Source organism: Dama dama, chromosome 30, assembly GCF_033118175.1.
Source record: "Dama dama isolate Ldn47 chromosome 30, ASM3311817v1, whole genome shotgun sequence".
In the NCBI taxonomy this organism is placed as follows: Eukaryota; Metazoa; Chordata; class Mammalia; order Artiodactyla; family Cervidae; genus Dama; species Dama dama.
This window is the reverse complement of record NC_083710.1, coordinates 71,224,324-71,739,149: the sequence shown is the minus strand read 5'-3', so window position 1 is coordinate 71,739,149 and position 514,826 is coordinate 71,224,324. Positions and strand designations below refer to the sequence as shown.

Sequence of the window (514,826 nt, the reverse complement as noted above, 5' to 3'; positions counted from 1 at the left end):
GTTTGACCTCAAACAATGGTAGGGTTTAACACAGTTTGTTTGTTGAGCTACAAACACCTAAGGAAAGGTAACAGAAGGTTAGAAAAGCTCAAATGATTTTGGAAGATGAATTCATGCAGTTATTGGGAAACACATTTGGCATCTCACATGTTGTATTGTGTGGGGGAGATCTCTGTGAGTTTTTGCTGCCCTCTTGGATTTGGAAAGGAGAACATGGGAAGAGAGAGGCTGCCTTATGATTTCTTTCATCATGAGCTCAGGGCCTGGCAGAATAAGAGTGGCATATGTTATAGAGCACAGGCCGTATGCTTTTCTGGGGGCCTTACCTCATTCTTAACTCTAACAATGCCCTATTCAAGAAAGTAGTATCATCACTACTTTACAGATGAGAAAAGTGAGGCTCAAGGACAAGGTCTTCAAATCAGTGAATGATGAATCCTGATTTAGACTCAAGTGAGATTGAGTCTGTCTCATGGTGGAGAGAGACAGCATGGTCTCTCTCACTGGTGGATGGACAGTGTGTGTGAAAAGTGGCTAGAATGTGCTGTTTGAATGAGTGACTGTGGCTGTCTTACTAGCTCAGCAGCTTCCCTTCCCTTTCACCCTAATTGAAGAAAGATCAAAGTGTGTGGTGCTTATAACCAGATCATGTTATTATTTGATAATTGCCCATCTACCTTGGCTAAAACATTGCTATTAATAATGGCTTTTACCTTCAGTCATTCAAAAATGAATAAGTTCTACAGAACTGATTGTACAGGAGTTAACAATACAGTACTTGCATACCTTTAATTTTCCAAGAGAGTATATCTTAAGTATTTTCAACATAAAAAAGAAAAAAAAGTGAAAACGGATAAAATGTAAAGTATGCTTACATTTCACAACATATACATATATCTAGTCAGCAGACTACAACTTAATTATATACAATTTTTGACTCTCAGTTGTACCTCAATAAAGCTTGGAGGAAAATGGCTTTTGAGGAAGGCCTTAATGTATTCAAATACTTTTTAAGTCAAATGTATAAGAATGGCAAAATGTTGATAATTTTAAATTAATGGGCATGATAGGGGCTTACTATACTATTTTCTTGATATTTCATGCATGTTTGAAATTTTCTATTATAAAAAGGAAGACAATGAGAGCTGAAATTTGTAATTTTTCAATTACTTGCTTTCTAATGCTAGTTCTTTCTCAAATAACACAATCTACAATATTCATAGTCAGTCCTCACCTCTGATTTACAGTTCTCTTTGATATTCTCTTTGACATTGCCTACATTTTCCAGCCCTGTAAATGTTACTAGTTCTACTTCAAAGATGAAGAAATTTCTTGCTGAAGTTGGAAGTTTAGTGACTTCCCTTGTCAGACTGCCCCAGACTGTTGTCTCCAGTCCCCACTACTATCTCAGGATCATAATTAGCCATCTCCACACTGCTAAATACACTCAGTCCATTCTCTCGTCTTTTTTTAAATTAAGATCTTTTGAAATGTCTTAGCATTTTTTCTGACCATTAACTAATATGCTTTTTAGTAGACATATTGAGAACCAGTGTTGAATTGTACAGAGAATACTGGGTATGAAGCCAGGGACCAGAGATCTTGATGTTTTGCTTGTTACCTAAATTTCTCAGGTCTAAAATGAGAAGCCCTTAGTTTTCCTACTTCCTACAAGGTTATTGTAAGCCTTAGAAATTGTGAATACACTTTGTAAAAAATGTTAGGTGTTAAGGCAATATACAAGAAAATGTTGTTTGTTTTCTTTTTCATTCATTGAACAAATGAAACCCTTCTAGGTACACGACCACTAGGCCAGGCACAAGCTTATAAAACATGGGGACGATGTCATCAGGCCTCTATCTGCACTTGTTTACTGACGTTAATGGACCAACTCAATGGATATAAGTTGGAGCAAGCTCGGGGAGATGGTGAAGGGCAGGGAAGCCTAGTGTGATGGAGTCGCAAAGAGTCAGACATGACTGAGCGAATGAACAATGACTGATCTTAAATGGCTCAGTACTATCACTAAAAAGACAATAGCAAGTGGACAGGATGTAGAGAAAATGGAACCCTCATACATCGCTGGTAGGAATGTAAAATAGTACAGCCACAAAGGTACCATGTAACCTAGGAATACTACTCCTAGTTTTCTACCCAAGATAAATGAAAACGTATGTCTATACAAAAACCCTGATACAAAGTCATAATAGCATTATTCAAAAAGAGTCAAAAAGTATATCAGGGGTGTGCAGAACCATGTGTACATCAACTGATGAGTGGATAAATAAGATGTGATAATACATGCAATGGAATATTATTTGACAATATAGACATCCTGATGTATACTACAACATAGATGAACACTGAAAACATTATGCTGAGTTAGTTAAGGCAAACACTGACTCTAGTGAGGATGATGAGACAGCTTCTAAGGAGAGATTCAATCTTGTTGGACTTGATAATTCATTCCCAAACAAACTTCAGGGACATGTGATACAAATTTGTATCTGTGCAACCTATCAATTATTAAATGGTCTGAAGGATCCTATCAAAAAGTCAAAAAAGCATGTTAAACCTAGAGTTGGTTTACAGTTGTGTCCAACTCTTTGCAACTACATGGACTGTAGCCTGTCAGGCTCCTCTGTTCATGGGATTTTCCAGGCAAGAATACTGGAGTGGGTTGCCATTTCCTTCTCCAGGGGATCTTCCCAACCCATGGACTGAACCCCTATCTCTTAAGTCTCCTAAGAGTGGCAAGCAGACTCTTTACCACCAAGCCACCTAGAAAGCCCAGGTATAAGAGTGGTACTATTAACAAAATGTTTCAGTTAAGACAGTGCTGATCCTCAAGCATTTTTCTTCCAAGGCACATAGGAGAGATGACATTCAGAATTTAAATATACTCCAGTGAATTTCCACAATTCTGAATATGGTAACAATTTCTTTGTTACTGCAACTTCTATCACTCTATCCACCTCTGTAAGCTCAGGAGTCAGCCCTCAAATCAAATATAGCCAATCATAATACACCATGTTCTTGTCCAGAGGGTTTGGCACAGAAATAACCTCATGGCCCACACCAGATTAACTTGCTTTCCTCCTTGAGAATCTTTGTTTCTTTTCCTGAAGTTAGAAAGGGAAAGGCCTCTCTTTCATTTCTAATGAGGGAGTTATCAGGATATGACCAAACAATGCTGGTAGCCATGTGCCCCATTTATGTGGAGATGCCTGAAAGAATAAAGCAGGTATTCAAGGGAAAATCATACATTCATGGCTATTTATTAAACACCTATTGTGTGCCAAAAACTGTACCAGGAGCTAGGGATATGTAAGTGAACAGCACCTGTGGTGTAGCAGAGAGTCTTGGTGGCATCAAGTCTCTGGGACTTCTGATGCTAAGGGGATCCCTTGTTGGCTGGTGTGACCTGGAGCAGAAGGAGAACTTGGAGTGGAAACTATCACTTTCCAGCTCGTGTCCTCTGAGATTCATTCAAAATTTAGGCAACTCACTGCTTATCTGCAGCTCTCTGCTGAAGAGCCTTTTTCTGACTGTGGGAGCACACTGGGGACATATGCAAGACAAGCCAAAACCCCTGGATTCAGCCCTGAAACAATGATGGATGGGGAGTGGGTAGATAAACACCCCAATGCCTTTGCCTGTTGGAACAATTCTGTCTCCCAGGGTGACCCTGAAGGAAGGAGTCCAGTAACCCAAACAGTTACTTCCTTGTTAACACACTTTTTATTGATTTAATATCATTCTCTGTCTCACTTCTCCACTTCCTACAAATGTTTCCTGGGATCACTTCTAAATTAACTACACTTACTCAAATACTTGTCTCAGAGTTTATGGAAGGCCTAATTAAGACACCTAACAGAAACGTCCCTCTAAGAGCTGAAGAATATGGTCCTTCGCTTGCACTTATAAAAATCCTAACTATAATATAATAATTTATATTTTAAAAACTTACAAAATCGATACAATATATGATAATATAATTTATATTTCATAAACTTATTGAATGAGTTTAGGATACAATAAACTCTGCTTTGTGGAACACAGGAGCACTACTCACAATAGGATGCTGACCACTTGAAGTATGTCTAGTCAAAACTGAGATATGCAATAATGGTAAAAACACAAAGAGCTTTTGAAGACAGTGTGCAACATTTCCTTATCTCAGTGACGTTTACATTGAATACATGGAAAATAATATAATTTTGCACATGTTGGTTTAAACACTATTAAGTTTAAATTTTGTTTTTTTTGTGTTTGAATATAGGTATTAAAAATTTTAACTTTCACATGTGGTTCAATTTATTTTTCACTACAAAATTCTAAAATATACAATTCTAAGTATATATTAAGGTTCTAACAACAAAACGAGGGTACCAACATTAGATAAGAAGCACCTGGGAAGGGTAACTGGCCTTGGGTCCCAGCATAGTAGTTCTAGTCAGAAAGCCTCAGGTCAAACTTCATCAAAGGAGCTGTTCTATAATGATACATTTAACCCCATATTATGTATCCATACATAGTTCAGAATCCAACAAGGTAGTATAGCTTGCTTATATCCCACAAGAGATGCCACTCTCTAGATTCATACCAAATTCTGGACCAAAAGTTTGCTCCCCTCTCACCAACAATGATGTGTGTATATGCACATCACTTAGCATTTTTCAGCAGTCATGAAACTTAGGTCTTCACTTGTTAATCAAAACAGCCAGGGAGGCTATTTCTGCCACACCTCTGTATGTCCTAAAGGACTATAACCGTTACTCTGCTATCTTGAAACCACTTTTCTTATTTCACATTTAGAATTTCATCCTTCAGCTATCAAGCATTGCCACCCATCTCTGCCCATCAGTCTACCTGGTCAGTTTCCAGAAAACAACCATCTCTGCTTACAATGGCACTTATTGGTAGATTCATGTGGGTGTTTTAATACACTTTCCTGGTTTTCTTAAAATAAATGAATAGAAGATGGATAAAATAAATGTGATGATATTACTGAAATGCAATTAATACAAGATGGACAGAGCATGAACTAGAAGAAAGGAGGTGCCTGTTCATTCTGATTTGGATGTCCATGGCAAGTAAGTCTGTTGACTATATGTTTAATTTTGAAGGGAAAGAAACAGTTTCTTTCTGTTGTTGTTGTTGTTGTTGTTGTTTTTAATCCATGGACTGCCGATAGCATGTTTAATCATATTTAACAAAATTTGGAAGTGACCAAGATGATAGCCAGTAAGTAAATGAAGAAATAAACTGATCTATCCAGATATGGACTATTATTCCACACTAAAAGGAAACAAGCTATGAAGTCAGAAAACCAACAGGAGGAAACTTAATGCAATTATCAAGTGAAGGAAGCCCATTTGATACAGCCACATGGTATATGTAATTCTATCTGTGTGACATCATCAATAAGCAAAACTGTGGAGACAATGAAAAGATCCATAGTTGCCAGCAGGTGGTGGTGGGGCTGAGAGATGAACACGTGGAAGACAGAGGATCCTTCTTCCTCTGGGACAAAGAAAATGTTCTGTATAATACCAAAATCATGGTAATGTCACTGTACATTTGTCCAGCCTCATAGAATGCACAACACCAACAGTGAACCCTAATGTAAACCATGGTGTTTGGGGGACATTGATGAGTCAGTGTTGATTCACTGGATGGAGCCGATCTCTCACTCTGGTGGGGGACGCTGGTAATTGGTGGCTGTGGCGTGTGGGGACATGGATTAGGGGAAAACTCTGCACAAGGCCCTCAAAGAGAAGAACACACAAAAGAAGGAAAAGCAAAAAAACAATCTATGAAATGCTGATAATATACTGGTAAAGTTTATATATCCAAAATGTGAAGTGTTACATTATAGGATATGGAGAGGAAATTTTTTTAAGTTATAGACTGAGGGTCTATATTAACAAAATATCCCCCCATCGACCCCTTGGAGAATTTCACGGGCTTGTACAAGATCTGATTAGAGCCACAGCTTTCTTCAACACAATCAAGAAAACTAGAGGGCCAAACTTAACCTTGCTCTTGTCAATTTTTAAAAAGAATTTATAAAACACGACCAAAATTATCCTCATAATCTCCTTTCCATCCCTTGCAAATCATCCTCTGTGGGCCGTTTCTCCTTCATCAAACTCTATTTCTGGGTTTATTAAATGTGACTTCCATGGAGCTAGGAGAAACTGAAGTTGAGCTAAGAAATACACAATAAGATTAATTTGCAGATTTCCCTGGTGGCACGGTGGATAGAAATCTGCTTACCAGTGCAGAGGACACAGGTTCAATACCTGGGACTGGGAAAATTGTACATGCCATCAAGAACTAAGTCCCTGCACTGCAACCACTAAGCCCTCACTATTGAGCCCGTGAGCCACAGCTGCTGAGCCTGGGTAGTGCCAGAACGGAAGTCTGCATGCCTCCAGCCTGTGCTGCCCAGCAAGAAAAGCAACAAGAAGAGCCCCTGCAATGAGAAGCCTACACAAGGCAGCAAAGAGTAGCCCCCCATCCCCACAAGCAGAAAAGAGCCAGCACAAAGAAACATAGGCCCACTGTGGCCAAAAGTTAATGAACAAAGTTTGGGTTCAATTCACTGGCAGTGCTTGATTATTAATATTTAGTCTCTGTTTTGGATATGTGTAGATGTCTTATAGAACATTAAGGTCTTTAAAAGCTGAAGCACTCTTTCTCAACATAAAGAAATTTAGGATTCTTTTTTGTTTTCTGAAAACAGACTACCCTTCATTCCTCTTAGACAGTCCACTTGGAACTGCACTCTCAGGGAAGCTGTAGGTACAAAAGTAGCAAATTGCATTTAAATGAAATGTATGTGTCCTACCTTCACAGAGCTTACAACGTGTACTGCGTCTGCAATTCCCATCCTTGGAGTCACACTTTGACCAAAGGGTTTCATTATAATGTAGACAACAGAAATGAAGTCCATTATGTCTTACTATTAACACAAAACTTGTTGACTGTTTGCTTGGCTTTTTTCTAAAATGTGTGACTGATGTACCTCCATTCTTAGAGTATGCAGAACATGACAATTGTTGTTGATTATTTGGTATCCTTACCATCATAATGTATTGTACCATTTGGAACAGTATTCTTGTTGGGGTCCTTTAATGGACTGGAACCTGGTGGTCCAGAGTTGACAATAAGAAAGTGAAAGAAGGAAAGAGGCTAATATTCCCTGGGTTACGCAACTGGCCTTTGCGCTCCAGGGAATTAGCCAGAAATAGAGAAAGAGAGAAAGAAAGAGAGAAAGAAGGACACGGGGACCCAAGTCTCTGATGGAGCAAGGGTGCTTTATTGAATTCTGTAAGAGTATATATACCGTATTACAAGGTAGCTTCTTCAGATAAAGATCAAAAGAACTGACTTTACATGTTACCAAGGAAACAAGGAGCAATTGAGGCCATAAGGCCAAAAGGCAATCCATATCAAAGAGGGTTGTAAATAATCCCTATCACCAAATGGAAAAGCTAATGAAGGAGATCCTACGCAAGCATCCCACCTCTATGATCTCAGTCCTGGGAGCAGCTTGCCAGCTCCTTTTGCCCTGATAGGGACTGATAAGGAACAGAGGGCTCAAGAGAGATAAGAAACAGCACACAGGAATCCTACTGTTAACATTCTCTGACATATTCTAACAGCCTAATGTAGCACAGGTATAAGATTTATGGATTTACTTATTTACATTTGGTGCTGTTGTTGTTCAGTGGCTAAGTTCTGTTTGACTGCTTGTGACCCCATGGACTGCAGGACCCCAGCCTTCCCTGTCCTTCGCTATCTGCTGCATTTTGCTCAAACTCATGTCCATTGAGCAATGACATCATCCAACCATCTCATCCTCTGTCGCCACCTTCTCCTCCTGCCCTCAATCTTTCCTAGCATCCTTCCCCATACAGACACTTAATAGCAACCATTTATCCTTTAACACTTTCATGTCTGTACATTTCTTCTCTGCTTTTCTGCCAGCATTTTACTTTTACTATTTTTAAGATGCTCTCTAAGTTAAGAATTAATAGGTTTTAAATAAGGATCTGAGGGCCTCTACTAGGAATAATAAGGATGAGTTTGGACATATGATTTAGGCAACTTAGATGCCTCTTCTCCTCAGCTGTCTTCTGTGAAACTCAACTTGCCCAAAGGATGACAGCCGAAGACATGAATGTTTCTGTCAGTAGGTGCTTTGGTTTGCTAATGTCTTTAGACCTGTTCCGAAATGATTAGTAAAATTTCCCTCTCCTTTTAACATGAAATATTTCAAGAATGCTAAAGAGAAATTTTTTAAGTCCTAACTAATACTGGATACTGTGGGTTGCTTTGGTTCAGTTGCTAAGCCACATCTGACTCTTTGTGACCCACAGACTGCACCACTCCAGGTCCTCTGTCCTCCATTAGCTCCAGGAGTTTGCTCAAGTTCATGGCCACTGATGAGATGGTGCCCGACCATCTCATCCTCAGCAGTGCCATTCTCCTTTGGCCCTCAGTCTTTCCCAGCATCAAGGTCTTTTCCAGTGAGTCAGCTTTTCCTATCAGGTGGCCAAAGTATTAGGGCTTCAGCTTCAGCATCAGTCCTTCCAGTGAATATAAAGGGTTGATAATCTTAGGATTGACTTGTCTGACCTCCTTGCAGTCCAACAGACCGTCAAGAGTCTTCTCCAGCATCACACTTGGAAAGCATCAGTTCTTTGGCACTCAGCCTTCTTTATGGTTCAGCTTTTACAGTAGCATGATCCATATGTGGGTTTTGAAACTTGAAATGCATTCGGGTCCAAATGAGATGTCTTGTATGTGTAAAAAACACAACGGATTTCAAAGACAGTACAAAATATTTGTTGGTCTCACTAATAATACTTTGTATTTGATTATGTGCTTAAGTAATATTATTTGGACATGAAGGTTTAAAAACATCTTCCAAATATCAATTCCACTAGTTCCTTTTTCCTTTTTAACATGGTAATTATAAAATTTAAAATGAGACATGGGGTTCACTTTATAGCTCTGTGGACAGAAGATCGGGTGGTAACTCTAGATAAGAAGCAAGTGGGAAAGGGTGGCTGGCCTTTGGCCCAAAGATGACGGTTTCAGTCAGAAAGCCTGAGGTGCCACCTCTTCAAAGAGCTGTTCTGTTACGATACATTTAACCCCATGTATGTATCCATACACAGTTCAGAATCCAACAAGGCAGTATAGCTTGCTTGTATCCCATAAGAGATGCCACTCTCTCTAGATTCATACCAAATTCTGGACCAAAAGTTTGCACCCCTCTCAACAACAATGATGGAGAAGGCAATGGCACCCCACTCCAGTATTCTTGCCTGGAAGATCCCATGGACAGAGGAGCCTGGTAGGCTGCAGTCCATGGGGTCAAGAAGAGCCAGACACAACTGAGCGACTTCCCTTTCACTTTCATGCATTGGAGAAGGAAATGGCAACCCACTCCAGTGTTCTTGCCTGGGAATCCCAGAGAGCGCGGAGCCTGGTGTGCTGCCGCCTATGGGGTCGCACAGAGTCGGCCACGACTGAAGTGACTTAGCAACAGCAGCAGCACCAACAATGATATGTGTATATGCACATCACTTAGCATTTTTCATCAGTCATGAAACTTAGGTCTTCAATTATTAATCAAAACAGCCAGGGAGGCTATTTCTACCACACCTCTGTATGTCCTACAGGACTGTAACCATTACTCTGCTATCCTGAAACCACTTTTCTTATTTCACATTTAGAATTTCATCCTTCAGCTATCAAGCATTGCCACCCATCTCTGCCCATCAGTCTACTTGGTCAGTTTCCAGAAAACAGCCGTCTCTGCTTACAGCGGCACTTCTTGGTAGAGTCATGTGGGTGTTTCAATACATTTTCCTGGTTTTCTTAAAATAAATGAATAGAAAATGGATAAAATTAGCATGATGATATTACTGACCATGCAATTAACACAAGATGGACAGAGCATGAAGTAGAAGAAAGGAGGTTCCTGTTCAGTCTGGTTTGGATGCTCATGGGAAGTAAGTCTGTTGATTATATGTTTAATTTTGAAGGGAAAGACATAGTTTCTTTTTAGTTAATGGAATACCTATAGTACGTTTAAATGTTATTATTGTTGTTCCTTAGTAAGTCATGTCCAGCTCTTTTGTGACTCCATGAACTTCAAACTGCCAGCCTCCTCTGTCCTTGGGATTTTTGAGGCAAAGATACTGGAGTGGGTTGCCATTTCATTCTCCAACATTTAATCATATTTTACAACATTTGGAGTTCACCAAGTGATCTTCAGTAAATGAATGGAGAAATAAATTGGTCCATCCAGATATGGAATATTATTCAGCACTAAAAAGTAATGAGCTACCAAGTTAGGACACCACATGCAAGAAACTTAAATGCTTATCACTAAGGGAAAGAAGCCAGTCTGAGAAGGCTACATATGTGTAAGTCTCACTACATTATATTGTCACACAGACAAAACCATGAAGACAATGAAAAGATCAGTAGTTGCTATCAGGTGGTGGAAAGGGTGAGGGATGAATAGGTGGAGCACAGAGAATTTTTAAGGAGAAAGAAAATACTATGTATGATACTAAAATGATGGAAATGTCATTGTACATTTGTCCAACCTCATAGAATGTACAACACCAAGAGTGAACCCTAAGGTAAACTATGGAGCTTGGTGGACATGATGTGTCAGTGTAGATTCATTAGATGTTGCCAACATATCACTTTGGTGGGGAATGCTGGTAATTGGCAGATGTAGAGCATGGGGATATGAGTTAGTGGAAATCTCTGTACATGCCCTTCAAAAAAACAAAGAAGAAGAAAGGAAGAAAAAGGGAGAAAAAAATCTATGAAATTCTGGTAACATATTAATGAATTTTATATACCCAAAATGTGGAATGTTATAAAACAGGAAATGGAGAGAGTTTTTTTTTTTTTTTTTTTTTTTTAAGTTATAGACTGCTGCTGCTGCTGCTAAGTCCCATCGGTTGTGTCCGACTCTTCGAGGCCCCATGGGCTGCAGCCCACCAGGCTCCTCCGTCCATGGGATTCTCCAGGCAAAAGTAATGGAGTGGGTTGCCATTGCCTTCTCTGGTTATAGACTGAGGGTCTATATTAACAAAATATCCCCCCATCGACCCCTTAGAGAATTTGACAGGTTTATACACCATCTAATAGAGACACAGCTTTCTTCAACATAATCAAGAAAAGCAGAGGGCCAAACTTAACCTTTCTCTTGTAAATTTTTAAGAAGTATTTTATAAAGCACTACCAAACTTATCATCATAATCTCCTTTCCATCCCTTTCAAATAACCATCAGTGGGCCATTTCCACATCATCAAAATATTTTTAATGTGACTTCTGTCAAACTAAGTGAAACAGAATTTGAGGTAAGAAATACATTTATAAAATTCATTTGCATTGCTTGCTATTAACATTTAATGTGTTTTGCATATGCATAGGTGCATTATTTAACATTCAGAGCTTTAAAAGCTGAAGTACTCTTTCTGAAAATAAAGGACATTAGAGCTCTTTTTTGTTTTCTAAGAAGAGATTTCCCTTCATTCCCTTTAGACAATCTACTTGCAACTGCACTCTCAGGGAAACTGTGGGTATAAAAGTGGCAAATTGCATCTAAATTAAATGTATATTTCCTATGCTAACAGAGCTTACAACCTGTACTGTGTCTGCAGTTCCCATCCTTAAAGACACTTTTGCATAAAGGCTTTCATTATAATGTGAGCAACAGAAATAGTGTCTGTTATGTTTCAATATTAAAACAAAAAATAATGTTGACTTGTCTTTAATGGGCTTTTTTCTAAAATGTGCTACTGATGCACCCCCATTCTTAGAGTATGCAGAACAATCATTATTGTTGACATGTATGATGACAATCGTTATTGATTATTTGGTATTATTACCATCATACAGTATTGTGCCATTTGGAACAATACTCTCAGGGCACCATGAAACAGAGGTATAAGAATTTGTGGATTTACTTATATACATTTAATAGAAACCATTTATCTTTTAAAACTTTCATGTCTTTTTTTTTTTTTTTTAAATTTTCTTCTCTTTGCCCTTCTGACAATATTTTACTTTGTACTAGTTTTAACATACCTTGTAAAGTTAAGATTTAACAGGCTTTAAGTAAAGATCTGAGGTCTCTGTTTGGAATAAAAATAATGAGTTTGGACCCATGATTTTGGCAACTTGGATGCCTCTTGTTCTCAGTTCTCCTCTTTGAGACTGATGTTGCCTAAAGAATGAGAGCTGGAGACGTGAATGTTTTCAGAAGGTACTTTGGTTTGCTAATGGCTTTATCAGTGTTCCTAACTGGTTAGTAAAATTTTTTCTCTTTTTTTTTTTTTTTTTTAAGATCCTTTTTTTTAATTTAAGAGCAATAGCACAACTTGAACAAACCCATCTTCCCCATGGATGAACATTTGTGAGCACTCCATTGGCTGAAGATGTCAATTCCAGGTGGGGCTGCAATGCACAGTCTTGTCTCTCTTTTTTTTTAACATGAAATATTTGAAGAATGCAAAAAGTGTTCACGAATTTTATTTTTTAAATGTATATCTATCCCAAATAGATTATAAAATGTTGACATTTTCCTATACTTAAGAATTTTAATGGTATGGTGCTGGTGCTGCTGCTGCTGCTAAGTCGCTTCAGTCGTGTCCGACTCTGTGCGACACCAGAGACGGCAGCCCACCTGGCTCCGCCGTCCCTGGGATTCTCCAGGCAAGAACACTGGAGTGGGTTGCCATTGCCTTCTCCAATGCATGAAAGTGAAAGGGAAGTCGCTCAGTCATGTCTGGCTCTTTGCGACCCCATGGACTGCAGCCTACCAGGCTCCACCATCCATGGGATTTTCCAGGCAAGAGTACTGGAGTGGGTTGCCATTACCCTCTCAAATTATGGGTATAAGACACATATAAACAAACCAAAAGAGTGAGAGAGGGAGGGAAACACTAAAGACTCAGTCCTGAGGCCCTCCACCATTGGCAGATATAGAACTCACCTCAGAGGACTGAGGTGGGAGAATTGTGCAGTCACAGAAGTGAAGAAGTTTCTAGAAGGAAGACCTGAAAACTATGCTTCTGAGAGGCTGGTTGATGACAAACGTAACAATGTTTATGGCAAAATGGAGGTTTGTGGCAAATTAATAAAAGTAATGTTTTAAAGAGTGAGAGATATAAGCCTTATAAAACATGTTGAGCAGAGAACAGTGTGTGAAGATGTGGAGACAGTGGTTGCACATAATTCCTGTGAGAAATTTTGCTATGAGGAGGAACAGAAAATAGGAAAAGAAGTTACTGCAGGAGCATAAATCTTGAGGAGGTACTCATCCACACTGGGGACTCTTCTACAGTCAGCTTTTAATAACACGGGTGAGTTGATGTTGTCAGTGTCTGCCCATAAACCCCGGTTCCTTTCATGTCACACTAGCCTGACTTCCTTCAACTCTGCCTGAGGGCTTTGTCTGCCACCAGAGTCAGCTCTGCTAAAGTACAAGGCAGCCAGGAGTGCTGGGGAATTTACTGTCTTCTCCTGCTCTCCTCCCCTGGCAGCCTTCAGTCAACAGACAGACAGGAGCTGGTGTATAAGTACCCCAACTCTCTCACTCAGGGAAGTTAACCTTGAAGCTTGTGCTTCACACTGTCTCCTAAAGTTTCCCAGCAGGACTGTATTCCAGTAGTGCATCCTGGGAACTTGCTTGATATTATAATCTTTGTTGCCTTTATTCACTTTCTTATCTTACTTTCCCATTAACTGTGTTTTCTGGGACCACCTCCCAAACAACCTACTGCATTTTTTAAAATTCATGTCTTAGAATTTAGTTTCAGGGAACCCAGACTAAGACAACAGAAAATATTTGTGTAGTGATGTGAAACCATTATATCAATTACATAGAGGAATTTATGAAACAAGAAACATCAGAAGAAAATATTCCAAAGTGATAGCTATGATTATTTACTTCTGTACTGTGAGATTGTGGGTGATTTAAAACCCAAACAAACTTTGTTTCCTCAATTAAAAAAAAAGTTCTTTTTAAGACATGCTTTAATTACACTATACAGATTAATAGGTTTTCTGAAATTCAGAAGATAGTTTTGAGGGAATAAAAACTGATACTAAATGAAACCATGGCTGATATTAGCTTTCTCAGCAGCAAATAGCAAGTGAAATGCCAATATTCACATGAAAAATGTACCAATAATACAACATTTCAAGGAATTTAGAGTCAATCTAAAATTATGCTTCAGACCAAATGCTATATCATTTAAGGCAATTGTTTCATAAAACACAACAGCTTTTATTCAGTAACAATAGCTGCCCTTTACTGAATGTGTAAATATACCCTTTTGTTATCTCACTAAATACTTGCAATACTACTATAAGGTGTGCATTATTACCTTTTTATAGACAATAAAGTTTAGAGAAAAATGAAGTCAATTCTCCAAAATAGGAAAAGCACAAGATTTGTACCCAGGTATTGGTCTCAAACCCCATGAACTTTCTGCCACTTTGGGCTATCTCTTTCTGAACCTTCAGATATTATTTTAGAGTCACCAATCAAAAGTCAAAGAGTAATCATTGTGTCAACATTTCTGATGTGCTTGATGAAATTTAGAACCAAAAGGAAAGATGTGTATAGGACAGTTTGGTTGCCTCAGAGCAAGTTAAAGTGGGGTTACCAGGGTCATGATTGGAACTCTGTGCTCTCCAGACCCTGGAACCAGGGCCAGTATGATCACAACAGCAGAAAAATCAACCTGTGCACCAGAGACGTGTATATTTTTTTAATTGCCCAGGCCAAGAAAACACAATTGTAAAGTATATCTTATATGTAAAGGCTACAAATGGCACCGATTATATAATTACCTATTGTAGAATAGATTTTTGGTCAGAATTAGACTATTTGGTCGCACTTTACATAAGAATAGCTCTTACCTACCTACCAGCAGTATTTCTGAGTATCTGCTAGATGCCAGTCACTCACTACTTAATTACAAATAAAATGTAGACTAATCTTTAAGAGACAAGAGAGAAAGAATCCTGTTAATTCTGTTTTCAGTTAAAAAAAAAAAAAGACAGAAAGTTAAGAGTTCTAATTGCCAAATCTGCACTGGTTCGCCACACCTGGACCATGGACTTCTTAAAGCAGATGGAGAAGGACTGCTCCCTGGGACTCAAGTGCCCACTCAACACCCCATCCTTAGGAGGTCTTAGGAAACACATGCCTGGTGAATGACAAGGATACCCACACCCTACCAGAAAGAAGAGGACACTACAACTTCTGAAAACATTTACTGTGACTCAAAAAGGTTTCTCTGTGTCTGTGGACCAACATGGGGAATATTCTTTCTCCACTGCCTGAGATGCACAGAGCTAGTGGCCAATACTGGCCAGTGGAGGTGACCATAAATGACTAGCCACTTAGATGACAACCCCAGACTCCCTAGTGTCTATTATACTGCCAGGAATCCTGTCTTGATAAGAGAGGAAAGATGAAAAACCAAAGCACATTCTTCTCCTGACATGAAGGACAGTTACTGAGCAGTCAACTTACTATTCACAGAGAGAATTGTTGGAGATAGAAATAAATGTTATTTTGTTTAACCCTCAAATAAATATTTTAAAATAAGCTAATAAATGGATATCAGTACAAGAAAGAAAGAGATAGTTTCAGACTTTTTCCTTATATATGAAACCAATCTGAATATATATGTCAAGATGTATCTGAAAAAAATAAGTGCATTCAAAAGTATTATTTCTCAAAGAAAGAAACATAAATAATTTTCAGAAATTATTTCTGAAAGTGTGGTATAAACATAAAAGTGAAATATCATTCAGCCTTAGAAAGGAAGGAAATTCTGACACATGCTATAGCATGGAAAAACCTTGAAGACTGTGTAGTTGTGAATTTATAATTAGAAACATATATTTGATTTTCATGTTATTCCTGACACATGCGTGGGTATGCTAAGTCGCTTCAGTCGTGTCTAACTCTTATGCTACCCTATGGACTGCAGCCCACCAGGCTCCTCTGTCCATGGGATTCTCCAGGCAAGAATACTGGAGTGGGTTGCTATGTTCTTCTCCAGGGTATCTTCCCAACCAAAGAATACAAACCCAGGTCTCCTGCACTGCAGGTAGATTCTTTTCCACTGAGCCACTAGGGAAACAGCTCCAAGAGTGGAGTAATAAGGTGCCTTTTGTTTTTATAACAAACCCCTTTCAACCACACCTGAGTTCTTGTGAATGAGTCGGCTTGTCAGAAAAACTAAACACCTGATTAAAGGGATGGAACTTTCAGCCCCACCTCCAGCTCCAGGGAGAAGAGAGGCATACCAAAGCCAATGCTTTGTTTAACTATGCCTAAGTAATGATCCAGGCTTTCCCTGTGGCTCAGCCATAAAGAATCCGTCAGCAATGCAGGAGACACAGGAGACGTGGGTTCTATCCCTGGGCCAGGAAGATCCCCTGGGGGAGGGCATGGCAACCCACTCCAGCAGTCTTGCCTAGAGAATCCCATGGACAGCGGAGCTTGTTGGGCTACAGCCCATAGCGTCACAAAGAGTTGGACACAACTGAAGCAACTAAGCAGGCATGCACTCACATATGCAATAATGACCCAGGCTGTTAAAGTATTGCACTCGATATGTCAGCAAATTTGGAAAACTCAGCAGTGGCCACAGGACTGGAAAAGGCCAGTGTTCACTCCAATCCCAAAGAAGGGCAAAGCCAAAGAATGTTCAAACTACCATACATTTGCACTCTTTTTATTTACTAGTAAGGTTGCTGCTGCTGCTGCTGCTAAGTCACTTCAATCATGTCCGACTCTGTGCGACCCCATAGACGGCAGCCCACCAGGCTCCCCCATCCCTGGGATTCTCCAGGCAAGAGAAGTAGAGTGGGGTGCCATTGCCTTCTAGTAAGGTTATTTATGCTCAAAATCCTTCAAGCTAGGCTTCAGCAGTATGTGAACCAAGAACTTCCAGATGTTCAAGCTGGGTTTATAAAAGGCAGAGGAAACAGAGATAAAATTGCTAACATTCATTGGATCATGGAGAAAGCAAGGAAATTCTAGAAAAACATCTACTTCTGCTTCATTGACTACACTAAAGCCTTTGACTGTGTGGATCACAACAAACTGTGGAAAATTCTTGAAGAGATGGGAGTATAAGACCACTTCACCTGTCTCCTGAAAAGCCTGTGAGTAGGTCAAGAAGCAACAGTTAGAACTGGACACTGAACAACTGATGGGGTCAAAATTGGAAAGGAGTCCAACAAGGCTGTATATTGTTACCCTGCTTATTTAACTTCTATGCAGGGTACATCATGTGAAATGCCAGACTGAATGAATCACAAGCTGGAATCAAGGTTGCCATGAGAAATATCAACAACTTCAGATATGCAGATGACACCACCTTTATGGCAGAAAGCCAAGAAGAAGTCAAGAGCCTCTTGATGAGAGTGAAGGAGAAGAGTGAAAAAGTCGGCTTAAAACTCAACATGCAAAAAACAAAGATCATGTCATCTGGTCTCATCACTTCATGTCACATAGAAGGGGGAAAAGTAGAAGCAGTGACAGATTTTATTTTCTCAGGCTACGTAATCTCTGCAGATGGTGACAGCAGCCATGAAATTAAAAAAGACACTTTCTCCTTAGAAAGAAAGCTATGCAGCCCAGGTGGGATGCATGAGACAAGTGCTCAGGCCTAGTGCACTGGGAAGACCCAGAGGAATTGGGTGGAGAGGGAGGTGGGAGGGGGGATCGGGATGGGGAATACATGTAACTCAATGGCTGATTCATGTCAATGTATGACAAAACCCACTGCAATGTTGTGAAGTAATTAGCCTCGAACTAATAAAAATAAATGAAAAAAAAAAAAAAAAAAGAAAGAAAGAAAGAAAGAAAGCTATGGCAAACCTAGACAGTGTATTAAAAAGCAAAGACATCACTTTGCCAACAGAGGTCTGTATAGTCAAAGCTACAGTTTTTCCAGTACTCATGTATGGATGTGAGAGTTGGACCATAAAGAAGACTAAGCACTGATGAATTGCTTTCGAATTGTGGAGCTGGAGGAGACTTGAGACTCTCTTGGACAGCAAGGAGATCAAACCAGTCAATCCTAAAGGAAATCAACACTGAATATTCATTGGAAGGACTGTTGCTGAAGCTAAAGCTCCAATACTTTGGCTACCTGATGTGAACAACTGACTCACTGGAAAACACCTGATGCCAGGTAAGACTGAAGGTAGGCAAAGAGGGTGGCAGAGGATGTGATGGTTGGAAGGCATCACTGACTCAATGGACATGAATCCGAGCAAACTCCAGAAGATGGTAGAGGACAGAGGAGCCTGGCATGCTGCAGTCCATGGGGTCACAAAGAGCCAGACACAACAACAAAGTAATGAAGCCTCCATAAAAAAACCAAAAGGGTGGGATTCAGAGTGCTTCCGGGTTGGTGAACATGTGGAGGGCCTGAGAGGGTGACTCACCAAGAGAGGGATTAGAAACACCATGCTTCTTCCCCCATATCTTGCTCTAGGCATGTCTTCCAGCTGGTTGTTCCTGAGTTGTCTCCTTCTATAATAAACTGTTTTCCTGAACTCTGTGAACCACTCTAGAAAACCAAACCTGAGGAGGGAATTGTGGGAATCTCCATTTATAAGTAGTCAATAAGAACCACAGATAAACCACCTAGACTCATGACTGGCTTCAGAAGTTGGGAAGGCAGGCAGTCTTGAAGGACTGAGTCCTTGACCTATGAAATCTGACACTAACTCCAGGTCGACAGTGTCAGAATTGTCTTAAATTGAGGACATAGTTGGTGTCTGGAGAGCTGGAGAATTGGTTAGTGTGGGAGAAAAGCCAGAAGTTTTGAGTTACCAAAAGTCAAAAACTGTGATTCCAGTTATATGCAGTACCTAGAGTAGTCAAATTCATAGAAAGTGAAAGTGGAATGGAGTTGTTTAATGGATGCAGAGTTTCAACTGGGGAAGATGAAAAATTTATGGAGATGGATGGTACTGACCACTGTACAATAATGTGAATGTACTTAAAGTGACAGAACAGTACACTGAAAAAATTATTTAAATGGTACATTTACATTATGTATATGTTACTATTTAGGAGAGGGGAAAATTCCTTTTTCTTCTACCTTTCCAGACTCTCTGGCTGGGGCTGTGAAAATTCAACTTACATAAGACAGATGAACAAGAGAAAGAGTATATCAAGCTCTGCAGTAGGGACATGTACTTAGAAGAATGTCTTTTGTTGTTTACAGACACTTAGTGTTGTACTCATACTGTTTATGGGGTTCACAAGGCAAGAATACTGAAGTGACTTGCCTTTCCCTTCTCCAGTGGACCACATTTTGTCAGAACTCCCCACCATAACCCGTCCATCTTGGGTAGCCCTATGGCATGGCTCATAGTAAAGGACAGGAAACCCTGGCATACAGCAGTCCATGAAGTTGCAAAGAGTCAGACATGACTTAGCAACTGAACAACAACTTGTTACACTGGGGCTTCCCTGGTGGCTCAGTGGTAAAAACTCGCCTGCTAATGCAGGAGACAGAAGTTCTATCTCTGGGTCAGGAAGATTCCCTGAAGGAGGAGATGGCAACCCTCTCCAGTATTCTTGATGGGGAAACCCCATGGACAGAGGAGCCTGGCAGGCTATTGTCCATGGGGTCACAAAGAGTCAGACATGACTTAGTGACTAAAGAACAAAACAACAACATTGTACTTGGTTGTTTTTGCAAAAGTGCTTCATCTTCAAGAAAATTCATAGGAAAGACTTTTGACAAGTACAGGTTTCTGGTAAGTTTCAGACCATACTACTGAACTAGGTAAGCAATTAAAATAATAATTTTTAAAAGTTCAGATCCCTTCCTTAGTTTGCTATAGTTGCCCCATCTCAAGAAGATGTTGGTCTTGGGGTAAATCTGGTGAGAACTAACTGTCGAGAGCAAGGTTTAGGGCCTGCCATCCACAGAGGACTTGATTTTCAGAACAGAAAGGACATATTGTGTTAATTTGAATATAGATGGCAAGGATGACAAATGACAGAATTACTATGACATCTGCTGGAAAGAGCCATATATGCTGCCCACACCACCCAGCTTGCGAGATATTCTGCAGCCTGGGATTGAACCCAGACCCCTGCAGTGAAAGTGCCAAGTCCTATCACTAGACCACCAGGGAATCCCCAATTTTTACATTTTTAAATAGGTGAAAGAATGCACAGAAGAAGAATACTTTTTTATAGGATAATTAAATGAAAGTCAAAATTCAGTGTCTAAACATAAGACTTCATTGGAGCACAGCCATGCCCATTCATTGACGTTTATCTGTGGCCACGTTTGTGCTTTGCCAGCAGAGCTGAGGGCTTGAGGCCAGCAGAGACCATGAGGCCAGCAGAGCCTGGAAATGGACTTCCTGGTCCTTTACAGGAAAACCCCGTCCACCTTCCCTAGGACTCTGTAGTTCTAAGTGTGACCTGTGGGCCAGCAGTATTGGCTTGCCTGGGAGGCTGTTAGGAACGTGGAATCTTGTCTCTACCCGAGACCTACTGACTCAGAATCTCCAGATCCCAGGAGAGTTCTGCTCATGCTGCAGTTAGAGAAGCGCTGGTTTAGAGGCCCTGCTCGGGTCATTCTGTGGTTGCACCCTCCCCCAGGTGCAGGCAGCCAGAGAGGACCAGGGGGTGTGGCCACGTGGAGCCCCTCCCCCTCCAGGCCGTGCTCTGTGCACCTGGGACCCTAGCATCCCTGCTCCCAGTGCCAATGCAGGTCTCCTCCTAGGGACCCTCTCCCAGCCGGACAGGTGGTCAAGACGCAGCTGTTTATGGGTGGGAAGAGGGTGGTCTGAGCTTGAACTTGAAGGCTGGGGGTGCTCTTGCTTGAGCAGCAGATTCCTCAGGGCACAAAGAGGGTCAGAGCCAGAGGTGGGGAGAGCAGGGGGGAGGGCTGGGGGCTTGGGCAGCCCCTCCCTCTGCTGTCCTGCCTTCTGGCTCCAAACTCCAGGGTCCAGGAATCCCAGCCTGCCAGGTGGTTACGAAGGTGTACTTGACAGTGTGTAAGTTTGATTTATAACTTTTAAATATTTAAACATGGGCTTTTTTTATACCCTTCACCTGGGGTCACAGATGTGAGTGGCAGTTCTGGTAAATGCTTTTCAAAATGTATTCAGAGTACTCCCAGAATTTGATGGGTTGTTTGGTAAAATTTCAAATTTCCAGGTCCCACTTGAGTGACCCCCTGGATCAGAATCTTCAGGACTGGAGCCTAGGAATCTGCACTCTAACCCCTCCCCTGGGGACTCTGATCCACAGCAGAGCTACAGAAGCACTCGTACTGGGGTGGGGGGCGGTGGTGCTTGGAGAGGAGCTGATTTGAGTGGCGGGAAGCATCAGGGAGAACAGAGGGAGGTCCCAGGTCAGAGGAAGGTGCTGACCACAAGCTCACATCTTCCTGCTTCTCTTCTGATTCTCCTCACAACCTGACCTGACCCCACCCCAGAAGTTGGCTGCAGGGAGAAGCTACCAGAACGGGGCAAGGGTGTCCTCCTGCTGACTGTGGGGTTCTCGGGGGCTGCCCTGCAGAAGGAAGGACCCAAGGCACAAGTAATAGAAGCAAAGGGGCTGCAGGCACCTTGAGGAACCACACAGACCAACCCGGGAGTCAGGCTAAAGCCGCTGAGCAGGTGTTTGGACAGGAAGACCGCCCGGTCCTGCCAGGACACAGGAGGAGCTGGGACAGACCATGTGGTCCCACCAGGGCTCAGAGGCTGCATCTGTCAGTTAGGAATTGTATAACCTTGAGCAAGGTCTTTAAGCTCTGTAGACTTGTTTCCTTGTCTGTGAAATGTGTGTCCTAACACATACCCTCTAGGCACATGTGTTACAATTAGACATGGTAATTAAGTAAAAATATGTCTTTATTATACAGAACAGACTAAAGGGCAGCTGCTGTTTTCTATGAAGTTTGTCACTTTCCACCTCTGCACTTTGTGATGCTTGATATCACAGGCACTTGTCACTGGCTGATAAGACCAATTTCCTCAAACCCCAGGCATGGGAAGTCACAGGCATGTGCCAGACCCATGCTTGGCCAGTGACCTAGAGCTCCCTGAGCTTCCCTGTGCAGGAGCGATTCCTGAAATTACTGCTAAGCTGCTCATCATGTATAGCTCCCAGGATTTCCCTCCCAGCAAGCCACACCTGGGAATCCTGTTCATAGGTTTGTGATTAACTGAGGATGCGACGGACCACACAGAAGAGCGCCGGCTGCGACAGACCGGGCAGAAGCGTGGCCGTAAGGAGCTACCCCTCGCCCGAGGTCAGGGGTAGCAACTGAGAGTGACAGGCTGCGACAGCACAGGAGCGGCGGCCGAGAGGAGCTACTCCACATTCAAGGTCAGGAGGGGCGGCTGTGAGAAGATCCCCCTTGTCCAAGGTAAGGAGCAGCAGCTTCGCTTTGCTGGAGCAGCCGTGAAGAGATACCCCACGTCCAAGGTAAAAGAAACCCTAGTAAGACTGTAGGTGTTGCGAGAGGGCATCAGAGGGCAGACACACTAAAACCATAATCATAGAAAACTACTCAATTTGATCACAGGACCACAGTCTTGTCTAACTCAATGAAACTAAGCCATGCCATGTGGGGCCACCCAAGATGGTTGGGCCATGGTGGAGAGTCTGACAGAATGTGGTCCACTGGAGAAGGGAATGGCAAACCACTTCAGTATTCTTGCCTTGAAAACCCCATGAACAGTATGAGAAGGCAAAATGATAGGATACTGAAAGAGGAACTCCCCAGGTCAGTAGGTGCCCAATATGCTATTGGAGATCAGTGGAGAAACAACTCCAGAAAGAATGAAGGGATGGAGCCAAAGCAAAAACAATACCCAGTTGTGGATGGGACTGGTCATAGAAGCAAGGTCTGATGCTGCAAAGAGCCATATTGCATAGGAACCTGGAATGTTAGGTCCATGAATCAAGGCAAATTGGAAGTGCTCAAACAGGAGATGGCAAGAATGAATGTCGACATTCTAGGAATCAGAGAACTAAAATGGACTGGAATGGGTGATTTAACTCAGATGACCATTATATATACTACTGTGGGCAGGAATCCCTTAAAAGAAATGGAGTAGCCATCATGGTCAACCAAAGGGTCCAAAATGCAGTATTTAAATGCAATCTCAAAAATGACAGAATGATCTCGGTTCATTTCCAAGGCAAATCATGCAGTATCACGGTAATCCAAGCCTATGCCCCAACCAGTAATGCTGAAGAAGCTGAAGTTGAACAGTTCTATGAAGACCTACAGGACCTTTTAGAACTAACACCCAAAAAAAGATGTCCTTTTCATTATAGGAGACTGGAATGCAAAAGTAGGAAGTCAAGAAACACCTGGAGTAACAGGCAAATTTGGCCTTGGAGTATGGAATGAAGCAGGGCAAAGGCTAACAGAGGTTTGGAAAGAGAATACACTGGTCATAGCAAACATCCTCTTCCAACAACACAAGAAAAGACTCTACACATGGACATCACCAGATGGTCAACACCAAAATCAGATTGATTATATTCTTTACAGCCAAAGATGGAGAAGCTCTATACAGTCAGCAAAAACAAGACTGGGAGCTGACTGTGGCTCAGATCACGAACTCCTTATTGCCAAATTCAGACTTAAACTGAAGAAAGTAGGGATAACCACTAGACCATTCACCTAAGGACATAGACCACTAGACCTAAATCAAATTCCTTATGACTATACAGTGGAAGTGAGAAATAGATTTAAGGGACTAGATCTGATAGAGAGCCTGATGAACTATGAATGGAGGTTTGTGACATTGTACAGGAGACAGGAATCAAGACCATCTCCATGGAAATGAAATGCAAAAAGGCAAAATGGTTGTCTGAGGAGGCCTTACAAATAGCTGTGAAATGAAGAGAAGCGAAAAGCAAAGGAGAAAGGAAAGATAGTCCCATTTGAATGTAGAGTTCCAAAGAATAGCCAGGAGAGATAAGAAAGCCTTCCTCAGCAATCAATGCAAAGAAATAGAGGAAAACAACAGAATGGGAAAGACTAGAGATCTCGTCAAGAATATTAGAGATACAAAGGGAATATATCATGCAAAAATGGGCTCAATAAAGGACAGAAATGGTATGGACCTAACAGAAGCAGAAGATATTAAGAAGAGGTGGCAAGAATACACAGAACTGTACAAAAAAGATCTTCATGACCCAGATAATCACAATGGTGTGATCACTCTCCTAGAGCCAGACATCCTGGAATGTGAAGTCAAGTGGGCCTTAGGAAGCATCACTATGAACAAAGCTAGTGGATGTGATGGAATTCCAGTTGAGCTATTTCAAATCCTGAAAGATGATGCTGTGAAAGTGCTGCACTCAATATGCCAACAAATTTGGAAAACTCAGCAGTGGCCACAGGACTGGAAAAGGTCACTTTTCATTCCAATCCCAAAGAATGCTCAAATTACCGCACAATTACACTCATCGCACACGCTAGTAAAGCAATGCTCAAAATTCTCCAAGCCAGGCTTCAGCAATACGTGAACCGAGAACTTCCAAATGCTCAAGCTGATTTTAGAAAAGGCAGAGGAACCAGAGATCAAATTGCCAATATCTGCTGGATCATTGAAGAAGCAAAAGAGTTCCAGAAAAACATCTCTTTCTGCTTTATTGACTATGCCAAAGCCTTCGACTGTGTGGATCACAATAAACTGTGGAAAATTCTGAAAGAGATGGGAATACCAGGTCACCTGACCTGCCTCTTGAGAAACCTGTATGCAGGTCAGGAAGCAACAGTTAGAACCGGACATGGAACAAAAGACTGGTTCCAAATAGGAAAAGGAGTACGTCAAGGCTGTATATTGTCACCCTGCTTATTTAACTTATATGCAGAGTACATCATTAGAATCACTGGGCTGGAAGAAGCACAAGCTGGAATCAAGATTGCTGGGAGAAATATCAAAACCTCAGATATGCAGATGACACCACCCTTATGGCAGAAAGTGAAGAGGAACTAAAAAGCCTCTTGATGAAAGTGAAAGAGGAGAGTGAAAAAGTTGCCTTAAATCTCAACATTCAGAAAACTAAAATCATGGCATCTGGTCCCATCACCTCATGGGAAATAGATGGGGAGACAGTGGAAACAGTGTCAGACTTTATTTTGGGGGTCTCCAAGATCACTGCAGATGGTGACTGCAGCCATGAAATTAAAAGCCGCTTACTCCTTGGAAGGAAAGTTAGACCAATCTAGATAGCATATTAAAAAGCAGAGACATTACTTTGCCAACAAAGGTCCGTCCGGTCAAGGCTATGGTTTTTCCAGTGGTCATGTATGGATGTGAGAGTTGGACTGTGAAGAAAGCTGAGCACCGAAAAATTGATGCTTTTGAAGTGTGGTGTTGGAGAAGACTCTTGAGAGTCCCTTGGACTGCAAGGAGATCCAACCAGTCTATCCTAAAGAAGATCAGTCCTGGGTGTTCATTGGAAGGACTGATGCTGAAGCTGAAACTCCAATACTTTGGCCACCTCATGCAAAGAGTTGACTCATTGGAAAAGACCCTGATTCTGGGAGGGATTGGGGGCAGGAGGAGAAGGGGATGACAGAGGATGAGATGGCTGGATGGCATCACCGACTTAATGAGCATAAGTTTGAGTAAACTCCGGGAGTTTGTGATGGACAGGGAGGCCTGGCGTGCTGCAATTCATGGGGTCGCAAAGAGTCGGATATGACTGAGTGACTGAACTGAACTGAACTGAAGGTGGAGCTTGAATGAAACCTCCAGGGACAGCTGTGCCATACTGAAAATCACCACCATGGGGCAGCAGAATCCAGACGTCCAGGTGAGGAGAGTGGCCAGGCCATTGAATGAGCGACCAAGAAGGTCACACAGCAGACAAGAGGGGTGGAGGGCCTCCGCCTCACCTTCCTCATTCACCCCACTCTCCACACACAGAAACACACGCTTTGGGTCCTGCTGAATCACCTGATCTGTTTACTCTGTTTCTTCATCCAGGAACAGTCCTTTATATCTTAAACATGGCAAAGGCAGTGGTTTGTAAAGTCACCAGGGGAGCTCTGTGAAATCCCAGTGCTGAAGCCTCATCGCAGTTAAATCCGTGTCTCGGGGAATGGGAGGCAGGAGTCAACAGTTTTTAAAACCCCACAGGTGATTCCACCCTGCAGTCAAGTGAGATATCACTGATGGAGGCAAAAGATCTCATTTCTTCCCAAATCGCAGCAGCTTTCATTGCTGGAGGCCTCCTCCAAGAAGCCGTCCTGACTAGTCACACTTCTCCCATGAGTTTTTCTGTAGTGGGGACCAGCACTTTCCATATTTGTACGTGCCTGTGGGTCCCCTGGGGACAGTGTTAGCATGAGGGTCTGCATCACTAGGAAGCTCCCAAGTGCTGCCCCCTGCTGGTGCGAGGCCCCACGTGCGGGGTCTGCAGGAGAGCCTCCTCTGTCTGCGCAGGCGCCTTTGCGAATGTTTGTGGGATGTTTAGGCTCCTCTTCTGCCTTCCCTGCACACGGGGAGAGCGGTTGGTCTCCAGCTCTTTCCTGTCCTGCCTCGCATCACACTCCAGTACCCACCACACTGCCCACGGTGTGAACACAGAGCTGCAGGCGCACACACGCACACATACACATACACACACACACACACACACACACACACACACACACACACACACACGGAAAGCTCTCCAGTGAGTATTGGATGAATAAGTGAACAAATGTGCTGAGAATCTCTAGGGTGCTGTTAACATACACAAAGGTCTCGGGAGTGCCTTGAGGAATCTCAACGCCCCAGGAACCCTGGGTGCTAACCACCATGATCGGTGCAGTCAGGCTCCACTCTGTGGTCATGGTGCCGACCTTCTCATTCACAGATTAAAATATTTTATCAGAAACAAACAAACAGTGCTTCCCTGGTGCCTCAGTGGTAAAGAGTCCACCTGCCAATACAGGAGACATGGGTTCCATCTCTGATCTGGGAAGATTCCACAGGCCGGGGAGTAACTAAGCCCTTGTGCCACAACTCCGGAAATCCAAGCGACTAGAGCCCGTTCTCTGCAACAAGAGAAACCACTGCAATGAGAAGCCCCAGCACTGTAACTAGAGAGCAGCCGCTGCTGGTGGCAACTGGAGAAGGCCCTCCAGTAGCAAAGAAGACCCAGTGCCACCATAAATAAAATCTGAAAATAATAATAAAAACTAAAAATAACATTAAATTAAAACCCACCAAAACCAAACTCATAGATACAGAAAACAGACTGGTGGTTCCCAGAGGCTGGGAACCTTCCAAGAAGGCTCCCCAGAGCCTTCCCAGAAGGCTGGGGATGGCTGAAATTGAGGAAGGTGATCAAAAGGTCCAAACTTGCTGTTAGTAAGATAAATGAGTCCTGGGCTTGTAATGTACAGCACAGGGAGTATAGTTAACCACACTATACTGTATACTTGAAAGTTGCCAAGAGAGTAGATCTTAAAAGTTCTTATCATACACAAAAATTTGTAACTGTATAGTCATGAATATCAACCCAATTAGGGAGTTTGGGATGGACATGCACACACTATATTTAAAATGGATAACTGAGGGACTTCCCTGGTGGTCCAATGGCTAAGACTCCACACTCCCAACGCAGGGCGCTTGGGTCCCATCCCTGGTCAGGGAACTGGATCCCACATGCCATAACTAAGAGTCTACATGCCACAAGTATTAATAAGATCCCACAAACCACAATGAAGATGCAGTGCAGCCAAATAAATAAATAAAAATAAATATTTTGAAAAATGGATAATCGACAAGGACCTACTGTATAGCACATGGAATTCTGCTCAGTGTTTTGTGGCAGCCTGGATCAGAGGGGAGTTTGGGGAAGAATGGATACGTGTATGACTGAGTCCCTTCACTGTTCACCTGAAGCTATCACATTTGTTAATTGGCTATACTCCAATACAAAATAAAGTGTTTAAAAAAAAAAAAAAAAAAGAGTGGTTTTTAGCATAAACTAAGGCCTTGAGAAGTGTCCTTCCCTCTGGAAACTGGAGTCATCTTCAGAGATGAGGAGGTGACTAGGAACCAGATCTGCCATCATATGCCAGGTTTAAGGTACAGTCCTCCTCAAGTAGTGGGCAAAAGCATAACTGACAATGATAGAGGTGGACAGGAGACGAGTACAGTAAAAGGCTACCTGAAGACAGAGGAGCAGCTGTGGGATGATGACCACATAAGGAAGGCTGGAAAAGGAAGTGGTTTGTGGGAGAACATGATGAGTTTAGTTTGGGATGTATTTACGACCTAGTAGGGTCTCTATGTGTCTTATATTTATGTGTATCATCTCCATCTTTCTCCTGTTCCCCCTTCTGCTTCAGTCTTCCCTTCAAGTTTAAATCTCTCTTGAATAGAAACAATAACTTGATTTCCTTTGATCTGTCCTCACAAAACAAGCAAAATGCCTTACACATAGAAGATGGTTAATAGAGAATTGTTGAGTGGATGGATGGATGGGTGGGTGGATGGATGAATGGACAGATGGATGGATGGATAGATGGATGGGAATGGGTGAGTGGACTGGTGGATGGATGGATGGCAGGGGATGAGTGGTTGGATGGATGGATAGATGGATGAATGGGAATGGGCAGGTGGATGGATGGGTGGATGGATGGATGGATGGATGGATAGATAAATGGATTGGAAGGGGTGAGTGGATGGGTGGATGGATGGATGGATAGGTGGATGGATGGATGATGAATAGTCAAATGTTCTTGAGCTGATGCTTTGCCTTTGCTTCTTGAAGTTCCTTAGAGCAAAGTGGGACAGGGTAGAAGAGCAGAGGTTGGAAAGAGTTGGGATCTGTGTGGAGACAACAGACAGATGTAAAAGATCAGAAAGAAGAGTTGGCAGAACCTAAAAAGAAGTTGCATTTCAAGAAATAAGGAAAGAGAGTAAAGATGGCTAGACCGCCTACTTGATGTGCAAATAGCAAATGTTGTTTTATATTTTAAAAATGTGAAATTAAAGTTCACCCCCAAACGACACAGAATGATATCAGTCCTGACATCACATTAAATAAGTCATCCCAGCCTGCTTGGCCCTGTCTCTGATAGGCCTGGTGCAGGCAATGTTATTGCTCTAGATGGCATCTGGTTTTCAAAGCGGAGACTTTCTGCTAAGTCATCTTGAAGTCCAACTTAACCTGCATAACACATTGTCTTATAATTAAATTCAAATCACGGGATGTTGGATTAGAGGAATCTTCCTTTAACCAGACCCGAGGTTAGTGAGGGAGTGTGACCTGTCCGGGATAGAATTCCCTCATCCAAAAACACACAGAACATTTCACTGGATTAATTGGCAACTCACTGGGAGATTTGGGGTCCAATTTGCTAAAAGATTTTCTGTTTCCATCTTTCTTTTCAAGTCAGGTCAATATGCATTTATTCAGCTCTCTTATTGAAAATAATATGAAAAGTATTACTGATTCCAAAGAATAAAGAAAACAGAGATAAAATGCAAGGAAAGGAAGAAAAGTAATGGGTGAATAAATAAGTTCATTCATGAGTAAACAATTTATTCATGAATGAATAAATTCATTCATCCAACAAATGAACTTACAGAGCTCTTATTTGTACCAGGCACTGAACGAGGTAAGTGCTGTGCAATAGAGAAATATGAGCTATTGGTTTTGTCCCCAGTTTAGGATTTGCTTTATTTTTTATAAATAAAATTCCCATTGGATAGTTTAAATTCAGTTTATACTGGTGTTTTAATTCAATTCAAAACTTCACAAAGAAATAACAACAATTTGCTTGAAGCTTTAAGGAGATGTTGAACATTCTGTGAGGGAAAAGGCTAACAAAACCACACTGAACCACTGAATGAAATGTCGGTGTTTTGGTTGGATTGAATCCTAGGGCCCCTGGCCAGTAGGCTTCAGGAAGAGCATTTTTTTAATCTATTTTTCCACTACAGGCTGTAGAAAATAATCCTTGGTACAGTGTTTCAGGCATATTATCTTCATTTAACAGTCCCATGAACCTCTGCAGGCTTTAAAAGGAATGACCTTTAGCAAAAACTAATTGGCAAGCAGGACCAAATATTCTTATAGTTTTGAAACATACTGAGAAAATGATCATGTAATCCATCAATGCCTCAACCTTGGTTCCTTGTTGGTTAAACTCTGTTCTTCAAAGTTCAATGAAAGGAGGTACTGAAAGCAAGAGAGGACTTCCCTGGTGGGCTAATGGTTAAGAATCTGCCTGCCAATGCAGGGGACACTGGTTCAATCCCTGGTCTGGGAAGATCCCACATGCCCCACAGCAACTCAGCCTGCCCTACAGCTACTGATCCCCTGTGCTGCAAATACTGAAGCCCTCGAGCCTACAGCCATGCTCCAAAACAAGAGAAGCCACAGCAATGAGCAGCCCATGCCCGACAACTAGAGAGTAGCCGCCGCTCGCAGCAACTAGAGAAAACTCGTAAGCAACAGTGAAGACCCAGTGCAGCTGAAAATAAATATTTTTTTAAGAAAAGAAAGAAGAAAAGCAGCAGAAATTCCATAATAGAATGTTACTTAAAAAGTTTAGAGAGATGAGGCTGATGAACATTCATCCAGAAAGGATAGTTATAACATACATGGGATCTGAGAGCTGTTCCCCAAGTCCCCATCAGTTTGGGATGCTATGATGAAGTACTGCAGACTGGGGGCTTTTTAAAAACAGGTATGTATTTCTCACAGTTCTAACAGCTGAAAGTCTGAGATCAGGGTGCCAGCATGGTCACGTTCTGGTGAGGACCCTTTTCTGGGTGGCAGAGGGCCAAACCCCCACTGTGTCCCCATGTGATAGAAAAAAGAGGGAGAGAGCTCTCTGGTATCCCTTTTATAAAGAAACTAAAAGTGAAAGAAAGTGAAATTGCTCAGTCGTGTCTGACTCTTTGCCACCCCATGGACTGTAGCCTACCAAGCTCCTTCATCCATGGGATTTTTCAGGCAAGAATACTGGATGGGTTGCCATTTCCTTCTCCAGGGGATCTTCCCAATCCAGGGATCAAATTCCTGCATTGCAGGCAGAGCCTTTACCATCTGAGCCACCAGGGAAGCCCTTATAAAGAAACTAATCACCTCCCAAAGGCCCCATCTCCTACCACCATCACATATGAGGTTAGAATTTTAACATATGAATATAGGGGAGATATTCAGTCAATTGAACTCCCTCATTTCCTCCTGTTCCCACTAAAACCTAAGCTGCATGAGGGCAAGGACTTTGTTTGCTGTGTGTTCTGTTGTGTCTCCAGTGCTAAACAATGAATAGTACTAAACAATGAATAGTACATGGAGGGTCTCCACTAGTGTCTGTAGACTGAATAAACGTCAGCCTCTGCAGACCCCCCACAATGACACATCCTGAGGACGCTCAGGAAGAGAAAACCCAGGACATTGGCCCCAGATAGCTGAGGTGCATGTCAAGGGAATGACTTCAGGGAGTCCAAACTCCTGTATCTTCCCCATACACAGAAAAGCACTAAATTCCTTAACTTGAGATGTCCAGTGTTCTTTAATTAGCAGTAATCTTTTGATGTTCCAACAACTGGTCTTTGTTGCAAAAACTCCTGTATCTGCTGGCTCCTCCCTTTCTCTTCGGAGCACTCTCTCAGAGTTATCTGAGAAGTTGTATACTGGGCTTAAGTCCTTAGGTTTTAGCCGCACTGCATGGCCTGCTGGATCTTAGTTCCCTGACCGGGGGCCAAACCCTGGCACCCTTGGAAATGAAAGCACCAAGTCCTAACTACTGGACCGTCAGGGAATTCCCAAGTCCTCAGTTTTGCCCGCCAAATAAAATATAATTCTCAGCTTTTAGGTTGTATACTGTTTTTTTTTTTTTAGTCGACAGGGTCAAGTTTTCTGAGAGGCACTAGGACCCTGACATATCTCCAGACCCTCTCCCATCCTTCCCTCCTCACACACACCACCCACCCTGCTATCATCCCCCCTGAACCACTAAGATGAGGCCAGAGTGTAGAAAGGACAGCACTTCCCTTCCTACGTGGTCATCAAACACATAACAGGGTGGGGAGAGTGGGCGAGGAGCCTGAACAGTGGTGTGGGCTCAGCACCAGCCTTCTTTTTAAATCACTGGAGAGGAGGGCTGGGTCTTGGTCCAATGTAGACCAACACTAAAACCTGTCCTGCCTTGGCCATCCCAGCTGTGGTGTCTCTGTGGGAAACACCTGCCCATAAAGTGTCACTGTCTTGGGGCCCTGGGACAGGTGTGTCTGCAGTTGACATAGGGAGGGAAGTCTCGAGAAGAGGCCAGGTGGACGCAGAAGCAGCAGTAGTGGAACATGACCTTGAGGAGCAATGCAGGCACTGGATTTCTAGGTGGGAGGAGCTTGTGCACAGTGATGTCATTGGGAGATGTATGCCTAGGGGTCTTTTCTAGAAGCCATGTTGCATGGAAAGCATAGTTTTTCCTCTACTTTGAATTTATTTAGAGGAAAGGCTGATGGAGTCTGAGGTGGAGCAGTGGTGGTTGGTGGTGGGACTTGCACCCTACTGAGTAGTATCTGAGTTCTCCCCTGAGACAAGAGCAAGTAGGAGTTGAGATCATTACAAGCAATGCCAACGAGCTTGGAGATATTTAGGGCAGAGGTCCCTGGAAAAGTCTAGAGTTTCTGTCTGGATTCCATTTGAATGGGGGCAGAAATGTAAAGATTTAGCATTTGTTCCCATAGACTGATTTAATGTAGAGCATAACTTTTACACACAGAAAACAAAAACAAAGTATGAGATATAAGACAGGTTGAAATGTTAAAGGACCACATGCCAATTAAGGGAAGAATCAAGATTTGTAAGTAGGAAGGGAAGACCTGCCAATTAAGTTAATAATCAAAGATAATTACAAATATTTTAAGAAGCTAAGGAAGCACAGTTGAGTTGTGGGGTGTGTATAGCCAGAGAACAAGGTAATGAAGAGAAAATCCTGACAGGAAAAAAATTCAGGAAGGAAATAACTTATTGTTGGAAAATGATTTCCTCTCCTTATCTCAACCATTTGAGTTAAAGTAAGACCCGTGAAAGAACCACTATTTCCAGAGAAGTTGTCTTTAGACAGGTTTTATAACACAGATAACCCGAGTGGTAGCAGGCTATCTTGAAGAGGTGACGGCTTGTAATTTGGTCTGCTTGCAGTGAACGGCATTTATGTTTACCCTGCACTTTTTACCCAGTTGCTTGTAACATGCAGAAAGTAACCCTCACAGAAAGGGCCCCACATTCCAGCACCCCTTAAGAATTCAGCAGATGGGGAGCTGGGAAGCTCTTTTTTCTGCTGACAGTGGTCACACATGGCTGGATGATTCGTAAGACCAAAAACCACATCCATATCTCAGAGTCGCTAATTACCAAGAGAAGGACGCAGCCCACGATCACTCAGAGGATAGAAAGTTCTCAGAGTGACTCTGTTCAAATCATCAGAGCCATTTTTTAAAAATCACATCCTGATTCATGTTGAGGTTTGACAGAAAATGCAAAATTCTGGAAAGTAATTATCCTTCAATTAAAAGTAAGTTAATTTAAAAAAATCACATTCTGATTTCTCAGCTGCCCCTTTCAAATATAAACTGTTCCCTATGGCCCAAAGGAAACACTGTGAATGGCGCCTGAGACTTTTCATAATGTTATCATGTGGATGAAAGGACCAGCTGTGATCTTAGAATGAAGGCAATGACCAGGGAGAAGGTCAGGGGTCAAGGAAATGCCCCAAATTTCAAAAGGGTATATTTCAGAAATGGCCATAGGTAAGCTTGCTAGTAAGCCCCAGATAAATTCTAGAATAGACAAAGAGATGGTTTTAGAGCTCTGAGTAAAGCAAGAAGCTCCCAATAGGAGCCAGTATGATTCTCTAAAAGCAAGAAAATAGACACTTTCTCTTCTGATGAGTTTACTAGGATGTTTGAAACTTCTATCATGCTGTGCTGTTGGACAAGGAGGAGAAACATGTGTCTGGTCACCATCCACACAGACTCTATGATAGCACCAAGAGTGGTAGATCAGGCCCTGTGGTCCCTTCCTTGCTCCCATTCATTCATCTCAACAAAAACGTCTCAAATTAAACATACACCTTATAGAGCATGGACTTAATGGATATTTATCTTCTAGGCAAGAGATAGAAATTGTTCAACCTATGTCCTCACAGGGCTTATAACCTAGTGGTGGACAATCAGTACACAAGTAACCATAATCCAAGCCAGAAAAACAAAGGCACAAAAAGAAAGGCACAGAGCTCTGTGGGCATCAAGGAGACAAAGGTGCCATCTGGTTAGAAGATTAAGAAGACTTTGCATGGGAGGTGGCCTTGGAGGAGTTTAAGGAGAGAGATGGGGATGAGGAAGGAAGATATTTGCCCCACATGATGTGAGCACAGACACAGACTAGGGAAGGAAAGATTAAGCGCAAAGTCAGTGGAAGCAGGGGGACAAGAAAGGCAAGTCAGGACAGTTGGAACGCATTCCTCTTGCTGAGAACCAGCCTTGGCGAGTCCTTGAATTGAGTGTTTGGGTTTGCAAGTCACATGGTCTGGAACGAATCTTGCCATGACTGCCACCTTCACATGAAACTGAGCAAGTTATGTAATTTCTCCAAGCTTTAGTTACCTCATCTGTAAGACAGGCATGGCTATAGCACCCAATGCAGATGAACTTATTCCAAGACCGCTCATCCTCCTAGTTATTCTCCTCTCAAATCAATGAATGTGGTTTATCTACATGTCTTTTAAAATACAGTGCCCAAGAATAGCCCTGTGCAATTTGACTATGGGTTATGCGGGGTAGGGGGGTATCACCCTCCCAGTTCAGAAGTCTTTATCCTATTAATGGTACTTCAAATTGCATTAACCTTTATGACTGCCAGCTTTTCCTGTTGGTTTTTACTAAATATCTAAGAAGAAGTTTTTTTTTTTTTTAATTCAGCCAAATTTTCTCTATCATCCTGGCCAATGGATTTTTTTCCCCAAAGATATAATTAACTTTATTTTTCTTTGTAATGTTTGACTCTCCTCATTAAAGTTTTGTTTTTTTTTCAAACTTTTTACTTGGTGTTGGTCTGTATATAGCTGCACTTCCCAGGTGGTACTAGTGGTAAAGAACCTCCCTGCCAGTGCAGGAGACATAAAGAGATGAGGGTTCCATCCCTGGGTCCGGAAGATCCCCTAGATGAGGGGATGGCAGCCCACTCCAGTATTCTTGCTTGGAAAATCCCATGGACTGAGGAGCCTGATGGGCTAGAGCCCATGGGGTCGCAAAGAGTCGGACACGACTGAAGTGACTTAGCATGCACACACGCACACACACATAGCTAATTAACAATGTTGTGACTGCTTCAGGTACACAGAGAAGGGATCCAACCACACATATACATGTATCCATTCTCCCCAAACACTCCTCCCACCCAGGCTAGTGTCCAGAGGATTTTTAAAGCCAGACATTAAATTGAGGATCTGATAGGTTGAGATCTTGGCATGTATTGGACATCACTGTCCTGGGAGAAGGAATGGAGCTTAGGTTGGGACCTGCTCTGAGGCCAGCTTCCTCTTCCACTGCCCACAAGCCTCTGGGCAGGAACCTCGGAGCATCTATGACCCCTTCATCCCTCATGAGTCACCAAGTTACTTGCTCTCATCCATCGCACATCTAAGCAATGTGCGATCTAACACCCTCCTTGGCGGTTCCCACTGCTGCCCTCATGGCTCAGGTTCTCACATGAAATACTGCAGGATCTTTCTGAAAGGCAAGTTCCCATCAGAAACTCTCTGCTCAGAATGTTTCAATGGCTTTCCAGCTCCTCTAAGACAAAGTCTAAATCCCTTAATGGAGCTTAAAGATCTCTTCGCAAGTTCCCCTCTCTCTGCACCTGTGCCCTGTCTGAACCTCCTCCCGCACATCCACGTGTCAGCCTTTCCAATATGCTCGCTGGTCCCTGATGCACTTGGCTCCTCCTGCCTTGAGGTCTTCCTGGTAGGTGCTTCAGGCCCTGCTCTGAATTCTCTGCACAAATCAACTCACTTCTTCCTCACCACCACCCTCTAAAGCAGATAATATTACTTCCATTTTACAGACAGGGGAACTCATATGTTAAGCATTTTGCCTGGAGTCACACAGCTAATAACTTGTAGAGCTGGATAAGTCCCCTGACCTGAAATGCCCTTCCTTCCTTTCCCTGGGCCAACTTCTACCCATCTTTCAAGTCAATTCAAGTGCCCACTTTGCTGGGAAGTCTGCCTATGACCTGAACTTAACCCCAGACAGCAAGCTAATCATTTGCTACATGATCATCTCCTCTAAGCAGTATATCCACAGAGGATAGGCCTGTGTCCTGTCCTCACTTCGTCCCCATATTCTACACCGGGAATCTAACGAATGGAAAGGAACTCATTAATGAATAAGTGAATTAACTATTTCCAGGGTTCCTTTTGTAGTTGTAATATGATACCATAGTCATTAGCCAAATTGTAAAATTTGGTCGTTGGTTTTTCCCATAATGTGTACAGAAATTTGGCCAAAGCTTACTTGCAGACCAGTTGTCTCCTGAAAATCAGCTCAACTATCTCAGGTTTATTCAAGAGCATTACTGCTTTGTGAAGTGTTCTGGAATCATCTCAAAATGCACAGCTACAGGAAATTAAAGCTACCAACCCCAGCATGTTCTTTGCCCAGATGCCCTTTGAGTTCACCCACTTGAGGATGTGAGTTAGCCTGCAGGTGAGTCAGGGAATCAGAGCAGAGGAGACTCAGGGGTGCCAGCTGGCCCCACAAGGGCTCAGATGGGCAATGAGCAAGAGGGGAGCAGTGGACCCGGTGAGAAACACACTTGAACCTTTTCTACACAAAACACTCACCATGAGAAAGCAAATACTGACAATCAGATAACCATGTTGAGGTTTTTCAGTCAAAAAGGCATGCCTGACTCTGCAACTTCATGGACTGCACATGCCTGGCTTCCCTGTCCTTCATTATTTCCTGGAGTTTACTCAAACTCATGTCCATTGAGTCGGTGATGCCATCCAACCATCTCATCCTCTGTTGCCCCCTTTTCCTCCTGCCCTCAGTCTTTCTCAGCATCAGGGTCTTTTCCAATGAGTCAGTTCTTCACATCAGGTGACCAAAGTATTAGCATGAGAAGCCATAAAGAGGAGTTGGAATAGTGAAGCACTTGCTTTCCTGACCTGCCTACACAAATATCACCAAAGGGTCTTGTATTCATACTGTATTCATTGTATTTTCTTATATTCTGCATTCTCTGTGTTCTGGCATCTAGTGCTTTGCTGTGGCAGGTGAGGGGATGGGGAGACTGCCCTCCCAGGGCCAGCAGATTCTTAGAGATAACTCACACGTGCAGCTTTCAGAAACAAATCAACTAGTCCAAAGTCCACATCCCAGTGGCCTCATTTCTCAAGCTTTTACACTTCAAGCTGATATACCTCCACCTGTATCAATCAGGGGCCAGGAATGATTCCCACCCTTTATGGTGAGCAGGGGCTTCCCTGGTGGCTCAGGTGGTAAAGAATCTGCCAATGCAGGAGACACAGGTTCAATCCCTGGGTCTAGAAGATCCCCTGGAGAGGAAAATGGCAATCCACTTCAGTATTCTTGCCTGGAAAATTCCATGGACAGAGGAGCCTGGCAGGCTGCAGACCACGGGGTCGCAAAGAGTCAGACACGACTGAACAACTAAACAGCAATGGTGAGTGGCTCTGTGTCTGGCATTGGAAAAGGCACTCATTTCATCACCATCTCACAGGTAAGAAAAACAAAACAAGACAGAACAAGAGACAGAGCCTAGAGTGGATATTGCATCTAAAGACAGGGAAGTGCTTTTGAAATTGAGTCAGGAAGCTTTTGGGCCACAACGAGGACTGAATCACACATGTCCCTATGGTGATCTCCTGAAACTGATTCCGCAGAACTGTAGTTGAAGGGGGCCTGTATTTTTCACAATAGCAATACATGCTTCTTGTCCAAAGAGGTGCTGTGCTGTACTCAGTCGCTCAGTCATGTCCAACTCTTTGTGACCCCAGGGACTATAGCCAGCCAGGCTCCTCTGTCCACAGGGATTCTCCAGGCATCAATACTGGAGTGGGTTGCTGTTCCCTTCTCCAGGGGATCTTCCCGACCCAGGAATAGAACCGGGGTCCCCTGAAATGCAGGTGAATGCTTTACCATTTGAGCCACCAGGGAAGGCCAAGAATACTGGAGTGGGTTGCCATGCCTTTCTCCAAGGGATCTTGCCAACCTAGGAATCAAACCAGGGTCTCCCACATCACAGGCAGGTTTGTTACCAGCTGAGGTACCAGGTGCTAGATTACATAAAGTCATTAGAGGACATAGTCACTATTAGTCTAAATGATTTCCTAAAAGCCCATGGCTATATTGGGGCATCTAAGAGGGTTAGCAACAAGAAAGTATAACTTTGACAATGAAGTTATGCAACCAGTAAGGGAAAAAAAATAATAATCTGGCAACTTAAAAAGGTTTTCTGTTTTTCTTTCTTACAGAAGGCTTAATCTGGCCCAAGCCTAAGAAGATATGTCTCCAATTGTCAATGTAGGCTTAAATCACTTATTATATTGAAATGTGATATAACCATCTTCGTTCCACTTTGGCTTGTGAGTTCTTTTCTCAATTAGGAATTACTGTGACGTTTGAGAGCCTATTGGCATACAAAGCTTTCCCAGCACCTCACTGTTGTGTTTTCAAATAAGAATAAAGGAAAAGCAACCAGCACCGTCAGCAATGACTCTGTGTGAATGAGGAAATCCAAATTGGGGAGTGTCCATTTCCTTTGGAAATATGAATCAGTGTTCCTGATCTGGAATATAGATTTCTGTAGTAACTTGTATCTTTGATAAAGATTTTTATTCAGGGTGAAGAAAATGGAGATATGTTAAATGGACTTTACAAATTCTAATCAAAGCATTGTCAGTGGACAGAGTTTTCCAAATTACCTCTTATATGCAGGGTAACACAGCAGATGTAGAATACATTATTTTTACTATTGAGAAGCAAAATCAAGAGGATAAAAGTTTGGGGAATTCCCTGGAGGTCCACAGGTTAGGGCTCTGTGCTTTCACTGACAAAGGCATGGGTTCAATTCCTGGTGGAGGAACTAAGATCCCACAAGCCTCACGGTATGGGGGGAAAAAAAAAAAAGAGGATAAAGTTTTAAGGGTGGAAGATTATTTGGACCATCATCAACCCTATTTAGAAACAAAATTCCTAGCTCCATGTTTTCTAAGATGCATTTGGGGAAATTGCTGTTGAAATCCTAACAGAAATCTACCTTGGCTCTTTATCCCACTTTGGAGCTAAGGTTGAATGCCCAACTTTCACCGTAACTGGGCCTCATTAAGGAATATAGGTTGAAGAATAATAACACAAAATGCACTTGTTTTTAAAGAATCAACCCTGTAAAGAACAAAGAACTACACTTACCGACATGAGATATCTTCTACTTGCTGCCCAGGTCTGTGGAATGACAACCATGTCCCCCACAACACTCTCCTTTTACAGTTTTCCCTGCACCTGGGGAAACCTTCCACAGTAGAAGGAACAGTTTTGAAATATCCCAAGATAAGTTTAGTAGTTGGGACTGAAGAGAGACGAGCACTGATTTCTCTAATGGGGGCTTAGGAAAGCCCATGTTATTTGAAGGCCTGTGTCCAAGCTTGAACAGTTCCCCTGATTGTCATTAGAATCTCCTGGATTTAACCAAATATCCTCTCTTTATCCCTTGGCATGCACTGTGGACTAATGATGTGAATACTTGACACCAAATCTCAGAAAATATTATAGTTTATAACTTCCTAGTTAAATCATTTCATTTTCATTATTGGAACCAAGGTCCAGTTTTGCAATTTGATTGTGAAATGTCTGTATGTTATAAAATACCAGGAGCAATTTTTAATATAGTAAACCCACACCTTGTGGCTGATTTGTGAACATGATTATCAAATAGGCAGAAAGCAAAGGCAGATAGTGATTATTATATTGACATACAAGCAAACAGCTAATAATTGTGCCCCTGGATGTATCCTGAGGTATGAAAATGCCTTCCCAGGAGGCGCTAGTGGCAAAGAACCCACCTCCAGTTCAGGAGATCTGAGAGACACGAGTTCGATCTCTGGGTCTGGAAGATCCCCTGGAGAAGGAAATGGCAACCCACTCCAATAGTCTTTCCTGGAGAATTACATGGACAGAGGAGCCTGCTGGGCTACAGTCCATGGGGTCACAAAAAGTAGGACATGACTGAAGCAACTTAGCACGCACACATAAGTAATTTACAATATTATATTAGTTTCACCTATACAACCAAATGATTGGTTTCTATGATTCTCATAGAATATGCTGAAAATGACCTTAAAATTTTTCCATCTTTAAGATACATATGTTTGTAATAGTTTCTAATATGTAAAGCATTGAAAGCTATCTACATATATATATATTTTTAATAAGACTGAGTAACAGGGGCTTTCCTGGTGGTCCAGCAGTTGAGAGTCCACCTTGCAATGCAAAGAACACTGGTTCGATGCCTGGGCTGGGAAGATCCTACATGCCACGGGGCAGCTAAGCCACAAATACTGGTTCTGCACTCTGGAGCCCACAAGCCGCAACCAGTGAACCCACATGCCACAGCCACTGAAGCCCGCACACCCTAGAGCCGGTACGCCACAACAAGAGAAGCCACTGCAGCAAGAGAGAAGCCCTCGCTCTCTGCAACTAGAAAAAGCCCGCAGCAACAGAGAGCCAGCTCAGCCAAAAATAAATGAATAAATAAATTGAGTAACAAGGGAAAACTCATGGATGTTTTCTCCCACTTAATTTTTTTTTTTTTTTTTTAATTTTCATGCTCTGCTATTTTACCACTAAATATGGTGATTTGTGACTGTGAGCTTATGTTCCTTGCAAGTGCATTCATGAAAACGAAAGGGAAGGAAGGGAGGGAGAGGAAAAACGATGAATACAGCTTACTTGGAAGAGCAGTGTATTAAGACTTCGAGGGAGGCTGAAGTGGTTCAGAGGATGGAGTTCGGAATACAGTAAGCAGGGTAGGAGTGTGCCCTCTGCTGGTAGCTGCTGAGTGGTGCAGGGAACAGCACGTCCGGATGGAGCCTCCGGCAGCCTCTTTCAGCGCTTTGTGCTGACTTGCCTCCTAGAAAAAGTTCCTTCTCTTTTGCAGGCAATGTGATGGCGAGATAGGGTAGAAACAGGAACTGCTGGGCATCTGACAGCAGATTACCGTTTTATTGTGGGGAATAGGAATTCACTGTCTTTCCTCCACCCTCCTCGACCCCAACAAAAAGCTGAAAACCTGGAGCTATTTGTGTCCTGGGGGTGAGCGGATTCATAGAACACAGGCAGGACGTGGGTATTAAAGGGCTTCAGGCGTGTCCAACTCTGTGTGACCCTGTGGACGGTAGCCCGCCAGGCTCCCCTGTCTATGGGATTCTTCAGGCAAAAATACTAGAGAGGATTGTCCAAAGGGGACCTTATGAGGGGACCTTCCCGACCCAGGGATGGACCCTGTGTCTCTTAAGTCTCCTGCGTTGGCAGGCGGGTTCTTTACCACTAGAGCCACCTGGGGACACAGGACATTCAGTGCTAAAACTTGGACCTTCTGAGCAAACCAGAAGTGTTCGTCACCCTGTTCTCAGGGTCCTTGTCTTTCTGGGAATAAAGATAACAATAGATGACATTTATTTAGCACTTTCTTTGTGCTCTATATATCTTATGTCATAATCCTCACACCAGCTTAGGAGGGAAGTATTTCTGAGATAATAAAATTTATGAGCCTGGAAGCTTCACAGATTTCCGTCCCCCACCCCATCCCGCCCCACTAAAGAAAAGTCTATAAAGACAGGTCTACTCAAAGCACCCCGCTGCCATCCCTGTAGGTGAGTGTTCCATCATTTACACTGGCTATTTCTAATGTTTCTGTCTTTGCGGACTTAATGCTCCCCCCCCCCCTTTTTTTCCTATGATTAATTACAATGGATTGCTCCCTCCACCCATACCTGTATTTGCCTTTTGAATTTCAGGAAGGCTTGCAAAAGTAACCTTTAAAATGTGATATCTCTTAGTAATTTTGACAATAAGATAGAGAACAAAGTTTGGAAGAATTCTTACAGAGAAATCAGCTATTCTCTGTCACTGCAGGGGTGAGAACAGGCTTCTGCTCCCAAACATTTGTAGACTCACCCAGATAGTGTTTCTCTGTTTTCTTTCTCATGTTCTAAGCTTTATGTCAGAAAGGAGACTTTAACATGTATTTACATCTGAAAAACAAATCAAAATGCCTAAGATTCTGGCAGGCAAAGTTAGATATAATAATTACTTATAGACAGAATTGTTTACTTAATTTTCATTGCTGGTTATTAAGTATTTGGAAGAATCTTTTTTTTTTTTTTTTAAGAATCTTTGATAACACTCTAATTAAGCCCTGGAATTGAGATATTTTCCAGAAGAGGTAGATATTGATGTCTTTAAGTTTAAAAAAATATCCAGTTTAAAATTTCTTTGACAGATATAAGAAGAAAACTTGTTCATTTTAAATTGCTGGGTTTTAGGGGGTGGTCGGAGGAAGGCTCAAAAGGGAGGGGATATATGTATAATAATGACAGATTCACATTGTTGTATGGCAGAAACCAACACAACACTGTAAAGCAATTATCCTACAATTAAAAATAAATAAATATAATTAAAAAACAATTAATTGCTGGATTTCCTTTTTTTTTTTTTTTTTTTTTTTGGCCTCACCCCAAAGCTTATGGGAATTTAGTTCCCTGACCAGGGATTGAACTTGGGCCCACGGCAGTGAGAGAACCAAGTGCCAGCGACTAGACCACCAGGGAATCCCCTGGGTTTCCATTTTAAATGTAGAACCAGGCACATCTTTTCTGAGAATCCAACTCATAGCTTGATGAAGAAAAATATAATGTACTAAGAAAGGAGGTTACAGACAACTTTTTTTTTTTCCCAAGGAGAGCTCTTTCCCCCAAACACATAAAACTAACTTCCAAGTGAAACTGGATTTGAATTGAGATCAGGGAACACAGAAGAATTTGCAGAAATCTGACACTCCAGGATTCCCCTCATTTGGGACAAATTCATTTACTGTTACTTCCCTCCCTCCCTCTCTCTTATTCTTTCCATCTTCTTATCTGTTTTTTATGCTTCTTTCTTGCTTTCATTTCTGAATTTAGGTGCAGAAGATTGGGTTCATCACACACCTTGGTTTATGACATAACATCCCATTTGCCCTGGTGAAGCTGCTCTCTTGTTTAATTGATTCCTTTTACCCCTCGTCTCCATTTCCATGTTCCTGTCTTCCATAAAGAAACCACTGTCCTCTAGTGTATACTGTGCCTTCTTTTGTTCTGTATTCTTTTAAAAAGGTACATTTGTTTGGTATGCAGGCTTTAATTGACTCACTAATATGATGTATAAAATATCTTGTTCTGTTTCTTTTTGTCTGTTGAAACTTTTAAGATTCTTCCGTGTTGCTCAAAGCACAGCTAATGACTCTAACCTAAGTCACAGTGTCAGAATATAGACAACTTACTTTCAAATGGCTCAGAAAAAAATAAGCAAAGGTGAATCTGCATGAAGGTGTCTGTGTTTTCTTTGTACTATACACTCAGATTCTCTGGTTTAAAATTTTCGAAATAAAATGTTGGGGCAGAAGAAAGGGGAAATCATTGAAACTGAACAACACACATGGGGATCTGAGTGTGAAAAGGCCTGCTTGTCCTTAGAAACAACTGTCAGTCTCCCAGGGCAGGAGTGGAGATGGCATCTGGTGACTTTTGAACTGTGGTGTTGAAGACTCTTGAGAGTCCCTTGGACTGCAAGGAGATCCAACCTGTCCATCCTAAAGGAAATCAGTCCTGAATATTCATTGGAAGGACTGATTCTGAAGCTGAAACCCCAATACTTGGGCCACCTGATGGGAACAACTGACTCATTGGAAAAGATCCTGATGCTGGGAAGGACTGAAGGTGGGAGGAGAAGGGGACGACGACAGAGGGTGAGATGGTTGGATGGCATCACCGACTCGATGGACATGAGTGTGAGTTAACTCTGGGAGTTGGGTGATGAACAGGGAGGCATGGCCTGCTGCAGTTTATCGGTCACAAAGAGTCGGACACAACTGAATTGAACTGAACTGACCACCAGGGGGCAGCCTCCTGCTTTCCTGAGGTGAGCAGAGCCCTGTGCTGGCTCACTCTCCTGGGAGGCTTGGCTCTTCCTCCAGTGTCTTCCAGGTCTGTTTCCCTCACACTTAGGGTTCTCTCCAGGGACTGGGCAGAACTTGACCTGCCAGGTTTGCAGCTCCCAGGTATGCACAGTGAAGAAACTCAAGTTCAGTTCCCCCACAGTTCCAAGCCAGGCTTCAACAGTACGTGAACCGTGAACTTCCAAAAGTTCAAGCTGGATTTAGAAAAGGCAGAGGAATCAGAGATCAAATTGCCAACATCTGCTGGATCATCGAAAAAGTAAGAGAGTTCCAGAAAAACATCTATTTCTGCTTTATCGACTATGCCAAAGCCTTTGACTGTGTGCATCACAACAAACTGTGGAAAACTCTTCAACGGATGGGGATACCAGACCACCTGACCTGCCTTCTGAGGAATCTGTACGCAGGTCAGGAAGCAAGTTAGAACTGGACATGGAACAACAGACTGGTTCCAGATCGGTAAAGGAGTATGTCAAGGCTGTATATTGTCACCCAGCTTATTTAATTTATATGCAGAGTACATCATGAGAAATAATGGGCTGGAGGAAGCATAAGCTGGAATCAAGATTGCCTAGACAAATATCAATAACCTCAGATATGCAGATGACACCACCCTTATGGCAGAAAGTCAAGAGGAACTAAAGAGCCTCTTGATGCAAGTGAAAGAGGAGAGTGAAAAAGTCGGCTTAAAGCTCAACATTCAGAAAACTAAGATCATGGCCTCTGGTCCCATCACTTCATGGCAAATAATTGGGGAAACAGTGGAAACAGTGACCAACTTTATTTTTCTGGGCTCCAAAATCACTGCAGATGGTGACTGAAGCCATGAAATTATAAGATTCTTACTCCTTGGAAGAAAAGTTATGACCAACCCAGACAGCATATTAAAAAACAGAGACATTACTTTGCCAACAAAGTTCCATCTAGTCAAAGCTATGATTTTTCCAGTAGTAATGTATGGATGTGAGAGTTGGACTATAAAGAAAGCTGAACACTGAAGAATTGATGCTTTTGAACTGTGATGTTGGAGAAGACTCTTGAGAGTCCCTTGGACTACAAGGAGATCCAACCAGACCATCCTAAAGGAAATCAGTCCCGAATATTCATTGGAAGGACTGATGCTCAAGCTGAAACTCCAATACTTTGGCCACCTGATGTGAAGAACTGACTTATTGGAAAAGACCCTGATGCTGGGAAAGATTGAAGATGGGAGGAGAAGGGGATGACAAAGGATGAGATAGTTGGATAGCATCACCGACTCAATGGACATGAGTTTGAGTAAATTCCGGGAGTTGATGATGGACAGGGAGGTCTGGAGTGCTGTAGTCCATGGGGTCGCAAAGAGTCAGACATGATTGAGTAACTGAACTGAACTGAACATTTTAGTGAGTTTATCAATTCTTCACAACATCACATTATAATAAAATTTTCGTGTTTCTAGGCATCAGTAAGATAAAAGGGACCAGATACATGGAAAGAATATAAATCTCTAGACATAAACTTTCACTTTTAGTCACCTGAAAAGAGTTTTTCTCATGATTATGTTTGGACTTAGGGAACAATTGATCTCTTAAACCCTTTGCCCAGGATTTCACAACCATCAGCTATCTTGAGTGAGGAGGTCTGGGTGGGAAATTGGTGTCCGGCCCCAGCAGGATCCAGGGGAACCCTCAGGATGAATGGCATTGGTGAATGAGAGAGAGAGAAAAAGAGAGAGAGAGAGACAGAGACAGAGACCAGACCAGGATGTGCAGCAGAGCCTGGCAGTTGCTTTATTTTTCACTGTAGCCTTTATACCCTAAGTTGGTACATTTCTAAGGGGGAGATAAGCATACAGACTTAGTTTAACATTACATCAGCTTGTCCTTCACGAAACCAGGTGTTCTCTGTATATTTTTTGTTTATGAGAGTGTTTTGCCATAGATTTTTTGTACATTATATTCTGGCCTTGAGCTTAGCAGAAAACAGAAAAGTGGCAGTCTCATAATACAGCAGGTTGCAACATAATAGAAATACAATCCTGTTAACATAAAAGTCAGTCTTCTTGCAGAAGTTCTCAGCTAAATTTATCTAAAAAGTTTAGCACACAAAGACTCTGCGGTTCTGGTGAGGGAGCCCCTGTTTAGCACTCCTGGTTAAAATTAACAATTTCTTATTGTTTTTACACTAGGGCTAAACTCTTATTTTTCTGGATCTTTAACTATATTAACAATAGTTTCTACTGCACAACCTCAGCACATTAACAGCAATCAAACGTTGATCCAATAACCACTTTTAAAATAATATTTTTTGTGTTCTCTAATAGGGCTTCCTCACCCTAATAGGCTCTGTGCCTATTAGGAACTTTTTTATGGATAGTCTCTATGTATAATATCTTTTGGCTTTCAGGCCTGTTGACAATTTATGGCTTGCACCTGGTGTAACTTTAAGCAACTTCAGTAGCCGACCCTGTCTTTTTTGTGGTTAATCTATTTTCTTTCTGTTAGGCATCATCTCTGTGGGAACTAGATAGGATTATATTTTTACAGAACAGAAATGCAAAGGATTGCAAAAACAGCAGATATGGCACAAAACAGGCTCTTAGTCTAAAAGTTAATTACCTGGAAGAAGTCACCAGCTAATCTCTATCTAAAGTATTTACTGTTAGGCACATTTGTGGCTATTTTATTTGTGGAGCCTTTTTCACCCTGCGGAGGGACCTATGCTTAATAGTTTCTTTTGTTAGCGCACTGTGCTTAGGATATTTAGAACAATCATGGGCATTTTTTGCAATGAGAGCACACATTTATCAAACAAGCCAGAATGCCAGCAAAAGGGTTTGAATTGAAGCATTTCCTTCATCCCTGGCCCCTTCATAGGGTACCATCATCCAGGAGATTTATTAGTTAGGGTTTTAAGTTGGTCTTCATTCAGTGAAAGAGGAGTAGGAGAGCTCTCGGCAGGCAACACAAGAATCTGCAGCAGGGCGAACAAGAACAAGAACAGAAAAGGGGGGAGGATACAGGGTGGGGTAGAGGCCCACCTGGGGCCAACCTGGAGGGTCCCTTGTATCCTGAACGGCCTTGCATGTCAGGTCTTTTTTTCATGACCTCGTCATGGGTGGGATCTCCCACAATGGCTCCCAGCAGGAAATAGTGAGATATGGACACTGGGCAGATAAGGGGAGGTAAAGAGGTGTTTACTGTGTTCCCACATCTCTCTTAGAGAAAGTCATCATCAACAATAACTACTTCTTGTTCAGCGTCATTAAAAATCAGGTAACTCAGGAGGGAGGAGCTAAAATGGTGGGGGAATAGGACGAGGAGACCACTTTCTCCCCTACAAATTCATCAAACGAACATTTGAACGCTGAGCAAACTGCACAAAACAACTTCTGATCACTAGCAGAGGACATCAGGCACCCAGAAAAGCAGCTCATTGTCTTTGAAAGGAGGTAGGACAAAATATAAAAGATAAAAAGAGAGACAAAAGAGCTAGGGACAGAGACCCATCCCAGGAAGGGAGTTGAAATAGAGGAAGTTTCCAAACACCAGGAAACCCTCTCACTGGCAGGTCTGGGGGAAATTTTTGAATCTCGGAGGGCAACCTAACAGGGAGGAAAAATAAATAAAACCCACAGATTACATGCCTAAAAGCAACTCCGAGCAGAAAAGTACCCCAGATGCCCGCATCTGCCACCTGCAAATGGGAGCTGAACAGAGAGGAGTGGGTGGCATTGCTTAGGGTAAGGACTGGACCTGAATGCCCTGAGGGCAATCGGAGGGAGCTAATGTGAGAAAGCAACTTAAACTGTGGGATAGCAAGAGAGAGAGAGGATTAACTTGGGAAAAGCCCTAAACTTAGGCACTACCAGCCCGTTCCCAGAATGAAGGACTGAGCAAACACCAGAGAAGAGCTAGCTGGCTGCAGACAGGCCCATCCCCCGCCAGAGGCAGGAGGCAGGGGGGAGGGGAAAGGGGCAAACTTGACCCCAGAGACAGCACCCCCTACCAAACTGCAAACAGGCTTCCAGTCTCTAACCAAAGACTTCCTGAGATTCTGGATGGTTGACATCCACCAGGAGGGTCACAGCTAGAGTCCAGCTCCCCAGAACAGGCACAAGGCGCACCCGACCAGCATGCCCGGAAAATGAGGCTTGGGCCGTGGAGGGGATAAGGCACGCTGCACCCGGGAAGAGTGTGCTCATCAAGCTCCTGGCTGCCTGAGCTGCTCGGACAGGGAAGGCACAAAATGCAGACTTTGTGGAGTACCCGAAAACCTGAATCTGAGCAGCTGAGGCCTGGGAAGTGTACGCAACTCAGGGCCAGCTCTCTGGAGAGCAACCTGGAGCCTGAGCAGTGTAGACAGGGAAAGCACACATGCTGCAAGTGGGGGCAAACCCAGTGCTGCCGGAACACTGTGAGTGCTCCCCACACATGCCAGCGATATTTGTCTGCAGTGCCCCTCCCTCCCCACAGCACAGGACTGAACAAGCGAACCTAAATAAGAGACCACCTCTGCCCGCTTGTGTCAGGGTGAAAATTAGACACTGAAGAGACCTGCAAACAGAGCCAAAGAAACAAAGGGAATCGCTTCAGAAGTGACAGGTACAACAGGTTAAAATCCCTGTAGTTAACACCGACTACACTGGAAGGGGCCTACAGATATCGAGATGTATAAGCTGGAACAAGGAGCTATCTGAAACTGAACCAAACCCACACTGCCCGCAACAGCTCCAGAGAAATTCCTAGATATATTTTTACTATTTTTTTAATTAAAAAACTTTTTCTTGTCTTTCTTTTTTTTTTTTAAAGTCCTCTATTACTCCTTAATTTTCACTTTTATAACCCACTATAACCTGGCCAAAAAAAAAAAAAAAAAAAAAGACCCTATTTTTAAAGCAAACTTCATATATATTTCTTAAATTTTTTGTGTTTTTGTGGTTTTTTTAATATTGTATTTTTAAGAGTCTAACCTCTACTCTAGACTTTTAATCTTTGTTTTTTGGTATTTGATATCAATTTTGGACATTTAAGAATCCAACCTTCAGTACCCATTTTTACTCAGGAGTGTGATTACTGGTTTCATCACTCTCTCCCCCTTTGACACTCCTTTTTCTCCCCCAGATCAGCTCGATTTCCTCCCTCCCCCTTCTCTTCTCAATCCAATTCTGTGAATCTCTGTGGGTGTTCTGGGCTGCAGAGAACACTTAGGGTACAGAGTACAACCTAGATCTGTCTCTCCTCTCTTGACACCCCCTTTTTCTCCTCCTGCTCACCTCTATCTCCTTCTTCCCTCTCCTCTTCTTCATGGAACTCTGTGAACCTCTCTGGGTGTCCCTCACTGTGGAGAATCCTTTCACCATTAACCTAGAAGCTTTATTATCAGTGCTGTATAGTTGGAGAAGTCTTGAGGCTACTGGAAAAATACAACTGAAATCCAGAGGCAGGAGACTTAAGCCCAAAACCTGAGAACACCAGAGAACTCCTGACTACAGGGAACATCAAATAATAAGAGATCATCCAAAAGCCTCCATACCTACACTGAAACCAACCACCACCCAAGAGCCAATAAGTTCCAGAGCAAGACATTCCACGCAAATTCTCCAGAAACGCAGGAACATAGCCCAGTGCATCAACATACAGGCTGCCCAAAGTCACATCAAACACATAGACCCATCTCAATACTCACTACTGAACACTCCATTGCACTCCAGAGAGAAGAAAACCAGTTCCACTCACCAGAACACCGACGCAAGCTTCCCTAACCAGGAAACCTTGACAAGACAATCGTCCAAACCCACCCACTGGGAGAAACCTCCACAATAAAAAGGAACCACAGGCCACCAGAATACAGAAAGGCCACTCCAAACACAGCAACCTAAACAAGATGAAAAGGCAGAGAAATACCCAGCAGGTAAAGGAACATGAAAAATGCCCACCAAGCCAAACAAAAGAGGAGATAGGGAATCTACCTGAAAAAGAATTTAGAATAATGATAATAAAAATGATCCAAAATCTTGAAAACAAAATGGAGTTACAGATAAATAGCCTGGAGACAAGGATTGAGAAGATGCAAGAAATGTTTAACAAGGACCTAGAAGAAATAAAAAAGAGTCAATTAAAAATGAATAATGCAATAAATGAGATCAAAAACATTCTGGAGGGAACCAACAGTAGAATAACAGAGGCAGAAGATAGGATAAGTGAGATAGAAGATAAAATGGTGGAAATAAATGAAGCAGAGAGGAAAAAAGAAAAAAGAATCAAAAGAAATGAGGACAACCTCAGGGAACTCTGGGACAATGTGAAATGCCACAAAATTCAAATCAGAAGAGTCCGAGAAGAAGAAGACAAAAAGAAAGGCCATGAGAAAATACTCGAGGAGATAATAGCTGAAAACTTCCCTAAAATGGGGAAGGAAATAGTCACACAGGTCCAAGAAACCCAGAGAATCCCAAAAGGGATAAATCCAAAGTGAAACACCCCAAGACACATATGAATCAAATTCACAAAGATCAAACACAAAGAACAAATATTAAAAGCAGCAAGGGAGAAACAACAAATAACACACAAAGGGATTCCCATAAGGATAACAGCTGATCTATCAATAGAAACTCTTCAGGCCAGAAGGGAATGGCAGGACATACTTAGAGTAATGAAAGAGAATAACCTACAACCCAGATCACTGTAGCCAGCAAGGATCTCATTCAGATATGAAGGAGAATTCAAAAGCTTTAGAGACAAGCAAAAGCTGAGAGAATTCAGCACCACCAAACCAGCTCTTCAACAAATGCTAAAGGATCTTCTCTATCAGGAAACACAGAAAGGTTGTATGAACGCGAACCCAAAACAACAAAGCAAATGGCAACGGGACCATACCTATCAATAATTACCTTAAATGCAAATGGGTTGAATACACCAACCAAAAGACAAAGACTGGCTGAATGGATACAAAAGCAAGACCCCTATATATGTTGTCTACAAGAGACCCACCTCAAAGAAAGGGACACAAACAGACTGAAATTGAAGGGCTGGGAAAAAATATTTCACGGAAACGGAGACCAAAAGAAAGCAGGAGTTTCAATACTCATATCAGATAAAATAACTTCAAAATAAAGGCTGTGAAAAGAGACAAAGAAGGACACTACAGAATGATCAAAGGATCAATCCAAGAAGAAGATATAACAATTATAAATATATATGCACCCAACATAGGAGCACTGCAATATGTAACGCAAAAGCTAACGAGTATGAAAGGGGAAATTAACAATAACACAATAATAGTCGGAGACCTTAATACCCACTCACACCTATGGATAGATCAACTAAACAGAAAATTAACAAGGAAACACAAACTTTAAATGACACAATGGTCCAGCCAGACCTAATTGATATCTATAGGACATTTCACCCCAAAACAATCAATTTCACCTTTTCTCAAGTACACATGGAACCTTCTCCAGAATAGATCACATCCTGGGCCATAAATCTAGCCCCTGGTAAATTCAAAAAAAGTTGAAATCATTCCAGTTATCTTTTCTGACCACAATGCAGTAAAATTAGATCTCAATTACAGGAAAAAAAAAAAAAACACTATTAGAAATTCAAACATATGGAGGCTAAATAACACGCTTCTGAATAACCAACAAATCTTAGAAGAAATCAAAAAAGAAATCAAAATACACATAGAAACGAGTGAAAATGAAGACACAACAATCCAAAACCTATGGGACACTGTAAAAGCAGTGTTAAGGGGAAGGTTCATAGCATTACAGGCTTACCTCAAGTAACAAGAAAAAAGTGAAATAAATAACCTAACTCTACACCTAAAGCAACTAGAGAAGGAAGAAATGAAGAAACCCAGGATTAGTAGAAGGAAAGAAATCTTAGAAATTAGGGCAGAAATAAATTCAAAAGAAACAAAAGAGACCATAGCAAAAATCAACAAAGCTAAAAGCTGCTTTTTTGAAAAGATGAACAAAATTGACAAACCGTTAGCCAGACTCATTAAAAAATAAAGGGAGAAGAACCAAGTCAACAAAATTAGAAATGAAAATCGAGAGATCACAACAGACAACCCTGAAACACAGAGGATCATAAGAGACTACTACCAGCAGCTCTATGCCAATAAAATGGATAACTTGGAAGAAATGGACAAATTCTTAGAAAAGTATAACTTCCCAAAACTGAACCAGGAAGAAATAGAAGATCTTAACAGACCCATCTCAAGCACGGAAATCGAAACTGTAATCAGAAATCTTCCAGCAAACAAAAGCCCAGGACCAGATGGCATCACAGCTGAATTCTACAAAAAATTTAGAGGAGAGCTAACACCTATCTTACTCAAACTCTTCCAGAAAATTGCAGATGAAGGTAAACTTCCAAACTCAGTCTATGAGGCCACCATCACCCTAATTCCAAAACCAGACAAAGATGCCACAAAAAAGAAAACTACAGGCCAATATCACTGATGAACATAGATGCAAAAATCCTTAACAAAATTCTAGCAAACAGAATCATACAAATTAAAAAGATCATACATCATGACCAAGTCAGATTTATCCCAGGAATGCAAGGATTCCTTAATATCTGCAAATTAACCACTGTAATAAACCACATTAACAAATTGAAAGATAAAAACCATAGGATTATCTCAATAGATGCAGAGAAAGCCTTTGACAAAATTCAACATCCATTTATGATAAAAACTCTCCAGAAAGCAGGCATAGAAGGAACATACCTCAACATAATAAAAGCTATATATGACAAACCCATAGCAAGCATTACCCTCAATGGTGAAAAATTGAAAGTAATTTGCCTAAAATCAGGAACAAGACAAGGGTGTCCACTCTCAACACTACTATTCAACATAGTTTTGGAAGTTTTGGCCACAGCAATCAGAGCAGAAAAAGAAATAAAAGGAATCCAGATAGGAAAAGAAGAAGTGAAAATCTCACTGTTGCAGATGACATGATCCTCTACATAGAAAACCCTAAAGACTCTACCAGAAAATCACTAGAGCTAATCAATGAATATAGTAAAGTTGCAGGATATAAAGTTAACACAGAGAAATCCCTTGCGTTCCTATACATTAACAAAGAGAAAACAGAAAGAGAAATTAAGGAAACAATACCATTCACCTCTCTAACAAAAAGAATAAAATACTTAGGAGTATATCAAAGAAACAAAAGACCTATACATAGAAAACTATAAAACACCTATGAAGGAAATCAAAGAGGACACAAATAGATGGAGAAATATACCATGTTCATGGATTGGAAGAATCAATATTGTGAAAATGAGTATACTGTCCAAAGTAATCTATAGATTCAGTGCAATCCCTATCAAGCTACCAATGGTATTCTTCATAGAACTAGAACAAATAATTTCACAATTTGTATGGAAATACAAAAAACCTCTAATAACCAAAACAATCTTGAGAAAGAAGAATGGACCTGGAGGAATCAACCTGCCTGACTTCAGGCTCTATCACAAAGCCACAGTCATCAAGAAAATATGGTACTGGCACAAAGACAGAAATATAGATAAATGGAACAAAATAGAAAGCCCAGAGATAAATCCACATACCTATGGACACCTTATCTTCGACAAAGAGGCAAGAACACACAACCGAAAAAAGACAACCTCTTTAACAAGTGGTGCTGGGAAAAATGGTAAACCACTTGGTAAAAGAATGAAACTAGAACACTCTCTAACACCATACATAAAAATAAACTCAAAATGGATTAAAGATCTAAATGTAAGACCAGAAATTATAAAACTCCTAGAGGAGAACATAGGCAAAACACTCTCTGACATAAATCACAGCAAGATCCTCTATGACCCACCTCCAAGAATATTGGAAATAAAAGCAAAAATAAACAAATGGGACCTAATGAAACTTAAAAGCTTTTGCACAACAAAGGAGACTATAAGCAAAGTGAAAAGACAGGCTTCAGAATGGGAGAAAATAACAGCAAATGAAGAAACAGACAAAGAATTTATCTCAAAAATATACAAGCAACTGCTTAACTTACAAGCCCCCTGCTTAACTTAGGTGGAAACCAAACAACAAAGTGATTAACAGAAACAAAATGGTAAAATGACTTTTGATGGTTTTTTTTTTGGATATTTAGAGTATGTTGGCTATCTCTCACATGATATAACATTGATTATTCTCAATCAATGTCTGGATTTGATCTCTATCAACTTCTTCTATCAACTGGTCTACTCAACTGTGGAACATCATCCACCAAGAAACATCCAGCACAAAACTTTTCTTTTTCTTTTTTTTGGCTGTGTTGAGTCTTCATTGCAGTGCGCAGGCTTCTCTAGTTGGGAACTGCCAGTTTAGTTGCCCTGAGGCATGTAATATCTTACTCTCATGACCAGAGATCAAACTCGTGACCCCTGCATTGAAAGGCAGATGCTTAGGACCACCAGGGAAGTTCCCAGATGGGTTTTCTTTTGAGAGCTCTGTACTGTCTCTAAAAAGTTGATGAACCCACACACAAGAGGAAAGGAGAATCCAAAGCTCAAAATGTGAAGCATAACTAAAAAGCATTTTCTGCTCAACCAACTAGTGCCTGCTCAAATTATTTACAGAAAGCTGACCCCATCTCTCAAATGGATGAGGCACTGAAGCCCTACACTCCTGTCTTGCTCTACACACACATGTTCACAGGCTGTAACACCTGCCTTACCTTCCACATGGTTACAGATTTGATCTACTCCAGAGAAAAGAAGACCAGGTAGTGGAAGAATTATGAGTAAGATGAACATATTAGAGTAAGATGATCAGTTTTCAAGAACACAAGGGCTCACTGCTACATTTCCAGAAAACCCCATCATTCACCCCTAGAGGTGCTAAAAGCTTAAGAAGAGTCCCTCACATCATAGATTATAAAACACACTGTTTATAGAGTTTACTGAGATAGAAGTCTGGAGGCTTACACAGAGAAGCAAGGATGTCAAACTACACAAGGCAGTCCCAGCCCAGATACGATCAAGGGAAGCCTAGAGCTGCAGGCTACAAACCTGGGGTTCTTCACCAGAAGCCCAGCGGTAACACCTGCCATCCCAAAGTGTCCTAAAACTGTGATTCTCTTTGGGAATCACTTCTGTCTGTTACTCAGCTCTCTATTTGGTCCTAATATCATTGTAGTTACAGGAAAAATAAGAGCAATGTCACCTACTTAAAGAATACTGTAAATGCAACAAATCCAGCAAAAAAAAAAAAAAAAAAAATACTGCAAAATAAAGGCAGGTTATTATTGCCTAAATGTCTCGATTTTTCTGCTGAGAGACAGACTTTAATATGCCAGTTGAGCAAACAGCCTCACTAAGGAGTAATGCCAGTCCAGGGCCTATAGCATCTACTCTTCTGTCTGTTCCTGATCCTAACCCTCAATTAGTGAGGTAAAAAACAACTGAGAAAGTATTCACTATCAAACTTGAAACTGGGGGCTCTCCTGATAGCTCAGTAGGTAAAGAATCCACCCACAATGAGGAGACCCCTGTTTGATTCCTGGGTCAGGAAGATCCGCTGGAGAAGGGATAGGCTACCCACTCCAGTGTTCCTGGGCTTCCCTTGTGGCTCAGCTGGTAAAGAACCCTGCAGTGTGGGAGACCTGGATTCGATCCCTGGGTTGGGAAGATCCCCTGGAGAAGGGAAAGGCTACCCACTCCAGTATTCTGGCCTGGAGAATTCCAGGGACTGTACAGTCTATGGGGGTCACAAAGAGTCAGGCACAATTGAGTGACTTTCACAAACTTGAAACTAACCCAATTAAAACTTTCTGGATAAGCAGGGAAAAGATCAAAAATTGTTCCCAAAACCCTTCATCTTTGATGTCAGTTTGATCTGTGAATATTCTTTCCACAAACCAATTGAGAATAGAGTTCTTACTCCGTCACAGGAATTCTTCACAACTGTGAAACCATAAAAGATTTTTAAGAGAGTTAAGAATATAACATCATTTACTCAAGTTTCCACAGGAATCTCAGAGTATGAGAGAGACAGACAGACATTTCTTGGTGCAGCCTCTGGTATTCAACCTTCTGAAAGTACTTGACTTTTGGGCCCCATTTCCTGCTTCTTAGGGGAACTTCTCAGAGGGTTAAGTGCTAAAATTTCCCTAGTCAGTATAGTTTCTCTGTTATATTTCTACATGTGCTTAAAAGGTTTTTTACCCAACTCCACCATCTCCACTTCATGAGAAAAATTAAGAAAACACAGAGAATAGAAACAAGCTATCAAAGAAAAAAAATGCTTGACTGAAATATATAAGCATAAAAGAATGAGCTTATGGAAAAAATGAATAGAGAGTTTATCTTCAGAAATGGGGGAACAGGTGACAAAGAGTAGAGCTAAGAAAGATCCAGAGCTAAGGAGGAAAAGCAGTGAATCTGGGAAAATAATAACCATTAGGATTCTCAATATAACTTCACTCCTCCTGATACAGTGGTCTTCATCCTGACTGCAGCTTAGCATCACCTGGAAGGGGTCAGGAGCACTCTAAGGACTGAAACCCAGCCTCCAGAAACTGATTTAGGTTCAAATGATTAGGGATGGAGCCTGAAGTTCTCTCTCCCTAGAAGATGCTGGTTGCAGAAACTAATCCCATGTAAGCCTCTGCTGTTCTCCTGCATCATCAGGGCGTCTGGAAGTGGAAGGGCCATGAACCTGCTCTAAAGGACTTACAAGTGTGACAGAGGGTTTTAACCAGAGTTTCATGTTATATATCATGCTTCTAGGAAAATTCCTTATGAAACCAAAATCTTGAGACACAAATGATGAAATTCAGACCTTTCATTTGACACTACAGGAAAAATTTAATGTTTATAAAATACTATATCTCCAAAATAAAAACATGAATCAAAATTTGTAATGTTACCTCTAAAAAGGGAGTGAGAATTAGAATGGAGCCAACAAGGATATCAGTCTTCCTTAAAAACAGCCTCTTCTGTTTACTGAGTTTGAAATTGTGAAAACAGTATCAGTTCAGTCGCTCAGTTGTTTCTGACTCTTTGTAACCCCATGGACCACAGCACACCAGGCCTCCCTGTCCATCACCAACTCCCAAAGTCTACTCAAACTCATCTCCTTTGAGTTGGTGATGCCATCCAACCATCTCATCCTCTGTTTTCCCCTTCCCCTCCTGCCTTCAATCTTTCCCAGCAAAACATTATACAGAATTATAATTACATGTAAATCCATGGCTGATTCATGTCAATGTATAGCAAAAACCACTACAATATTGTACAGTAACTAGATTCCAACCAATAAAAATAAAGAAAAAAATTTAAAAAGAAAAAAAAGCAATAAAATTTTCAAAAGCAATTCCTAAAATTTCAGAGTAAAATGAAACAAAACTTATATCCATCCAGTAGGTCGACAGAGTCATACAAAAAAGAATTATTAAAAGTGGTTGTAAAAAAATAATTTGAAAACATATTCCCTGTGTGATATGTCTAAGGACAATATGAACAACAACAACAACAAAAGCTTCCAAAAGTCACATTATGGTTAATAGTGTTATACTATAAGATTTTTAAATGAGTAATTATGTTGATATCACTGAGAACTGGGATTAGGCATGACAGAAAAGAGAACAGATGATGAAAGAAGACAGATACGAATCTAAGAGTTAAAAGATAAAGTAAAAGCAGTACTGTCCTGAATCTGATTTAGATTGAAAATACCCATATAAACTCAAGGTTTGTTTACTACCAAAAAATGTATACTAGCTTTGTCCAATGACAAAGCTGAGAAACAAGAGCCAACTCAACAGCAATGAGCACCCCTAGTGCCCAGACCACAGTCTCTAAACACCATTTCCCACTAGAAGGAGCCATGGCTGCTTGGAGAAATGAAGATTCCAGGGCTGAGGCAAATTTGTACTTAAGGGCTTTTTTTGTGTAAAGACAAAGTAGAAACATCTTGTCCCATCAGAAAGCAAAAAATTAACAAGGATTTCTACAGTATGCACAAAAGACAGGAGTCCTGGGAAGAGATGCATTCTATCCTTAATGGCAGAGGCTGGTTTCACAGAGGGCTTAGAAAACGCATCGCTGTTTACAGGTCATTATGGCAGAATGAAATCTCTTGAGAAAAATCACTTCTAAAAGCCAACTTTTCTGGAATGCAATTAAAAGTTTCACTTCTAAGTTGGATTTTGATTTTTTCATCATTATGAAAGTAATCTTTTAAAAAAGGAGTCATCTATTTCCTTGATTTTTTATTTTTTTCATTTATTTTTATTATTTGGAGGCTAATTACTTTACAATATTGTAGTGGTTTTTGCCATACATTGACATGAATCAGCCATAGATTTACCTGTGTTCCCCATCCTGAACTCCCCTCCCACCTCCTTCCCCATCCCATCCCTCTGGGTCATCCCAGTGCACCAGCACCAAGCACTTGTCTCATGTATCCAACCTGGACTGGTGATCTAAAATGGATTGAGGGGAGTTGAAGGATGAGTGAAATAGGTGAGGGAGATTAAGAGACATAAACCAGTTATAAAATAAATAAGTCGTGGGAATGTAATGTACAACATAGGGAATATAGTCAATAACATTGGAAAAATTTGTATGGTGACAGAGGATAACTGGACTGATCAGGGTGATCATTTAATAATGTACAAAAATACTGAGTCACTACACTATGCACTTGAAACTAATATTGTAAGTTAATCATACTCAAATTTTTAAAACATTTTTTCAGTGAGACAATAAAAATACAGATTTTTTTTTTAAAAAACAAATTGAAAAGCATCACCCTCATATATGTCTCAAGGTAATCACTGTGGATATTACTAACACCTGATGGCTAATGCTATGCTCTCAGCATCAGCAGAGCAGGTCTGCTCTGCAGGTCCCTGTCTGCTTGGCTCAATGCCCCCGCCTCCTCTCCTTTGCTCTGTGGTCCTCAGTAGTTGCTCTCAGCCCACAGTATCTCTGCCACCAGCAGCCACTCCTCAGCCTCCTGGGTGGAGCAGAAGTGAGGAACACATGGAAGAAATGGTTGGGAAATAAGTGCAAAGACCTCTCAGCTCTCTGGGAGTGAGTCCAGACACAGAGCCCTGAGTGCCGGCACAAAGCCCACTGTGGGACACAGAGGATTCTGCTTACTTCCTGCTCATCAGTTGAGCTCCAAAGGGAAGGTTTACACAAATATGTGCTTCCTACATTCTCCACCTAAAGCAGAGACAACCAGCAAAAGTGGCCGTGGACAAAGGTCAGTAATTAGACAAGGTCGGGCCATTTCTAAGGTTCCCGGGAAGAGGACATAAACACTGGTCACTTCGCCCCTCTCAGGGGAAGGGACAGGGTGAACCCGCTCTAGTTCTCTGGGGTCGCCCCACTTACACACCAGCAGGTGGAGACCTCACCTCTCAGAGAGAAGCCCTGATGACCTGGGGAGTGGTCTCTGTCTCTCTGGTCCAGGAAGAGTCTTCAGGCGCCTCCTCTCCACCCTGAGGGCCCTGGACAGGCAGAGACCTGTTATCCCCACCCAACATCCCCATGGGTGTGCACACAGGGGCCAGGGTGCTGGGAATTCACTGGCTGTACTGTTCTAATTAGGGGTGACCTGCACATGCTCCAAGTTGAACATTAGCCTGGTACTGGCTTCCCCAAGCATTATGATCACTCCTCAGTTCCCACAGGACAGAGGTTACACACTTTGAAATCCTAACCCTGGAATCCTCACCCTGGACTGGCATTGCCTGCCTCTTCCCACTGGTGCTGCCAGGAGTGCCTGTGCTGTGGTTGGTCACAGCACCATCTGGAAACCATGGGTAACCCATGAGTCACTCTGTGCACCAGAGGAATTAAAAGAGGGCAGGACGTCACAAAGTAAATGTGTTCATGTTTCAGAGAATTCAGAGCTGAGTTTAGATCTTCCACTATATAAAATTATCACCACTTAGGGATGGTAATGAGGGGAAGCTGGCTTTTTAAGAGGCTCCTGGTCCATCTGACCACAGCATGATGTTGTTGCTGGCATCAACATCCTAGTCAAATCTGGCCCCCAGGGGATGTGGTCACCTGAAATCTACCTACAATTACAATCCCAAATTTGACTTCCTGCTCCAGGAAGTTCTTAGCATCCTATTTATTATCCTTAAACAAAATCACTGCAGATGGTGACTGCAGCCATGAAATTAAAAGATGCTTACTCCTTGGAAGGAGAGTTATGACCAACCTAGACAGCATATTAAAAAACAGAGACATTACTTTGCCAACAAAGGTCCGTCTAGTCAAGGCTATGGTTTTTCCAGTGGTCATGTATGGATGTAAGAGTCGGACTCTGAAGAAAGCTGAGCGCTGAAGAATTGATGCTTTTGAACTGTGATATTGGAGAAGACCCTTGAGAGTCCCTTGGACTGCAAGGAGATCCAACCAGTCCATCGTAAAGGAGATCAGTCCTGGGTGTTCACTGGAAGGACTGATGCTAAAGCTGAAACTCCAATACTTTGGCCACCTCATGCAAAGAGTTGACTCATTGGAAAAGACCCTGATATTGGGAGGGATTGGGGGCAGGAGGAGAAGGGGCCGACAGAGGATGAGATGGCTGGATGGCATCACCGACTCGATGGACATGAGTTTGTGTGAACTCCGGGAGTTGGTGAGGGACAGGGAGGCCTGGTGTACTGCGATTCATGTGGTCACAAAGAGTCAGACACGACTGAGCAACTGAACTAAACTGAAACAAGGTTCAGGATGCATGTGTCTGAGACCCTGAAGACAAAGCTCTAAATACAAGCCTTCCTGACCCTGGACAAGCTCTTAGTCATTCAGATGATCAGGCTTGTAAGTCAGAGTGCCTGAAATGGGACACACTTTGTCCTTTAAGCTCCCTGTAACCACCGGCAACCTATGTAATCACTTGGGTTCAGAGTCGTTTCTTCAACAATGGGGGTAATAGGACACCTACAACTTTGTTGAGTTAGCCAAAAGAATAAAAATGTTATTACACATAAAGTGCTCATAGCAGTTCCTGATACATAACTTATTTCGAGTACTTACTATTGCTATTGCTGCACTACTAATAGTACTGCGACTGCCACCACCAGTACTACTCAGCACAACCCCTTGTTACTGCCACTAGTACTTGTAGCACTACTACTGAGAGGAGCCCCCACATTTACCAGGTCCTCGACTCCCCACTTCTCTGCCATGACCGCCCAACAACCAGCCTCCTGAAAGAGGGGCCAGGGCTCTACCACTTGCACCTTATCCAGCCCCCAGGCCTGGCCTTCCCGGATCCCCAGCAGGAAGTGTTACTGGGGCTGGACAACTGTGAGATCAACACTCCACCCCACCTTCACAAGGCAGTACAGTATCTCAGTGGTCAGTGCCCTCTCTAAGGCGGCACTCTGCCCCACACACCTGTCCACCCTCTGGCACAATGGCCAATCCTCTTCTGACATCAGTGAGAACTCCATCCCCCAGGACCACCCAGTCCCCTGGGAGCTGACAGACCTCTTTCTCTCCAGTTGAGTGGGATGGACTTCACCTGCCCAGCTGCCCACTGCCCACAGTGCCCTTCAGTACAGCACAGCCTTTAAACAAGAGCCACGCCGCCCACCTGTGAACCACCTGGCCCACCCACCTCACCCCAACACAATGGACTAATGACAATCACACCTTCTCTACCTAAAACACCCCTTTCACAGCAACTGCATCTTCCATCCCTCCTGCTCTCACACACTCACAGCCCGCCCGTGTCCTTAAGGCAGCGCTAAGGGACCACGGAGAGCACGAGCCACCCAGGGGGGTCTGCAGCAGACCTCCAGCAGGCTCAGACAGAACAGGGGGCTGTCGGCACTGTGTTCCCAGGTGGACTGTCCTCTGGGGGGTTCTTGACCCACGACCTTCAGGGTCATGGAGGTCACTGACCTCATAGCTTTCTGCCTCTGGTTTGCCCTGCATGTTCCCGCCTCCACCCTCTGCCAATGCCAGGCTACCAGGATCCCCCTTCAACCAGGAATCTGCTCCCACAACCAGGGAAAGAAACCAGCATAGAGGGTGCATGAATTCATGGTGAAGCTGGAGCTCCTCCCCACGGGGTTTCTGGCCTGGGTGACCTGGCCCACGGGGAGGGTGCAGCCCAGGGAAGGGTGTGCTCGTGGAGCTCTGGCAGCTCCTGCCCAGATGCAGGGCCCAGAGTTCTGTTCCACAAGAACAGAAGAAGCGAGGACCCCTTTTTAGGAAATCATTTATCAGATGTGACCTGGACAAGTTAACAATTACTTGCTGGAGCACCTATAAAATGCCTTATGTTACTGGATCGGGTCTTTGATCCAAATTTACTTCCTCCAAATCAGGAGGCTCATATTCCTTGAGGTTGTAGGATCTTTTTCTCAAGGATCACTTTCAGCATTTATATCAAGTACTGAGCACTAAAAATGTCCTGCTGCTGCTAAGTCGCTTCAGTCGTGTCCAACTCTGTGCGACCCCATAGACAGCAGCCCAACAGGCTCCACCGTCCCTGGGATTCTCCAGGCAAGAAGACTGGAGTAGGTTGTCATTTCCTTCTCCAAAAATGTCCCAATATGGTATAAAATGTCTTGTCTTGTCAGTGCCATCCTTTCCCATAAGCTGTTATGGGAAAAGCTGAAAGTACTAAGGGCAACTTAGTACTAATCCCCTGGAGGCTCAGTCCTTTAAGCATCTGTCCATTCTGAAAATAAACACAACCACTAAGCTACATCATGATAAGATTTATCCTGTGACAAACCGCTGTCCTCTCTCCCCACCATCGCGTCTATCTCAGTACTGATCTGCATACACTGAGATGCAACACACAGTATGTAAAAATTTTTACCTCAAGAAACGTTAATATTCCCAAAACTAGACAGGATTTCTAGTAACACTTTACAATTGCTGTCATTAAAGAAGGCTCCCGTTTGTATGTCTTGGCTCTCAAAACTTCCTGATCCCAGTACCTGTGATGAGAAACAGAGCACAGTGAAGAACAGCATGTCCAGCACAGGGAAATGGGGGAGGGGCGGAGTGGGAGAGGAGCCTTCACTACAGGGCGCTCTGTGGGGCCCCGTAGATGGTTGCTAACTGCTCATGGGGCTCCTGAGAGATGAGCGGTGCAGACCCTGAAGCACCAGAATAAAAGGCTTTGAGGTCCCAGTCTTTGAATCAGTTCTAATGAGATGGATGAAACTGGAGCCCATTATACAGAGTGAAGTAAGCCAGAAAGATAAAGAACATTACAGCATACTAACACATATATATGGAATTTAGAAAGATGGTAATGATAATCCTATATGCAAAACAGAAAAAGAGACACAGAAGTACAGAACAGACTTTTGAACTCTGTGGGAGAAGGTGAGGGTGGGATGTTTCAAAAGAACAGCATGTATATTATCTATGGTGAAACAGATCACCAGCCCAGGTGGGATGCATGAGACAAGTGCTTGGCCTGGTGCACTGGGAAGACCCAGAGGAATCAGGTGGAGAGGGAAGTGGGAGGCGGGATCGGGATGGGGAATACGTGTAACTCTATGGCTGATTCATATCAATGTATGACAAAACCCACTGAAATGTTGTGAAGTAATTAGCCTCCAACTAATAAAAAATAAAAAAAATAAATTAAAAAAAAAAGGCTTTGAGGGGAAAAAGTCCCAATTCTGGAAATAAGTTCCTTCCAAGCTTTGCTGGACTCACGGGTCATGAGCCGCTCAGGGGGGCAGACTCCCTCCTCCAGGGACCCCACCTCCAGGGACAAAGCTTGACCTCCAGGGCCGTGGCTGCGGGCTCCCTCCACGTCCACAGATGCATAGGGAACATGGGCTCCCCCAGCCTCCAAAGTGGGCTAAGCCCGGGGTCAGCCTGAGGGGCTGACAGTGCAGAGTCAGGGGAGGAGGCTCAGAAGAACCCAGAGGAAGCAAAGCCTCCCCCACACCTCTAGCCCCACGTGGAAATTCTCACTCTCCCTCCTCTCCTCCCTGCTGCCTGTGCTCACCCTTGTAGCTCTTCTCCAAGGCTCTGGGAGCGATCTTCCAGAAGCACCAGGTACATGTCATCTTGTGTTAGTTTCTGTTCGTGACCAATTTTAAACAAGGGGTTTAGCCACCTGCTAAAAATTAAAAGGACGGTGACATATATCCAAGTTCTCTCTGCTCTGCTCAGATGCTCAACTGTACATCCAAATTACATATCTCTAATTAGAATCCTACATTTATGGGTTTTGTTAAATAAAAACAAAAAACTACATTTCAAATATATAGCAGTATAGGGGAATAATTAGATAAGTGTTTACACACTCACTCACATACACACACACAGTCCCTAACTCTGTACTCTGAGAGGCCCTGGAAGCAATGACACACTGGTAGCATTCTAGCCCCCTGATATCGGGGTTTGGGGTAACATACACAATCACAATTTTTTTCTTGTTGTAAGAAATGTTAAGGTCTCTTATCAGCTTTCAATTCTGTTCTGTACTTTCAGAACAGTAGGATTAACTATAATCACCAGACTTCACATTACATCCCCATAACTGACTCATTTTATAATGGAAGTTTGTGCCCTTTGGCCCCCTTCACCCAGGTCTTGGTTTTTTAATACCTTCTTCCCTAAAAGGAACCAACTAAGAAATGGTTGGTTCTAAAACTGGGGCAGTGTGTGTCAGCACGTGATAATTTTTTTTTTTTTTTTTACTGTAATATAAGTGCCTGACATTGAAGCTTTGGAGACATCCATGTCAAAGACATCCATCTCCGGTGAACACGTGACAGCTACACAATGAGATAAAGAGCCAGGCCACCCAACCTGTGAAGTTCCTGCTTTTAGAAAGCTCTGGTTGATCTGATAACAGACCATCTCACTGACTGTTTGATTCTCCCTTCCTGCACTTTAATTCCCGCTCTTATTTTTTAAATTCGCCAATAAAGAGTGAAACTTTAAAATCCTAGACACCCCACCCTCAACCTCAAAAAGGCAGAACCCCAAGTCCAAGCTTGCTCATGAGCTCTCTCTCTACCTAGGATCTCCCTATGTCACCCCAGGGGTGCCTTGTACCCTCCAGGACATGTGAGTGATACACCTTGGCATTTCAAAGTTCCCTGGTAGTTGTTGCTGAGACGTGTCTCACAATCCTAAGAACCACAAGGGCTGGTCCACCCACAATACTGACTGCAAAAGGAGAATTTCTGTGGGAGTTGCTCATAACTAGTATGAGCCCTGGTGAGCAGAGCCCCAGGCAATCCCGGCAAAAGCCTCACTATCTACAGGCCAAGACCAGCAGGCAGAGAAAGTCCAAGATGGGTCTGAGACATCTTGTGTCATAAAATAAGGAATCATGAGGATGTGTAGGAAGAATAGACAAACTTGAATGCTGCTTGCTAGACAAATCTGGGATACTCTGAACAAAAACAAACAAATAAATGGCAATGAACCTTTACCCAGTAAATAATGAAAGAATCCATGAATCAGTACTGCTACACAAACAGGAGAGAAAGGAAAATTCTTGCAAACAAATGCAAACAAACATAAAAGGAGTAATCAATTACTTTTTAACTGTGTACATAACTGTGTACTATACTGAATAATTTTTAAGTGCAAGATATTTTTCATCATTATATGAGGAAAATCACTTGGGAAATTGTTTTGTGAGTCAATCTATAAACTATGTATTCCAAGACATGTCTGTTCTAGATACATGCTTAGTCCCTTGTGCAAATCAAGTGCTGGTCCAAAAGACTGCTGAAATTTTATATGCTTATTGATATTTTATACTTTTTTATCCTGCATGTCCTGTAAAGTTATAAGTCTGAACAATAAAACTGGTTAACAATTCAAAAAAAAATAAAAAAGGAACAATCAAGTCAGAAAATCATCAATGGAAATTAAAAACTGGCTGAAAGTTTGAAGCAGAAGATGATATTTATATAATCTCAACTTATCTCTCTGCAATTATTTATTATAAATGGAAAAAACAGTAACTGTACAGAAGATCCCAGCAAAAAACCTATTCAGATTGATCATGCATTATTTAAATGATAATAGTTAGCATGCAGAGACAGCCCATAGGTAAACACCATTTTACTGATTTTGCCAGGGTAAGGAAATTTCCAAGACCAGACCATAATAACCCATGGATAGAGATCAAACCAATCAGTTCTAAAGGAAATCAACCCTGAATATTCATTAGAAGGCCTGATGCTGAAGTTCCAACATTTTGGCCAAGCTGATGCAAAGAGCTGACTGATTAGAAAAAACCTGGATGCTGGGAAAGGTTGAAGGCAAAAGGAGAAGAGGAGAGCAGAAGATGAGATGGTTAGATGACATCACCAACTCAATGGACATGAGTTTGAGCAAACTCCGGGGGAGAGTAAAGGACAAGGAAGCCTGGTGTGCTGGTCCATGGGGTGGCAAAGCGTTGGACACGACTGAGCAACTGAGTAAAAGCAACGACAGAGATCACATTTCTTTTATCCTGTTATTCCTAGGACAACATGGGTACAGATGCTCAAGAAGTATTTGTTGAATGTATGACTATCCATGACTCATTAAAGGAGCAATAAGATTGAAATTCAGATTTTGGTAATCCGGGTACCTTGGCACCTCTAAAGAACCCCGGTCCAGCAGTCAGAAGACTGGACTCGAGTCCCAGCAGTGGTGCTGAGCACCCAGGGCCTCAGCTGTCCTCTGCTCCATGTCTCTACTCCAATTCAGCAGCTCCACGTCTTTTAACATCTCTAGGTCTCAATTTCCTTCCAAAACAACGGTGTACATCTAGGAGCTTTACCACTAAGCAGGTTTGAAACATGTTGGGTGATTTATTCCACACTTGTCCTCTACAGAAAATGCTCAGGGAATCAGCACTGGGACTTACCCAGATGATGACACCCTGTCGCCAAAGTGAAAGCGTTAGTCACTCAGTTGTGTCCGACTCTTCGCAACCCCATGGTCTGTCCAGAGAATTCTCCAGGCAAGAATATTGGAGTGGGTAGCCATTCCCTTCTCCAGGGGATCTTTCTGACCTAGGGACTGAACCAGGTTCTCCTGCATTATAGACAGATTTTTTACCATCTGAGTTACAAGGGAAACCCATAAAAGACCCTCTTTAGACTTTTGGACTATATGGGAGGAGGCAAGGGTGGGATGTTCTGAGAGAATAGCATTGAAACAAGTATACTATCAAGGGTGAAACAGATCACCAGCCCAGGTTGGATGCATGAGACAAGTGCTCAGGGCTGGTGCACTGGGAAGACCCAGAGGGATCGGATGGGGAGGGAGGCTGGAGGGGGGATCAGGATGGGGAACACAGGTAAATCCATGGCTGATTCACGTCAATGTATGGCAAAAACCACTACAATATTGTAAAGTAATTAGCCTCCAACTAATAAAAATAAATGGAAAAAAAAAACCCACAAAATTCTGCTTGAAGAGGAAAAGATGCTCAGCATCACTAATCATGAGGGAAATGTAAATGAAAACCACAATGAGACATCAGCTCACACATATTAGGAGGGCTATCATGGGGAAAAAAAGAAGAAAAAAAAAAGTGTTGGCAAGGATGTGGAGAAACTGGAAATCTGCACACTGACAGTGGGATTGTAAAATGGTGTATCACAAAGGACAAAGATTTTATGATTTGATTTACATGAAGTCCTCAGAGAAGTCAAATTCAAAGAGAAACAAAGTGGCCCTGTGGTTGCCAGGGCCTGGGGACAAGGGAAGTGGGCAGTTAGTGTTTTAATAGCACACTAGTACAGGATGCGGAGAAGGCAATGGCAACCCACTCCAGTACTCTTGCCTGGAAAATCCCATGGACGGAGGAGCCTGGTAGGCTGCAGTCCATGGGGTCTCGAAGAGTCAGACATGAGCGACTTCACTTTCATTTTTCACTTTAATGCTCTGGAGAAGGAAATGGCAACCCACTCCAGTGTTCTTGCCTGGACAATCCCAGGGACAGCGGAGCCTGGTGGGCTGCCAATTATGGGGTCACACAGAGTCAGACACGACTGAAGTGACTTAGCAGCAGCAGCAGTAGTAGTACAGGATGAAAAGAGTTCTGGAAATTGGCTGCACAATAATATGAATAGACTTAACAATACTGAACTGCATACTTAAAAATCATCAAGATTGTAAATTTTATGTGTGTGCATTTTACACAATTTAAAAAAAAAAATTAATCAGAAACAAAAATGGCACCTGATGTGCCTCATTTGGAAATCTTCCTGTGTTAGAGTCTAGACTTTGCCACTTCCTTGTTATATGACCGTGAACCAGCCACAGAACCTCTCAGTATTGACCTCGGGAAAGTGGGGAGAACACCTGGAGAGAACACCTCCCTGGGATGCTGAGAGGGTCAGTGATGCTCTGAACAGGACAAAGTCCCCCCAGAAAAACAGCAGTCATCACCACCACAGAGTGCTCGAGTAATCCCATGTGGTCCCCAGTAGAGAGCCTCTGAAAGGTTGATACATGAGGTTACAACAACAGCAGTGCCCAACAGGAAGAAGAAAGACTCCTCTCCTCTCCTGGCAAGGACACAGGCAATGAAAAGCCATGAACTCTGAAAGAGCCTTCCCAACTTCTTCCCCTCTATAAAAGTGATCTCCAGCCCTAGAACTTTGGGGACTTACACTTGGCTCTCCACAAATGCAGACCTCAAACTGCAATTCTCTGCTGATTCTGAATAAGTCCATTTTTGCTAAAGAAATATCTGACACTCTATTTGTTCAGGTCAACAGAGGAAAGAGGATCAACATGACTGGGGGACACATGGAAGACTCCAAAAGGCAAATTATCCACTTGACACATCTGAAAGGACATTTGTCTCAGGCTGATCAGATGCAGAACTATAAAGACCAAAAAAATCAAGAATAAACTACAGGCAATAAACTTAAATTTGTTAGGAAGTTTATTTTGCCATAAGGATACAAGTAAATTTGAATATACCTTTGGGATGTTCTACCTCTTGCTTGAGGCTGTGGATATTGTATAAAATTATCAAAACTCATCAAACTAAACAGTTATTGAGAACAGATCAAGGCCAGAGAAACAGCCCTGCAGAGCTCACCCAGCCTCCTTCTCCAACATGTGGATTTCTGACTGTTAATGAAGAATAACAAGTGGTATTCTGAAAGTGGAGCAAAGAATCCTAGTTTGAAATTTAACATTTCTATGTATTCACAATCGATAGTTACTAAGGGCCTTACAGGACCAACCTCCCTAAACCATCTCAGCACTCAGCCAGTTCACATCCACCTCATGTCATCAGCTTCTCTGACAAGAGTCTCTGGAGAGTCTGCCTTGACACCCGTGACAGTTTCCACATCCGCACTCACTCTGCAAGGGGACAGTTCACTGACTGAGAGGTGGCCAGTGTCAGCAGAGCGAGGATGTAACTGGTCCCTGAAGGGCCAAGTGCATCTGGTCCAAGACCCTGCTCCACCTCATCCCTGGGACAGGTCCTGCACTCACCCCCAGCCTGCTGGGCTCTGGGATGAGGGTGGAGAGAAACGCAGAGCTCACCCCAGAGGCTGCAGTGAGGACAGCAGGGACATCGCCAGGGAGAGTTTCAGCAGACTGGACAGTCCAGTCCCCAGAGGGACACAGTTCATAAACTAGGCCACTGATTTACGATAATGGGAAAGAAGAAGTATTCAATAAACCATAATGGGAAAATGGGCTGTTTTAGAAAAAAAATGGGGCCTGTCTTACATCAAAAACTAAAAAAAATTCTAGCTGACTTTACTATTAAAATAAGAAAGAAGCTAAAATTAAACACAGAGATTTAGATTATGTTAGGATTTTTAAAACACATCCTACAAAACAAGAGAAATCAAAAAGAAAACTCAATTTTAATTAATGATATATAATTTAAAACCTCTAAAGAACAACTTAAAATCTGAAAAAGTATCATATGCATGATTACAAGTTATTTCAAAACTATAAATGCTCTATAGGAAAAATAATCTATTAATAGACCTTTGAAGAAACACAAATAAATGGTCAGTAGACATAAAAAATCTTCCATCTCTACAAATCAAATGGCAACCCACTCCAGTATTCTTGCCTGGGGAATCCCGTGGACAGAGGAACCTGACAGGCTACAGTCCATGGGGTTGCAAACAGTCAAACTGGAGTAGGTGACTGAGAACACATAAATCAAATAAATTCAAATTAAAACTCTTTGAATTATTTTTAACTTTAGGCCCAGGAAAAAAACTTAATTCAGGTACTTAAAGTTGACAATGAAATGAGCTCACAAACAGCTGTTAAGAGGGCAAATTGATCTGAACCTAATGGAAAACAATTCAGCCTTTCACTAATTATTCTACCTCTGGGAATTTGGAAAAAGAAAAGATGCAACAAAATATATGATCATAGATATGCATCACATCCTAATTAGCAATAAACTGTATTAAACAAAAGTGAAAGACTGCATAAATTTCGATTAAATACCACATTTTGACAGAAACAGATTCACAGAGAATGAACTTGCAGTTGCCAGGGAGAGTGATGGGGAAAGGGATAGTTAGGGAGTTTAGTAGGAACATGGACACACTGCTGTATTCAGGATGGATAACCAACAAGGACCCACTGTATCACACAGGGAACTCTGCTCAATGTTATGTGCCAGCCTCGATGAGAGGGGTTTTGGGTGAGAATGGATACGTGTTTATGTACAGCTGAGTTCCTTTATTGTCCACCTGAAACTATCATGTTGTCAGTTGGATATACTCACATACAAAATAAAAAGTCTAAAAAATAAATGCCACATTTTGAACATTATTTAATGCTATAAATAAATGTTAACCATAGAAAATTAAGAAGGAATCAGGATCCAAAGATATTTAACTTTATAGAAAAGTGTGTATAACACAACATTGTTAAGCAACTATGCTACAATAAAAATTAATGCTAAAAAACCATGAGTTATAATTTCAATTAAAAAAAAAAAAAAACTGTGCATGTGCAGATATGCACAAAAATTTCTAGGGGAAATTTCTAAGAAATAACCAAAATATCAGCAAGTATACCTGACTAAAAAAAAAAAAATCCTTGTTCCTTTCTTCTTCTTCTATGTGCTCAGTCATGTCCGACTCTTTGCAGAGTAGCCCACCAGACTCCTCTGTCCATGGGATTCTCCAGGCAACAGTATTGGAGTGGGTTGCCATTTCTTACACCAGAGGATCTTTCTGACCCAGGGGTCAAACCCATGTCTCTGTGTCTCCACTTTGGCAGGTGGATTCTTTACATCTGGGCCACTTGGGAAGCCCTTCTTCTTCCATAAAGTTTTTTATAGAAATAGAAAAATACATATTCTTTTCTAAAATTTGCAATTACCAATAGCCATAATGTATGTCTTCTCTTAGACTCTAAGTCCTACCTGTGTTGTGAAAACACTAAAACCCCAGTGAGGTCATTTGTATAAAGACAATAAGCTAGTTATTGGCATCATTTACAAGTTTACAAGTTGAGAAAGCAGATGAAATATAAGAAAAGCAAACACCCGGTGAGAAGAAGATGAAAACTCAGTTTCTCTACAAGGTGGGCCTTGTCTCTGGGCAGCACTTCCTGTTTCCCAGGACAGCAAGTGGGGGACATGAGGAAATCACGAGGGTACCTCAGACTTTACATACAGGATGGCAATTATGGTCACCAACTAACTTCACTAAGTCTGGATCCCTTTTCAAAAATTAACACTGAAGGAACAATGCCAATAGAAGGAGCAGCTTAAAGCAGAAACCAGCCTCTACCTTCCATCAGAATCTCCTGGAGCTTGTTTAACCCCATCCCCTGGGTTTCTAACTTTACAGAACTGGTCTAGAAGGAGCATGGGGCAGGGGTGGGGTGGGGGTGGTGATTTGCATTTCTAACAAGCTCCCAGGTGAGGAGGATGCTGCAGGTCTGAAAGCCATATTTGAGAACAGCCACCCTAAAGCTTGATAATAGAGATGTTTCACGTGCATCATCTCCAACAACAAGATCTTTAAGAACTTCCCTTGAGAAACTCCACCTACAATACCAAAGGTGTGTTTGGAATCACCTTATGCAACAAGAATCTCAACAGAAGCAGCTCAGTACTGCAGTTACATCCACAACAACACAGGCTCGGAAGCCAGACTGCCTGGTTTGGGATCCAACTCTTACTAGTGTGATGGTAGGCAACCTGGTCAACCTCTTGGAATCTGGGGCAGAATGGATATATGTTTATATATGGCTGAATCCCTTTCCTGTCCACCTGAAACTATAATAACATTGTAAATCGCCTGTGAAAATGACAGTCATTCAGTCGTATCCAACTATTTGCGACTCCATGGATTATCCAGTCCATGGAATTCTCCAGGTCAGAATACTGGAGTGGGTAACCTGTCGCTTCTCCAAGGGAATCTTCCCAACCCAGGGATCGAACCCTGGTTTCCCACGTTGCAGGCAGATTCTTTACCAGCTGAGCAATAAGTTTATAAAATAAAAAGTGTTTTAAAAAGTTACTCAATCTCTCTGCTTCGGGGACTTCATATATTAAATAAGAGGTAATAGCTCCTTCCATTCCAGCAGAAAAATTGGAAATGGGTGCCTACCCAAAGCAATAAGAAGTCCTCACATTCCCATTTCCATGCACATACATTTTGAAAATCCACAAATATAGCATGCCTTGCCCTGAAGAGTCCCTTGCCCTGTCTGAAGTTAAAGGGAGGTGTCCCTACTTTGCTATTATTTATTGTGGTTGCTGTTTAGTCACTAAGTCATGTCCGACACTTTTGAAGCCCCATGGACTGTAGCCTGCCAGGTTCCCCTATTATGGGATTTCCCAGATAAGAATACCGGTGTGGTTGCCATTCCCTACTCCAGGGGATCTTCCCCACCAAGGGAACAAACCCACGTCTCCTGGTCTTCTGCTATGGCAGGTGGATTCTTTACCACTGAGTCAACAAGGAAGCATACACCCATATTTTCTCTTCTTGACCCTCTTTCCTTAAGGGCCACCAAATGGCCAAGAGATGTAGTTACACACACTGAATACACCACCATCAAAACAAGCATAGAAGCTTCTGTTTCCTGGGAATCCCCAAGGACCTCCCATATTGAAGAAAAGGAAATATCAGAATTTGTGGGAAAGATAGATGGTTTCGGGTCCAGAAATGAAAGATATAATAATCACTCAAGTGTGATTGAACCCAAAGGTTCCAGCCCACCTAATTAGTGGTGCCAACTACTAGACGGAAAACCAGTTAAGAGCTTCACCTCTCTGAGCTGCTTTTTCATCTGTGTGTTTCCTCCCAGCTCAGAGGCCCCTCAGTGGTTTCAGAACCAGAGGACTCCTGGACAGGACCACCTGCATCAAGACCCTGCACTGCTTCTGGAAAGGCTAGAGATGCAGATAAGACCCCACAAGCTTCAGCGACCCCATCGCCAGGGTGACTCTCAAAAGTGGAAGCAGAGATTCACAGTAAGAAAAGGGGCTGGTCAAATACATCTTCCAGTCCTCTCAATTTTTCCCAGATAAAAGCAAAATGGGTTCAAGAATCATGTCCCTGTTCTTTTTTTAAAAAGTGTTTTTTTACACACATGAAATTTGTCACAACTAGATACTGGAATATAGTGAGAGATGCACACAGAGGGAGCGAGGGAGACATGGTCATAGACACAGTGACAAGGGAGCCCGGTGCAGTTGGAACTCAGTTGTCACCTCAAGAATATGGAGAAAGCTGGGGACATTATTGACAGATGGCAACAGGAGCAGAGCACTAATTAGATAAAGAAAGTTGTTCAGGGCTGTTCGTTTAGCAGGGAAAGGATGCGAATTATTTCAGAACTACGAATCCAGAGCTGTCCTGGGGAAGCCGGCTAAGGATGACATGCGGGGTCCTGTCCTTCTCCCGCTGGCGGTGACCCCCCTGGGCAGCCTGGGTTCTCAGACTCGCTGGCTGCTGCTCCCGCTGCCCCTCCTGCTCCCCCGGGACTAAGGAGGCTGACGGGGCAGCGAGCTGCAAGGCAGGGAGACCCTGCGGCCCACCACCAGGTCCCTCTTCCCGGTCCTGCTACCCCTTTCCGCCGCCCCACCCAGAGGACGCAGACAGGGACCCCCGCGGCCGGCGTGGGGCGACCCCACCCGCCTCAAGCACCCATCGGAAAGTGCTCCCTCGCCCTGACCCTCGACCCTCAGCCCCTGAGAGGGGTCAGCAGCGTCAGGCACTGGCCCTGAGGCAGCGGGGTGTCTCAGCCCAGGCGGGGGCTCACCAGGAGAACAGCCGCTAGCAGACTTTTGCCTCCTGCGGCAGGTTGGGATTCTCCTCTGGGGACACCAGCTGCATCTTGCCGGCCTGGACCCGCAAGGGCCGGGGGCTTGGGGTGGGGGCAGCCGGGGCCACACGCAGGTGTGAGGCGAGGCCGCAGGCGCCGCTGATGGAGGCGGTGGGGGAACCGCACAGCGCGGGGCGCAGGACCCCAGGCGCCCTCCTTCCCTTCCTGGCTGCAAACTCTACCAGAGGGCACGCTCTGAGCCCGGGCTCCCATCCACAAGGTGGAAAAGGAGGGGCGGGCTGCTGCAGAAACGCCCCTCAGCTGTGTTGAAGACCCGGAAAAACCTGGCAGAAGGAGATAGCAGCCCGCCCTCCGGGCACGCTGCTCTCATCAGGACCAAACAACGGTGCTGTGGGAAGGTCTCCAACTGGAATGGAGCAGAACCCTGGGGGACCTTCCTGGGATAGACCCCACCCGACGGTGAGATACACTGAGTTAGTGGCCAGTACTGGTCAGTGGAGGTGAGAACTGATGACAGGCACAAAGCTGCCAGGTTACTTAGATGACAGTCCCAGGCTCCCTAGTGTCAGTTCTACTGCTAGGCTGGCCCTGAGGAATCCTGTTTTGATAAGAGGAGGGAAAAGGAAAGACCACAGCTCATTCTTATCCTGGCATGAAGGACAGTTACTTAGCAGTGAACTGAGCACAGAGAAAAGTACATAAGCAAGAAGTCAACGTTTACTTTGTTTATCCCTAAAATAAATAAATTTTAAATCAACCAATAAGCGGGTATCAGTACAAGAGGGAAATAAAGAACTTCAAACTTTTTCCCATATATGAAGCCCATATGAATCTATATGAAGAAAATAAGTGCATTCAAAAGTATTATTTCTGGAATGAATAAACAAAGTGTGCTATAAACATACAGTGGAGTATCATTCATCCTTAAAAAGGAAGGGAATTCTGACACGTATTGTAGCGTGGATGAACCTTGAAGACTGTTATGTTGTGACTTACAATTAGAATACTTATTTAGTCTTCATGCTGCTGCTGGCACAGAACTCCTAAAACCCTCAGGTGCTCTAAGATAAGAGTGAAAAAGTATCTTGATAATTGTAACAAGCCCCTTTCAACTACACCTGAGTTTGAGTGAATGTATCTGTCTGTCAGAAAAACCAAACACCTGATTAAAGGGTTGGCAGTTTCAACCCACTCCCCATGTCCAGGGATGAGAAGGACTGGAAACGGTTCAACCACCAATGGCCAATACTTTAATCAATCTTGTCTAAGTATGTTTCTATGAAGCCTCAATAAAAAACCAGTAGGATGGGGTTCACAGAGCTTCCTAGCTGGTGAACCTGTGCAGATGCTCGGAGGGTGACTCACCTGGAGAGGCCTGGAAGCCCCTGCCTCTCCCCCTACCTTGGTCTCCATCGCTTCCATCTGGCTGTTTCTGACTTGAATCCTTTTATAATAAACTAGTGATCTAGTTGAGTAAACTGTTTTCCTGAGCTGTAAGTCACTCTAGAAAATTACCAAACCCAAGGAGGGGGTTATGGGAACCCTGATTTATGATCAGTCCATAAGAAGAACAGGTAACCACCTGGACTCATGACTGGCTCTGAAGTTGAGAAGGGCCAGTCTTGTGGGACTGAGTCCTTAACCCATGATGAGGTCTAACACTAAGTCTAGGCAGACAGTGTTAGAACTGACTTAAATTGCAGGACACAGTTATGTCTGGTGAGTTGGAGAATTGGTTAGTATTGGTTAGTACACACATGGTGTCAAGAAGTACTGAGTCACCAAAAGACAAATACTGTGATTCCAGTTATATGAGGGGCCTCAGTTCAGTTCAGTTCAGTTGCTCAGTCGTGTCTGACTCTTTGCGACCCCATGAATCGCAGGACGCCAGGACTCCCTGTTCATCACCAACTCCTGGAGTTTACTCAACTCATGCCCATCGAGTCGGTGATGCCATCCAGCCATCTCATCCTCTGTCATCCCCTTCTCCTCCTGCCCCCGATCCCTCCCAGCATCAGGGTCTTTTCCAATGAGTCAACTCTATGCATGAGGTGGCCAAAGTACTGGAGTTTCAGCCTCAGCATGAATCCTTCCAATGAACACCGAGGACTGATCTCCTTTAGGATGGACTGGTTGGATCTCCCTTGCCTAGACTAGTTAAATTCATAAAAACGCAAAGTAGAATGGTGTTTGCTGGGAGGAGGGGCAGCGTGGGGTGTGTTTAATGGACACAGAGTTTCAGTTGGAAGATGAAAAAGCTCTGGAGATGGACTGTGGTGATGGTTCCACAGCAATGTGAATATAATCAGTGCCCACAATAGTACATTTAAAAACGGTTAAAATAGTTCACTTGTGTTATGTATATTTTACCATGTAAGGGAGGAGGAAATTCCTTTTCCTTTTACCCTTCTAGGACCTCTGGCTGGGGCCTGGGAAATTCAATTGATGTAAGACAGGTGAACAAGAGAAAAACAGTATATTAACCTGTACAGCATGCACGTGTATGCAAGAAGTCTTTCATCATACAGACAGTTGTTGCTGTACTCAGATGTGTTTGTAAAAGCACTTCATTTTTAAGAAGATTCATGGGAAGAACTTTTGACAAGTACAGATTTCTTATAAGTTTCAAAACACAAGCTAAACTTTGTAAGAAATTATGGAGTCCTAATGGAAAACCTAATGCCTTCATAAAACCATTAACAAAAAGGACTAATTGCTGAGTGAACTGGAGAATGTGCTTATAAATTTTACTGCTTTTGTCTAAAATATTAGTGATTTAAGTTAGTGTTTTCCGAACAGAAGAAAATCCTTTCCCTCAAGCTAATTATGACTTACAACAATTCGGTAAATTATACTTTATAAGTAGAATTAAAACATCTGTCTTAGATAAGGTGTCCATAGGTTTGTGGATTTATCTCTGGGCTTTCTATTCTGATCCACTGATCTATATTTCTGCCTTTGTGCCAGTACCATACTGTCTTGATGACTGTGGCTTTGTAGTAGAGCATGAAGTCAGGCAGGTTGATTCCTCCAGTTCCATTCTTCTTTCTCAAGATTACTTTGGCTATTGAAGGTTTTTTGTATTTCCATACAAATTGTGAAATTATTTGTTCTAGTTCTGTGAAAAATACCGTTGGTAGCTTGATAGGGATTCCATTGAATCTATAGATTGCTTTGGCTAGTATAGCCATTTTGACAATATTGATTCTTCCAATCCATGAACACGGTATATTTCTCCATCTGTTTGTGTCCTCTTTGATTTATTTCATCAGTGTTTTATAGTTTTCTATGTATAGGTCTTTTGTTTTTTTAGGTAGATATACTCCTAAGTATTTTATTCTTTCTGTTGCAATGGTGAATGGTATTGTTTCCTTAATTTCTCTTTCTGTTTTCTCATTGTTAGTGTATAGGAATGCAAGGGATTTCTGTGTGTTAATTTTATATCCTGCAACTTTACTACATTCATTGACTAGCTCTAGTAATTTTCTGGTGGAGCCTTTAGGGTTTTCTATGTAGAGGATCATGTCATCTGCAAACAGCGAGAGTTTCACTTCTTTTCCTATCTGGATTCCTTTTACTTCTTTTTCTGCTCTGGTTGCTATGGCCAAAACTTTCAAAACTATGTTGAATAGTAGTGGTGAGAGTGAGCACCCTTGTCTTGTTCCTGATTTCAGGGGAAATGCTTTCAATTTTTCACCATTGAGGGTAATGCTTGCTGTGGGTTTGTCATATATAGCTTTTATTATGTTGAGGTATGTTCCTTCTATGCCTGCTTTCTGGAGAGTTTTAATCATAAAAGGATGTTGAATTTTGTCAAAGCATTTTTCTGCATCTATTGATATAATCATATGGTTTTTATCTTTCAATTTGTTAATGTGGTGTATTACATTGATCCAAAGAAGACATACAGATGGCTAACAAACACATGAAAAGATGCTCAACATCACTCATTATCAGAGAAAGGCAAATCAAAACCACAATGAGGTACCATTACACGCCAGTCAGGATGGCTGCTATCCAAAAGTCTACAAGCAATAAATGCTGGAGAGGATGTGGAGAAAAGGGAACCCTCTTACACTGCTGGTGGGAATGCAAACTAGTACAGCCGCTATGGAGAACAGTGTGGAGATTTCTTAAAAAACTGGAAATAGAACTGCCATATGACCCAGCTATCCCACTTCTGGGCATACACACCAAGGAAACCAGATCTGAAAGAGACACGTGCACCTCAATGTTCATTGCAGCACTGTTTATAATAGCCAGGACATGGAAGCAACCTAGATGCCCATCAGCGGATGAGTAGATAAGGAAGCTGTGGTACATATACACCATGGAATATTACTCAGCCATTAAAAAGAATTCATTTGAATCAGTTCTAATGAGATGGATGAAACTGAAGCCCATTATACAGAGTGAAGTAAGCCAGAAAGATAAAGACCAATACAATATACTAACGCATATATATGGAATTTAGAAAGATGGTAATGATAACCCTATATACAAAACAGAAAAAGAGACACAGATGTACAGAACAGAATTTTGAACTCAGTGGGAGAAGGCGAAGGTGGGATGTTTCGAGAGAACAGCATCAAAACATGTATATTATCTAGGGTGAAACAGATCACCAGCCCAGGCTGGATGCATGAGACAAGTGCTCGGGCCTGGTGCACTGGGAAGACCCAGAGGAATGGGATGGGAAGGGAGGTGGGAGGGGCGATCGGGATGGGGAATACATGTAAATCCATGGCTGATTCATGTCAGTGTATGACAAAAAACCACTACAATATTGTAAAGTAATTAGCCTCCAACTAATAAAAATAAATGGAAAAAAAAAATTTGTCTTTTCTTTCTTCCTGATCCTTCCAAAGACTGGTAACTGTTAGGTTCCCAGAAGCTGTGTCAGATAAATAAGAAAGGCCACCTCCTAACAGGGCCGACTCTTTCACATCTAGTTGAATGACACGTGTTCTCTGAACTCAGTTTCTCATCTGTAAAATGGGTATTAAAAAGTAATATCTGGGACTACCCTGGTAGTCCAGTGGTTAAGAATCTGCCTTGCAATGCAGGGGGAGTTGGTTTCAACCCCTGGTCAGGGAACTCAGAGCCCACATTGCCAGCAGAGCAATTAAGCCTGAGCACCGTAGCTATTGAGCCTGCCCGCTCCATATAAGTCCATGCACCACAATGAAAGCTCTCACATGATACAACATAGGTCCTGAGTGCCACAACAAAGCCCCAACAAAGCCAAAATTAAAAAATAAAGGTAATAACTATCTCATGGAGTTACTGTTTGTGTGAAAGTGCTTGTTGTAATTTCTGATGCAGAAGGGATATTCAATAAGTGGAGGTTATTATAGCAAGATATTTTATCAGAATATTACATTAATTGTCCTTGCTATGGTATGAATGCTTGTGCTAAAGGAATGAAAATGGAATCCTTGAGGTTATAGCTTAAAGACTACTGGTGCTGGCATAAAGAGCACAGTTTGCAAGAAAACTTAACCAACCAAATTTTCCTCCAGAGAAGAAAGACTGAAACCCAAGTCAGAGGAGAGCAAAAGTCTGGGGACAAGAGGCAGAGAGTTGGCGACCCCTGTCCCCAGTGGTCACCATCCTCAACCTCCCAGGCAAGGGCAAAGTAGGGGGGATACAGGATATGACAGAACCCACCCCCCGCCAAGTACAGCTGGTCCCTTACCTGCTGCTAGAAGCCAGGTGTGTTGGCTGCTTTGCAAAGGAGACTCCCATACCATCATCTTGTCTTACAAGTAAAATATAAAAACCTGATTTCCCACTTGGGGTCTGGAAAATTCAGAAAGGAGGAGGCAGCAGGCTTACAGAGTCTGTGAGCCAGGATGACAGAATGCCATTGAGGGTGATGAAGCATGTGCCGTCCATCTGGGGAGCAGATGAGAACCCAATTACATCCTTCCTTTAAAATCCTACAGCAGAGTTGATTTTAAAAACAGAATACATTTAAAAAAAAATTTGCCCAGAAAAGTGGAAACCAGACTTTGGTAAAGTTTAAGAAACAACACCAGGAAGATAAATAACTCTTCCTAAAACTAGATTATCTGCTTTATAATCAGGTTAGATTTATGGTCCCTATTCTTCATCCTTCACATTACAAGTGGTGCAGGAGAAGGAAATATTTCATCCTGAGAGACATGAGAGTACCAGGGACCAGCTTCCAAGTGAGGGTCTATGGCTTCCTGTGGGATAGAGTTGAAGAGAGAGCTGAAATAGAGTGAAAATGGATTTATTCAGGGAGATACACACCCCATAGTCAAAATATGGACCCTCTCAAAAGGTGAGAGGACACAGGTTGTTAGTTGTCATGGGCTGGGTAATTTCATACAACAATAAGTGGGATGAATATTCTTGCTATTCCAGGGGAGGAACAGGGATTTTCAAGAACTGAACCACTGCACACTTTTGAAATGGAGCAAGACCCTATGGTCCTTGCCCCCCATGTCCTCTGCCTGCCTTTTGTCTGTTGAAAATCTTTAGCCAAAGAGTAAGTTTAATCCCAGCAGCAAGAACATGCAGATACAAAGATAAACAGTTAAAGGAGACCAAATGATAATAATGTAGTCATTAAACATAGTCAAGGACCTCTAATTCCTTCCCAAGGGCTATAGATAATATTCTGAGCTGTATCCTGTGAGCTGTCTTATAGGTACTGAAAACCCCTCCAGGTAAAAGAACTACATGATGATCAGACTGTAGCCATGACATAAGCTGCCACAGTTCTGAGAATGGACCTTGAGAAATGGGAATAAACCAACCCTGGAACTGAAGAGTAACTATACTTAAAACAAGATGAAGCTGGTCAGACCACCAGTGATCAATCTCAAGATGACTGTCAGTGCTGACTCTGCTGTTTCTACAGTAACCCTCTCCCTCTGTCTATAAAAGCTCTTGTCCATTCAATCTCAAGGGACTGGGCAGTCAGCCTATGGACAGGTGCCCACCCTACCCCTCCCCCACCACATACTGGCATCCAAAATAAAGTAAATGTTCCTTTCTACCAACCTGGCCTCCTTATTGGCTTTTGAGCGCAAGAAGCCAGACCGCCTCTTCAGTATTACTTCTGGCTTTCTATGGTCAGCCTTGGAACTATCACAGCACCTGTCATGGTGAGATGGGAGTGAATTTTAGTGTTATAATGAAGGTATAATAAATTAGAGGTCAGAGGCCACACCATACTCAACACCATCTTGATTTTAGCTGGTTCAAGCCAGTTTTTGTGGGATCCTGTTTTCCTCAATATCTGTGCCCCCTTCCTTCCTGTCTCACAAGCATAGAAACACTGTTTCCAGAGTGATGAGGCTGTGTCAGCCTCTCATCTGGGAGTCCAGACCTGGATCTCTGTATACCCTGATGCTTAGGCATCCCCTTTCCCATTTAACCAGTACCAGGTTTTCTTCCTCAAATGAGGGGCACCACAGACTCCCACTTATTTCAGGAGCAACATCAAGCCCCAGCCAAGAGGGGCTTACCTTATGTGTAAAAAAACAAAACTGATTATATCAATACCTTCCCTTTTGGATCTTCAGGCATAGAAGAGAAATTTGTCTCTTTCTCTTCATAAAGACTATCTCCAAAGGTAACAAAAGTAACAGTCATTAAAGGTAAGCTGGGGCCCTTAATAATCAGGGAGGCTGGGCTGTGATGGAACAGCCACTGATAAAGCCGATCAACCATTCCCTGGGAGTAAAGTCAGAATCTGGATAATGAAATGAAGTTTACCTTTTATCTCTCCCTTTGTGCTGAGTCTTGTTTCACTTGCTCACAGGGCACCTCGTGCAGAAGCCTCGCACCTGGTCCTTCGGACGAGACTCCCCGGTGTGAAATGGCTGTGCCGACACCTCAGCTCTGAGGGCCGTGTGCAGAGTCTCTGTGCCCGGCACTGTGATTCAAGATGGCGGCCAGGGGGCCGTGTGCAGAGATGCTGACCCAGCACTATGATCTGGAGCCACAGGCAGCACAGCTGAGCCTGTCCTGTGAGAACCCACCCATCCCCGAGCTGACAGGAATCACACACAGCAGTCCAAGGGGTGCTTTTAGGAGAAAGCCTGTCCTCTATAGCACATTCTATAGACACAAGCCATACCTGACAGAGGGGCTTCCCAGGTGGCTTAGTGGTAGAGAACCTGCCTGCCAGTGCAGGAGACTTGCATTGATCTTTGGGTCAGGCTGATCCCCTGGAGCTGAAATTGGCAACCCGCTCCACTCTTCTTGTCTGGGACATCCCATTGACAGAGGAGCCTGGAGGGCTGCAGTCCATGCAGTTGCAAAGAATCAGACGTGACTGAGTGAGCACATACACACCTGGCAGATGGAAGCCTTTGGCCTTTGGGGTCTGACTGGGGAGGGTCGGTAACAAAATAGGAAGAAATCAAACCATCTTTGGTTTTCCTGGTGGCTCAAGATGGTAAAGAATCTGCCTGCAATGGAGGAGACCCAGGTTCAATCCCTGAGTTGAGAAGATTCCCTGGAGAAGGGAATGGCCTCCCACTCCAGTATTCTTCCCTGGAGAAGTCCAGGGAATTCTGGTGGGTTATACAGTTTATGGAGTCACAAACAGTCGGACACAACTGAGCAACTTACACTTGTTCACACTTTCCAGCAATGAAAGCAGCTGCCATTTGGGAAGACATGAGATCTTTTGTCTTCAACAACGGTTCTCACTTGGCTGCAGGGTGGAATCACCTGTGGGGTTTTAAAAAGTGTTCACTCCTGCCTCCCCTCCCCTGAGATTCTGATTTAACTGAGATGAGGCTTCAGCACTGGGCTTTCAAAGAGCTCCCCTGTAGTCAAGTTTACAAATCCCTGGCCTTTGCCATACTGACGATATAAAGAACTGTACCTGGTTGAGAAAACAGAGTAAACTGATGGAGTGATTCTGCAGGAGCAGGAGTGTGCGTTTCGGTGTATAAGGTGTAAATGAAGTGGGTGAGTGGGGCCTGTGACCCCTTTTGCCCCGTGTGAGGCCTTCCTGGCCTCTTTCTGTGGCCTTGGCACTCTGCTCACCTGGACACTTGGATTCTGCTGCCCCCTGCTGGTGATTTTCACTGTGGCCCAGTTTTCCCTGGAGGTTTCACACAAGCCCCGCCTTAGGTCAGCCCAAACTTATGAGCACCTCATCTACACCCTGCACACAGAAACGCACACTCCTGCTCCTGAAGAATCACTCTGTTTACTCTGTTTCCTCATCCAGGTACAGTTCTTTATATCCTCAGTGTGTGCTAGTTCAGCACAACCCTATGAGCTTGCTGGGAGGGAAACCCTGGGAACTGTAACAGGATGAGCAGTTTGGCAGTAACTTCAGGAGCTGCTCCTGCGCAGGGAAGCTCACGGAGCTCCAGGCCACTGGCCAAGCACGGGTCTGGCACATGCCTGTGACTGGAGCCTTCCTGTGCCTGGGGTTTGAGGTGTGTGTGTGTGTGTGCTCAGTCGTGACGACACTCTGGGACCCCGTGGACAGAGGATGGGATTTCCCAGGCAGGAATACTTGGAGTGGGTTGCCATTTCCTCCTCTAGGGGCTGTTCCCCAACTACCTCTCTTAGATCTCCTGCATTGGCAGGCAGATGCTTTACCACTAGTGCCCCCTGGGGGGTTGAGGAAATTGGTCTTATCCTCCAGTGACAGGTGCTTCCCGGGCTCAGTTGTAAAGAATCCACCTGCAAATGCAGGAGACACAGGAGACGTGAGTTGGTTCCCTGGGTCCGGAAGACTCCCTGGAGGAGGAAATGGCAACCCACTCCAGTATTCTTGCCTGGAGAATCCCATGGACAGAGAAGCCTGGCGAGCTACAGTCACAAGGTAGCAGAGTCGCGCATGACTGAGCACAGCCAGTGACAACTGCCTATGATACCGAGCATCCGGAAGTGCAGAGATGTAAGGTAACGCGCGTCCCAATAAGCAGCAGCCGCTCCTTATTCTGCTCTGTGTGGCAGGATGTGTCATTACTTTATCACGTTTAATTTTAACGCATGCTCAAAAGGTATTAGGATCCCCATCTTACAGACAAGGAAACAAACCCACAGAGCTTAAGGACCTTGATCAACGTCATTAGACTCATAACTGACAGATGCAGCCTCTGTTCCAGCTCCAGCCGTCTGCCGGCAGGACCAGGAGGTCTCCCTGCCCAAAGACCTGCTCAGCGGCTTCAGCCTGACCCCCCAGGTGGGTCTGTGTGGTCCCTGCAGGCGCCCGCAGCCCCTTTGCTCCTATTGGCCCTGACTCGGGTCCTTCCTTCTGCAGGGCAGCCCCCAAGAGCCCCACGGTCGGCAGGAGGACACCCTTGCCCCGTTCTGGCAGCTTCTCCCTGCAGCCAGTTCTTGGGGGTGGGGTCAGGCCAGGTTGTGAGGAGAATCAGGAGAGAAGCAGAAGGTGTGAGCTCGTGGTCGGCAGCTTCCTCTGACCTGGGACCTCCCTCTCTTCTCCCTGATCCTTCCTGCTCCTCTCCACACTCCCCCCACCCCCATTACAAGTTTTCCTATAGCTCTGCTGTGGATCGAGTCACCAGGGGAGGGGTTAGAATGTAGGTTCCTAGGCTCCAGCCCCAAAGATCTGATCGAGGGGGTCACACAAGTGGGGCCTGGAAATTTGAAATTTTAACCAACATCCCATTGAATGTGACGCAGGGGGATCTCTGAACACTTTGAGAAGCATTTAACAGACCTGCCACTCACATCTGTGGGCCCTGGGTCAAGAGTATAAATGAAGCCCATCCTATATATTTAAATATTTAAAGGTCAAAAGTCAAGCTAACACATTGTCAAGTGAACATTCGTAACCACCTAGCAGGCTGGGATTCCTGGACCCTAGAGTTTGGAGCCAGAAGGCAAGACAGCAGAGGGAGGGGCCACCCCAGCCCCCAGGCCTCCCCCCGCTCTCCCCACCTCTGGCTCTGACCCTCTCTGTGCCCTGAGGAATCTGCTGCTCTAGCAACAGCAACCCCAGCCTTCAAGTCCAAGCTCAGGCCGCCCTCTTCCCGCCCTAAACAGCTGTATCTTGACCACTTATCGGGCTGGGGACATGGGCCCCAGGAGGAGGCCTGCACTGGCGCTGGGAGCAGGGGTTCTGGGGTCCAGGTGCTCAGAGCATGGCCTGGATGGGGTGGTGCTCCGGGTAGCCACCCCCCCTGGCCCTCCCGGCGGCCTGCATCTGGGGAGGGTGCAACCGCAGGAGGACCTGAGCAGGGCCTCTAAACCAGCGCTTCTCTGACTGTACTGTGAGCAGGACTCACCTGGGATCCAGAGATTCTGAGTCAGTGGGTCTGGGGTAGAGACAGGGTTCCACGTTCCTAACAGCCTCCCAGGCCAGCCGATGCTGCTGGTCCACAGGCCACACTTAGAAAAGCAGAACTCTGGGGCAGAATGGGCAGAGGTTTCCTATAAAGGGCCAGGAAATACATTTTCAGGATTTTCACATCGGGTGGTCTCTGCAACCCCTCAACTCTGCTGGTGGAGCACAAAGGCAGCCACAGACAAATATTAGTGAATGAGGATGGCTTTGCTCCAATAAAACCTTATTTTTGAACACTGAAATTTGAATTTCATGTAATTTTCCTATGAGACAAATATTCTTCTTTGGATTCTTTCAATCATTTAAAAATATTAATATAGAAACTGTTCTTAGCTTATAGGCCATAAGGAACAGATAGTGGGACAGACTTAGCCCCAAATCTCTAAAATACAAGGATGTTCTAAAATAACCACAACATCAATGTCCAGCATAAAAACAATTATCAATCATTTTTAACATCATCAAATACCCTTTTCATCTTAATATATAATCACTGTTTAATTTGTCCTTTTATCTTTTCCCTGTCCCACAGGAGCTCAGTATCCGGCACTCTGTAAATGTTGTCATACTACTTCACCAGTAGATGGCACTGATAATCGTGACATTAGCTAACAGTTTACATAAAGGAAGACATCGTTTGTATGCAATTTGCAATTATAAATAAATATATGAACACAGAAACTGAAAATAGCCTGTTGAGTCTGTGTATCATGCATAAAAACTCAGTACATTCCAATTTCAAGGAAAAATGTTTATGTCAAACAAATTTTAATTTTTTTTAAAAAAAGAGGTAACATGGGAAGCTCCTGTCATCTTTACTAGGTCAACAATTTTTAGTGTTAAATAATGGAGGCCCTTGTGTTTTTATAATTTTCTGTTTAAAAAAAAGCAAATTGAATCTATTTGCACAAATGATCTATGTTAAAACTCATTATAAATGTACTATCTAAATAAAAACTTATTTTCAAAACTTGCTCCAGTCTGTTGTGAAGAACAAGGACTTAGGATGTGAGATTTGGATGGAATCTTTAAGCCCATCTAGTTGACCCTTTCTCAGCTAACAGCAGACTTATATCACATTATGAAATCTCATAGCAGTGTAATGGTTTTCCATGCAATTTGCCATCTTTCTGCCAGTGATCTCCCCTTCTTCCCCCCAGCCCAGTCCGGCTATAAGCATAAACTATTAAAAATATATAATTACTCAATAAAATTAGTTTCTGACTTTGGCATATTTTGTACAATTCATCTAGAAAAAGAAGTTTAAAAAATCATCAACCTGAGAGTACAAGTGAGATCATAATTACAGTCATACTCCAAATCTCAATATTCTGTCCTCCCACCTGCTTAAATACAACCAGTCCACACAGCCACAGAGGACCCAGTCTATGGGGAGTAGGAGAGGGGTGTCTCAGAGCTGTTTCTTTCTATTGGTATATGAGGATGTCATGTGATTTGTCTAAGACCACACAGGCCATTTGTGTGAAATGAGGGTCTTTTGACTCCAGGCTGACATGATTCTAATCGGACCTGAAGGTTTGTACTTCATATGCAGTGCTAATATGTTCAACACACTGCTTTTTTAAACAAGTTAAAGTTCTTGTTGTCATAAAGCCTTTAAATTATACCTTTTTTTCCTGCTTGTTACTGGACTATAATATTTTTTTCTAATTCCCATCCCTGTATCAAAAGAAAGCCCTGTCATAAAATTTAGCAATCCCAGTTTAAGGCAGTTGAGGGCCTTGTACATTGTTTCTCAAAGCCTGACAAATTCTTGCCAACTTCTTGGAGAAGATGGGGAAGTCCTACCCAGACAAACTGAATCAGAACTCCTGGGGAAGTTGAAGCAGGAATCTGAATAGTAGCAAGTATGCCTTCCCCATGATTAGCAGTGCCATCTACTGGTGAAATGTAGTATGACAACATTTACAGAGTATATTTACATTTACAGACACTGAGCTACTGTGGGACAGGCCAAGGATAGAAGGACAGGTTAGACAGTGATTATATATTAAGACGATGGCAAATCTATCTTCTATGAAATAATTATAAATTCAAACACTAAAAAGGTATTTTATGATGTTAAAATTATTGCTAATTGTTTTTAGGTAGGACATTGATGTTGTGGTTATTTTAAAACATCCTTGTGTTTTAGAGATTTGCACAGAAAACCATTACATTGCTGTGAGATTTCATAATGTGATTTCAGTCGGCTGCTAGCTGAGGAGGCTCAACCAGATGAGCTTAAAAATTCCATCCAAATCTCACATCCTGATTCCTTGTTCTTCACAACAGGCTGGAGCAAGTTTGGGGAAAAAAGCTTTTATTCAGATAGCACATTTATAATGAGTTTTAACCTGCTAAAGTGTGAATTTTATTTCATCTAGAGTTGAAATAAAATTCAGTGAAATAATGGATGTGAATCTGCTTGGTACAGAGTTTCCTAGACTGATTCATGACCTTAACAGTCAGTGCTTTAACAACAGCAGCAAAAATCTATGCAAGGATATATGGTCTTCAGTGTAGTTTTAAATATATCTAAGAACAATATTAAATATGTTTATAAGAGGTTATTACCAAAACAAGACAATGTCCCTTTTACAATGGTACAGCACACCTGGGGAGATCAGGAAATAAGGGTATCTCACGTGTCCATACATGATGCCCATGGACAGGTAAGCAGCATGCTGTCTACTCAACTGTCACCAGCCTGTTATGAGTCATAATTTCAGCATATACTTGTGAGAGTTTCAATGTTCCTTGTATATTAAAACAGTTATTCTCCTTGTCTCATGAATGGCTCTGAAAGACCCACAGTTTTAAACAAAAAGTCAATCTTGTGGCTCTGAAAACACAAAAAGTTGAACAATTCAGAATGAAGGTGAATAATTTCAGCCTTCAGATCCTGAAAAACTGAAAGGTGAGCTATCCAAGATGAAATAAATGATGATTTTCAGAAAAGCCCATTGCAAAAATGTCCCAATACTGCAAAACATGCCATTTGTGTTCTCCCCATTATCATGACACCCTCTCTGCTCCAACAGAAACAGAATAAGTGAAGAGACTTGATGTTGCACCTGATATGAAGTCTGACTCAGCCCTATTGCTCCAAATGTTAGTGCCTAATAAAGGCAGGGATGTACAATAGAGTTCATTAAGAATGTATTCAGTATATTGTGTTTTATAATACAAAATGTAAACTGAAAGATGCTTTACTTTATTTTTATATAGTTTTTATAATTTGTTCTCAACAAAATAGTTAAATTTGTATAAATTAATTAATTGTCCATTATAGTGTATGCTAAATCATATAAACTATAATAAAAAACAATTCAATAAAAATTGAGCACAAAATTTGAAAAGGCCTCCCACTAAAGAAAATCTACATGGCAAACAAACAAATGCAAAGATGTCCAACATCACTAGCCATTAAGGAAATTCAAATTAAAACCAAATGAGATACCACTACACACCCTTTAGAATGGCTGAGATTAAAAAGACTGACAAAACCAAGTGTTGGTGAGGATGTCAGGAATATGGAATTCTCATTTATTTCTTAACACAAGAAACCTTTATTATCTTACAGTTCGGGAGGCCAGAAGTCTGAAATCAGGGGACAGGCAGGCCCACACTCCCTCTGGAGGTTCTACCAGAGATCCTCCTCTTCCGTCTTCCAGTGGCTGTTGGCTTTCCTTGACTCCCAGCTGCACTCTATCTGCTCCACCATAACGTCACCTTTCCTCCACCTGTCTATCTCTAAAGTCTCTGAGCCTCTCTTACAAGGATACATGTTATAGCACTTAGGATCCATCCAGATAATCTAGGATGAATTCTTCCTCTGGAGATCCTTACTTAATCACATAATTTACCACATTAGGTAATTTTCACAGGTTCCAGGGATTAGGATACATATGTATCTTTAGCCCACTGTTGTTGCACCTCATTTTATGCTGATTGATTTAAGTCTCAGGTCATTGCTATCTATAATCAACGGGCCCAGGAGATGGGAGTCCTCTGATGGGCCAGGGGTTTGCCACCCCTCTGCCCATCAGGATTACCTCTCCCTCTAGTGATCCTGATTCCATAGTTATAGGAGTGATTGGGCATCACAGAAGCTCCTGAGGTGATTCTACTGTGTAGCCAGGCTTGTGAACCAGTGATTTTGGCAGATCCAAAGTGGCTGCCATTCACTGGGGGTGGCGTGGATGAAAGTTGGGAGGAAATCACAGCCCCCTACAGTACAGTTACAGTTGTGCTGCTGTGCTCTGCTGATTGAGCAAAAAAGTCTTTTGAGGAGAGCTACCCTGGAATCAGAAATTTTTTAAACTTAAAGTTATATTTTCATGAATCCCATCTCCTACATGAGTTTGAAAAAGAACATCACATGTTTTCTCAACATTCCATTTATTTTTGTCTACAGGTAACAGTAGGCAAACATATACATTGAGGATTGCCTCCCAACAGTTCTCTGTGGTCCTTGTCCACTGTATGGGAACCCCACATTCATACCCAAGCTGCCAGCTTTCCTCTGCCTCCCTTAGAGATGGCAGGGGACTGGAGGGTCATAGTAGGTACAGGGAAATCAATAAAGGCAGAGAGCGCTAGGCATTCCTGCTCATTTGTGGTGCCCAGGCTCTCAAAAGATATTCTGTAATTGTGTGCATGTGCATGTGTACACACACACACAGCAGGTATGGCTAGCCTGAGTCCTGCAGGTAACATGAGGAAAGATAACTCAGGATCCTACCTACAGAGTGCAGGTGAGGAGTGGTGGCCAGGTGAACTCACTAGATATCACCATATTCATATTTGTAAGCAGGATCTCATCCCTTTATTGTTTAAAACTTTTTTGAAGGACTTTATATCATTTTTTAAAATTGAAATATTGTTGGTTTATAATATTATATTAGTTTCAAGTGGACAGCAAAGATGATTCAGTTATATATATATATAATATGTACATAATACAATCTATATTTTTCAGATCTTTTCCATGAAGGTTATTAAAAGATATTGATTATTGTTCCCTGTGCTCTACAGTAGGTTCTTGCTGGCAGAGCTGGTAGGGGAAGACCAGAGCCTGCAGTGTGGGAACAGAGTCCACGGATACATCAGGATGTGGGCAAAGAGGGGACCAGGCTGCCCTTAGAGCAGGGCAAGAGGCCTCTGCCCTGAGCCTCACACTTTATAGAGAACCCCAGTCTAGTCCTCTGCTGACACCCCCCTCCCAGTCCCCATGGGATGAAGCCTCTGAGAGCTAAGGGGACACACCTGTCCAGAACCCTCTCCTCCAGGTGCTCGCTTGGCAAAGTGTGGTCCACAGAGCACCAGCATCAGCATCCCAAATGCCCACAGCAATGAAGGTGCAGAGTCTTAACCATTCCACTGACAGGGGATTACCACTATGGTCTAATTTTAAATATAAATATGGTAACAATAAATAAGGTAGTTGAGCTAACTACATATCCAGTATTGTTCTAAAGTACTGCTTCTCACATCTCAGCCACATGCACATCCCCCTGCAAGTGCAACACTTACAATGGTCTCTGGGCTGTTCAAGATCCCACCCATCCCGAGTGTGGACGTCACTGCAATAGCACATGGCTGTGAGTTTCTAGCTTTCTTGAATTTTCTGTACTTATTTCAGACCTGGTTACAAATAGTTCATGAACTGGCACTAGCTCACAGACCATATTCTGTGACTGTCTCTGATGTATTGAATCTTTGCAACTGCTCTCTGAGAAACATACTACTCCCACCTCAACGTTACAAAGAAACTGAAGCACAGTGGGCTTCCCAATCTTAACAGCCCACAATTAACAGGTAGCAGAACTCGTATCCAAACCCAGTCAGCAATGCCCAGAGGAGCCAGTATTTGTCCCGGAAGGCTGACTCCAGAGCTTGTGCTTCTCCCCATGTGCTTACATCATTTTGACTATATGTTAGAAGAATAACAGTTATAACTTAAGCCATCAGATGAGAACCTACTCAAATACACCCTTTACAATCTCTTACCTACTTTCATCCATGCCCATCTTGCTCTCTTCTCTTGGTGGTTAAAAATCACTAAGGTCAGTGATTCCATCCTTTGCTTCTTTGGATGCCTTTGCTCCACCCATCATCCAACCAAAGCAATTGCTCAAGGGCAGATGTTATATTCATTTTCCAGATGAAGAAACTGAGATTCAGAAGTTGAGACTTACCTATGCAAGTAACTAAGGCCACATGGATATATGGTGTCCAGAGACCATTTTGTCAAGGATGGTGCCAGTTTATTATGTTGGTAACTTAGCTGGTTATTTCCTTTCACTCCCAAGTGTCCCAGTTGGACACTACACTCTTTGAACACCCACTTTGCTAGCAAGTAGCAGATAAAGAACTGGCATGCAGATCAATGTGACTGACTCCAAACCCAGGGCTTTCTGTTATCCCAGGCTACCTCTTACAATTTCAAAATCATAAAGTTCAGAAAGAATATTTGTTTTCAGTCAATATTCATTCAGCAGTGAGCGTCCCTTATGTGACAGAGCCTGTGCTGCCAGGCTAGCCAGGTGACTCTGTGGTAAAGAATCTGCCGGACAGTGCAGGAGACGTGGGTATGATCTCTGGGTCCAGAAAATCCCCTGGAGAAGGAAATGGCAACCCACTCCAGTATTCTTACCTGGGGAATCCCATGGACAGAGGAATCTAGTGGGCTACAGTCCATGGGGTTGCAGAAGAGTTGGACACAATTTAGTGACTAATGAACAACAAAAATGTGATAGGCATTGTGCTGCAAGATGTAATTAAAAGTAAACAGGGCACAGCTTCAAGTTTTAGAAGCTCGTGGTTTAGCAAGAAAACAAACCACCTATGAATACTCATGGTCAGGGTAGGCTACATAATTTACAGACCCCAGTGCAAAGTGGAAAAAGAAGGGATCCTTGTTCAAAAATTAAGTATTTCAAGATGGTGAGAACAGGCACTAACCAAGCACGGTTGGGTTTAACAAATGAGAGGTGACCAGGGTATCAGAGAAATAAGCGTTAACTAGGATGATGAATGATCTTGAGATTGCTTCCTAGAAGGAGTGACAACTGGGCTGACCCTACAGAATGAGGATTTCTCCCCTACATGGACTTCCTCCTTTATTTTTTAAACCATAGGGTATTGAGGAGAATCAGTTACTCAGTCATTTTAGTTAAGTATCAATCACCAAGAGTTTCCGTCACAGTACACCCTCATCACCTACCTCTGGAGCTATATATATATGCCATGAGGGGCATGCAGATGTGCTGTTCAAACCTCCCTTCATGGACTCATTGCCTAGCCACTAGAAGTGCTGCTGGTGGGCAGCCTTAAGCCACCAGCCTCTCTGGGCGCAGCCTCTGTACAATGACCCAACCAGGTGGATGTATGAAGGCCTGGCCAGTGGGTATGTCACAACAATCCCAAAGGTTCATCACATCAGAACTCCCATGGGGTCAGCTCAAGTCATCTGGCCAGTACTCCAGCTTGATTTTTTCCTCTGCCCTATCTCATTTCTTCCCTCTTAATTTCACAAGTGCTGATCCTAATGGCACCCTTAATACACGTGCCAATACTGAACTCCATCCAAGCCTGCATGTCAGAGAAGCAACCTGTAACACGTGTCAAAAAACATTCAGTTCTTGGACAGGATTTTTATTTGAAAATACTGTTTACACACATAACATTTATAAATCACTAAGTAAAACATAAAATGGAAACAAGGACTCTCTGTGTGAGTGTGGTTACCTTTGGTTTAAAATCCTCAATCTAACGTTTGACTAAAACAAAATTAAGTTTTATGTTAATAACAAAAGAAAATTAATATGTTGAACCATATGAAACTACAATTTTTATAGGTTAAAAAAAGGTTGGATGTAATTTTCACATGGTTTAATCTCATAGTAAAAAGCAATTAGCATTTGAAATTTAGAGAACATTACACTTATGAATAACTCATGGGTAAAAGATATAATGAATAAAATTAAAAATTAGAAAATATCTAATACTATGGTTATTGATCAGTGCCAAGTACCAAAACTTGTAGTTGCAGCTAAAGTGAGTCTTAGGGGGAAAAAGTGGGCTTTATGTACTTAACTTTCGACTTAATCACTCTTCTAATATAAGTTTCTAATTTAAGAATTTAGTGAAAGATATCTCAAAATAAATGAAGAAAAGTTAAAAGAAAGAAAGAATAATATAGTGAAGAAAAAACCCACCAAAGGATCAATCAAGCAAAAAAACTTATTTTTTGAAAATTAATAGGAAAAACTCATTCAAGATTTTTCAAGGAAAAAAAAAAAAAAAACAGAGCAAAGTCACAAAGTTAAAAAGCAAAGAAAAACATAATTATAGATGCTGCAGAGATTAAACATTTAAGATACTATGAATAATTTTATGCCAGTCAAGCTCAAAACTCACAGAAACAAATCCACTCCTAAAGGAATAAAACTTAACCAAAAATGACTCTGTAGAAATAACACATTGAAAAGTACTAAAATAATTACCAAAAATTAACTAGATGTTGATTGTTGTACAATATTGTGGATACAATTAATGCCACTGAGTTGTATGTTTAAAAATGGTAATATGGCAAATTTTATGTTATCTATGCTGTACCATAAAAAAATGTAAAAAAATCCCCAAACTAGAAGACAATCAATGATCATGTCTGCTCTTCATTATCAAATGCCCTCGAAGGGTTCCTATTTTGAGAAAGCAAGTTTTCTCTCCCTTCTAAGATATAATTGATCCTAGTTATATTAAAGGCAGTTGTGAAACAAAACAGCAACTTCATAGTCTTTAAGTAAACAGAATCCTTGATATAACTGGAAAGTAATATGTAATTCTGGGAATAGTAAAAAAAAAATCTGTGACAAATTTGTTTTATAACTTAGAAAATGAGCTAAAGCTCTGGACTCTCTCAAGGCACAAAACCTGGGAGACAGCTTTTGTTGGTGGCTTGCTTCTCTGATTTGGATAAGGAAAAAAATAGTATAACCTGTAAAACTAATAAGTCATTTTGTAAGAGTTTGAAACCACTGTGTGAAGTTGGAGAGAGATAAATCCAAATAAAAAAACATCTTGTCTGTGTATTTACACATATTTGTTGCTGGTATAAAGAAGTGCAATATAGTTTGTGCAGGGCAAATACTATTGGAGAAATGCCTTCAGAATAGACTTGACTTCACAGGAGGATCACAATGCTATCTCAAAAATTGTTGAGATTAAGTTCTGTCCATTGAAAGCATTCATAACCACATGGTCACTGAGCATCATCTGGATAATTCCTTTGGAAGTACACCTGAAAAAAAAGAAAGAAAAATAACATGCTTAAAAACTGTAAAGTCCCTCCTAAAGCAACACATTTCTAGGGTAACTTCTTCATGTGAAGCAAATCATAACACTAATGGAGGCACAATTTTTAAACCCAGCAATGTGTTTATTCTATGAAGGATGTAGCCCCATTAAAACCCTTAGTGGGACTGGGCTGAATGCCAAACATGATTCCCTTGAGTTCTGATCATTCTGATTCACAGATAAGCTTTAATCACTAATTGATAACCAAAATCATTTTACAGAATTAAAACATGGAGATAAATTGTAAACAAGATGACAAAGAGGCTGGAAAATCTAGTGTCTGCATGAGGGTTTCTCACTTTCACACAAAAATGAGCACCATCAATTTGGATGTTAATATCAGGTTTGCCAGGCCTTTGAATTCTTGACATTTACCAATTTCTAGCTGAACTGGAAGAGATAGAGGTTTTCTGATAAATGTATAATCAGAACATAAAGGAAGTGAAATGCTGTCAAGTTTGTTCCACAATCATCAGTTTTTGTAGCTGCACAAGATCTTGGTTTCTTGACGAATGCACATAACAAAATGAAATAATGTCAAGACTTGTGAGCTCTTACCTCTAAATGTGTTTGGGTGAAAAAGAACTTCAGTCATTTTTTTCCCCAAATAAGAATATGTAAAGTTTTGTTTGAGTGTTTAAAACAGAAAATGTGCCATCTATCTGAAGCTGACTCATGTCATGAGCTAGGTTGCTAAGTCATGTGACTCCAGATTCATTTTATAAAACTTGATTCTAAGTCCATTTGTAGATGCTATCAACAAAGTTATCATGAGAGATAGTGGGTTTCACATATGAAACAGAAAAGCTCTGAGACACCTACTTTATATTAGGTGTACTTTTTCTTTTGTTATTTGCACACTTGCTACTCCCTAGACAGCACTGCATATAAAATGCTTTATATCAAAAGGTCCCTTAAGTTAAGGAGAAAAACAAGAAATTCTTCAAGAATGATTAGGGCCCATGGATGAAATCTGAGGCTAGTTCCATTACAAATGCAAGGATTTAAAAGGCGGGGGGGGAGGGGTGGGGGCGTGCTTTGGACCCAGTGGTTCAGAATCCACCTGCCAATGCAGGGGACACAGTTTGATCCCTAGTCCAGGAAGATCCACATGTCATAGGGCAATTAAGCCCGTGTGCCATAACTACTGAGTCCACATGTCTACTACCAATCCCGTATGCCACAACTACTGAAGCCAGTGCACCCTAGAGCTCGTGCTCTGTAACAAGAGAAGTCAGAAAAGCCTGCACACTGCAACTTTAGACTAGCCCCCTGCTCACCACAACTAGAGAAAGCCTGTGTGCAGTAATGAAGACCCAGCATAGCCAAAAATAAATAGATAAATAAATAAATAAATTTAAAGTCACAAAAGTAAGCCCTTTTGAGATGGCATTGTTGGAGGCACTCAAGCTGAGGGGCAGGCCCCCATAGGAGCTTCTTTCTCTGTATACTCTGAGGTGGCAGGGTCCTGCCTGCATGAGCTCCAGGGGTGGGTATAAGCTGATGCTGCCACCTCAGACTCCAGAGGCAAGCGCAGACAGGTGCCACTACCACCTCCAAGGGTCCTGTGAGTTGGTGCAGGTCACTTCCCCCACCTTCCTTGAAGCGTGCATGGCTCACCACCACTACCAAGGCACCTGTGACTGGGAGCCAAGTGCCTTCCTGGGAGAGTGGACGTGCCATACACCCACACAACTGCACACCCCCTATCAAGGGGAAAATAGCCAGCATATGCTGAGGAAATAGATGGCAAGCATCAAAACCTAAAACAGTCCTCCCACCAAAAAAAAAAAAAAAATTAAATCCACAAAAGCTACACAGGGACACTCCGACATATAAATAACCCTGTAAGACAACAGTAGATAATTGTTTCACCTAAATTCAGAGTAAGAAAAACATAAGCAAAATGAAGAAGAGGAGCCACTCTCAGTTAAAAGACCAGGAGAATTCCCCTGAAGGAACAACGAAACAGATCTCTTTGATCTAATAGACAGCAAGCTCAAAAGGAGTCAATGAAAATACTGAAGGAATTAAGAAAGGCTATCAACAGAAATGCAGATTACTGGGAAAAGGAACTAGAAACTATAAGGATTCAGGAGAATGCATTTGCTGAGACTAAAACTGAGCTCAAGGCAATGAAGAGCAGAATGAATAATGCAGAATAAAGAATAAGTGACCTGGAAGATCAAATAATGGAAATTATTTAATCAAAACAGCAGACAAAAAGCCAAATGAAAAATTAAAGCAATATAAGGAAGCTATGGGATAATATAAAACAGGCCAATCTATATAAAATAGGGATTCCAGAAGGAGAAGAAAAAGAAAAGGGGGTTGAAAATGTATTTGAAAAAATTATGGCTGAAAACTTCCTAGATACAAGATGCACAGACAGCCCCAAACAAGATGAACCCAAACAGTCCTATACCAAAACATATTATGATAAAAATGGTAAAAGTTAGAGATAAAGAGCAGATTCTAAAGACAGCAAGAGAAAAACAAAGAGCTCATTTAAGAGAACTCCCATAGGCTATCAGCTGATTTCTCTACAGAAACACTACAGGCCAGAAGGGAGTGGCAAAATATATTGAAAGGATTAAAAGAGAAAAAAATCAACTCAATAGACATGAATTTAAGCAAACTCCAGGAGACGGTGAAGGACAGGGAAGCCTGGCTTGCTGCAGTCCATGGGTCACAAGGAGTTGGACATGACTGAGTGACTGAACAACAATACTCTACCCAGAAAGATTGTTTAGAATGGCAGGAGAAATAATTTCTCAGATAAGCAAAAACTAAAGGAATACAGCAATACTAGAACTATCCTAAAAGAAATATTGAAAAGTCATCTCTAAATAGAAAAGAAGCAGGAAGATATAGGAAGGAGGAAATCACAATTGAAAAGTAAATCACTTAAATTAGTGAGAATACAGGTCAAAAAGAAAAGAAAAACAAACTGTGAAAGCAATGATAAACACAAGGAACAGCAAAAAGATAAACATGAAGGTGTACAAAGGGACATTAAAATCATATTATGTGGGGAAAAGTGTGAAAGTGTTAGTTGCTCAGTCATGTCTGACTTTTTGCAACCCCATGAACTGTAGTCCACCAGGCTCCTCTGTCCGTGGAATTCTCCAGGCAAGAATACTGGAGTGGGTTGCCATTCTCTTCTCCAAGGGATCTTCCCAACCCAGAGATTGAACTTGTGTCTCCCAAATTGCAGGAAGATTCTTTACCATCTGAGCCACCAAGCAAGCACAAATATGTGGGGAAGGAGAATAAGAAAATGCAAATTCTTTCTCTTATTTTTAGAATGTGTTTGAGCCTATCTGACTAACAGTCTAAAGCAAGCAGGTATATAAAGGGGTTAACATACTTGAAAAACAGGGCAACCACAAGTCAAAAGTATACAATAGAATCACACACACACAAAAAAAGAAGAGAATAAAATAAAGCATAAAATAAAGTTAAATCATTAAGCTATGAAAAGAAAAATAAAAATAAAAAGAAAGGAACAAAGAAGAAGCAAAGAATCAACTGGAAAACAAGGTTTGAAATAGAAATAAATACATATGTCAATGGTTGCAGAATCAAAAGACACGCAATAGCCAACTGCATTAAAAACAAGAACCTAGACTCAGGGAACTCAAACAGGGGCTCTGTGACAATCTAGAAAGGTGGGATGGGGAGGAAAATGGGAGAGAGGCTCGGGAGGGAGGGGACACTGGTATACCTATGGCTGATTCTTGTTGATGTATGAGAGGAAACCACAAAATTCTGTAAATCAATTATCCCTCAATTAAAAAAAAATAAATTTAAAAAAATTTGGAAAAAAAAAAAAATACCAAGCACCTACAGAAGACCCATGCTGCCTATAATACTCAACTTAGGCAAAGGATACACAGATTGAAAGTGTGGAGATGAAAAAGGATATTTCACACAAACAGAAATGACAGGAGAGCAGGAATTGCAATACTGTACTCATTAAAAAAAAAAAAAAAGAATTTAAAGCAAAGGCTATAAAGAAAGATAAAGAAGGACATTATATAATGATAAAAAGGTCAATACAAAAAGAGGATTTTACATTCATCAACATATACACACCTAGAGAAGCACCAAAATACATAAAACAAATACTAACATACATAACAAGAGAAAGCAATAAGAATACAATAATAATAGAAGATATTAACACCGATTCACATCAATGCACAGATCTTCCATACAGAGAATCAATATGGCAACAGAGGTCCTAAACGATACAATAGAAGAGTTAGACTTAATTGACATTTTCAGAACACTACATCAAAAAAAAAAACCCAAAGTACACATTCTTATCAAGTAGACACAAAACATTCTCTAGGATTTACCATATATTAAGGCACAAAATTGGGCTTCCCTGGTGGCTCTGAGGATAAAGCATATACCTGCAATGTGGGAGACCTGGGTTCGATCCCTGGGTTGGGAAGATCCCTTGGAGAAGGAAATGGCAACCCACTTCAGTATTCCTGCCTGGAGAATCCCATGGACAGAGGAGCCTTGTGGGTTACAGTCCATGGGGTCTCAAAGAGTTGGACATGACTGAGCAACTTCACACACACACACACACACACACACACACACACAAGGCACAAAATTAACCTCAATAAATTTGAGTATAGAAATTATTTCAAGCATCTTCTCTGACCACATGGCATGAAACTAGAAATCAACTACAGGAAAAGAAACAAGAAAAAAAGATTACATGGAGACTAAATAACACACTACTTAAAAACCACTGGGTCAATGAGAAAATTAAAAAAGGAAATTAAAAAATATCTTGAGACAAACAACAATGAAAACGTAACTATACAAAATCTATTTGGGTTGGATTGCTCAGTTGCTCAGTTATGTCCAATTCTCTGTAGCTCTATGGACTGCAGCCCACCAGGCTTCTCTCTCCATGGGATTTTCCTGGCAAGAATACTGGAGTGGGTTGCCATGTCCTCCTCCAGGGGATCTTCCCAACCTAGGGATTGAACCTGCATCTCCTGTGTCTCCTGCATTGCATGCAGATACTTTACCACTGTATGGGGCTTCCCTTGTGGCTCAGATGGTAAAGAATCCACCTGCAATGTGAGAGACCTAGGTTTGATTCCTGGGTTGGGAAGTTCCCCTGAAGAAGGGATAGGCTACCCAATCCAGTATTCTTGGGTTTACCTTGTGGCTCAGCTGGTAAAGAAATCTCCTGCAATGCAGGAGACCTGGGTTTGATCCTTGGGTTGGGAAGATCCACTGGAGAAGGGAAAGGCTACCATCTCCAGTATTCTTGCCTGCAAAATTCCATGGACTTTATAGTCCATGGGGTGCCAAAGAGTTGGACATGACTGAGCAACTTTCACTTTCACTTTACCACTGAGCAACTGGGGAAGCCCCACAAAATCTATGCTTGGCAGCAAAAGCAGTTCTTAGAGGGAAGTTTATAGTTGTACAGGACTTCATCAACAAACAGAAAAATCTCAAGTAAACAACCTAACATACCACCTAAAAGAATTAGAAAAAGAAGGACAAACAAAACCTAAAATCAACAGAAAGAAGGAAATAATAAAGATTGAGGGAAAATAAATAAAATAGAGATTTAAAAAATAGAAAAAAATCAACAAAACCAAGAGCTAGTGCTTCGAAAGAGTAAACAAAATTGACAAACTTCTAGCCAGGCTCACCAGGAAGAAAGGAGAGAGAACCCAAACAAACAAAATAGAAAATCAAAGAGGAAAAATCTCAACTGATACCACGGAAATACAAAAAACCATAAGAGAATACCAATTATATGCCAACAAATTTTGCAATGTAGAAAAAATGGACAACTTTCTAGAAACACATAACCCAACTAAAACTGAAGCAAGAAGAAATAGATAATTTGAACAGATAGATCACTAGAACTGAAATAGAATCTATATTTTAGTAACTCCCTACAGACAAAAGTCCAGGACCAGATGGCTTCACAGCCAAATTCTAACAAACATACAAAAAAAAAAAAAAAAAAAAAACCTTATACCAATTCTTCTCAAATTCTTCCAAAAGATTAAAGAAGAGGGAATGCTACCAAAAATATTCTATGAAGCCACCATCACCCTGATAATAAATCAGACAAAGATAACACCAAAAAAGAAAATTACAGGCCAAAATCTCTGATGAGTCTATTAGTAGACATAAAAATTATCAACAAAATGTTAGCAAATTAAATAAATGTACACATAAGAAAGATCATACACCATGGCCAAGTGGGTATGGGTATGGGTATGGTGACCAAGTGGGTATTCATTCCAGATTCATAAGGATGGTTCAACACATGCAAATCAATGTAATATACCACATTAACAAAAGAAAAGTAAAAAAAAAGAAAAAAACACCTGATCATCTCAATAAATGCAGGAAAAGGATCTGATAAAATTCAACACCTATTCATAATAAAAACTCTTACTAACATGGGAATAGAGGGAACATATCTCAACATAATAAAAGCCATTTACAACAAACCCAGAGCCAATATAATACTCAATAGTGAAAAGCTAAAAGACTTCCTGCTAAAATCTGGAATGAGACAAGGAGGCCCATTCTCACCACTTCTTTTCAACATAGTATTGGAAGTTCTAGCCACAGTTAGAAGACAATTAAAAGAAATAAAATGCATTCAAATTGGAAGGGAAGAGGTAAAACTGTCACTATATGCAGATTCCATGACACTATATAAAGAAAACCCTAAAGACTCCACACTAAAACTGCTAGATCTAATAAATGAATTCAGCAAAGTAGCAAGATACAAGATTAACATTCAGAAATCGTTTGCAATACTTTACACTAACAATGAAATATCAGAAACGGAATACCTTTTAAAACTCACACCAAGAAAAAAGAAAAGAAAAAGAAAAAAAACCTTGGAATAAACTTAACCAAGGAGGTGAAAGACATACACTGAGAACTATAAAACACTGATAAAGGAAATTAAAGATGACTGAAATAAATTGAAAGATAGTCTATGTTCTTGAATTGGAAGAATCAATATTGTTAAAATGGCAAAACTATCCAAAGAAATCTAAAGGTTTAATGTGATCCTTATCAAACTATCCATGACATTTTTCTCAGAACTAAAACAAATAATACAGCATCAAAACATGTATATTATCTAGGGAGAAATAGATCACCAGCCCAGGTTGGATGCATGAGACAAGTGCTCGGGCCTGGTGCACTGGGAAGACCCAGAGGGATCAGGTAGAGAAGGAGGTGGGAGGGGGGATCGGGATGGGGAAATATATCTAAATCCATGGCTGATTCATGTCAATGTATGACAAAACCCACTACAATATTGTAAAGTAATTAACCTCCAACTAATAAAAATAAATGGAAAAAAAAAAAAGTCTGAAAGTGGAAAAAAAAATTTATATGGAACCACAAAAGACCCTGAATCGCCAAAGAAATGTTGAGGGGAAAAAAAACAAACCTAGAGGCATAACTCTCTCAGACTTCAGATAATACTCCAAAGCTACAATAAGCAAAGCAGTGTGGTATTGGTGTGAAAATAGCATAAAAATCAATGGAATAGAATAGACAGCCCAGAAATAAACCCACATACCTACTGTCAATTAATCTTCAACAAAGGAAGTAATAATTTAAAATGGGGAAAAGACAGTCTCTTCAACAAGTGGTGCTAAGGAAGTTGGACAGCTGCATGCAAAGCAATGAAGGTAGAACACAACCTCACATGCACAAAAATAAACTCAAAATGACTTCAAGACTTAAACATAAGACATGACACCATAAAATGCCTAGAAGAAAGCATAGGCAAACATTCTCTGACATAAATCATACAAATGTTTTCTTAAGTCAGTCTCCTAAGGCAATAGAATTAAAAATAAAAAGAAACAAATGGGACCTAATCAAGCTTACAAGACTTTGCACAGCAAGGGAAATGATAAAACAAAACAAAAAGACAACCTATAGAATGGGAGAAAAATATTTGTAAATGATGCCACAGACAAGGGCTTAATCTCCAAAATATAGAAACAGCTGATACAACTCAACAAAACAAAAACATGCAACCCAACCAAAAAATGGGCAGAAGATCTTAATAGATATTACTCCAAAGAAGTCATGCAGATGGCCAGTAGGCACCTGAAAAGATATTTGACATCACTAATTATTAGAGAAATGCAAATCAAATCTACCACTTAACACTGGTCAGGATGTCCATCATTAAAAAGTCTACAATTAATAAATTATGGAGAGGGTGTGGAGAAAATGGAACCCTCCCACACTAGTGGTGGGAATGGAAGTTGGAATTGATACAGCTACTATGGAAAACAATACAGAGATTCCTCAGAAAACTAAAAATAGAATTACTTTATGATCCAGCAAACACATTCCTGGGCATATGCCCAGAAAAAACTAGAATTCAAAAAGATACATGCATGCTCATGTTCATAGCAGCAGTAATTACAATAGCCAAAACATGAAAACAACCTAAACGTCCATCGACAAAGTAATGGATAAAGAAGATGTGGTATTGTTGGGCATACACACTGAAGAAACCAGAACTGAAAGAGACACACATATGCCAGTGTTCATTGCAGCACTGTTTACAATAGCTAGGACATGAAAACAACCTGTCCATTGGCAGACTAATGGATAAGGAAGTTGTGGTACACATACACAATGGAATGTTTCTCAGCTAAAAAAAAAAACAAAACACATTTGAGTCAGTTCTAGTGAGGTAGATGAAACTGGACCCTATTATACAGAATTAAGTAGGTCAAAAGGAGAAAAACCAATACAGTATATTAATACATAAATATGGAATTCAGAAAGATGGTAATGACGATCATATATCCAAGGCAGCAAAAGAGACACAGATGTAAAGAACAGACTTTTGGACTATGTGGGAGAAGGCGAGGGTGGGATGATTTGAGAGACTAGCACTGAAACATGTATATTACCATATGTAAAATAGATGGCCAGTGCAAGTTCGATTCATGAAGCAGGGCACTCAAAGCTGGTGTTCTGAGACAACCAGAGGGTTAGGGTGGGGAGGGAGATGGAAGAGGGGTTTCAGGATGGAGGGACGCATGTGCACCTGTGGCTGATCCATGTCTATGCATGACACAACTAACACAATATTGTAAAGCAAATAGCCTCCAATTAAAACAAATAAATTTTTAAAAAAGATGTGGAACTGATTACTGGCTGGATCTGTCTCTCTCCTTTTGATTCCCCCTTTTATCCCCCTGGCCACCTCTGCCTCCTTCCTCCCTCTTCTCCTCTCTGTGTAACTCCATGAACATCTCTGAGGGGTCCAGACTGTGGAGAGCACATGGGGAAGTGATTACTGGCTAGCTTGCTCTCTCCCCTTTTGATACCCCCTCTGCTCCTCCTGGTCAACTCTAACCCCCTCTTACCTCTTCTCTTCTCCATGTAACTCTGTGTACTTCTCCAGGTCTCCCTCACTGTGGAGAAACCTGTCATCATTAACCTAGATGTTTTATCATTGGTGCTGTATAGATGGAGAAGTCTTGAGGTTACCATAAGAATAAGACTGAAAACCAGAGGCAGGAGGCTTAAGTCCAAATCCTCAGAACACCAGAGAACTCCTGAATCCATGGAACATTAAATGATAGAAGCTCATCAAAAGCCTCCATACCTACACTGAAACCTTGCATCACCCAAGAGCCAACAAGCTCCAGAGCAAGACATACCACACAAATTCTCCAGCAACACAGGAACATAACCATAAGCCTCAATATACAGGCTGACCAAAGCCACACCAAACCCACTGACATCTCAAAACTTATTACTGGACACTTCGTTGCTTTCCAGAGAGCAAAATCCAGCTCCACCCACCAGAACACCGACACAAGCTTCCCTAACCAGGAAACCTTGACAACCCACCCACACCCCAACGAGGAAGCATGCAACCCCACCCACAGTGAGGAATCTCCACAATAAAGAGGAACCACCAACTGCCAGACTACAGAAAGGCCACCCCAAACACAGCAATATAAATAAGATGAAAAGGCAGAGAAATACCCAGCAGGTAAAGGAACAGGATAAATGCCCACCAAACCAAACAAAAGAGGAAGATATAGGGAATCTACCTGACAAAGAATTCCAAATAATGATAGTGAAAATGATCCAAAATCTTGAAAGCAAATTGGAGTTACAGATAAATAGCTTGGAGACAAGGATCGAAAAGATGCATGAAAGGTTTAACAAGGACCTAGAAGAAATAAAAAAGAGTTAATATACAATGAATAATGCAATAAATGAGATCAAAAACACTCTGGAGCGAACCAACAGTAGAATAACAGAGGCAGAAGATAGGATAAGTGAGGTAGAAGATAGAATGGTAGAAATAAATGAAACAGAGAGGAAAAAAGAAAAAAGAATCAAAAGAAATGAGGACAACCTCAGAGACCTCTGGGACAATGTTAAACGCCCCAACATTCGAATCACAGGAGTCCCAGAAGAAGAAGGCAAGAAGAAAGACCATGAGAAAATACTTGAGATAATAGTTTAAAACTTCCCTAAAATGAGGAAGGAAATAATCACCCAATTCCAAGAAACCCAGAGAGTCCTAAACAGGATAAACCCAAGGCAAAACACCCCAAGACACATATTAATCAAATTCACAAAGATCAAACACAAAGAACAAATATTAAAAGCAGCAAGGGGAAAACAACAAGTAACACACAAGGGGATTCCCATAAGGATAACAGCGGATCTTTCAATAGAAACTCTTCAGGCCAGAAGAGAACGGCAGGACATGCTTAAAGTGTTGAAAGAATAAAATGTACAGCCAAGATTATTGTACCCAGCAAGGATCTCATTCAAATATGAAGGAGAAATCAAAAGCTATACAGACAAGCAAAAGCTGAGAGAATTCAGCACCACCAAAGCAGCTCTCCAACAAATGCTGAAGGATCTTCTCTAGACAGGAAATACAGAAAGGGTGTATAAACTCAAACCCAAAACAATAAAGTAAATGGCAGTGGAATCATACTTAATAATTACCTTAAATGTAAATGGGTTGAATACCCCAACCAAAGACAAAGACTGGCTGAATGGATACAAAAAACAAGACCCCTATATATGCTGACTACAACAGACACACCTCGAATCAAGCGACACATACAGACTGAAAGTGAAGGACTGGAAAAAGATATTCCATGCAAATAGAGACTAAAAGAAAGCAGGAGTCACAAAACTCCTATCAGATAAAATAGACTTTTAAAAAAAGGCTATGAAAAGAGACAAAGAAGGACACTACATAATGATCAAAGGATCAATCCAAGAAGAACATATAACAATTATAAATATATATGCACCCAACATAGGAGCACCACCATATATAAGACATATGCTAACAAGTATGAAGGGGGAAATTAACAATAACACAATAATAGTGGGAGACTTTAATACCCCACTCACACCTATGGATAGATCAACGAAACAGAAAATTAACAAGGAAACACAAACTTTAAATGATACAATAGACCAGTTAGACCTAATTAATATCTATAGGGCATTTCACCCAAAAACAATGAATTTCACCTTTTTCTCAAGCGCACATGGAACCTTGTCCAGGATAGATCACATCCTTGGCCATAAATCTAGCCTTGGTAAATTCAAAAAAATTTAAATCATTCCAAGCATCTTTTCTGACCATGATGCAGTAAGATTAGATGTCAATTACAGGAGAAAAACTGTTAAAAATTCCAACATATGGAGGCTGAACAACACGCTGATGAATAAAGAACAAATCACAGAAGAAATCAAAAAAGAAATCAAAATATGCATAGAGAGGAATGAAAATGAAAACACAACAACCAAAACCTATGGGACACTGTAAAAGCAGTGCTAAGAGGAAGGTTCATAGCAATACAGGCTTACCTCAAGAAACAAGAAAAAAGTCAAATAAACAACCTAACCCTACACATAAAGCAACTTGACAAGGAAGAAATGAAGAACCCCAGGGTTAGTAGAAGGAAAGAAATCTTAAAAATTAGGGCAGAAATAAATGCAAAAGAAACACATGAGACCATAGCAAAAATCAACAAAGGCAAAACCTGGTTCTTTGAGAAGATAAATAAAATTGGCAAACCATTTGCCAGACTCATCAAGAAACAAAGGGAGAAGAATCAAATCAACAAAATTAGAAATGAAAATAAAGAGATCACAAGAGACAACACAGAAATACAAAGGATCATAAGAGACTGCTATCAGCAACTAAATGCCAAGAAATTTGACAACCTGGAAGAAATGGACAAATTCTTAGAAAAGTACAACTTTCCAAAATTGAACCAGGAAGAAATAGAAAATCTCAACAGACCCATCACAAGCATAGAAACTGAAACTGTATTCAGAAATCTTCCAGCAAACAAAAGCCCATGACCAGATGGCTTCACAGCTGAATTCTACCAGAAATTTAGAGAAGAAGTAACACCTATCTTACTCAAACTCTTTCAGAAAATTGCAGAGGAAGGTAAACTTCCAAACTCATTCTATGAGGCCACCATCACCCTAATACCAAAACCTGACAAAGATGCCACAAAAAAAAAAAAAAAAAAAAAAAAAACCTACAGGCCAATATCACTGATAAACATAGATGCAAAAATCCTTAACAAAATTCTAGCAAACAGAATCCAACAACATATTAAAAAAATCATACATCATGACCAAATGAGCTTTATCCCAGGGATGCAAGATTTCTTCAATATCTGAAAATCAATCAATGTAATACACCACATTAACAAATTGAAAAATAAAAACCATATGATTATCTTAATAGATGCAGAGAAAGACTTTGACAAAATTCAATATCCATTTATGATTAAAAAACTCCAGAAAGCAGGAATAGAAGGAACATACCTCAACATAATAAAAGCTGTATGTGACAAACCCACAGCAAAGATTATCCTCAATGGTGAAAAATTGAAAGCATTTCCCCTAAAGTCAGGAACAAGACAAGGGTGCCCACTCTCACCACTACTATTCAACATAGTTTTGGAAGTTTTGGCCACAGCAATCAGAGCAGAAAAAGAAATAAAAGGAATCCAGATTGGAAAAGAAGAAGTAAAACTCTCACTGTTTGCAGATGACATGATCCTCTGCATAGAAAACCCTAAAGACTCCACCAGAAAATTACTAGAGCTAATCAATGAATGTAGTAAAGTTGCAGGATATAAAATCAACAAACAGAAATCACTTGCATTCCTATACAGTAACAATGAGGAAATAGAAAGAGAAATAAAGGAAACAATTCCATTCACCATTGCAACGAAGAGAATAATATACTTAGGAGTAAATCTACCTAAAGAAACAAAATACATATATAGAGAAAACTATAAAACACTGATGAAAGAAATCAAAGAGGACACAAATAGATGGGGAAATACACAGTGCTCCCGGATCGGAAGAATCAATATAGTGAAAATGAGTATACTATACAAAGCAATCTATAGATTCAACACAATCCCTATAAAGCTATCAATGGTATTTTTCAGAGAAATAGAACAAATAATTTCACAATTTGTATGGAAATACAAAAACCTTCAATAGCCAAAGTAATCTTGAGAAAGAAGAATGGAACTGGAGGAATCAACCTGCCTGACTTCAGTCTCTACCACAACGCCACAGTCATCAAGGCAGTGTGGTACTGGCACAAAGACAGAAATATAGATCAATGGAACAAAATAGAAAGCCCAGAGATAAATCCATGCACCTATGGACACCTTATCTTTGACAAAGGAGGCAAGGATATACAATGGAGAAAAGACAATCTCTTCAACAAGTGGTGCTGTGAAAAGTGGTCACCCACTTGTGAAAGAGTGAAACTAGAACACTTTCTAACATCATACACAAAAATAAACTCAAAATGGATTAAAGATCTAAATTAAGATGAGAAATTTTAAAACTCCTAGAGGAAAACATAGGCAAAACACTGTCCGACATGAATCACAGCAGGATCCTCTATGACGCACCTCCCATAATATTGAAAATAAAAGCAAAAAAAAAAGGACCTAATTAAAATTAAAAGCTTCTGCACAACAAAGGAAACTATAAGCAAAGTGAAAAGACAACCTTCAGAATGGGAGAAAATAATAGCAAATGAAGCAACGGACAAAGAATTAATCTCAAAAATATACAAGTAACTTTTCAGCTCAATTCCAGGAAAATAAAATACCCAATCAAAAAGTGGGCCAAAGAACTAAACAGACATTTCTCCAAAGAAGACATACAGATGACTAACAAACACATGAAAAGATGCTTAACATCACTCATTATCAGACAAATGCAAATCAAAACCACAATGAGGTACCATGTCACACCAGTCAGAACAGCTGCTATCCAAAAGTCTACAAGTAATAAATGCTGGAGAGGGTGTGGAGAAAAGGGAACCTTCTTACACTGTTGGTGGGTATGCAAACTAGTACAACCATTATGGAGAACAGTGTGGAGATTCCTTAAAAAACTGGAAATAGAACTGCCATATGACCCAGCAACCCCACTGCTGGGCATACACACCGAGGAAGCCAGAATTGAAAGAGACACGTGCACCCCAATGTTCATTGCAGCACTGTTTATAATAGCCAGGACATGGAAGAAACCTAGACGCCCATCAGCAGACGAATGGATAAGAAAGCTGTGGTACATATACACAATGGAATTAGCCATTAAAAAGAATACATTTGAATCAGTTCTAACGAGGTGGATGAAACTAGAGCCTATTATACAAGGTGAATCAAGCTGGAAAGAGAAACACCAATACAGTATACTAATGCATATATATGGAAATTAGAAAGATGGTAATAACCCTGTATGTGAGACAAGAAGAGAGACACAGGTGTATTGAACAGTCTTTTGGACTCTGTGGGAGAGGGCGAGGGCAGGATGATATGGGAGAATGGCATTGAAACATGTAAATTTTCATATGTGAAACGAATTGCCAGCCCAGGTTTGATGCATGATACAGGATGCTCGGGGCTGGTGCACTGGGATGACCCAGAGGGATGGGATGGGGAGGGAGTTGGGAGTGGGCTTCAGGATGTGGAACACATGTACAACTATGGCGGATTCAAGTCAATGTATGGCAAAACAAATACAATGTTGTAAAGTAAAATAAATAAATATTTTTTTTTAAAGGCTCAATTCTTTGGTGCTCAGCTTTCATTGTAGTCCAACTCTCACATCCATACATGACTACTGGAAAAACCATGCTTTGACTAGATAGATCTTTGTCAGCAAAGTCATGTCTCTGCCTTTTAATTTGCTGTCTAGGTTTGTCATAGCTTTTCTTCCAAGGAGTAAGAGTCTTTTAATTTCATGGCTGCAGTCACCATCTGCAGTGATTTTGTAGCCCAAGAAAATAAAGTGTCTCACTGTTTCCATTGTTTTCTCATCTATTTGTCATGAAGTGATGGGACTGGATACCATGATCTTAGTTTTATGAATTTGAGTTTTAAGCCAGCTTTTTCACTCTACTCTTTCACTTTCATCAAGATGCTCTTTAGTTCTTCTTTGCTTTCTGCTATAAGGGTGGTGTCATCTGCATGTCTGAGGTTATTGATATTTCTCCTGGCAATCTTGATTCTAGCTTGTGCTTCTTCCAGCCCAGCATTTCACATGATGTTCTCTTCATATAAGTTAAATAAGCAGAGTGACAATATAGAACCTTGACATACTTCTTTCTCAGTTTGGAACCAGTCTGTTGTTTCTTGCTCAGTTCTAACTGTTGCTTCTGGACCTGCATACCGATTTCCCAGGAGGTAAGTAAGGTGGTCTGGTATTCCCATCTCTTGAAGAATTTTCCACAGTATATCTAACAGAAATACTGTGAGATACTTGCAATATGTTTTTAAGAGATATTTAAAATATTACACAAGTAAATTTATTCTTTACAAGTGAAAAATCTGGTGAATGTGAAGTATAAAGTATGAAGAAGTAAAAATGCACCTATAATTTAATGATCAGAGATCTAGTTTCAATGGGGAAGCCTCACCACACACAGTTAGAAGCCTCATCCCACCTCAAGCCATGCCTCTCAAGGGGCAAGAGTACCAGACAATCATTCCCTCCCTCCATCCTTCCATCAACCCCACTCTCACCTTGTTCCAGAAAGAAGTACAGGCAGCTACATGACAATGACTAAGTTCCTTAAACCAGACCTCAGTGCAGGCATTCTTGCCATTTCTTCTTGTTCCTCTTGTCTTAACCACAGAAACCCAAGGCCATGAAGTCAGCAAAGCAAAAAATATCAAAAAAGGAACATTTTGACTGGGACCAGGGGATCAAAATGACCAGGGATAACATCATGGAAATAGCTATCCTAAGAAAAGATTAACTATATGTGACAGCCATCATATAGGCACCCTAAAACTTTTCTTTAAATACATCTTGCTATCTCTTAGAAGGCAGGATGATAGTTCTTAAAAAATTAGTCTGCTATCCTACTCATTTGCTAGCAAATTAACAAATTTCTTTCCTTTATTCTTTGAAACTTGTCTTCATTATTCTCATTCAGCATTGGAAACAAGACCAAATTTTTCATTACAAAACCACATGACCTGAGTGTTCCTCACTGAGTGCCTTCCTCACACCACACACAGTGCTTAGTGCCTCCCACACCTCATCTCTGAAAGTGCTCTGTGACCTTCAGCACCACTCAGACTACAGTGTGAAGGTGTTGTGAGTTCTTGATTGGTCCTGATGACAACTTCATTTTCTGTAAGCTAGAGAAAGCATGGGGGCAAATGCACCTAATTCTAAGCAACAAAGAATTAGAGAGAAAGTGACAGGATCGGGTAGGAGTTTTATTTACAGATCAGAACACAGAAGAGACCTACACCCTTCCCTGGAAGATCTTCCTAGAATCAAAACACTCCAAATTTTTTCCCTTACTCTCAAATTTCCTGGATATTCTTTGACAGAACTTGTATCACAAATGTGCTGAGCACCGATCAGAATGAATGTGAAAGGTCTGTAAAATGGGCTTTCTGTGCTCTGTGAGAATCTGAACCCAGAGCCCAAATGTGTGCCAAGCCCAATCCAAAATTTCTCTCAGGTGCACGTGCATGCACACATCCTGACCCCATCCCCACTGCTTCTGCAGAGTCCCAGCAGACCTGTCTTCCACCTGCAACATGTTAAGATCCATTCATGAAGCTTTGTCTCTGGAGGCTTATGATTGAAAAGGACACAGAGAGCTTGTTACTGGACCCCTGCTACCAAATTGTGAGGAGTGAACTGTGGAGATAAATTTTAATTACAACTCCCACAGTGGGCTCACCTGCTTTGCTGTTTCAGTGAGGGCAGCAGCCTCAGCCTTGCCCAGTTGTTGCACCATCTTGTAAAACAGGCTGTCTCTATTTTGCAGCAAAACATATGGCTCATCATATTCTTCCAGTCTTCCTGAATCCAAAACCTGTTAAGCAGCAGAAAGAAACCTGTTAGCACACAATGTTTCACAGTAACTTCTTATAACTCCAACAATATTTCAGAAAGGGGCAGGACAGGGAGAATACAGAGAGTCTATTTGGGTGGTAAGACTGGCTGGTATTTAAATAGTTTGATTACCCTAGTTTACCAGTATATCAAGCCCTAACCCAATGTTTTACTATTATAATGTGATAGCAATAGAAGAAAATCAAAGATTTAGACTATGATTACAGGCATTTAGCAATCTATATCATTTATATTCTGACAAAGGCATTTGGGGTTGTTGCAATTAGTTAGTAATTTTAGCTTTCAGACTGTGAGATTTGAAGGTTGTTTATACAGACATTCAGAGTTGGGAAATTTCTTAATTCAAGACAATCAAACTCAATTTATCTAAAAAGTACACTGGTATCATACAAGTCAGACAACAGTAACCTGGCAGCAAATTAACTGTCAAGGTGGTTTAAAAACACTGAGCAAAACTTGGGGAAAAAGTAAATGCTTCCAGATTATGTCATCTCTTTGGGGATGAATCCCTTGTCAGTGAGGTTAAAGTGCTTCTTAAAGTTGGTTTTGGTTGTAGTTTATTATCCTGAGAGTGAACGCCTGACAAAAAAGAGTTGCTACATAAGCAGCTTTAGTATAATCGCTCTGCACTGAAGAATATCTAGAAATCCAATTTTCTCTTTGAGTAAGACTAAAGAAGCAATTTTTCCAGTACTCATGTATGCATGTGAAAGTTGGACTATAAAGAAAGCTGAGCACTGAAGAATTGATGCTTTTGAACTGTGGTGTTGGAGAAGACTCTTGAGAGTCCCTTGGACTGCAAGGAAATCCAACAAGTCCATCCTAAAGGAGATCAGCCCTGGGTGTTCATTGGAAGGACTGATGTTGAAGCTGAAACTCCAATACTTTGGCCATCTGATGTGAATAGCTGACTCATTTGAAAAGACCCTGATGCTGGGAAAGATTGAGGGCAGGAGGAGAAGGGGACAACAGAGGATGAGATGGTTGGATGGCATCACTGACTCAACGGACATGAGTTTGGGTAAATTCCAGGAGTTGGTGATGGACAGGGAGGCCTGGCGTGCTGTGGTTCATGGGGTTGCAAAAAGTTGGACACAACTGAGCGACTGAACTGAACTGAAGACTTTGTACTAGCTTTATATATAAATAAAACAAATATGCCCATAAGCATAAATATTTCCCCTACTTTCTACTGCAATTTTTATTACACTCAGGCTCAAATTTTTTACTGTGTATCTCTTATATATTCACACAAAAATAAAACAAATCTGATTTAGTTTTCAGGATTAATAAAGAGTTAAGTAACACATAGGCAAAACACATTTGAGGAACACAAGAAAATGTTTCATTAATTTCTGAATTATTCAGCAAATATTTATTACACATTTAATTACATTCCTGTCACTATGCTAGATGCTGTGGAAGAGCCAAACACAAGTAAGTCACAGGCCCTGCATTCAGGGAGCCTGTACTGAGAGGACAGAGAGAAGGAAATCCTCAAATGTCTACAACGCAAGAGAAACACACACACACTCACACACACACTCACACAAAGGAGTTTAGTAACAGAAAAGGTGACTTCTGTCAGAGGTTCTGAGTATGAGCTTCAAGGAGGAGATCAGGCAATGAACTGGGCCTTGAAGAATGGATAGACGTGAACATGCAGAAGTAGGTGCGGGTGGGTGGACCATGGTCTTTCCAGACACAGGGAACAACCTAGGTCAAGAGGGCTGGAGGTGAGACTGGCATCTCCTTAAGCGCAGGGTATGCAATCTCCCTTGTCTGGTGTTGCATCTCAGGCCCCTGGCATTGCACATGACAGGTAACAGGCACTTAATACTTGCTCATTGGAAGTGAAATGAAGAAGAAACTAAATTCAGGGCATGAATGAGTGACCACCCAATGGTGTAATCTATCAAGACTATAGGGTGAGATCAGGGGGTTTAGAGAATGAGTCCAGCTGGCATGGGGAATAGCTAAGGATTAGGGATGTAGACCTGGAGGACCCCATGGCCCAGATTGATGACTGTGGACAAAAGGGAGAGTGAGAGGGGAAATGAGGGAGAGACAAAGCAGGGTTGAGGATTGAAACTCATTTACTTCAAATATTGGAATAAAAGAAAGAAAAAGGACAGTCAGAGAGGAGGGAGAGTCGAAAGGAGCAAGAGTTTAGTGCAACTCAGACTCATGTCAGGCCATAAGAGCTGAGATGGGACACAGACTGAAAAATGCCAGGAACAGAATTTTACTAACTTAGCCTTTACATTTACTGCTTTGATCAAAGATTCTAGATTTTCATAACAAATTGACATAAACAACTATAAATTTCTTTCTTGTGTACAGAAAAAAATATATATAGTTTTAACTTTTTATTTTAAAACCCTTTAATCTTGAAATTAAAAGTCTCCTGTAATGTCCAGATATATCTCCACTCTTCCTGTAACTCAAGTTGAATTATAAACTAGACCACACATTCAATTTGGTGTGATAATAATCCCTCAATTCTACAACCCAATGAATACCAACCTCAAATTGCTTGTCACTCTCTAGTAGGTTTAGGAAAAATACATTATATTATCTGAGTCAGTTATATAAGTGCAATGAAGAAGTGTTTATCTGGCTTGTATATCTGCTGATATTCCAGCTAGTTGTCCTAGACATAAAACTTAAATGGACCCAATGCAAGATAATTTAATTCATTTTCATTGGCAGGATGCCTTCAATGACAATGGGGTGACTGCAGGGAGAGGTGGAGGGCAAGGAAAGGGTGAAAGAAAAACCTCAAAAAGGGCTTGAAACAGGTAAAGTTCACAGCATCATTCACTTACTGTGGAAGAAGGATGCTTTGGGGAACAGTATGGAAATACAATGCTGAGAGAGAAGAATTAACAAAGTGACAGGTTAAGAGTAGAAGGAAAAGGTTACTTTTCCAATTAGCATTCAAGAATACAAAATGAGTGACTAAAGATGCTCCATGCTAAACAACATCTCTGGATTCTAAGAGTCACTGTCCTACAACCTTGGATTGTCACCCGGTCCCTCACAAACTCTGCAGAAGAAGCCTGCTTCCTACTGAGATGTTCTTGTCCTTTGACCAGCTGCACTGCTTGGAGCCTAGAGCATCCCTTTGGTTGGCAATCCCCTACTCCTGTCATCTGCCTCCGCAGAGCTCACTTCTGTGCATGTTCAGCTCGAAGGAGTGAGGCTACAGGCACTGCCTCAGTGCTGACAGTCTGGTATCTACTCAGTGTCCCCACTGGTGATCCCACCTGAAAATGCGTGGGGAGTAGGGTGGGAGGTGACTTTCTAGAAACTGTCCAAGAAGTCAAAAGTTCCATTATACCATTGGACATAAGCAATTTGAGGTGTTACTGACCATTTATTCCTGATTATTACCTGTTTAGTATGGACCATCAAAATCACTGGTTAACTCCATCTGCTACCTCTTATGCATTGTGCAGGCCTTCTTTATCTATTTACTTCATCACTAATCAGCAGCAATTGTATACTCCGGAGTCTTGTGATGACTAGTATCTATACAGTGGGTGAAATAGGCTCCTTGAACCAGACTAGGTTAGCCTGAAAATACTTTGCTTTCTTTTGGGCTTATTTGCTACCAAAGGTTTTTCCTTTGAGGGATGATTTCCTTGTCATTTAATAAACCACAACCTAAAATCTATTGAAACTCAGCAAGCAACGAGGGGAAGAACAAAGAGAAAGAGAGAGAGTTAATAGAAAGAAAAAGAGAGAAAATGAAGGGAGGAAGAAATGGAGGAGATAAAGTTAAGGAAGGAAATATTAAATTACTAAGGAAGAAAGAGCCAGTCAAACCTGAAAGAAAGACACTAGACAGACATCCAGAGACCAAAGTTTGGAGCTTGCTGCCTCTGCAATGCCTGGATACATTGTATAAGAGACTTGCTAATAAAAAAGAGAGAGAGAGAGACTTGCTAGTTGTTCATCTACAGTCACTCAGTCTCCATCTGCCTTTCTTTCCACACTTTCATCTGTGATGCAGAAGTTGTCTCTGCAAATCACATTTCAGAGGCTCTTTGGCCTGCTGGCCCTTTGTGAGGTTCTGCCAGTAGGGAGCACTAGAGGGAAGAGGAAGGTGGGAAGCAGAGCAAATGGTCTCCCTACTTTCTGCTACTTCTGCACCATAAACCCAGCTTCTATTAGCACATGGAGAACTAGCCTCATCATGCTCACTCACAAATATGACCAACAGCTAGACAAGGACCTCCCCTTGGAGGTCTCAGCACTGACTCATAAGGCTTCTTCTCTGAGTCCTTAGGTCTGGAGATCTGTCCTAGGACATAGTCATTGCTTCCTAAAATTATTACCCCAGTGATTCATTTTTCCAGTCCTCCAATTCTTATGTAACAAATTTTCTTCATTAAATCCTTTCTGCTTAAATACTTTTTCTCATTAGGCCTTTTCTCCTCAATGACTCCACTTTGACAGCACATATTGTGAATGTCCCAACAACTGGGAAATTCTGCAACTTCACCTAACAACTGCCTGGCAGTCTAATGAAATGCTGTTTTTATTAGGGGAATACAAAAATGCTGAAAGAACTGTGACACAGTAAAAATGACTTTGTTGCACCACTCTGAAATCTGAAGTCTCATTGTGAGTTTGGAATATTTTCATGGTTGGATACCTTAAAAAAACAGCAATTCATGGCTGATTCATGTCAGTGTATGGCAAAAACCACTACAATATTATAAAGTAATTAGCCTTCAACTAATAAAAATAAATGAAAAAAATAAGGAAAAAAACAGCAATTCAAATAAACTTTTAAATGGAAGTAGTAAATTACTGAATGTATTATGTAATAGCACATTCTGAAACTATACTTAAGTACTTGAGTTATTGTCAAAGATGAGAGGAAAAAATAAGAATTGATTAATTAATTAATTAGAAGTTTTAATCAAGTTGTACAAGGAAGAATAAATTTAAAAATTGAAGGTAAATGGAAACAATGGAATCCCACAGCCTTACCATTATCCTGTCACTGTCAATAATGGTGCTCAACCTGTGTGCAATGGTTAGCACAGTACACTGTGCAAATTTCTCACGGATCTTTTTTTGTATTAACTCATCAGTGCTGGAATCAAAGAATTGCATTTAGTTAAGTAAAGACAGGAAAAGCAGACTTAAGACTTAAAAATATCACATGATATTTTTATGTTTTTAAAAATCAATACTTAAAACATAATCCTGCTCTTGAAAAACTAAGTATAAAAAGTCTTTGTTGTTGTTGCTTAGTTGCTAAGTTGTGTCTGACTCTTTTGCAACCTCATGGACTATAGCCTGCCAGGCTCTTCTGTCCATGAGATTTCCCAGGCAAGAATACTGGAGTGGGTTGCCATTTCCTGCTCCAGGAAATCTTCCCAATCCAAGGGAAAGTCTACTCAGAAACTTACTATTTTTCATAAAACAATGGAAAGTTGTCTTCCCATCAAATTGTTTGAAACTATCAGGAGCTGGATTTACAAATCTAGCTCTCTCAGGATGCCTCATAACAACATTAATACCACGTTTTGGTTTCTTCCTCTGTTTTCTGGAATTAATGTTATCAGGAGATGTCTTTGGTGGCAAATAGAGTGCATAAAAAGCATTTCTCAACATCACTGAATATTTCCTATTTACCATATTTAAAATTCAGATTCCAAGTTTCATGAATCTCAGCTCCATACCTTGGATCCACATGTGCTGTGGCTTCATCAATAATCAATATCTGGTTTTTCCTGAGAATAGCCCTGGCAAGGCACACCAGTTGTTTTTGCCCAACACTTAAGTTTGATCCAGATTCTACTAATTCAGTATCCATTTTATCAGGAAGCTCTTCGATGATTTCTTTAAGTTGTACCTGTGCATATAGAAAGAAGAATGACATTTTCTTAAACAAACAACTACTAAAGTAGACAAGCCTCTTAGACATTAGAACTTTGATGTCCTCAAGACTTCTTATATATCTTACAAGTACAGCCAGGTGATGGGAAGAGCTCTTTCCAAAGAGTGTTCACTGAGGAAGATGGTGGAGTCAACTCAGGATAAAAAGGTCTCAGTGTCCCGCACACCTACTTAAGGATTAGTTAAGAAAGTCTCTCAAAAAACTGAGCTATTTGTCTCAGTACAATTTGAATAGAAAAGTTAAAAGGACCCTATGGATGAGTCAAATTTCCCAAAAATAATTTTGCAAAGGAGTTACTACACTGAAGTAAATTTAAAACATTTTAATTTTGTAGGATTGTAGGAAGTATGTTTCTCTAAATATATAAACTTATCAGCACTTCACCATTTTGAAAGGTCCAAATGTCTAAAAAACAATAAAGTCAAACAATGGCAAATTGTACCTCATAGATCAGTAAAACTAGAACTATTTTGGTGATGATTCTTTCTCATGTTTAATTTCATAATTGTGAACAAGTCATGTGCATTTTCTTCAATGTTATAATTTTGAAAAGTTTTTTTCTTGAACTGTAATTTATTTACTATATTATTTTAGCTTTAGGTATACAGCAAATGAATCAGTTTATATATATATATATATATATATATATATATATATATATATATATATATATATATATACACACACATACACATATGTGTGTGTGTATTTTTTTTCCCTTCCGGTTATTTTCCACAGTAACTTACTATCAGTCAGTTCAGTTTAGTTGCTCAGTCCTGTCTGACTCTTTGCCACCCCATAGACCACAGTGCACCAGGCTTCCATCATCAGTGTCAATCACCAACTCCTGGAGCCTGCTCAACTCATGTCCATCAAGTCAGTGATGCCATCCAGCCATCTCATCCTCTGTCATCTCCTTCTCTTCCTGCCTTCAATCTTTCCCAGCATCAGGGTTTTTTCAAATGAGTCAGTTCTTCATATCATGTGGCCAAAGTACTGTAGTTTCAGATTCAGCATCAGTCCTTCCAATGAATATCCAGGACTGATTTCCTTTAGGATGGACTGGTTTGATCTCCTTGCAGTCCAAGGGACTCTCAAGAGTCTTCTCCAACACCACAGTACAAAAACATCGATTCTTCAGGGCTCAGCATTCTTTATGGTCCAACTCTCACATCCATACATGACTGCTGGAAAAACCATAGCTTTGACTAGACAGATCTTTGTGAGCAAAGTAATGTCTCTGCTTTTTAATATGCTGTATAGGTTGGTCATAGCTTTTCTTCCAAGGAGCAAGTGTCTTTTAATTTCATGGCTGCAGTCACCATCTGCAGTGATTTTGGAGCCCAAGAAATAGTCTCTCACTGTTTCCATTGTTTCCACATCTATTTTTCATGAAGTGATGGGACCAGATGCCATGATCTTTGTTTTTTGCATGTTGAGTTTTAAGCCAGCTTTTTCACTCTCCTTTTTCACTTTCATCAAGAGGTGCTTTAGTTCTTCTTCTCTTTCTGCCATAAGGGTGGTGTCATGTGCATATCTGAGGTTCCTGATATTTCTCCTGGGAATCTTGATTCCAACTTGTGCTTCATCCAGCCCAGCATCTCACATGATGTACTCTGCATATAAGTGAATTAGCAGGGTGACAATATAAAACCTTGACATACTCCTTTCCTGATTTGGAACCAGTCCATTGTTCCATGTCTGGATCTAACTGTTCCTTCTTGACCTGAATACAGATTTCTCAGGAGGCAGGTTGGGTGGTCTGGTATTCCCATCTCTTTAAGAATTTTCCACAGTTTGTTGTGATCCACACAATCAAAGGCTCTGACATAGTCAATAAGGCAAAGGTAGACATTTTTCTGCAACTCTCTTGCTTTTTCAATGATCCTACAGATGTTGGCAATTTGATCTCCAGTTTCTCTCCCTTTTTAAATCCAGCTTGAACATCTGGAAGTTCACAGTTCACTTACTGTTGAAGCCTGACTTGAAGAATTTTGAGCATTACTTTGCTAGTGTGTAAGATGAGTGCAACTGTGCAGTAGTTTGGACATTCTTTGGCATTGCCTTTCTTTGGGATTTGAATGAAAACTGACCTTTTCCAGTCCTGTGGCCACTACTGAGTTTTCCGAATTTGTTGGCATATTGAGTGCAGCACTTTAACAGCATCATCTTTTAGGATTTGAAATAGCTCAACTGGAATTCCATCACCTCCACTACCTTTGTTCATAGTGATGCTTCCTAAGGCCCACTTGACTTCGCACTCCAGGATGTCTGGCTCTAGGTGAGGGCTCACACCATCTTGGTTATCTGGGTCATTAAGATCTTCTTTGTATAGTTCTTCTGTGTATTCTTGCCACCTTTCCTTAATATCTTCTACTTCTGTTAGGTCCATACCATTTCTGTCCTTTATTGTGCCCATCTTTGATGAAATGGTCCCTTTGTATCTCTAATTTTCTTGAAGAGATCTCTAGTCTTTCCCATTCTATTGTTTTCCTTTATTTCTTTTCATTTTTCACTTAGGAAGGCTTCCTTATCTCTCCTTGTTATTCTTTGGAACTCTTCATTCAGATGAGTATATATTTCCTTTTCTCCTTTGCCTTTCACTTCTCTTCTTTTCTCAGCTATTTGTAAGGCCTCCTGAGGCAACAGTTTTGCCTTTTTGCATTTCTTTTTATTGGGGGTGGTTTTGATCACCGCCTCCTGTACAAATGTCATGAACCTCCATCCATAGTTCTTCAGGCACTTTATCAGATCTAATCCCTTACTGTAAGGTACTCTAGTTCCCTGTGCTATACAGTAAATCCTTGTTGCTTCTCTATTTTATGTATAGTAGTTTGTATCTGTGAATTTCATACTCCTGATTGATCCCTCTCTTTCCCCTTTGATAACCATAAGTTTCTTTTCTATGTCTGTGAGTCTTTTTCTTTTTATATATACATTAATTTGCTTTATTTTTTAGAATCCACATATAAATGATATCATATAATATTTATCTTTCTCTGACTTCACTTAGGATGATTTTCAAGTTCTATCCATGTTGCTGCAAATAGCAATATTTCATTCCTTTTTATGTCTGTATAGCACAATATACATACATATACACATATAAAATATATATATATATATGTGTGTGGGGGGGGGGGTGTGTATGTTCCCACATCTTCTTAAACCAATTGTCTGTTGACAGAAACTTGAGTTCCTTCTATATCTTGGCTATTGCAAATAGTGCAGCAATGAACCCTGGGGTGCATGTTCTTTTCAAGTTAGTATTTCCATTTTTCCCAGATATATACCCAGGAGTATAATTGCTGGATCATATGGTAGCTCTATTTTTAGCTTTTTTAGGAACCTCCATACTGTTTTCCACATACCAATTTACATTCCCACCAACAGTGTGTTGGGGATTTCCCAAGTGGCTCAATGGTAAAAAAAAAAATCCAGCTGCCAATGCAGGAGATGAAAAAAATGTGGGTTTGATCCCTGGGTCAGGAAGATCCTCTGGAGAAGGAAATGACAACCCACTCCAGTATTCCTGCCTGGAAAATCCCGTGGACAAAGGAGTTTGGCAGGCTACAGTTCATAGGGTTGCCAAGAGTCGAACATGACTGAACATACACACACACAGCAGTGTGTTGGAATTCCTTTTTTCCCACATCTTCTCTAGCATTTGTTATTTGTAGACTTTTTGATGATAGCCATTCTGACCAGTATGAGTTTGTACCTCATTGTGGTTTTGATTTCTTTAATAGTTAATAATGCTGAGCATCTTTTCATGTGTCTATTGGCCATCTGTATGTCTTCTTTGAAGAATTTCATAAATGTTTTTCAGTGAAAACTCAGGATAAACAGACCACGACACAAGAAGTTACTTCCCCCAGACTATGGGTATAGGTGGTATTTGTATTAATCTATCCTCATAGAATCAAAATTGTAAGATTAAAAAAATCAACTTTTTAACTGCCAAAGATAATCTGAAACTATATTGAGTTGTTTTGTTTTGGAGAAATATTATAGATTAACAACAAAATTCAGACTGTGCTTGAAATTAAAGAACAGAGAGTAAATACACTTCAAATTAAAGGATTAAAGATTGATGAGTGATGGCCAATTAGCAGGTACACAGAATTACAAAGGCAAATTACAAAACACCAGGGTGAGTGGGCAGTGTTTTCATGATATCCTAAATGCTGGAGTGCTTCCATGAATGTTATCCTGAATTGTGTTCCTTATGAAAGTCTAATCCATAGAAATGGGAATTCTGAGTAAGGATTAAATATGGTATTAGTATTTAGTGATAGCATGAAAGATATGCAAAATCTGAAGGATAAGATGTGGATTATGAGGCAAGTGGCTGCAATGAAAATTATAAAATGGAAGTCAGCTTAATCACCCCCATCCCTGCCACCTCGTTATAAGGAAGAGGCCTTACTGAATATTCTATGAAACATATTCCACAAATCTAAACTCAAGTGATGGGACTGATCAAGAGTATAACACTGGCAAGACTTTCTCACTTTTCCTTCTGAGGTGACTTTGGTAATCCTTGTAAATGCATCATGACTATGAGGAAATAACCTCAAACCTACTGGTGACTCAGGTGATATCTCATCACTAATCTGTTTTTTTACTTTCCTTCAAGTTGTCTACATATGCCTGACAAGGAATAAGCTGTTGTGAGGTCAAAATATTTTCCAGAACACATGGTTTTCTGAGACTCTAACTTCATTTATGGATCAGGGATGGTTATGACAATGCTACAAATATGAAGACCTTTTGTAGTGTAATCATATAATCAAGCTATAATTATTTGAATGGAAAAAAGACAAAAGAGACAGTAGACAATAACTAGGAGTTACAACTGGAGAGTCTGAAAACATATTAGATAATAGTGTAATGCAGTGAAGTGAAGTGAAAGTCGCTCAGTCATATTCAACTCTTTGAGACCCCATGGACTACAGTCCATGGAATTCTCCAGGCCAGAATACTGGAGTTACCCACTTCTCCAGGGGATCTTCCCAACTCAGGGATCAAACCCAGGTCTCCTGCATTGCAGGTGGGTTCTTTACCAGCTGAGCCACAAGGGAAGCCCAAGAATACTGGAGTGGGTAGCCTATCCCTTCTCCAGTGAATCTTCCAGACCCAGGAATCCAACTGGGGTCTCCTGCATTGCAGGAAGATTCTTTACCAACTGAGCTATCAGGGAAGCCCAATAGTGTAATATTACTATTAAATTTATTGAGTGAGATATTAGTATAATGTCATGTAGGAGAATGTTCTTATTTTTAAAAAGTGTATGTTTACGTATTTAGGATGAGTTGCAACTTAAAAAAAAATTTCTGCAACTTACTTTCAAACAGTTCAGCAAAATATAAATGATAGAAGAGAGAAAACAAATACAGAAAAAATATCAATAACGGGTGGATTTTGGTGAAGTTATATATGTGTTCATCATACCATTCCTTTCATGTTTCTGTGATTTGAAAGTTTTAAAACAGAAAATTGGGACCTTGAACCTAGACAGCCTAGGCATAAGTCCTGCCTGGTCTGCCAAGTGGGCAATTTCCTGAGCTTAATCTATCTTAGCTTCCTAAACTCTAAATAAGACTATAATATTGTAATGAAGTGTCTTCCTCCTAACATTGTTAGAGTATAGTGTGAGTCAGCATGTTTAGAATCTACAACAGAGGTTGATATGAAGAGATCAACAGATATTGCCTGTTGTTAATAATGCTATCAGCTATCCTCTCTTCATGTTCTCACTTTATTCTTCTCCCTGCATGTTTCAATACTGAGATCTTATTACACACACATTGGTGGTTTGCTTTTTACCTTCTTTATAAGAAGATAAACTCTAAAAGGATAGAGGCTTTGTCTCTTCTTGTAATTGTGATAGCCCCAGAACCTGCAATACTGCCTATCCAAAAAAGTCTCAATACACATTTGTTGGAAGTATGAATGAAGCGACAAGTGCATCTTATCTTGTGACATAATCTGTTTCTATAAGATAGGAAATAAATCCATAGATAATTTTATATAATACTATTTTCTCATTAAATATTATTGTAAAGGAAATATATTCCTTATAACAACAGTTAACTGGCCCCAAGATATCATAAAATCTAACTTTAAACTATGGAAACCTTTTTTCTTAAATTGGTAATTTAAGAAAAACAGAGAAAATAACACCATTTGAAATTACATATCTTGTATAGAATAGTTCAGATCATTTTTGAGCTTGGGAAAATAATAAGCTACAGTGAAACTGAAAATAAAAAGCTGAACTTACAAGACACCTCAGTTCTATCATCATGAAAGTGAAAGTGAAGTTGCTCAGTCCTGTCCAACTTTTTGCGACCCTATGGACTGTAGCCCACCAGGCTTCTCCGTCCATGAGACTCTCCAGGCAAGAATACTGGAAGGGGTTGCCAGTTCCTTCTCCAGGGGATCTTCCCCACCCAGGGATCGAACCCAGGTCTCCCGCATTGCAGGCAGACGCTTTAACCTCTGAGCCACCAGGGAAGCCCTCTATCATCATAAACACTTCCAAATAACCTACTAAATATACCATCTTTCTCAACCAGGTGCCAATGTCCCTCACAGAAGGTTAACACAGATGTAAGATGGTTTCCACATTTTGTGAAACCTCCTTACTTTTCAAAATGAAAGGCTGGTGTGGGCTGGAAAGAGACAGTGAAATGCAATCAACAAATGGGGAAGAGCTATTACCAGAGCAGAGCCAGCAGTAAATGAAATAAAGGGGGAGCTTGTTCACCTAAATACAAGGCCCTGGGAAATGGGCTTGTGACCTGTCACCATAGCAAGGACTGAACCACGTGCACAGGTTGCTGATGCCCAGATTTCTGTATCTTGGCTTCCTGTGCGATGAGACATATGTGTATTTTAACAGAGATACTATCAACGGTTCACATAACTGAATGTTTTCTGCACAGTTTTGACATGACATACTATATTCTCAATTGTAAACTCCTGGATCAAAGCTGTTTGTTTGTTTGTTTTCATTTATTCTTATTAGTTGGAGGTTAATTACTTTACAATATTGTAGTGGGTTTTGTCATACATTGACATGAATCAGCCATAGATTTACATGTATTCCCCATCCCGGTCCCCCCTCCCACCTCCCTCTCTACCCAATCCCTCTGGGTCTTCCACTGACCAGGCCCGAGCACTTGTCTCATGCATCCAACCTGGGCTGGTGATCTGTTTCACTATAGACAATATACATGTTTCGATGCTGTTCTCTCAAAACATCCCACCCTCGCCTTCTCCCACAGAGTCCAAAAGTCTGTTCTGTACATCTGTCTCTTTTTCTGTTTTGCATATGGAGCCCATTATACAGAGTGTTTGGTTTTTTAAGTGGGAGCAACACACTGCTGATTTATTTTCAGAGTATTATCTACTGTGCTCTTTCAACCTTTGAGTGATAAAGTGCTTCATCTTTAAGCACTACTCGATATATTTGTAGAGCTGCTGTTGTTTTTTTAGGTGCTCTATTTGGCACTAACTTCTAATGAATACTCTTCAGTTTACGGTAAGTTGGCTATTTTTCAGAAAATGAAAAGCATACTTTTAACATATTTTGAAAAATAACCAATATGAGAGGGACAGCATCCATAGGGCTATCTTCCTTATGGATGTCCATCTCTGACAAGAGAGAATGAGGAGGCAGAAATAGAGGACATTAAAAAAATTTAAAAAGCATCTTTTCCTTTTAGTTAAAGTTCTTAAAGAGTAAAATGAGTGCCCTCTTACTCCCAGGTCAACTCTATTAGTTTTGATTGACAATTTCACTTTGCTTTATTTATAAACCAGTGACTGGGGTTTCTAATCCACCTAAAAACTGACCTCATTGCTTTGACTGAGAAATCATCCCATCATGGTGTTCCTCTAGGAATTACTTCTTTATGAGATTTATATGTTTTTCAGTGAAGATTGGTAAACAATATATACAAAGGACATAAAGAAATAATTCCCAAAGGAACGCAATGATGGGATGATTTCTCACTTTAAGATTTATCACTAAAGTAATAGGGTTAATTTCAGAAGCAATACATGGAAACCACACTCTTCACTTTGTGACATAAACTCATATTTATTTATATTTATGGAAAGTTCCAAATGTAGTCTGAATAAATGTAGATCTTTAGAATTGAGAGGCTACTAAATTTTATTTTAACTGTAGCTCCTTCAGGCGAATTAACAAGTTAGGGCCAAGTTCTAAGGGAGTTTTTATCAGGATTTGTCTCCAACTAACATTTCTTTTCTGTCCATGGAATAATGTTTTCTAAAATTTTAAAGGAATTTTTCATTCTGAGAGTCTCTAAAGAGAGATCTCAAGCTCAGAAATAAATAGGAAAATACCAGGGCTTCCGGTTTAAAATGTGTCCCAATTTCGCCAGTAAATGCATCCTACGACCTCGAGAGCAGTGTATCATCCTACCTTTATTTACACTCAGTGGTTTACAGCTCTCGCCACCTCTTTTCCTCTAGAATTTCACTGTAGAAAGACTTACAAACTTAAATGAAATCAGAGGCCCACTGTTTTCCAAGCAGGAAAAAGTGAGGTAACCAGCCTGATTTAGGAAAATAAAATTCCCACAATTGCTGGAAAGCAGGGTGGGTGTGTAAAGACTCAGTGCTGACAACCTCCAGAAACCAGAATTACTGGCAGGAAATTGCCTGACCTCCAAATCTGCCGACTCATAGTCAAAGGCCCTCTATGAATTACACATCTCAGTGCTATCCCTGGAAGAGTGATACCAAAAGATAAAAACACTGATTCAAAACAACAATGTGAGCAATTGCTTTCTGGTATTTTTGACCAAAAAAAAAAAAAAAAAATTAAGAAATAAGATACAATTCTCTAAAATGAGAGCAAGTAAATACTCAGTGCCTATTTGTGCAACACATACATTTTCAAGGCAAAATACCTGGCTAGGTATTTTCTATGAGAGCCTAGAAGTCTGCCTATTATTTCGAAGTCTAGGTAGAGTTTCTGCCATCACTACCTTAGAATCAATTTGCAAAACTAGGGAAAATGCACAAAAAAATTAATATTAACATTAAAAAAAAAAAAAACAAGAGCATCTTAACAGTCAAAATCCTTGTCATGCAAGACTGAGGAGGTTCAAAGTAGTGGGCCAAAGAGAAACATGACACAAATAACAGAAAATCCTCTAGAAATGAACTTAGTACAAAGACTCAGATAAAGCTCCAGAGTTCTGTTACCAGCATATGCTCTGCAGCATTGAACGATGCAACTTCTAATAAATAATTATCACTTTTCAAATGTAAAATATACCTTTAATAAACTCTTTCTTATGAAATTTCACACCATGTTACTGGCATGATCTCATTTATCTTTCTGTTAATAATGAAAAACAACTGATATCTCCACATAGTAGATACTTCCTAAGATCAAAGGAATAAAATGAATGTTGCAAATTAAGGTACTTAATTCACTAGGTCACTAGTAGAATTTGGACACATAATTTTACCTTCTAGTTTAGTGTTCTACTAAGGGCAAAAAGGTAATATATCTAGTTGCTTTGGGTTCTAGGGGAAAAGATAAAATGGAAACACGATGTGTTATACTGTTGTTTTTCATATTCACTTATTTCATCATACATACATTTTAAGTACATCCATGCCATCAATGTTCTCCTAGGAGGTAAATGAAGTCAATTAAATTGCTAAGTTCACTTAATTACCTACAATGCTATTAAATTTACATGCACAGTAGATATTGATGCTGTTTATCATATTTAATAAATTACCTCTTCTAAGATATTCCACAGTTCCTCATCTGTATGCTTATTAAAGGGATCCAGATTTATCCTCATTGTTCCAGTGAATACAATAGGGTCCTAAATACAACGAAATAGGGAATGTTATTATTGCAGTCTCTTTTCATTTAATTCCAATTTTTAGAGAACAGATTTAAAATACAAAAAAAAAAAAAAAAAGTTTATCACAATCATTAATAATAAGGTTGCAAATCAGTTCAGTTCAGTTCAATCACTCAGTCATGTCCAATTCTTTTGACCCCATGGACTGCAGCACACCAGGCTTTCCTGTCCTTCACCAACTCCTGTAGCTTGCTCAAACTCATGTCCATCAAGTCAGTGATGCCATCCAACTATCTCATCCTCTGTTGTCCCCTTCTCTTCCCGCCTTCAATCTTTCCCAGCATCGGGGTCTTTTCAAATGAGTCAGTTCTTCACACCAGGTGGCCAAAGTATTGGAGTTTCAGCCTCAGCATCAGTCCTTCCAATGATTACTCAGGACTGATTTCCTTTAGGATGGACTGGGTGGATCTCCTTGCAGTCCAAGGGACTCTCAAGAGTCTTCTTCAACACCACTGTTCAAAAGCATAATTTCTTTTGTGTTCAGCTTTCTTTATATTCCAACTTTCGCATCCATACATAACTACTGGAAAAATCATAGCTTTGACGAAACGGACCTTTCTCAGCAAAGTCATGTCTCTGCTTTTAAATATGCTGTCTAGGTTGGTCATAGCTTTCTTCCAAGGAGTGAGTGTCTTTTAATTTCATGGCTGCAGTCACCATCTGCAGTGATTTTGGAGCCCCCAAAAATAAAGTCTCTCACTGTTTCCGTTGTTTCCCCATCTATTTTGCCATGAAGTGATAGGATCGGATGCCATGATCTTAGCTTTCTGAATGTTGAGTTTTAAGCCAGCTTTTTCACTCTTCTCTTTCACTTTCATCAAGAGGCGCATTAGTTCTTCTTTGCTTTCTGCCATAAGGGTGGTGTCATCTTAATATCTGAGGTTACTGATATTTTTCCCAGCAATCTTGATTCCAGCTTGTGCTTCTTCCAGCCCAGCATTTTGAATAATGTACTCTGCATATAAGTTAAATAAGCAGGGTGACAATATATAACCTTGACATACTCCTTTCCTGATTTGGAACCAATCTGTTGTTCTATGTCCAGTTCTAACTGTTGCTTCTTGACCTGCATACAGATTTCTCAGGAAGCAGGTAAGGTGGTCTGATATTCCCATTTCTTTAAGAATTATCCAGAGTTTATTGTGATCCACACAATGAAAGGCTTTGGCATAGTCAATAAAGCAGAAGTAGATGTTTTTCTGGAACTCTCTTGCTTTTTCAATGATCCAGCAGATGTTGGCAATTTGATCTCTGGCTCCTCTGCCTTTTCTAAATCCAGCTTGAACATCTAAAAGTTCACAGTTCACTTACTGTCGAAGCCTGGCTTGGAGAATTTTGAGCATTGCTTTGCTAGTGTGTGAGATCAGTGCAATTGTGTGGTAGTATGAACATTCTTTGGCATTGCCTTTCTTTGGGATTTGAATGAAAACTGACCTTTTCCAGTCCTGTGGCCACTACTGAGTTTTCCAAATTCGTTGGCATATTGAGTGCAGCACCTTAAGAGCATCATCTTTTAGGATTTGAAATAGCTCAACTGGAATTCCATCCATCACCCCCACTAGCTTCATTCATAGTGATGCTTCCTAAGGTCCACTGAACTTCACATTCCACTGTTTTCCTCTATTTCTTTGCACTGATCACTGGAGAAGGCTTTCTTATCTCTCCTTGCTGAGACTGAGCAACTAAAACTAAAAATTAAATTTAATCATTTCCCATTGCAATAAGGGTACCCACTTACATCTTTACTGCCAGTTTAAAAGGTTATATTGGGAGATTATGCATGTTCATTTAGCTGTAGTAGATGGAAGAACATAGTTTCATAAATAAGTGTATTTCCCTTTGTTTGACATGCTAAATATATATTTCAAAATCAGTAAAATTTTCATCAAATCTTGTTGAATAAAATTAATTATCTATTAAAACATGAATTGTAGAACTGACTGTAAAAGTGCTCACAGTAGACACATATGCAAGGGCAGATAAGGATCAAAGTAATAACAACAGATATTATTATTGAAATGGCAACCCACTCCAGTATTCTACCTGGAGAATCCCATGGATGGAGGAGCCTGGTAGGCTACAGTCCACGGGATCGCAAAGAGTCAGAAACAACTGAGCGACTTCACTTTTCACTTTCACCCACCTCTAAGCAATGAAGTAAATAAACTTATCTTATAAATAAGCATTATAAAGATGTGTACAGGCAGAACACTTCAGTGTAGAGATTTACAGTAGAACATAAAAACTTCTTATAAATATACACTAAATTTATTGGCCTAAGTATATTCTTTCTGAAGGTACACAATTAAATCTCATTTAATAAGAATTAGACAGAGTTAGAGGAGCCTGGTGTGCTACAGTCCATGAGGTCACAAAGTGTTGGACATAACAACTGAACAACAACAATAAGAGTTAGCTGGCACAGCAGAGTCAGGAAAACAAATGCTTTTAGTCAATATAGCATTTTAAATGGAGTACTAGTTTCAAACCTGTTTTTCATCATGGTATAAAGTTGAAACTTTTAAAATGTAACCCTTCATACCATATTTAGTAGTAATTTTTCCCTTGTTACTACTGTAAGTTCATATTAGACATGTGACACAAAAATAGCCACTCTGAATCAGAGCATTTAGTGTAGCAAATTGATAATCCCTCAACACAACTGCAAGCCTGAAACCTCAGTCTTACTGGCCCTTTTTATATGCTCCTGGAAGATAAGACTCTCATTATCTTACAAAGAAGCCCTGCCCACTCACCTGACGCTTAGAACAGCCTGGGACCCAGACAAAAATCATACAAGTGGTTACAAATGGGACAGATACAGAACGACAGTTTTAATGATTTCAGTCCCAAACCAGGAAACTTGCCCTCCACTAATGTTTATGAAGCGTAACTATAGCTGCTGCTTCCTTGAGTCCTAAAAACTCTGCCCTCATTTCTAATCTGAGAACCTTTAAGGTGCAGCTCATCTCTCTGTGTCAAGAATAAGGACCCAGAGTTGTTTTAAATCTTAGTTTGCTTTCTTTATTTTTTGTCATCCTGTAGCCTCTAAACGAGTTCAATCCCTGGCTCAGGAAGACCCCGTGGAGGAGGAAATGGCACTCCAGTATTCTTGCCTGGAGAATCCCACGGACAGAGGAGCCTAGCAGGCTACAGTCCATGGAGTCACAGAGTCAGACACAACTGAAGAGACTTAGCAGCAGCAGCCTCTAAATGAACTGATCATCATCCATATTCAGAAGAAAGAATATTGTTTGCCGGCAAAAGAAATGAATATAAGTCTTGTAAAGTTCTCTTTTGGTAGCTCCAGGGAGCAGTTCAAAGGGATTTAACAAAGACTTCTGACAGCATTGGTCTGGAGTCCAGTTGTATTTGTTTACTAGTAATAGAACATCCACCTCTTCTGAGTTTTGTTCTCAATGAAGATAAAAGGGGAAAGAAAGCCAGGTAATTTGGGATGTCTTAGAGAGAGACAGCTCTGGTTTACCTCTTTCAACCTACTGCAGAAAACTTGGGAAATAGAAATACCAAAAGAGCAGAGTGGGCTATTTAAAAAAATACCTAATTTTGCCTTGATTTTTCAAAAACCTATTACATATAAAAATGAATCTGTTTAATCATAATAAACAGATCTGTGCTGATCTGTGCCAACCTTCGGTCTGCAATCATAAACACTCAATTTGCAAGGAATCTCTCTTCAACTGAAAACATTTTCCTTGTGCTAACAGCATAACAGTCTCTAGGTGCAGAGAGTCATCCAAAGAAGTTTTGAAATCCACTTTTTCAGATTCTTTTAGATAAGCAGCTACTACTTGAATGTAATCACTCCATCTTGTTCTTTCTGGGGAACATATCTACTTCACATCATAAATATAAAGGATGCATACACTTCAGCTCCCTGTTGTTTAAGAAAAGTACCTCGGAAGTGCTTTCAGTTTTTACTTATTCCTGAAATTTTGAACATAAATCGAGGAGTACTTTCTTAAGAATATAGTATTTTTTTCTGAAAGCTTCCTGCCACCCCCCATGACTCTAGGATTGGTGCTCTATGACACCATTTCCCTACCTATGGTTCTTATGCAGGTCCTTGGTGCTATCACATCTCCCACAGTTCTGACTTGCTTGTGGTGGGGTCAACAGTTATGGGGATGAGCCTAGCGGGTAGAGAGAGAGAGATGATCCGAGAAGCTCGCTGCTGCTCCCAGGATCACAGGGAGCAGGGAGCCAGGGAAGATGGTGTGGGCCTGGCTCACCTAGGTGGGGCAACTCAAAGAAAGAGCCTTGGGCTCCCCCTCTGCAGAGTCTCCTCTCAGCTTCCTAGGTTCCCTAAATCAGGGTGTTGAGACACAAGCATCACTGCTTCCTACTCCTTTGAGGAAGGGGGATGTAAGCTTTCTGCACTCAGACAAGTAATTTTAAGTAATCAAGTCAACAGACTTTCCATCTCTGTAGTCAGCAAGACATTATAAAAAGAAAGGACTCTTGGCTGGGGAGGGCTAAGATTTTTAGTATCTTCTGACATTTACTAGCCATGACACATAAGTGAATAAACTTGTTTCTAAACTGATACTGTTCAAGTGAAGGACATAGCACTAGGAGAAATATCTTCCTGTTTTGATCTATACTTATTCACTTTTGTAACATTTTAGAGAATCGCCAAAATATTTCCTGAAAATTATACTTCTTTAAGAAGCAGAACAAAGGAAAACAGAATCAGAGACCAAGAAGAAGTGGTCAATTCAACTTTCCACCATCACAGCAGCCAGATACTGGTTTTATATGAAGCATTCCACACACAGACCTATTAAGTCCTCACAATAGCTCAAGGAGTTGGTACTTGTTAGCTGCCTTGTAAGGGAGAGAAAATTGAGGTGCACAGAGATGGAATTCCATATCCCATATTCTTCTTCACTATTCTCTACTGCTTGCCTGTTTGTTGCTGTTGTTGTTCAGTCACTAAGGTGTGTCTGACTCTTTGCGACCCCATAGACTGCAGCACACAAGGCTTCCAAGTCCTTCACTATTTCCCAGAGTTTACTCAAACTCATGTCCATTGGGTCAATGATGCCATCCAACCATCTCATCCTCTGTCACTCCCTTCTCCTCCTTCCTGTAATCTTTCCCAGCATCAGAGTCTTTTCTAAAGAGCCAGTTCTTCACATCAAGTGGCCAAAGTATTGGAGCTTCAATTTTGACATTGGTCCTTCCAAAGAATATTCAGAGTTGATTTCCTTTAGGATTGACTGGCTTGATCTCCTTGTTGTTGAAGAGACTCTCAAGCATCTTCTCCAACACCACAGTTTGAAAGCATCAAATCTTTGTCACTCATCCTTCTTTACGGTCCAACTCTCACATCCGTATATGACTACTAGAAAAACCATAGTTTTGTCTATACAGAACTTTGTCAGCAAAGTGATGTCTCTGCTTTTTAATATGCTGTCTGGGTTTGTCATAGCTTTTCTTCCAAGGGGCAAGTGTCTTTTAATTTCATGGCTGCAGCCACCATCTGCAATGATTTTGATGAAAAGGACATCTTTTTTTGGTGTTAGCTCTAGAAGGTCTTGTAGGTCTTCATAGAACCATTCAACTTCACCTTCTTCAGCATTAGTGGTTGGGGCATAGACTTGGATTACTGTGATATAGAATGGTTTGCCTTGGAAACAAAGGCAAGATCATTGGAAACAAGACCATTCTGTCATTTTTGAGATTACACCCAAGTACTGCATTTCAGACTCTTTTGTTGATTATGAGGGCTACTCCATTTCTTCTAAAAGATTCTTGCCCACAGTAGTAGATATAATGGTCATCTGAATTAAATTCACCTATTCCCATCCATTTTAGTTCACTGATTTCTAAAATGCCGATGTTCACTCTTGCCATCTCCTGTTTGACCACTCCAATTTACCTTGATTCATGAACCTAACATTCCAGCTTTCTATGCAATACTGTTCTTTACAGCATCAGACTTTACTTTTACCACCAGACACATCCACAACTGGGTGTTGCTTCCACTTTGGTTCAGCCTCTTTATTCCTTCTGGAGCTATTTCTCCACTCTTCTCCAGTAGCATATTGGAAACCTACTCACCTGAGGGGTTCATCTTTCAGTGTCATATCTTTTTACCTTTTCATACTGTTCATTGGGTTCTCAACACAAGAATGCTGAAGTGATTTGCTTGACTCATTAAAATCTTTTATTAATCACTCATTTATTAAAGTCTCCGGAAAGCATCCATACACTCTGTAGTTCTTAAAGCCCCACAGTTTCACAAAAAGCCCTGCAGGGAGATAATCACCTTTAAAAAGTTAACTTTATTTCCCATAGCAAAATTCCATCAGTAAGACACAACTTGTGTTTCCCTATAGAATTCTCTCCAGTGCTAAATCATTTATCATATTGTTCTCAGAATTGTGTATTATCAGTGGATAAGACTGTGGCATCCGGCGAAATTTTGAGTCTAGAAATCTATCTGGATAAGTTATTAAATCACATACACACAAACCAAAAGAACAAACAATAAAACCTGGTTTCTGATTAAAGTATCTGTTGAAAATACCTGCTGTTAAAAATATGCTCTACTGAAGGGGAAAATATTAACCCTTTCATTCATTTTTAAAATCAATCAAATTAAAAGCAATTAAACTTAGATACTGGATGAAAAGAACATGTGAGAATGTTCTGATGTACATACTTGAGGTATGATTGACATTTTCTCCCTTAAATCATGAAGTCCAATTTCGGTTGTCAAGATCTTATCAATCCAAACTCTACCTTCAGGCTCTGACAATCTAAAGAGGGCAGCAATGAAAGAACTTTTTCCAGCTCCTGTTCTTCCCACGATGCCAACCTGTGAAGAGATCCAGGAGAGATTAAGAACTAACAATATGCAACAAACCTGGGAGAAACCCAGGAGAAACCCTGGAAGAAACCCTGGTGGTTGAAGGTGAATTTTAAAAGTTCTATATTGAATATAGTCTATACATTTTTCAACCATGACACTATTGACATTTTTGTTTAAATACTTCATCATTGTGGGTGGGAGGCTGTCCTGTGTACTGTAGGATGTTTAGCAGTAGCCATGAACTCCACCCACTAGAGGCCAGAAGCACCCCTAAACTGACAACCAAAAATGTCAGATGTTGACATATGTCTTCGGGTTGAGATCCCCTGGTCCAAAGAAGAGTTAAAAATAACAGAATCAATCTACTAGCAACAAAAATTCAGAAGTTGCCTAAGTGTTCCATAAGAAATAAATCTTTAGTTTTTATTTCTACTGTCTGCATATTTTGAACCTTGATAATTTTGTGGATAATCTCATAGAGATATCAACACAGCAAATAAGAACTGTTACATATAAATAAGTATACATTTTCCCAGAGTTCTATTATTTAAAAGGGTTTATTCTCTGGGCTTCCCAGGTAGGGCTGGTGGTAAAGAACCTGCTTGCCAATGCAGGAGACGTCAACCACGCAGGTTCAATCCCTGGGTTGGAAAGATTCCCTGGAGTAGGAAATGGCAACCCATTCCAGTATTCTTGCCTGGAGAATCCCATAGACAGAGGAGAATGCCAGGCTAAAGTCCATACGGTAGCAAAGAGTCAGACACGACTGAGTGACTGAGCACACACACATTCTCTGGTAGAGAAACTAAGCCACTTCAAGGTATTAAATGCCTTGATTATATTCTGTCTTGAAAGGAATCATTTTAAAGTTACAAAATACTCATCTCAGTGTCTTAAGAGACAGTAGCCAGTAGGCAAAACAGATATAATAAAATCAACAACAACACAAACATTTGCTATTTATATGGAACCTTTCATCTGAACAGTTCAAAAGGCATTTTACAAACCAATTAATACTTATAGTTAAACCTTGGAAAGATATATGTCAAGTATCAGTCTAGTTATTTAAAACCAAGGCAGAAAGAAATTAGGTACATTAAAAAGAAGATCAAAGAATCACAATAATGCAGGTAAAATGCTGGTTAGGAATGAAACTGTATTATAAAAGTTGGTTTTTCACTGTGTGCTATGAACATGTATGCAGAGCACTATATAAAGTAGCCTAGACATGGAAGCAAACTAAATGTCCATTAACAGAGGGATGGATAAAGAAGATGTGATACATACATAAAAGGAATACTACTCAGCCATTAAAAGTCATGAAATGTTACCATTTGCAGCAACATGGATGGACCTAGAGATTATACTAAGTGAAGTAAATCAGACAAAGGCAAAGAAAATATCATGTTATCACTTACATGTGGAATCTTAGAAAAAAATTATACAAATGAACTTATTTACAAAACAGAAACAGACTCACAGACAGAAAACAAACTTATGATTACCAAAGGGGAACGTGGTGGGAGGATAAATTAGGAATTTTGGAGTAACATATACACACTACTTCTGGAGGAGGGCGTGGAAACCCACTCTAGTATTCCTGCTTGGAGAATCCCCATGGACAGAGGAGCCTGGCAGGCTACAGACCATGGGGTCGCAAAGAGTCAGACATGACTGAGCGACTAAGCATAGCATAGCACATAGACATTACCATATATAAAATAAAAAAGGTCCTACCCTATAGCTTCCCTGATGGTTCAGATGGTAAAGCATCTGCCTGCAATGTGGGAGACCCGGATTCAATCCCTGGGTCGGGAAGATCCCCTGGAAAAGGAAATGGCAACCCACTCCAGTACCCTTGCCTGCAAAAATCCCATGGATGGAGGAGCCTGGTGGGCTACAGTCCATGGGGTCACAAAGAATAGGACACAACTGAGTGACTTCACTTCACCATATAGCACAAGGAACTATACTCAGTATTTTGTAATAACCTATTTGGAAAAAGAATCTGTACATCTGATTCACTTTGCTGTACACCTGAAAGTAACACAGCATTGTAAATCAACTACACTTCAATAAAAATAAATAAAAGCATGTATGCAGAAACTGGCTTTTTTATAGCAATGAGCTCACATAATTGCAGATTCCCTAGTGAGAGCTTCTCAAAAGATGATTTCACCTCTATTTAGGAATTTGGAATTGATGGTGGGCATAAGACATGCTTTCAATCATTTGTAAGTTAATTCAGTCAGTAAATTTTTAAAATTCACAGCTTTAAATAGACAAGAATTAAATCTTTCTGAGCACTGATTATATTCTGGGAACCTTACATATTTTTTCATTTGAATACCTTCAAAGTTCCAAAGCTTATTCTGTAAGATCAATAATGGCACTTCAAAAAGGAATTTATCTTTACAGAGATTACATGTAAGAAAAGTAGCTTTAGTTGATTTATCTTTGTAGCCAATTTTCTATCTTAATTTATTTAACACTGACGGGTCATTTTCTGCATATAGGCAGGTTCTTCAGCATACATACATAGCTCATATATTTTGTGCACAGACTGATCTGGGCAACATGGCAGGTTCAGTTCCAGACCACTGCAATAAAGTAAGTATTACAATAAAACAAGTCACACTTTTTTAGTTTCCCCATCCATATAAAAGTTATGTGTATGCTATACTATATTCTGTTATGTGAGCAATAGTGTTACATCTTAAAAAAACAGTATTAGTACCTTAATTTAAAAAAAACTTTATTGTTTAAAAATGCTAACTATCAACTGAGCTCTGGCAAATTATACCAGTAACATCAAAGATCATTGATCACAGATCATAACAAATATAATAATAAGTTTGAAATATTGTGAGAATTACCAAAATGTGACCCAGAGACATGAAGTAAGCAAATTCTGTAGGGAAAATGATACTGATCCACATGTTTGAGGCAGGGCTGCCACAAATGTTCAATGTGCAAAAAATGCAGTATCAGTGAAGCACAATAAAACCAGGTATGCCTGTATTTCTGGGTGTTTTCATATGTGAATCAAAACGCATCAGGACATAGGTGAGAACTGTGTTGTAAGAAAGTCTGTGAGCAGGACTATGAGCTACAAACTCCAAAAAGGAAAGAAAAAGGCAACTCAAATGAAATCTGGCCCGGGCTATTTCTACCATTCAGTTTTCAAAGCTATGTCTGGAAGTCTTTCCCAGGTCACCAAAGGGTTGTGCTAAGTGCCTGTGGGGAATGTCACCAGTATCAGAAATTTCACATTCCTAAATCCAAAAGTACTTGGAAACAATCTTACCTCAGCTTTACAACTTCTCCCTTCTGTTTTTCCAACCAGGCCAGGGTTGGTCTCTGTCAACCACACCAACTTGTTGACATTTGCCCCCGGATCTATCTCCATACTGATACATTGAACTCCACATGATTAACATCAAATATCCCCACAAAACAGCCACTTCTTCTGACTTTCCTACTTTAATCTCATTACTTCTTTCCCAGGCTCAACTGTCCCCTTTATTTCGAGATTTCCCTGATTCCAGCATGGTACCAAGGCCTACAGATTCTATACCTGCAATGTTTCATGACTCAATCCCTTATTTTAATGACCATAATCATTATGTGAGTGACAGGCTGTGTTAAACCAAACAAATCTTTTTATTAATCATAATCAGTGCAAATAAATCTAGAAAGTAAATAAATACTAGTCATCACCCTGCACTCCAATAAATCCATTCCTAAGATATTGATGTATTTTCTTTCTGGATGTGTGTGTGTCTATGTGTGTGTATGTTGAATACAAAAACTCATTTGAACAAAATGAGATATGAACATATTGCAATTTGTTTTCATTTAATATTCACTAAAAATATTTATTTTAATGACTATATAATATTATAGTATGCATGATAATTTATTTAATAAACCCCTTACTGGCGGATATTTAGCCAGTCTCTAATATTTTGCTATTATAAATAACTGTGTGTTAAATATCCTTGAAGCCAAATCTTTGCAAACAACTGTCATTATTTTCTTAAGATAAGTTCTCATATGTGGAATTGCCAAGAAACAGGTATGGACATTTTTAAAGTAGACTCTTAAGTATTGCCAAACTACCTCCAGAAATATGATAGCAATTTCTACTCTCAGCTGTTTCCCTGCACATTCACAAACCCATGTGTTATAACTTTGTTTTAATTTACATCAGTTTGATTTCAAAAAGTGGAATCATGTTCCCAGGACATCTTCTTGGAGGCACAAAAGTTCCTGGCTCCCTGCATCTCACGTCTGCCCACTCTGGTGCACATTCTCTCACTTCTCAGATTAACCTCACGAAGGCTGGTTCTGTGTCCATCACTCCACCCCAGGATATCTGACCTTTCCATCCTTCATGTCCATGAGTCAGTTTCCTTGGGGTCACTAGGTAGTTGTGGAGTTGAACATGAAAGTGTGTTATACATCTTATAGTTCACTTAACTGAATATCAGGTGCCTAGGTCTTCATTCACAGAATCAGAGCATCATGCTTTGCTTATGCTAGCCCCACTTCCTGGAATGACTTTCACATACATTTCCACCTGCTAAAATTCTAACCACAAGTCACTAAAGCCTCTCTTTAGTCACTAAATCCTGTGTAATTTCTTGGAAATGCTGTACTTGTCCCCTCATGGGGGCTTGTTTCAACCCTAACAGATGTTATACCATCTTTTAATAAACTTCCATAAAAGTTCTTACAAAGTTAATACAGCATTTTTCTTGTTCTTCAATTGGACTATATGTGTTGACAGTAGGATCTGCATTGGATTTGCCTTTGTATTATTTGTGTTACCTATGGTATCCTGTGCAAAAGAGGCTTCTGTAGGAAGCTGAGGTTTTTAACTCAGGCTGGAGAAATGTATGAAAGACCTATTACTATATTGTTTAAGAATATGATAAACTGGACAGAGAGACAGACACAGCAGATGGATTCTATAGCCATAAATACATTGCAAATGGCTAAACTTCTCATTTTCATGAGATAGACAGTTTATAAGTAAACAAAGTATAAGTGATTATGGTCATTTTATACCTTATGAAAATGACAGCTATCTTTGTCCAAGCATGTACTGCATGCTGATCTCCATGCTGGGTGTTTTATGTACCTTATGTTGTTTAAGTTGTACAACTACTTTAGAGATTAGGTCCTGTCACCTCCATTTTTCAAAAGAGAAGATCAAAGCTTAGTTAGATTAACTAGTCTGCCTGAATTAATAAAATTTTTAAGTGCCAGGATGGTACTTATCCCACATCTGTCAGGTTCTTTTCCATTCTGCTGATGGTCTCTTTGTCACCTGGTTGGCCTGACTCCCTATTATGTCCCTCTGGCTAACTAGAACAGAGAAAGTGGGGAGAGGTGTAGCTACAGCTAAAGAAACAGACCTAACATGGAGATCCTATGGCCAGAGAGTTTAAGCAAGACATGGATACGGGTGAGTATAAAGTAGTGGGTGGGACAAGGACAAAATCTCTGAATGAAGAGCATGACTGAGATCAGGCGCTCAGGCTGTCAGCAGGAAAAACCAGCACTTACAGGTGGGCTGGGGAAGAACCCTGCAGCTAAATGGGACACCAGGTTCCCCAGGAAACAGGCCAAACAGACCTCAGGCACTGCTTGGGGCAGCAAGACTCATTTTTTACCCCATCAGGTGGTGAAAGAGCTGCACGTACACTGTTGTGCAGGGCTGTCTCTGACTCCAGGTCCAGGCAGGGCTGAGCCTCTGGGAAATCCCTCCAGTCCCTGCAGGAGGCTGGTGTGGGGAAGGTTGTAGCAGGATGAAAACTGCCTGTGATGAAGATAGACTCACTGAAAAGATGTAAAGAAATGCAGTGGAATCACACAGTCTTAGATTATATGTAAAGGCATGATTTGCAGAATATAAATATGAATCTGTTGGGTGGTAAGTGACACAGAACTTTCTAGAGTCTCATGCTCAGACATAAGAGGGGTTTGGGTGATTCATGAGCTTGATTTCAAACTGTCAAAGAACATTTCATGGAAATCATGGGTCATCAAACACTGTCTATGGGAGAGAAAGGACTTTACTAGGAGGTCTTGTTCAAATGTGATGCTGAGTCAAGAAGTCTGGATAAGAATGGGATTCTTCATCTCTAAGAAGCTCCAGTAGATGCAGGTGCTATTGACCCTGGCACCACAGTCTGAGTCATGAGGAATTAGGAAGCTGGTAGAGAAAGTGGCACAATTTGGGAGTGGGGGGAGGGGTTGCTGAGGAAATATATAAACAAGAAGAAAATGAAGGAAACTAACATATTTGCACATTATATCAAAGTCTAGTAAGCATCTATAAAAATATATTATCCAAGTAATAACTCCAAGCAAGAAAAAAAGTAAGTCAGAAAGGACAACACCAATACAGTATATTAACACATATATATGGAATTTAGAAAGATGGTAACGATGACCCTATATGCGAGACAGCCAAAGACACACAGATGTAAAAAACAGACTTTTGGACTCTGTGGGAGAAGGCAAGGGTGGGATGATTTGAGAAAATAGCATTGAAACATGTGTATTACCATATGTGAAACAGATCGCCAGTCCAGGTTTGGTGCATGAGACAGGGCGTTCAGGGCTGCTGCACTGGGATGACCCTGAGGGATGGGATGGGGAGGGAGGTGGGGGGGGTTCAGGATGGGGAACACATGTACACTCATGGCTGATTCATGTCAATGTATGGTAAAAACCACTACAATATTGTAAAGTAATTAGCCTCCAATTAAAATAAATAAATTTTTAAAAAAGAATAAATATATATACATATATATATTCATATACATATATATAAAACAAACCAAAATCAATCTACCTCTAGAGCTGAAAAATGGTCCAGGACTCTAAAATGATCAAATAAACCATCAAATCATCTAAATGAAAAGCTCAATCCACATTCAGAGTCTGCACAGGAAGCCTAGGGTGCTATTTACCTCATTTTGGGTTTTTATTTTTGCTTGCTATTTCTTCTATAAATTAGAAACCAGCATAGTATCTACTAATTTTTCCCATTTACTCTAACTTCCAGGAATTGAGACAGCAGAGGAAATGAGGGAAAGAGAATAAAGCCCCACTTCAGATGGTCTGGCTCACTCCCACGTGCCCAGCAACCTCTGTCAATCAAATCCAACACAAAAGGGTGTCCAGGAGGGATGGAAAGCTGGGACAGGTGAGCAGGAGAGGAAACCTGAGGATGTACACAGATGGAGTGAAATCACTTGATGAACTTGCTGACCGGTTATAATCTTTAAATATAGAAATGAAGCTAATAGTGATACTGTGAGTGGACCATGACACAAATCAAAAGTCATGTAATTGCAGTCATTAATTCAGTCTCCAGATTCAATCATCCCTCAAACATTTTAGAAACTCAGCTAGTCCTATGATTTGAGAGTTTTAAGATATAAAAATATAAATATGTTATGTCCCTAAGATATAGATAATTCATATTTGATGTCCTTGGGGGAAATTTAAGACAGGAGCAAATTGACAGAATTATGTTTACAGTGGGAAATCTGATGGACATACCTAACTGCTAGTAAGCAAACATCACCTATAGTAATTTTAAGAATAGGATTGCATCATGAGGTACAGTTACTATTTTCCCAACCTACACTGAAACTGGAAATACTTAGGAGCAGGCTTTTGCCATGTGACTAACTGAAGCTGCTCTCTGGACTGTAACCTGCCAGGTTCCTCTGTCCATGGGAATTCTCCAGGCAAGAATAGTGGAGTAGGTTGCCATGCCCTCCTCCAGGCCCTGGATATCACTTGGGCATAAATTTAACATTCTTTCATGTCACAAGAGCTTCCCAGGTGGTGCTAGTGGTAAAGAATCTGCCTGGTAATGCAAGTAGAGGTAAGAGACCTGTGTTCAATCCCTGGATCGGGAAAACCCCCAGAGAAGGAAATGGCAATCCATTCTAGTATTCTTGCCTGGAAAATCCCATAGCCAGGAGAGCCTGGAGGGCTGCAGTCCACAGCATCACAGAGAGTCACAAGGGTACCATTCATTAAATATGGCTACAGTCCACTAGGTGGGTCTGAGTTTTAAAGAGCAGTTCCTAAAGTATTTAACACATCTAGAAAACTGGTTACTTACAAGGAGTTGCCTTGTGTGTGTGTTTTGGTTACTGGTTGCACTTCTCCATGTATTACTCACTCAACCTCACAGCCAGCAGTCCCTCAGCACTCTCTCTGTGCCCTGCAGAACACTTTCTGGGGAACAGAGCTCAAAATAAGATGCTCCCTGATCTTTAGAAATCTTAGGGTACTCTGAGACACAGTCTCAGAATTACAAAACATGTCAAGATGCTCTCTTTTATTTTAATTGTGGTAAAATACATATAACATACACCTTGCCAATTTAACTATATCTAAATTGACAGTTTAGTCTTAAGTTTTCATATTGTTGTGCAACAAACCTCCAGAATATTTTTTGCCATTTATTCTTTGTCTTGTAGAACTTAAATTCTATACTCATTAAACAATAACTCCCTACTTTCCATCCCTCTGTCCTTTGTGACCATCATTCTACTTTCTGTCTTTAGTAATTTGACTACTCTAGGAACCCCATAAAAGTGGAATTATATAGTATTTGTTTATTGTGTGTCTGGCATATTTCATTTAGTATGATGTACTCGAGGTTTATCCATGGGTCAGAAATTCCTTCCTTTTTAAGGCTGAATAATATTACATTGTAAGGATCAGGGAACATCTTCTTTTTTAGCTCTGTTCTCCAGAAAATGGCATTCTGCAGGGTACATAGAGGGTGCTGAGGGACTGCTGGCTGGGACAGTGAGTGAATAACATTTTATTTACCCATTCACCTGTTGATGAATACTTGGGTTGCTTCCTGCTTTTGGGTACAATGAATAACACTGCTATAAGCACAGGTGTACGATAAATGCTATCTTAAGGGTATACAAAATTAGAAGTAATTGGGAAGCAGATGCATCAGAATTAACTCAGAAAATGAGGAGGCTTTAACCTCAAGATGACTGAGGGGAAGGGTCTCTGAAGTGGAGAGGGCAGTGTGTGCACACTTGAAGCAGGGAGGATGCAGTGCTTTAGGAGAATCTACACACAACCTGAGTCTTAGGGAGTGTGTGAACATGAGGACTTGAGGCTGGAGAGGTAGGTGGGGAAGAGATGCCTACTGCCCTGTCTGTTCTGATTTAGTCTGTTCTTCAAGACTCTGCCCTGGTCCAAGCTGAGGGCCTCAAGCTGCATGGGAAAGGAACATCACTTGCAGACATGGGTGCTGACAGGACCAGGTCACAAGCCTTTCTGCCATCTTCCCCCTGGAATCTTCCCTGCTCCTCTCAGTTTCCTTTCATCAACTCTGAGTGAGTCTCCAAACTCTGCCTCCATGGAGGGCTCTGGTTTTTCACCCCTGACTGAATCATGATTCTGCGCTCTTCTCTGGTGGCTCTGAGCTGGCCACACAATCCGTGCTAGAATGGATCTAGGACTGCCCTGTGGTTCCAGCATCAGCCTGCCCAGTCCAGTAAGGATCAGATCTGTGCTTCAGAAAGAAGCAGTCTGTGGGGACAGGTCAGGGGGATGACAGTCGAGTGTGGGTTAGTGGAGGACAAGTCTACGGGAAGGGTCAAAGGACAGAAAGGAGGAGGCTGTAGCTGAAGGGCATCATAGGAAGAAGAGAAGATTTCAGAAATACAAAGAAGAATGGATGGGGAAAATAAAAGGAGACATTGGAGAGTTAGAGACAGTGAATCAAAGCTGACTTCTCAGAATCCACATGAATAATCAGGTGTCAATATAGTGTCCAGGCTAAGTTACAGTTCAGGAGCCCAGGACCCACCAACCACCAGGAGGGATTTCACAACACAGGGAAAGAAATACTGGGATCCCCATCACCTGGTCAGTTATCAAGAGAGATTCACCTGTGATGTCACTGACCTAATCTGCATCCATGAAGAACAACACACACAAGAAAGTCAACAGCAGATGTGGCACTAAATCTTCAGCTGAATTTTAAAGAAGCAAATGGCTTAAACAAACCTTTTCTCCTGCTTTAATGTCTGTTGTCAGGTCCTTTAATACCAGAGGCCCATCTGAGCTGTGCTTGAAGTTCACATTGCTCAAGGCAATCATTCCTTCGTTGGGCCAGTCTGGTGGTGGACGAAACTTGAGTTCCCAGGGTGCTTCTTGCTCAAGCTCTGTATATTCTATCACCCTTTCTACTGAAATCATCTGAAACATATATGACATCATGTGGGTTAGGAGCAGGGGGCTTTATTTATGGATGTTCAGAGACTGTAAATAAGGCATTCTGTTTTTATATCTTTATATCTGCTCTTTATATGGTTAAGAATATTCCAGGTCTTAGCATCTACAAAGGACTTAAGTAGGAGTGTGATGACTCCTTTGATGATTTGCAAGCTTATTCATCATCCTGTAACAGTTTCACTTAGGGCTGCTTCCTTCAGCATTATATTAAAACTAAAAGAATTAGATAAACGAATGCAAAGATTTTATTTATTCACTTTCCACATCTGAATAAAAAGAATTTTGTCAAAGAAAAGAATACTTATGAACACTAATCAGTGGTTATAAAAGGGCCACATGTTATAGAGGAGTAGAACTGGATGGTTGTCAAACCTCATTTTAATAATTTCTCACTTTCTACTCTATTAGAAAAGAGAACTGCAAATATTGCATTTTTATTGTTTTTCTTTCTTTGGGACAATATGCAATACTCAAAGGAGAATATAATTTAAATACTGACCAAGGCCTCCTAAACAAAAATAACTTGACATCTTTGATAGAATATTCAGAGAGGTGGCTTATTTTACCAAAAAGGAGGGATACCAGCAAATTCAGGGGTTTAACACATACAAGAATAATGCTAAAATGAGGTAGGGACAGATATCTATCAATTAAACAAAGAACTACAAAATATTGAATTCTTCTTTTACCAAGAATGAGGAATGACCAGTCAAGAAACAATAATAAACAACCTCCCCCCAAACTGGTTTATATTCTCTCCAAGATTTCAGAACCTCCTTCCTACAGAGACATTTATTACATTTGAAGACAGCTTGTGATGACATGGCACACATAAGACTGAGTAAAAGATGTATTTTTTTAGATTAGCTTTAAACAGATAGAGGAGGATATTAAAAAACTCTGTGAGTTAGATGTAAATACAAGTTTTAATATTTTACATAAGAATTCCTTTTATACTTTTTAATGGCAAGAAGTAGTACAAGGTTAAGAATGTTAAGATAAACATCACCATATTCTCAACTTCAACACTTAGTCTGATGCACCATGGGAACACCACCAAGATGTTGAGGGCGTAGGACAGTATCAGGCCAACCTGTCCGACATTCAAAGCTAAATGAGGAAGAAGAGGGGGGAAAAGTCAATCCTGCTTTTGATCTTGAGGCCAGTTCCTTCTATCACTTTATTAAGATAACTTCTTTATAATATTTAAATCATTTACATATAATGACAATATTACTTATACTTTTACTATCATTTGATTGAGTCCACAATACAATTAAAACCTCCCTCCCAAAAAATTAAAACCACTATGAATTCAGAAAGACTATTAAATGAACTTAATCTCAACATTATTAATGTACTGTAGACAATGAGGAATAATTTTATTATTAAGACTTCTGTCATCTTAGTTTCAAGAACAATCAAGCAATTTCACTTTCTATGTCCAATGCAGCCACAGTTGGAAACCATGGAAAACAAGGCCATGGTTTCTGAAAGCCAGTGGTTTTAAAACTAAAATACCATTCTCATTGTTCCATATTAAAGACTGTGATTCAATATTGCTCTTATAGAATATTTAGGGCTGGTAAATTCATGTCATAAACACCAACACCTGCTCATCTGGTACCCACACAGCAGTGAGGATGGTGTCCTTTGCTACAGAGAACCTTTCTCATCCCAGTGCACCAAGCACCTACAACCAAGAGACCCCAGTAGCCCTAGAGCCAAAATCTAAAGTCCTAACTTGGACAAAAAACTTTATGGCAAATTTGGTTCTCTCCATCCAACTACTAAACACTACCAGGAAAATTTCTAAGGTCAGCTTGCTATCGCTGAGTAGACATCAACTCATTCAAAGAAAGAGAAAAGAATAAAAGGTCCCATCAAGACCCAAATGACCTCTCTACATGGGCCACACTGTGGAATCACATGCTGCAAATGCTTTAATACAATTCATTAGAACTAAACTGTATTGTTAGACAAGGCGGCAAGAGTTTAATATAATAACTGTAAATACAGCTATAAATTTTAAGCACACCATAAATAGTTATTTACACCCATACTTACTTTGTGCAAGAAGCAGGGACCCAAAGTCAACAAGATAGACGAAGATAAAATAGATGATATCCAGACGCAAAGAGAACCATCGGGTTATACTCAAAAGCAAGAACCAGGCCTCTAGATTTGTGAACCATAATGAGCATAATGAATAAGTTAGAAAAAACATGTTAACTGCTTTGAATAAGAAAGATCATTTTGCTCAGTTGAGCTACAGAAGATTTTTACACAAAGTAGGATGGCAAAGTTATACACCCAAGGAACAAGAAGGTCCCAAAAAGCTGTTTTGATACCAGATAACATGGGACACAGAAGAATCAAGCCAGGGGCTCTGTGAAACTATATTCAATAGCTTGTAATAATTCATGATGGAAACTTATCTGAAAAAAATACACATATAAAATTGAATCATTTTGCTGTACATCTGAAACTAATGTACTACTGTTTATCAACTATACTTCAATAAGAAAAAAAATTCAACTCACAGGTTATAAACAGTAATATGATCACAATGGAGAAAATGGAAAAATGGTCTCATTGGTGCATTACCTACAGTGCTAGGCCTCGACATGAGGCTCATTCTCTCTCAGAGTCAACTGTTCCTAGCTTTCTGACAGCAGAGAGCACAGTTCACACTCTGTTTACAGCACCTCCACACTTACTACAGGGCCCTGAACAGTGTTTATTCTTAAGAGCCAGTGTCTATAAAACCATGAGCTAACTGGATCTGCATGTGACTTTCAAAATGCCATTTTATCTTTAAGACAATAAAGACTGGAGAGATGGGCAAGAATTTTACAGATTTAGAGGGAATTCTGTAATTTCTACCTAGGGAAAAATATTACCAATACTCGGAATAATATTAACCAAGTGAGTTAAAAATCTGTTAATTAGATAATGATTTACCTCAATCAAATCTGCTGCCCTGCATGCTCTGAAAATAGAGTTGACAAACTATAGCCTGTGGGCCAAGAATGGCCATCATCTGCTTTTGTAAATAAAGTTTTATTGGAACACAGTCATGTGCTTTTGCTGATGTATTATCTTTGCCTGCTTTTGTGCTACAACAGCAAAGTTGATAAGTTACAACAGAGATAGAATATCACACAAAGTCTAAAATATTTACTATCTGTTGTTTGAAAAAAAAAAAGTATACTGACTTCTGTCCTAAAGGGACAGAAAGCCATAGGACACCGTGATGGAAGGACAATGGAAGTCGGTCTGGGGAGAAGAGGGAAGAGGGGAGCACAGACAGGGTGCTGAGAGGAAGGGGTGGGGGAGGCAGGTGTGCAGAGGGGGACCTGGGGCAGCACAGAGAGAGGTGAGGGCCAGCAAGACCACCTGAGAGAGGGGTCAGGCCTCAGACGACAGCACATCCCATCCTTTGAAATCATCTCCAGAAACTCACAGACCTGAATGCAAGTCCTGGTGTGAGTCGAACAGTTCCTGAAACCTCTGCTCAGCTTTGTACGCCCGGATGGTCCAGAGTCCTTGGAAAGAAGATGCTAAGTGGGAAAACACTGGGCTCTGTGCTAGGGAAGCAGAGACAGACACACGACAGAGAAAGTCAGGGAGGCTGGATGCAAAGAAACCCCTTGCCTCCCGTGTGCTGTGTTTGCATGTTCTGCCAAACAGCACACTGGAATTCCTGGTTGGGCTGCCTGGGGGAGAAGGGATGACGCCCTTTCTGGAGAGAACTCTCCATGTGCCGCTCAAGCTCCTGCTCACGTCAAGCTTCACCTTAACGACCTAGAAATGGAAGATTCTCTTTGAATCTATCTTTGTGCATGCATGTTAAGTCTTTTCAATTGTGTCTGACTCTTCACAACGCTATGGACTTGCCCACCAAGCTCCTCTGTACATGGTATTCTCCAGGCAAGAATACTGGAGTGGGTTGCCATACCCTCTTCCAGGGGGTTTTCCCAACCCAGGAATCGAATCCAAGTCTCTTGTGGCTCCTGCACTGCAGGCTGATTCTTTACGCTGAGCCACCAGGGAAGCCTGAATCTATCTTTAACCAAATTCAAATCTGACCTAGATTTAGATACTGAAACTCTTTACTAGCTCCTTCATCACAATCCTCAAACATGGCCTCTCTCCAAATTCTTCCTTGACATCTCTCTGGGTGGAAACTGTTCACAAACTTTTGATTCAATAGCATTTTCTTTGACTGCACTGGGTCTTCACTGTGGCACACAGGTTCTTCATTGTGGCATGCAAGCTTTCTTTAGTTGTAGTGCATGGGCTTCCATTATTTTAGATCACAGGCTCTAGAGCTCATGGGCTCAGTAGTTGCAGCACATGGGCTCTCTAGTTGTGGCACACAGGATTAGTTGCCCTGTGACATGTAGGATCCTAGTTCACCAATCAGGGATCAAGCCTAAGTTCCCTGCATTGGAAGGCAGATTCTTAACCACTGGATGAGCAGGGTAGTCCCAATTCAAAAGCATTTTTAAATTTAATTCTCTTTGAGAGTTCTTACCACACTGAATTTTGGTGAGTTATCTGTGTGCTGTCTCCAACTTAGATGAGTAACCTAAGAGCAAGGATAGAGTCAGTACATCCCCTACGCTGAACCACAGCCAGACATAGGACAGGGGCAAGATGAGTAAGAGGAGCAGACAGTCTGCCATCTCCTCCATCCTGGGATTCTTCCTGCGCCTGCGCCAGGAGTCTCTGCGTGGGTCACAGAGCACCTGGTACTGCACCACCCTTGTGCCCACAGGACTTTCTGGCCCAGGTGTCTCTGAATGGTCTTGACTTCTGCTCTGGGAATGTAATCCAGGTTTTTAAAACTACCTGCTCAAGGCTTTTTCTGGCATTTGGAGGTCACTGTGGCATGAGACACTCACATGACCTTGTAAAACCTAACTGTGCCCTTAGTGATCATTCTCTTTGAGTGACTTCATGTGGGTTTGGGGTCTGGTGTCCCTTCACTGACAATTCATTTCCTGCCATCTTCTCTAAGAGGACATTGACCACAAGCACCAGGCACCTGCCTGACCACAAGCATTAGGCACCTGCCCATCAGGGAATAGGTGGGTTGCAGGCTGCCAGGCAGGGAGGACCCTTATGGTTCTCATTTCCACCATGAATGAGGCTGTAACCTGCTGCTGTCAGAGGCAGATAGTGAGCCTGTGACCTCTATATGAGGTGAATGATAACTTGTGCTGTATCAGCAGGAAATACTGACACCACTCTGTTACTTGTACATCTCCTAGAAAAGACCTGTTAGTAAAATCTGGGCATTTAGGGGAAGTTAAGGTCACTTATCGGAGAAGACAATGGCACCCCACTCCAGTATTCTTGCCTGGAAAATCCCGTGGATGGAGGAACCCTGTAGGCTGCAGTCCATGGGGTCGCAAAGAGTCAGACATTACTGAGCGACTTCACTTTCACTTTTCACTTTCATGCATTGGAGAAGGAAATGGCAACCCACTCCAGTGTTCTTGCCTGGAGAATCCCAGGGACGGGGGAGCCTGGTGGGCTGCCATCTATGGGGTCGCACAGTCAGACACGACTGAAGTGACTTAGCAGTAACAAGGTCACTTATCTTGCAGGAAGTCTCAGAAATTATATAAAATGATGGGGAAAGAATCAAAGGGGAGAAACTCCAAATTATTTTCAGGTTTTCACTCCTTAGCCTGGCATTCAAATGCCTGTCTGGGTGATAGTTCAGTCATTATCAACATATAAACAGGTTCCACAGGGGTGGAGGGGCTGTAGGGGGGCAGGGTATAAATGGGCAAAGACACAGAACTCCTCTTGTGTTTCATATACCTGGATATATCATATAAGAAAGGAAGGAGCAGGCTCCTCCTCTGAGACACTGGAGCTCAGGGAAGGTGGGAAGCCCTGGGGTGGGGGAGGACAGCCTGGGCTGGGTCCTAGCTGACCATCCACTCAGCCCTGCAGTTCTTTCTACTTGGGACATCTGATCAGGAACCCTAACTGTTAGGGACCCTCAGCTGTAACATTGCTGTGAGGAAAAAACCTTCTTTGAAACAGGACATGATATAACTTTTCCCTTTGTATTTAATTCAGGCAAAGAGCCTAAAGTGGTTCAATGGTGTTTCTGACCTTCCAAGGACATGTCTGTGGTCTTACTTCAGCATCCACACTGTTCTCTCTCTTCATTCTACTGCATGCCAAGTTGCTTCAATCATGTCTGGCTCTGTAATCCTGTAGACCATAGTTCACCAGGCTTCTCTGTCTATGGGATTCTCCAGGCAAGAATACTGGAGTGGATTGCCATGCCCTCCTCCAGGGCATCTTCCTGATCGAAGGATCAAACCAGCATCTCCTTAGTCTCCTGCTTTGGTAGGTGAGTTCTTTACCATTAGCACCACCTGGGAAGCCCTTATTCTATTGAGTAACATTTAATAGTATTTATTTTAGCTTTAACTTTACACTTTTAAAATAGCAATATGAACTTTTAACAGCACTTTTAAGACTGAGCTCATGCTCCAAATAACAAAGGCTAGGAACTCTCTTCAGGCCTTTTCTGCATTCCCAGCAGGTGTCCCAATCAGACCCCAGAACTCAATTATTCTGGAAGCAGGGGGCTCACAGTGATGACACAGGTGAATTCTGAGCCCATCACACTGTCTGGAGGATGTCAAGAGTCCAGCTCCAGAGAACAAAGAAAACTCACTAGAACCAGGCTATGATTTCCAGAGCAAATGTGGTGTCAACACTATTCATCACAGACAAGGCTTCTGAGTAGGAAGTAGATGTGCCTGTTCCCCCAGGGAGACTCCTGGAATGAACTCTTCAGCATTGCCTCCCTCACCTGCTTCCCTCACCAGGAGATCAAAGTGCACCTGATTCTCTCCAGCAGGGATGGAGGATGGGGTCGACTTTAGAAACCAGGTGTCATCTCAGCCTTGAACACCAGGGAACCAAACACCCCGTCACCTACCTCACCTCATGCCCAAGAGTTACAGTGGGCCAGAGGGAATGCTGACCTGTGAAAATCTATCCTGTTTCTTTCAAACCGCACTAGGGGTGAGCAGGATGCCAGAATGAGGGAACTGGAGGGTCTGCAAAGAAAATTAACTAGTACATGAGCAGAGGGGATGTCAAGGCTCTGGTCTTACCTTGCCCAACATAACACCCTTTTCCCCACAAAGACCGAACTCACGATCCTGAAGCACATTATATAACAGCCATGACATCAGTCAGAAGTCATGGACACATGTAACCCTGCAGTTTACATGACATACGGCTGTGTTTCCACAACCCTGAGGACACTTGGGGACACATTCCACCTGGACTGCAGATCTTCCCTGGGGTGTGGGTAGGGGGCAGGGAACCACATGAAGAGACCCCAGGGTGGCAGCCTTGCTGCAGCTTATCATTCACCTATGTGAGAACTGCCAGTTGTTACTATGTTCTTAATTCCTTCACACTTGGACTTCCCTGGTGGCTCTGTGGATGAGAATCTGCTGCCAGTGCAGGAGACAAGGGCTCAATCCCTGATCTGGGAAGATTCCATATGCCAAAGAGAAACTAAACCCGTGCACAGTTATTATTGAGACTGTGCTCTAGAGCCTGAGAGCCACAGTTACTGAGCTCACAAGCTGGAAGCCCAAGCCCCATAGAGCCTGTGGCCCCTCAACAACAGAAGCCATCACAGTGAGAAGCCCACATACCACAACTAGAGAAAAGCCCGCATAGCAATGAAGACTTAGCACAGCCAAAAACAAATAAATAAAAAATTTTAAATACCCTCATGTTCAAAGTTCTGGTGCCTTTGGTAGTCACTAGCAACTACTTTGGGGCTTCCCTGGTAGCTCAGCTGATAAAGAATCTGCCTGCAGTGCCAGAAAGCGTGGTTTAATTCTTGGGTTGTGAAGATCCCCTCGAGAAGGGATAGGCTAACCATTCAAGTATTCTTGGGCTCCTCTGGTGGCTCAGATGATAAAGAATTCACCTGCAAGGCAGCAAACCTTGGTTCATTTCCTGGGTTGGGAAAATCCCCTGGAGGAGGGCATAGCAACACACTCCAGTATTCTTGACTGGAATCCCCATGGACAGAGGAGCCTGGTGGCTACAGTTCATGGGGTCACAAAGAGTTAACATGACTGAGCAACTAAGCACAGCACAGCAAGTATTTTACAAGCTTCAATTCAAGAAATCCGGAGAGCCCCAGAAGGCAGGTATTAGTATACCTGTGAAGGAGGGAAAACCAAACTGAGGAATAAAGAGTACTTCCTGCCCAAGATTAAGCAAGTTAACTCACCTAAGTGGTAGAGATGAGTGTCAGACCCAATTCTGTCTTATTTCCAAGGCTGTGCTTTTAATCATAACAGCAGTGTCTCAGAGGGAGAATAATCAGGTTTAAGGATGTCCATGCGTGACTAAATGCACTTTTCTCCAGACTTTGTTTACCTTCAGAAAACCCTCAAATCTTACTTAGCTAACATCCAACAGCCTTAGCCATTACCATACATCATACTAAGCACCTTGGGTTGAATAAAGTCCCAGGGAATCCAGCATGAGAATGCCTTAAAACAGCAGACTTGAGGATCCCTGATCTGAATATATGTGGCACATGTGCTAAACCTCCCTCAGCAATGTCCCTGGCAGACATTGCTAGTTGATCACAAAATCCTTACAGATAGGATTTGATACAGATTCATAATTCAGGCACTGCCAAATGAATAGGTTTGGCTAGAGAAATGCAACCAAACGACATCCTGGTTTTACATTTCGGTTATGCTCAGTTGTATAAAAATGAAAAACTATTATGATCAGCTGCACATTTGTCACTAAGAGGACAAAAGTCAACATAATGCTCCAGAAAGGTAGGCAGTTGGGTCTAAATATAAACCTCAGGATTTTAGCAGTTTTTCTGGGCACAGGAATGAAGTAAGTTTATGCCTTTTGGTTATAGCAATCAGATGTCTTTTTGCTGGTGGCTCCAGCAGTGGCCTTAAGATATACTATTAGTTACTCTACAGAGAAAAAAGTTGTATCATTATTTATGGCACAGACCCACAACCTGGAGAGAGAACATAAATGGTTCTAATCAACAGGCCATCTCACTTGGTTACCTGCGGTGTGGAAGAGGGGTATCTGTATGATTGAATTTACTGTCTAACATTGTTGCAGCCTACTAGGTTGCAAAAAATCCAAATACTCTACAGGGATGGGGCCAAAAAGTTCTCAGGCTCTCCAGGTAAAATCCTGTACTGCTTTTTGAAAAAGGCCTCAGGAGGTGCCCTTCTCTCTCCACTTCCATGTGAATGGGTAGTGGCCCATGCTCCAGGCATAAATCTCTGAAAAACATTCCTTCTGGAACAATCCCTCTTTGAATGGAACAATCTGCTTTGAACAAGACTGTTGAATGACTCCATTTCATAATTGACTTCAAATCATTATATGATTGAAGCCCTGTCTACACAAAAGACTGTATGGAGCTCATCACTCCTATTCTGTTGTCCCAGGTCCTACCAACCTATGTTAAAAAACACTTGCTCCTTGGAAGGAAAGTTATGACCAACCTAGATAGCATATTAAAAAGCAGAGACATTACTTTGCCAACAAAGGTCCATCTGGTCAAGGTTATGGTTTTTCCAGTGGTCATGTATGGATGTGACAGTTGGACTGTGAGGAAAGCTGAGTGCCGAAAAATTGATGCTTTTGAACTATGGTGTTGGAGAAGACTCTTGAGATTCCCTTGGACTGCAAGGAGATCCAACCAGACCATCCTAAAGGAGATCAGTCCTGGGTGTTCATTGGAAGGACTGATGCAGAAGCTGAAACTCCAATACTTTGGCCACCTCATGTGAAGAGTTGACTCATTGGAAAAGACCCTGATGCTGGGAGGGATTGGGGGCAGGAGGTGAAGGGGAAGACAGAGGATGAGATGGCTGGAAGACATCACTGACTCAATGGGCATGAGTTTGAGTAAACTTCAGGAGATGGTGATGGACAGGGAGGCCTGGTGTGCTACAATTCATGGGGTCGCAAAGAGTCAGACATGACTGAGTGACTGAACTGAACTGAACCAACCTACCAAATCACATGAGCAAAATATCACACATGTCTGGACTCTACTGCTCCATAATCCAATCAAACACCTCACAAAACCCAGACCTCATGGGAGTTTAGCTGGTTCTCTTGACCAAAATTTTTTTTCCATAGCATTTATGACACCAACTGTACTTTATGCAAATACATAGGATGAATGCCTCTCGAGAGTTTATCATTAAAAGTGAAACACACACATTTCACCAACAAAAACTCCTTTGTCTTGATTAACTTAGATTTTTCCACTTAGTAGATACTGAGAATAATGAGACTCAATATGTTTCTCTTCTTGGCTTGGTTTCTAGAAAGTTAAATTAGTATTAACTTGCAGTAACTATCCATAGTTAAGGTTTCTGACACAAACATCTTCCTTTATTTTCTGTACTTATACCTTCTTTAAAAATACTTAACAATTCCACTTTCATTATAATTTTTGTTTTAATATTGATGAAATATGTCTGTGCATTGATGATAAGTTCTGAATTATTTCATCCTCTGTGATTACCTGAAGAATAGAATGATTAATCATAAAATAATGTTCCCCATTGTCAGGGAATGTTTAACAGTAGGATTCCTGTGTGCTGTTTCCTATCTCTCTTGAGCTCTCTGTCCCTTATCAGTCCATGTCCGGTGAGAGGAGCAGGCAAACCTCTCCCAGGATGGAGATCAAAGAGATGGGATGTTTGCATAGGATTTCCTTAGCTTTTCCATTTGGTGAAAGAGATTATTTACAACCCTCTTTTGATATGGATCGCCTTTTGGCCTTATGGCCTCCATTGCTCCCTGCTTCCTTGGTAACTTGTAAAGTCTGGTCTCTTGATCTTTATCTGAAGAAGCTACCTTGTATTATGGTATATATACTCTTACAAAATTCAATAAAGCACCCTTGTTTCATCAGAGCTAGGGTCCCCATGTCTTTCTCTCTCGCTCGCTCTCTCTCTGTTTCTGGCTGATTCCCTGGAGTGTGAAGGCCGGCTGCATAACCCAGGGAATACTAGCCTCTTTCCTTCTTTCACTTTCTTATCCTCGACTCTGGACCACCAGGTTCTGGTCCATTAAAGGACCTCAACACCCCATTATTCTAAAACTAGGAAGCTGAATGGGGTGATAAACTAAAAGTCTACTAAACAGATCCTCCTCCTGGGTCCTTCTGAAGGGATTATTTCCAGCATCATTTATATGAACAGTCTTGGGGAGGGGTGACCACAGTGTGACATCATCTCAAATACTGGTAATGATAAAGAGCAAACCTGGAAATAACAGGGCTTATCTTTTCAATACATTTAACAACTACAACTTACTTACTATCTTAGGAGTATGTGAAAGAATGTATTTTCTAAAAATATCACCTCTGACATATGAGTACATTTCCTGATGCTTCCTTTCCTTTTCTTAATATTTTCCTTTCCTTGTCATTTCTAGTAACTTCAAGGGAAGAAAAATTCCTTATTTTCCTTCTACAATAGTACCAACATGATGAAACATATTATTTTTTGGAAAACTGCTTACTGGGTGGCTGTGCTGTGTTAGGAAGTATGTCATGAACAAGACAGAAATGGCCCCTGTCCACATTTGTCCTTGTGCTAAAATGCAAAGCTGCAGCTGACCTGCCACTAGCTGAACTTGGCTTACGAGTCACACTGACTCACAGGGCCCATAATATACAATTACCTAGTGCTGATTTAGGGAGAAATTCCAAAAGATATATTCTGCGGGATTTCAGAAGTGTGGTTAATTATGGTATAAATGCAGCCAACCTACATTGTCATCCCAACCTGAGAGTCCCAGTACTTACTTGAACATTCCAGGCGTTTCACATCTCGTGACGTCTCTAAGAAATACCGCCGAAGAAAAAAGAAAATGATGCCAAGGGGAATCACAGGTATAGCAATCCAAGGAATCACAACCACCACCACACCCACCACACCAATCACTTGTAGAAATGTCTGGAAGAGTGAAAAATAGATAAAGGGGCCTCTTTATCAAGGATTGTTTTCAAAAATAAACTTTAATAGACTATTTTGTTGGGATTAAAGTTCTTTTCCTGAAAGATGTATTGAAATAGTAGAGAAAGTTTTGCCACCCAAACAAATAAAATTATAGGTGGTTCTAATGATATTTATTGCAAGATTATGTGTGTGTGCTCAGTTGCTTAGTCATGTCCGACTCTTTGTGATTGCATGGACCGCAGACCTCCAGGCACCTCTGTCCATGGAATTTTCCAGGCAAGAATACTGGAGTGGGTTTCCATTTCCTCCTCCAGGGGATCTTCCCCCCAAGAATCAAATCCATGCCTCCTGCATCTCCTACATTGCCAGGTGAGTTCTTTACCACTAGCCACCTGGGAAGCTCTATTATGTGATTGCTGTGTGCCAAAAACCTGAAGAAGCTTCTAGGTATTAGCTCTTTTAATACACTTAGTAGCCTAATTCCAAGGTAGGAATTACTAATTTTAATAGATGAGAGAATATTTGAGGTTCAGAGAGACTAGGACTTGAACCCTAAACTATTATGAGTCAGTAGGTATTACTAGAGATGAATTAGCAGACATCACAGATGAGGAAACCAGAAGCCTCAGTTACACAGGTAAGGATAAAGAAGTGGTTAATTACGAAGTTAGTGTCCAGTAAAGGAGGAAAAGATGCAAATGTGGCTTTTGGAAATGGAAATTTTTCTTTCCTGGTTTTCTGTTCATAGTTAACATTTACTGAGTGCTGACTCTGTACTGGGCTACACACTTAATATTTGACATGTATTAGTTTATTACTCCTCACAATAGCCCTATCAAGTAATAGTGTTATCTCATTTTACAGATGGAAACACTGAGGCACAGGGAAAGGAAAAGGAGATTGATGGAAACTGCAAAGCCTGAGCCATGGAACCAGAGAGTCTACATCATGAGCCATTAGGACATACTTAAGCTTGTTCCCAACATACCGCCAATTATTTATTGTCCAGGAAAATTATTTTTACTTAGTTGAGCCTCCTAATTTATCTTAAATTATTCTTCCAAATACCTTATTTAAGGAATTTCAAAGTTCATCAGCATGCCCAATAAAGAACAGACAAAGGAAGAGAAATGTGATAAAACCAATTTTTGGTATTTCCTAGAAATCTAGGGAAGAATTTTGATAATGAATAAACAACTTATAAAGCATGAAGAGTTGGTTTTTTTTTTTTTTTTATCCTCTGGATATATTAAATTTTTTATCATTATGACAAAAATGACTATTTTAAGGAATAGCGATGATAACAACAGGGGGTGCCAGGTGTTTACTCTATGCACAGCACTGTGGTAAGAGTTCCATAATCATTCACTTGAGCATCACATCATTCCATGAGGTGATTTTATCTTGGGAAATGATCTTGGTCTAAAAACACAGCAGGTAGAATAGAAGCCCAAATCATTGATTGATGTTGATTTAGATATCCATATTTATCAGAAAAAGTATGATACCCTGGTGAAAAGTTTCAGGTGATAGGAATGCAACCAGCCCTTAGTATCTATGTGTAGTATCTATCTTAGTATCTAGCCTGCTATGAAAGGGGGTCGAAAGTTGAGGATATGCAGATTCAGAGTTTGGGCCAATGCCTCCAGAGTTTATGATCTCAGATGGATACAATTCCATGGTGATCTGCACAAGGCACTGGGGAAACACAGGGAAGAACATGTGAATCCTTTATTGAAACTTTGAAGAAGAGATTGACAACTGAATTTCACAGGCTAGAGAAACAGAGAATGACATGAATTATTTGGGGTAGCAATCAAAATTCCTGGAAATTTTGACCAAAAGGGAGCTGGGCTGGGAAGGTCAAATGGCTTGTCCAAGTTAGCACCAGGTGTTCTGTGTCCTCTTAGAACAAGCACCCCATGTTCACCAACCCAGGGCCTCCACACTTCGTTGCCCAAGACAGCTGTTCCCAGCATGTCTTTGGTGGATGCATTAGCAGAGTAATGCCTATATCAGAGACTTGGGTTATCATTTCACAGCTCTTCCATATAAGTTTTCTCAGATGATCTTCACAACCATTTGTGAATGAGAAAAGCAAGAACTTTCATTTCCATTTACAGGTAAGAAAACGGTAAGCTAGGAGGGTAAGCGGTTGTCCTAAGTTTTCCCAGGAAGATACTGCATGTCATGAAGAAAGACAGGAATAATCTGTACTCTGGGAATCTCAGAGATGCAGTTGTATGCAGGGGAGCCTGAAAGGAGAAGGAAATGTCCAGAACTGTGACTGTGTCCAGGAACTCTTGTGAATCAATCTGCATTATTTGGATGGAGACATGTGCTTTTCCTGTTTCTCCCCGTCTGCTGTGGTATCAATATAAAACTCAGAGTGAAAAGCAGGGAATCTGAAGGAACAAATTTCAATCATAAATGGAGAAATATAGGTCTGTCTAACCTCCTTTCTATTATATTTTCAGTTGAAAAATTTCTTACAGCCATAGGATTAACTAATGCATCCCACCTTGCTATACCCTTTTCTCATGGGGAGGGGTCCTTCCTTCTGTGTGTGATCTTAAGTCAAGTCAGGAGGTTTGCTATCAGTTGTTGTCGGGAAAAAACATCTGAAATGTCAATTATAAGAATTCCAAATTACAGTTTTTTAGTAGACTCACATTATTTTATTGGACAATATTCACCAGTTTCAATAGCCTGGCTCTCCCCAGGTGAGGGCCTTTTATAACCAACCCAGCATGGCAGATAACCTAGGAAGAAGAGGTAAGATCAAAATGAAGGGCTCCACTTGAGTTGTGCCAATACTTTTTCCTTGAATCCCCATTAAAGACCTGTAACTGTTGCTCTCAAAAGCTCCCAAATTAGGTCCTTCAGATTTCATGCTCCTTAATTCTGAAGCAATTCAAATAGACTTTTTATAAGAGTTTATTTCTATTTACAGGTCATACCCTAACCAGTCTTATAGTGGATATTGGTTTTTCCTTGTGGTTCATCTGGTAAAGAATCTGCCTGCAATGTGGGAGACCTGGGTTTGGTCCCCGGGTTGGGAAGATTCTCTGGAGAACGAAAGGCTACCTACTCCAGTATTCTAGCCTGGAGAATTCCATGAACCATGTAGGCCACGGGGTCACAGAGAATTGGACACAACTGAGAAATGTTCACTTTCATAGTGGATATCACATATTATATTATATTAACGTATATATGATGCATGAATTTATATTTAAATTTATTTATGCATATACATTTATGAATCTTCTATTGCCAGCTGTCTCAAACTGTTAACAGAAGCTGTAGGAGACAAAAATAGTATCCAAGCAAAAAGTTAATACTCTGAAGAAGGAAACAAATTTCTGTGTGCAACAGAGATCCCTTCCTTGAAGCTAGTCTGATTTCTTTCTTCCACATTCTCAGGAATTTCAAGGAGCCTAATCCTAGCTACACACTCAATTCTCCCCATCTGATTGGATTTCAGGCCCATCTGATAGCCCATGTTACCATGGCCAGTGCTTCTGTACTTCTGTCTCACCATGGCACAAAGACAATGATGTGTGTACAAGAAACATGTTGACTCAGAAGAAGTGACCCAAGTCCTGATGCTCCAGGAAATAAGGGGAATCATTATTTCAATATGTTTATTTCCCATCGGGAGCATACCAGTTGGGAATTCTATCAGAAATCATGAATCCACATGAATAAATAGAAATAATTTTTTGGATGAATCTTTCACGTAAGAGTACATAGTGATTTTTCACAATTCAGAATGATTATTTAGTTTGCAGAATATGATAACTCCACCTAGAGGAGAAATTCCATTAGCCTGATATTGTGCTGAGATGAGGTTTAGTGTTAACATTCTTGAATATTAATAGGGAGGGTAAGACTCTATACAAGCTGGAATCAAGATTGCAGGAGAAATATCAACAACCTCAGATATGCAGATGATATCACCCTAATGGCATAAAGAGAAAAGAAACTAAAGAGCCTCTTGATGAGTGTGAAAGAGGAGAGTGAAAAAGGTGTGTTAAAATTCAATATTCAAAAAACAACCATGGCATCCAGTCCTAGCACTTCATGGCAAATAGAAGGGGGAAAAGAGGAAGCAGTAACAAGATTTATATTTTCTTGGGCTCCAAAATCACTGCAGACAGTGACTGCAGCCATGAAATTAAAAGACGTTTGCTCCTTGGAAGAAAAGCTATGACCAACCTAGACAGCACATTAAAAAGCAAAGACATCACTTTGCCAACAAAGCTCTATATAGTAAAATCTATGGTTTTTCCAGTAGTCATGTATGGATGTGAGATTTGGACCATAAAGCAGCCTGAGCACTGAAGAATTGATGCCTTTGAATTGCAGCATTGGAGAAGGCTCTTGAGAGTCCCTTGGACTGCAAGGGGATCAAATTAGTCAGTCTTAAAGGAAATCAACCCTGAATATTCATTTGAACGACTGATGCTAAAGTTGAAGCTTAAAAAACTCTAGCCACCTAACGCAAAGAGCCAACTTAATGGAAAAGATCCTGATGTTGGGAAAGATTGAAGACAGAAGGAGAAGGGAGTGACAGAAGATGAGATGGTTGGAAGGCATCACCAACTCAATGGACGTGAGCTTGAGCAAACCATGGGAGATAGTGAAGGGCAAGGAAGCCTGGTGTGCTGCAGTCCATGGGGTTACAAAGAGTCAGACACAACTTAGTGAGTGAACAACAATGATTGTTTTTGTTCAAGTATTATTGGTCACCTTATTATTATCAATCTTTTCTTTGTAACACAGGCTTTATCAGAAAAAAAGGTGCAGTAAATATTTGTCCTTTATGGTAATACAATGCATAATTTAGCTCATCTTGGCTATCTATTCATGAGAGGTTCTTGTTTCTATTATGAAATATGCTTACAGTAAAGGGAATCCACACCAGACACCTGGAAGGCAGAGGGAGAACCACTTACCCAGCATGTTGCTGCTTCAGACCAACCCTGACATGACAGCATAGCCACTCCTGTCCCAGGAGTTACTCATGTTAACTCAGCCTCCCAATCACAGCTGTACCTTTCTCTCACAAACATGGCATTTATTTAATATTAAAGGACACATCACCAGGCTGAAAAGCCCACCCTCCACCCCTGTGAAAAGGCCTTGAGAAACAGGCTCTCTGTTCTTCCCTGTGAGAACTCTGACAGGACTGATACATTACCTGGAAGAACTTTTGAAATGATGAAGGCAGCGAGTCATCCATTTGCCCAACGTCTTTGGAGAAACGATTTAATATTCTTCCTGTAAGAACAGGATATGAGGAATTACTCTTTTACCCAGACAGGCCCTTTAAGACAAACAATTCATGAACAAATAAAATAATATTTTTTTTTAATTTTTATTATTATTACTTTTTTTCCAGTGGGTTTTGTCATACATTGATATGAATCAGCCATGGATTTACATGTATTCCCAATCCCGATCCCCCCTCCCACCTCCCTCTCCACCCGATTCCTCTGGGTCTTCCGCCGGAGCACTTGTCTCGTGCATCCCACCTGGGCTGGTGATCTGTTTCACCATAGATAGTATACATGCTGTTCTTTTGAAATATCCCACCCTCGCATTCTCCCACAAAGTTCAAAAGTCTGTTCTGTATTTCTGTGTCTCTTTTTCTGTTCTGCATATAGGGTTATCGTTATCACCTTTCTAAATTCCATATACATGTGTCAGTATGCTGTAATGTTCTTTATCTTTCTGGCTTACTTCACTCTGTATAATGGGCTCCAGCTTCATCCATCTCATTAGGACTGGTTCAAATGAATTCTTTTTAATGGCTGAGTAATATTCCATGGTGTATATGTACCACAGCTTCCTTATCCATTCATCTGCTGATGGGCATCTAGGTTGCTTCCATGTCCTGGCTATTATAAACAGTGCTGCGATGAACATTGGGGTGCACGTGTCTCTTTCAGATCTGGTTTCCTCAGTGTGTATGCCCAGGAGTGGGATTGCTGGGTCATATGGCAGTTCTATTTCCAGTTTTTTAAGAAATCTCCACACTGTTTTCCATAGCGGCTGTACTAGTTTGCATTCCCACCAACAGTGTAAGAGGGTTCCCTTTTCTCCACACCCTCTCCAGCATTTATTGCTTGTAGACTTTTGGATAGCAGCCATCCTGACTGGCGTGTAATGGTACCTCATTGTGGTTTTGATTTGCATTTCTCTAATAATGAGTGATGTTGAGCATCTTTTCATGTGTAATGAAACTTAAAAGCTTTTGCACTACAAAGGAAACTATAAGTAAGGTGAAAAGACAGCCCTCAGATTGGGAGAAAATAATAGCAAATGAAGAAACAGACAAAGGATTAATCTCAAAAATATACAAGCAACTCCTGCAGCTCAATTCCAGAAAAATAAATGACCCAATCAAAAAACGGGCCAAAGAACTAAACAGACATTTCTCCAAAGAAGACATACAGATGGCTAACAAACACATAAAATAATATTTTAAATGTGTATTTATTTAACATATTTCAGAATCATATCAAATAAGCTGATGTCAGTGGTAAAGTAGGAGAAAATAGGATAATACCTAAAAAGAAACCAAAATACCACCAAATAGAAGTGGGTGGAATTGAAATTAGCCCTTGGTTTTTAAAAGAATGGCAGGGGGGAGGGCAAGGAATATTGTGGAAGGGTTGATGGATTTTAGAATATTCCCTCCTTTTAGATCCATCCCATCTAAGGCTTCATTCCAAGTGCTTCTTATCATTGATTTTATTTGCCTTCTCAAAATCCACTAAAACAGTATATCCTAAATGCTGCAGAATTGGAAGATGATAATTTCTAATATCTACTGCTTTTAATGATTTAATTCAAACAACCATGAAGCTACACAAATACATATACACATACAGTCAATTTTGGTATATCCAGGGAAATGTATTTATCTACCCTGGGAAATGTATTTATCTACCCTCGGAAATGTGTTTATCTACCCCTCTGAGCTTCATTTGTAATTGAAGCTTCAGGAAACCAGCCTGCAGGTGAGATGTGGGATCTCCATCTGCTCTTCCTGACCTCAGTCACAGATGACTTCCTCCCAAGGCCCTTCACATCAACCCACAACTGGCCGGTGAATGAGCAGTGGTTGGGGGCTGAGTTTCCACTGCTGCTGGGATGTGAGGCTCTTCTGTTGTCCGCAGGGTGTCTGGCCCACCAGAAGCACAGGGTGTGCCCACACCAGGAACTGGAGTCATTGGAGGCTTTCACCCTTGGCCAGGCCAGCATTACAGACTGGGCCTCAATTTTCCCTTCTCGGACTTAGGAAATACAGCTGCAAAAACTGTCTTTTAGTGACACCTTTGGCAGATCTGGTGACAACTCTTCTGATATTGTAAGAATGCCTGCTTTAGAGGGTGATTCTCAGGATTAAATAGGCTCTTGCAGGTGAAAGAACCCAGTCACGATGTCAGTTAAGTTACCAGGTGCTTAACAACCAACGTGAAATGATGACTCTGACCTCTAGGTTCTGCAGCATCATGTCACCTGGGAAAGTCCACCAGGCGCTGTAGCAGGGTCCACTTGGTAAAATGCAGATTCTGATTCAGGAGTGCTGGGGGAGCTAGAGAGTCTGCATTTCCTCCAAGCTGCCACATGACACCCTTTCTGCTCTTTTCCACACCATGGTTCAAGGGGCAAGAGGTTGGGTTATTTAATCAGTTTTGCTTTAGGAACATTAAAATTAAATGGGTTATTTTTCAAATATTCTAGAGAATTTTGTGACCTAGGCTTTTTTTTTTTTTAGATTTATTTATTTATTTAATATTTGGCTGTGCTGGATCTCCATTGCTGCACATGGGCTTTCTCTAGTTGGAGCATGGTGGTTTCTCTTGTTGCTGAGCATGGGCTTTAGGCACACAGGCTTCAGGAGTTGTGGTGAATAGACTTAGCTGCCCTATGGCATGTAGAATCTTCCCAGACCAGGAATCAAACTAGTTATCCCTGCATTGTCAGGTGGAATCTTAACCACTAGACCAATAGGGAAGCCCTGAATGGTCATTTTTTAACTTCTCAATAATACCAAAATAAGGAAAATGTATGTCAGAAATGTTAAAGATACAGTTTACATGCATATGGTTTCATCAGTGGAAGAGTACAACTATTTAACATAGGCAGAATTTGGAAACACTGTAAATAAAATTCAGCTTAAAAAGTGTTTAAAGCAATGATGGAATTTTTTTAAAGATGAATAGGCTACCCATAGATGAACAGTACATAAAAACCACTCCTTTACCTTTCACCAGATGTGGGTGACTTAAGGTCGGAGAGACTGAGGATCACCAAAGTTTGTAGAATAGAAGAAAAACAAAACCAATGAGAAAAAACCATCTTGCCACAAAGCAACTACAAAAACTGAACTAAATATAAAATATCATAAAATAAACTAAACTCTGATCACCAATGAGCTGAGTGCAGAAAATTTGTGGTCAGCAAGTTTAACAGTTACTTCTTGTACTAAGAATCATTAGAGAACAGACAGTGATAAACCCACAGCAAACATTATCTTCAATGGTGGAAAAATTAAAAGCATTTTCCCTAAAGTCAGGAACAAGACAAGGGTGCCCACTCTCACCACTATGATTCAACATAGTTTTGGAAGTTTTAGCCACAGCAATCAGAGCAGAAAAAGAAATAAAAGGAATCCAGATTGGAAAAGAAGAAGTACAATTCTCACTGTTTGCAGATGACATGATCCTCTACATAAAAAACCCTGAAGACACCACCAGAAAATTACTAGAGCTAATCAATGAATATAGTAAAGTTGCAGGATATAAAATTAGCACACAGAAATCACTTGCATTCCTATACACTAACAATGAGAAAACAGAAAGAGAAATTAAGGAAACAATTCCATTCACCATGGAACGAAAGAATAAAATAGGAATAAATCTACCTAAAGAAACAAAAGACCTATACATGGAAAACTACAAAACACTGATGAAAGAAATCAAAGAGGACACAAATAGATGGAGAAATATACCATGTTCATGGATCAGAAGACTCAATATAGTGAAAATGAGTATACTACCCAAAGCAGTCTATAGATTCAATGCAATCCCTATCAAGCTACCAACAGTATTTTTCAGAGAACTAGAACAAATAATTTCACAATTTGTATGGAAATACAAAAAAAACCTCGAATAGCCAAAGCAATCTTGAGAAAGAAGAATGGAACTGGAGGAATCAACCTGCCTGACTTCAGGCTCTACTACAAAGCAACAGTCATCAAGACAGTGTGGTACTGGCACAAAGACAGAAACATAGATCAATGGAACAAAATAGAAAGCCCAGAGATAAATCCACATACCTATAGACACCTTATCTTTGACAACAGAGGCAAGAATATACAATGGAGAAAAGACAATCTCTTTAACAAGTGGTGCTGGGAAAACTGGTCAACCACTTGTAAAAAAATGAAACTTGAACACTTTCTAACACCATACACAAAAATAAACTCAAAATGGGTTAAAGATCTAAATGTAAGATGAGAAACCATAAAACTCCTTGAGGAAAACATAGGCAAAGCACTCTCTGATGTAAATCATAGCAGGATCCTCTATGACCCACTTCCTAGAGTAATGGAAATAAAAGCAAAAATAAACAACTGGGACCTAATTAAACTTAAAAGCTTTTGCACAACCAAGGAAACTATAAGCAAGGTGAAAAGACAGCCTTTAGAATGGGAGAAAATAATAGCAAACAAAGCAACTGACAAAGAATTAATCTCAAAAATATACAAGCAACTCCTGCAGCTCAATTCCAGAAAAATAAGCGACCTAATCAAAAAATGGGCCAAAGAACTAAACAGACATTTCTCCAAAGAAGACATACAGATGGCTAACAAACACATGAAAAGATGCTCAACATCACTCATTATCAGAGAAATGCAAATCAAAACCACCACAATAAGGTACCATCTCACGCTGATCAGAATGGCTGCTATCAAAATGTCTACAAACAATAAATGCTGGAGAGGGTGTGGAGAAAAAGGAACCCTCTTACACTGTTGGTAGGAATGCAAACTAGTACAGCCACTATGGATAACACTGTAGAGATTTCCTTAAAAAACTGGAAATTGAACTGCAATATGACCCAGCAACCCCACTGCTGGGCATACACACCGAGGAAACCAGAAGTGAAAGAGACATGTGTACCCCAATGTTCATTGCAGCACTGTTTCCAATAGCCAGAACAAGGAAGCAACCTAGATGTCCATCAGCAGACGAATGGATAAGAAAGCTGTGGTACATATACACAATGGAATATCACTCAGCTATTAAAAAGAATGCATTTGAATCAGTTCTAATGAGGTGGATGAAACTGGAGCCTATTATACAGAGCAAAGGAAGTCAGAAAGAAAAACACCGATACAGTATGTTAACGCATACATATGGAATTTAGAAAGATGGTAACGATGACCCTATAGGCGAGATAGCAGAGACACAGATGTAAAGAACAGACTTTGGGGCTCTGTGGGAGAAGGCGAGGGTGGGATGATTTGAGAGAATAGCATTGAAACATGTATATTATCATATGTGAAATAGATCACCAATCCAGGTTCCATGCATGAGGCAGGGTGCTCAGGGCTGGTGCACTGGGATGACCCTGAGGGATGGGATGGGGAGGGAGGTGGGAGGGTGGGTAAGGATGGGGAACACATGTACACCCATGGCTGATACATGTGAATGAATGACAAAAACCCCCACACTATTGTAAAGTAATTAGTCTCCAATTAAAAAAAATTAAAAAGAAGATAAAAAGAGAGAGAGAGAGAACAGATAGATTTTCAGAATATTTATTTCCTCTGGCTTTGAGATAGACTGTTGTAATCAGAGCTGTAATTTCAATTTCATGGCCTTGCAGTATTAAAGTTCTCTCAAAGGTCTCCACGTGAAAGCCTTATGATAAACTCCCTTCACACACAAGCTATGACTATTCATCTGAATGACATAGGATACATGGCCCCTACTGGAATATCTCCAGGAATACAGAGGGAAAAAGGATTCACAGTAAACAAGGGGAACCCAATCCATTTTCAGACTATTCTGTTAGGACTTTCTCACATTAAACTGAAATTTGTCTTCCTGGAAGATCCAAACTCCAATGCTTATTCTCTCCATATAAGCACACAAAGTGAATCTAATTTCTGTCAATATTACAGTCTTTCAAATACTTGAAGGAAGTGAATCATATCTTTTCCAGCCAATACTCCTTGGTGCCTCAATTATCTCTAATAAGGCATGGTCCTATCCTGGCCGCTGCCTCTTGACCAGACTCAGATGGTCAGTCCCAGTTAATGTCTTGTGCCCAGGAGTAAAATCACCACCTTCCTCATCCTGCATAATCAGTCACAAAGCTGAAAAAGATGGTAAATTCTGGAGGCCAGATCATATTTTGGATATGGGTATAATGAAAATCCACATCACTCCCATCTACAGCACAGGTAAATTTAAGGGAACAATTGAGTAATACATATAAACAACTCTAAAAGTACATCCCTTCTCACCTAGAAATTCCATTTCTAGGAATGTATCCCAGGAGTTAAAAAGTGCATCAGAATGTACAATGTGGCATATTTGGAGAGTCAGAAGCAGAAAACAACCTCAACAAGTCTGAAATGAGCCTGCAATATATATGTACAATTTAAATTTTCTGTGGTGTTTTTCTACAATGACTATCTTTACTTGTATAAAAAGGTATAGTCGTGGGGAGAGCAAGAGAAAGACTGGGGGAAAGAGGGAAAGGAAATCAAGTGTTAAGGAGGGGAGGGAGGTAGTAGAAAGAGTGGAGGAAGAGAGGGGAGGAAGGTAGTCTCCTTGAAGTCCATGGTATCTGAGAACCAATAAGGATCCTCTTAACTGCTATGGTCCACATTTTTCTACTTTGTTCATGAGACAGAATACCATGAAAGATGTTATTGAACTTCCCATCAAATCCAAATTCACAATGATCATATTTTATGTTGTCTCTGAGTCTGGCTTCTTTTATTCAGCCTAAGGTTTTTGAGGTTCACCTGTGAGGTAGCATGTGTCTTTTTAAGCCCCATTTTTTTTTTTTCTTACCACACAAGTGGTCTTAGGCACCAGCAATAACAGACCACATATCAGGCCATGTCACACCTGACATTGAGGGTAAGTAAGAGAAGATGAGTTCTGTGAAATCTTTGATGTGAGCTTCTTTAGATGTGTCTGTGGTTAGCTTCACTGATAGTTATAGAATCTAATTGTTTTGATAAGAACTAACCATTGGTTTAAAGCCCTGCAGAGAGTCAGAAGCTGGGAGTGGAGGGTCAAGGAAAGGTTCTGAGTCCAGTGGAGTGTGGAGGGGTGGGGAGAACAATAAAGGAACTGCTGTCCTTATGAAAAGTGGGATTTATACCCAAACAGCCTATTCAAAAAAAAAAAAAAATAGGAGAGTCTCTCTAAAAGGGCCAAGAAAATATACACTGGTTGTCATGTGCACAAAGATCCTCTTCAGCCCAGCGGTCATCTCTGGGCTCTGCTGAACACTTTCTCCATTGGAACAGTTTTGCCCCATCCCCTTACACAGTACCTGGAAGGTCCAGGTATATTTTCTTGTTTACACAAGGGAGTCATTAAAGAAAGTGGTCCAGCCTGGACTTCCTGCATCTACACAAACTAATTCGACTTACAAGAACCTAAGAAAAAAAGAGGGAGCTGTAGAAGTCTGGGAGCTCCACAGTTTCTTCATCTTTGCTGTTAGAATATGTCATCAACATGGTGCCTGCTCAAAGGATGTCAAGAAATATTAGGTTGGTGCAAAAGTAATTGTGATTTTGCATTGTTGAAATTTGGCATTTGATATTGGAATACACGAATGTGGCTATGTTATACATCATCATAATGTTCATCTATTGCTTTATGTTTTTTGCTAATGAATTATTACTTGTTGCTTATTTTATATGTATTTTGGACTATGGAAATAACGTTAGTAAAAAAGCAAATTCAAGCGATTTTCTTATTCAAGTTCAAAATGGGTCATAAGGCAGTGGAGACAACTCACAACATCAACAAGGCATCTGACTCAGGAATTGCTAATGAATGTACATGGCAGTGGTGGTTCAAGTAGTTTTGCAAAGGAGATGAGAGTCTTGGAGATGAGAGCCTTGAAGTTGAGCACAATGGCCAGCCATCGGAAGCTGACAATGACCAACAAAGAGCACCATGGAAGCTGATCCTCTTACAGTTACACGAGAAGTTGCCCCCAAAATCAACACCAACAATTCTACAGTCATTTAGCATTTGAAAGGTGAAAAGGCTCAATAAGTGGGTGTCTCATGAGCTGACTGCATATCAAAAAAAAAAAAAAAATGTTTTAAAGTGTCATCTTCTCTTATTCTATGCAACAACAATGAACCATTTCTTGATTAGACTGTGACATGAGACAAAACTGGATTTTATATGACAACCAGCAATGACCAGCTCAGTGGTTGGACTGAGAAGATGCTCCAAAGCACTCCCAAAAAAGGTCATGGTCACTGTTTCGTGGTATGCTGCCCATCTGATGCATTATAGATTTTTGAATCCCAGCAAAACCATTACATCTGAGAAGTATGTTCAGCAAATTGATGAGATGATCAAAAACTGCAATACCTGCATCCAGGATTAATCAACAGAAAGGGCCCAATTCTTCGGGACAATACCCGGCAGCACATCACACAACCAGCACTTTAAAAATTGAACAAACTGGGCTACAAAGTTTTTTATAATTTTTTTAAATTGTTTATTTTTTAATTGAAGGATAATTGCTTTACAAAGTTTTGTTGTTTTCTGTCACACCTCAATATGAATTAGCCATAGGTATACATATGTTTCTTCCCTCTTGAACCTCCCTCACATCTCCCTACCCATCCCACCCCTCTAGATTGATACAGAGCTCCTGTTTGAGTTCCCTGAGGCATAAAAGCAAACTCCTGTTGGCTATCTCTTTTACATATGGTAATGTAAGTTTCCATATTACTCTCTCCAAACATCTCACCCTCTCCTCCCCCTTCCCCATGTCCATAAGCTTGTTCTCTACGTCTGTTTCTCCAATGCTGCCCTGCAAATAAATTCATTGGTAACATTTTTCTAGATTCCATATAATGCATTAGTATATGATATTTATCTTTCTCTTTCTGACTTACTTCATTTGTATAATAGGCTCTAGGTCCATCCACCTCATTAGAACTGACCCAGATGTGCTCCTTTTAATGGTTGAGTAATATTCCATTGTTTATATGTATCACAACTTCTTTATCCATTCTTTTTTTGATGGATATCTACGTTGCTTCCATGTTCTAGCTATTGTAAATAGTGCTGCAACGAACATTGTGGTACATGTGTATTTTTCAGTTTTGGTTTCCTCAGGGTATATGCCTAGGAATGGGATTGCTGGGTCATCAGTTCAGTTCAGTTCAGTCGCTTACTTGTGTCCGACTCTTTGCAACTCTATGGACTGCAGCACACCAGGCTTCCCTGTCCATCACCAACTCGAGGAGTTTGCTCAAACTCTTGTCCATTGAGTCAACAATGCCATCCAACCATCTCATCCTCTGTTGTCCCCTTCTCCTCCCACCTTCAATCTTTCTCAGCATCAAGGTCTTTTCAAATGAGTCAGTTCTTCACAATAGGGGGCCAAAGTACTGAACTTTCAGCTTCAGCATCAGCCCTTCCAATGAATATTCAGAACTGATTTCCTTTAGGATGGACTGGTTGGATCTCTTTGAAGTCCAAGGGACTCCCAAGAGTCTTCTCCAACACCATAGTTTAAAAGCATCAATTCTTCGGTGCTCAAATTTCTTTATAGTCCAACTCTCACATCCATACATGTCTACAGGAAAAACGATAGCCTTGACTAGATGGACCTTTGTTTGTAAAGTAACGTCTCTGCTTTATAATATGCTGTCTAGGTTGGTCATAAATTTCCTCCCAAGAAGTATAGGTCTTTAAATTTCATAGATGCAGTCACCATATTCAGTGATTTTGGAGCCCCCCAAAATTAAGTCTCTCATTGTTTCCACTGCTGCTCCATCTATTTTCCATGAAATGATGGGACCAGATGCCATGATCTTTATTTTCTGAATGTTGCATTTTAAGTCAAATTTTTCACTCTCTTCTTTAACTTTCATGGTGTCATCTGCATATCTGAGGTCATTGATATTTCTCCTGGCAATCTTGATTCCAGCTTGTGCTTCTTCCAGCCCAGTGTTTCTCTTGATGTACTCTGCATATAAGTTAAATAAGCAAGGTGACAATATACAGCCTTGATGTACTCCTTTTCCTATTTGGAAGCAGGCTGTTGTTCCCTGTCCAGTTCTAACTGTTGCTTTCTGACCTGCATACAGATTTCTCAAGAGGCAGGTCAGGTGGTCTGGTAGTCCCATCTCTTTCAGAATTTTCCACAGTTCATTGTTATCCACAGTCAAAGGTTTTGGCATAGTCAATAAAGCAGAAATAGATGTTTTTCTGGAACTCCCTTGCTTTTTTGATGATCCAGCGGATGTTGGCAATTTGATCTGTGGTTCCTCTGCCTTTTCTAAATCCACCTTGACTATCTGGAAGTTCACAGAAGAACTGTACAAAAAAGATTTTCATGACCCAGATAATCACAATGGTGTCATCATTCAGCTAGAGCCAGACGCCCTGGAATGTGAAGTCAAGTGGGCCTTAGGAAGCATCACTACAAACAAAGCTAGTGGAGACGATGGAATTCCAGTTGAACTATTTCAAATCCTAAATGGTGATGCTGAGAAAGTGCTGCATTCAATATGCCAGCAAATTTGGAAACTCAGCAGTGGCCACAGTACTGGAAAAGGTCAGTTTTCATTCCAATCCCAAAGAAAGGCAATCCAAAGAATGCTCAAACTACCACACAATTGCACTCATCTCATACACTAGTAAAGTGATGCTTAAAATTCTCCAAGCCAGGCTTCAGCAATACTTGAACCGTGAACTTCCAGATGTTCAAGCTGGTTTTAGAAAAGGCAGAGGAACCACAGATCAAATTGCCAACATCTGCTGGATCATCAAAAAAGCAAGAGAGTTCCAGAAAAACATTTGCTTCTGTTTTATTGACTATCCCAAAGCCTTTGATTGTGTGGACCACAATAAACTGTGGAAAATTCTGAAAGAGCTGGGAATGCTAGACCACCTGACCTGCCTCTTGAGCAACTTATATGCAGGACAGGAAGCAACAGTTAAAACTGGACAGGGAACAACAGACTGCTTCAAAATAGGAAAAGGAATATGTCAAGGCTGTATATTGTCACCCTGCTTATTTAACTTATATGCAGAGAACATCATGAAATGCTGGGCTGGAGGAAGCACAAGCTGGAATCAAGATTCCCAAGAGAAATATCAATGACCTCAGATATGCAGATGACACCACCCTTAAGGCAGAAAGTAAGGAAGAACTAAAGAGCCTTTTGATGAAAGTAAAAGAGGAGTGTGAAAAAGTTGGCTTAAAGCTCAACATTCAGAAAACTAAGATCATGGCATCTGGTCCCATCACCTCATGGGAAACAGATGGGGAAACAGGGGAAACAGTGTCAGACTTTATTTTTCTGGGCTCCAAAATCACTGCAGATGGTGATTGCAGCTATGAAATTAAAAGACTCTTGCTCCTTGGAAGCAAAGTTGTGACCAACCTAGATAGCATATTAAAAAGCAGAGACTTGATTTTGTCCACAAAGGTCCGTCTAGTCAAGACTATGGTCTTTCCAGTGGTCATGTATGGGTGTGAGAGTTGGACTGTGAAGAAAGCTGAGCACCAAAGAATTGATGCTTTTGAACTGTGGTGTTGAAGAAGACTCTTAAGAGTCCCTTGGACTGCAAGGAGATCCAACCAGTCCATCCTAAAGGAGATCAGTCCTGGGTGTTCATTGGAAGGACTGATGTTGAGGCTGCAACTCCAACACTTTGGCCACCTGATGCAAAGAGCTGACTCATTTGAAAAGACCCTGATGCTGGGAAAGATTGAAGGCAGGAGAAGGGGACAACAGAAGAGATGGCTGGATGGCATCACTAACTCAATGGACATGAGTTTGGGTGGACTCCAGCAGTTGGTGATGGACAGGGAGGCCTGGTGTTATGCAGTTCATGGGGTCACAAAGAGTCAGATATGCCTGAGCGACTGAACTGACTGAGTTGATTCTGATTGGTGTGAAGTTATATCTCATTGTGGTTTTGATTTGCATCTCTCTAATAATGAGCAGTAATAATAATAATAATAGTAATAATAATAATGAGCACGACTGAGTGACTGAACTGAACTGAATTGAATAATGAGCAATATTGAGCATATTTTCAAGTGTTTGTTCGTCATCTGTAGTCTTCTTTAGAGAAATGTCTGTTTAGGTCTTTTTCCCACTTTTTGACTGGGTTGTGTTTTGTTTTGTTTTGTTTTGTTTTTTCTGGTATTGAGTTCCATGAGCTGCTTGTATATTTTGGAAATTAATCCTTTGTCAGTTGTTTCATTTACTATTATTTTTTCCCATTCTGAGGGTTGTCTTTTCACCGTGTTTACAGTTTCCTTTGCTGTGCAAAAGCTTTTAAGTTTAATTGGGTACCATTTGTTTGCTTTTTTTTTTATGTTTCCATTATTCTAGGAGGTGGATCATGGAGGATCTTGCTTTGATTTATGTCATCGAGTGCTCTGCACATGTTTTCCTCTAAGAGTTTTATAGTATCTGATCTTATATTTAGGTCTTTAATCCATTTTGAATTTATTTTTGTGTATGGTGTTAGGACATGTTCTAATTTCATTCTTTTACATGTAGCTGTCCAGTTTTCCCAGCACCACTTATTGAAGAGGCTGCCTTTGCCCCATTGTATAATCTTGCTCCTTTGTCAAAAAAAAGGTACCATAGGTGCATGGGTTTATTTCTGGGCTTTCTATCTTGTTCCATTTGCCTATATTTCTGTTTTTGTGCCAGTTCCATACTGTCTTAGTGACTGTAGCTTTGTAGTATAATCTGAAGTCAAGAAGGTGGATTGCTCCAGTTCCGTTCATCTTTCTCAAGACTGCTTTGGCTATTTGGGGTCTTCTGTGTTTCCAAATGAATTGTGAAATTTTCTGTTCTAGTTCTGTGAAAAATGCCATTGGTAATTTGATAGGAATCACATTGAATCTGTATATTGCATTTGGTAGTATAGTCATTTTCACAGTATTGGTTCTTCCTACCCAGGTACACGGAATATCTCTCCATCTGTTTATGTCATCTTTGATTTCTTTCATCAGTGTCTTATAATTTTTTGTGTACAGGTCTTTCATCTCCTTAGGTAGGTTTATTCCTAGATATTTACTTTGTTTTTGTTGCAATGGTGAATGGGGATTGATTCCGTAATGTCTTTTCCTGATTTTTCATTGTTGGTATATAGGAATGCAAGTGATTTCTGTGTATTGATTTTTGTATCCTGTGCCTGTGACTTTGCTAAATTCACTGATTAGCTCCACTAATTTTCTGATAGTATCTTTAGGGTTTTCTATGTGTAGTATCATGCCATCTGCAAACAGTGAGAGCTTTGCTTCAGCTTTGCTGAACTGTATTTTTTAATTTATTTTTCTTCTCTGATTGATGTAGCTAGGACTTCCAAAACTACGTTGAATAGTAGCGGTGAGAGTGGACACCCTTGTCTTGTTCCTGATCTTAGGGGAAATGCTTGCAGTTTTTCACCATTGAGAATAACATAGCTGTGGGTTTATCATATATAGCCTTCACTATGCTGAGGTAGGTTTCTTTATTTCCTATTTTCTGAAGAATTTCAACTATAAATGGGTGCCAAGTTTTGTCAAAGGCTTTTTCTGCATCTGTTGAGATTATCATATGGTTTTTATCTTTCAATTTGTTAATGTGGTGTATCACATTGATTGATTTGCATATATTGAAGAATCCTTGTACCCCCGGAATAAACCCAATTTGATCATGGTGTATGAGCTATATAATGTGTTGTTGAATTCTGTTTGCTAGAATTTTGTTGAGAATTTTTGCATCTATGTTCATCAGTGATATTGGCCTGTAGTTTTATTTTTGTGTGTTGTCTTTGGTTTTTGGTATCAGGGTGATGGTGGCCTCATTGAATGAGTTTGGAAGTTTTCCTTCCTCTGCAGTTTTTTGAAAGAGTTTTAGAAGGATAGGCATTAGCTCTTCTCTAAATGTTTGACAGAATTCACCTGTGAAGCTATCTGGTCCTAGGCTTTTTTGGGGGGGAGACTTTTTATCACAGCTTCGATTTCAGTACTTGTAATTGGGTTATTCATAATCTATTTCTTCCTGGCTCAGTCTTGGAAGATCAAACTTTTCTAAGAATCTGTTCATTTCTTCCAGGTTATCCATTTTATTGCCATGTATTTGTTCATAACAGCCTCCTGTGATCCTTTGTATTGCTGTATTGTCTGTTGTAAACACTCCTTTTTCATTTCTAATTTTGTTGATTTGATTCTCCTCTCTTTTGTTCTTGATGAGTCTGGATAAAGGTTTGTCAATTTTGTTTATCTTCTCAAAGAACCAGGTTTTAGTTTTATTAATCTTTGCTTGTTTCTTTCATTTCTTTTTCATTTATTTCTGCTCCAATCTTTTTTATTTCTTTCCTTCTGATAATTTTGGGATTTTTTTTTCCTTCTTCTTTTTCCGGTTGTTTTAGATGTAAATTTAGGTTGTCTATTTGATGTTTTTCTTGTTTCTTGAGGTAGGAATGTATTGCTATAAACTTCCCTCTTAGAATTGCTTTTGCTGCATCCCATACATTTTGACTTGTCATGTTTTCATTGTCATTTGTTTCTAGGAATTTTTTAAAGTTCCCTTTTGATTTCTTCAGTAACCTGTTCATTATTTAGAAACATATTTTTTAACCTCCATTCATTTGTGTTTTTTACAGATTTTTTCCCTTGTAATTGATATCTAGTGTCATAGCATTGTGGTCAGAAAAGATGCTTGAAACAATTTCATTTTTTTTTTTTTTTTTTTTTTTAATTTACTGAGGTTTGATTCGTGATCCAAGATGTGCTCTCTCCTGGAGTATGTTCCATGTGCACTTGAGAAGGTGTATTCTTCTGCATTTGGATGGAATGTTCTGAAGGTATCAATGAGATCCATCTCATCTAATGTATGATTTAAGACTTGCGTTTCCTTATTAATTTTCTGTTTTGATGGTCTGTCTGTTGGTGTAAGTGTGATGTTAAAGTCTCCTCCTATTATTGTGCTACTGTCATTTCTCCTTTTATGTCTGTTAGTATTTGTTTTATTTATTGAGGTGCTCCTGTGTTGAATGCATAGATATTTAAAATTGTTATGTCTTTCTCTTGGATTGATCCCTTGATCATTTATAGTGTTCTTCCTTATCTCTTGTAATCTTCTTTATTCTAGCGTCTATGTTATCTAATATGAGAATTACTACTTCAGTTTTCTTTTGCTTTCCATTTGCATGGAATATATTTTTCCATCTTCTCACTTTCAGTCTATATATGTCTTTAGGTCTGAAGTAGGTTTCTTGTAGACAGCATATATACATATATACAGCATATATACTGTATATATGTATCCATTCAGCAAGTCTGTATCTTTTGCTTGGAGCATTTAATCCATTTACATTAGAAGTAATTATTGATATATGTGTTCCTATTGCCATTTTCTTAATTGCTTTGGACTTACTTTTGTAGATCTTTTTCTTCTCTTGTATGTCCTGACTATATAATTCCCTTTAACATTTGTTGTAAAGATGGTTTGGTGGTACTGAATTCTCTTAACTTTTGTTTGTCTGAAAAGCTTTTGATTTCTCCATCAATTTTGAATGAGATCCTTGCCAGGTAGAGTAATCTTGGTTGTAGATTTTTCCCTTTCAGTACTTTAAATATAGCCTGCCATTCCCTTCTGGCCTGCAGAGTTTCTGCTGAAGGATCAACTGTTAAGTAAATGGGGTTTCCTTTGTATGTTACTTGTTGCTTTTCCCTTGCTGCTTTTAATACTATTTTTGTGTTTAATCTTTGTTAGTTTGATTAGTATGTGTCTTGGCATGTTTCTCCATGGGTTTATCTTGTATGGGACTCTTTGTGCCTCTTGGACTTGATTGACTATTTCCTTTTCCATGTTGGGGAAATTTTTAACTATAATCTCTTCAAAAATTTTCTCATAACTTTTAATTTTCCCTTCTTTTTCTGGGACACCTATAATTTGAATATTGGTGTATTTAATATTGTCCCAGAAGTCTCTGAGACTAACCTCAGTTCTTTTCATTCTTTTTACTTTATTCTACTCTTCAGCAGTTATTTCCACAATTTTATCTTCCAGCTCTTTGATCTGTTCCTCTGCTTCAAATATTCTGCTACTGATTCCTTCTAGAGTATTTTTAACTTTATTAATGTGTTGTTTGTCTTTATATGTTTATTCTTTAATTCTTCTAAGTCTTTGTTAATTGATTGTTGCATTTTCTCCATTTTATTTTCAAGGTTTTTGTTCATCTTTACTATCATTATTCTGAATTCTTTTTCAGGCAGTTTGCCTATTTCCTTTTTATTTATTTGGGCTTGTGTATTACTAGTCTGTTCCTTCATTTGTGCAGTATTTCTCTGCCTTTTCATTATTTTTTTTTAAACTTACTGTGTTTGAGGTCTCCTTTTCCCAGGCTTCAAGTCTGAATTATTTATTCCTTTTGGTTTCTCCCCTCCTAAGGTTGGTCCAGTGGTTTGTGTAAGCATCGTGTAGGGTGAGATTTGTGCTGAGTTGTTGTTGGCTTTTTCCTCTGATGGGCAGAGTGAGGTGTTAATGCTGTCTGCTGATGACTGGGTTTGTATTTTTGTTTTGTCTGGTGTTTGGATGAGGCATCCAGCACAGGGTGCTACTGGCATTTTGGTGATGCTCAGTTTTGTATATAAGTGGCTGCCTTTGTGGGAGTTCTCACTATTGAATACTCTCTAGGGTTAGTTCTCTGGTAGTCTAGGTTTTTGGAGTCAGCACTCCCACTCCAAAGGCTCAGGGCTTGATCTCTGGCCAGGATGGAGATTCCACAGGTGGTTTGTTATGGCATTAAATGGGATTAAAACAAATACCCCAAAACGGAAAACCAAAGATAAACCCTAGACAAATGGCAGTTACAAAATCAGGCAAATAATAATTAAAATAATGGAATATACACATATACATATACACCCATAAGCAAAATCAAAACAGACCAACAAACATAAAGTACAGTAGATCAACTCAGCGAACAAAGGAAACAAAAAATGTTATCCGCCATTTAAGAACAAAACTAACTAAAGCACAAATTGGATAACAAAACTAAAGCAAGGTGCCAAATGGGGAATAAAGCAATGAAGGCAAAACTAAGAAATATGGTGAGAAAAAGAAAGAAGAAATAATAGAAATGCAGAGTTAAATACAGGTATATAAAGAAAATTTATATATATTAAAGATCAACTGCATGGGGGAAATAAGAGTAGGAAAAACAAACAAAGGAATAAATGTAGAAAAATAATAATAGATTTTAAAAATTTAAAAATTGAAATTAAAAAGAGAGGGGATAAAAAGTAGAAGAAGACAAAAAATAAAAACGCCACAGAACTGAAAAAGGCCAACATACAGGCAGAGGTTTATAGCAGCAATAAAAAGTGTGATTGAAGAAAAAAAAAAAAAAAAACGCTCAAAAGCTTAATTAGATTTCACAGTGCTAATTACATCAACAACTACAAGACAGGGGGGAAAGGGAAAGAAAAAAATCCAAAATAAACTACAGAACAAGTCAAAAGATAAGAATAAGAAATGTTTTTCTTGAGTCTCTGCATCCTTTGCCTCTCTGGGAGTCATAGTCCACCTTACCTCCCTAGGATGCCCTCCAACACTGTGCTGGTCTCTGGACCTGCTGTGGGGGCAGCTCAGACTCTAAACTGGTCCTATTCCTGTGTGTTCTTGCCTCCAATGCACACAGCTATCAGAACTACTGTGTTTTCTTTTGTGGAGCTCTCAGTGTCCTTTTATATAGACACAGAGTCTGCCTAGTTCACCATATGGATTTAATCTGCAACTTGTATACCTGGTGGGAAGGTTTTGTGTCTTCTTCCTTAGCCACACTGTCCCTGGGTTTCAATTGTTGTTTTATTTCCACCTCTGCATGTGGGTTGTCCCCTGGGGTTTGTTCCTGAGGCTGCCCTGGAGGACTTCGGTCTACCCCAGTGAGGGTCACTTGTGGAGATTTTGCAGCTGCTTGGGTTTCAGGGGTTCTGGCAGCACCAGGTACTCAGGAGAGTTGGTGGCTAGCGCAGCAGGAAATATACTACTCTAGAAGGGTATGGCAACCAGTATTGGCCAATACACTCCACTATTCTTGCCTGGATAACCCCTCTGATGGAGAAGCCTCACAGGCCACAGGCCACAGGGTTACAGAGTCCAACACTACTTAAGTGACCCTATGTGCATATCAAGACTTTGTTTGTCTGTGGCAGCTCTGCCACAGTGAGAGTTGAGCATTAAGGTGGCACAGCTGCTTGGGTCGTGGGCACCTGATGGCGCTAATTGTGTGGGGACATGGACTGTCTGTGCCGCAGGAGTTACGGCCCTATCAGTGTCTTTTTTCAAGCCTCTGGTAGCTGGTAATCAGAAGACCTCTTTGGCCAATCTTTCTCCATAGCTCTGCCCATTCAGGCACTTAGAGGGCTCCCTTGCCTGGGGTCCTTCTCTGTTGTTCAGCACATCAGGCACATAGAGCGGCCCCCCAGACTGGGGCCCTACTCTGTAAATACATGCATCAGGCAGTTAAAGTGGCACCTTGGGTGGGGTCCTACTCTGTAGTCTGGTGAATCAGTCACTTAAAGGAGCACCCTAGGTGGGGTCCTACTCTGTAGTTCAGTGCATCAGCCATTTAATAGGCCAGCCTCTCTATTGTTCTGTTGTTGATGCTGCCCTTGTGGCAGGAGAAGCTACGGTGATGACTCCACACTCTACACTTGACTCAACAGTATCACCTTGCTTCCATGCCTGCCTGGCTTTCCTCCACAGACATTTCCCACGACAGTCTCCTCCCTCATGTCCCCTCGGCCCGTCTCTCCACAGTCAATAGCAGCCCTCACTTTGGGATTGCTCGATAATCCCTACGTTCCAGCTACCAGTCAGTGCATCTTCTAGGGGACCGGCATCCTTGTCTGGGGTACATATAGCTGCGACAAGGACTGTCTAATTCTCATTCCATTTAGGCTACCACAAATCAGCTGCTTCACTCTCAGCCTTAAATGTTTCTCTGCTGACCCAGACAATTGCCCCAATGTGGGGATTGGACCCCTGCTTCAGTTCCCTTGCCCACCAAGGGTAGGTCTGGTCCTAACACTCCTGTTCCCCCCCCCCTCCCCAATTCCTTCATCCTATCTAGTTTTATGCGGTTCTATGTATTCTTTTCCAGGGGTCAGGTACTCCTGTCTGCTCTCAGCTGGTGTTCTCCAAGCAGTGGTGTCTGAAGGTGTTTTCCTGACATTTCCATAGAGAGACATGTACTCCATGTCCAGCTACTCCTCGTCATCTTTTTCCCTATCTACAAAGTTTTGCCTCATCCACCTTATTCACTTGACCTCTCACAAACAAACTACCACTTCAAGAATCTCAACAACTCTTTGCAGGGGAAATGCTTCCACAACCAGCAGGATGCAGAAAGTACTTTCCAAGAATTCGTCAAATTCCAAAGCATAGTTTTTTTGTTTGTTTGTTTGTTTGTTTGTTTGTTTTGCTACAGGAATTAAAAAACATTTCTTGTTGGCAAAAAATGTGTTGCTTGAAATGGTTCCTACTTTAATTAATTAAAGATGTGTTTGAATGGATTAAAGATCTAAATGTAACACCAGAAACTATAAAACTCCTAGAGGAGAACATAGGCAAAACATTCTCCGACATAAATCACAGCAGGATCCTCTATGACCCACATCCCAGAATATTAGAAACAAAAGCAAAAATAAACAAATGGGACCTAATGAAACTTAAAAGCTTTTGCACAACAAAGGAAACTATAAGTAAGGTGAAAAGACAGCCCTCAGATTGGGAGAAAATAATAGCAAATGAAGAAACAGACAAAGGATTAATCTCAAAAATATACAAGCAACTCCTGCAGCTCAACTCCAGAAAAATAAATGACCCAATCAAAAAATGGGCCAAAGAACTAAACAGACATTTCTCCAAAGAAGATATACACATGGCTAACAAACACATGAAAAGATGCTCAATGTCACTCATTATCAGAGAAATGAAAATCAAAACCACAATGAGGTACCATTACATGCCAGTCAGGATGGCTGCTATCCAAAAGTCTACAAGCAATAAATGCTGGAGAGGGTGTGGAGAAAAGGGAACCCTCTTACACTGTTGGTGGGAATGCAAACTAATAGAGCTGCTATGGAAAACAGTGTGGAGATTTCTTAAAAAACTGGAAATAGAATTGCCATATGACCCAGCAATCCCACTTCTGGGCATACACACTGAGGAAACCAGATCTGAAAGAGACATGTGCACCCCAATGTTCATCACAGCACTGTTTATAATAGCCAGGACATGGAAGCAACCTAGATGCCCATCAGCAGACGAATGGATAAGGAAGCTGTGGTACATATACACCATGGAATATTACTCAGCCATTAAAAAGAATTCATTTGAATCAGTCCTAATGAGATGGATGAAACTGGAGCCCATTATGCAGAGTGAAGTAAGCCAGAAAGATAAAGGCCATTACAGTATAGTAATGCATATATATGGAAGTTAGAAAGATGGTAATGATAACCCTATATGCAAAACAGAAAAAGAGACACAGAAATACAGAACAGACTTTTGGACTCTGTGGGAGAAGGCAAGGGTGGGATGTTTCAAGAGAACAGCATCGAAACATGTATATTATCTAGGGTGAAACAGATCACCAGCCCAGGTTGGATGCATGAGACAAGTGCTCGGACCTGGTGCACTGGGAAGACCCAGAGGGATTGGGTAGAGAGGGAGGTGGGAGGGGGGATCGGGATGGGGAATACATGTGAATCCATGGCTAATTCACGTCAATGTATGACAAAAACCACTACAATATTGTAAAGTAATTAGACTCCAGCTGGTAAAAATAAATTTAAAAAAAAAAGATGTGTTTGAGCCTAGTTATAATGATTTAAAATTCACTGTTTAAATTTAAAATTCACTATTAAAATGCACCAACCTAGTAGAACAGGAATTAGGAAACCATTGGTGGGAAAACACAAGGTTCTGGGCCTCTTTTAATGCACAGTAGCAACAGGCATTTAGGCAACTCATCCAAACTCCGTTGAGAGGTAAATACCATATCTTTAAAAGTGAGATAACATTCACAGGATAAAACATCATGCTTAGTCAGTTTCCTCCTAAACTATAAAGAAACACATACATGCAAGGTATTATTCATATTATCCTTTGAGATTTTAGGGCTTTAAGCGGCATAAAAGGTCATCGGGGATAATAATTTCCAAACTTTGTCCTGTGAAACATATGAGATGCAACAAAGGTGCCTCAGAGAATGATGCAAAAGAGGGCCAAAACTGGGCCAAGTTTGCCCAGTTCCAGACACACCATCTGGATGTCTCCCTTACTGCCCATCCTCCTCAAACAGAGTCCCTTACATATATCTGGATGTTCACATAGTGATGGCCTTTGAAGAAAGGTTTCTGCAGCTAGGAGCAATGTTCAAATCCCTTTGTAAACCAAGCTTCCAGTGATTTAAGAGATCAGGTCCAACCTTGCTCAGAGTGATGCAATAACATTTCATTATGGGATGGGTGTTAATGTCAAGGGCTTCCCTACAATCATCCTGGAATTTCCACTCTGCACAGAAAGGAGGCAATGAAACCCTACTATGTAGCACAATTTCCTGCAATATCCTTTACTGCCTCATTTCTTTCTAAGGATAGTTCCATTGACCATTTATCCTTTCTCTGGTGCTCTTTCTAAACTTCGCCCACTTTTATTATCATGATTTCCTATTTTCTTATGCATCCCAAATCATATCTCTACTCCTAATCTCTTGCTTGAGCATGTGGCTGCCCTACAGAACACCTTAAGATTCAAACATCCAAACTGAGAAGAGAGATCAGCCAAAATGGTGTAGTAGAAAGTCTTTCATCCCACCTCACTTCAAGAGCACACCAAAATTACAACTATCTGAAGAACAACCATCAGTTAAAAAGACCAGAACTTACCAGAAAATATCTTCTATAAACTAAAGACAAAGAAGGAACCACATCAAGATGGGAGGAGGGACAGACTCACAATATAATCAAATCCCATATGCCCCTAGGTGGGCAACCTACAAACTGGAAAATAATCATACTGCAGAGGTTCTCCCATGGGAGTAAAACCTGAGCCCAACATCAGGCTCCATAGCACAGGGTTCTGGCACTGGAAAGGCAAGCCCCCAGAACATTTGGTTTCAAATGCCAGTGGGATTTAACTGCAGGAGTTCCAAAAGGACTGGAAGAAATAGACACTTCACTCTTAAAGGACACACACAAAAATCTCACATGCACCAGGGCTCAGGGCAAAAGCAACAATTTAATAGAAGCCTGGGGCAGATGTACCTGCTGGTTTTCAAGAGTCTCCTGGAGAGATGGAGGGTGGCTGCAGCTCACCCTAGGCATACAGATACTGGTGGCAGAAGTAGGGAACATTCAGCCACATGAACACTCCTGGGGGCTAAAATCTTGGAACATTAGAGCCAAGACTTGGTCCCACTGAACAGCCTATAGACACCAGTGTAGGAGCACTATAAGCCAAACAGCTAACTGGACAGGACATGGCCCCACCCATCAGAAGACAGGCTGCCTAAAGACTACAGAGCTCACAGCCACCTCTGGACATGTGTCTAAACATGGCCCAGCCATCAGAGGCCAAGACCCAATTCCAACCACCAGTAGACAGGCATGGCCCTCCTTACCTGGAAACCTGCACAAGCCTCTAGAGCAGCCTCACCCACCAGGGAGCAGATACTAGAAGCAAGAAAACTACAATCCCAACAATGTAGAACAGACCCTACCTTGGGGCCAGCTAGGCCCTGGCTCTGGCCACTGACAGGCCAATACAACATTAGTATTTGCATCATAAGAGTGTCAGAGAAGAGAAAGAGAAAGAGCCCAAGAAAATATTTGAAGAGATAATAGGTGAAAATCTCCCTAACCTGAGAAAGGAAATATTTACCCAAATCCAGGAAGCTCAGAGAGTTCCATACAGGATTAACCCAAAGAGGAACATGCCAAGGCACATTGTAATCAAAATGACAAAAAGGTAAAGATAGATTATTAAAAGCAGCAAATAACATATAAGGGAATTCCCATAGGCTATCAGCTGATTTTTCATCAGAAATCCTGTAGCAAGAAGGGTAGCACAGTATCTTTAGAGTGATGAAAGGGAAAACCTACAATCAAGAATACTTCACCCAACAAAGCTCTCATTCAAATTTGATGGAGAAATCAAAAGCTTTATAGACAAGCAAAAGATAAAAGAATTCAGTACCAACAAACCAGCTTTACAATAAACATCAAAGGAACTTCTCTAGGCAAAAAAGAAAAGATCACAACTAGAAACAAGAAAATTACAGAATGAAAAATCTCACCAGTAAAGGCAAACATATAGTACTATATATAGTAACCACAAACTAAAAATCTGTAATAGGTATTCCCACAAAAAAGAAAAAGGAATCCAAACATAATGGTAAAGATAGTCATAAACTCACAAGAGAAGAGTACAAAAGAAGAAAGTTGGGGGCGGGGGGGGGGGGGGCGCAGGAAGACCTACAAAAGCAAACTCCAAATAAACAAAATAGCAATAAGAATATATATATTGATAATTACTTTAAATGTAAACAGACTAAATGCTTCAACCAAAAGACAAAGACTGGCTTGCTGGATACAAAAACAAGACTTATATATATGCTGCCTACAAAAAAACTCACTTCATATCTAGATGAAAGTGAGGGGATGGTTAAAGATACCTCCCATAAATGGAAGTCAGAAGAAAGCAGGAGTAGCAATACTTATATCAGAACAAAATAGGTTTTAAAATAAAGACATTTACAAGAGACAAAGAAGGAGATTACATAATAATCAAGAGATCAATCTAAGATCTAACAATTATAAATATATATGCACCCAACATAAAAACACCTCATAATATTAGGAAAATATTAACAGGCATGAAGGAAGAAATTGACAGTAAGACAATAACAGTAGGGGGCTTTAACACCCCACTTACATAAATGGACAAATAGATCATCCAGATAGAAAATCAATAAAGAAACACAGGCCTTAAATAACACATTAAACCAATGTAAATTGTCTTTACAGAGCATTCCATCCAAAAGCAACAGAATGCACATTCTTCTCAAGTGCACATGAAACATTCTCTAGGATTGATCACATGTTGAGCCACAAAGCAAGCCTTAGTAAATTTAAGAAAACTGAAATCATATCAAACATCTTTTCTGACCATAACACTATGAGATTAGAACCCAACTACAAGAAAAATAAAATTATTTAAAAAACTGGGATGACCCAGAGGGATGGGATGGGGAGGGAGGTGGGAGGGGGGTTCAGGATGGGGAACACATGTAAATCCATGGCTGATTCATATCAATGTATGGCAAAAACCACTACAATATTGTAAAGTAATTAGCCTCCAACTAATATAAATAAATGAAAAAAAAAAAAAAAAAACACACACACACACACACATACAAGTGGAGGGTAAACAATATGCTACCAAAATAACAATGGATCATTGAAGAAATCAAGGAGGAAATTAAAAAAAAAAAAATACCTGGAGACAAATGTTAATAAAACAAAAACAAACCGTAACAAGAAAATGACAATACAAGCTTCTGGGTCATAGTGAGAGGGTAACAGGCAGGAAGGCCAGGGGTCTCCAAATGGAGGAAAGAGGCTGCAAGTGCCAGACATTTTTTTCTCTCTTAAGTGGCAGGAAAAAACAAACCAGCGATATGTTTTTCCTTCTCTATACAAATTTAAAAGAAGGTTTCTCTTAACATGCTGTGTTGCCATGACACCTGGTCTCACCTAAAGCTAACTACTCTCAATCCTTGAGTTAACCAATACATTTCTTTTTCTTATGGAAATGTTGTCTTAAGCTATGTTAATGTACCCCAGACTCTATCTTCAAGTTGGTTCTGCCAAACAGCCTAATTTACTTACTCAGGTATTGTTCCCCTAATCTATGTAAACAGAACTATTTGTTGGTATTCTGCCCCGGATTGAATTCGTCTCCTCCAGAGGCCAAGAATCCCATGTTCAACAACAACCTTTCAATAGCAAAAGCAGTTCTAAGAGGGAAGTTTATAGTGATACAACCTTACCTCAGGAAACAAGAAACATCTCAAACAAATAAACTAAGCTTACACCTAAAGCAACTAGACAAAGAAGAACAAACAAAACCCAAAGGATAAATCTTTGTTATTAGAAGCAAAGAAATCACAAATATCAGAGCAGAAATAAATGAAATCAAAATTAAAGAGAAATAGAAAAGATCAATGAAACCAAAAGCTGGTGTTAATTTTTAAAGATAAACAAAATTGATAAGCCTTTGACCAAATTCAACAAGAAAAAAAGCTTAAATTAATCAGAAATGAAAAAGGAGAAATTGTAACTGATGCCACAGAAATACAAAGGATCATTAAACTACTACAAGCAACTATACACCAATAAAGTAGACAAATTCTTATAAAGGTACAATTTCCCAAAACTGAACCAGGAAGAAATAGAAAATATGAACAGACTAATTACCAGTACTGAAGGTGAATCAGTAATTTTAAAACTCCTACAAACAAAAGTCCAGGATCAGTTGCTTCACAGGCAAATTCTAACAAATATTTAGAGATGAATAAACACTAATCTTTCTGAAACTAGTCCAGAAAATATTGCAAAGAAAAGAACAATTCTGAACTTGTTCTATGAGGCCACCATCACCCTGATACTAAAATTAAACATAGATATCACAAAAAAAGAAAATTACATGCTAATATCACTCATAAACATAGATGCAAAAATTCTCGACAAAATTCTAGCAGATAATGTTCAGCTGAAACTATCACATTGTTAATCAGCTATACCTCAATACAGAATAGTTTTTTTAAAAAAGAAAACAAAAACACTAATTCAAAAAGAAAAAATTGCTAGCAAATTGGCTCCAATAATCCATGAGAAAGATTATACAACATAATCAAGTGGGATTTATCTCAGGCATGCAAGAATTTTTCAATAGCCACAAATCAATCAGTGTGATACATCATGTTAACAAATTAAAGAATAAAAACCATATGATCATCTCAATATGTGTAAGGAAAGCTTTTGATAAAACTCAACACCCATTCATAATTAAAAAAAAAAAAAAAAAACTCCCCAGAAAGTGGGCATAGAGGGAACATGCCTCAACATAATAAAGGCTATATATAACAAACCCACATCTAATGTCATATTCAATGGTGAAAAGTTGAAAGCATTTCCTTTAAGATCAGGAACAAGACAAGGATGTTCACTGTCACTACTGTTATTCAACACAGTTTTAGAAGGCTTAGCCAAGCAATCAGGAAAGAAAAAGAAAAAAAGGAATGCAAATTGGAAAGGAAGGAGTAAAACTGCTAATCATTTGCAGATAATAACAAAAATCATAATGATACCACTAGGAAACTACTAGAGCTAATCAATGAATTTGGTAAAGTTCCAGGATACAAAATTAAGATACAGAAATCTGCTGCATTTCTATACACTAATAACAAAGTATCAGAAAGAAAAATTAAGGAAACAATTCCATACACCATAGGATCAAAACAATAACCAAAAACCTGGGAATAAATCTACCTAAGGAGGCAAAACCTATAAAATACTCTTAAAAGAAATAAGACCACACAGACAGAAAGATATACTGTATTCTTGAATTGAAGAATCAATATTGCTGACATAAAACTCTTAGAGGATATCTCAGGCAGAACACTTTGATATAAATTTATCAATATATTTTAGATTCATCTCCTAGAGTAAAGGAAACAAAAGCAAAAATAAATAAATGGAATCTAATGAAAGGCTTTTTCACAGAAAAGGAAATGATCAACAAAATGAAAAAGCAACCTACTGAATAGGACAAAATATTTGCATATGATGAGACTGATGAAAAATTAATTTCCAGAATATAAATTAATTATACATAATTGTACTGTGTAGCTTATACATCTCAGTATAAAGGAAAAAAAACAGCCCAATCAAAAAATGGGCAGATGATCTAAATAGACATTTCTCCAAAGAAGACATATATTGGTCAACAGGCACATGAAAAGATGCTCAACATCACTAATTATTACACAAATGCAGATCAAAACTACAGCAATGTATTATGTCACACCTGGCAAAATGGTCATCATCAAAAAGTCTATAAATAATAAATGCTGGAGAGGGTATGATGAAAAGGGAACCCTCTTACACTGTTGGTTGGAATGTAAATTGATACAGCCACTTTGGAAAACAGTATGGATATTTCTTTAAAAAACTAGGAATAAAACTCCCATATGATCTAGCAATCCCATTCCTGGGCATATATCCGGAAAATTCAATAACTCTAAAAGATATGTGACACTATTTACAAAAGCCAAGACATAGAAACAACCTAATTGTTCATTGATAAATGAATGGATAAAGAAAATGCAGTGCATACACACAATGGACTATTACCCAACCATAAAGAACAATGAAATAATGCCATTTGCAGCAACATAGATGAACTAAGTAAACTTAGTGAAGTAAGTCATACAGAGAAAAATGAATACTGTATGGTACCATTTATATGTGGAATCTAACATATGGCACAAATGAACTTATTTAAAAAACAGGAACAGACTAACAAACATAGGAAACAAATTTATGGCTCCCAAAGGGAAAAGGGAAGGAAGGAATAAAGTGGGAATCTGCATTAACAGATACAGAGTACTGTATACAAAATAGATAAACAGAAAGGACAGGGATCTATATATATATATATAGCACAGGGATCTTTATTCATTAACTTCTAATAACCTATAATGGAAAAGAATCTTTAAAAGATACATACATGTACATATTTTATATATGTAAACATAACTGAATCACTCCACTATACATCTGATACATTGTAAATCAACTATGAAAGTGTTGTGTGTTAGTCACTCAGTCCTGTCCTACTCTTTGTGACCCCATGGACTGTAATCTGCAGGCAGATTCTTTAACATCTGAGCTACCAGGGAAGGCCAATCGAAAAACAAAGAGAGAGAGAGAGAGAAAAGAAATGACAGAATCCTTTGCAGTTTACCCACCACAATCCAGGTCCAACTTGTCAAACAGGCTTTCTAAAATTACTTGGGGAAAGGATAGATTTTTGTAAAGTTAAAATTTCAAATTACTAAATACCCTTTTACCCAGAAACACTGAAGAAGCTGAAGTTGAACAGTTCTATGACGACCTACAAGACATTCTAGAACTAACATCCCCAAAAGATGTCCTTTTCATTATAGGGGACTGGAATGTATAAAAGTAGGAAGTCAAGAAACACCTGGAGTAACAGGCAAATTTGGCCTTGGAGTACAGAATGAAGCAGGGCAAAGGCTAATAGAGTTCTGCCAAGAGAACGCACTGGTCATAGCAAACACCCTCTTCCAACAACACAAGAGAAGACTACACATGGATATCACCAGATGGACGACACCAACATCAGATTGATCATATTCTTTGCAGCCAAAGATGGAGAAGCTCTATACAGTCAGTAAAAAGAAGACCTGGAGCTGACTGTGGCTCAGATCATGAACAGCTTATTGCCAAATATAGATTGAAATTGAAGAAAGTGGAGAAAATTGCTAGATCATTCAGGTATGACTTAAATCAAATCCCATATGACTATACAGTGGAAGTGAGAAATAGATTTAAGGGACTAGATCTGATAAGGTGCCTGATGAACTATGGAAAGATATACCCAGTTGAATGCAGAGTTCCAAAGAATAGCAAGGAGAGATAAGAAAGCCTTCCTCAGCGATCAGTGCAAAGTAGAGGAAAACAACAGAATGGGAAAGACTAGAGATCTCTTCAAGAAAATTAGAGATACCAAGGGAACATTTCATGCAAAGATGGGCTCAATAAAGGACAGAAATGGTAGGGACCTAACAGAAGCGGAAGATATTAAGAAGAGGTGGCAAAAATACACAGAAGAACTGTACAAAAAGGATCTTCATGACCCTGATAATCACAATGGTGTGATGACTCACCTAAAGCCAGACTCCTAGAATGTGAAGTCAGTTGGGCCTTAGGAAGCATCACTATGAACAAAGCTAGTGGATGTGATGGAATTCCAGTTGAGCTATTTCAGTCCTGAAAGATGACGCTGTGAAAGGGCTACACTCAATATGCCAACAAATTTGAAAAAACTCAGCAGTGGCCACAGGACTGGAAAAGGTCAGTTTTCATCCCAATCCCAAAGAAACGCAATGCCAAAAATGCTCAAACTACCGCACAATTGCACTCATCTCACACACGAGTAAAGTAATGCTTAAAATTCTCCAAACCAGGCTTCACAATACATAAACCATAAACTTCCAGATGTTCAAGCTGGATTTAGAGAAGGCAGAGGAACGACAAACACATCAAATTGCCAACATCCGCTGGATCATCAAAAAAGCAAGAGTTCCAGAAAAACATCTATTTCTGCTTTATTGACTATGCCAAAGCTTTTGACTGTGTGGATCACAATAAACTGTGGAAAATTCTGAAAGAGATGGTAATACCAGACCACCTCACCCACCTCTTGAGAAACCTATATGCAGGTCAGGAAGCAACAGTTAGAACTGGACATGGAACAACAGACTGGTTCCAAATAGGAAAAGGAGTACGTCACCTGTATATTGTCACCCTGCTATTTAACTTATATGCAGAGTACATCATGAGAAACGCTGGGCTGGAGGAAGCACAAGCTGGAATCAAGATTGCTGGGGAAAATATCAATCACCTCAGATATGCAGATGACACCACCCTTATGGCAGAAAGTGAAGAAGAACTAAAGAGCTGTTTGATGAAAGTGAAAGAGGAGAGTGAAAAAGTTGGCTTAAAGCTCAACATTCAGAAAACTAAGATCATGGCATCTGGTTCCATCACTTCATGGGAAATAGATAGGGAAACAGGGGAAACAGTGTCAGACTTTATTTTTCTGGGCTCCAAAATCACTGCAGATGGTGAATGCAGCCATGAAATTAAAAGACGCTTACTCCTTGGAAGGAACGTTTTGACCAACCTAGATAGCATATTAAAAAGCAGAGACATTACTTTGCCAACAAAGTTTCGTCTAGTCAAGGCTATAGTCTTTCCAGTGGTCATGTATAGATGTGAGAGTTGGACTGTGAAGAAAACTGAGCGCTGAAAAATTGATGCTTTTTGAAGTGTGGTGTTGGAGAAGACTCTTCAGAGTCCCTTGGACTGCAAGGAGATCCAACCAGTCCATCCTAAACGAGATCAGTCCTGGGTGTTCATTGGAAGGACTGATGCTGAAGCTGAAACTCCAATACTTTGGCCACCTTATGCGAAGAGTTGACTCATTGGAAAAACCCTGATTCTGCGAGGGATTGGGGTCAGGAGGAGAAGTGGAGGAGGATGAGATGGCTGGATGGCATCACTGACTCAATGGACATGAGTTTGGGTAAACTCTGGGAGTTGGTGATGGACAGGGAGGCCTGGTGTGCTGCGATTCATAGGGTCACAAAGAATCCGATATGACTGAGCGACTGAACTAACTAAATTTTTAAAGGTAATAATAAAAACAGTTAATCCATGATTCTGACTATAACTCAAAGCACTGCTGCTGATTTAGATATATAGAATTATTTATGTGAGAAAAAATATTTAAGTAGTAGTCCACATACACTGCAATACCTGTTCAAATGTTTTTGTAGGATGGAAAGGAATGACTGCATTATTTTTCTTACGATACCTTCAAGATTCTCTTCTTTTTGGTTACATCTTCAATCAAACAGAGTGAAGGATAAGATTACTCACTGAATCAAAAGAACACTTCCAGAATATCCAGTTAAAGTTCAGAAAAAATCATTAACTAATTGTTCACTTAAGCAGGGACTTAGATTGAACTTAGGGAACTTCATTGTTCCCAAATCAGGGACTTAAACTGAAAATCACCCAGGGCAGATGTTCTGTTTTCTACTGAACTGTTAACAACACACTGCTATATAACAATGCCTTCTCTCAATGGCAGGTTTGGAGGCAGGATTTTCCCATCATGAGGAACATGACTGTGTTTGGAATAACATATTGACAAAGATTTTTAAACACATAACAAGTCTAAAATAGACTTTCCAGGTGTTCAAAAGTTGAAACATTTCCCCATTTCCCCATGGGACTGTTAGTCCACAAGTTGTGTCCATGTCTTTGAGACCCCATAGACTGTGACTCTATACATGGACATCACCAGATGGTCAATACTGAAGTCAGATTGATTATATCCTTTGCAGCCAGCTCTTTTGTGCAGGAGAAGCTCTATATAGTCAGCAAAAGCAAGACCAGGAACTGATTGTGGCTCATATCATGAGCTCCTTATTGCAAAATTCAGACTTAAATTGAAGAAAGTAGGGAAAACCACTAGACCATTCAGGTATGACCTGAATCAAATCTTTTATGATTACACAGTGGAAGTGACAAATAGATTCAAGGATTAGAACTGATAGAAGGAGTTCATGAAAATCTATTGGCAAAAAAAAAAAAAAAAAAAGAAAGAAAATCTATGGACAGAGGTTCATAACATTGTACAGGCACTGGTGACTAAAACCATCCCCAAGAAAAAGAAACACAACAAGGCAAAATGGTTGTCTAAGGAGGCCTGACAAACAGCTGGGTAAAGAAGAGAAGTCAAAAGCAAAAGGAGACAAGAAAAGATAAATGCATCTGAATGAAGAGATCCAACGAATAGCAAGAAGAGATAAAAAGTCTTATGAAGTGAACAGTGCAAAGAAACAGAGGAAAACAATAGAATGGGAAAGATTAGGGATCACTTCAAGAAAATTAGAGATACTAAGGGAAATTTTCATGCAAAGATGGGCACAATAAATGACAGAAATGGTAGGAACCTAACAGAAGCAGAAGATATTAAGAAGAGGTGGCAAGAATACACAGAACTGTGGGGGGAAAGTCTTAATGACCCAGATAAGCACGATGGTGTGATCACTCACCTGGAGCCAGATATCCTGGAATGTGAAGTCACATGGGCCTTAGTAAGCATTACTATGAACAAAACTGGTGGATGTGATGGAATTCCAGCTGAGCTTTTTCAAATCCTAAAAGATGATGCTGTGAAAGGCTGTACTCAATATGTCAGCAAATTTGGAAAACTCAGCAGTGACCACAGGACTAGAAAAGGTCAGGTTTCATTCCAGTCTCAAAGAAGGGCAATGCCAAAGATAGCTCAAATTACTGCACAACTGCATTCATTTCATATGATGGCAAGGTAATGCTCAAAATCCTTCAAGCTACACTTCAATAGTACATGAACCTGGAACCTTCAGATGTACAAGGTACATTTAGAAAAGGCAGAGGAACCGGAGATCAAGTGGACAACATCCAGTGGATCATAGAAAAAGCAAAAGAATTCCAGAAAAACATCTACTTCTGCTTCATTGACCTGCCAAAGCCTTTGATCGTGTGGATCACAAGGAACTGTGGAAAATTCTTCAAGAGATGGGAATACCAGACCATCTTACCTGCCTCCTGAGAAACCTGTACAGAGATCAAGAAGCAGCAGTTAGAACTTGACACAGAACAAGGGACTTGTTCCAAATTGGGAAAGGAGTGCCTCAAGACTATATCATCACCCTGATTATTTAACTATATTTGGAGTACATCATGTGAAATGCCAGGCTAGATGAAGCACAAGATGGAATCAAGATTGCTGGGATAAGTATCAATAACCTCAGATATAACACCACCCTTATGGCAGAAAATGAAAAGGAACTAAAGAGCCTCTTGATAAAGGTGAAAGAGGAGAGTGGAAAAAAATAAAAGTTTTTCACTTAAACTCAAGGCTTAAAACTCAACATTCAAAAAACAAAGATCATGGCATCTGGTCCCATCACTTTATGGCAAATAGATGGGAGACAATGGAAACAGTGACACTCTTTATTTTCTTGGGCTCCAAAATCACCATGGACAGTGACTGCAGCCATGAAATTAAAAGACGCTTGGTCCTTGGAAGAAAAGCTATGACGTACCTAGACAGTGTATTAAAAAGAAGAGACATAACTTTGACAACAAAGGTCTGCCTAGCCAAAGCTATGGTTTTTTCAGTAGCCATGTACGGATGTGAGTGTTGAGGGCATAAAGAAGGCTGAGCACTGAAGAACTGATGCTTTTCAACTGTGGTGTTGGAGAAGACTCTCAAGAGTCCCTTGGACTACAAGAAGATCAAACCAGTCAATCCTAAAGGAAATCAGTCCTGAATATTCATTGGAACAACTGATGCTGAAGCTGAAACTCCAAAACTTTGGCCACCTGATGTGAAGAACTGACCCATTGGAAAAGAACCTGATGCTGGGAATGACTGAAGGCAAGAGGAGAAGGAGATGACGGAGGATGAGATGGTTGGATGGCATCACCAACTTGTTGAACATGTGTTTGAGTAAGCTCTGGGAGTTGATGATGGACAGGAAGCCTGGCATGCTGCGGTCCATGGGGTCACAAAGAGTCAAGCACGAGTGAATGACTGAACAGCAACAACGATACCGTCTTCCACAATGGCTGTATCAGTTTACATTTGCACCAACAGTGCAACGGTGTTCCCTTTTCTCCACACCCTCTCCAGCATTTATCGTTTGTGGACTTCTGGATGATGGCCATTCTGACCTACTTGAGATGACACCTCATTTTGGTTTTGATTTGCATTTCTCTAATAATAACCGAGGGTGAGCATCTTTCCAAGTGTTTATTAGCCACTTATGTATCTTCTTTGGAGAAATATCTGTTTAGGCCTTCAGTTCACTTTTTGATTAGGTTGTTTGCTTTTTTGGTATTGAGCTACATGAGCTGCTTGTATATTTTTGAGATTAATTCTTGGTCAGTTGTTCTAGCTGAAGGATTTGAGCATATCCTTGCTAGCATATGAAATAAGTGCAATAGTACCATATTTGAACATTCTTTAGCATTGCCCTTCTTTGGGATTGGAATGAAAACTAATCCCATGGGATACAATCTATTAAAATGCAGTTGCAAAAAAAGAAAGGAAAGGAAAATTCTTCCAGAACACATAACTCGATTTTATAATAGCTTTGTACTCAACAACGTCTTAATAAATTTCCACTCAAAGTGTACTTGGAAGTTTGTCATCTTTTTTCCTATATATTAGAGTTTCACCTGAGGGAGAAATTTCTGAAAATTAGTTAGTTTCATGACAACATTATTTATGAAGGAAACATCATTGCTAATATTCAGCCTACTGTCAAAGTATTTGTAACATGCTTCTAAAAGGCCCAGAGAAAAGCGTGTGCAGAGATTACCAAGGGCAACAACGAAAGTGCTGGCTTCCCTCTTCTTTACCTAACACACTTTCTGAGATGAACTTTAGCACCCAGACTGTCCCTGGTGGCTCAAGAAAGCATTTCAGTATCATCAAGAGTCTGGATACTGAGCTGAATTTGCTGTAAGCTTAGAGATGATTTTTTTTAAAAAATCAGTTTTATTTCCTAAATTCCTCTCACATTCCCACTGGTGTGATTTCATTTTGAAAATATGTCATCTTTAAGTTACAGAACAGTTTTCAGAAAATTTTTGAAAATAAGGGCAACAACTTACGTAATTGACTATGAAAAAGAAATACACCACAGGGCTATGCTTATAAGTGTCTGTGTTGTGTGTACATGTGAATTGAGATCTCCAATCTACAGCTGTATTAAATTTGGGATCTCTATCTTTTCTATACAGAATCATAGGATATTGACATGACATTTAAAAAAAAAAAAGAAAAAGGAATCAATCCATTGTCTGCAATTATTTACGTTTTCAAACACCTTGAAGACAGGGACTTTTGCTCTAGTGTTTGGGTCCACAAAAAACAACTAGTAGATGACCAATAGAGTGAAAAGGTCCCCCACTTCTTACATGTTAAAACCTGAGGCCAAGAGAAGAAAAGTGACTGGCACAGCTCTTCCAAACCTATGTTTCAGTAGACCTGGGACGTCACAACATCTTCACCTACATCCCAACTCTCTGTCCAATAATAGTTTTTAAATGTCTACTGATGTTTTAAAATGGATGAATTCCTCCTCTTTACTTCATAAAGGCCTAAGTTTGTGAAGTAAAGCTACTATCCAATATCAAATATTTAACCCACATAACTTCTTTAAAGCATGAATAACCCCCAGAGAAATGTATTAGTTGTTTAACAGTTTCAGTTCCTTGATTGACAGACAACAGAACTTGGAAGCTTGAATAGTCTGGATCTATGAACTGCAACTTCCAAAGAACCACTATATGTGGTTTGCTCTTCATGCCATCACATACAAGAAAGAAAGTCCACCACAAATAATTTATTACAAATTCTACTTTTGAAAATAAACTATAAAAAGGAGTTTAACTTAATCCATCACTAAAGGAGCAAATAAATAATTTTTGGCCCCTAAACCTTTTGGGCAAACTAGGCCTGTCTTTGCAGTACTTATCTGGGTTTCTATTTTCTTGAAGGAACGAAGTCCTGCTGAGAGATACAAGGAGAGGGAGGCAAGATAAACACGAGTGTGCCGGTTGCTCTAAGATGAGCAACCTCAAAGATTTAAACTTGGTCCCAAATCCTTGAAAACTAAATGAATCAGCACGTGGAGAAGCCTAGAGGTCTTGAACATGAAGAGCCTGGTTAACTGTGGTCATGAGCACTCAGAAGCTGTGATGAAAGAAATCCAGTCCCACTTAATGCTCCAAACTTTATGACTGTAGTTTTTGCATTAACTGACAAAGTGGAACAACTTCACATCTGTAATAGCATAGACTCCTCCAAATACTTTCTCTCTACAGTTTCATAGTAAGATGAGATCTGTGTGAGCCTTTGCAGGTTATTATCCTGTGTTTTATCCAGTGCCTGAACTAAACAAGTGCTGAATAAATCTGCACAGGATACTACCCTAAACAGTCTTATTTAATTCTCACAAAAGTCTCATGAAACAAGGAGGGCAGCTATTATTCCCATCTCACAGAAGACAAAGTTCCCAGACACCATGTCATCATCATCACTAAGGTTCATTAGGCACTGACCATGTGCTAAGCCCTCTGAATGTACTAACCTGTTTAATTTCCATGGTATGGTATGTGATATGGTTTGTGATATGGTAGATATGAACAGCACCTCTATTTTACAGGTAAGAAAACTAAGACACAGAGAAATTAACACATAAGTATTAACATAACTACAATCAGCTATCACAATTAGGAACTAGCACCAGGACTGAACCTAGGAAGGTGGCTCCAGAATCCATACTTGTATCATGACAATATCATGCTTTGATATTTGACTGCCCAAGTAGTATCCACTTGCTTTGGGCTTGGTCACATGACTAGTTGATGGCCAGTCCAATGCTACTTCCATTTTCCCTCTAGCCCACCTCCCTACCTCAGTAGGTCCTGTCAATCATCACCTGCAAAAACAAAGCTGCCCTGGGCCTCAGCACAAGTCTAATTAACTGGACAGAGTGAGCATGTCCAATTAACTGATGAACTAACTCTTCAAAGAAACCCAAGTCAGGAGCACACCTTCCAAAGACAGGTGAAAGGCCTCAAAGTGGAGGCATCAACCACTGGTAAACCTCCAGGGACACTCATATTCGAAACTTACTATTGAAGATTCACCTGTTAGGTAACACAAAGCCTCATATGTGATTGGAAGTCATTACCGTGTTAGGAAAACCTCATAGTTGGAGAACATGCCAGAGCTGTGTGATTCCAGGAATGAAAGGGCAATGAAAGAAAGAAACATACAGCCTGTGTCCTATAGGGAGATTACTTGTAAGAAGGTTCTTCATACGGGACAACCTAACAATGCTATTTAAGAGTCCGTGTTTTAGCAACTAGTCAAGGACGTTTACATAAGTTTACATCAAATATAGGGTGTTTCCCTCTTACACTGTTGGTGGGAATGCTAACTAGTACAGTCACTATGGAGAATGGTGTGGAGATTCCTTAAAAAACTGGAAATAGAATTGCCATATGACCCAGCAATCTCACTGCTGCGCAAACACACCAAGGAAACCAGAATTGAAAGAGACACATGCACCCCAATGTTCTTTACAGTACTGTTTACAATACCTAGGACATGAAAGCTACCTAGATGTTCATCGACAGACAAATGGATAAAGAAGTTATGATACATATACACAATGGAATATTACTCACCTCTTAAAAAAATGCATTTTAGTCAGTGCAAATGAGGTGGATAAACCTGGAGTCTATTATACAGAGTGAAGTAAGTCAGAAAGAGAAACACCAACACAGAATATTAACACATATATATGGAATTTAGAAATATGGTAATGATGATTCTATATGCAAGGCAGCAAAAGAGACACAGATATAAAGAACAGGCTCTTGGATTATGTGGGAGAAGGCAAGGGTGGGATGATCTGAGAAAATAGAATTGAAACATGTATATTACCATATGTAAAATAAATGATCAGTGCAAGTTCGATAAATGAAGCAGTGCATTCAAAGCCGGAACTCTGGGACAATCCTGAGGGATGGGGTGGAGAGGGAGGTGGGAGGGGATTGAGGATAAAGGGACAATTGTGTACCCGTGGCTGATTCATGTTGATGTATGGCAAGACCACCACAATATTGTAAATTAATTATCCTCCGATTAAAATAAATACATTTTTTAAACAATTATATGGTATTTCATAAGCCACACAACAAATGGATTCCTAAATCATTCTGCTAAGTGAACATTCATTTATCTTCCCCCACACACATAAATGAAAAGCTTATATGCACCTATATTCAAATTTTATCTAGTAAGAGAAAACTATCAGTGAAGATTTTTGTACAAAATGAATCAACATGCACAGTGATTTCTTTCAAGCATCTCTTCCATTTTCAAATACCAGAACATGGCAAAGCACTAAATATGTTAAGATATATTTACTGAGAAACTTGGTGTCTAACTTACCCGCTGGATTTCTATCAAAGAACAATACCGGAGCTCTCAAAATGGACTTCAACATTTTTTTGTGCAAAGTTTGTGAAGAAGTAACAAGGATGTACAATGCCAACAGAGATCTTGTGACACCAAAAAGGAGACTAGTTACAGTTAAACCTGAAATAAAGAAATGTCACTCATAACATAAAATCTCTGCCTTTTCTTCAATGATACTGAAGTACAGCAGGTAGTTTATAAAGATATTATGTATTTTCCACTATAAAAATACTTTACATATAAATTTTATATATAGAATGTGAAATAAATAAGTTTAGATACATATATAGAATGGATTCTGTAAGAGTTTAATGCATTCACAAGATACATTTCTTAAAAAGAATATGAAAATCAGTATTTTCCTTTCACTAAACAGAAATCACATGTGAAGAAAAAATGAGGTGTAAACTACAATTTCACCTAGGATTTCCAAACTCAATTTGCAAGTTCTAATAAAAACTCAGAAGAAAATTAAAAAAAAAAAAAACTCAGAAGAAAAATTAATTATAAAAAGTAGTTAATTGTTCTTTCTCCACGTTTCAAATTTCACTATTTACAAAATTTTCCATAATGTGAAATTGTGGTATGCTTTGGTACCAGCATGTGAATTAATAGGAAACAGGAGAAATTATTTCATTTCATTGCACAAAATACACAGTAGCTTTAAAAAATAAGAACATACCATACTAAGTTACAAGTAGAAAATAAATAGTTGAATTGCAAGAAAATACAAATTATATCTTAACACAAGATAATTAACCTAAAAGAGCATCTAATCTCACTATTTTATAGAAACAAAAAGCATTTGTAAATGCACATAATTATTTAACTTTTTCATTAATGACATAAAGGAGTACTTACTATGCATATAAAAATTAAAATAGCCCTCCAAACATCTCTTGAACCCATGATACTAAGGAAACTGGAAATCACTTCTGTTATAAATATTCCATCAAGTATTTTTTCTCCTTCAGCTTTTCACATCACTGTTATTCCAACTCTGGAAGCTGTTCGAATTCCTGAATTCTATCAACAGGCATTTGCCTTAGCCCACTATCCTAAATGATTATACAACAGAATCTTTTCCTTCTTCCTTTAAGCCCCCACAGTCCACCAATTCAGAAGGTAAACAGCTAACGGATTTAGGTTTCTTAGCAAGTAATCAACAAAAGAAATACCAAATTTCAATGAGTAGGTTCTTACAAAGATATAATTCACTCTCTCTTTGCAGAAAGTTAGTATGTGTGTTTCTTGTGCAAATATTTTAAAATTTTAGATGAAGATTTCCTTTTGAAAGTATGAAATGCTACACATATTCTAGGCACTCTTGTGAGAACAGAGCCATGTTAATTAATATTAGTCTGTCAAGCCAGATGTTAAACTAATCACACAATTGGAGGTGCAAGAACATTATGATCTCAAGGTTAGAAAGAGAAGGAATCCTAATTAATTCCCAGACACTGGATTTCTCCCTACTTAGCTTCTCTCTTAAGTAATTGGTGAAGCCCAAGAGATGAGCAGTGTGGCAAAGGGGAGTCTGCATACCTGCAAGGAAATAGTGCTTTTGCTTGGGGGCCCTTGCTGCCAGAGGAATTCATCTAAGTTCAATAAAAGACAGGGTTTATTCAGACAGAACTGGAAAAATTCAAACCACAGGATGGGGATCCACTTCTAATCCCCTTGCCTATCTATATAAGATTTAGATAAAGCAACCCATTAGAATAGACAGTAGCACATGTTTCCAGTGGTTAATTTTCTGAATGTTCAGTTCTAGTTTAACTTCCAAAATCCAGTACAGAGCAAATTAAGAGTCTTCATTCACCTTCTTCTAGTAGATTTTTAAAATAATTATTCCAATTAATTCATAGAGTAAATCCGACTCAGACTCTTATTTGTTGAGGTATTTCTGAATTACTCCTAGAAGCCCTAGTTGTTCACACAGGCTCCTTGTAAGCACCTCAGACTCTAGTATAATAGACCAGATGATTCGGCTTTACCTGAAAAAATTCCTAAGTACCAGTTCAGGTCAAGCATCTCCGTTATATTTCCTTTTTCATATGCCATGATATTCAGAGTATCCTGTTCATTTGCCCTATGGAATAGGGAAGAAAAAAAATATTACACTATAGATAGAATATATATATATATATATATACAAGAAAAAAATTAATCTTGATTTAGGAGATGAATTTAATGCTAGAAAATGGCTCCCAGCTCTAAGAGCCCTGTGTCTCTCTACTTTATAGAGATACCAATTGAATCATGACTTTCAGTTGTCAGAACTGTCTGTGAGGAAGCTTCTGAGAGTGAGACATGGGGAGAGACCATGGGAGAGTCACAGTCCAGCAGGAACTGTGATTTTTCTTCAGGGAAACTACATGAGGGTCAGAAGAGGAGGCTGTACAATCCCCACCCCTCCCCCTGACTCTGTGGGAAAGTGAGGCTTCGTGTAGACTTTACAGCACTTTGGGTCAGAGCAGGAATCACTCACCAGTTTAAAATCCACCAGTCCTGCAGGATATAGGCGACCTAGAGCAGGAAACACAGTCACTCACACACTGACATTACTGAGCCCTCACACCCCGCTCACCAGGATGGGGGATGGGAAGGCTCCAGAACAGGTCCTTCCGACTCAGGTCTGTGCCAAGCCCCACATCCCAGATGACGAGAGGTCAGGGGAGGGCATGTTACAATTTAATATCTCTAAAAGGCATTCTTTTTTTTCCCCTAGAATCTGTCACAAACACACAACACTCATAAGCCTCACTTATTTTGCTACCCAAAGATAGCACATTTGAATGCAAATCCAAGTACATGAAAAAAAAAAAAAAAAAAAAAAGCAGTAGTGTAAATGTTCGGGGTTTTGAAGGAAGACTCTTGACAGGTACTGTGATAGCTTTCTGTGTCACCTTGGCCATTCCAGTCTCTGGTCATTTAGTCAAACACTCCTCTAGATATTAATGTGAAGGTATTTTTTGTGGATTGTGGTTCATGTCTATAATTAGTCAACTTAAGTAAAAATAACCATCAACAATGTGGTGGGCCCCACCCAGTCAGTCAAGGCTATAAGAGCACAACCTGAAGCTTCCTGGAGGAGGAAGAAATTCTGCCTTAAGACTGCAGCTCCTGCCTGAGTTCCAGCCTGCAGACCTGCTCTGCTTCTGCTTTCAGATTCACCCAGGTAGATCCCACAGCTTCATGAGCCAGTTTTTTAAAATAAGTCTCTTCATAAACATAATAATAATTAAATAAATAGATACTATAAATAGTACATGAATATAAAGCTAAGGACACACACCAAAACAAATTTCCTTACTTACCTGAGCTGCTATGCTTATTAGAATAAGGAAAATGATGACAGACCAGTGAGCACCAGCTCTGAAGTAATTCTTGTAGGTCTTAAAACCAACTTTTCCTTCTAAACGTCTCTCCTCAGATAGTGTATCCTGTATATTCTCAGTATTGCAGGCAAAAATGGCAGTGAAAGACAAAATTTTAAATAATGAACTACAAAACTACAAAAGTTCAACAATGCCCTAAATTGCAATTCTGTGGCAAAAACAGACACACCTCACATGCTGGTAGGAGTGCAAGATGGTCCATCTCCTATGGAGAGGGTATGGAAATATTTAGCCAAACCATATGTGCATTTACTCTTGGACCCAGCCATACTACTTCTAGTAATATATTAGAAATAAGGAAATATCATTTGCACAAGGTTATTCATTGTTGCATGGCTTTGCTTAAAGTAGCAGTGCTCTGTGATGATCTAGATGTTTGGGACAGGGGTGTAGGTGGGAAAGGGAGTCCAAGAAGGAGGGGATATATGTATACATATAGTGGATTCAGTTCATTGCCCAGCAGAAAACAACACAACATTGTAAAGCAGTTATACTCCAATTACAAAATAAATTATATGACTAAAGAATAAAAATAGGATATTATGACTTTCAGCACATGCAAAACATATCCAATTCAAATATGAATGCAGAAGTTTGTTCCAAAATAACACACAAAATGATATGTAGTTAATGTATCCCTCTAGATGACTTGTGTCACTCAATGATGAAAACATAAAATATAGCTGGTCCTCAAAATACTAGTCAAATACAGTAAGCTGAGTTCACGCAATGAGTTGGAGTAAGGAGAGTTTGGAGAGCAGGAGGAGAGCACATGATCTGAATCTATGTGTTTCCTGAATTTTGGTGATTCCTGCATGTGGAATGTGAGGGACTAATCAGTGTCTGCTGTGTGTCGGGTCCTTCACACACATTATCTCTGGTCTATCACAAACCTTTTGACACCAAGGCAAAATATGACAATCAGTCATCTAGTGCCAGAACATTCTAATATGTAGGGAAAATAGCTGATTTAATGTGGTCATAGCAGGATTTGATAGAAGAGGGTCTTCATAGGAAGCCTCTGGATGTAAAAGGGAAGCTGGGAGCCATTATAAACATACACCCAGGAATTCATAGCAGTGTACCCACTACTGATCTTGGTAAGATTCATCATCCTATACCCAAAGGAGAACCCTGATCAGAGAGCAATTTAATTCTACCAATTCCATGGATTAAGGCCCTGGAAACTTATTTACTTTGAGACAAAGATGTCATGAGAGGAGAAGACTGAACGGCCATCAAAAGCAGACAGACCAGGATGTTGCAGAATGAGAAACTCACATCTTGGTCTTCTGCAGCTGCATCTTTCAACAAGGGTGTGGAAGACTGTGGAGACTGAACTGAAGACTCGGAGGAGGTCTGAGTTCTCATAGTGGGAGATTCAGGAACTGGAGATGGTTCAACCTCCCCATTCTCCTTCTTTAAAAGGGAAGCAAAATCTACCCCGGATTTCAGTAACTCAGCATAAGTCCCTTTTTGCACCATTTCACCCTAAAATAAAAATTTTAAACTTGAGAGGAATGCACTTGCATTAGATAATACTAATCTAATTTAAATACTAATCAAGAAAAGTTAACTGGTATTAAACTATAACTTTTATAAGAAAATATTTCTTAGGTCTGGAACTATGGTTCAGAAATCTAGTTCAGCTAGACACAGTACAAGCCTTCTGTTGTCTGCCAAACCAAATATTGTGTAAGGTGCTGGCAGATATGAAAGAAATGTGTGCTCATGTGTTAAAAATGGAGGTCGTTGAGATAACTACTGTGTGCACTTCAGTTCAGTTCAGTTCAGTCGCTCAGTCCTGTCCGTCTTTGCGACCCCATGAACCGCAGCATGCCTGGATTCTCTGTCCGTCACAAACTCCCGGAGTTTACTCAAACTCATATCCATCGAGTTGGTGATGCCATCCAGCCATCTCATCCTCTGTTGGCCCCTTCTCCTCCTGTCCCCAATCCCTTCCAGCATCAGGGTCTTTTCCAATGAGTCAACTCTTTGCATGAGGTGGCCAAAGTATTGGAGTTTCAGCTTCAGCATCAGTCCTTCCAATGAACACTGATCTCCTTTAGTATGGACTGGTTGGATCTCCTTACAGTTCAAGGGACTCTCAACAGTCTTCTCCAACACCACAGTTCAAAAGCATCAATTTTTCAGCGCTCAGCTTTCTTCACAGTCCAACTCTCACATCTATACATGACCACTGGAAAAACCATAGTCTTGACTAGATGGACCTTTGTTGGCAAAGTAAAGTCTCTGCTTTTTAATATGCTATCTAGGTTGGTAATAACTTTCCTTCCGGAAGTAACCATCTTTTAATTTCATGGCCGCAGTCACAATCTGCAGTGATTTTGGAGCTCAAAAAAAAAATAAAGTCTGACACTGCTTCCACTGTTTCCCCATCTATTTCCCATGAAGTGATGGGACTAGAGCTATGATCTTAGTTTTCTGAATGTTGAGTTTTAAGCCAACTTTTTCACTATCCTCTTTCACTTTCAAAAGGCTTTTTAGTTCCTCTTCACTTTCTTCCATAAGGGTGGTATCATCTGCATATCTGAGGTGATTGATATTTCTCCCAGCAATCTTGATTCCAGCTTGTGCTTCTTCCAGCCCAGAGTTTCTCATGATGTACTCTGCATGTAAGTTAAATAAGCAGGGTGACAATATACAGCCTTGTCGTACTCCTTTTCCTATTTGGAACCAGTCTGTTCCATGTCCAGTTCTGACTGTTGCTTCCTGACCTGCATATAGGTTTCTCAAGAGGTGGGTCAGGTGGTCTGGTATGCCCATCTCTTTCAGAATTTTCCGCAGTTTATTGTGATCCACACAGTCAAAGGCTTTGGCATAGTCAATAAAGCAGAAATAGATGTTTTTCTGGAACTCTTGCTTTTTCGATGATTCAGTGGATATTGGCAATTTGATCTCTGGTTCCTCTGCCTTTTCTAAAACCAGCTTGAACATTTGGAAGTTCAAGGTTCACATATTGCTGAAACCTGGCTTGCAGAATTTTGAGCATTACTTTACCAGCATGTGAGATGAGTGCAATTGTGTGGTACTTTGAGCATTCTTTGGGATTGCCTTTCGTTGGGATTAGGATGAAAACTGACCTTTTCGAGTCCTGTGGACACTGCTGAGTTTTCCAAATTTGCTGGCATATTGAGTGCAGCACTTTCACAGCATTATCTTTCAGGATTTGAAATAACTCAACTGGAATTCCATCACCTCCACTAGCTTTGTTCATAGTGACGCTTTCTAAGGCCCACCTGACTTCACATTCCAGGATGTCTGTGTCTAGGTGAGTGATCACAACACCGTGATTATCTGGGTTTTGAAGATCTTTTTTGTACAGTTTTTCTGTGTATTCTTGCCACCTCTTCTTAATATTTTCTGCTTCTGCTAGGTCCATACCATTTCTGTCTTTTATCAAGCCCATCTTTGCATGAAATGTTCCCTTGGTATTTCTAATTTTCTTGAAGAGATCTCTAGTCTTTCCCATTCTGTTGTTTTCCTCTATTTCTTTGCATTGATCACTGAGGAAGGCTTTCTAATCTCTCCTTGCTATTCTTTGGAACTCTGCATTCAAATGGGAATATCTTTCCTTTTCTCCTTTGCTTTTTGCTTTTCTTCTTTTCATGACTATTTGTAAGGCCTGCTCAGACAGCCATTTTGCTTTTTTGCATTTCTTTTCCATGGGGATGGTCTTGATCCCTGTCTCCTGCACAATGTCATAAACCTCCATCCGTAGTTCATCAGGCACTCTGTCTATCAGATCTAGTCCCTTAAATCTATTTCTCACTTCCACTGTATAGTCATAAGGAATTTGACTTAGGTCATACCTGAATGATCTCGTGGTTTTCCCTACTTTTTCAATTTATGTCTGAATTTGGCACTAAGGAGTTCATGATCTGAGCCACAGTCAGCTCCCAGTTTTGTTTTTGCTGACTCTATAGAGCTTCTCTATCTTTGGCTGCAAAGAATATAATCAATCTGATTTCGGTGTCGACCATCTGGTGATGTTCATGTGTAGCGTCTTCTCTTGTGTTGTTGGAAGAGGGTGTTTGCTATGACCACTGTGTTCTCTTGGCAAAACTCTATTAACCTTTGCCCTGCTTCATTCTGTACTCCAAGGCCAAATTTGCCTGTTACTCCAGGTGTTTCTTGATTTCCTACTTTTGCATTCCAGTCCCCTATAATGAAAAGGACGTCTTTTTTGGGTGTTAGTCCAAAACGTCTTGTAGGTCTTCATAGAACTGTTCCACTTCAGCTTCTTCAGCATTACTGGTTAGGGCATAGGCTTGGATTACCATGATATTAAATGGTTTGCCTTGGAAACAGACAGAGATAATTCTGTCTTTTTTGAGATTGCATCCAAGTACTGTGTTTTGGATTCTTTTGTTGACCATGATGGCTACTCCATTTCTTCTAAGGGATTCCTGCCCACAGTAGTAGATACAATGGTCATCTGAGTTAAATTCACCCATTCCAGTCCATTTTAGTTCGCTGATCCCTAGAATGTTGATGTTCACTCTTGCCATCTCCTGTTTGACCACTTCCAATTTGCCTTGATTCATGGATCTAACATTCCAGGTTCCTATGCAATATTGTTCTTTACAGCATCAGACCTTGCTTCTATCACCAATCACATCTACAACTGGGTATTGTTTTTGCTTTGGTGCCATCCCTTCATTCTTTCTGGAGTTATTTCTCCACTGATCTCCAGTAGCATATTGGGAGCCTACCGACCTGGAGAGTTCCTCTTTCAGTATACTATCATTTTGCCTTTTCATACTGTTCATGGGGCTCTCAAGGCAAGAATACTGAAATGGTTTGCCATTCCCTTCTCCAGTGGACCACATTCTGTCAGACCTCTCCACTATGACCCATCTGTCTTGGGTGGCTGCACACAGCATGGCTCAGTTTCATTGAGTTAGACAGGACTGTGGTCCATGTGATCAGATTGGCTAGTTTTCTGTGATGCATTTAGAGAAGCAAAAACTATAGATGTCAGTGGATGTATCAGTAGAGTATTTTTAGACAATTCAGATAAACTACATGTGAGAAACCGAATTTTTAAAAACAGTCATTGGAGAAGATATTCCAGGAAACAAACTTAAGGTTGTCAGAGAGGTGGTCACAAGCACATCTGCATAGGTAAGAGTCACTCATCAAATCTTTGCTGACCATGTCACTGTCACAGTAGCATGTGTTCAGCTGGGACAAGACCTGTAAGAAGTAGCTCTAGACAGAGAAACCACGAGTTGTGTCTTCATTGTCTTTATAACTTCCCCACAAACTCAGAAAGTTCCCAACTGCAAATTCAATATTCTTTCCATTCAAGTCATTAAACAAGAAGGCCATGACACTGGAGTGGTTCTAAAGCCTTGGCAGCAAACTAAAACCTAACCCAGACTCAGTGAGCTCAAATTTGAGAGGAGACCTTAAAAACAACCAATCACAAGCAGATAACCAGGCCTCCTCAGATCAGGCAACTGCTTAAGCTTAAACTGCCAATCTAATCAAGTTCTTTAAAAATACAAGACATTTTACTCCAGTTTCCCTCCCTCCAGTTCAATTCAGTTCAATCGCTCAGTAGTGTCTGACTGTCTGCAACCCTATGGACTGCAGCACTCCAGGTCTCCCTGTCCATCACCAACTCCCAGAATTTACCCAAACATATATCCATTGAGTCAGTGATGCCACCCAACCATCACATCCTCTGTCGTCACTTTCTCTTCCTGCCTTCAATCTTTATCAGAATCAGGGCCTTTTCCAATGATTCAGTTCTTCATATCAGGAGGCTGAAGTATCGGAGTTTCAGCTTCAGCATCATTCCTTCCAATGAACATTGAGGACTGATTTCCTCGAGGATTGACTGGTTGGGTCTCCTTGTAGTTCAAGGGATTCTCAAGAGTCTTCTCTAACACCACAATTCAAAAGCATCAATTCTTCGGTGCTCGGCTTTCTTTATGGTTCAACTCTCACATCCATACATGAATACTGGAAAAACCATAGCCTTGACTAGATGGACGTTTGTTGGCAAAGTAATGCCTCTGCTTTTTCAAACGCTATCTAGGTTGGTCATAGCTTTTCTTCCAAAGAGCAAGCGTCTTTTAATTTCATGGCTGCAATCACCACCTGCAGTGATTTTGGAGCCAAAATAAATAAATAAGTAAATAAAGTCTGTCACTGTTTCCTTTGTTTCCCCATCTATTTGCCATAAAGTGATGGGACTGGATGCCATGATCTTCATTTTTTGAATGTTGAGTTTTAAGCCAACTTTTTCACTCTCTTCTTTCACTTTCATCAAGAGGCTCTTTAGTTCTTCATTGCTTTCTGCCATAAGAGTGGTGTCATCTGCATATCTGAGGTTATTGATATTTCTCCCGGCTATCTGGATTCCAGCTTGTGCTTCATCCAGCCCAGTATTTCTCATGATGTACTCTGCATAGAAGTTAAATATATAAGGTGACAATATAAAGTCTTGACGTACTCCATTCCTCATTTGGAACCAGTCTGCTGTTCCGTGTCTGGTTCTAAGGGTTTCTTCTTGACCTGCATACAGATTTCTCAGGAGGCAGGTTAGGTGGTCTGGTATTTCCATTTCCTGAAGAATTTTCTACAGTTTGTTGTGATCTACACAGACAAAGGCTTTAGCATAGTCAATAGGCAGAAGTAAATGTTTTTCTGGAACTCTCTTGGTTTTTGTATAATCCAACAGATATTGGCAATTTGATCTCTGGTTCCTCTGCCTTTTCTAAATACAGCATGAACATCTGAAAGTTCTCAGTTCATGTACTGCTGTAGCCTAGCTTGGAGAATTTTGAGCATTACTTGGCTAGAGTGTGAGATAAGTGCAATTGTGTGGTAGTTTGAATATTCTTTGGATTGCCTTTCTTTGGATTGGAATGATAACTGACCCTTTCTAGTCCTGTGGGCACTGCTGAGTTTTATAAATTTGCTGGCATATTGAGTGCAGCACTTTCACAGCATCATCTTTTAGGATTTAAAAGTGCTCACCTGGAATTACATCACCACCACTAGCTTTGTTCATAGTGAGGCTTTCTAAGGCCCACTTGACTTCGCACTCCAAGCTGTCTGGCTCTAGATGAGTGATCACACCATCGTGATTATCTGGGTCATGAAGATCTTTTTTGCACAGTTCTTTTGTGTACTCTTGCCACCTCTTCTTAATATCTTCTGCTTCTGTTAGGTCCATACCATTTCTGTCTTTTATTGTGCCCATCTCTGCATGAAATGTTCCCTTGGTATCTCTAATTTTCTTGAAGAGATCCCTAGTCTTTCCTGTTGTTTTCCTCTTTCTTTGCACTGATCACTGAGGAAGGCTTTCTTATCTCTCCTTGCTATTCTTTGGAACTCTCACATGCAGATGCTTTTGCTATTTTCTAACCCCATGAAACAAGACACAGCTAATTCACTCAATGGCAAACAAAATATGAGGCCTAAATTTCAGGATGCAAAACCAATCAAAGGAGGGCTTCTGGTTAAGGCAGATCAAGTAGAAGAAAGTGCCCCAAGGCCCTATCTTTGACCCCTCTCATCCTATCCCCTGAGGTGGTCCCCTGGAAGAAACGCTATGAAATCTTTGGGAACCATCTGATACTGAAGAATTAGAATTTTATTCAAGATATATTGTGTCTTGTGCCACTTGAGACAAAATGCATACACCTTATTTAATGAAATTACTACTTTCTACTTAGTATCTGTAAGCTGCACAAGGAAATTACTAGTGGTACAAAGACAGTAATTTCACTCAGCAGCCAAGCCCTGACAATTCCAAGGGGACAAGGGGGCAGCCATCCCTCCTCTGATGTGAGAGAGGGATCAAACAAACAGGATGGACCCCCAATTCATCCAGGGGTGTTCTCTAGTGGACAAATTGTTGTTCTAAAATTGAGGATGGTATTCTCAAAAGAAGCAATAAGGGGGGCCCAAAACATCTAGGGACTGGCTAAATATATTATTGTGCCTCTCACTATTCTATACTCAATATTGCCAATGCAGGGTTTTACATACTAGTATCACCTGCTCTGTGGGCTTCCCTGGTAGCTCAGTAGGTAAAGAATCCACCTGCAATGCATGAGACCCTGGTTCAACCCCTGGGTTGGGAGTATCCCCTGGAGAAGGGATAGGCTACCCACTCCAGTATTCCTGGACTTCTCTGGTGGCACAGATGGTAAAGAATTTGCCTGCAATGCGAAAGACCTGGGTTTGATCCTTAGGATCTGAAGACCCCCTGGAGGAGGGAATGGCAACCCACTCCAGTATTCTTGCCTGGAGAATCCCCATGGACAGAGGAGTCTGGGGTCACAAAGAGTTGGACATGACTGAGTGACTAAGCACAGCACATCATCTGCTCTGCACATGAAGGTAACTGGTCTCAAGCTTAAGAAATCTGAAAAAAAAGAAAAAAAAAAAAAAGAAAGAAAAAAAAGAAAGAAATCTGAGCTCCACATTCCTGGAGGGGTGGAGAACAGTCTACACATGGAATTGCTTCAAAAGATAGAGATTCTGTATTTTAATAATCTTTCTTAGAGAAGAAATTCATTTGATAAGTGAGAGATTTGGCCACGGGTCTGTTGAAAGAGACAAGGGTTAACAACAGAGAGAGATGCTGAGGCACAGACACAGACAAACCAAGGGGTGAAATATCAAACAATTACCAAGTCTGAAAAATTCTCCCTAATCTCCAACCCACTCCCAATCATGTGAGGTATTGTGCACTGAAGGGTGGCCCCTTAAAAAGGTGTGTTCAAGCCCTAAACATGATACCTGTGAACTGACCTTATTTGGAAGCAGGGTCTTTGCAGATGCAATCAAGCTAAGATGAGGCCACATTGGAGCAGGGTGACCCTAAATCCAATATGACAGATGTCCTTATGAGAACAGAAGAGACTCAGACAAACAAGGGACAATGGCCACGTGGTATCAGAAGCAGAGACCACAATACTGAGCTGGAAGCCAAGGAACACAAGGAAGGCCGGTGCACACCAGTGGCAGGAAGGACGGATTCTCCCCTGCAGCCTTCAGGGAGAGCATAACCCTTCCAGCACCTGGACTGGGGACTTGTAGCCTCCAGAGCAGGGAGACAATAAATTTCTGTTGTTTTGAGGACATAGAGAACAGACCTGTAGTTCCCAACAGGGAGGGAGCTGGGGAGACTTCAAGTGAGAGGTTTCAGATTAGCAGATGTAAGCATTATATATGGAATGGATAAACAAGGCCCTACTGTGTAGCACACAAAGAATTATATTCAGTATCCTATAATAAACCGTAATGGAGAAGAATATTTAAAAATAAATATATGTATATGTATAACTGAATCACTTCACTGTACAGCAGAAATTAATACAATATTATAAATAAACCATATTTCAATAAAATAAAATAAATTTCTGTTGCTTTAAGTCACCCAGTTTGCAGTACTTTGTTATAGCAGCTCTAGAAACTGATACTCTAGCCTGAGTCCACACTTTTGTCTTCTCAGCTTTACTAAGACTTTTAACTGCTTCTGCTGTCACCTCTCCAGTGACCATCAGAGGACTCTTTTAAATCCCACATCAGACCACATCCTCCTCTGCTCTGGACCATCCAAGACTTCCATCTCATTTCTGGGCTCACTGCCCACTGCTCAGAGACCAGCTCCCTCCACGTCCCCCTGCTCACTCTCGTCAGACACGCTGGTCTTCCTGCTTTTCCTCCAACATTCCAGGTCAGCTCCTTCATTAAGACCCCCTGCCTCAGATTCCCTCTCCCAGGTGACAGCACAGTCCCCACCTTCATGTCGCTCAGACCCCGTGAGGCACCAGCTCCTCAGGGAGGGAGCCAAGATGTCACCTTCTTTGTCATATCTGTCCCCATAAGAACAGGAGCCCCGGGTGGGCAGGGCCTTGTCCTGCTGCACAGGCTCCCACATGTATTGGGAACATAGAGACCTGGGCAGGGAGACCAGCAACTGGGGACACCAGCAGAGTGGGCGTCTCTGACCCAGGTGCTTGGATACCCAACCTTGCTTCCTGTACTAATGGAAAATGCTCTTCAGGCAAACTGTGCATGACAATCATGTGGATACAAACAGGTCTTAGTATCTCTAATTTCCAAATAATACAATTTGACTTAAATCCTAGAAAAGGAAAACAAAAAGTTCTAAATAACATTGCATCATTATCCTTGACAATTTCACTAGAACAGTGATGATTCAGTAGCCTTGCGGTTGCACTTCTATACACTTTAGGCTTTATGTGGCTTAGAGTGTAATAGTGACATTTCTACAGGCCTTTGGATTCATCCTCAAATGTAAGAATACCACCAGCTCTGAGAAGAAGGGAGTGTACAACTGAGGGAAAAGAGGGCATTTACCATTAATCTAAGGAGCGTGACCTGTTGGGAGTCCTGGCTTTCAACACACCTGAGTGTCAGCAAGTTCCACAGACTTCTAGAAATTACTTACCTTTTCCAATAGCAGAATCTGACTTGCATCTTTTAGGTACTGCCACTGATGAGTCACTAAGATTGTGATCTTCTCATGCAAGACTTGGCAGATACACCTACAAATGTAAAACGTACAGTATGTAAAAACATGAATGGGGGTGCTTCCAATTGAAAACACATATTTTGAAAACATGAGACAAAGACAACACAGGAGTTGAAGATCCATGGTTTAAATACCAAATAAATAATACAAACTAAGTACCAATATAAATCAATAAATCTGACGAGGTCCTCAAATTCATCAGCAGCAAACCTGAATCCAGCTCTGCTAAAAAATTCTAAAAACCAGTCCAGTGAAGGAGGTACCAACAGCTAGGTTTTTTTTTTTTCCTCAAAAAACTCATCAATTATTTACATGTTTCATGATGATAAACAACTGACTAATACTGAGATTCCAAAACCTGACTGAACTAAAACACTATTTCATCACTATACACGAATGGGAGAAGAGAAATCTATGTCATTTAAAACTCTGTACATTTTTCTCAGGCAGTTTTCTAAGTGATTGTTTATGATTTATAAGGTACATAGTAACAACAAAAAATTAATAGACTCTTGGTAACCTTTGCCAGGGTGCATTTTCTAGACACTTCTTCCCAAATAGCATTAGATAGAAAATGGATGCTAGTGTGACCTCCATACGTCTCTACAACATTCCATCCCAACCAGGAATTAAACTTTTCATTTGAACCAAAAACTTCCTGAATATGAAAATGAAAAATGAGAGTCTAAATGACCCAAATCAGAGGAAATCATCCAACACTTCAAGACACACAGTTCTCTTAGCCAAGACCCCCCCAAACTATCCAAACTATCCAAAAAAGTGTTTTTTTTTTTCACAGCAACCCCCTCAAACTGCCCCTACATTTTAAATGCAGATCCCAAGGAACTCAGTCCCAGTCTCTTCCTACAGGGTCCACAACCCCTTCAGCCAGGTCTGAGGCCCCAGTGAGCCTGGGCAGGGCTCCAGGCACGTACTCTGAGTGCCTTGCACCCTCAGAAAGCAAGTCTCAGGAACACGGGCCAGAGCTCAGCCTGCTGAGTGAGTCAGGTGGAGAACCTGGAGGCAGTAGACTGCAGCTCAGTTCCATCAGATGAGCCACTAAACCTCAGTTTCTTCATCTCAGAACAACATCAATGGCAATCATGTGTTCCGAGAAGTCTAGCCACCAGTCTGCTCAGTAAATGTCAGCTTTCTTCCCCACTCCTCCCTAACCACAAGTGGTCATATGATTTGGACTCAGAATAGAAAAAACCTGAGGGAACCCTCTGGACACAGGGTCTGTGATCAGAAAGAAGACCTTGGGATGCAGACACATGCACCATCGTTTCATTAATTCCAAACAGATTTGTTTTTACCTTTTGACATGTCTTACTTCAGCTTTTGTACCTAAGTTTCTTGACTGAGTAACCCCCTCCTCCAGTTAGTACTAAAGTTTTTCATGGAATTGTTGTCAATCAGTCCATAAGTCATGTCCAACTTTCTGTGACCCCATGGACTGCAGCACACCAGGCTTCCCCGTCCTTCACTGTCTCCACAGTTTGCTCAAATTCATGTCCATTGAGTCAATGATGCTATCTAACCATATCATCCTCTGCTGCCCCCTTCTCCTTTTGCCGTCAATCTTTCCCAGTGTCAGGGTCTTTTCCAATGAGTTGGCTCTTCACATCAGGTAGCCAAAGGATTGGAGCTTCAGCTTCAGCATCTGATCTTCCAATGAATATTCAGGACTGATTTCCTTTAGAACTGACTTGTTTGATCTTTTTGAAGTCCAAGGGACTCTCAAGAATCTTCTCCATGACCACAATTTGAAAGCATCAATTCTTTGGCACTCAGCCTTCTTTGTGGACCAACTCATATCCATATATGACTACTGGAAAAACCATAGCTATGACAATACAGACTTTTGTCCATAAAGTGATGTCTTTGCTTTTTAATACACTGTCAAGGTTTGTCATAGTTTTCCTTCCAAAGAGCAAGTGTCTTTTAATTTCATGGCTGCAGTCACTGTCCACAGTGATTTTGGAGCCCAGAAAAATAAAATGTCACTGTTTCTACATTTGTCCCTTCTATTTGGCATGAAGTCGTGGGACTGGATGTCATAATCTTAGGTTTTCTTTTTTTTTTTTTTTTAGTGTTGAGCTTCAAGCCAGCTTTTTCACTCTCTTCTTTCATCCTCAGATGGCATAGTGATAAAGAATTTGCCTGCCAATGCAGGAGACATGGATTCAATCCCTGGGTTGGGGAGATCCCCTGTAGAAAGAAATGGGAACCCACTCCAGTATTCTTCCCTGGAAAACTCCATGGACAAAGGAGATTGGCGGGCTGCAGTACATGGGGTTGCAGAGTCAGACATGACCAAGAATACATGTGTACACACTTTCACCCTCATCAAGAGGTTCTTTAGTTCCACTTCACTTTCTGCCATTAAGAGTGGCATCATCTGCAAATCTAGGCTTGTTCATATTTCTCCCAGCAATCTTGATTCCAGCTTGTGATTCACCCAGCCCAGCATTTTGCATGATGTACTCTGCATAGAAGTAAAATAAGCATGGGTGACAATATACAGCCTTGACATACTCCTTTCCTAATTTGAACCAGTCAGTTGCTCCATGTCCAGTTCTAACTGTTGCTTCTTGATCCACATACAGGTTTCTCAGGAGACAGGTAAAGTAGTCTGGTATTCCCATTTCTTGAAGAAATTCTTCAATTCTTCCACAGTTTGTTGTGGTCCACACAGTTAAAGGCTTTAGCATAGTCAATGAAGCAGAAGTGGATTTTTTTAGATTTCCTTGCTTTCTCTATGATTCAGTGAATGATGGCAATTTGATCTCTGGTTCCTCTGCCTTTTCTAAACCCAGCTGGTACATCTGGAAGTCCTCAGTTCACATACTGCTGAAGCCTAGCTTGGAGGATTTTGAGCATTATCTTGCTAGCTTATGGAATGAGTGCAGTAATTTGAACATTCTTGGGAATGTTCTTTGGAATTCATGGAATTGTTTTTCTTTAGTTGAAAATACTTGTCAATAGTCCCTGAAGGCAGATGTTAACCAAATATGATGGGCTGCTTTATCCAAGATGGACCAATTGATAAGTTTTAAAATGTTTTCTTCCTAACATTCCATCACAGATGAGGTAATGTAATTACAATGAAGTGATCAGTTGATGATTTTGAATTTCTTCCCAAATAATTTTTATCCAAATCTCTAGGAAAATACTTTATTTTCCAAGTTTTTAAGAATAAAGTTTTCCAAGTCATGCCATAAAAAATAACTGCTTCAGCAATTAGCTGTTTACACATTATTTCTAGATAAGAGCTGTTAACCATATAATTCCCTATATCAAAATAATCCTATATAAATGTTGTGTTAAGAGGGGACATGGTAGGTTATTGTGGAAGGGATATAAGTAATACAGAGCCCCACATTCATTCATTCGACTGGCAGACTTTGGTTAGGCAGAGGCGTTATCCCAAGTGCTGAGGATACACCCACAGGTCAAGACAGTAGACAAGACTCTGCACAACGGAGTGGGGAATACACTGAACTAGTATAGAAAAATGAGCTATTTGTCTGTGATGTGTGCTCTGAGGGAAAAGCAAGGGGGCGCTGCTGTCTTAGATAGGGTGACATGGGAGCCCTGAGACTATCTGGGGGAAAGTCCTGGAAGAAGACACAGCAGGTGTAGGGGTCCTGGGACAGAATATGCTGGACTGAGGAACCTTCCTGCATTCACTGCTTAGGGTCGTGGGGGGGCGGGGCGGGGTGGGGGGTGTACTCATAAATAGTCAAGCGCACCCACTGAAGGCTGTGGGAAGACAGAGGGCATGGGGGGCCCCCTGGAGGAGCAGGAGGGAATGGCAGGACCCATCTTCCACCTTCCTTCTGTGTGCTGGTACACTGCTCTCTGGCTCTGGGACAGAGGGACCAGTATGTACAGACAGACAGGGGTGAGAAAGGATCCCCCATAAATCCAGCACCGCCGGATACTGATTGGGTGTGGGGATGAGCTGGAAAGGTTGATGGGACAGACGGCAAAGAAGCCTGTTCTCTGTTTGAGGACCTGGAACTGCATCCTGAATGGGGTGGGGGGACAGGGGGGATCTATGAAGGGCTGGAACAGGAGGGTGAGCTGTGTAGACAGCAGTGTCAGAATCTGATCAGGACAGACCAGAAGAGCAGATGATGCAGGAGGATGGCGGGGGGGGGGTCTGATGATGTAGGGCTGGACCAGGACACGATCCATGGCTGGACACAGGTGTCACTGCATCAGTTCACCTAAGGCCCCTCACCTTATGTAGGTGATAGAACTCACTTAGTGTAGTAAGTGTAACAACATATAGGTGTAAAACTTACGGACCTTAATAACCTTGGGTATAGATTCATGACTAAAGAAAACTGTTAATGGCTAGTAGAAATATGATTTACTCACTTTTAATACAAAATACTCTCCATTATTAAGCTTCAACACAACCACCATCTGTCATAGCATAATGTTCCATCCAATTTTCTAACTCACTGAGAACATTCTCAGTTGCTGCTAAGTGATATCCTAAATATTGCATTCATGCTCCCTGCCCTAAGTTTCCCCAGAGAATGTGGTTCTGATTAGCAAAGGACGGTCTTAATTAACAAGCTTGTTCCTATCAAGTGTACATCCAGAGTCATTATACCCAAAATGTTGAGAGGGCTTTATAAATACATCCTGGGTTCAGAAAAGAACTTGGGAAAGCTTTTGTGATGAGCACAGTGACACTTGACAATCAGAACTCTGTCTTCTCCCCTCCTGGTGATGCAAATATAAAAGTCAGCAGAATCTCTTCTTACACTGATGGAGAACTTGTGCAGATGCACACAAGACAGAGTGACAGACATTTATGAGTTCAGGGTGGGGTATTGAGAACAGGGAGGCTGAACTACTCATGATGCCAGAAGGGCAGGGTGGGGAATCTCTGCCACAGCACTAGAGCCATCACTGAACTCATGACAAGACACAAGGCACTTCTCTAAGGGAAAATTCATCAAGCCATGATCAGGAGAGGCTGGGAAAGGGGGTCAGACCAGAGAGCTGGAGGCCATGCCAACTGTCAGCTGTGCTGCTCTGTTACTTCGAAAGAGTCAGTACTACTGTGCATTCTTTGTGTGGCAAAATAGACAGAACATGAAATCTATCATTTTAACCACTTTTAAGTATACAGCTCTGCAACATTAAGTACATTTACATTGTTGTGTAACCATCATCACCACTCATCTCCAGAGCTCTGTCATCACCCCAGCACTAAGCACAAGTTACACATAAACTTTGGTAGAACTCGTACAATACCCTGCTAGTGAATGTGGAACACCAGCTCCTTGTATCCAGAGCTCAAAGCTGCCCCCACATGTCTCTCTCTCTCACACACACACAAACACACTGCTAACTGCTGAAATCTTTTTACTTTGCTTGGTAGCATGAATTGTGAGTTGAGAATGAATTCTTTCCCCTATAAGTGTACACACTGATGTCTTAACCCCGAGTACTTTAGAATTTGGTGACAGGACCTTCAAAGAGGTATTTAAATTAGATGAGGCCATTAGGGTGGGCCAGATATAATCTGACTGGTGTCCTTAGAAGAGGAGACTAAGACATAAGGACAGAGACACAGGGGTGCATGTGGACAGAGGGAGGACCATGTGAGGACCATGCAAGAAGAATGCCATCAGAAGCCAAGTAGAGAGGTCTAAGGACAAACCAAACTGCCCACACCTTGATCTTAGACTTTCCCAGCTTCCAAAACTATGAGAGATAAACTTCTGTTATTTCTAAGCTTCCCTGGCTCTGGTCTCCTGTGAGAGCAGCCTGGATGGACACATCCCCAGCAAACTAACACAGGAACTGAAAGCAAGAATTTCTAAATAGCTTCTCTTTGCCAAACACCCTGCCTCCTACAGGCAAGGACATGTCTGCTGTTCTCCTCATAGCCCTGCTTCCTCCTCCCTCCACACTTGAGCTTCTACTTGTCCTTCAGCAAAAGAACTGGGTCCTCGGAGGTGGTCCTAAGATGGCAGAGGAATAGGATGGGGAGACCATTTTCTCCCTCACAAATTCATCAAAAGAACATTTGAACGTCGAGCAAATTCCACAGAACAACTTCTGAATGCTGGCAGAGGACATCAGGCACCCAGAAAGGCAGCCCATTGTCTTTGAAAGGAGGTAGGACAAAATATAAAAGATAAAAAGAGAGCCAGGACATGGAAGCAACCTAGATGCCCATCAGCAGATGAATGGATAAGGAAGCTGTGGTACATATACACCATGGAATATTACTCAGCCGTTAAAAAGAATTCATTTGAATCAGTCCTAATGAGATGGATAAAACTGGAGCCCATTATACAGAGTGAAGTAAGCCAGAAAGATAAAGAACATTACAGCATACTAACACATATATATGGAATTTAGAAAGATGGTAACAATAACCCTATATACAAAACAGAAAAAGAGACACAGAAATACAGAACAGACTTTTGAACTCTGTGGGAGAAGGTGAGGGTGGGATGTTTCAAAAGAACAGCGTGTATACTATCTATGGTGAAACAGATCACCAGCCCAGGTGGGATGCATGAGACAAGTGCTCAGGCCTGGTGCACTGGGAAGACCCAGAGGAATCGGGTGGAGAGGGAGGTGGGAGGGGGGATCGGGATGGGGAATACGTGTAAATCTATGGCTGATTCATATCAGCCACTGAAATGTTGTGAAGTAATTAGCCTCCAACTAATAAAAAAAAAAAAATAATAATAATAATAATAAAAAGAATTGACAGCTCGTTACAGGTAAGTTTTCTGAACCAGAGATACGGTATATTCCAGTTCTCTCCTGTGGTAGTAAAGCTTTGTGATCAACACAGAGTGGGATCTTTTTTCTCTGGCTTGTATTTTAATCAGCTGTACCTAATATATAGGAAAGATAAAAGATTTTTCTAAGATTGAAAAAAAAAAAAAGAGAGAAACAAAAGAGGTAGGGACGGAGATCCGTCCCGGGAAGGGAGTCTTAAAAAAAAGAGAAGTTTTCAAACACCAGGAAACACTCTCTCCAGCGGGTCTGTGGCAAGCCTTGGAATCACAGAGGGCAAAATAACTAGGAGGAAAAATAAATAAATAATTAAAACCAATAGATTACCGGCCTAACAGCAACTCCCAGCAGAGCAACAGCCCAGACTCTCACATCCACTAGCAAGTGTGGGAGGGACTGGGAGGAGTAGGCTGCATTGCTTAGGGTAAGGAACAGGCCTGAATGCCCTGAGGGCAATCTGAGGGAACTAGCTTGAGATAGCAACCCAGACTATGGGATAGCTATCCTACGAAAAGCCCTAACCTAAGACACTGGTATCTCGTCCCATCACCTCATGGGAAATAGATGGGGAGACAGTGGAAAGAGTGTCAGACTTTATTTTGGGGGGCTCCAAAATCACTGCAGATGGTGATTGCAGCCATGAAATTAAAAGACACTTACTCCTTGGAAGGAAAGTTATGACTGACCTAGATAACATATTAAAAAGCAGAGACATTACTTTGCCAACAAACATCCATCTAGTCAAAGCTATGGTTTTTCCAGTAGTCATGTATGGATGTGAGAGTTGGACTACAAAGAAAGCTGAGTGCCGAAGAATTGATGCTTTTGAACTATGGTGTTGGAGAAGACTCTTGAGAGTCCCTTGGACTGCAAGGAGATCCAACCAGTCTATCGTAAAGGAAATCAGTCCTGAATATTCATTGGAAGGACTGATGCTTTAGCTGAAACTCCAACACTTTGGTCACCTGACATGAAGAACTGACACATTTGAAAAGACCTTTATGCTGGGAGGGATTGGGGGCAGGAGGAGAAGGGGACGACAGAGGATGAGATGGTTGGATGGCATCACCAACTCAATGAACATGAGTTTGAGTCAACTCTGGGATTTGATGATAGACAGGTAGGTCTGGCATGGTGTCACAAATAGTTGAACACGACTCAGTGACTGAACTGAACTGAACTGCTGACCTTTTCCCAGCCTTCTGTCTTAACAAGCTCCAAGTAGAGACAGGTTCCTTACAGGCAGGAATGAGAGCTGAGTGTCCTAGTCTCCCTTAATTCTACCCAGTGTTGGTTCTTCCCCTCTCCTGGCTGACTGTCTTGCTTTGTAAACTAAGAGGTTTTGTGCAGTGACATCTCTAAGGGCATCGATCTCAGGGCACACAGCAGCGCTTTAATAAGTGCAGCTGGAAGGACTCGTTGGCTTCACCAAGGTGAACAACAGCAAGATGGAGCAGATGTGGATGCTGCTTCAGAAAAAGCAAGTTTGTGAGACTTTCAAAAAGAATGTCTAGACTCCACCAGAGGTCTCAGTCAGCATGTATTAGGACGCATTATACACAGAAAAGCATCAGAGTCTTTCTACCTCAGGGATTCAGTGGTTAAACAAGAACTACCAACAACAAATTCCAGAAACACAAAGTGAGAGTCAGGACTTAAGCCAGATTCTAGATACCTAGTTTCAAATTCAAGTTAACCCTACATGTGGGTCTAAGTATTCATTCTACTAAGCATCGATGAAGCAATGTTAATGTTTGAGGCCATATGCTGGTGAGGAATAAATCACTTTGAAATTCTAGACTTTAGTAAGAATTTCAAACCAACGAAACGACAAGCAAAATAAACCAACAAGGCCTTTCCACAGAAGTCGTATGCCAGTACTAAAATCTTGGCTTCTAACGTGCCTTAAACAAATGATGGAGGAAAAAACTGGCAGCCAAGTAGCAGGTCACCTAGTCCCATTCTCCAATTTAAAAAGCATGCATCCCTCTGGGTCATCCCAGTGAGGAATGGGATGGGGAGGGAGGTAGGTGGGAGGGGGGTTCAGGATGGGGAACACATGTACACCCGTGGCAGATTCATGTCAATGTATGGCAAAACCAATACAATATTGTAAAGTAATTAGCTTCCAATTAAAACTTTTAAAAAAGTAAAAAAAAAAAAAAAAAAACAAAACTTCTAAACTGTTACACAGAGGGGGGAAAAAAAAAGAACTTGAAGGTGAGGAGAGGGGAAAAGATACATCAGGCAGAGGGGACAGCATGAGCCAAGCACTGGAGGTGAGTTTGGGACCAACATGGATGACTTGGGGAAGTCTGAGGTCTTGTGCCCTGGACAACTTTAAGAAAAGGCTATGTCTAAACCACCGGGCTGTGCGCATAGAACATGTGACGCCAGAGGCAGAGTGAGCCTCCTGTAATTTCACAAGGTCACTCTAGACTCAAGATTATGCCGAACATTTCCCCCGACACATAAACAAAAATAAAAAAAAAGGAAGAAGAAGAAAAATTAAAAGCATGCATCATCTTTCTTCTTGTTAAATATTTATTTATTTATTTAGCTGTGTCAGGTCTTAGTCGTTTCATACTCCATTTTTTGTTGTGATGCACAGACTCTCACGCTGTGGTATGCAGGCTCTGGATCATGCAGGCTCAACAGTTGTGACCCATGGGCTTAGTTACTCCATGGCATAAGAGATCTTAGTTCTCCAACAGGGGTAAAACCCATGTCCACTGCATTGCAAGGCAGATTCTTAACCACTAGACCACCAGACCACCCTATTCATCATCCTTCTTATCCCTGGGGTCTGGATTCAGCAACTACAAGTAGCAGGGGGAAATCTGCCATCTATCCCTCACTCCCTAAAGCACAGACCCCACTGTCCTCCACAAACTGGAAGCATCTGCTGTATTTCCCTGTCCTGACCTCAACATGATGCAAAATTTCTCTATGATGGATCTTCTGTGAGGGGAAGGGTGGGGAGAGAGAGAGACCAGGCAGAGCGAACTGAGTCTCCCAAAGTACAAAGGCTTTCCTAAGCTCTCTTCCCTGATCCCTACAGAGTTCCTGGAAAGCAGAGATGATAGAAAGCAGGGGCAAACTCACTGTTGGAACAAGTGTCTGCTGACTTCTGCATCCACTGCGCTAAGCGGATCATCCAGGAGGTAGATGTCTGCATCCTGATACAGGGCTCTAGAAAACGTAAAGAGACATCAGAAGAGGACACTTCACACTCCCTGAGTCTCATCTCTGAATCATGACTGTGTTCGAAAACTCTATGTTCATTCCAAGAGCCTAGGGAAAGAGCCAAGACCCTGCTTCACACAGGCCCACCTGGTGAGCAGGGTCTGTGTGCTTACATCCACTAGGAGCCATGGAGGAGGAGGGGCAGGATGACAACTGACATGCCATTTACCTGGCAAGGCTGACCCGGGCTTTCTGCCCTCCACTCAGTGTGGTTCCTCGGTCTCCTACAACAGTTAGATCTCCATTCTCCAGAAACTGTAAATCCTACATGGAGAGAAAAAAGGGAAAAAAACAAAAATTTAAAATGTGTTGTCCTCCTGCCATCTTAACTCTTTAGCGTTAGTACTTCATACAAGTGTTTGATCAGCAGCAGTGTGCTTACTTTCATAGCAACTAAATTGTAACTTTGAACATTAAAAAAAAAAAAAAAAACTTCTCAGGACTTTTAATGTGCTTTCATTCTATATTTTTTTTCAGAGCATTTATGCATTTAACCATTATAACAGGTATTTATGGAGCATCAACTATACAGCAGGCATCGTTCTGGGCACAAGAATTCAGCCATGAGGAAACAAGGTCTCAGAATTTCTTTCCATGGTGGGAGACGGACAATACGGAAAATTAACCTGAGCCCAGGAACTAAGGACGAGAAGGAAAAGGAAGTCAAATGGAGAGTAAAGAAGGGAAGTGAGTCCACACTGGGGTCAGAGGGCTCTGCTCAGAGCGGGTGTGAGCAGATCTGGGGGAGGGGGAGGGGCTCCGGCAGACCTGGAGAGGCTGCTCCTCACAGAGGGAGGGGCGGGTGCAGGGGCCACGGGGAGATGCCCAAGGGGGTCAGGACGAGGAGGCAGGAGAGCAGAGTGAGTGAGGGGAGTGAGGGCGGAGACAGAGCAGGAGGAGCCTGGGGTCTCTCCAATAAAGGAGTAAGGGGAGTACTGACATGGTCTGAGGTTTTTAAGAAATCAGTCCTGCACTTTGTGGAAAACAGACAATAATGGGAGAAAGGTGAGGGCAGATACAAGCGAGGAGGCTACTGGAATAACCTAGGTGAGAGATGACAGTGGCCAGGACCAGAGAGGAAGCAGCAAGAATGGAGAGATGAGCTCACACTCCAGACACATTAGGAAGGCGGAGTCTGTAAGCCCTGCTGACGGGACAGGTGTGGGCTGTAAGAGAAGAGGACTATGGCGTCTGAGGTGAGGAAGGGGAAGGACAGGGTCTCCATTTACTGAGTTGGGGAAGATAGTGGAGGCAGGTTTAGGAGACTTCTCTTGTGGACAAGCCGAGATGACCTCCCAGTGGTGTCACAGTGCAGCTGGGCATGCAGGTGTGAAGGGCTGTGCTAGAGACACAGGTGTGAGAGCTGGTGGCCCAGGAGGTGAAGGCACAGGTCTTACTTTATCAAGGAGTAAAGGTGTCTTAAATGAAACATTTTACTGACCTCAGCCTCAGCTTCCCACTCTCTCTGAAGAGATAATACCCGACCTGTGTCTTCCACAGTGATACTTAAGGCAAGTGGTAGACTGACAAGATCAGTACAAGAAATGGAAGCAGAAAAAATAAGCATGTGAAAAGATATTCGACAGAAATGTCATTAGGAAATTACAAATCAAAACAACAAGATACTACTATATACCTATTAGACTGGCTAAAATTCAAAACGCTGAAAACACCAAATGTTGAAGAGAATGTGGAGCAACAGGAACTATAATTCATTACTAATGGGATGTGAAATGGCGCAACCATTGTGGAAGATATTTTGGCACTTTTTTTACAACGTGTAACATGAGGCTTACTACATGATCTAGTAATCATTCTCCTAGATATTTGCCCATATGAATTGAAAATTTATGTCCACATAGGAACCTGTACCACAATAGTCATATCAGTTTCTTTTATAATTTCCAAGAACTAGAAACAAGAAAGATGGCTTTCACTATCTCCATTTAGAAACAAACTGAGGTGCAACCATACCATGGGATATTATTTAGCAATAAAAATAAATGAGTTATCAGGCCATGAAAAGATGTGGAGAAATCTTAAATGCATTTGACTAAATTAAGGAAACCAGTCTGAAAATGCTTCATTTTGTATGATTCTAACTCTAAAACACTATGAAAAAGGCAAACTATAAATACATGAAAAAGATCAGTGACCACTAATGGTTGAGTGAGGGGGAAAGATGAAGATGCAGAGCACAGATTTTTAAGGCAGTAAAACCTCTGTATGATAATGTACTAGTGAATGTATGACATTACGTATTTGTCAAAACCCATAGAAATGTACAATAAAAAATGAACTTTAATGTAAAGTGTGGATTTTAGTTAATGTATTGTTTTGGGTTCATCTATTGTAACAAATGTACCACACTAATGCAGATGATAATAGTGAAAACTGAGGGGAGTGGTAATCAGAAGATGGAGTGTGTGGGAACTTTGCAGAGCCTGCTCAATTTTTCTATAAACCTAAAACTGATATAAAATGAAGCATTAAAAAAAAGATGGAACAGTCTGGGCATGAAAAATCAAAGGGAAAGAAACAGTGTGCTCAAGGGACACAAAGAAAAACTGCTGGACTAAGTAGATTTTTGTCCATGGAGGCAGGGAAAACTCAAAGCCAAGAAGGATATGAAGTTTCAACTTGAGAATCTGGGAATCTATCAAAAGTTATAATTTAACATTATTTAAGAACTAAATAGACAAATCAGAGTACCTGATGGAGGGGGGAGATAATAAGAACATTTCCGAATGACAAGATAACAACCAAGGTTTATGTTACACAGCATTATATTACAAATCTTAGATTGCCTGTAATTACCACTGAACAGATCCTGGCACAGACAAACAGAGTTTGGGGGAGTTTGTTATCTACTAAACCCGTCAGGCCTCAATCTATGATGCCCAGCAGTACCTTTCTGCAGATAAAGCCCTCTTTTGTCTCTACTTTAGCAAATTTGAGGAGAAAGCAAGTGGCCCAGTAGGGTCTCCAGGATAAGAAGTTTGCTGATCTCCTTAAGTCTCACTTTCCTCTTCTAAAGAATGTGCTGCAGAAACAAGAGTCACTAAACTCAGTGATGCTGTGAGAATTGAAACACACATATGAACACACTCCATAAATAAAAAAAGGACATGAATTGATTGTAACTTGCTATTGGTGACTGAGGCCTATTTTCACATCAAGCCAACAATGGGACCCTACTCCTAGTCTGGATCACAATATGCAAAGCATGTGACAACAAGAAAAAGAAAGAGATTGTCTCCATCATAACCCTCCCTGACAGCCACAAAGACATACAGGCACACTGGTTCCCTGCTCATTCAAAGCTTACACTGGAGTGCATCCAATGAAAGGCAGCAATACCTCTATTGTGGAAATTCATTATTTCACCTTCATTCTTTCTGGAGCTCAGAAATTATCATCTCATGCTTTTGGCTTTAATTATAAACAACAGGCCATTTTAAGATAGGTTCCCAGCCTCTCTCTCTCTCTCACAAACACTGTTTACTTGGTCTCTGTTTCACTGTTGACAGTTTTCACAAACTGTTTCACTTGGCTTTTATGTTTTGATTTTATGTTTTTTTCATTTCTTTCTCAAAACAGCACCACATTGTACCACAGCAATCTCAACCATGCTCTATAAGAGACCTGAATCCACTCCTTCATTTAGCACAGTCAGAGCATAAGATGCAAGCACTCTCTCTCCAGATCTGGTGGGAGGACTTTGAGTGCCTCCTTGACTCTGACAATTCAGTTCAGTTTGGTTCAGTCACTCAGTCGTGTCCGACTCTATGCGACCCCATGGACTGCAGCACACCAGGGCTCCCTGTCTATTACCAACTCCCGGAGCTTGCTCAAACTCATATCCATTGAGTTGGTGATGCCATCCAACTATCTCATCCTCTGTCGTCCCCTTCTCCTCCTGCCTTCAATTTTCCCCAGCATCAGGATCTTTTCAAATGAGTCAACTCTTCGCATCAAGTGGCCAAAGGATTGGAGTTTCAGCTTCAGCATCAGCCCTTCCAATGAACACCCAGGACTGATCTCCTTTAGGATGGACTGGTTGGATCTCCTTGCAGCCCAAGGGACTCTCAAGAGTCTTCTCCAACACCACAATTCAAAAGCATCAATTCTTTGGCACTCATCTTTCTTTATGGTCCAACTCTCACATCCATACATGACTACTGGAAAAACCATAGGTTTGACTAGATGGACCTTTGTCGGCAAAGTAATGTCTCTGCTTTTTAGTATGCTATCCAGGTTGGTCACAGCTTTTCTTCCAAGGAGCAAGCATCTTTTAATTTCATGGCTGCAGTCACTATCTGCAGTGATTTTGGAGCCCCCAAAAAATGTCATTCACTGTTTTCCCATCTATTTGCCATGAAGTGATGGGGCCAGATGCCATGATCTTCTTTTTTTGAATGTTGGGTTTTAAGCCAACTTATTCATTCTCCTCTTTCACTTTTGTCAAGAGGCTCTTTGGTTCCTCTGGGCTTTCTGCCATAAGGGTGATGTCATCTGCATATCTGAGGTTATTGATATTTCTCCCTGCAATCTTGATTCCAGCTTGTGCTTCATCCAGTCCAGCGTTTCTCATGATATACTCTGCACATAAGTTAAATAAGCAGGGTGACAATATGCAGCCTTGATGTACTCTTTTCCCAATTTGGAACCAGTCTATTGTTCCATGTCCAGTTCTAACTGTTGCTTCTTGACCTGCATACAGATTTCTCAGGAGGCAGGTAAAGTGGTCTGGTATTCCCATCTCTTGAAGAATTTTCCAGTTTGTTTTGTTCCACACAATCAAAGGCTTTGGCGTAGTCAATAAAGCAGAAGTAGGTGTTTTTCTGGAACTCTCTTGCTTTTTTGATGATCCAGTGGATGTTGGCCATTTGATCTTTGGTTCCTCCTCCATTTCTAAGTCAAGTTTGAACATCTGGAAGTTCACAGCTCACACTGTTGAAGCCTGGCTTGGAGAATTTTGAGCATTACTTTGCTAGCATGACAATTACTCTGACAATTATTCATGGACAAACCACAGACGGGAAAACCATTTCAAAGGATTTGAAGTAAAATCCAAGTCAGGTTAATGCCCAGCCACCATTTTCTGACTAGGTTAAACGGAAAAGCCTGAATTGAGCATATATTACAGTTCCTTCCCCTGACAGGAAGGTATTCTTATTCACGTTATTTTCCTCTAAGTTAAACTTAACCAATTCTCACTTAACAGCAGACACACAACCTAGAGGCAAACTAGGAAATGGTGCTGCTGATTCTTGATGGCATCCATCCAGAAGAATATGAAGAGCCCTTCACTGATGGCAGAGACTTAGTGTAGAAACACCACCCAGAAGACTGTTGAAACAGTTAATGAGGCCCTGACAGAGGAAGGCTGGGTTTCAGAGTCAAACAGCAGATGTCTTGCCTTTGTTACAGCTTTTCTTCCATGTGGAATCGCCCTTCCTCTCATGTCCTGTCAATATCCTGCCCATCTTTCCAGGTTCAGTCAAAACACACTCTCCCATAAACTCATCCTGGACTCATCTCTTCCTGCTGGTTTCCTAGTGTTCTGTTTACATCTCTCATCTCTCATGAAGGACTGTCTTATTCTGGTCCATCATTTGTACACAAGCACACGCCGTCTCTCAGCTCCTGGAGGGTAAGATCTGTGGTGGACCCTGATGCTGTTTATCTCTAATCCTCACAACAAGCTTCACAGGAGGTACTGGCCCCATTTCACAGATGAGGAAATTGAGACTAAGTGAGGTCACATCATTGCTCTGAGGAATGCCTTCACATAATGTACTATGTATAGAGTACCTACATAAATATAAACTTAAACAATGAAAGTTGAATATTCAAATACCTTCTTTCTTACATGTCATATTTTATGGATGTGTTTTACCAAAAACTGACTGAGCTTAAAATCAAGAGCTAATTTTTTTTCAAAATTATTCAAACATTTATAAAGTGGCTGTTATGTCCCTAGCAATCAGGTGCTTTAAAATCACTCCTACATTTCATCCTCAAAACAACATTATGAGGTTGATAGTATTATTATCTCTCTTTTACAGATGAAGAATCATGCACCTAGCAAACAGAGAAACAGACTCAACTCCTAAGCCTCTGACTCCTGAGCCTTGAAGTTGATGTCATCAGTCTGAATTGATACTGTCACTGTGATTGCTTCATTTCTCCCTATTTTATCATACTAATGGAAATATTTCAGATCAATGAACTTAAATGTTTACTTAAATTAAATTTAGTATAATATATCATGTTGTAATTAACATATGTAATACAAGAAAATTTGCTCTTTTTACTGTTTTTTTAATCCAGGATTTGGGGGTGTGGGGTTAGGGAAAACAGTGAGGAGAAATCTTCATTTATATGCAAGTATATTTGTAGAGAAAAGGGCTATAATAGTAAAAATAGCTATCATTTACTGAAACACTGGCTTGTTTGCATTCCACATGCAAGGCCTGTAGCCTTTACAATAATCCCATCTCTCCTTGCATTCAATAAGAAAAGAAATTGAGAAAAACACCCAGAGTTAATAACTAAGACTGTTTCTCTCCAAAAGCCAAGCCTTTTCTACTACACATACAGTTTCTGTAACTACAGGTCAAAATAGTTCTCAGTTCAGTTCAGTCGCTCAGTGTGTCCAGCTCTTTGCAACCGCATGAATCACACAACCAGGCCTCCCTGTCCATCACCAACTCCTGGAGTTTACTCAAACTCATGTCCATCGAATCGGTGATGCCATCCAGCCATCTTATCCTCTGTCAGCCCCTTCTCCTGCCGCCCGAATCCCTCCCAGCATCAGGGTCTTTTCTAAGGAGTCAACCCTTCACATGAGGTGGCCAAAGTATTGGAGTTTCAGCTTCAGCATCAGCCCTTCCAATGAACACCCAGGACTGATCTCCTTTAGAATGGACTGGTTGGATCTCCTTGCAGTCCAAGGGACTCTCAAGAGTCTTCTCCAACACCACAACCCAAAAGCATCAATTCTTTGGCGCTCAGCTTTCTTCACAGTCCAACTCTCACATCAATATATGACCACTGGAAAAACCATAGCCTTGACTAGACAGACCTTTGTTGGCAAAGTAATGTCTCTGTTTTTTAATATGCTACCTAGGTTGGTCATAACTTTCCTTTTAAAGAGTAAGCGTCTTTTAATTACATGGGTGCAGTCAACATCTGCAGTGATTTTGAGCCCAAAAAAATGAAGTCTGACACTGTTTCCACTGTTTCCCCATCTATTTCCCAAGAAGTGATGGGACCAGATGTCATGATCTTAGTTTTCTGAATGTTGATCTTTAAGCAAACCTATCCTCTTTCACTTTAATCAAGAGGTTTTTCAGTTCCTCTTCACTTTCTGCCATAAGGGTGGTATCATCTGCATATCTGAGGTGACTGATATTTCTCCCAGAAATCTTGATTCCAGCTTGTGCTTCTTCCAGCCCAGTGTTTCTCATGATGTACTCTGCATATAAGTTAAATAAGCAGGGTGACAGTATACAGCCTTGACGTACTCCTTTTCCTATTTGGAAGCAGTCTGTTGTTCCATGTCCAGTTCTAACTGTTGCTTCCTGACCTGCATACAGGTTTCTCAAGAGGCAGGTCAGGTGGTCTGGGATTCCCATCTCTTTCAGAATTTTCCACAGTTTATTTTGAATCCACACAGTCAGAGGCTTTGGCATAGTCAATAAAGCAGAAATACATGCTTTTCTGGAACTATCTTGCTTTTTCTATGATCCAGCAGATGTTGGCAATTTGATCTCTGGTTCTTCTGCCTTCTCTAAAACCAGCTTGAATATCTGGAAGTTCATGGTTCACATGTTGTTGAAGCCTGGCTTGGAGAATTTTGAACATTACTTTACTAGCATGTGAGATGAGTGCAATTGTGCAGTAGTTTCAACATTCTTTGGCATTGCCTTTCCTTGGAATTGGGATGAAAACTGACCTTTTCCAGTCCTGTGGCCACTGTTGAGGTTTCCAAATTTGCTGACATATTGAGTGCAGCACTTTCACAGCATTATCTCTCAGGATTTGAAATAGCTCAACTGAAATTCCATCACCTCCACTAGCTTTGTTCATAGTGATGCTTCCTAAGGACAACTTGACTTCACATTCCAGGATGTCTGGCTCTAGGTGAGTGATCACACCATAGTGGTTATCTGGATCATGAAGATCTTTTTTGTACAGTTCTTCTGTGTATTTTTGCCACCTCCTCTTAATATCTTCTGCTTCTGTTAGGTCCATACCATTTCTGTCCTTTATCAAGCCCATCTTTGCATGAAATATTCCCTTGGTATTTCTAATTTTCTTGAAGAGATATCTAGTCTTTCCCATTCTGTTGTTTTCCTCTATTTCTTTGCATTGATCACTGAGGAAGGCTTTCTAATCTCTCCTTGCTATTCTTTGGAACTCTGCATTCAAATGGAAATATCTTTCCTTTCTCCTTTGCTTTTTGCTTTTCTTCTTTTCATGACTATTTGTAAGGCCTCCTCAGACAGCCATTTTGCTTTTTTGCATTTCTTTTCCATGGGGATGGTCTTGATCCCTGTCTCCTATACAGTGTCATGAACCTCCGTCCATAGTTCATTAGGCACTCTGTTTATCAGATCTAGTCCCTTAAATCTATTTCTCACTTCCACTGTATAATTAGAAGGGATTTGATTTAGGTCATACCTGAATGGTCTAGTGGTTTTCGCTACTTTCTTTGATTTAAGTCTGAATTTGGCAGTTAGGAATTCATGATCTGAGCCACAGCCAGCTCCCAGTCTTGTTTTTACTGACTTTATAGAGCTTCTCTATCTTTGGATGCAAAGAATATAATCAATCTGATTTTGGTGTTGACCATCTCGTGATGTCCATGTGTAGAGTCTTCTCTTGTGTGGTTGGAAGAGGGTGTTTGCTATGACCAGTGTGTTCTCTTTCCAAAACTCTGTTAGCCTTTGCCCTGCTTCATTCTGTACTCCAAGGCCAAATTTGCCTGTTACTCCAGGTGTTTCTTGACTTCCTACTTTTGCATTCCAGTCCCCTATAATGAAAAGGACATCTTTTTTGGGTGTTAGTTCTAAAACGTCTTGTAGGTCTTCATAGAACCATTCAACTTCAGTTTCTTCAGTGTTACTGGTTGAGGCATAGGCTTAGATTATCATGATATTAAATGGTTTGCCTTGGAAACGAACAGAGATCATTCTGTAGTTTTTGAGATTGCATCCAAGTACTGCATTTTGGACTCTTTTGTTGACTATGATGGCTACTCTATTTCTTCTAAGGGATTCCTGCCCACAGTAGTAGATATAATGGTCATCTGAGTTAAATTCACCCATTCCATTCCATTTTAGTTCTCTGATCCCTAGAATGTTGATGCTCACTCTTGCCATCTCCTGTTTGACCACTTCCAATTTGCCTTGATTCATGGACCTAACATCCCAGGTTCCTATGTAATATTGCTCTTTACAGCATCGAACCTTGCTTCTATCACCAGTCATGTCCACAACTGGGTATTGTTTTTGTTTTGGCTTCATCCCTTCATCCCTTCATTCTTTCTGGAGTTATTTCTCCACTGATCTCCACTAGCATTTTGGGCACCTGCCAACCTGAAGACTTCCTCTTTCAGTATCCTATCATTTTGCCTTTTCATACTGTTCATGGGTTCTCAAAGCAAGAATACTGAAGTGGTCTGCCATTCCCTTCTCCAGTGGACCACATTCTGTCAGACCTCTCCACCATGACCCATCTGTCTTGGGTGGCCCCACACGGCATGGCTTAGTTTCATTGAGTTAGTCAACGCTGTGGCCCATGTGATCAGATTGGCTAGTTTTCTGTGATTATGGTTTCAGTGTGTCTGTCCTCTGATGCCCTCTTGCAACACCTGCCCTCTTACTTGGGTTTCTCTTACCTTGGACATGGGGTATCTCTTTATGGCTCCTCCAGCAAAGCTCAGCCGCTGCTCTTTACCATGGACGAGGTGTATCTCCTCACGGCTGCACCTCCTGATGTTGAACATGGAGTAGCTCCTCTCAGCCCTCCTGTTCCCCGGCAGCCGCTGCTCCTTGGACTTGTGGTAGCTCCTCTCCTTTGCCACCCCTGACCTGGGGCATGGGGTGGCTCCTCTCAGCCGCCGCCCCTGACCTCGGATGTGGGGTAGCTCCGAGACTATGCCAAAGCCTTTGACTGTGTGGATCACAATAAACTGTGGGAAATTCTGAAAGAGATGGGAATACCAGACCACCTGAACTGCCTCTTGAGAAACTTATATGCAAGTCAGGAAGCAACAGTTAGAACTGGACATGGAGCAACAGACTGCTTCCAAATAGGAAAAGGAGTATGTCAAGGCTGTATATTGTCACCCTGCTTCTTTAACTTATATGCAGAGTACATCATGAGAAACACTGGGCTGGAAGAAGCACAAGCTGGAATCAAGATTGCCGGGAGAAATATCAATCACCTCGGATATACAGATGACACCACCCTTAGGGCAGAAAGTGAAGAGGAACTAAAAAGCCTCTTGATGAAAGTGAAAGAGGAGAGTGAAAAATTGGCTTAAAGCTCAACATTCAGAAAACTAAGATCATGGCATCTGGTCCCATCACTTCATGGGAAATAGATGGGGAAACGGTGGAAACAGTGTCAGACTTTATTTTGGGGGGCTCCAAGATCATTGCAGATGGTTCCAGGACACTCATATTATCTATGAAAGTATTACACCCATCCACTGATACAGGGATTCCAAAAAGGATAAGCAAAGAATCTCATTAGGTCTTAACCAGGTGTAAAAACCTTGCTGACCTCTTGCTAATCATAGTCACAGATGACATTTCAGAGCAGCAATAAAACCTCCTGGATACCCTCTGATCCAGAGTCCTCATTTTGCTGCAGATACATCAGAGGTCCAGTCAGGTAACAGGACATGTCCAGAGTGACAGTGAGCAAGTGACAAAGCTGGGGTCAGGACTCTGCTCTCCGATCCCTCCCTTCCTGCCAAGGAGGAAATGGGCGCAAGGGGCCCCAACTCCATGTCCCAACCATGCAGAAAACAGCAGACTGGTCCATATTTATAAACGTCACACCACATCCAGAAGAATCACTGTGCAGGCCAGTCCTGCAGGGCCCCTTCCCACCAGGGTCTGTGCTGCACACATGCCCTAGGCTGGGTGAAGCCCCAGGACACCGTCCGCATTACCGGTCCAGTCACCCCACGTGGCTGCAGCAAAGCATCGGCTCCCATGGAAAATACTGAATCAGAGCCACTGTCCCAGCACCTGCTCTTCTCCAGAGACGCTCAAGTGTGGGGAAAAAGATAATGCTGAGCTTTACAGAAAGGCAAGGTCATAAAAGAAACAGCCACACAGTGGCCTGGGTCTTTGGAGCTTGATCTGGACATCAAAAATTCAACTTGATTAAGGTAATTATTAACCTACTTCTTATGAAATGCCTGAAATCTATTTATTTCCCATGACACTTTCATAAATCACCCAATTTTTTAATAAGTTGTTCCTTATAAACTTCCTCAATTGAAAGACAGCATGGCACTGTGGAGTCTAGAGTTCTGCTGAAACAGCTCTAAACCTGAGCTTCCAGTATTGATCTGAGTCATTTCTTCTCACCAAGGCTCAGTTTTACCAACTATAAAATAAGGTGGTAACATCAAAAACACTGGTAAAAGATTCATAACTCATATTTCTTTTTATGTGTGTACATGTGTGCACGTGTGAGTGATACACAGAAAACACATTGGCACAAGGACTCAATAAATGACAGCTATTGTCTCACTGTCTTACATTTGATTTCCCTCTTTTTTTCTTACACAGTATGTATGTCATTGAATAAAAATCTAGTTCATTACTGCTAACGACATCATTTCTGCAAAAGCACAATCATCTATTAATAATTACCCAGGAGAAAGAAACAAGACGGTTAAATAAGCAATTATGTTTGTCCACATCATCATGAAATGGTACTCACCTGATACAATCTATGAAATTCAAGCCATTGTTCAAGCAAAATTACTATTTCCTCAGAAAGAGGGTCTGGAGCCTTCAACCCCACACCTTTGAAAGTCTGTCCCAGCCTTTTCTTGACAGGATAAAAGAAGTCAGATGTCCAGACTGCACTGAATAGACCCCAGGGGAAGCCCTTTAACATTGTTATTCACCGATTTTTCTAACCCAAGAGAGTAACATAGTATTTATCAGTATTTAAATTTTTCTTTCTTTTTGCCAAATTATATTCTCCTATCAGGTAAGTTTAGTTTTCATTATTCGCTAATTTATATCCCAATGTACAGTTAAACATTTCATCTTTCCATTTCCTGTGAAACTCAGTGCCATTCCTGAAAACAACCTCTCCATAGTAAAAGATGCAGTATTAAAAAGAAATGTTAAAGCATTCCATTTTCTTTAAAAAATAAACTACAAATGAAGTAAAATGAAGTGGAGAGGGAAACCTAGACACTAAAATGGAGCAAGAAGGCATCAACCAAGTGCAATGGACAGACCTCATACAGAGTCTGATTTCAACAATGGTGAAGGAGATTTCTCGGTGATATGATTAACAACATGTAAACAGAGATTAGGAGAAAATAATAGCAAATGAAGCAACTGACAAAGAATTAATCTCAAAAATATACAAGCAGCTGATGCAGCTCAATACCAAAAAAATTAACGACTCAATCAAAAAATGGGCCAAAGAAGTAAACAGACATCTCTCCATAGAAGACATACAGATGGCTAACAAACACATGAAACTATGCTCAACATCACTTATTATCAGAGAAATGCAAATCAAAACCATCTCACGCCAGTCAGAATGACTGCTATCAAGAAGTCTACAAACAATAAATGCTGGAGAGGATGAGGAAAAACGGGAGCCCTCCTACACTGTTGATGGGAATGCAAACTAGTACAGCCACTATGGAGAACAGTGTGGAGAGTCCTTAAAAAACTGGAAATAGAACAGCCATATGACCTAGCAATCCCACTGCTGAACATACACACCAAGGAAACCAGAATTGAAAGAGACACATGTATCCCAATGTTCATCACAGCACTATTTACAAAAGCCAGGACATGGAAGCATCCTAGATGTCCACCAGCAGAGGAATGGATAAGAAAGCTGTGGTACATATACACAATGGAATATTACTCTGCCATTAAAAAGAATACATTTGAATCAGTTCTAATGAGGTGGATGAAACTGGAGCCTATTATACAGAGTGAAGTAAGTCAGAAAGAAAAACACCAACACAGTATACTAATGCATATATATGGAATTTAGAAAGATGGTAACGATAACCCTATATGCAAGACAGCAAAAGAGACACAGATGTAAAGAAGAGTCTTTTGGACTCTGTGGGAGAAGACAAGGGTGGGATGATTTGAGAGAATAGCAATGAAACATGTATATTATCATATGTGAAATAGATCACCAGTCCAGGTTTGATGCATGAGACAGGGTGCTCAGGGCTGGTGCACTGGGATGACCCTGAGGGATGGGATGGGGAGGGAGGTGGGAGGGAGGGTTAGGATGGGAAACACATATATACCCATAGCTGATTCATGTCAATGTATGGCAGAAAACACTACAATATTGTAAAAATAATTAGCCTCCAATTAAAATAAATTAATTAATTAAAAAAAAAACAGACTAGCTTGATGATATTCAAGAATTTGAGCTATTTTTCAAGGGAAATAATGTGGTGATTTTTTCCCAAAGGCTATCCTATCTTGTAGAGAAAACTAATGATATGTTTACAGATGAACTAATCTGAGGTCTAGGATCTGCTTCAGAATACTCTGGGGTGGAGGTGGGGCTGGCAGGGAGCAGGGGTAGAGATGCAGCAAGACTGACCACCAGCTGATCTTGGCTAAAGCTGGGGGTGGTACATGAGAGTTCATTACACTATACTATTTCTGTAAATTTTGGTAATCATTCATTAAAGAAAGAAATTAAAAAGTGAATAAAACATTATAAAATCAAACAACCATCCACTACTTTCTAAAGGCATTTCTGTAAGTGATGCTATCACATTGGCATTGAAACAGCTGGGTTACATATGTATATTTACGCAGAAATCTTTCAAAATTTTAAACAAAACTTTAATAAACCCTGTAGTTTAAACCAACATTATCATTATTTGAAATTTAAGTATATGCAACTCAAAGTCATTACTCACCTCATCCAAAGCACAAGCCTTTATTACTTTTATATATCGTTCCTTTTCATATTTCTTCCCAAATAAAATGTTACTCCTCACAGTTCCTGACAACACCCAGGGCTGCTGAGACACGTACGCGATCCTCCCGTGCACGCTGACCTGTCCCTGGCTCGGGGGCAGCTCCCCCAGCACAGCGCCTATCAGTGACGACTGAAACAGATGGCAACACACACACGTGAATAGGCAGCACTCAGGATAGAACAAGACCCGTAGCACAGCAGACCCCACCGTTGCACCTGATACACTATAGAACCCTTTCATTTAGAACACGATTGAAGTAGAACCCTGGCAATTGCTTAAAAGAAAGAAAGAAAAGAACCCTATTGGTCCATGTACTACTAATGGTTGATAAGAAACATTAATATAATACTATAACAATCTAAACTGCTCAGAATTCCCCCCAAATGAAAAATTATACTCAGAAAAGACTAGCTAAGAAAGCTAAACATTCTTAACTAGCACAGTAGTGCAGCGGGATGTTTATTTCATGTATCCAATGTTTCGTGTAGTTGTTTCTGTATCCAGGTATCCTTTAGTTGACAAACACTTATTATTAAAAAGCTACATGTGAGGAATATATCCAAAGATTATTATTAAGAGAACTCTGAAGTGAGTTGTGTCCAAAGAGCAAAAGTCCATCCTAGATGAAATCATGACTCTCTTGTGTACACATCTCACATCTAGATTTTCATATTTTGTTGTTTCAGACCAAGTACAGCTCTGGTTCCAAATAGGGAAAGGAGTATGTCAAGGCTGTATATTGTCACCCTGCTTATTTAATTTATATGCATAGTGCATCATGAGAAATGCTGGACTGGATGGAGCACAAGCTGGAACCAAGATTGCCAGGAGAAATATCAGTATCCTCAGATATGCAGATGACACCACCATTATGACAGAAAGTGAAGAAGAACTAAAGAGGCTCTTAGTGAAAATGAAAAAGGAGAGTGAAAACGTTGACTTAAAACTCAACATTCAGAAACCAAAGATCATGGCATCTGGTTCCATAATTTCATGGCACATAGATGGGGAAACAGTGGGAACAGTGACAGACTATTTTGGGGGGCTCCCAAATCACTGCACATGGTGACTACAGCCATGAAATTAAAAGACACTTGCTCCTTGGAATAAAAGTTATGACCAACCTAAAAAGCTTATTAAAAGCAGAGACAGCTCTGCCATGTTGGACCTAATTGGCTCTAACCAGTTTTCTTTTTTTTTTTTTTTTCATTTATTTTTATTAGTTGGAGGCTAATTACTTTACAATATTATAGTGGTTTTTGCCATACATTGAGAAAAAAAAAAAAAAAAAAAGCAGAGACATTACTTTGCCAACAAAGGTCCATCTAGTCAAAGTTATGGTTTTTCCAGTAGTCATGTATGGATGTGAGAGTTGAACTATAAAGAAAGCTGAGCACCAAAGAATTGATGCTTTTGAACTGTGGTGCTAGAGAAGACTCTTGAGAATCTCTAGGACTGCAAGGAGATCCAACCAGACTAAGGAAATCAGTCCTGAATATTCATTGCAAGGACCAATGCTGAAGCTGAAGCTCCAATACTTTGACCTCCTGATGCAAACAGCTGACTCATTGGAAAAGACCGTGATGCTGGGAAAGAAGGAAGGCAGGAGGAGAAGGGGACGACAGAGGATGAGATGGTTGGATGGCATCACTGACTCAGTGGACGTGAGTTTGAGTGGACTCCGGGAGTTCGTGATGGACAGGGAGGCCTGGCATGCTGCAGTCCATGGGGTTGCAAAGAGTCAGACACAACTGAGCAACTGAATTGAACTGAACTGACAGCTGCATATTTACTTCAAATCTTTAACAACACATAGATGTGGTATGTGTGTGTCCACATCACACTAAGCTGAAATAATCTGCCTGTATCAGTCTCACTCAGTAACCTGGTTGCCTCTGGAGGGCAGAGGCATCAGGGTCTTGCTAACATCCGAATCTTTTGCTCCAGCACATGGCTGCACCTTTACTACACGTGCACTGATGGGAACAAGTCAAGTCACATGAGGAAATGCTCAGAACTTCCCAGAAGAGCCTTTGCAACCTCCAGACTTCATGGAGGGGCCACTGCAATGAAAAGGAAGTCCCCATGTCTCTGACCATCCTGAACAGCTGTCACATAAATAATTTCCTTTAATGAGATGTCCAAATTCCCAACAATCTGTTTCCAACTGTACAACATGAAGCACCAAGAAGGAAAACGATGCACATTTACCCAGATTTATGTGGCCATGAAACCTTCTTGTAAAATAGAAGTTCCATGGAACACATCTAGAGAAATGCTGTTCTAGATACATCTAATTAAAACTGTTTTCCTTATAGCAGCATGAAAAGACAAAGAAAAGTCCTTCCCCAATAAGAAAACACTGGCAGGACTTCCCTGGTGGTACAGTGGTTAACACTCTGTGTTTCCACTGCAGGGTGCATGGTTTTGATTCCTGCTTGGGGAACTAAGATCCCACATACCTCACAGGTGCAGCAAAACAAAAACAAAAGGTAAACCAGAGGCAGACATTTTTGCAATGGATGCTGAAGGAAAGTTTTGTCTTCTTGCCAATAAAACTGATAAAGATCTTTCTCAAAGGGGAAAAAAAAAATGTGTTACTAGCAACAAAAAGTCAGAAGGAGAAATTAAGGAAATAATCCCATTCATCATTGTATCAAAAAGAATAAAATGCTTAGGGAAAAAATTACCTAAGAAGACAAAAGACCAAAATGAAGAAAACTGTAAGACACTGATGAAATATACCAAAGATGACATGAACAGATACACTGTGTTCTTGGATTGTAGGAATCAATATTGTGAAAATGACTATACTAATCAAGGTCTCTGACTTAAGACTATACTACAAAGCTATAGTAATCAAGACAGTACAGGGCTGGCACACACACACACAAACACACACACACAAACACAGAAATACAGATCAATGGAACAGTATGGCAAGCCCAGAGATAAACCCATGCACTATAGACACCTTATCTTTGACAAACGAGGCAAGAATATACATTAGAGAACATGTAGCCTCTTCAATAAGTGGTGCTGAGAAAACTGGACAGCTACATGTAAAATAATGAAATTAGAGCACTTCCTAACATCATATTGTTCTTGTTTTAGGAGGGAGACCTGGGTTCAATCCCCTGGAGGAGAGCACGGCAACCCACTCCAGTATTCCTGCTGGAGAATCCCCATGGACAGAGGAGCCTGGCAGGCTACAGTCCATGGGGTAGCAAAGAGTTGGACAAGACTGAGTGACTAAGCACAGCTCAGCACAGGAAGCTGCTTATACAGCACAGGGAGCTCAACTCAGTGCTCTGTGATGACCTGGAAGGGTGGGATGGGGGAGAGTGGGAGGGAGGCTCAAGAGGGAGGGGATATATATATACACATACTTACAGCTGAGTCATGCTGTTGTACAGCAGAAACTAACAACATTGTGAAACAATTATGGTTCCAGTTGAAAAATAAACTTTAAAAAAGAATGGCCATGGATGACTTATTTAAACAATGTAAACATAGGACAATAGAATAGCATTTTTAATGAGCTGAAAGATATGGACTATAATCACCATGGAGATTTCAAAAGTGTGACGATCAACAAAAACTTCTTAAGAGGGTAAATCTTTATAGATCCCTCTGTAGAATGAACTTACACTTTGGCTCAGAAGGTCCCTGGGTCCTCCAATGACTGTCCAGGACTCCTGTGCCCATGAGAAAACTATGCCAGGCCTCTCCATACTCTTCTCAGCAAGTTTCATGGCAATCACAGCAATCCTTACCAAATATCTCTTATATGACATTATAAATTATAAGGAATCAATACACTGTGTACATGTAAAACTTTCTGAGAATCAGGATGGATGTGTGGGACCAAAACTGAGGCAATGCAGACGTGGGTTTCACTGTAATTATTTTACTATTATTCAATTTCAATAAACTATCCTGTTTAAACAAACAAACAAACAAACATTGTACACACAGCTTTGGGCTCAACTCTGAGAATTTAATAGGGACTGTGGTGTTGCATCAAGCTGCCGAAAGACACCACAACTTACCTTTCCTGCGCCCACAGGTCCAACCACAGCTAACAGTTCACCAGGTCTGACAGTAAAGGAAAGGCCTTGTAGGGTTGCGGTTCTTAATTCCTGCAAATTAAAGTTTATAAAAACATACCCATTTCAATAAAGTAAAGCCAAATGCTACAGAAAATGGAGAAAATAATATAATATTCATTGATATGCAAATTAACCCACATTTGTCTCCTGCCTATTTTAAGACATCCTGTCCTGGAGGCCTTTTCATGCAATCATATCTCTTTGGGAGTTTCAAGCAGCTTTAGTTACATTTAGACACCCACGGATTTTAAGTAGGTGAAATGACAAGGCACCTGCTTGAAATAAAAACTTCATGATGCATATTAACTTATTAAAATAATATACTTTATAGAGTATCCAGTATGTGAAGCTTTTTAATCATTTATAAGTTTTCACTATGACCCTTGGCTTTAATTGACTATGTCTCATTAATCTCCACAAGGGAGCTACATGGGTATATGGCAGACCTGGCCCTTTAAATAATTTGAATCTCCACTAATCTCTCCATTTTCACTTGATAAAGAAAGAATCTTAGTAATGCTCAGCAAGCAAAGGAGCACTTTATACAAAGAATTGTATTCTCAATTGTATTCTCAATACGGGTTGGCCAAAAAGTCTGTTCATTTTTTTCTGTAAGATGGCTCTAGTAGCACTAAGTTGTCTTTAACTTTACTCAAAATAATGTCGTTAAGATTGTATTATGACAGCTGTCATATCAGCATGCATTTTAAAAAACTTTTTGAAATTGGTGAATTTTCATGTAGCCATTTTAATATTAAAATAAAAAAGCAACATTTTGACACATTATGTTTTGCTACTTCTGTGTTTTTTTTTTTTTTTTTTTTGCTTTACTATTTCAAGAGAGGTAAAAATGCCACTTAAATGCAGAAAAAGATTTGTGCAGTGTATGGAGAATGTGCTGTGACTGATCAAATGTGTCAAAAGTGGCTTGCAAAGTTTTGTGCTGGATATTTCTTGTTGAACTATGCTCTACTGTTAGGTATGCCAGTTGAAGTTGATAGAGATCACATCAAGACATTGAGAACAAACAATGTTATACCATGCAGGAGACAGCTGACATACTCAAAATATTCAAATATTTCATTCAAAGTATTGAATGGAAACCGTTTGCACCAGCTTGGTTATGTTAATCACCTCAATAATTGAGTTTCACAGAAGTTAAGCCAAAAAAAAACCCTTCTTGATCATACTTCTGCAAGCAGTTCTCCACTTAATCGTAACAGAAACGTTCCATTTTTAAAACAAATTGTGACAGGTGATGAAAAATGAATGTTGTACAATATTGTAGAACCGAATAGATTGTGGACAAGTGAGGTGCACCACCACCAACCACACCAAAAGCCAGTCCTCATCCAAAGAAGGTGATGTTGTGTATATGGTGGAATTGCAATGGAATCCTCTATTATGAGCTCCTTCAGGAAAACCAAATGATTAATTTCAACAAATACTGCTCCCATTAGATCAACCGAAAGCAGCTCTCTATGAAAAGCATCCAAAATTAGTCAAGAGAAAATGCATAATCTTCCATCAGGATAACGCAAGACCGCATGTTTCTTTGATGACCAGGCAAAAAACTGTTACAGATTGGCTGGGAAACTCTGACTGATCCCCCATATTCACCAGACGTTGTACTTTTGGACTTCCATTTATTTCATTCTTTACAAAATTCTCTTAATGGAAAAAATTCAATTCCCTGGAAAACTGTAAAAGGTATCTGGAACAGTTCTTTGCTCAAAAAGATAAAAAAATTTAACCCAAAACTGTGAAAAATTGAAAAGTTCTTGGTAAAAATTAAAACTGTAACTTTTATTTTTGCTTAAAAACCAAAGAAACTTTTTAGCCAACCATAAAAAAACTCCTGTAAAAGGCAGTCAAGGCTCTAATCTCACTAGAGCACTAACTTAACACCAAAACCAACAAAAACAAAAAAGGGAATAGGTGTAAAGTATGACATCATGGGTTACAGCGATAGCCCTAAATTTTACACTGATTACATGCATTACCTGCCCTCGCTAAACAGGAATAACAAAGTACTTCTGTTTAAAAAAAAAAAAAAAAAAAAACAGATGTGCTGTTCCATGTACAATCCAACAGAAGAGCAAATGACAGAGTACTCATCATGCCATTCACAAGTTGTATCGCTGAGTAATCTGTAAGTTCTAAGGTAAAGAGATTTAAGGGTATGTATATTGGAAAAGGCAATGGCACCCTACTCCAGTACTCTTGCCTGGAAAATTCCATGGAAGGAGGAGCCTGGTAGGTTGCAGTCCATGGGGTCTCGAAGAGTCGGACATGACTGAGAGACTTCACTTTCACTTTTCACTTTTATGCATTGGAGAATGAAATGGCAACCCACTCCAGTGTTCTTGCCTGGAAGAATCCCAGGGATGGGGTTGCACAGAGCCGGACACGACTGGAGTGACTTAGCAGCAGTAGTAGCAGTATATATATATATATATATATATATATTTATTTATTTATTTATTTATATTTACATATACTAAGTATTGAGAAAACTTCTGAATAACTGCTAGTTTTTTCTTTTTCTTAAGAGAGTGATCACATGTGATTAGCAAAATGCCTGAAAGGCTAAAGGAATAGGATCTAGATTAAAAGTTTGGAAAATCTTCTAAGTGAAAAATTCCTCTGGAAATAACTGAACTGATTATGGAATAGTCACTTGCTAAAACAACAATTACTTATAATCATCAAATTATACCAGATTTTATAGATGTACAAACAGTATCAAGAATAGAGTTTACTCCTTGGAAGAAAAGCTATGAAAAACCTAGACAGCATACTAAAAAGCAGAGATGTTACTTTGTCAACAAAGATGCATATAGTCAAAACTATGGTTTCTCCAGTAGTCATGTATGGATGTGAGAGTTGAACTATAAAGAAAGCTGAGCACCAAAGAATTGATGCTTTTGACCTGTGGTGTTGGAGAAGACTCTTGAGAGTCCCTTGGACTGCAAGGAGATCCAACCAGACTAAGCAAATCAGTCCTGAATATTCATTGGAAGGACTGATGCTGAAGCTGAAGCTCCAATACTTTGACCTCCTGATGCAAAGAGCTGACTCATTGGAAAAGACCCTTGTGCTGGGAAAGAAGGCAGGCAGGAGGAGAAGGGGATGACAGAGAATGAGATGGTTGGATGGCATTACTGGCTCGATGGACATGAGTTTGAGCAAGCTCTGGGAGTTCGTGATGGACAGGGAGGCCTGGCATGCTGCAGTCCATGGGGTTGCAAAGAGTCAGACACGACTGAGTCACTGAAGGGAACTGAAATGAACTGATCAAGAAGAAACTAAATTTTAATACATAAGAAACATTTTTAAAGCTTATCCACTCCTTTCTTCTTGCCTGACACTTAGGGTTCCTAGTTTACTACTTTTCACTTGGTTAAGACTACAAAATACAAACATCGGATTACTGTCTGAAGATCTCAAAGTCGATCAGGGCCACACACTGAGTTCCCTCCCTGTTCAGGCTTCGGGATCAGGCACTGCTCTGCCACAACCAGAAGGGGACAGCACTAGACAGCCCATGGGTACTGGGTATGTTCCCTCATGGTTATTCAGGCTCTGGGGACCACTGACTCAACAAAGATCATCAGCTGAGTCCCCCACTCTGCGTGAGAACAGTGTGAAACCCCTGCCCCATGGGGATATGGAGATACCCTTAAATATACTTTAAAGATTAGAGATTTAGATCAATTCCCATCATTTCATAAATGAGACTTGCATCCATGAGACCATCCCCAACCTGTCCACCTGGCTGTCCAGTGGAGCCAGTTAGAGCTCATGTCTATCTCCTGCCTCCCAACCCAGCAGAGGCTTCATTAAGACTTAGTTTCTCTTCAAAACTTCCAATGTCTTTGCCTTTCTCCCTCCCAAGGGCCCTCTCACCCATGACCTAACTTGACAGCCCCTAACTACTGATGACTCTGCCAAGGTGCACAGTCTTTCCATAGGCAAGTCCAGGATAACACAATAGGGTGTTCTGTACAACTATGCAAGTTGTACAGAAATCTAAGAACATGTTCTTGGAAGTTCTTAGAAGAAGAAGAAAACTTCTTAGTTTATAATGTTGCATAGTTTGATACAAGAGAAATTTGGTAATTGGTCATATAGTGGCTCGGAAGGTAAAGACTCCACCCGCAATGCAGGAGACCTGGGTTTGATCCCTGGGTTGGGGAAATCCCCTGAAGGAGGGCATGGAAACCCACTCCAGTATTCTTGCCTGGAGAATCCCCACAGATAGAGGAGCCTGGTGGGCTACAGTCCACGGGGTCACAGATAAAACTTAGTGACTGAAAAACAACATATAAAGTATGTGTCAACATTCACATAAAGTTAACATCATAATGGAATTTTAGTGGTGCTTTCCATAAACGCTTCAAGTGGATTATGACAAGAAATACCAAGCAGGAGGAAAATCTACTCTATTAAGGTAGGGTAGGTCAGGCACCTTGTATGAGTTCCCATGTGCAAAAGGTGTAGGGAGGTGGTTGTATATATTTGTTCTATATATTTATATAGAACATACTACTGTCTTGTTGGTGGAGATGAAAGGTGCTGAGTCAGAAGTAGGTGAACACAATGCAGGTGGCACAACAGAGTCACTGGCATGAAAGACAGGAGGAGTCTACAGAGCCTGGACATTTGCTCTGCGGTCCCCACTCTGACAGCAGCCAGGCTCCCGGACTCTGCTCTGGAGGGTGGACCCTCTGGTAGAGGTGTCTCCTCCCTGAGTCCTTCCAGTCCTGGGGCGGGAGCAGCTTCCTGCCTTTGCTAATGGCTGAGCTGCCTCATCCACCACTGCTTTGCCCTTTTCTGTTCTTTCATCTCCTATGTAGCTAATTTCCTGCATGGAATCCCCCCTCCCCTGCTGCAGGTTTGGTTCTCCTGATTAATCCACACTGACACAGGAGGATGTACACAAAGAACTATAAAGCCGGAGGCTGGAGGAGGCTTTCAGTTGTCTGTAACGGGGCTGCACTGGGAGTGCAAACTTGAGAACTTTTGGAGAGTAGTCCCTATTATTTTTCCTATTTGCTAAATTTCAGAAATAAACCATGTGCTGGGGAAATCTTTGTGATATCACCAGTTATCCCTGTTATAGCTTGCCACACAGTACAGCCCTTCAACTTGGAATCACTGATACTCACTATGCCCACCTGCTCTCTCCTCCTGCCCCTGGCTGCCACCAAAGTAGACAGAATCATCCAGAAGCTTAGGATAGAGGAGCCTCACCCTACCCCACAGCAAAGATCCAAATCACTCACACTATGTAATAAGATATTTAATAATATTAAGGCAAAAAACATATACTGATTGTATCCAAAGTCTCTGGTCTCTAACAACTGATTGTGTATTTGTTAGTTAACCATTTCTATACTGCAGCATTTTGTCTCTCCAATCCTACAAATTCTAATCTTATAAATGCATTTACTTCAAGTTCAAAATATGATAACCCTTTGAAACTTCTCTTGAAAATGAGACAAATAACAATATGTCAAATTCCTCGGGCCAACTTTATTTTTAGTGTTAGTAAGTGTTAGTATCTCAGTTGTGTCTGACTCTTTGTGATCCCATGGATTGTAGCCCACCAGGTTCCTTTGTCCATGAAATTCTCCAAGCAAGAATACCACAGTAGTTTGCAATTTCTTTCTCTGGAGTTCCTGTAGGGGAAATTAGAATTGGACACCTCAAGTCCAAGGGAGCCCCCTGGGCATGTTCATTACCAGAGCATTCCTCTCCTTTGTAAAGCACTTCTGACTGCCAGATTGTTTAATTGTGAGCCATACAGAGGCCATCACTCTTTTGATCTTAACATAACTAATATGCACCCCAAAGATCTTTCCTTCAGGACAGATGAAATATTTCCCATTTTTGCAAAACACAAAATACCAAAACACAAAAGATGCAGACAATTTCCAACAAAAATGGTACAAGACGGATTCCAGCATCAATGCATACAGATGAACTGGCCACCAATAGGGTAAATAAATTTACCCTATAAAAAAATGAACTAATTTTATCTAGGTTACCCACTCCCACAAAAACTAGCTTCCAAATGAACCAGTTCCAACTGGACCAGTTCCCAAATCAGGTAAATAAATTTATCCTACATATGAGATATGGTGGGCTTGCCCCATGAGAACTAGTTCCCAATGAACTGGTTCAGGGTAGTGTCCAACAACATCTCCCCTCTGTAAATGGGTACCCAACCAAATTAGCTTGTCCTATAAAGGAAAAGCCCAGATTGAGGGGAAAAAATGTTCCCGGTGTGCACACTGGAGCAGCTTACCCTTCAAAATCAAGCCCATTGGCTTGTAACACAAAACAACACACAAAACAAGTGAACCAGTTGAATCAGCTATCAAATTGGGTAGACTTACCCTACAACTGAAATCGAGTCTGTTGACTCTAGAAGTCTGCAGTTCCTTGTCTCAATTGTCAAGCTCTGAGGGAAGCTGGTACCCGTTCGGGGAATCTTGAAGGAAAGAACCTCAGGACAAAGGATCCCAGTAGCTGCACCAATCAATATTCCCTGATTGGTGCCAGCTAGCCACGATCAGCAAGGTTCCTGACTGGCTAAGCCAAATTGTTACCGAGTCCAACCTCACTCTGCTCACCGCATGACAGGCAATGAATCTGAGAGACAAGGTTTTGAGGCAAGGATAAGACCTTAATTGGGGAGCTGGCAGATCAAGAAGACGGCAGGCCAGTGCCTCAAAACAACCATCTTTATTTTTAATCTCTATTAATTGCAAACCTCATTCCTGATTCAGAATTTTTATAACATACTTCCATGGTAAATGGGCAAGTCACATTTTGTATCATGTGTAAAATCTCAAAATCCTCCAATAAATCTATGTCACAGTTGTCCTTTATCAGTCACAATCATGAAATTAAGGATTTGTTACCTTATCCCAAAAAGCAGTGAAATCTTCCATGTTCACAACTGTTTTACCATTTGATGGCAGCTGATGATTGCACTGTGGTAACTCATCAAGTAACAGAAAGTCCTACAGAAAAAGGAAAAACACAGACTGTTTAAATTATAGGAACAAAGCACAAGCAAAATAATTGCTTCCATGGAATTTGCAATATATTTTACACTGTATTTCATTATGTTCTCTTCAGTTCAGTAGCTCAGTCATGTCCAACTCTTTGTGACCCCATGAACCACAGCATGCCAGGCCTCCCTGTCCATCACCAACACCCGGAGTGTTGCACAAACCCATGTGCACAGAGTCAGTGATGCCATCGAACCAACTCATCCTCTGTCGTCCCCTTCTCCTCCTGCCCCCAATCCCTCCCAGCATAAGGGTCTTTTCAAGTGAGTCAGCTCTTCGCATGAGGTGGCCAAAGGATTGGAGTTTCAGCTTCAGCATCAGTCCTTCCAATGAATATTCAGGACTCATCTACTTTAGGATGGACTGGTTGGATCTCCTTGCAGTCCAAGGGACTCTCAAGAGTCTTCTCCAACACCATAGCTCAAAAGCATCAATTTTTCCGCACTCAGCTTTCTTCACAGTCCAACTCTCACATCCATACATGACCACTGGAAAAACCATAGCCTTGACTAGATGGACCTTTGTTGGCAAAGTAATGTCTCTGCTTTTTAATATGCTATCTAGATTGGTCATAACTTTCCTTCCAAAGAGTAAGCATCTTTTAATTTCATGGCTGCAGTCACCATCTGCAGTGATTTTGGAGCCCAGAAAAATAAAGTCTGACACTGTTTTCACTGTCTCCCCATCTATTTCCCATGAGGTGATGGGACCAGATACCGTGATCTTAGTTCTTAATGTTAAGCTTTAAGCCAACTTTTTCACTCTCCTCTTTCACTTTCATCAAGAGGCTTTTTAGTTCCTCTTCACTTTCTGCCATAAGGGTGGTGTCATTTGCATATCTGAGGTTATTGATATTTCTCCCGGCAATCTTGATTCCAGCTTGCACTTCTTCCAGCCCAGTGTTTCTCATGATGTACTCTGCATATAAGTTAAATAAGCAGGGTGACAATATACAGCCTTGATGTACTCCTTTTCCTATTTGGAACCAGTCTGTTGTTCCACGTCCAGTTCTAACTTTTGCTTCCAGACCTGCATACAGGTTTCTCAAGAGGCAGGTCAGGTGGTCTGGTATTTCCATCTCTTTCAGAATTTTCCACAGTTTATTGTGATCCACACAGTCAAAGGCTTTGGTGTAGTCAATAAAGCAGAAATGCAGGTATGACCTAAATCAAATCCCTTATGACTATACAGTGGAAGTCAGTAATAGATTTAAGGGACTAGATCTGAGAGACAGAGAGCCTGATGAACTATGGATGGAGGTTCATGACGTTGTACAGGAGACAGGGATCAAGACCATCCCCATGGAAACGAAATGCAAAAAGGCAAAATGGTTATCTGAGGAGGCCTTACAAATAGCTGTGAAATGAAGAGAAGCAAAAAGCAAAGGAGAAAAGGAAAGATATTCCCATTTGAATGCAGAGTTCCAAAGAATAGCAAGGAGAGATAAGAAGCCTTCCTCAGCGATCAATGCAAAGAAGTATAGGAAAACAACTGAATGGGAAAAACTATAGATCTCTCCAAGAAAATTAGAGATACTAAGGGAACATTCCATGCAAAAAATGGGCTCAATAAAGGACAGAAATGGTATGGACCTAACAGAAGCAGAAGATATTAAGAAGATGTGGCAAGAATACACAGAAGAACTGTACAAAAAAAGATCTTCATGACCCAGATAATCACAGTCGTGTGATCACTCACCTAGAGCCAGACATCCTGGAATGTGAAGTCAAGTGGGCCTTAGAAAGCATCACTACGAACAAAGCTAGTGGAGGTGATGGAATTCCAGTTGAGCTATTTCAAATCCTGAAAGTTGATCCTGTGAAAGTGCTGCACTCAGTATGTCAGCAAATTTGGAAAACTAGTAGTGGCCACAGGACTGGAAAAGGTCAGTTTTCATTCCAATCCCAAAGAAAGGCAATCCCAAAGAATGCTTGTCATTAATTATCATTAAAATCATCATTCTTAAAAGATAATGCTATTAAGTCTCTCTTTCTTACTTTTCACAAGCATCTTTTCACAAACACATGTCTCTGCTCCTTAGTCAAAGTCCTCTCCTCCTTAACGGAATGATCACATCTTCCACTTCTAGCTATTTTCCACACCAATTATTAATAGGAACTATTCAATGCAATTTAGCTGAATAAAATAAAGTCTTGAAAATCATTAGAAAATTACTATAATCATATACAGGAAATTCCCTCTTACCCTTTAAATGCTAGAAATAATTCGATGAGAAAAGACACAGTCGGAGAGAAATTGAACAACAGAGACCACTCCCACCTCCACCCCCAAGTACTATGAACATGTGGCAGAGACTACTGGCTGTCCTCAAAACCTACTCTCTTTCTTCCACGCTAACAAAACCTTGGGTTTTAGCTGCACATGGCAACCTGGAAAGCAACCCTCTCACTCCAGCCTCCTGAGCAGATAGGAGCAGCTACGTGACTAAATTCAGGTCAGTGGAGCGTGACAACAACCAGGACCTTTCTCCACCCCATGGCCTGGGCCTTGGAGGCTGCCAGCCTGGTCAAGGTCACAATGCATTTGACATCATGGAGGATCATCCTAGCCATGGAGCTTGTTACAGGTTAAATTATATCCCTCTCCCAAAAGATATGCTGAAGTCCTATCTAGGAACTCCAGTTACATCAAAATGTGACTTTATTTGGAATTAGAGTCCGATTAAGATGCAATCATACTGGAGTTGGGTTGGCCCTGAATCCAATGTGACTGATGTCCTTATAGAGGACCCTGAGACAAACACAGGCAGAAAACAGCCACCTGAAGCAAATGGAAACTGGAGTGGTGGCAGTTAAAAACTAAGGAACCCAAGGTTTGCCTGCAACCACCAAAATCTAGAAGAGGCAAAGAAAGATTCTCCCTGTGACCAGAACTCAGAGGGATCAGTGACACTGCTGACACCTTTATTTCAGGCTTCCAACCTCCACAACTGGGAAACAATAAATTTCTGTTGTTTTAACCACCTGGTTTGTAGTACTTGGTTATGGCAGCCCCAGAAAACAGATACAAAGCCTTATAAGGTTTCTTGCATGAGTGAAAAACAAACTATATTTCTGTGAAAAGTAGCTTTATCATGCATAATTCTAGGACCTACAGGCACAGAATCTTAACCAACACAGAGGGCAACTGAAACAAGCATGTGATGATGTTCAAAAAAGGAAATGGACATGAATAGTAAGCTACTACTCTAAACCCCATAAATAGCCTTCAAGTCCTTGACATCCGTATCTATTGTGCCATAAAGCTACAAATTTGATAACCACCTTCTACTTCAAAAGAACAACTGTTCCTCTTCCTCCTTTGTCACCAGGTCCTGGTGGTGGCAGGCAAGGCACAAGGACCACGTTGGGTTGCACCCTGCAAGAAGTTTCTGTGGCACTAGAACAAGGCCAGGTTACTCCACTGAGTTCTGTCAAAGATAGCTCTCCTTTATCAAGAAGACCAAGTTACTGTATCAGGAGAGGTGGTCTTAAAGCAAGTTGAAGAATCAGAGAAAAGATATAAAAAAGGTCACTCACTGGGGGATTTAGATGAAATTCCTATTGCAGTAAAAGACAACTTTAGCACATCTAGCATTGAGACAACGTGTGCATCAAATATGCTGAAAAGTTACATATCACCTTAAAATGCCAGAGAGGTTGTTGGATCAGGGAGCTCTGTTAATGGTAAAAACAAACTTAGTGTACTATAATTAACAAGGTTTCTTTGAAGAATAAGAATGACTTTCTCATGACCCCCAGGTGAAGGGCCAAGAGCAGTAAAAAGTACATCGTGGAAAAACATCTTGAAAACAAGATGCTGAAGTAGTGATGTGACTGATGGAAAAACATTAGTGACTGTTCTCGTGACCAGAGCCTTGAGGGAGTTGCTGAGAAAGGTCATCACTAGCTGAAGGGCTAGACATAGTCATGAAAGGCCTGAAGGTTTGGCATTAAGGACAGTGCATTGGATGTCGTCACCCCCGATCTGAAATTGTAAAAAAAAAAAAAAAAAAAAACAGATGTCTTTAGAGCACACATAAGAAAGTAGATGCTAGCAATAAAAAACCTGCAAGGATCAGGATCTTGGCTTTTGCTTGTGAATGGCATCAGCCCCCTTATCCTCACCTTATTTCTGAGTCTTACTTTGCTTTATTCTTCTGTGGTACTGCTCGTCCATGTTGGTTTTTTGTTGGGCTGATCCCAACACCTAACCAGGAAACCTTGACAAACCACTTGTCCAATGCCACACACAGGGAGCTAGCTTCACAATAAAGAGGAACCACAAACTTCCAGCCTACAGAAAGGCCATCCCAAACACAGCAATCTAAACAAAATGAAAAGGCAAAGAAATATACAGCAGGTAAAGGATCATGATAAATGCCCATCAAGCCAAACAAAACAGGTGGAGATAGGGAGAATACCTGGAGAAGAATTCAGAATAATGATAGTAAAGATGGTCCAAAATCTTGAAAACAAAATGGAGCTACAGATAAATAGAATAGAGACAAGGATTGAGAAGATGCAAGAAATGTTTAACAAAGACCTAGAAGAAATAAAGAAGGGTCAATCAATAATTAATAATGCAATAACTGAGATCAAAAGCACTCTGGAGGAAACCAACAGTAGAATAACTGAGGCAGAAGATAGGATAGGTGAGGTGGGAGATAGAATGGTGGAAATCAATGAAGCAGAGAGGAAAAAAGAAAAAAGAATTACAAGAAATGAGGACAACCCCAGAAACCTTTGGGACAATGTTAACATTGAACAACATTCAAACCATAGAAGTCCCAGAAGAAGAAAACAAACAAACAAAAAAGGCCATGAGAAAATATTCGAGGAGATAATAGTTGAAAACTTCCCTAAAACGGGGAAGGAAATAGCCACCCAAGTCTAAGAAACCCAGAGAGTCCCAAAGAGGATAAACCCAAGGATAAAGACCCCAAGATACATATTAATCAAACTAATGAAGATCAAACCCAAAGCGCAAATATTAAAAGCAGCAAAAGAAAAGTAGCAAATAACATCCCCATTAGGATAACAGCTGATCTTTCAATAGAAACTCTTCAGGCCAGTAGGGAATGGCAGGACATACTTAAAGTGATCAAAGAGAAAAACCTACAACCCAGACTACTATACCCAGCAAGGATCTCATTCAAATATGAAGGAGAAATCAAAAGCTTTACAGACAAGCAAAAGCTGAGAGAACTCAGCACCACCAAACCAGCTCTTCAACAACTGCTAAAGGATATTCTCTAGACAGGAAACACAGAAAGGGTGTATAAACTCGAACCCAAAACAATAAAGTAAATGGCAGTGGAATCATACTTATCAATAATTACCTTAAATGTAAATGGGTTGAATGCCCCAATCAAAAGACAAAGATTGGCTGAATGGATACCAAAACAAGACCCCATATATGCTGTCTACAAGAGACCAACCTCAAAACAAGGGACACATACAGACTGAAAGTGAAGGGCTGGAAAAAGATATTTCACACAAATGGAGACCAAAAGAAAGCAGGAGTAGTAATACTCATATCAGATAAAATAGACTTTGAAATAAAGGCCGTGAAAAGAGACAAAGAAGGACACTACATAATGATCAAAGGATCAATCCAAGAAGAAGATATAACAATTATAAATATATATGCACCCAACATAGGAGCACCGCAATATGTAAGGCAAATGCTAATGAGTATGAAAGAGGAAATTAATAGTAACACAATAAAAGTGGGAGACTTTAATACCCCACTCACACCTATGGATAGATCAACTAAACAGAAAATTAACAAGGAAACACAAACTTTAAATGACATAATGATAGACCTAATTGATATCTATAGAACATTTCACCCCAAAACAATCAACTTCACCTTTTTCTCAAGTGGCACATGGAACCTTCTCCAGAATAGATCACATCCTGGGCCATAAATCTAGTCTTGGTAAATTCAAAAAAATTGAAATCATTCCAGCCATCTTTTCTGACCACAGTGCAGTATGATTAGATCTCAATTACAGGGAAAAAAAAATGCTAAAAATTCAAACATATGGAGGCTAAATAACACACTTCTGAATAACCAACAAAGCATAGAAGAAATAAAAAAAGAAAACAAAATATGCATAGAAATGAATGAAAGTGAAAACACCACAACCGAAAACCTACAGGATTCAGTAAAAGCAGTGCTGAGGGGAAGGTTCACAGCAATATAAGCCTACCTCAAGAAACAAGAGAAAAATCAAGTAAATAACCTAACTTTACACCTAAAGCAACTAGAAAAAGAAGAAATGAAGAATCCCAGGGTTAGTAGAAGGAAAGAAATCATAAAAATTAGGGCAGAGATAAATGAAAAAGAAACAAAGGAGACTATGGCAAAAATCAACAAAACTGAAAGCTGGTTCTTTGAGAAGATAAATAAAATGGACAAACCATTAGCCAGACTCATCAAGAAAAAAAGGGAGAAGAATCAAATCAACAAAATTTAAAACAAAAATGGAGAAATCACAACAGACAACACAGAAATACAAAGGATCGTGAGACTACTATCAGCAACTATATGATGATAAACTGGACAACTTGGAAGAAATGGATGAATTCTTAGAAACGTATAACCTCCCAAAACTTAACCAGGAAGAAACAGAAAATCTAAACAGACCCATCACAAGCACAGAAATTGAAACTGTAATAAAAAATCTTCCAACAAACAAAAGCCCAAGACCAGATGGCTTCACAGCTGAATTCTACCAAAAATTTAGAGAAGAGCTAACACACCAACTCGATGGGCACGAGTTTGAGTAAACTCCGGGAGTTTGTGATGGACAAGGAGGCCTGGCGTGCTGCGATTCATGGGGTCGCAAAGAGTCAGACACGACTGAGCGACTGAACTGAACACCTATGCTACTCAAACTCTTCCAGAAAATTGAAGAGGAAGGTAACATCCAAACTCATTCCATGAGGCCACCATCACCCTAATACCAAAACTAGACAAAGATATCACAAAAAGGAAAACTACAGGCCAATATCACTGACAAACATAGATGCAAAAATCCTCAACAAAATTCTAGCAAACAGAATCCAACAACATATTTAAAAGACCATACATCATGACCAAATGGGCTTTATCCCAGGGATGCAAGGATTCTTCAATATTCACAAATCAATCAATGTGATACACCACATTAACAAACTGAAAGATTAATATATATATATATATATATATATTATATATATGTATTATATATATATATATATATATTTATATATATATATATAATTACCTCAATAGATGCAGAGGAAGCCTTTGACAAAATTCAACATCTATTTATGATTAATAAAAAAAAAAAAACCTCCAGAAAGCAGGCATAGAAGGAATAGACAACAAAATAATAAAAGCTATATCTGATAAACCCACAGCAAACATTATCCTCAATGGAGAAAAATTGAAAGCATTTGCCCTAAAGTCAGGAACAAGACAAGGGTGCCCACTCTCACCACTACTATTCAACATTGTTTTGGAGTTTTAGCCACAGCAATCAGAGAAGAAAAATAAATAAAAGGAATCCAGATTGGAAAAGAAGAAAAACTATCACTGCTTGCAGATTACATAATCCTCCACATAGAAAACCCTGAAGACTCCACCAGAAAATTACTAGAGCTAATCAATGAATATAGTAAAGTTTCAGGATATAAAATTAACACACAGAAATCCTTGCATTCCTATACACTAACAATGAGAAAACAGAAAGAGAAATTAGGGCAAAAATTCCATTCACCATTGTGATGAAAAGAATAAAATACTTAGGAATAAATCTACCTAAAGGAACTAAGGCCTATATATAAAAAACTGTAAAACACTGATGAAAGAAATCAAAGATGACACAAATAGATGGAGAAATATACAATGTTCGTGAATCGGATGAATCAAATATAATGAAAACAAGTATACTACTCAAAGCGATCTATAGATTCAATGCAATCCCTATCAAGCTACCAATGGTATTTTTTCACAGAACTAGAACAAACCAGAATTGAAAGAGACATATGTACCCCAATGTTCATCACAGCACTGTTTACAATAGCTAGGACATGGAAACAACCTATATGTCCATCAGCAGACAAATGGATAAGGAAGCTGTGGTACATATATACAATGGAATATTATTCAGCCATTAAAAAGAATGCATTTGAATCTGTTCTAATGAGGTGGATGAAACTGGAGCCTATAATACAGAGTGAAGTAAGCCAGAAAGAAAAGCACCAATACAGTATATTAATATATATATATGGAATTTGGAAAGATGGTAATGATGACCCTATATTTGAGACAGCAAAAAAGACACAGATGTAAAGAACAGACTTTTGGACTCTGTGGGAGAAGGCGAGGGTGGGATGATTTGAGAGAATAGCTATAAAACATGTATACTACCATATGTGAAACAGATCACCATTCCAGGTTCTATTCATGAGGCAGTGTGCTCAGGGCTGGTGCACTGGGATGACCCTGAGGGATGGGATGGGGAAGGAGGTGGGAGGGAGGGTCAGGTTGGGAAACATATGTACACCCATGGCTGATTCATGTCAATGTATGGCAAAAACCACTACAATATTATAAAGTAATTAGCCTCCAATTAAAATAAATAGCTAAAAAGAAAAATAAGTGGTGGTACATATATACAATGGAATATTACTCCGCCACTAAAACGAATGCATCTGAGTCAGCCTTAATGAGGTGGATGGGCTTCCCTGGTGGCTTAGACGGTAAAGCGTCTGCCTGCAATGCGGGAGACCCAGATTCAATCCCTGGGTTGGGAAGATCCCCTGGAGAAGGAAATGGCAACCCACTCCAGTAATCTTGCCTGGAAAATTCCATGGATGGAGAAGCCTGGTAGGCTACAGCCCATAGGGTCGTAAAGAGTTAGACACGACTGAGCGACTTCCCTTTCCCTTTAATGAGGTGGATGAACTAGAGCCTATTATATGGAGTCAATTATGTCACAAAGAGAAAAACAAGTATCAAATACTAATGCACATATGGGGAATCTAGAAAGATAATACAGATTAACCTATTTGCAGAGCAGCAATAAAGACCCATAGAGAACAAACTTACAGACAAGGCTAGTGGGGGAGGAAGGAGAGGGATGTATGGAGAAACTAAAATGGAAACATACATTACCATATGTAAAAGAGATAGCCAATGGGAATTTGCTTTAGACTCAGGGAACTCTAATCAGGGGCTGGGTAACAACCTAGAGGGGTGAGATGGGGAGGGATGTGGGAGGGATGTTCAAGTGGGAGGAGCATGGGTAAACCTATGGCTGATTCGTGTTGATGTTTGGTAGAAACCAATGCAATACTGTAAAGCAATTATCCTTCAGTTAAAAACAAATAAGCTTAAAAAAAAAAAAAAAAAAAAAAAAAAAAAGCTTGTACCTACAGAGATAACCTGGATAGCCCAGTGAACAGGCAACTCAATGTTCAGTGGAGACCACCTCAGCAGATGTTAAAAATGCACACACACACACACACAAAAAAAACAAAAACAAACAAAAAAAAAACAGTAAAAAGGGAATATCCACCTCCAAATCTGAGCACAGCAGGTGGAAGTGGAACTCTGAGTACAGAAAGAAGTACAACCTGCTGGGGCCCAGAGTCATACCAGATGGGCATGTGCTTCTCTCTAGGGAGGGCCCAAGATGTCAGCACTTCTCTAAGAATAGAGCTTCAATGAATGAGAAATTTTCCCATTTCCTTCTAAAAGTTAAAATGTCACTTCTGCTATTTCAGAGCCCCAGGCCAAAGAACCAGAATAACTCCATGTTACACTGAGTTCATTCTCCTAGTTACCAATCACAAACAAGCTCAGTGATGTCACAGAGATGTTTGTTATGACCTAACAGACCACAATGGACTCAAAACTTGTTAGCTAGTAGAGCACAGCTTTAGTGAGAAAGTTTCTTTACAAGTGGTCTCTCCTTAGGTTCCTTGAGTGCAAAGAAACATTATGTATGTATGTATTCAGAACTTGAAAAAGAAACTAATGACAATCATACATCTACACACTTAAAGTTTCATCACTTAACCTGTCTTTGTCAGAACATCAATGTCACCTCATGTTTATCATTTGACACATTTACTGTTGATAAGTATAAGTATTTTACTTTAACACATTTATTGTTGATAAGTATAAGTAGGGAGGCAAATTATTTAATAGTTTATTAACTAATTTAACAAACTTTAAATTATTTAAATTATTTCAAACAAATTATAATTTACTAAACACTTTGTATAGTAAGGAAAAAAAGCTTTTCTAAATATGAAAACATGAAGGAAAACATAAGAGACAGAACCTTCTTGAAACCACTAGAAAATTGTATGGTGGGAGTTTAACCCACCTGGTATTTTACATTAGTAGTTTTCTCTCTCCCTGGGATTCTCCCACTACCAAATACTCAATCTGATAAGCTTTACATAAAAGTTTTCTGTGAAAGGTACACTAGTATTCTTAGATATCTTTACTGTGAATCCCTGAAAGAGAAGAAATTCACAACAGAATTCAGTTCAGTTCAGTGGCTCAGTCGTGTCCGACTCTTTGAGACCCCATGGACTGAAGCACACCAGGCTTCTCTTGCCATCACCAACTGCCAGAGCTTGCTCAAACTCATGTCTATAAAGCTGGTGATGCCATCCAACCATCTCATCCTCTGTCATCTTCTCCTGCCTTCAATCTTTCCCAGTAATAGGGTCTTTTCCAATGAGTCAGTTCTTCACATCAGGTGGCCAAAGTATTGGAGTTTCAGCTTCAGCATCAGTCCTTCCAATGAATACTCAGGACTGATTACCCTGAGGATTGACTGGTTGACTCTCCTAGCAGTTCAAGGGACTCTCAAGCGTCTTCTCCAACACCACAGTTCAAAAGCATCAATTCTTCGGTGCTCAGCTTTCTTTATAGTCCAACTCTCACATCCATACATGACTACTGGAAAAACCATAGCTTTGACTAGACATACCTTTGTTGGCAAAGTAATGTCCCTGCCTTTTAATATCCTGTTTAGGTTGGTGATAGCTTTTCTAAGGGGCAAGTGTCTTTTAATTTCATGGCTGCAGTCACAACCTGCAGTGATTTTGGGTCCCCAAAAAATAAAGAATTGCTTTACTTTATAACAAAACTTTTTGTTGGGGGAGAATGTATGATGTAAATGGCAAGCAAATAAATCTTTGCCCCAGTCTTTTTTATGTATGTATAATTTGAAATCAAATTTTTTCAAAGGAAAAGAAAAGAACAACTGGTAAAAATAGAACATTTTCTATTTTGTTTCTTCCTTTTCTGTGCAGGAAAAGGAAGACAGGATCCTCGCATTTCTCCCAAAGACCAGCTGGTAGGAGATGTGATCAACTGTTTCTCTCTTCCTCTCATCCAGGTTCACTGAGAACCTAACACAGCATAGCTACTCCTACCTGCCCTGAGCTTGTGTTCAACAGGAGGCAGGATGGACGGATGGTGGTCTAAGGACCCCTCGGCAGACTCAACCACCACAGCCTGAGTTCTCTCTCCACACCACCTCTCCCATCGTCATCCAGGTATGGTCTCTCACCTGTTCTGACACAGCTCATCCTTCTTCCAATTCTGCTTTTTTCTTAAAACAACACAATTTCAGACTCTCACTATTAATCTTTTCAAATACTGATACAACTTTTCTTTTGCTGGTTCTGAGACAGGCTGGGACCTGGGACCTTTTGCTGTAGTGCTGCAATGCTTACACCTGGACACATCTCTCCTCCAGCAACCAATTACAAAGAAATCTTATGGGACTAAAAATAACTGCATGCATGTGCAGTTGGGGCAAATTCTGGACCCAAAAAGATACAAAGAAATAAAAAACCCCAACTGCCACTTTTTGAAAAGCCTAGAGAAAAAAAAGCATGTCAGAAAAAAAGCAGGGTACTACACATGCCCCTGCACACAATACCACCTTAGGAGTGGACAAAACACCTAAACCACACCTGTGTCCTGGCCCCTGGACACACCCCTACCCTCTCCCCATATAAGGAACAGGCTTGCCCCTCATCAGGGAGCGAGCAAGCAAGGGAAACTATTATTTGTTCTCCCTCCCGGCTGCTGGAGCAGGGGCCCCAATAAAGCCTGGCCTGAATTTCTTGTCTGGCCTCTAGTCAATTTCTATTGATTAAGGAGGCTAAGAACCCTGGTAACAGTTCCTTCCCCAGCCCTTCCCAACACCACTTCCTCCTGATCTCTTTACAACACCTCTAAGAGTGTTCACCCTCCAGTGACCAACAACACCTAAGTCCACACTCCCCAAGTGGCCTCTGCCTGGAAACCCTGAGTACTAACTCCACCCATTCTTCTGCATCACCTCAAATACTAATCCTCCTGGGAGCCAGTCAGGATGTCTCCAGCTGATACTTACCTCCTTACTCTGAATTCCCATAGGGGATTCCCATTACATCACATAGAGGGTGGATAACTATGTCATTCAAGCACTTACAGACACAGTCCCAACTCTAATGAGACTGAACCCTGCAGAGTCGGCCCATCATGGGTATCAGTTAAAGGAAGGAACAGACTGTAGGGCTGTTCAAATAAGTCCAACCACAGACAAGCTACAGCCTTGTATAGTCAGAGCTAACACAGCAACAAGAAAAAAGTTATATATATATATATATAAAATAAATCTTGTCAAGGCAGAAATTCCAATTGCAGCTTAAACATATTCCCAAACACAAAACTTAATATTCAGTGTGTGCATATCAGAATATAGAATTCTCCACCTTCAAAAAAAAAAAAAAAAAGAAAAATTATGTCTTAAGTGAGGAAGTAAATCTGTTGAGCACTTGTCTATAAATAACACATCTGAGGGGGAAGTTACAATCTTCCAGAGGTTAGATAAGACTTCAGTCACCATCTGACCAGTTTGTAAATGTTCCAGAAGTGCTGGCTGAATTCTCTAGCAATCAGGGTGATAAAAAAACCAAAATTAAGTTGCCGTTAGAGCCACTCTCACAGACCTGGGTTCTTGGACCCTTGAATCACTAGAAATTGATAAGAAGCTAGATGAGAAATTCAGGCAAAGCTTTAGTGGGACTCATGCTGCAATATGAGGGAGTGTAACAGATAAGAACAAAGTCTGATTCCATGTTGGATCTGTTTCCTTTACTTTAAACTTTGCTTGTCGTAACTTTTGTTATTATAATCATTGTCTATAGCTATAAGCATATATAATGGCCTGCCCTCAAGGAACCCTGCCTCTCTGTCTGAATGTTAAACCAAAATGCTTTTGTTCACAGAGACATCCTGAAGCTGTCCACCTGAGAATGGCTGCAAAAAAGAAGAAATTAATATGTACCCTACCCGAGGCTGGCCATTCCGGAGATATTTGCAAGATTAATGACCTTTTTACTTTACTTCCTCACCTCTTCCTGCTCTGTAGTCTACAAAAGAAACTCGCATCCAGAACCAAATAAGATGGTTATTTTGAGATACTAGTCTGCCATCTTCTTGATCAGATAACTTTGCAAATAAAGTTGTATTTCTTGCCTCAACACATTGTCTCTGATGTATTGGACTGCCATGTAATAAGAAGAGTGCACTTTGACTTAGGACTGAAAACAACTAACAAGTGTCCTTGCTCACTCACAGGGGGCTGGGGGCGGGGGGTAAGCTAGTTCCTTAAATGGAATGAAAGTTGAGGTGGATCAGTGAGTGGAGCTGAAGAGGTGGCTTAGGTGCTCTACCCACCCCTTTGATGGTGCTATGTGCAGGGATTGTGTGCAGTACATTGCTTTTGCTCTGGGTACCTCAGAAATGACAGTTTGGTTTTGGCCTTTTGTATCTTATTGCTCATAATTTATCCCAACTGCCAGTGCATGCAGTTATTTTTAGTCTCTTATAGTTTCTTTATATTTTGTTGCTCAAAGAGATGTTTTTCCACCTATAAGCAGTTCAGTAAAGCATCCCACAGCCCAGCCTATCTCACCATGAAGTGCAGGACAAGCACAGGTCATGCAGGAAAGTATCAAGGTCAGAACTACAGCCAAAAAAGACTGACATTCCAATGGATAATAGGGGAAAATCTAAGCAGCTTTGTGAACAATATAACCTCAGAGACACATTTTACTGGATGTAAAAGTTATTTAAGATTTTTAGTGCTTTGAAGTTAAAACAAGCTCTTTTGAAATCCTATTGAAGTAATGCAATGCCAAAACCACGGGCTCCTTTCTTCACTTAGAGAAAAATAGATGGACTCCTTTGTTATGAGGTTATAATATCAATAAATCTTCATTTTCTGTACATGAAAAAAAGGAAATTGAAAAGCATGTGTAAACAAGAAGATACAATGTTATGAAACCCATATGCAGGTCCACAGGTAAAACCCCTAAACCCCTTCCAAGGTGGGCAGGGGTGGTAGATTTTCTTCCTAGGACTCCCAGACAGGATAAGCAGAAATTATGAGAGATGACCATACAGTCTACCAAGTACCAGGCTGCAGGAAGCAGCAGGACTCAACACCATACTATGTTCTAAACTCTATACCTCATAATGATTCCAAATGATCTACGGTCAAACCTTGCCCAGTTCTGACCACCTAGTCAGTAACTCAGCTGATCTTTTCTTCCTTTCCTGCTTCCAAATTCACCTTTTAATTGGGATTAACACATATAAGTGAGAGGCATGGGAAGGAAGAAAAATGAACATCAGATCAGATAATTATATTCATTTCCTATTTCCTTTTAGAAACTAGAAAGGAGGTTGAATCAGACGTGGTTGCTCATTGGGATCGGTCGTATAGCAAACACTGGGGGATGTCAAAAGCCTCTCAGAATACAAAACCAAGTTTATGATCTTCTCTTCCCCTTGTTGTTCAGTCATTCAGTCGTGTCCAATTCTTTGTGACCCTAATGACTGCAGCATGCCAGGCTTCCCTGTACTTCACCATCTCCAGCAGCTTGCTCAAACTCACATCCCCTGAGTCAGTGATGCCATCCAACCATCTCATGCTCTGTTATCCCCTTCTCCTCCCACCTTCAATCTTTCCCAGCATCAGGGTCTTTTCTAATGAGTCAGCTCTTAGCATCAGGTGGTCAAAGTATTGGAGTATTCAGCATCAGTCCTTTCAATGAATATTCAGGACTGATTTCCTTGAGGATTGACTAGTTGAGTCTCCTTGCAGTTCAGGGGACTCTCAAGAGTCTTCTCCAACACCACAGTTCAAAAGCATCAATTCTTCAGTGCTCAGCTTTCTTTATAGTCCAACTCTCACATCCATACATGACTACTGGAAAAACCATAGCTTTGACAATATGGATCTTTGTCGGCAAAGTATTGTCTCTGCTTTTTAATATGCTGTCTGTGGAAAATTCTGAAAGAGATGGAAATACCAGATCACCTGACCTGCCTCTTGAGAAATCTGTATGCAGGTCAGGAAGCAACAGTTAGAACTGGACATGGACCAACAGACTGCTTCCAAATAGGAGAAGGAGTACGTCAAGGCTGTATATTGTCACCCTGCTTATTTAACTTGTATGCAGAGTACATCATGAGAAACATTGGGCTGGAAGAAGCACAAGCTAGAATCAAGATCGCCAAGAGAAACATCAATAACCTCAGATATGTAGATGACACCACCCTTATGGCATAAAGTGAAGAAGAACTAAAGAGCCTCTTGATGAAAGTGAAAGAGGAGAGTGAAAAAGTTGGCTTAAAGCTCAACATTCAAAAAACTAAGATCATGGCATCCGGTTCCATCACTTCATGGCAAATCGATGGGGAAGCAGTGGAAACAGTGGCTGACTTCATATTTTTGAGCTCCCAAATCACTGCACATGGTGACTGCAGCCATGAAATTAAAAGACACTTACTCCTTGGAAGGAAAGTTATGACCAACTTAGACAGCATTTTAAAAAGCAGAGACATTACGTTGCCTACAAAGGTCCGTCTAGTCAAGGCTATGGTCTTTCCAGTAGTCATGTATGGATGTGAGAGTTGGACCATAAAGAAAGCTGAGTGCTGAAGAATTGATGCTTTTGAACTGTGGTGTTAGAGAAGACTCTTGAGAGTCCCTTGGACTGCAAGGAGATCCAACCAGTCCATCCTAAAGGAGATCAGTCCTGGGTGTTCCTTAGAAGGAGTGATGCTGAAGCTGAAACTCCAATCCTTTGGCCACCTGATGCAAAGAGCCGACTCATTAGAAAAGAACCTTACGCTGGGAAAGATTAAAGGCAGGAGGAGAGAGGACGACAGAGGATGAGATGGTTGTATGGCATCACCGACTCAATGGATATGAGTTTGGGAAAACTCTGGGAGTTGGTGATAGACAGGAAGTTCTGGTGTGCTGCATCCATGGGGTCGCAAACAGTCAGAAAGGACTTAATGACTGAACTGAAATGAACTGAGGTTTGTCACAGCTTTTCTTCCAAGGAGCAAGCGTCTTTTAATTTCATGGCTGCAGTCACCATCTGCAGTGATTTTGTAGCCAAAAATAAAAATAAAATTTTGCACTGTTTCCATTGTTTCCCTATCTACCTGCCATGGAGTGATGGGACTGGATGCTATGATCTTCATTTTATGAATGTTGAGTTTTAAACCAGCTTTTTGGCTCTCCTCTTTCACTTTCATCAAGAGGCTCTTTTGTTCTTCTTCACTTTCTGCCATAAGGGTGGTGTCATCTACATAGCTGAAGTTATTGATATTTCTCTCGGCAATCTTTATTCCACCTTGTGCTTCATCCAGCCTAATGTTTTTCATGATGCACTATGCATATAAGTTAAATAAGCAGGGTGACAATATACAGCCTTGATGTACTCTTTTCTGTATTTGGAACCAGTCCATTGTTCCATGTCTGGATCTAACTGTTGCTTCTTGACCTGCATACAGTTCTCTCAGGAGGCAGGTAAGATGGTCTGGTATCTCCATCTCTTGAAGAATTTTCCACAGTACTTTTGTGATCCACACTATCAAAGCCTTTAGCGTAGTCAAAAAGCAGAGATAGATGTTTTTCTGGAACTCTCTTTCTCTTTCTATAATCCAACAGATGTTGGCAATTTGATCTCTCATTCCTCTGCCTTTTCTAAATCCAGCTTGAACATCTGGAAGTTCTCAGTTTGCATATTGTTGAAGCCTAGCTTGGAAAATTTTGAGCATTACTTTGCTAGCGTGTGAGAGGAGTGAAATTGTTCAGTAGTTTGAACATTCTTTGGCATTGTCTTCTTTGGGATTGGAATGAAAACTGACCTTTTCCAGTCCTGTGGCTACTGCTGAGTTTCCAAATTTGCCAGCATATTAGAACTCCATATTTCAACAAATCCAGGTATTTTACAGCCCATAACCCAAAACAGCCCAGCATTCACCTCTCCTTCCTGCCATACCCAATTCAAGACATGCCCTGAGTTGTGCTTGAATGCTCTGAAATCTGGCCAAGTCTATTTCACTCTAAACCAAACTACATCATCTCGTCCCTGGACCATGCACTGCATCAGCCTCCTGACACACTCATCTCCCTGCCTCTGTTCTAGGTCCCCACCCCACCTCCCTGTCCAGTTCCAAGGCTGCAGCCAGGTGGAGTTCTGAGACACTAAAAACCTTAACTTGTGGTTTCCTGTACAGTTCCCTGCTCAGGCCTCCAGTACTCTCTACTCTGCAGCCTCAGACATTTTGGTTCCTTCTTATGCACTAAAAGCCTTTGTCACAGTCACCATCCCCATGAAAATGCAAAGTATCAGCTTCCCACCTCCCCCACCCTCACACACGAAATTCTCCAGTCTTCCCAGGAAGTACCATCTCCAAAATTAAACCAACCTCTCCAAAAAGTACCTCATTTCACCTCAGACTTCTCCTTCCAAGAACTAATGACACAAAAACACACATCCACAGTGAGTTTCACTATTTGGTTTGTTATTAACCCCCAACTTGATGAAAGAAATTCCAAGGAGGACAGACTTCTCTGTATTTCCTTACCAGCCATTATACATACACACCAAGCCTGTGCCAGGCTTCAATTATTTATTCAATTATCTTGGTGATGGAATAGCTGAATAAATTCCAAATTTGCCCCTAAAACACCTAGTGTAAACCAAGACAGGTTTTTCCTCTAAACTAATTTTACTTTCCAAATGATCTTGACATCCTCTCTATTGGATTTGCACAGTTTGGATTTGTTTGCTCTTTTCCACAACTAGGGCACTGTTTCCCAAATGTGGCCTATTTTCAGGTACCCAGAGACATTGACTAAATGCATATTAATAGACACCTTGGACTCCAGCCAACACCTAGTGAATCAGAATCTCCAAGGTGTGATCACTTAGTTTTAATACGCACTCCAGGTGATTCTGATAAACTAGAGAACTAACCTTTTTAAGGGTTAGAGAAATCAAATGAACTTAAAAAGAGGCTAAAATCTAAAAAATTTAATTATATATGTTTCAATAATGATTTCAACCCACCAGGAAGCAGTTTGCCATTCTGAAACTAACCCTTCTCATCACTCTATTCTTGGCCATGTGTCCCACATTTACTGAAAATGACTGTCAAAAAGATCTCAATTCCTAGGCCATTTTCCTGCCAGAAATTTTATGTACATGAGAGAAAATTGATGTTTCTTGCCCAAATCAAAGGTGCTTCCTTTACCAGGACACAAAGAAACCTGACAAAGTCAGCACCAGGAAAATTCAAAGTTCTCAGCAGGTCATAATGTTAATGTTATTGCACACACCTACATAGGAAGGGATTTCAAGCCTCAGACACAGTTCAGGTGAATTTTGGTGGAAAAAAAAATCCTACCCAAATATTTTAGCACAATTCCCTAAAAACCTTCTTTAGGACCGCTTTTGTGCTACACTCTTTGGTGCACCACATAATCCATCAAAGAATAAGAGTTAACACTTTTCCCACTAAAGCTACGCTTAATGGTTAGGCATTTGCAGAATCCCTCCCAGACATGATGGAGCTGGATGGTTCCTTCAGTTGCATACTTTCTGGGCACCTGCTATTTGTGAGGACTACAAAGATGAATGAGGCACTGTATCTGCCCTTTAGATAAGTTTGGAGTTCAGGGAAGGAAAGAAGTCCACAAACATGTGGTTTAGTGAGGGCAAAGTCACATCCATGGGCTCAAAGGAAGAGATGGGAATTAAAGAGGGTGTGATGGTTAATTTCATACCAACTTGACTAAACCACAGTCTTCAGACACCTGCTCAAACACATTGGTTATTACAGTGAAAGTATTTTTAGATGAGATTAGTATTAAAATCAGTAGACTCAGTAAAGCAGATTATCATTCTGTAGAAGAATACTAAGTAGCCTAGACGGCAATGGTCTGCCTCTTTTGCCCCACTTCCTATAAACAATGATGTTACATGATTATGTAATGGCTGAGATCATCTATAGCACTGCACAAGCACAATACAAAGTAACAGCTTGGCCACTTGCCACTTTTGTTCATGTGTACCTTATAAGTCCACCTGAAAATCCCTGCTGCTGCTGCATCAGCCACTAGCAAATAAAGCACGTCCGTAGTTCCTATGGCTCCTCATAATTTCATCCAGCTTCCCAGCTCACACTTTGTCTACCCTAGGTTCAGAGACCAGTGAGACACCTGTATAATGTGGGTGGGCCTCATGCAATTAGTCAAAGGCCTTAAGAGAAAAAAGACTAACATACAATGGAGAAAAGACAGCCTCTTCAATCAGTGATAATGAAAAAACTGGACAGCTACATATAAAAGAAAAGTATTAGAACACTTCCTAACACCACACACAAAAATAAACTTGAAATGGATTAAAGACTTAAAATGTAAGGTCAGAAACTATAAAACTTTTAGAGGAAAAGTAGGCAGAACACTCTTTGACATAAATCACAGCAAGATTCTCTTTGACCCAATTCCTAGAGTAATGGAAATAAAAACAAAAATAAACAAATGGGATATAATTAAACTTAAAAGCTGTTGCACAGCAAAGGAAACAGTAAACATGATGAAAAGACAATCATCCGAATGGGAGAAAATAATTGCAGATGAAACAAGGATTAATCTACAAAATATATAAGCAGCTCATGAAACTTATCAGAAAAACAAACAATCCAATCAAAAAATGGGCAGAAGATCTAAATAGACACTTTTCCAAAGACATACAGATAGCCAATAAACACATGAAAAGATGCTCAACATCACTCATTATTAGAGAAACACAAATAAAACTAAATGAAGTACCACCTCATACCACTCAGATTGGCCATCATCAAAAATCCTTCAAACAATAAATGGTGGAGAGGATATGGAGAAAGGAGAACACTCTTACACTGTTAGTGGGAATGTAAATCGATACAGCCACTATGGAGAACAGTATGGAAGTCCTTAAAAATCTAGGAATAAAACTACCATATGATCCAGCAATTCACAACTGAGCATTCACCCTGAGAAAACCATAATTCAAAAAGACATGTGTACCTCAATGTTCACTGCAGCACTATTTACAAGAGCCAGGACATGGAAGCAATCTAGAAATCTAGATATTCATCAACAGATGAATGGATAAAGAAATTGTGTTACATATATACAATGGAATATTTGTTGTTGTTTTTCTGTCACTAAGTCATGTCTGACGCTTTGCAACCCCATGGACTGCAGCACACCAGGCCTCCCTGTCCTTCACCATCTCCTGGAGTTTGCCCAAGTTCAAGTCCATTGAATCAATGATATCATCCAACCATCTCATCCTCTGTTGCCTGCTTCATCTCCTGCCCTCAATCTTTCCTAGCATCAGAGTCTTTTCCATTGAGTTAGCTCTTTGTATCAGGTGGCCAAAGTATTGGAGTTGCAGCTTCAACATCAGTCTTTCCTATGAATATCCAGGGTTGATTTCCTTTAGGATTGACTGGTTTGATCTCTTTGCAGTCCAAGGGACTTTCACAAGTCTTCTCTAGCACCACAGTTTGAAAGCATCAATTCTTTGGTGCTCAGCCTTCTTTATGGTCCAGCTCTCACATCCATACATGACTACTAGAAAGACTATAACTTTGACTATACAGACCTTACATCTTGTTAGCAAGACGATGTCTTTCCTTTTTAATATGCTGTCTAGGTTTTTCATAGCTTTCCTTCCAAGAAACAAGTGTCTTCTAATTTCAGGGCTGCAGTCACCATCTGCAGTGATGTTAGAGCTCAAGAAGAGAAAATCTGTCACTGCTTAGAACTTTTCCCCTTCTATTTACCATGAAGTGATGGGATCAGATGCCACAATTTTAGTTTTTTAATACTGAGTTTTAAACCAGCTTTTTCACTCTCCTTTTTCACCCTCATTAAGGTGCTCTTTAGTTCTTCTTTGTTTTGTACCATTAGAGTAGTATCATCTGCATATCTGAGGTGGCTGATATTTCTTCCACCACTATTGATTCCAGTTTATAACTAACAGATGCCAGTCTGTCATTTCTCATGATATACTCTGCATATAAGTTAAATAAACATGGTGACAATATACAGCCTTGTTGTATTCCTTTCCCAATTTTGAACCAGTCCATTGTTCCATGCCCAGTTCTAACTGTTGCTTCTTGACGTGCATACAGGTTTATCAGAAGACAGGTAAGATGGTATGGTATTCCCAATTCTTTAAGAATTTTCCAGTTTGTTTTGATCCATACCATCATAGACTTTAGCATAGTCAATGAAGCAGAAATAAATGTTTTTTTGGAATTCCCTTGCTTTCTCTAAAATCCAATGAATGTTGGCAATTCCATAAAAAGGAATGAATTTGAGTCAGTTGTAGTGAGGTGAATGAAACTACAGTCTGTTATATACAGAGAAGTAAGTCAGAAAAATAGAAACAAATATCATGAATTAATATATAAATATGGAATCTAGAAAAATGATACTGATGAATCTATTTGCAGGGAAGGAATTGATAAGCAGATGTAGAGAACAGACTTGTGGACACAGCAGGGGAAGGAGAGAATGGGACATACATTGAGAGAGAAAAATAGCACTGAAATTTGTACACCATCATGTGTAAAACAGAGGTGGCTCGGTGGTAAAGAATCAACTTGTCAATGCAGGAGACATGGGTTCAATCCCTGGGTTGGGAAGATCCCCTGGAGTAGGAAATGGCAACCCACTCCAGTATTCTTGCCTGGAGAATCCCATGGACAGAGGAGACTAGCGGGCACAGTCCAGGGGGTTGCAAAGAGTTGGACATGACTGAGCAACTTAGCCAGAGGGAAGTTGAGTGTAACACAAGGAGCTCAACCTGGTACTGTGACAACCTGGAGGGGTGGGATGTGGAGGGGAGGGAGGTTAAAGAGGGAGGTCATATATACGTATAATTATTACTGATTCATGACGTTGCATGGCAGAAACCAACATAACATTGCAAAGTAATTATCCTCCGATTAAAAATAAATAAATAAATAAAATGAAAATAGGGCTTCCCTGGTAGCTCAGATGATAAAGAACCTGCCTACAATGCAGGAGAATTGGGTTTGATCCCTGGGTTGGGAAGAACTGCTGGAAAAGGAAATGGCAACCAATTCCAGTATATCTTGCTTGGAGAATTTCATGGACAGAGGAGCCTGGTGGGCTACAGGCCACAGGAATGAAAAGAGTCGGAGGTTTAAGAGGGGATATATGTATGATTATGACTGATTCACGATCTTGTACAGCAGAAATCAACACAACATTGTAAAGCAATTAACCTCCATTAAAAATAAATAAATAAAACAAGAAAAAAAAGAGAAATAAGACTGACCAGCTCCAAACAGGAGGAAATTTTGTGTCAAGACTATTGTTGGACTCCAGTTACATTTTAGCATAAAGTCTCATGGTTTTAATCTTCTTTTATTTCATGATGGCTGGCAAGACTTTCAGACTAACTTTGTTAATCAAGACTGAGTGTTCCCTTCTGGGCATACACACTGAGGAAACCAGATCTGAAAGAGACACGTGCACCCCAATGTTCATCGCAGCACTGTTTATAATAGCCAGGACATGGAAGCAACCTAGATGCCCATCAGCAGATGAATGGATAAGGAAGCTGTGGTACATATACACCATGGAATATTACTCAGCCATTAAAAAGAATTCATTTGAACCAGTCCTAATGAGATGGATGAAGCTGGAGCCCATTATACAGAGTGAAGTAAGCCAGAAAGATAAAGAACATTACAGCATACTAACACATATATATGGAATTTAGAAAGATGGTAACGATAACCCTATATGCAAAACAGAAAAAGAGACACAGAAATACAGAACAGACTTTTGAACTTTGTGGGAGAATGTGAGGGTGGGATATTTCAAAAGAACAGCATGTATACTATCTATGGTGAAACAGATCACCAGCCCAGGTGGGATGCATGAGACAAGTGCTCGGGCCTGGTGCACTGGGAAGACCCAGAGGAATCGGGTGGAGAGGGAGGTGGGAGGGGGGATCGGGATTGGGAATACATGTAAATCCATGGCTGATTCATATCAATGTATGACAAAACCCACTGGAAAAAAAAATAAAAAAAAAAAAAAAAAAAAAAAAAGACTGAGTGTTCCTAATCATCTACAAGACTCAAGAGCCCAGACCAGGAGCCAGGCCAGCAGAGTCTACATGAACACCAGGCTGTGCTAGCCACAACTCCTCTCTTTAGAGAGCAGGCCCACTGAGTCCAGATGGGCTGGTTTGATACACAGACAGACATAGAAAACAAAGGGAAGATTCAGATCTATTTCCACTCTTGATAATATCCAGCTTCCCTAAGTTAAAACACACTACCACATACACACACCAAAGATCAATGTTCCAGGAATGCTAACCCCAGTCTGCTCCCTCCCTCTGCATTTCTCTGGCTTCTAGTGCAGGTTGAGCCACCCTGGGCCTCTGTAGGCTCCCAGCCATTTCCTGTAACTGTTGTTTCAGTCAATCCAGTATGTATATGATGCCCATGATATGTCCAGTATGGTACGGGCACTACACTAAAGAATCAGATACAGTCTACCAGACACAGTCAGTTGTCACAGGGCTTGGAACACTACCAGGGAGTCAACATCAGCCCACCCAACATGATGCTGGGTGGCATGGTACTGGCTGTGTACATAAATGGAAGCCCTGGATCAGCATGAACTAAAGTGCTGGGAGAAGCTCATGGGGCTGCTGGAGGCTCAGCAGTATTTGCTTAAATCAATGAGAGAAGAGAAGGCGACCCAGTGGGCCTAACAGAGTGAGCCAAAACCCCAAAGTGGGGGTGATTGTGGCAGTCACAGAGAGAACCTCACTACCTCCCTCCATCCTCACTTGTCAGAGTGCTGGGAAACAAAAAGAATGGTCAGTGGAGCTAACAGTTAAAATTTTTAATTTTTCAGAAGCAGGGAACTTTTGCACATCTTCAGAGTAAGACTAGTTGATGTAAATCACACTTGAGGAGTTACTCCACTTGGCAGAAGGTACTAGGAAGACAATAATGTAACAATGACTAAGAAACCAGGCTTTGGGTAGAATCCTAGAATGTCATTTACAGACTATTTGAGGATGGGTGAGTTGTTTCACCTGATGCAGAAACCTGTTTCCTTAATTGTAAAGCAGGGACACATGCTTATCTCATTCAATTGCTGTCGGGTTTAAATGAGAAAACCTGTAAGACTTTGCGTCTACCCAGACCACACAGTGAGCCCTGGCAATCAGCGATCAAAGATAGCAGCTGTGTCAGAGTCCAGTGCTGTAACAAAATCACAGCAGTACAGCACATGTATGAAGCCTCCATCTGGACACATTGCCCTGTCATTAACAATGTGACTGTGGTCCAGGGATGCTCCTAAGTGTCTTCTTCCAAGATGCGAAAGCTAAGGGGGGAAAAAATTGTTGAACTGAATGGACCATCCCTTAACAGTGTTGCTAGAAGCCCCTAGCAGAAAGAATGATAACACTCAGGGGACCAGAACTAACCCTGTAGGACTGATCTGCTTTGCGAGTAATCATTTTTTTTTTATAGTACATATAAACTTCATCATTAAAAAATTCAACTTTTATGATAAGACCCAAAAATAAAATAAAATCACACCCAAACCTATCTAACTTCACTATAGATACGTTACTGGCTGTCCACCACTGAGAAGGATAAAAGAAATTAAATATTTTATAAAGCCCAGACACTCAAAGTCATGCCCAGGCTGGCTCACAGAGCCAGTTTACCTTCATTTTAGACCTACTCATAAACATGCAAGTACTTCAGAGCCTACTGTATGCCAGGCTCTTATTTTGGTGATGTAAATTATTTGCCTTTGGCAATACAGAGACAGTTAGAAAAAATGGAGACAGTGGGTATGGTGGAAATCACAAATCTGAAAGGAAGAAGCCAACTAGCAACAGGATTAAAGAGTAAGGGTAAAAAGGACAAGTCAGATCCAAAAGGCATGTTCAGAAATCAACAAGCAAAGCATCTGTGCAGGAAAGAAACCATTTTTAAAGAGTGAATTAAGTGAGCTGAGGTCACTCTTCCTATCCAAGGAGCAGGACCTCTCAGCAAGTTCTTTCCCTCCAGACACAGAGAGGAATCCAATTGACCCCAGGACTGAACACAGTTGCTAGTCATTAAAGTTAACACAAGAGATGTAATCTGTTTACTTTGTTTGCTTTTAGACATTTTAGTTGCCCTGTAGCCATCACTTGTACACCAAGAACACTGTGCCACTGCTCTGCTATTATAAATGAGCAGGTATCTTACATTATTTGTAATGTATTCTACCAAAGAAGAGAGGGGAGTATGTATGACATTTTGGAACAGCTACCAGCTATGCCCGAAAGCATTAAATCTCACCTAACTGGCACACAGTGACACCAATAAAAGGAACCATTTTACCTAAAATCTACCTAAAACTTTAAAAAGTTATTGGTCACCAAACCTTGATTCTTCGGACACTGGCGACTGTTTCTGCTACGCTCTCGATGGCCATGGGGAAGAGGAGGATGCCTGTAAACCTCACAACTTGGTACAGTGTTATAGCCAAAAACACTTGTTTGACTGTGATCATGTTGCCAAGAAGCACATAGGTGGTAAAGGTGACAAAAAGGATGACTTTGCTTGCAATGTCAAAGAATATCAAATTCATTCCATCAAGGTAGGAACTTCTCAGAACCTTGGAAATTTCCTTCCTGTAAAAGAGTGAAGGAAATAGATTTTAAAAGAAGCATCAACATCCAAGCTATGAATTCAAGTGCCCTGTGTGAGTGCCCTTTCTAGGGGTGGACACAGATTAATATAAACCATCCCTCACATCATGGAGACACAATACAGTGCACACTTGGGGCTCTGCCCTGACCCAAGGACCACACACTTCATCATCACTTCACTCTCCCAACTAAATGGAGGCTTAATGTCACACTTTTAAACATTTTGGGTCAATAACACTTGAGTTTGAACATTCACTCAACAAGCATTCATAAACACAAGCCCTGTGCAGGATACCTTCAGGATGACAGAAAGAGAGAACGTGTCCCTTCCAGGAGTTCAAGAACTTAGAAAAGAAGATGGGTGACCCAGTGGTTAAGACTCTGTGCTTTTGGAGGGGAGGAGCCAAGATGGCGGAGGAGTAGGACGGGGAGACAACTTTCTCTCCTACAAATTCATCAAAAGAATAACTGAATGCAGAGCAAACTTCGCAAGACAACTTCTGATCGCTAGCTGAGGTCATCAGGCGCCCAGAAAAGCAGCCCATTGTCTTCGAAAGGAGGTAGGACAAAATATAAAAGATAAAAAGTGAGACAAAAGAGCTAAGGACGGAGATCCGTCCCGGGAACTCTTAGGCGGCATTGCTTGGGGTAGGGTCCGGGCCTGAGTGCCCTGAGGCCAATCGGAGGGAGCTTCTGTGAGTTGCCAACTTGAACTGTGGGAGACCAAAAGAGAGAGAGTAAATTAACCGGCCCGAACACACTGCCGGCTGTTCGCAGAACAGAGACCGAGAGGGTCCAGAGAGGAGCTCGCAGGCTGCGGACCGGCCCAGCCCCGCCGGAGGCAGGAGGCAGGGGGTAGGGGAAGGTCGCGGCAAGACACAGGGCGCAGGCACCCAACCGGCGCGGGCGGGGACTGGGGCTGGGGACGCGGAGGGCAGAAGGCGCAGGCACCCGACTGGCGCCAGCGGAAACTGAAACTGGGTCCGTGGAAGGGAGTGGGCGCGCCACACCTGGGGAGAGTGCGCCCACTAAGCCCCTGGCTGCCTGGACCGCTCTGACGGGGAAGGCACTGAGAGCAGGCGCAGCTTTTCGTTCCGCGCTTTTGTGGAACACCCGAGGGCTGGAACCTCACGCAGCGCGGGCTGCGCTCCATATAGAGCAGCCGGGAGCCTGAGCAGCGCAGACAGAGAAAGCAGCGTCAGCCCCTCCCGGCAGCCCCAGCCCCTCCCCGCAGCGCAAGCCCCTCCCCGCAGAGCGACGGAACTAGCTACCTGAATAAGAGTCCACCTCTGCCCGCCTATATCAGGGAGGAAATGAGGCTCTGAAGAGACCGGCAAACAGAAGCCAAATAAACAAAGGGAACCGCTTCAGAAGGGACTGGTGCAACAGATTAAAATCACTCTAGGAAACATTGACTACACCGGAAGGGGCCTGTAGATATCGAGAAGTGTAAGCTGGAACGAGGAGCTATCTGAAACTGAGCCGAACCCACACTGACCGCAACAGCTCCAGAGAAACTCCTAGATATAATTTTACTTTTCTCTCTTTTTATTTTTTTTTTTATTTTTTCTTTTTTATTTTTTCTCTTTTATTTTCCTTTAAAATCCCCTATTACTCCCCCATTACTCCTTAACTTTCATTTCCATAGACTTTGACGATTTTTTAATTAGGGGAAAAAAAATTTTTTTTTCTTTTTTTTTCTTTTTTCTTCTTTTTTTTCTTTCCTTTTTCTCTTCTACTTTCTATTTTTCTTTTTCTCTTATTTCTTTTAAAGTCCTCTAGTACTCCTCTACTGCTCCTTAATTTTCATTTTCAATACACTATAACCTTACAAAAAAAAAGAAGAGAAGCCCTATTTTTAAACCGAAGATTATTCTCTCCCAATCTTGACTCTCTGTTTTCTACCTCAGAACACCTCTATTTCCTCCTTTCCGCTTCTCTTCCCAATCCAATTCTGTGAATCTTTGTAGGTGACTGGGCTACGGAGAACACTCTGGGAACAGACAGCTGCGTAGATCTGTCTCTCTCCTCTTGAGTCCCCCTTTTTCTCCTCCTGCTCATCTCTATCTCCCTCCTCCCTCTCCTCTTCTTCATGTGACTCTGTGAACCTCTCTGGGTGTCCCTAATGGGGGAGAATCTTTTAGCCATTAACCTAGAAGTTTTCTTATCAGGGCTGTATAGTTGGAGAAGTCCTGAGACTACAGGAGGAATAAAACTGAAATCCAGAGGCAGGAGACTTAAGCCCAAAACCTGAGAACACCAGAAAACTCCTGACTACATGGAACTTTAAGTAATAAGTGACTGTCCAAAAGCCTTCATACCTACACTGAAACCAACCACCACCCAAGAGCCAATAAGTTTTAGAGCAAGACATACCACGCAAATTCTCCAGCAACGCAGGAACATAGCCCTGAACATCAACATACAGGCTGCCCAAGGTCACACCTAACACATAGACCCATCTCAAAACTCATTACTGGGCACTCCATTGCTCTCCAAAGAGAAGAAATCAAGTTCCATGCACCAGAACACTGACGCAAGCTTCCCTAACCAGGAAATCTTGACAATCCAATCGTCTAACCCCACCCACTGGGTTAATCCTCCACAATAAAAAGGAACCACAAACCTCCAGAATACAGAAAGCCCACTCCAGATACAGCAATCTAAACAAGATGAAAAGGCAAAGAAATACCCAACAGGTAAAGGAACATGAAAAATGCCCACCAAGTCAAACAAAAGAGGAGGAGATAGGGAATCTACCTGAAAAAGAATTTAGAATAATGATAATAAAAATGATCCAAAATCTTGAAAACAAAATGGAGTTACAGATAAATAGCCTGGAAACAAAGATTGAAAAGATTCAAGAACTGTTTAATAAAGACCTAGAAGAAATAAAAAAGAGTCAATTAAAAATGAATAATGCAATGAATGAGATCAAAAACACTTTGGAGGGAACCAAGAGTAGAATAACGGAGGCAGAAGATAGGATAAGTGAGGTAGAAGATAAAATGGTGGAAATAAATGAAGCAGAGAGGAAAAAAGAAAAAAGGATCAAAAGAAATGAGGACAACCTCAGGGACCTCTGGGACACTGTAAAATGCCCCAACATTCGAATCATAGGAGTTCCAGAAGAAGAAGACAAAAAGAAAGGCCATGAGAAAATACTCGAGGAGATAATAGCTGAAAACTTCCCTAAAATGGGGAAGGAAATAGCCACCCAAGTCCAAGAAACCCAGAGAGTCCTAAACAGGATAAACCCAAGGCAAAACACCCCAAGACACATATTAATCAAATTAACAAAGATCAAACACAAAGAACAAATATTAAAAGCAGCAAGGGAAAAACAACAAATAACACACAAAGGGATTCCCATAAGGATAACAGCTGATCTATCAATAGAAACCCTCCAGGCCAGAAGGGAATGGCAGGACGTACTGAAGGTAATGAAAGAGAATAACCTACAACCTAGATTACTGTATCCAGCAAGGATCTCATTCAGATATGAAGGAGAATTCAAAAGCTTTACAGATAAGCAAAAGCTGAGAGAATTCAACACCACCAAACCAGCTCTTCAACAAATGCTAAAGGATCTTCTCTAGACAGGAAATGCAGAAAGGTTGTATAAACGTGAACCCAAAACAACAAAGTAAATGGCAACGGGACCACACCTATCAATAATTACCTTAAATGTAAATGGGTTGAATGCCCCAACCAAAAGACAAAGATTGGCTGAATGGATACATAAACAAGACCCCTATATATGCTGTCTACAAGAGACCCACCTCAAAACAAGAGACACATACAGACTAAAAGTGAAGGGCTGGAAAAAAATATTTCACGCAAACGGAGACCAAAAGAAAGCAGGAGTCGCAATACTCATATCAGATAAAATAGACTTTCAAATAAAGGATGTGAAAAGAGACAAAGAAGGACACTACATAATGATCAAAGGATCAATCAAAGAAGAAGATATAACAATTATAAATATATATGCACCCAACATAGGAGCACCGCAATATGTGCGGCAAACACTAACGAGTATGAAAGAGGAAATTAATAGTAACACAATAATAGTGGGAGACTTTAATACCCCACTCACAACTATGGATAGATCAACTAAACAGAAAATTAACAAGGAAACACAAACCTTAAATGGCACAATGGACCAGCTAGACCTAATTGATATCTATAGGACATTTCACCCCAAAACAATCAACTTCACCTTTTTCTCAAGTGCACACGGAACATTCTCCAGAATAGATCACATCCTGGGCCATAAATCTGGTCTTGGAAAATTCAAAAAAATTGAAATCATTCCAGTCATCTTTTCTGACCACAGTGCAGTAAGATTAGATCTCAATTACAGGAAAAAATTGTTAAAACTTCAAACATATGGAGGCTAAATAACACGCTTCTGAATAACCAACAAATCATAGAAGAAATCAAAAAAGAAATAAAAAAAAAAGACTCTGTGCTTTTAACACAGCATCCATAGTTTGATCCCTAGTCAGGGAACTAAGATTTCACATGTCCACCAAGACATTAGACAGAGGCAGCCAGCATGGCTCCCAAGGGAGCACAGAGCAGAGATGTGTAACCCAGAGCAGTAAAGTCAGGGCAATTCACACATACATGGACCCTGAGAAGATGAGTGGGAGTCAGTTAGGGTTGGTGGAAGCCAGAGAAGAAGGAAGATGAGAGAGTGTATTCCCAGCAGAGGGAGGGGCCCTCACAAAGGTGCAAAGGTGAGAGGTAACAGGGTGCAGCCAGAGAATTATGAATACCTTGTGCTGGAGTATAAACACTCGTCAGATATTTAAGTGAAAGATGGAAAAAATTTCTATAAACCTAAAGCAAATTCAAAAGTAATGGTATTTTCATGGCTCTGTTTGGAATAAAAAACACTGATTCATAAAGTTTGGCCCAATACAAATATACCCAAACTCTACAATCTTCCCATTTGTTCTATATTAACATAAACTGTAGTTTTTGTTTAAACGTAATCAACTCAAATACTAACATCTTAGGATCATTGCTTCCTTGGGATTTGGGGTATTAATATGTGAAATTTCATTTCTATATAAGAAAGAAGCACATATATTTTTCCTTTAGGAGGATGGTAAATAAAAGAACAGTAATACTTTTAAACCATTCAGTAAAAACAGGAAATAAAAAAGTATGAACTGCGGTTTGATATATACAGAAAGTTACCTTCTCAGTCCGGTAATTAGCTCTGCAAATGACTTTTCCCAAGCATACATTTTTATTGTTCTGATGCCAGTTATAACTTCATTCATGGTCCTGAGCCTGGAGTCTGTGAAAGCTGCAGTCTTAATCCTAAGGGGACACATGTGAGAGATGAACCTTAGTGATCACAGCAAAAATGTCCTTACCAACAGCAGCAGTGGCACAGTCAGAGACCAGGGATCAAATGATTCCCTACAGCTCTCCTAAGCTGACAACAGACGCAGGTCCTACTCAAAGTACAAACGGAGGAAGACTTCAATTAGGAAGTCAACCACTCAGCCCAATTTAACAAATAACTTGGAGAACTTGCAGTATTGGCTAAGGAAGACCTGAAGTAAGGCAGGTACAAACCACCTGCCCAAGGAGATTGTGGTCAGGTAGGAGAAGGCAGAAGACACCCGAATCTAATGGAAAGACAATGTGCTATAATAAAATAGGATTAGAGAAAAGGGAACCCTCTTACACTGTTGGTGGGAATGCAAACTAGTACAGCCACTATGGAGAACAGTGTGGAGATTTCTTAAAAAACTGGAAATAGAACTGCCATATGACCCAGCAATACCACTTCTGGGCATACACACTGAGGAAACCAGATCTGAAAGAGACGCGTGCACCCCAATGTTCATCGCAGCACTGTTTATAATAGCCAGGACATGGAAGCAACCTAGATGCCCATCAGCAGATGAATGGATAAGGAAGCTGTGGTACATATACACCATGGAATATTACTCAGCCATTAAAAAGAATTCATTTGAACCAGTCCTAATGAGATGGATGAAGCTGGAGCCCCTTATACAGAGTGAAGTAAGCCAGAAAGATAAAGAACATTACAGCATACTAACACATATATATGGAATTTAGAAAGATGGTAATGATAACCCTATATGCAAAACAGAAAAAGAGACACAGAAATACAGAACAGACTTTTGAACTCTGTGGGAGAATGAGAGGGTGGGATATTTCAAAAGAACAGCATGTATACTATCTATGGTGAAACAGATCACCAGCCCAGGTGGGATGCATGAGACAAGTGCTCGGGCCTGGTGCACTGGGAAGACCCAGAGGAATCGGGTGGAGAGGGAGGTGGGAGAGGGGATCGGGATGGGGAATACGTGCAAATCCATGGCTGATTCATATCAATGTATGGCAAAACCCACTGAAATGTTGTGAAGTGATTGGCCTCCAACTAATAAAAAAAAAAAAAAAATTAGTGATAAAATGTTGTCAGAAAAACAAAATTTGAAGTCTAAGGAATTGTGAAAAAATATTGTTGAAAGTTTAAAAATCACTTTACCTCTCTCCCCAAATGATATAAAAGATATACGTGGTAATGATCCTGTATATACCATAACACCTTAAAAAAAATAAATAAATAAATAAAATAAAATAAAATAGGATTAAAGTGCTGGAGAGCAGAAAATATGGGGCTGTGAATTCCACTGGGAAAGGAGAGCAAGAAAAGCTTCAGAGATCTGGTAGCACTCAAACAGGGCCTCAAAGGATAAGGAACATCTTTCTGTGGTAAAGATAAGAAATGAAATTTCAAGTAGAGAAAAATAACATGCATAAAGTCACCAAAGAAAAGAAAGGAAAAGACCTCAATGTGCTTCAAACAATTCAACATCTCCATCACCTGACAATCTGAACAACACACCTCCAATCCCCTGATATATGCTTCAAGTCTAACTCATCACCATTAGACCCTTCATCACTAGACACTCTTTTATCACATAAGCTGCCGGTACTGTGAGGCTTTATAAATTTATGTCTTTATGCCCTTGGAGTTCTGATAACTTAATGCAAACAGTGAATTAAAAACAAGACATGAACTTAAATAACTGAAAAAGATCCTAATACAAGCATAGTGAAAATATATGCAGCTTGAATTGGACCTAAAGGATGATTACTATTTAATAATGTTTAAATAACTTGGACTTAGGTAAATTCTGCTTACAGACACTATACTTATTCAAGTACCATTCCAGGAAGAGCCAGGAAATGGCTTCATCTTTCCCCCTTCAAGATCAGTCTTTGATTTAAGGATGGAGCCTCCACTAGCTAAGCCTGAATGGTCTACAACATCAGAGAAGGTTGATGTTGTTGTTTTTTTAACAAAAGCATAGAGTAGACTGTGGGTTCACCAAGTACATATCATCTATTTTTTTAAGCCAGTGTTTCTCTTACCGGAGTGATAAAAACAACTTCCCAGAGAAGATTTGCAAAAGCATAAAAATAATGAGGAGTGCCATCCCAGCAAGAGATGATATTCCTATTTCCATCCAGAGCAGGATGATCACTGCGATAGCCATAAGTGGCCCAATCCACAGGATGTGCAAGCGCATCGTTACCTTAAAAGAAAAAGACAAAGTCTTCTTAGAACTGTATAAAAGCAAAACCATAAGCACACAATTTAGAAACAATCTGCTCTGAAGGAAGAGACAGGAGCCTAAATAGAAATGATCTCAGTGGGTTTTAAACCTGCTGAAGCAGAAATAGAAGCATCTTCCCCAGATGATGCTGTTCTGGGGCAGCACAAGCCTGGGTTCAGGGACATCCAGGTAAAAGCAGACAGGCACACTGGAAGGAAAATGTTTATTTTGTCAACAATGCAGATGATCTCAGGGCATCCCTAAACTCTCTCTCTGTCCCAAAATTCAGACGCCTTTTTCCCTGGGGCTCCCTGAAACCCCAGGAAAGTCTACATTATGGTACTTACCACTCCCTCTAGTAATGACTTGTGTATTTACCTCCCTGATGGGCTTTGACTTCTCCAGGGCAGAAACTAAGCCTTATTCATCCCTGAAACTGAAGAGGTACCTGACTTCATGTCTGATGAATGAATAACTGAAAGAGAAGTTGTTGTTGTTCATCACTTAGTCATTTCTGACTCTTTGTGACCCCATGGACTGCAGCACATCAGGCTCCCCTGTCCTTCACCATCTCCAGGAGCTTGCTCAAACTCATGTCCATTGAGACAGTGATGCCATCCAACCATCTCATCCTCTCTTGTCCCCTTCTCCTCTTGCCCTCAATTTTCCCCAGCATCAGGGTTTTTCCAGTGAGTTAACCCTTGACATCATGTGGCCAAAGGATTAAAGCTTCGGCTTCACCATCATTCAATCCAGTGAATGTTCAGGGTTGATTTCCTTTAGGATTGACTGGTTTGATCTCATTCCTATCCAAGGGACTCAGGAGTTTTCTCCAGAACCACAGTTTGAAAGTATTAATTCTTTGGCACTCAGACTTCTTGATATGGTCCAACTCTCATATCCATATAAGACTAGTGAAAAAGCCATGGCTTTCACTACATGGACCTTTGTCAGAAAAGTATGTCTCTCCTTGTTAATAGGCTATCTAGGTTTGTTATAACATTTTTTTCCCCAAGGAACAAGCGTCTTTTAATTTCAAGGCTACATTTACCATCTACAGTGATTTGGGAGCCCAAGAAAACAAAGTGAGTCACTGTTTCCATTGTTTCCCCATCTATTTGCCATGAACTGATGGGACTGGATGCCATGATCTTAGTTTGTTGGATGTTAAGTTTTAAGTCAGGTTTTTAACTCTTCTCTTTCACCTTCATCAAGAGGCTCTTTAGTTCCTCTTTGCTTTCGGCCATTAGGGTGGTGTCATTTGCACATCTGAGGTTATTGATAGTTCTCCCAGCAATCTTGATTCCAGCTTGAGCTTCACCCGGCCCAGGATTCTACATGATGTACTCTGTATGAAAGCTGAATGTATGAAAGCAGGGTGACAATATACAGCCTTGACATATTCCTTTCCTCATTTGGAACCAGTCCGTTATTCTATGCACAGTTCTAACTCTTCCTTCTTGACCTGCATACAGGTTTCTTGGGATGCAATTAGGTAGTCTAGTACTCCCATCTCTTAAAGAATTTTCCACATTTTATTGTGATCCACACAGTGAAAGGCTTTGGCATAGTTAATGAAGCAGAAGTAGATGTTCTTCTGGAATCCCCTTCCTTTTTCTATGACCCAAGGAATGTTGGCAATTTGATCTATAATTCCTCTGCCTTTTCTAAATCCAGCTTATACATCTGAAATTTCTCTGTTCCTGTACTGTTGGAGCCTAGATTGAAGGCTTTAGAGCATTACCTTCCTAGCATGTGAAATGAGTGCAATTGTCTGGTACGTGGAACAGTCTTTGACATTGCCTTTCTTTGGGGTTGAAATGAAAACTGACCTTTTCCAGTCCTGTGGCCGCTGCTTAGTTTTCCAAATTTGCTGGCATTTTGTGTGCACTTTAACAGCATCATTTTTTAGGATTTAAAATAGCTCAACTGGAATTCCATCATGCCCACTAGCTATGTTGGTAGTAATGCTTCCTAAGGCCCACTTGACTTCATACTCCAGGATGTTTGGCTCGAGGTAAGTGATCATGCTATCATGTTTATCTGTGTCATTAAAATCTTTTTTTGTACAGTTCTTCTGTATATTTTTGCCACCACTTCTTAATATGTTCTGCTTCTGTTAACTCCATACCATTTCTGTCGATTATTGTGCCCATTTTTCCTTGAAATGTCCCCTTGGTATTTCTAATTTTCTTGAAGAGATCTCTGTCCAGTTCAGTCCTTCAGTGGTGTCCCACTCTTTGTGACCCCCTGGCTGTGACTGCAGCATGCCAGGCCTCCCTGTCCATCACCAACTCCCAGAGTTTACTCAAACTCATGTCTATTGAGTCGGTGATGCCATCCAACCATCTCATCCTCTGTTGTCCCCTTCTCCTCCCACTTTCAATCTTTCCCAGCATCAGTGTCTTTTCCAATGAGTCAGTTCTTCCCATCAGGTGGCCAAAGTATTGGAGTTTCAGCATCAGCATCAGTCCTTCCAATGAACATTCAGGACTGATTTCCTTTAGGATTGACTGGCTTGATCTCCTTGCTATTCAAGGGATTCTAAGGAGTTTTCTCCAGCACTACAGTTTGAAAGTGTTAATTCTTTGCACTCAGCTTTCTTGATAGTCCAACTCTCACATCCATACATGACTACTGGAAAAACCATAGCTTTGACTACAAGGACCTTTGTCAGAAAAGGTCCTTTGATGTCTCTGCTTTTTAATATCCTGTCTGGGTTGGTCATAGCTTTTCTTCCAAGGAGCAAGTGTCTTTTAATTTCATGGCTGCAGTCACCCTCTGCAGTGATTTGGGAGCCCAAGAAAATAAAGCCTGCCACTGTTTCCACTGTTACCCCGTCTATTTGGCATGAAGTGATGGGACCAGGTGTCATGATTTTCATTTTATGAATATTGAGTTTTAAGGCAACTTTTCCACTCTCCCCTTTCACTTTCTTCAAGAGGCTCTTTAGTTCTTCTTCACTTTCTGCCATAAGGGTGCTGTCATCTGCATTCTGAGGTTATTGATGTTTCTCCTGGCAATGGGAGATTGATTCCAGCTTGTGCTTCATCCAGCCCAGCATTTCACTTGATGTACTCTGCATATAAGTTAAATAAGCAGAATGGCAACATACAGCCTTGACGCACTCCCTTCCCGATTTGGAATCAGTCTGTTGTTCCACGTGCAGTTCTAACTTGCTTTTTGACTTGTATATAAATTTCCCAGGAGGCAGGTCAGGCGGTCTGGTATTCCCATCTCTTGAAGAATTTGCCACAGTTTGTTGTGATTCACACAGTCAAAGGCTTTGGAATAGTCAATAAGGAAGTAGATGTTTTTCTAGAACTCTCTTGCTTTTTCTATGATTCAATGAATGTTGGCAATTTGGTTCCTCTGCCTTTTCTAAATCCAGCTTGAACTTCTGAAAGTTCACTATTCACATACTGTTGATGCATGGCTTGGGGACTTTTGAGCATTACTTTACTAGTGTGTGAGATGAGTATAACTGTGTGGTAGTTTGAACATTCTTTGGCATTGAGTTTCCTTGGGATTGAAATGAAAACTGACCTTTTCCAGTCCTGTGGCCATCAAAATCTTGTGCATGCCAAAAGGCCCCACAGAGACTGAGGCAATACCTGCCTTTGAGTGCTTGAGTGTCTTCTGAAGAGATACAGGTCAGCAGTGGCCTGCCACAGGGGCAGGGGCTCTGGGTGCACCAGACATGGGTATGGCATAAGCCCTCTTGGAGGAGGTCGCCATTAACCCCACCATAGGGCCGCTAAAACTTACATAGGACTGGGGAAACAGACTCTTGGAGGGCAGGGAAAAAAAAAAAAAAAAACCTTGTGCATACAAGGACCAAGGATAAAAAAGCAGTGGCCCCACAAGAGACTGACCCAGACTTCCCAGTGAGTGTCCAGGAGCCTCTGGCAGAGGCATGGGTTGGCTGTGGCCTACTACAGGGTTGGGGACACTGACTGTGACAGTGCATACACAAGACCTTTTGAAGGAGGTCTCCATTATCTTAAGTTCAGTCACTCAGTCATGTCTGACTCTTTGAAACCCCAAGGACTGAAGCACACCAGGCTTCCATGTTCATCAGCAAAGCCGAGAGCTTCCTTAAATTCATGTTCATTGAGTCCGTGATACCACCCAGCCATCTCATCCTCTGATGTCCCCTTCTCCTCCTGCCTTCAATCTTTCCCCAGCATCACAGTCTTTTCAAATGAGTCAGTTCTTCCCATCAGATGGCCAAAGATTTGGAGTTTCGGCTTCAGCATCAGTCCTTCCAATGAATATTCAGGACTAATTTCCTTTAGGATTGACTGGTTGGATTTCCTTGTAGTCCAAGGTACTCTCAAGAGTCTTTTCCAACACCACAGTTCAAAAGCATCAATTCTTCGGGGCTCAGCTTTCTTGATAGTCCAACTCTCACATCCATACATGACTGATGGAAAAACAATAGCTTTGACTAGACAGACCTTTGTTGGTAAAGTAATGTCTCTACTTTTTAATAATCTGTCTAGGTTGGTCATAGCTTTTCTTCCAAGGAGCAAGTGTCTTTTAGTTTTATGGCTGCAGTCACCATCTGCAGTGATTTTGGAGACCAAGAAAATAAAATTAGTCACTGTTTCCATTGTTACCCCGTCTGTTTGCCATGAAGTGATGGGACCAGATGCCATGATCTTTGTTTTTTGAATGTTGAGTTTTAAAGCAACATTTTCACTCAACTCTTTCATTTTCATCAAGAGGCTCTTTAGTTCTTCTTCACTTTCTGCCATAAGGGTGCTACCATCTGCATATTTGAGGTTATTGATATTTCTCCCAGCAATCTTGATTTCAACTTGTGCTTCATCCAACCTGTCATTTGGCATGATGTACTCTGTATATAAGTAAAAGAAGCACGGTGACAATATACAGCCTTGACATACTCCTTTCCCAATTGGAATCAATCTGTTGTTCCATGCCCAATTCGAAGCGTTGCTTTTTGACCTGCATACAGATTTCTCAGGAGGCAGGTAAGGTCGTCTGGTATTCCTATCTCTTTAAGAATTTTCCACAGTTTGTTGTTATCCACACAGTCAAAGGCTTTGGCATATTTAATAAAGCAAAAGTAGATGTTTTCCTGGAACTCTCTTGTTTTTTCTATGATCCAACGGATGTTGGCAGTTTGATCTCTGGTTCCTCTGCTTTTTCTAAATTCAGCTTACACATCTGGAAATTCATGGTTCATATACTGTTGAAGCTTTGTTTGGAGAATTTTGAGCATTACTTTGCTAGGGTGTGAGATGAGTGCAATTGTGCGGTGGCTGGAACATTTTTTGGCATTGACTTTCTTTGGGGTTGGAATGAAAACTGACTTTTTCCAGTCCTATGGCCACTGCTCAGTTTTCCAGATTTGCTGGCATATTGACTGCAGCATTTCATAGAATCATCTTTCAGGATTTGAAATAGCTCAACTGGAATTCCATCACATCCACTAGCTTTGTTTGTAGTGATTCTTCATAAGGTCCACTTGGCTTCACATTCCAGGATATCTGGCTCTAGGTGAGTGATCACACCATCGTGCTTATCTGGATCATGAAGATCTTTCTTGTATAGTTTTTCTGTGTATTCCAGTCATCTCTTCTTAATATCTTCTGCTTCTGTTAGGTCCATACTATTTCTGTCCTTTATTGTGCCCATCTTTGCATGAAATGTTCCCTTGGTATCTCTAATTTTCTTGGAGAGATCTATAGTCTTTCCCAGTCTATACTGTTTTCCTCTATTTCTTTGCATTGTTCGATGAGGAAGGCTTTCATATCTCTCCTTGCTATTCTTTGGAACTCTGCATTCAAATGGGTATATCTTTCCTTTTCTCCTTTGCCTTTAGCTTCTCTTCTTTTCTCAGCTATTTGTAAGGCCTCGTCAGACAACCATTCTGCCTTTTTGCATTTTTTTTCTTGCAGATGGTCTTCACTGCCTTCTGTACAATGTCATGAACCTCCATCCATAGTTCATCAGGCACTCTATCAGATCTAATCCTTTGAATCTATTTGCCACTTCCACTATATAATCATAAGGGATTTGGTTTAGGTCATACCTGAATGGTCTAGTGGTTTTTTCTACTTTCTTCAATTTAAGTCTGAATTTGGCAATAAGGAGCTCATGATCTGAGCCACAGTCACCTCCCAGTCTTGTTTTTGCTGGCGGTATAAAGCTTCTCCATCTTTGGCTGCATAGAATATAATCAATCTGATTTTGGTATTGACCATCTCGTGATGCCCCTGTGTAGAGTTTTCTCTTGTGTTGTTGAAAGAGGGTGTTTGCTATGACCAATGTGTTCTCTTGGCAAAACTTTGTTAGCCTTCACCCTACTTCATTTTGTACTCCAAGGCCAAATTTGCCTGTTACTCCAGGTAGCTCTTGACTTCTTACTCTTGCATTCCAGTCCCCTATAATGAAGAGGACATCTTTTTTGGGTGTTAGTTCTAGAAGGTTTTGAGGTCTTCATAGAACTGTTCAGCTTCAGCTTCTTCAGCATTACTGATCAGGGCATAGATTTGGATTACTGTGATATTGAATGGTTTGCCTTGGAAATGAACGGAAATCATTCTGTCGTTTTTGAGATTGCATCGTAGTACTGCATTCAGTTCAGTTCAGTCTCTCAGTCATGTCCAACTCTTTGCAACCCCATGCACTTCAGCACACCAGGCCTCCCTGTCCATCATCAATTCCTGGAGTTTCTCACACTCCATTGAGTCGGTGATGCCATCCAACCATCTCATCCTCTGTTGTCCCCTTCTCCTCCCACCTTCAATCTTTCCCAGCATCACGGTCTTTTCAAATGAGTCAGTTCTTCCCATCAGGTGGCCAAAGTATTAGAATTTCAGCATCAGTCCTTCCAATAAACACCCAGGACTGATCTGCTTTAGGATGGACTGGTTGGATCTCCTTGTGGTCCAAGGGACTCTCAAGAGTCTTCTCAATCACCACAGCTCAATAGCATCATTTCTTTGGCACTCAGCTTTCTTTATAGTCCAACTCTCTCATCCATACATGACTACTGGAAAAACCATAGCCTTGACTAGATGGACCTTTGTTGGCAAAGTCATGTCTCTCCTTTTTAATATGCTGTCTAGGTTGGTCATAACTTTTCTTTCAAGGAACAAGCATCTTTTAGTTTCATGGCTGCAGTCACCATCTGCAGTGATTTTGGAGCCCAAAAATATATGCAGAGTACATCATGAGAAATGCTGGACTGGATGAAGCACAAGCTTGAATCAAGATTGCCAGGAGAAATATCAATAACCTCAGATATGCAGATGATACCACAATTAAGGAGAAAGTGAAGAACTAAAGTGTGAAAAAAAAAAAAAAAAAGAGGGTGGGGTTGACAACTGACAGGAAGTTGAGTCTGGCTGGAGACCACCTACTTGGCATATTCCTCACAGGCTCCCTGTGCAGCAGCACTGAACAGGGCACAGGGGAGATAACAATCCCTGCCCACCAAGCCTTCATCATCCAGAGGAGAAGGAAGTCAGTTCAGCAACACTGACAGCATGTGCCAAGAAGGGCTACACCAGGAGGACCTTTAGGGACACTAACCGAGCTGGGAAGGAACACTACTGCCTATCTTGAATTAGAAAAACAAAATTCTAATCCACAGGACAATACATATTTTTACATGTAAGTTGCACACAGAAGAGATGAGAGCTGGATGACAACTCATATCTTAGGTTCTCAACAGAACCCTGGCTGACACCAAACCCTGGCACTTGGCTCCCAAAAAGCTGAACCCTGTGAGAAATGAAAGAGGATCCCTTGGGCACTTACACTGTCAAACCTCTTCACATCGTTGGACAGCAGGTTGACTATCTGGCCTGTGGTGGTCTTCCCTATGGCCGAGTTACTCAGGCGAAGGGTCTGAAATACGAGAGGGAGACAGAGAATTGGGTGTCCGTGTTGATACAAATTCCTACTTAAAACATAGAAAAATGGATAACACTTTCTTGGGGTCATGCATGGTATCAGGATGAGCAGGATAACCCTTGACAGCAGGACTCTAGGGACCCAAGTTCATCCTTTATCTCCTCAATGTGGCAGAAGACCCGCCCAGAAGGACAGCAAAGGGAGGAGTAGGAGGTAGAAACAAAATCCCTCACCTGCTTCTCAATGAACTTGGGTCTGCCCAGATGGTTTACACTTAGGAGCAAAATAAAGTAAATTTGAGCCTAACTAGAAGAGAGTGGAGAAACTGCCTTAAAGCAAGAAATTAGAGGACTTGGACTATAAATTAGGGAAGTTGAAATCAATCATTAACACCGTATGTGAAATCACTTAAGAACTTTGATCTTAGTTTCCTCATTCCAATATGAGCAGAGGACTTCCCTGGTGGTTCAGTGGTTAAGCATCTGCCTGCCAATGCAGAGGACACAGGTTTGATCCTTCATCTGGGAAGATCCCACATGCTACAGGGCAACTAAGCCTGTGCACCACAATTCCTGGGCCCGAGTACCCTACAGCCTGTGTTCTGCAATAAGAGAAACCATCTCCACAATAAGAGAAACCATCTGCACATTGCAATTAGAGAGCAACCCTCAACAAAAGAAACAACAAGAGAAAGCCCATACAAAGCAACAAAGGCTCAGCATAGATGAAAATAAATACTTATTAAATTCTTTTTTTTTTAAGTTTTTAAATAATATACAATAAAATGAGCAGAGAATAATGTTCAAAATAATATTCTGGTGAGGAAACTATGCCCTTTAATGCCTGACTTTACAAAAAACAGCCTTTTTTACATGATCCCTTTATTTGTTAAAAAGTTCCAATATATGCCCTAGAGATCAGGAACCTGAAGTGACCACTATGAGATGTTTCAGTGGACCACTAACTGGAGCCATGGATGCAAACAAAATGTCAGAATTCACGAAAACTTTTCACTTAGTTCTCAAGTTAAAGAGAAAAATCAGTGATCAAGTAGAAAATATAAAATTATGTAGCCATGATGGAAGAGGGTATGGCGGTTTCTCAAAAAATTAAACATAAGATTAGTATATAGCACAACAGTTCCACTACTGGGAATGTACTCAAAAGAACTGAAAGCACAACCTTGAACAGATATTCGTTTACCTATGTTCATAGCAGCACTATTCACAATAGATATAAAATGTAAACAACCCAAATGTTTATTAACAGATGAATGAATACACAAAATATTGTACATACCTATCATGAAATATCATTCAGTCTTAAAAAGGAATTAAATTCTGACACCTGATACAACATGGATAAACCTTGAAAACATTATGCTAGGTGACATAATCCGGACATTATATGCTTTCACTTATATGAGGCACCTGGAGTAGTGAAATGCATATAGAGAAGTAGAATGGTGATGATGGTGAAGGGACGGGAGTATAAACTTAGTGCTTAATGGGTACAGATTTGGGGAGATGAAAAAGTTCTGGAGATGCATAATGGTGATAACTCCACAACAATGTGAATGTACCTGATGTCACTAAATGGTGCACTTAAAAAGAGTTAAAACTGTAAATTTTGTTGTGTATATTTTGTTGCATTTTTTTAAATCAATTATCAAAAGCCAAAAGTTATTTTACCACAGTTGTGGAAAGGTAATTAAAAGACAAGTCATTTTCTATATATCATACATCCCACAAGATCATTCAACAATACAAACTATGACTATAAGCTTAGCAGCCATTCCATTTCTAACTCAATCTGATTTCTTTCCAGGACTAGGGATGAGCAAGTAGGGCTTCAGCATAAACCAGGAACATTCAGATGGGCTTTTTAGAGCTGCTCTGCAACACCAACTTTTGCCCTAAAGAGTCAGCCCCCCTGTAACCTACAAAAAAGAAACATCTTATTTCTTCACCTCAGCAGGATTCTAGATGCATGAAAGTGCATGAGGAAATTGTCTCTCCCATGTTTCTGGAGGGGCTTCCCTGGTAGCTAAGCTGGTAAAGAATTCACCTGCAATGCAAGAGACCCCACTTCAATTCCTGGGTCAGGAAGATGTCCTGGAGAAGGGATAGGCTATCCACTGCAGTATTCTTGGGCTTCCCTGGTGGTTCAGCTGGTAAAGAATCTGCCTGCAATGTGGGGAGACCTGGGTTCAACCCCTGGGTTAGGAAGATCCCCTGGAGGAGGGAACAGCTACCCACTCCAGTATTCTGGCCTGGAGGATTCCATGGACTGTATAGTCCATGGGGTTGCAAAGAGTTAGACACAACTGAATGATGTTTCTGGAAATCCATGTTACCTCTATGGTTTTACCTCAGCAATTTCTGACTTTGTAAAAAGACAATTCTTTAAAATACAAAGAATCTAAATTGGAAAGGAAGAAGTCAAACTGTCACTATTTGTAGATGACATGATACTATACATAGGAAATCCTAAAGACACTAAAGAAAACTATTAGAGTTCATCAATGAATTCAGTAAAGTTTCAGGATATAAAATTAATATACAAAAATGTGCTGCATTTCTATACATTATTAACAAAATATCAGAAAGGGAAATTAAGGAAACAATCCCGTTTACCACTGCATCAAAAAGACTAAAATGCCTAGGAATAAACCTACCTAAGGAGGTAAAAGATCTGTACCCCCGAAACTATAAGACACTGATGAAAGAAATCGAAGATGACAAAACAGATGGAAAGATACACTATGTTCTTGGATTGGAAAGATAGGTATTGTCAAAATGACCGTACTACCCAAGGCAATCTACAGATCCAATGCAATGCCTATCAAATTTCCAATGGCATTTTTCACAGAACTGGAACAAAAAAATATAAAATTTGTATGGAGAAACAAATGACACAAATAGTAAAAAAAAAAAAAAAAAAAAAAATTGAAATAGAACAAGAAAGCTGGAGGAATCACACTCCTTGACTTCGACTATAGTACAAAGCTACAGTAATCAAAATGATAGTATGAAAGTGAGGTGAACTGATGTAAATCCATGGCTGATTCATGTCAATGTATGGCAAAAACCACTACAATATTGTAAAGTAATTAGCCTCCAACTAATAAAAATAAATGGAAAAAAAAAAAGAAAGAAAGAAAGTGAAGTGAAAGTCACTCAGCCATGTCCAACTCTTTGTGACCCCATTAACTATACAGTCCATGGAATTCTTTAGGCCAGAATACTACAGTGGGTGGACTTTCTCTTCTCCAGGGTATCTTCCCAAACCAGGGATCAAACCCAGGTCTCCCATATTGCAGGCAGATTCTTAACCAGCTGAGCCACAAGGGAAACCCAAGGCACCCATGACTGCTGGATAAACCATAGTTGACTAGATGGACCTTTGTTGGTAAAGTACTGTCTCTGCTTTTTAATCTGCTGTCTAGATTGGTCATAGCTTTTCCTCCAGGAAGCAGGCATCTTTTAATTTAATGGCTGAAGTCACCATCTGCAGTGATTTTGGAGCCCAAGAAAATGAAGTCTGTCACTGTTTCCATTGTTTTCCCATCTATTTGCCATGAAATAATGGGATTGAATGCCATGAACTTCATTTTTTTTTTAAGTTTTATGCCAGCTTTTACACTGTCTTCTTTCACTTTCATCAAGAGGCTCTTTAGTTTCTCTTTGCTTTCTGCCATAAGGGTTGTGCCATCTGCATATCTGAGGTTATTGATACTTCTCCCTTCACAAGCTTGGTTACAGCTTGTGCTGCATTCAGCCCAACATTTCGCATGATGTACTCTGCATGTGAGTTAAATTAGCAGGGTGACAATACGCAGCCTTGATGTACTCCTTCCCCAATTTGGAACCAGTCCATTGTTCCATGTCTGGTTCTAACTATTGCCTCATGACCTGCATACAGGAGGCAGGTTAAGGTGGGCTTGTATTCCCATCTCTTGAAGAATTTTCCAGAGTTTGTTGTGACCCACAAAGCAAAACGCTTGAGTGTAGTCAATGAAGCAGAAGTAAATGTTTTTCTGGATTCTCTTGCTTTTTCTATGATCCAACAGATGTTGGCAATTTGATCTCTGGTTCCTCTGCCTTTTCTAAATCTAGCTTGAAAATCTGGAAGCTTTTGGTTCATGTACTGTTGAAGCCTAGGTTGGAGAGTTTTAAGCATTACTCTGCTAGCATGTGAAATGAGTGCAATTGTGCAGTAGTTTGAACATTATTTGGCATTGCCTTTCTTTGGGATTGGTACAAAAACTGACCTTTTCCAGTGCTGTGGCCACTGCTGAGTTTTCCAAATTTGCTGGCATAAAGAGGGTAGCATTTTAACAGCATCATCTTTTAGGATTTGAAACAGCTCAGCTGAAAAAAAAGTGGTCCACTGAAGAAGGGAATGCAAACCACTCCAGCATTTTTGCCTTGAGAATCCCATGAACAATATGAAAAGGCAAAAAGATTTGACACTAAAAGATGAACTCCCCAGGTCAGTAGATGCCCAACATACTACTGGAGAAGAGTGAAGAAATAGCTCCAGAAGGAATGAAGAGGCTGAGCCAAAGTGAAAACAATGCCCAATTGTGGATGTGTCTGGCGGTGAAAGAAAAGTCCAATGCTGTAAAAAACAATGTTGCATAGGAACCTGGACTGTTAGGTTCATGAATCAGGTTCACATAATCCAAACATTAACAAGACTCTGCTCAGAAAAGGATGAGGAAAGATATCTTTAACTTGCTGAGAAAAATATTCCTAAAAAATAGAAGTTCTAGATAAGTAGCAACCAAGTAAAAGAAGTGCTTGTTTTCATTCAAATTGCTTGGCTTTATCTTTCAATAAGGATTTTGTTTATTTTTAATTGTATATATATATATATATATATATATATATATATATATATATATATATTAATGTGCACAACAAGATGTTTGACATAAATGTACACTGGGAAATGATCACTGTAGTTAAAACAGTTAACATGTCCATTGCCTCATGTAGTTATCTTTTTGTGTGTGCAGTGAAAACACTTATAATCTACTCTCTCAGAAAATTTCAAGTATACAACATGGTTAAATAAAGATGTTTTAAAAATGAAACATCCCAGGACAGAGAGATATCTACGAACTTGTTTATCAAGAGCTCTCCAGCACATGACACTGGTGTATCTGTGGCAGTTCATTTGTAAAGACATCTGAAATACTTAACTCCTTTTATACTAGATAAGACTAGAATAAAATATAGAATAATTTTATAGCATTTCTCAATACAAAAACACTAGAAACATCAAACCAGATTTTATTAAAGCAGCTATAATGCATACTAAAAAAGCAAATATTGTATTAAGAAAATAACTTCAATGAATAGCAACATAAATAACCTCTAAAATTGCTAAAAACAAATTAAAATTTCAAGTTTTCTCCCATTCAACTATTTTCTTTAATATTATCAAAAACAATCATACCTACAGAATATCATGAGTGAGTCTAATCTGGCACAGATTTCACTTATACTTTTATTTACTAAGCACAATTATATTAAACATGACTAGATGCATCATTTAAAATATAATCATATATTTTATTAAACACATATTTTTCTCCTAAATTTAATGTTATAGATCCAATCACTAAAGTCACTTTTAAACACAACTTTGATGTAAATGAAGGTTTAAATAAAAACAACAAAATTTCCATGAATACCACAAAAAGATTTAGGCAAGAAAACATTGAAAATCAGTTTGATAATTTTGATACCTATTTTTTAATTAGATTTCAATATAAGTTTAGTGGGTATTATGCACCAGCCTATGCATAAAGTTATCAAAGGTAGCCCTGGTCTGATCTCCAAACAAAACTTTTCATTATATATTTGTAAAGTTTACTCAAACAACAACAACAAATTGGCTTGAAACAAATATCGAGTATCTCAGGTAAGGAGTAAATGACACCAGTTACAAAATTTTTAATCTACAAAGAACTTTCCCAAAATGCTCCTGATTCTTCAGAGGAGGTACAAACTTTTGTACCAAATGACACTTACCTTGCGGTAAATCATATGGCACATGGCTACTCTTAATCTCATCCCTATTCGCTGAGTGTAATATAAGAAAAAGTGCTGCAGAATTGCCCAAACGACAAGGCAGACATTCAGTACAGCCGTGTAGCCATAGGCTTTGAACAAAGCCCCAGAATCAGAGGGGTCATAGTTTTGAATGTAAGTAATCAAACCCTCAAAATATGTCGGTAATAGTACTCTGAAGATTTCCTAAAAGGAAAGGAAAAGAAACCTTAATTAGAAATACAAGCCATACCAGTTTTTCTTATCACAAGTTTCATTTTTTTTTAAATTTAATTTTTGCTGTGGTTCAGTTGCTAAGTCATGTCCATTTCTTTGTGACCCTATGGACTGCAGCATGCCAGGCTTCCCTGTCCTTCACTATCTCTCAGAGTTTGCTCAAACTCATGTCCATTGAGTCAGTAATGCCATTTAACTATCTCATCCTCTGTCACCCCCTTCTCCTTGTGCCCTCAATCTTTCCTAGCATTCAGGTCTTTTCCAGTGAGTTGACTCTTTGCATCAGGTAGCCAAAGGATTGCAGCTTCAGTTTCAGCATCAGTCCTTCCAATAAATATTCAGGATTGATTTCCTTTAGGATTGACTGCTTTGATCTCCTTGAAGTCAAAGGGACTCTTTAGAGTCTTCTCCAGCACCACAGTTTGAAAGCATTAATTCTTCAGTGCTCAACCTTCTTTACAGTCCAACTCTCCCATCTGTACATGACTACAGGAAAAACCAAAGCTTTGACTATGTGGACCTTTACTGGCACAGTAAAGTATAGTTGATTTTCAATGCTATGCTAGTTTCAGGTGTACAGCAAAGTAATTCATGTATACATATACATATATCTATTCTTTTTCAGATTCTTCTCCCATATAGGTTATCACAGATTATTGAGTAGAGTTCCCTGTGCTACACAGTGCTGTCTGCTCACTGTCTGATGCTTTGCAACCTTATGGACTGTGGCCTGCCAGGCTCCTCTGTCCATGGGGTTCTCCAGGCAAGAATACTAGAAGGGGTTGACATTTCCCCCTCTAGGGGATCTTCCTGACCCAGGGATCAAAACCACATCTCCTGCGTCTCCTGCATTAGCAGGTGGATACTTCACCACTATACCACGTGGGAAGCCCCATGCTATACAGTAGGTCTTTGTTAATTATCAATATCAATTTCATATATAGTAGTGTGTATATGTTCACCTCAAAGTCCTAATTTATTCCTCCCCCTGCCTTTCCCCTTTGAAATCCATAACTTTGTTTTTGAAGTCTATTTGGAACAACGTTCATTTGTATCATTTTTTTTTAGATTCCACATATAACTGATACCATATGATATTTGTCCTTCTCTATCTGACTTACTTCACTCAGTATTATAATCTCTAAGCCCATCCATGTGATTGCAAATGGTATTATTTCATTCTTTTTTGTGACTGGGTAATAATTCATTGTATATACGTACCATATCTTCTTTATCCATTTCTCTGTCAATAGACTTTTATATTGCTTCTAGACTATTGTAAATAGTGATGCAATGAACACTGAGGTGCATGTGTCTTTTCAAATTATGGTTTCCTCCAGATATATGCCCAGTAGAGGGATTGCTGGATCATGTGGTAGTTCTATTTTTTAGTTTTGTTTTTGTTTTTTTGGTTTTTTCTTTTTCTTTTTTTTGAGGAACCTCCATTCTCACCAACAGTGTAGGAGGTTTACTTTCTCACCACATCTTCTCCAGCATTTATTATTTTCAGACTTTTTGATGATAGTTATTCTGACTGGTGTCAGGTGACTACTCATAGTAGTTTGATTGGCATTTCTCTAATAATTAACAATGTTAAGCATCTTTTCATGTGCTTTTTGGCCATCTGTATGTTTTCTTTTGAGAAATGTCTATTTAGACCTTCTGCCAATTTTTTTGATTTTTTTTTTATATATATTGAGCTGCATGACTGTTAAATATTTTGGAGATTAATCCCTTGTCAATCACTTCATTTGCAAATATTTTCTTCCATTCTGTGGGTTGTCTTTTCATAAAAGGAGAAATCAATATTGGCACAAAAATAGTGGGGAACTTTAGCACTCCACTTACATCAATGGACAGATCATACAGACAGAACAATCAATAAGGGAACAGAGGCCTTGAATGACATATTAGACCATATGGACATAATTGACATTTATATGACATTCTATATGAATGCAGCAGAACACACATTCTCCTCAAGTGCACATGGAACATTCTCCAGGATAACTAACATGCTGGGCCACATAGCAACCCTCAGTAAATTTAAGAACACTGAAATTATATCAAGCATCTTATCCATCCACAACATTATGGATTACAAATCAACTACAAGGGAAAAACTGTAAACAAAACAAAACAAAAAACACAGATATGAAAGCTAAATAATATCTTATTAAGCAACCAATGCATCACTGAAGAAATCAAAGAGGAAACCAAAACATTCCTAGAAACAAATGAAAACACAATGATCCTAAACCTCTAGGATGCAGCAAAAGCAGTTCTAAGAGGGAAGTTTATACTAATACAATCTTATCTCAGGAAACAAGAAAAATCTCAAATAAACAACCTAACCTTACACCTCAAGCAATTAGAGAAAGAAGTACAAACAAAATTCAAAGATAGAAGGGAAAAAATGATAAGTATCAGAGCAGGAATGAATTAAATAGACATAAAGAAAACAATAGAAAAGACCAATGAAACTAAAAGCTGGTTCATCAAAAATATAAGCAAAATTGATAAGCCTTTAGCCGGACTCTTCAAGAAAAAAAGGAGGAGGGCTCAAATCAACAAAGTTAGAAATGAAAAAGGAGAAGTTACAATGGACACTAAAGAAATACAAAGAATACGAGAGATTACTACAAGCAAATATATGTCAATAAAGTTGACAACCTGGAAGAAATGGACAAGTGTTTAGAAAAGTAAAACCTTCCAAGATTGAAGTTTGAACCAGGAAGAAATAGAAAATATGAACAGACTAATCATAAATACTGAAATTGAAACTGTGAGTAAAAACCTCCCAAAAAACAAAAGTCCAGGACCTAATGGCTTCACAGACAAAGATACCATTAAAAAAAGAAAATTAAAAGCCAATCTCACTGATGAACATAGAAACAAAACTCCTCAACAAAATACTAGCAAATCAAATGCAACAACACATTTAAAAGATTACACACCATGATCAAGTGGGATTTATCTCAGGGAGGCAAGGACTCTTCAGTATATGCAAATCAATCAATGTGATATATTATATTAATAAATTGAAGAATAAAAGCCATATGACCATCTCAATAGATGCAGAAAAAGCTTTCAACAAAATCCAACACCCATTTATGATAAAAAAAAAAAAAAATCTGCAGAAAGTGGCCATAGAGGGAACTTACCTAAACAAAATAAAGGCCATATGACACAAACATACATCACAGCTAACATACTCAATGGTGAAAAGTTGAAAGTATTTCCTCTAAGATCAGGAACAAAAAAAGGATGCCCATTCTTGCCACTCTTATTCAACATAGTTTTTAAAGTTCTAGCCACAGAAATCAGAGAAGAAAAAGAAATAAAGGAATCCAAATTGGAAAAGAAGTAAATTTTCACTGTTTGCAAATGACATGATACTACACAGAGAAATTTCTAAAGCTGCTACCAGAAAACTACTAAAGTTCACCAATGAATTCAGTAAGCTTTCAAGAAACAAAATCAATATGCATAAATCTCTTCCATTTCTATACACAAACTAGCTTCACCTTTATTATTAGCATATTAAAATGGCATTTTCACAAAATGCTACACTCATGACTAATCTAAAAGAAAAATTTACAGATCCACTCTCTTCTATAAGACAAGAGACAAACTTAAGCCAAAATATTTCAAGGTAATAAATCCTTGGTACATTGTGTTTGGTACACTGTGGATGCTCAATAAATATTACATTCAGCTCGCTTTGGCAGCACATATACTAAAATTGGAATGATACAGAGAAGATTAGCATGGCCCCTGTGCAAGGATGACATGCAAATTCATGAAGCATTCCATATTTTTGTGCTTGGAAACCTGGTCAACCACTTGTAAAAGAATGAAACTAGAACACTTTCTAACACCATACACAAAAATAAACTAAAAATGGATTAAAGATCTAAATGTAAGACCAGAAACTATAAAACTCCTAGAGGAGAACATAGGCAAAACACTCTCTGACATAAATCACAGCAAGATCCCCTATGACCCACCTCCCAGAATATTGGAAATAAAAGCAAAAATAAACAAATGGGACCTAATGAAACTTAAAAGCTTTTGCACAACAAAGGAAACTATAAGCAAGCTGAAAAGACAACGTTCAGAATGGGAGAAAATAATGGAAAATAAAGAAACAGACAAAGGATTAATCTCAAAAATATACAACCAATTCCTACAGCTCAATTCCAGAAAAATAAATGACCTAATCAAAAAATGGGCCAAAGAACTAAACAGACATTTATCCTCCAAAGAAGACATACACATGGCTAACAAACACATGAAAATATGCTCAACATCACTCATTATCAGAGAAATGCAAATCAAAACCTCAATGAGGTACCATTACATGCCAGTCAGAATGGCTGCTATCCAAAAGCCTACAAGCAATAAATGCTGGAGAGGTGTGGAGAAAAGGGAACCCTCTTACACTGTTGGTGGGAATGCAAACTAGTACAGCCACTATGGAGAACAGTGTGGAGATTTCTTAAAAAACTGGAAATAGAACTGCCATATGACCCAGCAATTCCACTCCTGGGCATGCACACCGAGAAACCAGATCTGAAAGAGACACGTGCACCCCGATGTTCATTGCAGCACTGTTTATAATAGCCAGGTCATGGAAGCAACCTAGATGCCCACCAGCAGATGAATGGATAAGGAAGCTGTGGTACATATACCAATGGAATATTATTCAATCATTAAAAAGAATACATTTGAATCAGTTCTAATGAGATGGATAAAACTGGAGCACATTATTCAGAGTGAAGTAAGCCAGAAAGATAAAGACCAATACAGTATACTAATGCATATATATGGAATTTAGAAAGATGGTAATGATAACCCTATATGCAAAACAGAAAAAGAGACACAGATGTAAAGAAGAGTCTTTTGGACTCTGTGGGAGAAGACGAGGGTGGGATGATTTGAGAGAACAGCATTGAAACATGTATATTATCAAGTGTGAAACAGATCACCAGTCCAGGTTGGATGCATGAGACAAGTGCTTGGGGCTGGTGCACTGGGATAACCCAGAGGGATGGGATGGGGAGGGAGGTGGGAGGGGGTTCAGGATGGAGAACACATGTAAATCTATGGCTGATTCATGTCAATGTATGGGAAAAACCACTACAATATTGTAAAGTAATTAGCCTCCAACTAATAAAAATAAATGGAAAAAAAATAAAGTAGAAACACAAAACTTGGGGGAAAAAATTACATCCAGTGTTTTAGAACACATTTACTAAAACACCAAGTGAGTCTTTGCCTAAGATGAATGAGGAAAAGGTGACAGAAGAAGGATAAGAAATTTGCTTACATATGAACAAACCCTGTTGGTAACCTGCCCCTGTCCCCTGTAGTCTCAACATCCCAGCCCAACAGAAAGTCAAGATGGCTCATGTAGGCAAGACACACTCCTGCTCTCATCTTCTGCTTTAAGAGCCTTTATGAACTCACACATTGGCACAAAAACAGATCCAAGCTTTCCCAACCAGAATTCCACATGTCAGCAGATCAAGATATCAGACTTTAGCTTTTGTTGGAGTATCACAAATAAACCAGGCTTGGGAGGTTCCCAGATGCTCAGCTCCAGATGTCACTGCATCAATATATCTCTAGACCCTTAGAAGCTGGGATGTTGCTTGGAGTTAAAAATTAAACACAGCAGAAGACAAGCTAAAAATAAAATATCCATGGTTCTCCATCAGCCACACACTGCAGGTGTTGGTTTGGAAGAAATGATTTCTTCCCCAGAGCAAAAATTTAAAATACTAAACCAATCAGTTGGGAGGCATTAGAGCTTAACACCTGAGTAAGTAAGACTTACAGAAAGCAATTGTCTTTCCCCAAAGAAATAGCAACACTTGCTCACCCTGCCAAATAGCCACTCCACCAAACATCCTACTACTTCCTCCCTGTAGTCACCCCTTGAGAAGGTACCCTTTTTCCCCAGCAAGGAAAACCAAACTCTCAACACTAATTCAAGTAACAAAATGTAAACACTTCGGCCCTCAACATAATTTCCTCCACAGACTTGTCAAAGGACAAACTGCCAAAAGTTTGGAAATCTTTCTGGAATTCCATTTTGAGATAAATTTTTCCTTTTAAGCAATCACCTTATTAACACAGACAAGATAAACAACTGACAGGCCTGCATTGATAGCTCTCTTCTGTCTATCTGAAGTTGAGGAACCCATGCACAAGAGGAAGGGAAAGTAGAATCCAAAACACCAAACATAAGACAAAACTAACAAGCATTTTCTGCTCAGCCAACTAGTACCCAATCAGGATATTACAGAAAGCTATCCTCATCCCTTAGATGGATGTGACATTGAACTCCAACAATCCTGTTTTGTTACACACACATGTTTGTACCCTATCAACTGCTTTGTCTTCCAAGAGGCCACAGAAGTTTTCATCTACTATAGAGAAGTAGGGCTTCCCCAAAGGCTCAGTGTTAAAGAATCTGCCTGCAATGCAGGAGATGCAGTAGGAGCTGCAGATTCGATCCCTGGGTCAGGAAGATCCCCTAGAGAAGGAAATGGCAACCCACTCCAGTATTCTTGCCTAGAGAATTCCATGGACAATGGAGCCTGGCAGGCTACAATCCATGTGGTTGCAAGAGTCAGACACGACTTAGCAACTAAACAGCAACAATAGAGAAGTAAGTGAATAATGCTTAGTTAAATATGAGTAAGATGATCAAATCAGAGCAAGATGCTCAGTTCTCAAAAGCACAAAGGCTCACTATTACCTTTCCAGAATGCTTCATCATTCATTCCAAGGGGCATGAAGAGCTTAAAAGAGCCCCTCATACAATAGATGGTAAAACAGACTCTTTCTAGAGTTTACTGAGGTGGAACGGGAGGCTTGCACAGAGAAGCAAGAATGTCAAACTGGACACATGCACAGTTCCAGCACAAGTATGGCCAAGGACAGCCCAGTGCTGCAGCCTGAAACCTGGGGCTCTCCACCAGAAGCCCAGCACTAACACCTGCCTTCCCAAACTGCCCTGAAACTTATGATAGTCTCTGGGAATCACTGTTGCCTGTTACTCAGCTCTTTGATTGAGCCCAACTTTGGTGTAATTATAAAAGAAAGTAAGAGAAATATCACCCACCAAAGAGCATACCAACAGATGCAACCAATTCAGGAAAAAAAAAAAAAGTGCAAATAAAGGTATGTCATTAGTGCTTAAGTGTCAGGATTCTTACACTAAAAGATATCATTTAATAACCCAGTTGAAAAAACAGTCTCATTAAGGAGTAATGCCAGTTCATGGACCATAGCTTCAGCTCCTCTGTCTATTCTTGATCCTGGACCTCAGCTAGTAAGAAATACAACAGCTGAGAAAATATTCACTATCAAACCTGAAACTACCAAATTAAAATTTTCTGGATAAGTAAGCAAAAGGACAAAAATTACCCCATAAATCTTTCACTTTTGACACCAATATATGACCCAATGAAAAAGTTTTCCACAAACCAACTGAAAATAGTTTTATTCCTTCACAAATATTCTTCACAGCTGTAAAACCATACGAGATTTTTTTAAAGAGCCCAACTAAACTCCAGAGTGCTCATCATTCAAAGTTCTCTGAGAGTCTCAGAGTCTCTGAAGCAGACATTTCTTGATGGAGTCCTTTGTATTCAGCCTCTTAAAAGCATCATCTGTTTGACCCAACGTCTTGGCTCAGGGGAACTTCTTACACATTTGATGCTAGAACTTCCTCAGTGGGTGCAATGCCTCCTCCATGTTTCCCCATGAAACATTTCTTGCCCAATTCCATGATCTTTGATTTATGAGGGGAAAAAAGGGAAACAGGAGGGAGCTAAGATGGTGGAGGAATAGGATGGGGAGACCACTTTATCCCCCACAAACTCATTGAAAGATCATTTGAACGCTGAGGAAACTCCACAAAACCACTTCTGATCGCTAGCAGAGGATATCAGACACCCAGAAAAGCAGCCCATTGTCTTCAAAAGGAGGTAGGATAAAATATAAAAGACAAAAAGAGAGACAATAGAGTTAGGGACGGAGATCCGTTCTGGGAAGGGAGTCTTAATAGAGGAAGTTTCCAAACACCAGGAAACCCTCTCACTGGCGGGTCTGGGGGAAGTTTTTGAATCTTGGAGGGCAACCTAACTGGAAGGAAAAATAAATAAAACCCACAGATTACATGCCTAAAAACAACTCCCAGCAGAAAAGTACCCCAGACGCTCACATCCGCCACCAGCAGTGGGGGCTGAACAGAGAGGAGCAGGCAGCATTGATTAGGGTATGGACTGGGCCTGAAAGCCCTGAGGGCAATCTGAAGGAGCTAACAAGAGATAGCAACTTAAACTGTGGGATAGCAAAAGAGAGAGAATTAACCTGGGGAAAACCCTAAATTTAGGCACTACCTGCCTGTTCCCGGAACAAAGGACTGAGCAGTTTCAGAGAAGAGCTAGCCGGCTGCAGACCAGCCCATCCCCCACCGGAGGCAGGAGGCAGCGGGGAGGGGAAAGAGGCAAACTTGGCCCAAGAGACAGCACCCCCTACCAAACTGCAAACAGGCTTCCAGTCTCTAACCAAAGACTTCCTGAGATTCTGGATGGTTGACATCTGCTGGGAGAGTCTTAGCTAGAGACCAGCTGCCCAAAAGAGATACAAGGCGCACGGGACCGCACACATGGAAGCTGAGGCTGGGACCTCGGAGGGGATAAGGCACACCGCACCCAGGGAGACTACGCTCAACAAGCTCCTGGCTGCCTGAGCTGCTCTGACCAGGGAAGGCACAAAACGCAGGCCCGAGTCTGTGTCTTTATGGAGTACCTGAAAACTGGAACCTGAGCGGCTTAGACCTGGGAAGTGCACGCAACTCAGGGCCCGCTCCCTGGAGAGAAACCTGGAGCCTGAGCAGTGTAGACGGGGAAAGCACACACGCTGCGAGCTGGGGCAAACCCAGTGTGGCCAGGACACTGCGAGTGCTCCCCACACACACCAGTGATATTTGTCTGCAGTGCCCCTCCATCCCCGCAGCACGACTGAGCAAGCGAACCTAAACAAGAGACCACTTCCACCCACTTGTGTCTGGGCGGAAATTAGGCATTGAAGAGACCTGCAAACAGTAGCCAAATAAACAAAGGGAACCACTTTAGAAGAGACAGGTGCAACAGATTAAAATCCCTGTAGTTAACACCGACTACACTGGAAGGGGCCTATAGATATCGAGAGGTGTAAGCTAGAACAAGGAGCTATCTGAAACTGAACTGAATCCATACTGCCTGAAACAGCCACAGAGAAATTCCTAGATATGTTATTACTATTATTTTTTTTAATTAAAAATTTTTTTCTCTTTTTTCTTAAAAGTCCTCTATTACTCCTCTATTACCCCCTTAAATTTTCATTTTTATAACCCACTATAACCTGGCAAAAAGAAAAAAAAAAAGGACCCTATTTTTAAAGTGAACTTCATATATATTTCTTAAATTTTTTTGTGTTTTTGTTGTTTTTTAATATTGTATTTTTAAGAGTGTAACCTCTAATCTTGATTTTTAATCTTTGTTTTTCAGTGTTTGATATCAATTTTGGACATTTAAGAATCCAACCTTCAGTACCCATTTTTACTCAGGAGTGTGATTACTGGTTTGATCACTCTCTCCCCCTTTTGACTCTCCTTTTTCTCCCCCAGATCACCTCTATTTCCTCCCTCCCCCTTCTCTTCCCAATCCAATTCTGTAAGAATTGGATTGAAATCCAGAGGCAGAAGACTTAAGCCCAAAACCTGAGAACACCAAAGAACTCCTGACTACAGGGAACATCAAGTAATAAGAGATCATCCAAAAGCCTCCATACCTACACTGAAACCAACCACCACCCAAGAGCCAACAAGTTCAAGAGCAAGACACACCATGCAAATTCTCCAGCAACGCAGGAACATAGCCCTGAGTGTCAATATACAGGCTGCCCAAAGTCACACCAAATCCATAGACTCATCTCAAAACTCACTACTGGACACTCCATTGCACTCCAGAGAGAAGAAATCCAGCTCCACCCACCAGAACATCGACGCAAGCTTCCCTAACCAGCAAACCTCAACAAGCCAAACATCCAGCCCCACCCACTGGGAGAAACCTCCACAATAAAAAGGAACCACAGACCTCCAGAATACAGAAAGGCCACCCCAAACACAGCAATCTAAATAAGATGAAAAGGCAGAGAAATACCCAGAAGGTAAAGGAACATGAAAAATGCCCACCAAGCCAAACAAAAGAGGAGGAGATGGGGAATCTACCTGAAAAAGAATTTAGAATAATGATAATAAAAATGATCCAAAATCTTGAAAACAAAATAGAGTTACAGATAAATAACCTGGAGACAAGGATTGAGAAGATGCAAGAAATGTTTAACAAGGACCTAGAAGAAATAAAACAGAGTCAATTAAAAATGAATAATGAAATAAATGAGATCAAAAACACTCTGGAGGGAACCAACAGTAGAATAACGGAGGCAGAAGATAGGATAAGTGAGATAGAAGATAAAATGTTGGAAATAAATGAAGCAGAGAGGAAAAAAGAATTAAAAGAAATGAGGAAAACCTCAGGGACCTCTGGGACAATATGAAATGCCCCAACATTCGAATCATAGGAGTTCCAGAAGAAGAAGACAAAAAGAAAGGCCATGAGAAAATACTCGAGGAGATAATAGCTGAAAACTTCGTTAAAATGTGGAAGGAAATAGTCACACAGGTCCAAGAAACCCAGAGAGTCCCACACAGGATAAACCCAAGGCAAAACACCCCAAGACACATATTAATCAAATTAACAAAGATCAGACACAAAGAACAAATATTAAAAGCAGCAAGGGAGAAACAACAAATAACACACAAAGGGATTTCCATAAGGATAACAGCTGATCTATCAATAGAAACTCTTCAGGCTGGAAGGGAATGGCAGGACATACTTAACGTAATGAAAGAGAATAACCTACAACCCAGATTACTGTACCCAGCAGGGGTCTCATTCAGATATGAAGGAGAATTCAAAAGCTTTACAGACAAGCAAAAGTTGAGAGAATTCAGCACCACCAAATCAGCTCTTCAACAAATGCTAAAGGATCTACTCTAGACAGGAAACTCAGAAAGGTTGTATGAACACGAACACAAAACAGCAAAGCAAATGGCAATGGGACCATTCTTATCAATAATTACCTTAAGTGTAAATGGGTTGAATCCCCCAACCAAAAGACAAAGACTGGCTGAATGGATACAAAAGCAAGACCCCTATATATGTTGTCTACAAGAGACCCACCTCAAAGCAAGGGACACATACAGACTTAAAGTGAAGGGCTGGAAAAAAATATTTCACACAAACGGAGACCAAAAGAAAGCAGGAGTCGCAATACTCAGATAAAATAGACTTTAAAATAAAGGCTGTGAAAAGAGAAAAGAAGGACACTATATAATGATCAAAGGATCAATCCAAAAAGAAGATATAACAATTATAAATATATATGCACCCAACATAGGAGTACCACAGTATGTAAGGCAAATGCTAACAAGAATGAAAGGGGAAATTAACAATACACAATAATGGTGGGAGACTTTAATACCCCACTCACACCTATGGATAGATCAACTAAACAGAAAGTTAAAAAGGAAACACAAACTTTAAATGACACAATGGTCCAGCTAGACCTAATTGATATCTATAGGACATTTCACCCCAAAACAATGAATTTCACATTTTTCTCAAGTGCACACGTAAACTTTTCTACAATAGATCACATCCTGGACCATAAATCTAGCCTTGGTAAATTAAAAAAAATTGAAATCATTCCAGCCATCTTTTCTGACCACAATGCAGTAAGATTAGATCTCAATTACAAGAAAAAAAATTATTAAAAATTCAAATATACGGAGGCTAAATAACACGCTTCTATATAACCAACAAATCATAGAAGAAATCAAAAAAGAAATCAAAATATACATAGAAATGAATGAAAATGAAAATACAACAACCCAAAACCTATGGGACACTGTAAAAGCAGTGCTAAGGGGAAGGTTCATAGCAATACAGGCTTACTTACCTCAGGAAACAAGAAAAATCTCAAATAAATAACCTAACTCTACATCTAAAGCAACTAGAGAACGACGACATGAATAACGCCAGGGTGGGTAGAAGGAAAGAAATCTTAAAAATTAGGGCAGCAGAGATAAATCCACAAACGTATGGACACCTTATCTTCGACAAAGGAGGCAAGGATATACAATGGAAAAAAGACAACCTCTTTAACAAGTGGTGCTGGGAAAACGGGTCAACCACTTGTAAAAGAATGAAACTAGAACACTTTCTAATACCATACACAAAAATAAACTCAAAATGGATTAAAGATCTAAATGTAAGATCAGAAACTATAAAACTCCTAGAGGAGAACATAGGCAAAACACTATCCGACATAAATCACAGCAGGATCCTCTATGACCCACCTCCCAGAATATTGGAAATAAAAGAAAAAATAAACAAATGGGACCTAACCAAACTTAAAAGCTTTTGCACTACAAAGGAAACTATAAGTAAGCTGAAAAGACAGTCCTCAGATTGGGAGAAAATAATAGCAAATGAAGCAACAGACAAAGGTTTAATCTCAAAAATATACAAGCAACTCCTGCAGCTCAACTCCAGAAAAATAAATGACCCAATCAAAAAATGGGCCAAAGATCTAAACAGACATTTCTCCAAAGAAGACATACGGATGGCTAACAAACACATGAAAAGATGCTCAACATCACTCATTATCAGAGAAATGCAAATCAAAACCACAATGAGGTACCATTACACGCCAGTCAGGATGGCTGCTATCCAAAAGTCTACAAGCAATAAATGCTGGAGAGGGTGTGGAGAAAAGGGAACCCTCTTACACTGTTGGTGGGAATGCATACTAGTACAGCCACTATGGAGAATAGTGTGGAGATTTCTTAAAAAACTGGAAATAGAACTGCCATATGACCCAGTAATCCCACTTCTGGGCATACACACTGAGGAAACCAGATCTGAAAGAGACATGTGCACCCCAATGTTCATTGCAGCACTGTTTATAATAGCCAGGACATGGAAGCAACCTAGATGCCCATCAGCAGATGAATGGATAAGGAAGCTATGGTACATATACACCATGGAATATTACTCAGCCATTAAAAAGAATTCATTTGAATCAGTTCTAATGAGATGGATAAAACTGCAGCCCATTATACAGAGTGAAGTAAGCCAGAAAGATAAAGAACATTACAGCATACTAACACATATATACGGAATTTAGAAAGATGGTAATGATAACCCTATATGCAAAACAGAAAAAGAGACACAGATGTACAGAACAGAATTTTAAACTCTGTGGAAGAAGGTGAGGGTGGGATGTTCTGAGAGAGCAGCATCAAAGCATGTATATTATCTATGGTGAAACAGATCACCAGCCCAGGCTGGATGCATGAGACAAGTGCTCAGGCCTGGTGCACTGGGAAGACCCAGAGGAATCAGGTGGAGAGGGAGGTGGGAGGAGGGATCGGGATGGGGAACACATGTAAATCCATGGCTGATTCATGTCAATGTATGACAAAAACCACTACAATATTGTAAAGTAATTAGCCTCCAACTAATAAAAATAAATGGGAAAAAAAGGAAACAAAGGATAGAAAAATAAGAAATCAGGCAAAGAGAGACTGCTTGAGTCAAACAGAGGCAGATAAGAGTGAGTTTGTGGGGAAATGAATACGCAGTTGATCTTTAGAAATGGGGAACAGGTGACAAGATTAGAGTTTAGAAAGATCCAAAGCTAAGGAGGAAAAGCAGTGAATCTGAGGAAATCATAACCATCAGGATCCTAGATATACCTTCACTCCTCTTTTACCCAGTGGTCTTCATCCTGACTGCACTTTAGCATCACCTAGGGGAGCAATCCAGTTAAGAGCACTCAAAGGACTGAGGCCCACCTCCAGAATCTGGTTTAGGTTCAACTGCTTAGGGATGGATCCTGAAATTCCCTCTCCATGGACAAGTCTGGGTACATGAACTAATCCCATGTAAATATCTGCTCTCCTCCTCTCCCAAAATGTCACGTAATTGGAGCCTGGGAAAGCTACAGACCTACTTACAAGTCCCACAAAGGCTGACTGGGTTGGTAGGTGTGTTGATTGGTTGGTTGATTGATTGGCTGTGCTTGGTCTTCATTACTGCAAATGAGCTTTCTCTAGTTGCAGCAAGCAGGGGCTACTCTGTAGTTACAGTGCCCAGATTTCTCATTGTGGTGGCTTCTCTTGTTGTATAGCATGGGCTCTATGAACGTGGGTTTCCTAGTTGTGGCTCCCAAGCTCTAGAGCACAGGCTCAGTAGTTGTGGTGCAGTGGGGCTTAGTTGCCTTGTAGCATGTGGAATCTTTCCAGACCAGGGATAGAACCAGTGTTCCCTGCATTGGCAGGCAGATTCCTAACTGCTGGAGCACCAGGGATGTCTACCACAAAGGGTTTTAATCAGAATTCAATGTGACTACCATACTTTCAAGAAAAATCCTTATGACCCCAAGTCCTGAGGTTCCAATGATGAAATTAAGACCTTTATGCTCAGTAGGAAAAATTGAGTGTTCAGAAAACACTACAGTCACAAAATGAAAAGATAAATCCAAATGGGTTTGTTAAGTTGCCTCTAAAAGGAGAAGGAATTAGAATGGAACAAGGATATCAACCTTTTTTAAAAAGTATCTTCTTCTGTTGATTTAACTTTGGAAGAATAAAAACATTATACAGAATTATAATTATGAAACAACTAATTTTTTAAAAAGCAATTCCTAAAATCTCAGAGTAAAATGAAACATAAGTAACTAAATATATACTCATCCAATTGGTTGACAGAGCCATGTTAAAAAGAACTATTTTTAAATGGTTTTAAAACAAAATAATTTGAAAATGTACCCTCTCTGTGATATATCTACTTAAAGAGAATATGAACTGTGAAACATTCTAAAATTGTTTTGAGAAGTCACATTATGGGTGATAGTGTTCATATCATAAGGTAAAACACTTGAATATAATTATATTGTTATCATTGAAAACTGGAATTTGATATGGGACAACAGAGAATAGATGACAGGAAAAAAAGAGATATAGATTAAAGAAAAATGAGATGAAGAAAAAACACTAATGTTCTGAATCTGATTTGAATTGGAAATACTCATATAGACTCATAATTTGTTTACCTTAAAAAAAAATGTATTCTACAACTTCCCTGGTGGTCTAGTGGTTAGGAATTCACCTGCCAAATGCAGGGGACTCTGGTTCTATTTCCGACCCAGGAAGATTCCATATGCCAGAGAGTAACTAAACCCACGTGCCACAACTACTGAAGCCCTCATGCCCTAGAGCCTGTACTCTGCAACAAGAGAAGCCACAACAGTGAGAAGCCCACACACCACAACTAGAGAGTAGCCCCCATTCGCAGTAACCAGAGAAAAGCCCACACAGCAACAAAGACCCAGCACAACCAAAAATAAAAATAAACCAAATAAAAAAACTGTTAAATGTACCCTCTCTTTGTCCAATCAAAAAGCTGAGAAGCAATAACCAACTAAGCAGCAAGGAGCAACTCCAGTGTTCAGACAATAAACTTTAAATACCATTTCCCACCAAAAGGAGCCAGAGTTGCTTGAAGAAATGCTGATACCAGGGCTGGGGGGAAAGCTGTACAAGATGAACTAGAAATATCTTGTCACACCAGAAAGCAGAAAAGGCTAGCTAAGCCTACTAGAATATGTACAAAAGACTTAGGACCCAACCTGGATAGACTCCCACTGGCCAAAGATGGCCAAAGTTTGGCATAAGCATAACAACTGTAAACATCATAACAACTGAAGCACATCAGAGATGCTTAAATACTCCGGGGCTTCACAAAACAAACAAAATGAATAACAACAACAACAAAACTCATTATCTCCAGAGGAGAAGCAACTCACTATTTTGAAAACTAGTTTTTAAAATGTAAAAACAGGCAGTTCAAGATGGCAGAGTAGAAGAACATGCACTCATCTCCCCCTGCAAGAGCACCAAAATTGCAACTAACTGCTGAACAACTATTGACAGGAGGATGCTGGAACATACCAAAAAAAAAAAAAAAAAAAAGATACCCCACATCCAAAGACAAAGAAGACACAGCAAGACAGTGAGAGGGGCACAATCACGATGAAATCAAATCCCATACCCATTGGGTGGGTGACCCACAAGCTGCGGAACAATAAAACCAAAGAAGTTCTCCCACTGTTGTGAAGGTTCTGAATCCCTTATTGGGCTTCCAAGCCTAGAGATCTGACAAAGGAACTGGGACCCTCCAGGGAATCTGACCTTGAAGACCAGTGGAATTTCAGACTTCCATAAGGCTGGGGGAAACAGAGACTTCAGTCATAGAGGGCACAAATAAAATCTCATGCATACTAAGACCCAAAGGAAAGGAACAGGGACCCCACAAGATCCTGAACCAGGACTACCTGCTAGTATTGGAAGGTCTCGTGTGAAGGTGTGGGTTGGCAGGGGCTCACCTCAGGGTCAGGGGTACTGGAAGCAGCAGTCCAGGAAGGTCCCCCTTGATGTAAGCCCTCTAGAAGGTCACCATTAATCCTACCATAGACCCCATAGACCTCAGGGCTGGGTCCCCTCAGGTCAAACAACTACCAGGGAGGGAGTGCAACCCCACCCTTCAGCAGATAATTGGATTGAAACTTTACTGAGTAAGGCCCTGCCCACCAGAGTAGGACCCAGTTTTTCCCATCACCAGTCCTTCCCATCAGGAGGCTTACACAAGCCTCTTTGCCTCCTCCATCAAACAGAAGACAGAAGAGGCAAGAAGAACAACAGTCCTACAGCAGCTAAAACAAGAGCCATATTACAAAATATCAATCAAGATGAAAAAGGAGAAAATTATGTCCCAGATGAAGAGACAAGATAAAACCCCAGAAAAACAACTAAATGAAGTGGAGCTAGGCAAACTTCCAGAAAAAGAATTCAGAATAATGATAGTGAAGATGATCCAGGATCTTGGGAAAATAATGGAGAAGATGCAATAAATGTTTATCAAAGACTTAGAAGAACTAAACAGAGATGAATAATACATTAGAAGGAATTAATAGCAGAATAACTGAGACAGAAGAACAAATAAATGACCTGGAGGACAGAAAGAATGAAAAGAAATGAAGACAAAGAGACCTCTGGGGCAACATTAAGCACGTGAACATTGTATTATAGGGATCCCAGAAGGAGAAAAGAGAAAGAAAGGACCTGAGAAAATATTTGAAAAGATAATAGCTGAAAACTTCCTTAACATGGGAAAGGAAAAAATAGTCAACCAAGTTGAAAAAGCATAGAGAATCCAATTAGTATAAACCTAAGGAGTAGCACACCAAGAAACATAGTAATCAAACTAACAAAAATTAAAAACAAAGAAAAAATATTAAATATTAAAAGCACCAAGAAAAAAACAACAAATACAAGGGAACTCCCATCAGGCAATCGCTGATTTCTCAACAGAAACTCTACAAGCCAGAAGGAAATGGCACGATATATTTAAAGTGCTCAAAGGGAAGAACCTACAACCAAGAATACTCTACCCAACAAGACTCTCCTTCAGATTTGGTGGAGAAATCAAAAGCTTTTCAGATAAGCAAAAGTTAAGAGAATTCAGGACCACCAAACCACCTTTACAACAAATGCTAAAGGAACTTCTCTAGCGAGGAAACACAAGAGAAGGAAAAGACCTACAGAAAATAAACTCAAAAAATTAAGAAAACAGTAATAGGGTCAAATGCACCAACCAAAAGACACAGACTTGCTAAGTGGATGAAAATATTTGCATATGTGCACTTCCACTTACCACATCACTCTGCCTAACCCCTCAAATTTATGTAATTATTTTATATTACTAATAGACTTCCCTGATGGTTCAGACAGTAAAGAATCTGCCTGTAGGAGACCCAAGTTTAATTTCTGGGTCGGGAAGATCCCCTGGAGAAGGGAATGACAACCCACTCCAGTATTCTTGCTTGGAGAATCCCACAGACAGAGGAGTCTGGTGGGCTACAGTCCACAGGGTCACAAAGAGTCAGACATGACTGAGCAACTAACACTTTCACTTCTTTCTTTCATTTTATATTTTTAGGTTAATTATGGTTTGCAGTTGTAATTATCTTTTCTTTTTTTAATCTGGCTACTGATTGTGAAAACTGATAAACATGTTTTACAATTGTGATTATGTAACTCAGTTCAGTTCAGTTCGCTTCAGTCGCTCAGTCATGTCCGACACTTTGCGACGCCATGAATCACAGCATGCCAGGCCTCCCTGTCCATCACCAACTCCCGGAGTTTACTCAAACCCATGTCCATCGAGTTGGTGATGCCATCCAACCGTCTCATCCTCTATCGTCCCCTTCTCCTCCTAACCCCAATCCCTCCTTATGTAACTAGTACTCACTTAAAATCATTTTGTCAAGATTGGTCAATAGAAAAATAATATTTTATATCATGAAAACTGCAATTTAATAGAAAACCTTGTTATCACTTTTTAAAATCCAGATGCATATCAGAATTATCTTGGAATTTTTCGAAAAATACAATTGTATAGGTATTGCTTTTTTTCTCCAGAGCTTTAGATATATCTCTAATGAGCAGCCACGTTTAAAAATAACTGTACTATCTGATGATGTTTTACTTTTATCTAATTTGTTTCACTTTTCCTATTTCATATTCAGTGCTCCAATTTTATTTAGTTTATATTTTCCGATTTCCCCATCTCTTTTCTTTTGTTTTTGATGTTCTTTCTCAAGCCTTTATCAAATGCAGTAGGAAAGCTTTTGTATACATAAATAATATGTATAATATATACATTTTAGAAAACATGAACTTTTGCCTAGCTAAAAATTTTATGACATTTTGGTTCCACTTGTTTGACTTAGTATGTATAGAATGCTAGATTTCTAATTAAAAAAAAAAAAACCTGAAAAGCAACAAAGGTTTACAGTATAGAGTAGGGAACTATAGTCAATATCTTATAATAACCTATAATAGAAAATAATTTCAAAAATAATATAGGCATGTATGTATAATTGAAGTCTTCCCTTGTGGCCCAGATGGTAAAGAATCTGCCTGCAATTTGGAAGACCTGAGTTCGATCCCTGGGTTGGGATGATCCTCTGGAGAAGGGAATGGTAACCCACTCCAGTATTCTTGCCTAGAGAATTCCATGGACAGAGGAGCCTGGCAGGTTACAGTCCATGGGATCACAAAGAGTTGGACAGGACTGAGTAACTAACACTACTATATATAATTGAATCACCTTTCTGTACATCTGAAACATTGTAAGTCAACTATACTACAACAAAGCACATATATTAAGGGAAAAAAAGTAAAAAAGAGACTTCACTGGTGATCCAGGGGTTAAGACTCCACACTTTCAATGCAGGGAACATGGGTTTGATCCCTGGTCAGGGAACAAAGATTCCACATGTCACTTGACTTGGCAAAAATTATAAAGGGAGGAGGGGTGTTAAGTTAAAAAAATAAGAATTTTCCCTTCCATTCCCATACATACTATAGCTTGGGGTAACCAAACAGTTAACAATGACAAAGTGGCTCTTTATTTTAGCTAATAAATGAAAAGGGTAAAAATTAGAATTAGAACGTCAACATTTTGTAATTCCTAATGAGTTAATGAAACTTGAGTAATGATCATGAATAGTTCCTAACATCTCACACACACAAAAAGAGAAGACTTTATCTACTTTATAAGGGAGCTACACAACCCTACAAGCCTACCTCCTATATAGAGGAGGCATAGGGAAATCCTGAATGAGTCAGATCAGCTTCTAACTAATAACTTAAGGTGCCAGAAAGTGAAAGTGTTAGTCGCTCAATCATGTCCAACTTTGTGACCCCACAGACTGTAGGCTGTCAGAGGAACATGTTATATGACACAGGGAGGGAAGCAATCACTCAAATCCAGACTGTGGGAATCTCTCCAGGACAAATAACCTGGTTTCTTCCATTTAAAAAATAATAATAATAAGTAAAATAAATAGCTGAGAGGAAAGAGACAGGAGGTGGAGGGGAACAGAAAGTAACCCCTGCAACCTCTGTCAACCAAATGCACCTTTTTTGATTCTGCTTCAGACTACAAGGCATGGGGAAATAGGACAACTCTGTGCAATGGCTTGATATTGATGATATTAAAGTAAATGTTTGGGCATAATAATGGGAATAGAATTATATAAAGGGAAAATTCTACATCTTTTAAAGATACAGACTGAAATATTTACAGAATAAAAATTATGTGATATCTAGGTACTGCTTCAAAATGATTTGGGGAAGTGAGAGTGTGTAGAGGTTCAGATGATTCAAGACTGCTCATGAGTTGGGAACTACTGAAGCTGACTTAGGATGACATAGAGGCTTATTTTCCCTCTACCCTCTGAGTTCTTAGCTAACACTCCCTGTAATAAAAGACAGAGTAACAAGAGAAAAATAAACAGAAGTTTATTAATATGTAGACCTCCTGTATACCTGGGAGATACTGAGGAAAACTGAGTAACTCCTGGCTCAATTCACTACCTTAAATACCATCTTGAGCTCAAGACAAACAGAAAAGTGAGGTAGCACTTATGAGAGATTAATAGGAAAAGCAAGAGGGTGGGACTGGGTGTGTCATGCAGATTTAAGGTTTCCCTGAAGACTTCTCCATTGACAGGATTCTTATGTGATTCAGAGCCATCTTTCTGGTACAAAGAGGGAGAAAGTGTGAAAGTGAAAGTGAAGCCGCTCGGTCGTGTCCGACTCTTTGCGACCCCATGGCCTGTAGCCTACCGGGCTTCTCCGTCCATGGGGTTTTCCAGGCAAGAATACTGGAGTGGGTTACCATTTCCTTCTCCAGAAGATCTTCCTCCTGATCTTCCTGACCCAGGGATTGAACCCGGGTCTCCCGTGTTGTAGGTTTTACCATCTGAGCCACCAGGGAGACATCCTAATAAATGGAAATTTCCTTTATCAATGTAAATGTCCCTCACAGAAGGTTAGCTTATACTCTGTCTTCAGAGCTTCTCCTGTGTCTATTCTCAAAAAAAAAAAAAAAAATTAGCTCAAAACAATCCAAAGATATATGTTCTGGAGTGACATGTTCTGCTGCCCTGTAATCCTATACTGTTTCTGTATTTTTGAAATATTCTTGAAAACCTATGTGGCACACCTGAAACTAATACAATGTTGTAAGTCAATTATACTTTAATTTTTAAAAATGTTAATGTTATAATAAAAACTTATACATGCTTTTAAAAAGAAGACGAAAGTGGATTGAAAAGATAGCCTTCATTTATTGAAGGAGGAAACAGAACAGGCTCCATCTTGAAAATATGACTCCATCTTGGGCCGGACTGTGGACTTTGACCTATATGCCCAATATCTATGGAACCAACATACCAATGGAAAACCAGACCCCTGGATGAAGGAGCTTCAGGACTTGTACCTAGACTCTCCAGTCTCCTAAAAGAATGTGCTAATTATCTCTGAACAGAAAAAAGTAAATCCCATTATGCTTATCAGGGTATGACCACAGGCCTATTGATAAATGTCCACTGTTTAAATATCTAAGCTTATGACACATGAGTCATGGGATAACTTTGATCGTATCTCTCTTTCACCTTGTCCAGACAAGTTTCAAGAAATTTGGGAGGTGGGTTTGAGCACGTACACTTAGGGTATATAAGGTTTTCACAAAAACTGGTAGGGGTCCTTGACTAAGAGCAGACTCTGCCTTGGGGCCACCAGTGTAATAAACTGCACTCCACTATCTGCATTGTCCTTCTAAGTGAGTTTGTTTCCCGGAACATGTGGCTACATTATGACTCAAGGTCATCACTGTGGATATTAGTAATACCAAATGGATAATATATACACACAAGAACCAGCAGGGTACACACAGCAGGTTCCTGTCCATTTGGCTCAATGCTCCTTCCTCCTCTCCCTTACTGTGTTGTCCTCAATGGTTGTTCTCACCCCACTGTACCTTTTCCACCACCAGCCCCACACCCTAGTCTTCTCCGTTGAGTGGAGGTGAGGAACATTTAGAACAAAAGGTTGGGAAATAAATGTAAAGATCCAGTATGGCTCTTGGGGAACCAGCTCTCATTCAAGGCAGAAACCTTACTTTGGGACTCAGAGGTTTCTGTTTACTTCTTACCCATCAGCTGAGCTCCAAAGTGAAGGTTTACACAAATATGTGCTTCCTACAGCCTCCACCTGGACCAGAGACCATCAGCAAAAGTGACCTCAGACAAAGACCAAGTGACAGGGCAACCAGGCAATGCTAGGCCATTTCTAAGGGTTATGAGAATAGGATATAACCCCCAGCCACTCATCCCTTCTTACAGAAAGGGACTGAGTGAACCCACTCTGGCTCTCTGAGATCATCCCACTTACACACCAACAGGTGGAGACGTCATCTCTCAGAAAGAAGTGCTGATGACCTGGGAGGTGGTCTCTGTGTCTCTGGCCCAAGCAGAGGCTTCAGCTCCTCCTCTCCACCCTAAGGGCCCTGGGCAGGCAGAAACTTGTCTTCCCCACCCACATTCCCTGTGGAGGTGCAAACAGGGGCCAGGCACGCTAGGAGCTCACTGGCCATTCTGTCCTAATTAGGAGTGACCTACAAGTGCACCAAATTCAACATTAGTCTGGTACTTGTTTCTCTAAGCATTAAAGTGATTCCTAATATTCACAGGACAGAGGTTTTCATAGTTTGAATCCTAACCCTAAAAGCTTCACCCTGAACTGACATCACCTGCCTCTTCTTGCTGGCGCTGCTAGTAGTTATGGTTGATAATAGCACACTGCTTGGGAATCATGGATAATCTACAAGGCATTCCATGTACCAGAGGAATTAAGAGAGCTGGAGGTCACAAAGAAAATCTGTTTACATTTTAAAGAATCCTGGGTTCAGTTTAGATCTTCCACTATCTAAAGTACAAAGACCAGGGACTTCCCTGGTAGTCCAGTGGTTAAGATCACAATTTCAATGCTGGAGGCAAGGGTTTGACCCCTGATCAGAGAACTATGATCCCATATGCCATGTAGCATGGCCAAAAAATAAAAATAAATAAATAAAACAAAGGATGTACTATGCTTTTCTTAAAAAAATACAATACAAAGACAGGAAAGCAGCACAGACAGAAGATCACAAAATGGGAAGTTATTTCATGAAATCAATTATTTAACTTTCATTCTGTCTAACTCAGCAGATTTAATCACTGAAAACCCAAACACCACATGCAAATCATTTCTGAAATGTGGCAGATTCTTTCTAGCTTTTTTATAAGAAATAACTTCTTTCTAGCTTTTCCAAACAGCAGAGTGTCAACAGATAAGTCTAGGGAAACAGAAGTACTTGTGTTGGATTTCAGGCTTCTTTTATCTGCCAGGGGAAATAGTCAAGGTTTACTTCTTGTTGAGCTTTACTGTCCCAAAATTTCTTGAACTTCACTGCATCAGAATGAAGAGTTCTTCCATTATTATCCCAATCAGTCCAGTTGGTCCTACCCAGCCATCACCCTAAGACCTCAGGCCTGGGGCACGCACTGTGTGCAGGAAAGTGTATTCAGACAACAGAGAAGGTGACCTGCTCCACAACCCAGTAACTGACCTGGGGTTCTCATTCTCACTGAGCAAATGTGCCTCCAGATTCACAGAGATACCAGCTCTTTGCAAGCTTCCAGGTACTCTAAGTAACAATACTGATGATCTGGGCAGAGATCAATTCCTCGAAGTCCCAATGTTGTCATGTCCAAGAACCACTACCTTCCTACTCAAGGAGCCAATCTGTAATGGTGTCTTAAGAGTGTGGATGGTTATTTAGAACTTAGCTCACCAGGTCAGTTACAACCTCTGCCACTTGGGGATGGTAATGAGGGAAAGTGGCTTCTTAAAGGGCTCCTGGCCCACCTGAACAAAGCATGACACTGCTGCTAATAGTGTCAACACCTAGTCACTTCAGGAACCTGGGGTTCAATCACCTTGGTTCCACCTCATTTATGATCCCCAACCTGACTTTCTGTTCCAGGGAGTTTCTAGTATCCTATTTCTTATACTTAGGCCAAGGTCAGGATGCATGAGTCTGAGACCATGAAAATAAAGCTCTTAAGATGAGCCTTCCTGACCCCGGATGAGCTCTCAGTCATTGAGATGGTCAGGCTCAGAAGTCACAGTACCTGAGAGGGAACCTCAGTCTGTCCTTTATGCTTCGTGTGACCACAAGCACATGATATAACTGCTGCTGCTGCTGCTGCTGCTGCTAAGTCGCTTCAGTCATGTCCGACTCTGTGCGACCCCACAGACAGCAGCCCATTAGGCTCCTCTGTCCCTGGGGTTCTCCAGGCAAGAACACTGGAGTGGGTTGCCATTTCCTTCTCCAATGCGTGAAAGTGAAAAGTGAAAGTGAAGTCACTCCGTCGTGCCCGACTCGTAGCGACCCCATGGACTGCAGCCTACCAGGCTCCTCCGTCCCTGGGATTTTCCAGGCAAGAGTACTGGAGTGGGGTGCCATTGCCTTCTCCAACATGATATAACTACTTGGCACTAAATTTCCTCTCTTCTAAAATTGGGGTAATATAATACCTATGACTTAGTTGAGTTAACCAAAGGAATAAAACTTTTACCACATATAAAGTACTCATAGCAGTTCCAGATTATAGTATTTTTCAAGTATATTTAATACTATTATTACTGTACTACTAATAGTACTGCTGTGGCCACCATCACAACTACTAAGTATGAGCCCCTTTACTGCTACTAGTACTTCTAGTACTGAGAGGGTAACAGGCAGGAAGGCCAGGGGTCTCCAAACGGAGGAAAGAGGCTGCAAGTTCCAGACATTTTTCTCTCTCTTAAGCGGCAGGAGGAAACAAACCAGCGACATTTTTTCTTCTCTATAAAAATTTAAAAGGAGGTCTCTCTTAAAATGCTGTGTTGCCATGACACCTGGTTTCACCTGAAGCTAACTACTCTCAAACCTTGCGTTAACCAATACATTTCTTTTTCTTATGGAAATGTTGTCTTAAGCTATGTCTCTATCTTCAAGTTGGTTCTGCCAAATGGCCCAACCTAGGTACTCAGGTATTGTTCCCCTAATCTATGTAAATGAAACTATTTGTTGGTAATCTGCCCTTCTACAAGATTCAAGTCAATCGTTTTATGGCCAGGGATGAATTATCTGGTGCCATTCTAAGTTTTATGACATTACTTTCCTTTCATTAACAGATTGTGAGTGACTATATAACAACAATGTATCCTGCCTGAGGACAGTCTTTGGATTAAACCATCTGGCTAATTCTGTTATCTTAAAACATAAATTATGGGAGTAGGTCTGGTCTTTACAAGGATGTATCCTGCCTGAGGACAATCTTTGGATTAAACCTTCTGGCCAACTCTGTTATCTTAAAATGTAAATTATGGGAGTAGGTCTGGTGAGGTCTTTACAACCTCCAGACATTCTTTGGATTCATTGGAGAGTATGTAACTCCATTGCTAATACTAGCAAAGGGGTACTCTTTTGCCCTCTTCTGATGCCTATGTCAGAAGCTTCCTCTATCTCCTTTATACTTTAATAAAACTTTATTACACAAAAGCTCTGAGCGATCCAGCCTCGTCTCTGGCCCCGGATTGAATTTCTCTCCTCTGGAGGCCAAGAATCCTGCATCTTATCGTTCAGCAACAACCTTCCAGTACTACTACAAAGGATGAGCCCCCACATCTGCAAGCTCCTTGACTTCCCACTTCTCTGCCATGACCACCCAACAACTGACCTCCTGAAAGAGGAGCCAGGGCTCCACCAGTTGCACCTTATACAGCCTCAGGCCTGGCCTTCCTGGAAGTATTTCTGGAAACAAACAACTTTAGAATCAACACTCCCCACTGCCCTTCACAAGGCACTGCAGTTATCTAGGTGGTGTGTTCCCTATCAAAGGTAGCATTCTGCCCCTCATACCTGTCCCATACTCTGCCACAATGACCAACCCACCTGTGTCATCAAGGAGAGCTCTATCTCCCAGAACTATCCAGTCACCTGTGAGCTGACAGATTCTCTGATTTCTCCAGTTGTGTGGGACAGACTTCACCTACCTAGCTGCCTACTACTCGCAGTGCCCTTCAGTAAAACAGTCTTTTTCTTTTCTTTTTCAATTACGCCATGCAGCATGTGGGATCTTAGTTCCCCAACCAGGGATGGAACCTGCATTGGAAGCATGGCATCTGAACCACTGGACCACCAGGGAAGTCCAACAGAGCCTCTTAAACAAGGAACCACACTGCCCACCTGTAAACCACCTGACCCATCCCCTTCACCCAAACACAGTGGACTGATGCCAACCCACCTTCTCCATGTAAAAGACCTCTTTCTCAGCAACTGCATCTTCCATCCCTCCTGCTGTCACACACTCACAGGCCACCCATGTCCCTAAGGCAGCAATAAGGGACCACGGAGAGCACGAGCCACCCAGGGGGGTCTGCAGCAGACCTCCAGGAAACAGCCAGAACAGGGGGGCTGCCGGCACTGTGTCCCCAGGTGGACTGTCCTCTGAGGGGTCTTGACCCAGGCCCTTCAGGGTCATGGAGGTCACTGAGCTCACAGCTTTCTGCCTCAAGTTTGCCCTGCACATTCTTCCTTCACCCTCTGCCAATGCCAGGCTCCCAGACTCCACCTTCAACCAGCAATCCACCCCCACAGCCAGGGACAGGAACCAGCAGAAGTGGCTCACAAATTCTCCCCAATTCACAGTGAAACTGGAGCTCCTCCCCATCAGGGCTTTTGGCTTGGGATACCCAGCTCACTGGGAAGGGGGCAGCCAGGGGAATGGATGTGCTCTTGGGAGCTCTGGCCAACTTCAGCTGAGATGCAGGGATTCAGATTCTGTTCTCCTTGAAGAAGAGGGGGTGACAATTACCACTTTAGGAAAGCATTTATCAGATGTGATCTGATCCACATGACCCAACTATCCCACTACTGGGCATATACCCAAAGAAAACTATAATTCAATGTATGGTAAAAAAAAAAAAAAAAAAAAAAAACACAATAGTATAAAGTAATTACCCTCCAATTAAAATAAATGACTTGATTTTTAAAAAGACACATGCATCTCAATATTCACTGCAGCACTATTTAAAATGGCCAGGACATGGAAATAACCTAAATGTCAATCAACAGAGAAATGGATAAAGAAGATGTAGTACATCTATACAGTGGAACATTACTCAGCCATAAAAAGGAACAAAACTGGATCATTTGTAGAGATGTGGATGGACCTAGAGAGTGGCATACAGGGTGAAGTAAGTCAGAAAGAGAAAACAAATAATGCATATATGTAGAACATGAAAAGAAATAGTATAAATTATCTTAATTACAAAGCAGAAATAGAGAAGAAATTTATTGATACCAAGGTGGAAGGGGAGATGGAATGAACTGGGAAAGTGTGATTGATATATCTTCACTACTATATAAAATAGATAACTAATGAGAACCTACTGTATAGCACAGGGAACTCTACTCAATGCTCTGTGGTGACTCAAATGGGAAGGAAATCCAAAAAAGAGGCAAGTATGTGTTCATATAGCTGATTCACTCTGATGTACAACAGAAACTAATTCAACATTGTAAAGCAATTATAGTCCAATAAAAATTAAAAACAATTATTTGTTGAGCATCTGTGCTATTGTAACTGGGAAGAGTCAATTTTGATTCTTCCATGATAGATCTGTGTCTTAGGCCACTTTTGTTGTTACAGTCACACATAATTGCCTGCCTCAGAGAATCCTGCCCCTCTGTCTGGCTGTTAAATGAAAATGCCTTTGACAGAACACTGTCCACCTGTAGATGGCAGGAAGAAATTAACACATCCCCCTGCCTGAGGCTTGCCATTCTAGGAGATACTTGCAAGATTAAATGGCCTTTTTATTTTGTTTCCTCACCTCACCTCATCTCTGATCCATAAAAGAACCTGGCATCCAGAACCCCCATAAAATGGTTACTTTGAGACACTATTCCGCCATCTTCTTGGTCAGCCAGCTCTGCATCCCTCAGATTCATTGGCAGCGAGCAGTGTGAGCTTGGACTTGGTAACGTTGTTGGGGCTCTGGTCCAAATTTACTTTCTCAATACCAAAAGGCACATATTCCTTGAGTTTGTAGGATCTTTTATTTGGTCAAAGATCATTATATCATTTACTAGTCACCAACAATATCACCATCCCCAAGAAAAAGAAATTCAAAAAAGCAAAATGGCTGTCTGAGGAGACCTTACAAACACATGTGAAAAGAAGGGAAGCAAAAAACAAAGGAGAAATGGAAAGACATACCCATTTGAATGCAGAGTTCCAAAGAATAGCAAGGAGAGATAAGAAAGCCTTCCTCAGCAATCAATGCAAAGAAATAGAGGAAAACAACAGAATGGGAAAGACTAGAGATCTCTTCAAGAAAATTAGTGATACCAAGGGAACATTTCATGCAAAGATGGGCTCGATAAAGGACAGAAATGGTATGCACCTAACAGAAGGAAAAGATATTAAGAAGACGTGGCAAGAATGCACAGAAGAACTGTAAAAAAAAAAATCTTCATGACCCAGATGATCACGATGCTGTGATCACTCAACCAGAGCCAGACATCCTGGAATGTGAAGTCAAGTGGGCCTTAGGAAACATCATTACAAACAAAGCCAGTGGAGGTAAAGGAATTCCAGTTGAGCTATTTCCAATCCTGAAAGATGATGGTGCATTCAAGATGATCCTGAAAGGGCTGCATTCAATATGCCAGCAAATTTGGAAAACTCAGCAGTGGCCACAGGCCTGGAAAAGGTCAGTTTTCATCCCAATCCCAAAGAAAGGCAATGCCAAAGAATGCTCAAACTACCACACAATTGCACTCATCTCACACACTAGTAAAGTAATGCTCAAAATTCTCCAAGCAAGGCTTCAGCAATACATGAACCATGAACTTCCAAATGTTCAAGCTGGTTTTAGAAAAGGCAGAGGAACCAGAGATCAAATTGCCAGCATCTGCTAGATCATTGAAAAAGCAAGAGAGTTCCAAAAACATCTATTTCTGCTTTATTGACTATGCTAAAGACTTTGATTGTGTGGACCACAATAGACTGTGGAAAATTCTGAAAGAGATGGGAATACCAGGCCACCTGACCTGCCTCTTGAGAAACATATGCAGGTCAGGAAGCAACAGTTAGAACTGGACACAGAACAGACTGGTTCCAAATAAGAAAAGGTATACGTCAAGGCTGTATGTTGTCAACCTGCTTGTTTAACTTATATGCGGAGTACATCATGAGAAACGCTGGGATGGAAAAAGTACAAGCTGTGGTCAAGACTGCCAGGAGAAATATCAATAACCTCAGATATGCAGATGACACCACCCTTATGGCAGAAAGTGAAGAAGAACTAAAGAGCCTCTTGATGAAAGTGAAAGAGGAGAGTGAAAAGGTTGACTTAAAGCTCAATGTTCAGAAAACTAAGATCATGGCATCTGGTCCCATCACTTCAAGGTAAATAGATGGGGGAACAGTGGAAACAGTGGCTGACTTTATTTTTGGGGGCTCCAAAATCACTGCAGATGGTGACTGCAGCCATGAAATTAAAAGAAAGCTTACTCCTTGGAAGGAAAGTTATGACCAACCTATACAGCATATTAAAAAGCAGAGACATTACTTTGCCAACAAAGGTTCATCTAGTCAAGGCTATGGTTTTTCCAGTAGTCATGTATGGATGAGAGATTTGGACTATAAAGAAAGCTGAGCACTGAAGAATTGATGCTTTTGAACTGTGGTGTTGGAGAAGACGCTTGAGAGTCCCTTGGACTGCAAGGAAATCCAACCAGTCCACCCTAAAGGAGATCAGTCCTGGGTGTTCATTGGAAGGACTGATGTTGAAGCTGAAACTCCAATACTTTGGCCACCTGATGCGAAGAGCTGACTCATTTGAAAAGACCCTGATGCTGGGAAAGATTGAAGGCAGGAGGAGAAGGGGCCGACAGAGGATGAGATGGCTGGATGGCATCACTGACTCAATGGACATGAGTTTGGTTAAACTCCAGGAGTTTGTGATGGACAGGGAGGCCTGGCGTTCTGCAGTTCATGGGGTCGCAAAAAGTCGGACATGACTGAGTGACTGAAATGAACTGAACTGAACAATATCCTAACTTGGAATAAAATGTCTTTTCTTTTCAGTCCTTCTTTCCAGGATACTACATTTTAATCAGTTAAAAGGAAAAGAGTAATCCCCCAGAGGTCCAGTCCTTTAAGTATCTTTGTATCCTAAAGATAAATACAACCATTGAGCTGCATCATGTTTCCTAGACATTTTATCCTCTGATCTTAAACCACTGGCCTCTTTCCCTACCAGCTGCATCCATCTCAGTACTGATCTGCATGTATACAGCAATGCACTCTATATAAAAGCTTTTACCTCAAAAAGCTTAAAAATTGCAAAAGGCAAATAGGATTTCCAGTAACAGTTTATGATTGCTTTCATTAAAGAAGGCTCCCGTGCATCTTTCTCAGCTCTCTTCACTTCTTGATCCCAGTACCTGTGATGAGAAACAAAGCACAGTGAAGAACAGCGTGTCCACCACAAGGAAAACAGGGGAGGGGTGGAGTGGAAGATAAGCGTTTACTACAGGGCGCTCTGTGGCTGCCCCAAAAATGCTGGCTAACTGCCCACGGGGCTCCTGTGAGCAAAGATGAACGGTGCAGACCCTGAAGCACCAGGCCTGTTTCCCTTCAACAAGCCTTGAAGGGAAAAGTCCTAGTCTTGGGAAATGACTTCCTGACAAACGTTGCTGGATTCACAGCACCATGAACAACTCAAGAGGGCAGACACCTTCCTCCTGTTGGAGAAAAGAAGCTAATTCTGACTACGTGTTGGAAACTGTTTCTCTGACTTGCTTTTTGTTGCTTTTGTTATTGCAGTCATACATAATGGCCTGCCTCAGATGACCCTGCCACTCTGCCTGACTGTAAACTAAAGTGCCTTTGTTCAGCTCTTAGATAATCTGACCTCCCTACCTGTGAATAGAAGACATTAACACTCCCCTTCCAAAGGCTGGCCATTCCCTTGGAGAATGTTATAGGACTGAAAATCCTTTCACTTTACTTCCCCACTGCCTCTCCCTCTCTATTCTGCATTTTGACTTTAGTTCCTCATTGCTTCCTTCTCTCTGACTCTACAAAAGAACCTGGCATCCAGATCTCGACAAGATGGTTACTCTGAGTCACCAGTCTGCCATCTTCTGAGTCAGCCAGCTTTCTGAATAAAGTCATATTCCTTGCCTCAACACCTTTTCTCTCAGATTCATTGGTCTGTCACGTGGTGAGCAGAGTGAGCTTGGACTAAGTAACAATCCAGGGACCCCACCTCCCGGGACAGAGCTCAACCTCCAAGTTCTCGACTGCGGGCTCCCTCCACTTGCACAGATGCACAGGGAACATAGACTCCCCGAACCTCCACAATGGGCTAAGACCAGGGTTAGCCTGAGACGGGTGAGCATGCCAGTTCAGGGGAAGAGGCTCAGAAGAACCCAGGGGAAGGCAAAGCCCCACACACACACACCTTTAGCCCCACGTGGAAATTCTCACTCTCCCTCCCTTCTCCCTGCTGCCTGTGCTCACCCTTGAAGCTCTTCTCCAAGGTGCTGGGAGCGATCTTCTGGAAGCACTGAGTACATGTCATCTTCTTCTAACCTCCGTTTGTGACCAATTTTAAACAAGGGGTTTAGCCACCTGTTAAAAATTAAGAGAAAAGAAGAGAATACGTAAATCCAAACTACACATCTTGTTGCAGAGTTGAAAACTGTTTCTTTGACTTGCTTTTATTATTAAAATCATACACAATGGCCTCCTCAAAGAACCCCTGCCCTTCTGCTTGACTGTAAACTACAGTGCCTTTGTTCAGTTCAGGGAGAGATACTTTGTCCCTGCCCACCTGTGAGTAGAAGAGATTAACACACCCCTTCCGAAGGCTGGCCATTCCCTTGGAGATGTGTTGCAAGACTGAAGACCCTTTTATTTTACTGCCTCTCCCTCTGTATTTTGCCTTTCGACTTTAGTTCCTTATTATTTTTCTCTCTGTGATCTATAAAAATACTTGGCATCCAGACCCCAATAAGATGGCTATTTTGAGGCATTAGCCTGACATTGCACAGAAGACAGAGATCAAGACCATCCCCAAGAAAAAGGAATCTAAAAAAGCAAAATAGCTGTCTGAGGAGGCCTTACAAATATCTATGAAAAGAAGAGAAGTGAAAAGCAAAAGAGAAAAGGAAAGATATGTCCATTTGAATACAGAGTTCCAAAGAATAGCAAGGAGAGACAAGAGAGCTTTCCTCAGTGATCAATGCAAAGAAATAGAGGAAAACAACAGGATGGGAAAGACTAGAGATCTCTTCAAGAAAATTAGCGATACCAAGGGAATATTTCATGCAAAGATGGGCTCGATAAAGGACACAAATGGTATGCACCTAACAGAAGCAGAAGTTATTAGGAAGAGGTGGCAAGAATGCACAGAAGAACTGTACAAAAAACATCTTCATGACCCAGGTAATCATGATGCTGTGATCACTCAACTAGAGCCAGACATCCTGGAATGTGAAGTCAAGTGGGCCTTAGGAAACATCACTACAAACAAAGCTAGTGGAGTTAATGGAATTCCAGTTGAGCTATTTCAAATCCTGAAAGATGATGCTGTGAAAGGGCTGCATTCAATATGCCAGCAAATTTGGAAAACTCAGCAGTGGCCACAGGACTGGAAAAGGTCCGTTTTCATCCCAATCCCAAAGAAAGGCAATGCCAAAGAATGCTCAAACTACCACACAATTGCACTCATCTCAAACACTAGTAAAGTAATGCTCAAAATTCTCCAAGCCAGGCTTCAGCAATACGTGAACCATGAACTTCCAAATGTTCAAGCTGGTTTTAGAAAAGGCAGAGGAACCAGAGATCAAATTGCCAGCATCCACTAGATCCTCAAAAAAGCAAGAGAGATGGCTAACAAACACATGAAAAGATGCTCAACATCACTCATTATCAGAGAAATGCAAATCAAAACCTCAATGAGGTACCATTACACGACAGTCAGGATGGCTGCTATCCAAAAGTCTACAAGCAATAAATGCTGGAGAGGGTGTTGAGAAAACGGAACCCTCTTACACTGTTGGTGGGAATGCAAACTAGTACAGCCACTATGGAAAACAGTGTGGAGATTTCTTAAAACACTGGAAATAGAACTGCCATATGACCCAGCAATCCCACTTCTGGGCATACACACTGAGGAAACCAGATCTGAAAGAGACACGTGCACCCCAATGTTCATCGCAGCACTGTTTATAATAGCCAGGACATGGAAGCAACCTAGATGCCCATCAGCAGATGAATGGATAAGGAAGCTGTGGTACATATACACCATGGAATATTACTCAGCCATTAAAAAGAATTCATTTGAACAACTTCTAATGAGATGGATGAAACTGGAGCCCATTATACAGAGGGAAGTAAGCCAGAAAGATGAAGAACATTACAGCATACTAACACATATATATGGAATTTAGAAAGATGGTAACAACAACCCTATATGCAAAACAGAAAAAGAGACACAGAAGTACAGAACAGACTTTTGAACTCTGTGGGAGAAGGTGAGGGTGGGAGGTTTCAAAAGAACAGCATGTATATTATCTAGGGTGAAACAGATCACCAGCCCAGGTGGGATGCATGAGACAAGTGCTCGGGCCTGGTGCACTGGGAAGACCCAGAGGAATCGGGTGGAGAGGGAGGTGGGAGGGGGGATCAGGATGGGGAATACGTGTAAATCTATGGCTGATTCATATCAATGTATGACAAAACCCACTGAAAAAATAAATAAATAAAGGGGAAAAAAATGCTCATTAAAAAAAAAAAAAGGTAAAAGCAAGAGAGTTCCAAAAACATCTATTTCTGCTTTATTGACTATGCTAAAGCCTTTGACTGTGTGGATCACAATAGACTGTGGAAAATTCTGAAAGAGATGGGAATACCAGATCACCTGACCTGCCTCTTGAGAAACATATGCAGGTCAGGAAGCAATAGTTAGAACCGGACACAGAACAGACTGGTTCCAATAGGAAAAGGTATACATCAAGGTTGTATATTGTCACCCTGCTTATTTAACTTATATGCAGATTATATCATGAGAAACACTGGGCTGGAGGAAGTACAAGCTGGAATCAAGATTGCTGGGAGAAATATCAATATCCTCAGATATGCAGATGACACCACCCTTATGGCAGAAAGTGAAGAGGAACTAAAAACCCTCTTGATGAAAGTGAAAGAGGAGAGTGAAAAAGTTGGCTTAAAGCTTAACATTCAGAAAACTAAGATCATGGCATCTGGTCCCATCATTTCATGGCAAATAGATGGGGAGACAGTGGAAACAGTGTAAGACTTTATTTTTTGGGACTCCAAAATCACTGTAAATGGGGATTGCAGCCCTGAAATTAAAAGACACTCCTTGGAAGGAACGTTATGACCAACCTATACAGCATATTAAAAAGCAGAGACATTACTTTGTCAACAAAGGTCTGTCTAGTCAAGGCTATGGTTTTTCCAGTAGTCATGTATGGATGTGAGATTTGGACTATAAAGAAAGCTGAGCACTGAAGAATTGGTGTTTTTGAACTGTGGTGTTGGAGAAGACTCTTGAGAGTCCCTTGGACTGCAAACAGATCCAACCAGTCCATCCTAAAGGAGATCAGTCCTGGTGTTCATTGGGAGGACTGATGTTGAAGCTGAAACTCAATACTTTGGCCACCTGATTCGAAGAGCTGACTCATTTGAAAAGACCCTGATGCTGGGAGGCATTGGGGGCAGGAGGAAGAGGGGACGACAGAGGATGAAATGGTTGGATGGCATCACCGACTCAATGGACATGAGTTTGGTTAAACTCCAGGAGTTGGTGATGGACAGGGAGGCCTGGCGTGCTGTAGTTCATGGGGTTGCAAAGAGTCGGACAAGACTGAGCGACTGAACTGAACTGAGCCTGCCATCTTCTCGGTCTGTCAGTTCCCCAGTTAAAGTCTCTACCTTGCCTCAGCAGCTCGTCTGTCAAGTTCATCAGCCTATTGTGAGGCAAGCATAGTGAGCTTGGACTCGGTAACAATCTCTAAATAGAACCCTATATTAATGAGCTTTATTAAAAAGAAAAGTCTACATTTTAAATATATAGAGATATGAGTGGGGGAATATATGGACATCCCTGGTGGCTCAGTGTAAAGAATCCACCTGCCAATACAGAAGACATGGATTCAATCCCTGGGTCAGAAAGATCCCCTGGAGAAGGAAATGGTAACCCACTCCAGTATCTTGCCTCGGAAATCCCAGGCACAGAGGAGCCTGGCGGGCTATCGTGCATGGGGTCACAAAAGAGTCAGACACAACTTAAAGGCTAAAACAACAATACATTCATGTGTATGCCCTAGCTCTATACACTGGAGGGGTCCTAAAAGCAAAGACGCCCAGCTGCAAAGAACATTCCAGCGCCCAAATGTTAGGGGTTTTGTTTCTTTAACCTACACAATTACAAAATATTTTTCTCATGATGAGAACTTTCATAGTTGAGAAATAAAATACTGCTTCCCATATCAGTAAACAAAGGCTGTAGAGTAATCCCCTGGTCCCGGAGGATCCCACATGTCACAGGATAACCACTGAGTCAGCACTCTAGAGCCCCTAAGCTGAAACTGCTGTGCCCAAGAACTGCAACTACTGAAGCCCACTCACTCTAGGGCCCATGCTCTGAAACAAGAGAGACCACTGCTCACAAACCACAACTAGACAGTAGCCCCTGTTCTTCACAAGGAAAGCCCACACACAGTAATAAAGACCCAGCACAGCCAGAAATAATAAATAAATAAAAGAAACAATTGCCTTAAGAAAAAGAAATAAAAATATATGGCAATGAATCATAAGCCATTAAATAATGAATGAATCCACAAATCCTTACTGCGACATAAACAAGAGAGAAGGGAAAGCTTTTCCATTCTAGAATGCAAACAAACATAGATAGAAGGAACAATGGAGTTAGAAAATTATCCATGGAACTGAAAACTCATGGGTAAAAGTTTTATGTGGAGTATGATATTTACATAATCTAAAATTATCTCTCTGCAAATTATTTATTAATTTTAACAGGAGAAAACAGTAACTATATAGAAGATCACCCCACAAAACTCCATTCAAACCCAGTATGCACTGTGTAACTGATAATAATTAATATGCAGAGATAGCCCAAAGATTAAGACCAATTTACTGATTTTGCCAGGGTTAGGAAATTTTCAAGGCGAGACAATAATAGCCTGTAAAAGTGGAGATCGGATTTCTTATACCTATTGCTTTATTCCTAGCACAATATAGTTATAGTGCAGAGAAGATGTTCAAGAATTATATGTTAAATAAATGAATGTCTATGAATTATTAAATAAGCAATAAGAGACTGAGCTTCAGATTGTGCAAACCCTGCCTGGCATGCCTAAAGGACCATGGTGGCCCAGGAGTCAGAAGACTGGATTCTACTCCCAGCAGTGGTAATGAGGACCCAGGGCCTCGAAGGTCCACCTCCCCACTGCTCCCCTACTCCATTCCAGTTCAGTAAGTTCATAACCCTTAATATTTCTAGGTCTCAATTTCCTTCCAAAACAAAAGTATAAATCTATGAGTTTTATTACCAAACTGGCTAAAAAGATGTTGGGTCATTTATCCTACAGTTATTCCCTACAGAAATCACTCAGGAAATTAGCACTGGGACTTACCCAGATAATGACATCCTACCTGAGAGGTCTTCTGTAAAATTCTGCTTGAGCAGAAAAGATGCTCAACATTACTAACCATTAGGGAAATGAGACACCACCTCACATTTTAGAAGAGCTAATGTAGGGAGTGGGGAGAATAAAAAAGATTTGTCAAGGATGTGAAGAAATTGTGCCCTTACACACTGATGGTGGAGGAGGGGGTGTAAAATGGACACAGGACAAATACCGTATGATTCTACTTACATGAAGGTACTCAGAGCAGTCAAATTTAGAGAGAAACAAAGTGGCCCTGTGGTTCCCAGGGGCTGGAAATGGACTGGGGAGTTAGTGTTTAATGACACACTAATGCAGGATGAAAAGGGTTCTGAAAATAGGTTGTATTATAATGTGAATGTACAAAACAACCCTGAATCAAATGCTTAACAGTGGTTAAGATGGTAAATTTATGGTTTCTGCATTTTACCACTATTTTTTAAAATTTAAACAGAAAAAAACTGTGCTTGGTGTACCTTAGGCGGAAATCTTCCTGTGTTAGAGTTTAGGTTTTACCACTCTCTGGTTGTATGACCTTGAACTAGTTAGGTAACCTGTCAGTATTGGTCTCTGGAAAGTGGAGAGAATACCTGGAGATAATAACACCTGCCTGGGCTGCTGAGGAATTAACTTAAAGGATCAATGTTGCTCTGAACAGGACAAAGTCAGACAAAGAGCAGCTGTCACTATGATACCACTCTTGAGTAATCCCATGCAGAAAAGAGATGAATTTGCTCAATTAGGCAAATTTCTTTCCCCATGGCTCTTGATTTAAGGACTTTCACAAATTCCTTTGCTGCCAAATCTCAAAATGCAAGACAGAGCCCTCTGGATATCATCGAGGGGTCAAGATTTTCACCTCCATTAGATGACTGACAGGAACCTAAATCACATGTCACCACCTAAATAAGGATTTGGACCTGGAGACCTGGATCAATTGACTCCTTAATTCCAATTTATCCCTGAGGGCATATACTCAACAATTCAACCACTGCCAAATGAGCTATCCCTCAACCCAGTTCCACCCCAAGAATTGTCCTCTCCACCATGATCCTTTCTCCTTCCATCTCCTCTTACAGACCTTCATCCAGCAACCGTATTTCCCACTAACTGTCCCACCAGAGACCACACTCCTTCAGGGCAATGACTACTTACATACTACATGGAATCTCATGACCAAGCACAGTGCCTGGCACAGATGTCACTGGAACCCATCCGGGGTGACATCAGAACAACCACATTGCTGGTGAGCTAACTTGATGTTGATTACCACCTGGCTTTCTCAGAGTGGCCAAAGCCAAATCCAATTAGTCATGAGTGTCAACGCTCAAGCTAGAGTCTTCTCTCCTTTCCTCTGAGACTTTCCTTGGTTCCTAAAACTTGCTAAAAATCCATTTTCTCATCCCTTCCCCATTCTGCTCTCTGTTCTTTCCACTTCAAAATAACTGAAGCAGCAGTGCAGGCTGCGTGCCCCACCCTCCCCAGGGCTCTCAGTTCTCTCCACACCCTCTGCCCTGGGGTCCACCAGGCTGTGGGCACTGCAGAGCCTTCCTGCCTCAGAACTTCTAGGCCTTTTCTGCTTCATGCCTGGCCTTTTGTCTCCCTTCTCTCCTATCAGCTAATCAAAGACTTTTGCTTCTTCACAGTGTCCCTTGTCTTATCAACACACATTCCCAACACTTTTTCCCACACTATAGCTAACACCAAGAATACACTATTACACACAGATAACTGTTTTAAATCCTCTTCTTTAAGAGAAACACACACACACACACACACACACACACACACACACTTGATACATTTGCAAAAATTCAGTAACAGTGAGAGTAAAAAATAGGCTCTACTACAAAGCCACAATCATCAAGAGAGTATGGTACTGGCACGAAGACAGAAATATAGATCAATGGAACAGAATAGAAAGCCCAGAGGTAAATCCACGAACCTATGGACACCTTATCTTTGACAAAGGAGGCAAGAATATACAATGGAAAAAAGACAACCTCTTTAACAAATGGCGCTGGGAAAACTGGTCAACCACTTGTAAAAAAATGAAACTAGAACACTTTCTAACACCATACAAAAAATAAACTCAAAATGGATTAAAGATCTAAATGTAAGACCAGAAACTATAAAACTCCTAGAGGAGAACATAGGCAAAACACTCTCCGACATAAATCACAACAAGATCCTCTATGACCCACCTCCCAGAACATTGGAAATGAAAGCAAAAATAAACAAATGGGACCTAATGAAACTTAAAAGCTTTTGCACTACAAAGGAAACTATAAGCAAGGTGAAAAGACAGCCCTCAGATTGGGAGAAAATAATAGCAAATGAAGAAACAGACAAAGGATTAATCTCAAAAATATACAAGCAACTCCTGAAGCTCAATTCCAGAAAAATAAATGACCCAATCAAAAAATGGGCCAAAGAACTAAACAGACATTTCTCCAAAGAAGACATACAGATGGCTAACAAACACATGAAAAGATGCTCAACATCACTCATTATTAGAGAAATGCAAATAAAAACCACAATGAGGTACCATTACACGCCAGTCAGGATGGCTGCTATCAAAAAGTCTACAAGCAATAAATGCTGGAGAGGGTGTGGAGAAAAGGGAACCCTCTTACACTGTTGGTGGGAATGCAAACTGGTGCAGCCGCTATGGAAAACAGTGTGGAGATTTCTTAAAAAACTGGAAATAGAACTGCCATATGACCCAGCAATCCCACTTCTGGGCATACACACTGAGGAAACCAGATCTGAAAGAGACACGTGCACCCCAATGTTCATCGCAGCACTGTTTATAATAGCCAGGACATGGAAGCAACCTAGATGCCCATCAGCAGATGAATGGATAAGGAAGCTGTGGTACATATACACCATAGAATATTACTCAGCCATTAAAAAGAATTCATTTGAACCAGTCCTAATGAGATGGATGAAGCTGGAGCCCCTTATACAGAGTGAAGTAAGCCAGAAAGATAAAGAACATTACAGCATACTAACACATATATATGGAATTTAGAAAGATGGTAACGATAACCCTATATGCAAAACAGAAAAAGAGACACAGAAATACAGAACAGACTTTTGAACTCTCTGGGAGAAGGCGAGGGTGGGATGTTTCGAGAGGAATCGGGTGGAGAGGGAGGTGGGAGTGGGGATTGGGATGGGGAAGACGTGTAAATCCATGGCTGATTCATATCAATGTATGACAAGACCCACTGAAATGTTCTGAAGTAATTAGCCTCCAACTAATAAAAAAATTAAAAAAAAAGAAAAAAAAAAAAAAACAAATGGGACCTAATGAAACTTAAAAGCTTTTGCACTACAAAGGAAACTATAAGCAAGGTGAAAAGACAGCCTTCAGAATGGGAGAAAATAATAGCAAATGAAGCAACAGACAAAGGATTAATCTCAAAAATAGACAAGCAACTCCTGTAGCTCAATTCCAGAAAAATAAATGACCCAATCAAAAACTGGGCCAAAGAACTAAACAGACATTTCTCCAAAGAAGACATACACATGGCTAACAAACACATGAAAAGATGCTCAACATCACTCATTATCAGAGAAATGCAAATCAAAACCTCAATGAGGTACCATTACACGCCAGTCAGGATGGCTGCTATCCAAAAGTCTACAAGCAATAAATGCTGGAGAGGGTGTTGAGAAAAGGGAACCCTCTTACACTGTTGGTGGGAATGCAAATTAGTACAGCCACTATGGAGAACAGTGTGGAGATTCCTTAAAAAACTGGAAATAGAACTGCCGTATGACCCAGCAATCCCACTCCTGGGCATACACACTGAGGAAACCAGATCTGAAAGAGACACGTGCACCCCAATGTTCATTGCAGCACTGTTTATAATAGCCAGGACATGGAAGCAACCTAGATGCCCATCAGCAGATGAATGGATAAGAAAGCTGTGGTACATATACACAATGGAATATTACTCAGCCACTAAAAAGAATACATTTGAATCAATTCTAATGAGATGGGTGAAACTGAGCCCATTATACAGAGTGAAGTAAGCCAGAAAGATAAACACCAATACAGTATACTAACGCATATATATGGAATTTTAAAAGATGGTAATGATAACCCTACATGCAAGACAGCAAAAGAGACACAGATGTATAGAACAGACTTTTGGACTCTGTGGGAGAAGGCAAGGGTGGGATGTTCTGAGAGAATAGCATCGAAACATGTATATTATCAAGGGTGAAACAGATCACCAGCCCAGGTTGGATGCATGAGACAAGTGCTCAGGGCTGCTGCACTGGGAAAACCCAGAGGGATGGGATGGGGAGCAAGGCGGGAGGGGGGATCAGGATGCAAAACACATGTAAATCCATGGCTGATTCATGTCAATGTATGGCAAAAAACACCACAATATTGTAAAGTAATTAGCCTACAACAAATAAAAATAAATGGAAAAAAAAATGAGGAGTCACAAGTAAAACACTGTTCTTGCTGACCAACTCCCAATGTTGTGATGGGATTAAAGTACTGCTGATTGGAACTAGTAAGCAATCAGCAGGTGATGCCCTACCTGCGTGTAGCAGGTGCATGGCCACCACTAGGTACAGGACTCAATCATCACCAAAGTCCCTCTGAGTGCCTAGTACTGATTCGACTCAGAATATCTGGTCTTTAGTATCTGTTCTAATCAACCACTTTCTTCTAAACTATTAAACTTCTTCCCCATGAGGAATGACAGAGCTCGTGCTTCCAAGTTCCAGGTATCCTTCCTGAATGTAGGGAGTATATCTGCCTACCCAAGCAAGCCTTTGATGTCACTCACTGGGATTTGAGAAACCAAAGCATAGGAAAGAAACTATTTTACTTGGATCAAATAATCATTCCAGAACCTGAATTAAATGCACATGAACATGTAATTCATATTTTCTTAATTAAAGGACACAACTCAAGACCAAAGAACTGATAGAATCTTGTGAGTTATCTTGGTGCTTTAACAGATTGCTCAAAGTTTATCAGTCCCTGAAAAATAAACATCAGTGCATTTAGGTGAATTTAGGAGATATGTCATCTTATGCAGCTTGCAAAGCCAAGCCTCCTGCCTCAGTACAATCAGGACCAATGTGAGTGCCTGCATATTTGCGGTAGCCCCAACCTGATTTTCCCATCACATATCCCTCTGTCCCAACAGGAACCTTTTCTCACAGCCAGGTTGGTTTCCGTCTTGTTCCTGAACACTCGCTGACACGCTTACCTTTATCCTCCCACCCGGCATCCACCCCAGTCCTTCCTAGGTCTTTATCCGTAACTGAGTAGGACCCTATGGGGTCTTCCCAAGACAGGTCCCTTCCCCATATCCTCTGCTTTAACTCCTCTCTGAAGCACCTAGATGACAGTATTTGAATCATGTTTCCTGAGTTGTTTTACAGATGTGAAAACCCCCACCTAAAGGAAGATGTTAACTAGTTGATGACAATGAGCATATAGCTCCCAGGTCCCCTGAAGCTTAAGGATTGATAATGTTAACCCCTTGGACACTGTCCTTTTACCTCACCATCAACCAATCAAGAGAACTGTACATAAACTGATCACATACCCTGTGACCCCTCTCTCTTACCTAGCCTTTAAAAATACTTTCCTGAAATCCTTTGGGGATTTTGGAGTTTCAGAGGCATGAGCCACCCATCTCCTTGCATGGCCCTACAATAAAACTTTCTCTGCTCCAAACTCTGACATTTCCTTATTGTTTGGCCTCACTGTACATCAGGCACATGAACTTGCTTTCAGTTACAATTTTGGCAAGGCAGCCAAGAGTCTGTGCCCATAGTAGGTCAGCTCCAGCCACAGAAAGCGCCTTCTCTACATCCCCAGAGGCTGCTGGAGCTCATTTGCTCCAGGGAACTGGGAGGCACTGTCCTTGAGAGGTACCAACTGCCTCACGACACAAGACTGTTTGGAGCAAGGAAATGTCCAGAGCTGCAGTCCACATTCAGTGTTGCTTGGAAGGTAAATCATTCCAGCTTGTGCAGGCTGGGAACTCTCTCTACTCCATTTGGGCTGCTTCCCTTACAGGAAGTGAGCCACTCTGGGTCTGTTCTCTTTAGAGAGCTGGGCCAATCTGTTTAGAGGCCTCTACCTGGGTGTGGATGTAAAATGTTTACACCTCCTCTGAATTTCTGTCTGTGCAACTATATTTTATATGCTTTTGTGTGTATCATTTTGGGGTGAGTCACTCTGTGTCCATTCTCTTTTGGGAGCCAGGTCACTCTGTAGCCTCCATCTGGAAATGGAGGTGGAATTTGGGGGCTATACCTGGGCTGATTCTTTGTATGTGGGACCATACTTTTGTGGTTTGTATGTGCATCAGTACTTGCACTGGCCAACTGAGATGTCTTTGGTGAGTAATGCAGCTCATGTGTGATGATGCATTGAGCTGGGCTTTGCCTATGGTGCAGCACTGGTTAGCATTTTCCCTTTTAGACTAGCCTTGGTCATTCATTCAGCTTTATTTCTGATGGGACGTTGGTTGAGGTTCTCCCCCATTTTGACTAAAGGGACATCATTTTGAAATCTCCCTTTTTGGGGCTAGGGAACTGTGATCCTGAGAGAACATTTTGAATTGTTGTTTGCTTGATATTTGATGACACCAGATGTGAATAATTATGGATGATCAGAGCTGTGTTCCATCTTACAGCCCCACTAGGGTATATGTTGCAAAACTGGGAGATCTTCAGCTATGTTCATGTAAATGAAAGAAAACTGTATTTTTATTGCAGCACTGCATATTCTCAATACTCTCTAAGATCTGGAGAACAATGACCCCTAATGGCTCTGCTATTGTATCAAAATGGGCCTTTTGCAATTTGGCTTATATTGGAGGATGTGTGTGTGGGTGTCTGTGTTGTCTTCCTGCCTGAGTCCAAATCCTGTTCCCTCTTTCTGGTTTTGCTTAAAGTGAACCATGTGAATATGAGCAGATGATATACATTACTGTCTATTACTATTATCTGTTTTCTAAAACTTAAGTGGATACTTGAGAACTGGAGAAAAAAATTTCCTGAAAATAGCCAAGATGATTGAGTTTTGTATAATGAGTTAGAAGATAAATTTGCATTTCTCTTTTTGTGCCTTTTAGATATAAACGATCTCTACAGATACTTGGTAACATAAAATTTTAGAGTTGTTCTAAATCAAGTTAAATGATGGAAGTTTATGCAGTTGTTTCAACATGGGATAACTTAAGAAGAAAATAACATAGATACAGAAAATGATGAAAGGTTTGTAGAAAGGCAACACAGAAAAAAGAACTTTGTGCATGGTACAGATGGGCTAAGTTTATACTGAATTGAATTAAGTAAATGACTTTTATTATCAAAAGCAAACTGGTACAAGACTAGATTTGGCTTTCTCTTTCTGTTAGAAGGACAAAGTGCTCCTGGAATGCTGACTTTGATAACAGATTGTGTGAGCTACTATGCCTTTAAGTGATCTGTATTTGCATTTGAGATGTGTTCTCACTTTGGTTAAGGAATAAGTAATGTTTCACAGTGATCTATGACCTTATTTGACCAAGTGTTTTGAAAATTTTTCACAAACTTTCCAAATATACAATTTTCATTAAAGTTCTTTTGACGTCCAGACAGCTTTAAAATGCTTTAGAGAAGCCTTGGGGAGGGGAGCGCCTGGAGATGCCCGGTGGAGGCCGGTCTCGAGGCCCCAAGTGTATGGAGGCTTGTTCTGTCTAAGAGAAGTTTTCCTCTGTGTATGAGAAGAATGTATTCTGCTGCTGTTTGAAGGGTCTTCATGATTTCTTGTGGGTAGTCAGCTATTAATCTTACTAAGGATCCTTTTACATGAGAAAAAGAAATTGGGATGTAGAGTACCCATCCTTTCCAGGAGAGAGTCCCCTACCGTGCAGATGAGCAGGGCTCCAGACCACGGGGGCCTTGGCTTCCCTATCTGAATCATGGTTCAGGTGTGGAGAAGGATTTCTGAAGAGTCCTGGCACTCCGTCATTAACAGCTGAAAAGAAGACTACTACAGAAAAACACCTTGAATTATCCTGTCGACCCAAGAAAGAACCTACCACCTCCAAGAGTACCAGTGGGCTTGCAGCTATAACGTGGAGTTCTAGTGGAAGTGATCTGTCAGATGAAGACAAAACCATTTTTAAATCACAAAGAGATAATGGACATCATTCTAAAACAGGTAGGTGTTGTAACAGCAACATTTTATGTCCAGAAGATGGGGCCAGTGAAGACGACCTGCAGGTTATTGACTGGGAGATTGACAGTGAGAGGGAAGATGCTTGTGAATGTGATGAATTTGAAGACCGTGAAAGTGTGGTGGAAATATCTGACTGTGCTTCTGGTGCAAGCAGTCGTTCTTTGACACCAGCAAGGACGCCACCTGAGCTTCCTAAGGCAAATCCTACCTGAGATTTTAGAGTATTCCTCAGATAGTGAAGAAGATGATGGCTCTGAGAAAGTCTTGCTCATTGATTCAGAATCCTCTCACAAACATCATGTGGATTTTGGATCAGATGGAAGACAGGTTACAGAGAGACGAAAAAACCTGAGGGTAGAATCTACAGAAACCATTTTGCAGACACCCAAGAAACAGACAAAACTTCCCAAGACTCCAGAAAGTTCAGCAAAGAGGAAGAAGCTTTTAAGAGGCAGGCTAGCAGAAAGACTAAATGGACTGCAGAATCGAGAGAGATCTGCCATTTCTTTGTGGAGACATCAGGGTGTTTCTTACCAAAAGACACTTTCAGGTACAAAATCTGGTGTATTAACTGTGAAGATTCTAGAGGTGCATGAGGAGTGCACTGTCCACGTTGCCACGTGTAGGCAGTTGTCAGAGCTCCTGGCTGATGGCCCGTGTCAGGGTGGGGCTGCGGGGGCCAGCCTGAAGGTTCTCTTCACCAAGGAGACTGCCCACTGCCTCAGGGGGCGCCCACAGGATGTTGTCCACATCTATCCTCCCTGGTGAGTGCAGTCACCAACTGTGAATATGTCTCAAAAGACTTTGTTATCAGGAACATTTTTAATACTTTATTATATGGTGATGCCAGGGGAAGGGAGCCAGGAGTCGACATAGGTTTTATGTAACAGAAGCCCTGAACTGCCTCTCATGGCTTGTTTGTACTTCTGGCAACAAATTTTTGATAATTTAGTGGTGGTGGAGGTCCCCATCAAGATTTCTGCTTAAGGACTATGTTTTTATAAAATCTGGCTGTTTCTGTTTTTATTTTTCTTAGAAATGTAATTTTAGTAACAGTGATTATGTGACAATAAGATAATACACACTAATTTAATTTAAAAAAATGCTTTAGAGAGCCTCTGATGCATCTAAGAGAAATACTTAACTAGTATCATTTGGTACATAAAATTACTGGAGAGCATCATCACACAAGTGATAAAGCTACTTAGAGTATACTTTATGAATGAATGTTTTTAACCTAGATATGGTAAAAATTAGATAAAGTTTCTGAAATTTGGATATGTACTGGTATAATTGTATCAGTCATAATTCTAGTTGTTATTTTAAAATACTGTATGTCCCAACAACTTGGTTAAATTTTCTTGTCAAAAAACACTGTAATCAGATCTCTAACTTTGCTTTTTTAAGTTCTTAATCATCTGCAGACAATTTAAGTTGAGGCTTTCCAAATTGCTTCATCTTTAAGAAGAGTCACAGGAAGGACTTCTGACAAGAACAGGTTTCTGATAACTTTTATATCAAGCTGCTGAACCAGGTAAGATATTTAAAATTTAATGGAATTTCTGATTTCATGAAAATGCTAGTAAAAATGATTAATTCTATAAGATTGAGTAAACTAATGAATGGGCTTCCCAAGTGGGACAGTGGTAAAGAACTCTCCTGTCAAGGCAGGAGAAGTGGGTTCAATCCCTGGATAGGGAAGATCTCATGGAATAGAAAAGGGGACCCACTCCAGTATTCTTTCCTGGGAAATTTGATGGACAGAGGAATCTGACGGGCTACAGTCCATGGGGTTGCAAAAGTGTCGGACTTCATTGAACACACACATTCACACAAACTGATAAATATGGGTTATAATTTTGAGGTTTTGTCTGAAATATTACCAGTCGTAATCTGTGTTTCTACAGATATAAGGAAATATTGGGTAGTTTGAGAAAGGAGTCCAAAATGGAGATTAAAAAGTGGTAACTAAAAGGCAAACAAAGGAACAAAAAAGGCGGAGTAAAACAGAACAAAGGAAGACTCTGCAGCCCGGAGTAAAAATCTTTGGTGGGAAAAACACATCCAACATGCCCCCTTCCCTGGTTGATCTCAAGTACAAGCCCTGATTGACGCTGCTGTTGTTCATCAGTCACTCAGTCCTTTCCAACTCATTGCGACCCCATGGACTGCAGCACACCAGGCTTCCCTGTCCTTCATCATCTCTCAGAGCTTGCTCAAACTCATGTCCATTTAAAAGGATGATGCCATCCAACATCTCATCCTCTGTCATCCCCTTCTCCTCCTGCCCTCTATCTTTCCCAGCATCAGGGTCATTTCCAATGAGTCAGCTTCTTCACATCAAGTGACCAAAGTATTGGAGCTTCAGCTTCAATATCAGTCCTTCCAATGAATATTCAGGATTGAGTCCCTTTAGGATTGACTGGTTTGATCTCCTTGCAGTCCAAGGGACTCTCAAGAGTCTTATCCAGCACCGCAGTTCGAAAGCATCAATTCTTTGGTGCTCAGCTTTCTTTACAGTCCAAATCTCACATCCATACATGATTACTGGGAAAACCATAGCTTTGACTATATGGACCTTTGTTGGCAAATTGATGTCTCTGCTTTTTCATATGCTGTCTATGTTTGTCATAGCTTTTCTTCCAAGGAGCAAGCACCTTTCAATTAAATGGCTGCAGTCACCATCGGCAGTGAATTTGGAGCCCAAGAAAATAAAGCCTGTCACTGTTTCCATTGTTTCCCCATTTATTTGCCATGAAGTGATGGGACCAGATGCCATGATTTTCGTGTTTTAAATGTCGAGTTTTAAGCCAGCTTTTTCACTCCCTCTTTCACCTTCATCAAGAGGCTCTTTAGTTCTTCTTTGCTTCCTGCCATTAGAGTAGTGGCCTCTGTATATCTGAGGTTATTGACACTTCCCCTGGCAACCTTGTGATATTGTTAGTGATATCTTTAAGACAGCAGAATAGAAGGACACGCCCTCATTTTCTACGAGAACACCAAAATCACAACTAGCTGTTTGACATGGGGCAGAAGAAATCAGGCTCCAGGGACCGCTTAGGAGAGGGAACAAAGGACATTAAAAGACAGGATGGGACCACTCTTACAGAGATCGGTCTGCTCTCACGCCTCAGGACTGTATTTCATGTCAATTGTTTAATAAATCCTGCCTGCATGAGCTTTCCTGATCTGTCATTTTAATTTTCTACTATAACAAGACAGGAATGGAGGGAAAAGAACCACACCTGACATTTGGTGCCGTGCCTCAGATGTAAGGTAAACTGCAGGTCTCACCCAAACTTCTGGCTGGAGACTTCTGACTTTTCTCCCTTTCTCTCATTCTGCCTAAACTACAACCCCCAGTAAGCCTTATGCACTAGGATTGTGTTTTTCTCAACATGGCAAGCAATGTGCTGGGAGTTGGAACTTGGCGCCTGCTGCTACCTGCAACAAATTTGCACCACTGAATGACAAACTTGTTTTCCTGGGATTTTAAAAAAAAAAAATTTTTACTTCCCCCAGGCCCTGCTGCCTCCCAGAATCTTTCTCCCTGAGCAGCTTGCTAGTGCTCGTACCACCTCACCAGCCAGCGTGCTCTGCGCTTTACTTTTTCCTGGGATTTTCTTACCCACTCTACTTGGGAAGAACAATCTCCCACCTTACTCTGTGTTCAAAAATCCTCTGTTAAAATACTAGAACTTTCTCCTATAATCCAAAGCCTGAAAAATCAGAAAACTCCCCTAACATCATAAAGAATTCCTATCTAACTTCTTCTATCTCTCAGGGGGAGGGAGAACCTAGATTCCCTCACTCCTTCCCCTACCCAGTTTCTTTACCCTGTCAGGTTCTTCTGATCAAAAAAAATAATTATGAAGTCCCTATCTGGATATATATGTATGTCTCAGTGTGTATTTTTGTCTTTGGATTATATTACTGAGGCTAATTTATAAAGGAGCTCTAATTTAGTTGGCTTAAAGAAAAGTTAGTGCTTACAAACCAAAGAATTCTAAATTCAAAAAAATTACACTCAATGAATTTCAGGTTCATGTGAACTGGGAAATATTCAATATTAATGTCTGCTTACTGATCTAATTAACAGAGACGTGTCTTGAGTCATCAACATTGTGTAATACTTTTATTGTGCATAGGTTTATATCTGTTGCAAATTGTCAGCAAGGAAAGTGACAATGTAAAATGTAAAGAAACTTTTAAGAAAAGAAAATACAAGTGAAGTAAGAGCTTTAACTGATTTATGTTTACCAATCTACAGAGTACTGTACTGATATAAAGGATACTTCATAGTGGCTTAAGAAAAGTAGGGTGCATGGTACAAGTTTTCTTAAAATGTTAAATCACCTTTGATAATGGATATTAAGTTTCTTTCCCTTTTAAATGATCTGTTCTATGTTTACCTTTGAAATCTTTTGCTACTATTGCTAAGTGAATAACTCTTGTTTCACAGTGACCTGCATGATCCTATCTCACTGAATATTATAAACCCTTTAGATATTTTTGGGAAAACTTTCTTAAATTAAATTCTAATGAAGTTGTTTTGATTTCTAGCTAACTTTGAGGTGTTTCTGAGGGCCCCTGAGGCATCCCAAAGAAGGATATTAAACTAATTAGGTTCATTGGCTATGTTAAAGGTACATGCGAAGTACTGTGAAATAAGTAGCAAATCTTTTTAGGCTATATTATATGGTAGATGTCACTAACACAGATAGTCTAAAAATTATATGAAATTCATAAATATCTGGCAAAAATATTGTCAGTTATAATTCTAATTATCATATTAAAGTGTTACATGCCACACCAATGACCAGGTTGCTTTGTCAACTGCAATGTAATCAGATTCTAAATGTGTCTTCTATGGTTTCCCTCTGATGCCTTTACAAAAATACTGCTTCTTCTTCAAGGTTTATGGCAAAAATTTACTAAGATTAACCAGATAAACAAATTTTGTAATTAATAGTAACCTGGTGTCAGACTGAATTTTTTTTTTCTCTCTCTGTTAAGAAAACAAAGTTACCTAGGAATGCAGTATTTAATAACAGACAATGTGAATTTCTTTGGCTTTAACTGATTTATATTTGTTTTTAAAAGCTTTTCTTACTCTGGTAAATAAGCCTGAGCTTTATCTACATGTACCATAATCTTTATTCTGCTTTTACAAAAATTAACCCCTCATTGTCAGACACTTGCTATCCTGATGTCCTTAAAACATGGCAACAATCTACTCCTAAATTGGGGAAATCAAAATGGGTAAACGAACTATAAATCAAATAGGGTTGTGGGAAACATAAGATGGTCACTTGGCTTTCCCCAGCCCCATGACAAAACTCATTTTTATTTGATGAGATAAAGCCTTCCCTGGCTGCTGAGTTAATATGTCCTCATGAAGGAAAATTTTCTTTATGTTTCACTAAATATTAAATTCTAGTTTTGTTAATTAAGGTCTATGTTTGCCAAGGCTCACTTCCCAGGTCTTCCTTTGCTGTTTTGTTATATTTCTAAAAACTTTAATTGAGTTATTAAGAGATATTCTAAAGTTTGTTTCTAAAGCTTATCTCAGTAATCTGTCTTTGGAGGGAGATCAGATGCCCTGTGGCCTACAACCAGAGGATTATACTTTCTGGAAAAGACATAATGCAAAGGACTATCACCAACCTGGACAGAAGGACCCTTATCAGGTATTAATTAGCTCGTGTACAGTGAAACTAAACGAAAATTAACTCTAGGGTTAACAAAGGGTCCCTGCACTGGAATGGCCTATAGAGAGAACTGCTGACCTCAAAATCACCTTAAAACAATGCTCAAACAGAGGGAAAAACTACACTCAAACAAGAATAAAAGGATGACATCAGAAGTAGGACAACTCACTCAAGATCCTTAACCTGATTCGTTTGATTCTTTGTTTTCATAAGAATTTTATGATTCTTATGTTTTCTTTGATTTCTTTATGTTTCATTATTTTATAATGATTCTTGATTTCTTAGATCTTTGCATTTAAATCAAATATTTTTCTATCATAGACACGATCCTATGCTAATTTTAAAAATCAACCCAATTGCTGGGTTTGTGGCCAATTATTTATGTATAGCCCTTCTGGGTTAGATTTCCCTGGTGGCTCAGATGGTAAAGCATCTGTCTACAATGCGGGAGACCTGGGTTCAATCCCTGGGTCGGGAAGATCCCCTGGAGAAGGATATGGCAACCCACTCCAGTACTCTTTCCTGGAAAATCCCATAGATGGAGCAGTATTGTAGGCTATAGTCCATGGGGTCTCAGAGTCGGACACAACTGAGTGACTTCACTTTCTTTCACTTTCTGGGTTATCTTGATGGATTTCTCCATTCCAAGGCTCTAATTGGTTGACTCTTAGAAAATTTTTCTAAAAAAAATTAAAAATCAGTGGGTTACATCCTTCAGGACAATACACAATTAGATTTGCGGCTATTCCAGCAGGTTTCCAGTCTCGGGGCATAGGCTTAGATTGCTCTACATCATGGTATTTATTTCCAACCGAGGTGGACAAACTGGCAACAAGTCTAACCAGTTCGTCCATTCCATGTGACACTCTTCTACTGGAAACCCTGGGGACACCCAATTCCAGTAAAGGGGATCCCAAGAAGTCTCTCGAGCTTCCTTAGCATCCATGTCCTGACCAAGGGATGCTTGGCTCTCAGATCACAACCCCTCAATCCTACTTAGCACTAGCCACGCTGGAGACCTTGGGAATGCCTAACTCCACTCCTGGGATCCCAGGAGGTTGACCTGCCTCAACCTGCCCAGGGATCTGCATCTTGACACAAGGAGGGTCAGCTCTCAGCTTGCCCCAGTGCTGGGAAGGATAAGCATCAGCCCAGGGAAGTCCATTCATGGGATCTTATTAGCTTTTCCTGTCATTACTTTCAGATGAGGAAAAAAAAATTCCACTTCCCCACAGATGCCCTTGAGATACATCCTTGATAACTAGAAGCTGTTTGACCCTCAGACTCTAAACCTAAGACGTTTGAGATTCTTTTGTAAAACTGCATAGCCTCAAAGGGCAGTCCCAAGATGGCAGAGTAGGACCAGGAGACCACTTTCTCCCCAACAAATTCATTAAAAGATCATTTGAATGCTGAGCAACTTCCACAGAACAACTTCTGAACACTGGCAGAGGACACCAGGCATCCAGAAAAGCAGCCTATTCTCTTTGAAATGAGTCTTGAGGCTACTGTAAAAATAAGACTGAAAACCAGAGTCAGGAGGCTTAAATCCAAAACCTGAGAACATCAGAGAACTCATGATTCCAGGGAACATTAATAGACAAGAGCTTATCCAAAGACTCCGTACCTACACTGAAACCAAGCTCCACCCAAGAGTCAACAAGTTTCAGAGCAAGACATACCACTGTAATTATCCAGCAAGGCAGGAACACAACCCTGAGCATTAAAAGACAGGATGCTCAAAGCTATACCAAACCCATCAGTTCAGTTCAGTCGCTCAGTTGTGGCCGACTCTTTGCGACCCCATGAATCGCAGGAAGCCAGGCCTCCCTGTCCATCACAAACTCCCAGAGTTCACCCAAACTCATATGCATCAAGATGGTGATGCCATCTAGCCATCTCATCCTCTGTCATCCCCTTCTCCTCTTGCCCCCAATCACTCCCAACATCAGGGTCTTTTCCAATGAGTCAAATCTTCACATGAGGTGGCCAAAGTACTGAAGTTTCAGCCTCAGCATCAGTCCTTCCAATGAACACCCATGACTGGTCTCCTTTAGGATGCACTGGTTGCATCTCCTTGCAGTCCAAGGGACTCTCAAGAGTCTTCTCCAACACCACACTTCAAAAGCATAAATTCTTCAGCGCTCAGTTGTCTTCACAGTCCAACCCTCACATCCATATATGACCACTGGAAAAACCGTAGCCTTGACCAGATGGATTTTGCTGGCAAAGTAATAGCTCTGCTTTTTAATATGCTATCTAGGTTGGTCATAACTTTTCTTCCAAGGAGTAAGTGTCTTTTAATTTCATGTCTGCAATCATCATCTACAGTGATCTTGGAACCCCCCCCCCAAAAAAGTCTGTCACTGTTTCCACTGTTTCCCCATCTATTTCCCATGAAGTGATGGGACCAGAGGCCATGATTGCCAGGAACCATTATGGGAGGTCCCGCCCGTGACGAGGTCATGAAGAAAATACCGGGCAGGCAAGGCCATCTGGGACCCCATCCATGACGAGGTCACGAGGAAAAAACCTGACAGGCAAGGCCGTCTAGGATAAGGGACCCTCCAGGTTGGCCTCGGCCTCTACCCCACCCTATATCCTCCCCCCTTTTTCTGCTGTTGTTCTTGTTTGCCCTGCTGCAGATTCTTGTGTTGCCTGCCGAGAGCTCTCCTGATCCTCTTTCACTGAATAAAGACCAACTTAAAACCCTAACTAATAAATCTCCTGGACACTGGTACCCTATGAAAGGGCCAGGGATGAAGGAAATGCTTCAATTCAAACCCTTTTGCTGGCATTCTGGCTTGTTTGATAAATGTGTGCTCTCATTGCAAAAAATGCTCATGATGGTTCTAAACATCCTAAGCACAGTACGCTAACAAAAGAAACTATTAAGCATAGGTCCCTCCACAGGGTGAAAAAAGCTCCACAAATAAAATAGCCACAAATGTGCCTAATAGAAAATACTTTAGATAGAGATTAGCTGGTGACTTCTTGCAGGTAGTTAACATTGAGACTAAGAACCTGTTTTGTGCCATATCTGCTGTTTTTGCAGTCCTTTGCATGTTTGTTCTGTAAAAATGTAATCCTATCTAGTTCCCATGGAGATGACACCTAATAGAAAGAAAATAGATTTACCACAAAAAAGACAGGGTTGGCTACTGAAGTTGCTTAAAGTTATACCAGGTGCAAGCCATAAATTGTCAACAGGCCTGAAAGCCAAAAGATATTATACATAGAGATTAACCATTAAAAAAGGCCCTAATAGGCACAGAGCCCTTTGGGGGGTGAGGAAGCCCTATTAGAGAATACAAAAAATATTCTTTTAAAAGTGGTTATTGGATCAACGTTTGATTGCTGTTAATGTGCTGAGGTTGTGCAGTGGAAACTATTGTTAATATAGGTGGAGATCTAGAAAAATAAGAGTTTAGCCCTAGTGTAAAAACAATAAGATAATTGTTAATTTTAACCAGGAGTGCTAAACAGGGGCTGCCTCACCAGAGCCACAGAGTCTTTGTGTGTTAAACTTTTTAGATAAATTTAGCTGAGAATTTCTGCAAAAAGACTGACTTTTATGTTAATAGGATTGTATTTCTATTATGTTGCAACCTGCTGTATCATGAGACTGCCACTTTTCTGTTTTCTGCTAACCTCAAGGCCAGAAGATAATGTACAAAAAAAATCTATGGGAAAAGACTCTCATAACCAAAAAATATACAGAGCACACCTGCTTTCGTCAAGGACAAGCTGATATAATGTTAAATTAAGTCTATACGCTTATCTCCCCCTTAGAAATGTACCAACTTAGGGTATAAAGGCTATGGTGAAAAATAAAGCAACTGCCAGACTCTGCTGCACACTCCTGGTCTGGTCTTTCTCTCTCTCTCTCTCTCTCTCTCTCTCTCTCTCTCTCTCTCTCTCTCTCTCTCTCTCTCACTCTCTCTCGCTCTCATTCACTGACGCCATTCATCCTGAGGGTTCCCCTGGATCCTGCTGGGGCTGGACGCCGGCACATGATCTTAGTTTTCTGAATGTTGAACTTTAAGCCAACTTTTTCACTCTCCTCTTTCACTTTCATCAACAGGTTTTTTAGTTCCTCTTCACTTTCTGCCATAATGGTGGTGTCATCTGCTTATCTGAGGTGATTGATATTTCCCCCGGCAACCTAGAATCCAGCTTGTGCTTCTTCCAGCCCAGCGTTTCTCATGATGTACTCCGCATATAAGTTAAATAAGCAGGGTGACGATATACAGCCTTCACGTACTCCTTTTCCTATTTCGAACCAGTCTGCTGTTTCATGTCCAGTTCTAACTGTTGCTACCTGACCTGCATATAAGTTTCTCAAGAGGCAGGTCAGGTGGTCTGGTATTCCCATCTCTTTCAGAATTTCCCACAGTTTATTGTGATCCACACAGCCAAAGGCTTTGGCATGGTCAATAAAGCAGAAATAGATGCTTTTCTGGAACTTGCTTGCTTTTCTGATGATCCACCAGATGTTGGCAATTTGATCTCTGGTTTCTCTGCCTTTTCTAAAACCAGCTTGAACATCTGGAGGTTCACGGTTCACGTACTGCTGAAGCCTGGCTTGGAGAATTTTGAGCATTACTTTGCTAGCATGTGAGATGATTGCAATTGTGCAGTAGTTTCAACATTCTTTGGCATTGCCTTTCTTTGGGATTGGAATGAAAACTGACCTTTTCCAGTCCTGTAGCCACTGCTGAGTTTTCCAAATGTGCTGGCATATTGAGTGCAGCCCTTTCACAGCATCATCTTTCAGGATTTGAAATAGCTCAACTGGAATTACATTACCTCCACTAGCTTTGTTTGTAGTGATGCTTCCTAAGGCTCACTTGACTTCACATTCCAGGATGTCTGGCTATAGGTGAGTGATCACACCATCGTGATTATCTGGGTCATGAAGATCTTTTTTGTACAGTTCTTCTGTGTATTGTTGCCACCTCTTCTTAATATCTTCTGCTTCTGTTAGGTCCATACCATTTCTCTCCTTTATCATCAAGCCCATCTTTGCATGAAATGTTCCCTTGGTATCGTTAATTTTCTTGAAGACATCTCTATTCTTTCCCATTCTGTTGTTTTCCTCTACTTCTTTGCATTGATCGCTGAGGAAGGCTTTCTAATCTCTTCTTGCCATTCTTTGGAACTCTACTTTCAAGTGGGAATATCTTTCCTTTTCTCCTTTGCTTTTCACTTCTCTTCATTTCACAGCTATTTGTAAGACCTCCTCAGACAGCCATTTTGCTTTTTTGCATTTCTTTTCCATGAGAATGGTCTTGATCCCTGTCTCCAGTACAATGTCATGAACCTCCATCCATAGTTCATCAGGCACTCTGTCTATCAGATCTAGTCCCTTAAATCTATTTCTCACTTCCACTGTATAGTTATAAGAGACTTGATTTAGATCATACCTGAATGTTCTGGTGATTTTCCCTACTCTCTTCAATGTCACTCTGAATTTGGCAATAGGGAGTTCATGATCTGAGCCACAGTCAGCTCGTGGTCTTGTTTTTGCTGACTGTATAGAGCTTCTCCATCTTTGGCTGCAAAGAATATAATCAATCTGATTTCGGTGTTGACCATCTGGTGATGTCCATGTGTAGAGTCTTCTCTTCTGTTGTTGGAGGAGGGTGTTTGCTATGACCAGTGTGTTCTCTTGGCAAAACTCTATTAGCCTTTGTCCTTCTTTATTCCATACTCCAAGGCCAAATTTGCCTGTTACTCCAGATGTTTCCTGACTTCCTACTTTTGCATTCCAGCCCCCTATAATGAAACAGACATCTGTTTTGGGTGTTAGTTCTAAAAGGCCTTGTAGGTCTTCATAGAACCGTTCAACTTCGGCTTCTTCAGCGTTACTGGTTGGGACATAGGCTTGGATCACCATGATACTGAATGGTTTGCCTTGGAAATGAAGAGATCATTCTGTAGTTTTTGAGATTGCATCCAAGTACTGCATTTCAGACTCTTTTGTTGACCATGATGGCTACTCCATTTCTTCTAAGGGATTCCTGCCCACAGTAGTAGACATAATGGTCATCTGAGTTAAATTCACCCATTCCAGTCCATTTTAGTTCGCTGATTCCTAGAATGTCGATATTCATTCTTGCCATCTCGTTTGACCACTTCCAATTTGCCTTGATTCATGGACCTAACGTTCCAGGTTCCTATGAAATATTTCTCTTTGCAGCATTGGACCTTGCTTCTGTCACCAGTCCCATCCACAACTGGGTGTTGTTTTTGCTTTGGCTCCATCCCTTCATTCTTTCTGGAGTTATTTCTTGATTGATCTCCTGTAGCATATTGGGCACCTACCAACCTGGGGAGTTCCTCTTTCAGTATCCTATATTTTGCCTTTTCATCCTGTTCATGGGGTTCTCAAGGCAAGAAGACGGAAGCAGAAGTGCGGCGGCTGCAACGGACCTTGCAGTAGTAGCATGGCCAAGAGGAGCTACCCTACGCCCAAGGTCAGGGGAGGCGACCAAAAGCGCCAGGCTGCAACGTTGCAGGAGTGGCCAAGAGGCGCTTTCCCACGTCCGAGGTCAGAGGCGGCGACCAAGAGGAGCTACCCCACATCCGAGGTCAGGGGTGGCAACTGAGAAGAGCAACCCCACATCCAAGGAGCATCCACTGCGTGGGCACAGGAGGGCCGTGAGGAGCTACTCCACATTCAAGGTCAGGAGGGGTGACCTCATCCAAGGTCAAGGTAAGGAGCAGCAGCTGGGCTTTACTGCAGCAGCTGTGAAGAGATACCCCATGTCCAAGGTAAGAGAAACCCAAGTAAGACAGCAGGTGTTGCAAGAGGGCATCAGAGGGCAGACACACTGAAACCATAATCACAGAAAACTAGCAAATCTGATTACACAGATCAGAGCCTTGTCTAACTCAATGAAACTAAGCCATGCCATGTGGGGCCACCCAAGACGGACAGGTCATGGTGGAGACCTGACAGAATGTGGTCCACTGGAGAAGGGAATGGCAAACGAAACCCATAGACACTCCAAAACTCACTACTGGACACTTCTTTGCACTCCAGAGGGAAAAGAAACAACTCCACCCACCAAAACACAGAAGCAAGCTCCCCTAACCAGGGAATCTTGACAAGCCACTAGTACTCCCCACCCACAGGGATCAAGCTCCACAATAAAGAGGAACCACAAACTTTGAGCCTACAGAAAGGCAACACCAAACACAGCAATCTAAACAAAAGGCAGAGAAATATACAGCAGGTAAAGGAACATAATAAATGCCCACCAAGCCAAACAAAGGGAGAGGAGAAAAGGAGTCTACCTGAAACAGAATTCAGAATAATGACAGTAAAGATGATCCAAAATCTTGAAAACAAAATGGAGTTACACATAAACAGACTAGAGACACAGATTGAGAAGATCCAAGAAATGTTTAACAAAGACCTAGAAGAAATAAAAAAGAGTCAGTTAATAATGAATAATGCAATAACTGAGATCAAAGGCACTCTGGAGGGAACCAACAGTAGAAAAACTGAGGCAGAGGATAGGATAAGTGAGGTGGAAGATAGAAGGGTGGAAATAAATGAAGCAGAGAGGAAAAAAGAAAAAAGAATTACAGGAAATGAGGACAACCTCAGAGACCTCTGGGACAATGTTAAACGCCCCAACATTCAAAACAGGAGTCCCAGAAGAAGAAGACAAAAAGAAAGACCATGGTAAAGCAACTGCCTGCAATACAGGAGACCCGGGTTTGATCCCTGGGTTGGGAAAATCCCCTGGAGAAGGAAATGGCAACCCACTCCAGTACTCTTGCCTGGAAAATTCCATGGACGGAGGAGCCTGGTAGGCTACAGTCCATTGGGTCGGGAAGAGTCAGACACGACTGAGCAACTTCACTTTCACTTTTCATGGGAAAATACTTGAGGAGATAGTAGTTGAAAACTTCCCTAAAATGGGGAAGGAAATAGCCACCCAAGTCCAAGAAACCCAAAGAGTCCCAAACAGGATAAACCCAAGGATAAAGACCCCAAGACACATATTAATCAAACTAATGAAGATCAAACACAAAGAGCAAATATTAAAAGCAGCAAGGGAAAAGCAACAAATAACATCCCCATTAGGATAACCGCTGATCTTACAATAGAAACCCTTTAGACCAGAAGGGATTGGCAGGACATACTTAATGTGATGAAAGAGAAAAACCTACAACCCAGATTACTATACCCAGCAAGGATCTCATTCAAATATGAAGGAGAAATCAAAAGCTTTACAAACAAGCAAAAGCTGAGAGAATTCAGAACCACCAAACCAGCTCTACAATAAACGCTAAAGGATATTCTCTAGATAGGAATCACAGAAAAGGTTCATAAACTCAAACCCAAAACAACAAAGTAAATGGCAACAGGATCATCAGTTCAGTTCAGTTCAGTTCAGTTCAGTTCAGTTCAGTTCAGCTCAGTCGCTCAGTAGTGTCTGACTCTTTGCAACCCCATGAATCGCAGCACGCCAGGCCTCCCTGTCCATCACAAACTCCCGGAGTTTACTCAAACTCATGCCTGTAGAGTCAGTGATGCCATCCAGCCATCTCTTCCTCTGTCGTCCCCTTCTCCTCCTGCCCCTAATCCCTCCCAGCATCAGGGTCTTTTCCAATGAGTCAATTCTTCACATGAGGAGTTCATTCATACATACCAATAATTACCTTAATGTAAATGCGTTGAATGCCCCAACCAAAAGACAAAGATTGGCCGAATGGATACCAAAAAAGACCCCTATATATGCTGTCTAAAAGAGACCAACCTCAAACCAAGGGACACATACAGACTGAAAGTAAAGGACTGGGAAAAGATATTTCACACAAATCGAGACCAAAAGAAAGCAGGAGTAGCAATACTCATATCAGATAAAATAGACTTTGAAATAAAGGCTGTGAAAAGAGACAAAGAAGGATACTATATAATGATAAAAGGATCAATCCAAGAACATATGACAATTATATATTCATCCAGCATAGGAGCACCTCAATACATAAGGCAAATGTTAACAAGTATGAAAGGGGAAATTAACAGTAACACAATAATAGTGTGAGTCTTTAATACCCCACCCACACCTATGGATAGATCAACCAAATTAGCAAGGAAACACGAACTTTAAATTATACACTGGGCCAGTTAGACCTAATTGATATCTATAGGACATTTCACCCCAAAACAATGAATTTCACCTTTTTCTCAGTGCACACGGAACATTCCCCAGGAGAGATCATATCCTGGGCCATAAATCTAGCCTTGGTAAATTCAAAAAAAATGAAATCATTTCAAGCATCTTTTTTTTTTTTTTTTCCAAGCATCTTTTCTGATCACAATGAGGTAAGATTAGATGTCAACTACAGGAAGAAAAAAAAAACTATTAAAAATGCAAACATATGGTGGCTAAACAACATGCTTCTGAATAACCAACCAATCATGGAAGAAATCAAAAAAGAAATCAAAATATGCATAGAAACAAATGAAAATGAAAACATCACAACCCCAAACCTATGGGATTCAGTATAAGCAGTGCTAAGGGGAAGGTTCATACCAATACAAGTTTACCTCAAGAAACAAGGGAAAAATCAAATAAATAACCTAACTGTATATCTAAAGCAACTAGAAAAAGAAGAAATGAAGAACCCCAGCATTAGCAGAAGGAAAGAAATCATAAAAATTAGGGCAGAAATAAATGAAAAAGAAACAAAGGAGACTATTGCAAAAATCAACAAAACTAAAAGCTGGTTCTTTGAGAAGATAAATAAAAAGACAAACCATTAGCCAGACTCATCAAGAAAAAAAGGGAGAAGAATCAAATCAACAAAATTAAAAATGAAAATGGAGAAATCACAACAGACAACACAGAAATACAAAGGATCATAAGAGACTACTATCAGCAACCATATGATGATAAACTGGACAACTTGGAAGAAATGGATGAATTCTTAGAAAAGTATAACCTCCCAAAACTGAACCAGGAAGAAACAGAAAATCTTAACAGACCCGTCACAAGCACAGAAATTGAAACTGTAATCAAAAATCTTCCAACAAACAAAAGCCCAAGACCAGATGGCTTCACAGGTGAATTCAACCAAAAATTTAGAGAAGAGCTAACACCTATCCTATTTAAAGTCTTCCAGAAAATTGCAGAGGAAGGTAAGCTCCCAAACTCATTCTATAAGGCTACCATCACCCTAATACCAAAACCAGACAAAGATGCCACCAAAAAAAAAAAAGAAAAGAAAGAAAAGAAAACTACAGGAGAGTATCACTGATGAACAAAGATGCAAAACTCCTCAACAAATTGTAGCAAACAGAATCCAACAACATACTTAAAAGATCATACATCACAACCAAGTGGACTTTATCCCAGGGATGCAAGGATTCTTCAATATTCGGAAATCAATCATGTGAGTTCTGAGTTCTGAGTCCTCTGGTGCTCCTTTTCGCTTATATCCAAAATTGCTCCCATACCTCAGAGCACTCCCTCCACAAGAGCCAGCTCAAGTATGTCCCTTGATTGAAACTGGAGGGGAATTTGGACCACAAGAGCCAGACTTTTGCACACCACTGGCTGAGAAATACTCTATAGCTCTAAGTTATAAAGTGTATTTGTTTTATTTATATTTGGTCCTATTTGGTTCTATTTGGTTTTATTTCTATTAGGTTCAGATCTAGGAGATCTCAGCTAAGAGCTTGTCCAATCAGATGGGGACTATCAGTTGGATCCCTGAGGTAATACTGTCCAGGTCATTTGTTGGTGTTTTTGTCCTGGAGCCTCCCACTAGAAGGCAAAAAAGTATTTCTCAGCCAGTGGTGTGCAAAAGAATGTGTCCTTCAGATCCAGGAGAGTAAACCACTTGCAATTCAGTGGGATTTCTCCCAGGATTTCATAGGAATTGGGCACTGAGTGGTAGAGGGGGACTAAGCCTCATTTATGATCTGGAGATCTTGAACCACACACCAGATTCCATTCCATCCTTTTTCTTTACAGGGAGGATCGAGGTGTTACATGGTGAATTGGTGGGGACCAATAACCCACTGGCAAGGAATTTATTTATTAGAGGCTGTAGTCCTTCCTGAGCTTCTCTTCTGAGGGAGTATTGTTTCTGATTTGGAAACTGACTGGGGTCTCAGGACAATGACAACCAGTCCAGTTCAGTGAGCTCGTCCATGAGTCCCTTGGCCCTGCACCTGGGGGTTAATTTTGTCCTCTCAAAGTTTTTTTTTGCCCAACTGGAGAGGCTATAATGGGTTCCTCAGCAGTAACCAGGAGCTGCAGAGCCCTAGGGGCTGAAAACTTTGAATCATAAAGGTAGTTCCCAGTTTGGTGAGTATATCTCTTCCCAATAAGAGTCTAGGGCACTCAGGGACCACCAGAAACTGATGGGAAAATATCCATCCCAGCAACAAAGAAGTGCTCAGGTGAATCTTTTTCTAATTGTTTTTCCCATAGCACCCAAAATGGTATAGATTTAGGAGGAGAAGGCTCCAGGGTAGGAGGTCAGGACAGAGTAGGTAGCCCCTGGGTCAACCAAGGAATTCTTGGACCTACCTGCCACATCCACTTGCACTCTTGGCTCCAGCCCCATAATTGTTATCTGTGACAGGTGGGCTTGCTGGAGCAGGCTGCTTCAGTCCTGTTGAACCATTGTGAAGGAAGGTTTGGTACTTGACCCTGAGGCTCTTGGGTCCCCAGGGCAGAGTGCCACCCAGTGTCCTGATGGATGGCATTTGTGGCAAGCTGTTTTAGGAGTTTTGCCATGATTTGGACAGTTTGGCAAATGTCCTGCCTGTCTACAGATTAGGCATTTGATTCATGCCCTGTCATGTCAACAAACAACCTGGACAGTATTACATCAGGGATTCAACTGACAGTCCCCATCTGATTGGACAAGCTCTTAGCTGAGATCTAGATCTCAACCTGGGACCAAATAGAAATAAAACAATTACACTCTATAGCTTAGAGCATATTGTCAATAATACAGCTTCCCAAATAACAACAACCTAACCTGGTTTACAGGTAGATATATAAACCTCTATCCCACAAGTAACCTGACCTTCTGAGGAAGATCAGATGGAACTTTAGATTATAATCCCAGGAGTCATTATTACCTACAAGTCCCCAGCCTCCTCAACTAAGACCACCTGGACAACCTACTGAGTCAATTATACACTTATAAAAGACAACAGTTTATCTCTGGCCTTTCAAAACATCCTCTTTTGGTAGTCATCACTCATCCTGCCTGCCAGACTCCTACCACATTATCCTAAATAGGGATTGAATACTATTTCCTATGTGGAAGAAAACTTGTATATCACACTTCTAACTAAATGGCAAAGACCGTTCAATTGTTGAAGTTGCTCCACGAGTAAGATTCCTTACCACCCAAGAAGTTAAGACCACCTCGGGAGAAATTCCAAACCTAGGCTCTGTCCTAGTGCAGGCCTTATGAGATGATGCTTTGAGCTGTTCTAAGAAGAATGCAAAGTCCTAGAGTGTGAAGTCACATGGGGTTTACGAAGCATCACTATGAACAAAGCTAGTGGAGGTGATGGAATTCTAGCTGAGCTATTTCAAATCCTAAAAGATGATGCTGTTAAAGTGCTGTATTCCAGCAAATATGGAAAATTCAGGAGTGGCCACAGGACTGGAAAAGATCAGTTTTCATTCCAATCACAAAGAAAGACAATGCCAAAGAATGGTCAAACTACCACACAATTGCACTTATTTCACATGCTAGTAAAGTAATGATCAAAATTTTCCAAGCCAGGCTTCAACAGTACATGAATTGTGAACTTCTAGATGTTCAACCTGGATTTTGAAAAGGCAGAGGAACCAGAGATCAAATTGCCAACATCTGGTGGATCACAGTAAAAGCAAGAGAATTCCAGAAAAACATCTAACTCTGCTTCCTTGAATATGATAAAGCCTTTGACTGTGTGGATCACAACAAACTGTGGAAAATTCTTAAAGAAATGGGAATACCAGACCACCTTACCTGCCTCCTGAGAAACCTGTATGCAGGTCAAGAAGCAACAGTTAGAACCAGACATGCAACAATGGACTGGTTTCAAATTAGGAAAGGAATACGTCAAGGCTGTATAATGTCACCCTGCTTATTTATCTTATATGCAGAGTACATCATGTGAAATGCTGGGCTGGATGAAGCACAAGCTGGAATCAAGATTGCGAGGAGAAATATCAATAACCTCAGATATGCAGATGACACCACACTTATGGCAGAAAGCCAAGAGGAACTAAAGAGCCTCTTGACAAAAGTGAAAGAGGAGAGTGAAAAAGCTGGCTTAAAACTCAACATTCAAAAAACAAAGATCATGGCATCTGCTCCCATCACTTCATGGCAAACAGATGGGAAACAAAGGAAACCGTGACAGAATTTATTTTCTTGTGCTCCAAAATCACTGCAGATGGTGACTGCAGCCATGAAATTAAAAGGCACTTGCTCCTTGGAAGAAAAGCTATGACAAACCTAGACAGCATATTGAAAAGCAGAGACAGTATTACCTACAAAAGGTCCATCTAGTCAAAGCTATGGTTTTTCCTGTAGTCATGTATGGATGTGAGAATTGGACCATAAAGAAGGTTGAACGCTGAAGAATTAGTGCTTTTGAACTATGGTGTTGGAGAAGACGCTTGAGAGTCCCTTGAACTGCAAGGAGATCAAACCAGTCAATCCTAAAGGAAATCAATCCTGAATATTCATTAGAAGGACGCATGTTGAAGCTGAAGCTTCAGTGCTTTGGTCACCTAATGGGAAGAGCCAACTCAATGGAAAAGACCCTGATGCTGGAAAAGATTGAAAGCAGGAGAAGGGGATGACAGAGGATGAGATGGTTGGATGGTATCACTGACTCAATGGACATGAGTTTGAGCAAGCTTCAGGAGCTGGTGAAGGACAGGGAAGCCTGATGTGCTGCAGTCCATGGGGTCACAAAGAGTCGGACACAACTGAATAACTGAATAGCAAGGCAGAATTTCCCTTCATATAACCTCTCTCCTGAGAGATTTGGACACCTCAGCTACCAATATAGCCCTATCTTGGAGGACCCCAGAATTGGACACAATATTATTGGGGGCCTTATCTGGTCTAGGGAAATTCCTCACTTGGAAAGAGAAATCATAAATTTTTCAGTGATGATGCAACAGGGATAAAAAGCCACAGTATTGGCCTTAGAAGCCCAAGAAAATCCATTAACAGCTTGACAGGGGTTGAACTACAAAATAGGAGGGCAGTATAGCTCCTGAAGGCTGAACAAGGAGGGGCTTGTGCCATCTTAAATGAGACGTGTTTCTTCTGGATAAACATCTCCAGCCAAGTTGAAAAAAGTCTCACAGCCCTCAAGGAAACAATTTAGATCCTACTGGATCTTAAAGAATGAACTAGAGAATCTTCAGGATGGCTACGATCTCTCTTTGGGGAATTCCTCTCCTGATAAAGAAGGATTTGGAATTGGCTGGTGCCCCTATTAAAACCTGTTATCACCATATTAATACTACTTATGATTGCTTCATGTGTAATCAATTGTCTAACCTGTTTTGTCTCTGCCCAGGTCAGCAAGCTACAAAATGCAGAGTTAATTCAACGAGGATATGTAGAACTACACCTGACCACAGAAAATATCTATCACTCGCCCTTAGCTGGATGCCACCATAAGGTCCCTTAAGCTTGAGGCTAATAAAAGGGAAAGGCCCAACACCCCTTGCCATCGCAACTCAAGAAGAAGTAGCCAGAGAGACATCAGTGCCCCTATTCCCAAAGAAGTGGGCCTCCCATCTCTTGAGGGAGGAATGTTAGGTAATTAGAATAAAGAGTCCAGAATGGCAGTTAAACAGTGGCAGCTAAAAGGCAGAAAAAGATATGAAATACTCTTCAAAAAACAGAACAAAGGGAAAATCCGCAACACAGAGTAAAAACCTTTGGCGGGAAAAACACACCCAACACTCCCCCTTCCCTAGCTGGCTTAAGGTACAAGGCCTGTTTGACATGCATGAGTGCATGCTATGTCATTTCAGTGGTGCCCGACTCTTTCGACCCTATGCACTGTAGCCCACCAGGCTCCTCTGTCCATGGAATTCTCCAGGCAAGAAAACTGGAGTGGGTTGCTGTGCCTTCCTCCAGGGGATCTTCCCAACCCAGGGATTGAATCCACATCTCCTAAATCTCCTGCATTCGCAGGTAGGTTCTTTAAAACTAGTGCCACCTGGGAAGCTCCCTGCTTGACATGGGGCAGAAAAAATCAGGTTCTGGGATCTGTTTAGGGGACAAAGGCCATAGAAAGGAAAGCCTGAAACAGGGTGGGACCACTTCTATGAGAGTCAGTCCACCCTCACATATCAGGAGTATATTTCATGTCACTTGTTTAATAAATCCTGCCTGTATGAGCTTTCCTGGTTTGTCATTTTAATTTTTTTACTATGATAAGACAAACACCAAGGAAAAAGAACCACCCCTGAAAGGAAACTTTCCTCTTAAGTCCAGTTATGACTTCTATCAATTTGGTAAAGTATACCTTTGTAAGCACAGTTGAAACATTTACCTTTTCTCTTTACCTGATCTCTCCAGAGATTGGAAACTCTCAGGCTCCCAATAGCTTTATCAGGTAAATAGGAAGACCACTTCCTAACAGGTGAAGAAAACCTCAAAGTATTTTGGGAACATCAAGAAGGGAGAAATTCACCTAAATTTGTAAGGTAAAATCTATGACAAGTCCTTGGTATGGCTTTCCTAACCCTGAAAGGCCCTTTAAATTTCAGTCTGAGACTCCTTATGAAAAGTTGCAGCACAGCCAATTTAAAGGAACCAACATGCTCAATTAAACAGACTCATTTTGCAAAAAAGCTAGTCTTAATTTAGCTGTTTTTGATAAAAATTAGGGTTTTAGAGAAAGATTATGTTTCAGTGGATGTCAAATTCTGATTCCATTAACTGAGGTCTGCATGTACTAAGACTCACTTCCCAGAGAGTTCCTTGCTATCATCCTACATAATTATAAAGTTTAATTGAATTATTAAGGACATTCTAAGTCTATATTTCTGAGGCTTAATCTAGCTTTGGATGAGTATCAGATGCCTTATGACCTGCAGCCAGGGATTATACATACTGGAAGGAGCATCATTTAAGGGGCTATTTCCAACCCAGATTTAAAAAAAAAAAGACCCTTATCAGCCACACTTAACTAGCTCATACGCAATGGAACTGAAAAGAATTGACTCTTGGATTAACATTTCCACTTATACAGGGGCTCTATACTGGACTGGCCTATAGAGAGGACTGCTGATCTCAAAATTACCTTTTAACACTCAGAGGGAAAACTGGCTTCCCTGATGGTTAAGATGGTAAAGAGTCTGCCTGGAGTGCAGGAGACCTGGGTTTGATCCCTGGGTTGGGAAGACCCCCTGGAGAAGGAAATGGCAGCCCACTACAGTATTCTTGCCTGGAGAATTCCACAGATAGAGGAGCCTGGTGGGCTACAGTCCACGGGGTCACAAAGAGTCAGACACGACGGAGTAACTAACTTTCTTTTCTTTCTTTCTTTTTCAGAGGGGAAACTACCATACCAGGATAAGAAGAAGACAACATCTTAAGTGGACAACAGATGTAAGATGCTGGAACAGGTATGTGTACCAATTACTTTGATAATTGTTTGCAGCTTTCTTATGAACCACCTGTATTTCACAATCTTGAAAGAGTTGAAGTAATCCAATTACTTCAGAGTTATGGTCACTACCTATATTCAGTACTTCTGGGTTACCCTGGTGGATTTTTTCACTCCAAATCTCTTGTTGGTTGGCCTTTAGGAAATTTATTCTAGAAGGAAGAAATTATAGTTCTGTTCAGGCCACTATTGATATTACCAGGTGGGATTCCCTCACCTGGTCAATTAATAATACCTGCTCCAATCAGTATTGTAAGGAGCACAGCAGGCCACTGCCCATCGCCAGCTTGTAATGTGGAAGAACTGAACTAAAGCAATTTTATAATAACTGAAAATAATAATAACTATCTGAACCCAGCCATAAATATGAGTTTTCTCCTAAAGTTACTGGCACTCTATCAGAGCAACAAGCAATAGTTCAGCCATAGAAAATAACCTCCCACAACTATGAGATGGATTTATGTAATTAACACATGGCTGTGGTCATTTAAATTTAAAGGATCCTTTTAAACCATGCTAGGATAACCAGCCTAGTAACAGTAAGAAATTGGGCTGGGTGTCTTATGGACAATGCCAATATACAATTTCCCTTAAAGAAAAGGACAAGTATGAAACAAACTCAGATAACCTGTGGATATACACTGCTGCACCTAATGGAACTTCTTAACTTAAGTTCTTACTTATCAGCTCAGTTCAGTTCAGTCACTCAGTCGTTTCCCACTCTTTGCAACCCCATGGACTGCAGCACACCAGACTTCCATGTGCATCACCAAATCCCGGAGCTTACTCAAACTCATGTCCATCAAGTCAGTGATGCCATCCGACCATCTCATCCTCTGTCTTCTCCTTCTCCTCCTGCCCTTAATCTTTCCCAGGATCAGGGTCTTTTCCAAAGAGTCAGTTCTTCACATCAGGCAGCCAAAATATTGGAGTTTCAGCTTCAGCATGAGTCCTTCCTATGAACACTTAGGACTGATTTCCTTGAGCATTTACTGGTTTGATGTCCTTGCAGTCCAAAGGACCCTCAAGAGTCTTCTCCAACATTACACTTCAAAAGCATCAATTCTTTGGTGCTCAGCTTTCTTTATAGCCCAACTCTCATATCCATACATGACTACTGGAAAAATCATAGCTTTGACTAGACGGACCTTTGTCGGCAAAGTTATGTCTCTGCTTTTTAATATGCTGTCTAGGTTGGTCATACTTTTTCTTCCAAGGAGCAAGCATCTTCTAATTTCATGGCTGCAGTTGTCTTAAATCAGATATTAGCAGAAAAAGGATACATATGTACTAGCCAATATCTCCTGTTATGTATATGTTAATACCACATCAGAAGTTAAAACCTATAGAAGATGAAAATAGACAACCAGCTACCTGGCTACAACTCTCTCCAAAAGAGCCATGTCCAGACTGGTCTTTAGACTTTTCCCCAGAATTCCTCAACAATGAGATCTATTTTATTCTGGCTGTCACTCCTCCATCTATTTCTAATTGAGCCTGTTGGCACGAAAAGGGCAGACTAAGTGACTGAGATCTGAATCACACAACAGATCCAGTCTTAAAACTTGAAACTAGGGAATATTTCCAATTTGGTGTCCAGTCCCCAAACTGAGGCAGGCCTACACCCCATTTCAGCAGTAAGTAGCCAGACCAGTTATTGCCTCATTCCCTGAAAGATTTGGGAAGGAAGAGATAGGATTGAGCATTCTTTGGGATTGCCTTTCTTAGGGATTGGAATGAAAACTGACCTTTTCCAGTCCTGTGGCCACTGCTGAGTTTTCCAAATATGCTGACATATTGAGTGCAGCACTTTCACAGCATCATCTTTCAGGATTTGAAATAGCTCAACTGGAATTCCATCACATCCACCAGCTTTGTTCATAGTGTTGCTTTCTAAGGCCCACTTGACTTCACATTCCAGAATGTCTGGCTCTAGGTGAGTGATCACACCATTGTGATTATCTGGATCATGAAGATCTTTTTTGTACAGTTCTTCTGTGTATTCCTGCCACATCTTCTTAATATCTTCTGCTTCTGTTAGTTCCATACCATTTCTGTCCTATATTGAGCCCATTTTTGCATGAAATATTCCCTTGGTATCTCTAATTTTCTTGAAGAGATCTCTAGTCTTTCCCATTCTTTTGCTTTCCTCTATTTCTTTGCATTGATCACTGAGGAAGGCTTTCTTATCTCTCCTGGCTATTCTTTGGATCTCTGCATAATGGGAATATCTTTCCTTTTCTCCTCTGCTTTTCACTTCTCTTCGTTTCACAGCTATTTGTAAGGATTCCTCAGACAACCATTTTGCTTTTTTGCATTCCTTTTCCATGGGAATGGTCTTGATCCCTGTCTCCTGTACAGTGTCACAAACCTCCATCCATAGTTCATCAGGCTCTCTGTCTATCAGATCTAGTCCCTTAAATCTATTTCTCACTTCCACTGTATAGTCATAAGGGAGTTGTTTTAGGTCATACCTGAATGGCCTAGAGATTATCCCTACCTTCTTCAGCTTAAGTCTGAATTTGGCAATAAGGAGTTCATGATCTGAGCCACAGTCAGTTCCCAGTCTTGTTATGCTGACTGTATAGAGCTTCTCCATCTTTGGCTGCAAAGAATATAATCAATCTGATTTTGGTGTTGACCATCTGGTGATGTCCATGTGTAGAGTCTTCTCTTCTGTTGTTGGAGGAGGGTGTTTGCTATGACCAGTGTGTTCTCTTGGCAAAATTCTATTAGCCTTTGCCCTGTTTCATTCCGTACCCCAAGGCCAAATTTGCCTGTTATTCCAGGTGTTTCTTGATTTCCTACTTTTGCACTCCAGTCCCCTATAATGAAAAGGATATCTTTTTGGGGTGGTAGTTCTAAAAGGTCATGTAGGTCTTCATAGAACCGTTCAACTTCGACTTCTTCAGCGTTACTGGTTGGGGCATAGGCTTGGATCACCATTATACTGAATGGTTTGCCTTGGAAATGAAGAGATCATTCTGTAGTTTTTGAGATTGCCTCCAAGTACTGCATTTCAGACTCTTTTGTTGACTATGATGGCTACTCCATTTCTTCTAAGGGATTCCTGCCCACAGTAGTAGATATAATGGTCATCTGAGTTAAATTCACCCATTCTGGAAGTGAACTGAGAACTTCCAGATGTTCAAGCTGGTTTTAGAAAAGTCAGAGGAACCAGAGATCAAATTGGCAATATCAGCTGGATATTCGAAAAAGCAAGAGAGTTCCAGAAAAACATCTATTTCTGCTTTATTGACTACGCCAAAGCCTTCGACTGTGTGGGTCACAATAAACTGTGGAAAATTCTGAAGGAGATGGGAATACCAGACGACCTGACCTGCCTCTTGAGAAACCTGTATGCAGGTCAGGAAGCAACGTTAGAACTGGACATGGGACAACAGACTTGTTCCAAATAGGAAAAGGAGTATGTCAAGGCTGTATATTGTCACCCTGCTTATTTAATTTATATGCAGAGAAACGCTGGGCTGGAAGAAGCACAAGCAGGAATCAAGACTGCCAGGAGAAATATCAATAACCTCAGACATGCAGATGACACCACCCTTATGGCAAAAATGAAGAGGAACTAAAAAGCCTCTTGATGAAAGTGAAAGAGGAGAGTGAAAAAGTTGGCTTAAAGCTTAACATTAAGAAAACTAAGATCATGGCATCTGGTCCCATCACCTCATGGGAAATAGATGGGGAGACAGTGGAAACAGTGGATGACTTTATTTTGGGGGGCTGCAAAATCACTACAGATGGTGACTGCAGCCATGAAATTAAAAGACCCTTACTCCTTGGAAGGAAAGTTATGACCAACCTAGATAGCATATTAAAAAGCAGAGACATTACTTTGTCAACAAAGGCCCGTCTGGTCAAGGCTATGGTTTTTCCAGTGGTCATATATGGATGTGAGAGGTGGAATGTGAAGAAATCTGAGCACAGAAAAATTGATGCTTTTGAAGTGTGGTGTTGGAGAAGACTCTTGAGAGTCCCTTGAACTGCAAGGAGATCCAACCAGTCCATCCTGAAGGGGATCAGTCCTGGGTGTTCATTGGAAGGACTGATGCTGAAGCTGAAACTCCAATACTTTGGCCACCTCATGCGAAGAGTTGACTCGTTGGAAAAGACCCTGATGCTGGGAGGGATTGGGGGCAGGAGGAGAAGGGGACGACAGAGGATGAGATGGCTGGATGGCATCACCGACTCGATGGGCATGAGTCTGAGTAAACTCTAGGAGTTTCTGATGGACAGGGAGGCCTGGTGTGCTGCGATTCATGGGGTCGCAAAGAGTCGCACACGACTGAGCGACTGAACTGAACTGAACTGACTGAAACATTCATGATTACCAGTTACTGAAAGCCTAAACCATCTCAGCCCTCAGGCAGTTCACATCCCCCCTCATGTCATCAGCTTCTCTGACAAGAGCCTCCAGAGAGTCTGTCTTGACACCAGTGGCAGTTTCCACATCTGTACTCCCTTTGTAAGTGGACAGTTTGAAGTAGGAGATAGATTGACCCCAGGCTAGACAACTGGTGTTTCTCAAGAGAAGTAAAATTCAAGCTTTATTCTCACCCAAACACTCCAACGCCAAAGCTAGTGGTAAAAGCTGAGCTCTGCTAAAGCAAAGAGATAAGGTGCCCACTCCTGAGGTCAAGGAAAACTTTCCCTTCCACACATGCACAGAAGGCTCCTTGGAGTTCAAAAAGGGAGGGAACTTCATCCCATAATAAGTATAGACATGCACCTATAGGCCTCTGCAGTGGAATCCATCTTGGCAAAATCTTAGGGAGGGTCCAAGGACCAGTCAAGTGTGAAGAAAGAAACAAGATAACTGGCCAAGTAAACAAAGACCCACACAATTGCACTCATCTCACACACAAGCAAAATAATGCTCAAAGTTCTCCAAGTCAGGCTTTGCCAACACCTGAACCAAGAACTTCCACATGTTCAAGCTGTATTTTAAAAAGGCAGAGGAACCAGAGATCAAATTGCCAGTATCTATCATCATAGAAAAAGCAAGAGAATTCTGGAAAAACATCCACTTCTCCTTCATTGACTATGCTAAAGCCTTTAACTGTGGGGATCACAACAAACTCTAGAAAATTCTTTAAAAATGGGAATACCAGACCACCTTACCTGCCTCCTGAGAAACCTGTATGCAGGTCAAGAGGCAACAGTTAGAATTGGTCATGGCACAACGGACTGGTTCCAAATGAGGAAAGGAGTACATCAAAGCTGTATATCATCACCCTGCTAATTTAACAAATATGCAGAGTAAGTAAGGCTGCTTAGAACCCAAAAGTCTCCAGTTTCTGGATGAACCAGCCCCCCACCTCAAAAAAGGAAAACTATTTCATTTTATTCACAGAGGGATAATTTACCAAATTGCTATAAGTCATGAGTAACTTGAGGGGAAGGATTTCCCTATATCTGGAAAACAGATCAAAACCAATAAAATTCCATAAAAAAATAAATAAATAAACATTATAACCACATTCACCAGTTTACTTGGTAATCAATACTTTTGTTAATTTCTTTAGAAGCCATCAAATTTTCCATTAGGATTTTTAATGTGGTACCAGTTCAGCAGTATCATTTGAAATTTATCAGAGATCTGCACTTGTCAAAAGCCCTATGAAGCTTCTTGAAGATGAAGCACTTTTGCAAAAGCATCAGAACTATCTATAAATAGCAGAGTTAAAAGGCACAGTTAAACACCTAATTACAGTGTAATAACTAGAATTATGACTAGTAACATTTTATCAGAAGATACTCAAATTTTAGAACCTATATATAATCTGTTATATTTATATTTATATATTTATTAATTATATTTATCAACATTTATGTTTATATTAATATTTATATTATTTTATGTTTATATTAATATATTTATATTAATAATATTTATCCATACTATATAATCTGAGGGGGTTAACATTCATTTGACAATGCTTCCTGTGTAATTTAACATACAAAGCGATCCTAGTTAAAATTTTTTTCTCTGAGATGGTTCAGAGGCTCTCTGAAGCAACCAAAAGTTAGCTGAAGTCAAAAGAACTTTGTAATTTGGTAGTAAGTTTGTGAAAAATATAAAAACGTTTTCAAAACATTTGGTCAGATAGAATCATAGTCCACTGTGCCCATCAATCCCACTACTGGACATGTACCCTGAGAAAACAATAACTGAGAAAGACACATGTATGCCAATGTTCACTGCAGCACTATTAACAATAGATAGGACATGGAAGCAACCTAAATGTCCATCGGCAGATGAATGGATAAAGAAGTTGTGGTACATATATTCAATGGAATATCACTCAGCCATAAAAAGGAACACATTTGAGGCTATTCTAATGAGGTGGATGAACCCAGAGCCTGTTATGCAAAGTGAAGTCAGAAAGAGAAAAACAAATATCATATTTTAATGCATATGTATATGGAATCTACAAAGATGGTACTAATGAACCTATTTGCAAGGCAGAAATGGATACACAAACATAGAGAACAAACTTGTGAACAAAGTGGGGGAAGGAGAGGATGGGACTGATTGACAGAATAACATGGAAACAAATATATTACCATATGTAAAATAGATAACCAGTGGGAATTTACTATATGACAACTCAGGGAGCTCAAACTGGTGCTCTGTGTCAACCTAGAGGGGTAGGATGCAGTGGGAGGTAGGAGAGAGGTTCAAGAGGAAGGAGACATATATTCCTATGGCTGATTCATGTTGATGTATGGCACAAACCAACATGATATTGTAAAGCAATTTATCCTCCAATCAAAAATAAATAATTTTTTTTTAAAAAAAGAATGCTAGCTCACTGTGAATATTTACAAACAAATACAGATAGCTTAAAGCCAAGGAAGTTCACAAAATCTGTTATCAAAAGCAGTATTCTATGTAAAACTTATTTTCTTAGCAGAGTGGAAACAAGTTTAGTCCTGTAGCAGCCTACTTTTAATAGCAAAATCCACTTACTTAATTAATTTTAACCTAACCTCAGCTCAACCATGTACAAAACTCCTTTTTCTACTCAAAATATATTACCTAATATATACTGAAATGTTTCTTTTATTATTTTTAGCAGCTTTAGTCACATATTTAAAATAGAATCCTCAACTCTTAAAAATCTTATTAATTCCTAGTGAAAACCAAGTGGCAAGTAATTGTGAACTGTTTGTCGTACCAGCACTTCCTGATTGGAAACCTATGCTTTAGTTTTCCTTTCCTAACAAAGCAAAGAAAAAAGGTAGGTAAACTTGTTGCGCAGCAACAAATGTTCCAATATTTTATCCTATTTGAAATTGCACAGATAGGCAATGAATTCTTATCATTCAACTTTAGTTTCAGGTTATCAAAATCTGGAGAGATTTGAGATGACAGTTTCAAAACATAAGTATTGCTATAGAGTTTGCCTTTTATCATATCAAGTTATTTTTCTTGTTGAAAAGTGCCTATGTTAATCAAACTAACAAGCTTAAGCTAGCTTCAATAGTACATGATTCAGAACTAAATTTTCCCTAGATCATGTGAACCTGCAATATATTTGGCCAATGTTTTAAAGATTTGCAAGTAGTAATCAACTTGTAAGGGTTTACTTTTAAGTCAATTAAGTAGAGCTCATTTATGAATTAATTTTTACATAAGGATGGAACCAAAGATCTCAGTTTTTCTGCTTGAGTTTAAAAAGGCCTTTCTCTCAAAACTTCCCTGGTGGCCCAGGGTTAAGAATCTGCCTGTGAGTGCAGGAAGCAGGGGTTTGAGCTAAAAGCTGGTTTTTTGAAAAGGTAAATAAAACTGACAAACCGTTAGCCAGACTCATCAGGAAACAAAGGAAGAAGAACCAAATTAACAAAATTAGAAATGAAAATGGAGAGATCACAACAGACAACCCTAAAATACAGAGGATCATAAGAGACTACTACCAGCATCTATATGCCAATAAAATGGTCAACTTGGAAGGAATGGACAAATTTTTAGAAAAGTATAACTTTCCAAAACTGAACCAGAAAGAAATAGGAGATCTTAACAGACTCATCACAAGCAAGGAAATTGAAACTATAATCAGAAATCTTCCAACAAACAAAAGCCCAGGACCAGATGGCTTCACAGCTGAATTCTACCAAAAATTTAGAGAAGAGCTAACACCTATCTTACTCAAACTCTTCCAGAAAATTGCAGAAGAAGGAAAACTTTCAAACTCATTCTATGAGGCTACCATCACCCTAATACCAAAACCAGACAAAGATGCCACAAAAAAAGAAAACTACAGGCCAATATCACTGATGAACATAGACGCAAAAATCCTTAACAAAATTCTAGCAAACAGAATCCAACAACGTATTAAAAAGATCATACATCATAACCAAGAGGGCTTTATCCCAGGAATGCAAGGATTCTTTAATATCCACAAATCAATCAATGTAATACACCACATTAACAAATTGAAAGATAAAAACCATATGATTATCTCAATAGATGCAGAAAAAGCCTTTGACAAAATTCAACATCCATTGATGATAAAAACTCTCCAGAAAGCAGGTATCGAAGGAACAGACCTCAACATAATAAAAGCTATATATGACAAACCCACAGCAAACATTATCCTCAATGGTGAAAAATTGAAAGCATTTCCCTTAAAGTCAGGAATAAGACAAGGGTGCCCACTCTCACCACTACTATTCAACATAGTTGTGGAGGTGTTGGCCACAGCAATCCACAGAAAAAGAAATAAAAGTAATCCAGATGGGAAAAGAAGAAGTAAAACTCTCACTGTTTGCAGATGACATGATCCTCTACATAGAAAACCCTAAATACTCTGCCAGAAAATTACTAGAGCTAATCAGTGAATACAGCAATGTTGCAGGATATAAAATTAACACACAGAAATCCCTTGCATTCCTATACACTAACAATGAGAAAACAGAAAGAGAAATTAAGGAAACAATACCATTCATCATTGCAACAAAAAGAATAAAATACTTAGGAATATATCTACCTAAAGAAACGAAAGACCTATACACAGGAAACTATAAAACACTGATGAAAGAAATCAAAGAGGACACAAATAGATGGAGAAATATACCGTCTTCATGGATTGGAAGAATCAATATTGTGAAAATGACTATACTACCCAAAGCAATCTATAGATTCAACACAATCCCTATCAAGCTACCAACGGTATTTTTCAGAGAACTAGAACAAATAATTTCACAATTTGTATGGAAATACAAAAAACCTCAAATAGCCAAAGCAATCTTGAGAAAGAAGAATGGAACTGGAGGAATCAACCTGCCTGACTTCAGGCTCTACTACAAAGCCACAGTCATCAAGACAGTATGGTACTGGCCCAAAGACAGAAACATAGATCAATGGAACAGAATAGAAAGCCCAGAGATAAATCCATGTACCTGTGGACAACTTATCTTAGACAAAGGAGGCAAGGATATACAATGGAAAAAAGACAACCTCTTTAACAAGTGGTGCTGGGAAAACTGGTCAACCACTTGTAAAAGAATGAAACTAGAACACTTTCTAACACCATACACAAAAATAAACTCAAAATGATTCAAATGAATTATTTTTAATGGCTGAGTAATATTCCATAGTGTATATGTACCACAGCTTCCTTATCCATTTGTCTGCTGATGGGCATCTAGGTTGGGAGGGGGGATCAGGATGGGGAATACATGTAAATCCATGGCTGATTCATGTCAATGTATGGCAAAAACCACTACAATATTGTAAAGTAATTAGCCTCCAATGAATAAAAATAAATGGGGAAAAAAAACCTTTAAAAAAATAAAAATAAATTAGAAAATAAACTCAAAATGGATTAAAGATCTAAATGTAAGACCAGAAACTATAAAACTCCTAGAGGAGAACATAGGCAAAACACTCTCTGACATAAATCACAGCAGGATCCTCTATGACCCACCTCCCAGAATATTGGAAATAAAAGCAAAACTAAACAAATGGGACCTAATCAAACTTAAAAGCTTTTGCACAACAAAGGAAAGTATAAGCAAGGTGAAAAGACAGCTTTCAGAATGGGAGAAAATAATAGCAAACGAAGAAACAGACAAAGGATTAATCTCAAAAATATACAAGCAACTCCTGTAGCTCAATTCCAGAAAAATAAATGACCCAATCATAAAATGGGCCAAAGAAATAAACAGACATTTCTCCAAAGAAGACATACACACGGCTAACAAACACATGAAAAGATGCTCAACATCAGTCATTATCAGAGAAATGCAAGTCAAAACCACAATGAGGTACCATTACACGCCAGTCAGGATGGCTACTATCCAAAAGTCTATAAGCAATAAATGCTGGAGAGGGTGTGGAGAAAAGGGAACCCTCTTACACTGTTGGTGGGAATGCAAACTAGTACAGCCACTATGGAGAACAGTGTGGAGATTCCTTAAAATACTGGAAATAGAACTGCCGTATGACCCAGCAATCCCACTCCTGGGCATACACACCAAGGAAACCAGATCTGAAAGAGACACGTGCACCCCAATGTTCATCGCAGCACTGTCTATAATTGCCAGGACATGGAAGGAACCTAGATGCCCATCAGCAGACGAATGGATAAGGAAGCTATGGTACATATACACAGTGGAATATTACTCAGCCATTAAAAATAATTCATTTGAATCAGTTCTAATGAGATGGATGAAACTGGAGCCCATTATACAGAGTGAAGTAAGCCAGAAAGATAAACATCAATACAGTATACTAATGCATATATATGGAATTTAAAAAGATGGTAATGATAACCCTATATGCAAAACAGCAAAAGAGACACAGGTGTACAGAACACACTTTGGACTCTGTGGGAGAAGGTGAGGGTGGGATGTCCTAAGAGAATAGCATTGAAACAAGTATACTATCAAGGGTGAAACAGATCACCAGCCCAGGGTGGATGCATGAGACAAGTGCTCAGAGCTGGTACAATGGGAAGACCCAGAGGGATGGGATGGGAAGGGAGGTGGGAGGAGGGATCGGGATGGGGAACACATGTAAATCTATGGCTGATTCATGTCAATGTATGGCAAAAACCACTACAATATTGTAAAGTAATTAGCCTCCAACTAATAAAAATAATTGGGGAAAGAAAAGCAGAGATATCTAAATATAAAAGGTCAGGGTAGCTTTATCTTAGTTCTGTTATCAACTGAATATATTAATTATACTAATTTTCCTTAAAATATCTTTCAGTAGGTTTGACGTGTATCATGTATTATAAAATTATATAATTCATTAAAATATGTGGTCTACACACTAAAAAATAAATAAATAAATAAATGGGAAAAAAAAGAAAAGAAACAGGGGTTTGATCCCTAGTCCAGGAACTAAGAACCCACATGCTGTGGCGCAACTAAGCCTGAGCATCACAACTACTGAGCCTGACTGCTACAACAACTCGCATGCCCAAGAACCTGCGTTCCACAAGAGGAGAAGGCACCTCCATGAGAAGCCCATGCACCACAGCTCAAAAGCAGCCCCTGCTCACTGCAATTAAAGAAAGCTCACATGCAGCAACAAGGACCCAGCACAGCCAAATAAATAAATAAATATAAATATCTTGCTTAAAATTATATTTTAAAGGACTTTCTCTATTCTTTTCCCCTTGAGAGCCCAAGTAGATTATTTACCTCTCAAGGTGAGGTAGAAATAGCTAGGCAGTCAGTGTAGGTCTGAGACCTCGGTTCCACTTTTTAATTGCAACTCTCTCAAATAAACATCTCACTCCATTAACCTAAAGCTATACTTGTTGTTCCAATTTCCAGGCATCCAAAAGAATGCCACCTCTGTCTGGTTGGTCATAAAATATCCAGACCCAAGACAGGACAATCATTAACTGCTGTCCAATTTATCAAGAAGAAAAATATCAGATGGACCATTAACTCTTAACCCATACATCTTGTCCTTAAAGTACAAGTGGCCTGGGGTCATGAGAAAGAATCACAGGAATGGCAACTCAATGTCTAAAAAAAAAGCTGAAAAACCCGGGATCAAAAAAAACCATAAAGATGACAAACTGTACATAGTGGCCTTCAAACTGATTGGTCAGAGATTACATATGTCAGGGACACGAGCCAACCAAAAAGGAACAGATCAATACTAATAAAGACATAAACTGCTATAATTCTCACCTTTTTGGACACTTCATCCACTCTCAGTGTCTATGCTGGGGCTTTGTACTTCTCTTTACCTTAAAGTAAATCCTGCTTGTTTGCTACCATGAGTGTTTGCATGTTCATGAAGTTCATTCTTGGGCTCCATGAACAAGAACTTAGATTCCCATTTCAAAGGTACAGGGAGAAATACAAACTCCTTTTATTAATGGAAACTGAAGAGTTCCCAGCTTTGCAAAAATACCCACTAGGGGGATTATAAGATAGAACAGAGCTTTGATCATCCATACTTAATTATCCACAGCTAGTGTTATTACTGGAGAAGGCAATGGCAACCCACTCCAGTACTCTTGCCTGGAAAATCCCACGGACAGAGGAGCCTGGTAGGCTGCAGTAAATGGGGTCATGAAGAGTCAGATATGACTGGGCAACTTCACTCTCACTTTTCACTTTCATGCATTGGAGAAGGAAATGGCAACCCACTCCAGAGTTCTTGCCTGGAGAATCCCAGGGATGGGGGAGCCTGGTGGGCTGCCGTCTATGGGGTCACACAGAGTCGGACATGACTGAAGCGACTTAGCAGCAGCAGCAGCAGTGTTATTACTATCAAATATCAAACAAACAATTCAAAGAGGTCTCTCAGGGTCACAGTTTCCTAGTCCAAAATTAGAAGTCCTCACCTTCCCATTTCCAAGCACATACACTTTGAAACTCACAAACAGAACATGCTTGGTGAGTTCCTTGCCCTGCTATTGCAGCAAAAATAGAAATGAAGTTTTTCCTCTCCTGAAAACAAGGGAAGTAAGAACAGTGAAGAGTCTAGGGAAGAAACGTGGACAGGCCTGGAAGAGTTAATCACTTCTAGTTTTACTTTAACTGTTACTAACCTGTAGTGTAACCAGAAGCTAACCTATCACCCCCTAATCCTAGGTAAATTACACCCTGCACTTGGTATTTGCTCTCCCTGACCTCTCTTACAGAAAACTACCCTTTACAGTTGTTTGCATTTCAGAAAGAAGACTGCAGGCCAAAAATCAGAGACAAGTGGACCCCAATTACCAGGCTGCCTGATGCCAGCTGCGACTGTTTTGAAATAATGCAAGAAGAAAAACATGCAAAAACTTCATTGTGCTGTGTATGTTCAGTCATGTCCGACTCTTTGCAAACCCATGAACTATGGCCCACCAGGCTCCTCTGTCCATGGAGTTTTCCAGGCAGGAATGTGGAGTGGGTTTCCATTTCCTACTCTAGGGGATCTTCCTGACCCAGGGATCAAACCCACCTGTCTTGCATTTCCTGCATTGGCAGGTGAATTCTTTACTGCTGCGCCACCTTGGAAGCCCAAAAATGTCATTGCTTTGAACTTTATCATTTACCCTAAGACCACAAGAGCCAGGCTATATAAAGTCTCTTGGTTCCCCGGGGTGGGGGTACATAGTTCTCGAGGCATTAGCCTGCTGTGTTCTCCCCTCTGCTGGATGATTTTTAAAGCCATTTTTCTATACTCTCCAAACTCTGTCTTCATATTTTTTTTATTTGGCATCAGTAGGCAGAGAAAGCCAAGATTTTGGCTGTAGCACTGCCTGAAGTTAAGGAGACAGTCGCCTACTTTGTTACCATTTAAGGTAACTGCATCCATATTCCTTCCTCTAGGCCCCTCTTTCCTTAAGGGCCACCAAATGACTCAGAGAGGCAGCTACACAAACTGAACACCACAATGGAAAAAAGCATAAGAACTCCCATCCCCTTATCATTAAGACTTGAGGGGCCATTATGTATACTTTGAGCTATAGACATCCCTTTCCTGATCAACTTGTAGCAAAATCAATAGAATACAAAAGCTAAAATAAAAGAAACAGGTCTAACATGGATCCCCCTGGGGTCCCCTAGGTGGTCCCATAAAAAGGAAATATCAGAATATGTAGGAAAGATGAGAAGATTGGGTTCTCAGCACAAAAAAAAATCTAATAAACACCCAAGTGTGATCAAAGCCCAAAGGCTGAGACCCACGTAGTTAATAGTCTCAGCTACTAGATGGAAAACCTGAAGTTTCAGGGACTTCCCTGGTGGTTCAATGGTTAAGAGTCTGAACTTCCACTGCAGGGAGTGTGGCTTCAATCCCTGGTTGGGGAACTAAAATCCCAGCAGGCCCTACAGCATGGCCTAAGACAGTGGGAGAAGAGTTTCACCTCTGAGTCCTTTTTCATCTATGTTTCCTCCCAGCTCAAGGACCTTCAGTGCTTTCAAGAACAAAGGACTTCTGGGCAGGACCATAATAGTGAAGAAAAAATTGGACTCCATGTTAGACCTGTTTCTTTTATTTTAGCTTTTGATTTCTATTGATTTTGCTACAAGTTGATCAGGAAAGGGATGTCTATAGCTCAAAGTATATATAATGGCCCCTCAAGCCTTAATGTTAAACTAAAATACCTTTGTTTAGCTCACAGGAAACATCCTGACCCAGACCAACTATGAATGGCTGCAGGACAAAAGATATTAACACATCCCCTCTCGGAGGAAACCAGGAGATATTTGCAGTAACTTAGGACCTTTGGGGGTTTCCCAGGTGGCTCAGTGATAAAGAAACCACCTGCCAGTGCAGGAGATGTGGGTTTGATCCCTGGGTGGGGAAGATCCTGTGGAGAAGGAAATGGCAACCCTCACCAGTATTCCTGACTGGGAAATCACATGGACAGAGGATCCTGGCGGGCTTCAGTCCACGGGGTTACAAAAGAGTCAGACATGACTTAGCAACTCAACCACAACAAATGGCCTTTCTACTTCACCTTCTCACTTCCCTCCTTTTTGTTCTATAAAAGAAACTAGTGTCCAGACCTTGGTAAGACGGTTTTCTAGGACATTAATCTGCAGTCTACTCAGACTTCTGACTTTCCAAATAAAGTGACTAACCCTTGCCCAAACAACCCCTCTCCCAATTTACTGGCCTGTCCTGGGGCAAGGAGAAGGAGGTCTAACTAAGTAGCAGGACCACCTGCTTCAAGACCATGTACCACTTCCCTAAAGGCTAGAGATAAGACCCCACAGGCTTCAGGGACCCCATCCCCAGAGCTGTCCTCAAAGGAGAAAGCAGAACTACTAGTAATTAAGGAAATGCTCAGTCGCACAGTAGTGTCCGACTCTTTGCGACCCTGTGGACTGGAGCCTGACAGCCATGGACAGGCTTCCCTTTCCATGGGATTCTCCAGGCAAGAACACTGGAGTGGGTTGCCATTTCCTACTCCAAATTAAGAAAATGGGCTGGTCAAATACATTCTTCAGTCGGGGCTGTGTGTCCCAGGCAAAATGTGTTCAAGAATACTGTTTGCATTCGTTAAATACAAAATAACTGTTTTGCACCCACATGAAATTTGCCACAACCAAATACCGGGATGTACAGTAACAGGTGTACCGGGAGAGAGGGAGACATGGTCATAGACACAGGGACGAAGGGGCCGGGTGAAGTTGGAACTCAGCTGTCACCTAAGGAATATGGGAAACGGTGGGGACATTATTGGAAGGTGACAACAGTCCTGGGCACTAATTAGATAAAGGAAGCTGTTCATAAGCTGCTTGCTTGGAGGGTAAACGAGTGCAACTTTAGTTCAGAACTGCGAACTCCGGAGCTCTAGCTGGGGAAGCCGGCTAAGGATGGAGTGTGGGGATCCAGTCCTCCAACTGGGCGGTGACTCTCCCAGGGCAGCGTCCCAGACTCCCGCTCCCGGGCACTGGGGACTAGCGGGCCTTCGAGTGGAAAGAGATGTGCCCCAGCCACCAGGGCCCTGGCACCCTCCCCACCTCCGTCAGGTTCCCGCCCGCCACGCGCGCCCAGGCGCAGGCAGAAATCACGCCGCCGGCGTGGGAGGGCTCCACCAAAAGCAAGAAGGCGGGCAGTAGGAGCGCCAGCGGAAAGCGCCCCCTCTCCGGACCCTCGGTCCCGGAAAAGCGCCTGCAGCGTTAGGCTCGGCCATGCATTTCAGCTCAGGCAGTGCGCTCACCAGAATACCAGGCGTGAGCAGAGGTTCGCGTGCTGCAGCGGGTTGGGCTTCCCCTCCGGGAACACCTGCAACATCTTGCTGGCCGAGGGTGCGGTGCGGGTCGTGGCCGTCCTTGCAGTCGCTGCCGCTGTTCCTGTAGGGCCCGACAGAGACGTTGGAGACCTGGCCGCCTCGCCGGTCTGCTTGGCGCGAACTGAGAACCACCTGCGTCTCTGGGAGTGGAGTGCCAGCTGCCTGTCCTTCCCCGCCCTCGCTCCAGGTCGCCCGCTACGCGCCTCTGCCACAGCTGAGGAGTGCCCGGGGCGGGAGCCATGGGGGCACCCCCCAACCCCCACGCCCAGGCTAGGGAGGACACTGCAAGGAGCCACGCAGGTGGAAGGCAAGGCCATGAGGGCAGCTGATAGAGGTGGGTAAGTGAATTACTCGCCACACTGGGTCCTCCCAGACGCCCCAACCTACTCACCTGACTTCAGACTCTAGCAAAGTGCTTGCTGTGAGCCCACACAACCACCGAGGAGGTGCAGAGGGAGCACAGACTTTGCCACCCAACCCCCCACCCCCCACCCCACGCCCCGCTGCTTAGAAACGCCCCCTTCAGCTGTGGATAAGACCTAGAGAAAGCTGGTAAAAGGAGATAGCAGCCCGACCTCTGGGCAAGCTGCCCTCATCAGTACCAAAAAAGGGCACTGTGGGAGAACTATAGTGGAGCAGCCCCTTTCCCAGGGTATGTGCGCCTCCCCAAGCCCTTTTCCTCTGCTGTCTCTTGTAGAAAAGCTTTACTCTCCCAGGCCTCCCCTGAGCCACAAAAGGCCAACTCAGGATTAATGATGAAAAGAATGTGAACATATTATCAAAAAATATTTAAACAGTAGATCAGCCATGTAACAGTCTATAGTTCCTCCCTGAAGAACCTAGTAACAGTGTCTAATGCATATCTTGAGTTGTTTTGCTAAAAACCCCACCAGATGCAGTTAACAGCAAAAACCCTGACCGGCGGGAGCCTAAGGATTGGTGATGCTAAGCCCTGTGACACTGGCTTTGTTACCAACCAACCAAAGAACAGAGCAGTAGCTGATCACACAGCCTGGACTCTCCCCCTCACTGTGCTTTTAAAGAGCCTCCCCTGAAATCCATCAGAGAGTTCAGATCTTTTGAGCATGAGCTGCCTGTATCCTTGCTTTGGCCCTTAGAGTAAATCTTTCTCTGCTCTGAACTCCTATGTTTTGGTTTGTTTGGCCTCACTTTGCCTCCAGCTTAGTAACTTGGGTTATACACAATTTATGGCCAAGCGTTTGACCTCAAACAACAACAGGGTTTAACACAATTTGTTTGTTGAGCTACAAACACCTAAGGAAAGGTAACAGAAGGTTGGGAAAGCTCAAATGATTTTGGAAGATGAATTCATGCAGTTATTGGGAAAGACTTTTGGCATCTCACATGTTGTATTGTGTGGGGGGATCTCTGTGAGTTTTTGCTGCCCTCTTGGATTGGGAAAGGAGAACGTGGGAAGAGAGAGGCTGCCTTATGATTTCTTTCATCATGAGCTCAGGGTCTGGCAGAATAAGAGTGGCATATGTTATAGAGCACAGGTCGTATGCTTTTCTGGGGGCCTTACCTCATTCTTAACTCTAACAATGCCCTATTCAAGAAAGTAGTATCATCACTACTTTACAGATGAGAAAAATGAGGCTCAAGGACAAGGTCTTCAAATCAGTGAACGATGAATCCTGATTTAGACTCAAGTGAGATTCAGCATGGTCTGTCTCACTGGTGGATAGACAGTGTGTGTGAAAAGTGTCTAGAATATGCTGTTTGAATGAGTGGCTGTGGCTGTCTTACTAGCTCAGCAGCTTCCCTTCCCTTTCACCCTAAATGAAGAAAGATCAAAGTGTGTGGTGCTTATAACCAGATCACGTTATTATTCTTTGATAATTGCCCATCTACCTTGGCTAAAACATTGCTATTAATAATGGCTTTTAGCTTCAGTCATTCAAAAATGAATAAGTTCTACAGAACTGATTGTACAGGAGTTAACAATACAGTACTTGCATACTTTTAATTTTCCAAGAGAGTATATCTTAAGTATTTTCAACATAAAAAAGAAAAAAAGGGAAAATGGATAAAATGTAAAGTATGCTTACATTTCACAATGTATACATATATCTAGTCATCAAACTACAACTTAACTATATACAATTTTTGACTCTCAGTTGTACCTCAATAAAGATTGGAAGAAAATGGCTGTTGAGGAAGGCCTTAATGTATTCAAATACTTTTTAAGTCAAATGTATAAGAATGGCAAAATGTTGATAATTTTAAATTAATGAGCATGATAGGGGTTTACTATACTATTTTCTTGATATCTCATGCATGTTTGAAATTTTCTATTACAAAAAGGAAGACAATGAGAGCTGAAATTTGTAATTTCTCAATTACTTGCTTTCTGATGCTAGTTCTTTCTCAGATAACACAATCTACAACCTTTATAGTCAGTCCTCACCTCTGATTTACAGTTCTCTTTGATGTTCTCTTTGACATTGCCTACATTTTCCAGCCCTGTAAATGCTACTAGTTCTACTTCAAAGATGAAGAAATTTCTTGCTGAAGTTGGAAGTTTAGTGACTTCCCTTGTCAGACTGCCCCAGACTGTTGTCTCCAGTCCCCACTACTATCTCAGGATCATAATTAGCCCTCTCCAAACTGCTAAATACACTCAGTCCATTCTCTTGTCTTTTTTTAAATTAAGATCTTTTGAAATGTCTTAGCATTTTTTCTGAACATTAACTAGTATGCTTTTTAGTAGAGATATTGAGAAACAGTGTTGAATTGTACAGAGAAGACTGGATATGAAGCCAGGGACCAGAGATCTTGATGTTTTGCTTGTTACCTAAATTTCTCAGGTCTAAAATGAGAAGCCCTTAGTTTTCCTACTTCCTACAGGGTTATTGTAAGCCTTAGAAATTGTGAATACACTTTGTAAAAAATGTTAGGTGTTAAGGCAATATACAAGAAAACGTTTTTTGGGTTTTTTTTGTTTTGTTTTGTTTTGTTTTTTTGTCATTCATTGAACAAATGAAGCCCTTCTAGGTACATGACCACTAGGCCAGGCACAAGCTTATACACATGGGGACGATGTCATAAGGCCTCTATCTGCACTTGTTTACTGACATTAATGGACTAACTCAATGGAGATGAGTTGGAGCAAGTTCCGGGAGAAGGTGAAGGGCAGGGAAGCCTGGTGTGATGGAGTCGCAAAGAGTCAGACATGACTGAGCGAATGAACAACGACTGATCTTAAATGGTTCAGTACTATAACTAAAAAGACAATAGCAAGTGGACAGGATGTAGAGAAACTGGAACCCTCATACATCGCTGGTAGGAATGTAAAATAGCACAGCCACAAAGGTACCATGTAACCTAGGAATACTATTCCTAGTTTTCTACCCGAGTTAAATGAAGACATATGTCTATACAAAATCTTGATACAAAGTCATAATAGCGTCAAAAAGTATATCAGGGGTGTGCAGAACCATGTGTACATCAACTGATGAGTGGATAAATAAAATGTGATATTACATGCAATGGAATATTATTTGACACAATAGACATCCTGTTGTATACTACAACATAGATGAACACTGAAAACATTATGCTGAGTTAGTTAAGGCAAACACTGACTCTAGTGAGGATGATGAACCAGCTTCTAAGGAGAGATTCAATCTTGTTGGACTTGATAATTCATTCCCAAACAAACTTCAGGGACACGTGATACAAATTTGTATCTGTGCAATCTATCAATTATTAAATGGTCTAAAGGATCCTATCAAAAAGTCAAAAAAGCATGTTAAATCTAGAGTAGTTTACAGTTGTGTCCAACTCTTTGCAACTACATGGACTGTAGCCTGTCAGGCTCCTCTGTCCATAGTATTTTCCAGGCAAGAATACTGGAGTGGGTTGCCATTTCCTTCTCCAGGGGATCTTCCCAACCCATGGACTGAACCCCTATCTCCTAAGTCTCCTAAGAGTGGCAAGAAGACTCTTTACCACCAAGCCACCTAGAAAGCCCAGGTATAAGAGTGGTACTATTAACAAAATGTTTCAGTTAAGACAGTGCTGGTCCTCAAGCATTTTTCTTCCAAGGCACATAGGAGAGATGACATTCAGAATTTAAATATACTCCAGTGAATTTCCACAATTCTGAATATGGTAACAATTTCTTTGTTACTGCAACTTCTATCAATCTATTCACCTCTGTAAGCTCCGGAGTCAGCCCTCAAATCAAATATAGCCAATCATAATACACCATGTTCTTGTCCAGAGGGTTTGGCACAGAAATAACCTCATGGCCCACACCAGATTAACTTGCTTTCCTCCTTGAGAATCTTTGTTTCTTTTCCTGAAGTTAGAAAGGGAAAGGCCTCTCTTTCATTTCTAATGAGGGAGTTATCAGGATATGACCAAATGATGTTGGTAGCCATGTGCCCCATTTATGTGGAGATGCCTGAAAGAATAAAGCAGGTATTCAAGGGAAAGTCATACATTCATGGCTATTTATTAAACACCTATTGTGTGCCAAAAACTGTACCAGGAGCTAGGGATATATAAGTGAACAGTACCTGTGGTGTAGCAGAGAGTCTTGGTGGCATCAAGTCTCTGGGACTCCTGATGCTAAGGGATCCCCTTGTTGGCTGGTGTGACCTGGAGCAGAAGAAGAACTTGGAGTGGAAACTATCACTTTCCAGCTCGTGTCCTCTGAGATTCATTCAGAATTTAGGCAACTCACTGCTTATCTGCAGCTCTCTGCTGAAGAGCCTTTTTCTGACTGTGGGAGCCCACTGGGGACATATGCAAGACAAGCCAAAACCCCTGGATTCAGCCCTGAAACAATGATGGATGGGGAGTGGGTAGAAAAACACCCCAGTGCCTTTGCCTGTCAGTTGGAACAATTCTGTCTCCCAGGGTGACCCCGCAGGAAGGCTCCAGTAACCCAAACAGTAACTTCCTTGTTAACACACTTTCTATTGATTTAATATCATTCTCTGTCTCACTTCTCCACTTCCTACAAATGTTTTCTGGGATCACTTCTAAATTAACTACGTTCACTCAAATCCTTGTCTCGGAGTTTATGGAAGGTCTAATTAAGACACCTAACAGAAATGTCCTTCTAAGAGCTGAATAATATGGTCCTTCACTTGCACTTATAAAAATCCTAACTATAATATAATAATTTATATTTTTAACACTTACAAAATCGATACAATATATGATAATATAATTTATATTTCATAAATTTATTGAATGAGTTTAGGATGCAATAAACTCTGCTTTATGGAACACAGGAGCACTACTCACAATAGGATGCTGGCCACTTGAAATATATCTACTCAAAACTGAGATATGCAGTAATGGTAAAACACAAAGAGCTTTTGAAGACAGTGTACAACATTTCCTTATCTCACTGACGTTTACATTGAATACATGGAAAATAATGTAATTTTGCACATGTTGGTTTAAACACTATTAAGTTTAAATTTTGTTTTTTTGTGTTTGAATATAGGTATTAAAAATTTTAACTTTCACATGTGGTTCAATTTATTTTTCACTACAAAATTCTAAAATATATAATTCTAAGTATATATTAAGGTTCTAACAACAAAACGAGGGTACCAACATTAGATAAGAAGCACCTGGGAAGGGTAACTGGCCTTGGGTCCCAGCATGGCAGTTCTAGTCAGAAAGTCTCAGGTCAAACTTCATCAAAGGAGCTGTTCTATAATGATACATTTGACCCCATGTTATGTATCCATACACAGTTCAGAATCCAACAAGGTAGTATAGCTTGCTTGTATCCCACAAGAGATGCCACTCTCTAGATTCATACCAAATTCTGGACCAAAAGTTTGCCCCCCGTCTCACCAACAATGATGTGTGTATATGCACATCACTTAGCATTTTTCAGCAGTCATGAAACTTAGGTCTTCATTTGTTAATCAAAACAGCCAGGGAGGCTATTTCTACCACACTTCTGTATGTCCTACAGGACTGTAACCGTTACTCTGCTATCTTGAAACCACTTTTCTTATTTCACATTTAGAATTTCATCCTTCAGCTATCAAGCATTGCCACCCATCTCTGCCCATCAGTCTACTTGGTCAGTTTCCAGAAAACAGCCATCTCTGCTTACAACAGCACTTCTTGGTAGATTCATGTGGGTGTTCTAATACACTTTCCTGGCTTCCTTAAAATAAATGAATAGAAGATGGATAAAATTAATGTGATGATATTACCAAAATGCAATTAATACAAGATGGACAGAGCATAAAGTAGAAGAAAGGAGATTCCTGTTCATTCTGGTTTAGATGTCCATGGGAAGTAAGCCTGTTGACTATATGTTTAATTTTGAAGGAAAAGAAACAGTTTCTTTCTGTTTTTTTTTTAATCCATGGACTGCCGATAGCACATTTAATCATATTTAACAAAATTTGGAAGTGACCAAGATGATAGCCAGTAAGTAAATGGAGAAATAAACTGATCTATCCAGATATGGACTATTATTCCACACTAAAAAGAAACAAGCTGTGAAGTCAGAAAACCAACAGGAGGAAACTTAAATGCTATTATCAAGTGAAGGAAGCCCATTTGATACAGCCACATGGTATATGTAATTCTATCTGTGTGACATCATCAATAGGCAAAACTGTGGAGACAATGAAAAGATCCATAGTTGCCAGCAGATGGTGGTGGGGCTGAGAGATGAATATGTGGAAGACAGAGGATCCTTCTTCCTCTGGGACAAAGAAAATGTTCTGTATAATACCAAAATTATGGTAATGTCACTGTACATTTGTCCAGCCTCATAGAATGCACAACACCAACAGTGAACCCTAATGTAAACCATGGTGTTTGGGGGACATCGACGAGTCAGTGTAGATTCACTGGATGGAGCCAATCTCTCACTCTGGTGGGGGACGCTGGTAATTGGTGGCTGTGGCGTGTGGGGACATGGATTAGGGGAAAACTCTGCACAAGGCCCTCAAAGAGAAGAGCACACAAAAGAAGGAAAAGCAAAAAAACAATCTATGCAATGCTGGTAATATACTGGTGAAGTTTATATATCCAAAATGTGAAGTGTTACATTATAGGATATGGAGAGGAAATTTTTTTAAGTTATAGACTGAGGGTCTATATTAACAAAATATCCCCCCATTGACCCCTTAGAGAATTTCACAGGCTTGTACAAGATCTGATTAGAGCCACAGCTTTCTTCAACATAATCAAGAAAACTAGAGGGCCAAACTTAACCTTGCTCTTGTCAATTTTTAAAAAGAATTTATAAAACACGACCAAAATTATCCTCATAATCTCCTTTCCATCCCTTGTAAATCATCCTCTGTGGGCCATTTCTCCTTCATCAAACTCTATTTCTGGGTTTATTAAATGTGACTTCCATGGAGCTAGGAGAAACTGAAGTTGAGCTAAGAAATACACTTAAAAGATTAATTTGCAGATTGCCCTGGTGGCACGATGGATAGAAATCTGCTTACCAGTGCAGAGGACACAGGTTCAATACCCGGGACTGGGAAAATTGTACATGCCAACAAGAACTAAGTCCCTGCACCACAACCACTAAGCCCTCACTCTTGAGCCCATGAGCCACAACTGCTGAGCCTGGGTAGTGCAAGAACTGAAGTCTGCATGCCTCCAGCCTGTGCTGCCCAGCAAGAAAAGCAACAAGAAGAGCCCCTGCAATGAGAAGCCTACACAAGGCAGCAAAGAGTAGCCCCCCCATCCCCACAAGCAGAAAAGAGCCAACACAAAGAAACATAGGCCCACCGTGGCCAAAAGTTAATGAACAAACCAAGTTTGGTTTTCAGTTCACTGGCAGTGCTTGATTATTAATATTTAGACTCTGTTTTGGATAAGCATAGATGTCTTATTGAACATTAAGGCCTTTAAAAGCTGAAGCACTCTTTCTCAACATAAAGAAAATTAGGATTCTTTTTTGTTTTCTGAAAACAGACTACCCTTCATTCCGCTTAGACAGTTCACTTGCAACTGCACTCTCAGGGAAGCTGTAGGTACAAAAGTAGCAAACTGCATCTAAATCAAATGTATGTGTCCTACCTTCACAGAGCTTACAACATGTACTGGGTCTGCAATTCCCATCCTTGGGGTCACACTTTGACCAAAGGGTTTCATTATAATGTGGACAACAGAAATGAAGTCCACTGTCTTAATATTAACACAAAACTTGTTGACTTTTTGCTTGGCTTTTTTCTAAAATGTGTTACTGACGTACCTCCATTCTTAGAGTATGCAGAACATGACAATTGTTGATTATTTGGTATCCTTACCATCATAATGTATTGTACCATTTGGAAAATATTCTTGTTGGGGTCCTGTAATGGACTGGAACCTGGTGATCCAGAGTCGACGATAACTAAGTGAAAGAAGGAAAGAGGCTAAAATTCCCTGGGTTACGCAACTGGCCTTTGCACTCCAGGGAATCGGCCAGAAATAGAGAGATAGAGAAAGAGAGAAAGAAGTACACAGGGACCCAAGTCTCTGGTGCAGCAAGGGTGCTTTATTGAATTCTGTAAGAGTATATATACCGTATTACAAAGTAGCTTCTTCAGATAAAGATCAAAAGACCTGACTTAACAAGTTACCAAGGAAACAAGGAGCAATTGAGGCCATAAGGCCAAAAGGCAATCCATATCAAAGAGGGTTGTAAATAATCCCTATCACCAAAAGGAAAAGCTAATGAAGGAGATCCGACCATCCCTATGATCTCAGTCCTAGGAGCAACTTGCCAGCTCCTCTTGCCCCAATAGGGACTGATAAGGAACAGAGGGCTCAAGAGAGATAGGAAACAGCACACAGGATTCCTACTGTTAGACATTCCCTGACATATTCTAACAGCCTAATGTAGCACAGGTATAAGATTTATGGATTTACTTGTTTACATTTGGTGCTGTTGTTGTTCAGTGACTAAGTTCTGTTTGACTGCTTGTGACCCCATGGACTGCAGCACCCCAGCCTTCCCTGTCCTTCGCTATCTGCTGCATTTTGCTCAAACTCATGACCATTGAGCAATGACATCATCCAACCATCTCACCCTCTGTCTCCACCTTCTCCTCCTGCCCTCAATCTTTCCTAGTATCTTTTCCCATACATACAGTTATAGCAACCATTTATCCTTTAACACTTTCATGTCTGTACATTTCTTCTCTGCTTTTCTGCCAGCATTTTACTTTTTACTATTTTTAAGATGCTCTGTAAGTTAAGAATTAATAGGTTTTAAATAAGGATCTGAAGGCCTCTACTAGGAATAATAAGGATGAGTTTGGACATCTGATTTAGGCAACTTAGATGCCTCTTCTCCTCAGCTGTCTTCTGTGAGATTGAACTTGCCCAAAGGATGACAGCCGAAGACGTGAATGTTTCTGTCAGTAGGTGCTTTGGTTTGCTAATGTCTTTAGACCTGTTCCAAAATGATTAGTAAAATTTCCCTCTCCTTTTAACATGAGATATTTCAAGAAGGCTAAAGAGAAATTTTTTAAGTCCTAACTAATACTGGATACTGTGGGTAGACCAATTTGTGGTTGCTTTGGTTCAGTTGCTAAGCCACGTCTGACTCTTTGTGACCCACAGACTGCACCACTCCAGGTCCTCTGTCCTCCATTAGCTCCAGGAGTTTGCTCAAGTTCATGGCCACTGGGCTGGTGATGGTGCCCAACCATCTCATCCTCAGCTGCTCCATTCTCCTCCTGCCCTCAGTCTTTTCCAGTGAGTCAGCTTTTCCTATCAGGTGGCCAAAGTATTAGAGCTTCAGGTTCAGCATCAGTCCTTCCAGTGAATATAAAGGGTTGATAATCTTAGGATTGACTGGTCTGACCTCCTTGCAGTCCAACAGACCGTCAAGAGTCTTCTCCAGCACCACACTTGGAAAGCATCAGTTCTTTGGCACTCAGCCTTCTTTATGGTTCAGCTTTTACAGTAGCATGATCCACATGTGGGTTTTGAAACTTGAAATGTATTCAGGTCCAAATGAGATGTCTTGTATGTGTAAAAGACACAATGGATTTCAAAGACAGTACAAAATATTTGTTGGTCTCACTAATAATACTTTATATTTGATTATGTGCTTAAGTAATATTATTTGGACATGAAGGTTTAAAAACATCTTCCTAATATCAATTCCACTAGTTCCTTTTTCCTTTTTAACATGGTAATTATAAAATTTAAAATGAGACATGGGGTTCACTTTATAGCTCTGTGGACAGAAGATCAGGTGGTAACTCTAGATAAGAAGCAAGTGGAAAAAGGCGGCTGGCCTTTGGCCCAAAGATGACGGTTTTGGTCAGAAAGCCTGAGGTGCCACCTCTTCAAAGAGCTGTTCTGTACCGATACATTTAACCCCATGTATGTATCCATACACAGTTCAGAATCCAACAAGGTAGTATAGCTTGCTTGTATCCCACAAGAGATGCCACTCTCTCTAGATTCATACCAAATTCTGGACCAAAAGTTTGCACCCCTCTCAACAACAATGATGCAGAAGGCAATGGCACCCCACTCCAGTATTCTTGCCTGGAAAATCCCATGGATGGAGGAGCCTGGTAGGCTGCAGTCCATGGGGTCACGAAGAGTCGGACACGACTGAGTGACTTCCCTTTCACTTTCATGCATTGGAGAAGGAAATGGCAATCCACTCCAGTGTTCTTGCCTGGATAATCCCAGGGACAGTGGAGCCTGGTGGGCTGCTATCTATGGGGTCGCACAGAGTCAGACACAACTGAAGCGACTTAGCAACAGCAGCAGCAGCACCAAAAATGATGTGTGTATGTGCACATCACTTAGCATTTTTCAGCAGTCATGAAACTTAGGTCTTCATTTGTTAATCAAAACAGCCAGGGAGGCTATTTCTACCACACCTCTGTATGTCCTATAGGACTGTAACCATTACTCTGCTATCCTGAAACCACTTTTCTTATTTCACATTTAGAATTTCATCCTTCGGCTATCAAGCATTGCCACCCATCTCTGCCCATCAGTCTACTTGGTCAGTTTCCAGAAAACAGCCGTCTCTGCTTACAGCGGCACTTCTTGGTAGAGTCATGTGGGTGTTTCAATACATTTTCCTGGTTTTCTTAAAATAAATGAATAGAAGATGGATAAAATTAGCATGATGATATTACTGACCATGCAATTAACACAAGATGGACAGAGCATGAAGTAGAAGAAAGGAGGTTCCTGTTCAGTCTGGTTTGGATGCTCATGGGAAGTAAGTCTGTTGATTATATGTTTAATTTTGAAGGGAAAGATGTGGTTTCTTTTTAGTTGATGGAATACCTATAGTACATTTAAATAAATTATTATTGTTGCTCCTTAGTAAGTCATGTCCAGCTCTTTTGTGACTCCGTGAACTTCAAACTGCCAGCCTCCTCTGTCCTTGGGATTTTTGAGGCAAGGATACTGGAGTGGGTTGCCATTTCATTCTCCAACATTTAATCATATTTCACAACATCTGGAGTTCACCAAGTGATCCTCAGTAAATGAATGGATAAATAAATTAGTCCATCCAGATGTGGAATATTATTCAGCACTAAAAAGTAATGAGCTACCAAGTTAGGATACCACATGCAAGAAACTTAAATGCTTATCACTGAGGGAAAGAAGCCAGCCTGAGAAGGCTACATAGTTTATAAGTCTCACTACATTATATCATCACACAGGCAAAATCATGAAGACAATGAAAAGATCAGCAGTTACTAGCAGGTGGTAGAAAGGTTGAGGGATGAATAGCTGGAGCACAGAGGATTTTTAAGGAGAAAGAAAATACTATGTATGATACCAAAATGATGGAAATGTCATTGTACATTTGTCCAACCTCACAGAATGTACAACACCAAGAGTGAACCCTATGATAAACTATGGAGCTTGGTAGACATGATGTGTCAGTGTAGATTCATTAGATGTTGCCAACACATCCCTCTGGTGGGGAATGCTGGTAATTGGCAGATGTGGAGCATGGGGATATGAGTTAGGGGAAATCTCTGTACATGCCCTTCAAAAAACAAAGAGGAAGAAAGGAAGAAAAAGGGAGGAAAAATCTATGAAATTCTGGTAACATATTAGTGAATTTTATATATCCAAACTATGGAATGTTATAATACAGGAAATGGAGAGAGTTTTTTTTTTTAAGTTATAGACTGCTGCTGCTGCTAAGTCGCGTCAGTCGTGTCCGACTCTTTGAGGCCCCATGGACTGCAGCCCACCAGGCTCCTCCATCCATGGGATTCTCCAGGCAAAAGTACTGGAGTGGGTTGCCATTGCCTTCTCCGGTTATAGACTGAGGGTCTATATTAACAAAATATCCCCCCATCGACCCCTTAGAGAATTGCACAGGTTTATACACCATCTAATAGAGACACAGCTTTCTTCAACACAATCAAGAAAAGCAGAGGGCCAAACTTAACCTTTCTCTTGTAAATTTTTAGGAAGTAATTTATAAAGCATTACCAAACTTATCATAATCTCCTTTCCATCCCTTTCAAATAACCATCAGTGGGCCATTTCCCCTTCATCAAAATATTTTTAATGTGACTTCTGTCAAACTAAGTGAAACAGAATTTGAGGTAAGAAATACATTTATAAAATTCATTTGCATTGCTTGCTATTAACATTTAATGTGTTTTGCGTATGCATAGGTGCATTATTTAACATTCAGAGCTTTAAAAGCTGAAGTACTCTTTCTGAAAATAAAGAACATTAGAACTCTTTTTTGTTTTCTAATAAGAGATTTCCCTTCATTCCCTTTAGACAATCTACTTGCAACTGCACTCTCAGGGAAACTGTGGGTATAAAAGTGGCAAATTGCATCTAAATGAAATGTATATTTCATATGCTAACAGAGCTTACAACCTGTACTATGTCTGCGATTCCCATCCTTAAAGACACTTTTGCATAAAAGATTTCATTATAATGTGGACAACAGAAATAGTGTCTGTTATGTTTTGATATTAAAACAAAAAATAATGTTGACTTGTCTTTAATGGGCTTTTTTCTAAAGTGTGTTACTGATGCACCCCCATTCTTAGAGTATCTGGAACAATCATTATTGTTGACATGTATGATAACAATCGTTATTGATTATTTGGTATTATTACCATCATAGAGTATTGTGCCATTTGGAACAATACTCTCAGAGCCCCATGAAACAGAGGTATAAGAATTTGTGGATTTACTTATATACATTTAATAGAAACCATTTATCTTTTAAAACTTTCATGTCTTTTTTTTTTTTTTTTACAATTTTCTTCTCTTTGTTCTTCTGACAATATTTTACTTTGTACTAGTTTTAACATACCTTGTAAAGTTAAGATTTAACAGTCTTTAAGTAAAGATCTGAGGGTCTCTGTTAGGAATAAAATAATGAATTTGGACCCATGATTTTGGCAACTTGGATGCCTCTTGTTCTCAGTTCTCCTCTTTGAGACTGAAGTTGCCTAAAGAATGAGAGCTGGAGACGTGAACGTTTTCAGAAGGTACTTTGCTTTGCTAATGGCTTTATCAGTGTTCCTAACTGGTTAGCAAAATTTTCTCTCTTTTTTAACATGAAATATTTGAAGAATGCAAAAGGTATTCACAAATTTTATTTTTTAAATGTATATCTATCCCAAACAGATTATAAAATGTTGACATTTTCCTATACTTAAGAATTTTAATTATGGGTATAAGACACATATAAACAAACCAAAAGGGTGAGAGAGGGAGGGAAACACTAAAGACTCAGTCCTGAAGCCCTCCACCATTGGCAGGTAGAGAACCCACCCCAGGAGACTGAGGTGGGAGAATTGTGCAGTCACAGAAGTGAAGACAGTGTTTCTAGAAGGAAGACCTGGAATCAGTGCTTCTGAGAGGCTGGTTGATGACAAGCGTAACAAGTGTTTTTGGCAAAATGGAGGGTTGTGGCAAATTAATAAAAGTAGTGTTTTAAAGAGAGAGTGATATAAGCCTTATAAAACATGTTGAGTGGAGAACAGTGTGTGAAGATGTGGAAACAGTGGTTGTACATAACTCCTGTGAGAAATTTTGCTATAAGGAGGAACAGAAAATAAGAAAAGAAGTTACTGCAGGAGCGTAAATCTTGAGGAGGTACTCATCCACACTGAGGACTCTTCTACAGTCAGCTTTTAATAACACAGGTGAGTTAATGTTGTCAGCGTCTGCCCATAAACCCCGGTTCCTTCCATGTCACACTAGCCTGACTTCCTTCAACTCTGCCTGAGGGCTATGTCTGCCACCAGAGTCAGCTCTGCTAAAGTACAAGGCAGCCAGGAGTGCTGGGGAATTTAATGTCTTCTCCTGCTCTCCTCCCCTGGCAGCCTTCAGTCAACAGACAGACAGGAGCTGGTGTATAAATACCCCAACTCACTCACTCAGGGAAGTAAACCCTGAAGCTTGTGCTTCACACTGTCTCCTAAATTTTCCCAGCAGGACTGTATTCCATAGTGCATCCTGGGAACTTGCTTGATAATATAATCTTTGCTGCCTTCAGTCACTTTCTTATCTTACTTCCCCATTAACTGTATTTTCTGGGACCACCTCCCAAATAACCTACTGCATTTTTTTTAATTCATGTCTTAGAATTTAGTTTCAGGGAACCCAAACTAAGACAACAGAAAATATGTGTGTAGTGACATTAAACCATTATATCAATTACATACAAGAATTTATGAAACAAGAAACATCAGAAGAAAATATTCCAAAGTGATAGCAATGATTATTTACTTCTGTATTGTGAGATTGTGGGTGATTTAAAACCCAAACAAACTTTGTTTCCTCAAAAAAAAAATTTCTTTTTAAGACATGCTTTAATTACAGTATACAGATATACAGTATACAGTATACAGATTATAGTATACAGTATACAGATTAATAGAGGTTTTATGAAATTCAGAAGATAGTTTTGAGAGAATAAAAACTGTTACTAAATGAAACCATGGCTGATATTAGCTTTCTCAGCAGCAAATAGCAAGTGAAATGCCAATATTCACATGAAAAATGTACCAATAATACAACATTTCAAGGAATTTAGAGTCAGTCTAAAATTATGCTTCAGACCAAATGTTATATCATTTAAGTCAATTGTTTCATAAAACACAACAGCTTTTATTCAGTAACAATAGCTGCCCTTTACTGAATGTGTAAATATACCCTTTTGTTATCTCACTAAATACTTGCAATACTACTATAAGGTATGTATTATTACCTTTTTATAGACAATAAAGTTTAGAGAAAAGTGAAGTGAATTCTCCAAAATGGGAAAAGCACAAGATTTGTACCCAGGTATTGGCCTCAAACCCCATGAACTTTCTGCCACTTTGGGCTACCTCTTTCTGAACCTTCGGATATTATTTTAAAGTCACCAATCAAAAGTCAAAGAGTAATCATTGTGTCAACATTTCTGATGTGCTTGATGAAAGTTAGAACCAGAAGGAAAGATGTGTATAGGACAGTTTGGTTGCCTCAGAGTAAGTTAAAGTGGGGTTACCAAGGTCATGATTGGAACTCTGTGTTCTCCAGACCCTGGAACCAGGGCCAGTATGATCACAACAGCAGAAAAATCAACCTGTGCACCAGAGATGTGTATTTTTTTTAATTGCCCAGGCCAAGAAAACACAATTGTAAAGTATATCTTATATGTAAAGGCTAAAAATGGCACTGATTATATGATTACCTATTGTAGAATAGATTTTTGGTCATAATTAGATTATTTGGTCACACTTTACATGAGAACAGCTCTTACCTACCTACCAGCAGTATTTCTGAGTATCTGCTAGATGCCAGTCACTCACTACTTAATTACAAATAAAATGTAGACTAATCTTTAGGAGACAAGAGAGAAAGAATCCTGTTATTTCTGTTTTCGGTTAAAAAAAAGAAAGTTAAGAGTTATTGCCGAATCTGCACTGGTTCACCACACCTGGACCATGGACTTCTTAAAGCAGATGGAGAAGGACTGCTCCCTGGGACTCAAGTGCCCACTCAACACCCTGTCCATAGGAGGTCTTAGGAAACACATGCCATGACAAGGATACCCACACCCTGCCAGAAAGAAGAGGACACTACAACTTCTGAAAACATTTACTGTGACTCAAAAAAGTTTCTCTGTGTCTGTGGACCAACATGGGGAATATTCTTCCTCCACTGCCTGAGATGCACAGAGCTAGTGGCCAATACTGGCCAGTGGAGGTGACCATAAATGACTGGCCACTTAGATGACAACCCCAGACTCCCTAGTGTCTATTATACTGCCAGAAATCCTGTCTTGATAAGAGAGGGAAGATGAAAAACCAAAGCACATTCTTCTCCTGGCATGAAGGACAGTTACTCAACAGCCAACTTACTATTCACAGAGAAAACTGCTGGAGATAGAAATAAATGTTATTTTGTTTAACCCTTAAATAAATATTTTAAAATAAGCTAATAAATGAATATCAGTACAAGAAAGAAATAGTTTCAGACTTTTTCCTTATATATGAAACCAATCTGAATATATATGTCAAGATGTATCTGAAGAAAATAAGTGCATTCAAAAGTATTATTTCTGAAAGGAAGAAACAGTGTGGTATAAACATAAAAGTGAAATATCATTCAGCCTTAGAAAGGAAGGAAATTCTGACACATACTGTAGCATGGAAAAACCTTGAAGACTGTGTAGTTGTGAATTTATAATTAGAAACATATATTTGATTTTCATGTTATTCCTGACACATGTGTGGGTATGCTAAGTCACTTCAGTCGTGTCTAACTCTTATGCAACCTATGGACCACAGCCCGCCAGGCTCCTCTGTCCGTGGGATTATCCAGGCAAGAATACTGGAGTGGGTTGCTATGCTCTTCTCCAGGGTATCTTCCTAACCCGGGAATACAAACCCAGGTCTCCTGCATTGCAGGTAGATTCTTTTCCACTGAGCCACTGGGGAAACAGCTCCAAGAGTGGAGTAATAAGGTGCCTTTTGTTTTTATAACAAACCCCTTTCAACCACACCTGAGTTCTTGTGAATGAGTCTGCTTGTCAGAGAAACTAAACACCTGATTAAAGGGATGGAACTTTCAGCCCCACATCCAGCTCCAGGGAGAAGACAGGCATACCAAAGTCAATGCTTTATTTAAGTATGCCTAAGTAATGATCCAGGCTTTCCCTGTGGCTCAGTGGTAAAGAAACCGCCAGCAATGCAGGAGACACAGGAGATGTAGGTTCGATCCCTGGGCCAGGAAGATACCCTGGGGGAGGGCATGGCAACCCACTCCAGCAGTCTTTCCTAGAGAATCCTATGGACAGCGGAGCTTGTTGGGCTACAGTTCATAGGGTCACAAAGAGTTGGACACAACTGAAGCAACTAAGCAGGCATGCACTCACATATGCAATAATGACCCATGCTATTAAAGTATTGCACTCGATATGTCAGCAAATTTGGAAAACTCAGCAGTGGCCACAGGACTGGAAAAGGTCAGTTTTCATTCCAATCCCAAATAAGGGCAAAGCCAAAGAATGTTTAAACGATCATACATTTGCACTCTTTTTATTTACTAGTAAGGTTGCTGCTGCTGCTGCTGCTAAGTCGCTTCAGTCGTGTCCGACTCTGTGTGACCCCATTGACGGCAGCCCACCAGGCTCCCCTGTCCCTGGGATTCTCCAGGCAAGAGTACTGGAGTGGGTTGCCATTTCCTCCTCCAATGCATGAAAGTGAAAAGTGAAAGTGAAGTCGCTCAGTCATGTCCGACTCGTAGTGACTCCATGGACTGCAGCCCACCAGGCTCCTCCGTCCATGGGATTTTCCAGGCAAGAGTACTGGAGTAGGGTGCCATTGCCTTATCCAACTAGTAAGGCTATTTATGCTCAAAATCCTTCAAGCTAGGCTTCAGCAACATGTGAACCAAGAACTTCCAGATGTTCAAGCTGGGTTTATAAAAAGCAGAGGAAACAGAGATAAAATTGCTAACATTCATTGGATCATGGAGAAAGCAAGGAAATTCTAGAAAAACATCTACTTCTGCTTCATTGACTACACTAAAGCCTTTGACTGTGTGGATCACAACAAACTGTGGAAAATTCTTGAAGAGATGGGAGTATAAGACCACTTCACCTGTCTCCTGAAAAACCTGTATGTAGGTCAAGAAGCAACAGTTAGAAGTGGACACTGAACAACTGACGGGGTCAAAATTGGAAAGGAGACCAACAAGGCTGTATATTGTCACCCTGCTTATTTAACTTCTATGCAGAGTACATCATGTGAAATGCCAGGCTGAATGAATCACAAGCTGGAATCAAGATTGCCATGAGAAATATCAACAACTTCAGATATGCAGATGACACCACCCTTATGGCAGAAAGCCAAGCGGAAGTCAAGAGCCTCTTGATGAGGGTGAAGGAGAAGAGTGGAAAAGTTGGCTTAAAACTCAACATTCAAAAAACAAAGATCATGTCATCTGGTCCCATCACTTCATGTCACATAGAAGGGGGAAAAGTAAAAGCAGTGACAGATTTTATTTTCTCAGGCTACATAATCTCTGCAGATGGTGACAGCAGCCATGAAATTAAAAAAGACACTTTCTCCTTAGAAAGAAAGCTATGGCAAACCTAGCAAGACATCACTTTGCCAACAGAGGTCTGTATAGTCAAAGCTACTATTTTTCCAGTTGTCATGTATGGATGTGAGAGTTGCACCATAGAGAAGACTAAGCACTGATGAATTGCTTTCGAATTGTGGGGCTGGAAGAGACTTGAGACTCCCTTGGACAGCAAGGAGATCAAATCAGTCAATCCTAAAGGAAATCAACACTGAATATTCTTTGGAAGGACTGATGCTGAAGCTAAAGCTTCAATACTTTGGCTACCTGATGTGAACAACTGACTCACTTGAAAAGACCTGATGCTGGGAAAGACTGAAGGTATGCCAAGAGGGTGGCAGAGGATGTGATGGTTGGATGGCATCACTGACTCAATGGACATGAAACCGAGCAAACTCCAGAAGATGCTAGAGGACAGAGGAGCCTGGCATGCTGCAGTCCACAGGGTCACAAAGAGCCAGACACAACAACAAAGTAATAAAGCCTCCATAAAAAAACCCAAAAGGGTGGGATTCAGAGTGCTTCCGGGTTGGTGAACATGTGGAGGGCCTGAGAGGGTGACTCACCAAGAGTCTTAGAAACACCATGCTTCTTCCCCCATATCTTGCTCTATGCATGTCTTCCAGCTGATTGTTCCTGAGTTGACTCCTTCTGTAATAAACTGTTTTCCTGAACTCTGTGAACCACTCTAGAAAACCAAACCTGGGAAGGATGTTGTGGGAATCTCCATTTATAAGTAGTCAATGAGAAGCACAGGTAAACCACCTAGACTCGTGACTGGCTTCAGAAGTTGGGAAGGCGGGCAGTCTTGAAGGACTAAGTCCTTAACCTATGGAATCTGACACTAACTCCAGGTAGACAGTGTCAGAATTGTCTTAAATTGAGGACGTAGTTGTTGTCTGGAGAGCTGGAGAATTGGTTAGTGTGGGAGAAAAGCCCATATATTTGGTGTCCAGAAGTTTTGAGTTACCAAAAGTCAAAAACTGTGATTCCAGTTATATGCAGTACCTAGAGTAGTCAAATTCATAGAAAATGAAAGTGGAATGGTGTTTGCCAGGAGATAGGGAGGGGGAGTTGTTTAATGGATGCAGAGTTTCAGCTGGGGAAGATGAAAAATTTATGGAGATGAATGGTACTCACCACTGTACAATAATGTGAATGTTACTTAAAGTGACAGAACAGTACACTAAAAAAATTATTTAAATGATATATTTACATTATGTATATGTTACTATGTAGGAGAGGGGAAAATTCCTTTTTCTTCTACCTTTCCAGACTCTCTGGCTGGGGCTGTGGAAATTCAACTTACATAAGACAGATGAACAAGAGAAAGAGTATATCAAGCTCTGCAGCAGGCACATGTACTTAGAAGAATGTCTTTTCTCATTTATAAACACTTACTGTTGTACTCATACTGTTTATGGGGTTCATAAGGCAAGAATACTGAAGTGACTTGCCTTTCCCTTCTCCAGTGGGCCACATTTTGTCAGAACTCCCCACCGTGACCCGTCCATCTTGGGTGGCCCTGCACGGCATAGCTCATAGTAAAGGACAGGAAAGCCTAGCATGCAGCAGTCCATGAAGTTGCAAAGAGTCAGACATGACTTAGCGACTGAACAACAACTTGTTATACTGGGGCTTCCCTGGTGGCTCAGTGGTAAAAACTCGCCTGCCAATGCAGGAGACAGAAGTTCTATCTCCGGGTCAGGAAGATTCCCTGAAGGAGGAAATGGCAACCCTCTCTAGTATTCTTTTTTTTTTTTTTTTTTTTTTCATTTATTTTTATTAGTTGGAGGCTAATTACTTTACAATATTGTAGTGGTTTTCGTCATACATTGACATGAATCAGCCATGGATTTACAAGTATTCCCCGTCCCGATCCCCCCTCCCACCTCCCTCTCCACCTGATTCCTCTGGGTCTTCCCAGTGCACCAGGATTCTTGATGGGGAAACCCCATGGACAGAGAAGCCTGGCAGGCTATTGTCCATGAGGTCACAAAGAGTCAGAGATGACTTAGTGACTAAAGAACAAAACAACAACATTGTTGTACTTGGTTGTTTTTGCAAAAGTGCTTCATCTTCAACAGAATTCATAGGAAAGACTTTTGACAAGTACAGATTTCTGGTAAGTTTCAGACCATACTACTGAACTAGGTAAGCAATTAAAATAATAATTCTTAAAAGTCCAGATCCCTTCCGTAGTTTGCTATAGTTGCCCCATCTCAAGAAGATGTTGGTCTTGGGGTAAATCTGGTAAGAACTAACTTTCAAGAGCAAGGTTTAGGGCCTGCCCTCCACAGAGGACTTGATTTTCAGAACAGAAAGGACATTCTAGTATTGTGTTCACTTGAATATAGATGGCAAGGATGACAAATGACAGAATTACTATGACATCTGCTGGAAAGAGCCATATATGCTGCCCATTAGAAACATAATACAGGCTAATTTCCTAAGGTTGCTAACTTCTTTCTCGGAAATTACAAGATGTGAATTCCAGTGGAAGACCTAACTGAGCAAAAAAACAATATCTTGTTTGGCCATAGCAGTACTCAATAAACATTTGCTGATTATATTTAATGGACAGAAAAGAAGAGGATTAACTACACAATTTGGGTTTTCTGCAATTGAAATATTTGCATTATTTAATATTGCATCGGTATATAAAAGTAAAATATTTGAATGAAAATGAAATATTAATTATTAATCAGTAGTTAGATATTTTTTAGTAGTTTATGTTCATTGCAGGGTAGGGGTGAAGGGAAAAAGGGAAGATCATTGGCAGAAAGATGGCAAACTGCACAGAAAACCATCACATTGTGGGGTGATTTCATACTGAGATTTCAGTCTGCTGTTAGCTGAGGGGGGCCTTAAAGATTCCGTGGTAATCTCAGATCCTGATTCCTTGTTCTTCAGAACACACTTAGACCAAGTTTGGAAAAGAAACTGTTTCATTCAGAGGTAGGAACACAATACAATTCAGACAGTACATTTGTAATGGGTATTTAACACGTAGATCAATTGTACAAATAGATCCTATTTGCTTTGTTCTTAAGCAGAAGAATATAAAAAACATAAGGGCCTCCATTATTTAACACTAAATATGTTGAGCTATGAAAAGTAATCCTCAGCTCTTTCCCGGCTGGCACCATGGAGGGTGCAGAAGAGAAGAAAAAGAAGGTTCCTGCTGTGCCAGAAACCCTTAAGAAAAAGTGAAAGAATTTCGCAGAGCTTAAGATCAAGCGCCTGAGAAAGAAGTTTGCCCAAAAGATGCTTCAAAAGGCAAGGAGGAAGCTTATTTATGAAAAAGCTAAGCATTACCACAAGGAATACAGGCAGATGTACAGAACCGAAATTCGAATGGCTCGGATGGCACGGAAAGCTGGCAACTTCTATGTACCCGCGGAACCCAAATTGGCATTTGTCATCAGGATCAGAGGTATCAACGGTGTGAGCCCGAAGGTTCGAAAGGTGCTGCAGCTCCTTCGCCTCCGGCAGGTCTTCAGTGGCACCTTTGTGAAGCTCAACAAGGCATCAATTAACATGCTGAGAATTGTGGAGCCATGCATTGCATGGGGGTACCCAAATCTGAAGTCTGTAAATGAATTGATCTACAAGCGTGGTTATGGCAAAATCAACAAAAAGCGAATTGCCCTGACAGACAACGCATTGATTGCTCGATCTCTTGGGAAATACGGAATCATCTGCATGGAGGATCTGATTCATGAGATCTATACCATTGGAAAACGTTTCAAAGAAGCAAACAACTTCCTGTGGCCCTTTAAATTGTCTTCTCCACGAGGTGGAATGAAGAAAAAGACCACCCATTTTGTAGAAGGTGGAGATGCTGGCAGCAGGGAAGACCAGATCAACAGGCTTATTAGAAGGATGAACTAAGGTATCTACCAGGATTATTTTTGTAATCTGGTCCGTTAATAAACAATTGAAACAAATTGAAAAAAAAAAAAAAAAGAAAAGTAATCCTCAATACAGAGACAGAGGCTTCCCATGTTCCTTTTTTCTTTTTTAACAAATGGAAATTTGACATCAAAAATTTTTCTTTTAAATTGGAATGTAGTGAAATTTTACACGTGTTACACAGAGTAAACAGCTTATTTTCAATTTTTGTGTTCATATATTCACCTATAATTGCAAATTGCATACAAATGATATTTTCTATAACTGTCAAAGGGAGTTAGCAAAGGTAAAGATTATAGTGACATCTATTGGTGAAATGTAATATGACGTTTATGGGGGTGCAAGCCACTGAGTACTCTGTGGACAGGGGAGGGATAAAAGGACAGATCGGGATACAGTGATTATATATTAAGACTGTGGTGAATTATCTTCTATGAAAATTAGAAATTTTAACACTGAAAAGGTACTTGATAATATAAAGTGTTACTACTAATCGTGTTTATGTGTGATGTTGGTATTGTGGCTATGTTAAAACATTCTTATATTTTAGAAATTTGGGGCCACGACTGGCCCACTGTTTTAGTATGGCATGCCAGCTAAGAACATTTTTTATATTTGTATTTATTTTTAATCTTTTTGACCACACCACCCAGCTTGCAAGATATTCTGCAGCCAGGGATTGAACCCAGACCCCTGCAGTGAAAGTGCCAAGTCCTAACCACGACCACCAGGGAATCCCCAATTTTTACATTTTTAAATAGTTGAAAGAATGCACAGAAGAAGAATACTTTTTTGTCATAGGATAATTAAATGAAATTCAAAATTCAGTGTCTAAAAATAAGATTTCATTGGAGCACAGCCTTGCTCATTCATTGACGTTTATCTGTGGCCACATTTGTGTTTTGCCAGCAGAGCTGAGGGCTTGAGGCCAGCAGAGACCATGAGGCCAGCATAGCCTGGAAATGGACTTCCTGGTCCTTTACAGGAAAACTCCGCCCACCTTCCCTAGGGTTCTGCTGTTCTAAGTGTGGCCTGTGGGCCAGCAGTATTGGCTTGCCAGAGAGGCTGTTAGGAATGTGGAATCTTGTCTCTACCTGAGACCTACTGACTCAGAATCTCCAGATTCCAGGAGAGTTCTGTTCATGTTGTAGTTAGAGAAGCGCTGGTCTAGAGGCCCTGCTCGGGTCATTCTGTGGTTGCACCCTCCCCAGGTGCAGGCTGCCAGAGAGGACCAGGGGGTGTGGCCACCTGGAGCCCCGCCCCCTCCAGGCCGTGCTCTGAGCACCTGGACCCTAACATCCCTGCTCCCAGCGCGAATGCAGGCCTCCCTCCTGGGGACCCTCTCCCAGCCGGACAGGTGGTCAAGATGCAGCTGTCTATGGGTGGGAAGAGGGTGGTCTGAGCTTGAACTTGAAGCCTGGGGGTGTTCTTGCTTGAGCAGCAGATTCCTCAGGGCACAAAGAGGGTCAGAGCCAGAGGTGGGGAGAGCAGGAGGAGGGCTGGGGACTGGGGCAGCCCCTCCCTCTGCTGTCCTGCCTTCTGGCTCCAAACTCCAGGATCCAGGAATCCCAGCCTGCCAGGTGGTTACGAAGGTGTACTTGACACTGTGTTAGCTTGATTTACAACTTTTAAATATTTAAACATAGGCTTTTTTTATACCCCTGACCTGGGGTCACAGATGTGAGTGGCAGTTCTGTTAAATGCTTTTCAAAATGTATTCAGAGTACTCCCTGCATCAGAATGTGGTGGGTTGTTTGGTAAAAATTCAAATTTCCAGGTCCCACTTGAGTGACCCCCTGGATCAGAATCTTCAGGACTGGAGCCTAGGAATCTGCACTCTAACCCCTCCCCTGGAGATTCTCATCCACAGCAGAGCTACAGGAGCACTCATACTGGGGGCGGGGGGGGGGGGGAGGTGCTTGGAGAGGAGCTGATTTGAGTGACGGGAAGCATCAGGGAGAAGAGAGGGAGGTCCCAGGTCAGAGGAAGGTGCTGACCACGAGCTCACACCTTCCTGCTTCTCTTCTGATTCTCCTCACAACCTGGCCTGACCCCACCCCAGAAGTTGGCTGCAGGGAGAAGCTACCAGAACGGGGCAAGGATGTACTCCTGCTGACCGTGGGGCTCTCGGGGGCTGCCCTGCAGAAGGAAGGACCCAAGTCAGGAGCAGTAGGAGCAAAGGGGCTGCAGGCGCCTTGAGGAACCACGCAGGCCAACCCAGGAGTCAGGCTAAAGCCGCTGAGCAGGTGTTTGGACAGGAAGACTGCCGGGTCCTGCCAGGACACAGGAGGAGCTGGGACAGACCATGTGGTCCTACCGGGGCTCAGAGGCTGCGTTTGTCAGTTAGGAGTTGTATAACCTTGAGCAAGGTCCTTAAGCTCTGTAGACTTATTTCCTTGTCTGTGAAATGTGTTACAATTAGACACGGTAATTAAGTAAAAATATATCTTTATTATACAGAACAGAATAAAGGGCAGCTGCTGTTTACTATGAAGTTTGTCACTTTCCATCTCTGCACTTCGTGATGCTTGATATCACAGGCACTTCTCACTGGCTGATAAGACCAATTTCCTCAAACCCCAGGCATGGGAAGTCACAGGCATGTGCCAGATCCATGCTTGGCCAGTGACCTAGAGCTCCCCGAGCTTCCCTGTGCAGGAGCGACTCCTGAAATTACTGCTAAGCTGCTCCTCATGTATAGCTCCCGGGATTTCCCTCCCAGCAAGCCACACCTTGGGAATCCTGTTCATGGGTTTGTGATTAACTGAGGCTGTGACGGACTGCACAGAAGCGTGGCCATGAGGAGCTACCCCTCGCCCAAGGTCAGGGGTAGCGACGGAGAATGCCAGGCTGTGACAGCGCAGGAGCGGGGCTGAAAGGAGCTTCCCCATGCCCAAGGTCAGTGGCAGCGGCCTAGAAGAGCTACCACAAGCCCGAGGTCAGGGGCGGCAGCCCAGAGGAACTACCCCACCCCAGAGGTCACGGTCCCGACCGAGAGGAGCTTCCCCACCTCCAACAAGCGGCTGCTGCACGGGCACAGGAGGGCCGTGAGGAGCTACTCCACGTTCAAGGTCAGGAGGGGCTGCGGTGAGAAGATACCCCTCATCCAAGTTAAGGAGCAGCGGCGGCACTTTGCTGGAGCAGCCATGAAGAGATACCCCACGTCCAAGGTAAGAGAAACCCAAGTAACGGTAGGTATTGCCAGAGGGCATCAGAGGGCAGACACACTAAAACCATAATCACAGAAAACTAGCCAATCTGATCACACGGACCACAGTCTTGTCTAACTCAATGAAACTAAGCCATGCCATGAGGGGCCACCCAAGATGGTCTGGTCATGGTGGAGAGGTCTGACAGAATGTGGTCCACTGGAGAAGGGAATGGCAAACCACTTCAGTATTCTTGCCTTGAGAACCCCATGAACAGTATGAGAAGGCAAAATGATAGGATACTGAAAGAGGAACTCCCCAGGTCGGTAGGTGCCCAATATGCTACTGGAGATCAGTGGCGAAATAACTCCAGAAAGAATGAAGGGATGGAGCCAAAGCAAAAACAATACCCAGTTGTGGATGGGACTGATCATAAAAGCAAGGTACGATGCTACAAAGAGCAGTATTGGATAGGAACCTGGAATGTTAGGTCCATGAATCAAGGCAAATTGGAAGTGGTCAAACAGGAGATGGCAAGAGTGAATGTCAACATTCTAGGAATCAGCGAACTAAAATGGACTAGAATGGGTGAATTTAACTCAGATGACCATTATATCTACTACTGTGGGGAGGAATCCCTTAGAAGAAATGGAGTAGCCATCATAGTTAACAAAAGAGTCCAAAATGCAGTACTTCGATGCAATCTCAAAAATGACAGAATGATCTCTGTTCGTTTCCAAGGCAAAACATTCAATATCATGGTAATCCAAGCCTATGCCCCAAGCAGTAACGTTGAAGAAGCTGAAGTTGAATGGTTCTATGAAGACCTACAGGACCTTTTAGAACTAACACTCAAAAAAGATGTCGTTTTCATTATAGGGGACTGGAATGCAAAAGTAGGAAGTCAAGAAACACCTGGAGTAACAGGCAAATTTGGCCTTGGAGTATGGAATAAAGAAGGACAAATGCTAATAGAGTTTTGCCAAGAGAACACACTGGTCATAGCAAACACCCACTTCCAACAATATAAGAGGAGACTCTACACATGGACATCACCAGATCGTCAACACCAAAATCAGATTGATTATATTCTTGGCAGCCAAAGATGGAGAAGCTCTATACAGTCAGCAAAACAAGACCAGGAGCTGACTGTGGCTCAGATCATGAACTCCTTACTGCCAAATTCAGACTTAAACTGAAGAAAGTAGGGATAACCACTAGAGCATTCAGGTATGACCTAAATCAAATCCCTTATGAATATACAGTGGAAGTGAGAAATAGATTTCAAGGACTAGATCTGATAGACAAAGAGCCTGATGAACTATGGACAGAGGTTCATGACACTGTACAGGAGACAGGGATCAAGATCATCCCCATGGAAAAGAAATGCAAATAGGCAAAATGGTTGTCTGAGGAGGCCTTACAAATAGCTGTGAAACGAAGAGAGTGAAAAGGAAAGATTTTCCCATTTGAATGCAGAGTTCCAAAGAATAGCAAGGAGAGATAAGAAAGCCTTCCTCAGCAATCAATGCAAAGAAATAGAGGAAAACAACAGAATGGGAAAGACTAGAGATCTCTTCAAGAAAATTAGAGATACCAAGGGAACATTTCATGCAAAAATGGGCTCAATAAAGGACAGAAATGGTATGGACCTAACAGAAGCAGAAGATATTAAGAAGAGGTGGCAAGAATACACAAAAGAACTCTACAAAAACGACCTTCATGACACAGATAATCACAATGGTGTGATCACTCACCTAGAGCCAGACATCCTGGAATGTGAAGTCAGGTGGGCCTTAGAAAGCATCACTACGAACAAAGCTAGTGGAGGTGATGGAATTCCAGTTGAGCTATTTCAAATCCTGAAAGATGATGCTGAGAAAGTGCTGTACTCAACATGCCAGCAAACTTGGAAAACTCAGCAATGGCCACAGGGCTGGAAAAGGTAAGTTTCCATTCCAATCCCTAAGAAAGGCAAGCCCAAAGAATGCTCAAACTACTGCACAATTGCACTCATCTCACATGCTAGTAAAGTAATGCTCAAAATTCTCCAAGACAGGCTTCAGCAATATGTGAACCAAGAACTTCCAGATGTTCAAGCTGGTTTTAGAAAAGGCCGAGGAACCAGAGATCAAATTGCCAATATCTGCTGGATCATCGAAAAAGCAAGAGAGTTCCAGAAAAACATCTATTTCTGATTTATTGACTACACCAAAGCCTTCAACTGTTTGGATCACAATAAACTGTGGAAAATTCTGAAAGAGATGGGAATACCAGACCGCCTGACCTGCCTCTTGAGAGACCTGTATGCAGGTCAGGAAGCAACAGTTAGAACTGGACATGGAACAACAGACTGCTTCCAAATAGGAAAAGGAGGACATCAAGGCTGTATATTGTCACCCTGATTATTTAATTTATATGCAGAGTACATCATGAGAAACGCTGGGCTGGAAGAAGCACAAGCAGGAATCAAGACTGCCAGGAGAAATATCAATAACCTCAGACATGCAGATGACACCACCCTTATGGCAGAAAGTGAAGAGGAACTAAAAAGCCTCTTGATGAAAGTGAAAGAGGAGAGTGAAAAAGTTGGCTTAAAGCTCAACATTCAGAAAACTAAGATCATGGCATCTGGTCCCATCACTTCAAGGTAAATAGATGGGGAAACAGTGGAAACAGTGTCAGACTTTATTTTGGGGGGCTCCAAAATCACTGCAAATGGTGAATGCAGCCATGAAATTAAAAGAAAACTTACTCCTTGGAAGGAAAGTTATGACCAACATAGATAGCTTATTAAAAAGCAGAGACTTTACTTTGCCAACAAAGGTCTGTCTGGTCAAGGCTATGGTTTTTCCAGTGGTCATGTATGGATGTGAGCGTTGGACTGTGAAGAAAGCTGAGCACTGAAAAATTGATACTTTTGAACTATGGTGTTGGAGAAGACTCTTGAGAGTCCCTTGGACTGCAAGGAGATCCAACCAGTCCATCCTAAATTTAGGAGATCAGTCCTGGGTGTTCATTGGAAGGACTGATGTTGAACCTGAAACTCCAATACTTTGGCCACCTCATGCGAAGAGTTGACTTACTTGAAAAGACCCTGATGCTGGGAGGGATTGGGGGCAGGAGGAGAAGGGGATGACAGAGGATGAGATGGCTGGATGGCATCAACGACTCGATGGGCATGAGTATGAGTAAACTCCGGGAGTTTGTGATGGACAGGGGGGCCTGGCGTGCTGTGATTCATGGGGTCGCAAAGAGTCAGACTCGACTGAGTGACTGAACTGAACTGAACTGAAGGTGGAGCTTGAATGAAACCTCCAGGGACAGCTGTGCCATACTGAAAATCACCAGTGGGGCAGGAGAATCCAGGCGTCCGGGTGAAGAGAGTGGCCAGGCCATGGAATGAGCGACCAAGAAGGTCACACAGCAGACAAGAGGGGTGGAGGGCCTTCGCCTCACCTTCCTCATTCACCCCACTCTCCACACACAGAAACACACGCTTTGGGTCCTGCTGAATCACCTGATCTGTGTACTCTTGTTTCTTCATCCAGGAACTGTCCTTTATATCTTAAACATGGCAAAGGCAGTGGTTTGTAAACTCACCAGGGAAGCTCTGTGAAATCCCAGTGCTGAAGCCTCATCACAGTTAAATCCATGTCTCGGGGAAGGGGAGGCAGGAGTCAACACTTTTTAAAACCCCACAGGTGATTCCACCCTGCAGTCAAGCGAGAATCACTGATAGAGGCAGAAGATCTCATTTCTTCCTGAATGGCAGCAGCTTTCATTGCTGGAGGCCTCCTCCAAGAAGCCTTCCTGACTAGTCACACTTCTCCCATGAGTTTGTCTGTAGTTTGGACCAGCACTTTCCAAATTTTAATGTGCCTGTGGGTCCCCTGGGGACAGTGTTAACATGAGGGTCGGCATCACTAGGAAGCTCCCAGGTGCTGCCCCCTGCTGGTGCGAGGCCCCACGTGCAGAGTCTGCAAGAGAGCCTCTTCAGTCTGTGCAGGCATGTTTGCGATTGTTCTTGGGATGTTTAGGCTCCTTTTCTGCCTTTCCTGCACACCGGGAGAGCGGCTGGTCTCCAGCTCTTTCTTGTCCTGCCTCTCATCACACTCCAATCCCCACCACACTGCCCACGGTGTGAACACAAAGCTGCACGTGCGTGTGCGCGTGCGCGCGCTCGCGCACGCGCACACGCACACACACTCACACACACACACACACACGGAAAGCTCTCCACTGACTATTGGATGAATAAGTGAACAAATGTGCTGAGAATCTCTAGGGTGCTGTTAACATACACAAAGATCTCGGGAGTGCCTTGAGGAATCTCAATGCTCCAGGAGCCCTGGGTGCTAAGCACCATGATCGGTGCGGTCAGGCTCCACTCTGTGGTCATGGTGCCGACCTTCTCATTCACAGATTAAAACATTTTATCAGAAACAGACAGCGCTTCCCTGGTACCTCAGTGGTAAAGAGTCCACCTGCCAATACAGGAGACATGGGTTCCATCTCTGATCTGGGAAGATTCCACAGGCCAGGGAGTAACTAAGCCCTTGCGCCACAACTCCGGAAATCCAAGCGCCTAGAGCCCATTCTCTGTAACAAGAGAAACCACTGCAATGAGAAGCCCCAGCACTGTAACTAGAGAGCAGCCGCTGCTGGTGGCAACTGGAGAAGGCCCTCCAGTAGCAATGAAGACCCAGCGCCACCATAAATAAAATCTGAAAATAATAATAAAAACTAAAAATAAAATTAAATTAAAACCCACCAAAACCGAACTCAGAGATACAGAAAACAGACTGGTGGTTCCCAGAGGCAGAAGGCTGGGGATGGCTGAAATTGAGGAAGGTGATCAAAAGGTACAAACTTGCTGTTAGTAAGATAAATGAGTCCTGGGCATGTAGTGTACAGCACGGGGAGTATAGTTAACCACACTACACTGTATACTTGAAAGTTGCCAAGAGAGTAGATCTTAAAAGTTCTTATCACACAAAAATTTGTAACTGTATAGTCATGAATATCAACCCTATTAAGGAGTTTGGGATGGACATGCACACACTACTATACTTAAAATGGATAACTGAGGGACTTCCCTGGTGGTCCAATGGCTAAGACTCCACACTCCCAACGCAGGGGGCTTGGGTTCCATCCCTGGTCAGGGAACTGGATCCCACATGCCTTAACTAAGAGTTTGCATGCCACAACTACTAATAATATCCCACAAGCCACAATGAAGACCCAGTGCAGCCAAATAAATAAATAAAAATAAATGTTTTGAAAAATGGATAATCGACAAGGACCTACTGTATAGCACATGGAACTCTGCTCAGTGTTTTGTGGCAGCCTGGATCGGAGCGGAGTTTGGGGAAGAATGGATACGTGTATGACTGAGTCCCTTCACTGTTCACCTGAAACTATCAAAACATTTGTTAGTCGGCTATATTCCTATACAAAATAAAGTTTTTTGGTTTGTTGTTTTTTTTTTTTTAAAGAGTGGTTTTTAGCATCAACTAGGGCCTTGAGAAGTGTCCTTCCCTCTGGAAATTAGAGTCATCTTCAGGAATGAGGAGGTGACTAGGAACCAGATCTGCCATCAGATGCCAGGTTTAAGGTACAGTCCTCCTCAACTAGTGGGCAAAAGCATAACTGACAATGATAGAGGTGGACAGGAGATGGGTACAGTGAAAGGCTACCTGAAGACAAAGGAGCAGCTGTGGGATGATGACCACATGAGAAAGGCTGGAAAAGGAAGTGGTTTGTGGGAGAACATGACGAATTTGGTTTGGGATGTATTTATGACCTAATAGGGTCTCTATGTGGAGAAGGAAATGGCAACCCACTCCAGTATTCTTGCCTGGGGAATCCCGTGGACAGGGGAGCCTGGTGGCCTCTGTCCATGGGGTTGCAGAGTCGGACACAACTGGAGAGACTTAGCAGCAACAGCAGCACGGTCTCTATGTGTCTTATATTTATGTGTATCATCTCTATCTTTCTCCTATTCCCGCTTCTGCTTCAATCTTCCCTTCAAGTTTAAATCTCTCTTGAATAGAAACCATAACTTGATTTCCTTTGATCTGTCCTCATACAACAGGCAAAATGCCTTACACATGCTGCCTTACACATAGAAGATGGTTAATAGACAACTGTTGAGTGGATGGATGGACAGGTGGATGGGTACCTGGATGGATGGATGGACAGATGGATGGATGGATAGATAGATGGATTGGAAGGGGTGAGTGGATGGGTGGATGGATGGATGGGAGGGGATGAATGGATGGATGGATGGATGGATAGATGGATGAATGGGAATGGGTGGGTGGATGGATAGATAGATGGATGGGAATGGGTGCGTGGATGGGTGGATGGATGGATGGGAGGGGATTGGTGGATGGATGGGTAGGGATGGGTGGATGAATGTATGGACAGGTAGATGGATGGGTGGATGGATGGATGGATGGGTGGATGGACGGATGGATGGATGAATAGTCAAATGTTCTTGAGCTTATGCTTTGCCTTTGCTTCTTGAAGTTCCTTAGAGCAAAGTGGGACAGGATAGGAAAGCAGAGGTTGGAAAGAGTTGGGATCTGTGTGGAGACAACAGACTGATGTAAAACATCAGAAAGAAGAGTTGGCAGAACCTAAAAAGAATTTGCATTTCAAGAAATAAGGAAAGAGAGTAAAGATAGCTAGGCTGCCTACTTGATGTGCAAGAAGCAAATGTTTTATATTTTAAAAGTGTGAAATTAAAGTTCATCCCCAAATGACACAGAATGATATCACACCTGACATCACATTAAATAATTCATCCCAGCTTACTTGGCTCTGTCTCTGATAGGCCTGGTGCAGACATTGTTATTGCTCTAGATGGCATCTGATTATCAAAGCAGAGACTTTCTGCTAAGTCATCTTGAAGTCCAACTTAACCTGCATAACACGTTGTCTTATAATTAAATTAAAATTGCGGGATGTTGGATTAGAGGAATCTTTCTTCAGCTAGACCCGAGGTTAGTGAGGGAGTGTGACCTGTCCAGGATAGAATTCCCTCATCCAAAAGCACACAGAACATTTCACTGGATTAATTGGCAACTCACTGGGAGATTCGGGGTCCAATTTGCTAAAAGATTTTCTGTTTCCATCTTTCTTTTCAAGTCAGGTCAATATGCATTTATTCAGCTCTCTTATTGAAAATAATATGAAAAGTATTACTGAGTCCAAAGAATAAAGAAAATAGAGATAAAATGCAAGGAAAGGAAGAAAAGTAATAAGTGAATAAATAAGTTCATTCATGAGTAAACAATTTATTCATGAATAAATAAGTTCATTCTTCCAACAAATGAACTTACATAGCTCTTATTTGTACCAGGCACTGAACGAGGTAAGTGCTGTGCAATAGAGAAATATTAGCCGTTGGTTCTGTCCCCAGGAGTTTAGGATTTGCTTTATTTTTTATAAATAAAATTCCCAATGGATACTTTAAATTCAATTTATATTGGTGTTTTAATGCAATCAAAAACTTCACAAAGAAATAACAACAAACAATTTGCTTGGACCTTTAAGGAGATGTTGAACATTCTCTGAGGGAAAAGGCTAACAAAACCACACTGAACAACTAAATAAAATGTGGGTGTTTTGGTTGGATTGAATCCTAGGGCCCCTGACCAGTAGGCTTCAGGAAGAGAATTTTTTAAATCTATTTTTCCACTACAGGCTATAGAAAATAATCCTTGGTACAGTGTATCAGGCATATTTTCTTCATTGAACATTCCCATGAATCTCTGCAGGCTTTAAAAGGAATGACCTTTAGCAAAAACTAATTGACAAGCAGTACCAAATATTCTTATAGTTTTGAAACATACTGAGAAAATGACCATGTAATCCATCAATGCCTCAACATTCGTTCCTTGTTGGTTAAACTCTATTCTTCAAAATTCAATGAAAGAAGGAACTGAAAGCAAGAGAGGACTTCCCTGATGGTCTAGTGGTTAAGAATCCGCCTGCCAATGCAGGGCACACTGGTTCAATCCCTGGTTTGGGAAGATCCCACATGCCCCACAGCAACTCAGCCTGCCCTACAGCTACTGATCCCCCGTGCCGCAAATACTGAAGCCCTCGAGCCTAGAGCCGTGCTCCAAAACAAGAGAAGCCACAGCAATGAGCAGCCCATGCCCCACAACTAGAGAGTAGCCGCCACTCACAGCAACTAGAGAAAACTTGTAAGCAGCAGTGAAGACCCAGTGCAGCTGAAAATAAATATATTTTTTAAGAAAAGAAAGAAGGAAAGCAGCAGAAATGCCATAATAGAATGTTACTAAAAAAGTTTAGAGAGATGAGGCTGATGAACATTCATCCAGAAAGGATACTTATAACACACATGGGATCTGAGAGCTGTTCCCCAAGTCCCCATCAGTTCGGGATGCTATGATAAAGTACCACAGACTGGGGGCTTTTTAAAAACAGGAATGTATTTCTCACAGTTCTAACAGCTGGAAGTCTGAGATCAGGGTGCCAGCATGGTCGCGTTCTGGTGAAGACCCTTTTCTGGGTGGCAGAGGGCCAACCCCCCACTGTGTCCCCATGTGATAGAAAAAGAGAGGGAGAGAGCTCTCTGGTATCCCTTTTAAAAGAAACTAAAAGTGAAAGAAAGTGAAGTCGCTCAGTCGTGTCTGACTCTTTGCGACCCCATGGACTGTAGCCTACCAGGCTCCTCCATCCATGGGATTTTTCAGGCAAGAATACTGGAGTCGGTTGCCACTTTCTTCTCCAGGGGATCTTCCCAACCCAGGGATCAAATTTCTGCATTGCAGGCAGATGCTTTACCTTCTGAGCCACCAGGGAAGCCCTTATAAAGAAACTAATCACCTCCCAAAGGCCCCATCTCCTACCACAATCACATATGAGGTTTGAATTCTAACATATGAATATGGGGGAGACATTCAGTCAATTGAACCCCCTCATTTCCTCCTGTTCCCACTAAAACCTAAGCTGCATGAGGACAAGGACTTTGTTTGCTGTGTTTTCTGTTGTGTCTCCAGTGCTAAACAATGAATAGTACTAAACAATGAATAGTACATGGAGAGATTCCATTAGTGTCTGTAGACTGAATAAATGTCAGCCTCTGCAGACCCCCCACAATGACACATCCTGAGGACACTCAGGAAGAGACAGCCCAGGACACTGGCCCCAGATAGCTGACGTGCATGTCAAGGGAATGACTTCAGGGAGTCCAAACTCCTGTATCTTCCCCATACACAGAAAAGCACTAAATTCCTTAACTTGAGATGTCTGGTTTTCTTTAATTAGCAGTAATTTTTTTATGTTCCAATAACCGGTCTTTGTTGCAAAAACTCCTATATCTGCTGGCTCCTCCCTTTCTCTTCGGAGCACTCTCTCAGAGTTATCTGAGAAGTTGTATACTGGGCTTAAGTCCTTAGGTTTTAGCCTCACTGCATGGCCTGCTGGATCTTAGTTCCCTGACCGGGGACCAAACCCTGGCACCCTTGGAAATGAAAGCACCAAGTCCTAACTACTTGACCATCAGGGAATTCCCAAGTCCTCAGTTTTGCCCACCAAGTAAAATATAATTCTCAGCTTTTAGGTTGTATACTGTTTTTTGTAGTTGACAGGGTCAAGTTTTCTGAGAGGCACTAGGACCCTGACATCATCTCCAGACCCTCTCCCACCCTTCCCTCCTCACACACACCACCCACCCTGCTATCATCTCCCCTGAACCACTAAGATGAGGCCAGAGTGTAGAAAGGACAACACTTCCCTTCCCACGTGGTCATCAAACCCATAAAAAGGTGGGGAGAGAGGGCGAGGAGCCCGAACAGTGGTGTGGGCTAGGATCAGCCTTCTTTTTAAATCATTGGAGAGGAGGGCCAGGTCTTGATCCAATGTGGCACCAACACTAAAACGTGTCCTGCCTTGGCCATCCTGGCTGTGGTTTCTCTGTGGGAAATACCTGCCCATAAAGTGTCACCGTCTTGGGGCCCTGGGACAGGTGTATCTGCAGTTGACATAGGGAGGGAAGGAGAAGAGGCCAGCTGGACGCAGAGGCCAGCAGTGGTGGAACATGACCTTGAGGAGCAATGCGGGCATTGGATTTCTAGGTGGGAGGAGCTTGTATGCAGTGATGTCATTGAGAGACGTATGCCTGGGGTCTTTTCTAGAAGCCATGTTGCGTGGAAAGCATAGTTTTTCCTCTACTTTGTATTTATTTAGAGGAAAGGCTGAAGGAGTCTGAGGTGGAGCAGTGGTGGTTGGTGGTGGGACTTGCACCCTACTGAGTAGTATCTGAGTTCTCCCCTGAGACAAGAGCAAGTAGGAGTTGAGATCATTACAAGCAATGCCAATGAGCTTGGAGATATTTAGGGCAGAGTTCCCTGGAAAAGTCTAGAGCTTCTGTCTGGATTCCATTTGAATAGGGGCAGAAATGTAAAGATTTAGTATTTGTTCCCATAGACTGATTTAATGTAGAGCATAACTTTTACACACAGGCAAAAGAAAAAAGTATGAGATATAAGACAGGTTGAAATGTTAAAGGACCACATGCCAATTAAGGGAAGAATCAAGATTTGTGGGTAGGAAGAGAAGACCTGCCAATTAAGTTAATAATCAAAGATAATTACAAATATTTTAAGAAGCTAAGGAAGCACAGTTGAGTTGTGGGGTGTGTATAGTCAGAGAACAGGGTAATGAAGAGAAAATCCTGACAGGAAAAAAATTCAGGAAGGAAATAACTTATTGTTGGAAAATGATTTCCTCTCCTTATCTCAACCATTTGAGTTAAAGTAAGACCCGTGAAAGAACCACTATTTCCAGAGAAGTTGTCTTTAGACGTGTTTTATAACACAGATAACCCGAGTGGTAGCAGGCTATCTTGAAGAGGTGACGGCTTGTAATTTGGTCTGCTTGCAGTGAACGGCATTTATGTTTACCCTGCACTTTTTACCCAGTTGCTTGTAACATGCAGAAAGTAGCCCTCACAGAAAGGGCCCCACAGTCCAGCCCCTCTTAAGAATTCAGCAGATGGGGAGCTGGGAAGCTCTTTTTTCTGCTGACAGTGGTCACACATGGCTGGATGATTTGTAAGACCAAAAGCCACATCCATATCTCAGAGTCGCTAATTACCAAGAGAAGGATGCAGCCCACAACCACTCAGAGGATAGAAAGTTCTCAGAGAGTGACTCTGTGCAAATAATCAGAGCCATTTTTTAAAAATCACATCCTGATTCATGTTGAGGTTTGACAGAAAACAGCAAAATTCTGGAAAGCAATTATCCTTCAACAAAAAATAAATTAATTAAAAAAATCACATTCTGATTTCTCAGCTGCCCCTTTCAAATATAAACTGTTCCCTATGGCCCAAAGGAAACACTGTGAATGGCACCTGAGACTTTTCATAATGTTAACACATGGATGAAAGGACCTGATGTGATCTTAGAATGAAGGCAATGACCAAGGAGAAGGGCAGGGGTCAAGGAAATGCCCCAAATTTCAAAAGGGTACATTTCAGAAATGGCCATAGGTAAACTTGCTAGTAAGCCCCAGATAAATTCTAGAATAGACAAAGAGATGGTTTTAGAGCTCTGAGTAAAGCAAAAAACTCCCAGTAGGAGCCAGTATGATTCTCTAAGAGCAAGAAACACCATATTAGACACTTTCTCTGCTGATGAGTTTACTAGGATGCTTTGAAACTTCTATCATGCTGTGCTGTTGGACAAGGAGGAGAAACATGTGTCTGGTCACCATCCACACAGACTCTATGATAGCACCAAGGGTGGTAGATCAGGCCCTGTGGTCCCTTCCTTGCTCCCATTCATTCATCTCAACAAAAACGTCTCAAATTAAACATACACCTTATAGAGCATGGACTTAATGGATTTTTATCTTCTAGGCAAGGGATAGAAATTGTTCAACCCATGTCCTCACAGGGCTTATAACCTAGTGGTGGACAATCAGTACACAAGTAACCATAATCCAAGCCAGAAAAACAAAGTCACAAAAAGAAAAGTACAGAGCTCTGTGGGCATCAAGGAGACAAAGGTGCCATCTGGTTAGAAGATTAAGAAGACTTTGCATGGGAGGTGGCCTGGAGGAGTTTAAGGAGAGAGATGGGGATGAGGAGGGAAGATATTTGCCTCACATGGTGTGAGCACAGACACAGACTAGGGAAGGAAAGATTAAGCGCAAAGTCAGTGGAAGCAGGGGGACCAGAAAGGCAAGTCAGGACAATTGGAACGCATTCCTCTTGCTGAGAACCAGCCTTGGCGAGTCCTTCAACTGAGTGTTTGCGTTTGCAAGTCACACAGTCTGACATGAATCTTGCCATGACTGCCACCTTCACATGAAACTGAGCAAGTTATGTAATTTCTCCAAGCTTTAGTTACCTCACCTGTAAGACAGGCATGGCTATAGCACCCAATGCAGATGAACTTATTCCAAGACCTCTCATCCTCCTAGTTATTCTCCTCTCGAATCAATGAATGTGGTTTATCTACATGTCTTTTAAAATACAGTGCCCAAGAATAGCCCTGTGCAATTTGACTATGGGTTATGCAGGGTAGGGGGGTATCACCCTCCCAGTTCAGACGTCTTTATCCTATTAATGGTACTTCAGATTGTATTAACCTTTAGGACTGCCAGCTTTTCCTGTTGGTTTTTACTAAACATCTAAGAAGAAGTTTGTTTTTTTTTTTTTTTTAATTCAGCCAAATTTTCTCTATCAGCCTGGCCAATGGATTTTTCCCCAAAGATATAATTAACTTTATTTTTCTTTGTAATGTTTGACTCTCCTCATTAAAGTTTTTTTTTTTTTTTTCCAAACTTTTAACTTTGTGTTGGCGTGTATATAGCTGCACTTCCCAGGTGGTGCTAGTGGCAAAGAACCTCCCTGCCAGTGCAGGAGACATAAAGAGATGAGGGTTCCATCCCTGGGTCGGAAGATCCCCTAGATGAGGGGATGGCAGCTCACTCCAGTATTCTTGCCTGGAGAGTCCCATGGACTGAGGAGCCTGATGGGCTAGAGTCCATGGGGTCGCAAAGAGTCGGACATGACTGAAGTGACTTAGCATGCACACACGCACACATACATAGCTAATTAACAATGTTGTGACTGCTTCAGGTACACAGCGAAGGGACCCAACCACACATATACATGTATCCATTCTCCCCAAACACTCCTCCCACCCAGGCTAGTGTCCAGGGGATTTTTAAAGCCAGACATTAAATTGAGGATCTGATAGGTTGAGATCTTGGCATGTATTGGACATCACTGTCCTGGGAGAAGGAATGGAGCTTAGGTTGGGACCCGCTCTGAGGCAAGCTTCCTCTTCCACTGCCCACAAGTCTCTGGGCAGGAACCTCAGCACATCCATGACCCCTTCATCCCTCATGAGTCACCAAGTTACTTGCTCTCATCCATCGTACATCTAAGCGATGTGCGATCTAACACCCTCCTTGGCAGTTCCCACTGCTGCCCTCATGGTTCAGGTTCTCACATGAAATACTGCAGGATCTTTCTGAAATGCAAGTTCCCATCAGAAACTCTCTGCTTAGAATGTTTCAATGGCTTTCCAGCTCCTCTAAGACAAAGTCTAAATCCCCTAATGGAGCTTAAAGATCTCTTCGCAAGTTCCCCTCTCTCTGCACCTGCGCCCCATCTGAACCTCCTCCTGCACGTCCATGTGTCAGCCTTTCCAATATGCTCGCTGGTCCCTGATGCACTTGGCTCCTCCTGCCTTGAGGTCTTTCCTTGTAGGTGCTTCAGGCCCTGCTCTGAATTCTCTGCACAAATCAACTCACTTCCTCCTCACCACCACCCTCTAAAGCAGATAATATTACTTCCATTTTACAGACGGGGGAGCTCACATTTTAAGCATTTTGCCTGGAGTCACGCAACTAATAAATTGTAGAGCTGGATAAGTCCCCTGACCTGAAATGCCCTTCCTTCCTTTCCCTGGGCCAACTTCTACCCATCTTTCAAGTCAATTCAAGCGCCCACTTTGCTTGGAAGTCTGCCTATGACCTGAACTTAACCCCAGACAGCAAGCTAATCATTTGCTACATGATCATCTCCTCTAAGCAGTATATCCACAGAGGATAGGCCTGTGTCCTGTCCTCACTTAGTCCCCATATTCTACACCGGGAATCTAACGAATGGAAAGGAACTCATTAATGAATAAGTGAATTAACTACTTCCAGAGTTCCTTTTGTGGTTGTAATATGATACCATAGTCATTAGCCAAATTGTAAAATTTTGGTCGTTGGTTTTTCCCATAATGTGTACAGAAATTTGGCCAAAGCTTACTTGCAGACCAGTTGTCTCCTGAAAATCAGCTCAACTATCTCAGGTTTATTCAAGAGCATTACTGCTTTGTGAAGTATTCTGGAATCATCTCAAAATGCACAGCTACAGGAAATTAAAGCTGCCAATCCCAGCATGTTCTTTGCCCAGATACCCTTTGAGTTCACCCACTTGAGGATGTGAGTTAGCCTGCAGGTGAGTCAGGGAATCAGAGCAGAGGAGACTCAGGGGTGCCAGCTGGCCCCACAAGGGCTCAGATGGGCAATGAGCAAGAGGGGAGCAATAGATCCGGTGAGAAACACACTTGAACCTTTTCTACACAAAACGCTCACCACGAGAAAGCAAATACTGACAATCAGATAACCATGTTGAGGTTTTTCAGTCAAAAAGGCATGCCTGACTCTGCAACCTCATGAACTGCACACGCCAGGCTTCTCTGTCCTTCACTGTCTCCTGGAGTTTACTCAAACTCATGTCCATTGAGTCAGTGATACCATCCAACCATCTCATCCTCTGTTGCCCCCTTTTCCTCCTGCCCTCAGTCTTTCTCAGCATCAGGGTCTTTTCCAATGAGTCAGCTCTTCACCTCAGGTGACCAAAGTATTAGCATGAGAAGCCATAAAGAGGAGTTGGAATAGTGAAGCACTTGCCTTCCTGACCTGCCTACACAAATATCACCAAAGGGTCTCGTATTCATACTGTATTCATTGTATTTTCTTATATTCTGCATTCTCTGTGTTCTGGCATCTAGTGCTTTGCTGTGGCAGGTGAGGGGATGGGGAGACTGCCCTCCCAGGGCCAGCAGATTCTTAGAGATAACACACACATGCAGCTTTCAGAGACAAATCAACTGGTCCAAAATCCACATCCCAGTGGCCTCATTTCTTAAGCTTTTACACTTCAAGCTGATATACCCCCACCTGTATCAATCAGGGGCCAGGAATGATTCCCACCCTTTATGGTGAGCAGGGGCTTCCCTGGTGGCTCAGGTGGTAAAGAATCTGCCAATGCAGGAGACACAGGTTCAATCCCTGGGTCTAGAAGATCCCCTGGAGAGGAAAATGGCAATCCGTTTCAGTATTCTTGCCTGGAAAATTCCATGGACAGAGGAGCCTGGCAGGCTGCAGACCACGGGGTCGCAAAGAGTCAGACACGACTAAACAACTAAACAACAATGGTGAGTAGCTCTGTGTCTGGTATTGGAAAAGGCACTCATTTCATCACCATCTCACAGGTAAGAAAAACAAAACAAGACAAGAGACAGAGCCTAGAGTGGATATTTCATCTAAAGACAGGGAAGTGCTTTTGAAATTGAGTCAGGAAGCTTTTGAGCCACAACGAGGACTGAATCACACATGTCCCTATGGTGATCTCCTGAAACTGATTCCACAGAACTGTAGTTGAAGGGGGCCTGTATTTTTCACAATAGCAATACATGCTTCTTGTCCAAAGAGGTACTGTGCTATACTCAGTCACTCAGTCATGTCCAACTCTTTGCGACCCCAGGGACTATAGCCAGCCAGGCTCCTCTGTCCATGGGGATTCTCCAGGCATCAATACTGGAGTGGGTTGCTGTTCCCTTCTCCGGGGGATCTTCCCAACCCAGGAATAGAACCGGGGTCTCCTGCAATGCAGGTGGATTCTTTACCATCTGAGCCACCAGGGAAGGCCAAGAATACTGGAGTGGGTTGCCATGCCTTCTTCCAAGGGATCTTGCCAACCTAGGAATCAAACCAGGGTCTCCCACATCACAGGCAGGATTGTTACCAGCTGAGGTACCAGGTGCTAGTTACATAAAATCATTAGAGGACATAGTCACTATTAGTCTAAATGATTTCCTAAAAGCCCATGGCTATACTGGGGCATCTAAAAGGGTTAGCACCAAGAAAGTATAACTTTGACAATGAAGTTATGCAACCAGTAAGGGAAAAAAAAAAATCTGGCAACTTAAAAAGGTTTTCTGTTTTTCTTTCTTGCAGAAGGCTTAATCTGGCCCAAGCCTAAGAAGATATATCTCCAATTGTCAATGTAGGCTTAAATCACTTATTATATTAAAATGTGATATAACCATCTTCGTTCCACTTTGGCTTGTGAGTTCTTTTCTCAATTAGGAATTACTGTGACGTTTGAGAGCCTATTTGCATACAAAGCTTTCCCAGCACCTCACTGTTGTGTTTTCAAATAAGAATAAAGGAAAAGCAACCAGCACCATCAGCAATGACTCCCTGTGAATGAGGAAATCCAAATTGGGGAGTGTCCATTTCCTTTGGAAATATGAATCAGTGTTCCTGATCTGGAATATAGATTTCTGTAGTAACTTGTATCTTTGATAAAGATTTTTATTCAGGGTGAAGAAAATAGAGATATGTTAAATGGACTTTACAAATTCTAATCGAAGCATTGTCAGTGGACAAAGTTTTCCAAATTACCTCTTATGTGCAGGGTACACAGCAGATGTAGAATACATTATTTTTACTATTGAGAAGCAAAATCAAAAGGATAAAAGTTTGGGGAATTCCCTGGAGGTCCACAGGTTAGGGCTCTGTGCTTTCACTGACAAAGGCATGGGTTCAATTCCTGGTGGAGGAACTAAGATCCCACAAGCCTCACAGTATGAGGGAAAAAAAAAAAAAAAAGAGGATAAAATTTTAAGAGTGGAAGATTATTTGGACCACCATCAACCCTATTTAGAAACAAAATTCCTAGCTCCATGTTTTCTAAGATGCATTTGGGGAAATTGCTGTTGAAATCCTAACAGAAATCTACCTTGGCTCTTTATCCCACTTTGGAGCTAAGGTCGAACGCCCAGCTTTCACCGTAACTGGGCCTCATTAAAGAATATAGGATGAAGAATAATAACACAAAATGCACATATTTTTAAAGAATCAACCCTGTAAAGAACAAAGAACTACACTTACTGACATGAGATATCTTCTACTTGCTGCCCAGGTCTGTGAAATGACAACCACGTCCCCCACAACACTCTCCTTTTACAGTTTTCCCTGCACCTGGGAAAACCTTCCACAGTAGAAGGAACAGTTTTGAAATACCCCAAGATAAGTTTAGTAGCTGGGACTGAAGAGAAACGAGCACTGATTCCTCTAATGGGGGCTTAGGAAAGCCCATGTTATTTGGAGGCCTGTGTCCAAGCTTGAACAGTTCCCCTGATTGTCATTAGAATCTCCTAGATTTAACTAAATATCCTCTCTTTATCCCTTGGCATGCACTGTGGACTAATGACGTGAATACTTGACACAAAATCTCAGAAAACATTATACTTTATAACTTTCTAGTTAAATCATTTCATTTTCATTATTGGAACCAAGGTCCAGTTTTGCAATTTGATTGTGAAATGTCTGTATGTTATAAAATACCAGGAGCAATTTTTAATATAGTAAACCCACAACTTGTGGCTGATTTGTGAACATGATTATCAAATAGGCAGAAAGCAAAAGCAGATAGTGATTATTATATTGACATACAAGCAAACAGCCAATAATCGTGACCCTGGAGGTATCCTGAGGTATGAAAATGCCTTCCCAGGAGGCGCTAGGGGCAAAGAACCCGCCTCCAGTTCAGGTGTTCTGAGAGACACGAGTTCTATCTCTGGGTCGGGAAGAGCCCCTGGAGAAGGAAATGGCAACCCACTCCAATATTCTTTCCTGGAGAATTCCATGGACAGAGGAGCCTGCTGGGCTACAGTCCATGGGGTCACAAAAAGTAGGACATGACTGAAGCAACTTAGCATGCACACATAAGTAATTTACAATATTATATTAGTTTCACCTATACAACCAAATGATTGGTTTCTATGATTCTCATAGAATATGCTAAAAATGACCTTAAAATTTTTCCATCTTTAAGATACGTATGCTTGTAGTAGTTTCTAATATGTAAAGCATTGAAAGCTTGTCTACATATATATTTTTAATAAGACTGAGTAACAGGGGCTTTCCTGGTGGTCCAGCAGTTGAGAGTCCACCTTGCAATGCAAAGAACACTGGTTCGATGCCTGGGCTGGGAAGATCCTACATGCCACGGGGCAGCTAAGCCGCAAATACTGGTTCTGCACTCTGGAGCCCACAACCCGCAACCAGTGAACCCACATGCCACAGCCATTGAAGCCCGCACACCCTAGAGCCTGTGCTCCACAACAAGAGAAGCCACTGCAACAAGACAGAAGCCCTCGTTCTCTGCAACTAGAAAAAGCCCGCAGCAACAGAGAGCCAGCTCAGCCAAAAATAAATGAATAAACAAACTGAGTAACAAAAGGAAAAACTCATGGGCGTTTTCTCCCACTTAATTTTTTTTTTTTTTTTTTTTTTTAATTTTCATGCTCTGCTATTTTACCACTAAATATGGTGATTTGTGACTGTGAGCTCATGTTCCTTGCAAGTGCATTCATGGAAACGAAAGGGAAGGAAGGGAGGGAGAGGAAAAACGATGAATACAGCTTAGCTTGGAAGAGCAGTGTATCAAGACTTCGAGGGAGGCTGAAGTGGTTCATAGGATGGAGTTCGGAATACAGTAAGCAGGGTAGGAGTGTGCCCTCTGCGGGTAGCTGCTGAGTGGTGCAGGGAACAGCACGTCCGGATGGAGCCTCAGGCAGCCTCCTTCAGCGCATTGTGCTGACTTGCCTCCTAGAACAAGAAGTTCCTTCTCTTTTGCAGGCAATGTGATGGCCAGATAGGGTAGAAACAGGAACTGCTGGGCATCTGACAGGAGATTAGCGTTTGATTGTGGGGAATAGGAATTCACTGACTTTCCTCCACCCTCCTCGACCCCAACAAAAAGCTGAAAACCTGGAGCTATTTGTGTCCTGGGGGTGAGCGTATTCATAGAACACAGGCAGGACGTGGGTATTAAAGGGCTTCAGGCGTTTCCAACTCTGTGTGACCCTGTGGACTGTAGCCCGCCAGGCTCCCCTGTCTATGGGATTCTTCAGGCAAAAATACTAGAGAGGATTGTCCAAAGGGGATCTTATGAGGGGATCTTCCCGACCCAGGGATGGACGCTGTGTCTCTTAAGTCTCCTGCATTGGCAGGCGGATTCTTTACCACTAGTGCCACCTGGGGACACAGGACATTCAGTGCTAAAACTTGGACCTTCTGAGCAAACCAGAAGTGTTCGTCACCCTGTTCTCAGTGTCGTTGTCTTTCTGGGAATAAAAATAACAATGGATGACATTTATTTAGCACTTTCTTTGTGCTCTATATATCTTATGTCATAATCCTCACACCAGCTTAGGAGGGAGGTATTTCTGAGATAATAAAATTTGTGAGCCTGGAAGAGTTCACAGATTTCCGTCCCCCACCCCATCCCGCCCCACTAAAGAAAAGTCTATAAAGACAGGTCTACTCAAAGCACCCCGCTGCCATCTCTGTAGGTGAGGGTTCCATCATTTACACTGGCTATTTCTAATGTTTCTGTCTTTGCAAACTTAATGCTTCCCCCCCTTTTTTTCCCTATGATTAATTACAATGGATTCCTCCCTCCACCCATACCTGTATTTGCCTTTTGAATTTCAGGAAGCCTTGCAAAAGTAACCTTTAAAATGTGACACCTCTTAGTAATTTTGACAATGAGATAGAGAACAAAATTTGGAAGAATTCTTACAGAGAAATCAGCTCTTCTCTGTCCCCCTCCCTCACCCACCACAGGGGTGAGAACAGGCTTCTGCTCCCAAACATTTGTAGACTCACCCAGATAGTGTTTCTCTGTTTTCTTTCTCATGTTCTAAGCTTTATGTCAGAAAGGAGACTTTAACATACATTTACATCTGAAAAACAAATCAAAATGCCTAAGATTCTGGCAGGCAAAGTTAGATATAATAATTACTTATAGGCAAAATTTTTTACTTAATTTTTATTGCTGGTTATTAAGTATTTGGAAGAATCTTTTTTTTTTTTTTTTAAGAATCTTTGATAACACTCTAATTAAGCCCTGGAATCAAGATATTTTCTGGAAGAGGTAGATATTGATGTCTTTAAGTTTAAAAAAATATCCAGTTTAAAATTTCTTTGACTGATATAAGTAGAAAAGTTGTTCATTTTAAATTGCTGGGTTTTAGGGGGTGGTCAGAGGAAGGCTCAAAAGGGAGGGGATATATGTATAATAATGACAGATTCACATTGTTGTATGGCAGAAACCAACACAACACTGTAAAGCAATTATCCTCCAATTAAAAATAAATAAATATAATTAAAAAAAACAATTAATTGCTGGATTTCCTTTTTTTTTTTTTTTTTTTTTTGGCCTCACCCCAAAGCTTGTGGGATTTTAGTTCCCTGATCAGTGATTGAACTTGGGCCCACAGCAGTGAGAGAACCAAGTGCCAACCACTAGACCACCAGGGAATCGCCTTGGTTTCCATTTTATATGTAGAACCAGGCACATCTTTTCTGAGAATTCAACTCACAGCTTGATGAAGAAAAATATAATGTACTAAGAAAGGAGGTTATCAGACAACTTTTTTTTTTTTTTTCAAGGAGAGCTCTTTCCCCCAAACGCATAAAACTAACTTCCAAGTGAAGCTGGATTTGAATTGAGATCAGGGAGCACAGAAGAATTTGCAGAAATCTGACATTCCAGGATTCCCCTCATTTGGGACAAATTCATTTATTGTTACTTCCCTCCCTCCCTCTCTCTTATACTTTCCATCTTATCTGGGTTTTTTTGGGGTTTTTTTTTTGTTTGTTTTTTTTTTCCTGCTCTTTTCTTGCTTTCATTTCTGAATTTAGGTGCAGAAGGTTGGGTTCATCACACACCTCGGTTTATGACATAACATCCCATTTGCCCTGGTGAAGCTGCTCTCTTGTCTAATTGATTCCTTTTAACCCTCGTCTCCATTTCCATGTTCCTGTCTTCCATAAAGAAACCACTGTCCTCTAGTGTATACTGTGCCTTCTTTTGTTCTGTATTCTTTTAAAAAGGTACATTTGTTTGGTATGCAGGCTTTAATTGACTCACTCATATGGTGCATAAAATATCTTGTTCTAGCATGTATATTATCTATAGTGAAACAGATCACCAGCCCAGGTGGGATGCATGAGACAAGTGCTCGGGCCTGATGCACTGGGAAGACCCAGAGGAATCAGGTGGAGAGGGAGGTGGGAGGGGGGGTCGGGATGGGGAATACATGTAACTCCATGGCTGATTCATGTCAATGTATGACAAAACCCACTGCAATGTTGTGAAGTAATTAGCCTCCAACTAATAAAAATAAATGAAAAAAAAAATCTTGTTCTGTTGCTTTTTGTCTGTTGACACTTTTAAGACTCTTCCGTGTTGCTCAGAGCACAGCTAATGACTCTAACCTAAGTCACAGTGTCAGAATATAGATAACTTACTTTCAAATGGCTCAGAAAAAACAAGCAAAGGTGAATCTGCATGAAGGTGTCTGTGTTTTCTTTGTACTATACACTCAGCTTCTCTAATTTAAATTTTTCAAAATAAAATGTTGGGGGAGAAGAAAGAGGAAATCATAGAAACATGAACAACGCACATGGAGATCTGAGTGTGAAAAGGCCTGCTTGTCCTTAGAAATGACTGTCAGTCTCCCAGGGCAGGAGTGGAGATGGCATCTGGTGACTTTTGAACCGTGGTGTTGGAGAAGACTCTTGAGAGTCCCTTGGACTGCAAGGAGATCCAACCTTTCCATCCTAAAGGAAATCAGTCCTGAATATCCATTGGAAGGACTGATGCTCAAGCTGAAACCCCAATACTTCGGCCACCTGATGCAAAAAACTGACTCATTGGAAAAGACCCTGATGCTGGGAAAGATAGAAGGTGGGAGGAGAAGGGGATGACGACAGAGGGTGAGATGGTTGGATGGCATCACCGACTCGATGGACATGAGTGTGAGTTAACTCTGGGAGTTGGGTGATGAACAGGGAGGCATGGCCTGCTGCAGTCCATGGGTCACAAAGAGTCAGACACAACTGAGCGACTGAACTGAATTGAACTAAACTGACCACCAGGGGGCAGCCTCCTGCTTTCCTGAGGTGAGCAGAACCCTGTGCTGGCTCACTCTCCTGGGAGGCTTAGCTCTTTCTCCAGTGTCTTCCAGGTCTGTTTCCCTCACACTTAGGATTCTCTCCAGGGACTGGGAAGAACTTGACCTGCCAGGTTTGCAGCTCCCAGGTTTGCACAGTGAAGAAACTCAAGGCCCCCACAGTTCTCCAAGCCAGGCTTCAACAGTACGTGAACCGTGAGCTTCCAAATGTTCAAGCTGGATTTAGAAAAGGCAGAGGAATCAGAGATCAAATTGCCAACATCTGCTGGATCATCAAAAAAGCAAGAGAGTTCCAGAAAAACATCTATTTCTGCTTTATTGACTATGCCAAAGCCTTTGACTGTGTGCATCACAACAAACTGTGGAAAACTCTTCAAGAGATGCGGATACCAGACCACCTGACCTGCCTCCTGAGGAATCTGTATGCAGGTCAGGAAGCAAGTCAGAACTGGACATGGAAAAACAGACTGGTTCCAGATCGGTAAAGGAGTATGTCAAGGCTGCATATTGTCACCCAGCTTATTTAACTTATATGCAGAGTACATCATGAGAAATGCTGGGCTGGAGGAAGCACAAGCTGGAATCAAGATTGCCTGGAGAAATATCAATAAACTCAGATATGCAGATGACACCACCCTTATGGCAGAAAGTCAAGAGGAACTAAAGAGCCTCTTGATGAAATTGAAAGAGGAGAGTGAAAAACTTGGCTTAAAGCTCAACATTCAGAAAACTAAGATCATGGCATCTGGTCCCATCACTTCATGGCAAATAAATGGGGGAACAGTGGAAACAGTGACCAACTTTATTTTTCTGGGCTCCAAAATCACTGCAGATGGTGACTGCCGCCATGAAATTAAAAGACTCTTACTCCTTGGGAGACAAGTTATGACCGACCCAGACAGCATATTAAAAAGCAGAGACATTACTTTGCCAACAAAGTTCTGTCTAGTCAAAGCTATGATTTTTCCAGTAGTAATGTATGGATGTGAGAGTTGGACTATAAAGAAAGCTGAACACTGAAGAATTAATGCTTTTGAACTGTGATGTTGGAGAAGACTCTTGAGAGTCCCTTGGACTACAAGGAGATCCAACCAGACCATGCTAAAGGAAATCAGTCCTGAATATTCATTGGAGGGACTGATGCTCAAGCTGAAACTTTGGCCACCTGATGTGAAGAACTGACTTATTGGAAAAGACCCTGATGCTGGGAAAGATTGAAGATGGGAGGAGAAGGGGATGACAGAGGATGAGATGGTTGGACAGCATCACCGACTCAATGGACATGAGTTTGAGTAAACTCCAGGAGTTGGTGATGGACAGAGAGGTCTGGAGTGCTGTAGTCCATGGGGTCGCAAAGAGTCAGACATGATTAACTGAACTGAACTGAACATTTTAGTAAGTTTATCAATTCTTCACAACATCACATTATAATAAAATTTTCGTGTTTCTAGGCATCTGTAAGATAAAGGGGACCAGGCACATGGAAAGAATATAAATCTCTAGACATAAACTTTCACTTTTAGATCACCTGAAAAGAGTCATTCTCATGATTATGTTTGGACTTAGGAAACAATTGATCTCTTAAACCCTTTGCCCAGGATTTCACAACCATGAGCTCTCTTGAGTGAGGAGGTCTGGGTGGGAAATTGTTGGTGTCCAGCCCCAGCAGGATCCAGGGGAACCCTCAGGATGAACGGCGTTGGTGAATGAGAGAGAGACAGAGAGACAGAGAGAGAGAGAGACAGAGAGAGAGAGACCAGACCGGGATGTGCAGCAGAGTCTGGCAGTTGCTTTATTTTTCACCATAGCATTTATACCCTAAGTTGGTATATTTCTAAGGGGGAGATAAGCATACAGACTTAGTTTAACATTACATCAGCTTGTCCTTCACGAAACCAGGTGTTCTCTGTATATTTTTTGGTTATGAGAGTCTTTTCCCATAGATTTTTTGTACATTATCTTCTGGCCTTGAGGTTAGCAGAAAACAGAAAAGTGGCAGTCTCATGATACAGCAGGTTGCAACATAATAGAAATAAAATCCTGTTAACATAAAAGTCATTCTTTTTGCAGAAGTTCTCAGCTAAATTTATCTAAAAAGTTTAGCACACAAAGACTCTGCGGCTCTGGTGAGGGAGCCCCTGTTTAGCACTCCTGGTTAAAATTAACAATTATCTTATTGTTTTTACACTAGGGCTAAACTCTTATTTTTCTGGATCTTTAACTATATTAACAATAGTTTCTACTGCACAACCTCAGCACATTAACAGCAATCAAACATTGATCCAATAACCACTTTTAAAATAATATTTTTTGTGTTCTCTAATAGGGCTTCCTCACCCCCCCCCAAAGGGCTCTGTGCCTATTAGGGCCTTTTTTAATGGTTAATCTCTATGTATAATATCTTTTGGCTTTCAGCCCTGTTGACAATTTATGGCTTGCACCTGGTGTAACTTTAAGCAACTTCAGTAGCCGACCCTGTCTTTTTTGTGGTTAATCTATTTTCTTTCTATTAGGTGTCATCTCTATGGGAAACAAATAGGATTACATTTTTACAGAACAGAAATGCAAAGGATTGCAAAAACAGCAGATACGGCACAAAACAGGCTCTTAGTCTAAAAGTTAATTTTCTGCAAGAAGTCACCAGCTAATCTCTATCTAAAGTATTTTCTATTAGGCACATTTGTGACTATTTTATTTGTGGAGCTTTTTTCACCCTGTGGAGGGACCTATGCTTAATAGTTTCTTTTGTTAGCGCACTGTGCTTAGGATGTTTAGAACAATCATGAGCATTTTTTGCAATGAGAGCACACATTTATCAAACAAGCCAGAATGCCAGCAAAAGGGTTTGAATTGAAGCATTTCCTTCATCCCTGGCCCCTTCATAGGGTACCAGCATCCAGGAGATTTATTAGTTAGGGTTTTAAGTTGGTCTTCATTCAGTGAAAGAGGAGCAGGAGAGCTCTCGGCAGGCAACACAAGAATCTGCAGCAGGGCAAACAAGAACAAGAGCAGAAAGGGGGGGAGGATATAGGGTGGGGTAGAGGCTGGGGCCAACCTGGAGGGTCCCTTGTATTCTGAACGGCCTTGCGTGTCGGGTCTTTTCCTCATGACCTCATCATGGATGGGATCCTGAACGGCCTTGCGTGTCAGGTCTTTTTTTCATGACCTCGTCATGGGTGGGCTCTCCCACAATGGCTCCCAGCAGGAAATAGTGAGATATTGACACTGGGCAGATAAGGGGAGGTAAAGAGGTGTTTACTGTGTTCCCACATCTCTCTTAGAGAAAGTCGTCATCAACAATAACTATTTCTTGTTCAGCGTCATTAAAAGTCAGGTAAATCAGGAGGGAGGATCTAAGATGGCTGAGGAATAGGACCAGGAGACTACTTTCTCCCCTACAAATTCATCAAAAGAACATTTGAACGCTGAGCAAACTGCACAAAACAACTTCTGATCACTAGCAGAGGACATCAGGCGCCCAGAAAAGCAGCCCATTGTCTTCGAAAGGAGGTAGGACAAAATATAAAAGATAAAAAGAGAGACAAAAGAGCTAGGGACAGAGACCCATCCCAGGAAGGGAGTTGTAATAGAGGAAGTTTCTAAACACCAGGAAACCCTCTCGCTGGCGGGCCTGGGGGAAGTTTTTGAATCTCAGAGGGCAACCTAACAGGGAGGAAAAATAAATAAAACCCACAGATTATGTGCCTAAAAGCAACTCCCAGCAGAAAAGTACCCCCAGATGCCTGCATCCGCCACCAGCAAGTGGGGGCTGAATGGAGAGGAGTGGGTGGCATTGCTTAGGGTAAGGACCGGACCTGAATGCCCTGAGGGCAATCGGAGGGAGCTAATGTGAGAAAGCAACTTAAACTGTGGGATAGCAAGAGAGAGAGAATTAACTTGGGAAAAGCCCTAAACTTAGGCACTACCTGCCCGTTCCCAGAACGAAGGACTGAGCAAATACCAGAGAAGAGCTAGCTGGCTGCAGACCGGCCCATCCCCTGCTGGAGGCAGGAGGCAGGGGGGAGGGGAAAGGGGCAAACTTGGCCCCAGAGACAGCACCCCCCTACCAAACTGCAAACAGGCTGCCAGTCTCTAGCCAAAGACCTCCTGAGATTCTGGATGGTCGACATCCACCAGGAGGGTTGCACCTAGAGTCTAGCTCCCCAGAACAGACACAAGGCGCACCAGACCGGCGCGCCCGGAAACTGAGGCTGGGACCTCAGAGGGGATAAGGGGCACTGCACCTGGGGAGAGTGCGCTCGTCAAGCTCCTGGCTGCCTGAGCTGCTCGGATGGGGAAGACACAAAATGCAGACCCAACCAAGTGTGCGTCTTTGTGGAGTAACCAAAAACCTGAATCTGAGCGGCTGAGGCCTGGGAAGTGCACGCAACTCAGGGCCAGCTCTCTGAAGAGCAGCCTGGGGCCTGAGCAGTGTAGACAGGGAAAGCACACACGCTGCAAGCGGGGGCAAACCCAGTGTTGCTGGAACACTGCGAGTGCTCCCCACACATGCCAGTGATATTTGTCTGCAGTGCTCCTCCCTCCCCACAGCACACGACTGAACAAGCGAACCTAAACAAGAGACCACCTCCACCGGCTTGTGTCAGAGTGAAAATTAGACACTGAAGAGACCTGCAAACAGAAGCCAAAGAAACAAAGGGAATCGCTTCAGAAGTGACAGGTACAACAGGTTAAAATCCCTGTAGTTAACACTGACTACACTGGAAGGGGCCTACAGATATCGAGAAGTGTAAGCTGGAACAAGGAGCTATCTGAAACTGAACCAAACCCACACTGCCCGCAACAGCTTCAGAGAAATTCCTAGATATCTTTTTACTATTATTTTAATTAAAAAAAATTTTTTTGTATTTCTGTTTTTTTTTTTTAAGTCCTCTATTACTCCTTAATTTTAACTTTTATAACCCACTATAACCTGGCCAAAAAAAAAAAAAAAAGACCCTATTTTTAAAGTGAACTTCATATATAGTTCTTAAATTTTTTGTGTTTTTGTGGTTTTTTAATATTGTATTTTTAAGAGTCTAACCTCTACTCTAGATTTTTAATCTTGGTTTTTTGGTATTTGATATCAATTTTGGACATTTAAGAATCCAACCTTCAGTACCCATTTTTACTCAGGAGTGTGATTACTGGTTTGATCACTCTCTCCCCATTTTGACTCTCCTTTTTCTCCCCCATATCACCTCTATTTCCTCCCTCCCCCTTCTCTTCTCAATCCAATTCTGTGAATCTCTGTGGGTGTTCTGGGCTATGGAGAACACTTAGGGAACAGAGTACAACCTAGATCTGTCTCTCCTCTCTTGACACCCCCTTTTTCTCCTCCTATTCACCTCTATCTCCTTCCTCCCTCTCCTCTTCTTCATGGAACTCTGTGAACCTCTCTGGGAGTCCCTCACTGTGGATAATCCTTTCACCATTAACCTAGAAGCTTTATTATCAGTGCTGTATAGTTGGAGAAGTCTTGAGGCTACTGGAAGAATGCAACTGAAATCCAGAGGCAGGAGACTTAAGCCCAAAACCTGAGAACACCAGAGAACTCCTGACTACAGGGAACATCAAGTATTAAGAGATCATCCAAAAGCCTCCATACCTACACTGAAACCAACCACCACCCAAGAGCCAATAAGTTCCAGAGCAAGACATTCCATGCAAATTATCCAGAAATGCAGGAACATAGCCCAGAGCATCAACATACAGGCTGCCCAAAGTCACACCAAACACATAGACCCATCTCAGTATTCACTACTGGACACTCCATTGCACTCCAGAGAGAAGAAATCCAGCTCCACCCACCAGAACACCGATGCAAGCTTCCCTAACCAGGAAACCTTGACAAGCCAATCGTCCAACCCCACCCACTGGGAGAAACCTCCACAATAAAAAGGAATCACAGACCACCAGAATACAGAAAGGCCACTCCAAACACAGCAACCTAAACAAGATGAAAAGGCAGAGAAATACCCAGCAGGTAAAGGAACATGAAAAATGCCCACCAAGCCAAATAAAAGAGGAGAGATAGGGAATCTACCTGAAAAAGAATTTAGAATAATGATATTAAAAATGATCCAAAATCTTGAAAACAAAATGGAGCTACAGATAAATAGCCTGGAGAAAAAGATTAAAAAGATGCAAGAAATGTTTAATAAAGACCTAGAAGAAATAAAAAAGAGTCAATTAAAAATGAATAATGCAATGAATGAGATCAAAAAACACTCTGGAGGGAACCAATAGTAGAATAACAGAGGCAGAAGATAGGATAAGTGAGGTAGAAGATAAAATGGTGGAAATAAATGAAGCAGAGAGGAAAAAAGAAAAAAGAATCAAAAGAAATGAGGACAACCTCAGGGACCTCTGGGACAATGTGAAATGCCCCAAATTTCAAATCAGAGGAGTCCCAGAAGCAGAAGACAAAAAGAAAGGCCATAAGAATATACTTGAGGAGATAATAGCTAAAAACTTCCTTAAAATGGGGAAGGAAATAGTCACACAGGTCCAAGAAACCCAGAGAGTCCCAAACAGGATAAATCCAAAGTGAAACACCCCAAGACACATATGAATAAAATTCACAAAGATCAAACACAAAGAACAAATATTAAAAGCCACAAAGGAAAAACAACAAATAACACACAAAGGGATTCCCATAAGGATAACAGCTGATCTATCAATAGAAACTCTTCAGGCAAGAAGGGAATGGCAGGACATACTTAGACTAATGAAAGAGAATAACCTACAACCCAGATCACTGTACCCAGCAAGGATCTCATTCAGATATGAAGGAGAGTTCAAAAGCTTTACAGACAAGCAAGAGCTGAGAGAATTCAGCACCACCAAACCAGCTCTTCAACAAATGCTAAAGGATCTTCTCTATCAGGAAACACAGAAAGGTTGTATGAACGTGAACCCAAAACAACAAAGAAAATGGCAACGGGACCATACCTATCAATAATTACCTTAAATGCAAATGGGTTGAATGCACCAACCAAAAGACAAAGACTGGCTAAATGGATACAAAAACAAGACCCCTATATATGCTGTCTACAAGAGACCCACCTCAAAACAAGAGACACATACAGACTGAAAGTGAAGGGCTGGAAAAAAATATTTCGCACAAACGGAGACCAAAAGAAAGCAGGAGTTGCAATACTCATATCAGATAAAATAACTTCAAAATAAAGGTGGTGAAAAGAGACAAAGAAGGACACTACATAATGATCAAGGATTAATCCAAGAAGAAGATATAACAATTATAAATATATATGCACCCAAGATAGGAGCACTGCAATATGTAAGGCAAATGCTAACAAGAATGAAAGGAGAAATTAACAATAACACAATAATACTGGGAGACTTTAATACCCCACTCACACCTATGGATAGATTAACTAAACAGAAAATTAACAAGGAAACACAAACTTTAAATGACACAATGGTCCAGCTAGACCTAATTGGTATCTATAGGACATTTCACCCCAAAACAATCAATTTCACCTTTTCTCAAGTGCACACGGACCCTTCTCCAGAATAGATCACATCCTGGGCCATAAATCTAGCCTTGGTAAATTAAAAAAAATTGAAATCATTCCAGTTATCTTTTCTGACCACAATGCAGTAAGATTAGATCTCAATTACAGGAAAAAAAAACTATTAGAAATTCAAACATATGGAGGCTAAATAACACACTTCTGAATAACCAACAAATCATAGAAGAAATCAAAAAAGAAATCAAAATACACATAGAAACGAGTGAAAATGAAGACACAACAACCCAAAACCTATGGGACACTGTAAAAGTAGTGCTAAGGGGAAGGTTCATAGCATTACAGGCTTACATCAAGAAACAAAAAAATAGTCAAATAAATAACCTAACTCTACACCTAAAGCAACTAGAGAAGGAAGAAATGAAGAACCCCAGGGTTAGTAGAAGGAAAGAAATCTTAAAAATTAGGGCAGAAATAAATGCAAAAGAAACTAAAGAGACCATAGCAAAAATCAACAAAGCTAAAAGCTGTTTTTTTGAAAAAATGAACAAAATTGACACACCATTAGCCAGACTCATTAAGAAATAAAGGGAGAAGAACAAAATTAACAAAATTAGAAATGAAAATGGAGAGATCACAACAGACAATCCTGAAATACAGAGGATCATAAGAGACTACTACCAGCGGCTCTATGCCAATAAAATGGACAACTTGGAAATAATGGACAAATTCTTAGAAAAGTATAACTTTCCAAAACTGAACCAGGAAGAAATAGAAGATCTTAACAGACCCATCTCAAGCACGGAAATCAAAACTGTAATCAGAAATCTTCCAGCAAACAAAAGCCCAGGACCAGATGCCTTCACAGCTGAATTCTACCAAAAATTTAGAGAAGAGCTAACACCTATCTTACTCAAACTCTTCCAGAAAATTGCAGAAGGTAAATTTCCAAACCTACATTCTATGAGGCCACCATCACCCTAATTCTAAAACCAGACAAAGATGCCACAAAAAAAGAAAACTACAGGCCAATATCACTGATGAACATAGATGCAAAAATCCTTAACAAAATTCTAGGAAACAGAATCCAACAATATTAAAAAGATCATACATCATGACCAAGTGGGTTTTATCCCAGGAATGCAAGGATTCTTTAATATCCACAAATTAATCAGTGTAATAAACCACTTTAACAAATTGAAAGATAAAAGCCATAGGATTATCTCAATAGATGCAGAGAAAGCCTTTGACAAAATTCAACATCCATTTATGATAAAAAAAAAAAAAAAACTCTCCAGAAAGCAGGCATAGAAGGAACATACCTCAACATAATAAAAGCTATATATGACAAACTCACAGCAAGCATTACCCTCAATGGTGAAAAATTGAAAGCATTTCCCCTAAAATCAGGAACAAGACAAGGGTGTCCGCTCTCACCACTACTATTCAACGTAGTTTTGGAAGTTTTGGCCACAGCAATAAGAGCAGAAAAAGAAATAAAAGGAATCCAGATAGGAAAAGAAGAAGTGAAACTCTCGCTGTTTGCAGATGACATGATCCTCTACATAGAAAACCCTAAAGACTCCATCAGAAAATTACTATAGCTAATCAATGAATATAGTAAAGTTGCAGGATATAAAATTAACACACAGAAATCCCTTGCATTCCTATACACTAACAAAGAGAATACAGAAAGAGAAATTAAGGAAACAATACCATTCACCATTGCAACAAAAAGAATAAAATACTTAGGAGTATATCTACCTAAAGAAACAAAATACCTATACATAGAAAACTATAAAACACCTATGAAAGAAATCAAAGAGGACACAAATAGATGGAGAAATATATCATGTTCATGGATTGGAAGAATCAATATTGTGAAAATGAGTATATGACCCAAAGCAATCTATAGATTCAATGCAATCCCTATCAAGCTACCAATGATATTCTTCACAGAACTAGAACAAATAATTTCACAATTTGCATGGAAATACAAAAAACCTCTAATAACCAAAGTAATCTTGAGAAAGAAGAATGGAACTGGAGGAATCAACCTGCCTGACTTCAGGCTCTACTACAAAGCCACAGTCATCAAGACAATATGGTACTGACACAAAGACAGAAATATAAATCAATGGAACAAAATAGAAAGCCCAGAGATAGATTCACATACCTATGGACACTTTATCTTTGACAAAGGAGGCAAGAATATACAATGGAAATAAGACAACCTCTTTAACAAGTGGTGCTGGGAAAACTGGTCAACCACTTGTAAAAGAATGAAACTAGAACACTTTCTAACACCATACACAAAAAGAAACTCAAAATGGATTAAAGATCTAAATGTAAGACCAGAAACTATAAAACTCCTAGAGGAGAACATAGGCAAAACACTCTCTGACATAAATCACAGCAGGGTCCTCTATGACCCACCTCCCATAATATTGGAAATAAAAGCAAAAATAAAAAAATTGGACCTAATGAAACTTAACTTTTGCACAACAAAGGAAACGATAAGGAAGGTGAAAAGACAGCCTTCAGAATGGGAGAAAATAATAGCAAATGAAGAAACAGACAAAGAATTAATCTAAAAAATATACAAGCAACCCCTGCAGCTCAATTCCAGAAAAATAAATGACCCAATCAAAAAATGGGCCAAAGATCTAAATAGACATTTCTCCAAAGAAGACATACAGATGGCTAACAAACACATGAAAAGATGCTCAACATCATTCATTATCAGAGAAATGCAAATCAAAACCACAATGAGGTACCATTACACGCCAGTCAGAATGGCTGCTATCCAAAAGTCTACAAGCAATAAATGCTGGAGAGGGTGTGGAGAAAAGGGAACCCTCTTACACTGTTGGTGGGAATGCAAACTAGTACAGCCGCTATGGAGAACAGTGTGGAGATTCCTTAAAAAACTGGAAATAGAACTGCCATATGACCCAGCAATCCCACTCCTGGGCATACACACTGAGGAAACCAGATCTGAAAGACACATGGGCATCCCAATTGCCAGGAGCTGGCACACGAGATCCCACCCATGACAAGGTAATGAGGGAGAAAACTTAACAGGCAAGGCGGATCAGGTTTTCGGGGGTTTCGAAAAGGCCAGCTCACAAGATCCCATCCATGACAAGGTCACAAGGAGAAAGCCTGACAGGCAAGGCAGATCAGGTTTTCAGGGATTTTGAAAAGCTGCCCCCAGTGCTCACCTTAAAGATGATATCTGTCTTTCTGATGCCTGCCTCAATAGACTACTCCCTAATTTCTGTGACACAGGCAGAAGGCCTTCCCCGATCTCTTCCCAAATAAGAATCAATTTAGAACTTTAATCAATAAGTTTCCTGGGTGGTGGTATTTTATGAGATTATCCAGGGTGAAAGGAGTGTTTTAATTTAAACTCCTCTGCTGGTATTTTAGTTTGTTTAGCAAATGCATTTATGCCCTTGGTACTAATATGCATGATTGCTTATAATATCCTAATAATAAAATAGCATAAAGAACCTGATTATATAAAAGCCCTAATAGACATAGAGCATTTTTGAGGAGTGAAGGAGTCCTATTAGAAAACATAAGAAAAATTATTCTAAAGGTGGTTATTGGGTTGACATTTGCTTGCTGTGTTTTTGCTTTTAATGTGCTAAGGTTGTGTTATAGAAACCATTGTTAATATAGCTAAAGATCTAGAGAAATAAGAACTTAGCCCTAGTGTGGTAACAATGAAATGGTTGTTAATTGTCAGCCAGGAGTGCTAGGCAGAAGCTGCCTCACTAAAGTCGCAGAGTCAGTGTGGGGTAAACTTATTAGACAAATGCAACTGACAACTTCTGCAGAAGGATTAATTTTTATATTAACAAGGGTATACTTCTACTCTGTACTGTTGCCCTACGAGACTGCTACCTTTCAGTTAAGGTCACCATAGAAACAGAAAATAGGTTTACATTCACCTGACTTGCATAAAATGTTAATAGGCCCCAAGGCCAGAAGATAATGTACAAGATCCTCATAAACAAAGACATATGCAGAAAACACCCTGGTTTCATGAAGAACAAACTGATGTAATGTTAAACTATCTTCCCTTTGAAATGTACTAATTTAGGGTATAAAAGCCACGGTAAAAAGTAAAGCATTGCCAGACCCTGCCAGACTCTGCTGCACCCCGCCCCCCCATCTGGTCACTCTCTCCCTCCCTCCCTCTCTCTCTCTCTCTCTCTCTCTCTCTCTCTCTCTCTCTCTCTCTCTCTCTCCCTCTCTCTCCCTCTCTCTCTCTCTCTCTCTCTCTCCCTCCCTCCCTCCCTCCCTCCCTCCCTCTCTCTCTCTCTCCCTCCCTCCCTCTCTCTCTCTCTCTCTCTCTCTCTCCCTCTCTCCCTCACAGACTTGGCCCTATCAAGGCTGGTCTCACGTGTCTTCTCTTGCCAATGCAGTTCATCCCAAGGGTACCCCCTGGATCCTGCCGAAGCTGGACCCCGGCACCCAATGTTCATCGCAGCACTGTTTATAATAGCCAGGACATGGAAGCAACCTAGATGCCCATCAGCAGATGAATGGATAAGGAAGCTATGGTACATATACACAATGGAATATTACTCAGTCATTAAAAAGAATTCATTTGAATCAGTTCTAATGAGATGGATGAAACTGGAGCCCATTATACAGAGTGATGTAAGCCAGAAAGATAAAGACCAATACAGTATACTAACGCATATGTATGGAATTTAGAAAGATTGTAATGATAACCCTATATGCAAAACAGAAAAAGAGACACAGATGTACAGAACAGACTTTGGGGCTCTGTGGGAGAAGGCGAGGGTGGGATGTTCTGAGAGAATAGCATTGAAACAAGTATACTATCTTGGGTGAAACAGATCACCAGCCCAGGTTGGATGCATGAGACAAGTGCTCGGGCCTGGTGCACTGGGAAAACCCAAAGGGATGGGGAGGGAGGTGGGAGGGGGTTCAGGATGGGGGAACACTAGTAAATCCATGGCTGATTCATGTCAATGTATGGCAAAAACCACTACAATACTGTAAAGTAATTAGCCTCCAACTAATAAAAATAATGGGAAAAAAATAAAAAGTGAACTGTGGTCTTGGAGAAGACTCTTGAGAGTCCCTTGGACTGCTAGGGGATCCAACCAGTCCATCCCAAAGGAGATCAGTCCTGAATATTTACTGGAAGGACTGGTGTTGAAGCTGAAACTCCAATAATTTGGCCACCTGATGTGAAAAACTGACTCATTTGAAACAATCCTGATGCTGGGAAATATTGAAGGTGGGAGGAGAAGGGGACAACAGAGGATGAGATAGTTGGATGGCATCACCAACTCAATGGACATGAGAGTGAGTAAGCTGCAGGAGTTGGTGATGGACAGGGAGGCCTGGCATGCTGCAGTCCATGGGGTCGCAAAGAGTCGGACACAACTGAATGACAACTGAACTGAACTCCTTTCTTCCTGCCTGACACTTGTTAATCCTATTTTACTACTTTTCACTCAGTTATGATAGCAAAATAGTGAACCACCTACAAACATCAACTTCTATCACAGCCCCTCAGTCTGTCAAGGACAGAGTACCTTCCGTGTTCAGGCTTCAGGATCGCGCACTGCTCCGTGCTGACCAGAAGGGGGCAGCACTCGCCAGTTCACGACTGCTGGGTCCCCTCCCCCACTGGTTATCCAGGCTCAGGGAACACTGACTCAACAGAGATCATCATCTAAGCCACTACTCTGTGCAGACACGGTTCAAAACCCTGCCCCGTGAGATCTGGAGGCTCCCACAAGACCGTTTGTTTTGCTTATTTATTTTTTTATATAATTTTTTATTTTGGCTGCTGCTCTGGGTCTTTGTTGGGGTGTGTGGGCTTAGTTGCTCCCTAGTATGTGAGATCTTAGTTCCTCAACCAGGGATGGAACCAGAGTCCCCTGTATTGGAAGGTGGATTCTTAACCAATGGACCACCAGAGAAGGCCCTGGAACCATTTGTTTTAAACCTTACAGATCGAGACCAAGTCCCATCATTTCATGAATGAGACCTGGGTCCCTGAGACCTTCCCCACCTGGACACCTGGCTGTCTAGGGTAGCAGGTTACAGAGCTCACGTCTATCTCCTGCCGCCCAGCCCAGCAGGGGCTTCATTCAGACTCAGATTCTCTCCAAAACCCCAATGTCTTTCCCTTCCCCTCTGAAGGCTCCCTCACTCACAACCTAACCTGACAGCCCTAATTACTAATGACCCCCACAAGGGGCACAGTCCTTCCATAGGCAACACCAGCATAACAGAACAGGGTGTTCTGGACTACAGTGCAATTTACACAGAAGTCTGTGACCATGTTATTAAGCTCTTGAAAGATAGTTCATTTTTATAATGCTGCATAGTTTGGTACAAAAGCAATTCAATGGACACCTGCACACACTGGGGGGAGGATGCAGGGGACAGAAGGACAGATGCAGTGATGGGTCCACTTGAACACCTGCACAGAGGACACATTGTTGGGCTCTCCCACCTGCTGCTTTGTGCCGCGGGCTGCCTGGCCACACTCTGTGTGATGACCGGCTCAGGGCACCACCTTGGCCCTGACGTGACTATAGCCCGGCTTTACTGAGCACCATGAGAGCCCCAGTACCGCCACTCCTGAGGCGCACCTCTCCAGCACCAGAAATCTGGGAAACCATAACAGCTGTGTTTCCCGTTTTGATGCTAAGGCTGCTAATACTACCTGCTTTGGGGCTGCATGAAAGGTAAAAGCTACTGTTTACATAATTCAAAGTTAGTGACTGCCAGGTGGTGAACACAGAATTCTTTCTGTGCCCACTGTCACGTCATCACCAACCAATCCGAGAGCTAACACCACAACTCTGCCTTCCCCTCCTCAGCTCCCACCGCAGCTGCCACGTCAGGTATAACTAAAACCACTAACTCCAAGCTCACAACCTGCACCAAAGTCTGCCTCTGATGCAGCCAGGTTCTTTGGAGGAATTGTCCTTTCTTGGGTGTGTAGGCTGTAATTTTCTTTCTCTATAGATTCTGCAAATCTAAAAATACAAAACTACCACACTCTGTGGGCTCCCCTGGTGACTCAAATGGTAAAGAATCTGCCTGCAACGTGGAAGACCCAAGTTTGATCCCTCGGTAGGGAAGATCCTCTGGAGAAGGGAATGGCAACCCATTCCAGTATTCTTGCCTGGAGAATTCCATGGACAGAGGAGACTGGCGGGCTATAGTTCATGGGGTCACAAAGAGTTGGACCCGACTGTGCGACTAACACTTACCCCACCCTCTGAAAATAGACCTGCTAAATTAACAAGGGCTGGAGTGTAACTCACTGAAACCAAAATATCATCTTTCAATATGTCCCACACAGAAGATGCTATTCTGGGATCTTTAATTTTTCAACGGATGCATATAGGAGCATTGCTCTTGAAGAAAAATCAGTTAAATCGTTTTGCTCAAGGGGGATATTTAAAGTACTCTGCATGAATATTTGTGGCTTCTTCTTTTACCTTAAATGGCTGCTGCTGTGGGATTAGATTCTCTCCTCCTGACACACCAAATGTAACTCTGTAAGTGATGGAAAACACTGTCCTGTTCAGACAACCTCATGACCCTTATGCAGGTGCAATGAAAGTCACTTAGCAGTCCCTAGGCAAGAATACTAGAGTGGGTTGCCATTCCCTTTTTCAGGGGATTTTCCCAACCTAGGAACCGAACCTGGGTCTCCTGCACTGCAGGCAGGGTCTTTACCATGGAGCCACCACAGAAACCAAATATTGTAAAGTAATTAGCCTCCAATTAAAATTTTTTAAAAAGTAGTTATTTTAAAGCCTGAAAGATGCATCATTTTTATTCAAACTCAGGATGTACTTTAGTGACCAGAACTGAGAAGAAGGTTCTAAATGAGCATCAATCAGGTGGATTTTTGGCTATCATTTAAAAAGTGGAATAAATTAAAAAATTTAGTATCCTTAGAGTAAACTTTTGTGCTTGATAACAGTTATTTTTTCTACATGTAAAAAACTTGCCACATTCCAGATTTAAAGAAATGAATGGAAAGGACAAAAAATAGTAAAGTATAACAGGTTATTGTTCATACTTATAAAGCACTTTGTATCATTCAGAAATTAAAGAACAAGGCCTTAAAGTCTAGACTTAACCTAAAATGCTGGTGATTTGCAATTTCACATTAAAGAAGGGAAAAGTTGTTCTGAGAATGTAACTGTTGATGTGGGCAATAAAAAATCTGCTCTAAGATACTACACTGTCAGTATTTAACTGAAAACTTACCTACTTTATTTCAAGCCTGAGTAACTTAAACAATTTATAGGAAGTCAAAAGCCTTCATCTATTGAACCACCCTAAATTTTTCTTATGGCTGTTAAAAAGTATAAAGTTGATTTAATTATATGTTCCTTTGTACTTCAAAAAGGTATCCTAACTGTTGTACCTTAAGATTTCCACCGAACTTTCTTAAAATGTAACTTTTATGAAGCAAGAAAGTTGTTATAGAATCATTTACTAACTCATTAATGACAATCATTTTAAGTTTTGACACAGAAAATGTGAGCAGTATAATTTCAGAAAAAAATTTTAGTTGATCAGATTACTGTCGATGTTTAATGATGATTGCCCTAGGTAAATAGATTGTACTTTTTATTTCTTCTCACCCATCTTTTTCTTCTTAGTTTCAATTCCTGTGGTATGATAAGCATGCTTACTTTCATCTCTTTAGTTTCCTTATGAATCACTAGTTTTTTCAGGTTTAGAGGGATCCTTCTTCCCTGCCTTTGACATAGAGGATTAGTTCAGGGGCTTAAGTCAATTTAAAATGAGCTTTTGCTCATTAAGGCTCCAGGTCATCAAGGCTTTTTTGTTTTAGTTTCCTTACCCTACAATGGCTGAATTTAGCACTTGGTTTTCAATATTATATAGTAAGAAATGACAAGTTGCTTTTGACCATTTCTTAAGCCAAAATTCCTTACATTTAGATAATTAAAGGTTCATAAAATGAAGATTTACTTTCTTCATTGCTTGCTGGTACAGCTATAGTTTGTTTTACTTGCAAGTTGATACATATCCCTAATGTTTTCAAGTGCCTTAATTGTTTATCTCTGGCTTCAAAGGTTTCTGGGAAAAGATGTGCTTACCTCACATTTTTGTGTCTCCCTCAGTGGTAACCGTTTAGGTATCTCACAAAAAATGTTATTATGGTGCCATGGCTGTTAGTTTTTAGTGAGTGCTAGATTTTCAACTAGATTCAGCTGAAAATATTTAGAATTTCCATTTCCTGAAAGTGGTAAAAATTAGCTGCGATAGCATAATTATCATTCACCTAGATAGGAATACCTTTGCTTTACTTTGCTAAGTCACTTCAGTCATGTCCGACTCTGCAACCCTATGGACTGTAGCCTGCCAGGCTCTTCTATCCCTGGGATTCTCCAGGCAAGAATACTAGAGGAGGTTGCCATTTCCTTCTCCAAGAAAACCGTGCCACACAATAATGTTAACATTGTATCTATTTTCGTGAAAATGTAGCTGATGAAGACTCTCATCTCTGTAATTTTGAATTCTGCTCTAACAGAATCATAATATGCCATTAGTTAGATTTTACAAGAGCCTTACAAAAGAACTCACAGCCTTTTCCCCTCTTCAGCAGTTTAGTATCTTGAGTTAGTAATAATGTGGGTTTTTTTGTTTTTTTTTTTAACTCTAGAAGCTATACAGAACTCTTTTCAGATTTTCCATCTGATTTATTCACATGAACTATAGAACAACTAAAATCTCTTATCTACCTTACAGGCATTTGCTGCACAGGCAGACTGCTGCATACAGATATTTTTATTTCAGTTAATTAATAACTGCAGAACATACACTGAACTGATTTAAAATAAATATACATGTTTGCTGGGAACAAAAGAAATCTGCTAATAAGTTCATACAAAGTATGTGTTAGCATTCACATGAAGTGGTCTTTATAATGGAATTTTAGTGGTGCTTTCTATAACTGCTTCAAAAGCATTATGACGAGAAACACCAATCAGAAGGTAAATCTACCGTATTAACGTAGCAGAAGCTCTCAGGTTAGATCAGACACCGTGTGTGAGTTTCCATGGACAGAAGGTGCTGGGATGTGGTTTCATGTATCTGGGGAAATACCACTGGTTGTTGGTGGGGACGGCAGCTGCTGAGTCAGAAGCAGGTGGCACCACAGAGTCACAGGCACGAAAGACAGGATGAGCCTAAAGTCAGGACATGTGCTCTATGGCCCCCACTCTGACAGCCCGGCTCCTGGGCTCTGATCTGGAGGGTGGACCCTCTGGCGGAGGTGCCGCCTCCCTGAGTACTCCCAGCCCTGGGGGTTGGAGCAGCTTCCTGCCTTTGATAACCCCTGGGTTGTCTCACGCACCATCGTTTTGCCCTTTCTGCTTTTTTCTCCCTCTTTTATCATCTGTGTAACTAATTCCCTGCATGGAACTCCCTCTCCCGTGGTGGGATTCTGTTTTCCTAACCAATCCTCACTGATACAGGAGGGTATGCACAGAAGACCACGGAACCGGAGAGCAGGGGCGGGGGGTTATTTCAGTTGGTAAAGGGGCTGCACTGAGTGTGTGATACTGACAACTTCTTGAGACCAGACCCTGTTCTTTTTTCTGTTTGACTGACCCTTCCCTGGTGGCTCAGAGGTTAAAGCATCTGACCGCAATGTGGGAGACCTGGGTTCGATCCCTGGGTCAGGAAGATCCCCTGGAGAAGGAACTGGCAACCCACTCCGGTATTCTTGCCTGGAGAATCCCATGGACAGAAGGACCTGGTGGGCTATAGCCCATGGGGTCGCAAAGAGTCGGACATGACTGAGTGACTTCACTTTCACTTTCAACAAATAAACCAAGAGTTGGAAATCACCAGCTCTCCTAGTCAGCTTCCACACAGCGTAAAGCTTTAACTAGGAATCACTGGTGCTCACTATGATCACCTGCTGTCTCCTCCTACCCTGGCTGCCACCAAAGTATTCAGAACCATCCAGAAGCTCAGGATGGGGGAGCCCCCACTCTACCCCAGAGCAAAGACCCAGATCATGGCCTCCCTCTGTGTATAATAAACTGGTCTGAAAATCAAGGTAAAAAATATATGCTGATTCCCCAAAGCCTCTTTAAAAACTAGTTGTGTATTTTTGAGATAACCGATATCACATTGCAGCACTTTGTCTGTCCAATTCTGTAAATGCTAACATTACAAATGTGTGGACTTTAAGTTCAAAATGTGCTAATACTTTGAAAGCTCTCTTGAAAATGAGAGAGATAGCAACATGTCAAACATCTTAGGTAGATTTTATAATTAATCGCCATTAGATAAAACATTAGTCCCTATTTTGAAAAATTTTGCAACATACTTTTAGTAAATGAGCAAGTCACATTTTACACCATGGGTAAAATCTAAAAATTCTCCAATAAATCTTAGTCACAGTTGTCTGTTAGCAGTCATGATCTTGGAATGGAAGATCTATTACCTCATCCCAAAAAGCAGTGAAATCTTGCATGTCCACCATCACTTCACCATCTGATGGCAGCTGAGTGTTGACCTGTGGTATTTCATCAAGTAATAAAAAATTCTACAGAAATGAGGGAAAAAACAGATTGTTAAACTGCAGGAAGTAAGCACAAACAAAAACAATTGCCTTCCTGGGATTTGCAAACTTTGAACAGTCTAAATACTGTTTTACTAACTGTACTTAAAGTATTAGTTCACATCAGAACTTATTATGCAATGCATGAGACCCTGGTTCAGTTCCTGGGTTGGGAAGATCCTCTAGAGAAGGGTTAGTCTACCCACTCCAGTATTCTTGGGCTTCCCTTGTGGCTCAGCTGGTAAAGAATCCAACTGCAATGCAGGAGACCTGAGTTTAATCCCTGTGTTGGGAAGATGCCCTGGAGAAGGGAAAGGCTACCCATTCCAGTATTCTGGCCTGGAAAATTCCATGGACTGTATAGTCCATAGGGTTGCGAAGAGTTGGACACAACTGATCAACTTTAACTTTCACTCAGAACATATTAAATAATGTATGGAATAATATATCACATAATTACTATTATTACATACTTATTAATTACTATTATTACAGCTCATTGTATATATCAATATAATCATATAATATAGTGTATTTGTTGTTGCTCAGTCACTAAGTTGTGTCTGACTCTTTGCAATCCCATGGAGTGCAGCACTTCAGGATCCCCTGTCCATCACTATCAGACTCATGTCTGTTGAATCAGTGATGCTATCCAACCATCTCGTCCTCTCTCGTCCCCTTCTCCTCTTGCCCTCAATCTTTCCCAGCATCAGGGTCTTTTCCAATGAGTTGGCTCTTGACATTTTGTGGCCAAAGTATTGGAGCTTCAGCATCAGACCTTCCAATGAATACCCAGGGTTGATTTCCTTTAGGATTGGCTGGTTTGATCTCCTTGCAGTCCAAGGGGCTCTCAAGAATCTCCTCCAACACCACAGTTCAAAAGCATCAATTCTTCAGTGCTCAGCCTTCTTCATGGTCCAACACTCACATCCATACCTGACTACTGGAAAAACCATAGCTTTGACTATATGGAATATTGTTGTCAAAATAATGTCTCTGCTTTTTAATACACTGTCTAGGATTGTCATAGCTTTTCTTCAACGGAGCAAGGGTCTTTGAATTTCATGGCTGCAATCAGCACCTGCAATGATTTTGGAGCCCAATAAAATAAAGTCTGTTTCTGTTTCCATTGTTTCCCCATCTACTGCCATGAAGCAATGGGATGAGATGTCATGATTGTAGTTTTCTGAATGCTGAGTTTTAAGTCAGCCTTTTCACTCTCCTCTTTCACCTTCATCAAGAGGCTCATTAGTTCCTCTTCACTTTCTGCCATAAGGGTGGTGTCATCTGCATATCTGAGGTTACTGATATCTCTCCCAGCAATCTTGATTCCAGCTTGAGCATCATCTAGCCCAGCATTTCTCATGATGTACTCTGCATATAAGTTAAAAAAGCAAGGTTACAATATACAGCCTTCATGTACTCCTTTCCCAATTTGGAACCAGTCCATTATTCCACGACCAGTTCTAACTGTTGCCTCTTGACTTGCATACAAGTTTGACAGGAGACAGGTAAAGTGGTTTGATATTCCCATCTCTTTCATGATTTTCCACAGTTTGTTGTGATCCACAGAGTCAAAGGCTTTAGAGTAGTCAATGAAGCAGTAGCGGACGTTTTTCTGGAATTCTCTTGTTTTTGTATGATCCAATGGATGCTGGAAATTTGATCTCTGGTTCCTCTGCCTTTTCTAAATCCAGCTTGTATATCTGGAACTTCTTGGTTCACATAATGGTGGCAATTACAAATTTGAAAAAAAGAGGGCAACTAGAGAGAGAGGATTAAGCAGTAAATAAAGAAGGGCCAGGGATGAAAAGGCAGATGCAAAAGGTGGCTCAGCCATCAACAATCAAAACATCTGTGCAGGAAAGAACTCATTTTTGAACACAGAGAATTAAGTGAATCTGAGGCCACTCTTCCTCTCCAAGGAGCAGGGAGCTCTCAGCAAGTTCCTCCCCTCCCGGCCCAGAGAGGAATCCTGTACCCCAGGACTGTGCACAGTCACTGCCTAGTCACTAGAGTTAGCACAGGAGATGCACTCTGTTTGCTTCTCCTGCTATTAGACATTTTAATCACTCTGCAGGCATCACTACATTACAGCCCTGTGATACTGCTACTTATATATACTACTGCCCCTACACGTGAACCAGTCTTACGGTATCTGTAATGCACTCTACCTATGAAGAGAAGTGGGCACCTACAACATTCTGGGAAGACTGCCAGGTTTGGCACTGAGAGAGTTAAATATCTGCTAACTGGAACACAGTGACACCAAATAAAACGAGGCATTTTACAAAAAATCCACCTACAACTGAAAACAATGATTTGTCCCCAAACCTTGATTCTTCGGATGCTGACGACGGCCTCTGACACCTTCTCAACGGTCATGGGGAAGTAGAGGGTGCTTGAGAACTGCAGAGCCTCGATCAGCGTCACCACCACAAACAATCGGCTGGCTGTGATCAGGTTGTCAAGGAGCTCATTGGTGATGAAGGTGACAAAAATCATAATTTTGCTGACAGCGAAAAATGATGCCAAATTCATGACCCTACAGTAGGAACTTTTCAGAATCTTGGAAGTTTCCTTACTGTAAAAGAGAGCAGAAAAGAGGTTTTAAAAGAAGCATCAACATCCAAGGCATGAATTCAAGTCCTCATATGGAGACAGTACACAGTGCATGCCTGGGGCTCCATCCCAACACCAGGACCACACACTTCATCACCACTTCACTCTTCCAACTAAATAGAGGCTTCATGTCACCCTTTTAAACACTGGGTCAACTGGACTGGGTTTGAACATTCTTTCAACAAGCATTCAAAACCACAACTCCTGGGCCAGGCTCCCCACTAATGACAGAAAGACACAGCCCGTCCCCTCCAGAAGCTCATGAACTTGTGGGGGAAGAGAATAAGACACCCCAAAATTGTGAGGTACCAACACGTTAGACAGATTAGGCAGGCACCACGGCCTCTATGGAAGCACATGTCCTGGCTATTGTAAATAGTGCTGCAATGAACATTGAGGCACATGTGTCTTTTTGAATTCTGACTTTCTCAATGCATATGCTCAGTAGTGGGATGGCTGGGTCATATGTAGATTTATTCCTAGTTTTCTGAGGAATCTCCAGTCTGTTTTCCATAATAGCTGTACCAATTTGCACTCCCACCACAGTGCAGGAGGGTACTGTTTGTAGACTTTTTGTTGATGGCAATGCCTACCAGTGTGAGGTGATACTTCATTGTAGTCTTGATTTGTATTTCTCTAATAAAGAGTGATGTTGAGCATTTTTTCATGTGTTTATTGGCCATCTGTATGTCTTCAGAAGCATATATAATTTTTCCTTTAAGAAGATGGTAAATGGAACAGCGGGTTAAAATGATGTCTCCCCTCTTCCACTTAACCCTCCTGCTACATGTGAGGTGTGGTGTTCATAGTATTTAAGTTCATCTTCATGTGAAAACTTGGTAAGACTTCTAACTTCAGTCAGTAAAAATAGAGGGGAAGGAAAGTACAAAAATATGGTGTAATATGTACAAAAACATACCTTCTCAATCTGGTAATAAGGTCCATAAATGACTGTTCCCAAACATACATTTTTACTGTTTTGATGCCAGTTATAACTTCATTCATGGTCCCGATCCTGTCATCTGTGAGAGCTGCAGTCTTACTCCCGAGGGAACAGATGTGAGAGATGAGACTTAATGACCACAGCTCAACTTTCTGTAGCAGCAGCAGCAGCAGCAGGAGGGGGCACAGGGATCGATGATTCCCTACAGCTCTTCTGTGCTGACATCACAGGCAGGTCCTTCTCAAAGTGAAAATGGAGAAAAAGACTTCTAGAAGTCAACCATTCAGCCTAATTCAAGGAGTAACTTGCAGAACTTGCAGAACTAGATAAGGAAGACCCAAAGTAAGTCAGGTATGAACTCTCTGCCCAAGGAGGTCGCAGTTGGGCAGGGGAGGCAAAAAGACACTGAATCTAATGGGAAGACGGTGTCTCTGCTGTGGTAAAATAGGAGAGAAGTTCTGGGGAGCAGAAAAAATGGGACTGTTAATTCTACCAGGAAAGCAGAACAAGAAGAAATTCAGAGACCTGGTAGTACTGGAACAGGGCCTTGAAGGATAAGGAACATCTCTTCACAGCAGACAGGAAACGAAATTGCAAATACACAAAAACATCACATGCAAAGTCACCAAAAAAAAAAAAAAGAAGAAGAAGAAAAATCTCAAGGAAAAAAAAAACTTCAAAGAGCACAATACCTCTATCACCTGACAACCTGGACAATGACCCACCTCCAACCCTCTGGGACCTGCCTCAGGTCTATCTTATCACCATTAGGTCCTTCATCACCAGTCACTGTTCTATCACATATTCTGCTGGGACTGTAGGGCTTTATAAAGACATAGATAATTAAGATTGACCTTGTCCTTGAGAAACTTATAAGTTAATGGAAACACTGAACTAAAAACAAGACATGAAAATAGATACCTGAAAATTGCTCTAACATAACAAAAATACATGCAGCTAAATTTGAGCCTATAGGACTATTACTATTTAATAAAGTTTACATAATGTCAACATAGGTACATTCTGCTCAAGAACACTCCACTTATTCAGGTATGGTAGTGGGAGGAGCCAGTGTGTGCCAACTCCTTTCCCTCTTCAAAATCAGCCTTCAGCTTAAGGCTGGAGCCTCCACCTGCAAAGCCTGAAGGGTCTACAATGCACTCAAAGAAGAGACCAGAGAAGGCATTGGCTTTGATTTTGATCAGAAGCGTTGAGCAGATGGTGCATGTTACTAAGCACATATCACCTATTTTTTAAACCAGTGTTTCTCTTACCGGAGTGATGAAAACAACATCCCAAAGCAGCTTTGCAAAAGCAGAAGAATAATGAGAATCACCATCCCGGAGAGACACGACATTCCTATTCCCATCCAGAGCAGGGCAGTCACTGCGACAGCCTGTAGTGGCCCCACCCACAGATAGTGCAAGAACATAGTTACCTTAAAAGAGAAAGACAAAGCCTTCTTAGGACTGCATGCAATAAAACCAGTTAGGACACAGTGTAGAAACAATCTGCTCTGAAGGAACAGACAGGAATCTAAACAGAAATGATTTCAGTGAGTTTTACACCTGATGAAGCAGAAATCCAAGCGTCCACCCCAGATGACGCTGTTCTGGGGTAGCACAGGGCCGGCCTCAGGGACGTGCCAAGGAGAACTCGACCAGCACAACTGATGGAAGATGTTGATTTTGTCCACAACACAAATGAGCTTGGGGCTTCCCCAAACTCTCTCTGTCCCAAAATTCAGCCCCCATCTCCCCAGAAGAGCCTATAATATGGTACTTACCATACTTTGTGATAACTGCTTGTGCATTTACCTTTCAGACAGGCTGTGGCCTTTCCAGGGCAGAAATTAAGGCTTATTCATCCTTCAAATTAAGTAGAGGCCTTATGTCATGTTTGATGAACGAATAATTGAAGAAGAAGTGGAAGTGTTAGTCGCTTAGTCATGTCTGACTCTTTGCAACCCCATGGATTATAGCCCACCAGGCTCCTCTGTCCATAGAATTATCCTGGCATGATAATTGGAGCAGGGTGCCATTTCCTTCTCCAGGGAATGTTCCTGACCCAGGGATCAAACCTGGGCCTCCTGCATTGCAGGTGGACTCTTTACCATCTGAGCTACCAGGTAAACCCCCAAACTTAAAGGCCAGGATCATCCAGGAAAGAGAACTTTTCTATGCAGATCTGGCCAACAGCTGCAATACCCTGGTAACATGATCTATTCATAAGGTAAGTGTGAAATGGGTATGATGGGACAGCAGAGACGAGGTTGTGCATAGCTGGAGACCACCCACTTGGCATTATTCCTCAAAGGCTCCCTATGTAACAGCACTGAACAGGGTGCAGGAGAAAGAACAGTTCCTGCCCACCAGGCCTTCATCATCCAGAGGGAGGAAGACAGTTCAGGCAGCAACACTGACACCTCATGCCAAGAAAGGCCACTGCAAAACTTCTATGGAGAACCCCTACGAACACTAACCAAGCTGTCCAAGAACACTACTACCTTCCTATTACTGAAGTATATTGCAGACAATGTCAGAAAAACAAACTTTTCATCTACAGGACAAAACATATTTTCACATCTAAGCTGTACACAGAGGAAATGAGTGTTGGATAAAGAGAACCCTTGTCTTATGTCCTCAACAGAACACTGGCTGACAGAAAGATAAAGACCATTACAGTATACTAACACATATATATGGAATTTAGAAAGATGGTAATGATAACCCTATATGCAAAATGGAAAAAGAGACACAGATGTACAGAACAGACTTTTGGACTCTGTGGGAGAAGGTGAGGGTGGGATGTTTTGAGAGAACAGCATCAAAATATGTATATTATCTATGGTGAAACAGATCACCAGCCCAGGTTGGGTGCATGAGACAAGTGCTCAGGCCTGGTGCACTGGGAAGACCCAGAGGGACCGGGTAGAGAGGGAAGCGGGAGGGGGGATCGGGATGGGGAATACATGTAAATCCATGGCTGATTCATGTCAATGTATGACAAAAACCACTACAATACTGTAAAGTAATTAGCCTCCAACTAATAAAAATAAATGAAAAAAAAAAAGAACACTGGCTGACACCAAACCCTGGCACCTGGCATCCCAATAAGCTAAATCCAGTAAGAAGAAGGATGGGAAATGGAAGAGGATCCCTCAAAGGAAGCTCACCTGAACAAACATGTTCACATCATTGGACAGCAGGTTGACTATCTGGCCTGTGGTGGTCTTCCCCATGGCTGAGCTACTCAGGAGAAGTGACTGAAATAAGAGAAAGACACAAAGAATCAGATTCCTACAGTGATACCAAGTCAATCTGAGAACACAGCAAAATGGAGTGCATTTTCTTGGGGTCTTGTGTGGTGTCAGGACAAGCAGGAGGATGCCTGAAAGCAGGGCTCTAGGGACCCATGTTCATCCTTAGACAATTCAATGTGGTGGCAGCCCTGCCTGCACGGACAGCAAAGGGAAGAGCAGAAGACAGAAGCAAAACCCTCCACCCTGTTTATCAGTGCACTTGGCCCTGCCCAAAGGATAAATGAATGTAGGTTTAGACTAGGAGCCAACTAAGCAATTTTCAGCCAAAACCTAAACAGTATATTAAAAAGCAGAGACATCATTATGCCAACAAAGGTCCATATAATCAAAGCTATGTTCTTCCCAGTAGTCATGTACTAATGTGAGAGTCTGACTGTAAAGAAAGCTGAGCACTGAAGAATTGATGTTTTTGAACCGTGGTGTTGGAGAAGACTCTTGAGAGTCCCCTGGACAGCAACGAGATCCAACCAGTCCATCCTAAAGGAAAGCAGTCCTGAATATTCATCAGAAGGACTGATGCTGAAGCTGAAACTCCAATATTTGGCTCCCTGATGCAAAGAACTGACTCATTGGAAAAGACCCTGATGTGGGCAAAGATTGAAGGCAGGAGAAGAAGGGGACAACAGAGGATGAGATGGTTGGATGGCATCACCAACTCAACGGACATGAGTTTGAGTAAATTCTGGGAGTTGGTGATAGACAGGGAAGCCTGGTGTGCTGCAGTCCAAAGAGGTCTCAAAGAGTCGGACATGACTGAGCAACTGAATTGAATTGAATTTGTGGGGAAATCTGAGTATTTGTCTATTAAATGGTAGAAGCTGCAAGAGAATAACAATGATGATGACAACTGAAAATGAAGACCCTTAACTAGACGGTATGTCACTCAAGGAGAACCTGGACTCATGTGCCAAAGACAAACACAGACAGTGAGATGCCAGGGCCCTGAGTTCACAGTCCCAGGATTTAACAAGATTTTACTAAAGGAAAGATGGGGAGAATACATCCTACATTTTTCCCAGAAAAGTATTCCCAAGATACAGAAGCTCTAGATAAGTAGCAAATAATGAGAGAAGCAATATTTTTCATTTAAATTTTTTGGTTTTAGCTTTCAATGAGGATTTTGTTTATTTGCAGTAAAAATTAAATATATTTAATATGTGCAATGTGATGTTTTGATGTAAATAAACATTGGGAAACAGTTACAGTAGAAAAACAAATAAACATACGCCATCATCACATTTAGTTACCCTTTTGTATGTGTGGTGATAACACTTAAGATCTACTTTCTCTGCAAAGTTCAACTATAAAAAACAGTTATATAACTTTTTTTCTAGAAAAAAGTAAACAGCCCAGGGCAAAGAGACATTCAAGATCAAGTTTATAAAGAGCCCTTCAGCTCATAACACTGGTGTATCTGTAGCAATCCCTTTATAAAAACACCAAAAATCCTTATTTCTTTTAAACTAGTTAAGGCCAGGGTAAACTATGGAATGATTCTGTGGCATTTCTCAATACAAAATCACTGAACACATTAAATCAGGTCTTACTAAAAATGTTAAAATGCATACTTAAGAAAAAAGAAACATTGAATTAATTAATAACTTAAATAGCAACAAATTCTCACCAAAATACTAAAACAGTATATGATTTCAAATTTCATCCCAACATTCAGCTCTATTCTTTAATACCATTATAAACAATCATAACTATAGAATATAGTGAGTGAGTCTATGTTTGGCATGGATTCCATTTATATTTTTCTTTATTTCACACAATTATATTCAATATGATTAGATGGGTCATTTAAAAATATAATCAATTCCTTTCTCAAATACATTGTTTTGCTCCTAGATTTAATTTTATAAATCCAGTCACTGAAGTTTACTTTTAGATACAACTTCAATGTAAAAGAAGGTTTTAGTGAACAACGAAAGTTCCACAAATACAGCTATGAGATTTAAGTATGAAAACATTGAAAACCAATTTGATAATCAGAATCTATTACAAGCTGAGTGGATATTATGCAACAACCTGTGGATAAAAGTTATCAAAGGCAGCTCTGACCCGATCTCAACAGAAAACTTTTCATTATTTACTGGTAAAGTTTGCTTAAATGACAACAAGAAAATTGGCCTGATGCAAATAGCAAGCCTCTCTAGGAAGGTGTAAATGATCCCAGTTACAAATTTTTAGTTTACAGAGAACTTTCCCAAAATACTTCTGATGCTTCACAGGACGTACACACCATGGTACCAAGTGACACTCACCTTGTGGTAGATCATACGGCACACGGCTACTCTCAGCCTCATCCCCACGCGCTGAATGTGGCAGAAGTACACGTGGTGCAGAACAGCCCACACGAGCACGCAGGCGCTCAGCCCTGCCGCGTAGGCGTAGGCTTCCTGCAAAGCAGCAGAATTGGCAGGATCATAGTTTTCAACATAACTAACCATTTTCCCCAAAAAGATGGGTTGAACTACTTTGGTGACTTCCTGAAAGAAAAAAGAAAAAAACCTTAATTAGAAATACAAGTGAACATCAGGAAGGCACCTGCCAATTCTACCGCTTTGCAGGAAGCCTATGGCTACGTGGCGGGGCTGAGCGCCTGCGTGCTGGTGTGGGCTGTTCTGCACCACGTGTACTTCTACCACATTCAGCGTGGGAGAAGGCGAGGGTGGGATGATTAGAGAGAACAGCATCGAAACATGTATATTATCAAGGGTGAAACAGATCACCAGCCCAGGTTGGATGCATGAGACAAGTGCTAGGGGCTGGTGCACTGGGCAGACCCAGAGGGATCCGGTGGAGAGGGAGGTGGGAGGGGGGATCGGGATGGGGAATACATGTAACTCCATGGCTGATTCATGTCAATGTATGGCAAAAACCACTACAATATTGTAAAGTAATTAGCCTCCAAATAATAAAAATAAATGGGGGGAAAAAAAAGAAATACAAGTGATGCCAGTTTTTCTTAACACAAGTTTTACTTTTATTATTAGCATGTTAAAAAGTCATCTTGAGAAAACGCTACATTCATGGCTAATCTAAAAGAAAAATACACAGATCCACTATCTCAAAGAAGCCAAGCAGACAACAGTGTTAGTTTTAACGTAAGCCAAATCTTACATTCAAAGACAATAAAGCTTTAGTATTGGGTTGGCCAAAAAGTTCTTTTGGTTTTTAAGTAAAAATTAAAGGCACATTTTTCATTTTCACCAAGACTTTGTTGAACAACCTTTTCAAAGTTCTGTTCCATTATCTTCTTCCATTTTTCAGGCAATTTCCTAATTCCATCTTCCCAAAACTTTGTATCTTTTTGAAGAAAACTTTTTATCTATTTCAGGTACGTTTTACAGTCTTCCAGAGAATTAAAATTTTCTTCCAGTAAGAGAATTTTGTAAAAAACAAAATAAATGGAAATCTGAAAGTGCAATGTCTGGTAAATATGGAAGATGAGTTAGAGCTCCAGGTCAGGCTGTAACAGTTTCTCCCCGGTCATCAAAGAAACATGAGGTCTACCATTATCCTGATGGAAGATAATGCATGTTCTGTTGACTAATTTCAGACACTTTTCATCAAGTGCTGCTTTAAGTTGATCTAATTGGAAGAAGTATTCATTGGACTTAACTGTTTGGTTTTCCAGAAGGAGCTCATAATAGAGGATTCCCTTTCAGTCCCACAATATACATAACATCAACATCTCTGGATGAAGACTGGACTTTGGTGTGGTTGGTGGTGGTTCATTTCACTTACCCCATGATCTCTCCCATTCCACGTCAGTGTACAGTATACACTTTTCATCACCCATCACAATTTGTTTTTAAAAAGGAGCATTTTATTAATAGTTACATTTCAGTAGATAATTGAGTGTGGCAATATGGTCAAGAAGGGTTCCCCCCCCCCCCGCCCCACTTAACTTAGGTGGAAACCAAACAACAAAGTGATTAACATAAACAAAACGGTAAAATGACTTTTGATGGGTTTTTTTTGGATACTTTGAGTATGTTGGCTATCTCCCACATGATATAACATTGATTATTCTCGATCAATGTCTGGATTTGATCTCTATCAACTTCTACTATCAACTGGTCTACTCAACTGTGGAACATCATTCACCAAGAAACCTCCAGCACAAAACTTTTCTTTTTTTTTTTTTTTTGGCTGTGTTGAGTCTTCGTTGCAGTGCACAGGCTTCTCTAGTTGGGAACTGCCAGTTTAGTTGCCCTGAGGCATGTAATATCTTACTCTCATGACCAGAGATCAAATTCATGACCCCTGTATTGAAAGGCAGACTCTTAGGACCACCAGGGAAGTTCCCAGATGGGTTTTCTTTTGAGAGCTCTCTACTGTCTCTAAAAAGTTGAGGAACCCACACACAAGAGGAAAGAAGGAGAATCCAAAGCTCAAAATGTGAAACATTTTCTGCTCATGTTGAGCATTTTCTGCTCAACCAACTAGTGCCTGCTCAAATTATTTACGGAAAGCTGACCCCATCTCTCAAATGGATGAGGCACTGAAGCCCTACACTCCTGTCTTGCTCCACACACACATGTTCACAGGCTGTAACACCTGCCTTACCTTCCACAAGGTCACAGGAGATTTCATCTACTCCAGAGAAGAGAAGACCATGTACTGGAAGAATTATGAGTAAGATGACCATATCAGAGTAAGATGATCAGTTTTCAAGAACACAAAGGCTCACTGCTACATTTCCAGAAAGCCCCATCATTCACCCCTAGAGGTGCTAAAAGCTTAAAAAGAGCCCCTCACATCATAGATTATAAAACACACTGCTTATAGAGTTTACTGAGATAGAAGTCTGGAGGCTTACACAGAGAAGCAAGAATGTCAAACTACACAAGGCAGTCCCAGCCCAGATACAATCAAGGGAAGCCCAGTGCTGCAGGCTACAAACCTGGGGCTCTCCACCAGAAGCCCAGCAGTAACACCTGCCATCCCCAAGTGTCCTAAAACTGTGATTCTCTTTAGGAATCACTTGTCTGTTACTCAGCTCTCTATTTGGTCCTAATATCGTTGTAGTTACAGGAAAAATAAAAGCAATGTCACCTACTTAAAGAACACTGTAAATGCAACAAATCCAGCAAAAAAAAAAAATACTGCAAAATAAAGGCAGGTCATTATTGCCTAAATGTCTCGATTTTTCTGCTGAGAGACAGAATTTAATATGCCAGTTGAGCAAACAGCCTCACTAAGGAGTAATGCCAGTCCAGGGCCTGTAGCTTCTACTCTTCTGTCTGTTCCTGATCCTAACCCTCAATTAGTGAGGTAAAAAACAACTGAGAAAATATTCACTATCAAACTTGAAACTGGGGGCTCTCCTGATAGCTCAGTAGGTAAAGAATCCACCCTCAATGAGGAGACCCCTGTTTGATTCCTGGGTCGGGAAGATCCGCTGGAGAAGGGATAGGCTACCCACTCCAGTGTTCCTGGGCTTCCCTTGTGGCTCAGCTGGTAAAGAACCCACCTGCAGTGTGGGAGACCTGGATTCGATCCCTGGGTTGGGGAGATCCCCTGGAGAAGGGAAAGGCTACCCACTCCAGTATTCTGGCCTGGAGAATTCCATGGACTGTACAGTCTATGGGGGTCGCAAAGAGTCAGACACAATTGAGTGACTTTCACAAACTTGAAACTAACCAAATTAAAACCTTCTGGATAAGCAGGGAAAAGATCAAAAATTGTTCCCAAAACCCTTCATCTTTGATGTCAGTTTGATCTTTGAATATTCTTTCCACAAACCAATTAAGAATAGAGTTCTTACTCTGTCACAGGAATTCTTCACAACTGTGAAACCATAAAAGATTTTTAAGAGAGTTAAGAATAAATAACACACTATGGAATATTACTCACCCATTAAAAAGAGTTCATTTGAATCAGTTCTAATGAGATGGATCAAACTGCAGCCCATTATACAGAGTGAAGTAAGCCAGAAAGATAAAGAACATTACAGCATACTAACACATATATATGGAATTTAGAAAGATGGTAGTGACAACCCTATATGCAAAACAGAAAAAGAGACACAGATGTACAGAACAGACTTTTGGACTCTGTGGGAGAAGGCCAGGGTGGGATGTTTCTAAAGAACAGCATGTATATTATCTATAGTGAAACATCACTAGCCCAGGTGGGATGCATGAGACAAGTGCTCCGGCCTGGTGCACTGTGAAGACCCAGAGGAATCGGGTGGAGAGGGAGGTGGGAGGGGGGGATCGGGATGGGGAATACATGTAACTCCATGGCTGATTGATGTCAATGTATGACAAAAACCACTGAAATGTTGTGAAGTAATTAGCCTCCAACTAATAAAAAAAAAAAAAAAAAGAATAAACAACATTCATTCAAGTTTCCACAAGAATCTCAGGGTATGAGAGAGACAGACAGACATTTCTTGGTGCAGTCCCTGGTATTCAACTTTCTGAAAGTACTTGACTTTTGGGCCCCATTTCCTGCTTCCTAGGGAACTTCTCAGAGGGTTAAGTGCTAAAATTTCCCTAGTCAGTATAGTTTCTCTGTTACATTTCTACATGTCTTTAAAAGGTTTCTTACCCAACTCCACCATCTCCACTTCATGAGAAAAATTAAGAAAACACAGAAAATAGAAACAAGCTATCAAAGAAAAAAATGCTTGAGTGAAATATATAAGCATAAAAGAATGAGCTTATGGAAAAAATGAATAGACAGTTTATCTTCAGAAATGGGGGAACAGGTGACAGAGAGTAGAGCTAAGAAAGATCCAGAGCTAAGGAGGAAAAGCAGTGAATCTGAGAAAATAATAACCATTAGGATTCTCAGTATAACTTCACTCCTCCTGATACAGTGGTCTTCATCCTGACTGAAGCTTAGCATCACCTGGGAGGGGTCAGGAGCACTCTAAGGACTGAAACCCAGCCTCCAGAAACTGATTTAGGTTCAAATGATTAGGGATGGAGCCTGAAGTTCCCTCTCCCTAGAAGATGCTGGTTGCATAAACTAATCCCATGTAAGCATCTGCTATTCTCCTGTATCATCAGGGCGTCTGGACGTGGAAGGGCCATGAACCTGCTCTGAAGGACTTACAAGTGCCACAGAGGGTTTTAACCACAGTTCCATGTTACATATCATGCTTCTAGGAAAATTCCTTATGAAACCAAACTCTTGAGACACCAGTGATGAAATTCAGACCTTTCATTTGACACTACAGAAAAAATTAAATGTTTATAAAATACTATATCTGCAAAATAAAAACATGAATCAAAATTTGTAATGTTACCTCTAAAAGGGGAGTGAGAATTAGAATGGAGCCAACAAGGATATCAGTCTTCCTTAAAAACAGCCTCTTCTGTTTACTGAGTTTGAAATTGTGAAAACATTATCAATTCAGTTCAGTTCAGTCGCTCAGTTGTGTCTGACTCTTTGTAACCCCATGGACCACAGCACACCAGGCCTCCCTGTCCATCACCAACTCCCAAAGTCTACTCAAACTCATCTCCTTTGAGTCGGTGATGCCATCCAACCATCTCATCCTCTGTTTTCCCCTTCTCCTCCCGCCTTCAATCTTTCCCAGCAAAACATTATACAGAATTATAATTACATGTAAATCCATTGCTGATTCATGTCAATGTATGGCAAAAACCACTACAATATTGTAATTAGACTCTAACCAATAAAAATAAAGAAAAAAATTTAAAAAGAAAAAAAAAGCAATAAAATTTTCAAAAGCAATTCCTAAAATTTCAGAGTAAAATGAAACAAAAGTTATATCCATCCAGTAGGACGACAGAGTTATACTAAAAAGAATTATTAAAAGTGGTTGTAAAAAAATAATTTGAAAACATATTCCCTGTGTGATATGCCTAAGGACAATATGAACAAAAACAACAACAAAATAAAAAGCTTCCAAAAGTCACATTATGGTTAATAATGTTGATACTATAAGATTTTTAAATGAGTAATTATGTTGATATCACTGAGAACTGGGATTAGGCATGACAGAAAAGAAAACAGATGATGTAAGAAGACAGATACGAATCTAAAAGTTAAAAGATAAAGTAAAAGCAGTACTGTCCTGAATCTGATTTAGATTGAAAATACCCATATAAACTCAAGGTTTGTTTACTACAAAAAATGTATACTAGCTTTGTCCAATGACAAAGCTGAGAAACAATAGCCAACTCAACAGCAATGAGCACCCCTAGTGCCCAGACCACAGTCTCTAAACACCATTTCCCACTAGAAGGAGCTATGGCTGCTTGGAGAAATGAAGATTCCAGGGCTGAGGCAAATTTGTACTTAAGGGAAACAGCATTTTTTTGTGTAAAGACAAACTAGAAACATCTTGTCCCATCAGAAAACAAAAAATTAACAAGGATTTCTACAGTATGCACAAAAGACAGGAATCCTGGGAAGAGATGCATTCTATCCTTAATGGCAGAGGCCGGTTTCACAGAGGGCTTAGAAAATGCATTGCTGTTTACAGGCCATTATGGCAGAATGAAATCTCTTGAGAAAAATCACTTCTAAAAGCCAACTTTTTCGAAATGTAATTAAAAGTTTCACTTCTAAGTTGGATTTTGATTTTTTCATCATTATGAAAGTAATCTTTTAAAAAAGTAGTCATCTATTTCCTTGATTTTTTTTTCATTTATTTTTATTATTTGGAGGCTAATTACTTTACAATATTGTAGTGGTTTTTGCCATACATTGACATGAATCAGCCATGGATTTGCCTGTGTTCCCCATCCTGAACTCCCCTCCCACCTCCTTCCCCATCCCATCCCTCTGGGTCATCCCAGTGCACCAGCCCCAAGCACTTGTCTCATGTATCCAACCTGGACTGGTGATCTAAAATGGATTGAGGGGGGTTGGAGGATGAATGAAATAGGTGAGGGAGATTAAGAGATATAAACCAGTTATAAAATAAATAAGTCGTGGGAATGTAATGTACAACATAGGGAATATAGTCAATAACATTGGAAAAATTTGTATGGTGACAGAGGATAACTAGACTGATCAGGGTGATCATTTAATAATGTACAAAAATACTGAGTCACTATGCTATGCACTTGAAACTAATATAATATTGTAAGTCAATCATACTCAAATTTTTAAAACATTTTTTCAATGAGACAATAAAAATACAGATTTTTTTAAAAAACAAATTGAAAAGCATCACCCTCATATATGTCTCAAGGTAATCACTGTGGATATTACTAACACCTGATGGCTAATGCTATGCTCTCAGCAACAGCAGAGCAGGTCTGCTCTGCAGGTCCCTGTCTGCTTGGCTCAATGCCCCCTCCTCCTCTCCTTTGCTGTGTGGTCCTCAGTGGTTGCTCTCAGCCCACAGTACCTCTGCCACCAGCAGCCACTCCTCAGCCTCCTGGGTGGAGCAGAAGTGAGGGACACATGGAAGAAAGGGTTGGGAAATAAATGCAAAGACCACTCAGCTCTCTGGGAGTGAGTCCAGACACAGCCCTGAGTGCCGGCACAAAGCCCACTGTGGGACACAGAGGATTCTGCTTACTTCCTGCTCATCAGTTGAGCTCCAAAGGGAAGGTTTACACAAATATGTGCTTCCTACATTCTCCACCTAAAGCAGAGACAACCAGCAAAAGTGGCCTTGGACAAAGGTCAGTAATTAGACAAGGCTGGGCCATTTCTAAGGTTCCCGGGAAGAGGACATAAACCCTGGTCACTGCCCCTCTCAGGGGAAGGGATTGGGTGAACCCGCTCTAGTTCTCTGGGGTCGCCCCACTTACACACCAGCAGGTGGAGACCTCACCTCTCAGAGAGAAGCCCTGATGACCTGGGGAGTGGTCTCTGTCTCTCTGGTCCAGGAAGAGTCTTCAGGCGCCTCCTCTCCACCCTGAGGGCCCTGGACAGGCAGAGACCTGTTCTCCCCACCCAACGTCCCGATGGGTGTGCACACAGGGGCCAGGGTGCTGGGAATTCACTGGCTGTTCTGTTCTAATTAGGGGTGACCTGCACTTGCTCCAAGTTGAACATTAGCCTGGTACTAGCTTCCCCAAGCATTATGATCACTCCTCAATTCTCACAGGACAGAGGTTTCACACTTTGAAATCCTAACCTCAGAATCCTCACCCTGGACTGGCATTGCCTGCCTCTTCCCACTGGTGCTGCCAAGAGTCCCTGTGCTGTGGTTGGTCACAGCACCATCTGGAAACCATGGATAACCCATGAGTCACTCTGTGCACCAGAGGACTTAAAAGAGGGCAGGACGTCACAAAGTAAATGTGTTCATGTTTCAGAGAATTCAGAGCTGAGTTTAGATCTTCCACTATATAAAATTATCACCACTTAGGGATGGTAATGAGGGGAAGCTGGCTTTTTAAGAGGCTCCTGGTCCATGTGACCACAGCATGATGTTGTTGCTGGCATCAACATCCTAGTCAAATCTGGCCCCCAGGGGATGTGGTCACCTGAAATCTACCCACAATTACAATCCCAAATTTGACTTCCTGCTCCAGGAAGTTCTTAGCATCCTATTTATCATCCTTAAACAAAATCACTGCAGATGGTGACTGCAGCCATGAAATTAAAAGATGCTTACTCCTTGGAAGGAAAGTTATGACCAACCTAGACAGCATGTTAAAAAGCAGAGACATTACTTTGCCAACAAAGGTCCATCTAGTCAAGGCTATGGTTTTTCCAGTGCTCATGTATGGATGTAAGAGTCGGACTGTGAAGAAAGCCAAGCACTGAAGAATTGATGCTTTTGAACTGTGGTATTGGAGAAGACCCTTGAGAGTCCCTTAGACTGCAAGGAGATCCAACCAGTCCAACGTAAAGGAGATCAGTCCTGGGTGTTCACTGGAAGGACTGATGCTAAAGCTGAAACTCCAATTCTTTGGCCACCTCATGCAAAGAGTTGACTCATTGGAAAAGACCCTGATATTGGGAGGGATTGGGGGCAGGAGGAGAAGGGGTCGACAGAGGATGAGATGGCTGGATGGCATCACCGACTCGATGGACATGAGTTTGTGTGAACTCCGGGAGTTGGTGAGGGACAGGGAGGCCCGGTGTACTGCAATTCATGTGGTCACAAAGAGTCAGACACGACTGAGCAACTGAACTAAACTGAAACAAGGTTCAGGATGCATGTGTCTGAGACCCTGAAGACAAAGCTCTAAATACAAGCCTTCCTGACCCTGGACAAGCTCTTAGTCATTCAGATGATCAGGCTTGTAAGTCAGAGTGCCTGAAATGGGACACACTTTGTCCTTTAAGCTCCCTGTAACCACCGGCAACCTATGTTATCACTTGGGTTCAGAGTCCTTTCTTCTACAATGGGGATAATAGGAGACCTACAACTTTGTTGAGTTAGCCAAAAGAATAAAAATGTTATTACACATAAAGTGCTCATAGCAGTTCCTGATACATAACTTATTTCGAGTACTTACTATTGCTATTGCTACACTACTAATAGTACTGCGGCTGCCACCACCAGTACTACTCAGCACGACCCCTTGTTACCGCCACTAGTACTTGCAGCACTACTACTGAGAGGAGCCCCCACATTTACCAGGTCCTCGACTCCCCGCTTCTCTGCCATGACCTCCCAACAACCAGCCTCCTGAAAGAGGGGCCAGGGCTCTACCACTTGCACCTTATGCAGCCCCCAGGCCTGGCCTTCCTGGATCCCCAGCAGGAAGTGTTACTGGGGCTGGAAAATTGTGAGATCAACACTCCACCCCACCTTTCACAAGGCAGTACAGTATCTCAGTGGTCAGTGCCCTCTCTAAGGTGGCACTCTGCCCCACACACCTGTCCACCCTCTGGCACAATGGTCAATCCTCTTCTGACATCAGTGAGAACTCCATCCCCCAGGACCACCCAGTCCCCTGGGAGCTGACAGATCCTCTGTCTCTCCAGGTGAGTGGGGTGGACTTCACCTGCCCAGCTACCCACTGCCCGCAGTGCCCTTCAGTACAGCACAGCCTTTAAACAAGAGCCACGCTGCCCACCTGTGAACCACCTGGCCCACCCACCTCACCCCAACACAATGGACTGATGACAATCACACCTTCTCTACCTAAAACACCCCTTTCACAGCAACTGCATCTTCCATCCCTCCTGCTCTCACACACTCAGAGGCCACCCGTGTCCCTAAGGCAGTGCTAAGGGGCCACAGAGAACACGAGCCACCCAGGGGGGTCTGCCGCAGACCTCCAGCAGGCTCAGCCAGAACAGGGGGCTGCCGGCACTGTGTCCCCAGGTGGACTGTCCTCTGGGGGGTTCTTGACCCATGATCTTCAGGGTCATGGAGGTCACTGACCTCACAGCTTTCTGCCTCTGGTTTGCCCTGCATGTTCCCGCCTCCACCCTCTGCCAATGCCAGGCTACCAGGATCCCCCTTCAACCAGGAATCTGCTCCCACAACCAGGGAAAGAAACCAGCATAGAGGGTGCATGAATTCATGGTGAAGCTGGAGCTCCTCCCCACAGGGTTTCTGGCCTGGGTGACCTGGCCCACGGGGAGGGTGCAGCCCAGGAAAGGGTGTGCTCTTGGAGTTCTGGCAGCTCCTGCCCAGATGCAGGGCCCAGAGTTCTGTTCCACAAGAACAGAAGAAGCGAGGACCCCTTTTTAGGAAATCATTTATCAGATGTGACCTGGGCAAGTTAACAATTACTTGCTGGAGCACCTATAAAATGCCTTATGTTACTGGGCTCTGATCCAAATTTACTTCGTCCAAACCAGGAGGCTCATATTCCTTGAGGTTGTAGGATCTTTTTCTCAAGGACCACTTTCAGCATTTATATCAAGTACTGAGCGCTAAAAATGTCCTGCTGCTGCTAAGTCGCTTCAGTCGTGTCTGACTCTGTGCGACCCCATAGACAGCAGCCCAACAGGCTCCGCCATCCCTGGGATTCTCCAGGCAAGAACACTGGAGTGGGTTGCCATTTCCTTCTCCAAAAACGTCCTAATATGGTATAAAATGTCTTGTCTTGTCAGTGCCATCCTTTCCCATAAGCTGTTACGGGAAAAGCTGAAAGAACTTTTGGCTGACTTAGTACTAATCCCCTGGAGGCTCAGTCCTTTAAGCATCTGTCCATTCTGAAAATAAACACAACCACTGAGCTACATCATGATGAGATTTATCCTGTGACAAACCACTGTCCTCTCTCCCACCATCGCATCCATCTCAGTACTGATCTGCATACACTGAGAAGCAACACACAGTATGTAAAATTTTTACCTCAAGAAACGTCAATATTCCCAAAACTAGACAGGATTTCTAGTAACACTTTACGATTGCTGTCATTAAAGAAGGCTCCCGTTTGTATGTCTTGGCTCTCAAAACTTCCTGATCCCAGTACCTGTGACGAGAAACAGAGCACAGTGAAGAACAGCGTGTCCACCACAGGGAAACGAGGAGGGGCAGAGTGGGAGATGGGCCTTCACTACAGGGCGCTCTGTGGGGCCCCATAGATGGTGGCTAACTGCGCTCCGGGCTCCTGAAAGATGAGCGGTGCAGACCCTGAAGCACCAGAATAAAAGGCTTTGGGGGGAAAAAGTCCCAATTCTGGAAATAAGTTCCTTCCAAGCTTTGCTGGATTCACAGGTCATGAGCAGCTCAGGAGGGCAGACTCCCTCTTCCAGGGACCCCACCTCCAGGGACAGAGCTTGGCCTCCAGGGCCATGGCTGTGGGCTCCCTCCACGTCCACAGATGCACAGGGAACATGGGCTCCCCCAGCCTCCAAAGTGGGCTAAGCCTGGGGTCAGCCTGAGGGGGTGAGTGTGCAGTGTCAGGGGAGGAGGCTCAAAAGAACCCAGAGGAAGGCAAAGCCCCACACACACGCCTTTAGCCCCACGTGGAAATTCTCACTCTCCCTCCTCTCCTCCCTGCTGCCTGTGCTCACCCTTGCAGCTCTTCTCCAAGGCGCTGGGAGCGATCTTCCAGAAGCACCAGGTACATGTCATCTTGTGTTAATTTCTGTTCGTGACCAATTTTAAACAAGGGGTTTAGCCACCTGCTAAAAATTAAAAGGACAGTGACATATATCCAAGTTCTCTCTGCTCTGCTCAGATGCTCAACTGTACATCCAAATTACACATCTCTAATTGGAATCCTACATTTATGGCTTTGTTAAATAAAAACAAAAAACTACATTTTAAATATATAGAGGTCCATGGGAATAATTAGATATGTGTTTATACACTCACTCACATACATACACACACTCCCTAACTCTGTACTCTGAGAGGCCCTGGAAGCAATGACACACTGGTAGCATTCTAGCCCCTGATCTCAGGGTTTGGGGTAACACACACAATCACAATTTTTTTCTTGTTGTAAGAAATGTTAAGGTCTCTTATCAGCTTTCAAATATTCATAACAGTAGGATTAACTATAATCACCAGACTGCACATTACATCCTCATAACTGACTCATTTTATAATGGAAGTTTGTGCCCTTTGGCCCCCTTCACCCAGGTCTTGGTTTTTTAATACCTTCTTCCCTAAAAGGAACCAACTAAGAAATGGTTGGTTCTAAAATTGGGGCAGTGTGTATCAGCATGTGATAATTTTTTTTTTTTTTTTACTGTAATATAAGTGCCTGACATGAAGCTTTGGAGACATCCATGTCAAAGACATCCATCTCTGGTGAACATGTGACAGCTACACAATGAGATAAAGAGCCAGGCCACCCCACCTGTGAAGTTCCTGCTTTTAGAAAGCTCTGGTTGACCTGATAACAGACCATCTCACTGACTGTTTGATTCTCCCTTCCTGCACTTTAATTCCCGCTCTTATTTTTTAAATTCGCCAATAAAGAGTGAAACTTTAAAATCCTAGACACCCCACCCTCAACCTCAAAAAGGTGGAACCCCAAGTCCAAGCTTGCTCATGAGCTCTCTCTACTCAGGTCCTCGCTGTGTCACCCTAGGGGTGCCTTGTACCCTCCAGGACATGTGAGTCATACACCTTGGCATTTCAAAGTTCCCTGGTAGTTGTTGCTGAAACATGTCTCACAATCCTAAGAACCACAAGGGCTGGTCCACCCAAAACACTGACTGCAAAAGGAGAATTTCTGTGGGGGCTGCTCATAACTAGTATGAGCCCTGGTGAGCAGAGCCCCAGGCAATCCCAGCAAAAGCCTCATTGACTACAGGCCAAGACCAGCAGGCAGAGAAAGTCCAAGATGGATCTGAGACATCTTGTGTCATAAAATAAGGAATCATGAGGAAGTGTAGGAAGAACAGACAAGCTTGAATGGCTCTTGCTAGACAAATCTGGGATACTTTGAACAAAAACAAATAAACAGATAAATGGCAATGAACCTTTACCCAGTAAATAATGAAAGAATCCATGAATCAGTACTGCTACATAAACAGGAGAGAAAGGAAAATTCTTGCAAACAAACATAAAAGGAGTAATCAATTACTTTTTAACTGTGTACATAAACTGAAAATGTACTATACTGAATAATTTTTAAGTGCAAGATATTTTTCATCTTTATATGAGGAAAATCACTTGGGAAATTGTTTTGTGATTCAATCTATAAACTATGTATTCCAAGAGATGTCTGTTCTAGATAGATGCTTAGTCCCTTGTGCAAATCAAGTGCTGGTCCAAAAGACTGCTGAAATTTTATATGTTTATTGATATCTTACACTTTTTTATCCTGCATGTCCTGTAAAGTTATAAGTCTGAACAATAAAACTGGTTAACAATTCAAAAAAATAAAAATAAAAAAGGAACAATCAAGTCAGAAAATCATCAATGGAAATTAAAAACTGGCTGAAAGTTTGAAGCAGAAGATGATATTTACATAAACTCATCTCTCTGCAATTATTTATTATAAAGGGAAAAAAACAGTAACTGTACAGAAGATCCCACCAAAAAACCTATTCAGATTGATCAAGCATTATTTAAATGACAATAGTTAGCATGCAGAGACAGCCCATAGGTAAACACCATTTTACTGATTTTGCCAGGGTAAGGAAATTTCCAAGACCAGACCATAATAACCCATGGATAGAGATCAAACCAATCAGTTCTAAAGGAAATCGACCCTGAATATTCATTAGAAGGCCTGATGCTGAAGCTCCAACACTTTGGCCAAGCTGATGCCAAGAGCTGACTGATTGGAAAAGACCCGGATGCTGGGAAAGGTTGAAGGCAAAAGGAGAAGAGGAGAGCAGAAGATGAGATGGTTAAATGACATCACCAACTCAATAGACATGAGTTTGAGCAAACTCTAGGAGAGAGTAAAGGACAAGGAAGCTTGGTGTGCTGGTCCATGGGGTCGCAAACAGTTGGACATGACTGAGCAACTGAGTAACAGCAATGACAGAGATCACATTTCTTTTATCCTGTTATTCCTAGGACAACATAGGTACAGATGCTCAAGAAATATTTGTTGAATGTATGAATATCCATGACTTATTAAAGAAGCAATAAGACTGAACTTCAGATTTTGGTAATCCGGGTACCTTGGTACCTCTAAAGAACCCCGGTCCAGCAGTCAGAAGACTGGACTCAAGTCCCAGCAGTGGTGCTGAGCACCCAGGGCCTCAGCTGTCCTCTGCTCCACGTCTCTACTCCAATTCAGCAGCTCCACGACCTTTAACATCTCTAGGTCTCAATTTCCTTCCAAAACAACAGTGTACATCTAGGAGCTTTACCACTAAGCAGGTTTGAAACATGTTGGGTGATTTATTCCACACTTGTCCTCTACAGAAAATGCTCAGGGAATCAGCACTGGGACTTACCCAGATGATGACACCCTGTCCCCAAAGTGAAAGCGTTAGTCGCTCAGCTGTGTCCGACTCTTCGAAACCCCATGGTCTGTCCACAGAATTCTCCAGGCAAGAATACTGGAGTGGGTAGCCATTCCCTTCTCCAGGGGATCTTTCTGACCTAGGGACTGAACCAGGTTCTCCTGCATTATAGACAGATTTTTACCATCTGAGTTACAAGGGAAACCCATAAAAGACCCTCTTTAGACTTTTGGACTATATGGGAGGAGGCAATGGTGGGATGTTCTGAGAGAATAGCATTGAAACAAGTATACTATCAAGGGTGAAACAGATCACCAGCCCAGGTTGGATGCATGAGACAAGTGCTCAGGGCTGGTGCACTGGGAAGACCCAGAGGGACGGGATGGGGAACACAGGTAAATCCATGGCTGATTCATGTCAATGTATGGCAAAAACCACTACAATATTGTAAAGTAATTAGCCTCCAACTAATAAAAATAAATGAAAAAACAAACAAAAAAAAACCCCACAAAATTCTACTTGAAGAGGAAAAGATGCGCAGCATCACTAATCATGAGGGAAATGTAAATGAAAACCACAATGACACATCAGCTCACACATATTAGGAGGGCTATCATGGGGAAAAAAAGAAGAAAAAAAAAGTGTTGGCAAGGATGTGGAGAAACTGGAAATCTGCACACTGACAGTGGGATTGTAAAATGGTGTATCACAAAGGACAAAGATTTTATGATTTGATTTACATGAAGTCCTCAGAGAAGTCAAATTCAAAGAGAAACAAAGTGGCCCTGTGGTTGCCAGGGCCTGGGGACAAGGGAAGTGGGCAGTTAGTGTTTTAATAGCGCACTAGTACAGGATGCGGAGAAGGCAATGGCACCCCACTCCAGTACTCTTGCCTGGAAAATCCCATGGATGGAGGAGCCTGGCAGGCTGCAGTCCATGGGGTCTTGAAGAGTCAGACATGACTGAGCGACTTCACTTTCATTTTTCACTTTAATGCTTTGGAGAAGGAAATGGCAAGCCACTCCAGTGTTCTTGCCTGGAGAATCCCAGGGACGGCGGAGCCTGGTGGGCTGCCAATTATGGGGTCACACAGAGTCAGACACGACTGAAGTGACTTAGCAGTGGCAGCAGTAGTAGTACAGGATGAAAAGAGTTCTGGAAATTGGCTGCACAATAATATGAATAGACTTAACAATACTGAACTGCATGCTTGAAAATCGTCAAGATTGTAAATTTTATGTTGTGTGCATTTTACACAATTTTTAAAAAAATTTAATCAGAAACAAAAATGGCACCTGATGTGCCTCATTTGGAAATCTTCCTGTGTTAGAATCTAGACTTTGCCACTTCCTTGTTATATGACTGTGAACCAGCCACAAAACCTCTCAGCACTGACCTTGGGAAAGTGGGGAGAACACCTGGAGAGAATACCTCCCTGGGATGCTGAGAGGGTCAGTGATGCTCTGAACGGGACAAAGTCCCCCCAGACAAACAGCAGTCATCACCACCACAGAGTGCTCGAGTAATCCCATGTGGTCCCCAGTAGAAAGCCTCTGAAAGATTGATACATGATGTTACAACAACAGCAGTGCCCAACAGGAAGAAGAAAGACTCCTCTCCTCTCCCGACAAGGATGCAGGCAATGAAAAGCCATGGACTCTGAAAGAGCCTTTCCAACTTCTTCCCGTCCATAATAGTGATCTCCAGCCCTGGAACTTTGGGGACTTACACTTGGCTCTCCACAAATGCAGACCTCAAACTGCAATTCTCTGCTGATTCTGAATAAGCCCATTTTTGCTGGAGAAATATCTGATACTCTATTTGTTCAGGTCAACAGAGGAAAGAGGATCAATATGACTGGGGGACCCGTGGAAGACTCCGAAAGGCAAATTATCCACTTGACACATCTGAAAGGACACTTGTCTCAGGCTGATCAGATGCAGAACTATAAAGACCAAAAAAGTCAAGAATAAACTACAGGCAATAAACTTAAATTTGTTAGGAAGTTTATTTTGCCATAAGGATACAAGTAAATTTGAATATACCTTTGGGATGTTCTACCTCTTGCTTGAGCCTGTGAATATTGTATAAAATTATCAAAACTCATCAAACTAAACAGTTATTGAGAACATGTCAAGGCCAGAGAAACAGCCCTGCAGAGCTCACCCAGCCTCCTTCTCCAACATGCGGATTTCTGACTGTTAATGAAGAATAACAAGTGGTATTCTGAAAATGGAGCAAAGAATCCTAGTTTGAAATTTAACATTTCTATGTATTCACAATCGATAGTTACCAAGGGCCTTACAGAACCAACCTCCCTAAACCATCTCAGCACTCAGCCAGTTCACATCCCCCTCATGTCATCAGCTTCTCTGACAAGAGTCTCTGGAGAGTCTGCCTTGATACCAGAGACAGTTTCCACATCCGCGCTCACTCTGCAAGGGGACAGTTCAATGACTGAGAGGCGGCCAGTGTCAGCGGAGCAAGGATGTAACCAGTCCTTGAAGGGCCAAGTGCATCTGGTCCAAGACCCTGCTCCACCTCATCCCTGGGACAGGTCCTGCACTCACCCCCAGCCTGCTGGGCTCGGGGACGAGGGTGGAGAGAAACACAGAGCTCACCCCAGAGGCTGCAGTGAGGACAGCAGGGACATTGCCAGGGAGAGTCTCAGCAGACTGGACAGTCCAGTCCCCAGAGGGACACAGTTCATAAACTAGGCCACTGATTTCTAATAATGGGGAAGAAGAATTATTCAATAAACCATAATGGGAAAATGGGCTGTTTTAGAAAAAAAATGGGGCCTATCTTACATCAAAAACTAAAAAAAATTCTAGCTACCTTTACTGTTAAAATAAGAAAAAAGCTAAAATTAAACACAGAGATTTAGATGATGTTAGGATTTTTAAAACACATCCTACAAAAGCAACAAGAGAAATCAAAAAGAAAACTCAATTTTAATTAATGATATATAATTTAAAACCTCTAAAGGACAAATTAAAATCTGAAAAAGTATCATATGCACGATTACAAGTTATTTCAAAACTATAAGTGCTCTATAGGAAAAATAATCTATTAATAGACATTTGAAGAAACACAAATAAATGGTCAGTAGACATAAAAAATCTTCCATAAAGCATCTCTACAAATCAAATGGCAGCCCACTCCAGTATTCTTGCCTGGGGAATCCCGTGGACAGAGGAGCCTGACAGGCTACAGTCCACGGGGTTGCAAACAGTCAAACTGGAGTAGGTGACTGAGCACACATAAATCAAATAAATTCAAATTAAAACTCTTTGAGTTATTTTTAACTTTTGGCCCAGGAAAAAAATGTAATTCAGGTACTTAAAGTTGACAATGAAATAAGCTCACAAACAGCTGCTAAGAGGGCAAATTGATCTGAACCTAATGGAAAACAATTCAGCCTTTCACCAATTATTCTACTTCTGGGAATTTGGAAAAAGTAAAGATGCACCAAAATATATGGTCACAGATATGCATCACATCCTAATTAGCAATAAATTGTATTAAACAAAAGTGAAAGACTGCATAAATTTCAATTAAATACCACATTTTGACAGAAACAGATTCACAGATTTAGAGAATGAACTTGCAGTTGCCAGGGAGAATGATGGGGGAAAGGGATAGTAAGGGAGTTTAGTAGGAACATGGACACACTGCTGTATTCAGGATGGATAACCAACAAGGACCCACTGTATCACACAGGGAACTCTGCTCGATGTTATGTGCCAGCCTCGATGGGAGGGGTTTTGGGTGAGAATGGATATGTGTTTATGTACAGCTGAGTTCCTTTATTGTCCACCTGAAACTATCACGTTGTCAGTTGGATATACTCGCATACAAAATAAAAAGTTTAAAAAATAAATGCCACATTTTGAACATTATCTAATGCTATAAATAAATGTTAGCCATAGAAAATTAAGAAGGAATCAGGATCCAAAGATATTTAACTTTATAGAAAACTGTGTATAACACAACATTGTTAAGCAACTATGCTACAATAAAAATTAATGCTAAAAAACCATGAGTTATCATTTTAATTAAGAAAAAAACTGTGCATGTGCAGATATGCACAAAAATTTCTAGGGGAAAGACTAAGAAATAACCAAAATATCAGCAAGTATACCTGGCTTAAAAAAAAAAAAAAATCCTTGTTCCTTTCTTCTTCTTCTTCTATGTGCTCAGTCATGTCCAACTCTTTGCAGAGTAGCCCACCAGACTCCTCTGTCCATGGGATTCTCCAGGCAACAGTATTGGAGTGGGTTGACATTTCTTACACCAGAAGATCTTTCCAGGGGTCAAACCCATGTCTCTGTGTCTCCACATTGGCAGGTGGGTTCTTTACATCTGGGCCACCTGGGAAGCCCTTCTTCTTCCATAAAGTTTTTTATACAAATAGAAAAATATATATTATTTTCTAAAATTTGCAGTTACCAATAGCCATAATGTATGCCTTCTCTTAGACTCTAAGTCCTACTTGTGCTGTGAAAACACTAAAACCCCAGTGAGGTCATTTGTATAAAGACAATAAGCTAGTTATTGGCATCATTTACAAGTTGAGAAAGCAGATGAAATATAAGAAAAGCAAACACCCAGTGAGAAGATGAAAACTCAGTTTCCCTACAAGGTGGGCCTTGTCTCTGGGCAGCACTTCCTGCCCAGGCTCATTTCAGTTTCCCAGGACAGCGAGTGGGGGACATGAAGAAATCACGAGGGTATCTCAGACTTTACATACAGGATGGCAATTGTGGTGACCAACTAACTTCACTAAGTCTGGATCCCTTTTTAAAAGTTAACACTGAAGAAACAATGCCAATAGGAGGAGCAGCTTAAAGCAGAAACCAGTCTCTACCTTCCATCAGAATCTCCTGGAGCTTGTTTAACCCCATCCCCTGGGTTTCTAACTTTACAGAACTGGTCTAGAAGGAGCATGGGGCAGGGGTGGGGTGGGGGTGGTGATTTGCATTTCTAACAAGCTCCCAGGTGAGGAGGATGCTGCAGGTCTGTAAGCCATATTTGAGAACAGCCGCCCTAAAGCTTGATAATAGAAACATTTCATGTGCATCATCTCCAACAACAAGATCTTTAAGAACTTCCCTTGAGAAACTCCACCTACAATACCAAAGGTGTGTTTGGAATCACCTTCTGCAACAAGAATCTCAACAGAAGCAGCTCAGTACTGCAGTTACATCCACAACAACACAGGCTCGGAAGCCAGACTGCCTGGCTTGGGATCCAACTCTTACTAGTGTGATGGTAGGCAACCTGGTCAACCTCTTGGAATCTGGGGCAAAATGGATATATGTTTATATATGGCTGAATCCCTTTCCTGTCCACCTGAAACTATAACAACATTGTAAATCAGCTGTGAAAATGACAGTCATTCAGTTGTATCCAACTATTTGCCACTCCATGGATTATACAGTCCATGGAATTCTCCAGGTCAGAATACTGGAGTGGGTAACCTTTCCCTTCTCCAAGGGAAGCTTCCCAACCCAGGGATCTAACCCCAGTTTCCCATATTGCAGGCAGATTCTTTACCAGCTGAGCCACAAGTTTACAAAATAAAAAGTGTTTTAAAAAGTTACTCCGTGTCTCTGCTTCGAGGACTTCACATATTAAATAAGAAGTAATAGCTCCTTCTATTCCAGCAGAAAAATTGGAAATGGGTGCCTACCCAAATCAATAAGAAGTCCTCACATTCCCATTTGCATGCACATACATTTTGAAAATCCACAAATTGAGCGTGCCTTGCCCTGAAGAGTCCCTTGCCCTGTCTGAAGTTAAAGGGAGGTGTCCCTACTTTGCTATTATTTATTGTGGTTGCTGTTTAGTCACTAAGTCATGTCCAACTCTTTTGAAGCCCCATGGACTGTAGCCCGCCAGGTTCCCCTATTCATGGGATTTCCCAGACAAGAATACTGGTGTGGGTTGCCATTCCCTACTCCAGGGGATCCTCCCCACCAAGGGAACAAACCCACATCTCCTGGTCTTCTGCTATGGCAGGTGGATTCGTTACCACTGAGCCAACAAGGAAGCATACACCCATATTTTCTCTTCCTGACCCTCTTTCCTTAAGGGCCACCAAATGGCCAAGAGATGCAGTTACACACACTGAGTACACCACCATCAGAACAAGCATAGAAGCTTCTGTTTCCTGGGAATCCCCAAGGACCTCCCATATAAAGAAAAGGAAATATCAGAATTTGTGGGAAAGATGGATGGTTTCGGGTCCAGAAACAAAAGATATAATAATCACTCAAGCGTGATTAAACCCAAAGGTTCTGGCCCACCTAATTAGTGGTCCCAACTACTAGACGGAAAACTTCAGTTAAGAGCTTCACCTCTCTGAGCTGCTTTTCATCTGTGTGTTTCCTCCCAGTTCAGGGGCCCCTCAGTGGTTTCAGAACCAGAGGACTCCTGGACAGGACCACCTGCATCAGGACCCTGCACTGCTTCTGGAAAGGCTAGAGATGCAGATAAGACTCCACAGGCTTCAGGGACCCTGTCGCCAGGGTGACTCTCAAAAGTGGAAGCAGAGATTCACAGTAAGAAAAGGGGCTGGTCAAATACATCTTCCAGTCATCTCAATGTATCCCAGATAAAAGCAAAATGGATTCAAGAATCATGTTCCCTGTTCATTTTTTAAAAAGTGTTTTTTTACACACATGAAATTTGTCACAACTAGATACTGGAATATAGTGAGAGATGCACACAGAGGGAGCGAGGGAGACATGGTCATAGACACAGTGACAAGGGAGCCCGGTGCAGTTGGAACTCAGCTGTCACCTCAAGAATATGGAGAAAGCTGGGGACATTATTGGCAGATGGCAACAGGAGCAGAGCACTAATTAGATAAAGAAAGTTGTTCAGGGCTGTTCGTTTTGCGGGGAAAGGGTGCGAATTATTTCGCAACTACGAATCCGGAGCTGTCCTGGGGAAGCCAGCTAAGGATGGAGGTCCGGGTCCAGTCCTTCTCCCGCTGGCGGTGACGCGCCCCCCCCCCCCCCCCCCCGCCCTCGGGCAGGCTGGGTTCTCCGCCTCCCTGCCTCCTGCTCCGGCTGCCCCTCCTGCTCCCCCAGGACTAAGAAGGCTGACGGGGCAGCGATCTGCAGGGCAGGGAGACCCTGCGCCCCGCCACCAGGTCCCTCTTCCCGTTCCTGCTACCCCTTCCCGCCGCCCCACCCAGAGGGCGCAGACAGGGACCCCAGCGGCCGGCGTGGGGCGAACCCACCCGCTACAAGCACCCATCGGAAAGCGCTCCCTCGCCCTGACCTTCGACCCTCAGCCCCTGAAAGGGGTCAGCAGCGTCAGGCACTGGCCCTGAGGCGGTGGGGTGTCTCAGCCCAGGCGGGGCTCACCAGAACAGCCGGGAGCAGACGTTCGCCTTCTGCGGTGGGTTGGGATTCTCCTCCGGGGACACCGGCTGCATCTTGCCCGCCTGGACCCGCACGGGCCGGGGGCTTGGGGTGGGGGCAGCCGGGGCCACACGCAGGTGTGAGGCGAGGCCGCAGGCGCCGCTGATGGAGGCGGTGGGGGAACCGCACAGCGCGGGGCGCAGGACCCCAGGCGCCCTCGTTCCCCTCCTGGCTGCAAACTCTACCAGAGGGCGCGCTCTGAGCCCGGGCCCCCATCCAGAAGGTGGAGAGGGAGGGGCGGGCTGCTGCAGAAACGCCCCTCAGCTGTGGTGAAGACCTGGAGAAAGCTGGCAGAAGGAGAGAGCAGCCCGCCCTCCGGGCACGCTGCCCTCATCAGGACCAAACAAGGGCGCTGTGGGAAGGTCTCCAACTGGAATGGAGCAGGACCCCGGGGGGCCTTCCTGATAGACCCCACCCCACTGCGAGATACACTGAGCTAGTGGCCAGTACTGGTCAGTGGAGGTGAGAACTGATGACGAGCACAAAGCTGCCAGGTTACTTAGAAGACAGCCCCAGGCTCCCTAGTGTCTACTCTACTGCTAGGCTGGCCCTGAGGAATCCTGTTTTGATAAGAGGAGGGAAAAGGAAAGACCACAGCTCATTCTTCTCCTGGCATGAAGGACAGTTACTCAGCAGTGAACTGAGCACAGAGAAAAGTACATAAGCAAGAAGTCAACGTTTACTTTGTTTATCCCTCAAATAAATAAATTTTAAATGAGCTAATAAGCGGGTATCAGTACAAGAGGGAAGTAAAGAACTTCAAACATTTTCCCCATATATGAAGCCCATATGAATATATATGAGGAAAATAAGTGTATTCAAAAGTATTATTTCTGGAAAGAATAAATAAAGTGTGGTATAAACATACAGTGGAGTATCATTCATCTTTAAAAAGGAAGGGAATTCTGACACGTATTGTAGCGTGGATGAACCTTGAAGACTGTTATGTTGTGACTTAGAATACTTATTTAGTCTTCATGCTGTTGCTGGCACAGAACTCCTAAAACCCTCAGGTGCTCTAAGATAAGAGTGAAAACGTATCTTAATAATTGTAACAAGCCCTTTTCAACTACACCTGAGTTTTAGTGAATGTATCTGTTTGTCAGAAAAACCAAACACCTGATTAAAGAGTTGGCAGTTTCAACCCACTCCCCATGGCCAGGGATGAGAGGGACTGGAAACGGTTCAACCACCAATGGCCAATGCTTTAATCAACCTTGCCTAAGTATGTTTCTATAAAGCCTCAATAAAAAACCAGTAGGATGGGGTTCACAGAGCTTCCCAGCTGGTGAACCTGTACAGGTGTTGGGAGGGTGACTCACCTGGAGAGGCCTGGAAGCCCCTGCCCCTCCCTCTACCTTGCTCTCCATCGCTTCCATCTAGCTGTTTCTTACTTGAATCCTTTTATAATAAACTAGTGATCTAGTTGAGTAAATTGTTTTCCTGAGCTGTAAGTCACTCTAGAAAATTACCAAACCCAAGGATGGGGTTATGGGAACCCTGATTTATGATCAGTCCATAAGAAGAACAGGTAACCACCTGGACTCATGACTGGCTCTGAAGTTGAGAAGGGCCAGTCTTGTGGGATTGAGTCCTTAACCCATGATGAGGTCTAACACTAAGTCCAGGCAGACAGTGTTAGAACTGACTTAAATTGCAGGACACAGTTGTGTCTGGTGAGTTGGAGAACTGGTTAGTACACACACAGTGTCAAGAAGTACTGAGTCACCGAAAGACAAATACTGTGATTCCAGTTATATGAGGGGCCTCAGTTCAGTTGAGTTCACTTCAGTTGCTCAGTCGTGTCTGACTCTTTGCAACCCCATGAATCGCAGCACGCCAGGCCTCCCTGTTCATCACCAACTCCCGGAGTTTACTCAAACTCATGCCCATTGAGTCGGTGATGCCATCCAGCCATCTCATCCTCTGTCGTCCCCTTCTCCTCCTGCCCCCAATCCCTCTCAGCATCAGGGTCTTTTCCAACGAGTCAACTCTATGCATGAGGTGGCCAAAGTACTGGAGTTTCAGCTTCAGCATCAGCCCTTCCAATGAACACCTAGGACTGATCTCCTTTAGGATGGACTGGTTGAATCTCCTTGCCTAGACTAGTCAAATTCATAGAAACACAAAGTAGAATGGTGTTTGCTGGGGGGCGGGGGGGGGGGGGTGGGTGCAGCGTGGGGAGTGTTTAATGGACACAGAGTTTCAGTTGGAAGACGAAAAAGCTCTGGAGATGGACTGTGGTGATAGTTCCACAGCAATGTGAATATAATCAACGCCCACAATAGTACATTTAAAAACGGTTTAAATAGTTCACTTGCATTACGTATATTTTACCATGTAAGTGAGGAGAAAATTCCTTTTCCTTTTACCCTTCTAGGACCTCTGGCTGGGGCCTGGGGAAATTCAACTGATGTGAGACAGATGAACAAGAGAAAAACAGTTTATTAACCTGTACAGCATGCACGTGTATGCAAGAAGTCTTTCATCATACAGACAGTTGTTGCTGTACTCAGATGTGTTTGTAAAAGCACTTCATTTTTAAGAAGATTCATGGGAAGGACTTTTGACAAGTATAGATTTCTGATAAGTTTCAAACCACAAGCTAAACTTTGTAAGAAATTGTGGAGTCCTAATGGAAAACCTGATGCCTTCATAAAACCATTAACAAAAAGGACTAGTTGCTGAGTGAACTGGAGAATATGCTTATAAATTTTACTGTTTTTGTCTAAAATATTAGTGATTTAAGGTAGTGTTTTCCTAACATAAGAAAATCCTTTCCCTCAAGCTAATTATGACTTACAACAATTTGGTAAATTACACTTTATAAGTAGAATTAAAACATTTGTCTTAGATAAGATGTCCATAGGTTTGTGGATTTATCTCTGGGCTTTCTATTCTGTTCCATTGATCTATATTTCTGTCTTTGTGCCAGTACCATACTGTCTTGATGACTGTGGCTTTGTAGTATAGTCTGAAGTCAGGCAGGTTGATTCCTCCAGTTCCATTCTTCTTTCTCAAGATTTCTTTGGCTATTCGAGGTTTTTTGTATTTCCATACAAATTGTGAAATTATTTGTTCTAGTTCTGTGAAAAATACCGTTGGTAGCTTGATAGGGATTGCATTGAATCTATAGATTGCTTTGGGTAGAATAGCCATTTTGACAATATTGATTCTTCCAATCCATGAACATGGTATATTTCTCCATCTGTTTGTGTCCTCTTTGATTTCTTTCATCAGTGTTTTATAGTTTTCTATGTATAGGTCTTTTGTTTCTTTAGGTAGATATACTCCTAAGTATTTTATTCTTTTTGTTGCAATGGTGAATGGTATTGTTTCCTTAATTTCCCTTTCTGATGCAAATCAAAACCACAATGAGGTACCATTACACGCCAGTCAGGATGGCTGCCATCCAAAAGTCTACAAGCAATAAATGCTGGAGAGGGTGTGGAGAAAAGGGAACCCTCTTACACTGTTGGTGGGAATGCAAACTAGTACAGCCACCATGGAAAACAGTGTGGAGATTTCTTAAAAAACTGGAAATAGAACTGCCATATGACCCAGCAATCCCACTTCTGGGCATACACACTGAGGAAACCAGATCTGAAAGAGACACATGCACGCCAATGTTCATCGCAGCACTGTTTATAATAGCCAGGACATGGAAGCAACCTAGATGCCTATCAGCAGATGAATGGATAAGGAAGCTGTGGTACATAAACACCATGGAATATTACTCAGCCATTAAAAAGAATTCATTTGAATCAGTCCTAATGAGATGGATGAAGCTGGAGCCCCTTATACAGAGAGAAGTAAGCCAGAAAGATAAAGAACATTACAGCATACTAACACATATATATGGAATTTAGAAAGATGGTAACGATAACCCTATATGCAGAACAGAAAAAGAGACACAGAAATACAGAACAGATTTTTGAACTCTGTGGGAGAATGTGAGGGTGGGATATTTCAAAAGAACAGCATGTATACTATCTATGGTGAAACAGATCACCAGCCCAGGTGGGATGCATGAGACAAGTGCTCCAGCCTGGTGCACTGGGAAGACCCAGAGGAATCGGGTGGAGAGGGAGGTGGGAGGGAGGATCGGGATGGGGAATACGTGTAAATCTATGGCTGATTCATATCAATGTATGACAAAACCCACTGAAATGTTGTGAAGTAATTAGCCTCCAACTAATTAAAAAAAAAAAATTTCCGTTTCTGTTTTCTCATTGTTAGTGTATAGGAACACAAGGGATTTCTGTGTGTTAATTTTATATCCTGCAACTTTGCTATATTCATTGATTAGCTCTAGTAATTTTCTGGAAGAGTCTTTAGGGTTTTCTATGTAGAGGATCATGTTGTCTGCAAACAGCAAGAGTTTCACTTCTTCTTTTCCTATCTGGATTCCTTTTACTTCTTTTTCTGCTCTGATTGCTGTGGCCAAAACTTCCAAAACAATGTTGAATAGTAGTGGTGAGAGTGGGCACCCTTGTCTTGTTGCTAATTTCAGGGGAAATGCTTTCAATTTTTCACCATTGAGGGTAATGCTTGCTATGGGTTTGTCATATATAGCTTTTATTATGTTGAGGTATGTTCCTTCTATTCCTGCTTTCTGGAGAGTTTTAATCATAAAAGGATGTTGAATTTTGTCAAAGCTTTTTTCTGCATCTATTGAGATAATCATATGGTTTTTATCTTTCAATTTGTTAATGTGGTGTATTACATTGATCCAAAGAAGACATACAGATGGCTAAGAAACACATGAAAAAATGCTCTACATCACTCATTATCAGAGAAATGCAAATCAAAACCACAATGAAGTACCATTACATGCCAGTCAGGATGGCTGCTATCCAAAAGTCTACAAGCAATAAATGCTGGAGAGGGTGTGGAGAAAAGGGAACCCTCTTACACTGTTGGTGGGAATGCAAACTAGTACAGCCACCATGGAAAACAGTGTGGAGATTTCTTAAAAAACTGGAAATAGAACTGCCATATGACCCAGCAATCCCACTTCTGGGCATACACACTGAGGAAACCAGATCTGAAAGAGACACGTGCACGCCAATGTTCATCGCAGCACTGTTTATAATAGCCAGGACATGGAAGCAACCTAGATGCCTATCAGCAGACGAATGGATAAGGAAGCTGTGGTACATATACACCATGGAATATTACTCAGGCATTAAAAAGAATTCATTTGAATCAGTTCTAATGAGATGGATGAAGCTGGAGCCCATTATACAGAGTGAAGTAAGCCAGAAAGATAAACACCAATACAGTATACTAATGCATATATATGGAATTTAGAAAGATGGTAACGATAACCCTATATGCAAAACAGAAAAAGAAACACAGATGTACAGAACAGACTTTTGGACTCTGTGGGAGAAGGCGAGCGTGGGATGTTTCGAGAGAACAGCATCAAAACATGTATATTATCTAGGGTGAAACAGATCACCAGCCCAGGTGGGATGCATGAGACAAGTGCTCGGGCCTGGTGCACTGGGAAGACCCAGAGGAACTGGGTGGAGAGGGAGGTGGGAGGGGGGATCGGGATGGGGAATACATGTAACTCCATGGCTGATTCATGTCAATGTATGACAAAAAACCACTACAATATTGTAAAGTAATTAGCCTCCAACTAATAAAAATAAATTGAAAAAAAAAATTGTCTTTTCTTTCTACCTGATCCTTCCAAAAACTGGAAACTGTTAGGTTCCCAGAAGCTGTGTCAGGTAAATAAGGAAGGCCACCTCCTAACAGGGGCGACTCTTTCACATCTAGTTGAGTGACACATGTTCTCTGAACTCAGTTTCTCATCTGTAAAATGGGTATTAAAAAGTAATATCTTGGACTACCCTGGTAGTCCAGTGGTTAAGAATCTGGCTGGCAATGCAGGGGGAGTTAGTTTCAATCCCTGGTCAGGGAACTCAGAGCTCACATTGCCAGCAGAAAAACTAAGCCTGAGCACCACAGCTATTGAGCCTGCCTGCTCCATATAAGTCCATGCACAACAATGAAAGATCTCGCGTGATACAACTGTAGGTCCTGAGTGCCACAACAAAGCCCCAACAAAGCCAAAATTAAAAAACAAAAGTAATAACGATCTCATGGAGTTATTGTTTGTGTGAAAGTGCTTGTTGTAATTTCTGATGCAGAAGGGATATTCAATAAGTGGAGGTTATTATAGCAAGATATTTTATCAGAATATTACATTAATTATCCTTGCTATGGTATGAATGCTTGTGCTAAAGGAATGAAAATGGAATCCTTGAGGTTATAGCTTAAAGACTACTGGTGCTGGCATAAAGAGCACAGTTTGCAAGAAAACTTAACCAACCAAATTTTCCTCCAGAGAAGAAAGACTGAAACCCAAGTCAGAGGAGAGCAAAAGTCTGGGGACAAGAGGCAGAGAGTTGGCAACCCCTGGCCCCAGTGATCACCATCCTCAACCTCCCAGGCAAGGGCAAAGTAGGGAGGATACAGGATATGACAGAACCCGCCCCCCCCCCAAGTACAGCTGATTCCTTACCTCCTGCTAGAAGCCAGGTGTGTTGGCTGCTTTGCAGAGGAGACTCCCATACCATCATCTTGTCTTACAAGTAAAACAGAAAAACCTGATTTCCCACTTGGGGTCTGGAAAATTCAGAAAGGGGGAGGCAGCAGGCTTACAGAGTCTGTGAGCCAGGATGAGAGAATGCCATTGAGGGTGATGAAGCATGTGCCGTCCATCTGGGGAGCGGATGAGAACTCAGTTATATCCTTCCTTTAAAATCCCACAGCAGAGTTGATTTCAAAAACAGAATACATTTTAAAAAAAAAAAATTTGCCCAGAAAAGTGGAAACCAGACTTTGGTAAAGTTTAAGAAACAACACCAGGAAGATAAATAAGAACTCTTCCTAAAACTAGATTATCTGCTTTATAATCAGGTTAGATTTATAGTCCCTATTCTTCATCCTCCACATTACAGTGGTGCAGGAGAAGGAAATATTTCATCCTGAGAGACATGAGAGTACCAGGGACCAGCTTCCAAGTGAGGGTCTATGGCTTCCTGTGGGAGAGATTTGAAGAGGGAGCTGAAATAGAGTGAAAATGGATTTATTCAGGGAGATACACACTCCATAGTCAAAATATGGACCCTCTCAGAAGGTGAGAGGACCCAGGTTGTCAGTTGTCATTGGCTGGGTATCTTCATATGATAATAAGTGGGACGAATATTCTTGCTATTCCAGGGGAGGAACAGGGATTTTCAAGAACTGAACTACTGCACACTTTTGAAATGGAGCAAGACCCTATGGTCCTTGCCCCCCATGTCCTCTGCCTGCCTTTTGTCTGTTGAAAATCTTTAGCCAAAGAGTAAGTTTAATCCCAGAAGCGAGAACATGCAGATACAAAGATAAACAGTTAAAGGAGACCAAATGATAATAATGTAGTCATTAAATATAGTCAAGGACCTCTTAATTCCTTCCCAAGGGCTATAGATAATATTCTGAGCTATATCCTGTGAGCTGTCTTATAGGTACTGAAAACCCCTCCAGGTAAAAGAACTACATGATGATCAGACTGTAGCTATGACATAAGCTGCCACAGTTCTGAGAATGGACCTTGAGAAATGGGAATAAACCAACCCTGGAACTGAAGAGTAACTATACTTAAAACAAGATGAAGCTGGTCAGACCACCAGTGACCAATCTTAAGATGACTATCAGCACTGACTGCTGTTTCTACAGTAACCCTTTCCCTCTGTCTATAAAAGCTCTTGTCCATTCAGTCTCAAGGGACCGGGCAGTCAGCCTTTGGACAGGTGCCCACCCCCTCCCCCACCACATAGTGGCATCCAAAATTAAGTAAATACTCCTTTCTACCAACCTGGCCTCTTTATTGGCTTTTGAGCGCAAGAAGCCAGACCACCTCTTCAGTATTACTTCTGGCTTTCTATGGTCAGCCTTGGAACTATCACAGCACCTGTCATGGTGAGATGGGAGTGAATTTTAGTGTTACAATGAAGGTATAATAAATTAGAGGTCAGAGGCCACACCATACTCAACACCATCTTGATAGCTGGTTCAAGTCAGTTTTTGTGGGATCCTGCTTTTCTCAATATCTGTGCCCCCTTCCTTCCTGTCTCACAAGCATAGAAACACTGTTTCCAGAGTGATGAGGCTGTGCCAGCCTCTCATCTGGTAGTCCAGACCTGGTTCTCTGTGTACCCTGATGCTTAGGCCCTTCCCTTTCCCATGTAACCAATACCAGGTTGTCTTCCTCAAATGAAGGGCACCACAGACTCCCACTTATTTCAGGAGCAACATCAAGCCCCAGCCAAGAGGGAGTTACCTTATGGGTAAAAAAACAAAACTGATTATATCAGTACCTTCCCTTTTGGATCTTCAGGCATAGAAGAGAAATTTGTCTCTTTCTCTTCATCAAGACTATCTCCAAAGGTAACAAAGGAAACAGTCATTAAAGGTAAGCTGGGGCCCTTAGTATTCAGGGAGGCTGGGCTGTGATGGAACAGCCACTGATAAAGCCGATCAACCATTCCCTGGGAGTAAAGTCAGAATCTGGATAATGACGTTTCCCTTTTATCTCTCCCTTTGCGCTGAGTCTTGTTTCACTTGCTCACAGGGCGCCTCGTGCAGAAGCCTCGCACCTGGTCCTTTGGACGAGACTCCCCGGTGTGAAATGGCTGTGCCGACACCTCAGCTCTGAGGGCCGTGTGCAGAGTCTCTGTGCCCGGCACTGTGATTCAACATGGCGGCCAGGGGGCCGTGTGCAGAGATGCTGACCCAGCACTATGATCTGGAGCCACGGGCAGCACAGCTGAGCCTGTCCTGTGAGAACCCATCCATCCCCCAGCTGACAAGAATCGCACACAGCAGTCCCAGGGGTGCTTTTAGGAGAAAGCCTGTCCTCTATAGCACATTCTATAGACACAAGCCATACCTGACAGAGGGGCTTCCCAGGTGACTTAGCGGTGCCAGTGCAGGAGACTCGTGTTGATCCCTGGGTCAGGCAGATCCCCTGGAGCTGAAATTGGCAACCGGCTCCACTATTCTTGTCTGGGAAACCCCATTGACAGAGGAGACTGGAGTGCTACAGTCCATGCAGTTGCAAAGAGTCAGACGTGACTGAGTGAGCACACACACACCTGGCAGAAGGAACCCTTTGGCCTTTGGGGTCTGACTTGGGAGGGTCAGTAACAAAATAGGAAGAAATCAAACCATCTTTGGTTATCCTGGTGGCTCAAGATGGTAAAGAATCTGCCTGCAATGGAGGAGACCCAGGTTCAATCCCTGAGTTGAGAAGATTCCCTGGAGAAGGGAATGGCCTCCCACTCCAGTATTCTTCCCTGGAGAAGTCCATGGAATTCTGGTGGGTTATATAGTTTGTGGAGTCACAAACAGTCGGACACAGCTGAGCAACTTACACTTGTTCACACTTTCTAGCAATGAAAGCAGCTTCCATTTAGGAAGACACGAGATCCTTTGCCTTCAACAACGGTTCTCACTTGACTGCAGGGTGGAATCACCTGTGGGGTTTTAAAAAGTGTTGACTCCTGCCTCCCCTCCCCCAAGATTCTGATTTAACTGAGATGAGGCTTCAGCACTGGGCTTTCAAAGAGCTCCCCTGTAGCCAAGTTTACAAACCCCTGGCCTTTGCCATACTGACGACATAAAGACATAAAGAACTATACCTGGTTGAGGAAACAGAGTAAACTGATAGAGTGATTCTGCAGGAGCAGGAGTGTGCGTTTCTGTTTATAAGATGTAGATGAGGTGGGTGAGGTGGGGCCTGTGACCCCTTTTGCCCCGTGTGAGGCCTTCCTGGCCTCTCTTTCCATGGCCTTGGCACGCTGCTCACCTGGACACGTGGATTCTGCTGCCCGCTCCTGGTGATTTTCACTGTGGCCCAGTTTTCCCTGGAGGTTTCACACAACCCCGGCCTTAGATCAGCCCAAACTTAAGAGCACCTCATCTACACCCTGCACACAGAAACGCACACTCCTGCTCCTGAAGAATCACTCTGTTTACTCTATTTCCTCATCCAGGTACAGTTCTTTATATCCTCACTTTGTGCTAGTTCAGCACAACCCTATGAGCTTGCTGGGAGGGAAACCCTGGGAACTGTAACAGGATGAGCAGCTCGGCAGTAACTTCAGGAGCTGCTCCTGCGCAGGGAAGCTCAGGGAGCTCCAGGCCACTGGCCAAGCATGGGTCTGGCACATGCCTGTGACTGGAGCCTTCCTGTGCCTGGGGTTTGAGGTGTGTGTGTGTGTGTTCAGTCGTGACGACACTCTGGGATACCGTGGACAGAGGATGGGATTTCCCAGGCAGGAATACTTGGAGTGGGTTGCCATTTCCTCCTCTAGGGGCTGTTCCCCTACCAACCTCTCTTAGATCTCATGCATTGGCAGGCAGATGCTCTACCACTAGCGCCCCCTGGGGGGTTGAGGAAATTGGTCTTATCCTCCAGTGACAGGTGCTTCCCGGGCTCAGTGGTAAAGAATCCACCTGCCAATCCAGGAGACACAGGAGACGTGAGTTGGATCCCTGGGTCCGGAAGACTCCCTGGAAGAGGAAATGGCAACCCACTCCAGTATTCTTGACTGGAGAATCCCATGGACAGAGGGGCCTGGCGGGCTACAGTCACAAGGTTGCAAAGAGTCGCGCATGACTGAGCACAGCCAGTGACAAGTGCCTATGATACCGAGCACCCGGAAGTGCAGAGATGTAAGGTAACGTGCGTCCCAATAAACAGCAGCCGCCCCTTATTCTGTTGTGTGGCAGGATGTGTCTTTACTTTATCACGTTTAATTTTAGCACAAGCTCAGAAGGTATTAGGATCCCCATCTTACAGACAAGGAAACAAACCCACAGAGCTTAAGGACCTTGATCAACGTCATTCGACTCATAACTAATAGATGCAGCCTCTGTTCCAGCTCCAGCCGTGTCCCGGCAGGACGAGGAGGTCTCCCTGCCCAGAGACCTACTCAGCAGCTTCAACCTGACCCCCAGGTGGGTCTGTGTGGTCCCTCCAGGCGCCCGCAGCCCCTTTGCTCCTATTGCCTCTGACTCGAGTCCTTCCTTCTGCAGGGCAGCCCCCGAGAGCCCCACGGTCGGCAGGAGGACACCCTTGCCCCGTTCCAGCAGCTTCTCCCTGCAGCCAGCTCCTGGGGGCTGGGGTCAGGCCAGGTTGTGAGGAGAATCAGGAGAGAAGCAGGAAGGTGTGAGCTTGTGGTCGGCAGCTTCCTCTGACCTGGGACCTCCCTCTCTTCTCCCTGATGCTTCCTGCTCCTCTCCACACTCCCCCCACCCCCATTACAAGTTTTCCTATAGCTCTGCTGTGGATCAGAGTCACCAGGGGAGGGGTTAGAATGTAGGCTCCTAGGCTCCAGCCCCAAAGATCTGATCGAGGGAGTCACACAAGTGGGGCCTGGAAATTTGAAATTTTAACCAACATCCCATTGGATGTGATGCAGGGGGATCTCTGAACACTTTGAGAAGCACTCACATCTGTGGGCCCTGGGTCAAGAGTATAAATGAAGCCCATCCTATATATTTAAGTATTTAAAGGTTAAAAGTCAAGCTAACACATTGTCAAGTACACCCTCATAACCCCCTGGCAGGCTGCGATTCCTGGACCCCGGGGTTTGGAGCCAGAAGACAGGGCAGCAGAGGGAGGGGCCACCCCAGCCCCCAGTCCTCCCCCTGTTCTTCCCACCTCTGGCTCTGACCCTCTTTGTGTCCTGAGGAATCTGCTGCTCAAGCAAGAGCATTACGGCCTTCAAGTCCAAGCTCAGGCCGTCCTCTTCCCGCCCTAAACAGCTGTATCTTGACCACCTGTCAGGCTGGGGACATGGGCCCCAGGAGGAGACCTGCATTGGCACTGGGAGCAGGGGTTCTGGGGTCCAGGTGCTCAGAGCACGGCCTGGAGGGGGAGGGGCTCCAGGTAGCCACGCCCCCTGGTCCTCCCTGGCCGCCTGCATCTAGGGAGGGTGCGACCACAGGAGGACCAAGCAGGGCCTCTAAACCAGCACTTCTCTGACTGTACTGTGAGCAGGAGTCACCTGGGACCCGTAGATTCTGAGTCAGTGGGTCTGGGGTAGAGACAGGGTTTCACGTTCCTAACAGCCTCCCAGGCCAGCCGATGCTGCTGGTCCACAGGCCACACTTAGAAAAGCAGAACTCTGGGGCAGAATGGGCAGAGGTTTCCTATAAAGGACCAGGAAATACATTTTCAGGATTTTCACATTGGATAGTCTCTGCAACCCTTCAACTCTGCTGGTGGAGCACAAAGGCAGCCACAGACAAATATTAGTGAATGAGATGGCTTTGCTCCAATAAAACCTTATTTTTGAACACTGAAATTTGAATTTCATATAATTTTCCTATGAGACAAATATTCTTCTTTGGATTCTTTCAATCATTTAAAAATATTAATATAGAAACTGTTCTTAGCTTACAGGCCATAAGGAACAGATAGTGGGACAGACTTAGCCCCAAATCTCTAAAACACAAGGTTGTTTTAAAATAACCACAACATCAATGTCCAACCTAAAAACAATTATCACTCATTTTTAACATCATCAAATACCCTTTTCGTCTTAATATATAATCACTGTTTAATTTGTCCTTTTATCCTTTCCCCGTCCCACAGTAGCTCAGTATCCGGCACTCTGTAAATGTTGTCATACTACTTCACCAGTAGATGGCACTGATAATTGTGACATTAGCTGACAGTTTACATAAAGGAAGACATATTTGTATGCAATTTGCAATTATAAATAAATATATGAACACAAAAACTGAAAATAGCCTGTTGACTCTGTGTATCATGCATAAAAGCTCAATACATTCCAATTTCAAGGGAAAATGTTTATGTCAAACAAATTTTAATTTTTTAAAAAAAGAGGTAACATGGGAAGCTCCTGTCATCTTTACTAGGTCAACAATTTTTAGTGTTAAATAATGGAGGCCCTTGTATTTTTATAATTTTCTGTTTAAGAAAAAAAGCAAATTGAATCTATTTGGACAAATGATCTATGTTAAAACTCATTATAAATGTACTATCTGAATAAAAACTTATTTTCCAAACTTGCTCCAGTCTGTTGTGAAGAACAAGGACTTAGGATGTGAGATTTGGATGGAATCTTTAAGCCCATCTAGTTGACCCTTTCTCAGCTAACAGCAGACTTATATCACATTATGAAATCTCATAGCAATGTAATGGTTTTCTGTGCAATTTGCCATCTTTCTGCCAGTGATCTCCCCTTCTTCCCTCCAGCCCAGTCCTGCTATAAACATAAACTATTAAAAATATAAAATTACTCAATAAAATTGGTTTCTGACTTTGGCATATTTTGTACAATTCATCTAGAAAAAGAAGTTTAAAAAATCATCAACCTGAGAGTACAAGTGAGATCATAATTACAGTCATACTCCAAATCTCAATATTCTGTCCTCCCACCTGCTTAAATACAACCAGTTCACACAGCCACAGAGGACCCAGTCTACAGGGAGTAGGAGAGGGGTATCTCAGAGCTGTTTCTTTCTATTGGTATATGAGGATGTCATTTATCATTATCATATGTCATGTCATTTATCTAAGACCACACAGGCCATTTGTGTGAGATGAGGGTCTTTTGACTCCAGGCTGACAAGATTCTAATCGGACCTGAAGGTTTGTACTTCATATGCAGTGCTAATATGCTCAACACACTGCTTTTTTAAACAAGTTAAAGTTCTTGTTGTTATAAAGTCTTTAAATTATACCTTTTTTTTTTTTCCTGCTTGTTACTGGACTATAATATTTTTTTCTAATTCCCATCCCTGCATCAAAAGAAAGCCCTGTCATAAAATTTAACAATCCCAGTTTAAGGCAGTTGAGGGCCTTGTACGTTGTTTCTCAAAGCCTGACAAACTTTTCCAAACTGCTTGGAGAAGATGGGGAAGTCCTACCCAGACAAACTGAATCAGAACTCCTGGGGAAGTTGAAGCAGGAATCTGAATAGTAGCAAGTTATTTCTTCCCCATGATTAGCAGTGCCATCTACTGGTGAAATGTAGTATGACAACATTTACAGAGTGCATTTACATTTACAGACACTGAGCTACTGTGGGACAGGCCAAGGATAGAAGGACACGTTAGACAATGATTATATTAGATGATGGTGAATCTATCTTCTATGAAATAATTATAAATTCAAACACTAAAAGGGTATTTTATCATGTTAAAAATTATTGCTAATTGTTTTCAGGTAGGATATTGATGTGGTTATTTTAAAACATCCTTGTGTTTTAGAGATTTGCACAGAAAACCATTACATTGTTGTGAGATTTCATAATGTGATTTAAGTCTGCTGTTAGCTGAGGAGGCTCAACCAGATGGGCTTAAAACTTCCGTCCAAATCTCACATCCTGATTCCTTGTTCTTCACAACAGGCTGGAGCAAGTTTGGGGAAAAAAGCTTTTATTCAGATAGTACATTTATAATGAGTTTTAACCTGCTAAAGTGTTCTTCTCCCCATTATCATGACACCCTCTGTGCTCCAACAGAAACAGAATAAGTGAAGAGACTTGATGTTGCACCTGATATGAAGTCTGACTCAGCCCAAATGTTAGTGCCTAATAAAGGCAGGGACATACAATAGAGTTCATTAAGAATGTATTCAGTATACTGTGTTTTATAATACAGAGTGTAAACTGAAAGATGCTTCACTTTATTTTTATGTAGTTTTTATAATTTGTTCTCAACAAAATAGTTAAATTTGTATAAATTAACTAATTGTCCATTATAGTGTATGCTAAATCATATAAACTATAATAAAAAACAATTCAATAAAAATTGAGCATAAAATTTGAAAAGGCCTCCCACTAAAGAAAATCTACATGGCAAACAAACAAATGCAAAGATGTTCAACACCACTAGCCATTAAGGAAATTCAAATTAAAACCAAATGATATACCACTACACGTCCATTAGAATGGCTAAGATTAAAAAGACTGACAAAACCAAGTGTTGGCGAGGATGTCAGGAAGATGGAATTCTCATTTATTTCTTAACACAAGAGACATTTATTCTCTTACAGTTCTGGAGGCCAGAAGTCTGAAATCAGGGGACAGGCAGGCCCACACTCCCTCTGGAGGCTCTACCAGAGATCATCCTCTTCCGTCTTCCAGTGGCTGCTGGCTTCCTTGACTCCCAGCTGCAGTCTCTCTGCTTCACTATAATGTCACCTTTCCTCCACCTGTCTGTCTCTAAAGTCTCTGAGCCTCTGTTACAAGGATATGTGTTATAGCACTTAGGATCCACCCAGATAATCTAGGATGAATTCTTCCTCTGGAGATCCTTACTTAATCACATAATTTACCACATTAGGTAATTTTCACAGGTTCCAGGGATTAGGATACATATGTATCTTTAGCCCACTGTTGTTGCACCTCATTTTATGCTGATTGGTTTAAGTCTCAGGTCATTGCTATCTATAATCAATGGGTCCAGAAGATGAGAGTCCTCTGATGGACCAGGAGTTTGCCACCCCTCTGCCCATCAGGATCACCTCTCCCTCTAGTGATCCTAATTCCATAGCTATAGGAGTGGCTGGGCGTCACAGAAGCTCCTGAGGTGATTCTACTGTGTAGCCAGGCTTGTGAACCAGTGATTTTTGCAGCTCCAAAGTGGCTGCCACTCACTGGGGGTGGCGTGGATGAAAGCTGGGAGGAAATCACAGCCCTCTACAGTACAGTTACAGTTGTGCTGCTGTGCTCTGCTGATTGAGCAAAAAAGTCTTTTGAGGAGAGCTACCCTGGAATCAGAAATATTTTAAACTTAAAATTATATTTTCATGAATCCCGTCTCCTACATGAGTTTGAAAAAGAGCATCGACATTCCATTTATTTTTGTCTATAGGTAACAGTAGGCAAACATATACATTGAGGATTGCCTCCCAACAGTTCTCTGTGGTCCTTGTCCACTGGATGGGAACCCCACATTCATACCCGAGCTGCCAGCTTTCCTCTGCCTCCCTTAGAGATGGCAGGGGACTAGAGGGTCATGGTAGGTACAGGGACATCAATAAAGGCAGAGAGCGTTAGGCATTCCTGCTCATTTGTGGTGCCCAGACTCTCCAAAGATATTCTGTAATTGTGTGCATGTGCATGTGGACACACACACACAGCAGGTATGGCTAGCCTGAGTCCTGCAGGCAACATGAGGAAAGATAACTCAGGATCCCACCTACAGAGTGCAGGTGAGGAGTGGTGGCCAGGTGAACTCACCAGGTATCACTGTATCCATATTTGTAAGCAGGATCTCATCCCTTTATTGTTTAAAACTTTTTTGAAGGACTTTATATCATTCTTTAAAATTGAAATATTGTTGGTTTATAATATTATGTTAGTTTCAAGTGGACAGCAAAGATGATTCAGTTATATATATATATATATATATATATATATAATATATATTTTTCAGACTCTTTTCCATGAAGGTTATTAAAAGATATTGATTATTGTTCCCTGTGCTCTACAGTAGATTCTTGCTGGCAGAGCTGGTAGGGGAGGACCAGAGCCTGCAGTGTGGGAACAGAGCCCACGGATACATCAGGATGTGGGCAAAGAGGGGACCAGGCTTCCCTTAGAGCAGGGCAAGTGGCCTCTGCCCTGAGCCTCACACTTGGAGAACCCCAGTCTAGTCCTCTGCTGACACCCCTCTCCCAGTCCCCATGGGATGAAGCCTCTGAGAGCTAAGGGGACACACCTGCCCAGAGCCCTCTCCTCCAGGTGCTCACTTGGCAAAGTGTGGTCCACAGAGCACCAGCATCAGCATCCCACATGCCCACAGCAATGAAGGTGCAGGGTCTTAACCATTCGACTGACACGGGATTACCGCTATGGTCTAATTTTAAATATAAATATGGTAACAATAAATAAGGTAGTTGAGCTAACTACATATCCAGTATTGTTCTAAAGTACTGCTTCTCACATCTCAGCCACATGCACATCTCCCTGCAAGCACAACACTTACAATGGTCTCTGGGCTGTTCAAGATCCCACCCATCCCGAGTGTGGACGTCACTGCAATAGCACATGGCTGTGAGTTTCTAGCTTTCTTGAATTTTCTGTACTTATTTCAGACCTGGTTACAAATAGGTCATGAACTGGCACTAGCTCACAGACCATATTCTGTGACTGTCTCTGATGTATTGAATCTTTGCAACTGCTCTCTGAGAAACATACTACTCCCACCTCAACGTTACAAGGAAACTAAAGCACAGTGGGCTTCCCAATCTTAACAGCCCACAATTAACAGGTAGCAGAACTCATATCTAAACCCAGTCAGCAATGCCCAGAGGAGCCAGTATTTGTCCCTAGAAGGCTGACTCCAGAGCTTGTGCTTCTCCCCATGTGCTTACATAATTTTGACTATATGTTAGAAGAAGAACAGTTATAACTTAAGCCATCACATGAGAACCTACTCAAATACACCCTTTACAGTCTCTTACCTATTTCCATCCATGCCCATCTTGCTCTCTTCTCTTGGTGGTTAAAAATCACCAAGGTCAGTGATTCCATCCTTTGCTTCTTTGGATGCTTTTGCTCCATCCATCATCCAACCAAAGCAACTGCTCAAGGGCAGATGTTATATTCATTTTCCAGATGAAGAAACTGAGATTCAGAAGTTGAGACTTACCTATGCAAGTAACTAAGGCCACATGGATATATGGTGTCCAGAGACCATTTTGTCAAGGATGGTGCCAGTTTATTATGTTGGTAACTTAGCTGGTTATTTCCTTTCACTCCTAAGTGTCCCAATTGGACACTATGCTCTTTGAACACCCACTCTGCTAGCAAGTAGCAGATAAAGAACTGGCATGCAGATCAATGTGACTGACTCCAGGGCTTTCTGTTATTCCAGGCTACCTCTTACAATTTCACAATCATAAAGTTCAGAAAGAATATTTGTTTTCAGTCAATATTCATTCAGCAGTGAGCGTCCCTTATGTGACAGAGCCTGTGCTGCAAGGCTAGCCAGGTGACTCAGTGGTAAAGAATCTGCCTCCCAGTGCAGGAGATGCAGGTATGATCCCTGGGTCCAGAAAATCCCCTGGAGAAGGAAATGGCAACCCACTCCAGTATTCTTACCTGCGGGATCCCATGGACAGAGGAGCCTCGTGGGCTACAGTCCATGGGGTTGCAGAAGAGTTGGGCACAATTTAGTGACTAATGAACAACAAAAATGTGATAGGCATTGTGCTGCAAGATGTAATTAAAAGTAAACAGGGCACAGCTTCAAGTTTTAGAAGCTCGTGGTTTAGCAAGAAAACAAACCACCTATGAATACTCATAGTCAGGGTAGGCTACATAATTTACAGACCCCAGTGCAAAGTGGAAAAAGAAGGGACCCTTGTTCAAAAATTAAGTATTTCAAGATGTTGAGAACAGGCACTAACCAAGCATGGTTGGGTTTAACAAATGAGAGGTGACCAGGGTATCAGAGAAATAAGCATTAACTAGGATGATGAATGATCTTGAGAATGCTTCCTAGAAGAGGTGACAATTGGGCTGACCCTACAGAATGAGGATTTCTCCCCTACATGGACTTCCTCCTTTATTTTTTAAACCATGGGGTATTGAGGAGAATCAGTTACTCAGTCATTTTAGTTAAATATCAATCACCAAGAGTTTCCGTCACAGTACACCCTCATCACCTACCTCTGGAGCTGTGACACATGCCATGAGGGGCATGCAGATGTGCTGTTCAAACCTCCCTTCACGGACTCATTGCCCAGCCACTAGAAGTGCTGCTGGTGGGCAACATTAAGCCACCAGCCTCTCTGGGCACAGCCCCTGTACAATGACCCAACCAGGTGGATGTATGAAGGCCTGGCCAGTGGGTATGTCACAACAATCCCAAAGGTTCATCACATCAGAACTCCCATGGGGTCAGCTCAAGTCATCTGGCCAGAGCTCCGGCTTGATTTTTTCCTCTGCCCTATCCCATTTCTTCCCTCTTAATTTCACAAGTGCTGATCCTAATGGCACCCTTAATACACATGCAAATACTGAACTCCATCCAAGCCTGCATGTCAGAGAAGCAACCTGTAACATGTGTCAAAAAACATTCAGTTCTTGGACAGGATTTTTATTTGAAAATACTGTTTACACACATAACATTTATAAATCACTAAAATATAAAATGGAAACAAGGACTCTCTGTGTGAGTGTGGTTACCTTTGGTTTAAAATCCTCAATCTAATGTTTGACTAAAACAAAATTAAGTTTTATGTTAATAACAAAAGAAAATTAATATGTTGAACCATATGAAACTACCATTTTTATAGGTTAAAAAAGGTTGGATGTAATTTTCACATGGTTTAATCTCATAGTAAAAAGCAATTAGCATTTGAAATTTAGAGAACATTACACTTATGAATAACTCATGGGTAAAAGATATAATGAATAAAATTAAAAATTAGAAAATATCTAATACTGTGGTTATTGATCAGTGCCAAGTACCAAAACTTGTAGTTGCAGCTAAAGTGAGTCTTAGGGGGAAAAAGTGGGCTTTATGTACTTAACTTTCAACTTAATCACTCTTCTAATATAACTTTCTAATTTAAGAATTTAGTGAAAAATACCTCAAAGTAAATGAAGAAAAGTTAAAAGAAAGAAAGAATAATATAGTGAAAAAAAAAAAAAACCACCAAAGGATCAATCAAGCAAAAAAACTTATTTTTTGAAAATTAATAGAAAAAACTCATTCAAGATTTTTCAAGAAAAAAAAAACAGAGCAAAGTCACAAAGTTAAAAAGCAAAGAACAACATAATTATAGATGCTGCAGAGATTAAACATTTAAGATACTATGAATAATTTTATGCCAGTCAAGCTCAAAACTCACAGAAACAAATCCACTCCTAAAGGAATAAAACTTAACCAAAAATGACTCTGTAGAAATAACACATTGAAAAGTACTAAAATAATTACCAAAAATTAACTAGATGTTGATTGTTGTACAATATTGTGGATACAATTAATGCCACTGAATTGTATGTTTAAAAATGGTAATATGGCAAATTTTCTGTTATCTATACTGTACCATAAAAAACTGTAAAAAAATCCCCAAACTAGAAGACAATCAATGATCATGTCTGCTCTTCATTATCAAATGCCCTCGAAGGGTTCCTATTTTGAGAAAGTAAGTTTTCTCTCCCTTCTCTTTTAAGATATAATTGTTCCTAGTTATATTAAAGGCAGTTGTGAAACAAAACAGCAACTTCATAGTCTTCAAGTAAACAAAATCCTTGATATAACTGGAAAGTAATATGTAATTCTGGGAACAGTAAAAAAAAAAAAAAAATCTGTGACAAATGTGTTTTATAACTTAGAAAATGAGCTAAAGCTCTGGACTCTCTCAAGGCACAAAACCTGGGAGACAGCTTTTATTGGTGGCTTGCTTCTCTGATTTGGATAAGGAAAAAAATAGTATAACCTGTAAAAATAATAAGTCATTTTGTAAGAGTTTGAAATCACTGTGTGAAGTTGGAGAGAGATAAATCCAAATAAACAAACATCTTATATGTGTATTTACACATATTTGTTGCTGGTATAAAGAAGTGCAATATAGTTTGTGCAGGGAAAATACTGTTGGAGAAATGCCTTCAGAATAGACTTGACTTCACAGGAGGATCACAATGCTATCTCAAAAATTGTTGAGATTAAGTTCTGTCCATTGGAAGCATTCATAACCACATGGTCACTGAGCATCATCTGGATAATTCCTTTGGAAGTACATCTGGAAAAAAAAAGAAATAAAAACAACATGCTTAAAAGCTGTAAAGTCCCTCCTAAAGCAACACATTTCTAGGGTCACTTCTTCATGTGAAGCAAATCATAACACTAATGGAGGCACAATTTTTAAACCCAGCAATGTGTTTATTCTATGAAGGATGTAGCCCCATTAAAACCCTTAGTGGGACTGGGCTGAATGCCAAACATGATTCCGTTGAGTTCTGATCATTCTGATTCACAGATAAGCTTTAATCACTAATTGATAACCAAAATCATTTTACAAAATTAAAACATGGAGATAAATTGTAAACAAGATGACAAAGAGGCTGGGAAATCTAGTGTCTGCATGAGGGTTTCTCACTTTCACACAAAAATGAGCACCATCAATCTGGATGTTAATATCAGGTTTGCCAGGCCTTTGAATTCTTGAATTTTACCAATTTCTAGCTGAACTGGAAGAGACAGAGGTTTTCTGGTAAATGTATAATCAGAACATAAAGGAAGTGAAATGCTGTCAAATTTGTTCCACAATCATCAGTTTTTGTAGCTGCACCCTATCTTGGTTTCTTGACGAATGCACATAACAAAATGAAATAATGTCAAGACTTGTGAGCTCTTATCTCTAAATGTGTTTGGGTGAAGAAGAATTTCAGTCATTTTTTTCCCCAAATAAGAATATGTAAAGTTTTGTTTGAGTGTTTAAAACAGAAAATGTGCCATCTATCTGAAGCTGACTCGTGTCATGAGCTAGGTTGCTAAGTCATGTGACTCCAGATTCATTTTATAAAACTTGATTCTAAGTCCATTTGTAGATGCTATCAACAAAGTTATCATGAGAGATAGTGGGTTTCACTATGAAACAGAAAAGCTCTGAGACACCTACCTTTATATTAAGTGTACTTTTTCTTTTGTTATTTGCACACTTGCTACTCTCTAGACAGCACTGCATATGAAATGTTATATATCCAAAGGTCCCTTAAGTTAAGGAGAAAAACAAGAATTCTTCAAGAATGTTTAGGGCCCATGGATGAAGTCTGAGGCTAGTTCCATTACAAATGCAAGGATTTAAAAGGCGGGGGCGGGGGCGTGCTTTGGACCCAGTGGTTCAGAATCCACTTGCCAATGCAGGGGACACAGTTTGATCCCTAGTCCAGGAAGATCCACATGTCATAGGGCAACTAAGCCCGTGTGCCATACCTACTGAGTCCACATGTCTACTACCAATCCCGTATGCCACAACTACTGAAGCCAGTGCACCCTAGAGCTCATGCTCTGTAACAAGAGAAGTCAGAAAAGCCCGCACACCACAACTATAGACTAGCCCCCTGCTCACCACAACTAGAGAAAGCCTGTGTGCAGTAATGAAGACCCAGCATAGCCAAAAATAGATAAATAAATAAATTTAAAGTCACAAAAGTAAACCCTTTTGAGATGGCATTGTTGGAGGCACTTAAGTTGAGGGGCAGGCCCCCATAGGAACTTCTTTCTCTGTATGCTCTGAGGTGGCAGGGTCCTGCCTGCATGAGCTCCAGGGGTGGGTGTAAGCTGATGCTGCCACCTCAGACTCCAGAGGCAGGTGCAGACAGGTGCCACTACCACCTCCAAGGGTCCTGTGAGTTGGTGCAGGTCACTTCCCCCACCTTCCTTGAAGCGTGCATGGCTCACCACCACTACTGAGGCACCCGTGACTGGGAGCCAAGTGCCCTCCTGGGAGAGTGCACATGCCATACACCCACACAACTGCACACCCCCTATCAAGTGGAAAATAGCCAGCATATGCTGAGGAAATAGATGGCAAGCATCAAAACCTAAAACAGTCCTCCCACCAAAAAAGAAAAAAAAATTAAATCCACAAAAGCTACACAGGGACACTCCCACATATAAATAACCCTGTAAGACAACAGTAGATAATTGTTTCACCTAAATTCAGAGTAAGAGAAACATAAGCAAAATGAAGAAGAGGAGCCACTCTCAGTTAAAAGACCAGGAGAATTCCCCTGAAGGAACAACAAAACACATCTCTTTGGTCTAATAGACAGCAAGCTCAAAAGGAACCAATGAAAATACTGAAGGAATTAAGAAAGGCTATCAACAGAAATGCAAATTACTGGGAAAAGGAACTAGAAACTATAAGGATTCAGGAGAATGCATTTGCTGAGACTAAAACTGAGCTCAAGGCAATGAAGAGCAGAATGAATAATGCAGAATAAAGAATAAGTGACCTGGAAGATCAAATAATGGAAATTATTTAATCAAAACAGCAGACAAAAAGCCAAATGAAAAATTAAAGCAATATAAGAAAGCTATGGGATAATATAAAGCAGGCCAATCTATATATAATAGGGATTCCAGAAGGAGAAGAAAAAGAAAAGGGGGTTGAAAATGTATTTGAAAAAATTATGGCTGAAAACTTCCTAGATACAAGATGCACAGACAGCCCCAAACAAGATGAACCCAAACAGTCCTATACCAAGATATATTATGATAAAAATGGTAAAAGCTAGAGATAAAGAGCAGATTCTAAAGACAGCAAGAGAAAAACAAAGATTCATTTAAGAGAACTCCCAAAGGCTATCAGCTGATTTCTCTACAGAAACACTACAGGCCAGAAGGGAGTGGCAAAATATATTGAAAGGATTAAAAGAGAAAAAAATCAACTCGATGGACATGAATTTGAGCAAACTCCAGGAGACGGTGAAGGACAGGGAAGCCTGGCTTGCTGCAGTCCATGGGTCACAAGGAGTTGGAAATGACTGAGTGACTGAACAACAATACTCTACCCAGAAAGATTGTTTAGAATGGCAGGAGAAATAATTTCTCAGATAAGCAAAAACTAAAGGAATACAGCAATACTAAAACTATCCTAAAAGAAATATTGAAAAGTCATCTCTAAATAGAAAAGAAGCAGGAAGATATAGGAAGGAGGAAATCACAATTGAAAAGTAAATCACTTAAATTAGTGAGAATACAGGTCAAAAAGAAAAGAAAAAAAAACTATTTGTGAAAGCAATGATAAACACAAGGAACAGCAAAAAGATAAACACAAAGATGTAAAAAGGGACATTAAAATCATATTACGTGGGGAAAAGTGTGAAAGTGTTAGTTGCTCAGTTATGTCTGACTTTTGGCAACCCCATGAACTGTAGTCCACCAGGTTCCTCTGTCCATGGAATTCTCCAGGCAAGAATACTGGAGTGGGTTGCCATTCTCTTCTCCAAGGATCTTCCCAACCCAGAGATTGAACCTGGGTCTCCAAAATTGCAGGAAGATTCTTTACCATCTGAGCCACCAATCAAGCCCAAATATGTGGGGAAGGAGAATAAGAAAATGCACATTCTTTCTTTTATTTTTAGAATGTGTTTAAGCCTATCTGACTGACAGTTTAAAGCAAGCAGATATATAAAGGGGTTAACATACTTGAAAAACAGGGCAACCAAAAGTCAAAAGCATACAATAGAATCACAAAAAAAAAAAAAAAAGAAGAGAATAAAATAAAGCATAAAATAAAGTTAAATCATTGAACTATGAAAAGAAAAACAAAAATAAAAAGAAAGGAACAAAGAAGAAGCAAAGAATCAACTGGAAAACAAGGTTGGAAATAGAAATAAATACATATGTATCAATAATTACCTTAAATGTCAATGGTTGCAGAATCAAAAGACAGGCAATGGCCAACTGCATTAAAAACAAGAACCTAGACTCAGGGAACTCAAACAGGGGCTCTGTGACAATCTAGAAAGTTAGGATGGGGAGGAAAATGGGAGGGAGGCTCGGGAGGGAGGGGACACTGGTGTACCTATGGCTGATTCTTGTTGATGTATGAGAGGAAACCACAAAATTCTGTAAAGCAATTATCCTTCAATTTAAAAAAATAGATTTAAAAAAATTTGGGAAAAAAAAAAAATACCAAGCACCTACAGGAGACCCATGCTGCCTATAATACTCAACTTAGGCAAAGGATACACACAGATTGAAAGTGTGGAGATGAAAAAGGATATTTCACACAAACAGAAATGACAGGAGAGCAGGAATTGCAGTACTGTACTCATTAAAAAAAAAAAAAGACTTTAAAGCAAAGGCTATAAAGAAAGATAAAGAAAGACATTATATAATGATAAAAAGGTCAATACAAAAAGAGGATTTTACATTCATCAACATATACACACCTATAGAAGCACCAAAATACATAAAACAAATACTAACATACATAACAAAAGAAAGCAATAAGAATACAATAATAATAGAAGACATTAACACCGATTCACATCAATGCACAGATTTTCCATACAGAGAATCAATATGGCAACAGAGGTCCTAAATGATACAATAGAAGAGTTAGACTTAATTGACATTTTCAGAACACTACATAAAAAAAAAAAACAAAACCAAAGTACACATTCTTATCAAGTAGACACAAAACATTCTCTAGGATTTGCCATATATTAAGGCACAAAATTGGGCTTCCCTGGTGGCTCTGAGGATAAAGCATATACCTGCAATGTGGGAGACCCGGGTTCAATCCCTGGGTTGGGAAGATCCCCTGGAGAAGGAAATGGCAACCCACTCCAGTATTCCTGCCTGGAGAATCCCATGGACAGAGGAGCCTTGTGGGTTACAGCCCATGGGGTCTCAAAGAGTTGGACACGACTGAGCGACTTCACACACACACACACACACACACACACACACACACACACAAGGCACAAAATTAACCTCAATAAATTTGAGTATAGAAATTATTTCAAGCATCTTCTCTGACCACATGGCATGAAACTAGAAATCAACTACAGGAAAAGAAACAAGAAAAAAAGATTACATGGAGATTAATAACACACTACTTAAAAACCAGTGGGTCAATGAGAAAATTAAAAAAGGAAATTAAAAAATATCTTGAGACAAACAACAATGAAAACGTAACTATACAAAATTTATTTGGGTTGAATTGCTCAGTTGCTCAGTTATGTCCAATTCTCTGTAGCTCTATGGACTGCAGCCCACCAGGCTTCTCTCTCCGTGGGATTTTCCTGGCAAGAATACTGGAGTGGGTTGCCATGTCCTCCTCCAGGGGATCTTCCCAACCTAGGGATTGAACCTGCATCTCCTGTGTCTCCTGCATTGCATGCAGACACTTTACCACCGTATGGGGCTTCCCTTGTGGCTCAGATGGTAAAGAATCCACCTGCAATGTGGGAGACCTAGGTTTGATTCCTGGGTTGGGAAGTTCCCCTGAAGAAGGGATAGGCTACCCACTCCAGTATTCTCGGGTTTACCTTGTGGCTCAGCTGGTAAAGAAACCTCCTGCAATGCAGGAACCTGGGTTTGATCCCTGGGTTGGGAAGGTCCCCTGGAAAAGGGAAAGGCTACCCTCTCCAGTATTCTTGCCTGCAAAATTCCATGGACTTTATAGTCCATGGGGTCCCAAAGAGTCGGACATGACTGAGCAACTTTCACTTTCACTTTACCACTGAGCAACCGGGGAAGCCTCACAAAATCTATGCTTGGCAGCAAAAGCAGTTCTTAGAGGGAAGTTTATAGTTGTACAGGCCTTCATCAACAAACAGAAAAATCTCAAGTAAACAACCTAACCTACCACCTAAAAGAATTAGAAAAAGAAGAACAAACAAAACCTAAAATCAACAGAAAGAAGGAAATAATAAAGATTGAGGGAAAAGAAATAAAATAGAGATTTAAAAAAAAGAAAAAAATCAACAAAACCAGAGCTAGTGCTTCGAAAGAGTAAGCAAAATTGACAAACTTCTAGCCAGGCTCGCCAGGAAGAAAGGAGAGAGAACCCAAACAAAATAGAAAATCAAAAAGGAAAAATCTCAACTGATACCACGGAAATACAAAAAACCATAAGAGAATACCAATTATATGCCAACAAATTTTGCAATGTAGAAAAAATGGACAACTTTCTAGAAACACATAACCCAACTAAAACTGAAGCAAAAAGAAATAGATAATTTGAACAGATAGATCACTAGAACTGAAATAGAATCTATATTTTAATAACTCCCTACAGAAAAAAGTCCAGGACCAGATGGCTTCACAGCCAAATTCTACCAAACATACAAAAAAAAAAAAAAACTTATACCAATTCTTCTCAAATTCTTCCAAAAGATTAAAGAAGAGGGAATGCTTCCAAAAATATTCTATGAAGCCACCATCACCCTGATAATAAATCAGACAAAGATAACACCAAAAAAGAAAATTACAGGTCAAAATCTCTGATGAGTCTATTGGTAGACATAAAAATTATCAACAAAATGTTAGCAAATTAAATAAACATACACAGAAAAAAGATCATACACCATGACCGAGTGGGTATGGGTATGGTGACCAAGTGGGTATTCATTCCAGATCCATAAGGATGGTTCAACACATGGAAATCAATATAATATACCACATTAACAAAAGAAAAGTTAAAAAAAAAAAGAAAAAAGAAAAAAACACCTGATCATCTCAATAAATGCAGAAAAAGGATCTGATAAAATTCAACACCTATTCATAATAAAAACTCTTACTAATGTGGGAATAGAGGGAACATATCTCAACATAATAAAAGCCATTTATAACAAACCCACAGCCAATATAATACTAAATAGTGAAAAGCTAAAAGACTTCCTGCTAAAATCTGGAATAAGACAAGGATGCCCATTCTCACCACTTCTTTTCAACATAGTACTGGAAGTTCTAGCCACAGTTAGAAGACAATTAAAAGAAATAAAATGCATCCAAATTGGAAGGGAAGAGGTAAAACTGTCACTATATGCAGATTCCATGACACTATATAAAGAAAACCCTAAAGACTCCACACTAAAACTGCTAGATCTAATAAATGAATTCAGCAAAGTAGCAAGATACAAGATTAACATTCAGAAATCGTTTGCAATACTTTACACTAACAATGAAATATCAGAAACGGAATACCTTTTATTTTTTTTTTCTTGTTTAAACTAGGGATTTTTTTTTTCATTTATTATTATTAGTTGGAGGCTAATTAATTTACAATATTGTAGTGGTTTTTGTCATACATTGACATGAATTAGCCATGGATTTACATGTATTCCCCATCCCTAAAAACTCACACCAAGAAAAAAGAAAAGAAAAAGAAAAAAACCTTGGAGTAAACCTAACCAAGGAGGTGAAAGACATATGCTGAGAACTATAAAACACTGATAAAGGAAATTAAAGATGACCGAAATAAATTGAAAGATATTCTATGTTCTTGAATTGGAAGAATCAATATTGTTAAAATGGCAAAACTATCCAAAGAAATCTAAAGGTTTAATGTGATCCTTATCAAACTACCCATGACATTTTTCTCAGAACTAAAACAAATAATACAGCATCAAAACATGTATATTATCTAGGGTGAAACAGATCACCAGCCCAGGTTGGATGCATGAGACAAGTGCTCGGGCCTGGTGCACTGGGAAGACCCAGAGGGATCGGGTAGAGAGGGAGGTGGGAGGGGGGATTGGGATGGGGAATACATGTAACTCCATGGCTGATTCATGTCAATGTATGACAAAACCCACTACAATATTGTAAAGTAATTAGCCTCCAACTAATAAAAATGAATTTAAAAAAAAGTCTGAAAGGGGGAAAAAATTTTTTTATATGGAACCACAAAAGACCCTGAATCGCCAAAGAAATGTTGAGGGGAAAAAAAACAAACCTAGAGGCATAACTCTCTCAGACTTCAGATAATACTCCAAAGCTACAATAAGCAAAGCAGTGTGATATTGGTGTGAAAATAGCGTAAAAATCAATGGAATAGAATAGACAGCCCAGAAATAAACCCACATACCTACTGTCAATTAATCTTCAACAAAGGAATTAAGAATTTAAAACGGGGAAAAGACAGTCCCTTCAGCAAGTGGTACTAAGGAAGTTGGACAGCTGCATGCAAAGCAATGAAGGTAGAACACAACCTCACATGCACAAAAATAAACTCAAAATGACTTCAAGACTTAAACATAAGACATGACACCATAAAATGCCTAGAAGAAAGCATAGGCAAACATTCTCTGACATAAATCATACCAATGTTTTCTTAAGTCAGTCTCCTAAGGCAATAGAATTAAAAATAAAAATAAACAAATGCGACCTAATCAAGCTTACAAGACTTTGCACAGCAAGGGAAATGATAAAACAAAACAAAAAGACAACCTATAGAATGGGAGAAAAATATTTGTAAATGATGCCACAGACAAGGGCTTAATCTCCAAAATATACAAACAGCTGATACAACTCAACAAAATAAAAACATGCAACCCAACCAAAAAATGGGCAGAAGATCTTAATAGATATTACTCCAAAGAAGACATGCAGATGGCCAGTAGGCACCTGAAAAGATATTTGACATCACTAATTATTAGAGAAATGCAAATCAAATCTACCACTTAACACTGGTCAGGATGTCCATCATTAAAAAGTCTACAATTAATAAATTATGGAGAGGGTGTGGAGAAAATGGAACCCTCCCACACTAATGGTGGGAATGGAAGTTGGAATTGATACAGCTACTATGGAAAACAATACAGAGATTCCTCAGAAAACTAAAAATAGAATTACTTTATGATCCAGCAAACACATTCCTGGGCATATGCCCAGAAAAAACTAGAATTCAAAAAGATACATGCATGCTCATGTTCATAGCAGCAGTAATTACAATAGCCAAAACATGAAAACAACCTAAACGTCCATCGACAAAGTAATGGATAAAGAAGATGTGGTATTGTTGGGCATACACACTGAAGAAACCAGAACTGAAAGAGACACACATATGCCAGTGTTCATTGCAGCACTGTTTACAATAGCTAGGACATGAAAACAACCTAGATGTCCATTGGCAGACTAATGGATAAGGAAGTTGTGGTACACATACACAATGGAATGTTTCTCAGCTAAAAAAAAAAAAAAAAAAAAAAAACACACATTTGAGTCAGTTCTAGTGAGGTAGATAAAACTGGGCCCTATTATACAGAATTAAGTAGGTCAAAAAGAGAAAAACCAATACAGTATATTAATACATATATATGGAATTCAGAAAGATGGTAATGACGATCATATATGCAAGGCAGCAAAAGAGACACAGATGTAAAGAACAGACTTTTGGACTATGTGGGAGAAGGCGAGGGTGGGATGATTTGAGAGAATAGCACTGAAACATGTATATTACCATATGTAAAATAGATGGCCAGTACAAGTTCGATGCATGAAGCAGGGCACTCAAAGCTGGTGTTCTGGGACAACCAGAGGGATAGGGTGGGGAGGGAGATGGAAGAGGGGTATCAGGATGGAGGGACGCATGTGCACCTGTGGCTGATCCATGTCTATGCATGACACAACTACCACAATATTGTAAAGTAATTAGCCTCCAATTAAAACAAATAATTTTTTTTAAAAGATGTGGGACTGATTACTGGCTGGATCTGTCTCTCTCCTTTTGATTCCCCCTTTTATCCCCCTGGCCACCTCTGCCTCCTTCCTCCCTCTTCTCCTCTCTGTGTAACTCCGTGAACATCTCTGAGGGGTCCAGACTGTGGAGAGCACATAGGGAAGTGATTACTGGCTAGCTTGCTCTCTCCCCTTTTGATACCCCCTCTGCTCCTCCTGGTCAACTCTAACCCCCTCTTACCTCTTCTCTTCTCCATGTAACTCTGTGTACTTCTCCAGGTGTCCCTCACTGTGGAGAAACTTGTCATCATTAACCTAGATGTTTTATCATTGGTGCTGTATAGATGGAGAAGTCTTGAGGTTACCGTAAGAATAAGACTGAAAACCAGAGGCAGGAGGCTTAAGTCCAAATGCTGAGAACACCAGAGAACTCCTGAATCCAGGGAACATTAAATGATAGAAGCTCATCAAAAGCCTCCATACCTACACTGAAACCTAGCATCACCCAAGAGCCAACAAGCTCCAGAGCAAGACATACCACACAAATTCTCCAGCAACACAGAAACATAACCCTGAGCCTCAATATACAGGCTGACCAAAGTCACACCAAACCCACTGACATCTCACAACTTATTACTGGACACTTCATTGCATTCCAGAGAGAAAAATCCAGCTCCACCCACCAGAACACCGACACAAGCTTCCCTAACCAGGAAACCTTGACAAACCACCCACACCCCAATGAGGAACCATCCAACCCCACCCACAGTGAGGAATCTCCACAATAAAAAGGAACCACCAACTGCCAGACTACAGAAAGGCCACCCCATACACAGCAATATAAACAAGATGAAAATGCAGAGAAATACCCAGCAGGTAAAGGAACAGGATAAATGCCCACCAACCAAACAAAAGAGGAGGAGGAGATAGGGAATCTACCTAATAAAGAATTCTGAATAATGATAGTGAAAATAATCCAAAATCTTGAAAGCAAATTGGAGTTACAGATAAATAGCTTGGAGACAAGGATCAAAAAGATGCATGAAAGTTTTAACAAGGACCTAGAAGAAATAAAAAAGAGTCAATATACAATGAATAATGCAATAAATGAGATCAAAAACACTCTGGAGGAAACCAACAGTAGAATAACAGAGGCAGAAGATAGGATAAGTGAGGTAGAAAATAGAATGGTAGAAATAAATGAAACAGAGGGGAAAAAAGAAAAAAGAATTAAAAGAAAAGAGGCCAACTTCAGAGACCTCTGGGACAATGTTAAACGCCCCAACATTCGAATCACAGGAGTCCCAGAAGAAGAAGGCAAGAAGAAAGACCATGAGAAAATACTTGAGATAATAGTTTAAAACTTCCCTCAAATGGGGAAGGAAATAATCACCCAAGTCCAAGAAACCCAGAGAGTCATAAACAGGATAAACCCAAGGCAAAACACCCCAAGACACATATTAATCAGATTCACAAAGATCAAACCCAAATAACAAATATTAAAAGCAGCAAGAGAAAAACAACAAGTAACACACAAGGGGATTCCCATAAGGATAACAGCTGATCCTTCAATAGAAACTCTTCAGGCCAGAAGAGAATGGCAGGACATACTTAAAGTGATGAAAGAAAATAAGCTACAGCTCAGATTACTGTACCCAGCAAGGATCTCATTCAAATATGAAGGATAATGTGCTGAAAGGAAGATCTGGTGCAGCCAAATTTAAAAAGAAAAAAAAAAAGCTCACTGGTCTTTCATGGAACACAGGAGAATACTGTTTTATATATATAAAGTTTTATCATGCATATATATATATGTGTGTGTGTGTGTGTGATTTTGAAACAAAAGTATTTTTAAACTATTAATCAAAAGATTAAAACCAAAAAATAAATATTTAAATAAGGAGAGGTTAGTAAAACTACAAACTTTCAGCTATAAGATAAATAAGGCCCAAGGATCAAATGTAAAACATGGTGTTATAGTTGATAGCACTGTATTGCACAACTGAAATTTGCTAAGAGAGAAGAGCATAAATGTTCTCACACACACACACAAGAAAAATACATGAGGTGATGGATGTGTTAGCTAACTCAACGGGGGAATCCTTTCACAATGTATACACATGTAAAATCACTACAATGTATACCAAGTATCTAACAATTTCATGTCAATTATACCTCAATAAAGCTGAAAAAAGTTTATATTTTATTAAAAAAAAAAAAAAACAAATATGAAGGAGAAATCAAAAGCTTTACAGACAAGCAAAAGCTGAGAGAATTCAGCACCACCAAACCAGCTCTCCAACAAATGTAAAGGATCTTCTCTAGACAGGAAACACAGAAAGGGGGTATAAACTTGAACCCAAAAAAATAAAGTAAATGGCAATGGGATCATACTTATCAATAATAACCTTAAGTATAAATGGGTTGAATGGCCCAACCAAAAGACAAAGACTGGCTCAATGGATACAAAAACAAAACCCCTATATATGTTGTCTACAAGAGACCTACCACGAAACAAGGGACACATACAGACTGAAAGTGAAGGGCTGGAAAAAGATATTCCATGCAAATAGAGACCAAAAGAAAGCAGGAGTAGCAACACTCATATCAGATAACATAGACTTTAAAACAAAGGCTGTGAAAAGAGACAAAGATGGACACTACATAATGATCAAATGATCAATCCAAGAAGAAGATATAACAATTATAAATATATATGCATCCAACATAGGAGCAACACAATATGTAAGACAAATGCTAACAAGTATGAAAGGGGAAATTAACAATAACACAATAATAATGGGAGACTTTAATACCCCACTAACACCTATGGACAGATCAATGAAACAGAAAATTAACAAGGAAACACAAAATTTAAATTATACAATAGATGAGTTAGACCTAATTGATATCTATAGGACATTTCACCCCAAAACAATGAATTTCACCTTTTTCTCAAGCACACATGGAAGCTTGTCTAGGATAGATCACATCCTTGGCCATAAATCTAGGCTTGGTAAATTCAAAAAAATTGAAATCATTCCAAACATCTTTTCTGACCATGATGCAGTAAGATTAGATGTCAATTACAGGAGAAAAACTATTAAAAATTCCAACATATGGAGGCTGAACAACACGCTGATGAATAAAGAACAAATCACAGAAGAAATCAAAAAAGAAATCAAAATATGCATAGAGATGAATGAAAATGAAAACACAACAACCAAAACCTATGGGACACTGTAAAAGCAGTGCTAAGGGGAAGGTTCATAGCAATACAGGCTTACCTCAAGAAACAAGAAAAAAGTCAAATAAATAACCTAACCCTCCACATAAAGCAAACTTGACAAGGAAGAAACTATGAACCCCAGGGTTAGTAGAAGGAAAGAAATATTAAAAATTAGGGCAGAAATAAATGCAAAATAAGCAAGCGAGACCATAGCAAAAATCAACAAAACTAAAAGCTGGGTCTTTGAGAAGATAAATAAAATTGGCAAACCATTTGCCAGACTCATCAAGAAACAAAGGGAGAAGAATCAAATCAACAAAATTATAAATGAAAATGGAGAGATCACAACAGACAACCCAAGAGACTACTATCAGCAACTATATGCCAAGAAAATTGACAACCTGGAAGAAATGGACAAATTCTTAGAAAAGCACAACTTTCCAAAATTGAACCAGGAAGAAATAGAAAATCTCAACAGACCCATCACAAGCATGGAAATTGAAACTGTAATCAGAAATCTTCCAGCAAAAAAAAAAAGCGGATGACCAGACGGCTTCACAGCTGAATTCTGCCAAAAATTTAGAGAAGAACTAACACCTATCCTACTCAAACTCTTTCAGAAAATTGCAGAGGAAGGTAAACTTCCAAACTCATTCTATGAGGCCACCATCACCCTGATACCAAAGCCTGACAAAGATGCCACAAAAAAAGAAACCTACAGGCAAATATCACTGATGAACATAGATGCAAAAATCCTTAACAAAATTCTAGCAAACAGAATCCAACAAGATACTAAAAAGATCATACATCATGACCAAGTGGGCTTTATCCCAGTGATTCAAGGTTTCTTCAATATCTGCAACTCAATCAATGTAATACACCACATTAACAAATTGAAAAATAAAAACCATATGATTATCTCAATAGATGCAGAGAAAGCCTTTGACAAAATTCAACATCCATTTATGATTAAAAAAAAAAAAAAAAAAAAACCTCCAGAAAGCAGGAATAGAAGGAACATACCTCAACATAATAATAACTA

General features: G+C 41.0%; 3 protein-coding genes, 1 non-coding gene and 2 pseudogenes across 4 annotated transcripts; 3 read left to right on the top strand and 3 right to left on the bottom strand.

Annotated features, from left to right (window-relative positions):
- Positions 1–59,270: 59,270 nt before the first annotated feature.
- Positions 59,271–65,080, bottom strand: LOC133049358 (ATP-binding cassette sub-family C member 4-like; annotated as a pseudogene).
- A 30,022-nt stretch (positions 65,081–95,102) lies between these two features.
- On the bottom strand, positions 95,103–382,286 carry LOC133049633 (ATP-binding cassette sub-family C member 4-like). The gene is made up of 31 exons (XM_061133773.1): positions 382,130–382,286; positions 330,162–330,272; positions 328,960–329,080; positions 298,182–298,406; positions 292,042–292,131; positions 284,063–284,226; positions 281,843–281,968; positions 276,364–276,613; positions 250,332–250,433; positions 243,340–243,429; positions 239,225–239,416; positions 225,209–225,303; positions 224,899–224,985; positions 214,924–215,020; positions 205,742–205,949; positions 204,378–204,520; positions 203,549–203,586; positions 203,055–203,149; positions 201,031–201,177; positions 163,000–163,079; positions 157,640–157,790; positions 149,220–149,339; positions 147,817–147,927; positions 146,759–146,859; positions 145,522–145,713; positions 135,295–135,450; positions 128,472–128,561; positions 118,460–118,632; positions 117,762–117,867; positions 112,582–112,716; positions 95,103–95,214 (listed from the first exon to the last, which is right to left on the bottom strand). The coding sequence occupies exons 1-31, from the start codon at positions 382,201–382,203 to the stop codon at positions 95,176–95,178; spliced, it is 3,909 nt and encodes a 1,302-aa protein (XP_060989756.1). The 5' UTR covers positions 382,204–382,286; the 3' UTR covers positions 95,103–95,175.
- On the top strand, positions 302,156–302,258 carry LOC133049789 (U6 spliceosomal RNA). Its single transcript, XR_009691469.1, has one exon. It is a non-coding gene; the product is annotated as a U6 spliceosomal RNA (small nuclear RNA).
- On the top strand, positions 343,073–344,345 carry LOC133049635 (DNA repair-scaffolding protein-like; annotated as a pseudogene).
- Positions 382,287–403,937: 21,651 nt separating the features above from the next.
- LOC133049120 (large ribosomal subunit protein uL30-like) lies at positions 403,938–404,734 on the top strand. Its single transcript, XM_061133025.1, has one exon. The coding sequence runs from the start codon at positions 404,039–404,041 to the stop codon at positions 404,663–404,665; it is 627 nt and encodes a 208-aa protein (XP_060989008.1). The 5' UTR covers positions 403,938–404,038; the 3' UTR covers positions 404,666–404,734.
- Positions 404,735–406,665: 1,931 nt separating this feature from the next.
- On the bottom strand, positions 406,666–475,104 carry LOC133049357 (ATP-binding cassette sub-family C member 4-like). Its single transcript, XM_061133335.1, is given in 10 exon segments — positions 406,666–406,959; positions 449,169–449,270; positions 451,620–451,869; positions 452,827–452,949; positions 454,125–454,288; positions 456,026–456,115; positions 458,440–458,664; positions 469,389–469,509; positions 470,054–470,164; positions 475,085–475,104. Coding segments are annotated over 10 exon segments (1,500 nt in total).
- Between the last annotated feature and the right edge of the window lie 39,722 nt (positions 475,105–514,826).

Coding starts and splice junctions, on each gene's coding strand:
- LOC133049633 (XM_061133773.1), bottom strand. CDS start 382,203: ATGTTGCAGGTGTTCCCGGAGGGGAAGCCCAACCCGCTGCAGCACGCG. Junction 329,081..330,161: donor CTTGGAGAAGAGCTTCAAGG/GTGAGCACAGGC, acceptor TTCTCATCACAG/GTACTGGGATCAAGAAGTGA. Junction 117,868..118,459: donor ACAGCACATGTGGATCCAAG/GTATGGAGCTGA, acceptor CTTTGATTCCAG/CACTGATGAGTTAATACAAA.
- LOC133049120 (XM_061133025.1), top strand. CDS start 404,039: ATGCTTCAAAAGGCAAGGAGGAAGCTTATTTATGAAAAAGCTAAGCAT.